Source organism: Pseudonaja textilis, chromosome Z (genome assembly GCF_049901715.1).
Source record: "Pseudonaja textilis isolate UNSWEBS1 chromosome Z, rPseTex1.2, whole genome shotgun sequence".
In the NCBI taxonomy this organism is placed as follows: Eukaryota; Metazoa; Chordata; class Lepidosauria; order Squamata; family Elapidae; genus Pseudonaja; species Pseudonaja textilis.
In genome coordinates this window covers 95821022-96366017 of record NC_142008.1, presented here as the reverse complement: position 1 = coordinate 96366017, position 544996 = coordinate 95821022, and the positions used below count along the sequence as shown (strand labels likewise).

Sequence of the window (544996 nt, the reverse complement as noted above, 5' to 3'; positions counted from 1 at the left end):
AGCAGCTTGCATATATTGCAATGTTGTGGCATAACATGATTGTGCTTAATTGTGGCTTTTAAAATACTTTTTACTGAGTAAATTACAATTATCTAGCTTTGACAATAAACCAAACTTATTATTGTTTACTGAATAATCTAATCCCAGAAAGCAAATTAATTTGTGAAAAGTGTCTTAACCCTCATTTTACCATTAATCCTTTTGAGAGCTGTTACTGTAAGCAGGTGAAGGAGCAAATGTAAACACAAGCCAACTCTGGAAGCTGCATCTCTGCTATGAAATATCTACTGGAGAGATAATGCGAAAGATGCCCAGGTACTAACTAACAGAGGGATGAACTGTCTACATTCATTTGGCTATGACTGGTTTAGCTTTTAGGACTCCATTCATTGATTGAATACTGTACCTTAGTCAACAAGCTGACTTATTATGCTGTGTGAACAGGCTGTTATTTCCTGTAGGGTATGAACCAAGCCAATTTCCTGTAGCGTGTGATGCAAACCAGTGCATTAATGTGCCTTTATCACACCTAAGTGTGCAGAATATGGTAGCTTTAATCTGTTTACCAAACATATTCTTGAGCTTTTCAAAAACCCAAATCCAACATTAATTTGAGCCAGAAATATCTGCCATTTTTGTTTTAGCATATTTTCCATGAGACTCAACTGAAGTATGTCTTCTTAGCAATGTTCCTTATGATTCTCCTTTTAACTGGACATAAATTTGCAGAGACAATGTTAGTATTGGATAAATGCACAGAATACAAGATGATATAACAGTTTAAAATTGGACCCTCAATCCTTCTATAAGAGATTTATTATATATTTTAGATAAATAAATGATAGCTAGATAACTAGATGATAACTAGATGATAGATAGATGATAGATAGAAAGATAGGTAGATAGAATAAATATACATATAATAAATAGATTTATAAGAGAGTCAATTTGATCTAATGGTTAAAGCACCAAGTGGGAAACCATGAATCCTAGTTGCACCTTACCCATAAAAGCCAGCTGGGTGACATTGAGCCAGTTACTCTCTTTCAACCCAACTCACCTCACAGGATTGTTGTTATGGGGGAACATAGAAAGGAAAAGGTGTGTTGGATATATCTGCCACATTGGGCTATTTGTAAAAATAATAAAGGTAGAATAAATAAATAAATAAATAAAATTCTTTGAGATGTACATACAGAACCATAAGGCTGGTTCTAGTCTGCTATGCTGGGAGATTATAATAACTATAAGAGAAATTAAAAAAATAAAAAAATAAAATGCAGGTGTTGTAAAAGTCACTTCCCAATATAGGGGGTGGGCAAAGAAGTGAAAAGATTTCATTCATCACCATTAATTTGAAGAGTTTAGTTTTGGGGTTCTTAAATCCAAACATTGTGGCATAAGACAATGTTTGAAACTAGGTCCTTTGGGAAAAAACTGTTATATATCTATATCTAAAGTTTATGACATATGATATGATGTACTATTTTTGTTATACATAGGGAATGCTTTTTAAAAAAACAAAAATATAAATACTGTGGGTGTTAACCAGGATTGTATTGATATTTTTCAAAATTACTTGTAGTCATGTAAAAATTGATACATGAAACAATACTAATTTATCAGCAATTTTTTTTAAAAAATGATAAGTATTTATGATGGACTGATGCACAAAGTAAAACGTTTTGCTGTGGTCCTGTTTTTTTTGCAAGGGTCTGATGAATCAGAGGACATGGCTTTGAGAGTTCATAGCATTGCTTAATAAAGCATCATTTGGGAAGATCAGTATGCCTGGCTTAGGGAATATCCCAATATTGATGTACCATGACATCTGCTCCCAACTGGCTAATTTGAAAGGAGACAGGATATACATCTGAAAGGCTAGTTTGGGGTTTCCATCAAGAGTGTGTCCCATCCTATAGGTTTTTTTCTCCTTTTAGCTAACTCATAAGGATATTGGAAGACAACTAATATGGCTTTAAACTCATTCAGCAAATGAGCACCGGTCCGGTCTGTTATGTTACTTTTGCTTACTTTAATCATAGTTTGGGAGGTCATTAAATATTTGAATAACTATGAAGAAATAAACATAGTTTATTTCTTCATAGTTGTTCAGGAATTTTGGAAGCTTAGTGTTTGTCCAATTGCTGAATTGCTAAATAATGACAGGTAACTCTTCAGTATTATCTTCATCTAAAGTTTTACTGCTTAGACAAAAGGAGTTGAGAAAATGTACCTTGGATTAAATGAAATGCCTGAGATCTGCTACCATCATAGAATCATGGTGAAAATAAAGTTCCAGTAGGTTCAACATATTGGCAAGAAAATATTTTATATTGTCTAGATATAGCCACAAGAGAAAAACTCTGGAATAAGAGAATGGAATCTGACAAATATTAAGATATGGAGTGCCAGGAAAAGGGAGAATTGCTTATACTTGGAATTGGCAGATTTCTGCATTTAAAAAAGTAGAATAAAATATATACATCTTGCAAAAACAAAACTCTGCATGGACAATAAATCACTAGAAGTCCACCTGAATCAAGGCAGGCTTTACATTTCATATGACTATTATATACAAATATATACTTCTACATGGTATGGGTTATGTAATTAATTTTTTATTATTATTTAACAATAGACAAGATTGAGAATGAAAATAACCAGTTTGATGTAACCAATCAAAGAGGAATATTATGGACAGGTCAGCATGGCCTAGGAGTGCCATTAGAGAGCAGACTTAAATTTATTGTTCATTTTTAATAGCAGCTCCAGCTTTTGAAATTGATTACTTCAAAAATGCAATTGATTGCCCTCAAAAGAAAGCTTTGCTATCTTCAGTGGTGCAGGCTTAAAGGTCTTTTGCAGGTTATTAATTGTAGTTAATTTACAATGTAAGTTGTTGACAGCCTTTGATCTACATGGGCCTTGAAACTGCTCCCAGAGGGTAGGTCAACATTATCTGTTTTACAGGTGATCCTTTCATGTTCTGTGAATATATAGATGCTTATATGAGAAGCTGGAGAAGTATCAGGGACTGAAGGAGGAACCAGAGAGCATGTGGAAAGAAGAGACAAAGGTGGTTTCAGTGGGGGAGCATTCCTAAGTGTGATTCCTAAGTTCATAGAGTGGCTCTAACAGATTACAGAAACATCAGAACCAATGGTGGGATTCAAACATTTTTACTACTGGTTATGAGGGCGTGGCTTGGTGGGCATTGCAGGGGAAGGATACTGCAAAATCTCCATTCCTTCCCCACCCCACTGACCTGCTTTCCAGCTCCCTTCTCCTGTGCAGGGCAACAAAAGAAGACCCAGCCGATCAGCTGGGGCTCAGGGGGTAGTGAATAGATGGGGCGGGGCCAGTCAGAGGTGGTATTTGGAACTACTCAAAATTTACACTACTAGTTCTCCAGAACTGGTCAGAACCTGCTGAGTACAACTTCTGATCAGAACTCTCTGTCTACACGAAAGCAATGTTAGGACAAGTAAGATACTGCACAAAATCCTCAAACACCCAAGCCTGAGATTTACACATTGACATACATGCACACACACACTTAGGAGAGAGGGGGTGGGATTGTATTTATTCTGCATTCTGAACATGATACCAAGCATAGATGAAGGTGGCCATCCTTATCTAATTCTTTCTAGTTCTATAATTTTCAACATAACTAACCAGCACAGACAGTGAATGGGCTAAGGACACTGGAAATTGTCTCTAAATTAACAAAAACTGAACCACATCTGGAAAACATTCTAGAAATTCTAGTCCCACTCACTTTGGTGACATAACAATGCCTTTCTGTGCCCTTGGGCCTCCTGAAAAGTTGATTGCTTCTGGATTAAGGAAATGTTGTTTCTGGGCAAAGATTATTTCTTCTAGGTGATACCTCTCATCTCTCCCTTCTTTTCTCTCACACACGCAGATGCCAAACCAGGTGTTACCTTATCATTTACACCAGCTAGAAAAATAACTTCCAGTAAATAATTGTTAGATTCACATATAGATACAGCTAGTTTGTAATGTGGTACCTATAGTTTCGACTTAGCTTGAGGTATGTATCCATCTAATCTGATTTAAGTATTACGTGCAGACTTGATTCCACAAACCACAGCTGAAACACCTACATGAATGCAACTAATAGAATTTGCACAGGTGAATGAGTGTCCTATTTGAGCAATGATTCGATTAGACTGCTTTAAGAGCTGACTTCTCTGTTGAAGCCATGGAACATTTAGTTGGCAATTTATCAGCATGACTGCACTGCTGGAAAATAAATTGGGAAGATTTGCAAATTCAAAGGGGCATATAGTTTCGCACTTTAGAAGGACAGGACATTTCAGATCTGAGAAAGACAACTTTTTCCAATGCTGGATAGATGTAAAGCCACCTGCATTTAGCTTCAGCTATATGACACGCAGACTGGAGGGGATGATTTTATTCAAATTACCAAGGGCATAAATTCCTACCCAGACAGATCATTCTCTCTTCCTGGGCCCTCTTTCCAATAATCTGAGATCACAAGCATTTCCCCCTTCTATTTTCTTCTTTATTAAGCATGGACCCAATTTTTAACACTAGATAAATTTATTTTGAAAGATTCCATGGATATGGTGGGAGGTGATGTTTACTTCATGCGGGCAATGGCTATAGACATCCAATAGCAATGACAAGGAGGTCATTGCTATTTGAGAAATATTTGCAGAACTGCAAGGTCCCTGGCTGGGGAATTTTGGGAGTTGAAGTCCACATGTCTTAAAATTGATGAGATTGATAAAAGCTGCTTTATGAGATCTATTTATTATAATTCCGGATCACTACATGAAACACTTGCTTTAAAATTCTGAAATTCTCTTCATAGTACTAATTTCCCACATTCTTTGTTCAGACTTCGGAAAAACATGAAGACAGGCAGGTTGTGCTTTCAGTAGATTTTTCTTCCAAATTGTCTTCCTTTCCCTCCCCAAAACAGATACTTCAAGATCATATTGATGGTTGAATGTCTTCTCAGTGTTGATTTGTATGAATTTGGTTATATGGAAATGCTTATCCCTTGGGAATTGGGTTTTTTTTTTTTTTGGTCTTTCTGCCGTCATCCAAATATCAAAGGTTTTATGTTCCATCCAGATTTGCAGAAAAGAAATTGAATGGTACTTTAAAAAAATGGAAATGGGGAATAAAATGTATGGGCTTTGTGGCAATTCTATTGGACTTCAAAGGATATAACTGCCAATTATTGGTGGTGGGCAGATACTGGAGTTGTAAACCATTTTAAGGAGGGAGCAGGAGACAGGGAAGGATCATAATAAGATCTTTCTGGGAGAGAAAAAATAAGGGGACATATCATTCCTCCCAGGTCTGCACAAATACTGGAATGTTTTCTCTAAATTTCTGTGTGATGTATTCCAAATTAAAGCATGTTTATAAAAGGGTGGGGGTTGTCTCTAAACAAAGGCTATACTGGAGCAAGGATGCTAACTATGCCTTTCGGGAGGAAAGCAAACTAGCAATAGGTAAGCCCTTCTCATCTTAAGCTTTCCTAACATTTTACGGAATGGGGCATAACTGCGTTAAAGGTTGCTAAGGGAGTGGCCGGGAGCCATCACAGAAAACCATTTCTCTATATTTTCAAAGATGTGTGCGCACGCAGAGAATTGAAATACACATGGGTTAGCGAAGTGATGGCTAGAAAAGGAGCTGTTGCGTCAGGCTATAGCAAGAATCTATAATTCCTTGTGTAATTCCTCGCACCCCCTCCCCCCGCCCCATACTCCAGTTTTTTAATGAAGGGTGGGACAAGCTGGTAACAGCTTCACGGGTTGCTAAGGGAGGGGCTTTGACTATCCAATTTTCTCTATAGATTGGCAGAGAAGGAGAACGTTGCATCACGCAAGTGGTGGCGAAGGCACTCCCGTTCTTTCTTTCTTTCCCTCCTTCCCAGCCTCTCCGCGCCCCCCCCCCCTTTCTCCAACGTGCAAAAGAGACAGGAGTCTCACATGATCCACTACAGGCTGTGCCTTTGGATGACTACGGGGAAGGAGCGAGCAGGGAGGGGCCGCTGGGTGGAGGCAGGCAAGCAAAGGGCTAGGTCGTGCGCTCTGCAGCTGTGCCCGCTGCTACCGTCAGCTCTAACGGAGATACTCCCTATGGATCACCCCTGCGCCGCCCTTTGGAGACCGCGAGGGGTTTAGCATGGAAGAGGTAAGGGGGCAGCGTAGCTTCTGGGGAAAGCAGCTGGCATCAGGGCGTGGCGCTTCTGCTGTCCTTATTTGAGAGGAGAGGGCTGTGTTTGCCATAGGGAGGGCGCGTACGGGAAGAAGTGGAGGGGTGATGACTTTAGTGGGTACGGTGCGTCTGGTCTGGATGGACGTCGAGGTGAGACTTTAATGGCAATAGCGGAGCTTTTGGGGTGGGGGGGGAGAGAACGTGTGCTGAGGCGCTGGTTGGTAGCAAAAGTGCCCGAGGCAGGGCTGCAGCCTCAGTCACCAGGGGTGTGGGAAGTGGGATGCGACCGTGTGGAGCGAAAGCGGGCAAAGGCGGCTTCGGTGGAGATGCCTGGGGATGGATGAGAACAAAGCTTTCCGGGAAGAGGGTAGGGGATGGCATTTGGTGACTTGGGATTGTGAAACATCTGTGGGTCACCAGCCTGCACTGGATGTGCAGGATGGAGACCTCCTCGGATAAATACTGGGCAAAGGCGGTGGTTCTTTTGGGCGCCAGAGGTGTGCTACTTGGTGCTTTCAGCTACGGAACCTGATGGAGGTGCTGAAGATCTAAGGTGGAGCTATTCTGAGGAATAAAGTATTTCTGGGTATACAGAAAAGACAACAAAGAGTACTGGGTGCCTTTAAAAATAAGCTTCATTTTAATTTTTGATATTTTAAACTTTAATTTTACTCTCTAAAGACTAGCCTTTTTTGGTAGAAGCTGTGATGGGCTAGAACCAATCCCATAGAACAGGTAGAGAAAATGTGTAGATTATAAAGTTAAAATTCAGGGTGGGTGTTGCTGGACCTTTGTGTCACCTGCTGGGCAGCTGTATGTGAGGACAGAACAAGAATCGAGTGACAAATTGAGTTTCAAAAGGCAATGGGAATTGATGGCATAATATAAACAGGGTTTTATGTGGTTGGGTAGTGCGTATCATTTAAAAAAATTATATGGTTTAATAGTTTTGGGCTTAATGTGGATCCAGCCATGATGTTATAAACCATAGTCTAAGACTGTCTTCTTCATACTGAGTCATTGTATTTTCAAAAAACCATCTTTGCAACAAACCAATGTGCAAAACCAGCTCTGTAGTACACAAAATTTTATCAAATGGAGTGCAATGGATATTTGTATTGGGGGTAATTAGGCACATGATTAGTCAGAAAAGCCTACATAGAGTTAAAGTGTAGGACAATAGGAGCATACAATAGATGAAGATTTGCAGGATTTGGGCGGTTCTGCTGTGGAAAAGAGTTGAATTGTTCAAGATGTGGGGTTGAGATAATTTGGATTTGGAGTGATGGAGGTTGCCCAGTGCTTTGATGAGTTGGATCAGCATTTGAGTTTATGGAGCTTATGAATATTTACAGTATATATGTTGCCTTGTGATTTTTGGAAGTCTGAACCCTTGAAAAACTATCACCAAAACATATGTCCCTAAAAATGACATTTAAATCCTAGAGTTTAAGAATGAATAGGGAGGGTTATTACTTTATTATTACATTATCCAATTAGAACAAGATAAATGGAGATCAATTTGATTTTATGGATTAATTCAATGGATTTGAGCAGTAGGAATAAAACATTATAGAATCCTTATTTATTGTGCTTCATACACAGAGCACAATATACACATACACGGAGGCAATGGGATAAAATGGTTGGTATGTCAGACTATTTTATTTTTATTTATTTTTCACATTTTTGTACCACCCATCTCCCTCAAAGAGGGACTAAGTTTTTTAACTCAAATTCGAATCTCCATTTATCCAAGAAATTTACTATGATGTCTACTGGCTAGCCTGGAGGGCTGTTGTAAAACCAAGATGGGAATGAAGAGAATTGGGAACAAATTTATACCATACACACAAACTTGAGATCTTTGGAAAAAGATGTACATTTTGAAATTGCAATGAATTATGTTTTGCTTTATTTTAATGTGTACAATTTTTGGTTTTTGTTTTGGTTGTCTAATAAACTTAACACATATCTAATATATGTATCTTTTTAAAAGTCTGGTCACTTACTTGTAAAATATTTATTTTAAAAGTTTGTTTTATTTTCAGAAAGTTTCAAGTTAAAATAAGAAAACAAGAAAAATTGTTTTTAAGCAATTTTAACAATTTTAGTGGAATTATTGGAATATCGCCAAGCGTACTTCCAGTGAGATGTTTGGTTAACAGTAAATAAGTTTCCTTGAAAAATAATTTATTAATTTCCTGCTGATTTTTCTCAACGAAGTACAGCTTTGAGAAATGCTTGGTGTTTTCTGTGCTACAATCTTGATTCACACAGGGTGTCTGTGAGATTAGTAGGCCATCTAAACTGACTCTGAATCCTAGAATAAATCTAGATGTCTAGAATTTTCTGTACTTTCAACGATTCCCAATGAAAATGAGTTCAGAAAGTTCCCAACTTACAACAGTTCATGTAGTGACTAGTTACAACAGCACTGACAAAAATGACTTATGACCATTTTCACAGTTATGACCTTTGCAGCATCCCCATCATGTGATCAAAATTCAAATGCTTGACAACTGACTTGCATTTATGACGGTTGCAATCTCCTGGGATCATGTGATCCCCTTTTGCGACATTCTGACAAGCAAAGTCAATGAGGAAGCCTGATTCACTTAACAGCTGGGTGACTAGTCAACTTCAGTGGTTCACTTAACAGTGGCAAGAAAGATTGTAAAATGGGGCAAAACTCACTTAACAAATGTGTCACTTAAAAACAGAAATTTTGGACTCAATTGTGGTCATTAGTTGAGGACTACCTGCAATGCAATCTAAAAGTGAAGAGTTAAGTGATGCTTCAGTATAAGGGAAGCCAATTTTCTCAAATAATACTGTGGGGAGGTGATCACAATTTCTTTCTGTGTTTCCACAATACACATCGCATCGACAGTGGAAGCCTTAGTAAAAGTATTCAGTTGAATTCTAAGCTATCAGACTGAATTTTCCTTCTGCAGTAAGAGATGAGTGATTGGTTTGGTCCTGACTAAAAGGGGCTTATGAGCTCAGCCAATTGTGATTTATTCAATAAAACTACATTTAAGCAGGCCAAGGCTTATTGTAATATGTGAATGCAGCCATTGAGTTTATGTCTAAGATTAGATTTGGGCATCTCCCAATCTATGCGTCATTCTTTCGGTTGCAACATGTCACCAGTTCTGATCAGAAATCATGTATAATTTCTGTCTCAACTGATGCAGAGGCCTGGGAGCCCTGTTTCTGTACTTTTCCATCTATCAACCTTAGTTTTGTTTGCTTATTCCCTATACATTCTTCCTTTCCCAGTAATTTAATTTTTAGAGATAGCAGTTTGTAGCAAGATGTCCAGTGCAGAATGGAAAGCATTTCTGTGCCTATGTGAAACATCCGTTAAACTGAAAACAAATTAGAATAACCCTAAAAATTATACCCATTCATCTTTAAAAGTTTGCCTGAATATAAACAACTTGCAGCAACAGGCTGATATTTATGACTAACTGGTAATTAAACAATTGCACTTTGCGCATGCTCACTAGGTACTGGTTCTTGCTTCCAGTTTGGCAGAGATCAGTCTGTTCTATCTCCCAGCTGTTAATGCATTATATGAGCCATAATGTATAATTATGTATCTCCCAAATGCATTTCTATCTGTGATTTTATTCTGGCTTTTGAACCAATGACAAAGTCCAGTGGCACTTATTTCCTTTTCAAATGAAGCATCTGATATCTAAATATGCACATTTTTACATGGAAACATTTGCAGTTTTGCATTTGTCAGAAAAAAAATGCTGGGCTCTTGCTGTTGATTTATCCATAAAGCAATAAGAATTTTGTTCCTCCTGTCCTTGAGAAAAGAGAAAAATATTAAAATATTTTTTTTAAAAAATGCTACTCCCACAATCTACAGGAATGAAGCTGGTATCATATATTGAATGTATTTTGAGTTACTTTTAAGCCTGTCTTTGATGGATTTCAAGCTGCTTGATGCCCCATGGGCTAACAATAGCCAAGATGGAAAAACCAGTAACAAGTCAATATTCTTATGATATTCCTATAGCTATACCTTAAAAGAATCAATGCTTTTAAACAGAATTGTCCAGTCACACAAATTATCTGAACTGTAGGAAACAAAATCTGTACTACAGTTACTTGGTTCCTTCCCTCATTTTATCTGCTAACGTGGGAAAAAGCTTTCTGGGTAAAGTTCTGCTTTTGGTTCTTTAGTGGGATCTTAGGGTAGAATTGAAATTTGGCCTTCTATGAGGCTGATATCCCCAATTTCATCCTCCCACTCACCATTTTCCAGAGAACTTGGCTATGCATATAACACGCCTGATCTGCCAGCTACAACTGAAATAGTTTTGTGGCATAGAGCCTAATGATCCATAGAGCCCAATGGCTGGAGAGAAATGGTAGTTCATCATAGATTACTGTCTTGAGCCTGGTTGATTAACTACCCTCCAAATGCTGCTCTTACCTGCACTCTATAATACCTACATTGTGCTAAAAAGGATCTGGGTAGTTTGTGGTACAGCATGTAAACCAAGTCTCCTCAATGATGATTTCATACACTGATTTCATACTTTGTATGTTTTGCTTAACTCTGGGTTATTAAACTTAATCATGGTTGGTTGATTTTACACTACAAGCTAGGCCAAAACCAAGCTTCCTATCTGATGACTTATCAAGTAATTTTTTTAAAAAAAAGCAAAGAATTGCGTGTGAAACTCTCATTACAGTTGTAGTCCGTATTGAAATAAAAGGCAATTCTCAAATAACTTAATAGAAAATACTTTCCACCTTTTTTTCAAGACACTTGGACTAACATGTCTTGCAATTATTGGGGACTAGGTATGATTTGAAGGAGAGTTTTCTTCAGAAATCTTTCTTCAATGCTTTTTCTAAAACAGGCCAGCCAGAAAGAAGCACTGATTCCACTCACTCAAATGTTTAGAGTTAGCCTAATGATTGAACTAGTTTGTCCCAGTCTGGTGACAGCCAAATGTTAAATAATAGCTTATGTTTTTGGCATTGGCTGCAGGAAATGGTGACTGCAGTTCAACAATTGGATGCAGCCCAGCTAGATTGGGAGAACCTAGAAAAAAAGGATAGAAGTGCCCATCAGAAGTTGGCAGGGGCAAAAAAAAAAAAAAAAGGAAACAGTGAGCTAATGAAGATTGGACAATAGAAATTTTTTCTAGGAAGGAAGGAGTGACTTAAACTGGCATTCCATGAAATAAGTAATGCTGATGCAGGGCTCAGAGAGCCACAGGCCACTGTGTATAAGTTTTGTAGTAATGAAGAGATAAGTTATTCAAAGGTTATTGAGAGGCTCTGTGCATACACGATCCCCTATTTGCCCTTGCCTCTAAAGCAGATTATTATATTGCACTTTAAATTGGTGCTCAAATGAGACTATTTATTTGGCATGATACACCACAGAATATAGCATAATTTATTTCTAATGAAAAGTGATCACATTTTTAATGGGTGAGATCTAGTTCAGGGGCGTCAAACTTGCGGTGTCGTATTGTCACGTGACGTATCATGACTATTTTCAACTTCGCTAAACCAGGGGTGGGTGGGGCCAGCACATGATGCATCTGACCCACTGGCTGTAGTTTGACATCCCTGATCTAGTTGTACTGTGCATATATGTGTGTATGTCTTTATTTGCAGCTATTATTGGATGCACATGCCTGCTGAACTCTCATTTTCACAAGCATGCTTGTTTCCAAATTGTCAGGGACAAGATAAGAGCGCACTCCTTTTATTTAGCAAAATCTTTAATTTATTACACTAACTTAACACATTTTTATTTTAAATCTCTTTGAAAGCAATGGTGAATTCAACCAAAGACTACAAGAATTTGGTAGTATCATGATAAAGAGGGTGAGAGTGGGGTTGGCCCACGAGTTCTTATACCATATCTTCCCAACAATTTTTTGTTGCCTCCTGAATGTATCTCTCTCTCTGTGTGTATTTAGAACAAGTGGGCAGCATGTACTCAACCATATTCTGGTAATGTAATGCCTGAAACATTTTAAAAGTAAAATAGTTGTAACAAATAATTAAACCATTCAGGTATATAAAAAGCAAAGTTGCAATAGTTTGCTTATTTCATGTAATTTATTCTGCATATGCCAATCAAGTGTAACAAGGGAAGGAGCTATTCAAGGTGCTGAAATACCCCGTCAATGCTGGAAATCCTGTTCAGAACCCCCCACCTCAAAGTTATTTCTCTTTGAAGATATTTTTTCAACCAATTTCAGTCTCTTTCAGCTATGAGAATTAGAAACATCTACGTTTTAAGCAAACACATTCTGTTGAGATTTAGCGGATATTCCAATCTTCCCTCATATTAAATTCTCTAAGGATTCCAGCCCTTGACCATGCACAAACTGTTAAAAATATGCATACTCAATGTCCTAGTTCAATAGCCAAGAAAGTACATTTTTGCAAATAATCTGTTCCTATTCCTCAAATAACTTGCTATTGTTCCTGGAGTTTTTCTGAAAAATCTGTCCTAATGATTAATTTGACTTGATTTGAGTAATTTCCCTCCCATGTGTATATATGTGTTGAGCTACTATAATTTTGGGATGCAAGAAATTTGCTTTGCAGAAAAGATATACTGTTTTGAGTTACATTCCTACTGACTTCCTGGAGAGCATCTGCTTAACTATAGTTAATAAACAAGAAGTCTGCAGCTTGATAATATCTCTTGGTAAAATGAGCAGCTGTAATTGAGCAAAGTTTTAATCACTGAAACATCTGAGATACATACTGCTCCCACTGCTCTACACTGGCCTGAAATCCCAGATGCACAAAGAGTACACAGTCTTAGGAGGAAAATATTTTTCTATTTACTCCTACAGAGAGTGGATTCAAACTTATCATTCTTCTAAGCATCCCTTCCAAGTGTCTTATCCAGCCTGGTGTAGATTGAGAACCTGTGGAGGGTCTCAGGCTGGGGAAAGGATGGAGCAGGATTGTTGAAAATTGCTGTATTTTAGTATATCTACTCTAAGCAACATAAAATCTGGCTCTGAATGTTGGATATGCCATCAGACTCTGAATGATGGCTTGGAAGCTAAGGTGAGTTGGTGTCAATGGTGGTTTCTGTTTCCAACCCAACAATCCTGTCACCCCATACAAATGTCCTTAATTACTTATTTACTATTGATATTCCAATTAATTTGCTGTCCCTGAAGATACAAATGGTTGTGGTTTGAAGAATCTTTCTGATTTCTGGTTTCTCTTGGCTTGAGATCACTTATTTTCAGTTTAAATTTCCAGGATTGGCTATATCCTTTGTCTAATATTACAATGGCTAAACACCATCAGTACCTTTCTCATGTATTGTAACCCCTATCCTCATGCTTCTTTCTTCTGTCTTTCAATTCAGCCTCACTGGGTTATTGTGATAAGCCTATACTGTAAGAATACTGTAGCAGTGGCCTTAATGTTTCTAACCATTGCCAGGCCTGTTTCTTTTGTGCCCACAATCTATAGACAAAGGCAATTCAAAAATAGCTGTATTTGGGAAGTAGAAAACTGTTGGCTAGCGGAATCAATGCAAAGATATTGCAATGTAATACCACAAATTAGCAATGACACAGGTATTAAAATGTTCAAAATACAGATCAATACATCAATGAAATTGGCTGATTAAAACAATACCTCTTTTTTTTTGGCCATACCAACTTCTTGGCTAAAGACTTAGCAAAGTCAAAAAGCTGATGAAAATTCAATTAAAGCCGGGATGAGCTTTAGCTTGGAAAGATGTTGCAGAAGTTGGAGGATCCAATTAGAAAGGTCTCTCTTGAGCAATTGCCAAAAGTTATTTAGAGTTGGCAGAAGAGAAAGAAATTTATGATAGAGATTTATAAGGGCACTTGTCAAATGTAATCAGAATAGTAACTGCCCAAATTTAGGTCTCATGCATTGAGCCTTAGGTGTGATTTCCTGAGTGTCCTACTTTCAGATGAGAAAATAATAAACAAATTTGGGCAATTCTGGTTCTTTTTTCCCTATGTGCTTTCTATATAAATGGGAGGAGAGTTGTCTATTGGTAATGTTACCTCTTTTCACCTATGTAATTAACTCTCATGCTAATACAATGTTTACAAAAAATCTTACCCTAATAATAAAGATAAATCTGAGTAAATGCAGATAGACAATTTCTCACCACTCTGATCAACATTGTCTAAGGCACACACTTAGAATTACCAGAAAGTAGTAGAGTTCCCTAATTAATATTAACAATTGTATGCAGAATGGACCAAATCATTCAGAGAAAGCATGGAATAATCTGTAAGATAAGATGTCTGTCATGATAAATCTGAAAGAAAAAGTAAGGGAAATATCAGATTTAGATATTTCTTTTTCCTTTGTGATTTGAATAAAGCCAATAGCTTTGCTAAGATTTAAACCTGCTGTGTCTCTACCTATGACATTCTGGCTTATAAATTCAAACAATTCTTATGCTATAACTTTTCACAAACTGATTTTTGGACACAGTAGGTCTTTTAGATAAAGACTCTGTGACAAAATTAAACAACTTCTTTTATGCCAATGGACACATTTAGAAGTCTGATGTCACAGATGCTCTCACAAAATGGCTACCATGGTAGCCATAGTCAGTCACAAAACACCCAGTTACCAGAAGGCAAGCTTTCATCTTCCCTATCCCCTCTTCTAGTCCCCTAGATAGTTCTCTTCTACTTTTTGTGTTGCTGTTTTACTTCTGAGCAGGCGGGACTGTTTCCAAACAAAACAGCAGGCTAAAATTACCCACCATTTTCTTTACTAAAAATGCCTGTGCAGGTGGACAAAGCATGAAAATGGCTTTAGAGCAAATATTCAGAAATTTTTGTTATGTGAATAAAAAGAACAGAAGCATTCCTGAAGTCCAGGGAAGAGAAGAGTTAAGAAGAGACTCAGGCTGGCTTCTCTCTGGCTCTGGGAGATAAAAGAGAAGGGAGGAAAAATACGGTCAGATTGCAAGATTCTGTTATTATAGTCTTTCTATGGAGTCAGCTTCCTGATCTGGCCTATATTTTGAGGCTGACAGCAGGATTATGTGAGGCCCAGAAGTATTTTTGTTGCTAAAAGCTGACATTGATTTACAATAGCCAATTTCCCAATTATTCATGTATTTTAATTAAAATACTATTTTAAAACCATAAAGTCAATAAACTAAAACAGATTGTGGTCAAAGATATATTGGTTTCATTGACATCTAATTCCCTGGTTCTGCTCGATGACTGTTGCAGCCTGTAGCTTGTTCATCCTTGAGGCAAAGTATTCCTTTTCATGCAAGGTAGTCATCCTCTTCATAATGATATAGATAAATCTATACATTATCTTTCCATTGTTTTTTTTAAAAAGGGCTGTGGACCTAGAATTTGATTTGATTCGATAATCTTTTATTGTTAAGCTAATTTACATTGTCTCGTATCCTGTTTGTTCCCACTCTGAAGTTGCAGATTATCCTGGTTTTGATGATATATCCTTTATTAATTTAATATTGGATAGTCTTCTTTCTGACCTTAGTGTTCCATTAAACTTAATAATGAATCTTTTAACTAAGATCCATTGCTAATTGTCTATCCAAATCTTCTGTATTAAATCTACTACAAACTCTTGCTTGGTGATGTGGCGATGTTGATGCCTTTACATTTCCTTTATACAACATTCAATTCTTCTATGTGTTCTTGTGCTAAAACTCCTGAGAGGTCATTACTTTTAACAATCTTTGTTACAATTAGCATCATTTAGTCTCCCTTCTCTCATTCTTTGCACAGGTTGCAAATAAATGGTAAATAGAGAGCATTAACCAATGGCAATTTTAGTTTGGACAAAAAGGCTCTCCAAAATATAGGTCACTCTGTGAGCTTTAATCAGTGCCTGCCTTCTGTCTGCAGTTAAAAAAGACCACACTGCATGCCCCACCCCAAGCTGCTGTCAAACTAAGTCCTGCTTTCTCTTGTTTAGCCAAGATTGCTACTGATCTGACCCTCAGCTCTTAGTAATCCTTTCAAAATTATTCTTATCAAGGTTGAATTTAGCTGTGAAGACCAGGTTGCCTCAGATTCTCCCAGCATAGGTGCATTTCCTATAAATGCGTAGGTGCATTTCTAAAATATTAGCCATGTGCTGATTCTTATATTATTTTATTTCTTAGTTTTCTCTTCTTTGTTCTTCACTCAGATGCATGTAAAACACGGGGATAGTGTAGCCTTGGGCTTTTCATTATGTTTTTGGACATTTGGCAGACTCTGAGCACTTTAATGGGTCTATTAAAGACCCAGGAATGTTAGATTATCTTCCTCCTGTTATCCGTTATAGTTTGAAAAACATATGATTACAGTATGGCTGGCAAACAAGCATACAATTCTTTAGGCAGATATTGACTTTTTAGCAGTTATTATTGTTGAGTTGTGCTATCAATGGTCGGGTGACATCTGCCTGGGGAGTATGTTTTAAATTGTCTTTTTAAACAACTGGATATGTTTTCACTATTTATAACTAGAAGCTTTTCTTAAGAGCCACTGATTTTAACTGAAAAGCAGGGTATAAATTCAACAAATAATCAGGGTTCATGATTGATCAACTTTGCGTCCCTTGTTGAAACTGGTGGGGGAGCTACCCTGTTAGGTGAATGAAGCTGCTGATCCACTCTCATTTTCTGATAATGTATTTAGGGCTCAGTCAAGAAGGATCAGAGATGATTTGTAGTAAGATTTAAATATCAGTCGTTGCGGTGATGTTTCCCAGCCTGATTACCATTTTCCCCCTCATCTGAGAAGAGGGAGATAGTTTGTCTACCAAAACCATCTGTCCCAATGTTTCTGACCTGCTAAAAAGAGCTTTGCTTACACTCATCTGTTTGACACCGTTTTTGCCAGTATTGTTGGTCTCTACTACCTGCAAAGGAGTGTTTGCAAGATACTTGTGATATCTTTGTATTTCTAGCAGGCAGGACAGGAAGGACAAAATTGTGGATAGGCCCAAGCCCATCGAGGAAAATGATAGAGTAATTGCTCTATCCTGAAATTTTGCCCTAATATTTTCTCTCCTTTTCCAATTACTATTTATTCAATTATTTGCAAAATGAGTGTATGTTCATTCAGAACTAGTAATAATTTAAAAGACATTCTACAGTTTACCAGATTAGATTTCATTGTGGACCTTACCTGGCCTTGACAATGGCATGTTGTATTAAAATTAGAGGAAGACAGGATCTACAGTAACTCTTCATCTTTCAATTGCCTTGTAAGTTTTGTTTTGTTTTGCTTAAAGAAAGTAAATAAAAATGCTAAGTACAATATGAATGTTTGCATCTGTGTGTTTTGTAAATCACACACATTTGTGAGTTATGGCTCTTAAACAGTTAGGTATCCATGAAGATGAAAAGAATAAATAATGACAACCATTATATCATATAAATGCTGCAAATTATGTCCTTACATCAGATATTATAAAATCATTATATCATAATTATGTCATTTATGCTATGCTACCATATGAAACTATATGTTATTTTGACATCATACCTCCTTATAGATGCTACTGTTCAGGATAATTTTTTCCCAGGCCTTAGTTTTTCCAGCCCTCACAATAATTTTAGAAAAAGATATGAAGACAAGAATTTAAGATTGAGTGTATCCTTTGACTTAATTCTAAGATTCAATGTATTTGTCAGTTTCTTTGCTCATAATGAACATATCTGGGACCCAGACTAGATCTGGAGAAATTGTTACCTGTCTGAAAAAAAATATTCTATGAAAATTATATGATTTTTATTTAAAAAGAAAGGTACCAAAAAACTATTTGGATTTTTCTGGCATTGTTACTTGGAATCTACATGGATTTTTAAAATGAAAATGTCTTCAACTATTTCTCCCTTATTCCAAAATGATGGAATTCACTGGCCATAATGAAAGCCATCAACTTAGACATTTAAAAGAGGGGGAGGAAGGATATAGCTTCCATTTTTAAATGTTTAATAAAAGCTAAATTGAAAACAAAATCTTATTACTAGTTAAAGCCTTATTTAAAATAAAATCTAAACTGAATACAAAAACTTGTTAGCTGAAAGCAAATAATGTAACTAAAATGTAAAAAAAACCAAGCAGCTAATTGGAAATAAAATACCTGTTTTCATTAAAAAAATTCCTTAATAGGAATAAATAAACCATATAGTTTATTAATAAATAAACCATATAGTTCATTGTTGCAGCTGCAGTGATGACTTTCAGAAAATATTTGAGAAACACAGTTGAAACTTTTTCTGTGTAATCCAGTAGACCCTTTACTGGATCCTATAAATAACAAATAAGCTAGCTGTTTTTGCCATATTCTGTGTATGGAGGTAATTTTGCCTGATTTGTAGAGACTGAGAATATTATAAGACAATAAGACAGACTTTTGAACTAACTTCAAGAACTCTTGAATTTATTTAGGAATTTTGAACAGTATATATTATTCATGTCCAGTGTCAGCACTGTTCTGCACTGTTCTCCATGTATATATTACTGAAATCTCCAGACACTCTCTGAAAGGTAAGATGATAATCTTATATAATATTTCTAGTTTCCTGAACCTGCTCCTATGAAAGAGTAATACTGAAGAATTTAAATGTTAGTTTAGCAGTCCTTTGTTTTTCAGTGATGTAACAGGAAACTTATTCTTCAAAGGGGATTTAAGCATTATAGCAACTAAAGTTGAATTGTATTTTGTAATACTTAAGTAATTTTTAAAATTGCTTTGTTTGGATGTCATCTAAAGTATCTACTGACATTCATTTTTATCAAAATAATATTTAAAAAAAGCCTCCCTGCATTTCTTGGACCAAGACATTTTTTAAAGATTATTATCCACCTTATTTTTCATATATAATTTATGGTGGTAACATGGCAATATTCCTTTTTCCTACTTTCCCCACACAATGAACTTGTGTGATAAATTGGGCTGCAAAGAGTCAACCAGCCAGTTTTGTATGCCTAAGGCAGAATTAGAACTCACAGTCTGGTTTCTAAGCCAGCAACTGAACCAGTATATTACACTGGCTCTCAGTTTTGGGAATATAGAATACTTTGTGAATGTTCTTCAAAGAGAGGGAAGTGTGGGGTGGTAACTCATGATATGCTCTTTAGGTGATTAAACTGTAGAGCATTTTCTTTTAGAAAATTCTTCAGTTCCATATTTCACATGACCACTTTTCAACAGTTTTTAAATTGGGAATGTATGAAATTGGTCTTTTTAAAATAATATGATTTATTTCCCTTTTTTTGCCTGATGGAAAATTGTTTTTCTGTCTTGAGCATTTTTTCTCTTGGGGATAATAGCAATGAATTAATTCCATATGCGAATGCAGCAGTTGACTGTTATTGCTTTGCAAAAGATATATATGTTCACACATGGAGGTTGGCCATTATTTTTTTATTTTAATAGTTTTATTAGTTTATAATATAGAATACAAAGAAAAGACAAAAGTAAATAGTAGGGAAGTTAGGAAAGGGAAAAGTGCTTTCTGACTCCCTTTGGTACAGTAGAATAAGGTATTAACATCAGACCTCAGCTATTTACTTTTACATAATAGTATAAACTAGCCATTTCTATAACAACAAATCTATTTAATCAGTAAAACCCAAAACTAATGTTTCATTTTTTTCTACCTCAAGCACAAAGTTCAGAAGCTGTTTCCAAGTAGAAATAAGCTGGCTATTAATTTTTAAATGTGACACAACTATCTTTATTTTTATTTTTAAAATTTGCTTTATCAGATATAAAAAGGGGATATCAAAAAGGATTCGATTGCTAAGCCCCCCCCCCCATTCTTAAACCTCCGGGTTAGCTTTAAAACTTAACATCCTTGTGCTTTATGACCCAGGTTGTTGACAGTTTGATTTCCACACTGCCCTGCCAGAATTGTTTTGGGGAATTATGGGAAAGTAAAATGACATTCTCTAATGTAACACTGCAAGTGAAGTTTATGCAATCTAAGCACCCAGAAAGACAGGCCTTATTTCCCACGTTTATGTAACTTAGGTATGGCTCCATCAAATTTGAGCTTTGCTTTCCTAAGCTCAATTGGATAAGGGTCAGACATCTGTTCCCCCTGCAGAAGTATAATAAATGCTTTGGAAATTAAACCTCTCATGTTGCTATCAAAAACACTACTTGCTAATCCTTTACTGTAAAGGGACCATGCTATCTTAGAATTTTTGGAACACATGGAGTATCATTTGAAAAAAAAAGTGGCAGTTATGTTTTTAAAATTGCATTAGCTTGATCAACCAAAGATGTAAGAAAGTGCTGCCTGAAATCACCCCCTCTCTTTCTTCTCTGCAACAGGATACAGATAGTTCCCAACAGCCATTTCTTTAGTGACTGACAATGGGAAAAAAAATACTTAGAACCAGTTTCCACACTTACAGCCATCGCAGCATCCCTAGGGTCATGTGATCAAAATTTAGGTGCTTGGCAATCAACAAGTATTTACAATAGTTGCAATCATGTGATTGCCATTTATAATCTTCCCAGTCAGCTTCTGGCAAACAAAGTCAATGGAGAAAGTCAGATTTGCTTGAAGATTGCAGATTCACCTAACAACTGCTGTGATTCACTAAACAACCCTAACAAAATTGGGCACAACTAATTTAACAACCATCTTGTTTGGCAGTAGAAATTCTGGTTCCAGTCATGGTCGTTAGTAGAGGACAACCTGTGTTTGCTTTCCGTTGGATATGCGCTGTACCAGAAAGCCACTAGAGGGCGTACGTTCTCCTTTTATTACTTAGTATCCTTCCAAATGAAAGTTCCTACAATCAAGTAATTTGAAATTAGACACCAACTTGCCATTGTGGAATCTAAATTAAGTGACAGGTATGTATTGATGAAGCAAACTAATCTAGAAATACATGTGATAGTGAAATGATCAGTTATGAAGTTGTGTTCCATAATACTTATCTTAAGACTTAATGTTCAGTCCATGGACTTCTTGTGAAACTTCTCAAGCACATGGAGACTGCATAGCAATTTAGCACAGCAAAATGTTTCTGCACGTCCTCAGAATATCTTTTTCTCATAGTTGAACAGCAGTAACCTGACTCCAAATGCTAAAACAGAGAAAGGAAATCTAGTAAAAGGAAGGGCTTTTTGGAAGGTTTGATTCTAAACACATTTACTTAAAAAATTGTGTTCTGGTAATAGCTATTTTTTCTTGAGAAGGGGAGAAAATACTGCTTGTGCCACTTTACATTTTCATAGCTGTTTAGAGTGGCTAAAAACTCTTCATACACCGGTTGTCTGCAAAGTGCAATTTTAAGACTTTGGGGACATAGCATATCTGTTTGAGATATAGCAAATCATTGGCTCATAGGTCTCTATTGTTACAAGCCCTAGTATGATAGAGCTGTATTATTATTCTGATCCTGCTGGCAAGATGCACTGAGATTAAGACATGTGGGCTCCTTTTTTGAAGGTTGTCTAGTAAGTTTATGGAAAAAAATGCAATGAGAACGATGTTTGCATAAACATTCTTGGCTGCTGCAAGGAAATGAATGGGCAGCTGTCTTCAATTCATCCCCCCCACCCAAAAAAATTTCCCAGGTTACTACCTCAGACCTCATATTTAAGATTAAGGAAAGCCCCGGAGGCTCAAAATTTGCCTTTCTCATTTAGAAACATAAATAAAAGGTTACTCCCAGTTGTGAATGTGTTCCTTAATCCATTACTTTGTGAATGTTTTTTCTCCACTGATTTCTAACACTGAAACAGAAACATAGAGAACTCATATGCTTGAATATAAATAAATGAGGTATTTAACAATATATTTATATGAGTCTTTGATCAGGATTCTAGCTACTTTGTTTCATCCTCTGTATTTTGTTTTATCTCAAACAGCCAATTTTGAGTTTTACAGGCAACTTAAAATACCAAGATTGCTAGTGTTGTGATGCTGAGGGATCCATAAGACCCATGAAGGAATGCACACACTTCCTGTCAAATTTCCAATTCCATCAAGACAATTAAACTGTCTACACCCCACAGCCAATCTTGAAATGAGATTAAGATGGTATATTAATTTATTTACAAAATTTATTGGCCACCATCTTACCACAGGGTAACTCTGTGTGACTTACAAATATAAAATATATATCTATACTGTGTGTCTTTGTGTACTTACACACACACACACACTCATCAATAGAAGCCAAATGCTATGATCCTGTTAAAGGTGGGGATAGAATGGGAGTTTAGAAGATAATTTATATTATTCTGAAGAATCAGGAGTTGAGATACTGAGACTGGTCAGAATGATCAGACAGGTCAACATGATGGGATTCAAAAAGGATTTTAAAAAGTGTTTACTGTTTTCTCTTCTAGGCTTTATAGGCCAGGTCTCTGTTCAATCCTTTTGCTCTCTACAACTTGAGGTTTTGGGTCACATGCCATGTTCTCATAATAATTGGGCAAGATGATACCAAAACTGAAAATGGGACAACTATGGGATGAAACTCGGAAAGGAATTAATCACTTCTATCTGCATGTCTTTTAAATTGCTTACATCAGATTTAATACAAAGTATTTTTCATATCAAACCAATCTTCCCTAACGCTGTTATCCAGATGCTTTGGGTTATCCAACATCCCCACACCTGGAGGGCAGCTGGGCAATGTGGGCTAACTGGCCAAAAGTATGTTTCTGTGGAAGCTTGATATATTCCTGAAAATTGTTTGAAGTAGAATATAAAGTATTCTCTACATCTTCCTTCATTTGAAGATTGGTATTTTCATTGGGAAAAACACCAAAACCAAATATCTTCCCTGCCTCTCTGTTCTTGTGTTTGCTGTCACACGTCATTCCTTCTATTTATACAATACCCCCCCCCCCGCTCTTTCCTGGGGCTGACCAGCTCTGGCTGCAACTCTACACTCTGTCCTGTGATCTCATCCTTTGGATGGATCTCATTCAGTCTATAGAGTACATGCTGGCTCATCCCTCTGCTTGTACCAGGCTGCATCTGTCTTGCCTAGTGTCATTATCCCTGTGCCTGGCTGTGACAGCTTGCTATCATTCTCCCTACGCCCCCCCACAAACATACCACCCCCAATGCTAACCCCATTCCCTCAGCTGCTCCTGTTCTGTTCCTCTGCAGTCTGCCTTGGAGTGGGGTTGCATTCACAAGCTTGCTTTCAAACTCAGTTTGAGAAGCTCTTTTAAGACATGTGATGTTCAGCTTTTGTATTGCGAACATTCTCAGGTATTTATGATACAGCAGTATCAATATCTCAAGTTTCACATGCAGGTGCGGCTTAAAACAACAACAAAGACTTAAAAGGCATGTACATCATGTAACTGTGTTTATTTTCCATTTATTTTCCTTTATCAGATATCTTTACAATTAGTACTGCCCACCAGAGACTATCATTGAATAGAATTCTTTATTGGCCAAGTGTGATTGGACACACACATAATTTGTCTTTGGTGCATATGCTCTCAGTGTGCATTAAAAAACAAAAACAAAATTGCATACATTGGATAGCATTCCTCGACAATCCTGTCTCAAAATCCTCCTAAATGTCGAGGCTTATAATTCCACCTAGTTTATTCAATAGCTGGAGGAGCTTTTTCCAGCCAGGACCGTGAAAGGCCCAATTTCCGTAGGGGAGAAAGTGGATGAACGTAATAGTATATAACACATTGGAAGGCCCCGGACGGTTAACTTGGACGAGGAAGAGTGTGTCACTGCCTAGGCCCCTGCTAACTTGCTTCTCTCCCCAATCATTTCCCAGCTCAAAATCGTCCCTTTTCCACAGGATCGCCCTTCCCCTCTTCATCTGCTCTGCCTTTCTCCCTGCCCTCATCCGGTTTTCTTCGCAAGCCTCCCAGCTTGTCCAGTGCTGGAGCTCGGGCCACTTTCTGCTGCCGGATCTGGGGCAGCCCGCTTGCTGATGTGCGCTCCAACAGCTCCTCCTCTCGCTCTCTGTGAGCGGCTTAGTGGGCGGCCGGGCCTTCTCTTCCCTCCTCTCTTCGCCTTCCCCTCGACACCGCCGCCCGCCTTGGAAGAGGCGGAGCTGTCCGTATAGCCTGGCCCAACCGAGCGGAGCCCTGCCGAGCCTGGCTGTGGCTTCTCCTGCCCCCACGGCCGTGCCGCGTTCCGTCCCGCCAGCTCTCGCTTCCTTCTCGGCCAACTTGGCCGCTTGTCCGCCCCGTCGGGGCCAGTGCCGCGCCCGATGAATGGAGTCGCCTTTTGTCTGGTTGGGATCCCGCCGCCAAAGAGCCCCGAGGACAGCCGGAGCCGGGATGGGGAAAGCGGCCCGCCGGTGCGTTGGTTTCGGAGTGAACGGGGGGAGTGGTCGGGCTTGGGGGAACCGAATAGTTCATTAAACTGTTGGACGTGGAAAAGAAGGCTACCTAGGCCAAAAGGGAAACCGGGCGAACCGGCCGGTGGGGAGGCGGGCGAAGAAAGGGAGGCGGAATGAACTGGGACTTTCCTTTAGAGTAGAGGGGATACTGGCCGAATGGCGGGAGATCAAATTCATTGGTTGCAGGGAATTCCTCTGCGCAGGCTGTGCCAGGAAAGCTACGCACTCCGAGTGCTGAGAGAGACGGTGCTCAGGACCTAAGAATAAGAAGCGGGTGGGCTGGCTGTTAGATTTAAGAATGGGAGATGGAAAGTTGAGTGAAGATGCTGCTGGGCAACCTGGAAGGTCAAATGGGATGGGAGAGTTGAGGAAACTTGAATCAATTGTTCAAGGCAGATATGTGTTTTGGGGATAGTACAAACTGGTGATGTAACTGGGAAGGTAGAGAGCTTGCTAGTAATGGTGGCATTATAGAAAGATCCTAGGATCCTTTGGCTCTAGAATGGATACTGTGAGGAGATTATGGGGACAAATTGTGGAGGAGGACTTTTAGAAGTGAAGGGAATATTGCAGCAGAATACAATAAATGCAGTGGTATGCTATTTTTATAATACCTTTACAATCTGTTACTTTTACAGTTTTAGGATCGAATTTCACTTTGAGAAAAGTGAACAAACTTGACCAAGTGAGCAAACTTCACTAGGGTCATTTCCTCACTAGCATTTAAGAGCACCTTCATAGCCTTCTTTACTCACCCATCACTGAAGTGAAGTAATGTTTATCCACATCTCTTCTTTCTGGGCATAAGAGTAGTTGAACTCTTGAAGGTGCTGTAAATTGCTAGTACAGAAGTGACTTGAGCTTGAATTATATTATGAATATTTATCCTACTGATGGACTGAAGTTGATTCAGCAGACATATCGAGATGCTCCAAATGTATAATTTTATCTGCCTTATTTGGAGTGAAAAGTACTGTAAATCTGTATAATGTAAACATGTTGGTCTTGAGAATGAACGGTAAGCTGAAGTACTTGGCTTTATATGCTTCTTGGCATCCATATTGTTTTTGGTGGTACTAGTTATGGAAAACTTCTGACCTTGATGCCATGTTCTTGTTTGGGAGATTAATTCTGGTATCATCATAACTTGAAATTCTGTTTCTGGCATTAAACAGGAGCTGTTTGAAGATATAATAATCACCTCATGTTGTCCACAGATCCTAAGGAGAAAATACAGCATAGCAGTTGATTTAGAGCAATCTTGCAGTTCAACAGTTTCCATAATTCCCGGCCATGTTTCATTGCTATATGAAATGGAAGAATGCTTGTTTCAATCTTGTTCTCACCTTTCCCCATTCATTTAGTCTTTATAGATGCTGGAGATCTTGCTGCCATCTTGATATAGGCAGGGTATAGGATGGCTGATCCAAGGAAATATTCTTCTATTCTAGTCTTCATTTCCTAAGCAAGAATTGCTTCAGGATCCTGACTGTGGAAAAGAATTCTGAGGTTAAGACTTGATGCAGATATGGTAGGCTCACATTCAAATCCACAAATTACTTTCCAGTACCATATGCATGTCCTTGCTTGGTGGTCTGATTCATACTCAGAATTAAGCATATTTTCTGTATGAGAGGGGGAAGAAAAATGTAGCAGGACAAAATAGATTCAGTGGAATATATGCATGGTACCAGTAAACTGTGTTGCATGCAACAAGAACAAAACAAACCTTAAAGCTAAGAAATGTGATTTAATGAGATTTCAGCCAAATTTAATTTTTTAGATTTTGAACATTAGTAAAGATCTTTAATGAGTGCTGTGTGAACAACTGTCACATCAATTCATGTTTTTACCAACTATGACTAGTTTGAACTTTTCAGAAGTGAGACACTGAAGTTCTTTCCTGACCCATTGAAATGTAAAACTTAAGTGTAACTTGAACGTTAATTTTCTCCAAACCAGTTGATCCTAATGAACAAGTTATTTTGGAATCTTTTTAGTCTGTATAGCAGAATAAACACAAAGCTTAATCATCACCTTTGCTGCTGGAAAAATCACTGCCCTCACATTTGAAAAGGCAGTGTCCTTTGCCCTAAGATTGTCTGGTTGCTTGTTTGCTGAAATGGGATTGAATGCTTGCTTCTCTCTTGCCTGTATATTGCTGTCCAATCCCTGTACCCTCCCCCTCTTTCTTGTTACAGTCAAAAGCTCTTCAACTGAACTTTCTTGAAAATATACCCTAATGGCATATGTATTTATAGCTTAATTTAGACTATAAGTTAATAATGACACTTACTTTTGTCAAGCTCTTTGGTCATATAAGGGAACATGGGTTCTTTTTCATATATTGTATATGGAATTGATTTCTGTGTTGGCCCTAAAGATCTATGCCCTGACTTCTCTGGGGTTTAGAAGTTCAGGGCCTTAGGTTTAAGATACGGGGCTCCCAGATAGGCCTTTTTTTTTTTAAAAAAAAGGTTTATTCCAGGATTTACCTGTCTCCGCATTAGTATTTACACTGAATATGCTTTCTTTCATACTCAACTTCCCAATTAGAAAATCGCCCATGCCTTTTTTCTTTGTCTTTTCTTCTGTTTGAAATTCTTTGTCAGCTTGGCTTCTCTCACAGGCTCCAGGCTTCCCTGCTTATCAGCTTTGCAGCGCACAGAAGTTCCTGCCTGCTTGTCCCAAGCTATCCGGTTCAGCTTGCATTAAAAAAAAAAGCTGGATAGCTGTTGCTTAAAATAATGTGATGGAACCTTTCATTTGGGTTGTTCTTTTCAGTCAAATTTAATTCCAGTTCATACACACTATTTCTGAATTTTAAATGTTTGCCACTCAAGCATGATTCAAACACCTGAGTGTGCTGGCTGGATAGATGCAAAAATAACTAAATGAAGCATTTACTTATACTGTCCTGTACATCAGTTCTTAAATATTCATATATTGCTCTAAAAGAGTTTGCTTAAGGGAAGCAAGCCTTATAGGTCTTTAACCTTGATAGCCTTCTATAGATAAAACACGAATGTAATTTGGACTAACTTTTTCTGCATCAGTCTGCTTATCTGCTAAGGTTGTTATCTGATGTCTTTCTCCTGATATGCCCATCAGTTGAATTGTGATAGGTGGTGGCTTGCAAGAAAGTTTTCTGCTAGTAGTAGTTTGCATTGAACATGCCTTTACCAGTGAGGCTGATAATTTAGATCCCAGCCCAAAATATGAGTTTCCTGAGCACTTGAAGACACAAGAATAATGGAAGCAAGGAAGTGCAGAAGAATAGGCTGGAATCCATTTGATATCCATGTAGGATGGAACGTTAGCTTACCCTCAGATGCGGTCTTTGCCACAATTATTAGGGCTCAGTCCACATTTGATAGCCCTGTGCTGTTTGCCTGTTATATGTATTTCAGTTCAAGTCTCAGCTCTCAGTTGATATATATTCCCAGATAACTTATATATTCCCAGATATTGTAATTTGAATGTGTGAGGTATCTTTGGAGAAAAGGTGTGTCCTAATCACTTACTTTATATTTTAGGATCATTAGATTTAGATCTGATCGCAAGATGGTGAAAGTTGGCAGAAAAGTCTTTATTGTCATATAATGGTCATCCATATATGTATAGCCCAGGCCCAGTAGGTTCTATTGTTGCCACCATTTTCAAATATAGTGATGATGAGCGTATGGTCCAAACAATTATGGTTTTTATTATCAGTGTTTCTGAAATAAACCAAAGTTGGATTGAATAAGCTACAATTGTCTGGATACGCAATAGCCATAAATTATAGTTCATAAACTATAATTTGGCTACTCCAAGCCAAGTTGAACATATTATGGCTTTATGAATTTTTAAAAGCCAGTTAATGACTCCCATGTGAATTATAAAACTGGATGATGTTTAATTGCATCTCTGTTTTTAGCAGATTTGAAGTTGCTGCTATTCCTTCTAGGTTATTTTAAAAAGAATAAACAGGATTGGACCTGGCTAGGATTTGCTTGGGAGAGCATAGAAAAGTTATCAAAAGCAAAACAAAGCACAGCACAGCAAAGCAAAGCAAAGGCACACACACACACACACAGAGAGAGAAAGGCAGAAACAAACCACTTCTATATTGTTATTAGAAAAAACGGATGTGTCCCCAAAGACACAAGATATTGAACATGGCTCATAGGGAGTTTATGGTTAGGAAGAAATGGGCTCCCCATACTTCCTGGCATTGCAGGAAATTGAGAGGTTGGAGAAACACTGCCTTTGGAGAAAGACTGTGCCTCAATTGCTTCTGACTCTGAAGGCTTTACTCAGAGCCATCTGCACTGTCTCATTTGCTGCTCTCTTGCCCTAAAGGGTTGAAACCACTACTAATCTCCTAGCAGTAATTTAGCACTACATTATGGCTGACCATGTGGGAATCCTACCAAGACAAAGGCACACCCAATGTTGTTCTGGCAGTTGTTCCAGATAAATTAAGTGTGAACATCCCAGAAAGTTATCCTTCAAGTCTAGGAATTCATATCTCATTTAAGAATGAGCTTCCTCAATCTTCCAGGAAGATCAGTGTTCTTGAGAGAAGTTAAATAGCATAGTCTTTTGGGAATTGAATCCCTAATTTTAGCAGTCATGGGTATAGTGATAAGAAGTTAGAAGTGGTAGAGTCTGTCATTTCTGGTTGAAGTTACATTTTTGTCTGACTGTGCAGGTGGCCTGTAGGAGAGGCATATCTACGCATATACAGTGTCACTTTCTATTTATTGACTGTTACACCCAGTTCCTGCACAGCTGGAGCTGGAGGCAATGATTTCCCAAATGGCAAAAGTTCTTCCACATCTTTTCCACTCCTCATCTAATTTAACCTTGCCTAGCTGGGCCTTCCATCTTTTGGTAATGACGATTAAGCGTTTCCATTGTGCTACGAAAGTATATTTTCCTGCTACTGCAGTGCTTAAATTGCTAGCACTGAATGGAGTGAAGGTGTGGACCATAAATGCAGTGGTTTTAGGAGAGGGAAAACACAAAACAGAGGAAAAGGCCAGTGAACCAAAGGAGGAGAAAATAAAGGAAAAAGTACTGGTAATTTTTGCACTTACCTGGAAATAAGCACCTTGCCACAGAACAAGGTGCTTATTTCCCTAGGAACACATGGCATTTTCAACATTGCATATATGAACTAGATTTGGCTGTTCTGAAACACTATTTCTGAGGAGTGAAAAGAAAGGTTCTAGAAAGGATGCAGTGTGTTTGATTAATTTTTGCATCTCCTTTTCCTTGTTTTAAGGTTCATATTGTTCTGGATTGCATTAAGTACTTCATGTTCTAGGAGAATTTTTGTGACTTCAGATAAATAAAAACAAAAGTGTTCTCTGGATATTTGCCATTCGCAAGGGACTTGTTAAGACAGTGCAAAGACTTGATGATGGAAAAATAGCATGCTAAATAGCACATGCCCTTTGTTGCATTAGTTTCCATCTTTGCAACCTCCATTTTAATGGGTGGATAGAGAAGATGGGTGTGTGTGCTTCTAAACCCACATGGTTTCTTAAGAAACTCTAGCCAATATACCATGTTATGTGCAACACAGTTCTTTAATTATTTTTCTTTTTGTCTAGAGATGTTTATGGTTTAAAAGGGCATTTTATCCTTATATAGTCAGGCAGCCTGCTGCATAAAGTGAAACTAAGAGGAAAATGAAGATATTTAGTTTTCTTTCTGGTGGCCAACCACTAATGTTCTAGCCTCCTGAGACAGAGCAAATGTAGTGGTTAACTATCCTGATTAAAGTGTTGAATATCAGCTGGGGCTTAAGTTCAATTTCCCACTTGAATTTCAATTCAATTAAAAATTTTTTAAGTCAATTACTTTCTCTCAATCCAACAATCTCATAGGATTATTATTATGGGGATAAATGAAAATACTCCCTCCACTCAAACACATGCTAATACGAGATCCCAGGTAAGAGTGGACTGTAAATATAATAAATCAATTTGTACATTTATGCAATCAGTTTTGCATTCTGACAGAATTTCTACCGTGTATTTTAAAATACTTAGTAAATGTCACAGTGGTTTAACATTCCATCATGGTAGTACGTTGAAAGACCAGCCCCATCATGTCCTGTCAGCCTTCCCAGATAGACCAGACAGGAAACATGACCAGATGAGCTAATTTCACTCTATTGTAAGGCTACATTAACAGAATATTGCAAGTCTGAAAGTACAAATCTCCTACCATCTCCTTTACAATCTAAGAAGCGGGGGAGGGTCCCTTCTGAGTCCCTTTCTCATGCAGCTGCACCCACTTGCAGCTGCAGCCTATGACCTCCTTTATCTAATTGTTCCCTAAGTAGCATTTCTTTGCTCATCACTCAAAGCCTTTCTCGCATATGATTATATCTTCTTATATTTACTTGTTACAAGTATCCAATAATATGTGGAGTCAAATAAGTGAAATGATGGCTGCAAGTAATAATTAAAGCTTCACATATTTTTATGAGCAACATCATCTTACAAGTATCCCTACTTACCAGATTCCAAGTGGGTAAATAGATCTACAGCAAAAATTAAACATAGTTAAAATCCATACCAAATGTACTACCTGTGTCCTGAACAAATCCAGATTATTATTTTCTGTTCTAAAAGAGCTCATGGAGCCATCAGTTGCCAAGTTTTCTTATTTGGATGCCATTCTTGCAAACCCTGGTAATAAATGTGTGTCTGTTCCAAGTCTATGCTAATGTGATATTATGAACTATTAATTTTTCTTTTGGAATATGAATGGTCTGTGGGATAAAGCTATCCATTTATCTGTAAAACCTGAAATTTTCATATGAGTACAAACAGATGCATAAACGGCTTGCTGCTAAGTATAATTTTGCATGCTATTTAATGAATCATATTTGCACTACCAAAGATACTATTATGTGCACACCAATCTAAAACAACAGAATCAATCTATATTTTTCTTAATTAAAAAGATCCCATTCCTAGAACTTACTTGAATTGGTTAAAAAAAAAAATCATATGAAGGATTTTTAATGGACTTTTAAAGTTTGCACATCTTATTTTTTGGTCCATGTTCTCTACTAGTGATTTTCCCTTTAAACTTATAGTTGATGCCGTAGTTATGGATGTTATTTGGCAGATGCTGGAATTTCCTAACTGGGCTGTTACTTTACCTTCTCTTCCCTCCCTCCCCCTTTCTCTCCCCCCCACTGTTGAACTTGAAATACCAGAAAAGTGTGTAGTCATACACCTTTTGAATATAAACTGTCTGTTTAGGAACTAGTGAAGTTGCTGAATGCAGATACGGCATTCCCAAATTTGAATTTACAGAATCAGCACTGAATTGTATGCTCTGAATATGAATGTGCTCTTTCAAACTGCCTTAGACCTAAAAATGTGAAATTGTGGCTACCCATATGTTGTTGAATTCTAACCTCATAGTAACCTTTGCCATGCTAGCTGAAAGTAGTTAAAACTAGTGATTAATAGTAACTAGGAGGCCTCTGGTTCTCCACCTGTATTATGTATTAGTGAATCAATTTGTTCTAGAATTTCATCCCAGAACAAGTTTTTGGTGCAGGTTCAATGCTGGAACCCAGCTTATAATTTGTTTAATGATCTATCATTCTTGAAGACCAGTAAGTTCCTAAAGATTCTCAGACTCTCTGAATTTGTCTAGTTGTTGTTTATAAACTCAATTTATAGAGCTTAGAGTTGAAATTGCAGTGAATACAAGCAATTTCAAAATACAAATCTATTCTTCTGTAATTTTATATTAATACATTCTTAGATATGAAGCTACAGTCAAATTTGCAGATAAATGAAAAATATTGTATCATGATTTTCAACTAATTTCAAGATATTTGCTGTAAGAAGCTTTTCAAAGCTACATATTCTGGCATTCTGTGTGGCAAAATATGGCAAAGGGTAGTATTCAACTGAGTTTTAAAGTTAATGATGGCAATATTTCTTATTGCATGAATAACTGAGAACAGCAGGAAGACTGAAAGCTACCGAAAAGAAGATAAGAGCTTTAACACTAAGCAAAATAGAACTTCTCTATAAGCTTGTCTGCCCTAGGTGCAGAAAGAAGGTGATGATCTAAAAAAAGCCACTGCCATCTGGAACAAACCAAGTCTGCCTGAACAATTATCAAGGGCTCCTAGTTTTCTGCCATTCCAGACATCTCTGGTTCATTTTCTTATTAGATTTATATTCCATTTTTCTTTCAGAAGTTTAGTGAATTCATAGTGCTCCTTCCTCCCACTTTTCCCCTTAACAACAATCCTCTGAGATCGCTTAGGATGACTGTCAGAAACTGACTCAAAATCATCCAGAAATCTTTCATGGGTGGGAATGAGGTAGAAGACAAGTCTTTAAGTATAGCAGCTGAACCACTGCACTATTGATTCACAAATATATACATCAATAAACAAATTATGAACCAGGTTCCGGTATTGAACATGTACGAAAACCTGGTTCTGGGATTGAATTCTAGAACAAATTGATTCATTAATAATGTGACTTCTTTCTCTCTTAAAACAGTTTGGGATGAAAGGCATGTTTTGATAATATTAATGAAGCACATTTTGAATTAATCTTGTAAATACGGTGAGTACATGATGTGGAATATCCATAGAATATATTTTTATCTCTGATATGCTCAAGATTTAATAGCTGCCCATGGTATTCAAATAAATACTCAAACTTAATGGCATCCCCAAGTCCTGGTTTAGAATGTAGGCTAAATTCTATGTGGGATATTTTGGTCTTTTAATTGTTGATTTTCTCCAAATGGTCTTTTAATTATATAATTCTATAGTTTTGTTGTGTTTTTATTTTGGTACTTTGTAGGCGATCAGATTGGTTTGACTTATAAAGAAATAAATATATCTCATGTTACCATTTAGCATTCCCATTGCCGCTTTGGTTGAGTCCTGGGATCTGGACTTTAGCCCAAGACTCAGTCCTGGATTAATAATAATAATAATAATAATAATAATAATAATAATAATAATAATAATAATAATTTAAAACATACATTTTAAGAAGATACTTGGTTGATACCTAGGGTGCTGGCAACAACCCGTATCAACCATCAGAGCCAATCAATGATAGTTATGATACATTTTTAAATATTCAGTTGACAGTTTTATGTTAAATGAATAATAATGTAACATAATAATATATAATATAATATAATAATGATATGATATGATATGATATGATAAGATATAATATAATATAATATAATATAATATAATATAATATAATACAATATAATATAATATAATATAATATATAGTTTCCTTCACTGAGGGAAGAATGGAGTTTGGTTCACACAGCACAATAAGTTCCATCTGTTTCGGGTTGTCTATTTTGGAAAATCCCACTCTGGCTTGTAATATTTCTCCCCACTCAGATGTCTTTTAAATGTATTGGGAATACAATTCCTAAAGTTCCCAGATAGTATAGTCTCAGAAGCTATGCTGAGAGTTGGAGTCATAAAATTTTCAAAGAGGTACAATTGGGAAAGCTAGTTTATATTCAGTGTATTGGAATGGCCCAGTCAATTCTGGTTTATTCAAATGCTGAAGTATAGACTGTACAAACCTCATCTGGATATCCTTAAAGAGAATTTATCTCTCTCCCCAGTCAAAATCTGTCATGAGATATGTGCTTTCTATTCAAGCTTGAATTCAGCCACTTTCCATTTCAAACATTTCTGCTTATTGTCTAACACAGTAGGTCTTCCTAATCTCCTAGCCTTCTGTTTAACATGATCGAGCATGTTCTGTTTTAAAATGGTTGAAAGAACCTTTAACAGTGGCATCCTTCATGGAGCTGCTTGTGTGGGAAAGAGTAAAGATTTGTGGAGGAGGAGAGGGGATGGGTATTGGCAATGGCAGCTTTTCAAGCACAGTAGCTCCATTGTGGCCCTTGATATATATCTTCCTCACATTCTAGGCTCTTTATAATGATTCACCACAGATCACGCTTCTGAGTCTCTAAATGGTGTCTTAGCTGAAACAAGTGGATTGTCTTTAGTGGGTCATTCTTTTATTACATTACTATTGTTAGTGCCTAAGCCAAACATATATATGAATAATGAATTATACTGTACCTGCTCTATAGAGCATAATTAATTTTATGAAGGCTATACAGTGGATTTTAAAAACATCTGCAGAAATCGGGTTTAATGGTTCAGATTTCTTTATACTTGGTAGAGGAGTTAGGCTCCAGTTCGAGAGGCTTTGCCAGCTGTGCTTTCCAGATAGGCTACTTACCCTATATCATGATTCCCAGACTCATAAAGAATTGAGGAAGTAATGATCATAGTTGTCTGGACTGTACTAGGTTGGGGAATGAGAATGTAATAGAACAAAGTTGAGATGTTACAACATTTTAAATACAAACTCTGGACTTTTCAGTTGTGGTCAGCAATGGTTAGCAAATGTCTGAGATTAGAAAGATAGCTTCCTAATGTTTTGAAAAAAGAAAGGAAAAAACCTCACAGGGATTGACAGCCTATGGACATTCTCCTCAGCAGAGTTAAAGAGCCATTCATCCATTTCCAAGATGCAAAAAGTTAACCCTGGCATGAAATTTAGTATCGCTCATTGCTGAATCTTATCCTGCCTCTGCATCCTGTTTCAGATCACTGCAATCATCTACCTCCAAGGTGCCAAAATCTAGTGTTAGTAGAATTGCTGTTTCCTCTACTGCCTGCTAAATTTTAAAAAAATGAGTATGCAGCAAGTGATTTTTTTTCTAATGTGTGACGGAGAAAGCACTGATTGCTGAAATTATCTGTCATTCAGTTCCTTTACACAAAAAGGTGAAAAAATAATAACTCTGCAGGGCAGGTGAGGATGATACACTGATTAAATTAAAACAATTTAAATCAACCAACCACATTGCTGGCAATGGATTTTGCCCACCAGCTAAAGAAGTTTCTCCATCCATCTTTAAGAGGGTCCTAATCTATAGAGGAATGAAGTTTGTTGCTGATCCATTGCTGAAACCTCTTCCTGCCTCACTCACAGCTATTCTGTATTACCTCTGATTAGCAGTGTCCTGATGAAATACATGCAACACATGTTAGGCAGAGCAAGATATTGATCCTTTTGCCTTTATAGCCCTCCTTCTTCTGTACATCACAGGTGGCAAGAAAACCATCCACGTACCCTGGGCAAAACCTACTTGCAAAACTTTGTCATCTCTAAACTCCTTCCTGTGCCCATAGTCTATATCTCAATCCCATTCTGCCATGGCCTTAATTAGATAAAGTTAAAAAAAAGTTTAGAGTCAGGAAAGAACTGAGTCACCAGCAATACTTTTATTTAAGGTTTCTCTATCTTACGTTCTTTACATGGGTCTCAAATGCTGATTACCAGATTTCTGTGTTCTGTTTAGAGACAATAAAGGGGTTGAACCTATCATACTCTTCCACATTAGACTAAACTCTTAAGATTGTTAAATGTTAAGCCTTTCAACTATAAAACTGTTGGCAATTCTGATAGATTATTGTTGAAATTTTCTAACCATCATCCCATGAGAATGTAAAATGGCAACCTCTATATGCTGTATAAGTAGATATGTGGCAGGGAACAGTCTGTATAGCTAGAACAGGGTTGCCGGAGTAATACAAAGGGAACTCTTGTGCTACCCCCCCCTCCCCCAGCATTTATGAACTTGTGCATATTTGAATGAATGTCTATTAGTATAGCATGGTTGTGTCTCTCTCTGAGAAAAATAATTGAATAGAGGCAGGTTCCTAGGGATTGAAGATGTTTCCATATCATCCTGAAAGGGTTATTAAGCCTGTGAATAATCCCATCCAACTTTGTCTGCAATGGAAGAATGGCAAAGCATAACAACTTTTGTATACCCCGTAGCTGTCATTAGTTGCTCTTAACTTAAATGGGGAAGCATTATTTTAATGTGGGTAAAGACCATTTAGCTCTCACTCATGTGCTGGGAGGAAATTGAAGGCAACTTCATGGGGACATAGCAGAAAGGTGTTGCCAGGGCATATTTCTGGCATGAAATTAAAAGCAAGCGAGGGAAGAAAGTGTGCCTGCTTAAGGAGAATTGTAAAGAAATGAAAAAAATTGGTGGAAATCTGTGTACTACAATGTAGAGTAAGCTAATAGGGATATTTGCTTTTGACTATGTAAAATAAAACAGCAAACAACCAATGTCATTAACACATTAGACATTATTCCATTGATATTAGTACTTTAGTTTTAGACTGGATTAATTAAGCATATTTTAAAGATAACAAATGCTGATTATCCCAATTATCTGAATGTCAAATAAGGTATATGCCTTACGTGCAATAAAGTTCTATATTCTTTTCATGGCACATTCAAGTAAAACTTGGTAGACTTTCTAAAATTTTAAAGACCAATTGTTTGGAACAATACTAAGCAAGACTGACTGACTGAGCAAGACGGAAGATCTGCTGCCTGACTCTGTGGTCATGTTTGCCCAGTATGCTTAACCATAATTAGCTATCTACATTTATTCTAGCATAGTGTGGAAACCTAGGGACAAAATGGTTAGGTTGGGAAATTCTTAATGTACTGTGTGAACCCAGCCATTGTTCTTATTCAGTTAATGTAATGATGTATAGCTATTTGGATTCAGGGTGGAAAAGGTGCTTCAGAAGCACGGTGGATATGCTAAGTATACTTGTTCGTGCCTTCTTAAAGAGGTCATATTATTTCCTAGGGCAATGGTGGCTAACCTTTTTGGGCTCGTGTGCCAGTACCCAGAAGGCAATGTGTGCACCCCCATACCACTGTACATGCGCGCACAATCTCCCCCAGTCCCCGCCTCCCCCTTATCTGTACTGCACCTCACAGCTGATTTTTTTGGCTGGTTTGAAGCCTTTTTCGCCCTCCTAGAGGCTTAAAAAAACCTTCTGCAGGCTTTTCAGGATGAATAATAGGCCTGTTTTGTTACTTCTGGTATTACAGGAAGTGATGAAACGGGCCTATTATTAGTTCTGAAAAGCCTGCAGAAGGTTTTTTTAAGCCTCTGGGTGGCTGAAAAGGCCTCAAACCAGCCAAAAAAAATCAGCTGTGAGGTGTGCACATGCGCAGCGAGGTAAGTTTGCCTGAGGCTCATGTGCCAGCACAAATGGCTCTGCGTGCCACAGGTTCTCCATCATGGTCCTAGGGTAACATGATGGCTATACAAACCCAAGAAAATATATGTTTCAGTTAAGCAGTCTTAAACCTGTGAAATCAAAAATATTTTTCTGCGCCTGGTTAACTGCTGCCAGCCTGGGAAGTTGTGACTTCTTTAAAGAGATGCCAACAGATACAACATGTATGCTCACACACTCTCTAAAGGACCTTTTCTGCATCAGATCAGTTGAACACCTGTAGTACAGCATTATTGTTTCAGGGATTTCCAAGAACAGTATCCTTACCACATATATATTAATACTGCTGCCTGCCTGCTGTCCAATATACTTGGAACCCTGACGGGAAAGGATAGTACCAACTCTGGGTATCCTTAATAACACTCAATGTTAATGCTACCAAAGACCTTGCAGGCTGGGAGATTGGCGTTGCCTTTTTTGATACCATGCTGAGTTTTGGAGTCCATCAGGAATGACGTCCTTTTTTTTTTTTCTTTTCGGCCTTGAGCTGTAGCAGGGTAATGTTCCTGTGCTGGTGGATTTTTTCTTAGCAAACAATTAGACATACCATGGCTTCTTAATGCCTTTTGGATACTAAGGGCTATTAAGGTGAGCCTTATTTGATCTTTGATGTCTGGAGAAAGGTAGGGTCTTGCCCTAATCGCTTTGGAGATACTTAGAACATTTGAGAGATGCCATATTGCTTATCAGCTTCTGCCCGAAGTCAAGGAAAGAGGCCTTCCAAATTTGAAAGACACATATCTAATTAAAAGTGAGGATGACTTTGGGAAATAGGAAGAGGAGCTGCAGACTGGCAACTAAAATATTTTTCAATCCATAGAAGGAGGAGAACATTTAGAAGAATGGGGATCATTTTAGAAGAGATCCTCCAGTAAAATGAGAGGAAGGGAAAATTGCTTTCAGACTTGCAAATTCTGATACCGTAACTTTTCAATAAAGATATATTTAGTATTCATCGTTATGCTTTTTGCCTGGACTTAGCTTGAAAACTAATAAGTTGTGATCACAAACAGGGTCACTTAAAATACATTTCACCAGCAGTGATATAGGGGGAGCAATCTGAATATAAGTGAATTTAGATAATGGTCACTATTTAGACAACAGCAACTATAGATTGTTTGGTATATATACACATACCTCCTTTTATAAACATTGACAGTTATCTTTTGGACGTATTCATTCAGAAGCAGCAGAAGCAAATTATCTGACTTCAGGAAAACAGTATTTTCATGTCTTGTTATTTTTAAGGACCAATATATATTATAATAAGGACTCCCTATTGAAGTAAATTCAGAAATATTTTTTTCGTTGTTGATCGATTAAATTTAATTCCTTATATGAAGAACTTCTGCAATACTGGATTCATGGAAGCCGGGGAGCCTGTCCTTAATATTGAAGAGAGAGGGTAGTTATAGAATGCAGCTTTTGTCAGAACAAAGAGATTTTTCATTTCTCCAGTGCAGCCTCAGAATTGACTCAACCCCCTAGAGAAAATATATTATGGGCGGGAATATATGTGATCAAAAGAAGGTTCACTGAAAAACTCCCATGTTTTTGATTATGGTATGGGTGGTCTCAAGTGGAGTGTGAGAAAAAGAGAAAAGAAAAACATACCACTAATAATCTTGTGGAGAACATCTGGTGAATTCTGAGGATAGCAGAAGAATAATGAAGTGAAAATAATTTGCTCCCCTCTTATGAAAGATCAGCAGTGGGAAACGCCACAGATAGTGTTATCCTGTCCATATTGGATAAAAATAAACCTTGGGTTGTATCTCAAACAGGATTAGAATTAATTTTCTTCTCCAGTCATCATCACTAAGAGAAGGCTGCATCAGGAAGAGGAAAGGCTATCATAATGTAGTCATCACTATTGTCTCTCAGCTTTTACCCAATTTTGGTGAGTGATACAAACAAAGAGCAGGCAGGCAGCATAATGTTAGTAATCCTATGCTTGAGCCTCTTCTCTGATTTGAGTTCAAATATTGAGGTGTATGTAAAAATAGTAGTTTGAAAAATATGAATATGGGCCCTGATGGACTTTGCTTGGATTTCCCATAGAAACCATCTCTTCATCCTTCTTCAAAATAGATTCTTGTGATTTTTAATCTTTAACCTTTAAGCAGGTTTGTTTTAAGGATTTTTGTGTGTGTGTGTGTGAAAGCTAGTGTGTCGGAAAGTAGGAGGGACATTGTTTCTCCACTGACCTTGTCATTTAGGATATCTCGCCTGAAACACTAAGACAAACCGGAATGTGAGTTATGAGGTCTCCCTTCCAGACTGAGGCAGGAAATAGCACATTGTTTTGCTTTTGTATTTTATTTTTTGGGGAGTTTTGTTTAAAAAAGGAAAATAACCATGAAGCCAAGATCTATTTGCAGGGTCCCTTGTTTTAAAAACAGGAAGTCAAAAAACTCCTTTTCTGGGGGAAATGCCTCTGGTTTCAATGCTGTTTGTTTGGGCTTTTTTTCTGAAGAAGGCTGAGGAAAGAGAAAAGGATGTAAGTAAATGGTGGGGCTGTTTCCTCTGTTTCTAGAAGGATCTATTACATTTCCTCTGGCATTCTTACTACCATTCCGGGATGAGTTAATCCGAGATTCAACTCAGCCTCAGACCCTATTTTAAGGACCAGGTTTCTGTCTTGAAATATGAGAAACCGTGATGACATATAGAGCATCTACAATGTATATGGCAATGTTTCTCAACTTTGATAACTTTAAGATGTGGACATTGGTAGTTTGTTGGCTAGGGAATTCTGGGAGTTAAAGTCCACACATCTTAAAGCTGGTATTTAGGGACCATGCATGGCATATGACTAGGTCGCAGTTAGATAGGGGCTGCTTTCAGGTGACGTTTTCTCTTGATCGTTCATCTTTAGTTGTTCTGTTGTAGCTGTTGTCTTCTTACACTTTTACATTTTTTGTGCTTTTCTACTGTTTCTTCAGTCTGTTTTTCTTTTCACAAAGAGGTCCACTAAGAAGGAAAAGATAGAATGAGATGCAATGAATATTTTGTTGTGTAGGAGAAATGGCAATACATCTGGTGAAAAGCACCACGTGAGGAAGCTTGATTTAGTTCTCGCATAAACAGAGTCAGAACCAGAACTAGCTTTTTATGACTTCAGCTAAAGGTTGCCATTTTGAATGTGTTCATTCCCCGTCTTCAAATGAAAAACTAACTCAGTAAGGAGTGAGCTGGGCTAGAATGCATCTCTATTATATAATACTTTCATAGCAGCATGAGAAAATGCAATGAACAGAAAGGAACAAGCCTAATGTCTAAGGGCCCATCTACTCTAAAGTTTTATGTTCTGAGTTTGCTAACTATATTTTATTTATTATCCAAATTTATAAGGCTGCCACCTAAATATAATAACTTGGGGTAGCTACCAAGCACAAAAGCATACATATAAAATTGATAGAAAAAGCAGAGAGAGATTATTCTCAATCATTCAAAACAAAAAATTCAATCTGAGTTCCATTAACACCCTAAAAGGCCTGAGGGAACCAGCCAGATTTTTAAAGAAATCCTGACAGGCCAGCAAGACTGGGATAATCTAAATTTTAGTGTGGAGGTTGTTTTACAGAGGGCCACCTGAACTTCACTAGAGAGGCTCTTCCACAGGACTAGTATTCCAGAAACTTCCTACATGGATAGGGGAGCAATAGCCACTTCTAGTCTTGTTTCTCACCAGCTAGAATTTAAGATACCCTGCCTGTGAAGGAACCTCCTCTAGCCTGCAAAGAAAGATGGCATATTTCTGCTTGTTACATGTCAGAATATTTCAGAATTATCTTCTTCTCCACCTAATATGAAGGATGTTAATCTTCGTACCATTTGCATCTTCATATTGATGTATTGCTGAGGAACACTGAGTGATGTTTTCTATAGGCAGTACTTGATCTGCCTGAAAGGAGAATGCTGATATACAGGTAGTCCTTGATTTACAACCAAAATTGAGCCCAGAAATTCTGTTGCTAAGTGAGACAGTTGTTAAGTGAGTTTTGCCCTATTTTCTTAACAGTTTTTAAGTGAATCACTGCAATTGTCAAGTTAGTTGTTAAGTGAATCTGGCTTCCCCATTGACTTTGCTTGTCAGAAGGTCACAAAAGGGGATCACATGACTCCAGGATACTGCAGCGGTCATAAATACATACCAGTTGCCAAGTGTCTGAATTTTGATTACGTAATGATAGGGAGGCTGCAAGGATTGTAAGTTTGAAAAATGGTCATAAGTCACCTTTTTCAGTGCCATTGTAATTTCATAGAGTCAGTAAATGAACAGTTGTAAGTTAAGGACTATCTATAATTGGGTCTTGCCTATCCTTTAGTAATCAGTAATTACCATATCAAAACTTGTACTGAAAGACACCATCTGTACTTTTGTGTAAAATTCAGGCAAAACTCTATTCTCTTATTGCTTTGTCTTCTAACAGCTGTATATGTATGATAGTTTTTCTTACAGGTGATGAGGAAGTGAGAGATTGCGAAGTGTATGTATAAAGCCTTTGAATTCTGAGGATGGTAGTTAATATAATGATGTCACTGAAATAATTTAGGCTATATTTCTTTTTTACTCTTTGATTCTAATGGGCATTAAAGTGAAATGGGTTTGTGGAGCTTGGTAATATCAAATGTGAGTTGCACGTTCACGAGATGGGGGTGAAAAGCCATAGGAAATAAAGATGGGTGCAGACTGCCCACCCCTTTTAAAAATAAAGGATAGTGCCCCAGTAGAGTTTTCAGACGTAACGTTTCTGGGAATGTTCCAAATTAGTTTGCAGAATTTCTTGGGAGAAAGTACAATTGAGTACACTTTCTAGCAATGTATAAATATAAATCCTGTTGTGTAGCTTACTAAACAGAAGGATAAATTCATCCTTCAGTTCTGAGGAATGCAGGACCCTTGTGTGAGCCCACCATTTCTGAGGCATGGTCCAGATGTTAAAGCTGTCCTTACTTTTGGGGTCCTTATAGTCTTATCCCTTCCATGAATTCTGTTGTGTGTGTTTTTTTTCACTTGCAGGAGAGCTGGTAAAAAGCAAGCAAAGATTGCTATATATTATAAATTGCATTGAAGAGTCGAGATTACCAGGCATTAAGAAACTGATGAATGATATGTGCATGTCCATTATTGGTCAACCAATATCCCTTTGGTCAACCAATATCCCTTTACAGGAAAAACAGAGATTTCAGTCCTATCCCAGAGGTATCCCAGAGATTTCAGTATCCCCCCCCGCCCGCCATTGCTGTTGATCTAAGATTCTGAAAAATGTGGCTTGCCTCTGATTTGAGGGTGTTAGATTATTGAATAAGAATTGGAGAAATACCGTATAGGCAGGTAGGTCTTTCCAGTCCTTCATCATTACACCCTTACAGCAGGTAACCTTGAGCCAGCTTTGTTTCATAACCTATCTTAGCTCTCAGGATTGTTATAAATACAATCGTTTGTATAAATGTCTGGAAGGGGCAATTGATCCAGATACTTTAGAGGCAAGCCAGGGTGTAGGTATAGCTAATTAATTATACCTAATTAATTAATTAGAAGTGCTATTTGGGGAGAGAATTGAGGAAAAGAAATAGCAAGCTAAACAGATGCCTGATACACCATGAGAAAAACCATGCCTTTTTCATTTTTGTTGAGACTAACTGAATGATGCAATACTTGCTTTATACAAAAATAGTCCTAGAATGAATTCTTGACTTTTGTAAGTTAATCTGGAAAAAATTCTATCTGGAATCCTGAAATCTTGCCAACCGGTGTTAACAATATTAAAATAGATGAATCAATGACTGACTCAGTGGAAGGCAGCTTCCTGTCTATGCTTAGAATTGGAGATCTAACCTGAACTAGGAAATATGATTTCCAGATGGGTTGAGGTTCCTCTGTGTTTTTGAGATTGTTAATTTGAGATATGCATGGCCAATTCCTTATGTTTTTTTGTTTAGAGAAGGTTGCTTTCTCGTCTGTGAACTGGAGATCTTAGGATGGTCTGTTATAGATTTTGAATGCAGGGTGGTAAAGGTCATTTTTAAATGGTAAAATACAGCCACATTTGGAAGATCAGGAAACAATCTGGATCCCCAGGATGTTCTGCTACTAACCCCCTGTAGAAAGATTGGGCCAAGAGCCCAGCAAAAGAACTCCCTTTCAGACTTGAAAGGGACGAAAACAAAACTTAGCCTAGATTGGCAATCAGAGTGTTGAAGCCTGCCAAAGAAGACAGAAGTTTAGTCATGATGCAAAGGACCCTGGATGAAAGCCAGATGTGAATCTGGCATTGACCAGCAGAGGAAGGCAGAATGGAGCACGGCTGTAATTATAATTAAGAAATGGTTAAAATATCTGAAGCTGCTTTCCTTCCTATGTTCACACCCTGCAAGACATGTCAGCTATCCAGATAGCACAGGATGAGGGAAGCTGTTGTGCTTCAGCCCAGTCCACTTTGGCTTAATTTTTTTGGTCAAATTCTCAAAAGCTTTCTCCATGATCCCAAGGGATCAATTGTCTGCAACTGGATTTGGCCAGTATAAAGATCTGGCAAAGGTTTGTGGCCTTGATTTCTGCAGAGGAAAGAGGTATATGCTCCTTTGGCTTCCTAGGAAAACAACAAATTTAAGAAAAAATGCTCCTGGTATGTGAACAAAAAAAATCTATAGCATTTTGTTTAATTCAATCTATTGTCCCAAATATGAAACAATAGCACAGTCTCTAATTGAGAAACAGCCCAGCACTGAGCACAACAAGCTGATTTTTATTTAGTAGGGAAAGTGTTAAGCAGCTGCCTGGCACCATGCATAATTAGCAATGCAATTAGCACTTTCAATTTTCAAACTTAAGCATGTATTTATAAAGCTTAACACTTTCTTGATAAAAATAGCCCCTATTCCCAAACTAATATTCTCCTCAATAGTAGTGTCCATTCTAAATAATAACTTTGTAGACAAATAGTGGCTAGTGTGTTAAATACAGTAGTCCAGGGTGAAACTGTAGTTCATTATTCAGATACTACAGACTCTCAGACCTACTGGACCTGGCTCATATTGCTGAAAAAAGTGGCCAAAGCTAAGTTTTGTTCTTTAAAAAGTATGATGCTCATACTGGGATATGTGAACATAGTAAACATCTAGGAAAGATTGCAGTTGCACTTTCAAGGATAATAATTAATCAGTGAACATAATGTTCCAATAAGTCTAGGCACTGAAAGAATTAAAGCAAGACCTCAGTACAGATATTGTAAATAGGCAGAGGCACCTGAAGCTTTACTCCCACTTCCCAAGTTCTTTATTTCAACTTCCTGCTATGTATAATATACATAGTAAACAGGGATTCTTAATTAAATGGTGACACCCATTCTAAGAAAAGAAATTAGCTTTTAGCACGTATCTCGCTATCCTGCCAATTCTTTCCTACTGAAGGAAAGATTGGTCTTTGCTTTTGAATGAACAGATTTGGGAAAATTTCTCTGGAGTAAATTCATTTTCATTATTGTATATGATTTTATACAACTGACACAATTTATGTTCAGCTTCTAGTGTCTACCATTCCTAGATGAAATGTATTTCTGCAGTATTACAGTGACTGATATATTACAAACAGGGCAGTTATTTGGAATGCCTCATACAGGTTCCAATTTCTTTTGTCAGAATTACACATTTTAATTCCTAAAATCTGTATATAGCCCTTTGACTGGAAGAATTTACTATGACTCTGCAAAGCAACAGAAAGACATTTTACAAAGTACGTAAGTGCAGAAACATCAGTCTTCAAACTACTGAGGCAGCCTCAGTTCATGAGAGGCTTGACATGGTGGCTTTAAAGGCTTTTCCAGAATGCTTGTGCATGCACATATGCAGACAACATATCCAATAAAGTGAAGCAGCTGTTGTATGCCTAAGGATACTGGGATGACCTGGGAAAGCCTTATAACAGCTGCATCAAGTCTTCTGGAAAAATCAGCTGCTTAAGTGCTTCAGGGTGGGACACTTGGCTTGCACCAATATGCATTGCAAAGCACTCCTTTAAATGCTTTGCACAGCTCTCAAACTTCTTATAGCAAATAAAAAAATCACTGATGTGATTAATTTAATTGCTGAATGCCTTCTCTGGCAGGCATACTCTTCTCTACATTTACCATCTAGCTACGATTGAAGTGAATGAGTAGATACATCAGATCAAGACCCGTTGAAAATGAGAAGCATAAGGAAGTTATTATTTCATCCATAAGGTTGTGGCATATAGGTGTGATGTGTGGGTAAAAGGCACAAGGTACACCTGTTGTGGAAAACACTTAACTATAGATTGCTGAAGGACACTGTTTCTCAACTTGGGTAAATTTAAGATGTGTGGATTTCAACAGAAATCTTAAAGTTGCCAAGGTTGAGAAACATTGGATTAGGAATTTATGCAAACCATTCCAACAGGGATTTTACTGCCCCCCTCTTCTTTTTTAGAAGGAATTTGTATATTTTAGTGTGAAGGGAAGTAATATTATATGGGGTTGCTCTTGAGTTTATTTTACTTCACACTTCAATAGTAATCTCATTTGGTATCTGAGCTTTGATAACCAGGATGGAAAAATCTAATTCTTCACCTTAACCCCTTGGTTTTTAAAGTAATCTTCCATATTAGAAATATCACCTTATTTTTCTGATGGCCTTAGATAGATAGATAGATAGATAGATAGATAGATAGATAGATAGATAGATAGATAGATAGATAGATAGATAGATATTGATTTTTACCTGCGTTACCACCTCATGAATTCAAGGTGACTTTTTAAATTTTAATCTCACATTTGAAGTGTCATAAGAGTCTTAAAACACTACAGTATCTTTTTATTAAAACCATAACAGCATTTAAAACCATCTTTGCTAAGTTCAGTAAATGCCAGGGTAAAGAGGTAGATCTTCAGCTATCTTCTAAGAATCTAAAAGGAAGGACCTTCCTTCAGGACCACTGGAAGTTTATTCTAAAGACTGAATGCTTCTCTAGAGAAATCCTATCAATAACCCTTTCACATTCTCTGAAAAACTCTTCCACAGATTTGACCATTAGCAATCTCTCCCCAGATCTCAAATTGATCAATTGACTCGATTTATATAGCTGTCCATCTCATATTCACAACTCTGGGTGACTTATAATTAAAATGTATACAGTATCCAAAACAGAATAAAACAATCATACAAACAATACAAAACATTAAAATAATTTTTAAAAGCCATGCAATAAAGTCATCGAGCTAGTACAATAATTCATGGTACAGCCATTTTATGGGCTTTGTCCCATTCTCTGATTCTCAAGCCAGGTGGAAAAGCCACGTCCTTGGGCCCTTCCAGAATGCTGTCAAGATTGGGACCAGGCTGACATGGGGGAATGATGTTCCATAGGGCAAGTGCAGCTGCAGAAAAAACCCTATTCCTGAGTCCAATCACATGACACTTTCTAGTAGATGGAACACATTATGTTCTGGACATGAGGAGATAGGGAGATGTCACTGGGGAGAAGAAGTCTCTCAAATAACCCTGCCCCATGCCATGTAGGGCTTTACAGGTTATCATCAGAACGAGGAGCGTGTGCCTCACAGAACAAAAATGGTATGCAGAGATCTTGAGATGCACATAAGTGAATACTCTGCTGCATTTTGCACCAATTGAAGCCTCCAAGTACTCTTCAAGGGAAGCTCTGTATTGATTGGAGTATGGTCAGTACTTGGGGAGATGAACTTTTAACTATCCAGGCCTAGAACTCTTTAGTACTTAGGATCCTACCAACAGGCAACGAAGCACTTGTAGAGTGGAGTACCCATCTTCCAATGCTACTTAACTATTCTGGTTGCAACATTCTTCAGCACCAAACTGTATTCAAGAGTAGTTCCACATGGAATGCATCCATTATTGAAGTCAGTTTATATCCTTCTGGCAATTGGCACAGTAGACTTATCACTGAAGCTACCACAATAAAAGCTACTTTCCAATAGGATGTCCTGTAAAGAAACACAGAACATCCTAAATCTTTATCTCATCCTATAGAAAGAAAACTGTCACACCAGTTAAGGCTATTTAACCAGTTAAGGCTAGTAAGAACTGCCTATAAAGTTTATGTCTTCCTGGGAGATACAACCCCATCCACTCCATCAGAGCCTATATGCCCTGGTTTAATACCTCCCTTGGTTTAGATGAAAGGGAAAGCTGAAGTTGAGAATCATCTCAATAACATGGCCATAATTCAATTAAACTGAATCCCACAGTGTAACTCCTATGGAGTTGAACAGAATATCCCAGCGTGATATTCGAGATTATCCTTGCAAGTAGGAATAGCATTACTGCCACACAGTCCCTGTAATTACTAACTCATGGAGTTGGCCCAGTAAGATGCTCTAATCCATGGTATCAATAGCAGCTGAGAGACTGAGAAATATTGATAGAGGGGCATTCCCTCTACCTGTTTCATAAAAACAACTGGGCTACCAAGCCCTAAAATTATATTGTGTCAAACCCAGAACATTAATTTTCTCTAAAAGTTACCATAATTGTCCAGCTACTACTATCTTCTTAATGACCTTGTTCCAAAAGGAGATGATAGTATCAGGACAATAGTTTGAAATTAGAAGTTGGATCAGTTACACTAGCCCTGATCACAGTGATGGGCTTGCTTTTAAGAGCTATGAAAAGTAATGTTCAAGGGGCAGGTGACCAGAAAAAAAGGTCAGTGAGAATCTTATCTATTCTTTTTAAAGGTCTCAGTGTCTGAAATTAATCTTGCAACAATGATCAGATGGTAGTCTGATAATCTATCTTAATTCAGCTTCAATTTTGGTGCCTAGATCACTGAGAAATATATTCCCCCCCTATAAAATGCATCAAAACTCATTGCATTGTTTCCCTGAATTGGGACTTAATTAATATGTCATGCTGACACTCGTCAAATATTTAACTACTTGGAAAATTTCTGTTGGGGGAGTGTAGAGGAGGTCTTGGAGGGGGCCATAGGCAAAATAATCCATAGGTTTGTGTTCTTGCTAAATTTTAAGTCTTTACTTCTGTCTGCCTAGTATACATCCAGCTATGTTACAAGGCCATGACCAGGATGCTGCTTTGTTAGCTTTGTAAGCCAGGAGATCAATATTTGTCTGCAGTTTTAATGGGGTTTTTGTGTCAAGCCTGGTAAAGCCTTATGTGTATTTTTATTACAGACATAGCAAACAAGCCAGTGCAGACAGGTAGCATTGAAATCCTGTTGTTTCTTCTATCAATTGGAGCTGACAAGAGTGGTTAAAAATTGTTGAAAATGATAGTAATAATAAAAATAATAATAAATTGTATGTGTGAGTGTGTTTGCATTTTGACTTCATATTGAAAAAGAACAATAAGAGAAATAAAAAGATCCACAGTGTAAACATAATAAATGAAAGCACATAAAATAACAAAAAAATGGAAGACAATCCATTATTCCTTTTTTTCAGTTAAAAAGTATTGATGAATTCATGAATGTTCTCTGGGGAAAAATCCTAATGGCTTTTTATCTGTCAAAAAAATAAGAGCAGAAGAAAGCATTTGTTTAGTGTTAGAGAACTTTCTTCAGCTGTCTTCTCTAATCTGGCACCATCCATGTGTACTAGAAATGCCACAAACCCTGAGTATTTTAAAAATTGTAGTTCCATCGTATTTGCAGATTGTCTGCTCTGGAAGACAGGTCTTCTATCAAAGGATATGAATTGCCCATAATACGATAATTGACGGAGATTGAGTTCTATTTTTTATGGCTTCATGTGCTCTGCCAAGCAAGCCAGTTGTGGTTTATTCAGTAAACTATGGTTGAGCAACACTTCCTTTGAATCATGAATAACTTCAGGAACAAATCTCTGAATCTTTCTTTGAACGTTAATACTACATTAAAAATACTTTTCTTGAAGAATTTGAGGTTTCCTAGTTTGTGTGATCTGCCTACTATATAAAAAAGGGTGGAGAAATTATATGAATGACACCCACTCTTGAAGATATTTGTACTTATTAGCTCCAATTTAGAATGAAAGATCTGTGGATGAAGGCATATGACCTCACAGCTTGCTAATATGTGCTTGCCATATGTAAAATCTACACACTAGGCCCTTGTGTGGAAGAGACCTTAATGGTGACGTGTTTTTTTTTGACAGGGTAAGGGTGCAAACAAAGTTACTATTCATCTTCAGAGATGTCTGCCATCACAGCATTAATGAGACTGGCAGTACTGTGACTCTTTTAGGACTGTGAGTTCAGGTAATGAATCATCATGAGATGGAAATTACCAGTTGATGTAATTCTATTGTCCCGGGTTGTGCTCATCGTACATATTTTTAAACAGATCAGACTGTTTGGTTTGATAGAATCTAAAAGTTGTGCATTAATTGTAGAAATTACTGGCAATGCCTTGGCAAACCACAGATGCTATTGAGACGCACAGAGGTTGTTTTGTACAACTTCATATGAATTTTAAAAAAAGTATCTCTTCCCCTCTGCTCCTTTCTAAAACTTTCCAAGTGTAACCAACTGGTTTAAATCTTAGCAGTAACTATTGGCTGAATTGCCATATCTATGAAATATTCATAAAGATTCTATTCAGTCAGGTAGAAGAGCTGCTGTGAATAATGTTCCAATATCAACAAGGAAACCATTTGGCTTTGAGAGAGAAAAAAATTACAAGGCTTAGATTTAAGGTAGGTAAATTGCTGGGCAAGAAGGTAGGTAAGTGGACTGAGAAGGATTGGAGTATGACCAAGGCCAATGTTTTCCAAACTTTAAGGTGTGGGCGCACATCTAAAAATGTCCAAGTTTGAACAACACTGATCTAGGCAACAGAGAAATATGGGGAACTAAGTAGGTATAGAATGAGAAACAGAATCCCAAAGAGATCATACCAGTTTGGGCTTTCGCAGACTTGCTGACAGCCAAGTTACCAGCTCTCGTGCTTTTACAAGCCAATTATCATCAAATCATAATATTTTTTAACATTCGAGTTTGAAACCACTCTGCAGTTTCAATCCCTGGCAAAATATACACTGCTGTTCTCCACATTGGAACTGCTTTAATCATGGGTATTGCCATGTCTGGATTGCACCTCTCCATCCACCCCCACACTGCCCCCAGTATTTGGTTCACATAAAGATCTTGTGCCATCTCAACATAGTCCAGGTGTATTTGCATGCTGAGTGTGCACGTACAAGAACGGCTGGTCTCATTCCTTTCCTGCCAGCATTCCTAGTTCTCATTTTTCAGACAGCTGATGATGTTTGGAATGGGGGCTGTCACTGATACATTTTTCCAGCTCTTTTGCTTGCTTGTGCTACTTTTTCTGTTTATTATATTTTCCTTCTTTCAAAACAGTGGCTTCGATGTAATTTGCTTTGTAAGATGCAGAAGACCAAATGGAATCAGTGGCAGCTATACTTAGTAGAAATCAACAGATCCCACCATTTGAAAACTAAACATCTTTCTTGGTTGGATTGGGGTCATGGCATTTGGTGTGCCATCAGGCGTAGAACACTAGCAGGTCATAGCTTATATCTTGCCTTCTTGTACAGTAGTGCTTCTAATAGCTGGTCCTTAACATTGCCAGCTAAAACTCATTGGTTTTGTTTGCAAGTCATACTGATCCACAAAGTAGCCAATCATATTGCCCTAACATGTTGTATAAATCCAACCTACTTGGTTAGGTTACCAGTCAGGGCTTTATGCAAGCCTAGAATAGGGTCACTGAATAAATCATTATAGGTTGATCATGTATAAGTATATAATTACTCAGAGGCACACATTGTGCAACTATCTCATATTTCTTCTAACCCAATTGTAAACTTTTCTTTGAAAAAAAGAGCAAGTATGTTAATGCAGATTGCTTCCATTTGCTCTCTCCCAAACAAGAGATTTGCTATCTCCCAAACAAGAGATTTCAGAAAGAAAAAAACACAAATATTTCTCAAGGACTGCAGTATGAATAGACTTTAATGAATGGAACTTAGTTGTGTTGATAATTCTCTACTAAACAATTTGCCCCCAAATGTGCATATACAGGAGGAAATATATTTAGGAAAGGTATATCTAATGATAATGGATTTGGATAATTAGCTTTAAACCTTCAAATATTTAGCATACTTGGACAGAATGTTGTATACATTTGGTTTAGTTATAACAATAACCACACAATCACATAATGGCTAAGTACAAATGAATAAATTGTGAACTCAGCCAAAAACTGAAGTCATAGTTTAGTTTTGGCTTAAGTTATGGCTTGTTTTAGAGAGAAAAGCAGATGTTCTAACTTAGACATGACACTAAGGAAAAAAACCATCAGGGAAGAAGGTTAGTTTGTTTAGCCAGCTCCAATAATAGGAAGTTATGTTGGAGTGCTCACGAGCATGCGTGTTTGAGTGGGTGGGTGGGTGGGGAATGCCCCATGCATTATGGTGTTACTACATGGTGAGTAATACACTCTGTAGCATTTATATTGTGACGTGACTGAAGCAAATTATTTTATTTGTGTTACTTGCACAATCACGATGGATATGACCTCTTTATGGCTTATAAAATATAACTATGGCTATGCATTTTGTCCCAGTATATATAATCCTTCTTAGTAAGCCATCATTTCCTATAAACAGCGCTAGATTCACATATCAAAATTGGAGAATATCCTAAACTATAGTTTATGTGCTATAATATGTTATATAACCTAACTTGTGATTTGTAAACCAAATTTACAATTTTGTTTGAAACTATTGTATTATTAAGTAAAACATTGCATTATTTAGTAAAATTATTTACTAATATGGTTTAACAGGCTCTGGCACAGCCAGCTGCGTGAATCATTATAATATAGTTTTCACTTGACTAAGTATGTTATCTGGTCGCTTTGATTTGTACATATATGAACCAAATCAGTGAGTTTTTCATTGCTACATATTATCCTAACTTTTTTTCCGTCTAAGCTCAATTAAAATGATAAACTTTTGTCATATTTAATTGTGAGTCATTGCCTCAATTTTCTTCCTTTTCAGAATGCACGTTCATCTTAGAGGCTATTCTGTAATACGGGTAGTCTTTGACTTACTACAGTTCATTTAGTGACTATTCAAAGTTACAACGACACTGAAAAAGGTGACTGATGATCATTATTCATATTTATGACCATTGAAGTATCCTCATGGTCACATGATTTGCATTCAGATTTATGACAGTTGCAGTGTCCCATCTTTTGCAACCTTCTGAGGAGCAAAGTCAAGAGAGAAATTAGGTTCACTTAACAATCGTGTTACTGATTTAACAACTGCCGTGATTCACTTAACAAATGTGGCAAGAAAAGTCATAAAAAAGGCAAAGCTCCCTGAACAAATTTCTCATTTAGTGACATAAATTCTGGGCTCAGTTGTGGTCATACCTAGACCACCGATACTAAATTGTCATTAAACTGTATTAAAATAGACTGTATTCTCAATTTTTTATTGATCTTCAAAGATCGGGGGTTTTTTTGGCCCCAAAGATTGAAAATTTCCCCAAATAACATGACCAAAATTATAGAATCCGTTGAAAATAGGTGGCCTTTCTTGTAGGGAAAGAACATCAGAGGAATATCAGTGGTAATTTTAAATTGCTCTCTGGGTGAGATGCTGGAAATTCAGATTTAAAAGCCTTAGATAAGGCTTGCTGACTACTGGAACATTCTCTGCTGTTTGCTCTTTGATTTCTAGTTTAGGATTGTCTTGTTTACTTAGACTTCTGCTGGACATCTGACATCTTGAACTGCTGACTTCTCTTTGAGTTCATACCAGATTTTTTTCTCTCATCTGAATTTGGGCTTTGTTTAGGATCCCAATCCTTGTTGTACAATACTGATTCTATTCAGGTCTCTGTTTTGCTTGACTCTGATTCTCATCATGCATATAATTTATCTGAAGCAGCGTATCTCAAATTTGTCAACTTTAAGATACCAACTTTCATATTTGGAGAGCTGCTTTTTAGTAATATACACCCAAAGAAAACAAGCTTTTAGTGGCCCTAATGTTATACTAACACAGCGTACCAAATGTTATCCTGCTTACAAAATCAGTCCTTCAGAACAAAATAATACCTAGGGTACCAGTACAATAGACAACAGGGAGACTGTAATGCTAGCAGTATTTAAACCCCTTGAAATAAATCATAATTTTATGTTTTATTATTTAATTTTATGTTTATTATTTAAACATAATTAATAATGAACAAATGGCTAGAAATGTACCTTTTACTTTATTTCTAGAAATGTTGTAATATAAAAATATTTGTTTTGGTGAACCTAAAAAGAACAGAATATATGAGCAAATGTTATATTTCTCCAAAATATTTGTACAGGTTTGATATTAAAATTAAAAGGAGGTGTGTACCGGTGGTGGTGGTGGTAGTGGGCAAAGCAAGAAAAAAAATGCCAAAATGTCTTTAAATGGAATGCGGTAGTTTGTCAGACTTAGAGACTCTATCTATAAGGGGCTAAGCAGATTTCAATTTTCATCATGAGATACCAAAATAAATTAATAGTAATCATTTAAAAATAAACAAAACCTCAAAGGTTGTTTGTATGACATACTTTACTGGGTCAAAGTGGTGACGTCATGTATCATGCAAACTCTATAAGTCATTCAGCTAAATTCATCCCAGGGATGTTTGAGGCTAAAATGAGACACACCTACACCCACACATTCATACTTCTCTTGGGACCTAGTGATTAATAGAGTATTAATCCTTTCATGTAAAGTAGATACTATATTTTCTTTTACTTGGATTGGCCCATCTCAATTTCCAAGAACATAACAAAAATCTTTCCAGTTATAAATGCCATCTGGAAGTGTAAGGCTTGAAGTTGGCCTTATAGTTTTTTCTTTTCGTTTATATAAATTGCTTAATAATTCTGTTATTTTTCTGCTTTTAATTCTGTATTATTTTATTATTATAGTTGATTTAACTTAGTCGTTGACCATGAAGTCATAACAAAGAACTACAACCTTCTTTCCTTCTAAAACAGGAAATCCTAATGCTGCGCCGTAAAAACAGATTTTCTAAGTTTCATTTGATTATCTTTAGTTTTTCTTTACTGTCGTGCCCATGCAGAAAGTGGTTGAGTGGGTAGTCTCTGGCTTTGTATGTATTGGTGCCAACTCCATTTAGTTTACTATATAGTTGGGTTTTAAATGTTTATTTTTATTTTTAACTTTTCATTTTCCAGAAAAGAAACCTACCAAAAGAATAAATGGTTTAATTAGGGTGCCCCTTCTAGGAAAAGAAATTGTTTTATTTATTCATTAAATAAATTTATATATAGTAGTTGCCTATCTCAGTATATGATTCTGGGCAGCTCACATTAAACAAATAAAAATATAGTATACAGAAACAGAAATCCAAAATAAATAAGGAATTAAAAACAGACCAAAAAATTATAAAATGCCCCCAACACATCTAGGAAATGAGAGTTGAGGGACTGCCATCTTATCCAAGCTGTAGTTTGGATACCTTCAAATGAACACTGGATTTTCATACTTCCTTTCTTAATTAATTCAGAAATTCCTTGTTAACAGCTTTTTAGATAGCAAATTTCATTTTACTGGGTGAGTTTGTTCAATCTTTGGCAAAATAGGTTTAAGACTTTAAAATTTTTTTATTTTGGAGTTAAAAATGATTGGGATATTAATTTTGGAAAGTTATACTAAGGGACCAAATGGATTTAAAATAAGATTTTGAAATTAATTGCAACAGTTATTTAAAACTCCATTCACACACATACACACAATTTTGAAATTAAGTGTAAGAAACCTTCCAATGGGAAATGGTTGTTGAACCAGAAAGTAATAAAGATTAGAATTATGGTAGAAGAGATCCACTAATAAGAATGGAACAAAATATTTTTTGGAATTCAAGGCTATTTGGGAAAAGTGCATTCAGAAGCTATGTTTAAGATTGTCTGCTATCATAAAAATGGATTTAAAATTAAATAAATTTAATGGGATTGGCTGATGTATTAACAATGATGTACAAATAAGTTCTGGGACGCTAAAAGGATTAAAGATCATGATTGTTAAAAGTAGAGGGAAGGAATATTAAATTAGTTATATGTATACGTGTGTGTGTTATTTATAGTCTTTCTATTAAGACTTACCAAAAATGATTTAATGCTGAAGTTTTAAAATCTGTTTATATTTAAGAGACGAGATACGGGGAAAAATATTTTTGTTGTAATATCAGAGTAGGTGATAATTTACTGAAATTGTACTTGCAGTTAAGGAGGAATTAGTTCTTTATATATTTCTATTTTCTTTATTATTTTTCTGTTTGTTTTTTCTTTTTTCTCTACAATTTCTTTCTTTTTCTTTTTATATCCATTTTTCGTAGTTTGTATTAGTTCTTCATCTTTGTATTTGTATACTTTAATTAGCATTATATATAAAAAAGTAAAAATGTAATGAGGGGCATGTACATCTGTTTTGCAAGCTGAGATTTGCAGGTTTCCACAAGGGGGCAGTATAATTATATGAGTATAGAGAACTATATAGAGTTTGTTTGCCTAATAGGTAGCTTTCTAGTGGGTTTATTCCTATTATATGTGGAGCATAATCAAGGTTAGTGAAAAGCACTTGCACAAGAAGAGTAGGAACAAACCAGAATGGATCTAGCCAAAATGATAGGCATATTTGTGGCTCTGGGATAAAAAGAAGAGAAAGAAAAAGAAGACAGATGATTATCAAACATAATCCTTTTCACAACATACATGAGATGAAAATCATAAACATGAGGTTTTAATATGATTTTTTGGAAGGTTAAAGCTTGCTAGTAACATTAACTGAATCACTGGCCTTATATGGGGAAAATGCATTCTTCCACCTCTGAAGGCTTCTTTATTGTGGGACAGTCCTGAAGGAAGAGGGTGAAAAATAATACATCTATGAGAATAGCATTGTCCATTCATACAAGAATCCCAGTCTTCTGGTTTCTAAACTGGTACTTTAACCATTACACCAAACCAATCCCGAAATATTTGCTTTAAAATGTTAGCGCTTAAAATGTTTACATTTCATGTCAATGTTTTAAATAAGCAATTCATACAAGAGACAATATGGTACAGGCAGAAATAATTTGTAAATTGGCTTGATTACAAAACATGCAATTAATAGAGGTAGAGACTTGCAGGCAAACTTTTAGAGAAGGGCAAAATTGTATCTTATGCCTTGAAACATTAGAATAAGAAGAAATCATTCAAGATGTTCAAGCAAGACTGCTACTTCCTTGATCGTTTTTCATCCCTTGTTCCTCATTTGATCTTCAGCTCTGACTTGCTCATCTGTCTAACCTTCTGGTTCTTCCTTTGGTTCATGACGGGTTTGCCTGCAATGGTTCTTTGCAACTGTTTACAGCTTAACACTGCAAGTGCTCTGAAGTGATGTTATTTTTTCTGTTCTAGGATGCACCATTGTTGTTGGATTAAAATGGGGAAGATATGGAAGGATAGGGAGTGCCATCTGGATATGGTTATTTTTCTCCTCATCTAATGAAAAATCTAAGGATAGCCCCTGCTATATATTAAATTTGAATTAAGATCTCATCTGCTTTTTGTATTCAGCTTATAGACTCTGACATTGTGATTTTTACATAACCGAACAATACCACCTTGTAAATTTTTCTGTAAAAGGAATGTTTGGTAGGTTAAAGGAAGTTGCAGAAAACTCCAGTATGTAAAGTCAAATAGACATGCATTCAGACAGAAAGACTGATGTAACCAGGTATGCATCTATAAGTCCAAGCAAAAGTTATTTATCTTTCCCCTCTATAGCACTTTTTCTTTGCTAATTTCAGTGTCTATCAAAATGTTTGCTATCAGTGTTATACTGGGCATAATAAAGGATCAGTCACACATCTTGGCCAATTAAAAGTTGAAGTTTTATATAATGGTGAAAATAAACCAATTTCAGGGTTTGTTGTTGTAGCGGTTGAGGGTTTCAACAGACCCTAGTTTGCTGATGATGGGAGTTATCTTCTGATTTCTGTCATGGATCACAGGTCTCTTATCACATTTTTAAAATTAATTTTCTTTCATCCTGTCCCAGCCTCCCTTCTGTCTTCAGTGTGATGTAATCCTTATTCCATTGCTTTTTCTGCCAGGAGGTTTCTGTGTTGTGTAAATAGCCAGCTGCAGATGTGAGAACAGGATGTGTGCATGGAAGTTCTTGCTGTGAGGATCGCAGAGGTCTGAAAAGCATTGGGGCAGGCAACAGTGCAATGTCATAGCAGCTGATCCCTTGGGATGAGATTTATCTTTTGTCAGCTAGATGTAGAAGGAGAAAGCCCAGAATTTTTGGCTCCCTCCACTAAAGATATAACCTCTGCTCTGTTCATTAAAGACAATTTTTAAATATATTTGGAGCTAACTGAACTGAACTGAATATGCAACATTTTTGGAAAGATTCAAAAATTTTCTTTCAGATTGGAGATGAAGCAATTGCTATGTTACTTTCATTCATACACTTATTTACAATTGTTGTATACTATCCTTCAGTTAAGATTTGGGGAGCATTTTATCATAATATGAAATCAGTGTCTCCTGGTGGACTTGAAGCAAAGAAGCTAATATCATGTGGGCCTAAGCAATAAATAAGAGTAGAAACAGAGGTATGTAAGTTAATTTAATGCTTGTGAAAGCAAAGAAGACTGGGCTTATACCAGTTCTAGATCAGGAATACAAAATTTTATCCCAAATTTCTGCATTCCAGAACTGCAGAAATTTATTTTGTAAATAAATTTATTTTTTAAATAAATAAATTGTGTAATAAAAACAATGGAGACAGATGGAGTTTGGATTCTTCATCATAGCTTCTCTAGTTTATTCAGAACTTGAATTTAAGAATTTCTGTAGGTAACGTACATCTGTATTTATTATTCTCATTTCTGGGTCTGGCTTCTTCTCATTCTAAATTGCTCTTGACTATTGCAATAGTGGTATATGAAAATATTTTGTCCAAAGCAAGTTTTAGACATTGGGCCTTGTCAATTTTATTCTTTTTCTCATTTATGTCTTTCTTGAGGTGTTTAATTGTAGGTATGTTGGTTACATTCTGCAAGTACCAAAGCATAACTGTTGTTTACTGTATCTTGGTGGGTGGAGGTGGCATCTTGTATCACCTAAACAGGCATGAAGGATCTTCAAGAATGCAGTAATATCTTTGGGAGCTAATCTGCAAGCCTCACCAAATATGCTGAAAAGGTAAATTGTTCTGCCACCTGTGAGTTTCTCTAACGTTTCTACATTTCTTGAATATTTCTGTGATTTCTCATCATTGCCTTGCCTTGGCACTTCACTTTTTCCCTCTCCCCCCTCCCCTCCAAAATATGCACACTCGGTGTTGATTTGATCCCTCTTTCCAGCATGTGCTTCATAAGGAGACAGTTGCAAGATCCAAGATATTCATTTTCAAAAGGCAAGGAAGATAAAGAGAAGGAGAGGCCATGTCCATAATGTTTCCATGTTCTTGTCAAGAATCCCACAAGTAAAATAAAAAGAAATGAAGTGGTCCATTAAAGTACATTTCAGACTGGACAAGAAATTAGCAATTTCTTTCCTCGCTCTACTCCATTCCAGTCAGCTGCTTTTTGAAAGAGGGAATGCCAGAAATGGATTGTTTTGCCAAATGACTGAGAAAACAAAAGACCTTTCTCTTCCCTCCCTCATGCCAATAATGGCTGAGCTATCCAGCATCAGGGAGTGTTGAACACCCAACCCTCCAATGCATCACTTCTCCAACCCCTGACAGGACTGAATGATTTAAAATAGGTAGAATCTTTTAAATAGGAAGAAATCAAAGGCTACATTCAGGGTTTTTGGGAGGCCCAGAAAGTGAAGGGATTTTTTTTTTAAGTTATCCCTCCCATCCTCATCACACCTTCCTATTGTGTGCTGTTTCAATGTTACCATTGGTCAATTAAATGGTTTGTATAGAAATCAAAATACTGAAAGAATTCCTAGGACTAAATATTCATGAATTTGTTTTATTGTGTTAACGAAATATCAATCCATCAGATCATTTTAAGTGAACCTTTCTTTGGATGGAGCCCCACTCTGGCTGCAGAAAACAAGGCAATTGCCTCCATCCATAAAGAGTTTATTCTTTAAAAACTTATTTTTTATTATTATGTTAGGCTTGACTAATTATGGAGCAGCTCGATTCACTGAAATCACTCATTAAATTTTCTGGAGTTATATGCTTCCCAAAGGATTTTAGAACTATTTACCACATATATATTTACTAGTGTCAAAGAACACGGCTGCAAAAGTTCAGATAACTGTTGGATGGCAGGAAGACAATATGGAAAACTCAGATTCTTTGCAACAATCCACTTGCCATCCAATTGTAGTAATCCAACTGTGTTTGCCTTTTCCAACAACGTTCATATTAGATGTGAAATCACAGTTTGCTTTGTCATGGCTCCTAGAATAAGGTAGAATTGGCGGGGTTCATACTGTACTGAGTTTTAAATATGATAATGACTACAAAAACCACATACTATGAGTGGAAAGTTAGAAAGTTAGTTATTGATCTCAACAGCAATGAATGAATGCACCCAGGTACTTCAGTAGGTTGCTACTATTCTTCTCTGGATTATCCATGACAGCATCCAGACAATGTAGATTGATCTAAACTAACTAAATGAAGCTGATCCTGATAGGACTTGGATGGAAGATTTTGCAGCCCATGTATGGTTACCCTAATTAAAGAGTGACAATCCTTTGTCAGCCCCTAAATTTTTGAGTCTGTATCTAGGATGTTTTTGAATCTGTATCTATAATCTGTATCTAGGATGTATCTAAAAATGTTTTTTTCAATTTATGCTACTTGCTTTAGATTATTAATTGAATTATTAATTTAGAAGGTTGCCCATTTAAAGCTGGTGATTCTGTTCAAATACACAAATTAGTGCAAAATACACAAATTAATTATAAAAACAACATAGTGCAGCACTAGTCCACTGAGATGCCTAGCAAATTTCTCCTATAATGTATTGTAATATGTACATCTTGGTCTTAGTTAACTTCTTATTCCAAGGTCTCAAGAAATAAGACCTTCTGGAAGAGTCTGTGCTATCTGACTCTCAGGTGGGAGAATGTTCTATAGTACATGTTTCATTACAGAGAAGGCTTTGGACTTAGATGACATTGTTTTGCAGGATTGGAACATGTGGTGAGATGAGTAGAAACCATTGGAAATAGATAGACCCTAAGGTAACCTGGCTCTGTGTTATGCAGTGCCTTATAGATGGAAACCAACATCCTGAATTGCATGCAGAAACTGGAAACTGTAAGGGCTGTCAAACTTTCAGGCTGTCAAACTTGCAGGGGAAAAAAGTCCCGATATGTTACATGGTGCCGCCATGACAATGCAAGTTTGATACCCCTGCCGTAGAGAAATAGAGAGAGCCTTGAAAAACGTATACAGTAGTCATTAGGAGAAGATGAATTTAGCCTAGAAAGCCAGGAGGGGATGATAAAGAAACTCAAGACTGCCCCAGCTTGATTGGTCACGAATAAGAGGAAGAGAGCAACTCTGCCAAACTTTCAAATTGTTTTATCCTATAACAAGTTGAGTTCCAACAGTTCATGCAATGCCTGTTTCCTGACTTGTCCTACTTTAAAGGGGTGACAGAAGCCAGTCAGCCTATAAAGAAATGCTATTAAAAGGTTGTACTGTGATGTTCCCATAATTTCAGGCATTTATGAATTCTGGGCCAGCTGCAGGTTCCCCCAAAGCAGCTTGATCTGCATGAACATTACTGATCACTGTCTGACCAGGAGGTCACTGAAATATGAATGACTATAAGCAGAACCTCCCGATCCAGGAATGGGTGGATTTGGTGCACAAGACAAATCCTGGAAACAGCTGCTATCTATCCTTCATGCAGGAGTCTTCCCTTGCCCAGATTCCATATCAGTTTTGTTGGGGTGAGGAATGTTTTCTGTCCAGAAATGAATGGAAAATTTCCAGATTATGGTGAGAGACAGCTGAACCTAAAATCAACCACTTGATCTTACCAACATTGAGCCAAAGCCTCCTGCCTGCTCAAATTGCCTGCAGCTTCAAGGCAGTGAAAAAGAACCTTGATCGTATTTATGTAGTCATCCAGGAACAGAGATTGCAATTGAGTATTTCAGCATACTCATGATACTTGACCTCATGATGATAAATGACCCCATCCTGTGGCCTCATATATATGATAAATAGGACTAGGGAACACCCTGAATGAAGGGTTCTAAGGCTGGATCTATCCCTCTTTAACAAATGGAATTGACTTCAGAGAAAATCCTTGTAAAACTATGTCTCCCACTGCCAACCTCTTAAGCCAATCTAGAAGGATATTATGATCGATGACAGGGATCTCCAAACTTAGCAACTTTAAGATTTGTGGATTTCAACTTCCAGAATTCCCCAGTCAGCATGGCTGGTAAGGAATTCTGGAAGTTGAAATCTAAAAGTCTTTTAAGTCACCACATTTGGAGACCCCTGATCAATGGTATTGAAAGGCACTGAATGATCAAAAAGGTCCAGGATAGATGCATCATCCTCATTTCCTGTCTACTAGAAGCCATAGCCACCAGAGTTTCTTGAATAGCTGCAAGCTTCTGTTTTGAATTAATGGCTGGTGCCAAATATGAAATCCAGATGGGCCCATTTCTGAGAAGGTGACAGCCAAGTCAGTCCTCCCATTCATAATGAGTGACTGAGTTTGTATTAAGTAGCAATAGCAACTGCCAGAATCTGGAGTCAGTGAATCTCCAAAGATGAAGCCCTAAGGCAGAGAACAAATAGCTGGCATGCAATAGCCCTGAAGAGTGTATCTTTCTTGAGACTAACCTCTTTGTCCCTCCATTTCCTGCCATATGTCCCTGTGCTCATTGTCTCTGTTTTATTACCTACCCTTTCCCCCAACAAGACTCCATCCTCTCCCAAGCCTTACCTACCCTCTTCCAGATCAAAGGGCCCCATCACGTTGTAGAAACATGAACAGGAAATACTATTAGCTAACTCAGAGGCTTTATACTGCTAGTATAACACAAAAATAAATTTGCAGAATAGTTCTAATAATTTATTGGGCTGTAACACGTTTTAGTGCCTGATCTGTAAAACAGCTCTTTCTGGCTAATTTGGTCACTGGTATTGGCTTATAAGATTGGAATTCTATGAAGAGCAGGCATTCAATTGCTCATCCTCAGGTAAAATTCAGTCTCCAAATTAGAGATGTTTTCTGGAAACAGGGTAAACAATCAAAGCAAAACTGTCATTTTGTGAAGAATAAACAGAATACAAAAGAGAAACACTTTTAGGTTTGTGGAGGTTGAGTGACAGATAAAGAACCAACACATTTACCAGCATCATCTGAATTGGTTTACATGGTTCCTGAAGTTTCCTTTTCTTCACCCTTTCTAGTATTTGCTCTGTTAAGTCAGCAGAGGTCCCTGTAATCCATGGGGTAGCTCCTGAAAGAACTATATGTGTTTGTGAAAATGATAAAGAATGGCGTGAAGTTGCAGTTGCATTCTGGGACATCTCTGCTTTCTCTCAGCATGACTATCTATTTAGGGCACTCCTGTGCAAAACTCCCAAATATGTTGGAAGGAGTCCAGCTGCTCTGGTGTTCCTGCATGTAGAATTTGCCCTGATGAACACTGCCTGACCTTTTTCTTCTTTCAGTTGTTGGGGACTAATATAGTTGGGAGAGATTCCCAGTTTTTCAGTGTTTATTTTTTGCTACTTTTAATTAACAGAATAAGATGTGGGCATTCTAAATTGGGAGGTGAGGTGTTTTAAATGAAATATTAATTATTTTGGTTAATTTCTCTAATAATATGTCCTGGTAAAATCAGTGCAAGAAAATCAATTTCCAACTTTCTGTTCCCATATTTAGTGGTCTATTCCGCCCGGATTTTGCAAGGCATAGCTAATAAAGATTATTATTTTAACTTTATCTTTTGGAAAAATTAAATTTCAAAATAAAATACTGTAGGAGAAAAAGGAAATTGACTAGAAAATGAATGTGTCAATTGATTTTAAAATGCAAGACATTGGACTTTAGGCTCTTATTTATGAACCGTCCTTTTTCTTTTGTGTAAGATGAGAAGCAGGTTAATCAGTAATGAGGGAAGGCATTCTGCATGTGCTTTGAAAGCAGTTTTTCTTTTCAATCTAGGTCTGAGCTCTCTTGCATTGAAAGCAAGTTTCCTGACTTAGCCTGAAGTAAGTCCTGAATCAAAATGAAGTCTGCTAATTCACCACACCTTAAATCTCACCTCACACCCTTCTGTCTCCTGCAGTTTGTCTGATTCAACGCAACACCAGATATGCATACATTGACTAATATGCAGCATGGCATAGGAGCTTGTCTAGCTGGAAAGCAGCTGTGTGATGAACATTGGCACTGAGTTTGCAGAATTATATTTGGCATGCATGTGGAGGTGGGGAGGTTGATCAGGGTCTTCTGATTGCAATCTCCCTTTGTCTCCCCCCATTTCTTCCAATGGATGGAGATCTCTGCTGTGGGCAAGAGCTGGATTTTTCTTCATAATTTCTCATCATTTTAGAACAAGAGGATGGATTCATTATAAATGCCAGTGCTCTTAGGTTCAGAAAGGAATGGAGATTAAACAAATGAAAATGCTAACAATGGCACAGAATTAAAAATTGCATAACTAACCAGCAAAGAAGTTATGCCAGATATGCTTTGATTACATCGGTGTACTATATTGGGCTTTGCTCTGCTGCAAAATGGAGGTGATGTCTAGCAGTTTTGTTTCCTTTCCTGATTACTGAGACTCTCCATTGTTACTTGATCAGCTGTAGTGGCCTTAAGAAATGGCCGCAGCAGATTACAGTAAATAGGCTGCTCGTAGCCATCTTACTATGTTATATACATCGTGTAATGACATGATGGGTGCCTATGTTTGAATATTTATTGTGTCTACCATCCAGGACTAAATATAGCAAGTTAGGGACAGAATACAAGCAGTTGGAGTTTTCCCATGTTTTGATCTTTATTATGTTTATGATATAATGCATCATAAAGTAAAGATCACAGTTATGTTTTGACATAATCTTTACTATATGAAATAATATATTGTGATATATTTCTGGCTTACCTTTTCTTCTAGGCATACAAAATATCAATCAAGGCATCAAACATACATTTTCTTCCATCAATTTTATCTTCACAAGAAACTTAGTTCTCTTCAATGTAGTATAGTGAATGGGAGCTTTCTGAGAATGTTCTCTCAGTTTGTACATATGGACAGAAAAATTAAATATCACTCTTAAATATCACCCATTCATAAAAACTCATACAATATTGACATGAATGGAAAAATTCCAAAAAGGCTTTCTGAGGTGCCTGTTGTTGGAGCTCATTCATAAATGCATTTATTTAATTTGAATGTTTGCATTTATGTCTGCTTAGTTACAGCTTTTATTGCACTTGCTCCATATATATTATTAGGAGTGGGGTGGGTTTTTTTTGGTATGGAAGGATAATGGTGCAAATATTCATATAATCATAATACTATAAATATGGATACATTTCACATATTTTTGCTTCTTGCTCATAGGGGAACTTGGGTCCCCTATTCTTACTCTAAATAAATAAATCAAGGTAAATGTTTATCTAGTAAATTTTCAATTAGATCTTCAGAGTGAGTGCTAGTGTACAGGTTTTGAAGTGGAAAAAGACTTGAAGGCTGGGTGAGGTGGCTGCCTTTCTCTAAATAGTCTTGTTGGGCAGTTGGGAAACAAAGCCTGTTTTCCCTCCCTCTCTGGCCTGTTATGTCAGCACCCGCAGCTGTGCTGAGGCAGAAAGCCTGGTCTTGTTCCTCGGGCTCTGTAACTTGGGCTTGTTGAAACATGTGAGAAAATGTGAATGGGGGCGAATCTAAACTGGGCACAAAGCTGTGATTTTGCTTGTGCCATCAGGAAAGGGAATCTTGAAAATGGGGCCATGGGAGGAGTTTGTGGTTGAAAAATAGCTGTGAAGTGGAAGGTCAGGAAAGAGGTGGCAGGAAATGTTTACAAGGTTTGTTTGTGACAGCAGGTTGGGCTTTGTGTGGGAAACCACTGTGGTAGTCCTACCTGGTTCTATGAGAACATCAGAAGTGATTATTTTGTGAGAGAATATATGTGCATGTTTAAGAGTTCACTGAAACAAGAGCTCATCTTATTTATCAACATGTAAATAACTTGCATGTCAGAAATGAGTGCAAATGTTGCCATTTGCCTATTTGACATCTGTTCTATATGGAGAAATTTCAAAAGGGAATGAAAGTCCAGTTATATGACTCAAAAACAAGCAAACTGAAGTGGAATAATCGAGCAATAGTTTATCACTCCAGTAAAAAGCCAATCTAAAAGCATTGGAGTAGGAAAAATAAGGAACAAGTAAAAGGATTATTTAATTTTGCTTTATCTGTTTTTCACATTTCTCCAGAAGCAGTAGGTATATATGTGTGCATAAAATAGCAGGAAGACAAATTTTAGGAAGTAGCTGGAGGGAAAAAAGTGAATACCACCTAAAAGGCAGAAAAAGCTGGAGGATATCACAGAGCTGCTGTCCTGTTTTCTCTTTTATATGTATTATTATCTGATCTCTTCTTAGCAGCTAATTATTTTTTTCCTCCCTCTCCAAGCCCTTAGGGAAAATTAACTCAAACAGGTACTTTTCTCTAAAGTGATGTAAGGTAATAAACAATGGAAAGAGACAAATAACTGGCACTCTAGGTCTACCTATTTGGCAGAATGAGTTGATAAATTGAATTGGACAACCTCAGGGAAGTCATGTCAGTTTACAATATAATTCTATGTGAATAATCCCTTCTGTGTTAATTATGGGAAAAGCATACATCCTGCCCCTCTCTTCCTAGTTTTCCCTGTAACAACTGTAAGGTAGGTACCAAACGGCGTTCCTTGGCTGTTGGTATAGTAGAACCATTGGCCTTCTGAGGGCCTATCCTGTCTTGTAACTGCTGTGCCTACCTCTAGTCAGCTAATGAGCTTCTGATGAGGAGATACCTGTAAAGAAATCTCCAGCTCATAACTTCGTGTCTAACCTTCTTAGCAATTTTATTCTCATGTGCTCTTCAAAAATGTTAAAGGACATCTGGGAAGCACCAGTGTTACTCTGTGTTGTCAGTTGGGACTGAAAGAAGACTGGCTAGGACTAGTATCACAAATGCTTATGCCAATGTTGCTATGCAATGTTACCCATACATACCCCACCCCGGTAAAAGGTTCACTGAAATCTTGCTCATCTTCCTAGAGGAAACTTTACTAGAGATTTTGAGTAAAAGATTGGGTAGGAATGGTATGAATTTTCCTACCCAAGGCAGGCAATTGGATTAGATAACTTTTAAAATCCTTTCCAATTCTGTGATTTCTTGTGAAGTCTCTGACTGTGTAAGCTGTATTTTTTTAATGGGTAATCCCTTATATATTTTTTCAGAAAATTCAGTTTGTGTGATTTATGGATTATTTATGGATCATTGCAGTCTAAATATCTAAACTCCTCATAAAGCAAGAGAAAAGAGGCTCATTCTCTTTCCTTTTTGGAAGTGATGCAGATTGGACCCAAAAGAAAAGGATAATGAAATGTACAGTGGTGTGTGGGTGAACAAAATGGATCCTTCCTATAGAGGGTGATGACGGAGGTGGGGGGCTATCCTAGGACATCTGAGCATAATGCCATCTGGAGCTGGCACTGAGTTATTTCTCTTCTTTGCCTTAACGCCTCTCAGATTCTGGTCTTACACATTATGCTTTTACATACAGTACATAGATACCACCAACTGTTAAGTTTCTAGGTATAAATGCAGATTCATATAGGAATGCAACTTTTAATACTAATTTAATTGGCAAGATGATGCATTGGCATTTAGCATGACTTACCAAACAACCCTAGGCCTGCCCACACAGCAGAAAGTCCCTTTGCATTTAATATAATTTATTCTTAGTATTACAGCTCTACATACAGATTGATTTTTATGAGTAGAATGGGAATTAAGCATTAAAGCTCTTACTTCGGTCATTTATGTATATATACCCTCTTCAACAGATTAACAGAATTGAAGGGATCTTGTAGGTCATCTAGTCCAACCCCCCTCCCAAGCAGGAGACCCTACATCATTTCTGATAGATGGGCATATGAATATATGGGAACTTGAGAAGTGGGTTTTATCAAAAAGGCTGTTTTGTTTTTTTCGGAAAGAAGGGCAAGTGGAGAAAAATAAAAAACACACACACAAAAAGAAATGCATGGTATAAGAGTTGCTATCTCAATAATGTTTGGCATGCTTCCAGACACATTCATATATCTTTCCTTCCTTCCTTCCTTTCCCCCCTCTTTCCTTCAACATACTTCTGCAAATGCTTAGAATAGCTGGAATGCTTCTCTGTCTCCCCTCTGTCCCCTTGATCCCACCCAAAGTATATGTGGTTGAAGGAACAGCCTGTGGTCTTTAGTGACATGGCTTCCTGCACATATACTGATTTAGCTGGCTGAACTGATTCTGCTTTTCCTACTTCCTTACTGAACAAACAGTGTTTTATACATTTTCGCCAAGTGTATTTTCAGGTTAATTCACAGTGGTTCTTTGGCTAAAGGTTCTTACTTCTTTTGATTTCTTTTTCTGTTTTTTTTTCTGAAATGAAGCTTCATTGTCTCTTGAATATTTTTAGTGTTTTTTTAAAAATCCTTTGAGTCAGTATTGATTCCTGATGACTGCCTGGACAAGTTCCTGTTGGTTTCATTCCAAGATTTTTATAGTAGTTTGCCATTGCCTCTGTCCTAGGATTGAGAGAGCAAGACTGGCTCAAGGAGACCCAGTTGGCTTTGTGCCTCAGGTGAGACTAGAACTCATGGTCACCTGATGGCTAGCCTGGTGTCTTACTCATTACACCAGATCGGCTATTGCTCATCCTTTTACTTCTGGAAAAAAATTCATGGCAGTAAAAAGTTTAGAATTCTCAGCAAGACAAATTTCTATTCCTGATTCTAATTCTCCAACACATGCTTGCAGACCCTGGATATGTAACAACCTTGATATTAATGAAAAAAAGCATTCGTTTTATTTTATTTGCTGTGAAGTTGTCCTTCCAATCTCTATTCCAGTCAATTTTTTCTTTCAGGATTAAAATGTGGCAGCATTGATTCATTATGTTGTAAGAGCTGGAAATGTTGAAGTCTTAGTATGTAGACTAAGTATGTACTAAGCATATATTCAATTCTGCCACAACTCCCATATTTAATCTCAGACTCCTAGCTGCAGTATAAGACTATATGACTGGTCTATTTTTATGAATTATTGTATATATTTTTGAATCAATACACATGCAGTAATTTAATTACAACAACAACAAGAAAATTATAGGCCTTTCTTACACTTTGGTCCTGGGAGTCAGTACAATGAGACATATGAAACTGGCTCCAATTATTCATAGCAAAGACAGATATAATATTAGAGAAAAGGATCACGGTGGTCCCTTAGCTGTGGAAATCCAGCTTCACATCTGAAATGGCAGACATGCATTCCAGCAATAGCAACAAATCAAATGCTAGTTCAGCTGTTAGTCTTGCTTTTCCTTAGGTTTCAAAAGATGAAGATGTTCATTAATGAAAAATATGGAACATCAGACAATCAAGACTATGCTTTTGTTTCCAGCTTGCTTTTGTTTCCAGCATACATTTTATCTTTTAAATAGAATTTGGTTTGGAAGAAAATATATACGCTTTGACTGCATGTAGGAAAGAAGAATATCCCTAAATCGCTCCACTCCACTCCAATTCCCTCCCCCATGTTAAGTCTGTTTAGTAAGAGGCCTATGCATGTGTTCAGAGGGCAGCTCTCTTCTTTTATTGTCTGTTTCCATGTTTCAAAAAAGAATTGTTAAAAAAAGATTCTGTGACTAAAATCACAGAATCAAATTAAGACTTAAATGAAAAGAGCTTTCTTAATGCTATCTCCTTCCAGCTTCCAGGTTTCTCATCTCCAGAACTGAGGGGATCAACAAAGCTGAATTGGTATTAGACGTATGCCATCCTTTCCCCCACTCCCATCCCAAACACACAGGCAACTAATTCCGGCTCATTAAACAAGATTGCTTCCATAGAATTGTGGCTGCCAGCAGCACCACAGTTTCTTTGTTCTCTTCAGAATAGCACCCCCAGGGGTGCTGATATTGCAGAAGGACTGAAATGGGTGCACTGAATGAACTAACCCCCCCCCCAGTAATGAGACTGTTTTCAGTAGCACTTGCATGTGACCCTCTAGAATCAACCTTTTTGAAGGAGAGAAGGTTACTGTATGCTTTTCTATATCCAGAATATTCACCCCAAGAGCAAACTATTTCCTTCATTTGAAGAATCTTTTTAATCTGTTTAACTTTTTGGTTGCTAGATGTGTTCTGGAAAGAGGATACCGATCTGCAAATCCTTGGAACATAGAATGAAATACTCTTGCCCATTCATCTTACTTTCCCCCATCATATCACATATAGTTTAAATTATAAATGTAATATATGGGGAAGACAATAGTGTGGATAATAATAATAATTCTCAAAAACATTGAGCCCTTTTAATATTGTGAACATTATAACAGTTTATTTAGAGCTTTCAGCCTGCTCCATTTTTGGAGTCTTGAGGATGGATAACAGTGATTTAGAAAAGCACAATGATGTGAAGATTTCAAGTAACTGAAAATCATTAGTTACTTAAAATAAGCCATGAAAAGTCTGAAGCAAACAGATCCAAGAGTTAGAATTCCTAGCTTTCTCTCACCTTATAGCAGCCCAAATAGAGAGAACTTAGGACAATCCTTTTGAAGATGATTGAACTTGAGATACTGCAAGTTATTGTTGGGGGGGGGTGGATTCCATACTTGCAATATAAGTGCTGATGTGGATGTTATAGCAATGTGGTTGCTGAAGAAAACAGCTAAATAGCCAGTCAACCCACAGTAATATTTAAATGCCTCCTTTGCATACTTAGGAATAACTTCTGGTTTGTGTGATTCATCTACTGCTTTCTAAACTGGTTATGCCAATAATATATGAATACTATATACTAGGTATGACACCATAGCTCATTGGTTGGTATAGTAACTCCCAGAATTCTTGTGGTGAAGTACTCACTAATCTCCTACTATTCTCCCATGCTTTCCACCAGTGCAAACAAGTTTGTCTTTCTATCTGTCTCTGCATGGACTTGACCGTATAGACCACACTAAGTGCTTTTTTTTTGGTGGGTTTGCTGAAATATGAGAAGTGAGGGAGGACATCACATATGGGGACAAGTAAAATTATCCCCACCATTTTGTTTCCAGAATTCTCCATACTTTCTGTAACATTCATTATCATCTTCTCTTAAAATATAGAAGCAACTTCATTATCGTTGGAATGGGTAGTATGTTTTATGCATACTTCAGAATATCCTTTGCTTCACTCTTGCCATAGCTAAAATTAAATTCTATTCTATTCTGTTTTCCTGGTATGTATGTGGAAAGTGGGATAGAATCAGAATTGAATGAATGGAATGTTAGTTGAGAAAGAGAGGATGAAAAGTAGATATGATAGTAAGATAAGTGAAAAAGATCTAGAAAGAAAAAAGATTGTGGACAAGGCAATAGGTTACAGCACATGACAGCTTGTGAAAAGAGTTATCTGGAAAGAGGGATCATATAATTAAGCAGGAACATTCATCCAGGTACTTCATTGAATAATTACATGCTCCGGTTTTTAACATTAATAGTTGGTTCTAATTCTGGATATTTTCTGGTCTTGATGGGATCCGAGATCTATGTCACATCCTCTTTGAAGTAAGGCATGTTTTAGAAGACTCTCACTGTTCTTTATATTAAATAGGTGTTGAAAGCGGCTTATGTTAAGTAAATTTATAGTCAGTCTGGACCAAATATACAAGCTGAATTACTAGATAATAGATCAGTTTCTCAATATTGGCGATCTTTGAGATGCATGAACTTTAACTCCCCAAATTCTCTAGCCAGGCTTTCCTCAGCCTGATCTAAATTGTTTGATATATCAGATAATCATAAGGAAGAAGTCAAAACTTTGCTGATGACATCATGTGAATAAACATAAAATCCATCATATATTGTAGAATCTAAAATATTCTAGTTCAACACTTCCTTCTTTCTTTGGCGTTCTTTTTAGGAATTATATATATAAAACATCTTTATGTTTAGCATAGGTCACATATGATGCAAGATTACTTATGAAATAAGGATACTATCTTGAGTCTCCCTAATGTTCGCACAGCATAATTTTTTAACTGAAACAAAATTAGATCCTTTTTAAGTCTTCCAGCTCTTTTCAAATAAGTTTAAGAAGAAAGGAAATCGTGTGTGTACATTCTCTTATTTGGGAGAAATGCAAGAGAGTGTAACTGTAAAGAGAGTGTAACTGTAGCAAAATGCATTTAACTCTTTCCCTTCTCCCCTCCCCCCCCTCCCTCCTCCAGTAGGCCAGCTCACCCTCTGCGCTGAGAGGGTGTCAGCTGGAGTGGGCTGGGTCACTGAGAGGTGGGGTGGGGCAGAGATGGTCTGATAGTTCAGAGCAGCTGCAGGACTGTCTGTGTGAAGGAGTAAAGCTCTATTCTCTTTCTGCCTTTCTAGTTGTCAAGTCCCAACCCAGCCTCTCTGATTTGCATCCATCTCATTCTCATCGGGTAGATTTTGCTATGCTATTGCCGCTGACGCCTCTTCCTCCTCCTCTTCCACTTCTCCCCTTGCAATTAGCTTTGTGTGTGCAGCCCTAGGGGCTTTTCCCTCTCTGTTTCCACCTTCTCTAGGAAGGGGAACGTGTTATTCCAAGGCCAGTTGACATATTCATTTGAGTGTATATGCGTACAGATACCTTGCGTGCCTGGACTTGGAAATCAACGTTTGATATGCAAGACAAAAGACTTGAGACAGCGAGAACAACTTTTTGAATAGGAGAGAAGAGAAACATACGAGCAAACAGGCTTTATGCTGAAGCTTAGAACAGTAAGGGGAGAAAGCTGTGTTTTATTGACCAGAGAATTTCAATGAAACCAGAACAACCTGGCTTTTGGGAAAAAAAGCTATTGAAGCCTCCAAGTTTGCTCTGATCATCTGGTTCTGTTCCTTTTGATATTGTTGCTTCTGGATCAGAATTTTTCTTTGCTTCAGACTGGAATGGTAGAAGAAGGTAGAAGCCGGGGAGATCCAACTCCCTGTAGTGGCAGGCAACAGAGATCCCCACACTTTCCTGCCTCATCACAACGGGGCATTTCAGTGGTAAGCAAAGCAGTGTGGAGTGTGGCACAAACAGGGAATGGATGGCATTTTGAGCAAGCTGTCGGAGTAGATTGTAGTTTGCCGGAACCCCGCTGCATCTGGCTGACAAGTTTGCGGAACAATGATGCTGAATGTTGGGAGAGACGATGGCGGCGTGCTGGAGCAATGATGGCCTGGCAGAAATGCCAGGGACGACCCAGGAGGGCAAGGAAGCTCACGGTGAGAGGGGAACATTGCTCTGTCTTTTAGGGTGTCTGTATACTTTGAACAAGTCATTTCCTGCTGTGCCTTGCTTTTCCTATCTGCAAAATAGGAATAATTGTAATGTAATTTTATGTTCTATTAGTTGGCAAAATGACCAAAAATAACCATGTAAAATGATTATATATCTTATAGAAGTTAGTGACCCTGGTAGAATGCATTATTGATCTGACATCCCCTCTCCCGCCCTGCCAACTTCTACCTTCTTCTCAATACTATGATTAATATTTAAGTCTTGGAAAATAATTAAAGAGATGACTTTTATATGTGTGGCTCATATTTTCCTCACTAATATATAATCACTGTAAGATCTATACTTCTGAAAATTGAGCTAGGAGCTTGGTAGTCACCAACTCAACTTTCAGCCGAGCTTGAGATCTGGCTCCCTCATTTTAGAACTGAGAACTGAGATGTGCCCTTCTCAGAAACACTATTTCCCCGGAGCATATATATAAACACATGACCCTGGTTTGTTTATGTGTAAACCATTGACTAATGCTGAGGGTGGCCAGCCTCATCTTAGCATCTTTAAAACAAATATTCAATTGCTTGTATTTATTTACTCTAGTGATGGTTGGTTTTATGTTTGCATGTTAAATGATTGTATTTTGATTTTTATAAGCTACTTAGTAGGAAGGGAGGGCAAGACACGACAAAACCACTCGTTAGGAACAAAAATGAGTTCCTGAATGGGAAGGGGGTGGTGGAATCAAGACAACTTTGTGTGTACTAGATGGGCAGACTGCTGATTTGCATGGATTTCAAGAAGTCAGCAGGCAAGGAATAAATGATAGCTCATAGCCTTGGTTTCCATGATCTATAACACAGGAATACTTAACATAGCAATGACGTAAAGGGGACTTAACTTACTGGTTCCTTGAACTGATAAATGTTGTGCTCTGCTTTAAGAATGTCAAATTGTTCTGTAAGGTTATAGAGTGGACTTGAATTTGGGAAAAGTGATTACAGGTCTTTCACAAACATGAAGTTTTATCTTATTTTAAATATTACGTGTATTTTTCCTGAGTATTTCATGTTATTCTTTCTATTAAGGACATCATGGGACAATTATTAGATATGGGATGGGAATATATCTCATTTATTGTTTCCTAGGTCCCTAGGACATAGCTTTGAACAATTACTCTCTCAGAATGTGTTAAGGTGCTTTACAGCTGAGTAAAGATTTGGATGCATATTGTGAATTTTTCTATATTTGTTAGACTTGTTCCTGGGCAACTTAACTTATTACCTAGGCAAAACTTGAGTTTTTCAACGTGTGGCCATTATGTAAATTTAGAAAACCTATATATCTTTTAGTTTGCATAATGTATTCAATAGGGTAATATTTTCTGTGTTTTAATTTTGCTTTTACTAAGCTTGGAAGATGGTGAGAAGCTGCAAACTTTTCAAGAAACTGGATTGCTTTTCTTCATGTAATTGTTGCATGTGTGCACATGTCATCGAGTCTCCAGGTGTTGGACTCTATCCACTCTACATTAAACATAAACGATTCTTTTCTTGCTTCTAGTCAAGAGCTGGGATTGACCACAAGTTGTTACATCTATTATCTTACTTTTACCTTTTAGTTTTACCATTTGTTTATTGATTAATACATTCAATCCATTTATACTTTCATTTCACTAATTTACATGAATATACTGCAGCTAATTGATAAACCTACACCAGACAGGGTAGGTATTGAGAATTAGCATCTCTGATCATCTGTCAAGATTAACTCTAGAAGGAGGCATATTGTTCATCTATGGAAATTCTCAGTCCTTTTCTTGGTTACTTTTTTTTCTGTTCATCTGGCCTCCGAAAGCAGGCAAGTAAGCTAGTATAGCAAAAGTTTGTTCTCCATCTGTATAATAGTATGGATTAGACCCAGAGTATAAGGCAGATTAATGAGTCCAAAGAGCACTGGGCTATTGACAGTATGTTGTCAGGGGCCAAGCTTGCAAGCAATAATGATCATAAAATACTGTAGGATGGATATCACATACAGGTAGCCCTTTACTTTCAACTCATGAGTGGTCATGTTGAGTCATCCACATGACTGAACCAATTTTAAGACTTTACTTTATGACTGTTTTCAAGCAAACACAGAAGTTGTAAAGTGAGTCATTCCTATGAGTATTCTTTTCTGGATACTGGCCCCAAAGGCTGGAAATTCACAAAAATCATAAATCGCAGTTACATAACTGTGGAATACTGCAATCGGCCTTGAAAGTGAGCTAGTTTCCAAGTGCCCAAAATACAGTCATGTGACCACAGGGCAGGAGCATTTGGAACTCTGGAACTGGGTTTTAAGTACATTTTGGAAGGTCTGGTTATAACTTTGATCATTAAGTGACCAGTTGTTAAGCAAAGACTACCAGTGTAAACTTCTAATTGTAAGAGTTTTAATGCATCTGACTAAAACATAATTCCCATTTGGGCCAGGGAGCATTTTTTCATTCATTAGTAAAAAGCTTTGCAGTAGTAAAAATAACTAAGAACTCATATTTATGTACTCTTAAAACAATCAAGAATGAGCTTTTGAAGACTTAAGAAAGCTTACTTTTAACATGGAAGGAAAATAAATCTGCTTGTGTAAAATATTCTAACCGAAGTTTTACATTATCCAATGATTTAGGCTATATGAGTTTTATATAGTAATGACTTATATCTTTTATATATGCATGTTTTCCCTGACATTTGTAGTATATTTGCATCCTAAATCTATTCAATATTTAAAGTATATTGAATAGAGAGAAGATGTTTAAAAGTACATCCAATCTGGTCATCCAGTCTGAGGTTTTAAAGTAAATTAAGTGAGAAAAGATCATTGTTTGGAATAATGGACTCAATTTACTTCTAAAATGTGAGAATTGTCTCTTACAAAATATGCAAGTTTGATTTGACATGGCTGTTAATTGATAGAGAAATAGCCTCAGACGCCAAGTGGTAATGTGTTCCTAAATTATTCAGAAACATTGAAAAGTTCAGTACACTTCTCCTAGTTATTCCAATTATGAGATAGTTCAGAATCAGCATATTAACTCATGATTAAGGAAAATGTGACTCCAAATACTGTTGTTGGAGTATTATATGTAAACCTTGGGGTATACAGGTTGAATATAGTTGAAAATGGGGTCAGGTTACTTATGGACAAGATATAGAACCAAAGGTGAACTAGGTCGTCTCTTTCTCTCTCAAACTTGTCATCACTTTTTTTTTTCCTGCCCACATCCTTCCAGGTAGAAGAACAGGACATTTTTTTCAGAATCTGAGCTGACTACATGCTGAAGACAAGTGAGCGAGGTGGTAAGACAGATAGATAGATATTGAATTGGCAATGGAGAGACCAGGTTCTAATCTACTCTCAGCCCAATCCTCATTGCAACAATTGTTTCCTATTTTTCTACTTGCATTTTTACATGCTTTTGAACTGCTAGGTTGGCAGAAGCTGGGACAAGTAACAGGAGCTCACTCCGTTACGCGGCACTAGGGATTCGAACCACCGAACTGCCGACCTTTCTGATTGACAAGCTTAGCCACTGAGCCACCACGTCCCTTTGTTCCTGACTAAGAGTGTTCAAATTTGAGATGTTCAAATAATTCTGCATTTGAGATGTGACATGAAAGTCTGGTCTGAGTAACTTTGGGCCAACAATTCTTTCTCAGCCCACAACATCAGGCTTGGGCAAAAAGTTGGTTGGTCAACCAATGTTGCAACCAGTGAATCGATACTCAATTGATCAGAAAAAAGCAGACCCTGCATTTCTAGGAAAACACTGGAAAGGAAAAAAAAAATGCTTGTGTTAACTTGAGGAGGGCAATGTATGTTCATGTACTTGTATAAATAAGAAATACTAATTATTATTGCTGTTAGCATAGCTGACACAGTTATATAATAAACGCAACAGTGGAACCTGGTTTTAGTCATAACGTGGAAGGAAAAGCATGCATGTGGGTGCAGAAACCTTCTGCACTTTGCATCTCTACTTCCTCTGCTGATCTTTTGTTTCCTGTTATCAGGAACTTTGGTCATTCAGTATGAATGAATGAACAAGAGGCCACTCGTGCAAAGTTTTAATCTGTGCGCTCGGTTTGCAGTGCATCCACATCCGCTGTCTCTTCCTGAGGGCTGCTGAGTCCATTGACAATAGGAGGCAAACTGCAGAGCAGACAAAATGCACATGGAGAATGACCTGGGGGCCAGCCAGGCACAGAAAAGAGACATTGACAGGCAGGCTCAGAGAGGGTTAGACTTTTGTCCTAGGCTGCATTCTCTGAGCCCAGGGATCTGCCATCCAGGAAGAACAGAGTGAACCCACACAGGCTGATTTCCTAGGGAGCCAAGTCAGTCACCTCGGTTCCAAATCAGATATCATTTGGGAAAGGTAAGAGTGCATATACAGGTCAGACCAGTTGGGCTTCCTTCTCTTTAGGTTTTCAGTCAAATAAACTAGTCTAGAACAGTGTCTGTATTTTTAGATGGCTGGGTTCTTCAGTTAGTCATAAAAATAATCAAAAACTTTATTTTGTCCATAATCATTTCCTGTCTTGTTTTTACTGTTCTGTTTTCATTCTGTATGAGAACATACTAGGGACTAATATCCATGTCTTAACAAATTTCCATGGATGGGCATGGAGAATAAACATAGAAAGAGGAGCTCCAATTTCAAAGGTTCAGTACTTGAGATTTAGTTCCTGATTCGTTATCTTGTGTCATTCTTGGGTTTATGTTGATCGAGCCTAAAACATCCTCCTGATCTCCCTTTATCTCTTCCTTTCCTCCAAATTGAATTTTCTCTACCAACACTTTCCTCAAACTCTTCAATTCCTTCTTGAGCAGCATTTTTACAATTGTACAGTTGTTATCTCTATCTCCATAATTTGTAGTCAGGCACTTGTCCAGCCCCCCCTGTTACTTTCCAGGGATGGAAGTTATGGTCTGGGGTTGTGGTCAATCTGGCTGATCCAAATTAAAGCAGTTCTGCGTGCTCCTCTCCTCTCTCCAACCATGACTTCTTTTTAAGATTGATTCTAAGACCAAGGAGTAACAGTGTCAGCTTAAAGCTGTAATCAGATGCAGAAATGCTGCTCTCAGTAGAATTTAGCGTGGAGTTAGATGGTGCCGTATGGGACACTTATCTCCAGGCAGGTCATTCTAAGGGCAGAGGTCAAGTGGAAGCCAAATTCGGAGCCAGGGAGAGATGACATCAAGAAGTGGGGGGAGAGAGAGAAGGGCAGACAGGCAGTTAAAGAGGACACTGGCAAACTCCAAGAGTATCAAATAAGCATTGAGACAGTGAAGAATGAGAACCCAGGAAGAAGGCTCAGACCGTCATAAGAAAGGTCAAATACTAGAACTATATAATCTTAGAAAGATATTTCCTGTGTTGGAGGAAAATTTAGCCAATAATCTATGACTTCTGCATATATTATGGGTGTCCTTTAAAATTTTTGTTTAATTTGGGAGTAGGAAAAACAACCTATGATAAATTCCTTCCTTATGCTAACCTTACAGATAGTCCTCAGTTCGCGACCTCAATGTAATGCCATTAAGTAAAGTGCCCACTTGATTGCCTCACTTATGACCCCCATCATCACTGCTCTTCCTAATACAGTCATGAAATGACCCACAGGTTGTTAAGCAAAGCCCAGAGTGGGTCAGTGACCCTGTGGGAAGCCCTGAGAAGCCTAGCTCAGGCCCTGCCCCAGGTTTCCTAAGCCCTGTTCAATTGCTCTGCTTCCGACTCTTTGGGTCCCTGCAGGCCTTGAACTGTGAGCACTTTGAAAATGGCCGCTGCTCCAGGATTGTGCCACACAGTCCAAGAATGGAGCAGCCTGCTTTCTTTCCCTAATTCAAGCTCTGGAGATCTTCAAAAGATAAACGAGGAGAAGGGTCTGGAGCCCAGCGGCGTGAGAAGCAGCTCCAAGACCTTTGAAGACTTGGTGGGGGAGATAGGTGTCCCTGCAGTTGTTATAAAGTAAATAACCATGGGGGTGCTTCAGCGGCTGTAACTTTGGACCACCTGTATTCCATAATATGCCAAATTTTGTTTCTTTTGATCTTGACACAAAGGTTGCAGCCATTTAATAATATCAAGGCATAAAGGAAATGTATGCATAGGGTAGAAAATCAATAATTATTGGAATGTTACTTAATATGCAAATTATCCAAAGCAAATGCTAAGTTAAAATAGGTAGTGAGGTGTTTGGCTTCCTGTATCTCTGTGTTTTGGGAGCAGCTTTGTTCATACTGTATCAGATGCAAAAAGGCATTAATATATTCAGTAAATGTATTTGAAGTTAGAAAAAATGCAAAGAAACACCTCAAAGGAGAGCTTGATGAATAAGAACAAAGTAAAAGAATTGTGTTGGAACTAGGAGTCACAGCAGGTATCAGGACTTGGATGATATTTTGTGGGCTAAACAGGGTTGGGACTAGTTAGTGTTTGGTATAGCTGTTCCATGAAATAGCAGAGCAATAGACTAAAACCTGGGGTGGGGGTGGGAACTTGAAGGATACTTTAACTTCTCCTGAACCAGGAGAAAATAAAAATGGAGAGAAAATTTAACAGCATTTTCAGTTATATAAAACTGTCTCCATAAGAGACAAAAAACAATTTATTTTTTAAAAAACTTTGAGCCTAATGGAAACAAAGAATGGGACCCCTAGTACATGTGAGTCTCTTTCAGCTAAAAAGAGTATAAATGCACTTCATCTCCAATATCAGAAATTGGCAGTAGTTCCTTTTCCTTTTATAACCTATTGAAAATACTGATTTTGTTCAAAATATTCAGTCTGGTGAATGGCCAAGCTCTTCTCCTAGTTGCCTTAACAGGTTGGAAGGCTATGATGCACTGAAATACTCCACGTAAGTCTAGTTTTGGCTAGTTAGTAAGGAATAAACTTTCTTCTGAATATGTAGAAAGGTAAGTTTTTTTTAATGGGATAAAAGTCCTTATTGATAGAAATAAATACAATGATTCCCCCCCACCTTACAAGATGATACTTTGGTGATATGCTTGCTATGAGTCTTAAGGTTTTTGGTATAGAATTTGGAAAGTTTGGAATTTGATGCTTTGTTTTGAGGGCAAGTTTTTGAGAATGCGGCTTTAAATGCAATGAGGGTGGATGAGGACCACAGAATGGAGAAAAAGAGAAACACTGATTGGGCAGAGGAGGGAGACCAATAATCCTGGCAATGAATGCACTGCACTCCTAGGGGAAACAGTGTAAAAAGGGATGATGTGGGTGCAAGTCCCCAGATCTTCTATACTGATGGTTCCAGAAGATTCCAAGAAGACTGTGCAATTGTAAACAGAATGCTCAGCATTAGGGGTTGAGCTTTCAAGCTGGGATGATCTGGGCTTTGCATTTTACTGAAGATTGTTCATGACTTCCATGGATCTTGCCAAGAAGTCTTACACTTGGAAGGGTCTTTGCTTAACCATGCTGCATTGAGTGCCTAAATTATGATTTTACTGCCACTATGTTACTGATAGGTTTTCAGGTACAATTCAAAGTGTTGGTTTAAATCATAAAATGCCATATTGTTTGGCTCGCAGGTATCTCTAGGATGACCATATGGAACTGGGCTACTGTAAACATTTGGCCTGAATGGACATGTTCAGAGTCCCTATATGCATAAAATGCGATTGGATCCCCTGTTTTCTCTGTAGATTGCTTTTTTCCCAGTTTTCCTTGTTTATTCTTTGAGATCTGGACAAGAGGCCTCTTTGAGTCCCAACTATGACAGAATGTTATTTGCAGTGAATTAGGGTTGGGCCTCCTCAGCTGCTGACTGCCTTGTTTGGAACAGTCTCAATCAATCCTGAATTTGTTAGTCTTTCATAGAGCCCTTAAAACCAGTATCTTTTAGGAAAATTTTAGCAAAACTTGGGATCTAAGGAGAGGGAAAGTCATCTTAGTCTATCCTGGATAGTGATGGTGTTCCTTGGTGCTTGAGCATATTTATTGCATTGTGAATTTATTTATTTGGCAATTATAGAGCTACCCAACTCACAAACATGACTCTAGGCAGTATACTACAAAAGACAGTTAAAACAGTACAAACAGATATTAAAACAATTAAACCTAAGTAGAATTAAGATTGTAGCAGAACAGGCAACATCCTAAACCCAATATAACTATATTGCAGTCTCCCTGTTCCCATGGGTTCACCAAGGCTACTGGGGAAATTTAAAGGCTTTCCAGAAAGTTGGTAGGGATGTTGCCTCACCATGGAAGGAATGTTTTACAGGGCAGGAGCCATGTCAGAAAAGATTCATCTCCTGGGTTCTATCAGGTGGAACTCTCTGACATTCAGGGCCTATAATATATTCCCCCTACCAGACCTGACGGCTTATACTGTTATCTTTTGTTTTAATCTTATTGTTTCAGAGATCTGTAGGTTGTTCAGAGTTGGACATAATTGAGCAGCTTAGAAACCTGATCAATGTTTAGAGAAGTCTCCCTCAATGAATCACAAAAAGAATGTACATTTATTTTATTTATGCATTTTATGGAAGTCATAAATGTTAGAGGCTCAAATCACTGCACTTTGGATACATTATGTGAAGACCTAGCTTTTGGAAAAGACTCTAATGCTAAGAAAGGTAGAAGAAAAGAGAAGAAGAGGACATTTGTCAGTAGGGTGGATAGATCCATTTACAGTGGTGATGGGTATCCATTAAGTGACCTGAAAGATTAGTTACAGTATGTATCTCAGTAGCAAATATAACTTTATCTGCAAATGGGTATGCCTAGGGCACTGACATGTTTTTAAAATCCAGGCTAAGGACTCTTTTCCTAGGCAGTAGACTAAATCAGATGATATCCAATCCCACTTTCAGTCCTGACTATGAATCCTTTGTTTTTAGCTGTTAATGATGTCATTCCTGCATTTGAATATCACATTGGGCTTAGTTAATTAAGCCATGAGGAGTTTTTAGTAGCTATATCTTCTTTTGGCAAAGAGAGGACTATTAGCCAAGAGCCCATTTGTCAGAATCTTATCTTAAAGCTTAGCCTTATCGAAGTTTACTACTGATTTTGTTAACTAGATCCATAAAAACTAGGAACATTAAAACATTAGAATATCAGTACCTTATTTTAAAATTATTTATTAGATTTGTATCCTGCCTTTATTAACTTAAAAATAACTCAAGGCAGCTAACATACATAACACCCTTTTCTTCTCCTATTCCCTCTATAACAGGGGTGTCAAACTCTATTTCATTAACGGCCGCATCAGGGCAGGGGTGGGATTCAACCAGCGTTACTACTGGTTCAGTGATTATGTTTTGCGTGCATGGCCAGCTCAATGTCAGCTCATGGAAGCTCTGTTTTTGGCCGCAACAACCTCCTTGAAGCCCCCCTGCCAGCAAAAAAAGATCCCGGGGGGGGCTACACGTGCCCTTCCCTGGCTCTGTTTTTGCTGGCTCCAGGAGGCTGTCGCAATTGAAAATGGAGCCTGAATGGGCCACGCACGGCTCCATTTTCTTCCCTGAACTTCATTTTCACTGGCAGAGGGTTGTAGGAGGCCATTGTGACAGAAAATGGAGCCTGGGAGGGCCACATGTGGCCCTCCTGAGCTCCATTTTTGCTGGCAGAGGCACTGTAGGCTAGTCTTTGCTGTTTCAAGAGTGGGCCCATGGATCAGATCTATGCACCGTATTGGCCGGATCCGGCCCACAGGCCTTGATTTAACAACCCTGCTCTATAACAATCCTGTGAGTTGAGTTGGGTTACTACTTCAAAATCATACAAGGGACTTTAAAGTGTAAGGCAGGATTTGTATCAGAATGCTTATAGTTTTCTAAATGATTTCACAAAAATATCAACCCTTCACTAGTAACTTTACAACCAACCAGGCCTTGTATTTACAAACTTTACAGTTCTATAAAGCAAAGAAAACCATAAGCAGAATTGCAGTGTCACTTAATGACTGCTTGACTTAACAACCGAGTTGCCAGCCCCAATTGTAGTTATTAAATGAGGACTGCCTATGATGAAACAATGCTAGAACTTTCTTTGGTATATGGAAGCTTTGACACACATCATCTTCTTGTCCATCTTTTTTTCTGAACTGGTCTTGTGTAGAATATTATCATTGATTTGGAATAAAAGAGAATATTTCGTAGTTTGGAGTTCAGTGATGCCTTGGAAGGGCAGTTGAAAATTGCATGAAAATGAGGTTTTTTTTAAATGTATTATTTTGTAAGAATAATATGCTTGGAGGTAATGGTGGTTGGGAGAAGTTTATTCCAGTAAATTTCTTAAGAAAATGGTTTGTTTTACTGCTTTAGATTTTGAAAACCTTTTGTCTTCCTTTAACTTGATCCTGACATAAACTGGTAATAAACTAGGTTTAGAGAAAATAGCTGTGAGTAAAGAATGGCAGGCTGGCTGGGGAAAGAGCCAACCGCTCATTGCCTTTTTCTCCTAAAATCTAGGAATACCTAGGAACCTAAGTAATAGGAATTACTACTCAGTTGGGCCTGGAGGCAGATGGATTTTTTGTTTCCAAAGATTTCATGATGGTATGGTTACTGGGGCCCTACTAGTCTAGATGCTATGTGAAAAAATGATACAAAGTTTTCATATACTTTAAAATTTCAAAAAAAGACCCTTGCTTTCTGTCTGTATTTACTTTTGAATTCCCAATTTAATTTCAGCATTATAAATGTCTCTCCATTCATCTCTAACCTGTCTTTCTCCATTAATTAGTCATATTTATTTTTATATATATGATTAAAATACAGAATTTGCAAACCTCTATGCCATTGGTTAAGCTGCTCAGATGTCACAGAATGATCTTGACACTTGTGACATATCTAATTTCATCTAAAAAGTTTTGTTGTGGTTTTTAAAATAAATTTCAATAGGGTAGGTTTACATAGCACACTGAACTAAACTCAAACAAACTGCATAAATGCAGAGTGTGCCAAGCCTTATAACTGATCAGGAAAACGGTCAGGAATAAGGTACTTGGCAAGACAAGACATATTATAGATGGAACTGGAAGGTGGAGAACTCCTTTCCCTTTGGCCTTTATGTTACATAGCAGCAAGAAAATAGTTCCTAAATGCTAGCTATTGTATACACAGACACTATCCTGGATTTCAGTGTCATGCTTTTTTTTTAAATTCAAATATCAACCGTATTATTCTACTTGGAGTGATGAGCATGCCAGCAAAGCTATCACTGGGTGTGAGAAGGAAGTCACTTTTAACCCACCCACTTGGTTACACCCTTTCCCCCAAATCTCAGTCTACAGTTAATGGAGTTGCTTTTGGCGTCCCTTAGGCTGAAGCAAACCAGCTGATGTGGCATAACGAGCAACTGCCTTAGGGGCAGCATGCTTGCAGACAGAGTTGTCTGTTGTGATAAAATATAGCTTATTGTAATTACCCTGAATCCCCAAACCTGCTATTTTCTCCATTTTTAATTGGGCTTGAGGAATGATAAACAGCAGGCTTTTACGATTTCCTCCATTGCAACTACTCTGTTGACTGGGTAAACGTTCCAGGTGGCTGGCTCACATTTCACATTTTCTGTTGGTTTTCATCAGTGATAGTTAAATATGTATAATATTTATCTGTGCTTTTTGCAGACTTATAATTTGTATAAGTCTGACAACTTGTTAAAATTGCCAGGTGACCACGGGTTTCTTCTCATTTATATCCCACAGTATGAATAACCATAAATAATGTGTCCTAAATTAAAAGTGAATTTTGGCCTCATTGTTTGATTCCAGAGTGGATTCCGTTGGTTAATTTCACTTGCTATTATATAAATGTAGGGATATTTATCATAGTGGCATGAAACCTGTGGTTGAAATATTGCTGAATTATAGCTTCTAGCAACCCCAACAAAGTAAGGACGAGGGGAGCCCAACAGTATCAGGAAAGCCACAGGTCCCTCCTTGACCTATATCAGTTTTTGACCTCCTGAAGCAGTTATTGTTTTGTTCTTGCAAAATCTCATTGGAAGCAGAAAAAAATTGCAACCTGTTAACAACATATTCCGAGGGGACATCTACATTATTTTGTCATAAATGCCTCTGAAAATGATGAGAATTTTTTTTATTTAATGTAATAAAAATACAAAACAAGAAGGAAAGATTGAAAGTAAGAGATAGAGAAACAAGAAACTGTGTGTGTGTGTGTGGGAATCACACATACTAACAATTGTGCCTTCTGTCCTTTCTATTAAGCAATTGTCATCTTAAACTTTTTCTCAATTTCATCTCATTTTTAATCCCCAAATCATATAATCATCAATGCATTTTCTCCCTTCTCTCAGCAAAAAGTACATATAAGAATTCTAATCTTTTTAAAAAGTGTTTTTGTTTTTCTCTGACCAAACTAGTCAACTAGTCATTTCTGCAAGTCCAATTAATTTTATGACCCAATGTTCCAGTATAGGCATTTCGTTGCTTTTCCAATATATTTGTATATGATAATCTTGCCCCAGTTGCTATATACAATATTGTTTTCCCATATTTTGTTTGCCCTTAAAATCTATTAAAATAATATTGGTGACAGCATTTTACTAGTTTTTAATATCTTTTGCATCTTTACATGAATTGGAGCCCAAGTATTGAACTTTCTTCATGTGCAGCTCAGTGCTATAAATTATTGCTATGTCACTATGTTTCTATTATTTTGGGGGGGGGAAATTCAAGGGATCAATGTGCTGCATCCTGTTAGCAGAGAAAATGGATGGCAAAAATGGGGAGGTTGAGCAATTGGGAAGAAAAAAGAGTTACAGCTGTGAGGAAACAGGGAAACTAAGATGCTGAAATTGAAGGGAATATTCAGCTTTTTGGTGGGAGAGACCCACAAAAATGCAGAGAACTGATCAAAAGGAGAATAGGCACACACAAAAATGTTGCTGGGGGTGGGGGAGTTTTAATGGAAGAGAGAGTCAGCAAGGAAGCATGAGAAAGAGGGTGGTGCAAAGAAAACAAAGCAAGGAACTGATAGCAATGAGGTGGCCTTTTAGTCAGGGATTTGAAAGGACTAGCTTAATCTTTTTGAGCGCCTTGGTATGATTATGTAAATAGACACAGAATAAATTATTAAAGAATGGTGGTATATATGTGTACCCTTGCCCTGTCCTTGGGGAAGTGTGAGTACCCATGAGTACGAAGGCACCATCTGCAGCTTTGTTGCCAGGGCAGCTCATGGTTTTGTTCTGGTTATTACCAGCAAAACAGCTGTTTATGTTTGGGTGAGAAGCTTCCCCTGGGGTGGAGAGTATTATAGAAAAGCTCTCTGTCTGTCTCTGTGTGCATTGGAGGGAGAGGGTCCTGCCTGACATGGTGCGCCTTTGTCTGAACAAGGTATATATGACAGTGTATCGTCTGGCAGTTTTGTCCAAATTTTCATTTCTCATAATGAGCATTTCCACTTTCCCTTTAGGTAGAATATGATAGGGGAAACCACTCACAGACAGTGTCTGGTAACAACCCCCCACCTCTATATTTATTTTGTTCATTGGAGGTAGGCAAAATTGCCGAAAATATATGCGCATGTAATTATAATAATGTGTTAATTAAAATGATGCGTTTCCTTTGGCTTGAAAGGTTTGTTCAATTTCTGCCCCATAATCTTCAATATGCACAATTTCCAGCCTCTTTTCGTTCCCAATTCTTGCTTCCTTTCTCCATTCTCCCTTTCTTTCTTCTTTTCACTGATCAATTATTTTTGCAACACTGTTTTAGCCTCAGGCAAAACTCTAAAATAACTCTTTTCTCTTTCAAAGAGATTACATTTCCGTGATATTTTTGCTCTCTGAATTTGTACACCTCTTTATTTAACCTTTCCTTGGTTTTCTTCTAATGCTTCTATTTTCTGTTTTTGCTATTTGCATGCTGGTCTCTGAACTCTTGCTCCCTTCCTCAGTGATGTTGTACTTGACATGTTGTAGTTGACACAGCTGTAACTATCAGGGCTAAATAAAGTAAACTATAAAGCAATCACAACTTCTGTTTCTCTCCATGCTTGAAGAAAATGACTTAGTTTTATTGAGATAATACAGGTAGAATGTAGGATAAATCATACTGGATCCAGTAATGTCAGTGCCCAATATTGACTGGTATTATTATTGTTTGGTCAGAACAATTATTCTTGTAGTAAATTAGAGCTATTATATTATGCAGTGTACACATTATACTTCAAACATAGGAGGTATATGTGTGAATGTGTCCATACTAAATATAAACCTCTAAACTAATAAGCCATGAAGAAAGTTAGATGGCAACCCGTCTGCCAATATTCTAACTTTCTACGTTGTGCTTCTGTTTGTAATGGAGGAACATTCCATCATATGAACTTCTTTCAGCAATATGAAATGGTACAGTCCAGGTATTCTGCTACCTCAGTGAAGACTAGCTAATGTTACATTGGAAATTGTTGTGGCATTATCCCAATGCACTTTTAAAAATTAAAATATAACTGCCATGGATAATATATAAAAGTGCTGCTTAAATGAGAACAAGAGAGCCACTTTGGTATAATGGTTAAAGGTACCAGGCAAGAAAACAAGAACCAGAATTTTATTCTCACTTTAGACATCTAGGGAACTTTGGGCCAATCACGCTTATTCAGCCCTATGAAAAGGCAATGAGAAAGCAAAACATTGTCAAGGGAACTTCATTGACATATCTAGAAAATCCCCAGGAGTCAAAAATGACTTTAAAGAGCAAGTGTGCAGATGTGCAAGCACATGTGCATGAACGTGTGTACATTCATACAGACAGACAAAAGTGCGGATAGTGGAAGAAAAGTTTTAATTATCCCCTACCACAATTCTTCCTTGAAATTGATATCAATCCTACAGTGACAGAAAGATAGTCACCTACTGTAATTGCTATTTTATACTAGATATTGATAACTTGTTGATGTTACTTGTTCTTTTGAAAGTATGTGATGAAATTACGTTATGTTATGATGTTCTGTTTTTATCAGACCTTGTAAGTAGGCTTTTTAGTGACGATATGTCATTTCTGCTACTGCTTTTAAAAAAAAATCTATTTTGATTTTTCCTTCTTCATGGTGTTCAGAATTGCCCCACCTTTTATCCATTCTTTAGAGGACTATCTTGTTTTCAACCTATTATATTTTGAATAATTTTTCTATAAATCCACATATCTTTTGATTGTCACTTGTGATCATTGTCCATTGTTTATTCTTCTACTCGATACAAATAAGGCAGAATATGGTCCTTAGAGAAACATTTTTTTCAGTCTCAGTGCCACTTATGACGGTCTTGGGCATGCATTTTGTCAATGAGATTCCAATATTAAATCCCAATAGCAAACAAATTTACTTTTCAAAAAGCTGTTTTAGATAGGTCTCCTTATATCTATTTTCTGTTCCTATTGATCACTCAAAATACAATTCAGGCTAATATGGATACCTGTTTGTTCTCTTGTGGATTTACTTACAGGTGGAAACAGAATGGCTAGATCGACCTCTGGATGCCATGATTTCTAAGTCCTATCCTCTTTACCCAGTACAATTCCTGTTCCCCAACTAATAATGAAGTCATCTGGTTGATAGAAGATTTTTCTTGTATTCTCTCTTTACAAGCAATGTGGCCTTGATTCAATATTGGAGCCTCCTGCCTATTAAAAAAATCCAGATCCAATTTGGCCTTCATATTCAAGTCTTGAAAATTTATTAGAAAATATTGGTAATATCCTATTCTGGTTGGGTGGATAATGGTTTCATAACACTTAAAACCTACAAGTTCAGCCATGAACTTATTCAAGTTCAGGTTGCTATATCAGCAACAAAACCAATACGACATCAAGAAAGAACGATTTTTAGAGGAAACTGTTTTAAAATGACTTATGTTTAGCATTGTTGGTAGGATGGGTTTGACAAAGCAACAACTGAAAGAGCCGAGTTTAAGATAAATAGCCATAGCACATAGTAAATAGATACTTGGGTAGGTATTCCCTGCATGAAATTATAATCAGATAATGGGAGAAAAAGGGCCGTATCTGGCATCCATTCCTGCCATCATTCCCTCAACAATGTGTAACTTTTCTTTCTGTGGTCCCATATTAAAAGAGCTTCCATAAAGTGAAAATTACTTTATGTTTATTGTTTTCATTCATTCAATTAGTGAGTCTGACATTGGTTGTCATGGTGATAGAAAGCCTGTTGATTTAGCCATTTGTTCTCTACTAATTTTATTCCATCCCCCATAAGGAGCACCTAGTTGCCTTTGGCCTATCTCAAAATTACAATGTTGTTAGCTGGACTGAAAAGGACTGAAAAAAAAACTGGAAGAAAAAAATTGCAGATATAATATAATAATATAACATTGCCAAGGAAGTTACATAGATGGCACTTTACCTAATTTTATGGGCTTAAGGGCACTTTTATCTTTTATCTTCATTTATATCATTAGTAGGACATGGATGGACTTATGGAGGGAAGTAGGATTGAAAAAATAGAGGGATGGGATTGGAAAAAGGAAAGACAAGGATCATGAAGTAAAAAATGGTGAGGAGGCAGAAATACAAAAGGAGTAAATATGTATGATATTGCTTGGGAAAATGAAGATGAATGGAAGCCAGTATATAACAAGTCATCTGGGTCTGCATTCATACCTAATTTTTAAAAATTGATAATGAGTTAAATTGTAATCTTCTTTGCACATAGAAATAAGACATACATGCCCTTTTTTGCACATCATGCAAACAAAACCTAAACCAACCTCATTATGGTTTACTGACATGGGAATCCACTTTGTATGTGTGTTGTGAGACCAATTGAGGAGCTAAATTTGATATGCTGATTTGACTGTCATTTGCTTTGTATAAAAATTAATATTCTTTGTGATGAACTGAATGTTGCAAAAGAGAAATAGAAATCCTTATTCTGATCTGAAGGACGTTAGGTTGGAAAAGCTGACCTAGCCTATGTGCGTATATTTTATTCTAGTTATAAATGCTGTTGCATTTATTTGATATGGGGTAAAAATTTCCATGTTGGCCTTAACGATATCATGTTTTGGTATATGGCTAAAGTCATAGTAGTTGCTCACATTACTATTTAATTGCAAATATATACACTATACATGCACATCAATATCCAAAGAAAAGAGGAGGAGGAGACAGATATTTTTATAAGTAGAGATAATGTTTACAAAAAAGGTCTAGGGTGGTTGCTTTTGAATGATACTGAGAGATTAATTTCATGAATATGAGGCAACCTTATTAGCCTTCTCTTCTAAATGGTGGGAGGGCTTTGTTACAGAAAGATAAGGATTGTGGCCATTAGAGTGTGATAGTTGGGAACCATTGGGAGTATCAAGGCATTGTGTGCTAGGATAAAGTAGCTCATGTTTTCTCTTCATTAACTCTGGTTCATCTCCTACAGAGACTGCTGGGAGGGAGGGTGGCTGGAAGGGCTGAGTGATGAATCTGCATTTTCCACCTGATCTTTTTGCTCTTTTGCTGTTCTGCTCAGAATATTCATGCTTGATTCAAGCTAGCTTGACTGCCTCAGGGAGGTTGAAAGGGGGTTGTGTTGGAAGTGGTTTGGGAGTGGGGTTGACTGTCAATTGCTCATTTGGTGCGTTGCACCTGCTCACTGAAAGGGGCTATGCTAAAATTGCCTGCTTTTCCTCTTGAAGTGTGTTATTTCTTTATCATACTAACTCTTTATTCTGACTCTTCCCCCATCATAATCTGGCAACCTGCTAGTTCTCATAAAACACTTTTCCAAATCTCTGCAGAGGGTATCTGCTTTGTCTTTCTCTTTGCTTCTTCTTTTTTCTTCTTTAGCCTTGAAAGTAGAAATGTATTCCTATACAGTATAGTATCTGTATCTGGTTGGTATCAGTATCACATATATTCTCTTAGTTCTGTCAGTGTATAATTTTTTTAAAACAACTAAAATAAACTAATCTACTTTTGTTTTTGTGTGCCATTTCTTTTTATGTCAAAAAATATTTGATACTCAAGGATTATCCCAGGACAAATAAAGGTTTTTTTTTCAGTCATGGTGTGAGGTGTATCCATATTTGTATAGATCTATGATCACGTACACATACACAGACAGACACACAAAACTTGCCTCTTGTATACTTATGCCCACAATTTCATGCATAGGCGCACAAACACTTTTCCCAGCCTATGTTTACATAGCCTCCATACGAAAGTAAAATTATTTGCTACAGAAATACATTGTTTTTATTCTTTTTAGTGAGGAAGAGTGGCATTCAATATTATTATTTTTTGAGGGAAAGTGAATTCCTCTTGCTTGCCCATCCTTCTAGCAAATTTGCCTCTTGTAGCCTGATGATCATTTGTAGGCACATGGAGGGAGGCTGTGGATCTCCAGGAGGTCTGCACAGCTGGGTGACTCTTATGAGCTGTTTATCCCTGGTCTATTGAATGCGTCCAACCGTGACTATGATGTAAAGTCTTTGAACTAAGTAATATTTCAAGGCTCAGGCCATTGGACAATTTCTGCTCTGTTTTGTAATGATTGCCTTAGGTACTGTGTCAGGCAAAGGAAGGACATAATGTGGCCACTTTTTTCTCAGGAGCTTAGGTGTCTCCATGATATGCCTTGCTGAAGAAGATATAATCTCCAATACTGTCTGGCTTTTCCTTGCTTTAAACTGATTGTCCTATTAGATTCATCATGTTCAATGTTGGATTACTGGGGGGGAAAAACTTAAGTAAAAGACCATTCTTTTTTAGATACAGTAATAAGCATTATTTTTAAAAAATTACCTACAGAGGAAGAAGAATCTGTCAAATTCTGTTTTGTTTAATTTCTGAGCTTTGTGAATTGAAAATAATGCATAAGGATAGACATTATAATTATTTATTCATATATGTATATGTACACGAGAACTTTATAAAAAAAAATCTATACATGGTAACCCTGCCCCAAGTCTGGGAGTTTAGCCAAGTTTTCCAAGATTTTCTGAAATTTTCAAGGTGGAAGTCATAAACATATTTCTCTGAGTTGTGAATATACTTTTGTGTGTGCTTTTCCTAATATGCACATTTTCCAAACAATTATCCCAATTATTTTGTATTTGTTTTCGCTGTATTTAAACATTTTTATATGGATGTTTTCTTAAATTGGGGTTTCATCACCAGTGTGGACAATGTAGATAGACTTTTTTCATTTCAATTTTTCTATAAATTCAGGAACTGCAAATATAAATTAATTTAAAGCATTAAATGGAACACATTTCTTAGCCATCTGAAACTATCTTCTGGAAAGGATATTTGTCTCAATTAAAAAGGTTAGGTTAAAATTACAGACGTCATCTTAATGTGCCGATACTGAAGACAGCGTATCTAGAGAAAAGCAAAATTGCTAAAATAGTAACTGTGTGGTGTTGAAAAAAATTAACAGAATTTTAGATTAATATATAGAATTACGAGATAAGTGATTGCTAGTAAAGGGGAGGATGCCATTTATAGCGATATTGTATCATAAAAGACAGGCAATAAACCATTGTTTAATATCTAGATGCAAACTAATAGGCCTAACATATTAATATATAACTTAAAAACTATTTTGTTTGGTAGCTAAAATATATGTTTTTGTGATTAATCTTCTCTTGTTTTTTTCTGTCTTTTGTGCAAATATATAAAAGAAAGAAAGAAGTGAAATATATTTTAGGGAAGTATAAGATGAAGAATGATATTCTACATAGGTGAGAACATACTGATGTCTGCTCCTTTGGTGAATTGTGTCTACAAATCACAAGATGCATTTGGCAACATGCGATGCTGATGGCATTCATTTTTCTATATCTTCTTTTTCAGTTAGCTGGCTGAAGAAAAGGTTCAAATTGCCGTTTAAAAACTTGGCAGCAGATTTGGAAAATATTTGTTTAGAAATGTGCTACTCCTCAAAGTCAGGCAGTGCTCTCCTTAAATTAACCTGGTGATATTGCCTGATATATCAGTGATTTGAAGGGATTGAGTAAAGAGTATAATACAGAGAGGATCATTTTTTTGTCTTCTGTAGGAGAAGGCAAGAATCTTGAGAAGCAGTGGTTTCTGGGACTGTTTTCCTTTCAAGAAGCCCCTGTGGCTATGTAATTGCTAAGTGGAATTACATAATGTTTGCTTGTCTGCTGCTTTGCTTCTTGGCAGCACTCTGAAACATTCCATTAACACAGAGAGGATCTTCTGTCTTTGCTTATACTACCTTTTGCATTCAAAATGTGTGACGCTTGTTTCCCTCCATAAGCACAATGAGGAAGAAATTTATAAGCTGGGGTCATTGACAGGTAGGCCGATGGGTAACTTGCTTAGGGTTAGGCACTGAAGAAACTTGAGTTGAAATCATTTGTGTTGTTTGCATGCTGTCAAATTGGTTTATTTTATTTTTTTCATCAGATTAACCCTAATTTTTGGTAGCTACTGGGGTCTTCCTCTTGGCTAATGTGGAACTTTTGCTTCCTCCAATTGCTTCTAGTCATTAACTATCACAGACTTAGACTTAGAAGACTTAGAACAACTTTATTTTCATTTTAAAAGTACACAAACCAGCATAAATTAAAATAAAATTTTGTTGCATACAGCTGTCAAAGGGTCACCATCTCCAATATACACTACATAAACATGACAAATTGCTTTATTAACATTTAGAACCAGGTTACTTTTATTGCACCAGTTCACCAGAGTCTTCACCTTTTCCCTATATGCATCTTTAATGTCTTCCTGGACAAGACCCACCACTGCTGTGTCATTCACATACTTCACAATATGATTCGACGCAAACTTGGCACAGCAGTCATGGGTCATCAAGGTGAACAATAGTGAATTCAAGACACAGCCCTGTGGGGAACCTGTACTCAAGGAGATGGCATTGACTTTTCTTTCAACTTGCACAAACTGGGGCCTGTCAATAAGGAAATCAAGTATTCAGTTACATCAAGGAGTATTAAAAGATCCAATAGGTCCAGTTTGTTCACTAAATGCTGAGGAATGATTGTCTTGAACATCTAACTGTTGGAAGAAATATCCTTCTGGGTTCAGTTCCAAGTGGGGGAAAAAGACACTGGAAACATGGAGGCTGTTTGGAAAGATGGTTTAATGGTGGGAGAGGATCACATGCCTTTGAGCTTCTGAGTGAAAAGGGCAATCACATGTTTCAAGATGTTGGATGAAGGAAAAAAGGGATGAGAGTGCTTGAATGTTATACCCTCTGTTCAGCCTCACCTTAGTGTTTCCTGTTCCTGGATAAGCAATGTATCCCATTGGCTGTCAGATTCCCAGGGGAAGGAGGTCTTAGTTAATTTTGTAGGCTTTGTCTGAGTCCCAGGCTTGTTTGAGTGCTGGCTGATGTAATCTTCCCAGATGCCATGTGGTGAGATGGGTAGAGGGCTAATCCTACCTTTATTATGTAGAATAGACTGGCTCAGGCCTTAATGGCCCATAGACAAAGGGGAGAGGGAGCTGAGTTTCTGCCTTTTTAATATTTCCTAGAATATTTTCATTTTCCAACAGAACAGAGCTGGGTTGATTGGTTCATATGAAAATCTTGTTGATCTAGAGCAGTGGTTCCCAACCTTTTTTTCGCCCTGCACCCCTAAAGAAATTTCACTCGAACCTCACACCCCCTGAAATTTAGACTTTAGGAACTACTGAACGCATTAAATATATGGTAGGATTGAATCTTTTCAGCTATGTATGTGACGGCCACTAAATAACTATACTTAACTCTAAAATGAAAACAAAGTTAATCCATTGCATAAAAAATAAAAATGCCAACATATAGCCAATATCCTATTATTTACCTGGACTTTTCTCGCACCCCCTGGAATATCATCTCGCACCCCCAGAGGGTGTAACCTCCCTTCGTTCCCCCACTGCCTGTGCATGCGTGCATGGTTCCGCCCCCCCACTCCCACGCAGGCACGGCAGATATCTGATAATTGGCTGGCAGGGGGCACGCACGCAGGCACAGTGGAACTGAGCTGGGGCGATAGCTCACATGCTGGCAGAGATGGCTCCGCATGCCACTTCCGGCACATGTGCCACAGGTTCGCCATCGTGGATCTAGAGCAAATATGAAGGTCTGTGTCATGGGGTGCCAGAGTGATGAAGGTAGGCAGGTGCAACTTCTTCATTTTCACATCCATAGATCGCTCACTTAAAGCCCTACCTGATATGTGGGCCAGTTTTGTCCAAAACTAGAAGGAAATGCTGCTTTGGGGGAAAAACATCATAAAACACGGTCATCTGACCCCAAGATGCAGAAAATGGCCATAAATGTAGGCTGGTTGAAGGTACCTGACATGCAATAATATTGACTGTGGGGAGAGGGCATAATTGGAACCAGATTATAAGTACTCCTGAAGAGGTCCTTGGAACTTTGACCAATTGCTAAGTATCTGGTCTTAAGTTTATGACTACCTTTAACAAAGATGCGGAGCAATATACAGAAATCTGTAACATTGACTTCATGTTCAAGGCAACCTATTCTACGTCATTGACCTAATGTGGAACCTTTAAACATTGCAACCATCCTGGCTGAAGCTTTTCTTGAAACATATTTACAAGCAGCTTTATCTTACATGAGCTGTTCTGAGAACATTTTGTTTCAAAACAGTATGTAAAACATCTGACTAAATAAATATTGATCACAAATGCAATTCTCCTGTATACATTTTGATTATGTTTACCTACATTGTCTGTTAATGAAGAATATTTAATATTTTGAGGACTCCTTTGCTGTCTTGTAGTTCCAAAACTCAAAGCTGATAGCTAGCCATGTGGTTTGAACTGATGAGACAAAGAGGTGTATAATTCCCAGAGCATAATTCCATCCTAAAGTATACAGTGTCATATTGCAAGCGACAGGCACCCCACAGCTTTAGGGAGAAGAAAGGAGACAGAGAGCCTTTAGATTACATGTCAGACTTGAGTGATGCATTCCTCTGGTTTACTGATGGAATGTGGTTTTGGGGGGAGCTCTCTTGCTCTCTTAAAATCTTACACTGAGTAGTAGTGGTAGGGACTTGGCCAATAAAAGTGTGCTTTATTCAGAGAACTATAGTTTGCAAGCGGCATGGCAATTTTTTCCTTGTTTGCGTTAAAATCTGCCTGCATTTAAAACTGGCAGATTTTTCCTTTCCTTTCCTTTCCTTTCTTTGTTTTAGGACTCAGGTTGCAGTGATGTGGAAAAAGAATTTCCACTTGGATCACTTCCCTGCCTCCATGCTGAGACCAGTTCTTTTCTTTAGCCCCAAGGTGTCATATCTTTCAGCTCATTCCTTCCATTTCACTCTTTAATTCATCACCCTGGATCTTGTCTTTGGAAAACAGAGAAAGAAGCTTTTAAAGGCTGCCAAGCAATTTTCAAGCACTATTGTATTGTTTCCATACTGTTTCCTTCCGTCTTTTAGAAGTTTGAACTGAGAACTCAGTGCAAGATAAAAGTGAAATTACAGAAGCAAATGCTTCTCTGTTGAATTTACGAAAGAAACCAATGTATAAATATGTAAAAAACAATTCCCCTTTATTACATGGTCTCTCAAAAATTAAAAGTTTACTATTTGGGTTTTTTTGGGGGGTGGGTGGGTGGATAGTTGAAATCCAACTTCTTTGGAATTTATTGTTTGGGATTTGAGGGTATTGTCATGCATATTTTTTCTCCAAGCATGAACTAGTATCAACTTCTGTTTAACAAGTTCAATTTCTGTTCAAGTTCAACTTGTGTTCAACAAGTTCAACTTGTGTTCAACAAATGTTCAACAGCCTTTGTCTCTAGGTCCTTATTTTTTTTAAAGTCCAGTTGTTTTGGGGGAGGGACTTGTTATCTTAAATCTTAGAAACCAATAAAAGTCATATAAAAATTGAATCTTCCTCAATTTGATAAAGGGTAGATTAGGCCATGATTCTGTCTTGCTACTGCTTATTGTTTTAGGGACCAAAAAAAATAAACCGGTTACAAGGATAGGTTATATCTGACTTGAACAAATTGTGAAGGGGTCTTGTTATACTTAGGACTGGAGTGGGAATTGACACTGGGAAAAATTTATTAGGTGTATTAGGGTACTTGTCCATACCTTCATTTTGTAACTCTAACAATCATTTTTACCTCACTACCTCACTACTGACCCCATGACGGTTATCCTGGGAATACTTAGATTGCCAGATTTAACAGTGCAGGGGACAAATACAGGAATAAAAAAAAATCAGAATCCAAGCAGCAACTCCCCCCCACCCTTATCCTTAATTCATACTGATTTTTCCTCTTGGCGATGTAAAATAAAACTGACTAGTTGTTGTTCAGTATCAAAAGGCTAGTCTGTGGCAGTGCAGTTAGAAACTGAGGGAGAAGAGATTAAAACAGAGGACAAGGAAGTCATTCTTACACATGTCTGGCCATGTTTCAACACCTAATTGACAAAATATATCCACAGTGGTTCTGGAGTGTAAGAATGAAGCTGGAAATTATTTGACTTTACTGCTGTTTCTCTCCCATCCCATCTTCTAGCCAAGTGTAGTCTGTTTTATTCACCAAAAAACTTGGTGCGAGTATTTATGGGTGAGGGGGTGATTTTATCTTTCTCCCGATATCTCTTGGAACTTTGATTGTGCTCATTCTTCTCTTTTTGTTTTTAATAACAGCCAAAACTGGTCCAGAGAGATGGTACAGCCACAAATGCCAATGCGCCCCCCGCGGAGTCTTTTCCCTGGGTGGGGCCAAAGACAGTGGTGCTGCACAAGAACCTTCAGGGCGGTTATGGCTTCACTCTCCGACATTTCATTGTCTATCCCCCAGAATCAGCTGTACACACCAACGTGAAGGTAATGTGCTTTTGAATTTGTAAAATACATGCAGTTATTTGGGAGCTGTGTATTTCTCATACACTATATCAGAAGATATTCCTGGGGGCACATGGTATACCATCTTGCTTACCCGAAGCAGGTCTTTTATGTTCAGTGCTTGGAGAATTGGAAGCTGCTTGTGAGGTGCATCATAGAAGAAAGGTAGGTTATATGTAAATTCTATGGGGAAAAAACACCAACTCAAGATGTGTCACTAATGTGATATCGGAGACACTGCTACTGTTGCCCACCTTTTGTCTACATAAATAAAACTATATTTTATACTAGAAATAATTAATTTATTACAGAGTTGATCTCTCTCCCCCCTCCCTTTATGTACGAAGGAAAGAAGAATTAGATCATCAGCTTATCTAGCTCAGAACTGACCCACAGTCTTTTCTGCATGTTATGTTAAGTTATCATTTACGTTTAGTTCTGGCTGAAGTTGTCCTGAATTAGCTACATTTGCAACTACATGACATGCTCACTAACCAACTACATGATTCACCTTCAAATAAGGGACTTTTTATCATTCATTCATGAATTACATGTGGTGATTTTATTCCTTGATTTTGACTTACTCACAGTCTTTTTTGTTTTGTTTTATTCTCTTTGATCCTCTCAGATTTCATTAGCACTTGGATGAATACCTTGTGTCCATGGTTGCCAATTCCACAGATTAACACTGAAGTTCCCAAAGCAAACCCAACTTTAACTACTTTTTTCCTATTTCTTGTGCATCAGCCAAGAATTTTTTTCCTCCTCTTCTTTTCAGGAAAGTTTATTGGCTTCTATATTTCTCTCCAAAGCTATTTTAGGTGATGAATATATCTAATTGCTTGTTGATATCCCAGGAATCAAATATATCTGCTCCTTTTTTCTGTTCTTCTCAAGCATAAATAAGTTTCTTTAAAAAAAAATTAGAATTATATTCTGTTAATATACAACAGTAGCCTCATCCATTCATTACAGTCCAGATATATTGATTATAATTTCACTGAATATAGTGTGCCTATTAGTCAAAATAACTTGGATTTCTGGAAGGTGTACTTCAACATAATTGAGGGCACCAAGCCAGGGAAGGTAGATATAGATTTGTGAATTCTTTGTACCTGACTTTCCATATCCCCCTGCAACAAAATCATCAAACTATTGTTTTTATGTTGAGTTATCATTTATGATCAGTTCTGACTGAAATTGTCCTGAATTAGCTACATTTTCAGCTAACCAAATATTAACATTTGGATGAGGTCATGTGCACTGATCGAATTCTGCTTTGTTGGCCATTCAGGTCTATTCTATTGATCATTCTGGATCTCTGCATTTCTTCACATGCCTAGACAAATGTCATGCACCAGAATGAGCAAAGATAGCATAGTAGCCTTTAGTTATATTCTGAATTGACTTGAGAAATTATTGAATAAATCGTATCTTTATAGCATTGGCTTTTTGGAATATCCTATCACCCGGCCCCAAGCAGTGATGATACACATAGTTGAAGCTTAGCATACATGTTATTCCCTCTTCCAAATTGCATTTATCTCCCCTAAAGTGGGTTTAGGAAGTTGGACGTACATGCATGTATATACATTTTTAAAAATGAAATAATAATGCATTTATCCTAAACATAACTAATTGGCTTATTGATTTTTTTTTATTACTTATAGGGTGTGGCAATGGTATAAAAACCAAACATTTGGATTGGGTACCTTTGGGCCAAAGCCAGCTGGGTGTTCTTGGACCGGTCACTGTCTCTCAGCCTTAGGAAACAGGCAATAGCAAACCATTTCCAAAAACAATCTTGCCAGAAAAACTATAGGAACTTCAGGCAGTTTCTAGAAGTTAGAACTGACTCAAAGACACCGAAATAAAATAAATACACAATAATAACTTGCAAAAATAATTAAAATAACTGGAGTAACTAATTCATTCAACTAGTAATATAGCCCCATGACTAATCTAATTTCTAAGTGTACCACCTTCTGCCTCCACCTCCAAATCTCATGGAAGTAAGGGATCAGCAGCAATTTTTCTGGAAATATATCAATTAGTTGGATCAATCAGCCAAAACTAACTCATTGTTGGTACAGGCTGGACAATGACAAAGCCAAGAAATTGGCTTCATTTTGGCAGTCTAAAGTTTGATCTAGACACAGAAGAAGAGGTTGAATCAGTTCTGATTCGTGAATTTTTCCCTGGAAATAACTTGGCACTAAACCATATAGATATACACATTAAAAAAAGGACTTTCAAATGCATCTGGAAACTTACAGGCAGCCAGTAAATAGCTCTTAGCATATAGTTAGCCCTCTTTGAATTAGAGAAGGCCATTATTAAAGAAGGCCTCTGAGTTAGCCTTCTCTCTTTCACAAACATCTCCCGAGAAAGGAGAAGAATTGCTATAAAACTGTGCCCAGTTCAGGATAATGTGTCAGCCACCACCAAATAGTAAAAAGGTAAACGAGTCTCTGGATTTTACTCCACTAGCCATATCCGACTTTAGAAGGAAGTGCTCATCTCTGTTTCAAAGCCGAGTCAGCACTGTTCGAACGCATTTCTGTAGTCCTGTGGCCAGCATGATGTCCTGAAACACTGTTACTTTCCCACAGAAGTGATACTATTTATTTATTTATTTTTTGTAAATTTTATTTGAGTTTTCACAAAAAGAAAAGAAACACAGTTTTTTGAAAGCAGCATAATCCCGGGTTACATTTCTTCATGCAGACACAATTTCAGGTTCATGCTCATTTTTATATGGTATTCCATATCTTATTACAGTTTTACATTTTCTACATAGCTTCTCCCCTCTTTTAATTTCCTCAATTTTATTATATTTATTTCATCTCAATTCACATCATTATATTTATATTTTTTCTCTGTCCTGTTTCAATTGCCTATTATCTTTTCTCATTAAACAAAATTTCTCCTGTAGTTACTGATTGGAGTATGACGCCTTTATATCTTTCCCCTAAAGTTATAACACTCAATATAATACATAGCTTCCATTCGGATTCTGTTTGGTACATTCTTAAACTACACACAATATTCTTATAAAAAAGAAAAAATTATAAATGTATATAATTAAAACAGCATTCCATTCCAATTCAATTCTATCATTAATATTAAAATTCATTAAAATCTTAAAATTTTTCATGTTACTTTTCAATTAAATATCATACCTCTATGGGAACAATTATTAGCTTTCCATAATCAATTCCCCCCCTCTTCACTTATATTTTATAAAACAGTGACTAATTAAAGTGTTCCCATTTCTTCCTAATTCAATTTTCTCATTTATTTTATTTCATTTCCTTTATTCACAAACATTTCACTAAGTTACACTAACCATTCTATCCCTCATTCTAATCATATGTTGTTTCCAATTTTCTAAAATTATTTCTATTTCAAATATAACAACACAATCTCATGTACCTTTACAGAATCCCCCTTTCAGTTAAATTTTTACCCATTATCTCTAAATCTTTATATCTTGCTCCGGACCTTTGTGACTTCTTTTCCTTTCCTTCTTCCCTCTCTTCTTCTCCCTCCCCTTTTTACCCCTTTGTTTCTCTGCCTCTACTTCTCTCTTCTGTATTCCCCTTTTCTGTTGTTTTCCATTATTATACTTATTTTTCTAATTATTTTTTTTCTTTGGTTGTTTTTTTAAATCTTAAATTCTCCATCCTCTTTCCCCCCTTTCCTTTTTCTTCCCCACATAGAGTTACTTGTTCATTAAAGATGGCTTCTTCTTTGTCCCAGTCTTCTTGTTTTGCAGTCTTTTCTTGTTGTTTCTCATAGTTCCAAATCTCCATTTCTAAGAATTGAAAAACGAAGCCAAAGGAACCCTTTCCTTCTTGTGCCTCTTCTTTGTACTTTTTAAGTTCCATTTTCAATTCATCGAAAAGTGATGCCATTGTAAAAAATTTTAAACAACCACCTGATTAATTTTAGTCATTCAAATATAATAGCCAAAAATCCAAAAGTCACCAAGTAATCCAAATACACACAAACTGGGTTTTTTTTTGCTCTTTCTTTTTTTCCCACTTTCTCTTCCTAGGGTTACTATTTAGTTGCAAAGTTTCAGTTAAAATGTATCTTTTAGGAGTCTTATTGAAATTTTACTTTATATTCTTTTAAAGTCCAGGCAGTCTCCTCCCTCTTCCAGATCCTGCCCTTATTCTTTTTCTCTCCCTTCCTGCTTATAGAAGAAAAAGTTTTTAATGTCCAGAAATCTTTATTGTCCCTTTGGCATTTAGTTATATTTTCAGCTTAATTGCCTGTTGATGCCAAAGTGGATTTTTCCAATTTCTTATTCTTAATTGTCAATATAAGGAAGGAGAGAGAAGGAAAAAAAAGCCAAACCTTTCCCTTTTCACTTTCTTTCGCTGCTTCCGACTCTTCTTTGGGAGCGATGTTATTTCTTGTAAAATTTAAATTCCAGGATACCTTAGTTATTGCTTTTTCAACTTAGCCCAGTCAGCCAAAACTTTCACTTCTTATCTTCCTCCACGTTCTTTTCCGGTTGAGTACTTCTTTGAGGTGGCCATTTCTGACCACCGCTCCTACCGCCTTCGGGAAAGGGAGTTTGACCAGCTGAGGAGGAGAGATGTGGCTCTCCTCGACCCTGCTGGCAGTCTCCCCCTTCTTCACCACCTCTACGGGGTGACTTAGCCCCAAAACCAGCCAGCTCGGGGCGCTCCAGTGGTGAGCCCAGGCAGGAACCGCGCATGATCGCAGATTCCTGTCTGTCGCTGAAGCCCTTCAAACTGGAAGTCCTCAGAAGTGATACTATTTATTGAGCAGCATGATGGCTCAGTGGTTAAGATGCTGTCAACTGGATGTCCTAGGTTTGAGACCTAAGTATCGGGACTGGGTGAGATCTTGTTCTTGGCCCAGCTTCTGCCAACTAGCAGTTCGAAAGGACTGCGGTAGAAAGGTAACAACGTTCTACAGTTATGGGCTGTCAAACTCCTGGCCTGTGGGCCGGATGCATCACGCGTGCTGGCCATGCCCACGCCCAGTTTAGCAAAGGGGAAAAAAGTTCCGATATGTCACATGACACCACCATGACAACGTGAGTTTGACACCCCTGAGTTAGACCAAACCACAAACCACCCCAGAAGGCTAAGACTTTTATTGTGATTGGCTATAATAACAAGCTTGCAAGTGTGATTGTGCTGTGTCTCCTCCCCTTTTTTAAAGCAACAAGAATTTGATGTCTGTCTGACACACTAACATACAGTTTCTGCTTGTTTTGGACTTAAGCCATGTCTTTTTTCTTCATCACTTGGTAAAGGATCTGTGAAGGTCATTTTCAGATACCAGAATCAATGGTATTGAAGGACATTAAAGATTAATTATGGTATTTAATTGTTCACTCATTTGTTATGTCATCAGAAAACAGCACATTTTGTCAAATCTTTATTACTTCATAGACCAGTATCAGTAAACAGCAATACATCCGCATAAAACAACACAGTAAACCAATAATAAAAACAAGGCCCAATCATCAGAACAGAAGGAGCACACTTCATCTGTTCAGTGCCTAACAATGGTTATCTACTAGCAAAACCAATACCATTTTCATCCCTGACTTGTATTCAGAGTGAAACAAGTCTAGATAATTCTCTTATTTTAGATATTTCTAGATTATTTTCTTTAATTGGAGCATGTTTCTTAGTGTGATCCAATGATCCCAAGACACTCTGAGGAGACTGTGAAATTAAAATGATTTGCCATTCTATGTTAAAAAATAATGCAATATTAGAATCCCATCAAACAATAATGAGAAACAATAGCATGCCTCAATGCATGTGAATGCAATGATTTTAATTTTTAATATGTAAATATTGATAAATATAACCGATAAGGAAAACCTCTTTTAGAGTCCTTAATTTTTTAAAGTGGGAAAGGATCCAGAGAGAGAGAAAAGAAGAAGAAACATTGATTTAGAGCACTGTTTAACTTACTATCCTCTTAGCAACTCCAAAAGCAAAGGCGCTAGTTAAATATGGCCAATAGTTAGAGGGCCTCTTAAAGAAACAGTGCAACACAGCTCTTTCAAGGCTGTTCACAATAATCTTTTCCAAAGTGAGGCATTGATCATTTTTGGTTCTGGTCGGCATAGGGACTTGCTGATAGTATGCTGTCACTTTGTCATAGATCAAAAAAAGCTCTGATTAAGATGACAGTATGATGCCATCTATGAAAATTTAAGACCTATGGAATTTTGAACGACTTTGTTAACAAAATGTGGTGCAAGATGAGGGTAAGCTTTAGCTTTCCCGTGCAGGATTCTACTTATCCTTCATCCAACAGTGTTTTTCCTCTTCACAATGAATTCTAGTTGGTATGAAGTAGTGCAGTTCCTTGTGAATTTTTTCTCAGATCCAAGTAAGGAGAATGATGCAGCCTTCTCCGTTCCCCTACCCAATGTAGTCCAGGAAGACATGTTAAGTATCTATCACTGTTTTTTCATCAAAACGAGGGGAAAAAATGTTCATTTTTCATGTGGTTGGTTGCAGCAAATTCAGGATGCGTTGCCAAATAGAAACTAAGACAATAGATAATTAGCCCTCAATGTAAGTTTTCTAGCCACTGTATGGTTTTTGTCTGGGTAGAGTTCTCCCTAACTCATCTCTACTGAAGATGAGAAGATGGGAAGAATCATCTCCACCTCCTTGTTCAGTGGTTGCAACCGAGAGATTTTCCATTTCGGTTTGCTAAGTCATTATGCATGTAAATGAAAGAGTTATTTTCCATGTCAGTAATCAGTGGAGGATTCTTAGCTCTCCCAGTTAAATCAGACAGGAAATATAATAAGATAAACTAATTCTACTTAGTTTAAGGTTACATTGATAGAATTTTGCAAATCTAAAAATACGAACTTCATGCTCTCTCTTTCAGTTATTTGAGCCATTAGCTTGCTTTTTTCCTAAGTTTCTTTCTCTAACCATTTAGCGACTGCAGGCTTCTACCAGTCTTGTCTAAATGTTTCCTGGGCAGTATCTTCTTGTCTCTTTCCCTATGGTCATTCTTACATTCTCTTACAGAGTCTATGACTCAACCAAATATATGCCTATTACCTGAATTGCGCAGTATTATTTTATTGCTTTTTGTCTCCTTATTGCTCTACTGTATACAGTAAGAAGGGCGATGCAGTGGATAAGCAGTTAAAAATGCTGAGCTTGTCAGCAGGAGATGCTGAGCTTGCCAAGCCAGAGAGCCTGGGGTTCAAGACCTGAACTCTGCACAATGGAGTTAGCTCCCATTTATTTGTCCTAGCTCCTATTCATCTAGCAGATTGAAAGCATGCAAATGCAAGTGGATAAATAAATATCACCTCATGGGGAAGGTCATGTCCTTTGGCATATAGTCATGTTGGCCACATGACTACTGAAATTTCTTCAGACAATACTGGATCCCTTGGTTAAGAAACAGAGAAGAGCATTGTGCTTTAGAGTCAGAAATGACTGGAGAGGGAAAACCAGAGTTCTCCAAACTTGGCAACTTTAAGACTTGTGGACTTCAACTCCCAGAATTCCTCAGCCTCAGCTATACTGGCTGAGGAATTCTAGGAGTTGAAGTCCACAAGTCTTAAAGTTGCCAAGTTTGGAGACCTCTGCTTTACACAGTGGAAATTAATTTTTAACTTTTGATACAAATAATGTGCAATTTAGAGAACCTTTTTTGGCAATGAGATAACAAAGATGACTTTTTATTAGCAGTCAATTTTTCTGGAATTTCTCACAGGCACTTCCCAATTTACAACTGCAATTGAGCCTGCAATTTTGATCATAGGTTGTAAACATCATAAAGCAGGTCACCACATGACCACACTTGATTTTATGATCTTTTTTGCAGCAGTTTTAAAGAGAAAGCTGTTATAGTTAAGAGAAAGCCACAGCTGTTAAGCAAATCTATTGTTTGCTTTTCAAATGGCTCTAACTCTGGTCCATTGCCAAGCTTCCAATATACATTCATGTGACCATGGGAGAGGCCCCACAGACCAGAACTTCAAATCCAAATGGGGTCTGTTGTACAACTTCAAAAGGTCTCCAAGGGACAGGTGTAAGTTGAGAACTACCTGTACGTAATATAAATCTCTAGACACCCTCAAGCATTTAATTTTTTTTTGATGAATGCATAATATTTATTTTTATTATTATAAATACAAATATTATAAAGTATAAGAAAACAAGTCAGGCCTGAATCTCTCATGCACATTACTTATAAAAACACATTGTAATTTCAGATATATGTGTCAGTTGTTACTTAATTTTCAAAAAGACCTCTAGCTTTTGGTCAGAACTACAAGATCTTTATTATTGTTATTTGGTGCCCTTTGAATTACCAGATTGGGTGCAGAAGTAGTTCCATTTTTGAAAGTTATAAGCCTCTTCTCTGTTCGTGTTGCCATGCAATTCCACACTCTCTGAATCTGTTTCTAAATGGCTGAAAACAACTACTTCTGGATGTTCTGTTCAGATATAATATCTGGTGTGTAGAGCCAGCTTTCCACTTTCCAACCGATACAGACTAAAAAATTTACCCTCTCTTTTTCTTCTTTTTTTACTTTTGTCATTTCAGAAAAAGAAAATGGGTCCTTTGCCAGATAAGTTCAAAGGCATTGGAGAGTGGCAGAAAAAGAGATGGGTTTGGGATGTGTTAAACCACTTCCTGTCTGTCTCATTTCTGCAGTGTCAGCTCCATCTGTACAAAAGGGTGACTGTTGTGTTCCATGGTTTGGACAAAAGACTGCCCATCTCTCACCCCCTCCTCTCTTTAGATAGAGCCAACCAAAAATTGGCTCTGTTCTCTGTTGGACCTTTTCTCCACCCAAGAATAAAATCCCTATCCAAAGTTCTTTCTCTGTGATAGGAGTTCTGAAACTTGAGTGATCTAAAAGTTATTTTTTGTTGTACTGGGAAAGTTTGGCCAGTGCTGGAAACAGCTGAGAACCTCAAAGAAAAAACAGCAGCACTTGTGAAAGAGAAAAGAAAGACGGCCAACTAGACAGCCAACTAGATAGCTGAAACCCTGGGGTGAGGAAAAAAGTTTGAAGAAGAGTCCTTGTGGGTGAAGTTACAAAGCAGAGTAAGGATATTCTGATTGTATCTTATTTGGAGATGAGGACAAACAAGGCTAGGTAGATATGAGAATAAAGATAAAGAATAAAGATAATGCTGTGGTAAATAAGAACATATGATGAGTGAGACCACTGGCATGTACTGTATGTATTTATATGTCGGCAATTCCATTCAGAGTTATGGTGGCTTTAAATTTTAAAAGGATTTAAAACAGGGGTGTCCAACCTTTCACCTTCCCTGGGCCACATTAGAAGATGAAAATTTGGTTTGGGCTGCACATAAAATAAAATAACAGTAACGATACCTGATCATCCCCCAAAACCATAGAAAACATAGTTAACATATTAAATTTATTTGGAAATGAAGTTAGTGAGATGTTTTTATTATTTATTATTTATTAAAAATTATTTATTTTTTATCACAGTTTTTTTATCAGTTTTTTTATCACAGTTTATTTTCCGGCCAAATTTTGGGGGAGGGGGGGAGAAAGCTTGCCCGCCTCACGCCTACCTCTCCCTCCTGCAAATGGCCTGGCTGGATGAGGCAGGACTGGAAGGCAGAAGCAGCAGCAGCAGCGGCGGGGGCAGAAGCCTTCCCCTGCCACCGCTGCTGCTTCTGCCCCTGCCGCCCCTGCCGCCGCTGCCCCTGCTGCCGCTTCTTCCCCGCCACCATTGCTGCTTCTGCCCCGCGGCCGCTGCCCCCGCGGCCGCTTCTTCCCCCGCCACCGCTGCTGCTTCTTCCCCGCCGCCGCCGCTTCTGCCCCCACCGCCGCTTCTTCCCCTGCCCCAGCTGCTGCTTCTGCCCCCGCCGCCCCCGCCGCCGCTGCCCCTGCCGCCGCTTCTTCCCCACCACCATTGCTGCTTCTGCCCCGCGCCGCTGCCCCTTGTCCGCTTCTTCCCCGCCACCGCTGCTGCTTCTTCCCACCGCCGCCACTTCTGCCCCCACTGCCGCTTCTTCCCCGCCCCGCTGCTGCTTCTTCCCCGCCTGCTTCTTCCCCCTGCCACCGCTGCTGCTTCTGCCCCTGCCGCCGCTTCTGCCCCCACCGCTTCTTCCCGCCACTGCTGCTGCTTCTTCCCGCCACCGCTGCTGCTTCTGCCCTGCCGCCACCCCGCCACGCGTTCTTCCCTGCCACCACCACCGCTTCTGCCCCCGCCGCGGGGCAGCGGCGGCGGGCAGAAGCAGCAGCAGTGGCGAGGGCAGAAGCGGCGTGGCAGGGTGGCGGCGGCAGCGGGGTGGCGGCGGCGGCAGAAGCGGCGGCAGTGGAGGCGGGGGCAGAAGCGGCAGCGCGGGGGCAGAAGCGGCGGCGGCGGGGTGGCGGCGGCAGCAGAAGCGATGGCGGCGGCGGCAGGGGCAGAAGCGGCGGCAGCGGCGGGGGCAGAAGCGGCGGCGGGCGGGGTGGCGGTGGGGGCAGAAGCAGCGGCGGTGGGGGCAGCAGCGGCAGCGACAGCGGGGGCAGAAGCGGCAGCGGTGCTGGCGGTGGCATCAGCAGGAGGTGGCGCTCTGGTGGCGCCCGCCTTTTCTCTTGCTGCTTGGCCTGGCGCTCGCCTCGCCCCGCCTCGCGCCTGCCTCTCCTCCTCCTCCTTGCTGGCTCTGGCACGAAGGTTGGGGTGGGCACTGGGCCGCATTACGAGGCGACCTGGGCCGCATGCGGCCCGTGGGCCGCGGGTTGGACAAGCCTGATTTAAAATATTCATTGTACAACACAAAAATGTAAATGATAAAACATCCATAATAAATATATAAGCATAAACATCTGTAGGAATTATTAAATGTCTATTATAAACATCTCAAACCAAACAATAATGTTCTATCATCCCAATAGGATGATTTAAAAAAAAAAACAAAATTATAATAATATTACAATAAGAATAACCAACAAGGCAACTCCGAAGGCCCTCAAGAATAGTTTTGCCTTCAGCTTTCCCCAGTTCCTTGTAACAGCTTTAACCTTTCTTGTATTATCCTAGGAAAATTGGAGATTAGGATGCAAGCATTCTATTTCTTTTTGCAGGTCTTTGTATTTTGTGATTTTCTCCAGTTCTTTCCTTTTCTGTTCTGATATCGTTAGGTAGTGCCACATCCATTATCCAGACTTTTTTTGTTTTTCTTATCAATAGTTGTTAAATCTGGGGCATTATGTGTCAGGTTCTTCTCTGTTTGAATTCTTTAAATCCTAGAGAATTTTAACTTCTTCATTTTCTATTATGCTTTTTATTTGATGCTCCACTAGTTTTTGTTTGCAGGCAAATGATACTCCTTGCAGCTATTCCAATGCACCATTGTTGCTATTTTATCATTGTGTTATTTGTAGTCAGTTTGTGTGATCTTGCAGCAGCTCTGTAGCTTTCCTCTATTTACAGATGCCTGCAAAGCTTATATGCTTGTCAAACTGACAGTTTGGTAAGTATGTATTTCTGGTATTCAGATATCTTTCATTTTCTCAAGGCTGATGAACCACACAGTCTACTCATTTTTTTTGTATTATTACAAGATTTTTTGTGTGTGTGTATGTGTGTGTGTGTACACACGCGCACACACACTCATATGTCATGTCATATATATTATGTTCCTTTCATATTATGTAATGTCATATGTCATTTTTCTTTCATATAAGTCGCTTGAAACGTAGGATATCTTCTTCTTAATAAATAAATTTCTCATATGTTTTAGTGGACACAGGCATTTCTGTATTTGTTTCAGGGCCAACATTGTTCAACTTGAAAAACACTTCATTAGATATTTATGTTTTCCTATTAGATATTTATCTTTTTAAATATTTGGTCATTATTAACTTGCCATCTGCACTGATGGCATAACTTTTTTTAAAATTCTTTTCCTTTTTTGATCGTTGCTGTTTCTTTCCTAGGTTTGTCATAATAAGAACTTTGAGACATTTCAATCAATCATGGGATTTTGCAGTGAAAAGTGACAATAAAATACTACATAGTCAATCAGATTTGATTATAGGATCATGGCCTTGTGGACAAGTGAAATCAAATAAAAATTATGGAGAAGTAATATCAATGAATTAGTGAACACTTTTTGCGAGGAGTGGCAAATAATATAGTGAAAGATAAATTTGATTATTAATACGTAGAAAATATCTGCCAAAAGCTGTAAACAATTTGCAAACCAGCATCTTTTTTCTGATATTTTGCATTTATTTCTAAATAATGAAGCACTGCCAATTTACTTAGCTAGCTCTCTTCCTGCAATGCTTGCCCCATGGAGTTTATAATAAAAAAATAGAAACAATGAAGAAGATGACAGAAGAGAAGGATGAGAATAATATAGGAATGAATGGAACGTTATTTCCTATAAGTTTTTTTTTTTAGTCTTCCCTTATACCATTGAGCATGTTTCTTCTTCTCTAAGCATGATGGTTTTTGACTCTGGAGCCGGGTTATATAAAAGGTTAAGTGAAGAAACCAAACCAGGAGGACCGCCTTCAGTAGTCTTTTTGAAAGATTCCCATCTCTAGGGCAAGGTGGAGATTCACTAGTAGGGTGAGGCTCCAGATCTAGGGGCTGGGTTTCGATGGAAGTGATTCATTAGGGTGGGAGCAAGAAATCATGCATCTCATACCAGTGATTTTTACCAACTGCCAGAAGATGACTTCATTGCTTCTTTGTGCCTCATGGGAAGATAGGTTACCTTATGCTTGCAGTGAAAAGCACGAAAGACACCAGCTGCCTGAAGCGAGTGGGAAAAGACTGAGAGATAGGTGTATGAACGAAAGAGAATTAAACCTAGGGATTTTCTCTCTGCTGTTTGTGCTCCACCCTTTCTGACTCTTGATTGCATCTTAACTAGCACATAAAATTCCATGAAACAAATAGATCTAGTAAAATAAAAAAGAGAAAACTTGAGATTAACAATACTAGTAACAACATCACAGTGGTGACATTAATTGTCCGGTTGCCATTCTGAATGGAAATATTATCATAAATACATTATGCATTTCACATAAACAGAATGCTGAAGATTTCAAGCTGAATCAGGTATGAAAACTATTGTGATTTCTTTATTATACTGTAGAATCCAAACTTAGATAAGAAGCAAATAGGAAACCATTAATTTTAATTGCAGTTTGTTAAACAAAACTAGTTGGTTCTCCTTATTTGGGTATCTTAATAAAGTGCAGAAGAGATATCTCTCATTAGATAGCCAGGTGTGAGGATCTAAACAACTTGTATAAGAATGTATTGCTTATTTGTAATTAAACAAAATTTTTAGATTTTTGATGGAAATTGACACACAGATATTTCAATAACAACCTATATATAGAAGTAATGGTTGTCAAAAGGCCACTATACGGCCAAAAGAAAGCCTCTAGTGAACATTTTAAAATTGTTGATCTTTTAAATATAGGAACAGCAAATTTTTCAGTCATTTGGCTTGACAGATCTAGACACTATTGTGAAGTGCCATTTTCTTCCACTAAGTTTTTGAATATAGAAGAGAGCAGGAGATTCATTGGTCAGTTTTTAGAAAATTACCTATTCACATTTGGAAATCTGCCATAAAATGAACTTTAGCCTAACCGAAGCCTTGCGCTATCACACTATTATTATTCCTTAAGTATATTACAGTATCTGAGTCTTCAGTTCATAAATTAAAGATCCTTTGTTGAAGATTTTATTATCTGAATCAGATAATAAATCAGCTTGCCTATTCATCCATCCCGCCATCATGCCACACCATCCTAAAACTAGTACCATAGATTTGGATCAGCTGCAACGATGGGGAAAATATATTACGAATGGAACTGCATTGCTCCATCACTTCCCTTCCCTTTACAGAGGCCTATTCTCACTTTCATTTCTTCCGGTATAGCCAGATATTATTGGTAAAATAGCATGGGATTTCTGTTTCTGGGTTTCCCTTTCTGTGATTCAAACAGGGGTGAATGCTGTTAGAGACAAATTGCAGAATTAGATGGATCTCCTTCTGTTTAATCAAATAAGTAGTGATGGTGACAGAAATCACAAGTAGGAGGCTTGTAGACCTGAAGGCAAGAGACTGCTTAACCTTCAGCTAACTTCCAGATTTCTATCAGTTTCCTCTGGTTTGAAATAGTTTTATCAGTTTCCTCTGGTTTGATAGCTTTTTTTGTAGAACCACTTGCTTTGCTTCCCTTCCTTTCTGAAAACGTGCTTTGATGAAAAAGGTCTGAATGTAAAAGAAGTTTTAGCAATAATAGAGACTTCCTTTGTAAAGTCAACATAAGCATCCAGTGTGGTCAGAATAACTTTTGAGATAGACCTTGGAGCTAAAAGGCATATTTTTTTTTGTTTATCATATTTGTCAGTGAATGCTGCGTACAAGTCTTCTCCTACATCTTTATAGTTGGAAGTGCTATGAGCTTTTCCTGCCTCTCTTCTTTTCAAGCATTTTGTGTTTTGAAAAAGGGATTTATGATAGAATTGATAGAGGAGTTTCCCTTGGAGTACTGTCATATTTTGCATTTTGGGGAAAATGTTAGACTATTCCTTAAATGGTCTTAAAACTCAAGTAATTATGAGAACAGACAGGTTGTCTATGTCCATTACTTCTAAGAATGCCAGTACAGTGTCTGCATATGCTAATTAATATAGTGCTATTGGTGTATATTTAGAAAGAACAGGTATGACTGGTCTCTATCTCTACAAGTTTAAAATCTTTAGTTGTAAGGAAATTCCAGATAAATTAGAGACATGGGTGGGAAGCAAGAGGAGATTATGCAACGATTTCAATTACACATACTTTGATTTAGTTATGGAAAAACTTACATATTTACAGACACTTAGTACACTCCATTGATAATAATTTTTGGTAATGGACTAAAAAGAAAAGTTAATGAACTAAGTTTTATAGTGGTAAGGATTTCCACAAGAATCAGGAAAGAAGAGAAGATGATAAATAGGAATAAGGTTTGGAATGGGAGTATGAGTGGCTCTTTGTCCTCACACCTCCTCAGTCATTCTGTGCCAATCTTGTACCGATGCCTGAAGAAATTGCATTTCAGAAAAGAGTATGCTTCCAGAGGTGATATAAGCAAACATGATAAATTGCATAGTATGGGTAGAAGGGAAAATTACCTTTTGCAAAACCTCTTTTCCAATCAAATTTGCTGTTAAACAAGTGCATACAATTGAAGTGGAAATAGTTCTGTGCATCCTCTGGCAAAGCAGAGAATGGTTGCTTAGCCTATCCCATCATCCCAAAACTCAAATTCTGCCTCGCTGGAACCAGCCAGATACTATAAACATGGCTATATTTAGCATCTTCATTTCTGCATTGCTATATATTTATGGCTTCATATTTAAATATATGTTGCTGAAGGGTTTGTTTTTAAGAATCTTATTTTGTGATGTGAGTTGACAAGATCTAATTTTCAGAGGAGAAAAGACATTGAGTTAGGAATAAAGGAAGGTGCTACAGCCTTTTGAGATAATCAAGGAAATAGGATGGCATAAAAGTTTGAAATCAAAGTCTGTTTCACTTCAAATTAGTTCTCTGGCAGAAACTTCAGAGATTTAATTTATACTTAACTACAAGAAAAACATTATTCAGAATAATACAATATATATATTTATATTTATATATTTATATTACAAATATTACTTATAGTTTCCAATTGTAACTGTGTTCATATGGATGAGGTTTGGAACAAATGAGCAGGAGGCAGAAAACATAATTGTGTCTGGAAACTGCCATCCTATTTCCCTTTGTGGAAAAAATGTAATTTAGGAAAGGGAATGCTTCTTCCTCTTGGGATTGGTTTATTTAAATATAACTGATTACTTTTCTTATGTACCAGCTTGAGAAATTCAGCTCTGTATTATAAGTAAATTGAACCAACCATCCCTTAACCTAATTAATTAAACAGTTAAGAGGGTGTTTAAATGCTTATTCAGTCAGGAACTGGCTTTTTCGATCAAAAATACACTAGGTGATTTGGACAGTATTGTTGCCACAAGAACAGAATTGGCAATTAATCCCAGGGAGTTTTAGCCCACCTGGCCATTGCCCTTTTGGCTTAAATGTTAAGGAACAGGAGGTAGATCATAGTTTCCTTTTATAATTACAGTGATACCTAATTCAACTCTTCATAGAAACATTTTTGCAACAGCTGGAACACAGTCATTTTCTAACTGATCACAGTACAGAAAAGAGATTTGTTTCCTTGTCATTCTTATGCAGCATTGTACTAAGAAAACCATTGTACTCTGAACTCTTCTCTCAAAAAGCACTAACTGTGATGGGTGGGTAGTTTTTATATTTTCCTTCCTTTCTTCCTCTTCCTTGGCTTTAATTGTGCACGATGTACATGCACATTGTTTTTCTGCTAATATGAGTGGTGGGAGTGGAACTGAAATAAGTTTGGGGGAACAGTTTTTTTTCCTTTACAGGATGATGTTGAGTTTTCTGGATATGACATCTGTTTGGCGTGGTTAGCTATTCTATTTTAAGGCTGGCTTGAATTATATGTAATTTTATGCTTAGCTTAACGGAAAACATTAAAGCAAAATTGGCCAAAGTTTGCATATGAGATAGAAGTTTGCAACATAGAAGCTGAAAATGGGATGTTATTTACAAGAAATAACGAATATAATAAATCAAATAACTATTAATTAAGGAATCATTTTAAGTTAGTTGTGGCTCAAACGTGGGAAAAAGAATGAAGGTACAAGACAATGAGAACTATTCAGTTTAAATGAGAAAATGTAAGCCAACATATGCCTTAAAAGTGCTAATCTTTGGCTGGATTCTAGCCATTATTGCTTGAAGATCTTGGGCTGTCTGACAAATCAAATTAGCTTTTGAAAATAACACGATAGCAGAGAGGCCATAATTCTATAATAGATTGAAAATATTTTATTTACAGAAGCTTTGAGATAAAGTAAGATGTGGAATCAGTACGTGGATAATTGACTTACATTATAGCTTTAAATGCTGATATGGATCTTACCTAGTAATGATTCTAAATACCTAGTAATGATTCTAAAACTTGTTTTTAACTATAATTGCATACCTGTTCTGGTCAACAATACAAATCAGGGAAGCCACTAAATACTTTAGTAACTATCTAATGGATGGTCACATTTCAAATGATCTTGCCATAAAATCTGCAAATAAATGTTCCAATGATTTAAAATTAGCTGCTATATTTTTAGATAGCCAAATTAATGATAAATAAATTATGCAGTTCCAGAAAACATGTAGTGTTGACACAGAAGCATGAATAGGATCGTTTATCCTCAGTTTTAAAAAAGAGAAAAATAACAATTTCACAGCAATACATCAAGAATTTTGTAGGTGGTCCTTGACTTACAATCATTCTTTTAGTGACAGTTTGAAATTACAACAACAATGTAAAAAGTGACTTATAATAGATTTTCACACTTATAACCCTCACAGCATTCCACCAGTCACTTGTCCAAAATTTGGGCACTTGGCAACCAGTATATATTTATGATGTTTGCAGCATCCCTGGGCCATATGATCACCATTTATGACCTTCCCATCTACCTTCTGACAACCAAGTCAATGGAGAAAGTTGGCTTATTATCATGTGATTCACTTAAAAACTGCAGTGATTTACTTAACAAATGTTGCCAAAAGATAAAACTGGGCATTCTTCACTTAACATTTATCTTGCTTAGCAATGGAAATTCTAGTCCCAATTGTGTTCATAAGTTGAGAACAAAAATCATGTGGATTTTTCATTTTACAGTAGCCAAATGTAAGTAATACTAAAGGTTATTAAAGGAGAATGTATTATTACTCAATTGATTTCAGAGATTAAAGCAAAATGAAGAGTGTGCAGTATGACTGAAAAAAAGTTTTATTAATATAGCATGTCAGTTTCATCAGACTGCAATCAGACTAATTCTATATTGGCTTCTATTGGCTTTCAGTTAAGATAAATTTGCTTCATTCATTTCAGCATGACTAGACTGGATCAAACCCAGTAGAAGTTAGACATTTTGTTAATAGCACAAGATATTTTTTCAATGCTTTCTGAACACAGGGTTTTAGTTTTGCAACGTAACAGGCTGGCCAATATGAGTTGAATTCATGGCTGCTCAATTCTAATAAAAGGACCCCATCACCTGGTGAACTTACTGGCGTACAACAGGTGCAGGAGTGAGACAATGTAAGGCAGCATTTGAAAGTTCTTCTGTTGCCTATGAGCAATCCTGGTGACATTCTTGGTATTAATTTTTGCTTCCACAGCATCTCAGATTCCTTGTTTCTACAATAATATTAATGACATTTATATTACAGCAGTTCAGAACTAAATAGGTATCTTTACTACAGATTACATTCTGTAAATTTTGCACTGTTCTTAAGTCAAGAATGTGTATTGATTTAGAAAATCAGAATGCATATTACATATATTAACAAAAATATATAAGTGAAAATGACATATACAGTAAACAATTATTTGGTGTCAGTAATGCATACATTAGAATTGTATACCAGCATAAGTATTAGAATGGCCCCAGCCTTGTTAGTTTTTCTAAGGCCCTAAAGCGTGGTTGAGCCTGAATGTATTAAGGGCCCTATTCCTGGATATATTGCTAAACTGGCCAAGTATCTTGTTCTTATATATATATTTAATTTGGATGTTTTAGTGTTTTATTGGTTTTACTGTTTTTATTGTTTTAAAATGTTTATAAACCTTTTTTTGAATTGTAAGCCACCCAGAGTCATCAACTGAGATGGGCAGAACAATCAATCAAACAAATAAAATAGAACTATAATCCTTTCTAGACATATTATTTATGAGGTGCCATTCTGTTTAGAAAGCAGGAGTTGAGTTTTGCACCATTTCTTTAGTCTTACATGTTGGCTTCACTTAAGGGGAAAACAACACCTTTTAGCATCTTTATTAGTTTGCAACACACACATACACACACCACACCCAGAGTCTGCAAACCATCCTGTAACAGCTCCATCATCTGAACACATTAGCAATAAAAACTTAAAATTCTTAGGTTTGTTCCCAGACTTTTGTGTTGGGCTAGGACTGTGGTGTCCATCTTATGACCAAAATGGCAGGACACAATTTCCCTGTTCTTCGCTACTTTGGATTAAAAAAAGAATTACAGGTTTTCTAAAAACATTGTTTTTATATAGAATTTTGTAAATTACAGTATATTAATATTGAATGTAAGTAGTAAAAAGTATTTCTATTGCAATATCAGTAATTATGGATAATAATTTTTAATCTGGTGTGTCATTTCTGACTTTTTGATCTATGGGAAATGCCTAAGTTAAATACGCATATATTGAATTGTATTATAAATCTTATCACACATTTGCTAAAAATCAGAGGCAAACTTATGCCTTTTTATCAGCATTTCAAAGGCTCAAGCAACATAATTTAGCAGTGCATGGAATTTTATGGTTTTTCTAAAAAAGAAAAGCCCATAGTTAGTAGGCTTAACTTTCCTTTCCTAGTTACTTATATTTTAGTTACTCCAACTATTCTACCTACTGTTTTGTCCAGTGTAAGGTTAAATATTTTGGAGAGGGAAAAAAACTTCAGTAGCATTTAAAGTAGCATTAGCATTTAAAAAACAACAACGTAAAATGATAACTTCCCTTTAACATCTTATGTGATATGTGTATTTTAACATCCTTTTTTCCCTGTCTTCCAGGAAGAAGAAAATGGAAACAGAACAGGTATGTTGCTGTATTTCTTTGATCATTCCTTAGAGCAAGGTGCATGTGCTAAACCAAATGTCTGTCAAGGTGTTGAGAGAGAAAGTGTACACCTAGGACAATTCTGCCTGTCAGTTTGTCCTGCTCACCTCTTATGCTGCTTCTGTTCCTGAAGTCAATTTTAAAATTTTGAGTCTTGATTGTGGTGTTTTGGCAACAGAGATGGATTAGTGCTCAGTTCATACTATAGCCATTGCAGATTCTTATTGGTTGTTTCCTGTGTATTACCTTTCCCATCAGCACAGAAAAGCAAGCCTCACTGGCAAGATTCTGAATGGGTAGCTCTATGGGTACTTGCCTTCTTTTAAGGATTATTTCTTTCTTATTAGTTCCCTTTCTTTCCTTATGCTACCCTATTTCTACATTATTCTATAATGCAATAAATTGGATGTTTTAATTCACCCATGCATTCTAAATAATTTTTGTTATGTTTTCCCTCCCTTTCTCCCTCCTGCTGAAGACAGGTTAGAATTGATTTATATCATACTCTGTGCTTGAATGAATAAAAACATAAAATCTCTTATGAGTCAGGCTTGACCTCTGCTGATCTCATAGGTGCATATGCATAATTTTATTGGCAACGCTATAGAAGTACTTTTGGCAGCTCTGCACATGCGCAGGCTGGGAACTGGCTCCAGCTGCTCCTCTGCCTCACTGCTGTCCAACTCCAGAAGGCAGCTGACAACTGCCAGACTGTCCTGGCCCCATCTCTGCCTCTGACTCAGAGCCCTTGTCCAAGCCTTCTTCAGCCTCCAGTACTGGCCCATGTTCCTCCCCAATCACCTCACTATCTGATTCTGCTGCCAGCTCCACTAGCGGGCCACAACACCAGTGGTGGAAGCTATTAGAAGCTTAACACTCAGCCAAAGGCATTTCACTGTGCTTGATTAGCTCTGTTTACTGCAGGATGAGCCTACTACAACTGTGGGGGCACAGGGCACTACAGGTATATTTGCACAAAACCACCCAAACCCCAAACTTGGCCCAGTCAGGAAATCACAGAGGGCCCCAGTGAAGGAGCCAACTGGGTGCCTGGTAACATTAGCTAGCTCCAGCCAAAGAGGTGGCCAAGTACAGTCTCAGGTGTCTTCCCTCACAAATGGAGTTTCACTAAAAACCCCTCAGTGACATGAGGGATGAGAGCACCTCCTTTAGTAAGGGGCTCACATACAAAAGGGCCTGCCAAGAATAAAGCAAACAAAGGTCTGGCAGCAGCCTTCGTCGACTCATAGAAGTTCCCAAGCACGGATGACAGACCAGATGCTATGTCCCTCACTGCTGAGATTCCCGAACAACTGCTGCACTCTTCCCCAATGGTGTCAGTACAAATGGAGGGCATTTACATGAGGGCCCTCTTGGACTCTATGTGCAATGATATTACTGTACCAGGATTTTTATGATAGGCACCTGAAGCCCCTGCCCATACAAAAATTGGGCGATTTGAAGATTTGGGGCATTGGAATGGAGAGATTCCCATACAAGGGTATCTACCTATCCAGGCAACCTTTGCTCCCCTCCCCAATTGTTGGATACTCTGAAACCATTGACATCAATGGTTAGCTGTTTTGTCCAGAGTCTGTTTCAGCCTAAAGTATCGGCCTGGAATAGGGAACTGAGATGCAGATGCCTTCTCAAGAAGACCTCATTGAACTAAGGCCCCTGGCGAAGAATGAACTACGCTATCCCCAAATGCTATACAAGCCTTATATCAAGGGATTGAACACTGGGTTAGAGGAACAGTGGGAGCAGAGGTCATGACTGCAAGTGTCCTCAACTTACACTGCAATCCCAGCCAGATGAAAGGAGGGGGGCTGCTGCATATTAAACAAAAAGGATTTGAGAAGGGATCATGTGAAAGATCCACTTTGTGGGTTGACCTTGAGAGCTCTGTAGAGTGGTCATTGGGAAATCTTGCTGACCAACTCCCTGAAGATAGCCTGGCTGCTGCTTAAAGAATGGGACCGGCTCCAGTTTTGGAGTGGGGTGGTTTATTGGAAGGGCCTCTCTGATGGACTTAAGGAAATGTGGCAGCAGTTCCACCCAGAGAAACATAAAGAAGTAGTACTAACCACATTAAACAACAACCATGGATATTTGGGGCCAGAAAGGACCTTCAAACTATTAAGGGATCAGTTCTATTGTCCATGTATGAGAGCAGAAGTTGAACTGGAGGTCCTGTAGATGCTACATTCAGCAAAAGGCCCTACACACTCAAGGTCCAATGGAGCTAGTCTGCATTGACTTTCTGTATCTAGAACCTGATACAAGTGGGCAGGGGAATGTATTAGTGGTGACACGCCACTTGTTACGCACAAGCATTCCCAACAAAAAACAATGGGCAGTCATGATAGCCAAAGTTCTGGTGGAGAATTTCTTTGTTGATTGTGGGCTTCCTCAGCAAATACACTCTGATCAAGCTAGAGACTTTGAAAGGTTGGCTCATCAAACAATTGCTCAACTTGCTGGGCATATAAAAGTCACGCACAACTCCCTACCATCCCCAAGGGGATTTGCAACCTGAGAAGTGTAATGGTGCTCTCCTTGATATGTTAGGAACACTGTCTGCAGAGCAAAAGCAGCACTGAACTTGACATATTTCTGCTATGGTGATGCATACAGCACTATGGAATAGTATGGGAAATGATGGTACTGGATACTCTTTCTGATGTTTGGAAGGGAAGCCCAACTGCCAATAGACTTAGCATTTGGAATTTCATTAGACCATACTTCATTAGCCTTGTACTGAAATTGCGAGTAGATTGCGATTATGATACAGATTGAAGAGGAATCTATACGAGAGGGCCCAGTCTATCTCAGAGACCTGAGACTGCAGGAACAAAAGGATCAGTGACCTGTGGGTGAGAATCCAGCACTTGCAGCTAGGTGATCAAGTGCTATTGAGGAATCTAGGCATCCCAGGGAAACATAAACTAGCTGATTGGTGGATCTCCCAACCTTATATTGTCTGAGAGAAATTGGCTGGGCTATCAGTATACCGGATCCACCCAGAGGGGGCCATGGGACCACTGAAGATGTACTGAAACCATCTCCTACCTCTGAATGAGGCAGTATGTGTCTCCCAGCAGCATACATTACCACCCATGGAACCTCTCACAGAGGGGAGGAGTCCAGTGACCTCTACATAGCCACTTTCTTCTGTGCTGGAGAAAGAGGAAGACAGTGATTAGGAGGAGAGCTATACGAACTGGTTATTTTCACTCAAGCTCTTTTAGGTGGACCCACCCATGTCAGACACGAGTACTGGACCAGGAACACTTAGGCCAGAAGCATTTGAATTTGTGCCTCATGTGCAAGAACAGAAGGACATCTTTGGGGAACTAGTAAGGCAGGCCAGTGAGCATTCCACTCAATAGCCAGAAACACAGAACAAGACTCCACTCTCAGTGATACCTAAGCCCTGCCATACCTCCAGAGAGAGTCCTGTCCACGTGGCTGAACCTAGAAAATCAAGACCAATTCATACTCCGCAGAGACTGACATATCACTCTTTGGGCCACAGCATGGCAGAGGTGGCATTCACTGCCAGACGGACCTCAGAAGCACAATTGCATCCCAATGGGCCCATGGGGAAGGACGTGTTGGACCCATCCTCCAACACACACACAGACTGTTGATAGGAAATTCTATAGGATTAGTATCATCTCACCAGCGAGAGCCATATAATGTACATACGGGCTGTTAGTAAACTGGCTCTCTCTCTTTGGAGGACCTAAGAAATTTGGGTGGAAGGGGAGTGTGTAGCAGGGGTAGCAGGGAGAGCAGCACTGATGGACACGATCAGCTGGGCAGCCCTGTTGGAAATAGTGCTACATATATATTGAACGCCACAGACAATACTACTACCCTCCAAAAAGACCTTGACTATGTATCAGAATGGTCAATCAAATGGCAATTTCATATCTCAACAAATAAATGCTCTGTCTTACATATTGGTAAAAAAAATCAGAAAATAAAATACAAGCTAAATAGTCAAGACCTTGTTGAGGATCCAAACTCTGTCAAGTACCTTGGAGTACTCATCTCTAATAATCTAAGTGCTAGAGCCCACTGTAACTACATAGCCAAAAAGGCATTAAGAGTTGTTAACCTAATCCTATGTAGCTTGTTCTTTGGTAATATCAAACTAATACCCAGAGCATACAAAACATTTGCTAGACCTATACTTGAATACAGCTCATCAGTCTGGAACCCACATTACGTATCTGATATTAACACAGTTGAGAAAGTCCAGACATACTTCACAAGAAGAGTTCTCCACTCCTCTACTCATTGCAGAATACCTTATGCCACCAGACTTGAAATTCTAGAAAACCTAAACTATGCCACCTTAGGTCTGATCTAAATATAGTATATAAAATCATACATCGGAATGTCCTACCTGCAAATGTCCTACCTGCAAAGCTTCAATCATAACGATACAAGAGCACACAATAGATACAAACTCAAGGTTAACCACACCAAACTTGATTGCAGAAAATACGACTTCAGCAACAGAGTGGTCAATGTTTGGACTACTCTACCTGACTCTGTGGTTTCTTCCCCAAACCCCTAAAACTTTAACCTTAGACTGTCTACTGTTGACCTCACCCCCTTCCTAAGAGGCCTGTAGGGGCGTGCATAAGCGCACTAATCGTGCCTACCGTCCCTGTCCTATTGTTTCTTTTTATTTTTCTTATAAGTATCTATCTCATGTATTCAAAACTATGTTTATTCTTATACCTGTACCTTGTAAGCGATTAACAAACAAACAAACAAATAAATAAATAAATATTCCTTTTGTGGGCTGCAGTCATTTACTTTGCCAAAAAGTTATCCACTCAAAACAGGCAGTGTTTGGCAATATCATTTTTTGCATAGGTCAAAACTCTGGACCTCCCAACCCATCATAAGATAAAGGTCAAACCATTATAAATACCTTTCTCCATATCAGAATTATGGTTCAATTTCTATTGCATATGTTTATGTAAAAAGAAGAAATGTATGGTTTGTTTGGAATACTATTTGGTTTGTAGTCTTCCAAACAAATCACACATTTTATATCTAGTATTGTATATCTAGATTTATAAGCCCTTTTTAAAAAATGAATCAAACCTTCCCTAATTTAAGTGCCTTCTAGATATGAGTACTACAGTTCCAGATTTTCAGCAATGATCATACTGGTTGGAAAAATCTGAGAAAGGATTCATGTGATGGAGAGTTTGTAGTCATATCAACAGTCTTTTTAAAGAATGATAGGGCATTAAGGATTATAAAGTTGAGAGGCAATTTCAGTATTTTTAAGGGTGCTGTAAGAGGATCACTGTGAAGTCAGTTAAGTTTTAATTAATCATGGTAGATTTTTTTCGCTTTCCCATTTGTAATTCCAGTGCCTTGAAGCAGAATACTAAATTGAGCAGACTTGATGCCATCATAAATGCAATTTTTGCTCTTTGTCTTTCAAAAAATATTTTGACTTTTCTGGATGTACCCTTTAAGAAGAAGACACTGAGCACTGTTGGAATAGTTAAATCAGGGCAGTATTGTGGTAGTTATGGAAGTATAGCTATACACTTTTTGGAATTGTATTATGATATCACATTAATATCAGCTCTTAGTGACCATATAAATAGACTTTTTCAAGGATGATCTACCTTCAGTATGGTTGTTCAGATTTTCCAATGATGTGCCAATTGCTACTGTAATTAAATCCATTTATTTTGTTGTTGCTTGTCTTTTTCTTTCTGTCCATGGATTTTGTAATACCATATGATTATTTTTTTAGGATATATTGGAATAATTTGTATGAAGTTCCCATTTCATTTAATCTCATAGACAGCCTGCTAAACAATTTGTTACCATAATTCAGATTTCAGAATTCTACATGGCTTTATCATAGAACATGCAAATAAATAAGATAGGTATCAAAACTCCTGGTACTATATATATATATTTAACATACACAGCACCTCCACGGAACCGGCTGGAACCCATGGACACCATCTTTGTCAAAAATGTAAAAGAAGATGGGCCAGCACACCAGGCTGGCCTCCAGACAGGTAAGACATGAATGCCTTTATTACAGATATATGTCACTATTCTAATGACATGGTCAATCCATTTCCCCTATTCCCTGCCAGTAACTACTGTATACTAACAGCACATGGGGATGCTTGGATTTATGTTGAAACAACCAGTCTAAATTCCACATGCTGTTGAAAAGTTTCAAGGTTTGTCCGTCCTGCCCCCCCCCCCCATGCACTTTTCTGTTTCTCTTCATGAAGAATAAAAACCAAACCAGATATAGAGATGGAATGTCTGGAATGGTTTTTCACTGGATATCTCAATTTTGTAAGAGATAAGGATTAATTCACCTCACACCAGCAGTTCCCAAGGCACTTGGGACAGAGTAATAAGTTCAGTCTTACGCATGGCTACATTTACTTCTTGGGAGGTTAACTAATGCACTAAGATCCTCGTTACTGGCCCACTTATGAATTTTGTATAACATGACATTATGTAGAAATTTGAAGAAACAATTCTCATTTGATTTTTTTTTTCATCCTGTTTTCCCATGCTAAATTGTTTGGGGATCTTAGTATTAGTAAGCTAAAATGAGCACTGTGCAAATATGGAAAATGCTCCATGTTGCGGCCATATACACATTCATCTCTCCAAATTTCTTTGGTTTTACTCTATACTGGAGTAGCCTCAGAAACCTGGACATAACTTTGATGCTATTGTGAATATAATTACCTTGCCAGGCAGTAGAATTCAGAGAGAATATGCACCCACTTTATGCAGGTTACAGATATTCCCAGTTCACATTTCATTGAACGATGTATGGCTCTTGGTCACCTACATAGTCGGATATCCTAGCTTCTCTTTTTGCTTGAGGGAGAAAAGTGTTGGTCACTTTAAAACTCAAGGAGAAGCTGTGAAGCAAATCTGAGAAAGAATGGGGTATGCTATTTCTCCACTGCCTCTGACTAATATTTCAAATGCCACAAAATAATTAAGGAAGCAATGGTGATTTGATTATATCTCTGTCAAAATAAATAAAAACATTCTGGCTGGAAAATATGCTAGGTTTTGTTAATTTTTGTTTTTAATTTTTTGATGGAGCATAAAAACATTTTTCCCTATGATTCTTTATTTCTCTATACAAATCATGAAATAGTGTAGAATCTCAGTTTTCTACCAATCTATCAGGTTCTATCTGAAGATATCAGCTTTTTCCAGAATATAGTAATATACTTCAATATTAATTAAACCAGTTTCCATTTTAAATGAGACTTTAGGCAAAAAGGAACCATTTATAGCTGATCTCCACCACAGATTTATTATCACTATATGAGGAATTGCAGATTTACTATCATGAGGCACAGCGATCTCTCTTATATTCTCTTGGAAAGAGGATGATTCCAGATTTACAAATTTGAATGGAAAGTAACCTGCTTTCTATTTATAAATTGCCTCCATTAATGTAATGGAAAAGCTGATCAATATTCCATCTGTTCAAGTTTTAATAATGTATATAAAAATTGGCTGGAATGATTTCCTATATTAATTATATAATATGTTTTTGTTTTTTCCTTTTTTCTATTTTCTGTTTGGTTTGTGTCTCTATCTTTTAATTTTTGTTCTTTTTAAAAAAATATTTTTAAAAAGCAGTTATTTTATTCCAAAAATCATCTGTTGTATTTTCAAGTTATGCTGTTTTTAAACTGCTACTTTTCCTACTGCAGAACATCTAAATTCGAAGTTTTGAAAAAATGTAGCTTGTACCTTGCTCTCTTCCTTGATATCTTTGTGAATTTTAATATTAATATTTTAATGCTTTATCTTGTTTTTACTTGGTTATATGCTGACTAGAGTTGCTGCTAGACAAGATGGGTGGCGTATAAGTTAAATGAATGAATAAATAATAAAAACGGTTTGGCAAATTTTGTCGGTAAAGTATCTTTCTCTTCTCTCTTCGTTGCCTTCAGTGCAAGATGCAATGGATGTAACAAGGTTACGCTTTCTCAGTTTCCTATCTTCTTTTTTTTGCAGGAGATCGATTGGTTAAAGTAAACGGTGAAAGCATCATTGGGAAAACCTATTCACAGGTTATCAGCCTCATACAGAACTGGTGAGTTGTTTCCACATCCTTCCTCTTACAGATCTGTTATAGATACCATCCTGTGAACTTCATAGCACTGGAAGCAAGGAACAGAAGTAACCGATTCCACCAATTAAAAAGGTTGAAACAAAAACTCGTTAGGCCTTAGATCCTTGATGCTGCCATTTTCTTTCTTTCTTTTCCTCCTCCATGGCAGGCAGTCTACTTTCTTTACAAGGACTCTAAAATTAGTTATGGAATCAAATTAAAATTTCCTGATAGAGACTAGTCTTACTCAACAAGTTTGTAAATCATCCCTTAATCTGGTTCTGGTAATAAGGGTAGCACTAGTCATTTGTCACTTATTTTATTTATTCATTATTTCTTAATTTTTTATCCCATTGTATGTTCACCATCTTCAGTTATTTATAAAACAATATCTAATACTTCCTCCTCCTCCTATTTTAATCACAACAGCAACCCAGTGAGGTAGGTTGGGCTGAGAGAGAGGGACACCAAAGTCATCCAGGTGGCTTTCAAGCCTCAAGTGGAACTAGAACTCAGAGTTTCCTGGTTTGTAGACTTGTGCCTTAAATCAGTACACCAAACTGGTTTTTTCTCCCAAATCCAACAGATTCTCAATCACAAAAAATAATGCCCAACATGAAAATAGTAGGATTTTTCCAAAATTCTCAGGGAATTTCTCAAGAGCAGGTCTCCCCCTAGTGGTTATATAATCACACTTCTGAAAAAGTTTTCCTTGGAGGAATTTTGCTCAAGATACCATTGATGTTTGGAGCAAATCATGAAATGAACACAAATGAATTTTGTAGTGTCATACTCTTCCCAGCTATTATACCCTGATGTAGTAAGCAAATATGTAATTTAATATAGTTCTGTTGTCCTGTGTCTCCCATTATTCCATTTCCCACAGATGTCCTTGCACCTATTGGAATTTAATGCAATTAAATTGAATAAAAACGCAGAAACTCAAGAACGCTGCATATTGCCAGACATATTTTTACACTGAAAGTCAGAATGATCATATACACTTCGTAAAGCAATGGCAATTTTTATGGGAATTTTTGTCCTTTATGTGACTTTCTAAAATAGATTGTTTCATCAGATTGTTTGAAAACTATAGAGAAAATATGTTAGAACTCATCTTCTCACCATTACTTTTAGAAGAAAAATGTACAGTTTAAGCACACAACTCTGTAAATGAAGAAGCTGTTAGTGATTTTTTTAAAAAAAAAATTAAACCAGACAAATAAAAACGGGTTTATTTGAGCAAGAAAAAAAATGAATACAGAATTCTAAACTAACATTGCTGAAGTCAGTTTGGTTATCTGTTTATTGAATAAAGTATTGACTTCAGAGTTTATGCACAGATCCTTACAGTAAAATGTTAGAACTTGATTTAATATTTCACTGAAGATCTAGAGTAAGAATGGGATCCATACAAATTTACAGATATATCAGATCCTATAAATCCTTTGTTGACCATTCACTCATTGCTTTACCAAAGCCAGATTGTTGTTTGTTTGCATTCAGATTAGTTGTAGGTTAATCCTTAAAACAATTGCAAGTTATTTGTAGATAGGTAGTCTGGAACAATAACAATAACAATGTGGAACTTTCGAACCCAAACTGACATCTGGCCCACAACATGCCTGACATCACTACTGTAGAAAAGAAAAAAGTCTGGTTCATTGATAGTGCCATACTAGGTGATAAAATTGAAGAGAAACAAAAACCCCCACATAATATTGTGATCTGCAAATTGAAGTTGAGCATTTGTGGAGGAAGAAATCAATGGTTGTACCAATAGTAATAGGAGCACGTGTAGTAATACCCCAAAAGTTGACTAGATACAAGGAAATTTTGAACTTATTAGACCTGAATATTCAAACTTTAGAAAAAAACAACCTTTCTCAGAACTGCCTATATATTCAGAAATTACCTTAATGAGCTTTTAGGTCCTTGGTCAGGACTTGAACTGTTAAGTTTTTGCCAGTCCCAGTCTGTGAATTGAATTGAAGAAATTAATAACAACAACAATAATAAACAATAATAATGGAAGAAGAAAAAGGGAAGATCAAGGAAGCACTGGAAATAATAAAGCAGCAAATAATAGCAATAGCCAAGAAGATGAGCAGGTACGAAGCTCGAATTACAAATTTTAATTCAATCAGAAATGTTTCTATCAATCCATCAATGGAGAAAGTGCAGTGAATCAGTAATTACCTGACAAGGAAGAAACTGGGTGCAGATATGGATAACCCAAAGAAATACAACAAGGATGCAGCTTGGTTAAAAGAAGTGAATTAGAATAAAAAATAAGTTAAAATGAAAGAACTAGTAATATCAGCAGAAATGGTAGAGAAAAAAAGCATAGAAGATCAAGAATTGGTCAGCACCAAGTGAAGATGAACTGCATGGGTTTTGGTTGAAAATCTAACTAGCTTATACCCACTCTTTGCCAAGCAGTTTAACAACATACTATAAGGAGGTGAAATTGAAGTGTGGCTAACATCTGGCAAAATATACCTCATAATGAAAGACCCAGCAAAAGGAGCAGCACCAGGCAATTAGAGACCAATTACCTGCTTACGAACAACTTTCAAATTATTAACTGGTGTGGTAGCTGATGCAGTCCAAAGCATCTAATTGAAAACAATCTCTTTCCACCTAAGTAGAAAGGAAACTGCCCCAACAGCAGAAGAACAAAAGATCAACTCCTAATTGACAAAAGTTTTTTGGAAAACTGTAAGAGAAGGAAGACCAACCTGAATGTTTCATGGATTAACTACAAAAAATGCATTTAACACTCTGCCATATGACTGGATAATCAAGTGCCTAGAAATAACAGGAGTCAGTAGAAACATCAGAAGCTTTGTGCAAAGATCAATAGCACAGTGGAAGACACAGTTGCAGGTCAATGATGAGACTAGGAGAAGTTAATATCAAGGAATATTTCAAGGAAATTCACTATCACCACTACTATTTGTCATTGCACTGTTTCCTGTTAACAATAATGAATAACTCAGGTCATGGCTATCAAACATCAAAAACATCTGCCAGACAATCCCACCTCCTTTACATGGATGTTCTAAAGGTGTATGGAAAAACACCATCTGAAATAGAATCGCTGCTCAACACTGTTTGTATATATAGCCAAGATTTTGCAATGGAGTTTGGAGTGGACAAATGGTTTGGAGTGGACAACTCACTATCAAACAAGGAAATATAGTAAAAACTGAAAGAACCAAGATGCCCCATGAAAATAGCATTAAGAGTCTGGATGAAGATATTTACTACAAATACCTGGGTATCCTTAAGGCTGCCAACATCAAGCACACTGAAGTTAAGACAAAGATTAGAGGTGAATACATCAAGAGAGTGAAAAAGATCTTGAAGTCCAAACTCAATGGAGGAAATTCCATATAAAACAATCAATACCTGGGCAATTCTAGTCATTAGATACACAGCAGGAATAGTGGACTGGACTCAAGCAGAATTAAAAGCAATGGATAAGACCAGAAAAATAATGACAATGCCCTTCATCCTCACAGTGACATTGACAGACTCTACCTACCAAGGCAAATAGGTGAGTGTGGAATGTTGCAAAAATATGAGATTGTTGAGAAGAAAAAGGGCTTTGGAAAAATATCTCAAAGACAATGAAGAAGATGCACTGAAATTAGTATGCAGGAAAGCTTGCTGAGTACTGGAGAGATTAACCTGGCCTACAAGAAAAACCAAATGAAGAACAGAATGGAGGCATGGGAAGACAAAGCACTATATGGCCACTACATGAAAAAAAAATAGCAGGGAAAGCAGATAATAAATAGACCTGGCAATGGCTAAGAGCAGGAAAGTTTAAAAAATAGACCAAGGGATTAATTCTGTCTGCACAAGACCAAGCCTTAAGGACAAATGCATACAAAGCCAGAATTGAGAAAACAGCAATAGACAGTAAATGCCGCCTATGCAAAAAAGCTGAAGAAACAGTGGACCACCTAGTAAGTTGCTGCAAGAAGATTGCACAGACTGACTTCAAGCAGTGGAATGACAAAGTAGCAACAATGATCCATTAGAAGATCTGCAAGAAATATCATTGTTTGTAAAGAAGAACTGGTGGGACCATAAAATAGAAAAGGTCATAGAAAACGAAGAAGTTAAATTGCTCTGGAACTTCAGAATTCAGACAGACAGGCACCTGCCACATAACACTCTGGGCTGAACAGCTGTCGATAAGAAAGACAAAAAAAGTCTGGATAGTGGATGTGGCAGTGCCTGGAGACAGCAGAATAGAAGAAAAAGAACTTGTGAAGATAACAAAATACAAAGACCTACAAATAGAATAGAACAACTATAGCAAAGGCAAGTAAAGTACCAATAGTAACCAGCAGTACCAATGGTACCAGCGGTACCAATAGTAAAAGTGCTTTGGGTGCAACCCCAAAACAACTGGAGCACCACTTGTACACCATTGGCATTGACAAATTTGCCATCAATTAATTGCAGAAGGCAGCTTTACTTGGAACAGCTTCCGTCCTGCGGTGATATCTGTAACACCGTGAAACATCCAGATTTGCCTATCCCAGGTCCTTGGTAAGGACTCAATAGGTGGACAAAAATGTCAAATCCAATCTGAACATCTGGCTGACTGTGTGATGATCAATAATAATAATAATGATAATGTAAGCATTAGAATAAGCAATTGCTTACAATTGGAATTTTAAAACAAGTATTGGGCCTATTTCCTTGGATCCATTGACTTCCATCATGCCTTAACTCCTGGACTCAGTGTGTCTTCCTCATGCTTTCAATCTATGAACTTATATTGACTTTGTTGTAAAGGATATGGCCAAGGACACTGATGCAAATGGCTGTTGCCAGTCCTAATGGACTTCTGTGGGTGCTCAAGTATTAATTCTGTAGCGCCTCAGAAAATATAACTGATCCCAACCTGCAGCTGTCCTCAGTTTGCTGGGACTATGATCTTGGCAACTATGATGGTCTCCCAACTTGCTCAAGCTGGGCCATGCACTGGTCTGGGTATACTGAAGGAGAAGGGAGTTGGACCTGGAGACCCTCACATGTCATCTGTTCTTGTCTGCCAAACGATCTGCTCCCACAGTAAAGAGCTGAGGACCCTCCTAAGGGCCCCATGTCTGTTGCCAGCTCCATGTCTTCCTCATGCTTTCAAGCTATGGACTTACATTGATTTTATTGCATGATGATCCAATTGACTCTGTGCTAATTTCCTCATATCTTGGACTAGATATTGAGTTTATTGGGCTTTGACTTTGTTAACTATGCTGGGAGAAGCTTCCTGGAGAACCGCAGAAATGGGGGGATGTGAGGAATGGCAAAGGGGCTTATTTGCCTTTCTGAAAGCATCTGAACAGAAATGTGCATCTGAACAAATTTGAACTCTTAAAAACAGTAGCAGTAGGATGAGGTACTTTGGGATGGCAAGTTGGGAAATACTTTGGATTTCTGTAACTTAATTATATATTGTTACAGTGGTTATGTCCCAGGTGTAGTTATAGGATTGGGAGTATCCCAGTTAGTATAGGGAAGAGGTATTAGCTATGTGAAATCCTAAATATGGTATATATGTGAATTTACTCTGTGAAGTTACTCATTGTGAGGCATTACGAAGTGACATATGTATCACATATACAAAGTGATATCCTGGCTTATAATTCCCCAGTTTTAAATGTGTTTAAAAAGAAGAAAGTGTGGATAATTGTGGCAATATCAGGGGATAGTGGAATAGAAAACAGAGAATTGGGGAAGATCACAAAGTATCAAGAACTGACAATTGAAGTTAAAATATTATGACATAAACTATCCATGGTACTTCTAGTGGTTTTCAACACACCAAATACTACTGTAACGGTTTCCCCAGATGCTGGCTTGGATGACAAGGAGGAGATTCAGGTACTTCTGAACGGGGCCAGATGAATGTCGCAAAGACACAAGGGACTCTGAACCAGGAGGCAGTGGGCAAGAGAAAGAGGAGTGGCCAGGGCTGTTGGAAGAACAACCAGACAAGAGCCTGTCTGAGTAGAAGAGAGAAGGGATGGATGACCAGGCAGAAACAGTGGGCGGAGAAGAGGTGCATCTGCAGATGATCAATGGGGATGAGGAAGAATTACTACTTCCCCCTATACCAGGGCATGCAGGGCTGAAAGGAGGGAGTCACAATAGCTACCCCCTCCTGATGAGCTGTACAAGCTGGTGGCTATTTGACCCAGTGTGTGGAGCAAAGTAATGTTTGAGGCAAACTGGTCTGTTTGCTTCCCTGTTGTACGTGTGCTCTGATTTGTTTTCCTGATTCTGGACCATGCCTTGATTTCTGACCTTGCGACTGGACCTTATAGTTTGGTGCTTGGATTCTGGACTTGGACCTTGGTTTTGGTTATTTTATGTGGAGTTTGGACTTATGTGGATTTGTGAACTTGTGGCTTGTGCTTGGACTTTGTACTTGCTTTTGACTTCGTGCCTTGGCTGTTGTGATTTGGATTCATTGGGATTTAGTGTTTTCTTGTCAGTAGGATCTGGGAAATAATATTAGGGGTTAGCAGTGCTTAAAAGCTGTAAAACTCTTTGGTGTGTGCATACATGGACACATCAAGTCAGCCACAGCTCCAAATCTTCCCATTGATAAAATTTCCATCTGTCAATTACAAAAGATACACCGCTTGGTCCACAGATATACTACGCCAATATATTATGACATCCTAGGTTCTTGGGAAGAACTCAATGGATAATGAGTTTGATGGCTGCCAAAGGGAGTGTAATGGGTTCCTCAGATGCCAGCTTAGACAATGTAGAAGGGACATCAGAGAGGAATGATAGATAATGTCGGGGGGGTGTAGAAGGCTCTGGGCCAGGAACAGATTGTCAAGGTGAGATGGTGTGGAGGATAGTGGTGAAATTTACAAGTGAGCAACTGGTTGAAAGCTAACTGCTCAGGCAGGGGAGGCGCAGCTACAGCCAGTGACTCAGCCCAGTTGGTCACATGGGCCAGAGAAGATATGGAGTTGTAGCTGGTCATTGGCGAAGAGGAGGAATTGCTTCCTCTGCCAGATCCTAGGTCACACAGAGGTAAGCAGAGGGAGGCACAAAAGAGATTGGGGAGTCTTCTCACAAGGATGCAGCCTTGCCCTTCCCAATGAGGCATACCAGTCGGCACCAGTTTAGTTTGGCCTTTGGAGCTGGAACAGGTTGTCGGAGACAACTGTTCAGAATCTGTGCGTGCTCTCTTCCTTGGTCTATTGGTTTCATCGGGCCTTTATTCCTAGACTCCTGCTGTCTTCCTTATACTTTTGAACTGTGGCCTTTATTTACTTCATTATACCATGATTCCACTGACTCTGTAATTTCTCATGTCTTGGATTAGTTATTGAGTTTGTTGAGTTTTGACTTCACTGACTTTGCTGGGAGCAACTTTCTGAAGCATTGTAATCAGGACAAAGGGGCTTGGTGATGTGGCATATAATGTGTATTAAATCCCATTGCATATGTATGTATGGATTAGGATTGGGTAGTTGGTCTCTGACCTAAGCATTTTCCAGGAGATAGTCCCACAAGTCAGTTCCATGAAGCAGCTACCTGTTGATAATGCCTATCTGGGCCAAGAAGTTGCCTTCTGTTGTCATATCTGGGCCAGTTGCAAGCCTTTGGGACAGCCCAATCATGGCATAAATGCCCAGTCTCTGTGCCAGATAAATTTGATGGCAGGCTGACAGAGTTTCTAGTATTTTTGGCCAGTGCCAGTTGTTTATGAGTTTGTGAGCAGAGATTTTTTAAGACTGGGATAAGGTAGAATTCATGATTAGCCTAGCCTATGCCCAGGTCAGCCATCCTATTTCTCACTCAGCCTAGCCTGCCATTTGGTAACTTTGCAGGGTTTTTGTGCTCAGTTTGCATTCAAAGTGCATTGGTCATGGCCCATCGGAGGCTGGGGCTGAGAAGGAGGAGGAGATGGAGCTGGGGCCAACAGAGGAAGATGGTGCAGCCTCTCTGGCCCCAGAGGAGCAACTGGAGGAGCAGGATGAGGCAACCTGGGTCCCTTGGGCCTGGGAAGGGTAATCAGAGAGGGCCCAGGATGACTGAGTGAGGGGGGAGGATATCCGGAGAAGAGCAACTGCCTTTCCTCCTGATTCTTGAGCACAAAGAATGGAGAGCAATCAGGATCAATGCAGGATGGCCCGGTGACTCGGGAGGAGGGTGCTCTGCCCCTCGTCACCAGGCTCATTTGGGAATAGGATTTAAGAAGGTGCTGTGGGAAGGGGCGTTTGTCGGGAACAAACAGTGCATTCTTCCAGCCACACTTGTGATTACCAACATCTTGTTACCTTATTTTGCCTTGCTTTGCTTTGCTTCAACTTGCCTTACTTTGCTTAACCGAACTGTGTGTGAGTTCGCAGCAACACCACTCTGCTGTGTGTTTTGCTGCAGCCCTGGCAAATTTTTTGAGCGACGAGGACTCCCCGTGATCAGATTTCCGTACCGCTTCTGCTCCTAGGACTGTGCTGCCCCTCTGGATGTATAGCAGCCAAGAACTATTGAAAGTGTGTGTGCATGTTTAGAGCTCAGTTCATTTGCAGTGAACTGTGGGCATTTTGAGAAAAGGTTGGAGCAATAAAAGGGAAGTAAGCCATCACTTCAGCTGTGTCACTTCCATGGCCAGCCGGGGTTATCACAGCATTTTTGAGGATCCTATGGAAGCTCAAACTATGAACAGGCATCTGCAGGAGGTGAAACAGTCAGCAGATGGCTACATTAGCTGGCTACATTAGTGACTTTCACCTTGTAAACCTTGTGAACTGAAATGAAATGAGGAAGTCCTAATAGACCAATTTCAGGATGGCAAAGCAGTTGGATTAGTAGGCAAGGCAAGAATTTCTCCAACCCTTCAGAAGTTGATACACCTGTGTCTTTGTATTCATAGCTATCTCGAGCAAAGAAGACTGAGGAGGAGTGTAGCAGGGTCATCAGGTCCTGCAATGGTGCAAGAGGCAACACCAACTCATTAGAAACCCATGCAAGTCAGACATGCAGGACTACGCCTGACGCAGCTGCAAGAGGACCATTGGCATTGGGAGGGATTCTGCCTGCATTGTGTGGGCAGCTCACTTGACAAACAAGAACAGAGGCCATAAGAGGTCCCCAGGGCCAAAATTCCTCTCCTCCAGCATTCTTAGGCCAGTAATGGGCTTGCCTTGAGCAAGTTGTTAGGATCACTGCAACTGCCAAGAACACACCCAGTGGAAACAGAGGAGAATTGCAGATTGGGATCAATTATCTCTCCTGGGGCGCTGCATTCACAGAAATCAGTTGGGACCGGTGACAGGCTTTTATAGCATTTAGCAATAGCACTTATATAGTTCTTCATAGTAGTTTACAGCCATTGTTACCACTACCTTTTCAGGCCCAATCAATCCATTTTGGAATAGAGTGAGCAGAGGACACGGAAGAACCAGAGGGATCCCTTCCAATAAAGTGGCTGTGCTGAGTCCATGAATGGAAATCAGAAGTACAGTGCATTTTAAAATAATTTGATGGCCTGAAAAGTTTCAGAGAAATGCCTTACTTGCTCGTTGGCTCATTCATAAAACATCTGACCAGGCATGTGCATCTGAGCAAATGTGTATTCTTAAAAACAGCAGTAGCATGACACAAGGTACTTTGGGATGGTAAGTTGGGAAATATTTTAGATTTCTGTAACTTAACTGTATTGCTACAGTGGTTGTGTATCCAGGTATATTTACTTATTGGCCTGGGTCAGTGGTGGTATCTCAACTAGCACAGGCAAAAGGTATTAGCTATGGGAGATCCTAATTATTGTGGTATATAAGGGTCATAGGAATTCTGTGAACTTACTCATTATGGATACATCAAAATGTGACATATATATCACATTTATAAAGTGGTGACACTTCCTGTTTATACCACTCCATATTTAATTGTGCTTGAAAAGAAGAAAGCATGGATGATTGAGGTGGCTGTACCAGGGGATAATGGAACAGAATACAAAGAATTGGTGAAGATTGCAAAACATCAAGATCTGAAAATGGAAGTTGAAAGATTATGGCATAAACTGTCCACGATAGTGCCATTGGCTGTCAGCACACTGGAAGCCACTGTAATGGTTTCTCTAGATACCGCCTTGGAAACAAGGAGGAGACGGCTTTACAGACTTTGGAACGGGGCAGAAAGGAGTGTCATGAAGGTGCGGATGACTCTGAACTAGGAGGCAATAAGAAAGAGGAAGAGGAGAAGCCAGAAACCTTGAAAGCGCTTTTGGAGGAGTGACCAATGAGCATACAGCTAAAGAGGAGAGAGGGGAGCGTCAGCTGCAGCCAGGAGACTTCAGCAATTGGTTAGTAGGGATGAGGAAGAATTGCTATCTCCCCCTATCCCAGGGTGCATAGGGCTGAACGAAGGGAGGCACAATGGAGATCAGTGTGACTGCTCGCAAGCAGGCAGCCTGGCCCCTCCTCCTGAGCTGTACCAATTGGCCACTACTTCATCTAGTGTGTGGAAAAAATAAAGTTGGAGGCAACTGGTCTATTTGCTTTCCTGCTGTGTCTGTGCTCTGACTTCATGTTTTTCTGATTCTGGACAGTGCCTTGGTTTTTGACCTCATAGCTGGACCTTGTAGTTTAGTACTTAGATTCTGGACTTGGACCTTGGCTTTGGTTACAGTACGTGGAATTTGAACTTGTGCTTCGACTTTGGGGTGTGGATTTGCGAACTTGTTACTTGTTTTCAGACTTTGAACTTGCTTTTGACTTCATGTCTTGGCTATGCTGACTTGGATTCATTGGGACTTTGCTTTCTTGTGAGTAGGATCTGGGAAGTAATATTAGGGATTAGCAGTGCTTGAACGAAGCTGTGAAACTCCCTGGTCTTCGCATGCATGGACACACCAAGTCAGCCACATTGAACAATTTTGGATGACAGTGCTTAGCTGATCCAAGAAGATGCCTGTCTATCATCGCAACTGGCCCATTTGCAAGTATCTGGACCATTAGCCTGTTGATAAATCCTTCAGCAGGTTGGCTAACCCATTTCTCACTGCTCTTGGGTGACTTTGCAGGTTGTGCTCAGTTGAAGTGGAAGTTTCAGGATCCTGAGAAAGTCCAGACCACTAACAGGCATCTGCAGGAGTTGAAATGTGTGGCAGCAGTTGGCCAACTACATTGGAGACTTTCGCCTGATGAGGTGGCCTTTGCAGACCAGTTTCAGAAGGGGCGAAGCTGTTGGATTAGTAGGCAAGGCAGGAATGACTCCAATGCTTTAAGAGTTGATGCACTTTTTTCTTCATATTAATAGCTGCCTCAAGCAAAGAATAGTGAGGAAGTGCAAAGCTGGGTTGTCATAGTGGTGTGAGAAGCGACACCAACTCATGAGGAACCCTATGCAACTCAGTTATGCTCAACTGTGCGTGAAACAGGCACAAAAGGACTCTCCCCTAACATTCTCAGGTCAGCCCTTAGTTTAGCTTAAGCAAGCTGGGAGACCACCAGAGCTGCCAAGAACACAGCCCCAGCAAACTGAGGACAGCCGCAGATTGGGATTAATTATTTTTCCTGGGTCATTACACAATTAATACTTAAGTACTCACAGAAGTCACTTGGGACTGGTGACAGCTGTTGCTTTGGCAATAGCATTTATATATTTTTTCATAATGTTTTATATCCCTCTCAAGTGGTTTACAGAATGAACATATTGTCCCCAATAATCTGGGTCCTCTTTTTACCAACCTCGGAAGGATGGAAGGATGAGTCAATCTTAAACCAGACAGGATCAAACTCCGGCAACTGGAATGCAAAATTAGCCTGCAATACTGAAATCCAACTATTGCACCATTATGGCTCTTTTATTCACCTTTTTTATTCTCTCCCTTTTCATCCTTGGCATTATCCTTTACTTAAATGGATCCGTAATTGGGATAAGGAGGATCAGCTGTTGTTATGGCCAGCCAATCTGTTCTGGAATAGAGTGAGCAGAGGACAAGGAAGAACTAGAGGGGACCTCTTCCAATAAAATAACTGTGCCGAGTCCATGAATGGAAATCAGGAGTGCGGTGCATTTTAAAGTAATTTGATGGCCTTAAAAGTTTCAGAGAAATGCCATACTTGCCAGTTGCTCATTTAGAAAGGATCTGACCTGATGTGTGCATCTGAACAAATGTGGATTCTTAAAAACAGCCAGCATTCATGGTTAGTCTGGTGACAAGTCCTCTGGTCAGGTCAGCCACCCTGTTTCTCACTTTGCTGCTCTTAGGTGACTTCGCAGGATTTGTGCTCAGTTGAAGTGCATGTATGAGGATCCTGTGAAAGTCCAGACTACCAACAGGCATCTACTGAAGTTGAAATGAGTAGCAAGAGGTGGCCGAGTAAATTGGTGAGTTTTGCCTGGGTAAGCCAGGGCCTCAAATGTAATGAGGAGGCCCTTACAGACCAGTTTCAGGACAGGTGAGATAGGCAGGGCAGGAATGCCTCCCACCCATCACGAGTTGATGCACCAGTGTCTTAATATTAATAGCTATCTCAAACAAAGAACAGTGAAGAGGTGCAAAGCAAAGGTGCCAGGTCCCATGGTGGTGTGAGAAGCAACACCAATTCATGAGGACCCCTGTGCCAGTCAGACCTGCCTGAAACAGGCACAAAATGACCATCGGCATTGGGAGGCCTCTACCTACATTGTGGGGGCAGGTCATTTGACAGAGAAGAGCAGAGGCCATGTGAGAGTTCCCAGAGCCAAATCTACGCTTCCTCAACATTCTCAGGCCAGCCCTTGTCCAGCTGAGCAAACTGGGAGACCACCAGCACTGCCACGAACAGCCCCAGAAAAATGAAGACAGCTGCAGGTTTGGAATCCATGAGTCCATGAATGAAAATTGGCAGTGCAGGATATTTTAAAGTAATTTAATTTGGTTGCCTGAAAAGTTTCAGACAAAAGTATGACTCGCCTGGTAGGTTCTCAGAACATCCGACCAGAAATGTGCATCTGAGGAAAAGTGTAGTCTTAAAAACAGCAGTATTTTGAAAACAGCAGTACTTCATCCTTAGTAAATGCTTATGTGATTTCAGTTTTATTTTTAGAATGTCTGGTTTAGTTTAGTGCAACTTGTTTTGCCAGTGTACTGTTTTTAAGTACTGTCCTTGGGTACTGTCCTATTGGGTACTATCGTATTTGTATGCAGATCACTAGTTTAGATGGACAGATTGTTTATCTAGAATCTTTAGTTTGTGCTCTTCAGGTGAAATTAGGTAGCCAACTCAGCCAGTATCTTCTGCTGAGCTGCCTGCCCAGTTATCAGCCTCCTGTTCCACAAAGACAGGAAAAGGTAGTATGGTTGGATCTCGCAAAGTGAGAGTTGTGGACCATAAGCATGATGCTTTTGATGTGTCACTGCTTAATAGTGATAGTGTCACTGGTGAACTTAGTAAGAATAATAAGGATGGCAAGTACAGCTGTTTGTGATGATAATGACTCAACTGGACAAGAAATTGTGGTCCACGAGGAACAAATTGTCTTGGATAAGGGAAAGCTATTTAAAAATAAAACTATCTTCTGGTTGGTGATTCAACTGTAAGAGGTGTCTAGTTAGGAAAGGATGTAGTAGTTTTGAAAGAAATGAGATACCACCTGGTGCTATACCCAGCAGAGAAAAGAAGCACATTGTTAAGATTGTCAAGAATACTAGTAGGGATTTTGATATTGATATTGTTGTACATATTTGCACCAATGATCTGTGCAAAAAAAACCAAAACCACATGTGTTTTCTGTGCAAAAAGATTTCCAGAGTTTGGGCCAGGAACTTAGCAGGTTAGGGTTCAGTCTTATTATTTTAGATGCTTTTTTTCCAAAAGGGAAAAAAAAACCAGCATGTATGTTCAATATGTGGCTAAAAGAGTAGTATAAAGTTGAAGGCTTTTGTTATGTTGGTCATGTTATTTACAGTTGGTCTGATAAAAAGATGAATAGAAGAGATGGTTTGCATTCATCACAGAAAGGAACTGAGTTATTTAGTATTAAATTTGGGGTTTTCTGGAGAAGTATTTAAACTGAATAATGGAGACAAAGAATTAATTGATACAGAATATTTTTGTCCCCTTCTAAATCTAAAACTAAATCTAATGGGGTTATCATTATTTCTAAGATAGATGTTTGTGCGGTTAATAGTAGTAAGGTTGCTCTTAAGAAAAAAAATCAAGATTTTGATAGTGTGTGCCATACCATGTGCACTAATGCTCACAGTTTAGGCAGTAGACTTTCTGAACTAATACCAATAGCACTTAAACTTATATACCACTTTACAGTGTTTTTACAGCCTTCTCTAAGCAGTTGAGAGAGTCAGCATATTGCCCACAACAATTTGGGTTCTCATTTTACCCGTCTCGGAAGTATGGAAGGCTGAGTCAACCTTGAGCCTGGTAAGATTTGAACTGCCAAGTTGCAGACAGTGGGCAGTCAGCAGAAGTAACCTGTAGTACTGCACTCTAACCACGTGCCACCATTACTCATAATAGCTGTTATGTTCAGGGAGAGCTTCGTTCTTGTTGCAATTACAGAGAGATGGTTCAGGGATTCAAATGATTGGGATATAAGTATCCCAGGCTACATAGTATACAGAAGAGACAGTAGAAAATGGGTTGGGGTGGAGTTGCCATTTATGTCAGAAAACTATTGCTACTATTTCAGAAAACATGTGATCTACTTGAAACTCTCTGGTTTTGATGACAAACTGAAGAAGGATCAGTCAACAGGACATTCAGAGGATTCGGGTTGAGAAGATAACCCAGATGGTAATCAAGGGAAGGACTGTAATCTGGGTGATTTCAACATGCTCAACATTAACTGGAAACTTTCAACTGCACTTACAAGCAGGAGCAGGGACATGTTAGAGGAATTAAAAACTGCTTTTCTAAAAAAGGCATGTGAACAGGAAAAGGTGCCCCTTCTGATTCCCAAAGAGCACCGGAATGAGCGGGATTCAGACATATTACCCACGCCCAAGACTATTCCATAGAAATATTTCCAACAGCAAAATTATCCAAGCCAAAATTATATTCTATGACTAGCTGAATATCTGTGCGACATTTTGTGTTAGGGCTATGCAGGAGAAATCCGTTTCACAATCCATTGGCTTGGTGGTCGATGATTGAAACATATAAGGGAAGATCGCTCCCGCTGCCTTGAGCCCGGAAGCAGTTCCATAGGTGGAAGGCTTAGACATTTTGGTGAGGTTCTGACATTTAGTACTGTAAGAAGTCCAGACTGCTTCTGAGCTCTCCAGTACTTTCTGATGTTCCACTATGGATAAGATGGCTATTACATCAATATACCTCAAAGATGGGTCTCAAGAAGACCGTTTCTGCTGCTGACTTTTACAGCTAGAGGATAATGGAGTGTGATGGTGAAGAATGCTACCTACTGGTGTTCCGCAACCTTGTGAGGCAACTGGCAGTTGGAACGAGTTTCTTTTCAGATGGGGAGGGGGAATAGAATGTCTAACTCAGGCTTGTCCAACCCGCGGCCCACGGGCCGCATGCGGCCCAGGTCGCCTCATAATGCGGCCCAGTGCCCACCCCAACCTTCGTGCCAGAGCCGGCGAGGAGGAGGAGGAGGAGAGGCAGGCGCGAGGCGGGGCGAGGCGAGCGCCAGGCCAAGCAGCAAGAGAAAAGGCGGGCGCCGTCAGAGCGCCACCTCTTGCTGTTGCCGGCACCGCCGCCGCGTCTGCCCCCGCCGCTGCTGCTTCTGCCCCCACCGCTGCTTCTGCCCCCGCCGCCACCCCCGCCGCTTCTTCCCCCGCCACCGCTGCTGCTGCTTCTGCCTTCCAGTCCTGCCTCATCCAGCTGGGCCATTTGCAGGAGGAGAGGTAGGCGTGAGGCGGGCGAGCTTTCTCCCCCGGCAAAATTTGGCCGAAAATAAACTGTGATAAAAAAACGGTGATAAAAAAAACATGATAAAAAATAAATAATTTTTAATAAATAATAAAAACATCTCACTAACTTCATTTCCAGATAAATTTAATATGTTAACTATGTTTTCCATGGTTTTTGGGGATGATCGGGTATCGTTACTGTTATTTTGTTTTATGTGCGGCCCAAACCAAATTTTCATCTTCTAATGTGGCCCAGGGAAGCTGAAAGGTTGGACACCCCTGGTCTAGCTCCTTAGCATCAGAGTGTGTTAATAGAAGGGAACTGGCAGTTGGAACAGAATTCTTTTCAGGTGGGGAGGCGGAGTAGAACTCCTTAGCATCAGAGCATGTTAATTAATGTATTAAGAAATAATAATGATCTAATGGTCATTTCAAAAAACCCTTTCTTAGCAAGCACCTAGAAGCCGAAGAGGAATATACATGCCAAATTTCAAGTTTGTAGACTTTATGGTTCTAGATAATTCATGATGAGTTAGTGGTATTTGGCTTTGAGAGAGAGAGAGAGAGAGAGATTCCAAGGGAATTAGATGCTCCAATCCTTTATAGAATCTAGCACATTCAAGTAGCAAAATAATGTACTATTTTGAGAGAAAAAAGATGGGTTCCTTCGCCTATGCAGCTAAATGCCATTTGTGTTGAAAATGTCTCCCCCTTGCCACTGGGATGTCTCTCCCTAGCCAACGGAAAGATTTTTACAAAATTAGACCTCAGAGAAGCACATTACCGAGTATGAATTAAAGAAGGAGATGAGTAGACAACAGCCTTCAATTGCCTCTTGGGGTGTTTCCAATTCTGAGTGTTGCCTTTTGGGCTACAAGGGGATCTTGTATAAATGGGTCGTAGTTTACTTAACTGATATTCTGATTTACACTGAAACTATGGAGAATATGTAAAGCTGGTCAGAGCAGTATTGAAAAAGCTCCGCGTCACTCAATTACACCCAAAACTCTCCAAGTATGAATTCCACAAGGATAAAATTGTCTATTTGAGTACCACATTTCCCACAAGGAGGTGGAGAGGTGTGAGCAATACTATAATGGGGGACCCCGCATATCCCAAAAAAGCTCCAAAGCTTCCTGGGATTTGCTAACTTCTATTGGCAATTCATCCCCTCATACACCCAAACAGTACATCTTATTACTAACCTCCTAAAGACTAAGGGAGAGCGAAAACCTAAGCTGAACCAGCCCTCAAATGAACAATGGAAGGCCAAACAGTTCCAAGTAACACACCCAACACAATTCCAAGGCAGGCATGTTCCTCAAAGTATCAATTTATTAGGCATGACATATTGGCATATCTGGGGAACCCGACTCTAAACCCTCCTCGGGTTTCTCACTTAGTTAAAAGTAGAATTCTTTCTCCCCTGCCCATGTAATCCATCAAATGGTCCAATCAGGACACAGTCCAAGGGTCGATAGGTTGCAGATCCCACCTCCTTGCACCTGGTGGGAAAGTTCTTGGTTCTCAGAAGAAAGAATTTTATTATGGCTACATTCCTCTAGCTATCTCTTCCACCCCCCTTTCCTCTACTTGCTTCGCTGTGGCATCCCTGAAAATGCCGGGGGAGGGGGGTCGGGGGGGGAGAAAATGGTAACAGGACTGACAAGGAGCTTTGGAAAAAATTAAATGCCTATTCACAGTTGAGTCCATACTAAAACACCCAGACCTAAAAGCAAGTTTGTTATTTAAGCCAATGTTCGTGATGTGGCAGTCAGGGCTGTCTTTTCCTGAAAAGCAACCAAGGGACCTTGCAGCTTACACCTATAGAAAACTTTCCAATTCTGAGTGAGGATGGGCATCCTAGAAAGAGGAAGCTTACGTGCAGTCAACTCTCCTCATCTGGAGACACTTTCTAGAACAGCAGTCGCGGTGGGCCGTGAGAAAATTTTGGTGGGCTGCAGAGAAATCTCATCCCCCAGAGCACCCCCATAGAGCAATTAATCCAGGCTGCGCAGAAACACAAGGCTGCGCCACCCATATGGCCCACGGGAACCCTCCCTGCCCACTCACTCCTTACCTGGCAAACTTGCCTGCTAAATTGCTATTTTTCCTTTTTCTGACCATCATCTATTCTGCTGCGCTGGGAGATTTAGATTAGCTAGGAAGCAGAAAATGGTTGGATTTCTTGCTTTCTAGCTAGTTTTTAGATCTTCAGCTCAGCACCGCCGAACCTCCCTTAAGACTGAAGGTTTGCTTGCAAGCAAATTCAGGGCAGACTCACAGAAAGCAAATTTGAGAGACTGAGCTAGCCAATGGCAGATAGCTAGATCACTGAATGATTCTGTGAGCAACTTAATCTGCCTGCTTTGCCTGATTTTGGGTAAAAGTTGCTCTTTTTTATAAAAAAATCAATATTTATATAAATATTTATAATATTTACATGACAAGCCATGTCCAGCCAGTCACATGACCACCAAGCCACACCCACAAATTAGGCCACACCCACAGAACCGGTTATTGGTCCCTGGGATCTAAAATTATGAGTTTGATGGTCCCTGAGGTCCAAAAGGTTGGCGACCCCTGGTCTAGAAGGCAGTAAATCCCCCTTTGATGTGTGGATAGACCACAACAATCTGGAGGTTTTGAAAACACCTAAAGCAGACTGAGAGCCACATTTGACCTTTGAGAAACATACAGAGGCAGGACAAAAGCTAAGTTAAATTTATTTAAATATTGTAATAGATATTGGAAAATCCTTGCTCTCCATGCACTTAATCAGTTTTTTTAGTCAATACTGATTTCTATATTATGAAACATCTTGAGACCATTACAAAAGTCCTTGAAATTTCACATACCTATAATGTGAAATTGGCTAAATAATCTTGCATTGTGCCTCTGAGTAAGCATACTGAAATAAATACTTCTCTATTAAAGTTATTATTACGGTTCAGCACTCAGCCAGATTTATAGGCTGGATTTATATACACAACAATATCAAATCATAGCTGCCAATTTATTTTATCTGGTGCTCCTATATTAACATGGAATGTAGAAGAATGGAAAAATAAACTATGTAATCTCTCTGAATTTCTGTACAATGTTGGTTTGATTGCAGTATAAAAGATCTAGTTAACAGCTGGGGATGAATAAATCTTGATACCTGGCTTTAACTTCTGGGTCGGCCCAGCACAGAAAGTCAAAGAGAAAGGAAGAACTGGGATGGAAGGGCACAGTAAAGAGAAGACCTTTTTTTGCTTATACTGTTAAATTCCAGTATAAGGCCTCTGTGATTGTCATATTTTCCTTATGCCCACAGAAATTTTCTACAGGGAAAATTAGCATCATCAAAGAAGTCAGGCAAGGAATGGCTCCCATTCTTTTTAACCCTTTAATAACATCCCAAAGTCCCTTCGTTCTACTGATATGTATATGCCTAAAGTTAAAAATAAACATATAAACATTCTGCTTTATGCAGATGACATGTTATTGATATCACACACCCAGGTGGGGATAGAAGACTGCTGTGCAGTTTAATATGTACTGCGGACTCAACTATCTGAACATCAATAAATCAAAAACTAAGGTCATTTTTGGAAATAGGAACGGCACATATAATTGGAGCTGGACGGGGAATGCATAGAACATCTAAACTTAGGACTTCTTTTCAGAGAAACAGGTTCTTGTCTCCCATATTTTAATATAAGTTCTTTAAGGGCTACAGCCTGTCCCAGGGCCGTAAGGCAGCTTACCAACAAAAGCTACCCAGGTTTTCTAATTCCAGTTACAAAAGAACAATATATAGCAGTGATAGCTAACCTTTTGGCACCAAATGCCCAAAGCGTGCACGTGCATCCCCAAAATGCAACGCGGGCACACGTCCTGCACATATACCCTGCCCCATGCATGTGCGCACAACCCCTGTGACCCCTGTGCATGCACCTCACCTGTGCATGCATACATCCACGTGTGAGCCCCATGCATATGTATATGACTGTTGTATGTGCACCCTGCCTCCTGCACATGCGATTCCTGTGCAACCTTATACATGTGTGGCAGAGACCCAAAGATCAGCTGGCTGGTGAGAGGCGCAACGTGCATGCACGGCAGAGCTGAACTGGGGTGACGGTGCGTGTGCCCAGAGAGAGGGCTCTGCGTGCCACCTCTGGCATGCGTGCCGTAGGTTCGCCATCACGGGTATATAGTATTAAAATAGTCTTAATGATCCCATTTGGTACAGAATTGTGGGGATATATATAAATGTGTCCTTACTAGAACAGATACAATCTACTTTTCTGAAAAGTATTTTGGTGTATAAGTCTACCTCAACCCAAGCAGTAAGGCAGAATTGGGCATACCTCCGTACAAAGCCATTTAATAATTACTGTATAATTACTGGCTGAAGATCTTATTCATAGGCCTAGTCAAGTTGTGTTTCAAAGAACAATTACACAAGAACAATTACTCGCACTTGGGCCACTCAACTTTCAGATGTCATCTCTCAATATGGATTCTCTACCTCGTTCCCAGCCCAGTCAGATCTAAAGGCAGGGAAGCATACAAAAGTTATTGATGTGGCTGCCCAAGATAATATTGCAGTACTTAAATGTGCCAAGTTTTCGAAGTGGCTAGCTCAACACAAATCAGGCTTAGAAAAAAATGTTTAAAAAGTTACATGCCTCAACATCTCTGAAGTGCTTTTTCTAGAGCTCGACTCGACTGGACTTTATGGTAAGGCATGGGAGTTCCAATTGAAGAAAGATTGTGCATTTGTGAAGTATCACCCATTGAAGATACTGGACACATTTTTGTTGACAGCAAATTTCACTCTCGAGAAAGGGCTGTTTATTTGGACCTTTAATTTAAAAACTAAAAAATATTGGGAGACACCTGGGAAAAAAGTCTTGCTTATTTTAGGGAACTGACCTGCACATCATAAATAAGATTGTAATCTTCATTACAATTAAAGAGATTTAATAATTTAAAAAATTTAATACACATTAAAGAGAATAGAATACCTTAATTTGATTTAATTGTAGAGATGATTATGTATTATAAAGTTTTCTTTTTACTTATTTGAATTTTCATATCAATTTTACATAATGAATTGGCTTAATAAAGTTCTCTGCTGTTTTGCCTTATACTATTTTTATCTTATATTTTATCTTCACTTTTATCTTGCCTTAGATTTTATTCTATTTTATCTCACTGGCTATTTTAACCTAGTTCACTGTAATTTTTTCTGACTTTATTGTAATACACTCTTATTTGATATGATCAATTGACTAATCAATAAAATATATAATATCACATTGTGATTCTCCTGGTACATTTAACCTCTGATGTTTTAATTAGTCTTTTATGCCATTTGTATTAAAAAATTAATATTGGGTTCAGATAGACCACAAAAATATTGCAATGCAGTTAGTTTGCTGAAAGAATGGAGGAGAGTGAGATCTTATGAGAAAGTCATCTTTACGGAGAATCCTATGTTCTCATGAGATTCTTGATATATTAAAAATAATTTACATTAAAAGGTACTTAATCAAAATTGACTGATGGTAATACTGAAGGTATTTATTTCTGGAAAGATTGCTGACCCCTGTAATTAAAAGTATCTGAAACTCAAATAGAAGAGCCATGTTAGTATCATATATATTGGTTTTATGGAAAAATATTATGCACAGGAAAAAAATAGGCATTTCTTTCTCTCCATCCTTTCTCCATTCAAAGTCTGTTTTCATTAAATGGAATTCATTTTAAAACAGAAGTGAGGAGTCTACATTTCTCCAGATATAGCTCAACTGCAGCTCCAAGCAGAGCCGTACCCAGCTTGGCCTATGGCGTAGGAATGGTAGTTTAGCAACTGCTGATCACCATAGCTTCTCCCATTCTTGTAGATTTTTTTCTTTAATATCTTCTGATAATATATAGTATGGATCTCATGTTTAGCCAAGAAAGCCAATCACCTTTATTGAGAATCATAAAGGTAAGACAAATGCTTTGCAGCAATAATTCCATGAAATTACTACATAGTTTTTATTATTATTATTATTATTATAGTCCCGAGAGCTCATTGTGGATAACACTATATCATGTTTCATACCCATGACATACTGGTATTGGTTTGGATAAAAGAAATGTGACTGTCGGTGTATGTAGAGAACAATAGTGCCCTTAGATAATTCTAGACTATTAATTTAGCAATTTTGTGTGTGTGTGCATGGGATTTTTAAAGATAATCCAATCTTTCTAAACTGAGCTCTGCTGGATTTATCAGATTACACTCCCTATTTTTTCTACCAGGATGGCCAGAATGCTAAAGATAATGGGGAGAACATAATCCCACACATTTGGAGAACACCAAATTAGGAATGCTAGTGGGAGTCCATCAAACAGAACACAAATGTGTTGTAACAACCAATTGCCAATTTGGAATCTGGGTATCTAATGTCTGCCTTTGAACACAACCCTGCTTGAGCTTTGTTGCGGTGCAATGTGGTTGAAAATTCCTATTCATCATTCATCTTTTAAAAAATGCCTTCTCTCTTCTGCAGTGAAGATGCTTTGGAACTCTCCATTATGCCAAAAGATGAGGATATTCTGCAATTGGTAAGTTGTTTGCCAGGGCCAATAGATATTCTCCCAGCTGTTGACTGGACAACAAGTTGGGCTTGATATTTTCACCAAGTATCTTTTGAGGATTTAAGTGCACCTACACATACTCATGTATGTACATACCCAAACATACACTAAAACACTCTGGTGTCTGTTGATTTGAATGGAAGAAAACCTTCAGGATGAGGCACTTATGGACAAAGAATGGCAGATGAAAGCCTAGAGTAAAGAAGCAGGGCTTAAAGAGCCTTGTTTATCATTCTCCACTAATTCTGTGTTCTGAATTTGACATATAGTTGGGTCAAAAATTAGATTGCCGCAGCCAGAACAATATATAGTACAAATAATATAGGCAGGCTCAACCCCAATATTATCATTAATGTTCTGTTTTAGGGAGGGGTTCTGAACAAGAGTACATCATTTAGCATCGAAATAACAGTGTCCTTAGTGTTTGTGAAGAATCCCCCTTGTTGTCATGATTGCTTCCCAATGTTCAAGGTTTTCCACGTGAGTTTTAAAATGAAGCTGGTCTACCATTCTCACCAGATGGTGTTTGTGTTTTAAAATATATGCATTTTGTAAAATTGCCTATAATTTTTAATTTCAGCTAAGGTTTATTGTAGATAATATTTTGTATTACAAGTAGTAAAAAAATAGAATAGTTTCTCTATGAAGTTTATCTTCATAGATAAAGGACTAGAAATTTGCTTTATTTTTTCCAAAATAAGAATTGAGATTTCTAGGTATTTCATTCTAGAAATTACATACTGTGTGGCCAAGATTCCATATTCATAATATCTCCTTCTGGATTGATTTTGTGCTTACAACATGGTTTTGCAGAGGAAACTAGTGTTATTCATGTTATACACTAAGACTCAATGACAAATAACTTGCTCATGGCTCCTTGGGAGCCCAAAGAAAGAACTCTTGTATTTCCTCTTCAACAAACTGAGAATGCCAAAAGACGCGTTCTTTCAGGGTTATAAATAACATTAAGACAACCAAGGTGATTTACAAATTGGAATGAATATCCCAGGTTGATTAGATACCAGAGTATAAGAGCAAACAAAGAAAACACTGTATTTATTAGTCCATGATGGGTTTAAAAAAAATTGAGCAAACAACAAAACCTATTTTTATTGGGGCCTTAAAAGCAGGGGTGGGATTCATTTTTTAAACAACCGGTTCTGTGGGCGTGGCTTAGTTGGTGGGTGTGGCTTGGTGGTAATGTGACTGGCTGGGTGTGGCCAACTCAACGTCACTCAAATCGAGGCACGCATCTCCTTGCCTGGCCTCTCATGACTGTGGGGATGCTGCAATAGTCGTAAGTGTGAAAAATGGTTATAAGTCACTTTTTTCAGTGCCATTGTAACTTTGAATGGTCACTCCACACAAGCAAAGTACCAGCAAAAGAGGGAAAGAAAACTCCAGAGAGGTTCCTGAGACAGGAAGTCTAGTCCTGCCAAGAATGTAATAAGGGTTAACGGAGAGGCAGTTTCTGTAATCAATACCAGAATGTTTCCTTCCTGCCTTCCTTACAGGATTAGGCCAGTAATTTCTTCTAACAGTTGGTTCTCCGAACTGCTTAGAATGTTAACAACCGGTTCTAGTGAATAGTGAACTGGTAGAATCCCACCCTTGCTTAAAAGGATGTACAAGCTTTGGATTCTTCATAGCTAGAATTCTAAATGAGGTGGTATTAAAATCAGGGGATGAAAGTATAGCCCTCTGCTTGCTTATATCACTTAGTTTAGTAAAGCTGACTTGCTTCAGATGTTGCTGCCATAGAAGTATCAACATCTCTTACAATTGGACCAATTGTCCATGGCTTCTGGGAGTTGGAGCTGAGAAGTATTGTGTGAAAGATCACCCATTCCTGGTTCAGAGCCAGGTTTATGTTGTATTAATTGCAAAAAACAGCAGGGAAAGACTATATTCTTCTTATTTTTTTGCTATTTTTTGGCTTTTTCACCTCTTTGTTTCTTTGTTCTTTTTGTCTTCAATTCTATCTATCTATCTATCTATCTATCTATCTATCTATCTATCTATCTATCTATCTATCTATCTATCTATCTATCTATCTATCAATCGTCTATCTGTCTGTCTGTCTATCACAATTGCAGGAACTTCTGTTATAATAGTCTCCCAACAAATTCAGACAAAGGCATTTTGGAATTGTATCAAGCACTACTCTGCCTACAATTAAGCATTGGCAGCCAGAGATGCAGTAACTCTAGGTCTGTGCAAGGCACTGTTACCCCAAGTTGCTTTTGTTTTTACACATCTCAAAGCAAAGGAACCTTTGTGTGGGTTTCCCCCTGTCCTGGTGCCTCACAGGGGTGTGTCGGCATTCCTGTGGTGCGGAAGCCGGCTGAGCCAGCCAATGACAGAGCCTGGGGTTACAGAGTTACTCTTGACAGGATGCGTAAAGAGACATTCTTGGCTTCCTTCACCCCTCCCACATTGAGGCGTCCTAGTTTATGTCATTTTTCTCCTGAAAGCAACACTTAAAAGGAAGATTGAGAAAGAGAAGAAATATTAGCTTGGGTATTAGAGATTTCCAGGGGAAGGGAACATTTCTCTTTTTGAAGAAGGGAGATTGAGAATGCGCAACAAAAATACAAGACTAGAAATATAACAGAGAAGACAAAGGTAATGATTTTAAATTCTAAGCATTTCATCCTCATAAGAATAAACATTGTGCTATATATATTGGACCAGATCCTGACCAGAACTAGGGTGATTTTTTCCTGGCAGACAGAAAGGCAGAATTTAGATTTAAGGAGAAGCCTAGCTACTTCTGAGCAGTATGTAAAATAGAGTGCGTATGTATTTTAATGGTCTTGTTATCCTGCGTCAGGATTAAGCAAGAGAAGTTGAGTATTTAATTAACTTCACAGGAGCTGCTGCTAGACAGAAATAAACAAATACCATATAGCATAGTAACCAGCCTTTCCTTTTTTCCTTTTCGTCTCTTTTCTCTTTTCATTCTTATGGCTCCTTTAAGCCAAGGTCTGGTTTAAACATAACTCCTTTTTTGGAACTTGACAAATCCCTGGCCTGAAATGTGGTTTCATCTATCAAGGGCAAGTTTCCAGCGTGTGATAGAATGGCTAGGCCAGGAGCAGTTGAGAATTTCTAGATTCCCAGAATGGTATTCAGACTTTGTTATTATCTAACAAAGATCTTTTCATGATTAGGTGGTAGTTTAGGAAAATGAGGCATGTGTGAGGTGGGTTAGAAGCCACACCGGTTTTCTTCCAGGCCATCTCTCAGCAAGCCCTACCAGATATTTTTCACTATGATGCAACTTACTTTTCTTTGTACACGTAGGATTTCCTAGTTTGCCAACTTGCAGAATGTTAGATGTGAGATGAATCAGCCTGTTTTTCATTCTGAACTTCAGAGATTTATACATTTCTTAGTTTTCTTCCTTTCTCTTTAATGAAAGACATAACCTTTTCCTGATACTTAATTGTCATAATTCAAAGTATATACATAGCATCCATTTCTGTAAGGATTTTAAATACTAGCAGCTCTCTGGCAAATCTCCAATGTTATTTTCAACTTTCCTAAACTCCAACTATAGGAAATCTGATGGTTGAGGAAGGAGAGAGGGAGTTGACTTTAAGACTTTAAAACAGGTTTGTAGAATGGTATGTTTAAATAAGATGAAAAATAAATATAAGGCGGCTGTGCTATGTTTACTTTGGTGGAGCATGCAACACTAAATTTAATGGGAATTATTTCTGAGGAAAAGATACCAACCATCAACATTCTCTCCTGATAGATCTCTGATGCTAATAGAAGATTCACTATTCAGAGTATTGGGGCCTTGTTTTGGAGAACTTTGGAGAAGTCTCCCTAGGTGGCCAGCCCCTTTAATATTTCCAATTCCTTGGATTTATTATCACCTTGTTTGCCAGACAACTGGCAGGCAAGCAACATATCTTGATTGCCTCACACTGTGAGGTGGGTGGCAAATCAATGTAATAATATAATTTTAAAATGTCATGGTTCTTCCTTAGTTCTATAATCACAATAAAGTTTTTGCCATCTCAGAAAGCCAGTAAAGAAAAGTATAAGTAATAGAACACCCGCTACTCTTTTTCAAAAATCTTACTGGATGCTTTTGCACCCACAATTGTACCTTTGGTCTGTTTTGTTGATCAATTTGACATACATGCAAACATGCCAAAAACCAGAAGTTGACAAAGTGTTCTAAAATAATATGAACTAAAAGTTCAACGACTCTTTTACTATCTAAATTGATTCAACTGCTGTGTAAACATCTGGTGAATTTATAAGTATGTAGTAAGGAAAACGTTTGTGATTATGACAATGTGCAGGAGCATCTTATTCTCTAGAAACTGGAGTGTCTTATGGAAGATCCAACTCTAAATAATAGGGTCAATTGGAAAGAGGATCAAGAAGCTGAATAATAGTGATGCTAACAAATGGAAGAGAAAGAAAGATCCTCAGATATTAAGTTCAGAAGAAGGCACAGACAGGGAATAATAAAATTTTAAAGTGCTTCCATTTTTAACTTCCAAAAATAAGTCTATGGTTTGCCTTAGATCCCTAGTATTAGCAGCTAGTTTTGCTAAAGGGACAACTCTTGAATAAAATATGATCACTTAAGGCATCTGTCCTCTAAACACTATATAGTTGTAGTTTTCCTTCATACTGCAATTCCTGGCTCCTTTACTGTTGCTGACTTGGCGTCTGGATTGCTAAGGAAAACATTTCTGACTGCTAGAATTGGCCTTAAAGTATTCCATTGCTGAACTGCAGTGTGTAATGCTAGAATACAGAGCTACATCTGAAACATGACATTCTGATTAGCAAGCTGGTTAATTGTGGGTTGGATGGAATGGCAAGTAGATGTGTAGACAGCTTGAAAATCTGACTTAAAGAAAGCACAATAATATTTTTTAATCAAATGGAGTATTATAAGACTCAGTCCTAGGTCTTCTGTTCTTCCATATTTTCATTAAATATTTGAGTGAAGGGGGGCGGAATAGTTATCCAACTGAAAAAATATTCAGAATTGGGTAGGAAAGCTAATACATTAGAAGTCAGAATTGCAATTCTGATCTTGTAAGTTGGAAAACAAGCTGAAAATGATTATGAAATTTCAAAGTATAAAATTGCTCATATAGGAAACAAAAAATTGAAATCAAATTGAAAAATACAGCATGGGGCATAATTAGCCTGTTAATGGTACTTGTGGAAAAAAATTGAATAGTGGTCAATCGTAAACTTTAAATTAATCAGCACTATAATATAGTTGCAAAGGAGGCACATGCAAATATTAGATTTCATTAACTGAAGAATAAGTGTCAAATTATGGGGAGTAAAGTATTCCAATTGTTTTTGTTTTTGTCAGATCTTTGCGCCATGCATTATATCCAGTTCTGGGTTTATAAGGGATTCTGAGAAACTGAATATTTTTCAAGAACTAGAAACTAAGCCGATGAAGAAACTTAATATGTTTAGTTTTGAGAAAATATTTATTTAGAGGTTGGAATGTGATAGCACTCTTCAGATACTTGAAATGTTACATGGATAAACATCTGATTTCAATGTTGGATGTCAGACTGTTTTCCTGATTGGATCTAAAGGTCTCTCAAGTCCAGAATGGGCAACTTACAGTGTAAAATAGAGAAAAAAGGAACTTAACAAATCACTGATGGTGCTCCACAATAATCCTACCTGAACTTTTGGGAGAATAACCATATTTTTAAATATCTCTTGAATATCACCAGAATTGAAACTATACAATTTTTTTTTTTTGGGGGGGGGGGTATCATTTAGCTTACAATTTAATCTAAGGAAGACAGATTCCATTGAATATTACAAAGAATGTATTTATAGTAAGAACAGTTCAAGTGTGAAATCAATTTCCAGAGAGGTAGTTTTCCTTTCATTATATATATGTGCAGCTGGGGCTAGACAGTTGCCTATCTGGAAGCTGTAACTTGGCTTCCTGCTCTGAACAAGAATCTAAACTTGATGGCCTAATTCAAGGGTCTTCAAACTTGGCAAGTTTAAGACTTGTGGACTTCAACTCTCAGGATTCCCGAGCTAATATGACTGGAGGAGGAATTCTGGGAGTTGAAGTCCACAAGTCTTAAAGCTGTCAAATTAGAAGACCCCTGGCCTAAATGATCCATTCAAAGCCCGATTTTTATAATTGATAATTCACAGAAATATTATCAATAAAAAGTCATAGAATTTAAGTAATTTAAAATATAGTCTCCATATAATTTGCCTGTATACATAAATATTTGACTTACAGTAACTTACTCTTTTAGACCAGTCCTCACTCATTTTTTCATTGTTCCTTTCTCCAGGCATATTCTCAAGATGCATACTTAAAGGGAAATGAACCATACTCTGGAGGGGCACAGAGCATTCCTGAACCACCACCTATATGCTATCCTCGTAAAAATTACCCATTTCAGTCAAGACGGGATGTTTCAACAGCTGAAATTTACCAGGGACAACAGGTGGATAATAGGCAGTCCTACCATTCAGGGTCCTCAGATCCATCTTCTCCTTTGAATAGCACTGCAGTTCACAAAACTCATCTAAGTGCCTGGACTGAATCCAAACAAAATTTCGCTAGCAACCATTCCAGTCCTACCCACTGTACAGAGGAAGTCCAGTATGGAATGACTCAACGGGCACCTATTCCAAGGCATATCCCAGCTTCTGGTTCTTTCTCCCAGTACCCCAATAGCAGTTGTCCAGGTTCTGTAGCCTCTCCCTCACCTTACATTCCTTCTACTTACTCTATGCCCAACCACGGCTGCTATGGACCCCCCAAACATCTTCCTGATCATCACCCACATGGTGGGTTGAAGGATGCTCATCATGAGGGCAGGCCCTCACGGGAATGCATTCGAGCTGGACCCAAATCTATTAGCCGTCTAGAATGCCAACAGGCCTTGTCCAACTGGATCTCAAGTCAAGTACCACGGCGAAGCTCTTCAGAGGAGCGATGCAGTGCTATGTCACCTCGTTACCGAAGTGTATCGCAAGACCATCTGGGAGACATTTCATCCTCCCGGGGATGGTCTCATAGTGCTTCCCAAGAAACTTTAATCCAATCTTCAGCTCATGATAACTGGAGTTACCGTGCAAGATCAGATAACTATCTGGTGAAATATGGGCAATCCATGGAAGCTCTTGAACAGGCTGACTTGGTTTCTCCTAGTTATGGGAGGTGCGTATTGCCATCAGACAGGTTTTACCAGCATGGGCAAATTAACCGAGCCCAGCCTAATCATCCAAGTACTTGTATTCCTTCTGCCTCTTCCAGAGATCCTCCCTCTGTACATGTGCAAAAACACCCTTCTCAGCCCAACCTCCAGAGCATTGATGACTCTGGTTATATTACTACCGAAGCTACAGCCCTTCATTCCAGCGTCGGACTGGCTTGCTCCATGCTCTTTCTTTCCGTGATGCTACTTTTGGTGACCTTCCAACATTTAATATTTCTCAAAGGCAGTTGAGTCACTCAACACCATCTTACGTTGAGAAGTCTTTGCCTACTGCTGTGCTTTCAAATGCTCCTTCTACTTGTCCAGACCCTTTCCTGGCCAGCAGCCCAGAGATCCTAATGGACCAAAGATCAGGCAAACAGGAGAATGATGTGAAATCTTTTGAGCAGATTTCTTCATCTCAAGCTTTAGAACCATTTCAGTCTGATGCTGAGGAGAGAAAAGAAGAGGTGGTTCTTCGACAAAAGCCCCCAACTGGACGTAAAATGCCTCCTCCTGCAAGACAGATGAATTTTGTCTTCCCCAGTGATCTAAAGGAAACAGACATTTGTGATCCACCTGCACCGGCGCCGGCAGCCAATAAAGAAAACAAGAGGGGTGTGGCCCCTTTGGCTACACCAGAGGATTCACTTGCATTCATCCCATTTATTGGTAGGTTTACAAAACAATATGTTGTGGAGGGAGGGGGTTGACTAGTGTAAAATTGATTATGTCTTTATGCCTGGTGCACTATTTCAAGATCACTTGGAAAGAAACAGAAGTAGAAGCTATTTATGTAGCTATCTTTGGACCCAAATAAATTGTCCCCGCCCTTTATTTATGCTATTTCCTTATGTCAAATGTGTTTTTTCCCTTCTACTTGAGATTATTTTTCATCATCAATGTATATGTACAATTTAAACATCATATGAATGTTTAAATGGGGTTTTAGAAATGGATTCTCATATGTGGTTTTTCCAGAATAGAATTTTGTTAGAAAATTCCTCTGTCAACTTCATAATTTTTTTACAGTGAGGTCCAAATATTACTAAAACTACAATAAAAAAATTCTTGAGTGGAGGGGATGCTATAACTGTGCAGTATTTATGTCCTTCTGAGATATCGGGGTGATTTACATTTGTGAGAGCTGGCCAGATGCACAAAGGTAATATTAATTTTGCTAGTAATTTTCAGGAAATTATCAAGGGATATTTTATCATATATGGTGGATGTGTGAAAAATTTTGGATGCAAATACATGTACTAATTTAGATTTAGGAACAGAACTGACTGTTGATCCAGGGATTGTCTGCAATGTGCAATTGAAACCAGAGGCTTTTCTGCTGAGATTTTTGGCTAACTAATAGATAAATAGATGGAAAAAAAGTTATGGAACTTCACTTTTTTAGCAAAGCGCTGAGATTATGATGATAATGGAGCTTGCAGGGATGGCTAAACTGATTTTTTTGATTAGAGAAAAGGTAACATTTACATTTGTAGCTGACTGGAAACTCTTTAGAAACTTTTTGCACAGAATAGAAAAAAATCTTGTTTTTAATTTGTAGTTTTGATGAATAGAAAACATTAAAAAAAACTTTTTTGTATCCATAGAGTAAGAGGCAATTTTGCAATCCCAATCATATTCCATATAGGCTTCCATAGGAGCCTTTTATTTCTATTTTTTAAAATCTTTTGTACTTTATCTTTTTCTTTCTCCCAATTTTTCTTTTCTTTATTTTGTATTAGTTTTTATTAGTTTTTATCTTCTTTTTAAAACTTCTATTATATACATATACATATACATATACATATACATATACATATACATATACATATATGTGTGTGTGTGTGTGTGTGTGTGTGTGTGTGTGTGTGTAATTTTTAGGAAATTATCAAGAAGGGCATTTTTCTCTTCTAATCTGCCAGTTTCAAACTTTAATTGCAGCCCTGATTTTAAGTTGCATAGATTGAGATGCTAGTAGTTTATCAGTTTGCAAAACAGAACTTTATTGCAAATAGCAGATTCAGTAACTGATGGATATAAAAGAGCAGAGCTGAAAGAGATACTGGAAAGGCAGTATTCTTTGCCTTGCATCCATAAACATCACATCCAGGTCATGAGCCATGGAGTCATGAGGATAAATGAAAATTGGCCTCACTAATTGTTGACATTCCTTCCCTGCTAGATCAGGCTTTATTGTAAAGTTTTAACTAAGATAGTTGCTATTGAGCTGGGTTAAACAAGGAGAGTAACAAGATTATCTGAATGATCATCTAATGAAGTGGGATACTTCCCTGTGGATTGGAATAGGTTTTAATCTTTGATATATTTATGAACAATATATGGTTCTTAACGCAGCCTGTACTTTTATACTTGCAAAGAGGAATTAAACATTGGTGGTGCAATAAGGGTTTCTTTGCTACTGTTATATTTTCCAAAGTAATGAATTGTTGGAAAGAAATTGTGTAGAGGGGCTCAGGGCTGTCCATCATTACAATAACTCACTGAAGACAGAAAGAAAATTTGGGATGGACAGAAAAATTGGCAGAAGAAAAAAAATGGGTTAAAAATGGCCTAGATTCAGCAGTTTGGAATGTGTCCATTTTAAATCTTGCTCCTGATCATGTGACTGAGAGTTGTGCAGCCTGCCCTGTGCTTTCCAGCTCTCTCTCTCTCTCTCTCTCTCTCTCTCTCTCTCTCTCTCTCTCTCACTCACACACACACACACACACACACAAATGCAACACAAGAGAAAAGGAGAAATATACAAAGGCACAACACATAACATGGAAAAAAAATATTGACAGCTCCTATTGTTGGGAAAAAGGAATTCAAAAAGGCATTCTTTCATTTTTCCCAATCTTGTTTACATTTTAGGCACATGTCTATAAGTGATTCATGGAGGCAGTTTTGAAGTGGTGAAGTGAAATTGGAGAATTTGCATTCACTTTTTCAAACAATCAGCACAATAGCTTTCCCCCTAAATAAATACTGTATATATACAGTTTATATCCTATGAAAGATGATGTATTCTCCCTCTATACAGAGAATAAGAGAAGGGAATCTTATTTTTATAAGAAGAGTGATAGTGAAACTGATATAAGGGTCACTTTGCTTGATATAATGAGCAGGCTAGAATTTGGATAAGCTGTATATTATTTTCTTCTCTACCTTGACCTCTGATTTATCATGCCACAACCATCTCTTTTTCAAGGTTGCACATATCCTTGCTTCATCTGTTAGTCATCTTTTTCTATACATCTGCAGCTATGGGCCATTTAGAAATGATTCCATGTTTTTGTGGAAATTTGGGGAAGTCTTTCTCTGATGAGGGCATTCTGAATTCTTCCTTGCTGTACTTTGAGTGCCTTGGGAACTGGGTGCCAACTTTCTTGTGTGAGTGCTGAAGGAGCTAGTCTTTCCTCCCCATCTCTTACTCTATAAGGTGTAACCCATTATGAATGACATGATTAGAAGACTTCAACCAGAGATTTGGAATGAAGTATCATGACTATATTGATGTTTCTCAATTATATATTAACACCTCAGGTACGGAGTAGCTGTGGAAATCTTGCCTCATTCTCTGGAGATTGTTAGAATTTTAGATAGGAGAAAACCATCTAAAGCAGGCATGTCTAACCTGTTGGCTTGCCTGGGCCACATTGGGTGAAGAGAAATTGTCTTAGAACACATATAAAATATGCAATATAGTAAATATATAAAATGCATTTGTATATAATTCATCATTTTATGGTTGTTTTGTTTCAGATGAACCGACAAGCCCCAGCATTGATCTGAAGGCAAAGCACATCCCTGCTTCGTCTGTTGTTTCCAGTGCCATGAATTCTGCACCGGTGCTCTCTGCTAGCCCTTCTTCACCTACCTTCACCTTTGCCATGAATCGCCATTATTCCCAGGATTGCAGTAAGTACTAAGCCTCTCTTGAACTTGAGCTATTCAAATTTGGATTGCAAAGTGGCTTGCAAACATCCAGAAAACGACAAGATGATAGCAAATAGATTTTTGTTTGGCATTGCTGCCATCTATTACATATCCAGATTTCTTCAGCTCAGTCTGATAGTGCTACCTTTAGCTCAGAGTATCAATAGTGAAAAAAACAAAAAGAATGGCAAAACTCTCAAAATTACGTAACAAAATTATGCTAGTTCCTAGAGAGATCCAGTCCCTTCTCATCATCTTTCTCTCATTCACCTATATGCATTATTTCACTGCTTGTAGTTACCAGGTTGTTGCTTAAATTAAAAGCAACATTTGACAAGCTGGGAATTCAGTCTCAGAGTATACACATTTTTTAAAAAAACCTTTTGTTAATGAATGCTATGGCAAGGATTCAATAAGTAAACTTAGTACCTCTATTTTTTCTGTGGGACATTCTGGACCATTATGATAAATTTTACTTATAATTGTTAGAGTTGCAATTTTAGTCAAATTAGGAAAATGCAGATTTATTATATCGTGTTCTAGAAGTATTCTAGAAGCATTCTAGAAGATTTTGCATAAGATTTTCTCCTTGAAACGATTTGCTATGTAAAAAGGAGAATAAAGATGGCAGCATGTTTACAACAAATTCCACTGAAACTGAATCATAAGGAGAGGCAGTTGGATGGGGAAGGAAATTCAGAAAATCATCAGCCTGAAGCTTTAGACTTATGAACTAGTTATTTTTAAATTGTGCCTTATATATCTAAGCTAGTCATTCTTAAATTGTGTGCTATGAGAGCATTACCAGGGGTTGTAAAATGAAATTAAGAGCCACATCAACTCTGAATTATTCAACAAATGAATGTGGGTGGGTACATGTGTGAGCATTCATGCACATGTGTACATACACACTTATGGAGAATAAAAAGGTAGATCACTCTGATTGTACGTCATTTTTTTTTATATTTCCAAAGTGTATTCTTAGGGCTATAAATATACAGAGGCTCTCAAGTTAAATTTGGTTCTTTAATCCCAAGAAGTATGCCTCACAGTTATCAGAAATTTAAGGAAGAATCATATTCTCTCTCTTCCTAGATCCTTGCCTGCTAAATTTTAACATCATTATGCTGGCATGAATACTTAATATATATAAATGTAGAATGCATTTATACATACATTTTTGAATACATTTGATTTAGAATCCATATAGGTCAGTTTCTTCACATCCTCTTGTTTATGAGAGCAGGAAGAAGATGCGAGTTGTGTACTAAGAACTGACATAAAATTATATATTGTGGCCTACATTCAGTAATAGATGTACATTAAAGGTACAAAAGGAAGGATTACCAGTGAAAAACTTGGAAGTGTAGGGAAGAAGGACAAGATATTTGCATTTCTTATGAAAACCATCCATTTAACTTCCCTCTGTAACATATCAGACTACTATAGAACAAAAAGCTACTTTGAAGTATTTCAAGTTCTGATAAAGAACTTAGATCAAGAGGTGCTGAAGGATTGGATTTCATAGAGTTCTTGCTGATAAATGGAATAATCATAACCACACTGAAAAGAGGCAAAATCTGACTCTTCATCTTCGATAGACTTCCTGAGTGATTTATTTATTATAATAGTTTGTGGGCAGTCTATTTTCAGATTTCAGATCCTTGATCTTAATGTTGTCTGTAAGGGCACACCTACTGCTTTCTCCATAAGCATGATTACTTATGGAAAACATGAGGATAATATTGATTTACACCAATTTCTGGCAACCACTTTAGACACTCTGCTGTGAGATATACAAATGGGAGAGGATTCAGTTCACTCTTGCCAAAAAATGATAGGCATTTCCTTGGGGTTCTAAATTAGTGTTTGGTGCTTTAAAATATGCATCTCTTATTTACTTCCAAGCAGGTTAGGCTGAGCCTTCCAGTTTTTACAGTGTGATGTTTATGAGTAATTCTTTCATGGTTATCCCTTTTTGTAACAACTGAACAGATATAGCCAAATAGTAAATTGTGTTTTTGACTGAAAAATTCTTTTCGGACAGTGTGATTTATTATATTGCCTGTTGATTGCCTTGTAGAAGCAAGGGAAATCGACTTAGGCAGGATATACATGTTAGAGGGGGTTATTGGATAACTGGAGGGAGGGCGGATGAGAGTTCTTCATACTCAGAATTATCTGAGGTGGCTGTGTTTGAACACAGAAAGGGATTGTTCTCTCTGTAAAATGTTCCCACCCATTTTAGTACATTTTCTCTGTGGATCCAGGTTCTTGAATAAGATGGCCCTTTTTGGCCCTTCTGTGCTGTTTTGTCTTTGCTTTCTTGTCAACATTTGTCTTCGTACATGTCACAGGCAATATCAAAGCCAGCCGTCGATCTTCCTACCTCTTAGCCATAACCACAGAACGCTCCAAGTCATGTGATGATGGTCTGAACACATTTCGGGATGAGGGAAAACTTTTAAGGTGGGTCTAGAACTTTGTACATTCTTTCTGGCATTGATAAAGAGCAGCTATATAAAATGGAAGGCACACTAATTCTGCAGAAGGATTTAGAACAGTTTTGCTTCCTTTAAAGTTTACATATGCTTTGTCTCCCGGCAAATGAGTTTTTAGAGCACCTTTTTAAAAATTGCAAAACCTCTTAAGCAGAGCTGAAGCTATGAATATAAGTAATGCATTTTTCTGTTAGACGCTTCAAACTGTGAGGTAGCTATTGTCTGCTTCCAGCCGTTGATTTTTATAACAAAAATAATCTTAGAGTTGTGTGGGTCTCTAAATAATGTGAAAAATGAACACGTGACAATATTAAGGTATTTTGATATTGAGTTAAATCCGTTATTTTAACAAAAAATGCTAATTAAACAGTCCTCATAATCCTTCACACATCTATGTATATATGATATAGAGGAAATTGTTAACACTGAAAATTTCCTCCAAGACAAATGATAGTCTATGGTTTCCACGTGCAGATTTGGAATTCATTTGGATAGTGTTAATACTACTATCTTATAGTATTAGTTATAAGAACGAGTGTCCGTTTCATCAGGCATGTCTTGCTGAATTGACTAAAACTTCATACACTAAAAAATGAAGGATTCCCAGGGAAAGGATCCTATTCAATGAGCACAGCTAGCTAGTTCTCTTTTTTTACTTTGTATTGTTTACGCTAACCATACATGTGCTATGTCTGCAGGAGGTTGCCAAGTCGTGTGCCTAGCCTACGTATGTTAAGAAGTTTCTTTACTGATGGGGTGAGTATTTGTGGTTCTCTCTTTAAATAAGTGTGAATGGGTAGATCTAGTTTCCTTCTATTCCTCTAATTTGGAGAAATCTAAATAAAGATTTAGAAATTTGCTAACATCACCCTCAGAAGCAATCTTTCCAATTACAAAAAATAGAGGTTTTTTTCAGCTAAGGGGCACATTTTATTATTCTTGAGCCCACCATGGGCTGCAGATGTTATAACTGGAAAATGCAGAGGCATATTATTGTGTTGGAGAGAGAATTTACCCTTTAATATTTCTGTGAAACATTAATTGCTACTTATTTTTTTCCATGTTTTTACCACCGAATAGAAAAATAGGTTCCACTGATATTGTATATAAAAGGAATTTGGGTGAAAAAAAGCCATCAAAATTTGATATTGATTTCATTTATTTTATAAACAATGTTATACAACATAAAATGTGCCAGTATGAAAAGGTCATCGGCCCAATCAATTCAATTAAATGGAAAACTAGGACCCACTGAGTACTGTATTAAACTATCAAGGCTAATTTAGATCATCCACGAGTTATCTAAATCCCATCATCATAGTGAATTTCTTGCGATACAGATTCTAGAAGCATACCATGGCCTACTTAAAATAAATTACCAAAGACCTCTTTTTTTAAAAAAAGTCAATGTTTGGAAAAATTTCCAAGATCATTTTTACAGCTTCAGCAATCCACAATCAGAAACAGATTTGAAATACCAAAGATTTGATGCAGTAGTGGCTTTTCCCAAGAATGGCTTTTCTATAAAAATAGCTTGAGTGCAGCATAACATTATGCATGAAATCACAAGGTACTTCTGGTAATATCTAAGGATTTGCAAGCCTTTTTCAGTTTCGATGAAGTCAATATTCGGTATACCACCCCCAAGAAAAGCATGAAGATGTGAGAAATACGAATGTAGCGTGGATAAAAATGGACAAAATAGGATTCATGATAATAGTGGTTTCATTTAAAAGAAAATTGATACTTGTTCCAGAGTTTTGTTGTTGCATCTGAGAGAGAAACTAAATACTGAATTCCACAGTAAGAGTCATAAAGCTGTGATCAAAAAAATGACAGTGCTATGGCTGTGGGGGTTTCCTTGTCCCAGAGTGGATGATTTGTCATCACTCAAGGAAACATGGATTTTGCTTTGTGTCAGAAAAATGTACAGAAACATTTCAGCTTATTTGTCAGCTGAAACTGATATGCAGGTAGCTTATGCAACAAGGTAATAATCCCAACATACAAGGAAGTCCATATGAAAATGGATGGAAAAAAACATATTCACTATTTTGGAATGATCATATCAAAATCTGGATGTAAAATTCATGCAAATATTATGGCTGGACCTGAAAAAGAAGTTCGTTTGAAAATACCTTCAAGCAATTCTCTATTAAAGAATGGGCCAGAAATACAAGAGACTGATTTACCAATTATGTGAAATGTTTTTATTGTAGCTAAACATGGTCCATCCAGTAGCAATGGAGGGAATTACTTTTCCATACTGGCATGTTGCATGTTGAAAGATACATGGATTCACCATTGAAAAGGTGTTAATAATGAGGTGGTATTGGGTTTTATTGAGTAACACTGGCTTGTGGTATTGTTGGGGAACAATTCTATGAGATTGAATTAGCTTTAGGAAGATTGCAGCATTTTGGTTGATTTAGATTTGAATCAGCAGGTGGCCTGCTGTCCATATCCATATATTTCTTCTTCCCTCCTACTTGGAATAAAAGCAAGTGTCATGTGGTAGTAAGACTATTAAAGTACAATATGTCAGAGAGACTCGCTTTCAGTTACTGTATATATCTAACTGCAATTGTTTGATCTAGTCACTATCTTCAACCCTGACTTACTAGCAGACAGTGTATCCTTCCTTCTTTCCCCCTTCTCCAAACTAAGCATATAGTTTTTACAATCAGACAACAAACTACTTGGTTAGGACAGCTGTCCCATTCTTCTATTTAATCACAACAACATCCTTCTCTATATTCAACCTTTCCTTTCTTAAAGTTCAATATTTCTTTTAACCCACTGATGATATTTATTGAACTGTGTTTTCCTCTCTTCTAACAGTCTTTGGATAGCTTGGGTACCTCTGAAGACACACGTTCAAAGAGGCATTCCACCTCTGATCTTTCGGATGTCACTTTCAGTGATGTGAGGAAAGAGGGCTGGCTCCACTATAAACAGATTCTCACCAAAAAAGGCAAAGTATGTCTGAAATTTTCTGTAAAGCTATCCTTAAGAGAAAAGAATGACGTTAAGTTTTGGTAATACAGGGCATCTCTGTTCATGTGCATGATAGGGTTCAAGGAGGTAAGAACTAATTTGACAAAACCATAAAATCTGAACTTGAAATGACTTGAAGAATGAAATGCTTAGGTAATAGCAGAGGTGACAATTCAGTAGAAATACTTAGAGGATTGATTGGAACAGATTAAGTCGGTCAAAATAAAATTAAGTCGTCCAAAGTAAAATCTTGATTTTAATGAGAATTAAATATTGGTAGAAAAGGCAAATTGCAAAAGGGCTTTGGAGCTTCTTGGCTGAGATTAAAATATTGGGGGCTTTTGTACCAGGGTGGGTTGTTTGGGTCTTCTAAAGGCTGTTTGATTGCAGATTTTGTTACTATTCTGTGACTACTGACTATGATGACTGGGGGTTAATGGAGGCTGGAGTTTATTAACGCCTGTAGGTACACATATGTTTCTCTCCTTCTTTAAAGAAAAGATGGTTGAACTGAGACATAATAGAGCAGGGGTATCAAAATCAAGGCCTGCGGGCCGGATCCAGCCGGATCGGCCCACACGCCATCCTGGAAACTGTAAGGGGCTTGCCTGCATCGCTTCAGCCCAGCCCAGGCGATGTGCACGTGCACACAGAAGGAGGTGGGCCAATGTTGCCTCGGCCCAGCCCACCCCCATCCACTCACTTGTGATCATCTTTTGCCTGCTGGGCCTGGGCCATGCAAAAGAGGGATTTTGGTTATTACCCTGGAGGGGGAGGGGAGATAGAAGAGCGTTTCTGTATTTGGCCTCCTCGACTTGTAATGGGAAGCGCAGAGGGCCAGTGCAGACATGATAGAAGAGGGTCAACTATTCTGCCCATGTCTGATGGAGAAGATAAAACTGGAGAAGGGAAAAAAAATCATCCCTACAGAAGTCCAGGAAGAGGGAATCATTGTCTCCCCACCCCTTCCACTACAAGCCTGCATTAAAAGAAGAAGCAAGTGCCTCGTTTGGCCACCTGGAGCCTCCGTGGCATTCTCCACTGCTTTTCGCTCATTCACATGCATCCATGCCCCAGAGCCTGCTTGGCTATCAGGACGAGGGTGTGGGTGGGGACTGAAGGTGCACCTTTTTCCTCTTTCCCCTCCTCCCACCCGCCTACCTCAAGGTGCAGGTCTCCTTATGAGGAAGGTCACGGGAGGTGGCACATTTGTTGTACAGCCCCTCCAGATTGGAGATGTTGATGTCAACCATGTTCTGAACCAGTTTGCACTGCTGCAGCGCTTTTTGCAGGTTGAGAAGTGGCAGCGACACAGCGGCCTCATCCATCTTTTACCCCTCGGCTGCCACCTCCTCCTCCTCTTCCAGATCAGGGGGATGCAACCATTGCTGCCGCCACTAGTGGCCTACTACCCCCAGGAGGTAACAGGCACCTGGGTGGCCCGCCCGCCTGCCCGCCTAGTCACTGCCCTGAGATCCTCATGCTCCCCTGCCTGCTCTGCGCACAGCAGCAGCAGTCTCCTTCTTGGGGGGGAGGGCGAGTTGGGGTGCGTTATGGCCACCAGAGAGCCCCGAGGTTGCGGCTAGAGCGGGCTGCTTCCATCATCTTAGCTTCCTTTTTCTAAATACAACTTTCTGTAAGTGGGAAAAAAGTTCCAATCATTAGGTTAAGTTATAAATTATTCTCCCACCTTTACCTATTCCTTTCCCTCTCTCTGCATTTTGGTTTTAATTGATGGGACCATCTCACAAACACACTTGTAAGCAGCTCTTTTCCTATAGATGCTGCCGTTAAATGAGAATGTATCAATGTCTGTCTATTCCAGGTATCTTCTAAGTCTCTAGCAGTGATCCTGTTAACATTTTCCCTCCAGAGATGTTTGTAGTACTGGCTTTTTTTAAACAAATGCCTATTTTTCCCATTGTTTAACAACAACAGCAGGTCTCTTTGACTTCCCAATGTTTTCCTTTTGTTTGAGCACGAGCTAAAGGCTTCTTCAATCCCGTTAACTTTAACTTTCCAGCTCCTTATAGTTCCTACTTTCTGGAGTAGGATTTCTTATTCTCCTTTCTTCCTGTGATCCTTTTACTGCCAAGCAGTCCTCAGTCAATTCTATTGCCCTTTGGCCTGTTTCTGGGTTGTGTTCTTACATCCAAACCTCAGTTTAATAGCGAGTATCTGTAGAAACTGTTTTAAAAGTACTTCCTCTACCGCTTTTCCTTTGCTCCTTTCATCTGGCCTCAACCATTTCCTACCTAAGTCTTCTAACCTCAACCATTGTTCGTGAATCCCTTCATGGTTGTCATAGCTTCTAAATTTCTGCCCATAGAACTAGGAAAATTATACCTATACAGGATTACCTCCTTAATATGGCAGTAATCCATTACTTCCCTTGCTTGAAAGCTATTTCCTGTTAAATTCCCAGGCAATTTTTGCAACTATTTCAAACTAGCAACTTAGCAACTATTTCAAACCTGTTAAATTAGACTTCTATGTTTTCTTCCTCTGACAATTCAGAGATGTTTATGTCTTTGGGACCACCTCCCCTCACTGCAAATTCTGAAAACCATAGAGGTGAATGTGCCCTATCTGGTGACTGTGACTTTTAAGGAAGTCTATCAGCCTTCCCTCCACTTCTCTTCTTACCTCTCTTTCACTCCTTTCTCGTTCTCTCCAAAGCAATTTTTATCTTTAATGAATCAAAGCCTTTCCTCTTTCTGTTGCTTTAACATTCCTGTGATGATATTGGTCCAGGTATCTGAGCCTAGCTTCTTTTCTGGCTATTCTGCCTTCTTTGGCTTAATTACAAGCCAAAGCATAGGGTGGACACTTGGCTCTGTTAAGGTAGGTAGTCTTTTCTAAGGAAGAATATTCCTTGCTACCTTTTCCATATCTGTTTGTGTGGTATACTGTAGGTTCTGGTAAAGGTCTGGTTTCTGCAGTCAGAATAATGGTTGTTTTCCTGCAATGCCTGAGCTCTACAACAGTCAACCTGCTTTTTTGTTTGCACCTAATGTTTGCTTTTTCATGGCATGATATGGTTGTATGGTAGTTACACTCTGTTGAACATCCCACCTCTACCACTTAGTCATGAGTTCTTTTAAGTGTAACTAGTTCCATGGGCTCAAAACACAAAAGAGTCAACACAACACAGGTCCCTAGACAACAGACACATGCAAGCGTTCAAAGCTATGACTCACTCCTACTTCATTCTTACCCACTGCTATTACTAGTCCAACAACTGCTATTCTAATTACTACTCCTTATAAATTCTACTATTCCTACTCTGTGAATATTGCTAGAGAATATTAGCTTTTTAGCTGCTTTACTTTCACACCCCCTTCCCTCACAACCACCAGCTATTTCTCAGCATAGCTTTTATAGGCAATGTTTCCCTGTGGGGTAAGCAGGGGGCTTAAAGAGACAGCATGAAAACAGCACAGGGGCTAGTAATTTTCTGGGCAACCTGTTTAATACAGGGATTCTGTCAATCCACAATGAATATACCCAATAACATTGAAGAGTTACTTAACAAGGAAGAGGAATCTAAAATTGGTAAAAGAGCAGTAAGAAAGAAGGACCTCTTCCTTGTCCATTTAATATGTGAAAATTCTGATTTGATGCAACTTTATTGTTACAGGATCCAGTTGCTTTAAAAATAATACAGTAAAGGTTTATATTTTAAAACAGATTTCCCTTCTAGTAAGAAAGGACAGTTATGTCCTTAATATGCTTTGAATACCAATTCTTGGAAATGAATCTGTATTAAAATTTTACCAGTATTTTAATAGGGAAATTATTAGATTAGTAACAGTTTTATAAATAATCAGACATGTCGATGTGCTTTGAATTCCAGATTTAAACCAAGAAGTATAAATCTATAAGATAAATCTGTTCAATACTGCAAGAGAGCTTTAACTTTTGAAGACGATTCAGTTTATATTACATTGCTGTATTTTTTAGAAGACAATTTTAATTTTGGCACCAAGGTGGAATGCCAATTTTGCACAGGCTCTAGGTTTGGCTCAGCACATTTCTAGCTAGGTCTAGTGTAAAATTCTGGAGAGCTGCAGGAAGGATGCTATGAATTGTTTGATATAAATCCAGATGGAAGATTGAAAGCAAGAAATGATCATAGGATTAACCTTACACGGCATCTGGTTTTGAATTAAGCAAGCTGAGTCAAGCTAGTTGCAATATTTCTTAATATGGGCATCCTATGTAGAATTGCTGGTCATTTTTGGAAATTGAAATCCACAGATCTGTCCAGATTGGGGAACACTAGAATACATACATCTCCTGAGCTAACATGTTGAAAGACAATAAGATGGAATTTCCAGTTACAGTCAAGGAGGGGAGTAAAGAGCCTAGCTTGGAGTCTCTCCATGGGAGCAAGTGAAAGATGCCAGATTCTTGAAGCTTGTAATTGGCTTTTCTCGAGAAAATGCAATTAGTCTGGCAAGATTCTTGTAAATAGAGGAATAATAATAAGAAAATTACTTTGGCAGTTACTTTTTCATGGAGTTGTTCTGGTTCCTTGTGCCCAACAAATTTGCATCGTTCTCTTTGTTTTTTCTTCATCTCTCCTATAGATCTTTTTCTCCTCCTCACCCCTCGCAGGTCTCATTCCTTCTTTCCTCTCTCCTCTGCAGAAAGTTGGCGGAGGCATCCGGCAGTGGAAACGGGCCTTTGCTGTCCTGCGTGCGCACTCACTGTACTTATGCAAGGACCGAAGGGAGGCTGTGGCCCTTGCCCCGCCCCCAGGTGAGGAGGAGCAGCCACCAATCAGCATCCGAGCGTGCCTGGTAGACATCTCCTACAGTGACACCAAGAGGAAGCACGTCTTCCGGCTGACGACCGCTGACTTCTGTGAATGTCTCTTTCAGGCCGAGGACCGGGATGACATGCTGGCCTGGATTAAAGCAATCAGGGAGAGTAGCAAAGCCGAGGGCGAGGTGAGAAGTCATTATCCTGGTGGCTTTCTCTTTTGCACTTGCTCTCAAATGTACTTCTTTTAGCAAGCCCACCATTACTTTTTCTTAATTTATCTTCCACCTTTGGGAAGATACCCAACTGCGAATCCCTCGTGTAGTTATTAAGATGTATGGCTAAGGACAGCTGAGGCTTTCCTGCAATATACAAGGATCTCTGGATACTTTCCAGTACTGCAACTGCTGAATGGAAACATAGCAAGTATTATGAACATAAAGCCTTCAGAGGCTACGGAACTACACTCACCAAAACTTCAAACAGAATTGCCAATGGCTGCTGTAATGTATCCTAAAGCAATCTTTGGAAGCTCATGATATGTGTGCATATATGACTTCTTTGAATTGTGAAGTCTGAGAAAGAATAACCATTTTCTACAATTCCTGAGTTCCAATTGGTTTATCTAGGGTGACCTCTGCTGGTCAGTTGATTAAATTAAGGTTCACTTTCAGTTGTTAATAAGTGAGCAGAATTTAAAGATCAGACTGTTAGAACCATCAGTTTTTTCATTAGTAATTCTAAGAACTGTTTGGATTTATTTTAACTTTTCCAAGAAAGTCAGCAAAAAGATTGTTTCAGTCAAAAAGAAAAACATCAAAATGAGTTCTCATATTCCTTGTCTGTTTTTCTCCCTTCCCTTTTGTATTCCTTTTTTTAATTACCAGGACCCTGGGTTTGCAAGCCAAGCACTGATCAATAAGAAACTAAATGATTACCGAAAAGTGAGGTAAATTACTTACCATCTTACTACCTTCCTATTTGAGAATTAGCCCTCTTTCTGCCAATAATTAAGTTTCATATTTCTTAGATGATAAATCTGAGTGGGGTCTATTTCAATTGAAATTTCAGGTTGCTGAACACACCTCCATGAAAAATATTTCTATATATATATTTATGTTTATTTTATTTTATATCATGCCTTTATTAGTTTTTATACACTTGAGGCAGCAGATGTATCTATTACTCCTTTCTCCTCCCATGTTCTCCATAACAACAAATAACTGACTGGCCCAAGGTCACACAGCTGGTTTATATAGCTGTGGTGGGACTAGAACCCACAGTCTCCTGGTTTTTAATCTGATGCCTTAACCACTATACCAAATTGGTTTAGGATGAAGCTGAAACCCTTTCAACCTGTTCTACAGAAGTCTTTATGATTCAGGGATTGTTTTCTAAGAATGTAACACTATAGATTATATTAATCCTTGTTTGTAAAGTGAAGTTCACAAAGAATTTACACCTTATCACTGAAGGACGATATCTGGAAATTTATTTGATGAAACTGAAAAATCTGAATTATATACATATACATACCATTACACATATACATATATCATACATACATGCATACATACATACATGGAAATGGAATACATATATTCCATTTTTAAATTATGACAGTTTACAATTTACTAAATATCTGAATGAAGGTCAGTTTGTGAAAGAACTCTGGATACAGTGATCTCAGTACATACATGAGGCTTCCTCCCCCCAGCTGGTAGGGTGGAATTCTCTTATGAAAATAGGTGGCATTTTTGGAAGGGATGTCTTAACCTATAGCTTCCATTTGCTCCTGCTTTGTATCTCTTGTTAACTTTGGCCTGAACTTACATGTGAAAAGCAGTCAGGGACAAATTAAAAAAGCACATGAAACACTGTACCTATGGATAAAAAAAAATTGAAACCACTTCTGTAATCTCTGCTCCCAGTCTTGACAGAGTAGTTTGGACTTTTATATTAGCATTCCCATGATGTCCTTTATTTCTTCAGGTTTTGCATTCAAATCAAAGGGGGCCTTGAAAAACAAAGTCTTCTCTGTATATATTCATGCAGAACATGCAGGATGAGTTATTCCTGAATTTTTAAGCAATTTCTTGCACGGTCCTTTTTCCTTTCAGTTCCTCAGGGACCAAACCAGATTCTTCCCCCAAAGGTCTTCGAGTGTCAGGGATGAAGTCAGAAGGCCAGAAGCAAACAGGAACAGCTCCACCCTACTCCCCACGGCAGGATGGAATAACAGTAAAAGGTATGGAAGACTTGTGCAGTTGCTCCAGAATGGGGGTGCTATGAGAAGTTGTCTATCTTGCACATTACTATGTAGACCCACTTTTCCACCATGACACTATCTAAATATGCTAAACTACAGTTTCCATTATCTCTAGCCAATATCAATTTCTGACATTTTGTACTCTGATCCTGCTTCCTAATTTCCTAATCCTAATCTTATTATGTGTCCCACCTTTGCTTATTTTATTTATTTGTTAAATTTCTACACTGACCATCGAAGTGATTCTGGGTGGTTTACAACAACATACATAATAAAACAATATAAACACATGACTAAAAACAAAATTAAGAACAAAGTTAAAATTTATAAGTTAAAAGTGAAAACCAAAGCTAAAAAACTCAGAATGCTGAAATGTTAACAAAGCAGAGAGAGTGCACTAAATCCACCAGCCATCTTCAAGGTTGCATAGATTCTTAGACTTCCATGGTAAATTGTGGAGCCAGTTCTTAACACTCTTTTAAACAAGCAGAAGAGTGGATTTCTTGCCTCACCCTGAAGGTAAGATTTTGCAAAGTGTGGGGGTAACTGCAGAGAAGGTCCTCCTCCTAAAACACACCAGTATGAATCCCATCAATTCTTTGATTTATGGGATTCATTGCATGCCCTCCCTGCTTGATTGGATGGGGTGAGTCGATGTAACTGAGGCAAGGTACCCTGTCTCATGTCTTGAAGAGCTTTAAATGTGATAACCCATACCCTGAATTGGACCGATTGAATTGTTCTTAAAGTAATACCAAATTTTGTTAATGAAACAAGAAACAACTATGGAAAAGATTAGATTATGATTTATGACCTATGACTTATCATTTTGTTTGTATGCATACTGACGGCTTATGCACCAGAGGCAAATTCCTTGTGTGTCCAATCACACTTGATCAATAAAGAATTCTGTTCTGTTCCGTTCTTGTTTCTATTCTGTTTCTGTTCTGTTCTATTCTATTCTATTCTATTCTATTCTATTCTATTCTATTCTATTCTATTCTACTCTACTCTACTCTACTCTACTCTACTCTACTCTACTCTACTCTACACTACACTACACTACACTAGATTAGACTAGACTAGACTAGACTAGACTAGACTAGAACAGAACAGAATTCTTTACTGGTTAAGTGTGATTGACATACAAGGAATTTGTCTCTGGTACATAAGCTGTCAGTGTGTATACAAAGTGATAAGTCTTAGGTCATCAATCATAAGATACAATCATAAAGTTTAAGATACAACAATTGATAAATCATAATATGCCAGTAAGAGAAGTAGTAAAGATGAAAGGTGAGAAAGATTAAAAGGTGAGAAGGATGTTGAAGTTGACAAGAATGATAACAATATAGCCACTACATGGGTAAATATCTTTAAGCATAAGATAGTGCTATAGGAGTTAGGTGTTTACCAGAGTGATGGCATGGGGATCAAAACTGTTAGAGAGCATTTTACCGAGGTCGCCATTGGCAGCAACATCTTGAAGCAGAATCCAAACTCCAACATTGATCCAAAACCATAGTTATGTCATAATGGATTCTGCTGGAAACTTGGATTCAAGTCTCTTCAACTAGGGACTCAGAGAATCATTTGCAGTTTTATATTTGCATTTTAGTGGATTTACTTTTTTTAACAGTTTGTCTTATGACTGACATAAAATGTGCTACATAAATTCCTTATGATAGTTTTAATAATGTTCCAATAAGCACCCTGTACTATACACTCTTCATCCCATCTGAATCTATTGCATAAAGATGAGTTCAAATGCATAGATATTCATGTGATGACTTGTAGCAGCCATTGGAGACCAAGCAGGACACAATTTAGCTGATTTGACCGAAGTGCGTGCACATTAGAATCTGATGTCAATAGAGAAAATGTTTATATGGGATAAAGACCTTTTTGAGTGCCTTTCAAGTACAGAATTACTTTAAAAGTACTTTTATTCTCCAGTTTTTAGAAGTGGTTTGTGGTCTTGACATATTTTTTTAAATTGTTTTTGAGATTATTTTTCATTTTAATATCTGAATTGAGTATATTTTGATATATGTGTTAATTTTTTGTTTGTCATAAAACTGAAAATTCATGAGACTTCTGGTGGCAAGGCAAGGATGAACAGAGGTGCAGAAGCCCGTCTGTGGTTTCAGTTAATCTCTTTTTGTGGTTGGCGCGATCCTTTGAGGGTGCTCAAGTCCCGGAGAGACTGCAGTGTGGGGAAGGCAACCCCCCCTGCAGTGAAGAGGAGCCCTCCAGAGCCCAACGAGCAAGAAACAGCCTCCCACTAATGGCGGTTCCAAAGTCCGGATTGCCACGGATGTAAAGAAGCGAGTGAGTGACAGTTTGTGAGACCGTTGGGGAAGAGTGTGGTAGAGAAAATCAGCAGCGGAGAGGAGGATTGGAAAGTCATAGACTTGTATAAGGCTGTTATAAGTGTCTGTCTGGAGCCCTAAAAGAAAGCGGCCAAAAAGTGGATGCGAGACAAGTGAAAGTGAAAGGGCTTGGCAAACAGAAGAGAGAGTGAGGACAATAACGAGTAAAAAAGGGAAGTTTACGAGGTTGGGAGACTAGCGTCTGGAAAGAGTCCGGAAGTTGTGGAGGATTCGGACTATTCCATTTGATCTTTATTCTGATAGACTTTATTAAAGCGGAGACGGGAAGAAGATCGAAGCTGACGGAAAAGAGACAGTGTGGCACCATAGGCGATACTTAGAAACCCTGAAGTTATCGTAACAATATAACCAATATAAACCACTTAACAGACCTTTGGGAGAATACTGATCTATTTGAGGAGGTGGTTCCATCTGAAGAAAATCAGGAAAATTGAACTTAGGAACGTTAAGACAAAAAGCAAAATTGGAAGCTTCTGAATGAGTGGAGATACCACGTAATTGCAGTCATTATTCAGCATTTTTTACCTCCCCACTTCTGGTGTGTTTGGAGTGAAAGCTCTTAAATTTAGAGACGGAAAACTAAAAACTTACTTCAAAATTCCTTTCGCCCCCTTTTTTTTAATTCCCCTTTCTCTGTATACATTTGTTCAATTTTTTTCTTCTTTTTTCCTTACTATTTGGCGTTATGATGAACTATCTCTCCTTCCTTATTCTCTCTTGATAATGATTATAAATATGCATACTGAGTAAAGGAATATTGATTGTTGTATTAGATTGTTAAATAATTGAATTAATTGATTTAATTGATTTATTAATAATAGTGATAGTTATGCTCTGACTAGATATATAGGGAAAATAGTAAGAACATTAAGTACTATTTAATTAATAAGTACAGAGTTTTATATATTAATATTACAATTTATTGTGTGACCACAATTAATCTACTTGGGACCAATGTAATATTGTTTGTGTTTAAGAATATTTAATATTTAAGATAAGGTTAGATAAATACACATATATATTTATAATATTTAAATATAGTTGGATTTGATATAATATTTATTATATATATATTTATTACATGAAGTGAAGTATAGAGGTTGAGCACAGACCCTACAAAACTATATATGTGATTTAGAATTTGGATCTAAAATAATATATATACTCCAGTAACCAGCTAAGAACACAGCTATCCAGCAGATAGATAAAGTAATTAGATACCGGTCAATCCCAATACAGAGATTATATCACTGAATGTTAATTTAGGATAATATAATTAATATAGTTCATCAACAGAAACAAATCTTAAAAGAAATGACTTCCACAACTACTACAGCTCTGAAAACTGGAAGAAAGGTCACCCCGACATTAACAACTACGTTGGCAACAGCTTTGCCCATGGCACAAAAAACCATAGAAGAAACATTACCAGTGGAGAAACAAGCCAATATCTTGAATGCCAACATCCAATCAATTTTGCTGATTTTACGATGACGAAGCTGCAAGAAACAATGATGAAAAACCATAACGAGACGAGAGCAGATATCAATGAACTAAAAGAGGAGATGGGGAAATTAAAAGCAGAAATGAAAGCGGACATTTCTAAAGTAGAGGACAAAGTTGGAATATTACAGCAGGCCTTGGAGAAAAATTAAGCAACAATAAAAGAGGTAGAGAAAAGGACTGAACAAACTGAAAGGAAATTAGAAAGGGTAGATGAAGAATTAAAGCAGGCTTGTCCAGCCCACGGGCCGCATGCAGCCCAAGTCGCCTCGTAATGCGGCCCAGTGCCCACCCCAACCTTCGTGCCAGAGCCAGCGAGGAGGAGGAGGAAAGGCAGGAGTGAGGCAGGGTGAGGTGAGCGCCAGGCCAAGCAGCAACAGAAAAGGCGGGTGCCATCAGAGTGCAACCTCCTGCTGTTGCTGCCGCCACCACCGCCGCCGCTTCTGCCCCTGCTGCCACTTCTGCCCCCGCCGTCGCTGCCACTTCTGCCCCTGCCGCCGCTTCTGCCCCTGCTGCCGCCACTTCAGCCTCCACCGCCGCCGCTTCTGCCCCCGCCGCCGCTTCTGCCCCCACTACCGCTGCTGCTTCTGCCCCCTCCGCCGCTGCCCCGCCGCCGCTTCTGCCCCCGCCGCTGCTACTGCTGCTGCTTCTGCCTTCCAGTCCTGCCTCATCCAGTCGGGCCATTTGCAGGAGGAGAGGTAGGCGCGAGGCGGGTGAGCTTTCTCCCCACCCCCACAAAATTTGGCCGGAAAATAAACCGTGATAAAAAAGCCGCGATGAAAAAACCGTGATAAAAAATAAATAATTCTTAATAAATATTTAATCATAAATAATAAAAACATCTCACTAACTTCATTTCCAAATAAATTTAATATGTTAACTATGTTTTCTATGGTTTTTTTGGATGATCAGGTGTTATTTTATTTTATGTGCGGCCCAAACCAAATTTTCATCTTCTAATGTGGCCCAGGGAAGGTGAAAGGTTGGACACCCCTGAATTAAAGAGTGCGAGTAAAGAAATGGAAGACTCACTGGTCTACCTAGAGATGGACAAGGCGGCTACATATTTGAGATTCCAAAATGTAGTGGAATCCAAAGAAGACCTGGAACAACTAATGGCGGAAATACTGGCTGGATTATTGGACAAGGATAAAGATGACATCTTAAGGGAGTTTGATGAAGTTTATAGGGTTAGCACTAATTATGCGAGACGCCACAAATGCCGAAGAGAAGTCCATATACGATTTACGAGAAGGAGTGTCCGGGATATCATATATAGGATGTCCAGAGATGAAACAATCATGTACAAAGGTAAAGAAGTCTTGATTCTCAAACAAATACCAAGAAGAGTAAGAGAACAAAGGCGAGACTACAAGTTCTTAGCAGCTTACTTAAATCAGAAAAGAATCGCATTTAAATGACTAATCCCAGAGGGGATGTTAAGTGTCTTGGAACAAAAGAAAAAATTAAAATAGATTCCATGGAAAAGGCCCAGGAATTCTATGAGCGGCTGGTAGGTCCGGAAGACCAGAGCAGTAAGGAGGAACTGGAAATAAACTCCCAGGAAGATCAAGGTTATCACAAAAATAAAGATGGAATTTTAGGAAAACTGAAAATTCATAATATATGGACTGCATAATTTCTTCTGTTATCAATACTTTGCTATATTTTCCCTCTTTCTATTTTGAAATCTTTGGCCCCATTAGATTCTTTGTTTCAAAATATTTATTCTTAACTTGTTTATATCATAGGAACATGATAAAGAAACCTTATCACCAAGTATCCTTTTTCCATTTAACACTTTTTTTTTCATAAACTTGACCTTAGATACATCTTCGACTGATCTGCTGTTTTTATTTTTCTCTACCATTTTTTACTTCTCAGTTAATGGTCTTCTCTTTTCCTCCCTCTTTTCTCCAGATGACAGTGTTCCTCAGAAAGCTCCTTGGGGCATCAACTTAATGAAGAAGAGCAAAAAACCTGTTCCAAGAGCATTTGGTATAAGGTTAGAAGACTGCCAGCCAGCTCCTGACAACAAGGTAATAATCTCTTTTCAGTTGCACTAGGTCTTTTATTCTGGATAAGAAAAGAACAATGTCTTGGGAACTTTGTTAACCAAAAATGTTATCACTTCAACATGTCAATAATCTGCCACAAGATCTAATTTGTGAGCTTCCGCTTGGAACCTAATTACAGCCTAGCCTGTTTTCTTGGTTTAGTAAAAATGTAGCTAAGTGTATGCAGGGAAAGAGATCTATGTTGTATTGGGGAATGGGAAATGACAGTAAAGGAAATTGAGTTTTGATCTAATGGGAAGAACTTGATTGCTCAGATATAAGGTTACTTCTTGAGGAATATCCACATAACATATTCCTAAATAAGAAAGGTGGAACTTAGTGTTAGCAAAATTAACATGGCTTGAGATCTGATTGGAGCATAATATTGTTTGTGGTTTCTTTGGAAATGTGAAACTCATTCCTGAATTTCATTTCCACTTAAAAGACAAGAATCCAAGCTTTGAACATGGATTCATTAGTAGTAAGATCTGGAAGGTGCTTCAGAGTAGAAGGATTTGAGTTCTGGTAAAAGAAATATGTTTGGAATCCAAGGGATAACATATATATTTGAGGGGAGCAATCAACTGGTTTAGGCTTCAAATTACTTCTACCTCACAAAAAAGGATCTTTAAATTTCCCAACCCTGGTGCCAGTATCTTTATCATCTTGTCTTACACAGAAAATCCCCCTAATTGTGGAAGCCTGCTGCAAAGTAGTGGAAGACAAAGGTTTGGAATACATGGGTATCTATCGAGTTCCAGGGAACAATGCTGTGGTATCTAGCCTACAAGAACAACTAAACAAAGGGGCAGCAGAAATCAATTTGCAAGATGAGGTGAGAATAAGATTGCTTGGCTCACACTCTGCTCTTTTCACTTCTATTGAAAAAATGCCCCAATATTATTAGCTAGTACTGACACCTAGCTGTCATTTGTTTATAGTACATGTGTTTACATATGAGGCATGTGTATGTATTGTTTTGGGTTACTTGCGGAGAAGATCCAAAGCCAGTCCACAATGGCCTTTCTATTAGAAGACACAGCGAGATAGGCAGCAAATAAGTTTGAGAAATAAATAAAAATGAATAAATAATAAGAAATACTAACAACATTTGTTATCGTGTCTTTGTTTCTTATCAGTCTTAATCCTATTAATAATGTGAAGGAAATATCACTTTCCTATTGTTAAAGAGTTCATAGAAGGATTATAAAAGTCAATTAATCTGAATTATTTTGAGCACTTTAAATAGTTTGTACTCCGGATCTCCCGGATTGCAACTTTCATTTCCTGGGTCAGCTTGGCAGCAGGAGTTCTTGCTCAAAAGAATGAAAGCTTCGAATCTTAATGCATCAAAATGATACAAGGTTATGTAAGCTTATTCTAAAGTCCTTTATGAGAGTGAAAATATCTCCTTCTGTTAGTCTTGTGTGCAGGCCCAGAGAAAGTAGGGAATAAGCTTCTTCTAGTAGAAGACTACCAATATACATGCATAAATGCAGCTTCCTACACTGTGTGCACAATTATTAGGCAAATTGTATTTTTGAGGATTAATTTCATTTTTGAACAACTGTAGCGCTCTCAGTCAATCCTAAATGTTAGTAAACCTCAAACCTGAATATTTAAGAAAGTAAAAAATGAGGTTTGGGTTTTCGTAGGAGAATATCTATGTATGTACAATTATTGGACAACTATTAGTGTGCAGAATTATTATGCTACTAAATGAAAAATGAAAATTTTCTCATTTAATTCATTTATTTTCATCTGTTAAAGTTAGCATAATAAACAAACAACTCAAAACATGCAAATAAACATTTATGACATTTAAAAAAAACCCAGTGCCTTTTCAATAATAGTTGTAATCCTTCCATTCATGGAGTCTGTCAGTGTTGCAATCTGTTGACAATCAACTTTTTGTGCAGCAGGAACTACAGCCTCCCAGACACTGTTCAGAGAGTAAATATCCCGTTTAAGAAGGGCCCACCAATTCTCAATAGGGTTTAGATCAGATGAGGAAGCGGGCCTGTCATTATTCTTTCATCTTTAAGGCCTTTCCTGGCTAGCCATGCAGTAGAATACTTTGATGCATGTAATAGAGTATTGTCCTGCATAAACATCATGGTCTTCTTGAAAGATGCAGACTTTTTCCTGTACCACTACTTGAAGAAAGTATCTTCTAAAAAACTGGAAGTAGGTTTGGAAGTTGATTTTCAATCCAAAATGTTCCAACTAGCTCATCTTTACTAATACCAGCCGATACTGGAGACCACCTCCACCTTGCTGGCATCTGAGCCGAAGTGGAGTTCTATGCCCTTTACTGATCCAGCCCATCCATCTGGTCCGTCTAGAGTCACTCTCATCTCATCAGTCCATAAAACCTTTGAAAAAAATCTGTCTTCAGATATTTTTTGACTCAGTCTTGCCATTTCAATTTATATGTCTTGTTCAGTGGTGCTTTGGTATCAGCCTTACCTTGGCCAGGTCTCTGAGCACTGAACATCTTATACTTCTGGGCACTCCAGTTCTGGAATATGACAGCACTGGAGAATAATGGGTTCCTGGTAGCTTCAATATGATTCTTCTCAAATTTTGAGGAGTTAATTTGGATCTTTTTTTTCCCCCCTCAACACGTTTCTTGCGACTCTGTTCGTTATTTACAACAAAATAATGGTTTGATGGTTCCATGATTACGCCCGATAACAGCAATTTCAAGAGTGTTGCATCTCTCTGACTTTTCAGAGTCAGTTAAATCTCTTCTTAGGCCCATTTTGCCTGAGAAAAAGAAGCTGCCTAATATGCACACCTTGATGTTGATCTCCTTAGGCCACACCCTCCCTCATTACACAAGTACACATCATCTGATATGTTTATACTCACTAAGCATTCAAGTTTATACAGTTTGAAGGTGAAAAATATGCATATCACTTGCCTGATAATTGTGCACACAGTGTATTATAACTTGCCAATCTGTTTAGAAAAAAATAGATGAAGCCAGTGGAGAACGTTGGTTGCCCTGGCTATGGCCATTTGCCTTCTTTAAAAATCTTGGAAAAAATCATAGGGCAGTTTTTTTAAAAAAATGTTTGATCTCAACATGCTTTACGGTGTTTGTAAAATGTTTTATGTAATAATAAGTGAAAATCAAGATTGAAATAAATATCAAAAAACTCCTTCCATTTTCCAACCCCAGAGATGGCAAGACTTGAATGTTATTTGCAGCCTCTTGAAGTCCTTCTTCCGGAAACTCCCAGAGCCTCTGTTTACCGACGGTGAGTGATGGCGATCTACTATCCTTTGGCTGCTTTACCAGTCAGGATAACAAGATGATTTTTCCCAGAAATTCAGACAGGAAATATTAACCTTTGGTTTCTAAGGGACTCTGTATGATCTTTTTATGGTTGATTATATTGGTTTCAGGGCATAGTTTCTCTCTTGCTCAAGCCATAGCTAGTAAATCACATTTGTCTAAGAGGTGTAGAGATTGGTGTTACAAAATGACTCAAGGTTCAACGTCACTTTAATTTTTCAAAAGCTGATAGAAAAGGAACTGATTTAGGTTTTTTTAGGGTCTGGAATGTGATTGTGGGAAGTGGGAAAAACTTTTTATTTCTCTGGTAACTTGTTATTGTAATGCAGTTCTCACTGCTGCACATTGCATGTTTCAACTGTGGTAATAACATCACAGTGCATGTTTACTGCATGGTAATACATGTTGTGTGCTTAGGTAAGGACTGTCTCACCTAATTATTTTAGAAGAAAATTGTGGCTAGAAAAGAATGTCCTGGTAGTTACGGCACAATGGTGGGGTTGATTAAACCATAGTCTGTGGCAAGACACCAAGAAGGGAAGGTGATTTCTTTCCCCATGTCTAAAATTCTTTATATAATACTTTTGCTGCCTACAAAAACATAGGAAAAAAAATCTATTTTCGTTCACAGGAAATAAAGAGTTTCCAAATGCAGATTTCCACGCTGCCTTAGGTTTAACAGGGAGAGGGAAAACATAGTTAATTTCAGGAGGGAAGAAATCAAATGTTTTAGCCAGGCAAGTTGTAAAGTTCTCAAGAAGCCTGCTAGAATTATATTTTCCCAAACCAGTAAGGCTGAAATTTTCATATCTGAAAATTTGAATTGAAATCTGGTTTTTCAGAAATTTGTTTATATTTTCCCCCCTAAATACTATGCTGTACTTGTTCGTGGCTATGATAAGACTGAATGTTATATTCCTCACCTCCACCCCCAAATTTACAATCAAGTGTTTTCCTAATTGTCCTTACCACTTAAATCTAACATATAAATTAGATAAACTAAATGAATTCAGGATTTCAGATTTCAGAAATCAAGTTAGTAAGTGAACTCAGAAATTAGTAGCTCTAGCTATCTTAACTCCTAAAGCTGAAATTAGATTGTAGAAATGATGGTCTTTCAAGACGTATTTTGAATCTCATTCTCAGTTGTTCTGAATTACTCGATTTATTTTGTCCTAAAATGATACCACAAATCAGAAATGCTTTTTTTCCAAGATAAGTACAATGACTTTATTGAAGCCAACCGGATAGAAGATGCCAGTGAAAGGATGAAGACCTTACGCAAACTGGTAAGCCCCTGGAAGTTCCTGCTGGCTTTTTCCTTGGAGGACTATATGGGGAAACGTCTCTGCTGGTCTCTGCTATGCAAGAAAGGCTGCAGTTCAGTTCAGTGGTAGAATACTATTTGGGGTGTGGTGGGGGGAATGGAGAGTAGCCAGGATAGGATTATTGAACCTACCCTGTGTGCTTTCTGCACTCCAACAAGGAACAATCTTCATAATGAAAAGTAACAATTCCTTTTATGCTGAAGATTCAGTCTCTAGCATTTTAAACTAGCCAGAGATAGATTCCCATCAGAAGTTTTTCTGAGCCACTGAATATTATATTGAGCTTAATATATCTAGGCAGCAAGTGCAACTTCTGACCACCAATACATCAGCTTCAATGGACACAGCTAGACCATAGAATACTTGCTTTGAATCCTGATATTTCACACTGTGCAACTTTAAAGGAAGATACTGTAGAGAATGACCCAGATTGTTCAATTATGTTATTTTGTATAAGATTAATCTTGAACTTATAAGAGAGAAAAGACAGGTGAACATACAAATCAGTCTCCTGTAGTAGGAGATAGAATGGGCTTGTAATATGTTTGCTTGCTGCAGATCTGTAAACTGGTTGTTTTATTGTATATATCACTGCCAAGCACTTCTTTCTTCTTTTCCCATGTATTAACACTCACTGGTGGCCTGTCAGTTCCTTTATATGTCTTTTGAAGTTGTTATGTTTTATTTTCTTAAGAATTGAGAATATGAAGCATTCCTTATTCAGTTGAAAGCCATCTGGGTAATTAATTTAAAACAAGCTTAAGGTGGAAATGTCACACAGCATTAATACAAGAAATAGTGGACGCTACTAAGGCAAGAAAAACATACTTTTCCTACAGAGCAAAGAACATGCACTAACCATTAGGAAATCTTGTCTACCCTTGTCATAGTGCAGGACATATCAGTATACATATTATTCGAATGCTTTAAAAGTTCTTGTAAGAGTAAATGTACACTATGGAAGAACAGTGGAATTCTACAGTTGGCATGTTCCTATAGTACCACTTCTTTTATGCCAATTTTATAAAAGCAAAATAATGGCTTGAAACTAGAAAAGGCGAGAGAATCTGGAATAGGATCTTGCATCTGCATCTGTCATAAAATGAGACAAATAAATACTCTGGATTGGTTTTATTTAAAAAATGTATATATTTCTTCCATCTCTGATTCAGATCCGGGATTTGCCAGGCCATTATTATGAGACCCTCAAGTTCTTGGTGGAACATCTCAAGACAATTGCAGATCATTCTGAAAAGAATAAGGTAACGTTAGCTCTTCCCCTCCCTATCTAGTGACCTATGTACAATAGAATATTCAACTATTTCATGGAAAGGAGGATTAAGAGGTATATGATCCAGGAAATGGAATTTTTAGTTTGATTGTGGGATGCAACTCTTCAAATATCACTAAGATTTTACCTGGGAACTTATCAGCTTTACATTCCAAATTTTTATTCACCAATCTGATTCTCTTCCAATTTGTTAAAGCTCTTAGGATTTCCAATCTTTGGAATAAATACTGGGGATGATAGACATAACAGCCCAATATGTCTGAAGTTCACGAATGAAGATACCTGTGCTAGTTCTATATCTTGTGGGGTTTGTGGATTATGGTTAAGAAAATCTTTCCATAATGGAATGTCAAGGATCACCTCTTGAATATTCATTAGAGCGAGAATCTTTGCCCAAGAATTTAACATTGCAAGGTTTTCGCTGTTTAGTTCAGATTCTTTAAGTTTAACAGATAACAGATAATCAGAGTTGGAAGAGATCTTGTAGGTCATCTAGTCCAATCCCCTGCCCAAGCAGGAGATCCTACACCATTTCTGACAGATGGGAGTCCAATCTGTTCTTGAAAGTCTCAAGTGATGGCGCTCCTCTAAGTTCTTAAACTTATAGTTATTTGTGTGTGTGTGTGTGTGTGTTCAGAGTTAAAGATAAAAACTCATCCAATGAAGACTTTTCAATCTAGTCATTTGGAAGATCTCTATAGCATTAAATGGCTAATAGGCAATTTCTGAAAGTGATTAGATTTATTGTCCTTTAAAAGGAACAGCTACCATTGCAAGCCAGATTGCTAATCCCTTGGTTTCCTGTCATTCAAACTCATGGAAAAACTTTAGTCTCCTCACAAGGAGCAGCCATTAAGAGCATATATGAGCAATTGCCCATCCTTTCCTTATCTGCAGAGGTTCCATTTCTCCAACTGGTTCCTTGGTCATTGTCATGGTCATCAACTCTGCAAAAGCTATCTTCAGTTTGTCAAATCTCCCTTGGAAGTCCCCAGACGTCCCCTTGTTGTTACCCAGCACATATTTATGAATGGCCTAAGATTGAACCTTGATGGGTTTAAACAAAATTTTCCCCTGTTGTACTTTGATGAATTCCCATATGGTGTTTTAGGCCTGGTTTCTTGAATGATTCTGTTTGTAGTCCTTATATAAAAGTACATTTCTAAACTCCCAATTTGCTCCCTTCCTTACTGAATTCTACAAAGAGATATCTGTAGTGAAAGGGCTGTATAAATAACAGACTTTCTAATTTCCCCATTGTATTAGGAGAATGTGAGATGAGTGTGCTAATTGCAACATCCCTTCCTGCTGCATGAACCCTGCTATGCTTGTTTGTGTCCTGCAGAATTTAGAAATCTGACTTCCCTGAGTTAAAATTGCTCTTGAATTTGATTCTTTGCCATATGTAAAGCAATTCTTTGTGGATGAAGTGCATGAAAAAAATCATAGGGCTTTCTTAGAGCTCAAAGCAAAGAGGCTAATGTGACATGAATGCAGAGATAAGATATATAACTTCATTCCAGCCTTGTTGACAACGGTTCATCTTATAGAAACAAAAATACAATGGATTGTATTGCAGATGGAGCCGCGGAATCTTGCCTTGGTATTTGGTCCCACTCTAGTTCGAACGTCGGAGGATAACATGACTGATATGGTGACACATATGCCTGATCGCTATAAAATTGTGGAGACCCTCATTCAACACGTAAGGAGCAAGGGGTTTGAATCTAGGATCTATATAGTAGGCAATTTAGAAGGGTCTGATTCTATATATATATCAGTGATTATGTATATGAGTTATTTTTAAAATTGTCTTCAGAAATCCTTGCTTGGTGTCATCATCAAATGAATTATCAAATGAAACCCAAGTATTTGTTGGAAAGGTTCTCAATTTGGGGAAGATTGTTCTATAGAAGGAATGGCAATGTGTGATCTGCTAGATGTTACTGAATGACAGGTACTAGCAGAAGTATTTGTAATTCAGGAGGATAAGGGCAGTCACACTTTCCCAATGCTATTTTAAATAAATGAAGTGCAGTAATAATACTACCGAGTCAAAGGAAAACAAAATAGTAAGAAACTTTATTAAAATATTAATTCTTCTGATTCCAGTTCTTTATTTAATAGTGTGCAAATCCTTCAACTTGAATTGTAGTGTTCAGTTACAGAAATAATTGCAAATAGTTCAAAGGATTTCTATTTTTAGATAATAATTTTAAAAATCCTTTCTATTGTTTTAGAGTTGTAAAGATATACTTCAGTAATCCCCAGCGATCTTTAGGGCAGAAGAGGGGAATTTATTTACTATGCCTATATGATCATGCTCCACATAAATAGTGTATGGAAGTTATATGCAACCTGTTTCTTCAGAAGGATATGTTGGTGTACACCATTCTTTTCTCTCACTTCTTCTTTTTATCCTTACACCAATCCTGTTTAATATATTAGACTGGGGAAAAAAGGTTAAGTCCCAAATCACTCAGTTAACTTCATGGCTAAATAGAGATTTCAACTTGGATCTTCTTGGTCCTAGCCCAGCTTCCATTATAGCTGGAAAGAGCCAATCATGCTGTAGTTTTATAAGTCTTTATTCTTTGAGCATGCCCATTTTTTTTCAAAGAGTTGGTAACTTCCTCATTCAGAAGTTCAAGAAATGGTTTTGTAAATGGCTTATCTGTTTTAAAATGTTCAACTAAATTTCAGTAAGCAGTGAACTTGGGCCGACATGGCAGGTGCATTTTGTATTATCTAGTGCACCATATTAGCATGTAAAATATGATCAACTCTAAATGATCGCAAGCAGAAGACCAGAGAAAGTGTCAAGTGCTTGCTTCAAAAACATTACAAGATGTATCAGTTGATTCATAGACTCATAATTTAGGACAGTAATCATGTATGACTTCACACAACGATTCAGAGCATATAAATTATATTGAATTAGCTCTTGAATATTAAGTCAGTGGTGGAATGAAACACTGCACAAGTCTTGCAACAGATTTAAAAATTTATTTGAATCTGAAACTAAACCTAACTTTCTTTTTGCGGGGGAGCGGGAAATATGTTGAACGTAAGAGAGGGGGAGAGAGTACCTACTGGCAAATATTTATGTAATCACAAATATATTCACCCCAAACCTTGAAAGCCATTTTACAGAGAAACTTATTTCTAGCTTCTGAGGATTTTATCTTAAAATATTATAGTAGACAGGCAACCCTCCCAAAGCAATAGCATTTCGATAGGTAATTCTGGGTTCATTTAATAAGCTATATGTGCCTCATGAAAAGTTAAAAGCTAGGAAAAATGTTCTGGTTCACAGCCCAACTTTTTGTAATCACCCTGCTCTGATTTCCTTTAGCACTGTGTTCTATATATAGAGTATATGCTTGATTTTATTTGGTTCTCTGATTTCTCCTTTGTTTTTTTCCCACAGTCAGATTGGTTTTTCAGTGACAAAGAAGAAAAAGGTGAAAAGGTAAGTGACTAAGAAGGAGGCAATACTCAGTTTATGGCTGACTGCTGATTTCTCAAGATATAGAGAAATATCTCTAATTTTTAATCAGAATACTATGAAAAATGTGACACTTGAGGATAAGCCAATTATTCTGCCCAGCAACAGGGATGAAATCAATCAACCTTAACTGAGGCTGTTTTTACAGCTTTAATGTGAGCAGCAACTGTTAGTTTCCTCTTCCTCTTGTTGTCACTTACTGGTAGAAAAAAAATACTAGATGGCTGACCTTAATTGGCTTGATTTAGGTAACTTCAGGCAGATACTTTAGCCATCTTTCATGTTGCCTTATTTGTGTTGCTAAATTGTCCCTTGGGCTACTTCTGAACACAGATTTAGCATTCTTCTGAAGGATTTTAAACATATGTCCAAAAACAAAACCTGAGTTACAGACTAATAGAGTGTTGGTCTTATCCTTTCTCTGCTCCATCAACCTGCCAACTGGGCTATTTTGGTTTATGGGTTTAGCATTATCAGATCTTTATCTCATCTTTTTTTTTAAAAAAAAATGGTCAGCTCAAGACAAAGAATATACCTCCTGTCCGGTGGTGGGATTCAAATTTTTTTACTACCGGTTCTGTGGGTGTGGCTTGGTGGGCATGGCAGGGGAAGGATATTGTAAAATTCTCAGTCAGAGGTGGTATTTGTCTGTTCTCCAAACTACTCAAAATTTCCGCTACCGGTTCTCCAGAACTGGTCAGAACCTGCTGAATACTACATCTGCTTCTGCCTCCTATTTTCCCCACAATAACAGCCCAGGAAGGTGCTGAGAGCGAGCAACTGGCCTAGTGGTGGGATGCTGCCGATGTAACAACTGGTTCGCTAATTGTGCGCATATAAAAAGGCATGTAAGTGCTATCATGGCCCTCATGCCAAACTAAGTGAAACAATAAAGACATTGTCCACACAAACCCCCTTCATAATGGAAGTAGTTTAAACCTATAATTCGCTCAATAGTCACAGGATGAAGAATACAGAATTTGAACCCTCTTTTCCATTTTAAATCAACATATAGTTTAAACCTTTTTGGGGGGGTCTAAGTTCATATGTATTCATTTTACAGACCCCTATAGATGAACAAGAGGCCCAATCAATGCCAAATATTGAATACCTTCTACCCAACATTGGAAGAACAGCAGCATCGGGGGATGCTTCAGGTAAGCAGACTGAAAGTTTTGACTAAATGAGATCATGAGATCTAAATGGACATGAAAATCCCCCAGCACAAGATTCCCCATAGTTGTTCCAATCTTTTCCTACTTTTGAATCAAAAAATCAGGTCCAACAATTCCCCATGAATATATGAATGTGGCTACCTTTTTACTGCATAAGGTTCTATTAATCCAATGTTTCTTAAGCTTGGCAACTTTAAGATGTATGGGTTGCAATTCTCAGAATTTCCCAGCCAGTTATGGATTAATCTGAGCCAAATGTGTAAAAAAGAGATAATCTGGCAGCTTCTGAAACATTGAACTGGAGAGAGTTTCATGGAGGCAGCAACTAGGAAGGCCTCCTTTCCATGTTTTCTCTGATGCTTTGCCAGTTGCTTTGTTAGCAGCAAAAGTAATGATGTAATCCTCAGAATTTAGGCATATATGGCCATTTCAATCTAGTTTATACCTGTGCTAGTGGTGAAGTAGCCTTTGCATCACTAGAGGAGAAACCAACATTTAGGGTTAGCTCTCCTATATTCCATCTATGGTTGCTAATGCTGATGAGCATATTTCTGATTAATAGTGATGTTTTTGTCCTCTACTAGTTATAGCTGCCTTTAACTTTTCTGCTGTCTTTCTTCTCTTTTCTCTCTTTATCTTGTGTCTCCTCCTCCTTCCAACTCCAGCGGATCTGCCGGAGCTCTAGAGCTGGTACAGTGTGGTTGTGCTCTGATGTTCATGCACTAATTCCATTGGGTGATTATGAGAGAAGGGGAAAGGCAGAACTTTAGATTTTGGCTCCTTATTGGATTTTTCATGTTGAATTTAAAAGAACACTGGTGGCATTTGCTATAATGTAAAGACTAAGGTGTGGTTTTGCCTTCCAGCTATTTTTCCTTCCTGATTAAAATCAGGGAGCTTCAACCAGTAGAAATTCCTATTTCAAGTAACTGGGTATGAAAGTGTGACAAATGAGATCTCAATTTAAAACAAATACTTCTGGGTATTTCTAAGTAGTTTTTTTGATGGGGGAGCAACTTATGCAACAGTTTGATTAACTGAATTTGCCACTATACAGTTTTTTTTTTAACCATTTGTAACCCTTCTGTATATTCCTAGTATTTTTAAAATCTTTTTTTAATCACCATTTATAGGCTTGAGAAGAATAAAAGGGTTAATTCTTATCTTTGACAGCATTAGTAACATAAATCATATGCTCAGTATCTTAACATGACTTATTGTGTCACAGAGTACGTTTACATTTTTATTAGATTATTTTCCTATTTTCCCATTATATTTTCTCTTTTTCCTTTTATTATATTATAACTAACTTGAGTGGTGAAGCATTAAAACATATATAGGCCATTTTTAAAAACAAGAATTAAAAGTGATTATATTAAGTATATTTACAGTTACACTTTAAGGTTGAAGTATAATACTTACAAGGGATAAGCTGTCACTGAGGTTTATTATTTAATGAATAGATATCAAATTATAAGAAAAACTGAACAGTGTAAAATAAAATAATCACAGTCATAAATTTTAAAAGTTCTCAGTAAAGTTGTCTGGATAAATTCTTATTATCGGATGTCCAGCAAAATGTACTGAGGGACATTCTTCACCCAGCCTTCCTATCTGTCTAATCTAATTTTGAACTGAGATTTGAGTCTGATGTACAATTTGATGAAGTGTCCTCTAGAGCCTATAGTATATTTTTTCACCCACAAATATCAAAATTCAAGTAAAGGTTTTATCTCAAAGTGTGATGCCATTTCCTTCAGAAACAGTACTTCTTTAAGCTCTGGGTGTTGAGTCAGTGTGATTGTTTTGCCTTTTCTCTCTCTTGTGATTGCCAGCCACTAATTCCACATGAATGTTGCGGTCAAACCTGCAATGGAGTAGGCCTTGTGGGGACATCCATTAATTTGTCCATTGGTTTCATTGTTGCTGACATTGCTGTGGCAAATATATGTGTGTACTTGTGTGGGGAAGCTTGTTCAGAAATGGTTTGTCAAACCACCTGTTTGATGATGTGCTTATTTTATGAAAAGATCAAGGTTAATTCTGACAAATTTCCTTTGGTTCCTTCAGTTGGGACAGGAACCATTTTTGTCGACTAAAAGCCCTTTTTCAAATTGATTTTGAGAGAACCATAAGGACTAATTTAATGACTAATGTCACTGAAAGGGTCAGAACAGAATTTTAAAATTCTTTGTCCGTTTGTAGGGAGGGTGGTTTGAATTTTTTTTTTTATTTAAAAAAAGCTCATTGGAGCTTAACATAGCTGTCTTACTTCTTGATTGGTGAAAACCATGAGAAATTGTGCCATTGATACTCAGCAGTGCACTGTCATGATGTGGTGGTTTGAAGGCTGCAAAGAATAGGGTGATGGCTGCTTACAGCCTACTGATTGCAAAGCTGTTTACCTCTGACTTTCATTTGAGAGCTTCTTCTCCCATCCCCCCCCACACTTTGCATTTGTCCCTTGGTTGCTTTCTTTGGTTTTCTGGCTTGGCTGTGGACAGTGCTTCAAATGAACAGCATAGGAGGACACTGTCTTAGACGACTACATTAGCATTGGGCAGTTGCTACTCTCTTCCTAGTTCCCAGTGCCTATTAGTAGTTATCTTTAGGAGGGCTCCCTGAAGCAACTTAATTTGCCAGAGGAAGCAATTTCCTCAAATTATCTCTTTTATCTGCATACAGTTGTTTGAAATGCAAGGTATAGAATTTGGCCAATGACTGCTATTCCCAAAGATTTATGAGAGCCTCCCAAGATATGAATACATAAAATGATCTTAAGCCTTCTTAAAAGGCTATTATAATGCTTAGAATTCTTTTGATTTGTCTGATCATTGTGGGTTATTGTTTTGTAAATATATGCACATATGTATTAATGCTCTGAAATTATTTAAGGCAATATTAAAATTGTGTATGGTTGTGTAAAATTGTGTACTCACTCAACCCCTCCATGCCCCTCTGTGAGGGAGATGGGTGGGTGATAAGTTTAATAGATAAATAAATAAATGAAACCTAAAATGCCATAATGATGATGATGATGATGATGATGATTGTGATTGAAAGGGATTCTCTACTTACTTGCTTCCTAACACACCTTTCTTGGCAAGGCATTTAAAGAGGAGCCTTGCAGGGTGATCTGAAAGTACAGATAAAAATCTTGGAAATGAGCATTGGTAACACTGAAATAGTATATCTCTAAAGACATTCCTCGTTTATCCTAGGGAACTCTGAAACCTTTCAAAATGTCACATAAGTACCTTACATCAGATTACCAAAATCTCATGATATTTCAGTTTGTGGGAGTTAGGACAAACTCTGTACTCAGCCCCTGATGTTGACTACAAAGAGACAACGAAGTATTGCTATAATGTGAAGAACTTCTAGTTTCAGTTAACAGCCCCATAATGTCATTGTGAATAACTGAAATTTCTGGACCCTTCACACGTACAGATTGCAATAATCCAGAAAGAAAGGATGTTAGTATCTTTAGTGGTTCAAGCATTATCCCTTGGAACAGTTTCTGAGTTATAACCTAATCCCATTAAGTTTTACTTCAATTGTGCTAAGGAATTAGTATATCTCTTTAGAACTGATTGCATAATTTCATTTGGGATCTATATTAGTTTCTCCTCCTCCTCCTCCTCCTCTTTGGGGAAAGTGGTAGAGATGAGAGATTAAACCCTAAAATAATTCAGCTCTTCTCCATACCTCCATGGAAAATATGCTACAGTCTCTCTAAATGTTTCAGGCTATATTTATAGTTATCCAGCCAAACTGAGTCAGGAATTATGCATGAGTGTTGCTTTTTTTAAATGAAATGTTGATACTTTTATAGAATTAGTTCTGTGCCTATGCCTGTGTGAATGCATGTGTGTATGCAAATGTGTGCATGTATAACATCATGTATATAGTTCTTATTCCTTTATAGCTAATTAGGGGCTTCTATTGTTTAGGTCCCTACAGGAGATTGGTAATGATGACTGGTGATAGGTCTCCCACTGATACTCATTTTGTGTGCTTTGTACACTAAATTTCATTGTCCCTGTTCACAAATGTATTGGTCATTTCCATTGCAGAAACTGTTATCATGGGCTGCATCTCTTTCATTTGGTCATCACAACTGCATCATTTTGTTGATGCATCTTTTTGTTTCAAAAATGAAATGACATGAAATACATTTCTTGATCAATTACAAAATACTCTCTGGTATATTTCTGGTCATTTTGGAGATCTTCCTTTCCAGTAACTATTTAATAAAAAGTAATAAAATGGCTGGGAAGAAAGATTTGCTTTCATGAAAAAAATATTGAAAGAGTAACTGTCTTTGGAATACCTAATTGTGTGTTTTGTTTACTTCTCAAATTGGGGTTTACTTCTCAAAATTCCCCTACAGGTATGTCAAAAGGGAGTACTGTAGTCTTGAATATGTAATTAGTGATTGAATTATTAAAACAACAAAGGGAGCTGTGTCAATCTAAAACTTGCAGTTATAAGTCCCTCCCTACATCATATAGATTCCAGTTTAGTGCATGTGAGGCTCCTCTCATACCTGCAGTTATTTTCTGCGGCCAGCACACTGAGAGGCAGAATGTAGCATAGGAATTTTACAACTCTTCCCTCAATTTTCCATGTTGATGTTTTAGCTGGAGAATCACTGGATAGTTTGCTTATTTGCCCTTATTGATCCTCTGATTGCATGCCATCAAGTCAGTATCAAATCAGTGATCACATAGATTTTCTCCTGGGTAACTTCTCTTTGGAATCATTAAACCCCTCAATTTGCTAATCTTGGACAGGTCTGTTTTTAACTCTCCTTTTTCGTGTATTAATCCCTGCAGATTCAACTAATAGTGGATCAGCTAAATCAAAGGTAAGATCTCCTCTGGATTATTTTTGCCTTTGAGAGATGTTGGGGATGAAAAAAAGATGGTTAAGCACAAGGCCGTTAAATTCCCCAAGTTAGAAGTAAAGAGTTTGTATTAATCTGGCACTTGGTGTGCCTTTTTTTTTAAAAAAAAATAACAACAACCTTATAGACACTCAAGCATGGTAAGTTTTTTGACTAAATAGCCATGGCCTAGTTTTCTGTTGTGATATTTTGCCAGCAGCTATCACTGCCCTTTTCAGGGTGTGCTGCTTTAATGCATTTTCAGAGTGTGCTGCATAATGTACTTCTCAGCAGCTTGCAGATGACTGAGTTGTACTCTAGTGTACAGACTTAACTTATCCTTTTCTTTCTTGCCCTAAACTAAATATAAGATTATTCCACATTTCCTCCCATGATTCCTTTCTCCCCACTCCACCTTTTTCTGATTGGTATATGTAGCAACCAATATACTATTCTAAAACATTATTGGCCAAAAAAAGAGAAAGAACTGGAAGCCGGAAATTAGTTTCATAGTGTGCATGATACATTCAATTAAAAAGAAGGGGAATAAAGTTGGAGAGAAAAGAGAATCTCTGAGAATCTTTAGGGGGAATATCTGAAGGTGTTTTAGTGCATTTAGGGGATCCTAAAATTAGAATTTCTAATTGCTCTATCTGCAAATATGTTTTCCAAAACAGGGAAAATAATTCACTTTTTTAAAAGCATAATATGTTTATGCTATACTAATATATATTGCTAATCTATATTAAGGATTATGTGGGGTAAGACATTACTATCCAGGGCAATCCATCAAATAAACAATGCTAATGTCACTGGATATTTTTCTGGTATCTGTTCTTTAGCCCTCTAAAATGCTCTGGGTTTTTTTGCTTCTATTCCAGGCTTCATGTGGCTCACGGAAAGAGCACTACCATAAAGAGATGCTTGGCATCTCCTTCATCTCAGCCGTCAACCGCAAGAGGAAGAAGCGGAGAGAGGCCAAGCGTTTTGGGAGCAGCACAGATGATGATTCTGAGCATGAGTCAGCTGTCAAGAGAGACGAGGAGGAGGAGGAGGAAGTGGCTCAGGAGGAAGAAAGAGAGGCTGAAAGATTCGAGAATAGCAGCAGAGCTCCAGTTCCTGATGTGCAGGATGTCTTCCAAAGCCGGGAAAAACTAGAAGCAGAACAAGTAGAAAGAAAAGTGGCACCCGAGGAAGCCCAGAATTGGCCCTGGATGCCCGCTCAATTGTATCAGGTTACTCCACCCTGTCTACCATTGATCGCAGCCTATGCTCTGAGGTGCAGTCAGTAGCAGAGAGCCGTGGGGAGGAGGCAGATGATGAGCGGAGTGAATTTAGCCATGTGGAGACAGATACTGAGAATAGCTTTGTGCCAAAACAGTCTGGGATGCTTCCCAAAGGAGCTGGTGTGGCAGTAGTGGAGGAAGGGGGGGCTGCTGCTTCTGAAAAGATATCACACAGCCGAACCTCCTTTAGTTCCCATCACCTCATGCAGTGTGACACTCTGGCACGGCGCAAGCTTTTGCGGCCCCGACACAATAGTGAGTCTTCTTCCAAGGGTAGTACTGATGTCCCAAGTTCCAGCTCCCCAGGCAGTCAAGAATCATTGCAGCCTGTGGGTGCCCCTGAGGTCCATACCCGGCTTTCCCTCACAGAACAACTTCGACTCCGCCTCCGCGGCTCTGCAGATGACATGCTGGCAGTGCGCCTGCGAAAGCCACACTCACCTGAGACACGGCGCAAGAAGAACAGTTGGCGGCGCCATACTGTAGTGGTCCCTGGTGGTCTCAAAGACCTCAATTACGAGTGGAAAGAACAACATGTATTGGGGACTACTGAGGCTGGTCCACTAGACTCCTCAAATAGAGGTGCACTAAGGGACAACAAAGACTCTGGGCTTAGCAGCCTAGAGTCAACCAAAGCTCGGTCTTCCTCAATCACACCAGGGAACATGACAGTTCCTAACCAGCAGAGTGAGCCACAGCATCGTAAAGGCAGCTCTGAGGGGCGTTCAGCTCCCCGACGTACAGCCTCTTTACGTTTCCACCAATATCTTTAGGTAGCCGTTGAAGCTTTGTAGAATGGATGAAAGGAAAACTTGGCTTGCCCATGGTAACAGCCTTGTCTTGAGAATGGAGGAGGGTGCTCATAGGTGCAGCCACACTTGAAAGTTCCCAGTACTGGCCTTACTTTGTCTTTTTCGATACCTCGATCTGCAGTGGAGCAAGAAACTCTCCTTCTACCTACCCCTCACCTATCCTTGCTTTCTAATTCCTCCAGGTATTAATTTAATCACACCATGGTTTTGTGATTTGTGAATTTATTTATTCTCCTCTTTCCTTATCCCCAGGATGGCAGTCAAAAACGAAACAAAACAAAAATGCTGAGGTAGGTCTGATACAAGGAGGGCCATTCATTCAGCCCATTGAAATATCTTGATTTGGGATTGACTACAGTTATCCAACTGATGGGATAAGCTGCTTCATCCCTGCTTCAAAATGCCGGATCTGCAAATAAAGGAACTTTTTGGAGGAGGAGAGAATCAGAAATAGAATTCCTCCAATTAATTATTTCTTAATTATCTCCTAATTTTCATTAGTCCATGGTACCTCTTTTCTGTATTTATCTGAAAGAGGCCTTGGAACTGGGCAAACAAGATCAGAGATATTCATGAATTGAGCCCACTTCCATTTAATCACTGCTGTAGGTTCACATTTACATGGTAGATTCCTATCTACCTACAACTCCTCTCATTGTTATCTGAATGGCAGTTGATGATATTGGGAGGTTTTGAATGTTCCCATAAAAATATCTGTTGCTCCTTTTCTACCTTTCCTCTAGAAAAGCAAATTCCAAAATCTTCCATCTATCATAGCTTGGTCTTTGTCAGGTTCCTACAGGGAGGGTTGTATCTTCTTGACTTCTAGCACATGCATCAAAATCTTGTAGACATAAGCAAATTCAGGATTATGCATGGTATAGTCTCAGCTGCACTTGAAGATTATTACTGCAGAGCTATAATGGTCCCTGAAAGGTGCATAATCTCTACCACATGTAAAGGGCACTGCTGTTTTCCTCCTCCTCCTAAAGCATGGGTGTCAAACTTGATTATGTCACGTGATATATCGTGATGTATCTCAACTTTTGCCTTTGTGAAGCCAGGGTGGGCATGGCCTCTGCGTGACACATCTGGCCTATGGGCCTCCAGTTTGACACCCCTGCCCTACAATGATGTCGTCTCTAATTTTCAAAAGTCACAAAGAGAGCTATGGCATCAGACTATTTGATATATTGCAACTTTGGCTTTGAAAGCTTTGGCTGCAGTAAATCTGTTGGCATTAACAGCATCTCAAAATGCTTTTGGTTTTGTTGCAAGACTAACATGATATATACAACTGATGATATGAATTCTAAATGATACAGTACTAAATGGTACAACTCACTGTGCCTTTAAAAATATAGTCACATTTTTTGCTTAGCTCATATAAGATTTTCTTACAAGTCTGAGCTAAGGATGCAAACTTTCCAGTTTGATTTTTCCTTTCAGGCTGTGACAGTATCCCCATTTGAATAGCACTCTGCTCCTATCCCCTCATGACAGATAGTACAGTCTAGAGGGGAACACAGGATGTGGTTAATACCAATAACACAATACTGTATGTAGAATTCATGAGGGCATATTTTAAGGAGAAAATTAGCTTATGCAAATGATAATTGTGTGGAGTGTGAGTGAATCACCTGTTAAGGTGGCATATGTGTACCATGTTTTAGTTAACAATGCTTTTCTATGTAACTTCCTGTGTTCAGTCGGGGAAAGGATGAATACAGGCAGTATGTGATTTTTAGGTTTGGAGAAGAACAAGAAGAGGTAGAGGAAAGCACACCAGGACCCTGTGCAGATGTGCCAAAAAGGAGCCTCAATGATTTTTTTTAAAAATATTTTAGAATTTCCAGAGCGTAAGTTGACATGATTCCATTCAAGCCTTTGTTATGATGAAGGGCTGAAATGTCAAGTCCGTGCCATTTTCTGCTTTACTGGTAACTTCCACAACTCACTCTCTGTTACAAAGAGCAATATTGGATTTTTCATGGTGCTACATTTATTTTCAACAGTGTCTTTCTCTTAGTTTTCTCATTATACCACATGGAAGTAACCAAGGAGCCATTTTATTACATGTTGCAGATCAAGTAGGGTTTTCCATTTTGCTATTCCTCGAAATTCCTTCAAAATGAGAGACTTAACATTTGTTTTTATCTTGTGGTTATAAAAGATTTCCACACCTTATGTTTCTGTAGAATTTCATTTGGTCATAAAAGCAGGAAGTACTCTTGTGATGAATAAATATGAGAGTTGATCTTTTAAGATACATGTTTTGGTGTGTAATAGTTACTACTTCACCCCTTATGCCTCAATATAAGATAGTTACCCCTTGGAAGGAGTTGAATAACCCTTAAGAAAAAAATGTTGCTGTGAAATAACTTTCTCCACTTTCCTGTTAAGGTATGTTTTAATTGAAAAAGAAAATGAAAAAAAATCATTTTGGGGGGAAAGCAAATCAAAATCCTGACATTCTTGAAATTCAGTGGATGTCTCAGAGCAACCTGCTGTGTAGAGCATAGCCTACATCAAAAGTACTCTTTCTCCTCCTTGCAAAATAATAATAATAATAGAAAAAGTGGTAAATTTCTCTTGAATGTCAGTATTTGCAGATACATTCCAAAATCGTTATCACTGAATGAAAGGGAAACATCATTTTCATTGAAATAACTGTCTTACCACATGTTGTGTTGTTTTGTTTATGTATCGTATTCCAGGTATTACACACGGATGACATTCCAGTTGTAACACCAAATATAAGACTCAGGCTTTAAAAAATTAATGAATATATTAGGTTATAACGCAAAATCAATACATAACAAAAACAAGGATAAGGCAAGGATAAAATATCCTTGGTTAAGGATAGATTTCAATGCTGGTGTTGCTAATATTAAATGCAGCATTTAAATGGGTATGCCACACTGGTTATAGACATGGTGTAGTACATTTTTCACTATAGTCTGCCTAGCTCATTCTACGATGTCTGTGGTTTAATGACAAATGGCTATTTTTTTGTAGGAATGGTTAGCTGTAGGTTAATTCTTTGTAAACATGTTATTTTGAAGAAATGCTTTTTGTATCTGGACTTTTTAAGAACAAAGTGCATTAAAGTTGATGGTTCCTCTCCACCAATATCAATTGACAGCAACACTAGGCACTAAATGTCACACTTTGACCCAATGCCATCTTACTGTCCCTGCAGGATTGTTTGCAAAGTTATATTTTCAGAAAGTATGTATCACCAAAAATGCAGCAGTAGGGCCAAAACAGAATAACAATGAATGGGAGCTTGCCAGCTTGATAATTATTCCAAGTATTTTATTTTTAAAGAGGGGTGGGGAAGCCGTTTATGTTTTGGTGCAAAACTAAGGTCCTGTTTACACAGCAAGGTCAAGAACCTATTGGTTATTGATTCTCCAATTGCACAGTTGCAAAGACAAAGTTAATACTCATTCTGTAACTTCCTAACCAAGAACAAAACAGGCCTCTCAAACCTGCCTAAATTTTCATTGTGGAATGAAAGGGTCAGAAGAACTGTCTGTCTTGATTAAGCTAGTCTTGGTGACTTGGTAATTGAACAGGTAAAACAATTTTAAAATAACACTGTATGTAGCATCTATACTGAACTTTCAAACATTCAAAGCATTCTTGTTGAACTGTCATAACCCTCTTTATAAATTATCTGATAGAATTTGCAGTGATTATAAAGAGATGTAAAACAATTCCACATGAAATTAGACCAACCTCTTGCTTCTGGATCCATGCAGTCTTCTGTGTTTCTTCCCTTACTTCAATATTATAGTATGTCATTCCTATATATATAGGAAAGCAGGCTATTATTGTCAGCCTAACGCTAACAATAATAGCCTGCAAGAGAAGAGATTCACTCTTGGGAAATGTGGGCAAGTGACTGGTATGTTGCATGGCCACAGCTCCCTTCTCTTAAAAATTTGCAGCATATTGTAAGCCAGAAGTGTCATAGGGGGTGTCAAAAAGTCAAGATGATTTGTGTGATTGCACAATTGAAGCTGTGTGATGCATGATGAAAAAGAGGCAGAGTTTCCATTGTGCAAGTGCGATGTTTCTCTCATACAATTCTGACTTTTTGAACAATCCCTGCTGGTGGATATCCCTGATTATCTTTTGGGTTTGTTATTTAACAATAATGGCTCAGTGTCTCTGTGTGTGATTTTTTTTTTTTTTACAAAAACATTTTGCAATCATTCTTAAGGGTTCATTGTCTCACTGCCAGTGTATGTGTGAAAAAGCATCTCTTTTGCTCACAACTGGATTCTCCCTTCCAGACAAAATCCATCAGATTGAGACTACCCAGTTCCATGTGAAGTAGAGTTGGACTGCAAGCTAAAGTGGTGGTTTATACTTCAAAAATTTCAATTGAAGTCAAAGTATTACAGAAGTGCCTCCTTGGTGCTGTCAAATGACAGCTGTTTTTTATATGCATCTGGTGTGCAACATGAAAAAAGGACAGAGAGCTATGATCATCCATTTTCAGCTACCATGTTGACTTCTCTTCAAGCCCTTCTTACAAGTATACCTGTTTCATTTTTTTTTTTTTTGTTCTGAGGGAGGCGTCCCAAGTTGTCTATATGTGCCTTTCATGAGAAGACTTATTTCCCTATTTGTTACAGGCTCTTCAGTATCTTGTGGTTGAAGTGTTAGCCTAAGAGGTGGTCAGTAAGTGTATAAAATGTATTAAAATATTTCATTGAGTTAAACAATCTTAAAAACTTCCAAAGTTTAATTGTTCGCGTGACTCCATTATTACTTCTGCTTGAAGAACATTCAATAAAACTTGAACGTTTACCTAGGATTTAGGTAATTGTATGTCTCCTCTGCAAAAACCCCATCTATCTTCTATTGTTGGCCTGTTTGTGACTTTGAAAGTCAATCTAACAGGATTTAAAGGACTTAAACTCTGTGCTATTGGAAACATAAAAGGAAGGTAAACCAGAAGGCACCAAAACTACAACTTCCCTAACAGGTGTACAGTTTGTGCTGTATTTGAAGAAACAGAAAATTTGTCTCTGCTTTGCTCTGTCTTCCATGTGTTCTAAGTATGTGTCTTACTACAATTCCATTGAGACTTTGGAAAGGAGCATGTAGATGTGTGCAGGTGTGGAATTTAAAACTGAACAAAATTAAACAGTTGGCTGTATTGTAATACGTTGTCCTTACTCTTTTATGCAACTATGTGCTGTAAAGTTTTATTCACCTTTTTCACATTTATTTTGTAAATAGCTTTTACATGTGTAACATATGATGAAGAGTTTATAAGGATTTTAAGGGGAGTGTGGGAAGCCCAAAACTTTTATTTTTTTTTCCTTTTTAAAATGGAAGTTATACAACCGTAGATACTTTGGTGGTGTTTTTTTTAATAGAAAAAACAAAACTTCCTTGCATGGTTTGTCCCTCTTTTCATCTTTATGTTGTATAATATATATGGTCAAACAAAACAATTCTGCTTTAAATATAGCCCCAAAATTACAATTATATATATATTGGAAATAAACTGCCTTATTCAAAAAAACAAGTTTGCTTACTTATTTAAAGCATAAGCTCTAGCTAGTAAAACACACTATGGATAAATAGTGTTGAAATTATGCTATTAGATGTGATTTATTTGCATCAATTACCAATAATCCATAAACAGAAGTTTAACAAAAAGAAAGTTCTCTTCACACTCCACTGTAATACATTAAAATACACTATGAGATCCCTACTATTTTAAATTATGCAGCTTCCACATATTACACAGTTGATATTTTTCCTGCACGCATATGAAGCATTAGTGAATTATATCAGGCACTGAAACTGTACATAATCATATGGGAACTCTCTTCTTGTAGCTTCAGCGGGTTTATCAAACATCAATTAAGTTTTAAGATTATTTTGCAACAATAAACTATAGAAAATTGTTAATAGTAACAGCAAGTCAATTTTACTATTAATCTAAATAGACACAATTTAGATGTGAATTTAAAAAAAAGATCCAATCTGGAATAAGCTTGGAGGAGTAAATTAGCGTGCAATGATGCATTTCTCCTTTTTCCACTTTTGGTCCTCTTTTTTTTACTTGCTCTTCATCTTCTGCTTATATTGCAGTCTATCTTTTCTTGAGCTCTCAAAGAGCATGGATATTACAAAAATGAGGGCATGACATAATGTGCTCGTATCTCTCCATCTAAGAGCTTAGAAAACAGAAAGTGGGCTGTACATCATAAAAGATAAACCCTCATCTGGTAAGCTCCAAATCTGGAAATCAGTCAATAAGAAGTGACAATGTAAAGGAGATGGTGTTTATACAGTTTATACACTCCGCAAAAGGTGCACATAAGAACAGCTTAGTATTTAACATGCTAATTTATAAACTAAACCAAACCCAAGGATTGTAAATTAAATAGAAATACAGTGTAGAATTCCTTCCTACAGGAGGGGAGATGGTCTGTATTCAGTCCTGATTGCTGCCAAGATGTCAGCTCTTGGGCCAACTCTCCCTTCTTTACCTTTAAGCCAGCCTGGAAAGATTCCTCAAGACCAAAGGCTTCTTCAAAACAGAGGACACAGCTACTCTTGTTCCTCCTGTTCCATCTGCTCAACTTCTTTGGTTGTATGGAATCCGAAATACCTGCCTCTAAGCAAAACTGTAAATCACATTTTTTTTTAAAGAATAACCCTTAAAATTTCATAACTGTTTTTTTTTTTCCCAAGGAATAACCCCTTAAGAAATAAAGCTTAAGAAAAGTGTTATGGGGAGGAAAGAGTATTTTATTAAATTCAGACACTCTGCTAGGAAACATCAGAAATAGAAAAGAAAAAAAAAGGAAAAATTAAAGGAAAAAAAGCAACCTTCCTTCATTTGGAATTTCTGACAAACAAAGATCACAGTTGTCACAGAAGAAAACATGGCATAAAAGTTATACATAGGACTCTACCTACAGATAGCATAAAAGATTTACAAAACTTACAGTGTATTTCAGACTGCTTGTTTCAGTAACCAGTATTGGTATGGTGTCTTTGTTTTTTTTAATAGAGTGGTCTTCTATTGTTTTTGTTTCCCTTTTAAAAAAAACTACATAATAAAATCCATGCGAAAGATATGTCATCAGTCCTTCATACACAGTGCTCAAAGATTTCCATTTTATTTTTTTAACCTTTTTTTTTAAAGTGCTTAAAACAACAACCAGACAAGTAAAGCAAGGCTCATGGCATGCAGTGGTGATCGCTTCCCCCACAACACGCACATATACCTATTACATCAAAAGTACATGCATAGCTTGGTGCTTTGTAACTTATATTTTTAAATTTGATTCACACACACACACACACACACACACACACACACACAATCACACAAAAGTTTATTTTAAATAAAAGGAAAACAGACTTATTTGTGAAAATTAATTTACTGTGTTGCTCATTTGCAGTTTGATGATGTGACACATTCATAAATACAGACATTGTGCCACATATTTAAAAGGCAAGTGTATTTTTAGACAAGTGAAAGGATCTAAAACAAAATGGTTCTGGAGATCACTGTCTTCCCACTTACTGATTTTTAAAGCTGCCTTAAAAAAGATTATTGGAAAGATTGTGTGCTTCAATTTTGCCTGAAGGAATCCTTTGTCCTTAATGACCTTTATGCAGCACCTCATGGCAGGAAATGGTCACAGCTATGGTAGTCACTTCCTATGTAGGTTGCTTGGGGCAGTTGGAGTTAATAACTAGTTTGTAAAGATTGGGAGACTGGGCATTACTGGAATCCACTTACGTGCAGGGTTATTTCTTGGTTATGGCTTTTGCTTTAACCCCGAGAAGAAAACTTATTTGAGTGCTGCCTAAGCTTTTTGTGATTCTTTCATTCTACTCTTACAGAGACTTCCTAGTGACTTTGATTCCAAGCTTGTGATGACACAGAATATCAATTGAACTTTAAAAATGCTGCAGTTGCAAAAGTTTCAGAACTCAGTTTGCCTAGCATGGGGTGAAAAATGCTTATTCTTTTAAATGAAATCCAATAAAAATGAACTGAGACAAATGAAGAAAACTATTGAAAGAGCAGTTGAAATGCTGTATAAAATGCTGAAACCTTTAAAATCATATACTGTACAAAATTTGTTATTTTCTTTCCACATCACAAAGATGAGAATTAAATAGCTGCAATGAGTCATTATGATTCTAAAAATGATGTTTTTTTTCTATGCATTGCTGACAAATTATTGCAAAACAATAGAGAATGGTCTGTTCATTTTTTTCTACTCTGATTTTTTTTTTCACACCTGCCTTTTAGGACATCCTTTCTTGCCAATGACTCCTGCTACATGTTGCAAAGATACAGATAATCAGAGTTGGAAGGGACCTTGTAGGTCATCTAGTCCAACCCCCCGCCCAAGCGGGAGACCCTACACCATTCCTGACAAATGGCAGTCCAATCTCTTCTTGAAAGTCTCAACTGATGGCGCTCCCACAACTTCTGAGGGCAAGCTGTTCCATTGATTGATTGTTCTCACTGTCGGAAAGTTTCTCCTTGTTTCCAGGTTAAATCTCTCCTTGTTCAGTTTCCATCCATTATTCCTTGCCTGGCCTACAGGAGCTTTAGAAAGTAGCTTGGCCCCTTCCTCTCTGTGGCAGCCCCTCAAATATTGGAAAACTGCTATCATGTCTCCCCTGGTCCCTCTCTTCACTAGACTAGCCAAGCCCCATTCCTGCAACTGTTCGTTGTATATTTTAGCCTCCAGTCCCCTAATCATCCTGGTTGCTCTTCTCTGAACTTTTTCTAGAGTCTCAGCATCTTTTTTATAATGTGGTGACCAAAACTGGATGCAGTACTCTAGGTGTGGTCTTACTAAGGCTTTATAGACTGGTATTAGTACTTCCCTTGATCTTGACTGTATCCCTCTGTTAATACAAGTTAGGAGTTCATTAGCTTTTTTGGCTGCTGCTGCACACTGCTGGCTCATATTTAGCTGGTTGTCCACTAAGACTCCCAAGATCCCTCTCACAGTTCCTGCTATTGAGCCTGGTTTCACCCAGTCTATATGTGTACTTTTGGTTTTTCTTGCCTAAGTGTAGGACTTTACTTTTCTCTAAAATTAATTTCATTTTGTTAGATATGACCCAGTGTTCTAGTCTGTCAAGATCCATCTGGATCTTGATCCTATCTTCTTGGGTGTTAGCTATTCCTGCCAGCTTAGTATCATCTGCAAATTTGGTAAGTTCCCCTTCTATTCCCTCATCTAAGTTGTTAATGAAGATATTGAAGCGTACTGGGCCTATGACGGAACCTTGTGGCACCCCACTGCTTACTTCCCTCCATGTAGACTTAGACCCATTAAGGACTACTCGTTGAGTACAGTTTGCCAGCCAGTTGCGAATCCATCTAGTGGTGGTGCTATCTATTCCACTTTTTTCTAGCTTACTAAGAAGTAGGTTGTGGTCTACTTTGTGGAATGCCTTGCTGAAATTTAAATATATTATGTCCACAGTATTTTGCTGGTCTACTAATTTAGTCACTGTGTTGAAGAATGAAATAAGATTGGTTTGGCATGATCTGTTTTTAACAAACCCGTGCTGACTGCTTGTTATTACTTTACTTGTTTCTAGATGTTGGCAGATCTGTTTTTTTATTATCTTTTCCAGTATCTTCCCGGGTATTGATGTTAGGCTGATTGGTCTATAGTTTCCTGGGTCTGTTTTTTTTCTTCCTTTTTTGAAGATGGGAACCACATCAGCTCTTTTCCAGTCCTCTGGTAGTTCCCTGGTGCTCCAGGATTTTTGAAAGATATGGTGCAGTGGTTCTGAGATGACTGCTGCCATCTCAGAACCACTGCATTGTTCTAGATTCCCCAGAACATTTTAAATGAATACTATAGACAGTTTGAAGGAGACTACAGCATGGACAAGTTAGTTTATTGACATCAGGATGAACTGAGTTTGCTAGCATTCCCCACCTGGCTCAGTTCATGTCAATCACAATCACATCTCCATCACGATGACTGGAAATTATGTGATTTGTGCTCCACTAGGAGAATTTTGATGAAAGTCACTGCTTTTTCTTCAGAATACAGTTTGAAAACCACAATTACAAAAATGCTGGATTGGACAAGGCTTGAATCAAATGATACTAAGTTTCATTATAGCACAATTAATTATTGGGTCATTTAAAATAGCAAACACAGATTTTATTGTTTTGGACTATAAACAACTAGGTTATCTTAAATCAGCCCACTAGCCTTTCCAGTAGAATATTCAAATCTCTTTTAGGCAAGGACTTTCCCAGTGTTTCTACCCAGAATCCTTTGAGCAACAATGCCCGAATTTGAGCCTGGCAAAGCAATGCACACAATTTATGTCAAGAGTTAAAAGTTCTTCACGAATCTAAACTAAGAAATAGCTCTACCTGTTCTCAGCAATAAAGGGCTATTTTAGTTTTCAAAAATTATTTTGAAATTATTTTGGCATGTCCATCACTGAGAATGTGTATTCACTAATAGTTCATAGAGTAAAGTAGGCATTCTGTAACATAATTTGCAACTTTAATATTCTCTTTTGGATAGGTATCTTCTGCTGGTGCTGCAGAGGAAATTTAATGCATGATAATGGTTATATATGTATGAAAGATGTAATAAAATGGGTCTATGATATGGTGTAAGATAATAAAATTATACAATTTCAGTTTTTTCATGCTGAATAGCATGATTCTAATTTTCAAATATTTAGCCAGACTAATGATGTAACATAGTGCAGCATAAACCATATTGGCAGTATTTATCTGTTGGGCATTTCCTAACCAAAAAAAAAAATATAAAAATGGTTTTCCAATTTTTTTTAAAAAGATGCTTAGATATAATCCAGCTTGTTTTGTCCAGATAATATTAATATAAAAAAGGCTAATATAAAAATAAAGTCAATATTTCAATGCTGAAAATTAGTTTTTTCCCCCACTCATGATAGAATGCTGAGCATTAGACAGCAAAAGCTCAGCAGGGATCTCTTTCTCCCAAGCACTTCCACCTTTGGCTGGTTAAATTAGTCCTAATCCTAAAACATTAGGCATGCTTTTGGCATGTAATCAGGTTTGGAGGTTGAGAGAAGGTGACCCTTTTGTAGTTTTAAACTGAAATTTTAATTACATTTTTGTTTTTATTTGTGTTGACGGTCCTGAATAATAGTAATTGGTAGAAATATTATTTATGTATCATTTAAATTCAGAAAAAACAACATGGCCTAAAATCTAATTATTGTAGGTTTATCATTTCCAAGATAAGGTTTCTTTATCTTCTTTTCTAAGAAAGAATTGTTTTATTTGATTACAAGGTAACATTTTACTTTGGGATACGTATAAGCAATCTACAGCCTGCATGTAATTCTTCCAAAATCTACACTCCAGTCCGATACATGGCACAACTTTCCTTTTTCTGATGCAGATGGAAGAAATGCAGTGATCTAAGACTTCAAATATATCTTTTCAACAATCTCACCATCAGAACTCTTAAAAGGAAAAGCTTTAAATCCTCACCTCCACGAACACGCTCAGAAGATTCAAGATATTGTTAATCTATCTCTCCATAGCCCTAATTATCTTAAAATAATTACTGGATCAAAAATTTGGCTCCTGGTGCATAAAATTTGCCTCTCCTGCTTTAGGAAGATAGTTTGTATGTGATGTTGACTTTGTCTTGATACTTTGCTTAATTCTTATATCTTCATATTGTAAATTTGCCACAAGGATATTATGTGTATAACATTCTTTTTGAAGAGAAATCCATATTAAGTATATGAGCATATGTGATGGGGGGGGCATATGACAAATGCATGTTGAAATCATATAAATGCCATTACTTTATGTGATTGCATTAAACAGTGTGATATAAGAATGCAATGTTGTGATGTTATCACATGTGCTTTGTCATTTTGCTATCACTGTGATTTGATACAGATGCCACTACTGTATAGGGCAGTGGTCCCCAACCTTTCTGGCTCCATGGCCTGACAGTGGCGACACCAGGGGAGGGAGAAGTGATGGTTTCATGTGTGCGCATATCATTATGCAAATGGACCTTTGTGCACTTTCATGCCTGCCCACTGTTTGTGCAGCCCAGTTCCCAACAGGTTGCAGACCCAGACCAGTCTGGGGGTTGGGGATCCTGGTATAGGGCGTCTCTGAACTCCTTTTCATAATTCATTATTATATGCTCTTTATTTTTCAAAGACATTATAGCAATGTTCTGTTTGTTATGACTTCACTATTACCTATTCTTTCTTTTTCTGTTTTAGACTAACTACCAATTTTTAGTTGCAAAATTCGATGTATTTCAACAGTTTGAAATTAAAGTGCTTTTCACTATAAATAACAAATCAGTTACATGATTTCAAATTTTAAAATGTTTCATTGGAGCTTCATGATAAAATAATATTGTAAGATGCTATTGTCTGCAAAAAAACTGCGATGGGGAGGAACTATGATTTTCTAATCTACATTAGTGGGAAAGACATTTAATCCAGATTAATCATTTTAGCAGGATTAAGATGAGTAATTCTGTGCAAAAATGATATGGACCCCGAAATCATCTTACATATTTATGGGTTCTGTAAAGCCAAGTGTTTTGACTTTTTCTATTCTGTTGCTATTTGCTACAGAACAGATATTTATTTACACTGTGAGTTCAATTCCTCTTTTATTGTAATAGTACCTTTTCCCAAATTCTGAAAGCAATCACTGGCAGAGTTATTAAATAATTTGTGTGAGACAGTAGTCTTTTAAGCTGCTGGATACATAAGACTTCATTTCCCTAGTTCTTAATCAGCATAGATTGTATAAAAGACCCTTAATTTACATTATTAAACTACAAGTCCCAAAATACCTTGGGGAATATTTAAATTAATTTAAGACATATTATGGGATGAGTTTATAATGCTGTTTTAAAGTATAGAAAATTCTCACCAGATTTTAGGAATCCTGTTGCTTTATTTTTCTGAAGCCACTTCGTTCTGTTAAGTAAGTTCTTTAGTCTTTATCCAAGAACATCTGAGAGATATCCAAGGATTTCTCACTATAATTTTTTTTTTCCAAATGAAAATATATTGCCTCAGATCTTTAAAAGAGTTCCATATGTCTTATCTTAAAAGTAGGCCAGGGATTTATTTCTCACAAATATTTTTCTTAGGGCTTTAAATTAGAAGGAGTAACAATCAGAACAAATATTTGTAAAAGATATAAAAATATACAGTCAATTAAACATTTATGTCTTTTATAGTAATAACATTTGTTAGTCTGGAAAAGGACTGCCAGACTCCTGATACTTAGCTACTACAACACAGTTGTCCTCCTAGAATGCCTACAAAGTTTTGGAGTTGCTTGTGAACCCCCTACTTTATTTACTAGTAAAAATATCTAGTAATGCCATTTGCTGCTGAATTTGAACTTGGGTAGTTAACCCCTGGAAAACATCTTTGTTATAATGAGGGTTCATTTATCTTAAAGAGCATAAAGGTAAAATCTCCTGAAAATTTAGATCAAATTATTTGCAGTTATGTGGACATGTTTATATATATATATATATATTTCAATAAACAGGAGTTAACTAATGAAATTTATGTAGAGAATATATTAAACCCTTATGAATAAACTCAATAAATATTTTAGAACAGATCTGCTTATTGATGACAAAATGAATTTAAATGCTTTTAAAAAAATATGTATTTTGCTAGATTTGGAAATCTATCTAAAATTTTAAGAAAACAAATCAATGGATGATTTCTTAATATGAACAAGGGCATATGAGAAAATGCTTTGCCTATAATTTTTGTTAACTTCTTAGGGGAACAATCAACTGCTGCTGAATGTTATTTCATTTGTTAAATATTAATTTATTTCTTTTTTATTCTGAATATGTCTATTTAATATTTTAGGCCTGTCCATGATCTTTTGATCTTACATACTTTGTAAGTATACCCCTCAGAACTGAATATGTTTCTTGATTCAAAATGTGCTGTAGGCTACTGAATGAGATTTATTTATGGTGATGACAATAATGTGAAATTAAATATATATATAAATTAAATTAAAATTAAGAAACAAATATCCTACTGTATTTCATTCTTCATTATGCCCAGAGCTTAAAGTGGGAAAGAGGAAATAATAGGACAATTTCAAGGCAGATTAGAATTAATTAATCCCATTACATTGTAAAGTATTTGCTAAGAAGTTTAAATCAATATATTTAAAACAATATAGTTACATTTTGAAATCAGTGGAATTACTAATAAATCATTAAAACCAGAAAACAATAGAATTACTAATTTTGTCTTTAAAGCGTATGTAGATTATAGCTATTGATGAAGATGGAAAAGTAAGGAAACAGACATTGGACAAATAGCTTTTTGCCCCCAGTGCCCATTCCTGGTATGGGCTAAGGCAACCTTCCTTAATTTGAAACTTTTCATGCATAATCTGAGGATTGATGGAAGCTTGGAGAAACAAGAAGCTCTTTAACCAAATGACTGATTTTTGGAGCTCCACAAAAGAAGTTGTGGTCTGAATCATATGATTTTGGTGGCATTAATTAAAACATTTATATGTAATCCTCAATTATTGTTTCAACTGAAAGGTAAAAACCAATATGGAACTCTCTACTTCCACTCTAGGAAATCCTAGAATTTAAGTTTTTACAAAAATGTAAGGTCCAATCACAATTCTACTTACTCCAAAAATGCTTTTTCAAAAGGCACCCGTACTTAATTTGTTTTTCCATGGAGACTGAAGAAGCTTCTTGAAAAGAAGAGGTGAAACATCTTCAAGGAAAAAGCAAGAAAGTTCAGTTGCTTTTTGAAAAAGCATCTTTGAGACAACTATGACCTGGATGACTGACAATCCCCACAGATAATCCAATTAACCCCATCTCGAACTATCCTCAAGTTCTTTGAGAGATAAGAAGCATAGCTTAAAGGCAATGATTAAAGGGATATGCCTTCAAAACTAATTATAAGTATATGATGCAAATGTAGTTCTTTTTTTGCTAGTCTTTTGACTATCCTTATCTGCCCAAGAAGAGGGAAAGGGGGAAGAATTGAGTGGGCAGCTCGAGCTGCATTCCTGCCAGAGACACACAAATAAAGAGGAAAACATGAACAATGGAAAACTGACACACAAGGGCACAAGTTGAGAATGTTAAAACTTAGTGAAATAATTTCCACAATGTCAAAAGCCAAAACCAATAGGAAACATCTCCTGCACAAGCACCACCACCTCTAAAAAAGAATGGGGCTATTCAAGAGCAAGTAATCGCCCTGTGGAATAGTACTTTCAGCTCTGTTTGTACCACCATCACTTAATGTAGATTCTAAAGCACGAAGAGTAACATACAGAATTGAAGCAGGGAGAAAACAAAATAATTTCTCTCTCTCTCTCTTTCTCTCTCTCTCTCTCTCTCTTTCTCTCTCTCTCTCTCTCTCTTTCTCTCGTTCTTTCTCTCTCCCTCCCCCTCCCCTATATACTAGACACAACAAGAAATTCATTTTCTTTTTTGTCAATATTTATATATTTATATTACGTATATTATATATATATATAATATGTAAATATATTTCTTAAAACAAATATATAAAATGTTAAGACACTTCACTGAAATGTAAAGAGGTTGCTTTTTTGTTTTTGTTTGTTTGTTCTGCAATCCCAAGAAATTGCATTATGGATTGTTGTTACATAGTTAATTTTTAAAACGTTTTTAAAACTTTGTTATTCAAAAAAAGATTCTCTTAAAATTTTTATACAAAATGATTTGATTTACAAAAGAAAAGACAGAAGAGAAACCATAAAAAACAAATACCCACTTTCCTCCCGCCATAAAGTCCCAATAATAAAATGAAAAAGAACAAGGTAGTCAACAAAACCAGGAGTGATTACATCTTGTAATATGTTGCATACAAACTCTTCATTTTTCTTTTTTACAATAGCACACCATTTTGCTATACACATGAAAAGGCATGCCCTCACAGATGCATGTATTCCACGTCAAATATTTCTTCATATACTGTATGTGCTTAACATTTCAGGACATAAATCTGGAGGTGGGGGCAATTATCACACCAAAACACCACTGAAAAGAATGGGATTTGTGCCAGGACGTTTTGCACAAGTACCATTGATTTCATGATCATTGTGCATGATGACACATACACACACCCCGATGGGTTATGCCCTTTTTTTCTTTAAGGAACTTTCTCCCTCCCCCAGCCCGCTTCTTCTTGGCATGCCTTTCTGGACACATGCATGCATATGGTGTTTTATTTTCATAAATTCTCCATGATTATAAACACTCACCCACCTTTCTTGCCAGATCCACAAGGGTTTCAGAGTTTGGCATTTGTGATTCAGCCAAAACATTCTTCCCTTTACCATACATACTCACAATTCCCATGACTGATATATCTTCTTTTCTGTGCTGTATTTTTTTTTAAAAAAAACATCATACTGTGCAGATCATCATGCAGAATCTAATAGAAAATCACTAACACTTCTGCATCTTATCAATTAAAAAAAAACAAGAGAATTTTTTTAATAACTTACTAAACATATAGTTTTTTCTATCCAAACCCAAAATGAAAATGCCTTTCCAGAGATAAAGTAGTACATTTAAGCTTCTGCCAATCGCTCCATAAATAGTCAAGAGCCACCCAATTTGGTTGATCTTACTACAATCCACTTCTCTAAAACTCAGCTCTTTTTGAGACCATAATCCTGTGGGAAATTCTTCAATGAAAGCCCCACTGAATTTAAGGACTTTCCCAACTATTCTTACTTTCATTCCACACTATCCTCCTGCCCCCACCCCCACCCCACCCCCACTGCCCTTATCTTCTCCTACTTTGAGCTTTCGTAAATAAGGAACGGAATCTCTGCAAGTTTTAGATTCTGTCAGCATCATTTCTCCAGCCTCATTTTGAAAAAAAATCTGACAGTCACATGGACAAAATCACCTTTGCCCCCACCCACCTCTGTACCCCTTCAATTGCAGCAAATATTATTTAGACTCTTTTGATATGCTGCAAAGTTCGCATAAAACTCTTCTCTGTCTTTCCGACTCAGCTTCTCTGATACCCTGACGCCCTCATCTCCCTGACTATTGCCTCCTATTTGGTATCCCATACATTTGGAGGGCTCTGTCCCCTCACATACATGGTCACTGAAGAGACATTTAAAGTGCTACATTCGATGGATTAATTTTCTAGGAAGCGTAACTTTCCATTTTAGACCCTGTTCTCAACACTGTTCAGCTAAATCTTTTGCTACCTATTCTGGATGTATCCTGCCTCCTTCTCGCCCCCCACTTTTTTTTAAAAAAATTGTACACTTAAGAAGATTTGAAGGGGCTAATATTATTACTAGCTTGATGTTCAGTGCTTTTCCCCCAAACCTTTATTCTTTTACCAAATCAAATCCAATGTTTTGGAAGGAATATTCCCCGCTCCCTTCCAAAGCTATCAAATTGTAAGAGACATGCATGTGTGCACACATATGCACACATGCACATACACACACACCCATATCCCACCCCAGTCTTTGATATAGCAAACAGAACAACAGAAATCCACAATAGTGGAAGCACACACATGCCCCAAAGTCAAAACACCATTGATTCATGAATGATTTAGCACATACCTACAAAGATTCATATTAATCTATTAATTACAACTACCTTTGTTTTTCGTATAAGGAAAGATGAATAGCAGCAATGTCCAAGGGGTTCTGAGGCATCTTCAGAAATGGGTCTCTCCCCTTCCCACCTATAGGCTTGTGATATGATGTGGTTTCCCTCCCCCACCCATGTGCCCAATAATGTCCTTGTTGCTTCCAAACATGCTGAAAAATGTTTGAACATTCTTTGAGCAAGAACCTAAATTGCCAGAGTAGAAAAGTGAAGTTGGGATAGGAATGGGTGAGGAAGGGAAGGGAGGATTCATGGGACAAATAGAACGACCTCGTCAGTCGCATTATAACATGTAAAAGGATAAACAAGTTGGTCAACTTAGGAACTGAAGAGGAGGAATAGTCAACTAGCCATTCTAGAGCACACTAAGGTGCTCACAGCGACCCTTTTGGCTAAGATCAAGCGTAGTATAAGCACTGACCATTTTGGAAGTGACCAAGATCGGCCATTTTGATGTCATGCTGAAAAGTACAAGGAAGGGGGAGACCTTTCCGAGGTGCCTCAGGAAGAGCTGGGAGGGGGAAACAGAGAGACACAAGCCCTCCCCAGGCCACCCCCACCCCCACCCCCACCCCTATTACAGTATGTAGGAAAAACTACCAACGGAGAATTTGGCAAAGGAGCTTCTAGAATGAAATGGAGGAGTTCCGTGACCCAAAGGAAGTCAGAACCGGAATGGAGGTCCTGCTCGAAGTAGGTTTCTCTGAGACTGGGCTGGAAGTCTCATTCCCCATGCCAGAGTCCTTGGTTGATCTAGCGGCCTGGAAAGAAAAGCGAGATTCAGGGGAAAAAAGAAGGTGAGGAGGAGAAAAGGGAAATGACCAAGGGAAAAACAAATATTTTCTTCTCAAAGGGTAGAACAAAATAGAAGGAAACTGAGAGAGAAAGACATAGAGTAGGGGCTAACTGGGAATATTTCTGTTAGAAGCTGGAGCATGAAAAACCTAAGGCAAAAGGTGTACTTGACAAAAACATGAGGACAAGGTGAGCAGTTTGTTAAGATTACTGAACAAGGAAAGGAATGAATGTTAGAGAATATAAAGAAGACAGAAATCAGGTAGGAAAATACAAACATACAGGCAGGTTGGAAAAAAGGGATTTAGGGAAATGAGGAAGAAAAAGAATTAAAATATTTAGTTTGTAGCCATGGACACTAAGTTAGAACAACATTATAATATAGCGGAAGCAGGCAAAGCAAAAAATGAGAATAGCACAAAGGAGGAAGGGAATGCTGGTATTTGCAAAGGTGCTGTTTATTAAATTTAGGCCCAAATAAACTATTTTTGGTTGGGATTAAGAGATATCATTTGTTTTGAAGAATGATATAATATACAGACTACATTTTGGATTTGGCATAGAGGGAAGAAAGCTATGTTTATTTTTATTGCTAAATATTTAAAGTTTGTCCAGTAGTTCTCAGTTTGATGGCTAAAGATGTGGTAAGGAGGGAAAGAAAAAACAATGAAAAGTGAGTGAGAATAAAATATAAACCAACTGTGAATAAACAGGCTCCTTTTACAATCATTTCTTAAGTGAATTCTATCCATTAAACCTGACCATTTTGTAATCCCATAAAAGACTATTTCTTCTGCTGTTAAACACGCACAAAATAAAATCACTTGTCATGGGGATGTGTTGTGGATTTTACACTAAATATATTAGCAAAGCACACAGAAATGTACTTGCTTGGATCAGAACTGGAAGTGTGAACGATAAAATCCAATTCAGGTAATAAGAAGCTACACTGATCCATTCACTGACACTTCTGTGATAGCCCATCTATCTGTCATGCTACTCTACAAGATAAAAGACCTTATGAAAAGTGTAAAAAAGGAATAAAATATATCAAGCCAACAAAATTAAGGTGTGAGATACAGGTAGTCTGCAAGTTACTACCACAATTAGAACCAGAATCTTGATTACTGAGTGAAGAGGTTGTTACATGAGATGCCAGTGTGACCACTTTTCTAACATCCACAATTTTGGCAATCCCCGTTGCAATTTTTAAAGGACTTTGTGGGTGATTAAGCAGACAGATAAAAACAACTTCCTGCCAAAGGAGGACAAGCGGCTCTTCTCCATGTGCAGAAGGGAACTTGTGTACTGGACTGGAGAAACAATTCTTCTTCATGAAGAATCCCCACTTTGCTTTCCCCAGTTCCTCTCTCCTCTGAACAAGGAAAGAAATTTGTGTGATGTGGCTGGAGAAACAAAATTCAGATTTTTGCAATCCCTGCTTCATTTCTCCAGCCTAGCCCATAAGTTGCCTTCATGCAATAAAACTACATGTATGCATAAAGTTCTTACTGAAATGAATACAAGCCTAAATATATGACTAGAAGTGCTGCAAATAAGTCATATCAAGATATGGTGATATTCCAGAAATGAAATCCCGTAATCCTCTTCCAAAGATATTACATAGCAGGGTGAAAACACTATTACTTTTAATCATATTGTTCTAAGCCTCATCTCCCTCTGTTGCCATTTGCACCAAAAGGAATAAAAAAGGAGGTTTCGGATGTAATTTATTCTTTGTAGGCAAGAAACTTTTTGCCAGAAGAGGCTTCTAAATATTTGTCTTCATCACCTACAAATCTCAGACCACTTATTTCAAATTTTGTGTCACAGATAGCTTGGGAATAAAGACAAATGTCTAGTGATGCCAAGCACCTGCACATCATTCACATAAATTGTTTTGGAGAAATCTGACCTTTAGAAATGTTTCTGACAGGCAAACAGCATCTGTGATAGGTTTGTACTGCAATTAGTATAAATAAATAAAAATAAAAATCATGGGATGCAAAGATATAGAGTGAAGGGGGCTATGCAGAAAACTGGCAAGGGAGGGTATACATAGACTCATTTTGCTCATAACGTATATCTCATAATAGATCATGTTTCCCCAATCTGTTATCCTCCAGTTACATTGGGACTACAACTTTTAGATCTAGAATGTTGCGTAGGCATTTTGAGAGCATTACTTTTAATACATCTAGAAACAAAATGCAAAACAGTTCAAAAGATCAAAGGAAGACAGCCAAATTCACCATCAGCCATTTATTCTTCTGTGTTTGGAATAGGAGGGGAGAGCTTGTTTATATATTTTCAAATGAGCAAAACGGAGAATCCTTTAGGGAGGCATTGAGAACATGGGAAAGCAAGTGTCCATGGTTGTTGATCTATTCACATATGACAGAAAAAGAAGACAGAAGCAGGAGTGAATTCTGGGGAAAGCACCAGCAAATCAAATGTGCTTTGGGACCAAGAAGGGAGAAAGGATAGGATTTATGGAAAGGAAGGTCAAGTCTCTGGGAACGAAGTGGGTGGGGAAACAGGTAGATATGTTGTGCTTAAGGAATGGAAAAATGGTGGTTGTTACCTTGCTTTGTGGCTTCAGAAAGTTGGCAAGCCACTGGGTACACTGTCAGCATCAGCAAGAACACAGAAGCATGTCAACCCAACTGAACTGAACTGACTACACCATTAAGACCCTAACCATTATTAATGCACTTAGACAGTAGAGCGGCAAGAAGTTTGGATAAATAGTGAATAGTGATACCAATAAAGGAGAAAATTTGTATTGTTTTTGTAATTCCTTCATTTTCCAGAAATAGTGCATTGCATGACTATAACTGTTAAATATTCCAGTCAATTAGTTAATGTTCAGATAGGAGAGGCTCAAGTTAGTGCTGAACAGAACTGTCTGCATAAATGTTATATTCATTATGTGCATTGGATTTTCATTTGGAAATTTATAAAATTTAGCCCCCCTTCCATCAGAATCGTAAAACTGGCAAGAGTTTAAATCTTAGACTGGGAAGAATAAAAAAAATCTTGAAAAAAGACAGTGATAAATCACTTCTGTACTATATTGTTGCCAATAAAATTATATGGATGTATCCATGCTCTTGCCAGGAATCAAGGTCAAATAAAAGAGGACTTCTACTTCCCAAATGCAATCCCAATAAAAATCCCTTGTATGCTGCATTTAGAGGTGAAAAAAAAAATCAAATTGTTAATGCTGTAAATGGGAGACTCTGTTTTCTTATATATAATTGTGTTGCTGGAGAAGAATTTTCATCGTAACTGCCTCTACTGTGAGAAAAATGAAACATCCTATGTTGCCTATGTAATTGTGAAAGGCATTAATATAGAATAATTAAAATTGTTATATGCAGCTGCAGATTGGATAATTCACATAACATCTGTTGTTTTCATTGTAAACAATTTATACAGGTGTTATAAAGGCATGTAATATACTGTCAATGTTTGTAGCTATGGGAAAGACAGAATCATGATAATAACAGTACCAACACTAAAATATTCTCATAAAAATACAATTCGTCATACTTTAAAATTCTGAAATTTAGATTGTTTGCCTACCTCTTTCCCCATCCAGGCATATTCACAAACAAAAAACTGTATGACTAGAGAAAGAAAGGGAATGCTGGGGTAGGACTTTATGACAGGCAACTGGGTTTCAAATGGAGGGACACAGCTTTAAAGAGCAAAGAGAATGCTGATATAATTTGACCTCCAGAAAATATACTGTGAGCCAATTCTGCTCAGGCAGAAAGTATCTTTATCCCTGTTTAAATGCTGATCACACTTCCATGTAACTTGCCTTTCAGGTGCTGAAATCTAGAGAAGGCTGTTTTGACTAATTAAAGTTATTGGCATGCTATGCAACAGGCATGTTTATATTGCTTTTGAGTCTATCCTGCTTGGAGGAGAGCTTGCAATTTGTTAGTCCTGTCTTTCAGACCTTTCTACTCAGACAAGACAAAGTACTATAAAACATATAAAATTGTTCACAGAATTTTGAGTTTGGTCCTGGTCTGCAATCTAAAAGAACACCTAGTGCAGAGGTCTCCAAACTTGGCAACTTTAAGACTTGTGGACTTCAACTCCAGCTCTAAGCTGGCTGGAGAATTCTGGGAGTTAAAGTCCACAAGTTTTAAAGTTGCCAAGTTTGGGTATCCCTGACCTAGTAGGTCATTGAGGTATGGTTGGTGTATTCATCATGGCATACTCTGCATGTTAATTGCTTGGGTCCTCAACTGGACCCAAGAGATTAGCTATTCCTTTTTTTTTTTTGCACAAGAGTAGTTCTATCTCATTGGAGGAGGGATAGTGAAGAACAGTTGTGGAATATAGAAGGACTAAATCATTATAGTCTGGGGCCAATATCAATTTCTTGGGCAAAGTGCTCAACCAGACAACATCTTATCAGATTCAGACATTCTTCCATCATTTCTCAATCCATGTTAATCATTAGGTATAGCATAGACTGGGAATCTATGGGTGATGAGCAAGGCCAGAAGAGTTTCCAGAGAAAGAGAAGATAAAGGGATTGATGATTGTATTCTGAAAGACAGGACCTCACTGGGAACTGAGGAAGAAAGATACAGCCTCAACAGACTCTTTATGGACATTGGATACAATGCTACTCTACCCATTTGAACACATTTGAAATACAGTTATTTAAATGCTAAAGAGATCTTCAGAGCTGCAAAACAACCAACCATCCAGTGAATGCTCTTATGACCTGGGACATGTTTAAAGGAAAAGACCAGGAAATAAATCAAGTTTTAAAAATTAATGTGAGGGGAAAAAACCTTCTTACTAACAGGCTGGACTATAAAAATTTAAACTGATAAAGGGACCAGTGGATTTTGAATTTTATTTTAAGTTCCTTCACATTAATTAAATAAATGGCACATATCTCCACGGGAAAAAGTCCTGTTTGAGTTCTCCATGGGAAATAATGAATGGATCATTATATATTTTTACAAATTTTAAATTGTAATGTTATCATGTTATCCTGAGAAAGCTGTTTTGATGGATGGGATCATTAAAATAAAATAAATATCAATTCATGCTCAAGGGAACCAGTCTAGATGAAAATAAATAACCAAGCTAAGTAAGTTTTATTTCCAAGTCAATGAAGGAAAATAGCACCTGCATAGAAACTGCAGCATCTGTGAAATATTAATGCCTGGATCTCTTTAAAAAAAAAAAGATCCTCACAACTTGCAACTTTCAGGGACCAACTCATCCATTTTTATATTGCCTCTCAAATGTCTTATTAATTCAGTAAAATGAATTATAAAATAATTGTACTTAAAAGTATAGGTATACTTACATTAAAAAAGAGACATAAACTTCTATCTGATGATTCTTTTTAATTATTTGAAAGAATTATTTTAAATTTATTCTTATTCAATATTTTAGTTGGTTTTGATTGTTTTTCCCCAAGCCATTGTAATATCTCTATTGTAATTGTTCTAACTTTTTTCTGTTTTTCACCTTCCAGTAAAAAAATATTGCAGTTACTGTGAATTGACTTTTTTTAAATAACTCTTACAGAGTTTTCTTTTTCAATAGCACATCTTATGACATCTCTACATTTGGGTTATTATAATATACCAGGCATTTCAAAAGGGTTACCAGGCAATTCAAGCTAATGTCTGACTCTTTGATTCTTCTGGAAGATTCATGAGGGTGGCCCTTAACAACTGAGGGAGCCAAAGCCTGGGTGAGGTGGGAGACCTATTTTGAGATCGCAGTAGATCTGGAAAAATGAATGTGCTCTAGTGTTTGGTATATATATAAAACTGCAGAGAATGGAATCATCTCAATTTCCACTGACATGTTAAACAAACAAACAAATAAGTATCCCTTCATTTTGAAATTCCAGTATGTGTACTTGTGTACTTTACCTCAGGTAGGAGAAAGATCAACTCTGAATACAATTTAAAAACTACATTCCAAATCTAAAGGACTATTAAGAATCTATATGCAAAACAGATGCAAATGTGCCTCTTTTCATATCCATCCAAAGTGTCAGAGACAGGACTATTTTCCTGGGAATAACTCTCCCTCCCAACTGCCAAAATGAAGAATTGCTAACCTGTCTCATGCTCCCCCATAATAATGGCAAAGTGGCCTACAAATAAACTACCTGCTGTTGTCCCTGGATGCGCATGTATTCCATGCGTTGCTTTATGTGTTTGCTTTTGTCTGGGCTCCCTTGCTGGGTTTGCTTTAGCCGTGATACTGGATTGACCATCTTCATGGCTGGAATCGAGACACCGCCACCACTCTGGGAAAATAACAGATTAAGTGATATTGTTGGGGATAGGTTAAGAAACAAGTATGTTGAAAACTGACACAAATAATAGCTTAAGGTGTTGCCTTTGGTTCTGCAGCTCTGATGTCATAGTGTGAATTGGCAGCTGTGTTTCCTGCCAAAAACAAATGCCTCCAACCAATAAATTGTGGTGCTAGGATGTCATGAACTATCCCCGAGCATTCTAACTGTTCAATTAGTATTTGTCTGATAATTTTGACACAAAATGCACAAAAAGACTATTTCTTTCCTTTAGATTCTCATCAGGACAAGTACTTCTTGCAATCTTATCTGTTTCATTTTATTGTATTGTGGCACGAGAAAATTAAATCTTTTAAAATGTAAAACAACTTTCCATCAGTATTCAAATGTATCATATTATACTACCAAACACATCACATTCTTTGATCAGCCTATCAAAAAGCAGACAGATGCTGGTGCCATAGGCTCAGGAAATTACAGAATGCGAGTTTTGTACAAATTTTTAAAGTGAGTCCTTACTCTGTTCACCCCAACTTCCTTTGCCAGTCTGAAAATGCATGAGAGGTTTGGGGAACAAGAAGAGGTGAACAAAGAAACAGAGAAGTTAATTGAATAGCAGAAAAATAACAGAGGGATAACATAGGAATGAGATAAATGGTTTTATTTTTAGCAAATGAGCTTCTTCATACAACTTAATGTAGCAGATCTAGCATATGTAGAAGTAAAGCAATTACTGTAGGTAGATAACATGCTCAAAAATGTAATAATAAATATGTCTTATCCCTTACCTCAAGCAACTTAAAATTACTAGTTTTAAAAGTGTCAAAAACCTTTTAACATTGTGGTACAACTTTAGAAAAAATAGTCTAAAGCAGTGCCAAAATAATTACTCTTTAGCTAAAGTATTGATAAAGGGTCACATCACTTCATAATTTATCTGTTCAAATACAAAGAAAAAAATAGGAGTGTTCTACCAATACCAATTCCAATGAGGAAGAAAAAACCAGTGTGCCTACAAAAAAAGCTTAGTGAAGATCTGAAAGCAATGAAAACCACATTTAGTAAGGATACTGACAGAGCTATAGAGTTAGTGCCTAAAATGTAAGCTTGGAATGACCTGAGATACTAACAGTATAAAAACAGTTTCTTTAGATATGTTCAAAACAAAACAGCCAGGATATTAACAGAACAATGAAGATGGAAAAATGCTAACAGATTGTACACACAATCACAGAGACACGGGCAGATTCGATCCTCTCCAATAATAAGATCAGTAATATAATATAAAATGGATAACAGAGAGGGGCTGAAGCATGAAGAAGATGAAAACATTTTCAGGATACATCTGTCTATGACTAAATTTAAATCTGCAATCAAATCAGCACCATCCCACGGCAGCGTCACATGATGTATCTTTTTCCTCTTCACTAAACTGGGCATGGGCGTGGCCAGTGCGTAATGCATCCGGCATCCCATGTTTGACAGCCCTAATTTACATAGTATGAGAGGAGAAAGGAAGTTCCATGAATTTTTATGGATCCAGGAGCTATTGAGCAGTCAGGATTAACATTAACACTTAGGAAAATTTAAAGTATTTGCATGTGCTTTGAAAAGATGAGGCAATCATCATCAGAAGTCAGCATGAGTTTTCCTAGTTGTTTTGCATGATTAATCTTAATAGATGGAAATACAACCTTAATAGATGGAGATGTTGAGAATATAATACATTTTTATTTCAACAAGGCATTTTTCAAAATACCATCTGCCATTCTGATCAACAAAATTGATATGTATGGATCTGACAATTAAATGGCTACATAGCTTGCTTGAAAGTGCTATCTAATGAACACTCAAAAGTTCTTTATCAGGTTGAAGACAGACATGTACTTTGGTGAAACAAAGTTCTGTTCTGGATCTAATTTTTAATATCTTTATTGATCAGTAAGATTTAAAAAAAAGTGGAAGGAAAATCCCCATATTTAGGGGTGATGCAAATTGGGTGTGAGAGCCCACAGTCTAAAAGAATCCATATTAATAAAAGTAATATTGATAGTAGGTAGAATAATTTACCAAGAGAGATGGTGCATTCCCTGTCAATAGGTTTGTTCACAGGATAAACAACCAACAATCACAAATACTATGAGCAGGGAACTAATTCAGTGACATAAATGTCCCCTTCTGACTCTATGATTTCTCCATGTGGATTATAAAAAATACACCAACGATTTACAGATCTATGAAATTATTTTTATAGTGAACTTGGATTCTGGAGAAAACTTCTAATCTGATTTTATTGATACTAATAAAAGTAGATGAGTAAATTTAGCAATCCCATTTCCAGTAACAACTTTTAAATAAATGTATATTTCACTCTGTCATATGCTTTATAAATATTTAAGGACGGGAAGACTAAGAGAGTTTGATACACTTACCTTCTGAATTAGTATAGTGGCTATATGAGAGATGAGACATATGAAAAGCCTACACAGAGCCTTGCTATGTTTTATTTTCATCACACATTAGACATATTTGGACAACTTGGTTCATTGTACAATTCACAAGTTTGAATTTCACGTACATAATCTTTATTTTAATATGTTGATATTCATGTCAGTGTTTGTGTGTGTTTGTGTGTGTGTGTGTATATATACACATACACACACAAATACCAGAAGCCTAAATATATCAAGTTTCATTATTGTTTTTTATTTTCAAAATAACTTTCTAGTTCTTACAACTATTTTTATTTTCAAAACAACTTTCTTTCTAGTTCATGAAATTTGATTCAGATTCCAAGATGGGTCAGAATTTCAAGAGGATCAAATCCAAATGCATAGGTCTTTGTATGCCTAAAGGCTGTCAACCAAATTATAAAAATATTCATGATTTGCATGTTTTATGGAGGTTACCATTTTTGAACAATTTCTTCAAAATAAATTCCTTTGGTAAAATGCTGTATGCAAATGTGAGCACATGCATATCTAATATATACTACTTGAAAATAAAACAACTATAAATATCTATACCCCAAACAAATAAAATCAAGCTGTTTAAAGGCTCATAAATATCAAAGAAAATCAGACAGAAAAAAAAGAATCTCTCACATAACAGGATTGAAAATGTTTAACTTTCGCTGAGTTGCGATCGCAATTTGTGATTAATTTAGGGTTCCTGGGTACTGCAACTTTAAAAATGCTAATAGTTCTAACTCAAATTTTGGCATCAAACAGGATGATCGTAATCGTTGTCTTCACATATTTAATTTCTAGCATGTGGGGAGGGGGAATAATACAGAGGAAAATGCAGGAAGCAGAGTTAAAAACAGAAGATGACTATATGTCTGAGAAGCACAAACCTTCATCTTGAAGCACCCAGATATCTGAAATAAACTTTAGTTGCCAAACATTATCCTGAAAACCTTTGGGGATGCTTATCAAATTAAGGACTTTGTTCTCAGATACTTATTTTGACAGTCTGGAAAAAAAATCTAATAAAGGGGAGATTATGTCTAAGATTTTCTTTTAAGAAATTAATTAGAACCTGTCATAATTAAAATTAAATAAACAAAAAGACATAATTAAAATTAAGTAACAAAACTGGATAGAAGCCCAGCACCTTTGCTGCTCCCAGCTGCCTCCTTTCCTCCAATTTCATAGTTTTACTGATAAATGTAGCATGCACAAGATTGGATTTTGATTTGAAAATTCATGAAAAACCTAACTTTCTGCGCAATAAACCTACTACCTATTTTCTCAGCGTGCAGATAAATTGGAAGAAAAATTGGTGGGGAAGATTTCTTTTTAAAGGGAAATCTTTTTAAAGATTTCTTTTAAAAAGCAGGCCTTTTAAGCGTTGTGGTCAAATTGCCAATGTCTGGATCTAAAGTACTATGAAAAAATGAGAGACTTTCAGCTTATGCAAAAGAGAAACAAATTCTCTTCCCACAAAACAGAGAAAAGGGAAGGAAGGGAAGAACATAGAAGGAGGGCAACATTTCTGTCTAGTCTGACGTTGTCAAGCTTTCATTTTATTACGAAGCCTAAATTCTTTAGTAGTCCTAGAATTCCAAATCAGCAGTCAACATACCTTCCTAGCTCTTTTCGAAACAATTGGAAGAGAACTTAACACTGTAGCTATAGCCAATACATGTACAGTTTTATACTGGTTGACTATATAAGAACAGGTGTTCATAACTGAATTTCAGAAATAGAAAAAATGAAGAGGCCTTTTCTCATTGACCAAGATTGAATATTTTTTGGTGCAGCATCTTATGTAGATTTATTTCTTGCCAGTTCAAACTGTAAACTATTCTCATTTTATAGACATTTAAGAAGTTCATAAAACCTCCCAATCTTGGAAAACAAATAAATAATTCATTTCTATACATCTGCAATGGCATACTTAGAGAGTTGTCATCTCTGCTACATTAGTAATGGAGAGTGAATTCAGAAAGTTTTCATGTTTCACTCCTAAAGCAAATTCTCATACTTTTCTTTAATTAAGAAAGCCAGGTCCATTTTTATCAAATTATGTTCCATGGTTTCCTGGTAATTAGAAGAAAAAGATTCTGAGTTGGTCCACAAACCTAACTCTTTTCTGGGATTTGGTAAGAGAAATACAGTAAATACAAATCTAATCCTCTAGTTCTATAAAGCACAACATCTTCCTTCTACCTATCTATTAACGAAATATAGATTAAAATATACAGTATGGTTATCAGCTGGAAGAATTGGAGAGAGAGAGATGGACAAACTGCGGTATTTCTTAAAGAGACAATGACACTCTCCATTTAAACTCACCCAAAATTATTTTCACTGCCTATCCACATCATATCATCCCAAGCTATTAAGCATTTTTCTGATGGTCATGGGTTACTAAGAATTCAGTATTAACGATACAAGGATTTTTATTTTATTTTATTTTTGCAAAACTCTATTTTTCCATGATTGAGAGTGAACTACAGTTACTGAACAACCAGGCTGTGCCAACTAGTTTAAATTTGTAGTTCATTTCTGTCCAAAGTGAAACTTAAGAAAAAACCCTTTCATTTCTATGAAGAGGCAGTCCTTAATTCATTTCAGAGATAGATTTGATGGTGGTGAGAAAATGTTAGTACAAACAGGAAGCAGAATGTGGTAGTTACAACAGTCTTAAAGAAACAGCAATAAACTTAAAGAACACCAAAACTATTTTATAAAAGGAAAGAACAGATAATGAAATTAAAAACACTTCCTTTAACTTTTCAGTGTGACTGAAGTCCCATTTTACAGAGTCCCAGCGACTGGTGGTTTCACACCTTTTCTCTTGAAAACAAATGAAATCTTGAGAGGACAAACAGTAAATGACACTTTCAAGAAGAATCAAGAGGAAGAGCAGATCAAGAGGAACATCAAACAAGTAAATCTGTTCAACAGAAACTGAGACTTGGATAGTAAAAGAGGCTTCGAGATGATTGGAGAAGAATTAGGTGGGCTGTCATTTGCATTTGTGCTGTTTTGAACCTTGCATTCTAACTTCACATCCCTGTCAACCATAATGCCACTTCTGGGCACATTCATGCCTACCTTTCCTTCTCTATTTTTTAATCTTTGGATTTTAGCTGTCCAGAAATATTAGATCAATAGATGCCTGGCAGCTAAATTATACCGATCGTTCTTTCTAAGCCATTGATGGTCTCTTCTAGGATGTCCAGTTTTTAGCAAGTGTCTTTTTCAAATGTCTTGGATTCTTATAGACATGATATCAACAGTAGCACACACCTTTTATTTTTCATCCAGATTCTTTTACTGTTCTTCTCTTAAAATATCATCCTCTTCTGTAGAATCCTGGTATTGCTGCCTAAACAATTTCTCATATTTCATTCCCAAGGGATTGTAGATTTTCTAAGGATAAATACTATTCGAAACATCAGCCTGGTTACCTCTAAGCATCTGTTTTCAATCTTCATTAAAGGTTTCTCAAAACTGAAAGAATCTCTTCTGAGTTCTGTCTTCTTTGCTTTTTAGTTCTGTAGTGCCATGTTTGTTATCCAACCCCATGAGTACTTCACCTTCTTCTGTGGATGAAGAAAAAGTCTTATCACCAAGTATGACATTTGATAGGATGACACAGCTGTTTGTCTCACCCCAGCCCCTTTAGCAAATGTCGGTAGAATCTTTGCTTGGTTGACCCCAGCATTCACAACCATATGATATTGCCTTCCAGTTGAATAAGATTATCCTCCAGAGGTGTTTTGAAGCTTTGTGTATACTTCCCATTCCCCTAACCAATACACAAAAATACCCAAATATGTAGACTCTTTTAGAGCCACCCCATCCCAACTTTCTGTTCTGCTGACAGAGAATGAATACATGATGGCCTTACTACACATCAAATGATGAGTGAACCAAATATTTCAGTTTCTTTTCACTGTTGGTCAGCTTTTCCAACAAAAAGGCCTTTTCTTTGTTTTTCATTTTGTCTGTAATCCATCCAGAGTCCCAACTGCCCCTCAGTGCTTCAGTAATAGGACTGCATAACTCCAAGCCTTCTTGTGCCTTAGATTTGGAAATTTGGATACTCATACAAAAAGAAAAGTAAGAGGAAAATGGAAATTATTACCAAAAGAGGCCCAGAGTCTCTTAACTCTTAGGGGAAAAAATTATATAACAATTTTTGAGACAGGAGTATTTAAGCAGCGAGCAAATCAGGAAATTTATCTGTTCAATAATCTAATTATTTTAATAGTGTGGTGTTAATGGTTTGCCCACAAAACCATTCCTTTATCTTTAGATAGTTGGAATCCTGCCCCCCAGGCAACGGTGATGTCAGTGGTTAATCATTTCAACCTGGAAGTGCCTCAGGGTAGCATCTTTTTCCATAGCATTCTTGTAGCCTGCTATTTTAAAATCTACTTTAAGATCAGTCTCAGTATTATCTCATAAAATCTGTTTCTCTTCCATAAGAGCTCTTAAACAGAATCTATCTGTAGAGACATCACTCTTCTGGGTCCATTGTTCACTAATACCTCTTAGTATGTTCTATGTTAAAGTAATTTGCTCCGTTTTCTACTATTAAGTTAAATTCAAATATTCTTCTCCTTTAATTGTAATCTTAAGTTTCTTCTGATTTCTTTTAGTGGCCAATCTTCAATGTCTCATCGTACAATTTTTAAAAAAAAATTCAAAAGAACATCATTTTCCCATGGGAATGATTGTTATAATTAATTTCAATATTTTATTTCAAATTCATCTTAGTCCATTTGTAACTTTCTAAAATCAATGTCCTAATTGTTTTTGTGTTGCTTATTCCAAAGAATAAACAACACAAAAGCATAGTCTTACATAAATGGGGACTTGCCCATTTAGTTCTTTGGATTGTTCGACAGTCTTTTTTATCCGACCCCAAACTCTATTCATTTATAACTAAAATCCAGAGGCAGAAAATAAACACTCTTCCTTGTGTATACATTTATACTTTCAGTTTCAATACTGCATTTTTATTTGGTATTGTCGTTAGACAATTTTCTCACTTGGAATTTCTCCCCATTTAAATGTATATTTTACTATCTGCTAGTAAATCTGTAACTGTAAATTGAAATGATTAATGTAATCAACAGGTGAGTTGTTACCCTGGACTTTCCCTTGTGTGTAAAATACAGACATATTTTTTTTTCCTAACAAAAATTAGACAAAGGAGAGATACAGAGTTAGGGTCACCTGCAAGAAGACTTTTCATTCTCAAAACCAAGATATCTTAAGAATCCTCAGAAGATGAAGACATATAAGAAATGAATTCTATTTCATGAAAACTTCAGTGTGATTATGCTAAATTATAAAATAAATTATTTGTTTAGTTATTAAATTTATATGGCACTCATATAAATTTATGGCTTCAATATATATATATATATGTAGGTCTAGGTGTGTTCAGGTTTTTTCCCGTGTAAGATTAAGAGTATCTTGGTGACATTTCGGTGAGATCCCACTCACCATCCTCAGGCTGGTGCTTTCGGCTTCGTGCCAGTGCAAACAGTGTGTGGTTGCACTGCTGCCTCTTGATTGGTTGATGGAGTTGATGTTGGAATAATGGGCTGTGTGATGGCCTTGTGAGTTTTGTTGTGGAGATATCCTGGATCTTGTGTTGTAATCTCCTGGGTCGTTTGTTTTGTAGTGATCTTTTTTCCATTAGCCTCTCGTGTTTTAACGGCTTGGGTAATGGGTTGTGTGATGGGCTTGGTGAGTTCTTTTGTTGTGGTATCCTGGGTCCTGCGTTGTAATCTCCTGGGTCATTTGTGTTTTGATCTCTTTTCCATTAGCCTCCTGTGTAGTAACGGCTTGGGTAATGGGTTGTGTGGTAACCTTGTGAGACTTATTACTGTGGTATCCTTGGTCTTGTGCTGTGATATCCTGGGTCATTTGCTGTGTTGCAACTTCTTGAGTTCTTGTGATGTGATATCCTGAGCGGGTGGCTGTGGTGTAGCATTCTGGGTTTTAGTCTGGCTTCGAGTTTGGGGTCTGGGTCTGTGTTCTTGGCATGTGTCAGCTTGTTTGGTTTTTGGGTTGGGTTGTGTGACAGCTGGTGAGGCAGCCGTGGTCTGTTTTCTGGATGGTGGTTGTCCTTCGTTTATAGGATGGGCTTGGGCCTGGGTCTGATGAGGGGGATTGGCAGTGGTGTCCCATGTTGTTTCGGGTCTGGTGTTGGTTTTTGTGGCTGGGACTCGTTTGTTGGTGAGGGCTAGCTTCCAGATGTCTGGTAGGCGGGAGGTATCATCCCATCTATTCATGTTATGGGGGATGTGCTCGTGCTTGCACAAGCATGAAGCCGAAATCACCAGGCTGAAGATGGCGAGTGGGACCTCGTTGAAACGTTGCCAAGATACTCTCAATCTTACATGGGAAAAGATCTGAACACGCCAAGACCTGCATACACACACACACACACATACACATATGTATGTAGGTATAAATTTCATTTATTCTATTTTATGCCCTTATAATTTAGATTAATTGTTCTTTTGCCCATAATATTTTAAAATTGGTCCAGATCACAAGTCATCACTCATGTGATTATCAAACTACACACACTTTTGCAATGTTATATAATCCCCTCAAATAAGTAGAGAAAACCCATCCTCCTACCAAAGTGGGGGAGGTGCTGAAAAGTCAACCCGAAGTCTCTAGGAATTTAAGACACCAAGCACATTCTAGGTATTATCTGAAAAATATTTTCCCTATAAGACATAGTGAAATTGGCCCTGTAAAGCAGCGTATTGGCATCTTAAAATTTGTGTTATAGCTATGCCCCCCACAAATAATTATCTACAATGTTTGTGTGTGAAGGATAGCCTCATAGACTACTAATTAATAAAAAAACATGTAGTTATCTCGTAATGAACATAAGGTGATTAGAAAAGTAACCTTATGTTTTTAATGGAAATCAAATTATGAAAATATGAAGTAGACCAGTCTTTCCCAGCTGTAGTCCAATATATCTGGAAGGTTCCTAGATAGGGAAAGGACCAGAGGTGGGAGTTGGAGGGGAGTAGATAATACATTTTAGATGCAGCTAAACTTCAAAGCCTAATTCCCCCAAAACAAAACTTAATAACAATAATAAATATTAATAAGTGGACAGATGGACATCTTAAAGTGGACTTTAAGATGTTCTGAGTATTTCAAAGTCATTACTTGTATGCCCACCAGATTATGAAAATTAGCTTCACTAACTTTCAGGACTTCCTTTTGGGAAACAGTTGAGATACCAAAAGCCCTAAGAAAGCACTGCTTTAAAGTGGTATCAAGATCTATGATATAAGTGATAGTTCTTCAGTGCTTAAGGGAAAGAATTATTCTTGAGTCCTGAAAACCAAATGGAGGAGACTAACATTCCAGATTCAGCATATGGACTGGAGGTTCACCATCTTTGATATTTGCTATGGAACTATAGGAAAATGACAAAGTACCATGCAGTTTTTAGAATGAGTATTCAAAATGGTGGGTATTTTTTAAACTACACTAAGGAAGAAAATTAGCAAGTTGAGCAAGGGCTATCAGAATTAAAATAATGTTAAAGTTCAGCCTGGTCAGAAACAAGTAGATTTGGCAAGACACTTGTTAATTACAATTCTACTGAAAGGGCGGAATTCAGAAACTAAGTATGATTTACAACAGTTATGTATTATTGGAAACAATTTGGCACTAAAGGAAATGTTATTATATTGGCTCATTAATCAAATCTTATATTTAAATATATGCTGCAAGAAAAGAGTTATCATAAATAAAGGATTTTCATTTTGGGATTACATCTCCATATTATGATAATATTCAACTGCCCACATAAGAGTTTAATTTATCATATTTAATTTATTCATATAATGTTTCTCAGTGATAGAAATAAGATACTGATACCAGGAAATAAGGACAAATGACCCATCCTGATTTTCTATATATTCATTTCAGGTTTTCTAGGATAATCATCAGAGAGAAGTCACGGGATAATTTTCCAGGTTTGCCTCTCATTGTAAGACCTACAATGCATCATGGAATTCAGTTCTTCTGTAAAGGCTTTCTGTTCCCTATTTTAAAGTCCTTCCTTAATCAAATCTGCCTCCTTTCATGACAACTTATTCCAAAATGCAACACAATGAGGCAATCATTTTGTCAGGCATTGCTCCTTTGTCTTTCTCTGTTTTAATACCATTAATACACAACCAAGTGTTAAACTTGGGACCAAATGAGATGGATCATTAATGTTAAGGTTGAAAAACTTCACATGTTTATTGCAAATTTTAAAAATGTGTGGGAGAGGGTTGAGGATCAGAACTGAAATTACATAACAGAAGAATGTTTAGCTTTTTCTGTTCCCTCCAGCCTCCCTTGAGACTCTAATCATCTTTCACACTGCTATAGTTGGAAGTCTCCATTAACATCAATGGAAGATAACAAGTTCAAGATTTATTCATCCAAGATAAGCAAACAAATAAAGCAAGACCCTGAGCAGACCCTCACTCTGTTACTGAGATAATAACAAATTACATACTTTATGATGTATATATGTAAGTTTTATATCATAACTTCCTCCTTGGTAATATTTCAGAGAGGTTTTAGACACTGTGAGTGATCTTTATTCTTTTCTGCAATCTTTAGTTCCCACTGAATTCATTGAACTGTTAATTATCTACCTTGTACTGATTGTCCATACAATCCTATCTCAGCTTGACATAAACAAACACTATTGCATAGGTAACTCATACATACAACAGATGAGAGATATAATCATCATGGCCACAGATGGTAGGATCTGGTAAGATCTGGGGAAAATATATTGCACAAACCCCCAAAACATACACTGAATACGAATGAAGGCCATTGTCCAATTTACCTCCATATCAGTAATTACTCAGATGTGTTTGGAACTTAGGCAAGAGGCAGGAATAACAGTTCTTAAACCCAACAGTTTCAAGACTGATGCATATGAATAGAAGTCACTTTTTTTAAAAAAAAATTGTATTCAATGAAGTGGCTGATTATTTTTAAACTATAATATTTCCACAGATGATACGATAAGTTGTTAACTCATAAATGACATGACAATAGTTGAGTTGAAGCAATTCCAAGTTCAGAATAAATATACCATCAAGTGTGGGAATTAGTACCCAGGCTTACCCTAAATGGTGCGACTTTGATCAGAGTATCTTTCTTATTTACAAGAGCAAAGAAAATGTAATTCAGTACAAAATAGTGAGATATAGTTCATCAATAAGAAGCAAATTTGGCAAATTGTATTCATGTCCAGTTCCTCAAATAATTTCTTTACACCTGTAAACAGTCCAATATTTTAATGCCCTGTGGGCTTTCAATTTTGTATCAATATAATTCACACCACTTTGTGTCAGTAGAGTGATGAGATAGCATGAAGGCCATTAGTTGATTAATGTACAGAAATGAAGAAGAAGCTGAATTAATAAAGGCTGTAGACAAGAATTGGACCCCTGTTAGAGAGTGGGTAACCAGTCAGAAGGAAAGAAGAAAGGAGTTGTAATCCATCTGAACAACAGCTGTTACCTTCCATCCTTTGCTGGTTATGGTGGCCCCATTGGGCCACATGTCTGTGGCTGGCACAGGTTGGTCGCAACGAAACTTAGGAATAAATGAAGAGCTTCTCTGAAATACCTGAGGAAGTCAGAACATGGAAGGTGGTTGTTGTTTACATACAGAAAGCAAAATAATGTGGATTGCTAATTCTGGTTCAAGGAAGAACACTTATTAAATTAAACCTACAATGGAGTTCTGAAGAAGAGAGCACCAATAATCCAGCCATAAGGCTTAGTTACATTTCCTATTTCATCTATTTCAATGTAGCTGTTTAAAGTATATCTATAATCAAGATATATAATGAAGTTATGAGAACTTCTGCCTGAATTTAAAGAACATTTATGCATGACCTTAAGAAGGTAAATACAACAATAAACAAAAGCATGCATCCTTTTTATGTTATGGAAATTGGTGAAAAACAACTTATTTCTCAAACTGTAGCTGAAATCCTCTCAGGTTAAGGCTCAAATTCTTACAAAAGTTTTAGCCCATCTTTTAAATATTGATTTTAAAATAATGTTTGAGTAGACATGGAAAAAAGTTTATTTCAGGCTCCTTTTAGCCCCTAACAAATCTATAATTTTGGCAACTCTATATTTCCTATTTATAGTCGATAAAAATGTTCATTAATTCTAAAACTCTTTCAAAAGCCATTAATATTAATGGATCTGCAATATAATAAGATTGTATTATTATCTGCTCTCCCTGATATTTTTTTTAATGTATTGGCCATCTAGTGCTTGGTCTTTCGAGTAGTTGGTAAGCCTTCCCTGATGATGATATTATTATTATTATTGTTGTTGTTGTTGTTTTGTTGTTGTTTTGTTGTTGTTATTGTTAAGTATTGCTATAAACAACCTATCTAAAATTTAGTCAGATGCTTCTAGAAAACTCTCAGGCAAGAAACAGAGATAAATGTATTCCTTTGTCTGATTCCATTTTTATTTTTGTACATAGAAAAAAATTCTACTCATTCATCTTTACCATGGCCTAATGAAGATCCACCTACAATGAGTATTTCTAACACTTTTTAAAAATAAACATCTTCTAAGGTTTGTCACAATCTCTTATTTTTGGTTTTACTTAATTTTCACTTATTCAAAGAACTGAACTGAAAGTAAATTTTCCTGATTTATCGTTGCTTTTGTCTTTCTCCTTATTTTTTATTGCCCAATTTTATGCCATGGAAGTCTAAATTGTGTCATTATTCTGCAACAGCACTATGTAAATAATGCAGCATAGGTGATATATACTGCCAAAGGTATGCTAGTGCTAATGGTCATGTGTAGCTAATTAGACACAGAAGGTTTGCATGTGTTCTCACCCACAAAACACAAAATGACAGAATGGCCTTGTTTCCAGATCTGCACCTCTTACTGATGTGCAAATTAGCTAATATTTTAAAAACTAATGTTCAGAATCATCTAAGCAGAATACTTTCTATTACTCAGTTGCCCATAAAATTTCTATTTCTTTTCTTTCTGTTTTTAGACCCAGATTTAATTCAAGCTGATCTGTATTAAATTACTGTACACTATCTCCATTTCAAGTCAATCAATTATATAATAACTGGAGTACCTGAAAAAAATATTGGACCTTATAAATCTTGGATTTTATAACTATTATAATTAAACTCTTTTGTAAAATGTACTATCCTCTATCCAAATTTCACTATTAGATTTAACCTGCAGGACCACTTTTGTCCACACAAACTACGACATTTAATTTTTCAAAAAAAATTCCCAACATAATTACATTATTCTTCTCTCTTGGTATAGAAAGGGTTTTTGCAGGGTAGGGATAGAGGTGAAGGTGGGAGGTAGATTATGTTCTGATACCTCATTCATAAATTAAAACCTATTACATAAATTTGCATATATTGTTTTATAAAAAAAATGGTTCGTTAAATCACAGAAAAGGAAGTCAAACAACCACAAACCCATCATACACATCCCCTGAATATTAAGTCAATGATTTGGTAAATATGATCTTAGTAAGCTTTGTGCTTCTGAAATTGAGCTATTAATATTGTACCAAAAATCTCTTCTGCAAATTCAGTAAACTATTGAATTTTATCTTTAAAAAACTATTATATATAGTCTGCAGTGGTGGATTTCTGATATGTACTGCTTATTAACATCTGGATTAAATTATTTTAGTCAGTAAAGGAAGGTAAAGTACTTTCAATAATCTATGTTTTTTAGTTTTTTGTATATGGTGCATGTTCCAGACATTCTCATCACCTTTTAAAATGTATCTTAAAATAACTATAATCTTAAAATAACCTTTTATTATTATTTTTTATATGAAAATATACAAAAAACAACACAATGCTTGTTGGGAGACATTCTCGATCTAGTTCAAAAGGACTTATATAAAACTGAGCTTTCAACAGCAGAGATATTATTGAAAATATCAGTAATTGTCCTCAGTTATATATTCTAGTAAACTATATTAGTGTACAAACTGGCTTTAGGTAGACAATGAAAACATCATGGACTCTTAATAAAGCCTTTCCTAATCTGATGTCCTTCATATGTGTAGGAAATCCAATCTTATCCCAAAGATGCTTTTTGAGGAGGCATCTGGACTTTCAGGTCTTTCTTTGAAGATGTTTTATAAACAATAACATTTTACAATTTACAATAACAATAACAATAAATGAAGCAACATTGTCATTCTATACGTTGCAAGCATATGGGAAAAGCTCAGGAGGATCTTCAGCCCACATAACATATCTGCACACTTCAAACCCAAGAATACTCTAAGGCAGAAGCTTGTCCACCCCAAAACTAAAACACCCAGACAAAAAATGAGCAGTGTGGTATATGCAGTGCAATGCAGTGAGCCATGTGCAGATCTGTACATTGGAAAACAAAACAACCACTTCATAAGTGCATGGCACAACATAGGAGAACAAACACATCAGGACTAGATTCAGTAACCCATCTGCATTTAAAAGACACAGGTGACTCATTTGAAGACAGCAAAGTCCACATTTTGGACAGAAAGGTTGGTTTGAAAAAGGGGTCAAAGAGGCCATTTATGTTAATATTGAGCAGCCCTCTCTCAACAAAAGTGGAGAGATCCATCATCTATCTCCAATCTACAACACAATCCTTTCAACGGTTCCAAGAGGGCTCCATACCCATTTGCACCACTCAGGTGACCCTGATGACCAGGATAAATCTCCAGGTGACCTAAACGACTTGCTAAAAGTATGCAAATGTCCAGCTATTTGCAAAGAGTATAAATCCTTCCATTCCTCATCAGAGCTGAAGAAGCTTCTTGGATGAGAAGCAAAACATCTTCAAAGAAAAAAAACAGAAAGTCCAGTTGCCTCTTGAAAAAGCACTTTTGCGATAATCGTGACCTGAATGACTGAGAATCTCCATAGAAATCCAGTCTTATTTTCACCAATTCTATACAGTCACTGGCCAAGGGGCAGTTGAAGAGCAACATACCTTAATGCAGGGATTCCCCAATGCAGTTCCATTTGTACAAGTGGAGGGCGCAACTGGGCATGTGCTCACCGCTCACACAAATGGAGCTGTGTGTGCATGAGTGTGCCTGCCACTCACACGCTCCCACCTGTGTCAGATCGGGCTGCTAAGTTGGAAACATTAAGGACCGCTGCCTTAAGGCACCAGACTGGGAAGGTTTGTCTTATTGTATAATGATATCATTACAGATTTATATGTTTTACAACCCTTGCCAATGGTGAAATGTATCAGTCAATCAGTTTATTATTACACTCTTAGACCAGAACAAGCAATATATTCATGAGTGTCTGTGAGTACTCATAAATCTGTATGTATTAATAAATGTATTAATAAAGCTTAGCTGAGATATCTGATAATAACCTGAAAAATGTAGTTGTAAGAGTGAACAAATATGTGAAACTGCAGGAGAGAAGTACTGAAGGGGGCAATTTGGAACATTAAAATAAAACCCATATGGAAAAACATAAATTCTCCTTCCTCTTCTGCATCTCCATTCCAAATCAATAAACTGTGGTTACAGAGAATTTGCATTAATATAATGTGCGAACCAGACCACACACTAGCAACCACATATAGTGACTTGGTTCTTATTGTCCAGTTCTTGTTGCCTGGTGACACAAATATAGGCAAATTCAAAAAACACTTGGGAAAGATTGCTACGGTAGCAATTTAAATAAATAATAAAATAATAACCAATAGAGAATTCTTTAAGCTTGTTCCAAAGTATGAAGATTTGGGAGTCTTGTACCTGATCAAAGATTCCACAGTAGAGTACAATCTCTAGCAATCAAGACTATATTTAGTTGAAGTATATTTATCTGCTGAGATTAAGTCATAAAGTTATCAGCATAATGAATCTCTCCTTTGCAAATTTCCAGTCTGGTGAGATTTTTTCTCTGAAGTTGTTGAATATTAAACTATTTCTTTGCAAAACTCTAGAATCTCTGACCGTACTTTTAGTCTAATGCCCTTCCCATCCTACCTCAAGTTCAGCAATGATCCTATCCTCTTCATCATCATCTTTGATGGCAGAAGCAATGATGGGGGGTGTTGAAGCAGGCCTGGCAACCTCTGATACAGTTCTTCTCAGTTTCACTTGAGGCTTTTGGGTTTCCAGCTCTTCTGATTCAGCTTTCTGATATCACAAAAGCAAAAAAAGAAAAAGTGTAAATGGAAAGACAAGAGCAAAGCTAAACCACTGGATCCTCTTTGGTTTTACTCAGGGGTGGGATTCTACCAGTTCACACCTATTCACTAGAACCGGTTGTTAACATTCTAAGCTGTTCAGAGAACCGGTTGTTAGAAGAAATTACTGGCCTAATCCTGTAAGGAAGGCAGGAAGGAAACATTCTGGTGTTGCTTACAGAAACCTGCCTCTCCATTAACCCTTACTACATTCTTGGCAGGACTAGACTTCCTTTCTCTGGAACTTCTCTGGAGTTTTTTTCCCCTCCTTTGCTGGTACTTTGCTTGTGTGGAGTGACCATTCAAAGTTACAACGGCACTGAAAAAAGTGACTTATGACTGTTTTTCATACTTACGACGGTTGCAGCATCCCCAGTCACGAGAGGCCAGGCGAGGAGATGCATGCCTCAATGTGAGTGATATTGAGTTGGCCACGCCCAGCCAATAACATGACCACCAAGCCATGTCCACCTCGTCACATGACCACCAAGGCATGCCCACCAACTAAGCCATGCCCACAGAACCGGTTGTTAAAAAATTTGAATCCCACCCCTCGTTTTACTGGTTTGTATTTCTTCATTGGGAAAAGGGGTTTTGTACCTTCATGAAACTGGATTCTTTTTTGCTGGTGATGATCACCTCTCCTGTGCGAGTAGTTGTAAGCCCATGAGAAGATGGGAAGCTTCGCCGGGGTGGGGGAGGAGGGGGAGATTTGGAGGGTTTCTCTGTACGATATCTGGGCACCGTCAGTTCATCTACAATGATAATATTGTTAGTACGAATTATGCAGAATACATACCATGGCTAATAGTTAGACCATTTTTTAAAGGAACAGCTTAAAACTAAGGAGAGAAATGTTGAAGGTGGCAATTTGGAACTTTATTTAAAAAAAGTCTCCCCCTAACTTCCTCTTAGGTTTTAAGGGGAAGAAGGATATGCAACCTCTCCCCACAAAAAAATAAAATAAATCCTTTCCCCAAATAACTAAATCAACTATATGGATTCCTTTTCTGACAAATTACACAAGGGTGCCAGTATTATAACTATGATACTAGAACATGAGACAAATCAGCTGAGGTTAGTTACACTTTTACCATAATATCTGCAACATGTTTTTCTGTTGCTGTTAAATAAAGTACTGGTTAAAGATAAACTATTTCTCAAAGGACTTTCAAATTTTTTCCACATGTATTATAAGATAGGCCTTGAAACATGCTGACTATGTTTGTAAATGTGCTGTGACTGCCTAAACTTTAATTCAATTTTCTACAGTTGCCCCTACATCAAATCCCCCATATTGTCCCTAAAATTCTGTCAAGAATTAGCCAAAAGGCATGTGCATTTCTTGTAATTTTCCTCCAACTGTGGGTCTGTCTGTCTGTTTCAGTTGTGATTCGCTTTTCATTTTAAATAACACATTATTTTTCAGTGTTAGGTATATGGATAAAGCAAGATTGGAGCATGAGCTCAGGGAGCTATTTCTTTCCTCTAGAAAATATGTTTCCACTGGAGTGATTTTTGTATGATGGCAGTCCAAGAAGCAATAGGTCAAACTGTCTGCTCATGGGTTGCAATCCTGCTTGGGCCTCTCCTTACAAACTGTACCCAATTTTATGTCTGTCTTACCTGATCCCCGGCGGCCATTGGGGTCTATTTTGGTTGTGGTCTTTTGTGCATGCTGGGGTTTGGTAGGCTTGTGCTCTGGGGTGGAAGCAATGCTTCCACTGCCACCACTGCTGGAAGACTGCTTGTGCTTGGCCGCAAACTCCAAATCAGGGATGGCTTTCATCAGCTCAGCCTGGGTCTCTTCCAGAAGCCGGTTAATATCTTTAGCACTGTATTGGGTCAAGGCTGCACGTTTTTCCTCCCAGTCTCGTTCAGCAGCCTGTAAAATAGATTTGTATTGACCACAATGTGGCTTCTCTACAATGCTGTTCAGTTGGGATCTATATTATGCGGCCTATTCTATAGACAAATTCTGGATTTCCAAGAAGTGCTGAGGCCCTTTGTGGATTTTGAGAAAATAGAACAATGAATAAAGAATCCTGTTTTTTTTTTTTTAAAGAAGTGACTGAGAAAAAGAAAAAATCTACTTTCCATCCTTACTATTCAGCAGTTATCAATCTATCTACTAATAAGATTGCATTGTCTCTCAGCCCAACTTACATCATACTGTGTTTGTGATAGTAAAATTTTTAACAATGCTTGCCTGGATTGGATTTTTTCAATACTTCCTTTCTTGCCAGGAAACAATATAAGAAAGTGTTTGCAATCCTGAATTTGTGAGAGGAAAAATTGTCAGTTTGACTGGAATGAAAAATTATCTTGGGTACTAAGAACAGAAGTAGCTTATTTATGAACCAAACTGAAGTCTGGGAAGCGCTTTCATAAAGTAGGGAATTAAAGTCATTGTTACATTGGAAAATTTCAAGAAAGTTGCTAACATACATATCAATTGAGCTGGGAAAAGGATAGTTGAAGAAATCGTTAAGACTCTCTCCTCTCTGTCCTTATACATTCCAAACCATCCTGCTCAAAAGGAGAGGGAAAAAAATCATTGAGTCGGTACCAAAAAACATGTATTTTACGATATATTTATATAGGAAGTCCTGTCATTGTTTTCTATATGGGCCAATAATGACCAGGCACATTTCAACCCAAAATGAGATCAGATTGAAATAGAGCTGAGTACTGTGAAGTGTACAGACTAATGTATTCCTGCCTTATTGTTTATTGTATATGATATTAATTCTAGAAAAATACTTTTACAATTCCTGTGAAGCTGGTAGGAAGAGTGATTTGCCAGCAGAAAGTGCTGTTTGATTCAACCTCTAGGAATTATGGGAAAAATAGTTCCTTTATGAAGATTTTTTAAAGTGAGTCATTGAAGTCCATCAGGCTTCAGGCACACAATTCTATGTGTAAACACACACATAATATAGTACATACATACATACATATATACAAATGTATAACCTTATATATTGTGTGTCCCAATTTTGTGAATTAAATGCATAATTTTTCTGTTTCTTAATAATGTAGTTTTAGATGGAAGGAGGAATGAAAATAAATGGAAGCTATATTTGTCTGACTGTGGTAAAAATCTACATGGAAGAAAGAAAAGGTGAAAGGTGGAATTTTTGCCAGTGCTTGTAAATCATTTGCTGCTGGAATAGTTTTTCTCAACTTGTGCTTTTCATGGTTTCAATTACAGTTTTTATTATTCCTTCCTTTACACTTCCAAATATTTTGGGCTGGTTTTGGAAATCTAGATCAGGCCCAGAATCAGTCCAAGTACTATCAATTTTCAAAGTACAATGCAAATTCAACAACAATGCAAATTCAGGAACATTCTTCTTTTTTTGTACTCAAGGTATATAAATTGCACTCACCTCCACAGACACTGATCTGTCCATACTTTTTTTGCTGGGAGTCTCGGAACCTGTATGGGGCTTGGCAGCAATCATCTCTGAGCCCCGGGATGGATTGCTACTTTTGGATGTGTGGCTCTGCCCTTGGCTTTGTCCAAAGCTGATTGTGCCTAGGCTATCAGTGGAAGAAGTTAGGTCATGGAGGTTCGTCGGAGGGCTGGTGGGAAGCTCAAAATCTAGGCTTCTGCTGAAGTCACTTTCCAGCTCTACCTTCTTTGGAGATTGGCTGAGAAGATTATTGGAGGAATCCCAGACACCTTCATCTACTTGCCTACCAGGAAAAGGGCAAGAAGAGTTAAAATCAGGTTAGGAGTTTCAGAAAGAAAGTTTCAGGTACAGCAATCTATGAAAGTGGCACTTCTCATGTATTGTAGTTTGTCTGCCTGGAAAGGCTATTTTTGAATCTCTGTGCATGTATGCATGAATAGCACCATTAACAGAATGATGACTCGTTTCTGAACTCAGTGAGAACAGTGTGACCATCAGGAAGAAGCAATCATGGATGGATTGTAATAGAGATGATGATGGTAGTATAACCCCAGCTAGTAATAAGAGGGCCTAGGGTCTAAATGCGAGTGTTAAAATAAGTCTTCCAATTAATTATACAGCCCAGAGAATGGGCCACAGACACCCAATATATTTCCATTTGCAATAACTGGCCCCAATCAAGTTATAAGGGACAGAAATACAACACTTAAATAGTACGCTAGTACATTTGCAAGATAGATTAGAGCATCTATTAGGAATGCTGATACCCCAGCCTATCAGATCCCAAGGGCTTTTTTCTCATTTAGGAAGGGCTCACTCACTTGCGGACTTCTGTCAGGGTGTCAGTCACTGCCTTGCACCGCTTGAATAAGCCATCCAGGCGATGTGGCTCTTCTTTGAGGAACTTCACAGCTTCTACCTCTACACGGAGAACTACACGCATTTTGCTCTGCAGGCTGGGAAAATTAGCTGCAATGCCAGGAATGAACAGAGAAGGAAACGAGAGGCATGGGAGTCAGAGCAGGCTGAAAGAAGCTTTTTATCTGAAGGCAATGGGCGGGGGTGGGGGGCATGGAGCCAAGGAGGGAAGCAGGAGGGCAGACTGGTAAGGCTTCAGATGAGTGAGAAATGGGCCTTTTCCTAGCTGTCGCTTGGCAAAAGCGAAACAGCATTGACCCCCTGACTAAACAACCATCCCAGCATCTTTCATCTCCTGAGAGTAGTCAATTTTAGCCCAATAAACACTAGTGTGTTTTGAGGAATGAGGGGCATGAAGAAGGACTGCAAAGTCACAATTGTTCTGCTGATGGAACACACATCATACTAAATACACACACACACACACACACACACACACACACACCGTACCAAATACACCTATCCAGTACAGCATAAAGAAAAAAAATGGTCCTGAATTACTAAGGCTATACTTAGGCATATATCTTACCAAGGGGAAATCTTTGGTGAATCGTGAAATATATCTGAGCCACTTTCCTTTTATTTTGTTTTAAATGTCAAAAACTTGGCAAAATGGACAATAAAAGGCCCAGTGAGAAATGTTAGAAAACAAAATGCTGTCAAGCTGCTTTTTGACATTTACAAGTCAAAATATGAAAGGAGAGAGGGAAATATTTGGAAATGGTGGAAATGAGACTGACATTTGGATAATTTACCAAAGGCATAGTTGCTGTTTACATTTCTTGAAAAACCTTAGGATTTTCTGTAATCTTTCTTGATCCTATTATGATGATGTTTGGGACATTTACCAGAAAAGAATAAAGTATATTACCCTCTGGATTATTGGATTGGCTCTATTTTTTTAAAGCAGTTCTACAAACTGATATCCAATTGCTTGAAGTACAAACTCATTGTCTCCAGGTAGCAGATACATAGAGATAAGCTTGTAAACACATACCACATATCCATACAGTAATAAAACCAGTACAATGCATTAAAAAAGGAAAATGGGTCTTACTCTCCGTGATGTATGTACATGATTGCAAGCACAGTATTTCTCTGATAGTAATTGGAGAGCATAAAATAAAGTTGATGAGAGTTTTATCTGGGAGACCATCATGCTGAGAGATGGGTTTTGAAAGAAAGACTGTATATTTATGCAATATTATTATGTAGGCCCTGGAAGGACATAAGGGAAAGGCCCAGCCCTTTGACTAGGTGCTGTTGTCTACTTCTCTGTCTATCTTGAGTCTTGTAAAAATAACAGATTCAAACTACAGGGTTGGGTGGGACTTACTGAAGTAATTTAGGGTATGTATAACATATTCCAGGAGGCAACTTATTATATTTCTCTTATTATTGACCATGCAAAGCTAAAGAGTAAGATGAATGATCCTTATCCTTTTTCCTCTTTGATATCCAACCAAATATGAAAGTATAATTAAATTGTCACTCCATGTTCTTTTTTTCTCCTTATTTTTCTCTTTATACATCCAAAATGACATTTTGAAACAAGATAATTGTAAACATTTACAATTGAATAATTATAAACATTTACAATTGAATATTGATGACTACTGCAAATATACTGACAGTTATTGGCAAAGCTGAAAGCAGGACTTTGGAACAGAATCCAGGATCTAATCCCACTTAAGAGAATAAGCAGAAAAGTCCTCAAAAGCAATGAAGCAAGACTGATTCACTATCTGAAAAAGCGAATCTCTTATGAGGCATTAACTTCAGGAAACTTCCATCTAATACAATGCTCACGTAGTAACTTAAAATGTTGCCTCATTTTTAATGTCAGGACATCTCTAATTGCTTGAGACCAACCACAAAATATAGATTGTACATAAAATTTCCTAGTGAATTCTTTGGGTATTTGCTTGATCACAATTGGATAATTGAACTTAGCAGGTCTTTAGTTTAAACCATCTTCAGAATACAACTGTCGTGACTAATGTCATGGAAAATCCATAGCTTCCAGATTGTCCATAATCTATGTAACAAATATTGCAAATATCAGAATAATTATTATATAAAAAAATCCCTCATAAATTTGCATTCAAGAAAAATCTAGGCTATTTACAGAATATATAGTTTCGTTGTTTCTAAAAAAACCCTTGAAATATGTCAGCTGGTGTGTTTGTTACTTTTTAAAGAACTTAGACATTATTTTAACATGAAGGTGTCATTAATAAATATTAAGGGTAAAGAGCTGTGAAAGCATGCCTGATATGGAAAATAAACCTCAAGTCAGCAATTGTTGAATATGGAACATTATATCAACTAATAGAAACACACCGAAATGAATCTAAAAGTAAACAAGTAGACAAAAGCAGCCGTGTCTTTTCCTGGGATCTCAGGGCCATCATTTGCAATTGTCATGCAAACCTAGGAAAATATGCACTTGATTTATGAAACTGCAAAAAAGTGCTAGATACGCTCCAAAATATATATATTACCTTTAATTCCAAATCACAGCACAGATCTTAATATATCCTAGGTATAAATTTTTCAGTTAAATTTCTAAAATGAATATGAGACTAGACCGTTCCTGATTTGTTTGTATGACTATTTTATGAGTCAGTTGAATTTGGTAAATATGGTACCAAATGCTACCACACATGATCTCATCCATGGAATAGACCTCTTCCAATTTTGTTATATTTATCTGATCCCAAATCCAGCCCCATCTTACCCTTCAGTTCTGTCAAGGTATCTCCCAACTGTTTGAGTACCAGGGATTTCTCCTCCAGCTCTTGTATGGGAATGAATCTGTGATTATGCATCAAATCCTTTTGAATCTTCTCTACTGATTTTTCCAAGTCACTGTGGATACACAAAAACAATACACTGAGGTCAGGGAGAAAGAGAAAGGAAAAGACGCCTGTTGCCATTCTTTCCAAATAATATAGAAGACAATACAGCTCTAAGAAGGTTAATTTCTCATTCTTTCCTGATTACTGGCCTTCATCTTCTACCTTTCCTCTTTCTATGAGGTAAACTAGTGGTGTAACTTGCATACAGGCTCTTAAATACCCACTGGCCTGAGGAAAGTTAAAAGTAGGACCAATCTAAGTGGTTTCTATATTCAGTAGAACCTCTAGTCATGGTCATAATTATTCCATAACTTTGCCAATTTCTTCATTTTTTAATGTTTTAGGAATTTCTGGCTCAGGGGTCATGTTTGATCACTACACAAGAATGTGTTTGTGACCAGATTCAAAACTTTTGTGAATTTTTTGTTGGAACCTAATTTGGTCGTGGTCAGAAGCATTCGTAACCAGAGGTTCTGAATGTGCTTGTTAGTATAATGAAAAATTTAAGTCCATTAGAATGAATTAGCTTAAGTATATCTGTATTTATTTTGGGCCATATCTATGAACAAGCTAGTGCTTTGTATGTACTAAAATAAACAACAAACAACATGGAATCAAGCTAGTAAATAATAAACCAGTTTTAAAAATCCCCAGAGGCTATACATCTTAATCATTTGACAGAGTTATTTGGCGATATAGAAAGCAATCAGGATGGTACCAAAATAGAACTGTAATAACGTAGAAATTCACCTGCTTTTAAATTGGCTAAATCAGTCTCAGTTTGATAAAGAAGGATAAATCATTTTTACATGCAATGAATTAAGTACAGACAAACTATTGACCAAATCTTCAGTTACACCTAGAAAGTATTTTAATTTTAAAAACTGGGGACCCCCACCCCCGAATAAGGTTCAGTTTCATTAAAGAAACAAAATAGGTACAACTTGAAAGGTTAAAATCTCAGATTTGGAAGAAATGTAGAATCATTATAACCTGGTCTCCAAGTTACATGTATGAGATAAATTTAAAAAAAGATACCACACTGAGAAATTCCCAAAAGTCATCGGCATGATTAGATTCAGGAAGCTACGCAACTTCCACAGCAGTATAATAACTGTTTGTCTAAGATAAAAAAGGGGAATGAGAAAGATAGGGATGGTATCATTGTCATAATATCTCAAATCCAGAGAAATTCAGTAATTTCATATGGATGATAAAATAGACGAGGACAAAGAGGAACTTAAGCCAGGAAGCAGAATGAATCCTCCAGAATTATTTTCACTAGGCTTGAATTACTCAAGGCCTTTGACCTAATTTGAGACAGCTCTCAGTCTAATTTCAAAAGCTTTTTGAAATAAGTAGTTCAGATATCTGACAAAAGTAATTTGATTCTTTTCCAGAAAGGAAAGTATATAATACTCTCTCTCTCTCTCTGTGTGTGTGTGTGTGTGTGTGTGTGTGAGTGAGAGGGGGGGAGGGAGAGAGAGAGAGAGAGGTGAGGAGACAGAAAAATTAGAGAAAATGTCTGGGTTTTTTTCACTTTTTGTGATGTCTCAATGGAAATGGAACACTCAAGAGGATGAAGATGATGCCAAAATTACATAGTCAAAGTCTTGACCTTTTCATGTGCGTTGCAACTTTTGTAAAAAAGTAGGCAGCGCTTCATTTGCACAAGCTTCATTCACTTGTGGTTATGAATGTTGCCGTAATGCACACCTTTATACCTTTATACTTACAGCTGTTTAGGTTAAACATGAAGAAATATTTTTAATTCCTAAATTCTTTTTCAGTCTCTTCATCCAAACTAAATGACTGATTACCATTCTAACTGGTGCATACTTGAAGGGCAAGATATATATATTTTCAAACCAACCATGTTTTACTTGTCCCAACAGTGCAAATCTTAAATCTAACTGTGCATTATGGTATTAAGTTATATCACTCATAGAATACTTAACTTTGAAATGCCATTCCTAACAGAAGCATACAGAGGCAATCCCCTCCCCCAGCCCCCATAGGCTATGATAAACAAGTTATTTCTGTTTATCCAGCCTTGCCCTAAATCAGGGATGTCACACTCACATCCTCACAGAGGCATCACGTGACATATTGGGACATTTTTTCCCCCTTTCGCTATACTGGCCATGGGCATGTCCAGCATGTGACTCATCCGGCCCACAGACCAGAAGTTTGACAGTCCTCCCCTAGATAAACATGAACATTTTAACAGGATCCTCACTTAAGCTGCTGAGTTATAAGTTCTTCCTCATTGAGGTAGCGAAGGCGTTCCTCTTCAACCAGAGAGCGCTGCCGTTGTAAGGGATCTTCCTGTTTGCGCATGGTGTCAGTCACCCGCACACTGATTTCAGTCTCTGTCCGTCGCAACATGGTCTTCACTGTCTCTTGATTTTGAAGCTGAAATGGATGGAAGGGAGAAAAAACAACAGGAAAATAATCAGAAGTAACTAAGTTACTGCAGTCATCATTATGTATACTGAGAGCATTTGCACCAAGACAAATTCCTTGTGTGTACAATCAAACTTGGCCAATAGAGAATTCTATCTATCTATCTATCTATCTATCTATCTATCTATCTATCTATCTATCTATCTATCTATCTATCTATCTATCTATCTATCTATCTATCTATCTATCATCTATCCATCTATCTATCTATCTATCTATCTATCTATCTATCTATCTATCTATCTATCTATCTATCTATCTATCTATCTATCTACTATCAGAGCCACACTATATTGCATTGTACAAAAACATGTATTAAGGAGAGTCTGCATCTAAAGACTTTTCTGCGGCATATCTGAGACTTTCCTGAATCATCAAGTGTCTTCTCCAATGTGCATCACTTTCCTCTTATTGATTTTGGTTTTGTTTCAATGGTACTTGCTTTGCTCTAGCAAACCAAACTGCTTTTGCACACAGATTTGCCAGATTAAAATTTGTGTGTGTGTAGTGGCACTATTTAGCATGTAGGAGTCCTTGTATGCTCCAATCTAACATGTGAGGCATTTTCTTGTGGAACCACCAGAGTGTGCTTGATTCAGAGGTGGTATTCAGCAGGTTCTGACCAGTTCTGGAGAACCGGTAGTGGAAAATTTGAGTAGTTCAGAGAAGCAGCAAATACCACCTCTGACTGGAGATTTTACAGTATTCTTGCCCTGCCACGCCTACCGAGTTACACCCACAGAACTGGTAGTAAAAAAAATTGAATCCCACTAGTGGTTTGATTGTGTGCATTTGTGCACTCCCTGTTATTTCTATAGTTTGCTATTTGCTATGATTTAGGATAAGGCTCACTAGGGTCAGGTCGAATGACAGGTTTCCATGGTCATAGTGAAGACATTAAAGGAAAATTGCAAAAGTAGAAAGCAGATAAAATAATTCCCCCTGTTTCTTCCATAGACAGGAGCAATCAATCATTGGTGTAGGATTACATTTATAAACTATGGAGTTTAAAGAAAGACGCATATCTAATTTCCTTCAGGAAATCTATGTAGACATTGTCACAGTCCAGCATTAAATTTTCGCTCCTAAACCGATGCTGAATAAAATAATTCATTTGCAAGACAAACATATCCACTTACTTCTTTCCAATAGTATTTACACAAAAGGGATATTGAATTAGTTACATAATTAAGAAGGGTTTATGTGCCTGCATTTAAAAAGACCTCTGGTTACTCTGATTCTCCTAAACAATGTAAAACTAGTGGTAAAGGAGGCAGTAAATGAGGAATTGGAACTAAATGTACATCTAAACTCATAACACAAATTAATATTTACAGAGTAGCTTTACTGATGAGATGGTGATATATAAATGGAATCACTAAATATTTATTTTATATTTAAAAGTATACAAGGTGTATACATACATTTTTATTTTCGGTCCAAAGTCAGTGAATGTATGATTTTTCAAAGGCTTAGAATTTTCACTTTGTAATTTAGACTTCTGTGTTGCCATTGGAGAGAAATCCAATCTTATTATTGTTACATATAAAATACTACAACTGAAATAAATAAAACCAGACAGCCTTTATTGTTTAACCCTTTTATATTCATGCTGAAATTGGATTGGAACACTGCATACATAATTAGAATTGTTTCAATTTCTACGAGACTAATTTGGATTCCAAAATTTAAAATGTTTAAAAACAAATATTTTTAAAAATATAATATGTTCTAGTGCTATTTTCTAAGATTAATAATACTTCTGAATTGGCTATCCAGAATTATTTTTTTGTTTCTCTCTTCCATAGAACTTGATGTCTTTTAGTTATATTTGCAAAGTAATGGAAGAACATACCAGATAGCCAAAGTTGTTTACATATAGAATTTTACACGCCCTGACCGATGTGTTAGGAATCCCTTACCATTGGTTATTCTAGTGGGGTCTGATGGGATTGGATGCCAATTATCTTTGGAGCACCCTTTGTTGAATGAATTTGTCATAGTCCAAACTCTCCAGAGGTGGTATTCAGCAAGTTCTGATCAGTTCTGGAGAACTGGTAGTGGAAATTTTGAGTAGTTTGGAGAACTGGCAAATACCACCTCTGACTGGCCCCGCCCCCATCTATTGTCTGCCTCCTGAGTCCCAGCTGATCGGATGGGTCTTCTTTGGTTGCCATGCACAGGAGAACTGAGCTGGAAAGCAGATTAGTGAGGTGAGGAAGGAATGGGATTTTGCATTATCCTTCCTCTGGAGTGGGGTGGGAATGGAGATTTTATGGTATCCTTCCCCTGTCATGCCCACCAAGCCAGGCTCACCAAACCACACCACGCACACCAAGCCACGCCCACAGAACCGGCAGTAAAAATGTTTGAATCCCACCAATGAAATCCTCCCATTGGAATGATGTTACTACATGTGATTGACACCACAGAAGACATCCACACAAATCTGGACACCAAATCTGTTGCACAGTTTCAAAGCATCTGGGAGAAATGTGGGAGTGTGAGCCATTTGCCTTTCCACCTCAGTACTGTTTGTTGCTTTCCAGTTTCCAACAAGCTGTCACTATTAATTATCTCTGGAGTTAAGCAACTCAGAAAAAAAAACACACAAGCACCTCCCACAGTTTGGGAGGGAAGATCAGATTGCTGGCTCTGAATGCATAGCTACCATCTGCCCTTTTATTTGGTGTCGCAGACTCCAAATTAATCTCACCTGGCACCAAGGCAGTTTGTTTTGGTGAGCACGACTAATGAGAATAAATGTCAACAGAAGAGAGAAACAAAATGGAGGGCAAAAAGATAGCAAGGCAAACTCCTGGGGCAAAGTGTAGAAAGCAGAAATCTTATTTTTCATGGTGTCTGAAAGACAAGGAAAGATTTTAGAATTAAATCCCATCATATCACTAAGCTAAAGAAACCCAAATAGAAATGGAAATATAATAAGCTGGATTCAGATAATGGATCCATGTGACTCATTTACTGTCAGTATTAATGGGCAACAACACTTCAAAGTTTTAGACTAGGGATCGCCAACCTTTTGGACCTCAGGGATGTTTAAATCCTGAGGACCACTAATATGAATTTTTAAAAAAGATAATATATTTAATGTAAAATTTTTATTTTTTATATTAAATATAAATGTACTATTTAAAATTTATATATATATTTTTCCACATCATTGTAGTTGTGCTTTTAAAGTTGTAGCAACGTTTTGGCAGAATCTCATCTGCCATCATCAGGCTTCTGTATTCTGTCTGACGAGCACAATACAGAAGCCTGATGATGGCAGATGAGATTCTGCCAAACATTGCTACAACTTTAAAAGCACAACTATAATGACGTGGGAAAATACCCGAACAAAGCTGAATACTATATATATATATATATATATATATATATATATATATATATATATACACACACACACACACACACACACACACACACACATACACACACATATACACATATATACATACACACATATACATATATACACACATATACATATATACACACACACACATACTTATATATTATATTATATATATATAAAGATGCCTATTTAATTATAACCAAAAATATAACAAGAAAAGCAGCACCCTCCCTCCCCAATCTGGTCTCCTGTCATTTCATATCTCCCTCAAATCAGAGGAACCCTCTCGCTCCTTTGCCAGGTGTGGCTGCCTGGAGTTGGGGGAGGGAAGGAGGGCTGAACTGGAAGCCTCCCCTCACCTGGAAGCCTCCCCTTTAACACCTTGCTTGCTTCTCCATTACTGCCTCCTCCTCCTCCTCCAACACCTCCTTCTCCAACTAGGGCGATTATGAACTAACTGAGCGGCTACACTGATACCCCAGCTGCTCCCTTCCCTGTGGTAAGACTTGGTGTGTGTGTAGAAAGGAGCTGGCAGTTGCTACTTGGCAGTCCCGCAGGAGAGATGAACTCATCCTGGTCCCAGTTAAGATATACCAATCACAAACCCAGAGTCCCTGTCAGGAAGAGCGGCAGGCACAGGTGCGGGTGGGCACAGTTTAGCACAGCAGCCAACCTCTACTCTGCTCTGACGAGCCACGTGCTGAAGATCAGAGGGCTGTCAGGAAGGTGGGGCAACAGAGGTGATACTGGCAGCAGATGGACATACGCATGGGAGATTGCAGCATAGGCCTGGCCAGGATGGGGTGGGGGTGGGAGTGAAAGGAACCTCTGAACTGGTTTTACCTCCTGCCTCTTGCCTCTGTGCATCGAGGAGGTTGAGTGGCTGCCAGCGATGACCCCAGGAAAAGATGCTGCAAGGGGGAGGCTTAACCCGCCCCAGGAGCTTCTCTTCCTCCTCACCAGAAGCGCTCCATGCACAGTACTGACAGCCCCTCTGGCCCCTGACAAGCCTCCTCCTTCCCGCTGAGCATGTGAGCGCCTCTGGTGAGGAGGAAAATAAGCTCCTGAGGGCAGGGGCATGGGAGAGCGCGGCATCGGAGCCCTTCCCAGGTGTTTCCTGGCCTGTGAGGGGAGGGCACAATCTCTTGTGCCCCCCCCCAGGAGCTTCTCTTCCTCCTCGCCAGAAGCGCTCACACGCAAAGCGCTAATCGCCCCTCTGGCCCCTTACAAGCCTCCTCCTTCCCACTGAGTGTATGAGCGCTTCTGGCGAGGAGGAAGTGGGGGTTGAGCCTCTCCCTAGCAACATCTTCACCTGAGGGCAGCTGCTTCCTGCAGCTCAGGAAGTCTGCATTCTTCCCACTGCTGCTCAGCCTCCTTGATGCACTGAGGCAGAAGGCAGCAGCCACGACACAGGTTTGCTAGGGAGACTGCAGGATTGCCCCATCTACCCACCTCAGCATGCTGCGGCCCGCCAAAATTTTCTCATGGCCCACCAGTGGGCCACGGCCCACCAGTTGGCAACTGCTGTTTTAGACTGAGAACCTTTTGTAATCTTTGTTGATGCCAAGGATTAAACTAAGATTTTCTGTGAGCAATATGTATGTGATAATGTTTAACTCCCTATGCCTACATTTAATTTGCATTCCTCCTTGTTCTTTATGCCCCTTCTTTTCTCCCTCTAACAATGGAAAATTACAGAGAAAGATTACTTTATTAAATGGAGTCAAAATGTTGTGTGTAGGAAGAGAGGAATGGGCAGTACATGGACATCTATAATTGAATGAATATTGTTGCTTTTCTTTATAAAAGAAAAGTGAGACACAATTAGTTTTTGCTGACCTTAAAATCAATTCACTCTTTATGGAATTTAGCCAGAAACTATTTTTTTTTCCTTTAAAGAAGAAATAAGTTCTGGTTTAGGTTTTTCAATTTTGCAAGAATAAGATTCTTCAATTGTGAAAAATAAGATTACATCGAATAATATAATTTTATTTCCAAGTGCCTTTCTAAATTCTTCATCAAGTGAAGCTAAATTCACTGTATATATTGAGTAATTTGAACAAATTTGCAATGCTTCTGCTTCACCTAATTTATTTGTTTTCTGGTGTTATGCAGAGCATATACTCTGACAACTGGGCATCAGATTCAGCACTCTCTGGCTTCTGAACTCTGAGTACGAAGCACCGTTTTCTCTCAAAACACATCATTTCTAATGCATGGAGAAAAGATTCAGCCTCATGGAACCAACATAATATTCTAAAATGTTCTCCTCCATTGGAAAAAGAGCAAAACATAACTTTCCTTCCAACTCGGGTTACCTGCAGCTTCTTGAGTTGGTGCAGCTGGTTGCGGAGTTCACTGGCATTCTGCTGCAAGTCATGGAGATGTAGCTGCATGTGCAGACGAGTGATAGCAGTAGGCTGCCCAGCTGGGGTACCAGTGGTGGATGGGGGTGGTGGTCCAGGAACTGGAGTTCCTACATTACTCTTGCTTGGGGCTGAAACAGAGAAAAATACCAGAAACGTGTAATAATCCGTAGAAATTGGTGGGGGGAAGAGGATCATATCATTAAGATACTGTATCAAGCTTGGGAAAAAAACACAAATTCTGTAACTTTCACTTCAAAGCATTATAAAATTGTTATCAAAGAGAAAGCAATATCTTGAGTAACACCCTCTGCATGAATACAGCATACTATTAAGTACTGACTTCAATTTTTACCACAAATTGGTTATTTTTTCAGCAACTCCAAGAATGCAGAGAGTTGTGGACTTCATTATTGGCTTCCCATCATTTATCTAATACTTTTCTTTCACACCAGAATGGAGAAGGGCCTGATAGTTATGTGAAACTATCTTATCTCAGTTTATCTTTGTAACAAAGCCAATTTATTTTAAAGGTAAGAATAACTTCCCTCACTTTAAACTGCGTTTTTAATATCATGGTTCAAATCCATTCAGCTATGGGGCATCATTAAGAAGTTGAACCCAGAGTGAAGTCAAATTCTTGCTTCCATTTTGTTCTAGACAGCCCTCAAAATGGAAAAAATACCAATGAATATGAGAAGAGCCTACAGGTTTCTATAATTTACAACAGAAAAGCAAAAAGAAAAAGAATACAATGGAATGGTGGGAGATTTTCATGAAAACTTCCGAACTCTAAAGTCCGCCTATATTTTAGTATATTTCTTCTTGTTTCAGATAAAACAACTGCAATTGGAATTTACTTCTGGTTTTACTGCTCCATTATTGAACCTAAGATGATTTCTTTTTCTTGGGATAAGTCAGATTTGAGGATAGGATTTCAAATGCTCACTTACGTGCTGATGGAGGTGTTCCTCCATTGGTCCCTTCTGTTTTCTCACTGTAATGACAAACAAGACATAGATATTCCCAAACATTTTTAGGTTTCAGATGTTTAGATGGGAGTAAAAATTATTATACTGTAAATAGTGTTTGATTTGTGTATATGATTAAAAGTGAAGCTTACTTGCATTCATAATATTCTAGGCTGCCCGCAGTAATGCCAGACATAGAAAACACATTTATTCATCTTAGATGTAGAATTTACATCTTTAGGTGTGAGACATGCTTGCTCCAGGTCACAGAGAAAACAAAATTCTATTATTTATTTATTAACTAGATTTATAATGCTGCCTAACTCAATCAATGTGACTCTGGGCAATGTACAAAGCTTTCTCTGAAGAGAGAGAAAAGTTGAAAGCTGAGTAGTGAAGGTAGGAAGAGAAAATAATTAATATTCTACTCCTGAGCTTTTGATTAAAGGTGGAATTACAAGAAGTGGAAAAGTCTAGGGAAACAAGCAGAAAGCTTTTGTTTCAGAAACTGTATCTCAGGAATAAGTAAATAAGTCTATGAGCATAAAACTAAGTTAATTTTTATCTTTATTTTTTCTATATAGCATTATTTGAGCTTCACTCACTTTTGTTCTTTTCTTTTTATTACAGTGTGTGCCCAAAGATCTAAAACGTTCTTTCTAGTTTTCTTGGAAACTATATATTAATTTAGAATTTTCTACCACATAACTTGACAGAAAATTTATGGTAGACAAGCTATAAAATGATTTATTTTATCTCATAAACTTTATCTTATTTATCCTGAATATTTGCACTTTAATAATGTTAAAAAGTAAAGTTTACATTTTATTTTTCAAAAAAATAAAATTTGATTTTTATTAATATCTTGTGAGGTTGATCTGTTTTTCCAAAAAGGGCAGGAAAGCATATGTACATTGCCAAACTAGAAAAAATAGTAGGAGTTTATGCTAAAGCAACCATTTTGTATCTCATCTGTCACCCCATAAGGGAGATCAGATTAAGAAACAGACCATGCAAAACCTAAAGTTTTAATTGGAACTATAGTAACTAAATATTGCAAGCCTGAATGTCCTCCCCTTTCTTTTGAGGCTATCCTCTATACAGTGAGTAAACTCACTATATCATCCCATTCTCATTTTAATTTTTGGCACCAGCAAGGCAGCATGGATTGGCACTGTCCTATTTCTTTAAAAGGATGTGGGTGCTAAAAACTGTAGCAGTAACAACCATTCCATTATCCCAATTAAATTCAATTTAAGCTAAGGTAGCTGATTACTGTACAATGGTATTTCACAAGATATTGATGCAGTAAAGGAAGTGATATCCTCAGTTGTGATTCTCTTTGGAATAGAGGGCTATATATTGTGGGAAGGATGAGTTTGGAGATATGTAGATAATCTTTACAAAATACTGCTCTGCTAGGTGTTTTGTCTCATAGTTATTGAAATAGAAACTCTATGGGCTAATTGGCTGAGTTGGGCAAATTTGGCCAAAAGTTATTCCCTTAAGAGCACCTGCAATTAGGGTAACCAACTGCAAAAGATCCATATTTTTTCACTTAAAATAAGTTCAACTGCATCTTGCCACTCTATATTCATGACTGAACAGAAATTTGGCCAAAATCCCATACTCTACCCTTTATATCATAGTGACTTTCATTCTCTTTTTAATCCACTATAAAAGCAACCTGGCCAGTTTGGGTTGGACTGTTGAAAATATCTCTAGTCTGGTAATAAATTTCTACTTTGCATTTATCAGGATAAGGAGGTAAGTGAGAAGTTCACTATTTCTATCAATGCCAAAGGGGAAAAGCAGCAAGTTATGTAGTTTCACCCATCAAGCCTCTTACCTAGGGGTCTCTCCATCTGAGCTTCTCATTAATGCACTCTGTACCAATCCTGTGAGGCTAGCAATCTGTTTTTCCATCGCTTCCATGCGCTCCCTTAATAAAAAGAGGAAGAGGGAGAGAGATTCTCTATATATTAAAAAATCCAGACAAGGCAGTAGGACAAGTATATGGGTTTTTCATTGTTATTATGACAATATGAGTCAACATAAGAATAAAGTATATTTATTTGTATTCAATTTGGAAACAGTATTCCTGCACGCCCCAGTTTGATAATATAGACTTATTTGTAATGTAGTAATATAAAGAAGCTAAAAGTATAAAACCAAGATAAAATATTAGCAAAGAAACAATATCATATTCCAGATAAAACAGCTGGAAAATTACAGTTTAAAAGCACCTAAGGGAAATTCATGTAATGTTCTGAAGCTCTGTAGAGGGTAACAGCCTCATACCATGGTGAAAACTAAGAAACAATGGACCAAAATAGGCTTCCTAAAGACAGGTAATTAAGAGTCTAACAGCTCTGTGGAATCAACACCAATCCATATGTGTTGATTCCACAAATCTACACAAATCAACCTTATAGATACTTCTGGGAACCTGGAAGGAAGACAGCCACATGAGGTATTTTCTTAATACTTGATGTCCTTTAAGATGCAAATCCTGTAATTCCAGGCTAGTATAGACAGCATGTTTTCAGAAGTATACAAGGTTGGAAATTTTGGTCTGAAGAAGAGAGGAGCTAGTACTTTAGCAAATCGGATTTTGCATTGGAAAATGTGTTATGTGACATACCAATACACTGTGCTTCATTCTGTTTTTCCCATCCCACCCCTGCATATCAGGTAATATGCTATTGGGAAAAAGTGTCACGTCTTTGTCAGTGATTTTGTAGCCTTTATTTCACTCTACTTACAATTGCATTAACAGACTGATGAGCATGTCCGCTTTCTCAGTTAGTCACTGAGTAGTCACCCAACTAGTGTGGGCATCCTGTACCTTTAGTTGGTCAAAGTGCGGTAACACACCTTTTTCTTTTGGGATCATGCTCCCTGATTTGATTTTGGAAAGGAAAGGGCAGAAATAAAATGAGACAGCATGAAACAAAGAGTGGTCTTGTGTTTTGGCTTCTCTCACTCTCTCTATCAAGTGTCCACCCCAAAGGGCCTCTTCAGGCAATCTTTCTTCAAGGTTTTGAACTGAGGAGCAATTTCTCACACATACTTTCCACTTCATTAACTTTTGATGGGACTATGACTTGGATTCTTTTGATCTCTCCTGTTTACCTTTTACTACCCCTCCCTCTTGATGTTTCTAACCATTTTGTTTTCTGTCTTCCTCTTATCCTAATGATCTAGGTTCTTACATTCCCCCCAACTCAAGTCATCTGAGAAACCATCCTCATTCCTGGAGATATAGGCAAAGGAAGATTAAACATGAGATATTTTTAAAAACGCATACTGGATTGCAGCCATCCCCACTTTATTTTCTAAAATAGAGACTCATGTGGAATCTCAAGCTATGCTTGGGAATGATGCTTTGCTCTGCAGGATGCAAAGCTTTCCATTACTATAAAATTAAAGAATCCTTAAAAGAATAGGGCAGGAAGCTTGACATAAGCAGGCACATTGTTGTCTTGATAAATTAATTGGAGAGTCAGACAGTATATTATCAAGCAATGACTTTGGGCTTTCGATAACATTTAATTGAACAATAAGATCCATTCAGTAAAAACCCTTCTCTTCTTTGTTGAAAGTTTCCTGCTTGCAGATTTTCACTCATTTTATTGCTTACTGCTGGGAAATAGGTGATAATTGTCCCATGAGTAACATCTTTTAATTGAAGTTTGATTTCAGCTTCCCACAAGAGATGGCTATAATAACTGTTTTCCTGCCATTTTTAATTCATTTCTTTTTAAATGAACAAAATAACCCTCTTTCACATATAATGAAACAAAAGAAGCAAAAGAAGAACCCAAGATATCATGCCTGCAACAGATCTGACATTTGTTCAGCCATTCTGTTGGCTATTATTCAGCAGTCAGCCTCCTTACACAGTAGAACTTAGTTCTGAAGAATACATAGGATTATGCTGTAAGAGGTAATTATTAGGCGTATCCATTCAGACTACCCACTTAGTTATCAAGCAGTGTAAGGGCAGAATTTGCAATAATGGAAATCTAAATAAAGGTACACAGAAGATGGAATGCTGCAACAGTGTTTTGCTTTGTTACACTGGATTACTCTACTGCTGATGTAAGCACATGGCAAATTAAATAGGAAAAATAAATGAATTAGATCTGGGGAAAAATAAAACAACACTGGAAATGCCATTATTAGAATGCTTTGGAATAAGGCTTCCTTTGCCTGACTTCCTCTGAGTGACTGCCTTGCATCACTTAATTTTATTTTTATAGAGGATCAAGATAGCTTCCATTTGTTATTTTGCTCATTCTTCCCACTTTTTATTCCAACTAGTTCTCTTATCTGAGAAAAGCTGAAGAGAAGGGGGTACAAAAACCAAGAGATTTTTGTGTTGTCATCAGCAGGAATGGTCAGCAGGAAACCTTTTTAACATGTCTTTCTCCAGTCCGTAAGAAGACACAAATGTATGCCAACATTACTTGCGTTGTCTTACAGCTGATCTCTGCTCTGCTTTGGTAATGAGACAGCAGTGGGATGTCCTGTTCTTCCAATTGCCCTCCATAATAAGGGGTGAGACTGGAGAAAGAGACAGATAGCTGGACCGATCTCTCTGACTTTATTTGAAAACAAACTGCTGATGATTTATTTCTCTTGCATATTTGCTCAATTCCTTTCTTTGTAGTGTAATCTTTCTTTTTCACTCACTTCTCTGTCTCTTTTGTGCTTCCTTATTCTTTTGCTTACTCATGTTCTCTTACTGCCTCTTTTGCTTTTTTGAAAAAGAGCTGATAAGGAGCTATGGGCAAGTGGATTCTCCACTTCAGCCAGCAGAGTAGTCTATTGTGCAAGCTGCCTTGTCAATCAGGCTCTAGTAGTCTCGCATATGAGTGCTAGACCCATGTAGGCAATTATTCTTCATGGTGCCTGATCATTTATTATAAAAGCACCAGTCAAGCATCGTGCTCAAATGCAGAGTGTGTCTGATCACTCCTGCTGCTCCAGCCAAAATGACCATAGGAGTCATTTTGGCTGGAAGAACAACCCATGTGCATTTATTTTAACATATTGGCACAAAATAATCACTTGGGTTCTTTTGAGGCACCAGCATCATAGGGTAGAAATCTCATTTGCTGAGAGCAGAATGTCATTTTTTACTCTGTCAAATTTAGTTCAGAATAAGAAAACCTGTATTTTACGGTCCAATTTTCCAATATGCAAATTATTTAAGCTGCTGATCAATGTGTTATTAATAATGGCACATTTATCGTTAGCAAGAAATGATACACTTCCATCTTTTTTACCTTGTTTCAGTATCCTTGGCAGGCACAGGTGAACTGAATCCAGAGTGAGGTCGTTCCCCAGGTCCAGGGAATAGTTCTGGAGCACCCGAAGAACTGAGATTCCGTGGTTTATTGACAGGGCTTTCCATGAACACCGAGGAACAAGAGTCCTTGCGGAAAGTTTGTCGTACTGGTGAGGATCGGCTTGGAGGCCCCGAATAAGGGCTGTGAGGACTTTGGCTCTGCTGAACATCCACCAGTCGGCCATCAGCTATTTTCTGGGGAGATGATGGTGGCAAACGAAAGCCCATCCCTGGACCGTAAGTATCACTGTAGATCTGTGCATTGGGCTTATATAAACTATCTTCCAGTTCTGATTGTAGGGCAGCAGCTGAATAGGTGCTAAGAGAACGCACCGAGCCGCGCTTGTAAAGCCCTCCAGGGTAAGCAAATGGATCCCCCATCCCAGCCAGTGACTGAGTAGATGTAATGCTCAAGCGTCCCTCATGCACCATACTGTATGGATCAGCATACAGGCCTTCATTCTTCACCAGAACCATATTTTTTCCCACCAGGTCTTCATCTGGCTTGACATCCCGGCGCTCCAAGATAGCACTTGGACTTGGTGAGACTCCCTGAGCTGGAGGGAGGTTGGAGAGGCGCTCTGCATGATGCACAGGACTGCCAGCATAGGAGGGTGGGCGTCCACCACTGTAAGACATACGGGAACGGGAAGGCGAGGATGACTGGAGCACTGGAGGAGGAGACCCAGAAGTAAGGTGGGAAGCAGGAGACATGCTGTTTAGGCGCCGGGTGGGGGAGGATTCTCTGGAAGTGTAGACCACCTCTCTCTAGAACAATAAGAAGCCAGAGAAAATCTTTTCTGCATTATCACAGTACACAGGTGAAAATATGTGAGATTATTCAACCATATGAAACCATTTATAAGTTCATAATATATACTGAAGTGCATGAACTTAGAGAAGAAAATACCTTATTCTTATGGCCATCACACCAGATCACACTAGAGCATTCCCTCCCTCCCTCACAACGTTTCTTTCTTATAGTTTTTTTTTTTTTTTTAAACCTGTTGATTCATTTCAGCCCCTTTTTTGGAAACATATTTTACTCTGATGAATGCCTTGATGGGCATATTTATTATTTCCCTGCCAAAGTTCTGCTTATGCTAGTGAAATATTCACTGGCAACTTGCTAACATTTTTCATCCTTCTGGTTCTTCCAAAGCAATTGTTTTCCTTACTGAACTAGATTGTTCCCTACAATAGATGGATAGCTTGTACTTACTTTTCTAAAACTAATCACATGTGGGATGACATGATTTTGCACTCAGATCTACAGAAATGCAAGTCCCATTCTAAAATTTTCAAACCTCATGGATACCATCCATTAATAGAGGATTCTCCATAGTCTTTTCTTTTTTAAAAAGCAGAACTACAGAACTAAATTATAATCCTCAGAAGAAAAAATTTATAGGATATATAAATTGTTCCCACAGTGGAGATACTTTAAAAAATTATGAATATATAAAGCTCAAGAGAAATACAGATCTTCTAGTCAACCTCTCTACTGAAGAGATTTGGTCCAAGTGTTTTTAGTTTTACTGAAAAGAAAGAAGAAGAAAAGGGGTGGGGAAGGTGCTTAGATTAGAATCGTTAGGATTTTTCAGTTACTTTCTGAGGAAATAATCACCTCAGTGCACATCTATAGCTCTCAAACTAAGGAGGAAGTTGCTGTCTTCTGCTAGAGCACATAATTGAATATTAAAGAGGAAGATTATGACTGCAAATCTGCAGAACCACAATTTTTATTTTTATTTATTTATTTTTATTTGTCAATTGCTTACAAAATAATAGGTATAGATAAAAAACATAGTTATGAAAACATGGATACATATAAGAAAAATAAAAAAAATATAAAAGAAACAATAGGACAGGGATGGTAGGCATGTTGGTGCGCTTATGCACGCCCCCTACAGGCCTCTTAGGAAAGGGGTAAGGTCAATAGTAGATAGTCTAAGGTTAAAGTTTTTGGGGTTTGGGGAAAAAACCGCAGAGTCAGGTAGAATATTCCAGACATTGACCACTCTGTTGCTGAAGTTGTATTTCCTGCAATCAAGTTTGGTGTGATTAACCTTGAGTTTGTATCTGTTGTTTGCTCTTGTGTTGTTATGGTTGAAGCTAAAGTATTCATTGACTGGTAGGACACTGCAATGTATGATTTTATATACTATACTTAGATTGGACCGAAGGCAGCATAGTTCTAGATTTTCTAGGTCTAGAATTTTAAGTCTGGTGGCATAAGGTATTCTGCAATGAGTAGAGGAGTGGGGAACTCTTCTTGTGAAATATTTCTGGACTTTCTCAACTGTACTGATATCAGATACGTTCCAGACTGATGAGCTGTATTCGAGTATTGGTCTAGCAAATGTTTTGTATGCTCTAGTTATTAGTGTAATATTACCAGAGAAAAAGCTACGTAAGGTTAGGTTAACAACTCTTAACGCCTTTTTGGCTATGTAGTTACAGTGGGCTCTACCACTTAGATCATTAGAGATGTGTACTCCAAGATCCTTGACAGAGTTTGGATCATCAACAAGGTCTTGACTATTCAACCTGTATTTTATTTTCTATTTTATTTTTTTTGCCAATATGTAAGACAGAGCATTTATTCGTTGAGGTTTGAAGTTGCCATTTGTTTGATACATTGTCAAGGTCTTTTTGAAGGGTAGCAGTATTGTCTGTGGTGTTGAATAGCTTTACATCATCAGCGAAGAGAACGCTCTTGATATGATCACAGAGGTCATTTATGTAGAGTATGAAAAGAATTGGTCCTGGAACACTGCCTTGGGGGACACCACTATTGACAGGTACAGAATTTGATAGGACACTCCCAATTTTGACCATTTGACAGGAATGTTTCTATCCAGTTTTGTCGGTGTCCAGAGATACCGTAAGATTTTAGTTTTAGGAGTAGTTTGTCGTGTACCACTGAATCAAAGGCTTTACAGAAGTCTATGTAGATTGCGTCTATTGCTTTGCCCTGATCGAATTGTGTAGTCCATATGTTTTTGCACTGTAAGAGGTATAAGTCAATGTATGTCTGAATGTACCAAAGTACAGGTATTAATGAAATGTTTCTTAGTACATTACCCATTTTATCTCTTGTGGCACTGACAATAAAAAACAGAACGGCCGCTGTGCAATCCTTTGTTCTTACCCGAAGGTCACCATTGGTGATATGGGATCCAGGGAATGAGGCATAAAGGGGCTCTTTCCGGTAGATTTTGATAATACTTCTGTCCTGAATATCCCTGGAAGAACAAAGCCCAAAGAATCACATGAGATAAATACATATTAGTTTTGGTTATTATTTAAGATCCTAAAGTATGCTTGAGCACAGTGATAGCAGCAAGGGTGACAGATGCATAAAGACATTTTCCTGTATCATTGTTTCCTGTTCATTCCAAAAAGCCTTCAAGCAGATTACATCAGGATTTAGAATTAATAATCTTTTTGCAATAATCTGTTGCTTTGATGTACAGCAGCGTGTGGGGGTCAAATTTGTACCTAGGGTCAACATTGTACGGGTCCTTTACCTGTGTGGGCTTCCTTTCTTACTTGTAAGTTTTGGGCTGAATCTCCAAAGCTCACATAAAAGGAGCCATGAAGATCTACAAAGCGTGTGTGTGTTTCTAATAAAATGGATCCTCGTGCTATTAATCAAAGGTACTGTTTAACCAAATATCTTTTCTTCCTGAATGAGTTGTTGAGGAAAGATAAAAAGAGAAAAGAAGCTATAGGAAAGCACTACAGGAGGGCTACAAAGAGATAAAAAAGGTGCTAGTCTTCAATAAAAACACTTTGCAAGAAAATATGCTAAGTACCTCAAGGGGGTGATAAAAACAAGGATGACTAATTTGATAGAAGTATCTAACAATGATGCATAATATAGAAAGAGAATGTCTAGGGACAATTTTTTCTCAGTTTCCTAACACTAGGATCATAACACTAGAACTTGACATTAAATAATTAAATTGATTGGCAATAGATTTTGGATGACAAGGAGAAATGTTTCTTTCTGTAAGAAATACTCTACTAACAGAATCAGTTGATGCAGGATTTATTTATCTATAATAATGGCTTCTATGCTGCTACAATCTTATAGACTGTAAATCAGTTTCAGAACAAAACACCACAACAAAGGTAAAAAGTAAAGCTTCAAAAATCAGGACCCATCATTTCATAAGGGTGAGTTAAACCTCCATAGCCCACATTCTTTCCTGGAATGTCAAATCTTTATGGCCTCTCAAAAGATGCAGGAGGACTGCCAAATATCCAAGAGTATGCTGTTCCAATCCAGGGAGGCCATTTCCAAGAAGGCTTGCCTTCTCTTCCTGATCTCACCTGCATCTTCAATGCAGAGAAGGCAGTCTCATAGGTAAAAAACCCCGAGCCATAAAAATGTGGCAAGAGCCCACATTCAGACAGATTTAACAAAGAATGATTTCCTGATAGCATATTACTATAGTAAACAAATGAAACCTCCAAGTTTATGGTCAAGGCATCTCCCCCTGCCAGATAAGTATGCTGGAGTTGGTGTTCTTAATGATTAAAAGGCAGGGGAAATAACATTAGAGGTAACTGCAATGAACCAGATATGTTGCCACAGGCTGTATTTGATTAACATTTTCCTAAAATATATTTTGATATTTTCTTGACAGACATAACATTTCTGTTTTTATCCCTCTACCCAGCCTTCTACAATTCTTCTGGGGCAAAAAGGAACATTAGGAGAAACTTCTTGATGGAAAGACCTATTTGGCAGCAGAATCATAGAGCAAAGGGTCTATTTTCCATTGCTGGAAATTTTCTAGAAAAGCTGAAAGCCATCTTTTGAGATTCCTTTACCAAGGGATTGGACTGATGGACAGGAGACCTTTCCACAGAGATCATTCTTATACAGAAGAGAACATTCTGTTTGTCCTGTTATTTCCTACCAGAGGTTAATATCTGCAGCAAGACATACCTGACATCCTCCAATTCATAGAAAACATTGCGGGATTCGTCTTTAATCAGAATGGCAGTGTTTGGGGACTTGAGCATCCCCATTGTCAACTTCTGGGGAAACATGTGGACAATCAGGGCATGTAGAGTATCCATGCTGCTGATTTCATGGGTGATATGAACCCTCCTTGTCTCATCCCCAAACTGCAGGAAAAGGATGCCTGAGGAAATTGAGAATAATAGGAAAAAATAATAGAGCAGGAAGGAAACAGATCAAAAGATGGAATTGTTGATACCTATAAATTTTAAATTTCATAGGACATATATTCATAGGACATGGCTGTGAATCCTTCTCCCAAGCAATTCACTCACTTTGGTGTGATGGTAGCACATGATCCAGAAAGGAAAGATGGTAACTTTATTTTTAATATTTCCAGCAATTGAAAAGAAGTCTGTATCTTCTCAATGTTTGGCTCTTCCCCCTCCCCTCATTTCTCTGTTGGGGGGGACAAAAAAAATGACCCATAGTGATGCATTTTTCCATGTGGCTTGGGGGACAAAAAATGAAACAAGCCACAGTCACAGAGCCTGAAATTCTAGAGAGGCCCTATTTTTGCAGACCTCCTGCAGGATTTCTTACATAGATGTTGGAAGTCTGTTTACCTCAAGCAAAAACCTGCATCAGTTTGTGGTAAAACTTTAATGGTTATCTCATGGTTAAGTTAGTTAATTTGGTTTTGGAAGTTGCATAGAAATATATCTCCACCTCCTCCATCCCCTAGGGCCCTTGTTAATAGGTGCATAAAACATTAAACATAGAATAATTTCTCCAATTTTTAGATGTTTCAGGTATAGAGAACATTGCCAGAAAGACTCTCAACATTGCCAAAAGATCTTCTAGATTGTTAAGCAATTGTACTCTAATATATTTTAAGAGCAACATTTGAAGGGAAAAAAACAGAATCACAAATACAAATCAAACTATGTGCTATCAGATATATGGCTAAATATTCAATTTCTATTTTAGGGTCTATTAGTAGCACATGCAATTAATGCCAAGATTTTGAGATGTGTAAGTATGAAATTCCACAATCTCACCATTTTCAAAGAAAAGCTAAAGTTATTAATAGTTGATGAGGGATAGAGCAATAATCAGGAGACTGGAGAATAAGTAATATTTTGATTCCTCTACTCTATTAATTCAAAGATTTTAACGGATGCTTCGATTGTCCTGAATTTCTAGATTTAATATTTTTAAAAAATATTAAATATATATAAAAATATATAATGTTTTGTGAATTTTGGAAGCTAAGTTGTTGCTAATAAAAATAATTGTGAGCAAGTAAATTAACACAGCTAAACTTTTGAATTCACTTAAAATACTGGTGTCCTTGGAATAGCATGGTTGTTCTGTCTGGCAGTCATTCTCTAAGACAGCCAGCCAAATCTGGAACAGACTGATTATGATTGAATATTTATTTATCATTATCTCTTACAGAACGTCTAATGACTCTGTTGGTTAAAAGTCAGAACAGAGTACAATCTATAGTAAAGTTTTATGCTAGGGTCTTTCCTACACTTATAATCCAAAATGTGTTTAACTAGGGATGTCAATATTTTAACCCTATCCCTATCCCTTCTCCCCTAAAAATGTGTCAAAAATCAGAATCAAATTATTTTGTTGTGAGATGAGTGCCCATACAAATAATTTAAATAAATAAAATGAACATGCTACTTCTTCATCTAAGATATGCACTGTAGGTGAAAAAAAAATGCTTATACAGAAACAGATTTAATCGCATCCCCTCTGAGTGCTCCACAAGAAACACTCCAAAAAGGTAACACAAAAGCAACTTTCATTTAAAAGAAACATGACATCTCCTGCCCAAGATCACGTACTTTGTAGTTCACAAAGAGTTTACCTGGTGACCGAAGTTTTGTTTGGCTGGTGGAACGAGACAATGGCAAGCTTTGCCTAAAGCGATTCATTCTGTTGAACCCAATGGGCAGTTCAGCTTCAGACATGGTTTCCAAAGATTCTGCTGAAGCAAAGGAAAGCTTGGCTTGATCAGCCAGGCCAGGCTGAGAACCCTGTGAATGCCGAGAGCTTCGGGTCTAAAAGCACAGAGAGAGAAAGAGGGGGGAGGGGGGGTGACGTTAGGACAGATATTTTCTATCACATTTCCAAAACATAGATTTAAACATGTTACTGTCATCATTTTGATATAGCCCAAGTGTTCATCTGTTGTTCTGTTATAGAAGGAATACTTCCTTTTGTAAGAGAAGGAGAAGCTGCTCAGGATTAAATATGAGTTGGCAGCGGAAGGTTGTATCTCTAATTTGCATGTGTCATCTTCTTTGGAAATTAAGCATGACAGCGAGCCCTTCAACACAACAACCTGTTGGAAATAGAAACTTCTCTCAGTCAAAAGATAACCAGACCTAGTAGTGATGCTTTTACAGCACTCAGTTTGCCTTCCATATTTGGAAGGCAGAAGGTGTGGCAGAGCAAGCCTTATAAGAAAAAGAAGGTTGGAAGACAAATGGAGAAATGTGATTTTTCTAAAACTGAATGAAAAAAATCTTACAGTGAAAATGTTTTTGACTTCTTGCAAACATAGCATGAGAGCATGGGTGAGGGACAAAATGTGGGCAGGTTTGTACCAAAAGCAACATAATCCTGATGACAATAGACCTTAAGATTTGGCAACAAAAGAAAATATTTCTTTTTTTAACCTAAAAAGCAATTCATTAAGCTAGTGCATTTATAGAAGAACCCAAACAACAAGTTTGAAAAACCCATGGTATTAGCTAAGCAACTTTGGCTGCTGAGGAACAACAGGAACAACATTGTTATCACTTATATGGGCCCACTAGGAAACCCCAAGACCAACGCAATTTATGTCCCATGCCTAGATTTGAACCTAGACTCCAAGGGTATGGACAGTCTACATCAGGAGTGTCAAACTTACTGTAATTGAAGACTGCATCAGGGCTGTGGTTGACCTGGGTGTGTGTGTGTGTGTGTGTGTGTGTGTGTGGCTAACTGAATGTGCATGGCCAGCTTGATGGTCACGCACACTCAGGGTGTCATTCACTGGGCCCAACCACATCTGGCTTGTGGGCCTTGAGTTTGACACCCCTTGTCTACATTGTTCAGAATCCTCTGCTATTGCAGGCTCCACAATTTCTCAAAGTCACCCCCAAAAACGGAGTGTTGGACAAAGAATAGTACTTTTCCACTTTTGTTGTATCCGGGCCTGGCTTCTTAAGAAACAGACAAACCAATGCCTCTTTAAGGACTTCTGGTAGATTCCTTTCTCAAAGAGACATTACTACAGTGCGGATCCAACTTCAAGTTCCTTGCTTCACTGCTTAGAGAGCTCCAGACCATAAGTAACAACTAACATAAGAAGACTGTGTCAATTTTCTTGGGATCCACAGGCTCAAAGTTTTCACAGATAACACAACAGAATGTCATCCCTATCATCTCAATAGATTTTTTTCCATTTAGATCTAACTTTGAGCAGATGCAAGATATTTTATTAATGAAAAGCTTAACAAGATTATTGTACATTACAAAGACCGGACCTTCTGGCCCATCCTTCCTAAAACTGAATAATTAACTGGCATTCCATAGATGTAATAAAGGAGATGGAATAATTATGTCCTTATTGCTATAAAAAGCTCAATTGTAGGCTTAATTTATATCTAGTCATGTTTCCTTCTTTCATGTTTCCATCAGTGCCATTCCAAGTATCTCTCCATCTCCATCATTTCACAGACTGAGTAAACCAAGGAGTTGCACAGGACTGATGGATGGGCAGAGGCCAGCCATAAGGGATTCTGCCCCAGTTGCCTCTATATTCCAGTGGTCAAAAAAGCACCTAACAGAAACACTAGCCAACAGATGACTGAGAACTGCCCAAGCGGTAACAGGAATCTTCATGGGTCCATCAGACGTTAGTTGTGGACCATTTGAATAAGTTCTTCCTTCTTTCAGAAGGTGGCAGCCATAGTCAAGACTATTATCACAAGGAAGTGATCTGTCCATGACAATGAACTGATGGAAAAGTTCCCCCCAAATAGGTAACAATATATTTGCTCTAAGGTGATTGCAAGATCTAAAAGCTAGCCAAGTGCACAGGGGCCACTTCTCATATAGCATATGACAAAAAAATGATTGCCATGGTGACAATGAAGTTCCAAATGAGCTCTAATTCTAAGGAGGGGAGATTAAAATCACTTTGTACTCTTTGGTGTTATTATGAATCCACAATCTTACAATGATACAGGGAACAATCCTACTACCTACAGTAAATCTATTTAAATTGTTTTAAATTGAATACAATCAAATTTGCTCCTCCTCTTTAACTATTTCTTTGTCTAGTTGCATTTATTATTTGGAACATGATCCATAGCATGCTTGCTGAAAGGCAGAATGTAGCCTCAACATGAAAAAACATCCCTTATTTACAAGAAATTTTATAGTTCATAAATAGAAACCTTCCCAAAATATTTCTCTGAAAACCACAGAATCAGTGTTTTATTCCAATATCTAACATGGAAGTAGAATTTGGAAGAATAGTTATAAATTTTAACCAAATTCATTGATATACAAGCACTTTATTTAATTAATAGTGGTTGATTAATTTTAATCAGCAGAGCTCTACATTAACAATGCTTGTTTAATTTTACGTCTATTTTCATTCTGCTATATTGCCACATATGGAATGAAATACAAGATATTAAATATGCTATTCGCACAATACCTTTTTTATAATTTTATGGTACATGCTTCCTTTAATATCTAAAAAAAGTACAGTTTATTGAGCTTTGGCTTGTATGCAAATGTACATAAATTCAGTCAATTAGATGACTGCTCTAAAGACAAGTGATTAATCAGGAAAGATGTTTTAATTGGTCAATAGCTTCCACTGGAATGAGCTTCTGCCAGACTTGACAGACCAGCTCAATTAATCTAGTAGCCAAGCATTCATCCAATTTGTTCCTCAAGATTCCCAGTGATGAAAATTGTGTTTATGCAGGCATGTGCACACAGTCCTTGGCAATCAATATCAGTATTAAGTGAGATTTATGTTCAATGTTCTGATTTCTTTCCTTCATTACCATTTTATTCCTATAGTTTCTTCCCTTTTACCTATGCTGTCTTCCTAATTTGTACAAGGAAGTGTTCAGAGCTTGACAAAGAGGATATTGTGAATTATTTTATAATAATAGTAGCAACTTGACAATCAAAAGAACTGTTAAGATGCAAATGCCATCCCTTTTGTACCTCACACATAAATACATGAGCAGAAGAACTTGTGATATCACAGCATACATTTCATCATTTTGACAAAAACCACTGGATGCAGGGGACCCTTATGATTGGTGAAATTAAGGAAGGGGAGAGTAGCAAAGAGAGAGGATTTAACATATTTTGTATCTATCTCAATTGGTTACAAGCACAATTGGGACTGGAACTTGCATTGCTAAGTGATGTGGTCGTTAATTGAGTTTTGCCTGATTTTATGAGCTATTTTTGCTGCAATCTTTAAGTAAATTACATGGGCTTCCCCAACTTGTTGGAAGCCCCTGGGAAGGTCACTACTGACAAACATATGACCTTGGGATGCTGCAACCATTATAAACATATGCTAGTTGCCAAACGCCCAAATTTTGATCACATGACCACAGGAATACTGTGAAGGTCCTAATTGCCAGGACTGGCTGTAAATTGTAATTTCAAACTTTTGTTAAATAAATGATCATAAGGTGGGGGCTACTTGTAATAGTAGAAAACAGGTTAGATGTAGCACAGCAATCAGCAGTGGGAAAAGCAATGTTTATGCTGGCATAGTTTTTTTTTCTGGCTCAAGGACAGGCGGGTAGCATTTTAATTGAGCTTTGGGAAAAATCCCACAGAGCTACCAAATAGATATTCTCTCTTTTGTCCCTCAATAAAAAAATTTTTTGTGGTAAAAGAGAGAAATAAATTGGGAGAATATGACAAAATTGCAAAAAGACATGTTTCCTGAACATCCCCTTAATAAAATCTATATTTGAGATATGCTTTATTCTGACTATACAATAGAAGCCTTTTTTGGAAGCACATTTCCTCTCCTAACAGCAGGAGGCAGAGATGTAAAGCAGGATGAGGGTGGGTGGGAATGGAATACATTAACTATCCGTAATCAAAGCTGGAAGAGAGTTCACAGGGAGGCAACTTGCTTTTCTTCCCTTTCAGGGTCTACCTTGCCCCCTCCATAAAGAACATACCCTGTCATCCGAGAGCTGCTTCCTTTTAAGGCACAGGAGGAGAACTTCCATATCCAAGATCAGAGCAAGTTCTTATATAAATCTTGATGGCTTTGCTGCTGATTGCTGACAAATAAAGAGACAAAGAACTCCAGACATTGGGATCTGAAATTGCCATAGACTACCTATCTCTTGTGTGAAAAAAGCAAGCTCCTAGGAGGCATAAATGGCTCATCTTGATTCTGGGATAGATGGGACGCAAGATTTATAGCAGCAGGAAGTAGGAAAAAAGAGCATACATTCCCAGCATAGAAAAATCAGTAACACATTAAAAAAAATGTTTCCTTCACTTTTAGATCAGCGATAGTAACAAGCAAAAGCAATGCACACAAACTCAGCAATTGGTATTACTTTTTAATTTTTTTCTGTATCAGGTTTTGTTACCCAAAAGTGATCCGCTTCCTATAATGAAACTATAAATTAGAGTTGTGTGCCGTGGTTGAATTAGAAGAGATATTTTACTTAAATCACCAATCCCATTCCTTAAGTTCAGATTTCAATTGTAAAAAACAAATTTCAATCAGAAAATAAAGGATAAACCATCTATGAGATGCTCTGTTTTGGTTCAGGCCACAACCTTTATCCCATTATCCTGTTTCTAGCACATGGGTGTAAAATTCCATCTACCAGGATATGATCAATCTGGTAGTTGTAAGCCAAGCTAAAATAGAAACAGGGCTATAAAGAGACAGAATCTTCCTTTTGGGGCATTTAGTAGGTAGTCTTGACATTTAGGACTCTCGTGTAAACTTCTTCTACAGTATTTTACAATGACTTGTTGCAAATAGGTTGTTTTCCTCTCTCTGATTTAGGAAGAAAATAGTTTGAAGTACGTTATCTTTCCATTATCTATTTTCAATGTCCCTGCTATGCCCTTTGCTTTGCCAAACAGACTGGAAAGTTGAAGGTGTGAATGACTCCAGGGGATCAATAGACTGGTTTTACTTTGAGTTGACAATGGCTGATCATCCCCAGTGGGTTAGTGTATAGCAGGCTAAAGCTCTATAATAAACTATTACTACTACTACTACTAATAATAATAATAATAATAATAATGATGATGATGATGATGATGATGATGATGATGATACATTTTTAAATGTTCAGTTGACTAAGTTTCATGTTTAGTGAATAAAAGAGATGATGATGATGATGACGACGATGATAATAACAACAACAGCTTGAGCTTTGAAGTCAAACATGGAAGAAATAATAATTTATTCCAGTTAGCTTTTATGTGCAGAAATAGGCATGTTAGAAAGCAACATAAAGTCATTTTTTTAAAAGCTTGCTGTTGTTCTCTGCACAAACCAACTTTTCATACTGGTAGATACTGACATAATATGAAGACATCCATAATAGAATTATTATAGCAGAAAATAACCTTAGGTTTAAGTCTGTGGACAAACCCTTGACATTCTAAATTTCTTCCTATATTATTCCTATGTAAATCCATGTAGATTTTTTCTTTCTTTCTGAGGAAACACAGAATAAAATGCTGAAACTAGAAGATTGGATTGGTTTAATTTAAAGACACTCTACCTATTTTCTGGGCAATGCTTTCAGTATGGATTTACTATGTTCAGAGATATTGCATTTCATATAATTCATCATTACTTTAACCAAGAGAGAATCAATATTGTGAATGTAAAAATTCTCAGGATCCTAAATTCTTTGCTTTTCAGAAAGATGGGCCACCTTTTCCATCAATACATATATAGAAGTGTATTTTAAAGAATCTTGTTCTGAACCTAGAAAAGAAAAGAAATGTACACAGTAGGATCCTGCATCATTTCTGAATAGTTGAAGAAAGTAAATCTGGCAATCATAACCATTTTTTGCATAATTTTTACAGTGTAAAGAATTTGTATGAAAGTGTGTGAAAGTTTGAATTTTTATCCGAAAGAAAAAATAGCTGTGCTCTTGGACCCTTGCCACATTAGTGGAAAAAAGTGTTGAAAGGCAGCTTTGAAATCACTTCAAAGTGAAAGACCATAAAAGCCAATGCAGCAGCTAAAAAGATGATGTGTATGTGTGTAGGAGAGTTGTGAAATGGCTTTAACTTACCCCTTGCCAGCTGTTCATTCATATATCCTTTGGCCCAATCCACACCACAGCAGCTCAAGCTACACATACTTCTAGAAATGTTTCCAATGTGCATTCATGCAGCCTATTTCTGTCATGTTAGCAGGGAGTCTAGATCCCCCTATCTTTCACGTTTAATTCTCCTAGATTGTCTACACGTTTGCTCTGTTATTTTCCTTAACCCCTCCTCACCCCTATTCAATCAAAAACAAAACAAAAATAGTACACTATGTCCTTGCACAAGTAGTGTGAGTAACCATCTATCCAGATGTATTCCATTATTTTAGAACTGGTTCAGAATGGATTGTTTTCAAATCACTGTATCATATCATTATAACAATTTGGCTAATGAAACCGAGATTGAGGAAATTGGATTTTCTGAAACCATGACCATCTGGGTGTATTGCTTCAATACAGCGTTGGTATTTGTTTTATTTATTAGAGCTTGCCTGAAGGTCAGAAGAACTTATATAGAGCTCCCATGTATTCAGACTCTCAACAAGCAGAAATCTGCTTAATTTTGAACAATAAAATAGCAACTCAAACTATCACATAAATTTTCTGCCTATCTTTTCCAGATACTTTTTAAAAAATTACATTGTTTAAATTTTGGGTGAACATGGCACAGCATTTTAGAACAAAGAATCACTAAGAATAATAAGTATATATCTGGCTATATACTAATATAATAATAATGTACATTTTTATTATATTAGTATATAAAAAGAGACATAGAATCTTAAGAAAAAAGGGGAACAAAATCACAACTATTTTCTGAAAGCTTGCATTATTGCAATAAATACATGAAATAACACCAGTCTGATTTCTGAAATATGTTTACTGAAAAATTTGCAAATATATCTATTGCAAGTTTATTTGCCTTCAGATTACAGCACAAAATGAAACATAGTCTTCTATATCAGGAGTCTTCAACTTCTGGTCTCTGGACCAGCAACGGACAAATGGCATACCAAAATCCAGGCCACACAAACCAGCGAAGCCCCATCCATAGGGTGCAGGCAGCACATGAAACCAAGTCCCCTTTGGTGCATGGAAAAGTTCCATGGAACTGGTGCCCAAAAGGTTTTTTTGGGGGGGTTGCTGCTCTTCATTATAATGGACACAGTTTTTATTTTACAGCGTCTGGAGTCTGAACATTCTCCATCCTGACTTTTACTCCATGCATAATTTCTCAGGCTGCTCCCAATTTTATTCATGGGTTCATCTTCATAGTTATTTGTAAGCCATATTGCTCATTTAATTTCCCAAACATTCAATGCCCATATTACCTGACTCTATTTTTAAACAGAGATAAAAATGCAAATAATACTAAGTATCTTCTTGTTGACAAACTGATTAAGAACAAATAACATATTGAAGAAACAGTTTGAGAAAGATGAAGGGAAGAACTAGGATTCTGAAACTATATTTTAAAAGAAGGGAAAGAAGAAGGAAGGAAGGATATCAATATTGAAATCAATGACATCAATGGAAATTTGAGGTCAATTGTGGTTGTGAGCTGAGGATTACCTGTATTCATTTTCTAGTATAAGAAAATGAACAAAAATTGAAGTGCCCCCCCCTCTTTTTAATGATTGTTGATATAGCAAGATTGGAATCTAAATATTGATGTGTCTAAAGCTAAGAAATCCAATCTTCCACTCAAAAGAATTAACTTAAAGCATACACGTAGTCCTTAACTTAAAACCATTCATGTGGCAGCCATTCAAAGTTACAACAGCACTGAAAAAATGCTTTAACGCTTTCACTTATAACCATTAGTGAATCCCCACAGTCATAGGGTCTAGGGTCCAGCATGTATTCACAATGATTGCAGCATCTTGGGGTCACCTGGTCACTATTTATTACCTTCGCAGCCAACTTCTAACAAGCAAAGTTAATAGGGCGAAACCCTATTTGTTTTTAAGACTGTGTGATTTGCTTAGCAATCGCAGTGGTTTTCTTAACAACTGTGGCAAAAAGGTGAAAAAAATAGAATATGACTCACTTAACAACTGCCTTGTTTAACAACCAAAATTCTGATTCCAATTGTGATCGTAAGTTGAGGACTATCTGTAATTCATGGTTTTATACATGTTTTTTTCACTTCAAGTGACTATTTGTCACAAAGCAGTTTTGATCTAATTATCTTTTGCTCTATACCACCTTTAAATGAAAACAAATCACTTGAAACGGCTGCATATCAAAACTTGCAGCAGGGTCTCCTCTATTACATGGGGTAAAGGAGGTTTCAGGCCCTGTCTTGACTTACTTTCCTGTAATCCAATTATGTAATATTTCAGTCCTTTCTCTATGTTATCTCTTCTCTTCACTTTGAAAGAGGGGCTAAAATGTTGCACAATTGATTTCCCAACACTAGCCAAAGTGATTTATTTTAACCTATAAATCCCATCACGTTGTGACGGTGTGATCATGTTACCATCAAGACTTCTTCTCCAAACAGAACCTATGCCTTAAACTGGAGAGATATTTAGAATACTCCAAAGCAGCTGGAGAAAGAAAGTTTGCAGGCAGATCTTGGCAACAGCTTTCATCTCTATGACACAGCTTACTATTTCATGTCCCAGAGTTGGATAATTCCTCTTTGTTCATATTTTGGGTGGGATGAAAAGTATTCTTTTCTGCTAGATTGTTTTAAATTTAAGTTTAATTGATTGACATTTTCATTTGCTTCGTACATCAATTTGTAAACTGCCTTTTCGGGGTAGTTTTTTGTTTGAAAATTGTTACTCACCCAGAATCCTTAGACAGACTACGTGTATTATAATAGACAAATCCATAGTCTTATTTCTAAAACTACACACATCTATACCTTTAAATGTATGCATTTACCATACATATTTTGTCTTTCATCACTGAATGATCTTCAAAACTATCTATAACTGGGTGTTTCTGAATTTCAGGCAAAACATTTTACATCAAACAGTTTGTTTTTTACTGCCTATCCCAATAATTTATTTTGCTGAAAGATGATCGGATCAAGGTTAGGAAGGAAAAAGCTTACAGCTATATTTTGACAATGGAATGGATTTTTCAGCCAAATAGCTGCCGTTGCTATGCTTTTAAGTTGGTTGCTATGAGGTTTGGGCACACATGCATGTCAGAATGTCTGGGTAGTTAATTTGACATTTTTTTTTCAAATCAGTTGAGCTTGAACTTTAAGAGATGTGACATTGTTCAGTTTTATCAGATGGAACTTCAGAGGAAAGTAAAGTATAATTTATGCCATAAGCTAATAATAATAAGCTAAGGCTTATATTTCTTCAGTACCAGTTATAGAAGACATACTTTCTGTCTAGATCCCATTTATATGATGATACCTGAGTAGTGTGACCATTGCTTGTATACAGCCTTACAGTGCTTCAGTAAAGTCCTAAGTTGGAACAATCATACACTGTATGGCCTCATCTGGATCTTTACTCTATTTGCACTTAAGTTCAGCAAAAACACGCCATAGCAATATCTTGCTTTCTTCCATATCTCTGTGACTTGTCCTTCCTTTCGTCTCCCGCCGATGAGTGAGAGACGTTTAAATTGTCCTGAACTGTACCAGCATTAGTACTTTTCTCCCTTTAAGCCATCTAATAGTAGTTGCAAGGTATGTAAAAGCTGATGTGCTTTGCAACACATATCTCTATTGGAAATATCAGATGACTTTATAGGGAATAGGGTGAAATCTTTCCATGGATGCAGATTAGAGAGGGATATTGCTTGAACTCTATTGGAGACCAAAGGGAGGCGAAAGGATCTCTGAGAAATTGTGCTTACTTTCCTTAAGGCAAGGGTCTTCAAACTTGGCAAGTTTAAGACTTGTGGACTTCAACTCCCAGAATCTCTGAGCTAACATTACTGGAGGAGGAATTCTGGGACTTGAAGTCCACAATTCTTAAAGCTGTCAAGTTTGAAGACCTCTGCCTTAAGGTATATTTGGCAGAAGTAACAGCACAAAAGTGCAGTAGTAATAGATTTAATTCAGTAACTGGTATATGGTACAGCCCAGGCATTTCCACCAACCTTGAAGGAGGGTAGTGTGGATATAGAGAACCCAGCTTGAAACAAACCAATGCAAATAGTGGCTCAGGCTATCTAATAAGTAGTCTGACAGTGATACTAGTAGTCACAGGATCTCTTTCTCAGGTGGGTCAAGCGAGCTCTTGCATTTGCCATCCACAAGATTTTCTATTGTACTGAATGGCTTCAAAACCTTATGAAGAGGATGGTCACAGTGTAGGAAGGCTGGATTGGGTAAATACTGATTGTTCTGCTTAAGTTATGCTCCAGACTCATGCAAGCCTTGCAAGCACTGGCTAAAACAGATTAATGTAGAACTGTGCAAGAGTACTAGAATTCTATGGGGCTTCTCATCCAAGTCATGGTTGTCCCAAAGATGCTTTTTCAAGAGGCAACTGGACTTTCTTTATTTACAACACAGTCCTTTCAGCAGTTCCAAAAAGGTTCCACACCCATTTGCAGTATTCAGGTGATCCTGAGGGAACAGATGAAATGGCCTCAACGATTCTCAGGAAGAGTGCTAATGACTAGATGACTGCAAGGAATATAAAATCCTTCCATTCTCCACCAACTAAAGAAGATTCTTGTATGAGAAGCAAAATGGCTTCAAGGAAAAGCAAAGAAAGTCCTGTTGCCTTTTGAAAAAGCACCTTTAGACAAGACTACCAGACCACACTCTTCCACTTCGTGCATTTTTAATGCATGTAATGTATGTTCTTTTTTACTTACCAATGTTTAATTTCAAAAGACACCAAGACTAAGTCATCAGGCCCCATTCTATTCACACAGCACTATCACGAGTAGTGAAAATATTTTCTTGCTGACAGTAATATTTAGGAAGCACTTCTAGAGAAATGAACAACTAAATACTCTGTTTAACATGCCCTTTAGCCATCACCACAATTCACCAATGAATGAGAAAAATGCAATAGAGGAATAAGAAACAACAAGGGCACCAAGGTTCATGTAAGCCTAGTTAAAAGACGAATAGCAACACTGAAAATTCTGTTTTGGTCAGGATGTGAATTGGCTCAGGAAATTATGCCTGCATGTACCCCGATCAACCAATTCAGGTATGTATATGTCAGCTATAACTGAGCTATTTAGAAGCTTAATTTTTCTATGGCAGAACAAGATGACATAGATTATGACTACCATCTCACACATTTTAACTATTTTTAAAAAAGAGGTAGAAGTATTCTTATCCCCTTATGCTTGATATGGACCACTGTTCACACTTAGAAATGTTTATTATATACTGTACATACTTTCCATAGAAGTTGCATGCCAATGTCCCTTGAAAGAAATATATTCTATTCCACTGAACTAATTTGTGAACTTGCTAAAAGGCTTTATTTACGACACAGATTTCACAAATGAATTAGCCAAGAACAAGACAATGTTTCCTAGCAGATCACATTTTTGGAAACCTCAGAGCCTAACTACAAACTTAATCAATTTAACAGTAGAACAGCTGCAGTTATAAAGTATGAAAGGAGGAGCAAACAAATTTACCCGAACCACTACTGAATCCCTGGGATTCATTGTCACAGTTTTCTTTCTAAACATGTGTGTCTGAATGGAAGAAAATGGTGTAAATTAGTGGAACTACGGAAGTATCTTTGATGTTGTGGCCATGGGACCCAGGCCAGATTAATTTTGTAGTAGCACTATGAAAAAAGCAGAGCTTAGGGACTAGTTAGAAAAAGGTAAAAGAACCACAATGGACAGGGATCTGCTTCATAAATAAACCTCCATCTCTAGATTGAGAGTTGGCTATATGGCACTAGCAAGTATGGAATTCACAGTACCACTAGGTGGCACCCACTGACCACAACATTTTTGAGAAAATTGTTTTTTTTTAAAAAAAATGGTTGAATTTTTTTCAAGTATCCTGGGATCATAATTTTCAGAATACCCAACCAGCTTTCCCATCCTTTGCACAAAGTTTGGCAGGAATAGTTCCAATATATTTGGAGGACCAAACTTTGGAAAAGCTTCAATAGACAGCACCAAATTTATTACTTGACAATCAGTTATAATACGCATTCTTAATACAAGTAAATAAATAGAGGTAGAGGTGACACATATATAAGGAAAATCCTACTACTAGAGGGAAGCAAATGTGGCTCGGAAAATCCTTAAACTCTTCATCTATTCAGCTGTGATGTTTATGTAGGTTTGGAATTAAATAGGACTAATTTGGTAAATACCAAAGAATCTTCAAACGCTAAACTAGAGGGAAAAGTTGAAAAAAGATTCCAGAATGGCAACTATGACAAATCACTTTTCTATGGTTGTTAAAAAGCTATATGGATAAATTCATGAAATCACTGATAGCCAAGTTCACCTAGGAAACTTTCTTTTATTTGTCTAATTTTAAAAACTTTATGTTTTGCTTCTGAAATTCTTACTTTTTAATTCTCAGCATGAAGCCTGTTGGGAAAGGGGTGGGGGTGGGGAATGAAGATACCATCCAATAGCTATTGAACTGTTTGTTTCATTCAGATTATTATGAGAAAAGCATTTCTGCCATCTTAAAGGAAAAGGCATGAATGTGCTTCTTATGCTAAAGTGCTTTTTACAATATTTGCTGAACTTTTGATCAGCCAATTTTGCATGATTAATTTAGAAAATGGCTGCGGTTGCTTTTTAAAGAGTTCTACTTTGATCTATTAACTTGGCTTGGCAAGTCTTGTTAAAGACAGAGTTTGGTGGATCAAAGCAAAGCATTTTACAACAAACTGGAACTGGATTTAAAACTCTTTACATGGCATTTTAGTATTGGAGTTTTCAGCACAGCTTGGGTTCTTTACAGGCTAATTAGCTTCACAAACTTCTGGGATACATAGTTGTAAAGGACTGGTGAAATAGTTTGCTTTCATCTCTTAAACCTAATCTCCTGGAAAAGCCATTGTGTAAATAATACTGTACAGGAAATAGCAATAAACCTCTTCTAAATAAGAAGAAAGTTTCCAAAAACAATAGAAAAATCAGTGAAAGCTGTGAAAGCTGTTCATGGAGATATAAAACTTTAAACCTGGAAGTGCTCTAGATGGCAAGCAGTCCTTATAAATCAGAGAAAGTTGTGATTAGATAATCATAGAGTGCAAAATCAAATCAGTGTTGATGCAGCCACAAACTAGCACAAAGCAAATATAATAACAGGTCTAAGGATGAGAGTAAAACAATTAAAATAAGGGACAATATAAAAGAATTAATTTTAACTAAAGAAAGTTTTAAAGCTAAATATTCCCACTTAACAAGATAAAATTAAAAGGATTGGAATAAATGAAATGTTAGGTTTTAAAAATAGCAATCAATTATCATAAATGATTCATTTAAAAAGCTTGGCCAATGAAAACGTCAGTCAGTTTTAAACTTAATACTAGTATCTGCCAGATCATAATCAAGTAGATACAACTGTTCTCAGTTACAGGTAGTCCTTGTTTAGTGACTGCTTTGTGTAGCAACTGCTCACAGTTAACACAATTATGTTAAAATAATTTTACAATCAATCCTTGCACTTATCTCCTTTGCAGGGTCTATAAAGCAAAGGAAAACTGAAGTAAGATGATAAGCACCACCACCATTTCAATTAGCAACTACTGTACTTCTTTTAACCTCTGAGTTGCTGGTACCAAATGGGAACACTAAATCAGGGCTACATGTACCCTGTATCTTATTTTACTTGCAATACCTGGCAGTGTTGCTTCAGGGTTAGTGTCAGACAGCAAAAGCTGTGCATATTGCTAGGTGGTAAATCATACAATGATATTCAGAAGGAAATTAATTAGAACTCTGCTGGGCTCCTGCAAAATTAATAACAGAGAAAGACATGCCCAATAGATTCTACTTATTCTGACTAGAAGCAAGTGCATAATGCTTGGGCATCTTCTCATAGGCACCTTCCTGATGCAACAAGCAAAAGGCATTGGATTGGATTAAGGTAGAAGCCCTCCTCTATTTGGGATATCGAACTGCACAGATGCAACAGCTGATGTCATAAAATATCTGAAACTGATACTCCATGAGGAGCTGGAGGATACTGCTGTATCAGTTTGGTGTTCTATATCAAACAGGCACTACTCGAACACCACTGTGCCTTGCTTGAGTAAACAAGATGAAAAGCCAAGAAATGAAAAATTGAAATGTCTACTCTCATATTTGCGGCATAACCTGTAGCAAGGAATGTCAGTCTCAGCTGGTAATTTAATGTGGCATGTTGTATTTTGGTTTCTATTCTTGCTGCTTTTATGTATACGCTGGAATTGGTGGGGGAGAGGGGAGATTGTTGGAAGGCTGCTTTTCAGGTGAAAATCCAGATGATCACTCAATGCAGAAAACTGCTGTGGATTTTAGCAGCCCAGATTGGGTAGCCCTGGGTGTAGCTATCGTATAATTGTACACTTAGGTACCACTCTTACCTTAAGTGATACATTCTAAAGGTATGACCTAAAAGATATATTTGAGCCAAGAATCCTACCTTTCCTCTATTGATCAGATTAGGATTATGACTGAGCCTTTCCTCTATTCAAGATTAGGCATTATATAAGAAAGAGGACTTTACAAATAGCCTTCTTTTATTTTTTCAGTTAAGAAAAGAATAAGTTGTTTCCTGTTATACAAACATTTTAATCCATTTCAAAAAAATACCCCACCCCAAAAAAAAATCCTTTAGGTGCCAGGGCAAATATCTATCCCAGTATGTGTTCTGTGTTCCAGGTCTCATTCGTTAAAGAGTTCCATCTGATGGGAACCAGGAAGAGAAAATGTTTCTGCTATGGCACCTACCCTCTGGAATATCTTTCCAGTCCACTGATGATTCTTTTGAAACTCAAAAACTTGCATAATGGCTTGAGACATTCTATTCAATGTTCCTTGCCTCTTCTTATATTGCAAGATGAACTTTATAACAAAGAATAGGGGGCTACAAGATTTCAAGAGCTATCAATACTTGCCTAATACCCATTGGATTAATAAAATCTCTTTCACCCAGGAAATACTTTATTTATAAACTTTAGTTCTGCAAAGATGCCTAAGATTTAAAAGCACCCATTTAAGCAGACAGGTAGCAAATGTCCCATACAAATATACACTACAGTAATATAAAAAACTACATGGGAAAATTTTAAAAGCACAGTGTGGGTGATGAACAAAGGAATTGGAGGGCAGGCGTGGCTAGGAAACAGCCTTCTCAATCAGCTAGGGAGAGACAAATTTTGGTTGACATCTTCAACTAAGGATCCTTAAATTGTTTTTCAAGAAAAATTACAGTAAATGATTTATTATGCAAATGAATGCTATGTTATGCTAATCAATTGCTTTCTTTTTCTAACTGTGACATTCAGAATGTTACTCAGCTCTTCCAAAAAAGACCTGAGGGTTTTGGGTGTGTGGTCATGATGATAGTGGAGTTTTGTGTTTTTTTTAAATGTAGGAGTAAAGATATACGGCACAAGCTGTGCGATGTTAGTATTTTTCAAATACACTGATTCTAGTGGGAAATTTAAAGAAATTCTTAATCGTTTTTAGCAGAAACCAATAAAATATAAAATAGAACTGGATGGCTGAATTTTGTCCAAAATGCTCATGATTAATGACATAAGTTAGGGTTAGGGTTAGTTAGAGTTAACCCTAACCATAACCCTAAGAGCCAGCCAAAAGCTTCGGAGTAATTTTAATCACAACATGAAAATATTTCCAGGAAATGTGAGCCAGGATGCAACCAAGAAAACATCCTCTTGCATTAAAGTGATATGCATCATTCTCATTCCATTCAAACACAGTTTGAAAACTAGAAGAGTGAAATGCAGAGACTTCCTAGTATGCAGTTTCTACTCAAAAGTGGCCATTTTCAAATAATTCCGTGCAAAACTTCAAATGGAATTCTTTCAGTGGCATTTTGTTCATGTCTAAACTTGGCAGGAGCAGTTAAAAACATTTAAACTTCATTTATTCCTGGATCTTGCACTGATCCTATACTGTATGTTTCATCGGCTCTACTGGCTCTTTTGTTCTATCCTAAATTGAAAATGTGTGAATAGACAGGTGTTAGCTTGCAGCCTGCCATTCTTTTCCAAATAGCAAATAAACCGGTGTCTACAAAGCTAAAGAATTTTCCCCTCCTACACCAAAAAAATGAATGAAAACCACACACATCTAAGGGAAAAAGGGAGCAATTCCCTCTTTTCACAAATCCAGCTTCTTTATCACCAAGATTAATTCAGTGTTGCCAACCTGAAACAATCTAAAATGTCACAGTCTTAATATTTGCTACAGACTTGAGGCTCTGAATGTCCAATAGCAAGGATTTATATCCTATTGGGCTTGGAAATGCAATCCCATGTTTAAATACCGAGGCCACAAAATATTTAGAATGCAGCACAGATATATATTTTAACATGAAAATGGGAGTCAAAGCTAATGATCAGAGATAATAATTGAAATCAGGAGGAAGAGAGAGAATAGGAAGTTTGGGCATATAACAGCCTATTTCCACGGAATCCAAATATATTCTCCAAGCATATCTGTGTACCAACATTCTGCTATATGGCAGAGGATGCATTTAGTTTTATTTTCTCATTCCTGTTTCACCAATACTGCTGTCTAGTCAGCCATTTCTTTAGTTAGCTATACATATGCACTTGTTCTCTGGCAGCCTTTATAGCTGCTATAGTATCATCTTTGCCTCAGCTTAGTCTTACAGCGATCTTCTTCACTCATGCCTGCAAATTTGTGAAGTTTTTTTTTTTTTTAATAGTCCTTGGAATGCATCTCAGATAATCTCACATTCATCCTCTGATGCACACAGGATGCACTGAAGAGCCAACTGGAGGCTACAAATTAGAGAGCACTGAGACCCAGCGACATGAGAGAAAATGCTCTAAGAGTTAGTCTGTGGATACTCTTATCAAGTCTGAACAATCTACCCATTCAATATGAATACATAGCTGAAAACATTAATGCAAGAATTGCTTTTCTTCCTTTTATACACTAAATGGATTTCATATTGCTTTAATTTACTAGAATTTAAAGATTTTTTTTACTTATAACATTGGGCAACACAAAAGTGAGGCACTGCTCTCTCCCCCTCCCAATCTTTACCCCTGAAGCCTGCTTCACATGCTGTACAGAATGTTATAGGTTCCAATTCATGCTCCATTTGTTGTATGGGAACCGTGCACTAAGAGCACATATACTTCCGATCTATGTAAAAGTAATCTAGGGAAAACTAAGCAATGTGGGAAAAAATATCCCCTTAATTAATGGAGCATTACAGTCTAAGAGAGCTCCTCACATTACCTTTGTAGTGTGAGAGAAAGCCACACTGCTACGCCACAGAAAATGAAAAGGTAACCTGAGAGGACAAAGTTACAGCGGAAATTGCTTTATAGAAATAAAGTAAGACCAGGTTGGTATAATGAGCATTCTGCTTTTTAAACTTTTTTTTTTTTTTACAAATGTGCTCAATGTGGTATGAAACAAAACTTAAAACAGAAAAAAGATATGGAATGTAAAATATAAAAATATTCAAATATTTAAAATTGCACCATGAATAAGTCATTTCCGTTCCCAAGTACCACAGAGGGAACGCTCATATAGGGAACCTCTGAAGTGCAGGAATGATCAAAGCAATAATGCCTGACAAAATAGCTGCACTGTGAAGTAACATAGGCCAAAATCCAGCTACCTATGTAAAACAATACACCAATTTAGTGCCTTTCAGATACGCAGGACTTCAGCTTCAATAATTTCAAACCAAAACAATGGGATTGGTAGACTAATATCTGAGTTAGCTACCAGGCTGCGGAAGGTTTGCAGAGAATGTGTCTTAAATATCTAAAACCATTTTACTTTTATCATACCTGACATTAGGAAGCACAGCTTCAGTGGGCAAGATTTTGAGGTGTTCAAGACTTGAATTTTTATTCTTCTAGGAGATTATGCATCTTTAGCACCCTTGAAATGGGATATATTATTGCAACCGGAAATGAAAAGAAGGGAGGTGAAAAAAACTACTGCTTCTCAGGACACAGACAAGGAGAGGAAAGTATGTTGATACAATTAAGCAATTCTCACTTCACATCCAACAATTCCCTCATTGTCCCTGCTGAGAAACAGCTTCATTATATCTGCCTGGTTAGATAAGACAGCTTTTCTGATCCTTCTTCTCTGTGTGCCTGTCTCTCTCTTCTCTGCCCTCATATCTTTGTACCACTGAGTCAGTTGATATTATACTTGCCAACCCACTCTATTTCATATTTTGTAACTGGAGACCTTGGGAAGAGGAATTGAAGGGAGAAGCGGAATATAATCAAACTTTTTGTACAACATGGAAGCTCTTTCCAGACAATCTCTTTTTATCAGATGTGCATGTAAAACTATTCCAAACTTCACTATCTTATTTTAATTAACGGTACAGACGCAAAGCTTTTATGTAGCCAAAGCATTGTACCTTGAAGCCTACCATGTGAAGATATCAGAGATAGGAGAGGGGAGTAGATACTGGAGCGAGTCTTAATGTTATTTCTTCATTAACAAAAACCCTTTGATTTTGCAGCTATGAGTTTGATTTTGGAATAGAAACACAAGGATGGGGGAAGCTTCAATAACTGATGATTGCCTATCAAGGCTGTGGCATTCGGAAAAGACTGAGCTGAAGTCTTCACTCTGGTCCGTGTTTCCAGCGGGAACACGGACCGTTCCTATTGGCTGATGCCATTTGACAGCCAGGTATAAAAGGGAGCTGTCAAACGGCATCAGCTGTTGTCTGCCGGCTGGCTACCTTGTTAGCGCAGCAGCCATGGCAACCCTTTATTGCTACAATAAAGTAAAAGCTGAAGTTCGCTCCATGTTTGTGATCACGGATCACAAGCCTCTGCTGGGCCTTCTGTCTGGCGAAAGACAAACTCCTCAGATTTTGTCTCCAAGAATGACCAGGTGGACCTTACTTCTGGCTGCCTATTCCTGGTTCATCGACCTGGTTCATCGACCTGGCAAGAGTCTATGCCACACTGACGCTCTTAGTTGCTGCCCCCTGTCTGTTCCTGTGGAGGATCCTGCACCAACTAATGCTGTTTTCCAGATCAACGATCTCAAACTGCCTATCACTGCCCTTGATATCGCTGCCTACTCTTCCAGAGACAAGGTAATCGCCCAAGTTCTTGACAGGGTAGGAAGGGGGTGGCCAGCAATTCCTTATGCCCCTGAATTCATGCCTTTCAAAATTCGCCAGCAAGAACTATCTTCTTTGCAAGGCTGTTTACTTTGGGGAACAAGGGTAGTTATCCCTTCCAAGTTGCAAGACTCAGTTTTAAAGGTCCTGCATGAGGGCCATCCCGGTGTTGTCAGGATGAAGGCCCTGGCTCGCAGTTATGTATGGTGGCCAGGCATGGATGCTCAGATTACAAGTTTGGTGAATGCTTGTCAGCCATGCCAAGCTACCAGACCTGCTCCAACCACATCCACTCCAGGCAAGTGGGAAGATTCTGTGGCCCCTTGGTCCCGGGTACATATTGATCTGGCTGGCCCCATTCATGGGCGTACATTCCTGGTGATGGTTGATTCTTTTTCTAAATGGGTAGAACTGACTTTGATGACCACCACAACTTCAGAAGCTGTCACTAAGGCTCTATCAAGGATATTCACTACCCATGGCTTCCCTGACACCATTGTGTCTGATAACGGCCCCCAGTTTACTTCCTGTGAGTTTGATGTCTTCCTAGCCAACCTAGGAATAAGGCACGCACTTACAGCTCCTTTTCATCCTGCCAGTAATGGCCTGGCTGAAAGGGCAGTCAGATCAGTTAAGAGGCCCTGGCAAGGTTTGGGCCTATAGATTGGCACTCTAGGCTCGCTAAGTATCTCCTGACCCAGCACACAACTCCCTGTGCCACCACTAATAGGTCTCTGGCTGAACTTCTCATGGGTAGAGGTCTGAGGACCACCCTAGACAGACTCCATCTGCATTATGCCCCAGTCACACCTCTAGGGTCAAAAAGCCAGGCAAGGGAGTTCACTGAGAATGACCAGGTCTATGCCCGGAACTATGTGGGACACCCTTTGTGGATGCCTGGGCAAATTGTGGTGGTAGCTGGTCCTAAGTCTTACAGGGTCCAACTGCAAGATGGGCACATCTGGCGCCGTCATATCAATCAGCTTAGAAGGCGTTGGAGTGCGTCTGCAGATGGCCCTCAAGACATTCCTGCAACAGAGAAACCACCGGCGCCCAAAGAAACTTCCCTCAGATCTGACAGGAACGCAAGCCTACCTGAACAGACATCTGTCCCTCTCCCAGAAACCCCTGAAGCCGAGAGCCAGCTTCATCGGCACTAGAAGTTGCCCAGCAAGCAGAAAAGTTCCTTCCAGCAGCAGCTTCATCAGGACTTAGAAGATCTGGCCGCCTGTGCAAGCGCCCAAGTTATCTGAAGGACTACGTATGCTCCGTTCTGAGGGGAAAGGAGTGTGGCGTTCGGAAAAGACTGAGCTGAAGTCTTCACTCCGGTCCGTGTTTCCAGCAGGAACACGGACCGTTCCTATTGGCTGATGCCGTTTGACAGCCGGCTATAAAAGGGAGCTATCAAACGGCATCAGCTGTTGTCTGCCAGCTGGTTACCTTGTTAGCGCGGCAGCAACGGCAACCCTTTATTGCTACAATAAAGTAAAAGCTGAAGTTCGCTCTGTGTTTGCCTCAAGTTATTCTGCCGCTCCACAACAAAGGCCTAGGAGACTGGATTCTTCAGCTCAATATTTACTTAAAGTTTTCTCAATTTTCCATTGCCAATCCTTTGTGCAAATTGTTGCTTAAAATCAAAGAACCATCACAGTTGATGAAACAAAGCACTTGTTAAATAAATAGATGCTTTCAGTTTTACTGAGTCAAAGTTACTGTGTGATTCCCATGCACAGAGCTAAAAATCAGATACAAATGTGTCTGCATCCCAAAAGGTATTTTGAAGCATTTGCCAACTAAATGGGACAAATTTTAGAAGCAAAAGGGGGACAAAAATCTCTCTGAAATAACATACTTTTAATTTACATGTAACCCAAATTAAATTTGCTGATGTAAATTAATGTTTTATCAAATAGGACTGGTAATTTTTTTCACCGAAATATTTTTCAATACTCCTATCACACTATCTGACCCAGCCTCTGTAAAACATTATAGAACACAGTATATTAAAATTTACTATAAGTATTAGTGTATTCACACCGCTTTAAAGTATTCCGGAAGCAGGATCAGTTACCAGTAGACGCTTGCAAAATTGAATATGATATAAAGAATTTCATACATAGAAAATAGTCAAACTCTAGTCCAACATAAAAATCCCAATATGATAATAAATGTGGTATTTTAGCCCAGAAACTTCTACCTATCTCACCCCATGTGGGTAAGAGGCTTTTAATGCAGCATCTGACAGATATATCTTTTTTCCCCCCGAAAGCCTGATGGTCACAAGGTTGGTCTTTTTGGTTTCTTTCTAATGATGTGGTTCTTCATAAAGCCAACCTCATGCACAAATTGACATTGACAAATGTTCAGCAGCTACTATAAGAGATTTTATCCTCTCTTAAATAACCAGTTCTGTCAACTTTTGCTAAGAGAATTGCATTCAGCATTGATAGAAAACATGCATTCAGTACTGATAAAAAAACAACCTGTTGTAAAATAAGCTAAGAAAGCAGTTTATGCTGTTCCGCCAGATACTTATTATTCAATCTTCCAAGTCCATAGGTTACACAGATAGGAGTGACAGACTTCCAGTACACCCAATAGCAGAGGTGGTGAAGTGGTCAGTTGATGAAGAAATAAAACTGAACTTGGGGCATTGATTAGATTAATCTTCCTATAAAAACAGCAAAGGGGGCCTATAGTCAGAAAGCATAGATTTTTTCCCCAAGATTCTATGAACCCTAGATATATGTAGCAAACTATCTGGGTTATTGCTGACTATAAGGCAGCTTCCCTTACGTGTAATTAAAAACTAAGCAAAGGAAAATATTGTAAACCTACACTATGCTTCTAGATATTTAGCAGAGTAATTTCAAACAATATACTTATTCAAGCATAGTGCCCTAAGCACCCATCCCTCAAAAAAATAACAACAGCACAACAACACAGCGCAATATTGTAAAAATATAAAATCTTCCCCAGCATTAGTGGTAGGTCAATCAATCAATAAATTTGAAAGTGGGCGAAGATAGGAAACTGAATATCCAAACATATGGACCCCAGTTCATCCAACTTTACCGCACCCCATCTCACACTTGTTATCTGCTATTGATTTCTATCTTTTTAAAAGCTCTGCTCTATGATTACGTTGGCAAATAAATGTTTGTAATCCTCCAAATCTTGTTACCTCTTTTTGTCTGAAACATGTACTTCTTCCAGTAAAGATGATGGAATCTCCCTCTCTGAGTGAATTTTCCTCACTAAAAGAAAATATTAACGCTAGCAACTATTACATTTTTTGGCAGCTTCTAGCACTATTTTTCACTCAGAAGATGACCCCAGAAATATATTTCAGATTTCACCACGAGAAAGATCTCTAAGTAGAAAGTAGTATTTGCACAGTATGAAAACCAGAAAAGTAAAATCATTTCCGCAGATTAATTCTTGGACAATTTACAACCTCGTACATCAGAAAGAGAGTAGCAGCCATGAACATGCAAAGGGAATCATTACTTGCAGTGAGAATGGATTACTTTGGAAGCTATTAATAATATAATAATCTAATACATGGAGCCAATATTATTGAATTTCCACTATGTATGAGATATACATAACTGTCAAGGATAAAAGTCTGCAGAAGAGAAATATCTTTGTTTTCTGTGGGATGGGAGGCTATTAAAGACTTGTGATACCTTCTCTAATAACTGACTGTTTAGAAGGTGATCATAGGAGAGCAAGCAGGTCAGCATCCACAATATTGCAGCAATATTGTAATATTGTTTTTGATCTTGCTCTTTACTGGGCTTTCTCCTACTATTGCAAATGCCAGAAGTCGGCTTTATACACACGAAGGACATGAAGGCTTATGCACATACTTATGCCATTATCATATCCACAGAGAGAAATTGTGTCTACATATTTGCCATGATCTCTTAGAAATTCTGCCCTCACAATAGCTATCTTCTGGATTAGAAAGATGAAATTCTGATATGCCTGGAAAAGAATCGTTCCGACTTTTTCTTGCAGTTACTGCCCTACTAGAGGAGAAGGAAGAGGAGAAGGAAGAGGAGGAAGAGAGGATTTTGGAGGAGGTGACTCTAGCAGCATTAAAGCCAATGAGCCAAAGACTGGCTAAGGCAGATCCAGCACACGACCAGGATTCCCTGTCTGCCCACAGTGATAATCTGTTAGACTCTGAAGTCCAAAAATCCCGATACAAGCACATCTGTGCTTTAAAGACCCAGTATTAGAAGGCTCAGCTTTGTAGGTCAGAGAGGTTGGCCAAAAAACAAGCCAGCAGAAGAATAGCTCAGTAATGTGAGTGGTGTTTTATTTATTGACTTGACTCCTTGACAGCAAATGGTGGGAATAAATTTCCAAGTCTCAGCTCAGTCGTGTTTGCTGTGCTTTGAACTCTGGATTCACCATGTATTTTGTCTTTTCTCTTGAATTCATTGTTCATTGGATCCTTGGTGTTCATTGGATCCTTGGTCTCAATCTGTGCCAGTCTTAGACTATGTTAGAGTTGTTGCTGTTAGATATGGGTAAAAAGGACCCTTCTAAAAGTTCTGCCTGAGTTTGTATATCACTCAATTGTGGCAGGCATCCAGCTTGCCATCTCTTTTGGCTGGCAGCCAGCAGTGCTGACACAGAAAAGTTGGTCTCTGAAACGCCCATCTGCCATGTACTATAATGGCAAATCAGCCATCCTTATGGTGCCTGATCCCATATTTATAAACTGATATATGCTTTTCTCCTGCCCTAGTTTTTTTGGAGGGGGGTTTATACAACTCAGACTTCATGCCCTAATTTTGGAAAAATATTCTAAAAACAAAAGTTGTCATTTTCAATCTTTTGCCATCTCATTAAAAAAAAACCAAGGCGCCCCAGATTATAATCTGTGTATGCTAGAAAGCCATACGCTCACATTTATTCATTTCAGTCCCAGTAATCCTTAGAGTAGGTGTTTTAGAAGTACAGCACAATTTTAGTGTTGTATCAAATTTCAGGTCCATACCCAATGTCTCATAAACCACGGTCAAGTATCATCACTTGGAATCAATTATATTAATTAAGCTTCGGGTTTGATTCAGGGTAAACTAGCTGCTATCTTTCTGTGTCCCAGCAGGCAACCTGATCTAGGAAGTGAACTGTGAATGTTGGGCACTCAAGGCCTCAAAATGCATTTTGAGGAATTGCTACAAGTGAGGACTGCCACAGAACCAAGAAAGGAAAGTCTACTAAGAAATGCAAGGAAGCAGTGGTAGTTTGTTTCAAATTTTGGAACATCAGATGGTTTATTTACAGACTCTTATTTTCTCTGCAGCCTAACATTCTCTATAATGATCACATGAATGGGCCTATCCGGAGGAAAAATGAAGCATCTGCCTTGGGCGGCAGAGTGAACATAACAATGTAGAAATGAAAACAAATCTGACTGATAATCCACTGAAAATAGTCATTTGCAGCTCCCTCTCACTTCAATCTTTATAAAAATTGTTCCCAATGGACTAAATATCATGCTGATGTGTGGGAAGATGTTTTGATTTTCCTTTTCTGCACATTCTCTTGGACTCAACGTGCATAGGACACCTTCGTCATAATCAAATTGGCTCAATCCATACTGCAGGACTCTATGAAGAGACCTTCAGATAGTTGAATAAATAGGCTAAACTTTCTCTTGCAGAAAGAGACAAGCATCTATATTGCAAGGATAACCACAGGCTTAAAGGAATGTGTGGATACTAACAAACATTCAGGAATTTCTTCTGAGTCCTTGGATAAAGATAACCTCTAGATCTATACATTGCTTATCCAACAAGAATCCTCTTAAACACCAAAACAGCATCCATTGCCTCTGGTCAAACATTTTCCCTTCCCACTCTTGACCTCAAAATCCCAACCTTATTCCTGATTTTATTTTCACTCACTTATATCCTTCCTGATCAAAGAATTTCAATATTCTTTTAAACCCAAATGTCACTTAGGCTAAAAAATTAATCTGCTGGAAGTTTAAAATGCTAACAATTTTGTCAGGATTATCCCAATTAATCCAGAATTAATCCTAATCTTCACATTAACAGGATTAATGTTAAAATCAGATTAGCAGGTAGACTGCACACCCCCAGCTCTCAAGGCGAGGTGATATTAAGTGTGGAAAAAATGAATGTTTGTTGAATATAATAATGAGTTACCAAGAAAATATGGAAATGTATTAAAGGGGGTAAAAAATACAGTGATTATCATTCAACATTTCATACAATGCAATAATAATAAATATTTTTGGAATGTTGCTTCAGAAACAAACTCGTTTAAGTTCAATGGAACATATTTTTGGGTAAGAGAAAGCAGGACTGTAGTCTTTTGTATTTTACAATTACAATTGTAGTCAATTGTAGATTGGACAATCTTTTGTGTGAAATGGGTTTCCTGCCTGATCAGGTTGTTGGACTACAAGTACTTCAAGATCTCTTCCAACTCTGTTATTCTATTAATTCTGCTATTCTGTCCTAACGAGCAATGATAAGCAAGATTCCTTATGCAGCAACTCTTGGCCAGATTAAACACTCAGTTTCATAGAGGTAACATTGCCCCATTTCAGTTTTTTTTTTTCCATTTTGTTTCACAGACTACAGTTAAGGGCTGACTAAGGACCTCTTTACTTTTAAAGAGAGCAAAGCAAGAAGATTCTGTGCATTTCATCCCACCTCACATTCTTTTTAAAAAAATACCAGACAACAGGGTCACCCAATGAAATGAGTGACAGAAAGAAATATTTCTTCTCAGAATGTACATATTACATTTATTAAATTTAAATATTAAATGTACAAAAGCCAACCTCTTTAACACATTATTTGGGTCAGTATTTGTAAACAGCAATGGATCATGCCCAGTATTTCCTAGTCGAACCACAGACAACCACAGTGATCTAATACATATCGATTTTACAGAAGACAATGTTGAAAAAGCACTATGCAATCTAAAGCCATCTCTATCTATTGGACTGGATGGAATATGTGCCTACTTCTTAAAAAAAAAGCTATCCACTGCCATAGCCAAACCTCTAAGCATAATCTTTGAAAAATCTTTCAGGACCAGCTCCTTGACAAAACTATGGTCACAAGCCACGGTCATCCCCATTTTCAAAAAGGGAGACCCCAGCCTAGTTGAAAATTACAGACCAATCTCTTTATGCTGTGTCACCTGTAAAGTCATGGAATCAATTATTAACCAATCCATTATCCTCCACTTCGAGACAAACATCCTACTCTCTAAAAACAATTTGGTTTCAGAAAAAAACTATCCTGTAATTTGCAACCCTTACACTGCAAAAACGTATGGACTACAGAATTTGATCAGGGCAAAGCAATAGACACAATCTGCATAGACGTCTGTAAAGCCTTTAATTCAATGGTACACAACAAACTACTCCTAAAACTCCTATGGTATCTCTGGAGACCTACATAACTGGATAGAAGCATACCTGTCAAACAGACAACAAATGGTCAAAATTGGGAGCGTCCTATCAAATTCTGTACCTGTCAACAGTGGTGTTCCCCAAGGCAGTGTTTAGGACCATCTCTCTTCATATTCTACATAAATGACCTCTGTGATCATATTAAGAGCAACTGCGTTCTCTTCGCTGATAATGTAAAGCTGTTCAATACCAAAGACAATACTGCTACCCCTCAAAAAGATCTTGACTATGTTTCAGAATGGTCAAACAAATGGCAACATCAAATCTCAACAAATAAATGCTGTCTTACAAATTGGCAAAAAAAAAATCAGAAAATAAAATACAGGCTGAATAGTCAAGACCTTGTTGATGATCCAAACTCTGTCAAGGAGTACTCATCTCTAATGATCTAAGTGCTAGAGCCCACTGTAATTACATAGCCAAAAAGGCATTAAGAGTTGTTAACCTAATCTTACGTAGCTTTTTCTCTGGTAATATTACACTACTAACTAGAGCATACAAAACATTTGCTAGACCAATACTCAAATATAGCTCATCAATCTGGAACCCACATTACGTATCTGATATTAACACAGTTGAGAAAGTCCAGAAATATTTCACAAGAAGAGTTTCCCACTCCTCTACTTGTTGCAGAATACCTTATGCCACCAGACTTAAAATTCTAGACCTAGAAAATCTAGAACTATGCCACCTTCGGTCCAATCTAAGTATAGTATATAAAATCATACATTGCAATGTCCTACCTGTCAATGAATATTTCAGCTTCAACCATAACAATACAAGAGCACTCAATAGATACAAACTCAAGGTTAACTGCACCAAACTTGATTACAGGAAATACGACTTCAGCAACAGAGTGGTCAATGTCTGGAATACTCTACCTGACTGTGGTTTCTTCCCCAAACCCCAAAAACTTTAACCTTAGACTGTCTACTATTGACCTCACCCCTTTCCTAAGAGGTCTGTAGTGGCCGTGCATAAGCGCACCAACGTGCCTACCGTCCCTGTCCTATTGTTTCTTTTATTTTTCTTATATGTATCCATTCCATGAATTCATAACTATGTTTATACTTATACCTATTATCTTGTAAGCAATTGATAAATCAAATAAATAAATAAAAATATTGCACCTACCACAAGAGCTGGGATAGGCATTATTAGCTGGCTTTTCTTTTTTTTTTAAAGTGAGGTTATTTTTTCCCCAGCTGAAGTGTTGGGTTAATGTACATCATAAATAAGGTACCCACATAGAAGTTATTTATTACCGGCTTTTAACCAAGACAACTAAAACAAAGCCTCAGCATTTAGCAGTGGAAATAGAATAATTTTTAAGGCTTTGACAATTTCTTGAACTTGGTAAATAAATAAGCCATAGGTATTTCTAGGCTATAATTGCATAAAAGAATCTAAGGACTACAAGTTATTACACAATTTCATCTTCAAGGTTTAACAGAAAGAAAGGAACCAATCATACACCAGCAATGTCTTTACAGGTAGTCCTCAAGTTATGACTACTCATTCAACAACCATTCAAAGATATAACAGCACTGAATGATTGGGAATCCTTGGAATTCTGGCTGGTAAAGCGATCATGATCTGAGCATTCAGGGTCTGCTTCACAATTAAGACTGCATTGAGCTGGGGTTATGTGAGTAAGATTTGCTGACTTCCCATAAGCAAAGTCAATGGGGACACTTTATGAATGCAGGGTTAAGCAATGGAAACTATAGCCCAAGGGTTAACTTAGTCAGTACTTCCTGCATCAAAATTCTAATTTTAATATCAGAAAAGATGAAAAGATGACAAAAAATATCGTGGACCCATTGGAATCAATCCTTCCACAGAAAAAATTATGTCACCCAGAGGAAGGTTTTATAGCAAGAAGATGTGTTTTTCCCAACAGGGAATTCCCCAGCCAACATGGTCTCTACAGTTTAAACACATATGGAAGATAAAAAGCAGTCTCATAGGCTCTGATTTCAAAACTGTCAAAGTCCAGAGGGAATAGTTCTATTACCTTTCAATCTATTTGTAATTTTCCTCTTTTTGGGGGGGCAGAAACAGCACCTTTTAGAAGCTGATGAATATCCCAAAAACATTGCATTCAAAGAAAATAGCCCAAACATTAAATAAAAGAACCCAGTCTACTGGAGGAAAACACTGCAAATAAGAAAAATATATAGACACTGCATCCTCTGACATGAACTCTCTTTCCCAAGATTTAAGGTACACAATAGATACTAAGAATGTTTTTTTTTCACATTCTATACTACCTTTCCCCCATAACTTGAAAACTGAACTATAGTACTATAGTTTTCTAGGGATGAATTCTTCTTTTTCTCTTTTCCCAATATACCAATGACTGCATCTCAAACGATCCATCTGTTAAAATACTGAAGTTTGCTGATGACACAACAGTGATTGGTTTCATTCGAGCCAACAATGAATCTGCATACAGACAGGAGTTTATACAATTTGCCTCGTGGTGTAACCGGAACAATCTGGAACTGAACACACTCAAAACCGTAGAAATGGTGGTAGACTTTAGAAGAAACCCTCCTATACTACCACCCCTTACAATACTAGACAACACAGTATCAACAGTAGAGACATTCAAATTTCTAGGTTCTACTATATCACATGACCTAAAGTGGACACCTAACATCAAAAACGTCATCAAAAAAAGCACAACAAAGAATGTTCTTTCTGTGCCAACTCAGAAACCTCAAACTGCCCAAGGAGCTGCTGATCCAGTTCTACAGAGGAATTATTGAGTCTATCATCTGCACCTCTATAACTGTCTGGGTTGGTTCTGCAACCCAACAGGACAGACACAGGCTTCAGAGGATAACTAGGACTGCAGAAAAAACAATTACTACCCACCTGCCTTCAATTGAGGACCTGTATACTGCAAGAGTCAAAAAGAGGGCTGTGAAAATATTTACAGACCCCTCACATCCTGGACATAAACTATTTCAACTCCTTCCCTCAGAATGACGCTATAGAGCACTGCACACCAGAACAACTAGACACAAGAACAGTTTTTCCCCGTAAGCCATCACTCTGCTAAACAAATAATTCCCTCAACACTGTTCAACTATTTACAAAGTGTGCACTACTATTATTGTTAATCTTCTCACCACTCCTTATCATCCATCCCCTCCCATTTGACTGTTTCCTAGTATGATTTGATTGTTGATTGTACCCTATGACTATCATTAAGTGTTGTACGTTATGATTCTTGATTCTTAACAAATGTACCTTTTCTTTATGTATACTGAGAGTACTTACACCAAGACAAATGTCTTGTGTGTCCAGTCACACTTGGCCAATAAAGTATTCTATTCCATTCCATTCCATTCCATTCCATTCTATTCTATGAAAACTGACTCATATCAAACTTCGGTTGCCAAATATGCAAAGTGTGACTTGCAAAATTTAATTATTACCAGGGCAAATTCCTTAGCAATAACTGCAACAATAGCCCAGATGTCATTTAGAAAGCCAGCTGGTCTGGCTTTCAGGGTTCGGTTGAATTTGGACAGAAGATTATAGGCATTAATCCTCCTTGATATTTGTCTGATTCATTGGAACAGACATCTCTGATGCAAGCAGTGCCAGTCCCCAAAATTCCTAAGTTTTCAAATAAATAACCAGTATCTGTAAGTTAAAACAAAGGTCCTCCTGGACAGCAATCGCTCTTGACCTAGTTGCTGCTCTGAATTAAGTTGGGGGGGAGGGGAAATCACCTTTCTAGTATTGAACACAGGACAACGTATCCATTGGGAAGCTGTCTGATATGGGACTTGCTGAAATGAACAAAACCCGCAGATGATAAAGCAATGTTCCTCTAAACATGGGCAGAATGTGTTTATCTCATCACTTTAACATTCAATTTTCCACTACGACATTGTCCTACAATTGTATCGTAAGAACTCAGTTTCAGAAAAATAAAAATAAAGAAGTGTAGAGAATTATTATCAGTCATCAGTAAGATAACCATAGACTGCAAGTGAATTTTAGAGATTATGAAAAGAGGTCTACAGTGTGTGATTTGGAAGTGAGACATGAATCTCGTTTAATTAAAATTAATCATTGCAAGTTAAAGATTATCTATAAGCTACATAGGCTGAAAAAAAATGCTTGGAAAATGGTGTGTACAAATGGGGAAGAAATCTTGAAAAAAAAGTTTTAGCAAGCAAAGTGGAAACCAGCTTCCTTCCTCTAGTTGCTGGAGCTGCAGTTGCTAGGTTACGAAAGGACCATTTAAGTACCAAAATGCATTTGGATGATAGATGATACAACTTGCAACGGGAAAGAGAGAACAGAAGTTCCTCTGATAAGTATGGATGAAGGTTGAGGGTGAGAGAGAGCAAGTTGAAAGAAAGACAAATTTTCTTTGGGTGATAAATGGGATAAAATGAGAACAAGAAAGGAAAAGGGAATTCAGCATTGAAACACTGATGGACAGATCCAGCTCATGCTATACCAAATCACTACAATTTTTTGCAGACTAAGGTTTTTTTAGAAGGACTTTCTGCTTGTGAAGATTAGTGTGGACCATGGAATCCTTCCCATAGAAGAAAAATAATTTTAAAATGCGATTTTGGAGACTGTAGGAACAGAAAAGAGAACATGCAACGTTCATATAACAGATTAGATTCAGAAGGCGCATTTAACTTGGATACTAAATTAAACCATTTTCTGTATTCACACAATATGTAGAACCATAAAATAGTAAATTGGTTTTTTTATCACATGCAAAAAATAGCCAAATTAAAATTAATAAAGCTTCATATGTTGTTCAATTTCAGTCACTGTTTACAAGCTCAGTTCACTACATTGCGCACAGTGTAACCATACTATATAAAGCTCCATCTCTTCTCTTTGCACTTTGTGAAGGTATTTGGTGAAGAACCAATCTTGACATACACATTTGTAATTACCATTTTTACTTTTGCTGTCTATACCGGGAAGCATTTGTCCATGACTTTTTGTAATCTTTGAAAATGGCAAGCTTCAGATGTATAGCTTTAAGAATGGATATAGGTAAACATTGTCTATAACCTGCTACTTTCTACATATGTTGGACCGCAATTCCTTTTTCACCACCATGGCAGTAATAAGAGTGGCCAGGCATGATAAATATATATATTCAAATGCACTTGAGTGGCATCAGCTTGATGTATGTTAATCCAGAATATACTAATTTGGATTAGGATCTCCACTCTATTCTTGATCATTTCTTAAATGTGCAATAAGGGCAGACAAACCATCCTAAACCATCCATAGCAATAAAACTTAGCAATATTTTGTCATGAATATTTGTCTACTCAAAATATTACTTGTATTTCCCTTCTGAAATCAATTTAAAAAGTACAGACAGAGCTACAAATATTTATGTTAGACTTGAAGAACACCTTCTCCTTCACCCTGTCCAAGGGCCCTCTGACTCAAAGTACTCCAATGAAACTCATTGGAAGTAGACTTAAGACAAGAGAAAAAATTGCAATCTTTCATACAGCATACTATTAGTTATGGAGCTTATTGTTATAGGATGTGGTGGAGCGTATGTATTTAAAAGGATATGTGTCATGGTGATGGAGACTGAAGAGGTTCATTTAAGGCTACTTGTCACATTATGTGGAACCCATAGCAACAAGAGTGGTCTAAGTCCAAAGTATTTATTAGAGCAGTATCAGAAGCTTTGAATTTCATAGAATTCATCATACATAATTTCTTGAATTCCAATGTCTTGTATTGTTTGAATGTAAATATAAAGTATACAATTTCTTCTACAAAAAGCAAAGTGAAAACAAAGCTTTGACTTGTCTATCCTTATATGTGTAAGTCAATGACCAACTTTGGCTTTTGACAGTACTCTAAATCTGAGAGTAACCAAACCTGCCCCAAAGTATTTGCTTTACAAAGTAGATCAGCTCGCTGCCATGTGTTGAGCCCAGAAAACAAAGAAAGCATTAGGAAGAGGATCAGACTAGCTCGCCTCTGATTGCCTGGACTCTACAAGGGAAGGAAGGGAAAATATAAGGTTTGCAAGTTTCTGTTACTATTACGAATCTCAGTAAAGTGTAGTTTTAATCATATTGAGGAGTCTGCTTCTTGGTCAGATCTATCAGATCTATCTCACCAAAAACCATAATTTTTTCTTTCATCACCTAGAAAAAAATGCAGAGTCATCCTGGAAATGAGTCTTGCTCCAGATTGCATATGCAATTAACATAACAAAATATTTTCCATATTAAAAATGTATATTTTTAAAACTGAAATGAAATCTTTGAACATATCAGGGAAAAGACCAGGCTGCAACCCTTCTCTTAGAACAGACTGTTATTCACATGCAGGCAGTCTTTTGAATGAATTATTGTATAAAATTATAAAAAGTGAGATCTCACTTGCAATTTGACAGGTTGTTATATAGTCACAGTTTTGCCCCTCTGAATTCTCAGTGAGAATGTAGCCTTTCATGCAGTGTTGTAGCTTTGATACCACACAAAAAAGAGACTGGTATTTATTTTCTCCCAGCTGATATTTATTTCTAGTTGGAAGCATATACCTTTTCCTAGAATAGTCATTACAAATCAGGTCTGAAAAGCAAGCTGCCAATACTGAGAAGAGTGTTAATTATGTGATTCAGCATTTATATCAGAATTCAGCATAAACTGAGAATCTTAGCTTTGAGCCAAGTAGCAAAACTCATGCTTTTCAAGTAAAAGAGACAGGACCCAGTCTTTAGTATACCTAGTTAAAAGTTTTATAAGGTAGCAAGTGATGGGAAAGGATATATTAAGTAGCCTGAGTGGATTTTAATCTACTTCTTGTGTTTTAAAAAAGTTAAAGATTCAGATTAGAATAGAACAGAGTAATTTGATTTGTTTCAGGCCTAAAACTATCTAACACCACTGCAGGGAATGCTGACATCATTCTCTTTCTTTCTTCATACTGGAGCAAAGCTGGCTTGGAGGCAAACCGGGTTTTTCATCTTAACATAACTTTATTTATTTAAAATATTTATATCTTATGCTGAATTCTACACAGCTTCCAATCAACAATTAAAACAACTGTAAAACTGACACAATATATAAATCAATTAAAACTATAAACATTAAAAATGTAACTTCAGAGTTAACCTTCCACCATTCTTATTTTATCCTTTTATCCACCTCACCCTCCCAGTGCTTGGGAGGGGAAAAAATCAGGTCTTAAGTGCTTTTTGGAGGGCTAGAAAGATAGTGGTCTGCCAAACTTCAAGTGGAAAGGTATTCCACAGGGCAGGAGTCACCACAGAGAAAAGGCATCTTTCCTAGATTCCATAAAGTGGCCACAATTAAGGGAAAAAGTAGGATGTGTGTATAGATATTCTTAGGGAGAGGCAGCCCTGTGCCATATTGGGCTTTAAGGTAGGAACTGTGATGGACTGTAGTGAGGAGGTGAATACCCAGGTGGAAGGGGGGCATTCCATAGGAATAAGAGGCAACTCAGCCCAGGTGTTAGATGTGAGAGGAACAGGATAAAGACAGTCCCTCCCTAACAGTTCACAGATCTTATTGTAGATGCAGGTAGTCTTCAGTCGGGCAATACTTATATTAGACCACAAACCAAGAATAACATAATATTCTTTCCAAGTTGGGTTTTAAAAAAATATTTTATACCTATAGCAGTAGTGGGATTCAGCCAGTCCTAGCCAGTTCGGGTGAACCGATAGGAAAATTTCTGGCAGCTCCTGCCACTTCCAAGAGTCCCTACTGCCCCGTTTGGCTCCCAGGTAAGTGCAGGGAGGCCCAAAACGAGGTATGGGGGAGCATGCCCCATTCTTGCTCCCAGGAGGCTGCAGGGAGGCTACTAGGCTGCATGACTGGGAGCCATGATAATCAGCTGGGAGGTGGCAATGGACCATCAGCCCCATCAGCTGGGAAACTAATCAGTCAGTTCAGTCAGACCTTACAATTTCACCTATGCCCACCAAGCCATGCCCACAGAACCGGTAGTAAAAAAAATTGAATCCTACCACTGACCTATAGACAAAATCATTTCCTCCTGCAAACAAACATTAATCACTGCTTGAACCTAACCAATTATGCTCTCCTGGGGTGGGGGTGGGTTCTTAATCAACCAGGAGGCACAGGAGTCCAAAACACAGGAAGCCAAATTAATTGCCCCAAGGAACTGTCCTCAAGAATAACTGGTTTGAACTCCTCTCAGATAACAAGACTCAGGCTTGTCCCCATCACCTCTAAAGAATATGGCTAGCCAGAGCCCAACTCTGGATTAACTTGAGCAAGAGTATTTCTCATAGTGACCCTGCAAGGGCTGCTTAGACTCCTCCTTACCCAGACAAACTTGTTCACCCAAAACAGAGCTGCCAGTTGGATACTTGCAGATGCATTGAGAAGTAATTTAACTGCCCTTATCATCACAAGGTAAGTCCTAATATAGTCTCTTCCCTTTGCTTGATCAGCCTTGCTCTTTTCCTCAAATGTGTTCTAAGCGTTTCTTATGTCGCTTCATTTTTCTGAGTCTCTTGGAAAACAATGGGGCTCACTAAAGGTTCCACATTACAAAGAAGTGTCCACCTAGTAGTGATTCCTCCCATGATCTACATCATCTGCAACAAAAGCCTCTGCTGAACCATGTATCAGAGTTTCAGGAAAAATATCAAGCTCCTTCTGAAACCACACTGGTCCATCAGTGCTTGGGACAGGCCAATCATTAGGCTCCAACACCCAGTGGTGTGTTGCGACTGTGGAGAACTTCAAGGCCAAGAGAGAGTGGTCTGTTCATGAGAAGGGACTAACGTTAATGACCCCCAAATCCAGATCTCTATAATACTGCCTGGAGATTAACAGCAGATCTAATGTTTGACCCACCCATTTTGAGAGTAGGGCCATGAATAAGTTCAGCCAAATCCATGACTGCCATGATAGCCATAAACTATCACATACCTCAGCCAGAACAAGCCTGGAAAATTCCACTGTCAGTATAGACAAGAGTCCAATAGCATGAAAAAGGATGCTGCTGTCCTACAAGGAGGAAACAATCTCCATCGGCCCAACCTCACAAATAGGGTCTTATACTTGGTGATGTCCATGTCAGGGCCTCTAGTGACTACTGGAGACTCACAAAAGACAATAGCCACCTTGCCCAGGAGTCATAGTCAATCCCACACCTGAAACCTGATGTATATTTCAGACTTCGCCCCTTAGTACACAATCAAATTTCAGTGATACAAGCCAGGTCAGCATTTTCATCAGGGTGGGATTCAAATTTTTTAACAACCGGTTCTGTGGCCTTGGCTTAGTTGATGGTCATGTGACTGGGTGGACGTGGCTTGGTGGTTATGTTATTGGCTGGGTGTGGCCAACTCAATAGCACTCATATCGAGGCACACATCTCCCAGCCTGGCCTCTCATGACTGTGGGGATGCTGCAACAATCGTAAGTGAAAAAATGGTCATAAGTCACTTTTTTCAGTGCCATTGTAACTTTGAATGGTAACTCCACACAAGCAAAGTACCAGCAAAGGAGGGAAAAAAACTCCAGAGAAGTTCCTGAGACAGGAAGTCTAGTCCTGCCAAGAATGTAATAAGGGTTAGTGGAGAGGCAGTTTCTGTAAGCAATACCAGAATGTTTCCTTCCTGCCTTCCTTACAGGATTTGTCCAGTAATTTCTTCTAACAAACCAGTTCTCCGAGCTACTTAGAATGTTAACAACCGGTTCTAGCGAATAGGTGCGAACTGGTAGAATCCTACCCCTGATTTGAATCCATGATCAAATTGTGGATGACAAAAAAAAAATATTACATACTGATCTGGCATTCAACAGCAGAATCAGAATTCAGAGAGACTAAAACTCTGAAAACTTGGTAATGGAACTGAACAGAGGAGGCCAGGCAGATAGTGGTCTTAAACACTGATGCTGCCTTGCCTGAGAGTAGCCTGTCCCTTGTCTCCTGCCATAGCCGTCCCCACTGCAATACCTTCTCCTGTCCTCTCTTCTCTTTTATCCATTTCTTGTTACTTTATTTTTATTATTTTACTTTTTTATTCATTTACTTTTATTTGTTTTAATTGCTATGTTTTGCTTGGATTACAATTTTGTTATCTTTATTTTTATTATTGACAATTGTCTTGAGTGCTATTCCTGGGGAGAAAGAAAGACAGATTTAATATGTGATTTTCTTCAAATTGTTTACAGTCATTGTGCATTCTTAAGCTGCAGGTAATATGCAAAAGACTTGGGTATCTTCCATAGGGGGCTGCCACAGTATGGGGAAAAAAGGGAAGTGGGGAAAAAAGACTAATTTCCATATGTCATGATCTTCACTAATGAGAGAGGGTCAGATCTCATGCAGAAAGCAAGATAAAGAAAAATTCATAATTTTACTTAATGTAGAATTTTTGGTGTATACAAAGACTAGACCCATCTCCATTCCTCAACCAGTTGCATGATCATTACAATCTAAAGCTAAAGGTAAAGGTTCCCTTGCACATACATGCTAGTTGTTTCTGGCTCTAGGGGGCGGTGCTCATCTCCATTACAAAGCCAAAGAGGCAGTGCTGCCTGAAGATGCCTTGTGGTCATGTGGCCAGCATGACTAAATGCCAAAGGCGCATGGAATGCTGTTACCTTCCCACCAAAGTAGTCCCTATTTTTCTGCTTGCATTTTTAGTTTAGTTTACTTTATTGTCATTTCACCTCGTACAATGAAATCCAACACCATCTTCAGTGCACATCATGACCATGACCATGAAAATAAACACAAACACACATCCTTCATCCTTCATACATTGAACTGGAAACCCCCGATACCACACCAACACTGCACTATACAGCAGAATTCAAAAGAGCTACTGCCCTGGGACAAAAGCTGTTTTTCAGCCTATTTGTCCTTGTTTTTATTATTCTGTACCATCTGCCAGATGGTAATAGTTCAAAATAAGGGTTCCCAGGATGAGATGGATCTTTGAGAATGTTTTGAACTTTCTTAAGGCAGTGGGAGTTATAAAGCTCTTCCAAAGAAGGGAGAGGGCAACCAATGATCTTCTGGATAATGACATTAACCCTCTGGAGTGCTTTCCTATCTGCCACTGTGCAATTGGCAAACCATACAGAGGTGCAGTATGTTAAAATGCTCTCTATGGTGCAGCAGTAGAAGGTCACCAGCAGTTTCTCATTCAGTTGTTGTTTTCTGAGAAGCTTCAGGTAGTATAATCTCTGCTGGGCCCTTCTGCTGCAATGTGGGCACCCCAGGTCAGGTCCTCTTTTAGGGTAACACCCAGAAACTTAAACTGGCCACTTGCTCCACACGGTCTCCATTGATAAGTAAGGGCTGGATATCTGATCTGTTCCTTCTATAATCCACTATAAGCTCCTTGGTCTTATTGGTGTTGAGGACCAAGTTGTTGTCTCCATACCACAAAAGCAACCGGTCCACCTCATCTTGGTAGGCAGTCTCATCCCCCCCGGAGATAAGTCCCACCCCTGTTGTATCATCTGCAAATTTAGCAATAGTATTACTAACATGAGTGGGAATGCAGTCATGCACATAAAGAGTAATCAGGCAATCCTGTGGTATACCAGTATTAAGAATAAGAGCTGAAGAGGTATGATTACCTAATCTGACTGTGAGCGGCCAGACAGGAAATCCATAATCCAAAGGCAGATTGAATTAGAAAGCCCAAGGTCCAGAAATTTAGACACTAGTCTATGTGGAAGAATTGTGTTAAACGCAGAACTAAAATCCACAAAAAGTATTCTCACATAGCCCTCCTGCTGTTCTAGATGAGTCAGAGAAGTGTGAAAAGTGATGGCTATAACGTCCTCTGTAGATCTATTTTTTCTGTGTGCAAACTGGCATTTATCAAATGTATGAGGAAGACCAGAAATGATGTGCTGGCAGACCAATTTCTCAAAGCACTTCATGATGATAGGAGTGGGTGCTACTGGTCTGTAATCATTGAGGTTATTGATAGGAAACTTCTTTGACAGCGGAACAATGGTGGAAGCCTTCACACAAGATGGAATAGTGGACTGGGATAAAGACCGATTGAAGATCCTGGTAAAGACTCCAGCCAACTGATCAGCACAGTCTTTAAGCACTCGGCCAGAGATACCGTCAGGACCAGCAGCTTTTCTAGGGTCCACAGCCCTCAGAATGCTCCTCACCTCCTGTTCCTCCACAATGAGGTGGGGGCTACAATTGGCTGGTAGTTGTGTTTTATCTGTCTCTGATGTCTCCACTTCAAAGCGAGCAAAGAAATGATTCAGTTCCTCTGCCAATGAAGCATCCCCCTCAGCAGGGATGACATTGGCCAGTTGATTGTTTGTAATTTGTTGAATCCCTCGCCACACCTGCCTCATGTTATTGCTATAAAAAATTATCCTCAATCTTCCTCTTATAATCAGTCTTGGCCTTCCGAATAACTTTCTTCAGATTAGCTCTGGCAACACTGTATCTTGCCCCATCACCAGATCTAAAGGCCTTGCTCCTGTCATGCAAGAGGCACTGGACTTCCTTGGTCATCCAGGGTTTCTGATTGGGATAGATCCTAATATGTTTATCCACAGTGATAGTATTTGTGCAGTGTTTGATATAGCACAGAACAGTTGCAGTGTGCACCTCTAGATCAGGGTGGTAAAAGATGTCCCAATTTGTGTTCTCAAAACAATCCTGAAGTTGTTGGGAAACATCTCCTGGCCAAGATTTCACTGTCTTTATTATAGACAGAGCTTGTCTCCTAAGAAGGATGTAAGCTGGTGCTAAAAGCAGTGATATATAGTCTGATTGTCCCAAATGTGATAATTGTATAACCTTATAGCCATGTTTGATGTTGGTATATACAGTACTTTGTCCAATATGTTTGTTCCTCTAGTAGCACACTTAACATGCTGATAGAATTTAGGGAGCACTTCTTTTAAATCAGCTTGATTAAAGTCCCCTGCTATGATACTCACAGCATCAGGATACTTAGTCTGCTAATTACTAATGATGTTATACAAGAATCCCAAAGCTATGGTAGCATTGGCATCAGGTGGGATATAGGCAGGCAGTAATCAAAACCACGCTGAATTCCTGTGGAAGATATATGGGTCTACATTTAAGTGTCATATACTCCAGATCCATGGAGCAGTGGCTGTCTACAGTCTTTGTATTGATATACCAGCTTTTGTTCACATAAAGGCTTAAAACTCCCCTTGATCTTGCCAGAATCTCTACTCCTGTCCTGCCAATGAGCTATGTAGCCTTCCAGTTCAACAGCTGCATCTGGAATGAGTGAATGAAGTCAAGTTCCTGTGATTAGCAAAAAACAGCAGTTCTTGATAAATTTAGTCTTTGCAATCTGTAGTCTTAATTCATCCATTTTGTTAGTCAGAAATCTTGCATTGGTAAGAAATATACTTGGAATTGAAGGCTTGTGTGGAAACTTACTCAGCCTAAAGAAAACCCCAGCATGGCATCCTCTCTTCCTCTTCCTGTTCTTCTTTCTTTCCTCTTCCTCCTTCCTATAGGGATAATGATCCATGGCTCCCCCAGGGGCCTAGCTGCCTCCTTTGGTATGTTATGACAATATATACAATCATCTGTAATAGCCTTTTCACATTTCAGTCCAATTTGTAACAAGGTTTGCCGACTATAGATGCTCCTTGCCCCACAGGATTCAATCAAGGAAAGGATCCAAAACACAGAATCATACACACCATACACTGAAAAAAGAAGCGGTTAGCTGCAGCATCCATGTGCGCAGCCATCTTGAAATTAGAATTTTTACATGCTTTTGAAATTTTACATGCTTTTGAACTGCTAGTTGGCAGAAGCTGGGACAAGTAACAGGAGCTCACTCCGTTATGCGGTGCTAGGGATTTGAACCTTTCTGATTGACAAGCTCAGCATCTTAGCCATTGAGCCACCTTGTTCCTTCTCCATTACAATCTACATTAAATCTCCCCATAATCTTGGTATTTCTGCAAAAGAAAATTCCAACATATAGACCCACTACTCTATTAACCCCAAAATGGGAATAACCACATCATGCAGAATTGATATGAATTGTAGGTTTGGTTCAGATAAAACTCAATCTGTCAAATCTGAATTAACAAAGCACTGCATCTATGATGCCATATCATGTTATGTCCAACCATATGAATACTGCTAAGGCTTAATATGATGACATAATTCATACACACTATGACAGTATCTTGGTTTTTACAATACAATGGATCAGAACCACTACAACTCAATTTTAATCTAGTCTAGCGTTTTGTGTGACCTGAGCCACAGTTTCTCCAGTTCTTGCTTATTTTTTTTACAACTTGCAATGGCAAATAATACAGTATATATGCATCTAGGCAGGATATTTTTCTAATGTTAAAAAAAAATCCTCTATTTTAAATAGAGGCAAGGCATAAGTTTAAAATATGACAAATTCCTAGCTCTGCTCCTGCCTTTAGTTCTTGGATATATGTGGTATACCCAATAATACTATTAGTAAAAGCCTAGATTTCTGCTTTTTAAAAAAAAGTAAAGTAACAATTTTTTCTAACTAGGAAGAGAGGAATTTCCTTTTCCAAACCGTGTGTGCAGTATGTGAGTCATTGCTAAGAATGTTCATTCATCCACTGAAAATCAAGAAAAGGTCTTAAAATAGTTTGTGACAATAAGATATTTATACCTCAGATTCTAGAAGTGTTACAAGCTTGATCTTTTTTCAGAAAACCAAAAGCTGGGAGTGTGGGCATTGTGGTTTACTTGAGGAATAATTGTTATTCTTCTAGAAGTCCACATTTTTTTCTTCTGTCTCACAGGCTTAGAGTGATATTCTGCATTTAGCAAAAGTAAAAAAGTAGTGGGGGGTGGTATTTTTTGGTTCTGGTTTAAAATGTTGCATGCATTCTGACACTGTAGTTCGCTTGCAAGATGTCCCACTGTAAGGGAAAAGAGTGGTTTCCAAATTTGATTTAAAAAAATAAACACGGTTTTGAATATGCGATTATGCAAAGCCCAATCGTTACCCATGTTTAAAGCAGCTGGGGCAAGAATCCTACATTATAACTGGTGTATAAAAGGAAAAAAATCATGTAGAACTGTTTCGAAATGAAATTCACTTTCCCTTCAGTAAAGAATTTTGGGGTTGTTTTGCATCTAGAATAATAAGCATTTCCATCCTTTGGAAAACCTGTGTGTGGTTATCAAATCTTTTGTAGGCCGCCATCAAATGTTATGGGTGAGCAATATGGTGTCCTTGAAGTCCATCTGATATGAATACATACAACATATATCTGCAAGAATCTAAAATTTAATGACAATTAATTTTACATTTTCTTCTTTAAAATGATAGAAATCTCATACTACCAAAACTTGTGATATGTTGGTGTCCTCAGTTGAACTTTCACTTGTGTAAAGTATTGAGTGGATCAGCTGCAACACTCTTGCAGACTTAACATTTAATATTTAGACCAAAACTGTCAAACCCATTGTTCACTATTTTGAAACCGGAAGATATCCATAAGCATTTATCAATACATTAGTTATTATAGTTCCACTATGTATTTTACGTGAGTGCAGCCATTGAGCCCAGTCATTTGGATCATGCACCATTCTGTGTTTCACAGTAAATCCATAAAATCGGTAAAGCAATAAATCCATTCCCATTTATTCTCTCCCTCCATGGTTTCATTACTCTGCTGACTCTTCTAGCAATGAGCCATAACATCATTGATAAAATTGTGTGCTTTTAAAAGAATTGGGAGCAAATGAAGTCACAGTCCTTTGCGTGCAATATTTACAGAGTCCTTGCTGGATAAAATAAACAAATATAAATCAGGGATCAGCCATGTGTAGCTGTACTAATATTACTAGACTGAAACTTTTGTTATCCCTCATCATTGGTCATGGTGGATGGGACAGAAGGAGTTGGAGCTTAATGACATCTGGAAAGCTACATCTTTCCCATGCCCGCTTGAATAAACTGAATAAAACAACTTCTTGTGTTCTTCTGTCTATCCTGCTATCCCATTACTCCACATGGCCATCTTCCAGGGCTGTAATCATTTGTAAACAGTTGGGGAAGTTGTACATCTATTTGTAATATCCAATTCTCTTAGCTCCCACAGCTGCAGTTCTGCACTTGCAGATGGTGAAACAGGTTCCAAGACACTTAATGCTTACAAAATTGGGAGCAAATATAAGTAATACAACAAATGTCAAGGTGTACATTAACAGCCAAGGTAGATCAAGTTTATTGATTTGGAGCAGAATATTTTACTCAGACCATTTCCTGGCAGAGCAGGTGTGTATGTTTGCATATGAATGTGTGTCTTTGTATGTATCTATATATGCATGCATCTTTGTGTGTTTGTACATGTATGCATATAAACATGCATATACACACACCTAGTTTGCTGTCTTTCACCTAAAAATTATTGCCTAAAGCAGCCAGCTAGCTCTGCCCAATAACAGGACTAGACAAACATGTTTGGGGAATTAGGAGCTGCCTATTAAAAATAAGAAACGTGGTGCAAGAAAAAAGGCTAAGGAAGCTGAGTATTCAATTGCCCAGTCCCTCACGGACATACCTGCCTACACACACATAAAATACAGAGAAAAGGTGGGTAAGCGCATGCATTTGTTTAAAATAAAAGCATGGAGGGGAAAAATTGGAAGTACTGACCTTAAAGCTCCAGTAGTTGGGTTGCTAACAAAAAAAGAACAAAAAACAGAACAACAAAAAATACCATTAAGATTCTGTTTTGAGAAAACAGTTGACTTTAAACAGTGTGATAAGTAATCATGTTTAATTGGTTTGTTTAAAGTCCCCTCCCAATGGTTTTTTTTAAAACAAAAGTCATGAATTCCCTAAAATGAATTGAAATGGTCAGTGGGTATCACATAGGAAAGCTTCAGTCAGGTAGATACAGTGATATAGATGTGAAATTTTACTGCAAGAATAAATAAAAGAGCAAAGAGTTCAAGATTCTACATCACCCTAAAAGAATTTTCCCCCATCTAGAAACTATGGTTAAACTAGAAACACTGGTATATGTATGATATATACATATATATGATATATACATACATATACAATAAAGAATATTTTAAGTTATGACTAAACCGAATAAAACATAGAGGAAAAATACCTCTTTGTTAAATAATTTATTCAAACTGGTCCCCTGCCAGATATTGCTTTACTTTATTTTAAATAATTCCAATTATTATGATTTAATTGCAAACTATAAGAATATATGATAGATTAATAGCAATGTAAAGAAAGAGAGAGAAAGACAATATGGAGCACAGTCCAGCTATCATTAAATATTTGCCTTCCCACTGATCATTAAAGAATAATTCATCATATATTCAGTCTTCAAATAAAGCTATAAATGTTGCTTAATTTTGGCTAGGTTTTGCTCATGGCATATTTTCTGCTCATGACCTTATTTTTTTAAGGTAGAATTATACTACTGATTAGCACACCTACTATATATAGCACTAGATACCTACAAAAAGTATGCAATTTCATTTTATATGGCAATCAAAACAGCAGTGAAGATGCTCAAATGAATATGTCATAACAGAAGGTAAGCCATATTGAAAAGTGAAAGACACTGAAACTGGGCTTAAACAATGTACATTCTTTTTAAAATAGAGGCCACCTTTTCTTTACACTGAGAAAAATGAAATTTAACTACCTTTGGTTAATAATGCAGTAGTGTAGTATCTTCAGAAGTATTCTTAATTTGGTATGTGAATTGAATAAAATATCTTATTTCTTTCTTCTCCAATGGATATGCACTTAAGGAATTTCATAAACAAAATTATAGGTCTATATCCCCAAATCTAAACATTGGTAGAAGTAGAAACAAGAGACTGACTAAAGAGTCACAAATGATGAACACACTGAAATGCAGCATTGCCATGTGGGATAATTGATTGCAACTCAGAATGTCGTGAATTGTAGGAAAAATCCATTTTCTCATTTTCTAGACTTGGAAAAAAATAGAATTTAAATGATGAACTGGCAGCAGGCCAAATCAGTACATCTTGTGAAACTAAATTTTTTCTGGTTTGTGGTGTTGGTTCCTAATTAAATATTTCTTTATGAACCCACAGATCTGGAACACAGACCCACTGAAATGAAGGGAGGGAAATGCCACAAGTTTTGATGGCTTAACTATACCAATTCAATCAAACTCAAATCCTTCTTGGTGTTGAATGACACCAAGTTCAATCAAAGGATGTATGCTTTCTTAGCATCAGAACATAACAGATATAGATTGAATTCCTACATTAATTTACCACAAGTTTGTTTAGATCAGTAAAATGTATTTCTGAGTAATAAACATGTATTGGAATACATGCTATTCATTAAAAAGAAGAATTCTGTAGCAGAAAGATAGAAAAGGCTCCTGTACATGATGTCATTAAAGCCCTCCTAAAATTCAGAATTAATTAATTCAGCACAACTTTGTTAAACAATGATTCATGTTCCTGCATTTGGAGAGCAGCGTGTCAGGGGATATGCTTAGCTAGAATTTCTCTTAGCACATTAGCTTTCCATGTGTAGTAAAGAGAGTTAATGACTTGGGACAGCTTTCTTGCAATCCTTCATGATTCTGTAAAAGATGGGCTGAACTTTCCACTTCTACTTACACATTACAACCATGTTTTGCCCTGCAAGACAAAAATCTGCTTCACTGGTACTGATGGAATTTTAATAAGAAAAGGAGTGTGCAGCTCTGCTGTCCCTATTCAATTTCTTTTTCCTCTTAGCTATTAGCTTTTGAAAACAAAACATTTAGGAGATCCTGATCAAAATTTTCCTTTACCCTTCCTAATTCTGAAACCCAGGAAGTGAGGTAGTCCTACACTGAGCCTAATTAAAAAAGCTGATCTTTAGTACCAAGTGGTAAATATAAACAGATTACTGAACTTTAAAAAACTTAAATGACAACTTATTTTGCCCTATAAGCTTTTTTTTCCTCCTCATTCTTTTAGTTTTTGCTTTGCGCCATATGGAACTTTCAGTGGAGGATAATTCTTTGCATACAGATGAGTCATTTGAGAAGATAATGATTTCTTTGCAACCTATTGAATGGAGAAGATTGTGTTCTGTGTGTACCATATTATTCTACTGAAGATCCTAGCTGTCTTGCAAATCCAGGAAGAATTCATAGATTCTTCTCCACATTTCAATTATTCAAATTAACGGACGGCATGTTTATTTCCAGCTTAAAACAAAGTATTATTTAAAGCCAGATTTTTAATAAAAAAGTGGGGAAGCAGAATAATTAATTGTGGTTCAATGATTATTTCTTAGGCTAGGCTTAACATTTTTACTATTTGATCCTTGGCAACATTTTCAATCCTTGCATTATGCTTATTTCTCAAAGCTATCTACCATACTGCATACCCTTCAGTGCAGCTATTGGCACAGGAAATCAATTGTATTGCAGCAGACTGAGATGGTGTTGATATCAGCAGATTTTCCTCTTGTTTTAGAGAAAAGCAGGAAGAAGAACCACAATTAATTACATTCTATTTGTATTGGAGGATCAGAGGAAGATAAGAATAAATGATAGACTTATTAATGCCAATAAAAACAGGAGAAATGATGCAGAAAGGACAGTATGAAGAATAGCAAGGCTAAGGAATAGATTATATCAAGGAATAAAACATACCAGCATGACTATGAAACTGCAGGTCAGGTGTAGGTTGATTTCTGAGCAGTGAAACAAGATTAAGATCCCAAAACTTTTTAATAAAGTTTTTAATAAAAACAAAATATTTTTTCATAAGCAAACAAATGGAATGTTTACAGAAAAATGTTATGCACTTTGCCTAGATCAGGGGTCCCCAACCACCGGGCCCCGGACCGGTGCCGGTCTGGGGATCATTTTCTACTGGGCCACCGGTTTGCTGGGCGCCGCCATCTTGTTTTGACAGAAAGTGCTTCCAGGTGAGCTTTTCCGGTTGGAAAGTGGCATTTGGGTCCTGAAGGAATCCTCGCGCCTTAGTTTCATTCAAGGGGGGGCAGCTTTGAACGAAGAGCCGTCCTGATGGCGGAGGAGATCAAAAAAGCACAAAGGAGAAGTTACAAAGGAGAAGTTGAAAGAGGCGGGGAGAAGCAGGGGACGGCTGGCCGGTCGCTTGGCTCGGCTTGCCTTGTCATGCGTGCTGATGCCGGTACCGGGCCGTGGCACAAAAAAGGTTGGGGGCCACTGGCCTAGATAGTTCATTTTATTCTTTCTTCCCCAACCATCTCTTTCCCTCCTGCAACCATTATTCTGTAACTAAGATCTTTATTGATACGTTTTTTTTTTGGTTTTTCCAGGCTGCAGTATCCTGAGTGTACATCAATGCACTGTATATATAGGTTACAGTATGTTTGTTTGTGATATCAGAGATCCTAGCTTGCATATGTGGACTGAATGGAAAATTAGGTCTTGAGAATTCTTCCTACTTCTTAATATGATGAAACAGTTGCCAGTGAAGATCTTCTTCAATTGTGGGAAAAGATGAAAGTTGCATAGTATCAAATCTGACCTATATGGAAGATGAGGTAAAACAGTATATCCAACTTCACAATTGTTTCTTGTTATATTGCAGCAAAATTTCTTTTTAATCCTTCATAGCTTTGAGTATTGCAATGTAGGTCTATGAGGTGCTGGTAAATTCTAGATTCAAAGAAATCCTGTGGTGTAGTATGAATAACACAATCTCTACCCCAAAATGTAACTGTAGGTTTTCCTTTTGAAAAAAAAAGAGGAAATTGTGATTATATTTCATGGATGAATGCTTCATTTCTGGGTGATAAAGATAAACCAATATTTCATCTACTATCACAATACTGTGAAGAAATTCTTCACTTACATTCTTATAGTGTGACAACAATACTAGCAAATTTTAATTCTTGAAGTTTTCATCTCTGCTATCAGCATGCAAACCCATCTTGTACAGATCTTTCCATACTGCAGAACAGAAATGTGACCCACATATTTCAATTAAATGGCAAACTTGTGAATAATTTTCTTTTGAGTGATCTGCTGACTGTCCTTAATCAGTTCATCAACTTTACTTGCTCTATATGAAACTTGTCATTTGTTGTCACAAGTTGTCCACTTCATTCTTGATCACAAAAATAATTTTTTTTTCCTGTTTCACGCAGTCACCACCATTAATAGCTTTCCTTTGATGCTGAATTTCAATTGGAAAGACTCTTGGTGTTAGATCTGGGAGTATGGGTCCAAGAATGGAGACAAGACTCAGATAGCAACAACAGCTCTTTATTAGTGACTTCAGATCTGAGCGAGCTATCCCAGCCGCAGCAGCCCCTTATATAGGGCTGGCTGCGGCTAGGCAGCCAATGATGGCGATTTGAGTTTGCCGTGCTTGGCTGGGCCAATCGCGGCAGCCCGTTTACTAGCCAATCGGATCAGTCTGAGGTGACCAATCACGATCTGCTATTAGCGGGCCAATCAGAGTTGCAGGCTTTCGAGACTGCTAATCTGGAACACTTGGTGTTCCAAAATTCAATGATAGCACATTGCTGAAAGTCACAAATATTCACAATGGACTTCCATTTCAAAATGCCAACATTTTTCTTCCAGAAATTTCTCATCAACAGAAGTGAAAGGGCAGATGCAAAGAACATGTCAGAGTTTCGAGTGTATTTGTACTGCTATCTGTTGGTGTTTTTTACACTACTCTGTTTAGGGAAGAGGTTGTTTCTAATACATGGTTTAAACATATTGTTAAGTCCATACATATTGATGGGACAATTAGTAAAAGAATCAAAGATGATAACAGGTTCTGAATGTGAGTTATGGCCCTTTTGATAGAATCAAGAATTTGTCTTGTGAAAAAATGATGATGGAAGAAAAAGGGTAAAAGAAAGTATAATAGTATTGTATAATCACTATAGAAAAAAATATAGTAAGATAAATTTCCCAATAGAATGAACCGAATATGGACATAAGGAAAGAGCATATGAAAACTGCTTGACAGAGATTAAAACAAACAATTACATTGTGCCAGAGAAGTGTTATACAAATGGGAGGTATGAAAAGGGATTCTTTTTGGAATAAGGGAATGAAAGAAATTCATACAAGGGAATGACTGTTGTCTATTTGTTTTTGTTGTATAGAATAAGTCAAGAAGAACAAGTTCAAAAGATATGAAAAGAAAACCTCCTTTGATTGATATTAAAATTGTTTTGAAAATGGGTTCCAAAAGTTCAACAAGAAGCCTCCATCAGAGTTAATAGCATTTAAAGAAATGAAATGACTTGATTGAACTGAAGTGAGAAAATCCTGGAAGGAGCATTTTAGAATTCTTGAAAGGGTAGCAATATGTCAAAGAGCACTAATATTTATATTAATATAAAAATAATTAAAGGTTAAGTTATAAATGTGATAAATGGAATGCTTAGTGAATGATTCAGCAAGGAGTATCAATGGTGATACAATTTAGACTTATATATCACTCCATAGTGCTTTGCAGACTCTCTGAGCAGTTTATAATGTCAGAAAATTGCCTCCAACAATCTGGATCCTCATTCTACCAACCTCAGAAAGATGGAACACTGAGTCAACCTTGAGCTGGTCAGAATCAAACATCTGGCAGTGGGCAGAGTTAACCTGAAATATTGCATTTCAACCATAGTTCCAGTATTTCATGTATATATGATTATTCCTTTTTTGTTTAAGGTACTTATGTCTAAGAAATACAATAGTAATATTTGAGGTACAGAAACATTCTCACAACATTAAAAAAACAATACCAAAAAAGCCTGAAACCAAAGTCCATTATAAAAGCACAAGACAGCTATAAAAGGAAAATAGGAAAAGGAAAGGAAAAAGAAAATAAGAAAAGAAAAAAAAAGATGGAAGGAAGGGAAGGACTTAACATTGTGCAGGCAGTAGAAAGAGGCAGAAGAATTTAAACCTTGATTTACTATAAGTGGGGCTTGAAATTCTTTCAAGATTTTTACTGGCTGTTTTTTTTTTTTTCACAATAAGTCTGTATCAGAAAAACCTTTTGTGCCTTTTTTAATCCAGCTTTTTTGAAATAGATCTGATATGAAGTAGATGTTGTGAATGATATGTATTTTTGCATGCAGACAATGCTGTGTTCTTGGCTGACAATCTGAATGATGTATAATATAGTATATTTCAATAAATAGTGTACATTTTGAAATTATATTGAACACCTAGTTGTGTTGACATAGTAACTCTTGCAAATAATTACAGCCATGCACAAACATTGGAAAACTGAAGTAAAGACGTGGCTGCAGAAGTTTGCCTGTGTAGAACGTTTATTAACTATGAAGCAATTCTAATAAAAGTAGTGTGTAGGGTTTTGTGAGAATGATTATGTGTGAAAGGAAGGGGATATAGATATATATGTGAATCTGGATGGGCTGGACCCTGGTAAGACTGAGTGGCTTTGGGTATGTGGAGCTCCAGGTTCCAGGACTTTAACATGATTATAAATAGGGTTGCACTACTCCAGACAGACTCTGTACACACTTGGGGGCTCTCCTGAATTCATGACTCCTGTTTGATGATCAGGTAGCAATCATGGCTAGGAGAGCCTTTGTGCAACTATGTGTTGCATACTAGTTCCACCTTTTCCTGGATGAGGAATTCCTGTGATCAGTCACTCAAACCCTGGTCATCTCTCAGTTGGATTATTGCAACATGTGCCGTATAGTCCAGCTCTTGACACTGTTGTTCCATGAGCTGCATTGGTTTCTGGTTTGCTTCTGAATCTGGTTTGCTTCTTAATTTAATCAAAAGTTTTTGATTATCACCTTTAAAGCCCTTTGTGGCATGGATCCAGGATATGTAAGCCTGCCCCACCTTTGCTGGCAGAGGTGTTCTGCAGACGCTATCAGTAAATAAATTTCAGCTGATGGGGTCCAGGCAGCCCCTGTCATGGGCAGCCAGTGAAATGGCTTAAAGACTTGGCTGTGCCAGCTGGCTTAGGGCCCCAATGGAAAATGGCATCTTGGATATAGTTAATGGACTTCCTGCTCTCCATGTGTTCTTTTCTCCCCTCCTTTTCATCATGGATAAATTAAATTTTACCTGAATTTTTAAATGTGTGGTTCTTATTTATTGTTTTAATATTTTAATGTTAAATGCATGACAGTAAGCTGTTTTAATGTTTTAATGCATGACTATAAGCTGCATAGAGTCACTTTGGCAAAGTGGGCGGTATAGAAGTCTAATAATAAAATAAATAAATAAATGTCTTATCCTATTTTGTTACTTAAAGTTCAGAATATCAGAAAAACAAAAAATAAAAAAAAATCTTTGAAAATAGTGAAAATTGTTTACTTAAGTTTCTTGTCCAACAAAAAAAGTAATGAAAAATGAATGGGCTCTGAATGAACAGAAAAACGAGTGACTGGTACAAAAGAGGTTCACTGAGATGGTTTGTTATAAAACAAATATATGAAGGAAGAATAACTGGATTAAAATTGTGATTGGATGGAGCTGATGAAAAATATAAAGGTAAAAAGGTTAAGGAACAAAAGGCTACATAGGAGGATGTGTGTTAACGTGGAGGAATGAAATATACTTTATAAACATAGAGAGTTATTGTATGAAGACTAGATTTAGTTCTGGTTCCTTCTTTCTGATTTTGTTTATCTTACTGGGTTGCATTCTGCTTTGCATAATAATGCTTATCCTGAAAGGAAGAAAGGTGTAATTGATATATATGTTTGTGTGTATGTTAGTGTCTCTTTCTACCCACTAGCAATGCATTTTCTATTGTGGAATGGTTGATATAGTGGCAAGTTTTTCATTTCCTTTTTCTCATTGTTATGTATTCTTCTGGTATTCAAATATTTTCTTCATATGTTTACAATAAGTTTCAGTTAAGAAATTATGAAAAAGAGTAGCCATTTTATAAAAAGAAAAGACTGGCTCCTACTACCAGTATAAATAAAAAACATATCACATAGCAAAATCCATGTAAAGAAAGACATATGTTTTATGCATAGAAAATCTATGTATAGGAAAAATAAAATGGCCATTTAGAAAGACATCTGTTTTAACTCAAGATAAGGGGACTATAAATAAGGAGGCATCTGTTCTAATTCCAGATAATGAAACATTTATTTCTAATAAGCTAACACATTTCATTCAATTGGTAATAATTGGCTAAATCTTTAAACTAAAAAAAAAAACACCTATAAAAAGAGAGCTGGAGGAGCAGTCCATTACAGCTGCCACCCAACTGTATTTGGCAAAATGATGTTCAATAAATATATTTCCTTCGACTTTCACTGTTCTTTGGGGTATTTTATTAAATCTCCAGATTACACGAACGACAGGAAAAGATAGTCTGATCCTTTCAGCAGTAGCTATTTAAAGATTCATACTTGGAAATGAATTTAGTAGAAATTTATAAAAGAAAAGTTACTGTGCCTTGTCAGACAAAGCAATATCCATCTAGCCAAATACTGGAATCTCCAAAACCACTGGGGATTCTAGATTGCCACTGAAAATATTGGAATGTCAAAGAATTTTAATTTAAGACTGACAACCAACTCAACTTATTCTAGCAGCTATATTTGGGGATAGAAGTGGCTTATATTATGAGAAAATTATGGTCTTAATAGCTATTGCCTATGTATGTATGTATGTTATGGTATATATGTATGTATGTATGCATGCATGTATGCATATCATCACCTATTATCATTTTAGCCATTGTCTATCCACTTCAGGATAAAGGCCTCTTCCACATGTTTCCAATCAATACAGTACTTTCGTTTGTTCTCTAATCTATGTGCAGGTTTCTCTATCTTGTCTTCTAATGCCGAGCATGTATATTTCCATATTTGGGATAGTAGTACCACTGAATTTTGAGAAACTCTGCTCCAGATTTTGCATATGCTACTTTTCAACTATAGAATTAGAGTATACAAAATCTGGAGCAGAGTGTCTCAAAATTCAGTCCTACTACTATCTTAAATTATTCTCTTACTGCAAAAAGAAAGTTATTTTCTCCGTTTCCCTTGGTCCTGCAGATGGTGATGGCTAGTTTTCTGAATGCCTGATTTGTTCAACAGTGCACTACAAGCGTCTCAAGTATCCATGATTAGTTCTTAAATTTGGGAGAAGAGGAATGTGTATCTCAGCAAGCCATATTCCAATTCAATAGCACTCTAAAGTGAAAGCAGCTGCTAGGCCTTGATAAGACTGAATTGTCATGCAGCGGCACTACCTACCACCCAAGCAGTCTCCCTAGTTTCTATTCAGTGACAGAGCCATGGGAACACATCCAGGAAGTAGCAAAGCTGATCAAATTTGAAGCTCAGCCATGACAACAAAGGCCAAACAGAAGAGAGCGGATGGAAAAAAAGGACAAAAAGAAAAAGGTAAATTCAAATAATATTCCCAACTTTCCTCTAAAGGCGGAGGAATATTAAAACCAATTAATTATTCATTAAAGCATCCTTCCTTTTCTGTAGCATTATTATAACAGTATTATTATTAATAATAATAATAATATTACTTAAGCATTTCATATACTGGTAGTCATTGACTTATGACTGCAATTGAGCCCAAAATTTATGTTGTTAAGTGAGACAGGTGTTAAGTGAGTTTTGCCCAATTATATGATCTTTCTTGCCACAATTGCGAAGGTAATTACTGCAATTGTTAAGTTAGTAATCCAGTTAAATGAATCTGGCTTCCCAGATTTTGCTTGTCAGAAGGTCACAAAAGGGGATTACATGACCCTGGGATCCTGCAACCATCATAAATACAGGCGACTTGCCAAGGGTCTGAATTTTGATCACGGGGATGCTGCAACAGTCAGAACACTTTCTTCAGCATCGTGAGAACTTGGAACAGTCACTAAACAAACGGTTGCAAATCAAGGACTACCTCTACATTATTTTAATTCTCCTTAAAATAATGTAATATTAGTGTTGATTATTATCACCATCATCCCCCATATCACAAAAGTTGAGTTGCACCTGGCTATCTAACGATTTTACAAATGAGATGAGAATAGAACAACAGACAAAGGGATAATAGGGATTGTATCATCTCTTCTGCCAAATGAGGCTCACATGACATTGAGCCCTGCTGGCGTGGTGGTTAGAATGCAGTTTTGCAGGCTAACTCTGCTCACAGCCAGAAGTTTGATCCTGACCAGATCAAGGTTGACTCAGCCTTCCATTCTTCCAAAGTTGATAAAATAAGGACCCAAAATGTTGGGGGCAATATGCTGACATTGTAAACCATTCAGAGGGTGCTGTAAAACACTACGGAGTGGTATATAAGTCTAAATGCTAATGCTAGCGCTAGCCTTCAGCTTCTTCATGGATCCAGACATGCCATCAACACAACACAACGCAACACAACCATATTTTGGTTTAGGTTAGCCCTTCTATATTAAATGAAGGACCTATATAGTCCACCTTTCTAAGAGGGAAACTCAGAATTAGAATAACTGGCATTGCACCCTCATGTTCCAAGTAAGTAGTAACAAGTGTCATACTGCCCTAGCCAGTTTTTTCTTCTATTCAATTGTGTCCAGTTCTCAGAGACTTCCTGGACAAATCCCTTTCATACTATATGATATACATATATCCTGATCAAAAGTCTTCTTCTCCATGAAATTTATCTAGTGCCCCTTTAAAAATATCCAGGATGGTGGGCATCATTACATATTAAGATATCAAATGGTGTGCTTTAACTACAGCAGATACCCTGCATATTATACTTTTTAATTTATTTTTATTGAATATTAATTAATAACAAAAAAGAAAACCCCAAAACTTTAATTACAGTAAAAGTATACATTGTCAAAGAGAAAAAAAATACTATAACAAAAACGTGAAAAATATGACCAAAAATGTCATTATAACAAATTACAATTCCACATATCTCCAATGCAAGCATTATATAAAAACTTTGTAACTATAGGTCATAGAAAGCTCTATACTTGTAGAAAGTACAGTAGAAACATGTGTTTTATAGAAACATTATCCTTAACACATCTCTAACAAAATACTATTCTCTATATGAACATATTGACACTTTTCTCCATGCCAAATTGATTATGAGGAAATCCAATTTTAAAAATCAGGTAAATGGTGGTAATATGTAAACATTGAATAGAAGTATGGATACTGCCTTTGCTGCAAATGATAGATGATCAAGATGAATTTTTAGCATATTCTGTGTTAAAGGATGAATATCATCTATCAGATATAACCCAAGGACAATATTTACAATTGTAACATTTGTCAACAACATTGTTTGGATAGTAGTATTTTCATTTTTAGAAATGCCTAAAATATTAGAACAATGTGTTAAATTTTTTGAAGCAAAAAAACTATTATTATCTTTTATAGATATTTATTATAGATTTATAGATGTATTTGTTATCAATAAATTAATTATAATCCAGATATTAAGAAATTAATAGAATTAAAAATTAGAGGTTGTCTAGTCAATGAGAGAAAGTCTTAACTTCTATAAACAAGAGTGTCAATTAACCTCAAATATTATTTAGAATATTATTTCTTGTTTGATTGGATTCTCCCTACCATTATGTAAATATGTTGGTGGGCAAAAGCTAAAATTTGGGACATAAAGGTAGGAACTCTGTATCAAATGTTATATCAAATCCTCTTTTCTTTCTTCATACTTTAGGGATGCATCCAATATTTTATCCCATCTTACAAGACATCTATTTCTTACCAAAATCATGAAAAATGCCTTTATTGTGATCTCACAACACATGCGCTACCTTTTTGTACATGCATCAAAATGTGGCACACAAGGTTGTAGAAATTTGGAGATCAAATTTTTATACAAGTGCACATTAAGGAATTGGGAGGGAATTTTTGTCACAATGCATACCTTTCTTCTAAATGACAGATTTCAAACTTTATAACTTTTCCTCATAAGGAAGTTACTTACCTGCTAATCGTTTTCCTGTTTTAACGCCCTTGCCCGATCTACATTGTTTCTTTTGAGATATCCTGAATAAAATAGCATAGTATTCTCCAAGGTGGTCATTTTGTACACATGCAATTCATTAATGAAACTATAAACACAGTGGTAGCATCCTTTGCCTAGTGTCAAATATTGTCCATAAACCCTGCTACCACATTTCTGAACAAACATGCTTTGCTAAGTTCTCTCTCTTTGTTTTACTCTATAGTGCTTATCCTTTACTGCTTTTCAAACTGAGGCACTTTTTTTTTGTTAATAGAAAATTTTTGATGCTTTATAGCTTATCGGGCTGCTGTGTATGTCAACATCTAGTGGCAAATAGACTTGACTGGAATGGAAGCAGCTACAAGAACTATCCCAGCCCCAACAAATATCACAGATTCCTCGCATGATGTTATGCTGCAAGCCAGTCACAGAAACATCTTTTAAATGTTGGTGCTTTCAGATGATACTGAAAAAAACCATGACCGTGCTGGTTTTGGCTTAACACTATTATGCAGATTTAATTAAGACTGTTGAACAAATGTATGCACAGAATTTTAATGGGAAAAGCACAATGTAAAGAAGATTATTGCTATCTGGTCTATTTTATCAAATAAAATGATTCAATGCAACCCCTCTCCTCCCAAAAATGTAAATTAAAAGGACAAAGCATTCTTAATAAACAATTTCACTTCCGAAACTGCGACCATGCAAGTTCAGGAAAGAAAAGAGAGAGAAAGGTCTGGCATGAGGAAACATTGATGGTAATTGAATGTTGTGAAACTGGTACCATGCCAATGCATAACCAGCTGGTGTTTACAGGGTGCCACAAGAGGATGTGATGGATGCCAACCTGCAGCCAACAATGCAGATGCCCTTTTTTCAGTCAAGCAGAATTGTTTTCTGGTGGGGCAGAAGTGCTAAAGGTTTTGTTGAAAGCTAAGTCATCCATATACTTTTTTTTCATGTGTAACTGTGCACAAGAGATAATAAGAATCTTCCAAGCTGTTTCTCTCTTCTTTTCAAGTGAACTCATCCTACATTCAGTTTTCAACTAATGCTTTCCTGCCACATTTAGTTTGCTTCTCTCCACTCCACCCCGCTCACCTGACCACTTATCTCCACTAATCCTTTATAAGTGAATATTTTCTCATTTCTTTCCCATATGCTTCACTGTTTCTCTACCAAAAATGCCTACTAAGAAGGAATGTGGAAATAGTACTCAGCATCCTAATATGAGGGCATTGCTCTCAAAATGAATGTGGTGAGTGGAACAATGCTCTAAAGGAAGTTAGACAATTAGAGGACTTCAGAAGGAGAAACAATACCTACTCTCTGCAGTATAGTCGTTTCCCCCAACTTGATATTTGAACAGCTCTTACCCTATTGGTGTTTCAAAGGGTCCCTCAGCCAGTTCTTTTGAGAAGATGACTCATGCCCTTCCCTCCCTCCCTCCCTCCCTTCCTTCCTTTTTTTTTCCCACTAAAGTTCTAGCTAGCTTACAACAAGCAAAGACAATGGTGCCAGATGATTTAACCACCATGTTTTTCACCTAATGAACATGTTGATTGATGTGTTTAACTAGAAGCAGCAAAAAAGACCCTTAATTGTTAACCCTCTTAACAAGTGCATCACTTAGCAATGGAAGTTCCATTCCCAATTGTGATGGTAAACTGAGGATTGCCTGTGTCATCTCTTATCTGCAATGTTAAAGGCAAAACACCAGCCCATTATTTGCTGGGGGAAAATGATTGTAGAGATATTATTGCAGTTATCTCCTGATATGGGTTTCCCAAAGGTATTAGATTGGCTATTCTCGGATTTAAATGTTTGACTGAGAATTCTTGGATCTTATCCAGAATAGCAATTTTTATATGTTTTAAACTTTAAGACAAATTTCTCACTTAGGAATGCTTAATTAAATATGCCTTTGAAAGTGTTTTAAGTCTGCAGGAAGAACTAGTCATGATTGAATGACTTTCTGTAAAAAAAAAAAAAGTACTCTTCCTGATAGAAAAATACTGTGTTAAAAAGAATGGCTTTACTTTATTTATCACCGTAAATTTATTAGTTTTCTAAACACAGTGATTTGGTTTGGGAAGGGGAAATAAATTCAGTGCAATCAATCAATTTATCTGCATAGAAAACAGAACATAACAGTACATTGATTGTGAAAATAATGGGGTTGCAGGCTGGAACTTATATTTTTGAATGCTCCTTTCCAGTGTCAACTAAAACTCCATGCAAGAAGAAACCTAATGTATCAATTAGAATGTACTTAAAGTTTACTTCTGGCTGTGCTATGTTCTATTCTGTACTAAGGAAGATTGTCAAGGTGTTTTTTTTTTTAAATGCAATAGGGCATTTGAAAAATATCACATATTAATCCTGCTATGCATCAAATCACTAGTTATCATCCATTCTGATCTCTATATTATTTCTAAACCATTTCCCTGTACAAATGTTATGGTGTAACCCAGTAACAGATTTACTATCTCTGTGAGAATAAGTCTCCTGTAAAACACTACTGATTTTCGTTCACTGATTACACCACTGGTCCAGGCAATGCCCAGTTATTGCATAAATTAATAGTAGCAGTTCTTGAGAGCACACCCAATTGACATTGGATAACTAAACTACAAAACAATGTAATACATAAATGCAAAACTGAAAATTGCAATCTTAATGAACAGTGGATAAGGCAAAGCTTACATCATTGCCAAAGAAAGGGTATGGGAGAAAAACAAAAATGGATTTTCTGGATTCTGGAATGTCCAGGCAAAAATATTGAAATACACAGCCTCCTGAAAATTTTACATTGAGGAGTGTAGCCAGAATGAACAGGTGGGCATGAATGTCCAATTTCTTTCTCAAGAAGCAGTCTTAAAGTAGATAAAGTCTTAACTTTTAAAAAAGCTTATCAGATTGCTGCTCCAGCCTCAGTGCTAGAACCAAGTTTATAATGCATGAAATAAAATTAAGACTATATTTTAACATGTGCAGATCATTTATCTCACAAATGATGCAGTACTGAAAAACAGGGGAGTAGAAATTTCTGGATTAAATGATAAATCATATATTCCTTTTCAGAATGCACTTATGACTGCATTTACTTTTCTAACAAAAATGGAAAATAATAAAATGGAAGAAGTAAGTCTTGTATCAGTTATGAAAAGATTAAGAAAAAGGAATTACGTTTTTAAAAAATACAATTTAAAAACAAAAAACAAAGCACCGTTGTAGTAGTAAAAAGCAGGCACTGACTAAAATGAATGAGACGGGAATTTCTCAGCTCTCTGAGCCATGAATATTATTGAAGGTCTTTGGATCATTCTGATTGTCAGTCAATCCTGACCTACCTCACATGGTTGTTGTAAAATTTAAAGGACATCATGCCTTTTTATATCAGGATTCCTTTGCAAATAGGTGGGATGCAAAAATACCCACCCACCCCCGCAAACACTATTGCTTCAGTTTCTCATTCCAAAGGTCCCTGTTGTTCACCCTAAAATATACCTTCCTTCTCTCAGCTTAATTCCTTAGCACCCTGACAATTCACTCTGACCTCTGGAGTTTTATGGATGCTGTGGCTTAGCAACAACCCAAAGGTACATATAAACATTTCTCCTCTTTTTTCCCCTCCCTTCTCAGAGAGTGGGATTCTGCTCTATCTCCGTAGTGCCATACTTATTTCACTATGCACCGGTTACATCGAAGGAGCAATATGGGATCATCTTCTGTATGGGTGCCCCTACCGGGGTAGCCAGACGTCCCTTGTTGCCTTCCTTGCCTCAGAAAACATTTTCCGCCCCAGGACACATTGTGGTGTCCTTTGATTTTAGGCAGAGCTTGTTCAATCTGGGCTGGGGTGAAGGGGATACTACTAGCCAGTTGCACTGTTTGGTGCAATGAATTATATAGGAGGCACAGAAAGAACAATTTTCCTTTCAAAAAGATTGACTTCCCACCATCACCATAAAAGGAAACACAGGGGGGAAGATTCTGTCTGTATTTTTCTTCCTTCCACAATGCAAACAGTAAAGAGAAGCAAGAGCTCAGCTGTGGGTCTCGCTCCCCTCTCCCCTCCCGGCTCCGCTGACATTTCCCTGCATCACCTCCCCATCTTCATCCGGCAGCCTCCTTACCTGCCACAGGTTAGAACAAGCCAGGCCACCTTAAAGAACCTTCTGCCTCTGCCATCCTCAAGCCAACCCACTTCACACAATGGGAAGCTGCAGTGTCTATAAATTCATCCGTCAGCAGCAGCTCGGCTGCTTTCTTTCTGCACTCCCTTAGCTGCTGCTGGATACGGTTGTTCTTGGGTATACAGAGGTGATGTAGAGAGGGGAAGATGCAAGCTTTCTTTGGGGAGGGGAGCGAAATCACCCATTGGAGAGGAAGTAATGCAGGTGCAGCTCCCCCCACCAACTCCATTACACACTTGCCATCATACTCCTTCACTCCTCCTCCCCCCCTGACCTTAGCAATGCAAGCGAGCTTCCTCTCGCTTTCCTTATTAGGACACAGTCACCGTGGCAACCAGGACTCCACCTGTCTTTTGGAGGCGGGGATTACGCTGGGCAGGCGGGCCGGAGAGATGGCAGTAGCCTCTCGCCTTGGCTGCCACTAGGCATTTCTCACCCTCGGACTCAAAGCTGCTTTGATAGTGAGCCGGGCTGCTTATCCATCCCTAACTCAGGGTTATCCAGATGAGTAGAATTACAACTTCTATCATTCTCAGTCAGAAGAGCCCTATGAGAACTCTGAGTCCTTGCATGGAAAGATTTTTCTTAGTTTTCCTGGTACTGGATTTCTCTGCGGGCTATTAGAGCCTTCTGCACATGCTTTTCTATGGATTCACTGATGCTTAATTTTGATCAAATTGGGCATCTCCTCTCAACCTCTAGTTGGGAAATATAGTTCCCAGAATTCCCAAGCAACATGCAACAAGCTGAACAATATTGCACCAACAGCAATATCTGGAACTATAAATCCATAAAGTGATCACAAGGATTCCCCTAGCCCCAAAAGGTGACAAGCAAGGATTCCCCTAGCCCCCAAATGTCCATTTAGTGATCATCCAGATTTTTGCAGCCTACCTTATTTTGACATCTCACAAATAAATTTGTATTTAATCAACAAAAGCTATGGTTTATAATATGATTGCATGAAAGCTACTAAAGTGGAAAGTGTTACGATGCATCTATGTTACCCAGATTTTGGGGTTTAGTGTGTAGTGCAACTAAGAAGCCAAAAGACAAGGATTTCAGGATAGGGGAAGAACATACCAAGGTCAGAAGATGATACTAAGGCAACTTTTGTATTTGTGCTACACCCTAAAGTTGAATTCACGCATCAAACACTTAATCATGGTTTGTTGGATAAAGTATGGTTGAGTCCATATCATGCCAAAGCACAATTTATTATTCTGTAAACCCACATTAAGCCACATTTGTGTTTATCATATTTTGGGTATTATCTTGCTATGTTACAAATAAATCTGACTCACAATAATTTTCCCCTTCCATTCAATCATCATCATTCTGAGACATCTTGGAGAAATATCTATGGTTTCCTTGGTTTCTTGGTTTGCCATTGCCACCTTCCTTTCCTCTCCTGAGAAAAAATGATTGACTCAAGGTCACCCAGCTGGCTTTGTGCCTAAGGGGAGACTAGAACTCACAGTATTCCAGTTTTTAACCTGATGCCTTAACCACTATACCAAACTGGCTGTTCACAATAATTTATTAGCAACCAAAATATAATAAAATTACAAATGCAGAGCAGTTAAATAAAACTACAATAACAACACAAAAACCACAGGTGCCAGGTCTAAAATACAAAGCTTAATAATTATATCTCAAAGGCCAGTGGAGATATTCTGTGGCCTTTATAAAATGAAAAGTTTTGCTTTGATGATCTTTTAGCATGATATCTGGATGGAAATTTTTCTCCAAACCCCTCCCCCCAAAATCTGGTATCCAAAAACTGCTTTGGCTTTCACTTCCCTGTTTTACAGGATATACAACATGGAGGAGTTGGTCATGAATATGGCTGAAAACTAAATCATATAAGGACTTTTAAAGTTGAAAACAGCATGTTGAATTATACTTAAAAATCTTTTGAAAGCCAAAGCAATTCCTACAACACTAATGTTATGTTCCTTTGTGGTTCTGATCTGCTAGCATGCTAGCTGCTGCATTTTGTATCAATTACAGTTTCCAGATAATCTACAAAGGTAGTTCCATTTAAGCATTTTGCAAAAACCTAATCTACTGGTGATAACAACATGAATCATTGTTGCTAAGGCTTCCCACTCCAAGTACAGCCACAACTAGTGCCATAATCCAATCAAAACTTGGTCAAGCTTCCCCTGGCTATAGCTTCCATTCAGGAATATACAGTAATAGAATTATGAATCCTGGAGGAGTCCCAAACTAGAGTGGGACAAAATGCTGTCCTGTTCAGAATTATGAGCAAACCAAACAGATGGTTAGACAGTTTCTGAATAAACAGCAACTCTGTCTTGGTTGGAGATCAGCCTGTTTAGTCCTATCTAGCTTCCTAAAACTCCACTGGGTAAAAAGTTCCATAGCATTTCCAAGAAACACCTATTCGGTAGAATCGATTATTAACATTCTAAGCCAGGGGTCGCCAACCTTTTGGACCTCAGGGACCACCAAAGTCATAATTTTAGATCCCAGGGACCACTAACCGGTTCTGTGGGTGTGGCCTAATTTGTGGGTGTGGCTTGGTGGTCATGTGACTGGCTAGGCATGGCTTGTATGTAAATATTATAAATATGTATATAAATATTGATTTTTTTAATAAAAAAGAGCAACTCTTACCCAAAATCAGGCAAAGCAGGCAGATTGAGTTGCTCACAGAATCACAGATTCATTCAGAGATCTATCTACCTGCCATTGGCTAGCTCAGTCTGTCACATAAAATTTGCTTGCAAGCAAACTCATAAAATTTGCTATCAAGCAAACTCACAAAATTAACACACAACACACCATGCATGTAAATATTGATTTTTTTTTTTTTATAAAAAAGAGCAACCTTTACCCAAAATCAGGTAAAGCAGGCAGATTGAGTTGCTCACGGAATCATTCAGTGAGCTATCTATCTGCCATAGGCTAGCTCAGTCTCTCAAATTTGCTTGCCAAGTCTGCACTGAATCTGCTTGCAAGCAAACCTTCAGTCCTAAGGGAGGTTTGGCTGTACTGAGCCAAAATTCTAAAGACTAGCTAGAAAGCAAGAAATCTAATCTTTCCTGCTTCCTAGCTAATCTAAATCTCCTGGCATAGCAGAACAGATGATGGTCAGAAAAAGGAAAAATAGCAATTTAGCAGGCAAGTTTACTGGGTAAGGAGTGGGCGGGGAGGGTTCCCGTGAGCCATGTGGGTGGTGCAACCTTGCGTTTCTGCACAGCCTGGATTAATTGCTTTGTGGGGATGCTCTGGGGGGTGAGATTTCTCTGAGGCTGCAGCCCACCGGTTAGCAACCGCTGTTCTAAGCAGTTCGGAGAACCAGTTGTTAGAAGAAATTACTGGCCTAATCCTGTAAGGAAGGCAGGAAGGAAACATTCAGGTGTTGCTTACAGAAACTGCCTCTCCGTTAACCCTTATTACATTCTTGGTAGGACTAGACTTCCTGTCTCAGGAACTTCTCTGGAGTTTTTTCCCCCTCCTTTGCTGGTACTTTGCTTGTGTGGAGTGACCATTCAAAGTTACAATGGCACTGAAAAAAGTGACTTATGACCATTTTTCACACTTATGACTGTTGCAGCATCCCCACAGTCATGAGAGGCCAGGCGAGGAGATGTGTGCCTCAATGTGAGTGATATTGAGTTGGCCACGCCCACCAACTAAGCTACGCCCACAGAACCGGTTGTTAAAAAATTTGAATCCCACCCCTGGAAACACCTAGTGATCACCTCAAATTGGGCAGCTGGTAGTTCTACATAGAATGCTAAGGCAAAACAAAACCACATTATACCTGGCCCAATACCACATGCACATCAGCCATGATTTGTGCTGGCAATGATTGACCACAATGTTGATTTTTTTACAAACCATTGTAATATGTTTGAAATAAAAGTGAATGTGTGAACCTTAGAAGAGGAAAATGGAAGCAGATGTGCAGTCTTGCAGTCTTTAGTCACAATTTTCTTGTTGTATTTTTGGAAGCTGGAACCATAATTTGGATTCTATAGTATAGTCATTGCAAACCACAAGCAGGATGTCTGGAGAATTTGCTATAATGCTACACACAATTTAGAACCCAAGGTTTGCAGAGTCATTTTAATGGTGGTAGATGTGGGTGGGGGAAATCCATTGATTTTCAGCCAACATTCTCAACCTTTACAATTGGCATCTGGCATACACAACTGCAATGCTTTGTCACAAGCCAGTTGTAGAATTTATTACTAACTGGAAGCAAAATCCCAAGCATCCTTTCATCAAAATGTCTGTCCTGCATGAGGAAGGACTGGCGTTTATCTGCTACTTTGAAAGCAGAAAGTCCTTACTTACATTTACATAGACAACTTGGGAAACACCTCAGATGCAGAGCATTTAGTATTACATTTTATATTGCCTAAACTAATGTGGGTTAGGGTGAAGATGTTGATCTCAGACAAGAGATAATTCTCAAGCCCATCATCAGTCATGGAAACTCTCTAGGTGATTTTGGGCCACTTTTCTCCCTTAGTTCTATCTCTATTATTTGTCTTTGTTGTGGGACTAAATTAAAAGGATGTTCTTGTGTAAGCTACCTGCAGCTCTTGAAGAAAAACAGGATATAAAATTAATAAAACCCAACTACTTTATATCATAACAATATTACTAAGCAAACTGGGAATGTTACTCCAATTCACACATGTGTATCTTTCAATGTCTGGCAGCAGAAGTCTGTTTTGTGCCAGGGGAGCAAGCCGCTTTGCTGCCTTAAGAAAGAAACAGCTATCAAAGCAGTGGTTGGGGTTTGTTTGTGGAGCCTCTTGAATGTCACAGAATGCCAAGATCTATTTTATATACAAGTATGCACTGGTATTTGTCCCCCACTTTTCATACAGAATCCTCAAATAGTGATGAATTTAATGCATTCGTGGGTTACCAGATTTTGCTGAACTCTAATTTTTACAGTCCCTGCCAGTATTGCCATAGAGTAGTTAAGGATCTGGAGGACTCTAGACTGCCCATGACTGCTTCAATATGTCAGATGCAAAACAGTAAAAGGATTTGCACCTTTTATTAATAGCAACAGGAATTTCACCCATTATAAAATGCCATGTAGGGCTGAGGAAAGCTGAATCTGCTGAAAATGGTCTTTCTGCATTTGGAACCATCTACTTCTATATTTGATTTTCATAATACAAATTTATGAAGCTGCCTTATACTGAATTAGACTGCTAGCCATCTACCTTCCAAAATTTTAAGCAAAAATCTTTCTTAGTTAATATCAGGCTTCTTTTAAGCAAGGTATTGTAATATATACAGAGTTTTCTAGTTGACCATCTGTTGACATGTTCATATTCCTGCACAAGTAATGATTTATTGGATGGTCTACAACAAGTTATTGTTTACAACAAGTTATTGTTTTTCAGTGTGTTCACTTGTCTGTCAAATGAAGTTAGAAGTGCTAAGCCTCCCAAGTGGGAGATTGGGGAGAAGGGAAGAATTGAATAGAAAAAGGGATTATGCAAACATTGCTACTTCTTCAACCTCCCCTTTCTCAATCTGAGATAGAGACACTCACTATCAATGAAAGGCTCTTTTCAATAATGTTTTGCACAACCTTTCTCTTTGCCTTGCTGTTCTAATCATTCAGCAGACTTTTATAAAATCCACTTTTAGTGCACACATCTGACCTTTGAAAATTAAATATTACACTCTCTTCATTTCGTTATGATTTTTGCATAGCAGTTTTCTGTTCTGCAAATATTATTTTATAGTTCTCTGTATTATACGATAGTTAATGAAAGCCTGTTAAACCTTGAACTAGATTGCCTTGATATGGTTGTACCTTTTATGAGGATTTTGTGTCATTATCAACTGATGTTTACTGCAAAAGTGATTTTAATTTGTATTATTCTGTAGCTTGCCTAGAAAACTTTTATTTCTGGGGAACTGAAAAAATGTACAAATGGATAAATAAATAAGTAAATTATTTCTCCTATTTAGCAAGTGGCCAGCAACCTCTGGCTTCTGTTACAGTGATCATTTTAGCAGGAAACAGGAAGGTGGGTGGGTTTATAGGTTCTAACACTGTGAATGTTTAATGCTGTAAGTTACCAAGAGCCACTTTGTTGCCCATATAAATTTGTTTAATAAATCTGTTTTGGATTCACCTTTACCCTCAAATAGATCACAGCACTGGCAGCACATTGTAGACCCTGCTCTGTGACAGACCCACAGTTATCTTTAGGCTTGTGCCTAAGTCAGGACCAGAACTCAGGGTCATCCTAGCTCTGTTAAATTATACTAGTGAAGAAGTTCTATCCTGTAGTGAATTCACTTTAATAATCCTATTTCACTTTAGATGCCTGGTTGTTTAAGCAACAAGAAATCTTATCCATAAAGCCACTGGCATTCAGACCTACCACATCATTTTTTATTCTGACTTGTTACTCTTTAAGAAGCATTCATTATGGTCTAGGTAGTTATCCTGCAGTTCCAATTTCTCTCCACACATCCCTAGTGAGCTCTATGTAAATACTAGATTCCATTGTTATTTTTCTTATTTTTGGTATAAGATTAGTGTTGTAAGATTTAAAGTAGCACTCCAAACCAGCAAGGAATATGTTCAAGGACAAGGTTCCCTCATGACTCCAAGCCTCAATTTGGTTATATTGTTTTATTGAATATCTAAAATAATACCTGACTGATAAGAACCATAATTTTTATTTCTGCAATAACATCATAGCACACATATTATTTACCCCACCCTCATCCAAATTGCCAGGGTTATAATATTCTGGACTTCTACATTAAAGTATATCTTGAACTATATTTACAAACATTGGAAGCTGACTTCATACAGTTTGCACAGCAGGCAGAGCACATGATGGCTTAGCATAATGTGAGAATCGGGTCAAGAAATAAGAGTTTTCAATGCTGCCCAGCATTTCCTTTGCATTTCTGAGATCTAATCTCAAGGGAAGCTTCACACAAAATCTTTTTCTCTATATGAATCGTCCTTGATGGATGAGGTGATGATAGATTCTAAAATGCCTGCATATGTTAAAACCCTTTATAAAAGAAATAAAATAATGATGCAGCTGTTTGGAATAATTGGTATATAAAAATATTATTTCTATTAGTTCTTCTTGGAAGGCAAAAATTTCTGCAATCTAAAGTTGCATTTGGAAACCCCAAATTTTCTCTCCCTTTCTTTAAGGGGAACTTTGACATGATCTCTATAAGTTTGATTGGAGAACACTTTAAATTGTTTGTTCTTGTGTATGCTTTGACAGCTGTACAGATACAGTAGTTAAAATGCTCATTAATCTTCTACATTTTGTCTTTTCAAGAATCTCCACCCACCCCCACCCCCAGCAGCTGCAAATTCTCCTAACTTTTATGTGCTTTCATGTGGCTTGTACTCAAAAGAGTAGGAAGAATGAGGTGGGGAAGAGTTGGATATAAAATAAGAAAACAACCAATTTTAATTCCTTCTCCCTCTTCCATACCATCCACTCAGCATAGAAAGCAATTGGGCTTGCCATGGTGTCAGATCTTTCTTTCAAAGGCCAAGGTCAAACTGACCCTTGTAATCTCCTATTTTCTTATGTTTATAATTTTATGTATATGGGGTTTTGTAACATATCCCTGTCTGGCACATGTCACCCAGGTCTCAGCTGACATGGACATTTTCAAAGCAATTTAACTGCTCGAAAACAACAAAGAAAGCAGTGGGGCAGAAGAGGCCAACCATTTTAAAATTACTGCATTTTTGCTCGTTTTTCAATTTCTATTTCAAACTGATTATGGAATAGTATAGATTACACCAAGGACATCTGAAGGAGGGCTAATCCTTTTGTATTGATAGAGAAATCCTTTGCAGATTTTTTTTTTAAAAACTGGGAATATGAGTGGCTTTTTCTATATTGCAAGATTACATAAATTTGAGACTGAACACTCTTCTGAAAATCAACACTGATTTCTTTCCATTCATAGTGTAATCTTTGGGTAGGGTACATATTCCTTAGCACACTTGTTCAACAAATCCTCATCCTCATCATATAATAGGGAAGAAGGGAAAGAAGGAAAGGAACTATTATATCCCAAATCAGCACTTGGATTAGCAGGTTGTGTATGCAATGGGCCCAGGCAATGACTTACTGACTTAATCATTCAGGGACATAATGGTTGTGGTCCAATACACATCTATCTGCAGGTTCCTACTGAGCTCAGTGGGTTTTAATTAAAAAAAACATGTACATCTAATCCAAATGAAGTCTCCTTTGTATTTTGATTCTTCTAATTATGTATTTCAGAACACTCTCAGGTAGAGCTATTCATCCTCACCCCTTTTGGTAACTTATTGTTGTTTTCCTGGGAGGATCAAAGGGGGAGGGAAGGGAGGGGGAGATTTGAACCACAACCCCTTTTATCAATGGGGAAATGGAAAACTACTGTGCTCCAAGTTGCTGTCTTTTTGCTTTCTTTTATATTTTTTCCATAAGAAAGGATCAAACGAGCAAGCTAGTGATTATGAAGAAGAAGCAAAAGTACCTCTCTAAACATTCCTAAAACAGAAAGGAGATGGTGGCAGGGCTCTATAGTAGCAGGAGAGGAAAATTTGGAGGGTGAGATAAGACAAGAGCCTGTATAAATTAGGAGGGACCCTGCAGCTCCAAAGGAAAAATGCACAAATGACCTCTCAATGATTATTCTTAAAAGTTACGATGGTAGTTAGCCTATTCAATTTTCCAACATTCACTGAAGCCCTGCGATATTATGAAGACTTAGAGAGCCACTACAAATTTCAGATTTTCCCAACATATGGAAATGTCTTAGTACTCATTCTGTCTTTTATCTTAGTCTACATAGAGTTTATCAAAAGGGAAGCCACTTGTAGGGTCTTGATGATACCTCACAAGTACCAGACAGGTGCATATATCCCAGAAATTTTTGGTGAATCTAGACTTGGTTCAAGTGCATGGAATAAGGTATATAGGAAAGACACTTTAAAAAAAAGAAAGCTAACAGAGGAATTGGATACTGAAAACAGGCATGGGGTGGTGGTTATGTCAACCCCATAAAGTTAGATTGAACCAATTTAGAAATGGGCTGTGGGTACTGCTATAGATGAGTTGGTTAAAGAGAATGGAGGGGGTGGAAGGAAGGCTCCTTAATTGTCAAAAAGCAGCAAACAACAAGGAAAGGTGATGAATGTCCAAATGTTACTCAGAAGAGAATAGCCCAAAGTGCCACATTAAGATTCCATATTTTTAATCTAGATTAGAAATTGTAAGATTGCCTGGGACCTGTAGCACTTGGCTTTGAACCACTATTAAGAAAAAGCAAAGAAAACCTGAGGTATTCTAGAAGCTTCTCAAGTACAATGGGTGAGAATATGAATAGCTTTTTCAGTGTTGCAGTGTTATATTGCATCAGCAGTGCTGGATGAACCTCATAAGAAATCTAAGCATCTTTAAGGAGTTCATAATGACCCTATTTCTGAATTAGATTAGGTAGTTAGCTAAGATAACCAATAGATAACCAATATTTGGCACTTGAAAAATCCTACTTCTCTACATGCTGGTTGTGGTGGGGGAAAATGGAAACCATTAGCTTAGCTTATAAAGAACTCTTGATCTTTCTGCTTGATGAATTCAATGACATTCAGAAGAGTGTATTCTACTACATCTTAGTAAATCTGCTCAATGAAATATTCCATTTTATGTGCACTGATAATATCAGTTGTCTCTGGAATATTTGACCTGAGCAGCTAAAGAAGAAAGACCAATTTTGAAACTAATCAGATTTCTTTGACAATATTTGGCATCTAGTTCCTATTCAGCCACTGTACTATGAATGTTAAAAAGGTCAGATATATATGAATAAGCTCCCTTACCGTGTTTAATTCTCTCTTTTTTGTAAATTTTATTTGAGTTTTCACAAAGAGAAAAAAAAATACAAATAAAACATCTTTTTTGAAAGTAGTGTAATCCCGGGTTACATTTCTTCGTACAGACACAAATTCAGGTTCATGCTCATTTTTATATTCTATTCTATATCTTATTACTATTTTACATTTTCTGCATAGCTTCTCCCCTCTTTTAATTTTCTCAATTTTATTTTACTTATCTCAGTTCAAATCATTGTATTTATATTTTTTGTCTGTCCTGTTTCAATTATCTATTATCTTTTTTCATTAAACAAAATTTCTCCTGTAGCTACTGATTGGAGTATGACACCTTTATATCTTTTCCCTAAAGTTGTAACATTCAATATAATACAAAACTTCTATTCGGATTTTGCTTGTTACATTCTTAAAATACACACTGTATTCTTAAAAAAAGAAAAAAAATATAAATGTATAATATAATTAAAACAACATTCCATTCCAATTCAATTCTATCATTAATATTAATATTCATTAAAGTCTTAACATCTTTAACATTACTTTTCAATTAAATATCATACTTCTTTGGGAACAATTATAAGCTTTCCATAGTTAATTCCCCCCCTTCACTTATATTTTATAAAACATTAACTAATTAAAATGTTCCCGTCCCTTCCTAATTCAATTATCTCATTTATTTTATTTCACTTATTTTATTCACAAACATTTCACTAAATTACACTATTTTATCCCTCATTTTAATCATACGTTGTTTCCAATTTTCTAAAGTTATTTCTATTACTAATATAACAATACAATCTTATGTACCTTTACAGAATCCCTTTTCAGTTAGATTTTCACCCATTATCTCTAACTAGGTCCTGTTTCTCTATATCTTGCTCCAGTCCTTTGTAACTTCTTTTCCTTTCCTTCTTCCCTCTCTTTTCTTCTCTCTCCCTTTTACCCCCTTGTCTCTCTACCTCTATTTCTCTCTTCTGTATTCCCTTTCTGTTGCTTTCCAGTATTATACTTATTTTTTGAATTATTTTCTTTTCTTTGGTTGTTTTTTTAAGTCTTAAATTCTCCATTCTCTTTCCCTTTTCCTTTTTCTTCCCACATAAAATTACTTGTTCATTAAAGATGGCTTCTTCTTTGTTCCAGTCTTCTTGTTTTGCAGTCTTTTCTTGTTGTTTCTCATAGTTCCAAATCTCCGTTTCTAAGAATTGAAAAACGAAGCCAAAAGAGCCCTTCCCTTCTTGTGCATCTTCTTTGTACTTTTTAAGTTCCATTTTCAATTCATCCAGAAGTGGTGCCATTGTATACATTTTTAAACAACCACCCAATTGATTTTAGTCATTCAAATATAATAACCCAAAATCCAAAGATCACCAAATAATCCAAATACACGCAAGCTGTTTCTTTTTTGTTCTTTTTTTTTCACTTTCTCTTGCTGGGGTTACTGTTTAGTTGCAAAGTTTCAGTTAAAATGTATCTTTTAGAAGTCTTGTTGAAGTTTTACTTTAGATTCCTTTTAATTCCAGGCAGTCTTCTCCCTCTTCCAGATCCTGCCCTTATTCTTTTTCTCTCCCTTCCTGCTTATGAAAAAGAAAGTTTTTAATGTCCAGAAATCTTTATTATCCCTTTGGCATTTTGTTTTATTTTCAGCTTAATTGCCTATTGATGTCAAAGCAGATTTTTCCGATTTCTTATTTAAGTCTCTTAGTTGTCAGTATAGGGAAGGAGAGAGAAGAAAAAAGAAACCAAACCTTTCCCTTTTCACTTTCCTTCACTGCTTCCGACTCTTCTTTCAGAGCGATGTTATTTTTTGTAAGTTTAAATTCCAGGGTACCTTGGTTGTTGCTTTTACAATTTAACCCTGTCAGCCAAAACTTTCACTTCTTATCTTCCTCCTGCACATTCTTTTCCAGTCGAATTCTCCTTTGTGGTGGCCATTTCTAACCACTGCTGCAACCGCCTTCAGGAAAGGGAGTAATGGCCAGTTGAGGAAGAGAGATGCGGCTCTCCTCAACCCTGCTGGCAGTCTTCCTTCTCTTCACTACCTCTACGGGGTGGCTTAGCCCCGAAACCAGCCGGGTCGGGGTGCTCCAGCGGCGAGCCCAGACAGAAACCGTGCACAATTGCGGATTTCTGTCTGTTGCCGAAGCCCTTCAAACCGGAAGTTGGTCCCTTACCATGTTTAATTCTTGTTCAGCTTTACTTGTGCATGGATAACATTTGGCAGACGCAATTTGAGACAGAATGGAAGATTTTGCCAGGGACACAGCTACTAATGCCTCCCCATCACTCTTCCTCCTCTCTCCAAATAGTGAAAGACAGTAGGTTTCTACCAGTTAAACATTCGCATCCAAAATGATTTCTTTCCCACCTGGATCTTAAATTAGCTGAGTTTTTCTTTTCCTTTCTTGTTGTTGTTGATGGATGTATTTGCTACTATACATATGCTTCTTGCTTACATTCATTACTGTGCTTCCATCATTTATATAAGCAATTAAAATTAACTTCGCACTCAGTTTTCTGATTACATTGCATATAATAGCAGCAGCACTGAACAAAGAGGTGACATATTTTTTATTTATAGCAAGGGCTCTTTTTTGATATCACTACCACCATCACCACCTATTTTTCAACAATCTATAGTTTACAGTCAGAATATCTGGTTGTTTAAGCAAGAACAAAAAAAAAATGGAGATTTATACAACTTTAAATGGGTTACCACTATGGGTTACCACAATGACACTGACCACATTTGGTTTTAATGGATCATTACTGTGTCATGGTGGCACGGTGGTTAAAATGCAGTATTGTAGGCTAATTGTGGCGATTACCCGCAGTTCCATCCTCATCAGTTTAAGATTGACTCAGCCTTCCTTTCCTCTTTCTGAGGTCAGTAAAATGACCCAGATTGTTGGGGGACAATATGCTGACTCTATAAACCACTTAGAGAGGGCTGTAAAGCATTGTGATGCGTGTGTATATATATGTGGCACTTAGGTGCTATTGCTATTGCTTACTTGTTCTAGAGCAAATTTCAGGGCAAATGTTAATTAGAACTGAATATTTGTTCCCTTCCTTGGTTCACCCAATTAAAGATTTCATCTGACACTTTACATTGGATTAATCAGTGACCAAGGCATTGAGATATTTAAAGGTTATACTTTATTATAACCGCTTTCTTTCTTAATAATTATCTCTTCCATCCCTTTATTGCAAACCAATACTTCCTTACAATTATAGCCATCTCAGTCTTTCATCTGAAGGCCAGTATTATAAATATCCATCAGCTATTACTTATTGCCTTAAAACCACAGAGAAAAAAGAAAGCACTTCTATATGAGGACTCTTGAGCCACTTCAGCAGCAATCGACATCCTCTGTGCCAATGTTGGAGAGCTAAGCAAACTTATTTCTGGCTCAGCCTTGGAGTATTTGCAACCACATAAAACTAGCCTTTTCTTTGAAACACTGCAGTACTGAGATTGTGGAAGATCCATTTCCCTATCTGCAAGAACTCTTGCTCCACTTATCTCTGGACTTCTCAAGTTCAGCAGCTTTAGCAAATCTTCCAAGGGGAAAAGCAGTTTCACAACTCTGCATCTTCCTCCTTTAGGAGCTGCTCAGATTTTTCTACATAAACTCAGACAAACCAACATAATGTAAAATAGGAGAGAGCGCAAGCAACTTATTTTATTTTTGCATGAACTGGGATAAGGAATGTTTGTTTCTTCAGAATGTTTGTTTCTTCAGAAATGACTTCCAGCGAAACAACGAAGCAGTGCGGACGAGTGGCAACTCCGTGAAGTCCTGCCGATTTCTTCAAGCCCCAAGGCTCTTATGAGCCGAAAGTCACCCTGGACTGGTAAGCCTGGACCCTGGTAAAGGCAGAGGGATGCTTCGGTAGTCTCAAGGAGAGTAGAGTCTCCTTGACTGATCCAAAGAAAACCCCTCCATCCGAACTAAAAAGAGAACCGCCAGCATGGCTGAATCGAAGCCGGGAAGGCAGCTGAGACGGAAGTGAAAAAGAGAGGAACAGCGTGCTTTGTCTTGGTAAGAATCACTCCAATTTCTGCAGTGGAATTTTCCTTGGAAAGTGGGACTCGGAGGAAATTAGCTGTGATTAATGATCGGGAATGACTGTCAGATTTAGTAAAGAAAAAAGATATTGCAGCTAGAAGTAACTTTAAAAGTAAAGGACAGATTGGTTTGGTTAATCCAAATTTCTGGACTGTATTTTTACTACTACTCAACTTGAAGAACTTTGGGAAACTATTGGAAAACAATCTTATTCAGAGACATATTGATTGTAGTTAAAGTGTTTTTAATTCAGCAAATTTTGCTCTCTTTCAATAATCCAGCATGCTTTTGAACATCCTGGTACAGCCTATTGTTTACAGTGTAATAGCAACAGCCATTAGAGCAATAAATTCCTCCCACCCAGTAAATAAAAGCTGCTAGTAAATCAATTAACCCTTTCCTTGCAGACTCTCAATACTACCTCATTACTTTAATCAAACACTTATCAATTCATTACCTCAAAACTTACAACTTTTCTACATCATTACCTATATCAATGATTGGATAATCAATTTCTATAAAACAATTTATTAATGGTTTAATTGATTTATTGTTTTAATTGATTAGCGTGATTAGTGTTTAGTGCAAATGCTGTGATTACTGATTAGTTTAAAAGATCAAAATTCATATAATTTAATTGATTAGTAAAATTAGTGAGTTAGTGAATTTAATTGAACAGTGTGATTAATTATTAGTGTAATTAATCGATTAGCAATTAGTGTAATTAATTGATTAGGCTGATTGTTGCTTAGCAAAATTATTTGACTAGAGAGGTTATTGCAATTGATTGATTGGTGTGATATTGGCTATATTGATTACCCAAAATTGTTTAAGTAATTTAATCAACGTACCATCTTAACAAACCTACCATGCCAAGAAAAAAAAATCCAATGCCAAACCACAACCTAAAGTGAAAATAATCCCCACCAATGAACCACAAGATTCTTGCACATGCCTTAAATGCTATGAAACTCGAAAGGGTAATGAAAATTCCATCAAATGTTCTCTATGTAACAAATACGCTCCTCATGACTGCTTGGGATTATCTGAGTAAATGATTCAATACCTAGAATCATCCAATGAGTTTCCATATCTCTGCAAATTATGCAGGCCCAAACTGGATCTGTCTGAAAGAGTTGATATCATAGAAACATGAATAACATCCCTTAACACCGTAGTTGCATCCCTGGATACTTTAAAAGAAAGATTATCCAACCTGGAAAAAAAAGACACAACACAAAAACCTGAACACCCAATAGCTACAAACCACATCTCTACCCAACAACCACAACCCAATCCACAAAAAACATAAATCAGACAAATAATGATATCTCAATCCTCATCAGAGAAGCTGTTGAGTGCGAACAGAAACGTCCAAACTCCATCTTATTTGGTCTAGAAGACATCAATGACAATGATGACATCACAACTGTCTGAAACATCATCAGTGAATATCAAGCATCAACCATCTCCCCTGATGAAATACTTGACATTTCCTGCATTGGCCGAGAGCTCAAAAACAGAGACGGCTCTATGGCCCCACACTTCTGTAGGGTCATTTGCAAAAATGAATCAAGCAAACGTAAATTCATTTATACTATAAATTCACTTGCCAAAAGCAAAACCAAGCATAAGAACCTCCATTCTCACCCTGACATAACCATACAGCAATGTGCCCGCTCCCGTGTACTCCGCACAGAACTCTAAAAACGTCTAGACAATGGAGAGAAGGACCTGTACACTGACTACCATGCTGACTATATCAAAAGTAAGTCATACAACCCACAACTCAGCTTTAATCTTCAACCACAATCCCACTTCAACCAATCCACCATCACCCAGACGAGGCACACATGCCCCTAACTACCTCAGTTCCAACTACAGCTGGCCTTAAATGCAAGCTACTCAATGCAAGAAGCCTTGTGAATAAAATACCTGAATTTCTCCTCCTACTAAATATGGCTAAATTCGACATCATATTTGTCTGTGAAACATGGCTCAACGCATCTCTCCCTGACTTCATTACCACAGTAAGAGACTATCATGTTTACTGATCAGATTGTGAAATTCGTAGAGGAGGAGGTGTTGCTATCTTCTATAAAAAATCCTTACATCTAAAAAACATCCAAGTTACCCAGAAGCTTGTTCTTCCTGAGACCATCATCTATGAACTATCCTTAAATATCACATTTTGATTCTTACTATGTTACAGAGCACCTGATTATGACATCAAACATGTAAACAAACTAAATTCACTACTAACATGGGCAACACGCCCACACGCTTTTATATTTCTTGGTGACTTCAATCTACCTCATATTAACTGGACCCTAAACGAATGTACAACTGAGCCCATACATGCAACCTTCTATAATGCTGTTAAAAGCTGGCACTGGAACAACTAGTAACCAACAATACTAGACTTAACAACTGCCTCTATCTCATCTGCAATAGTTTGAATTTAATTTACGGAATACAAACTAAAGAACCCTTTATCAACAGTGACCACAATATGATTGACTTTTGTCTCAACATACGCCCACACAAAATCATCACAATGACGTAATCCCCAATTATAACCTCAAAAAAGGCAGCTATGATCTTATAGACAACGATCTCTCATCCCTTGATTGGCAATCTCTATTCACTGGATGCAATACTGTTGAAGACCATTACAACATATTTTTACTTGAAGTCAAAAGAGTCATCAAACTATATGTACCAATAACAACTCCCAAAACAAACAAACAAACAAAAACAGATTACCCATAACAATAAGGAAATTTCAATCCAAAAAGAGATCACTCTGACAGAAAAACAAATCTGGTCACGTTGCCAACTTCAAAAGCCAATACAAAAATGTATGCCACCAGATAAAGACTGAACGCACCAATTATCACATTAAACAAGTGGAAAACCTTCTATGCACCAATTCCACCCGCACTTTTTACAATTTTGTAAACAACAAACTAAAAGACTCAAGGTCCATCCTACCCCTGATAGGGCCTAATGGTAAAGACTGCAACGACGACACTATTAAAGCCAACATCTTTAACATATTCTTTGGCTCAGTATTTGTAAACAGCAATGGATCATGCCCAGTATTTCCTAGCCGAACCACAGAAAACTACAATGATCTAATACATATCGATTTTACAGAAGACAATGTTGAAAAAGCACTTCGCAATCCAAAACCATCTCTATCTATTGGACTGGATGAAATATGTGCCTACTTCTTTAAAAAACTATCCACTGCCACAGCCGAACCTCTAAGCATAATCTTTGAAAAATCTTTCAGGACCAGCTTCTTGTCTAACCTATGGTCACAATCCACGGTCATCCCCATCTTCAAAAAGGGAGACCCCAGCCTAGTTAAAAATTACAGACCAATCTCCTTATGCTTTGTCACCTGTAAAGTCATGGAATCAATTATTAATCAATCCATCATCCTCCACTTAGAGATAAACAACCTACTCTCTAAAAAACAATTTGGTTATTATCCTGAAATCTGCAACCCTTACACTACAAAACCATATAGACTATACAACTTGATCAGGGCAAAACAATAGACGCAATCTACATAGACTTCTGTAAAACCTATGATTCAGTGGTACACGACAAACTACTCCTAAAACTAAAATCTTATGGTATCTCTGGACAACTGCATAACTGGATAGAAGCATTCCTGTCAAACAGACAATAAATGGTCAAAATTGGGAGTGTACTATCAAATTCTATACTTGTCAATAGTGGTGTCCCCCAAGGCAGTGTTCTAGGACCAACTCTCTTCATACTCTACATAAATGACCTCTGTGATCATATTAAGAGAAACTGCGTTCTCTTCGCTGATGATGTAAAGCTGTTCAATACCACAGACAATACTGCTACCTCTCAAAAAGATCTTGACTATGTATCAGAATGGTCAAACAAATGGCAACTTCAAGTCTCAACAAATAAATGCTCTGTCTTACATATTGGCAAAAAAAAAAATCAGAAAATAAAATACAAGCTGAATAAGGCAAGACCTTGTTGATGATCCAAGCTCTTTAAAGGACTTTGGAGTACTCATCTCTAATGACCTAAGTGCTAGAGCCCACTGTAACTACATAGCCAAAAAGGCATTAAGAGTTGTTAACCTAATCCTACATAGCTTTTTCTCTGGTAATATCACACTACTAATTAGAGCATACAAAACATTTGCTAAATCAATACTCGAATACAGCTCATCTGTCTGGAACCCACATTACGTATCTGATATTAGCACATTTGAGAAAATCCAGAAATATTTCACAAGAAGAGTTCTCCACTCCTCTACTCACTGTAGAATACCTTATGCCACCAGACTTTATTTATTTATTTATTTTTATTTGTCAATTGCTTACAAGATAATAGGTATAAGTAAAAACATAGTTATAAATACATGGATACATATAAGAAAAATAAAAAAAATATTAAAGAAACAATAGGACAGGGACGGTAGGCATGTTGGTTCAGTCTGATCTCAGGATGGTATATAAAATCATACATTGCAACGACTTACCTGTCAATGAATACTTCAGCTTCAACCATAACAACACAAGAGCACACAATAGATACAAACTCAAGGTTAACTGCACCAAACTTGATTGCAGAAAATGGAACAGAGTGGTCAATGTCTGGAATACTCTACCTGACTCTGTGGTTTCTTCCCCAAACCCCCAAAAATTTAACCTTAGACTGTCTACTATTGACCTCACCCCTTTCCTAAGAGGTCTATAGGGGGTGTGCATAAGCACACCAATGTGCCTCTCATTCCTGTCCTATTGTTTCTTTTATTTTTCTCATATGTACCCATTTCATGTATTCATAACTATGTATATACTTATACCTATTATCTTGTAAGCAATTGACAAATCAAAATAAATAAAAATTAAAATAAATAAAATTTGCAGCCACTAAGGGCCAGACAGTGATTCTTTGCTACTAATTCTTAGGGCTTGAAGGTCAGCAAAAGAGAAAACAACAATTGTTGCTGTTGTTGTTTTCATTTTGCTTTTAACAGATTTGAAAATTCAGTGGAGGTATGTAAGTGCTTTCCTTTTGACTACAGTTGAAAATCTGACCCTGGGAGACTTTCATGCCCTTTATAAAAGTCTGCTTATTTCATTCAATCTGTGAACTTGGAACAAGTTCCTTTCAGCAGTTAGTTCTCTGGTCTTGTTGCATGGTTGAGGAAAATAGTCATTTTCTTTTTAATGCAGGCATACCCTCCATGTAAACACATTAGGAAATTCAGCTATTGTTATACTACTTTTTAATTTACATGTTTGTTTTAAAATCTGTCTAAAATTTACTCAGATATCAGATTGACTCATAGAACTTTGGACCTTCTTTTTTCATTTTTAAGATGTATTTATTTATCTAATATTTCATCTATCCTTCAGATTTCTCTTAGATAAAGGAAAGAGGTTTGGCTAGACGATCAATAGATGTTTCATTTAATTTGAATCTAACAACTACACCTACTTACCACCAAAATTGGAACCAATATTTCCATGAAAGTTCTAACTGGCTGGTCATAAGTCACTTTTTTCAATACCATTACGACTTCTAACAGTTGCTAAATGAATGGCTGTAAGTCAAGGACTATCTACACATAAATTCAAATAAGTTTTCCATCACAATTATATTTCCATAATATAGTTATTGCATGTCAAAAATGATATTGGAAGAGAAAGAGGCAGAGTACAATATGAATGCACTGTAAAATTATAAGTTTACATAATTACAGAAGCACAATTTTTCAGGTGCTACATGGTTTAGGGACGTCAAAAAGCAAGTTACAAAAGCAAAAGCTATCTCTATTTTTCTCTCAGGAATGGTGGGGGGGGGATGCTTTTTTAAAGCATATCCTCTATTATTGTGATCATAAATATGTTTAATCCTTTTCTGAAGAGCCATCAAAAGTCATTATGATATCTAGAAAAATAGAAGTGCGAGGAGATAACACTTTATGACAAAGTAGTAATGGTTGACAATGAAAAAGTGAAGGTGGTAAATAATCTTGATTTCTTAAGCTCAGTTAGCTTAAAGCAAATAAAATGGCAGTGTGTTGGAGATATAAAGGGATTAATCCTAGCAACAAACACAGTGAAAAACCTAGAAATAAAGTAATAAAGAATAAGGTATTTCTATGACAACAAAGATCAAAATAATTAAAGCTAGGATGTTTTCCACCCAGTGTTAATATTTGGCTATGTAAACTTAATATTGAGAAAGAGTGAAAGGAAAAAAAAGAGACACCTTCTTTCGATTCAGAGATACTTTTCAAGAACACCATGGTTATTTTTTTTTAAAAAAAGAATCACTCAGTTTGTGCCAAAGAACTACGGAGTAACTAACATTAAACCAATAATTAACAAGCAAAAACTTATTTAATTTGGACATGTGACACAAGTAAATAATATATTAGAAAAAAATTTACTTGTCAAATAAAACATGTGAAAAGCAAGGAACAAAACTGACGATAAGATTAGAAACATCACTGGAATGTCCCTGTAAGACCTGAAGATTCTTGTTGGGAACAGGTTGAGATGAAGGACATCTGTCCATGCAATCACCAAGATTTAATTGCTTTTAGTTATTATTTAAGCAGTTTCACTAGCCTTCAGATACTCTGATCACTCTCACTTTTACAGACATCTGGAGCAAAAGAATGGACAAGCAATTTGTTTTAATGTATGTGTCAGAGGTGGTATTCAGCAGGTTCTGACCAGTTCTGGTGAACTGGTAGCGGAAATTTTGAGTAGTTTGGAGAACCGGCAAATATTACCTCTGACTGGAGATTTTACAGTATCCTTCCCTTGCCACATCCACAGAACCAGTAGTAAAAAATAATTGAATCCCACCACTGGTATGTATGAATTTAACTGTATTTTCAACTAAATTATAACAGAGCCAGGAATACATTTTTGTGCTGAAATGCAATGCAAAAAACAAATCTATCTATCTTATCCTTACAAATAGACATATATCGAATTGATTATAAATTTTATATGTGTCTATGATATTTGGATATTTGGATAATATCTGGATATTTCTTTGGAAAATGTGTATTAGTATTCAAAAAAAGCTCTAAATACATACTGTACATTGGTACAAATTAACTTGGAGAAATGTGCATATTTTAAAACATGCACAAAACTATGAAACTTAGCAAAAACAGTTTGACAAATGTATAGCCTTTAAAAATAAATTTGGGACAAAGGAATCTTTATATATGGAATCTTGTGTTCTAATTGGGAAAGTAAAATATTTTTTAAAAACATTATCAGCATTTCAATTTCTTTATGAAATGCATTTAGAAATGCAAAGGCACTGGTGGAGGCCAGTTAATATATTTGGATGAGAAAAATAAATATCAGATTTCAAGTATATCTAGAATGTAAGTAACACCTCTTCCTTGGAAACCTATAGCTTTACGCTAGTTATAGATTTATGTGGGAGTTGGTTATAGTTATTTAGTAGCTAGTGAAAAATATTCTGAATAATTAGGGTTCCTACCCATCCAGTGATTAAAATATGTCACAGACCAGATCTCAACTCTGGTGCTTCCTATTAATGGGGAAAGCTCAAATGTTTATTATTTATTTGGGTTGTCTCATTCCCAAAATGGACATAAAATATGATTTATTATCTGGAAACTAGCCTCGAGATCGGGCTTGGTAATGAGCATTTTATATTGCCCAGTCCACTGAGAATAGAATTCAGACCTGCCCAAGTGAATTTTTGCTCAAGTGGTCAAAAGAAGTTGCAAGACAAGCAGCAATAAAAAAAAAGATACATGAATTAATGAAATCCCATCCCTTTCTCAATGACGAAATAGTCAATTTGCACAAAATAGACAGCTGTTTTAGGATATCAGCAATGGGAAACCATCTGCATTGTTTCTGAAACTAAATAGCAAAAGCTGGATTTTTCTGGCCACAAAACTTTAGCACTACTTTGGAAATAAAATTGCCTAAATGTAGTATATTCTTGCATCAATAAGTTTAATTTGAAGGCTTATATTGTTTGCACAATTCTGCATTTTAAAAAAATGTCCTCAATAAGCATATCTTGGTAAATAATATAATATATATAATACTTATAATAATGCGAAGGAGAAACTATTCTTAACATAAAGCCAGGATAAAATGGAATTTGAATAGAGTTTAAGTCTTCTAGCAACAGTCTTCACATGCGTTGTTTTTAATTACTTTCAGCAAATTTAAAGTTACTTGTTCTGAAAGATTTCTTTGATTTTCTTCCAATATATGAACCTGAACCAGACCAAATCAGTTTATTGCCCTAGTATAATATTTTTTATTTGCTCACTATTATTTTAGTCACAAGCACCCACATTCCTTTCTTTCTGATCCCAGAATGTTTATTGTAACTTAGTAAAAAAAAAGGAGTCGCTTCTGTTTTCTAACTGCACGAACAAAGAGATAAAGATGATCTGACTTCTTGTATAGGTCCACTGAAATTAATAGGAGTTGAGCAGGAGCATTATTTTCTGTCAGTCATATTCCACTGTAAAGAGAACTTGGTTTCATTGTATTCATCTTGTTTTTAAAAAACTGTACACCTTAGGAGAGAACTCTCATTAACAAGGCCTAATGCAACCAATGCCATAGTTAGTTGTTGAATTAATTAAAAATGAAAGAAGTCTGCACAACCAGAATAAGAGCAAGGCTGAGCTGAAAAACATGGTGTAAGATTCAGGGCTGGCCAGGTTATAATGGAGCACTTGGTTAGAGCAAAAGCTCTGGTGGTTCTAATACATGATAGACTGGTAGGTCAGTCTTGAATCCAAATCAAATATAGCTAACAGTTATGGAGAATTTCACAAGCAGAATTAATGTCCTGAAGAGATAAAATATGAGGTCTCAAATATGTTTGATCAGAAACAGACAGCTAGGAAAAGTTATTCAAAAATACTTCATCCATAATTTTTTAAAATAAAATGTAACGCTTAAAAAACGATCTATTTCAAATGCATGCTATATTCTACCCTTGTAGCCCTTCAAGAGATGGATAGATTTTGCTACTATTTATCACATCTACAGCAAGGCTCTGCAGACACTCATAATAAATAAACATTCCTAATTTAATTCAATGGCAATGAGAATTGATAATGGCATCCACTGCAAAGAGTGTAAATAAAGTCAGGTTCGAAAGAAAAGAGAATCCAAATTAATAAGAGTTGTAAGAAGGGCAGCTTTCCTTACAGTCACACAGTAGAAAAAGAGTGGCTGTGAATATAAAGTAGTAGTTGCACGGAGAACTTTGTAGCTGAAGATGATAGTGTGTCAGCTTTATGAATGAAGAAAAAAGAGACCTGCAAAAAAAAAAAGGGGGGTGTTTCTCTGCAAGACGGGCTCTCTCTTCCCATCAAGCCATGTTTATAGATCTAAGCCATCTTTATGCCCTTAGGGGGGAAAAACCTCCTTAGTCTTCTTACAGGATTTCTCTGATGTAAGCTTGGGGAATTGGGTCTGAAATCTATTAGTAAATGCTTAGAAATTACATCCAGAAAAGCTTGCAGATAGAAATAGAAAGGATATGTGGCTTTTCCCCTCCCAAATCCTCTCTCAGTTTATTCCTGATGTTAAGCATTCTGTACCCAGGAAACTAGTCATATGAAAGAAAGCTGGAAAATCCTTTGTGAATTATAAAATCTGATAAACAAATATAGACTTCACTGTAGCTGAATACAAATGTAGATGCATGCTATTTGATATTTGATAATATTTGATTAAAATATTAATCAAATGTTGCTTTAACTCTGGCTTAGGTTCCACATACTAGAATCTAACCAAGTTAACAACTAAATATTGCATGTTTACATCTTATTGAATCAATATGTGATTAAATGAATTTTGGGACTAGAACTAACTTTTCTAACTTCTTTCTTGGAAATATTCAAATATTACTTCTTAAATTGGAAAATTGTTGTTACTAAGTTTGGGTTAAGTTAGGATCTTAAACTAATTTCAAGTCATGGGATAGAATAAAGAGCTATTCAAAATCTGATGTATTTTTATGTATATTGATGTTTTATCTGTGAAAAATACTATGTATTCTGACAATAATTAAACAGTTTGCAAATGCAATTTGCAGCACAGCAAAATAGAACAATGCAACACCTACTAAAATATGCTAATATTAGTGGACTAATTAAAACAGCAAGTAAAATATAATATTGAATGGTTTCCTTAAAAAAGGAAAGTCTTCTGAAGGCAATAATGGAAAATGGGCCTCATTTGGAAGAAAGGTTAGAGCCATCAAAAAAACCCTTCTCCTTTAACAATCAGTGACATATTTCAAAGTTATTGGGACAGGGAAGAGGATGTCTAAAGAATATTTTGTTAAACAGGCCGGCTGACTTGTAAAGGAGCAAGTGATTCTTCAAATAGCCAGACCCTTGATCATTCAGAGTTTTAGAAGCAGCCAATGGAACAAAGCAAATAAATTCTCTTCCCAACCCACAATCATTCAGTTTGTGCTTTCAAATGTTCTTCCAAAGGAGGAGAAAACATTAGCAAAATTCCAAAGGATGAAGTGCTATTTCCTTTACATATTTAGTTATGAGATGGCCAAGTGCAACATATATGTTTGAAATGGCTTCAATTGTATCAGCATCTCACTGACAATCTACAACCAGTTGTGACATGTCATGTGATGATTAAAGTTGTGACATGACATGTGATGACATCGTGTTATCATGACACTGTCACATGACATGTCACAACTTTTCCCCCTTCACTAAACCGAGTATGGGTGTGGTCAGTGTGTGATGCATCCAGCTCACGGGTTGCGACCTTGGCACCCGTGATGTACAACCTTTAAACTTCTCATACCTCAGTTTAAACACAAAGATGACATCATAAATGAGGTCTTCTCATGGGGCTTTTTCAATAGCAAAACCACTAAAAACTGATTTTAAAAAGTCCTTTCCATTAGGAATTGTTGATGAAGTTCTTCTCTGCCTGGAGATGGTCCAAGAAATTGTCCATCCAATTGCTATGTCAACACACCTGACAGAGAACTGATGAAAGCTATTTGTTCTTGGCTGTACTTTGAATTATACCAAAAACAAATTGGAAGCTCACCAAGCACTCCAACAAGACTTATTGTATACAGTTTCTGTCAACAACAAGTAGCCTGTAATATTCCTGATAAAATGAATTTTCTGAATACAGTTTAGAGATTACATAGAGTACTTTGCAAAAAACATCGTTCATCCAGGTGAAATCTGGATTTTATAGGTATGAAAATAGCTGATATCCTAACTTTACTTGAACAAGGATACATCTGATTGCCACAGAGATTTGTTCATTCAAAGGATTGTATATTCCACTGAGACCTGATTGTCAAAACTGAATCCATAAAACTCAATTATAGAAAAAGTAAACTATTCCAGAAGCTCAAAGAATACATTATCAAAACATTTTTAAAGAGATAGCCACAAATTTAACACAACTGAAAACAATCACTGTGGTTAACTACAACACCTTGAACTTAGTTTGCAGTAATATGCATCTCATACATACTGTTTACATGCATGCAAATGTGATGTGCTAAATTGGGACCATTCATTTGCATTAATTATAGCAGGTGTATCTCTCTCTATCTCCCCCTCCTTCCCTGCACCCCTCTCACTTGTACCAATCTTTCTCCTTTATATTCCATATCTATGAAAAAAATCTGGTTTAGGGTTACAATAAGGAAGGGTCATATTTCTATAAGAACTGACACTAATAACTGGACTAATAACATTGCAATGAGTATTGTTATCTTCAGGTTTTGAAAATTTGTTAGAAAACATGCTTTGTTGTCCTTGTTTCCTCCCTTCCCCATTTTGAGAGCGCCCAAAACCTCTTCAGCTGCCTATTTGCTAGGTCTAATCATTTATACTGCTCAGATGAGAAGTATGACAAGCAGAGAATTTTTTCTCCCAGCCTCTTATTCTTTATTACTTGCTTAGTAGAGAAACACAACTAAGATGTTTCAGAGTTTGGTCCTGAGCTCTTTGGTCCTCTTAGCATATCATCTTGGCAAATCTCTAGAAATAAAGCCACATTGTTAGCATAATATATATGCTAACAAAGATCTCTGTTATTCAACATCATTGTTCCCATTATCAACTGTTCTTGTTATTGCTAGCTAACCTTAGTATTATGAGGAATAACCTATTGTATACTTCCAGTTGTCATCTCCATGAAAGATTATCTACACCAGGGGTGTCAAACTTAAGGCCCAGGGGCCAGAGCCTGCCTGCAGGGTGCTTAGATTTGGCCCATGAGGCTGCCCTGGAAATAGTGAAGAATTGGTCCATGGTGCCTTTGCTAGCAAAAACGGAGCTCAGGAGGGCCATTGTGTCCCACTCAAGCTCCATTTTTGCTGGCAGAGGGTTGCAGGAGGCCATTGCAGCTAAAAATGGCACTTGGGAGCCCATTTTCACTGGCAGAGTGCTCGGGCCAGCACAGGAGTCCCCCAACACAAGTGATGATGACCATGTCTACCCTGGCCTCCCAAGGTAAAACAACCCTGATGCGGCCTTCAATGAAATCGAGTTTGACACCCCTGATCTACACCCATAGAGAGTGAAGCTGACCACACACTTGCCACAAAACCAAGAGAAAATAGTAGCTTCTCTGCTACTAATAGTGTGTATTCAGCCATGTTGCTGGGGTTAGAATGCAGTACTGCAGGGCTAACTCACTGCTCACTCCAGAAGTTTGATTCTGAGAGGCTCAAGGTTGCTCAGCTTTCCATCCTTTTGAGGTTGGTAAAATGAGAACCCAGATTGTTGGGGGCAATATGCTGACTCTCTAAACCACTTAGAGAGGGCCTGTGAAGTGGTATGTAAGTGGTATATAAGTGGTATATAAAGCCCTGTGAAGTGGTATATAAGTCTAAGTGCTTTTGCTATTGCTATCCTTATCAAAGTTGCTAGGTTTAAGAAACACTGCATTCACCCAATAATAACGTTCCTATAAAAACAAGTTTCTATCCCTTAGGGCTTCTTTAAAAAGGCTTAGGCATGCATAGAAAATTGTGGATGGTTCTCAGATGTGGTTCAGAAAAAGCAGAATGGGCAGCGAAATAGCAGTGTGTTGCATAATGCTCAGTGCAAACTAGATTTCCTTTGTCTAAGATTTTTCTATCAGTACCACCATCACCATCTAGGAGTAAAATTAGCAACAATAATGTACTAAATAAATAAAAAGGTAAAGGTTTCACTGTCCATTTGGTCTGACTCTAGAGTCTAGGGTACAGTCAAAGGTGGTATTTAGCAGGTTCTGACCAGTTCTGGAGAACCGGTAGTGAAAATTTTGAATAGTTTGGAGAACCGCAAATACCACGTCTGACTGTCCCCTGTCCCCATCTATTCTCTGCCTCCTGAGTCCCAGCTGATTGACTGGGTCTTCTTTGGTTGCCCTTCTTTGGTTGGCGCTGGAAAGCAGGTTAGTGGGGTGGGGAGGGAATAGAGATTTTACAGTATCCTTCCCTTGCCACGCCCACCAAGCCACACCTCCAGAACCAGCAGTAAAAAAAATTGAATCCCACCACTGGGTGCAGTGCTCATCTACATTTCTTGGCTGAGGGAGACAGAGTTGTCAGAAGACATTTTTGGTGATCATTTTGGCCAGCATGATTATATGCCAAAGGTGCATGGAGGTGCTGTTTGCATGTTTTCAAACTGCTACAGTAGACGAGCAAGAGCCAGGACAGGAACACAAGCCCCCCTCTCCTTAAGCTCTGTTCTATTCTAATTCTAATTCTTGCAAGTCACTATTAGCTCCAGCTGACAAGCTGAGCATCCTTAAAGGCTGATCCATTGTGCCCTCCTGCTACATAAGTAGCATTTTGCTATCTTTGTTAAAGCATTACGATACAGTTAAAGGAATACCATCTAGTTAGAGTTTTTTTTAAAAAAAGAACAGAGTCTAAAACCTTGCTTAAAGGGAGGCATCCTAGAAGAATAAAAATGTAACTGTATAAGCATACTGAGGTTTATAAAGCCAGCTTTGCTGTATTTTCTTATTAACCTTGGATAGAAGTACTAAACTGATAAAGGAGAATATTTAGAGATATTAAACCTTTTCAGTTCGGTGCAGATAGCACAGATAATAATAAATATTCCTCACCATGCTTTCAACTTTTACGAATGTGGTCCAGAATGCCCCATTACCTTGCCAAAGCAAGTTTGGACTTTTCTTTTACTGTTTTCATTTTTGAATCAAGAAAGCAGCTTTTCTTGATCTGTAGCTCCATCTGCTGTTTCAGCCCGATCTTTCTCACCACTATGAATTTTTCTTCAGAAGAAAAGTTGTCATTGGAGCATGAAAGTCAAACATAACTGCCTCTGATCTGGGGAATCCAGGTGTATAGGAATAGGTTCCAGACTTCAAAGCCAATGAAGCCAGTTGCCATCCTGTAGGATGGTAGATATAATCCACAAATCTAGGAACTATACATTGTTATGGTAAAGCTCACTGAAAAGGGATATAACAAGCAATTCTGCTATAATAAGAGGCAACTAACCAACTGTATGCATGCTAAAATGTATTTTGCTTGGTTTGCATTTTGCTCCGTATGTTGCATGAATCCATCCAGTGTTTGCTTTAGGATGAAAACCAATAATGAAGACAGATAATGATGATAGTCTATCATCATAGCTTTGCATATTTGTTCATTATCTTTTTTCAAAGTATAACTTTTTACTGAACATTTTTGTTATCATGACAACATACAAAAAGAAAGAACATTTTGTCCTCAAAAATGAATATTTTGCTTTAAGAAAATGTGCAATTTATATAATAGCAGGATTATATGCATTACATCAGTTCAGAAAAAAAGCCAACTAGATCTAAAAAAAAGAACAGAAAAGAGAATCAGAAGTATCATTGGTCTCTCTGAAAAAACTTTTAAACTTATTTCACAGTGTCACATGGGCAAGTTTAGCTTTAAATTTCAGCTAATGATTACGCACAGGACACTAATTTTAAATCCCACCAGTTCATTTATGTTAGGTTTACCATGTTTTCTGAGATACTAGTGAGATTATCATGTCTTTAACCCATACATTCTATGAATTCACTTAATTATCCAGCACTCGGATTAAAGATATTGGCAAATATAGGGAAATAAAAACACTACCTTGCAAACATTCTGAGGTTTATAATCAAGCAATGTCATTTGAACACTGGGTCTATCCCCCAAGCATGCAATTCAGTAATGAGACAAGTAAGGTCCTACACATCAGCAAGAAAAATCAAATGCACAGGTATAGAATGGGTGGTTCCTGGCTCACCATAGTAGCTGTGAGAGGGATCTAGGTGTCCTACTAGACCACTTAAGTATGAGCCAGCAGTGTGCTGCATCTGCCAACAAAGTAAATGCAGTCCTGGGTTGTATCAACAGAGGGATAGTTTCACAATCATGTGAAGTAACAGTACCACTTTAAATTGCAGGGGTAAGACCAGACTTGGAATACTGCATCAAGTTCTGGTCACCACAATACAAAAATGTCTAAAGACCAGTGGTAGGATTCAATTTTTTTCTGTGGGTATGGTTTAGTGGATGTGGCAGGGGAAGGATACTATAAACTCTCCGGTCTGAGGTGGTATTTGCCAGTTTTCCAAACTATTCAAAATTTCAGCTACCGGTTCTCCAGAATTGGTCAGAACTTTTTGAATACCAACTCTAGAAACAGTGCAGAGAAGAGCAACAAAGATGACAAGGGATCTGGAAGATAGGCCATATGATGAACAATTGAGGGAATTTAAGTATGCAAAGTTTAACTAGGGGCGATATGATAGCCGTCTTCCAGTACTTGAGGGTTGTCACAGAGAAGATGCAGTTGACCTACTCTCCAAAGCACTTGAGGACAGAAAAAGAAGTATCAGATTATTAAACAGAGATCCAACCAAGAACTATGGAGAAATTTCCTGACAAAGAGAACAACTAATTAGTGGAATGGGTTGCCTCCAGAACTGGGTGCTCAATCACTGTAGATTTTCAAAAAGGCAGATGAGATATCCATTTGTCTGGAATGATAAAGGATCTCCTGCTTGAGCAGGCGGTTGGACTAGAATATTTCCAAACTCCCTTCTAACCCTATTATTCTATGCTTTATGTATTTCTTTGCTTTTCTTCCAACTGTGGGGGGGCTTCTAAGGTTAGCAATATTGGGTTCCTGCTTTTTTAAACCAACTCTTCCTTTCAAACAATCAATAAAAGATGAAGAAATTCTGACTGCATTACAACAGCTGCTAATCACAACTACACATTATTGGTTATTACAGCATCAATGCACCAATAAAAATGGGTTCTTTTGCTTCTTTTGTCCAGTTTCTCCTTCACTTGTGCCTTTATTGACAGTTAACTCACAGAAGAATACAACCATACAAATATATTTAAGAACATGGATTCTTTGTAATAAAAGTTCCACCAGGATCATATTTAAGCATAAATTATATTGGATTGTTCATTTTTATGCTTGTTTCTCCATTTCTTCAACCTAAGATTATTTTACAGTAACACAACACAAATTCTGATTCTACTCTTCATCATAGATATATATAGATCCCTTTTGTTAGTTATTTCACAGATCAGAAGAGTTATACAAAACACTAAAATCTACCCAGAATCTATGGGAAATCATATGACTATATATTCTTTCATTCAAGTCATAAGACTTATATTGTACGTTTCCTCTAAAAGCTTAAGGCTCTCTCTCTGTGTGTGTAGGTAGATTGATAGATTAGATAGATAGATAGGAAATAGATAAAAATTTGTATGTATTTTCAGACCTACCTTTGCTGCCTGAAAAACATGAACAAATGAAAAGTTCATTTCCCAGGATCATCCATCTAGACAAAATTCCACGGAATTGAAGTCATTTTAGACAATTTGAAATTTCATGAATAGACTCAAGAAAAGGCCTGAAGCTACATGACAATCCTAACAAACACATCATGTGAGATTAAATTCAGACACATTCTCTAGAGTTATGGGCTGGATTTTAAATGGAAAGCCCAAGTGAGATATCTTTGATTTTAGCTTAGTGTAAATATACAGTATTAACCCAGATATTATAGATTCTAAAGCCATGGATTGTAGCATAATTTGTGAATCCAATCAATTGTAGTTTATTCAATATTGTTAAACAAATTATAGTTTAGTTTAATTTTCTTAAATTGAATCTACTTCTTTTAAAGATATATCATATTTTGACAGACTTCCACTCAGATTCAGATTACTTGAAAATTCAAAATAAGCCTTTCAAGGTGAATCAGTCCCACTTGTATCACTCCCAACAATTATAAGCCCAAGCAGCAACTAAAAGGATTTCATTATAATAATCCCAAGTGGTCTCTCTCAACCAAATTCACAGTTTCAGTTTGTTACTCCATTCCTTACTGTAAGCTCTTCCTCAAAATTGATGAGTCCCAGCAGGATTAGGATTGGAGTCAAACAGAATTGTGGGATAGTTCTTCAAGGGAGACATCTTAAACTAAATACTTTATCCAAAGTGAAGCAGGAAGAAATGTCAGAGGGATATTGCAAATTGCAAGATAACTAGACAGGCAGAAAAATATGTATTAACCCAAATAAGAACAAACTAATGTTCGTCAAAGCCAAGAAACTCAGTGATATGGGAGATCATTCACATATTTTGAAAGCTTAAAAGCACAGTCATAGACAGGGTAGAAGTAAATGAAGTTGGGGTTCTGAAAGACGGAATTTAATCATTTCTTCCAACCCCACTTTCTAATAAATTGTCCCCAACTCGATATTTTCCAATCAGAAGAATTTTCATAAAATCTCCCACGTGGTGTTTGCATGTTTGTCCAATTATAAATAATTAAAACATTGTATGGTTGGCAGGGAATATTCTTGAAAATAACAAGGGAAGGCTTGTGGAACTTGTGGAAACAAACAAAACAAATGAGCAATGTGATTCTGATCTAATTTAATCTATTCCCTTCATGCTCCACTGTCTTTTTTTTTTCTTTTCCCTTAAATATAAGGAAGGCAGAAATGGGGCAAATGAGGCAAAATAGTTTAAAAATCACAGCATATCTCTTCTTTCACCCTGAAGTACAACATAGAGATGTGTTAATGTCAATCCATGTCAACCTTTTGCAGTAGCCCAGAGAAGAAACCAACAACATGAATATTAATATCACCTTTATTGTATGGTTACAGTGAAAGAATATTGCAAATCTGAAAGCATTGCTCCCTCCCTTGTCTTTCCAAGCTAGAGAACTACTGGGGATCTCTTTTGAGACACTTCTTCAACCCTTGTTTCTTCTTCTTTTTCTAATATCTCTTGTCTGACTGTTACTTAGGGTGCAGCAGCTCTTCCTCTTCTCTTACAAGGTTTTTCTGAAAGTCCATTACCACGCATACATTAGGAGATTCATACTTTGAATAATGAAAGATCTTGAGAGTCCCAACTTATGTAATATTGAGAAGAACTCTTGAGATCTTAACAAACCACTCAAATGTATGATATTCATCCACTTGCTATCTGAAAATCAAACAGCAGTTTGAGTCTTGTAACTCACAAAGATTAGAATTGTCCTTTAACAAAAGATACTTATCGAGATGTTTTAAAATTCTACCATATTTTCTGGGATTGATATTTGGATTTGAAAACATGTTCTCACATTGATCTTAACATCGGATGATGCTCAGTCCTAATATGTGCACACCCATAACAACTTGCTCTGATGGCTATATATTATTTTCAATATTATAGACACTTTGTCACTCAAACCAGTCGTTAGGCAACATGAGCAGAAAAGTGCTATTGCACTATTATTTTTGAAAGCTTTCCAACTATATCACCACTGTGGAAATAGAATTAGATATCCCTGAGATCAAATCCAGAACATTTTTCTTATATTCTGAGGTATTCAATTGGTTTCCAGGAGGTTAAGGTCACTTTGAATGCCTTATATCTTAAAAAAAATGTCTTCTTTACCAATTTTTTAAAAAACAAATAAAGTGCCATGTGCTCCAATTAAGCCTAACAAATAATAATGTAAATAGAACACTAAAGAGTAGCAAACCATCCATTTTAAAAACATTAGTATTCTGTTATCCATATATGTTTATTCATTTGCCAAACTCACTCATTATTATTTATAATTATTAGCTAGGACACCACAATGCTATTGCAGAGAAGTAGTTAGGCTGCTAATTTGCCAGCTCTGTTGTAGAACATGCTTGTGTGCTTCCCAAGGTGTGCCAGAGGAGGGCGAACTGACTTTGCACCAGAAAAAAAGATAGGCAGCTTTTTCTGCAGCAGCATCCTAGATCCCCTCCCTTCCTGGAGCTGTCCTGTAAATGGGCCCTGCAACTGGGAAGGTTCAGAGCCAGCAGGAATCTAACTGACTGCACAGAGCACAAATTCCCCTTCCCACCAAAGTACTATTTATTTATCTATTTGCATAGAACTTGCTTTCGAACTATTAGGTAGAAAGCAGCTGAGGCAAGGGATGAGAGCTCACCCTGACACACAATGCTAGAATTCAAACCTTCAGGCCATCTTCAGTTTCAGGTTATTCAGCCATCGTGCATCTACATGCACTCATAAGCCTTATGAAGGCAGTATAAGCAGCCCTTTGGATGGCGTGTGCTGTAACTTTACACAGCAATTGTCCCACTCTTTCTTCCATCATTTTAATGGTTTTCTCCATCTTCAAAAAAGCAAAACAAAACTCCTTCTACACTGAATTTCTGCAATGGTCTCAGAATACACATTGATTAAAGCTATGTGTACATGAAGGTCATTATAGAAATAATGTGTACAATTTTGTTACAGATAAATTTTGTTCCTAATCTCTTAAATAGAATGTTTATACTTGAATCCAAATGTCAGTGATTTTATTTATATTTATTTGTTACATTTCTATCTTCAAGAGCTCTAGCCAGCTTACCTGGGGATCTCCCTTTATTTTGTTCCCATAAAGGTAACTCTGTGAGGTAGATTGACCTACGAGAGAGCAAGTAGCCCAAAGTGACCCTATGCATTTTTAAGTCTGAAGGCAAAAGAGAAAATAATTCTCTCACATCTTACTTTAAATTACAATACCACACTGATTCTGTTTTAGATCTTTTATGACTGTTTCAAAAAGATAGCAGGTTCATTTAATCATCCTTTTATGTATTTTGGGTTTTTTAAGTGACTAATTTTTGGTAGGGCATATATTAAACATTGCTCTAGATTGTTTTCTGATTGTCAAAAACAATCAGAATCATGTCCTACAGATCAAGAGTTCAATAAGTCCTTTAATAGAACAGATAGAGTAAAACACAGATCATCCACTTTTGAATAACCCATTCAGTTAGAGTCACCATCTGATTTATAGACTACGTCAACTTTCCTTAACCTATTGTTGCAATTCCCAAGATTTTTAGAAATTGAAATCATTTTATCTGAATAATGTCCAGATTGCAAAAAGCTGGTTTAAAGGATAACTCTTTTATGGCTTCATCTGGATCTCACCCAAATAAGAATTTGAGCTTCAGAAATGACCGTATTTTTTTTAAGTGTACAAACAGAAATGGAACCACAAGGTAGTCAGGTCCAAATACCTTTTAAAATAATCAATGGGCCACAGTTAATTCGATGGAACAATAGGAAAGGTAAATTCAATTGACAAACTGCATTGCTCTCTCCATGGTCCTATCGATCTTTTCCTTGACTATACCAACCTTTCTGACTCAACAGACTAGTTGTGGTAGAGGCAGCAGCAGTGGGGAAAGAGGGTTTCATGCATGCACCCGCTTTTTGCGTATCCTGCTTCTCAACAGGTCATGGACCTGTACTGGTCTGTGGATCTATTATACCAAAGCTCATTGTATTTGAGCCTATTTCCTTATGGCTCCCTGCTGAGCCAGGGCAGTTGGCACTGGACTTGGATAGATAGGAAGGCAGACTTAGGTGGGTTTCCTAGCTTTCCATAGCCTGTTAATCTTCAACCAGAATTTTTTTTTCTCTAAAATACAATCAAACTATAAGCCATAGAACATAAGCAACTAGGGAAGTAACTCTGAGATTGTTAGAAGAGCAAAGCAAGCTGTAGAGCTATCTTGAAAAACAAATTATTCCCAAACATAAATCTTGTAAATCAGTTGTAAATCTTGTCCAAAAGTGTGTGTGAATCCGGAACAGAATCATCTTGAAATTTTACATTTCAGTATTTGGAATTTAGTTTCAAATTTATGATAATCTATTGAGCTAAAGGATTACCTCTGCAGTTCTGACTAAAAATCCAATTTTTCTTTAAGCCAATTTGTTCTTGGCCAATGGTGAGAAAAAATAATTTGCAACTATTAGCAAAGGTATAACAATAATGTGATTAAAAACCAAACAGATAATAATTATGGAACATAAAATGTTCCAAATAAAGACTAAAATGAGGAAATGAAAACTGGTAAAAATTCTAAAATATAGCTAATACTTACAGTTTGAAAATTTTTGAAATAATTAGTTTCAGTAATTTCTTCAAAGAAAAAATCTGGGAAATCATAACTTCATGAAAGTACTTCAAAATTATTATATATTGACAATGCCTTCATTAAATTATAATATATATTCTCAAGAATACCCTAATCTGAAATATACTTAAATCTGTAATAGTTAGTCCTCAACTTACAATCACAATTGAGATGAAAATTTATGTTAACAAGTAAAAAATTAGTTAAGTGAATGTTATCCTATTTTATGACTTTTCTTGCCATAAGTGAATCACTGCAGTTGTTAAATTAATGCCACAATTGTTAAGTGAATCTGATTTCCCCATTGACTTTGCTTGTCAGAAAAATGCAAAATCACATGACATTGCAACTGTCATGACCCTGGGACATTGCAACCATCATAAAAGTGAGCCAGTTGTCAAGCATCCAAATGTATCAGATGACCATGAGGATGCTTCAACAGTCATAAGTGTGAAAAATGGTCTTAAGTCATTCTTTTTCATTTTTTGCTGTTTTAATTTCAAAAGGTCACTAAATGAACTGTTGTAAGTTGAGGACTACCTGTATATAGATAACTTGTGGAAATGAAGCAACTGGAACCTTAATCATTGGGTAAAAAAATTAATTTCACATCATTGTCAGAAACACATCTTGCATGCTGCTTACATGCTGCTTAGGGAGTTCAGGGAACTGAGGTCCACACAATTTAAAATTGTTGAGATTGAGATTGACTAGTCTGGGAAAACATTTGCAAATCTGTCAGGACTGGATTAAGTCCTATCGTTGTCAAGAGAAAAGTAATGTTGTGATAGAGAAAAGCTGCTCTTACCTGATCCCGGATCCTGTCCTGTTGTCCTCGAATTGCTAAGGCATGCTGTGGGTATTTGTTCTTTAAGTGGTCCATGAATGCATCCCTCTTGCGTTCCATCTCAGACTTCTGGAGCCCTGTAAGGGCTTCTAGACTCTGGGCAGCAATGACAGTATGACGACGTTCTGAGGTGTGCACCAACCCTACGTTGGAGAAGCGTCGTGTGCCGTTGCCCAGGGTGCGATATTCCCGTGGATATTCTGCATCATCTGCTGAGATCATGTGGGCGCTAGTCCTCTCAGGATCTACGCAAATTTTGGAGGAGGGAAGGAAAGCGGAGAGGGAGTCAGGGCATATTTCCCCTTATCTCAAGAGTAAAGAAAAGGAATCAGGAATGCTTGATGGGAGAAATTTAGTAAGGGTAAGAAGAAGAAAAATCAATCATGGGCTTAAATCGGGTTTCCATTATATTAAATCCTCCCTCCCTATCCTAGATAGGGCAAGTCAGAAAGAGTGCCAACCAGCTGCTCACATGAATTTCATTTTGGTAAGTAACCAACTATCTCACCCATGGAATGAAACATTTGATTTTGCATTCTCATTCCAGGAGGTAGGCAGCTTCTGCACAAAGTCACATGCATTTCTGACTTTTAAAGCCATAGGTAGATTTTTAGGTTTTATTCAGAGTTTAGTTTTGAGCCGAAATAGGTTAGAAATTGAGGAACAAGGAGTTTATTCCTGTCACTTTTGACTCAGGAAATTTTCAGGAAATTTCTAGGGTGAAAGGGAGAAAATGTTTGTGGGAATTGGGCAGAAAAGGCCGTCATCCTTGAAAAAGACGAGACAATAACGACAAGACAAGTACTGGGGGGGTCACAAAGACATCAGAACTGCTCCAAAGGAGCTAAAATTAAAACATAAATGGTCAAAAGACCTTAATAGAGGATGACGGCCCAAGTACCCCTTCTGTGCAGAAGAGGTAGCAAGAGGGCAAAGACAGACAAATATTCTGAAACAGCAAATACAGAAAGAAAAAAACTGAAATAAAACAAAATGCAGATTACTTATAGGAGAGGAGGTTGTAAGGAGTAATTACACTGAAGTAAAGAAATACATAATTTCTTAAAACAGGAACATCTGCTTCCTCAAAGGGAATAGTTATTCAGCTCTTACGAGAGCAGAGCTAGGCAAACAATCATACTTCTATCCCAAATATATTTACTCATACCAATGGGATGGGGGGGGGGGAACCATAAGTCTCATAAGCTACCCAGATATAAAGAATTATGTCACCCATCACCTCAAATCCCCCACTGAAATAAACAGTATCTGTAATGATAGTAGCAATATAAAAAGATATTGGAGATTTGTAGATAGATTCTTGCTTTAGCGACAATGCTATAATGTGGGGAAAGGCAAAAGTAAACCATGATTGTATTTTACAAAGAAAACCATCCAGATTAAAAAGAGAGAGCTTGCGAGAGAAAGTGATTGATGACATTGTGCTGACTAATGGGCCCTCAATGTGAATGGCATTCAATATGATAGTGAGGAAGAGCTGAGGCCTTTCAGAATATTAATAGTATTTATGATGCATCTAGATTAAAGCCTTTGGGAGGTCTAGTTGATACTGGTTCTATGAAATTAAAAAATGTGAAGCAATAGAAATAGATTGTGAACATAAAACATAAGAAAAATGAACATAAGAATAGTTAAGACGGTGAAATATAAAGTGAATTAATTACACTCTTACATCTTAAGCACCAGCAAATTGAACTGAAATCAGACATTTTAGTCAATTCATACTGTTTATTAAGGGCACAAAAAAGCCATTTGCTTACACAGTCAGGAAGGATGTCAAAGACAGGACATGGGCACAATGCAATCAGTCACTAGTAATAACAGTTAAACTTCATTGATAACCTTTTAATATGATGGTTATCTAAGTTGATGATCCAATCAGAGAAGTTGAAGAAGAGATTGACAAGAATATGCAATCAAGATGTATTATTTGAGGGTAAACACTGGAATGACAAGTTGGAAATAGTAAGGAGAAAAACATAGCATGGCCTCAGAAACAGAAATAAAGTAGGGAACGACTTAAGAGTTTCTGCCAAGCCAATTATTTCTTCATTGAGTTTATAACTGATTCAAAGAATATCAAACAAGGAGAAAATTTGCTCAACTTCTGTACACTAGAAGGTAGTCCAGTCATGAAGAACATCCAGATGAACTAATTCTTTTCTTTACCGTTTGAATGAGAAGAATCTAAGAAAGTTGAGTACATTTCTTGCCACCTGACCTTTAAGAAACTAAGGAGGATCATTCTGAGACATTTACCATGCCCATGTTCCTGCTTCAGGCTAAGATGCCTGTTACTGAATTATTATCTTGGAATGTGGCCTTTCCCTGTCTCCCAAGGTCATTTCCACATACCATTACAATCCTTAGATGTTGCCTATTTTCAAAAAACTCTAGTGATAAATAATGATCTTAGATCAGCATTCTAGTCATTGTCAAATCAGAAATAGGGCAAACTATAGAAGAAGGATCAGTAAAGGTTGTAACCAAGCCATACCAGCCAATCTTGAAAACAATCCCGTGGCCGAGATACCATGATAAATTAATCAAAATACCAATAACAAAGAAAATTAGTTTAACAGAGTATGCAGTTTATCACATAATATCCTTAATTTTCTTGCTAGCAAAATAGTGTTTGGGCTTAGAGTTTGGGATTACAGGGAAAGGGAAATACCAGATGATCAGGTTGGTTTTAGAAAAGGCTAAGGAACAAGTGATATTATCGTTGGTGCATGTTAGATACAGTAATTGAGAAAGCCAAGGGATACCAACAAAGAAGTAAATATGGTATATGTTTTACTGATTGTAAAAAGGCCTTTTATTTTGTTAACTGGATCAAGCTGTGTAATATCCATAGGAAAATGAGAATTTCAAAATATCTCACTGGCCTTGGGCAAAACTTGTGAACAGGATAGGAAACTACTGTTTAGGCAGAATGTGGCAAAACAGACTGGCTCTAGTTTGATAACAACTAACTTTACACACACACACATGTAAAGGTTTATTTGAAAAAGATGAGGATACCTCTGTTGTGCTTATGACACTACTCTGATAACTGAAAATGTAAATGGGTCTGGGATTAAATATAAAGAAGACCAGACATATGACAATAGGTATAGCTACCAACCTTAGAACTGACAATGAAAATGGAGTAGGTAACTTCTGCCTTTCTCAGCACAGATAAAGAAATATATCAGGATAGGAAGGAAGGAAGGAAGGAAGGAAGGAAGGAAGGAAGGAAATTTGTGTCATGCAGACTAGGTTCATACAACATGATAATAAACTAAGTTAAAATGGAATTTGATAGCTTGAAGTTCAGAGTTTTGTGGAAATCTTCTATTTTCTTAGAATGTCATGATAACCATCTTTTTGAGACATTGAGGCCAATGTTTTCTTGAGACATTGATCATCAGAATCTGTAAATTTTATCTGGATAGTTGTGAGGCCTTTTCTTCTCTCATCATTTCACCATGTGTATCTAAAAATAATATGCTTATAGAAGAAGACAGAAGTGCATTGCTATTTGTTCAAAGATCTCATCATTTACTGTGTATGCTTAGATATAACATGGCTATGTAAACAAACAAACTATGAAATCACTCTAGTTTAAGATTTATCATGTTATCTGAATCCATGTTATCTGATACACTGTCCCATATATTTGGAACTTCCCTTATGAACATTACATGCCAGGATGGTGACAGAACAAAACAGAGAAGCATATGACATCGAAATCTGTTGATAATGAGTAACTGAAGGGAAAGATCAGTAACCCACAATTTGTATAGCCGTCCCTTAGTGCAAGGATGGGGAACTATGGCCGTTTTATGACTTGTGGACTTCAACTTCCATAATTCCTGAGTGAGCCATGCTGGCTTACAGATTCTGAGAGTTGAAGTCCACAAGTCATAAAGGGGTCATAGTTTCCCACATCTGCCTTAGTGCACAAAACCACTCTTTTTATTAAATAAGGCAGAAAGATTCAATTTCTATGCCCATCACACTTTCACAGAGATGTTAAGTCTAAAGAAATAAGTACATGTGTTAGATTGTGAATAATTAACACCTATTTTTGCAACCTTGGAAAAATGGCTACTAATTATGCCATTCAACTTAACAGAAACCTGAGGAATGTTTCAAAGCAGGTGTCAGTCCACAGGCTAGATCATTTCCCCTAAAAAAATATGACACCCTAGCAGCAGCACTAAATGTTATTCAAAATACAATGAAAAAATATAATCATACTTTAATTGGATAAGAAAGAAACAACTATTCTGGTTGCCAAGAACAACATTTTTCTTCTAGATTTGCTATTATATTTAACAGTGTACTTTTTTTTCTTGAAATCCCTTCCTATTTTAAAAATTAGAACTTTTGTTTATGTGGGTTATATTGATCAATACTTACCATATTAAAAATTAAAAGTGGTGCATTTGCTTCCACTACCACTTCTGATTATTGCTTGATGGGATTTTACCAATGCACTTTTTGAACATAGACTGGCAAATAGTTTTGATTTTGCAGACCCCCCTCAGAGGGTCTTGGGGAGACACTGGGGGTCCTAAGACCACACTTCAGCATTATTTCCCAAGCAGGATTTCCTGACAGCAATAATATTATGACCTCCTTGTAAAGTATATTTCTGCTATGAGGACAGTAATATAGAAAGACAGTGGTCCTCAGGAATATAGAAATTAGTCATACATGTATGGTCTATTTATGTCTTTGGGAATCATGCAGAACAGAAGTTGTGTTCAAGCATCTCCAGCTAGTCTAAGAAACAATAATCTGTTCACACATGTTGCTAGGCTACATATTATTAAATTATTGGCAGATTCAGATATAATACTAAATTTCTGCTTACCAATCTCGATATGCAAAGAGAAGTACTAAAATTTTGGATGCATTTTTTTAAAAAAAAATGGGTGGGAGAATAAGGATAACTATGAGAGAAAATAGCTTCTTAGAACAAAGCTATGTGCAAGAAAAAATGTTGGTTTTAAAGATGGAGAATAAAATTTTGTGGTGTCAATAGCTCTTATTCATTCCCTTAAAATCATTTTTAAAAATCTGAAAGTTGGTCAACATTGCATCACCAATAAAATAATAAATAATCAATCAATCAATAAAATAATAAAATAATTAGTAAAAATAATAATATTGCTGTTGAATTTCAAAGATGTTGGGAAATGATATTGGTCCATGAACCATTCTCCTTGTGCTAATCTTGCCAAGTCCTGATATACATCATACTTTTAACTAATATAGCACTTATATATTTTTGTTCATCATCATTATAGATAATGATTCTTAAGAAATAGTTTCAAACTAGCCGAGGCAATTTTTTTCACTGATTTAATCATAACTTTATTGAGTCGATTTCAGACATTTTCTTACCCAGTTATATAAAAATACACAGAAAAGCAATAGCCAGAATCATTGGTTTCTGATCTGTGTGTTAATCTAGAAAATAATAGTTATATTGATTTATTTAAAAATGCATACTAAACAGAATCCTCCATAACCTCCATTGGCTCAGCCTATGCAAAATGGGATTGCAACTTCAAGAAAGGTAACTGTTAAATTTTTAATTGCTTTAATAACCTGAATAAAAATTTATGAGTTAGTAGCTTTCAAACAAAGCAGTTTCAGCAGTATATGATCTGGTTCCCAGAGAGCACTAAGTGAACAGTTCCCAATGTTTTCTTTAATGTGAACCTCCATATCATCCATGAAAGGTTTGGAAGACATTCATATAGGCCAGGGGTTGGCAGTATTGTGTCTGCAAACACTGTGACCCTTGACTTCAGGTGATGCTTGTAGCCTCCAAATTTTTTTAAAATGCAATGGTTGGAATCATACAAGATTCCTCAAATTGCCAAGATTTTAGGGTTTCTGCCTAAACTTCTAAGAATTTGAATGAAAAGGTTAAAACCTTATCTGATCACTCAAATTTGAAAATATTTAATAGCTGCCTCTTTCTCTCCCTTCCTCTGTCCTCTGTGTGTTTGTACCGAGAACCATTCTAGTATTTTTAATTGTGAGATCACAGGTAGAAATAGTTTTATGGTTATTTGTGTCCTGTGCATCTTGCTATTGTAATTTGCAAAAAAAAAAAGTTATAAATGAGCCATGCCAATTATGGTGTATTCAATTAATCACAGTTAATAAAACCATGATTTAATGTAATATTTGTGCAATAAATGTGTCTATGTACATGTAGTGCAACTAACTATAAATTATAACCATAGATTTGACTAAGCAGATTATTGTAACAATTATTACATCTTCAAATCTATTCAATATATTATTTGTCAGTGGTTTTATATTCTTTGCAAATGTTTGAATGTCACAAAATCCACAAGATCCTATTTCTATCTTGTTGATTTCATCTTCTAAGAATAGCACTAGCTCGGTGTCAAAATAGCCATTTGCAATAATATACACTTTCAAAATATCCACTTGCTCTAATAGAGAACTTCAGCTAGAGCTGCAATAAAGAACCAGTAAGACAAAGGTTCACAAATTGGCAAAAAAAAAAAAAAACACCAATCCTTTTACCTCCACTGTATGGAAATGTGGGGACAGAAGGAAGGGTCAAGCACCTTCCCCAATTTAACAAGGCAGTAAAAATATTGGAGATCTGCTAGACTGCACTGAAGAATAAGAAAGATTGCCTTTATAATAAAATCATCTTCATGCTAAGTGTTCTTTTTTTGAAATGTTATGTGTAAAAAATTGCAGAGGACACTCTGAGGCATATCATTCTACTTCATAACACAATTAAACACAGTTAAGCAATTTTGCCTAGGATTTAACCATTATTGTAAATCTATCTTCACATTGCAAATAGCAGATTCCAGTATGGCACATTGTTTGTTTGTTTGCTTGTTTGTTTGAAGTGGCAGGCTGAATGTTACTAGGCTTGCAAATATTCCCATCTTTCTGCTGTTCCAAAAATTTCTGTTTTTGGTCTCTTTGAAAGCTATATTTTCAACATAGCTATCTTCATCTCCTTTCACAGCTCTATTTCTTTATATTATGGCTTGGCTTGTCAGTGTTAATGGAAGTGGTCTTGATTAGGCTCTGTTATTTACTGTTAGCTTGATTGTCTGAATTGGTGGTTTCTTGATTTGGGGTCTTTCTTGTTTCTTGCTTGTTGGCTTAGTGCTAACCTCAGTATTAATCTCTATTCATCTGGATGTTCACTGCTGGCGAGATATTTTGGCCAGAGAGCACCAAGGATTGCACAGTTCAACTCTGAGCTACAAACATTTGCTTCTTTCAATATTAAAGTATGTGGCCAGTTTGATGTCACTTATGTCTGGGGCACCTTTGGTGACCCAAATGCTCTGCCAGCAGAAACTGACTCCTGGTTTCCCTTTTTGGCTGCGAGCTCCATTTTCGCTGGCAGAGGCACCACGGACCGGTCCTTTGGTGTTTCCAGGGCAGCCCCACAGGCCAGATCTAAGCACTCTGCAGGCCAAATCCAGCCTGCACGGTCTTGAGTTTGACACCCCTGCTGTAAAGCACCATCTGGACAAAAATCAATGTGAGGTCTATCAACAAGTTTAGGGACTTACAATCTGAAGAGGCTCTCAAAATTTTAGATTGTTTTCATTTGTTATACTGTTATAATTGCATTTCTGAAAGTAAATTAAGTTTTTCTTCTATGAATCTCAATATTAAGATACGCTTCTGCAGGCATCAATACCTTCTGTTCAAAGAGGACTCTTCCTCCTTTTGTGATGGATTTTTTTATGCATCTTATTTGCCGTTCCTGCCAAATTTAGTTGTCACATAGCCTTATTCTCTGTTGTACTTGCCAAATAGGGCCTCTACAGGATCCCTTAGCTTAGGGCCTCACTAAATCTAAATCCAGCTCTGGCTCCAAGATATCACCTCTCTTCCTCCATACCCCTATTAATCACTCTACTGCAAATACAAAAGAATGTCACATACAATATACTGCCACATACATTTTATTGCCTACATGTCTGTCCAACTATCGTCCTGCTGACAAGCTTAACCAATTCATTGAAAATGATCTTCTCATACAGAGAATCAGATGCAAAACTGGTTAAATTCTTGTCAATTTTACTTCATGGTTCTAGTTATGAATTAATGATTTTACTTTATAACAATCTGCCTTGCCCAAAGTCATCTAGAAATTGACAGCTTAAAAAGAATTTAAAAATTCTCCAATCCTTGCCAGCACTGATTTACAACCTACTTTTATTTTGTCTTTCACAAAATAATCTCTTAGTATGTGAAATTAATAATAATAAAGAAAGTAAAGAAATGTTGTTGTGGACAAAAATAACTGACAAAAATGAAACTCTTTGCTGCATCATTGCATAATATCATGTTTCACTTCTTTCCTAATTAATAAACTTCCACCATGTCTTTTCATTAAGTGGATGAGAAAACACAAATGAAAAATTAAAAACAAATCCAGAAGGATTAAGAGAAGTGGAAGAGTTTTTCATTCTGCCTTGCAAATAACTAAATATTTAGCATGGAAGAAGGTACCCACTGACATAAATGGAAATTGCCCTCCTACAGTTAAATCATAGTGGGGGAGTATGATTTTTTAATAGAGATGTGACATGGGGGAAGGAGAAGATTGCCCATTAGCCTTGAACATTATGCTCTCACGTCTCAGGAGTTGCTATTGTTGGAGAGGAAAAAAAAACCTGATATCATTTAATGCATTCATCCATATAACATCAGGTCTATTTTGTGCCCAAGTTTTACACTCCAAACATAAACGTTTTCAGGTGTAACGGTGAAATGTCCTTCCAGTTTTAATTCAGACATTTAGGAATTCCTAATTTAGAAATGTTCATTAAAAACATAAAAAGAAAAATGCTGAGAGGTGTAAAGTAACAAAGATACAACTACTTACAAAATACAAACAACATAAAGAAGCAGCAGAAACATGCATTTACTGATCTATCTATTTTGTTTAATCTCATTTATATCCCATTTTCTTCAGGAGCTCAACTCAATAGGCCTGGAGGTTTTCTCTGATTTTATTCCAGCAAGCAAGCAAGTAAGCAGGACTGAGAGATAGGAATTGCCCTGCAGTCAATTCCATAGTCTAATGGGATTCCATAATCCTTTAGGACAGTGGCCCTCAACCTTTTTTGAACCAGGGACCGGTTTCACGATTACTTATTCTTCCACGGACCAGTACCTGAGTAACACGAGACTCCACCGCCATCGGGACAGCTCTTCATTCGAAGCCGCCCCCACTTCTTCAACGAAATTAAGGCGCGAGCACCCAAATGCCGCTTTCCAACTGAAAACCCGGAAGCACTTTCCAACCAAAAACCTGGAAGCAACCGAAAACCCAGAAGCGCCGTCGAAACAAGTCGATCCACGGACCGGTACTGGTCCAGGGACCGGTGATTGGGGACCTGTGCTTTAGGACATTTTAACTTCTATATCACACTCGTCCCTAAAATGAGATCAAATGTGACGTGAAAATAGGGTAAGCCAGGAATACTTTCCACATGGTCAAGTATAGTCTTCCTTAACTTGGTGTTGATACACTGGATATCAGGTCTAAGGATTTCCTAAATACTTAGCCTTTCTTTGTGGAATCCAAAATACCTGGAAGGCATTAAAGTAGAGAAAAGATAGTCTATAATGTTCATAACAATAAGTGCAGATATAGTAGGATTGTTCTCACTTCTTCCACTTCTTACCTCTATGTGGAGTAAATCTACAAAGCGCCCTAATGCACTCCACAGAAGTGGGGAAAGACCCAAGGCAAATAAACGTGTTCTTAGGCAGTTAAGTTCATATCAAGAGGAGAGAGATTCTGGATTTTTGGATATTGGATTTCCATTAGCCGTACTTGAATTTTTTCCCCTCCATAGCCTTCTTAAGGGCAATATAAGGTTAGACTAAAAAAAAGCGAGCATCGTAGTTGGAGAATTTGTTATGAAAATCTTTTTCCATCAAAGCTCATCCGTGGCCTCCCTGAATGTGTTCCATTTTCCTACCATGCAATTTTATGCTTTCGGAAGGGTAGCTAAGTCAGTTTGTTTCACCAGAAACAAAAGAGGGTCTTTTGGGCCCTAAAATTCTCAACAGATTTATTATGGCATGTTTGTCTAACTGCCATAAAGGGCTTAATCAACAAAAGCTAATGTTACTAAATGTTTAAGATGCGGCAACATGTTTTTGTTGTTTTTTTAGTCCGCACTTGCTACTGAATTTTAAATGGATGTATTTATTATTGAGAGCTACCCCGTTCACACTGAACATCTATTTCACAATAGAATAATAAACATTTTTCTTTGTCAAATATGTAGATTTTTCCATCAGCTCAATTTTAATAGTTTTGATTTTTGTTTAATTGATTCTATTTTGTTTAGCAATTTTATTGATGATTGCTTTATTGCATTTTTTGTTGTTTTACTTGCATTTTTTGTTGTTTTACTTATTTTGTGGATTAGACAAGTTATTGAAAAGTAGTATGAACTAAAAGGTAATTACATACCCAACAGTGCTCCTCTGCATGTCTCAAACACCTATTTTTAAAAGTCCTTTGCACAAAATTGCTGTACCAAAACAAGCTATACATTATACTTTCACTGATAGGCCTCTATAACTGTATCACTTAAAAACCATAGAATTATAAATTTTCCTCCTTAATGGATTTTTGTGGGGTAAAGGAGGAAAAAAGGAAAAATAGTAGGAAAACACAAGAAGACTGCTAGTGGGGTGACAATTAAAAATGGCATTACAATTATATGAAAAAAGTCAAGTAGTTTCCCAAGGAAACTGTCATCTCAATATTTCAGTAGGCTTCTGAATTTTCTCTGTGGGAGATACCTACAGATTTTCAGTCATCCAGGTCATGGTTGTCCCAAAGGTGCGTTTTCAAGAGGCAACCAGAAAGTCTAAGCACCTTTGGGATATCTCTGTGAAAGAGTAATAAAATAATCTCAAGTCCTCTCTGAATTCTAAACTATGAATCTTAAAGAAAGCTTATTGGAAGAAAGCTTTCTGCCTTTGATTCTAATCCACCCCCACCCTAAACCAACCGCAATTCTTCTATTTTCATTGGGGCCATATTTTGTGAATGGCTTTGAATCCCCATCATGTTTATTGAGAGCCAACTAATGATTAAGGTACCCGGCTAGAAAACTGGAGACCATGAATTCTAGTCCCACCTTAGCTATTAAAAACAGCTGGGTGACCTTGGTCCAGTCACTCTCTCTCTTATATTATTGTTGTGGAGAAAATAGCAGGAGGATGGTGTATTAGTCATGTTTGCTGCCTTGAGTTATTTGAAAAAATAATGAAGGCAGGATGCAAACAAACAGACAAACAAACAAATAATATTGTTCTTGTTCCTATATCACTATTATGTCCCAAAGGTGCATGCCTTAAAACCTCTGCCACACTCTGAAATGGTTCTTGTGCACTAACGCTCAAGTTGCATGATAGTTTTTAAAAGAGTAGGATAACCACCCTTCAACCTGATAAATTATGGCAGTTCTGCTATTTACCATAGGAGCAAAACAAATTGGAAGTTAGAGGAGATTTATTGATATGCAGGATGTCTGTGGACTCAGTTGAAAATCCTTGTGGTAATTATTAAGTGGATCATTTGAGCAGTGAAAAAAAATCCCTTTAAATTATGGGGTTTAAGAACTGAAAAGATAAACAAAGCAACATACTTATATCACATTTCCACAAATTATCTGATATTTCTTGGTCTAAAAGTATACTTACTGTTTGTCTTCCTACAAACCAGGCATCTATCTTTAATATTACTAAAGCAGGAAAATGGGACGGGCAAATAATAACGTGCTGGAATGGATAGGTGGAAGAGAGGAACTCAAACTTTTTCTGGGTGGGTTCTAAAATAGTTATAATTTCATTTTTATTCCAGTAGGGATGATTTATTTGTCTAAACCACATGGAATACATCATGCAGCTAAAATTTAGTGGTAATAAAGAGCAAACGAGAAGTATTATTCTATTTTTACACTTTCAGTCAAACTCAGCTCCTAAATTATATAGATTCATCAGATTAAACATGCACCTCTATGCCTGTTGTTATAGAAGATAAACAGCCTAAGTCTGAGGTGGGGATACACATGTGATCAGTCTAGAATCAGTAAATAAGTCAATTCCCACCCACCCCCAGTTAATTTCATTTAGCAGCAATTTGGCTTTACCATTAGTAGACCATTTTTTTGTGTATAGGAAACATGTAATAAACTCTTTGTGCTTTGAACTTAATTTATCTTCCCGGTTACTTGTGCCTGACAGTTGTCCTTCAAGTTAGTTGGCTTTTAGCTATTTTCACACTATGTATTTTTGTCAAACATGTTGTTTTCATTAAATTTGAACTCTATTATAGGTTGCGTTTTAATGTATTTCTAAAAAAATACTACGGAGCTGTAGAATCCTGAGCACTATTTTACAAACAATAATGAATTTGCCAGATCTATTTATCAGAGACAAAAATAAATTATTATTTGAGAATAAAGGTAAAGGTTTCCCTGTCCAATGATGTCCAACTTCTTTGTCTATTCATCTCCATTCTTAGCTGAGGGAGTCCAAATTATCCAAAGACATTTCCGCTATCATGTGGCAGGAGGACTGTACACCGAGGCATATGGAAGTCTGTTATCTTCCCACCGAAATGGGACTTATTTATATACTCACATTTGCATGCTTTCAAACTGCTAGGTGGGCAGGATCCAGGGCATCTCAGCACATGGTGTTCAAGTCATAAGAACCTGGGCTGTCAGTTTTCCAACTGATCAGCTTAGTTTTTTAACTGTTGAGCCATTGCACCCCATTTATTTGAGAATAATAATTTTCAATTGTTCAATTTCCTTTTTGCTTACCTTTTCTGTAAACATAAAAATGACAGGAGTTTCTTTTTTCCATTTTCCATTTACTTTTTCTGCATTATGGATGCTTTTTCCATTCAAATTTCAGAAATGGAGTTAAGACAAATGAAAGCATTCATAAAAAGGTAGATAAAAAGATAAGATCACAATCTGGATAGAGAGGAAGAATTGCTCTTGACTTTGTTCATTCCCTGTGGCTGAAGTGATTGTGCTGTTGCCATTTGTTAAAAAATATTCTCACAAGATAAGCAGTTTTGTCAAGAATTAACTCTAGAAATGCCAGTTGGCCCAGATGACTACTGGCATCCAGATGCTCACAACAAATTAAAAACAGGGGCAAAGTTGGTATCCTACATTGGACTGTTGGATGGGTAAGAAAACAGCTTCAGAAAGCAAAGTATATCCTGGATGGTGGTCGACTAACATACACATTGCCAATAGCCCCTAAGTCAGAGAAGATGCAAGTGTCAAGTTCCAGAGCTGAAATAGGTTAAAAGAAAGGTCTATTTTTCAAGGTTGGCAAATTCCATTGGCTGTAGGAAAAGATTGAGGGCTTTAGAGCAGAGGTCTCCAAACTTGGCAGCTTTAAGACTTGTGGACTTCAACTCCCAGAATTCCTCCTTCAGTCATGTTAGCTCAGGAATTCTGGAAGTTGAAGTCCACAAGTCTTAAACTTGCCCAGTTTGAATACCTTTGCTTTAGACCAGATCTGGGTATTTTATAGCTGCCAGGCCTCTTCTGCCTCTTTGGCTGTTCCTGTGAGGTCAATTGGAAATTAGAAATAAAATGTAAAATGTATGCCATGCGTGCAGTACAACACTGCATCGCTTTTATTTTGAAGGCAACTGCGTCTTCTTTTTCAATTTGTGCATGTGTGCCTACACACCTTCACAGCTCTATTGGATTAACCCTCCACAGCAGTCTCAGTTTCTCATGTGGCCGCTTGGGAAAATTAATTACCTACTTCTGGTTTATAGGCTCACTATTCTAATGATTGCCAGGAAGCAACTGACAGTGTGCATGTGGACACAGGGGAAAGAGGAGAAGGTGGAATTGCAAATGTATGTTCAGTATGTCTTTTAACATTGGCTTAGAATAATCTGTTCGATTATTCTAAGCCAATCCACTAAGCCACATGGGGGGGGGGAGTTTAACCCTTCCTACCCTGGTATAAAATCATACATATATTGCTATATACTCAATTAGAAACCTTTTTATCTCTTGTCCTTAATTTACAACATGAGCAAAATTACAACATTAGTTGTAAGGGGAAAGAATTAATTTTCTATCTCACTCCCCACTTCTCTGAGATTACTCAGCTGATCAGCAGGCAATTCCTAGCAGTAGGAAAAGCAAGGCTTTAACCACACCCCTTTATCAGCAGGGAGACACTGCAGGTTTCCTAGAATTAGACTGCTGCTTGAATACAACCTGCCTGCATTGGGATGCACTTTCCTGAATTAAAGATAAAAGGAAGAACATATTTATTGGAAACTGAAAAATGATACGAATTGTGTATAAAAGCACACATATAAAAGGTACAATTGAGAGATACATAGTCCCCAAAGCCTATCAGAGAACACATACATGATAACTAGGAAATAAATATAAATTATTCTATAGTAAAAGATTTTTGTGCCTTTTTTTCCATGGTATCCAAGATATATATATAACATATGATTGTCCTGTACAACAGCTGCTTAAATTCATATTTCTTTAATATCTAGGCAAATTAGAAGTAGGTTTCGACTTACAACCACAATTGAAACTGGAATTTCCATTGTAAGTTGATGCAGTTGTAAAACAAGTCATCACATAACTGGACTCAATTTTATGATTGTTTTTACAGCATTTATTAAGTGAATCACCATGGATGCTTAGTGAATCATACAATCATTAAGCAAATCCAGCATTTTGAATTGATTTTGGTTAGCAGCAGCCAGCTGGAAAGTTGCAAATTGTGATTATCTGAATATAAGACTCTGCACCCATCATAAACGTGAGCTAGTTGCCTGTTGTCCAGATTGAATCACATGACTACAGAAATGATGCAAGAGTGATAATTTTGAGGATGGGTTGTAAACTCCTTTTTCCAAGGCCATTGTAATTTCAAAGAATTGTAAGCTGAGGACTATTGCACTTGCCATGTTTCATGTCTAGCTGCATCCATCAAGGATTGTACATCAAGAACTACACGCAATTCATGAGCTCTATCTGCCCCTCTCTTTTTAATAGATTCAATTATTTAGTCAGATGAAATTTGAAAACATTTTTCCTAAATAAACCTTATATAGTTGGAGGCAACAGTGTGCCTAATTTTCCCTGGCATAAAAATAGGACCGTTTTGGGCTAGAGCTAATATATAATAATATAGTGATACAACAGATACCAAAAATACAAATGACGGAGTAAATGTATGTTATAATCAGAGCTAACTGTCTAAAGGAAATATGCCAAATTAATGAACAACTCTTCATGCAAATACAAGTGGGTCTCATATGCAAAACTCACTTGACCTTTTATGGATTGACAAACAACAAATCCAAGTGTGTCATTGAATAATGTGTGATAGCAACTTCTCTATCAAGATAATTCAGGAAAGACTTCATTGGAGAAGTGATTGAGGAAAACTGAAGACTAAACAAGTCACAAAAATGGAACTGTTTTCTGCATAAGAAATGAATTGAGATAAAGATTAGATGGCAAATAAAATCTGGTAACAGATAAGCTTGAATTGTATGGAACAATAAAAATGTTCCATATACCCAAGACTTATTGTTGGCCTTCTGGAGTTGGAATTCCTTCCTCTTTTTAATTTGGTAAAAATTGCTTTAGAATCCTCTACTCACTACAAGAAGTTCAGTAGCAATGCTCTGCTTTGTTTTCATACGCTTTAATAGATTCTTTGTCTTGGGAAGAAATTGTGCTCACAAAGAGAAACAACATGCAAAAACAGAAAGGGAATTCAGGGGACTTGAATGGTGGGGGGGAGGGGGAATGAAACACCTCTGGTGAAGAAACAGTCAGATTTCCCTAAATTTATAAATCATTAAGAATGATAGCTATAGAATGGATGTAAGAATTTCCAGACAGTTGTTTATGAATAGAGCACATTGCTTTGGAAAATGATGGACTCTTCCTTGATAAGATTTTTAAACTAAGATAAGAATGCTTTGCTAAGAGGTCAAGCCATACAAGTTTTGAAGAAGGATTAGCTTTGCTTTGCTATGCATTCAGGTTTAACAGATGGCATTTGGGGGCTGAACTGTTATACTGTTAGTATAAACTAGCAGCAAGGAGAAAGTAGATCCAGGCCTGATGGTAAACGTCTAGAATGATTTGCAATAGATTCGTATTTTTGACTTTAGCCAATTAATAAGAAGATTCTTCTTTTTTAAAAATTAAGTTACTGAGACCATCTTGTTTATATGCAAGAACTTTTTACTCTGCTCTGCTCTTGAAAATATGTTCCCTTGTTAAATATTTGCACAGGTATCTTGTTCCTTAAGTTAAGGAACTCTATCCATTCTACTCCCCCCTCTTTAAAAAACGAACAACCCTATAGCCTGAATTCTGTCCAAACAATTGTATACACAAATATGGCCCAAAGATTGACTTTATAGAAGGCAGCTTCTGGAGTTCTATAAAGTAATTTCTAATTACTGTATGTTGGTGTTAAATCCCTAATGACCGCTTTTATTTGTTTGTTGGCTTGTTTAAGGTGTTCTCCAATTAGTGTTGATTCTTGGTGGAGAAGTCCCTGGGACTGAGAGAGAATAACTAGCCAAAATCACACGACTGCCTCCTAGTTTCTAGTCTGATGCCTTAACCGCTACATTAGATAGGCTCTGTCCAAATGAGTTTATTACTGAACTAATGTAATATGTTTTGCATTTAAAGTGGAAACCAGGAGTAATCAAATTCCCTGCAGTCAAACAATATATGATTCTAACAATTACACTGCTTATAATGTCTTTGAAGGACACCTAGCTGATTATTTTCAGTGACAAAATGCTGAATTTAATGGATGCTTAGCCTGATCCTACAATATTGTCTATGGATAAGTTTGGGGAAGAGATGGACGAAATTTGAAATTAAAGAAAAAAGGTAGAATTAGAAAGGAAAGAATAATGGTTAGATTAATAGCATTAATATTGAATAATAATATAGGAAAATGCCCATCATTATGATAGACAGGATAATGTGAGGAAAAGCAATAATGTTCCTTAATAAAGATCTTTACTTTTATCCTTTATGCGAATGACCATTTAGCAATAACCCGCTAATGCATGAGCAAGCAGATGAGTGCCTTCTCAAATTGAAAAGCCAGATCAATCTGTTTTTCATTTATGTAAATTTTTGTGCTTCATAATTAGGGCCCACATCCCCTTTTTTCATTAGAAATGACAAAATCCAGAATTTATATTATACAAACCCCTTCCTACAAGATATGCTTTGTATGCAATTTGTAGCATTTTTTTTTTCCTTGGAGCTATGCCTTATGAAGAATAACAGCACACATTAGCCCCAAAGAATCCTCCCAAGTAATTCAGGAATACTATGGTATAAGGTTGCTCTCTGCCTTGAGCTGGGAATGAAGTCAAAGCCTTATCTGTACGGCCCAGTCCTGAATTCTATTTCTCAGTCACATGAAGATGCTGCAGTTTGAAGGACTTACTTTTTTATAGGTACCTACTGCCTACCTACAGTACTAGAGCTAAATGCAGTGGTGGCATTCAATTTTTTTTTCACTACTGGTTCTGTAGGCGTGGCTTGGTGGGTGTGGCTTGGTAGCCATGGCTTGGTGGGCATGGCAGGGGAAGGATACTGCAAAATCTCCATTCCTTCCCTACCCCACTAACCTGCTTTCCAGCTCTGTTCTCCTGTGCAGGGCAACAAAAGAAGACCCAGCCAATCAGCTGGGACTCGGGAGGCAGAGAAAAAATGGGAGTGGGTCCAGTCAGAGTGGTATTTGCCAGTTCTCGGACTGCTCAAAATTTCTGCTACCGGTTCTCCAGAACTGGTCAAAAGCTGCTGAATACCACCTCTGGTTAAATGTCACAAAAAAAGACATGGTTCTTTGCCCCAGTGAGGTTACCAATGAAATATGGATGTTGAGGGAGATGCACAGCTAGCAGTATAGAAAGTGGGTGAGGGTGAGGGGGCGTGTTTGATGCAGGTACACAATAATGGACAAGAGATGCTGATGATACAGATGTATTTGGGCAGTAGAGCAGAAAGGCATATTTTGAGAGAAAAGACAGTTGATGAAGGGGCAGAGAGACTGGAGGCTTTAGAGCTGCCAGAACTAGCAAAGGCTTTGGTATCTCTGATAAATGATTGCCACTTCTGCTGATGCTTTAAAGCAATTTTGTCCACAATCAGGCCTCATTTGCATAATGAAAAACATCTGCACTATTTTTTTTTCCTGTTCCGTTGCCAAAAATAGTTTTTGACACTGCAGAATTTGCATATGGTTTACCACCCTTTTCCTTGCTCCCCCAAAATATAAATTAACCCTTCCTTGAAGATGCCTTCCATGACTGCTGTTTATAATTCTTTGCATATAACTAGTTAAGAACAATAATTAGTGGCTTTAAAGAAAATGGCAGGCTGCTCTCTTCCCCCACCCTCCTCCAGCCACCCACTACCGATACATTTGTAGCGAGCTTAAAGAGGAATGTATAAGCATTACAATGTGCGATGCTATGGGATACTTGTGGTTCCTGTCCAGTAGAACCAATGATATTGCAGAGGTCCCGATATTCACAAGGACAAAGACTTTTGTTTAGCTCTAGTTTCAAAAAGATGCTTTTTTAAAAAGTGAAACTGATTATTTTAGTATTACCTATTTCAGGGAACACACCTTTGCATCCTTAATTGTACGTCACTCTAATTATTATAAAACCAGTTTTACTGCATCGGCACAAGGCAGAAGATGAAATATCCGTTAGATTTGAACAATGGTGCTTTCCCAAATTGCAGAATTTGATGGTGAGAGCGCTACACTTAGATGGAGAAAACAGTTATACAAATATAGGTTAGGTGACTGAGTTTGCAATACTACTTAGGAAAGGTGTCTTGGGTAGACCACAAATTAAACATCAACCACCACTACACTATAGCTGCAAAAGAGCTAATGCAATCTTGCTGAATCAACAGAGGTATAGTGTCAAAAACATAGGAAGTGATATTTCTGTTTTATGTCTTATTGGCCAGACACCTGGAATACTGCATCGAGTTCTAGTTGCCGCAATACAAATACACTGAAAAATTGGAAGGGGCACAAAGTGATGAAAGAGCAGAAGGTCTTAGAGGCTAAAACTTACAAAGGAAGTTTAAATAAGCTACTTAGCCTAAAGAAAAGAAGACTAAGGGGACACATGAAGCAGTCTTCAAATACAGGATAGGCTATCAAAATTCAAGAGATGAAAGTTCCACAGGAGGAGCTCCAAGAAGACTAAAGATGACTTTCCTCCTTGTGAAAGCTATTAAACAATATCAACATAATTAGAAGTATTCAAGAAAAAGATAAACAACTATTTTTATCTGGGACAGCATGAAAATTTATGTCCTGGGCAGGAAACTGGTCTAGTTGCTTCCAAACCTAGAATTCTATAAGACTTTCTCAATCATGCTGAAACAAGATCCCATCAGTTGGTTCTCAGCTTTTTCAGTAGGATTGTAGCAGGCAGGAACAGTCCCAATAAGAATTATTTGCCTCTACTACTGATACTGAAATATCACCCATTACTCTTCTCTTCAGTATAGTTGATCTAATGGGTTTCACTGGCAAAATCATAGGAGAGAAAAATGTTACCCCTTTCACTATATACTGTAAACCAATTGAAATTGGCTTTTTTATGATTTCTTTAAATTTAATATATAAAAATGTGTTGCCCATTGATATTAATTAAACGTGTGAGAACCGAGTCTTTTGCATTGTTTAATTCTAACCCTTACAGCTATCACAATATGTGGAAAGTTTGTAAGAAATGCCTCCTGAAATCTTGCAAGAAATCAAGTAAAACATTTTCTATTAGTTTGGGCAGAATTTTGTTGTCTATGCCTTTTCCATACAGCTAAGAAAGCAAAATAAAATTAAAAGTACCACAGAATGAAAAGCATTAAATAAGGGCATAGGCACATTTGTTCTGTTTGAGTAATTCATACGGATAATAGAATTCAGATTCCTGTTTGTGATTTATACTGATACATCATTCTAATTATTTTCTGTTATTTTCTAACTATTTTCTAATTATTTTCTGCTTTTCTGTTTGCAAGAGAGAAATGAAATTAATAGCCTGCAAACAGTTTTATATTTTGAAACATTGAATGTTACAAATACACTGTTCAGAATGGTTTTGAAATATTTAGGAAATATTTATTGCATGTGTAGGAATGATAAAAAGTGCAGCTCTGTTCCACACGTCCCACTTCCATGATATATAATTTAGTGTCATTATTCTATACACCCAACCATTTCTGATTGCTGAGCATTAAATTGGCATATATGAATGTCAGGCAGCACAAGACAGCTGGAGCTATAGCACCATAGTGCACTGGAGGGTATCACTAGAGCCAAGGTCAGCAATGGTTTAAGTGCAGCATTCCAAGACCCAGTACTGATTCATCTCACAATGCAACTGATTAAAAGCGCAAGGCTAAATATCTCTACTTTGAAAATCCACCTAGTTCACTACAACTTACTCAAGCGGCTTAAAGGACTGTAGGTTTTACTGTATTAGAAATTAAGAATGGAATGAGGAAAAAAAATGATGTAGTTACAACATTTTGCCTTTAGGAATCTCTTTAAGCACACATGTTGCATTACTCCTATGTTCAGTGCTTTTTCTCTTTCCCTTTTACTCCAATCATATGCAGTTCCCTTTTCTCCAATTACACGCTTCAGTAGTGGAACATGCCAGAGCTTCTGACTGCTAAAGAGAATTAGTATTAAAAGGCCATTTGTGCAAACCACACAACAGGATGCTACTTCTTGTAGCCTTTTTTTTCCTAAAAGGAAAAAAAACCTTCATTCCAACAAGCCTCTTTTATTTTCTTTTTTAATAGTAATTGTATTAAAGATTACAGTTTACAACAATCCACTAATGCAAAATAAAAAATAAAAAATGAAGACGCAGAAAAGTTAATAAGAGAAAAAAGATTAAAAAAGAAAAATAAGAGTATAGTAGAGGAAAATAAAATATATATAAAGCCTCTTTTATTTTCTGCCTCAGTTCTAAAAAAAACCCTGACTCATCATCAGGTACTGCTCTCCCTGACATATTTGGGGAGAGGCAAATTGAATAGGGAGGCAATCTTGCAGGAAAAAGGCACCTTCAGCTGAGCCCAGATCCAGTGAGAAGTAGCCATGCAAAGAAGCTTTCTCCATGAAACTCAGCAACAACGAGTTCATCAGAAGATGGGTGGAGATGAATGGAGAAACTCCAAGGTTGGAGAGAGTGTACAGCAGTTTAGTAATCCTGCATGACTGCAATCATGACTGCATAGAAATATTAAAGTCCAAGAGTCCTTGATGATTAGTGTTTGGGAATCAGTCCTTCAGTTTAACTATTCAAATGTTACAGGTTTAATTCAATGGCAAATTATGCATTTCACTTTTAAATGTTGGTGAACTAAATGCTAAGGGTCAAATTTTGGGTCAGTTTCAATCCTCAAAGCAGGTGTGACTGCATGTTGGGTTGCTATTGAGGAGTCCTTGGTGGTCTATGAGCTTGGTTGTTTCCTTGCAGATGTTTCATTACCTAAACTAAAAAGCATTATCAGTACCAATCCTAGAACTAGAACTGATGATATTACCTAGTTTGAATACTGATGATGTTATCTAGTTTGAAGTACACATTTCTCCTTTATTGGACTGCTGCTAAAAGTGATGTGGGAAGCACTGTTTTTATTAACTATCTGGACAAGTCTATGAAGTTTTCTTAGCAAAGCTTTTGGAAGTAGTTTGCCATTTCCTCCTTCCTATGGCTGAAAGAGAAAGTGACTGGCCAAAGGTCACCCAGCTGGCTTTGCATCTAAGGTGGGACTAAAACTTATGAACCTGGTTTCTAGCTTGATTCCTTCCAATTTTTGGCCTGATTCCTAATTCCTTCATTGTCCAACTTAACTTCTAAACTATGACACCAATACCCAGTTATTTGTTCTTCAAGATAAATGTACAGATATGGTATCTGGTTAAACTATATAGTTACTGAAAATACATGAAAACATGAATTTAAAAAAGATGGGTGTGTATTTGAATACATAAATGGGGACTATCGGAAACATTTACACATCATCAGAAAAGAGCAGTTCCTCATTAGATACGTATAGATGTCTCTGACACAATTAAAAGTGATTGATGGAGCACTATCTGCCAGGGTTTTCAGGGGATTATTTCCTTGTTCATTATTGGGGAGAAAGATAACACTGATACTTGGGTTTTCTACCTCAAGCATGAAAATATTACTGGATCAAAGAAAAAGCTTGTATTACATGCTAATTCGATAAACTGATGATGGTAGAAATATGCTCAACATATGGACAAAATCTAAAATTTGGGTGCATTTGCTGCTTTAGCCAAATTTCAAAGCCACAGTAAAACTCTATAATTTGCTTGAATTTAGTTCCTGCACTCTACCTTTTCACTTAGAATCTACCACTGCCAACCACTCCTCCCCCATCCTTTCCACCTGCCAAAAGCTGTCCGGTTTCCATCCTGCTCTCTGAACAATAGCAAATTGCCTGAAGCTCTGCCCAGTCTATAGAACATACTCAATACCCCCACACCCCCATGCTCACCATTTCTCTCTCAGTAGCTAATGGCTGAGATTCTGTTTGCAATGCCAAAAGCAATTTGAGCACAAAAAAATGGAATCTCTCTCTCTCTCTCTCTCCCCCACCCTCCCTCTCTTTCCCCACTCCCCCTCCCTCCCAGCCTTCACAGAACCATAGAAAAGAAAAAGAGGGGAAAGGAAATTGCTCCAACCTTCAAACCAGTTTCTCTACCATTATGGTGGGCTTAACCTCTTTAACACCAAGCATTTATCTCAGAAAAAAAATCCCAAGCTTTGCATTTTTAAAAGCTTAAATAAACAGGAGCACCACATCCATTGTTTCATTTGCATGATGGACCTATACCTTACATACCCCAGATATAATATAAATTATTCTAAAACATTTGCCCGACAGCAACTCCTGCTCAGCTAAGGGTCATTGTGGGGTATATGTGTAAAGGAAGACAGGGATCCTCCTCTTATGATGGGTGATAGTAGCACTGCTATAAGGATGAAATAAAAGATCAGTGTTGTCTGCTAAGATTTTGGTTGGTGGGAATGTCCTTCAGCCATGTGACTGGCTGAACTAGGACTTTAAAAAAAGGTAAGCTCTTTAGAGTTCAATGAAGCCATGCCGTGACTTCCTTATTTTTTATTATTTAAGACTACACTATTTTTATTATTAAATATTGTACGGGGTTTTTTTTCAACCTCTAGACTGATGTGGTTGACCATTTAGCACTCTGTTTGTGTTATTTTATTACTTTATTTTCTTTATTTCTAGTTAAATCACAATTCTTTAATAGATTTCTATTTGAATCCTATAAGCTCTATTATAAACTATACATTACAATGGTCATGACCATAATAAAGAAGTTCTGTTCCTGTCTGTCCCACCAGGTCTTGCCCAAGCAGCCATTTTGAACCAGGATAAGGGTGGAGAAAGCAACTGCCTAGCAATTAATTGTCCCTCACAGAAAGGTCAAGAGGTCCAGAGCAAAACAGATTTGTCTAGTGCAACTAGGGACAAAAGTAACAATGAAGAATGAATGAGTTAATCAGATGGATGTAGTGATGGGGAGAGAAGAACGAAAATGAATATAGAAGCAGAAAGGCCTCTCCCCATTCCCAAACAAGCTGACTAATGAAAAGATTTCCTTTCTCTTACCCTCTGGATAATTCAGGAGGAGCTCCAAGCAAGCTGGAACAGTGTCACTCCAAGAGTTTCCAAGATCTTTTCTTGGAGGTGCAGGAACTCCTTAGGTCACAACCAGGAGCAGAGACAAACCAATACCAAGACAAAATTCTTCCAGAAACAAAGACGCATCAAAGGACTTTCACTGAAGCAAGTGTTGCATTCAGGTCAATGTATTCTGATTTATCCATTCATTTTCCTTCTACCTGCAATGGAGGTTTTGTTCCTTAGGTGGAAGACACACCTGAGGATGTCACTGGGTTAGAGATCCCTTTCTCACACATAGAAATATAGCTGCCTTAGAAAATGTGATCCTGCAGCAAAGGCAGTTCAGATTGGTAAAGCTTCTCTCTCCTTTCAAAATGAGAGCAGGAAACCTTGCTGGGTCCGTACTGCTCCCAGTACCTCACTAGCTGCTGACACCACAATGGGGAGGGGTCCCAAGCTGGACATGATGGCAGGCTTGCTCAAATCACACCCACCTTGTTGGGCGCTCACCCAAAGATTATCGGAAAAGAGGATCGCTCAAATACAGTTTATTACTGCAGTTCCATAAATCTTCATGAGGCAAGGCAGAGCGAGACAGGCAGCTGGGCCATGAAAAGGAGGGAACAGCACTCAGCAGAGCATGAAAAATAGGCAGAGTGATCATCTAGAAATGGACCAGGAAAAAAAAAGCAAGAGGCAGAGAGAGAGAGAGAGAGAGAGAGAGAGACCTGCTGCAGGACATGAAATTGCATTGGGTGGATGGGGGAGTTGCGGGAGGGAATGAAAAAAAAATAAATGAAAAATCCGTCAGAATGATGAGAATCTTCAGGGTCCAGCCATTAAGGGGGAGAAGGGAAAGAGAGCCACGCTCCTGCTCCCAAGTCCTGCTGCAGCTGCCAAGACGTGAGTCTCTGTACTCTGCATACGCAGCGCCTGAGGAAGATGCAAGCCATTCGCTGGCTCACTAGAGTTTCCCCATACAGAGATAACCCTTTCTATTCCTCACTACTTGTAAATTCATGGCCTCCATTCCCTGACCTTCCATCTCTGGCTCCCTATGCTCAGTCTCTAAAGTCAGCCAGACACATGGCTATAACTTTAAACCAGGATTTAGTCCACAGATTTGTACAAGGTCTCAGAGACCACAAAGCAAGGATACTTCTTTTTTTTTTCTTGGAACAATTAAGAGCTTTAAATATATTTCTTGTGAAGAAAAGTCCAAATAATCCATGGCAATGGGATATATGGGTGATGGGAGTTTATATAATTTACAAGACACATGCACGAAGATACCCTTTCATCTGAAGATAAATGTCTACCCAGGTCAGTGGGACTCAGTAGGCAGGACCTAGAATATCTGACAAAAGGTTGTGGGATAGACTAACAGATGAGCCAAGGAGGCGGCAGAAAGAATTCCCATCCAAGGCTGGGTTTCAAATATGTGGACTCAAATATATCATTAAAGCATAGTTTAATGCTGGCTTTTTGAAAAAATAAAATTTTCTAACCCTCCTTAAATGGTTGGATTTTATGCAATACATCTAAGCACAATTCAGTTTGTTTCTTTTTTAGTTTAATGTACAGTGTAGCTAGGGGGACACAGTGGTTCAGTGGCTAAGACCCTGAGCTTATCAATCAGAAAGCTCGGCAGTTCGGCAGTTCAAATCTCTAGCACTGCGTAATGGAGTGAGCTGCCATTACTTGTCCCAGCTTCTGCCAAGCTAGCAGTTTGAAAGCATGTAAAAATGCAAGTAGAAAAATAGGGACCACTTTGGTGGGAAGGTATTGTAACAGTGTTCCATATGTCTGTGGTGTTTAGTCATGCTGGCCACATGACCACGGAGACATCTTTGGGCAGCGTTGGCAGTTTGGCTTTGTAACGGAGATGAGCAGTGCCCCCTAGAGCCAGAAACAACGAGCACCTATGTGCAAGGGGAACCTTTACATTTACCTTACAGTGTAGCAACTGAAGAATATTGAGATAAACATGTTCAGGAATATGCTAGGTTATAGCTACATAAAAAGTGTAAGCTAGTCTGTTGTATTTACCCTCCTGTTGTAGCAAAATTTGAATTCTCCAAATTCTCTAGCTTGGCTGACAGTTGGACATGATGTGAGAAATAACATCTCACATATTAATTTACACATTGAGATATTCCAGGTTGGAATATAGTAATCAAACCAAAGCAACTGGATCTAATATCCCAAAAAGTTAGTGCCAAATTTAATGGGCAACTCAACTATCAATTTTCAATTTTTCTTTTCTTTCTTTTTTCTTTTTGTAGTTTTGATTGGTTTACCACATCAGCGCACAAATTAAAATCTCCATCATTCAAATTGGAGAGGCATTGCATTTATAGGCAAATAGGTTTTAATGACAAACATCAGAAAGAATTGCATACTATAGTAGTAATTTCAATATCGTTGGGACTTGTGTGTCCAATCACACTTGGCCAATAAATAACTATTCTGTTCTGTTCTGTTCTGTCCTATCCTATCCTATCTCATTAATTAAACAAATGTTTTTGAAACTTTCTGGACGGAATGTTAACTTTTCTGAAAGCTGATTAGAGCCTGTTCAAGGCAAGGAAAGTCAGTCAAAGAGCCTGAAAGATAGCTCTGAGACTATTAGTAAGGATTTCCCTGTGATGCAGATACAGAGACAATGGGCAGAATTCCATTTCTTCACTAAAGTTGCTGCTGTTATTTTTCACTTTCCAACAGCAGTAATCAAACTGATGGCCCACGGGCCAGATGTGTCATGCGCAGGCCACACCTACCCCAGCTCCATGAAGAGAAAAACATCAGGATATATCACGTGATGGCAATGTGACACCACAAGTTTGACACCCGTGTTCTAGAGCTATCTTCCCCAATCTGGTTTATTCTACATATTCTGGACTACAGTTCTGATTTACAGTTCTGATAATGGAAAATATTTGTAGCTCAGGGTTGAAATGAAGAGTCTTTCATGCTCTCATGGGTGGGTTTCACGTGGGTGCTTGCTTGCAGACATTTCATTACCAAACTAGGTAACATCATCAGTGGACTGATGTAATGACATATCTGCAAGAAAATAACCAACCTCAGAAAGCACAGAGGTCTATAATTCTTATAATGTAACTGGTAATATGGCTATGCTGACTAGAAAATATGAGAGTTGTGAAGCACCCTTCTGGAAGGTGCCATACTAAAGAAGAAACTTGTCTAAGCAATAATGGCAACCAAAGAGCAGGTACTTTTTATACAAAGTCCATATTTTCCACCTCATTTACACTTTCCCAGAATTCTCTTCAATATTCTATCTGTGATTTCAGCACACTGTTTATTAGAAAATTTGATGGAGAAAAATTTAACTTCAGGACTCTTTTAAAAAACTATATTGATCTGCAAGGAAGACTGTAATAATATAACCCACTTCATTTTACTCTGTATGCACCCAATAATTAATGAAATTATTTTGAAAAAAAATGTGCAGAATTTTTGCAATTATTCTGAGAGGCCAAACTTTTTTGTCAAAGATTTTTGCCTAATCCAGACTGTTTTCCAGCTAACAGAATTATGATATTGTAATGTGTTTGACCAATTTAATTAACACTGAATTAGCTTCATCTACTGAGTTCAGGTTAATAAACAGCAAATATATCAAATATATTGTTTGGTTGGACTTTGTGAAATTAATTGCCAGTTCATTGTTGTTTTAACTGTGTAGTTGCTGAAGGTCTGTTTTTGGTTTGTAGTCTGATTTTTTTACTTGATTTTTTAGAGAATGGGAAGTATGTTTTTTAATGTGTTCATTGTTATGTTTTGGTATATGCTTTTATGATTGCAAACTGCTTGGAGCCATTTGGAGTTTGAAGGTATATAAAGGCTGTAATAAATCAATAAACAAATCCTCAACATAAGCAGATTAATGATACAATAAAGCACCAGTAAAGCACACTGTAGGCTAAAGGTTTTCTCAAATTAAAACGTCAGCAAAACAGTAAAGTCTTTAACTTGGCATCAAAAAACATACAATGTAAGTGCCATATTTCTTTTTGAGAAGCATTTCATATGGATATCACCACAAAAGAACACCCTATTTTTTGTTGTTTTTCAGATGGGACAATAAACACTATGGACAGAAGGAGGATTTAGATATTCTGAGGTTGTATGGACCCAAATTTCTTATTTTCCAATGCTGGTCAAGCCATCAATGTTAGCAGAAATGCAGTTCCAGTGTTACAAACTATATTCTCTATTAGGGAGAATAATAAAAATTAATTCAGAAAGTTAACAAGATGCATTTGAGAAATCTCTTCCAATGGGTGCTTAATTATTTCTTCACCTACCAACCAAACCATCAAGAGCCAATTTTGTTCCAGTATATCTAGAGGTCTGCATAATAGGGTTTGGGGTTCTTCCTGGGGTTCTTTGGTCCTTTTATGCAGACCACAGACCTACTTGGTTGTATGCAGATCTGTGCCAGACATTCCTTCCTTCCTCCCGCCCTCCTTCCTTTCCACCTTACCTTTCCTTCCCAGACTAGTGATTAATCCTATAGTACTACTATAAGATTATTGTCCCTTTGTATTATATAGTTCTGTTTTTCATTATAGAAACAATAGATCTCTCAAGGACTGTTCCCTGGGATTCAAATAATGCAATGGTTATGAAAAATATTGGGTAATATGAAATGGTGAGTATACAGTATGTCGTAGCCCTGTAGGTTTTTATCATTTTTTCATTTTATAAGTGGAATATAAATTTGAGAGCAAAAAAATCCAACAACATTCATATGCATGCCAAGTGGCAGGGAAGAATGGCGATGACCCAGTGAAAGGGAGGGGTGCAGAAGCAGCAGAATTGTCCAGTGGTTGCCTTGGTGGCCATAATCTGGACTAAGAAACTAGCCAACACCACTTCCCAAAATTCAGACTGAATTCTGGTTTAGCTATAGCCAGGAACAACACTAGATAGGAGCAGCTTAATACTGCAATGCAGAATTTCTCCCAGTACTTCTCAAGTCTTCCCAAATCTAAATTCATAACCAAGCTAGAAGCAGAAACACCACATTCTTATAGGACCTAAGTATTAATTCAACTACTTATCTTCTAATCAGATATATGTTGCCATTGTCCTTAAATGCTCTCATGCATTCAATATCAGACAAACAAAGCTATCCCTACAACAAATACAAACATGACATCAGATATGGCAACATCTAGAATTAGATAGGAGACCATTTCAATCTACCAGGACATTCCATTACAGATCTTAAGTTTTTCCATTCGTGAATAAGAGAATTGCCAAAAAAAGCTCTGAGGTGATTATCTCTGAATTATAGTTCATCAAGTAGTCACCTGGGTTTGAACAGAAGACAATTATTCCTATCCACTGTACGTATTAATTAATGCTGCATTGGTAACCTGACTGCTTTGGTATGTATCGTTTCTATTGAGTGGGTCACTGTACTTAGTTTATACATCTTCACCCTTCAGTTGAATTACTGTGATTGATACTTTCTGTGTGCATTTCCCTGCAAATTCTGTATTTAGACTCCTTACCAAGTTTTCCAAGTGGCACTTCAGTCCTAAATATGTTAGGTTTTTCAGAGATCATTAGGCTTTTTACCTTGAATATGCTCCAAATAACACGAAACACCACAAATTACAGATTAAACCTGTCCCTGGTTTATTGGCTTTTAAATTTTAAATGAAATTGTCAATTTTGTGTCTTCCTCTACCCAATAGAGACCACTAGAAAGAGAAAGAAGAGGATACAGGATGAAAACAAACTCAGCCACCCAAAGACCGTAACACAAGTGACCTGTCCTGAAGGCTTTGCTGCAAGTCACTGTCTCTTATAAGGAACCGTGGTACAAAAGCTACTTAGCAGCTAATATACAGGTCTGGGGAAGAAACCAAAGTTCATCCCTGTTCATACTATCACTTCTTTTTATGATCTAATGGACAACATTTTCCCAGGATTGTCTATCAGTCACTGCTTCTTTGAGCTTGGATCAACTGGTTCTTGTATCTTCAGTGATAGTATCTAGCCACAGTGCCATCTGTCAGATTAGTTTTTGATTGCCCTCTATTTTTCTAAGCATCGGAACTTTCCCCCCCATGACTCTTATATCTGCATTAGCATGTTTAAGCTTTATCTTCATTATCAGTGTGTCCAGTGAGTAGTTTTATTTTGCTTCATCTAGCATTGAATGACTTCTTGTATTCTTCTTTCTTCTCCTTTTCTTCTACCAATTTCAACAAATTTCTCCAGTATTCAAATTCAGTTCAAAAGCATTCAGTTTTCTTTGTTCAGCCTTTCTAATGCTCCAGCTTTCACCATCATATTAAAGCTGGAAAAAAACATGGTTTTGACAGTACGTACTTTTGTTGTCAGTGTGATGTCTTTGCCCTTTAATATTTCTTCTAGATCTGTCATAGTCATTTCATTCAGTAGCAAGCAACTCTTTATTTCCTAGCTTTAGTCACTATCCCTGTGATTTTTTGAGTCTAGGAAGATACAAATCTGTAATAGCTTTAACTTCTTATCTGCCTATTTGCTTTGAGTTGGCATTGCTAGTTGATCGCATCTTACATTTTTGTTTTGTTTTTGTTTTTATATTTGAGCAGGATTTTTTTTTATTCGTTACTTTCATTTTCAACAAGAAAATGTCTCTAAGCCTACGTGGAATTAGACTCTGGGGCTACAGTCCCTGTTTCCCTTAGCTCAACTGGGTAAATTGATAATTAAATAGATGCTTATTTGTGTATGTGCAGGCATACATAATTATAAATGATGATAACCCTTTTCTTTCCTTCCTTCCTTCCTTTTTTCTTTTTAAAAAGTGCCATCCTTACTCTTTCAGAATGAATAAATTCATCCTTGATAAATGCAAAAATGGTGAATGGAAACTAAGAATAAGTTTGTAGAAATATCAACAATGTACAATATTTTTCTGTTTGTCCCTTTGTTTTTCTTTAAAAGCATCCATCCTTTCACTCAAAAAGAGATTGTGAATGGATAAGATATAAAAATGTATGAATGAATAGAAGATATGTTCACACTATTCCTAGCATACACAAATTATGCAAAATGCTAAGCCATAATATGATTTGATATGGGGACAGGCTCATTGAGAGGGCTGTTATATAATATATAATAACGTTATAACAGCTTCTACAACCTTTACTGTATCTCAACAATATATTGAGGGAGTGTTTCTACCTTCACAAAATTTAATGCAGATACTCCTTGCTGAATCATCACAATTGGGACCAGCAACTCCATCACTAAGCAGTGTGATCATTAAGTGAGACATCGTGTGATTGCAACTTGTGGGGTTTTTTTTCCTGCCAGCTTCTTCATTAACTTTCCTTGTCAAAAGCCAACTGTGAAGATGCAATTTGTGATTTTGTGACTGTGGGACATTGTGATGGTTGTAAATGCCTGCAATTATGAAGAACATAACTCTCAATCACATGACTACAGAGTTGCTGTGTTGGTCATAAGTTTGAGAACCAGTCATAAAATTACTTTTTCAGCATTGTTGTAACTTCATTCATTAAACAGGACAGTCGTTAAACAAGAACTACCTGTTGTTTCCGGGCAACAATTGGTAATCCCTCTACCACCCAGCATCATCTATCAAGAAAATCAATCACAAACTGCTTCCCTGATTTTTTTATCATGATGGGGTTGGCCTATGACTGGCCAGTTCTATATGTCTTGACTTCTTTCCCACTGGTCATAACAAGAGACTCTGCTTTTGGAACATTCATTGGCAGGATAAGCCCTTTTATACCCTGAGGAGCACAGAAGTTGCATTGCCTGGAACTTTCCCTGTGGACCAGGGTTGTTGTTGTTGTTTTTCGAAGAACTGACACTTGCTCTGCAATTCTAGTTATGAAAACTAAAATTTAACAAGATTAAAGACATAGGAATAATGTACTAATATCTCAATTTCTCAGAAGACAAGGAAATTTGAGAGATAGCAATTTCCATAGCAAAAATAGCAATTTTTTTTCAAAGCTGCTGCTAAGAACATTTGCATAGGGCTACCATGGAAGCTGTCCTTTTTAAAGGAATGAATAGCTTTCTTTATTAAAAAAAATCTGTTTGCCAGGTGAAGTGCACACTGTTCTGCTCCCTGATAAAATGATGTTCTTATCTCATCTTTGGTTTCCTACACATTTGGCCTTTTGTGGACTTAGTATCAGGTCCAAGCAAATAGAAGGGGAAAAAAAAAAGGTTGCACAAGTGAGATATCCAATGACTGTGGCTGCGAATATCAGAATGACCAGAAAGGCACAGTGCCCAGTAATTAGGCAAGGACAGAATCCTTGCCAAGCCATTTGAAGCAGGGGAAATGGCTATTTCTGACCATTATTCTCCCAGGCTATTTTCTCAAAGAGTCTACATAGAAAATTCTATGTTGGGAAAAGAAGGAAAGTGCCATTTTCAAACCAGAACAACAAAAGGTGGCTCTAGACTGTGTCAGCAGATGATTTGGTATGAAATAGAGATAGCACTATGAGGACACTTCCCTGGAAGGCTTAGTATTTATATGTTGTGGCATACAAAAAATGGGAATGAACCTTTAATACGTTGTATTAACCCAGGCAGTTGTGATTTGTTTAATATCATTATCATTCTTTAACTTCATTAAAGAAACTAGCCTAGTGTGAACCCATTCTATTATTCTCTGCTACGGCTGGAACACTTTAACTTTGTTCTGTCTCAGAAAATATGTATCATTTTAGTAAACAGTGTTCAGGGTCACTTAGCTGAAAATGGTTATATTGCTCAACCAACCTCTATAAAACATGAACCCAGTTCACTCCAAGGTATTCCACTATAACACTCCATAGAAAAAGCTTTTTTCAAAATTCAGAGCTTCTGATTGAGTTTTGACTCAATCAACTGAACCAATACTAAAGATACAGGGACACCATCCATCTTCTACTGTCGTTATTTTTCAGTACTGGAGATAGGCAAAGGAAATTCCTGAGTCCAATTATGTCTCACATCCTAATGATTGGGAATCCATTAATTGATTCTTCTTAAAAGAGGTGAAGGAGCAAAAGAATTACAGACATGTCTCCAGATGAAATGTGTTTTGGCAAAGTTTTAGGAATGCTGTTCTAAACCTCTTTACCAGAATGGTTCAATGAATTCTACAAAATGTACAATGCAATTTTAAAAAATAATGTTTTTGCTATAACACAAGATGATCTGATTCTGTGATTATTATTTTGCTCCATTCATTTACTTCCTAAAAACAGCAAGTCATGGACAGTTGCATCCAGACTCCTTGTACCTCATTTTAGCCAAGATTCAGAAAACTCACATTCCTGATATAATTCTTATCCTAAAAATCAGTAAGCCATTCATTCCTGTTTTGCAGTATTCTTCATAATTTTGGACAGATTGTTACTGACAGTTTATTTGCAAAGATGTTGTAATATGCATTACCATAAAAATAATTTTAAAATTCAATAATACTCAATGCAATAGCTAAACAATCCTCTGCCAAACTTTAGTGCCAATTGCAAACAACTTTGCAACATTCCTATACATAAAAAAGCTGTTAAATAAACCAGAAAGATACCATGTGGGAGGTGTAACTTATCTCTTTCTGCCAGTCTAAGTCAAAGACTTGTGGTTTCACCCTATTTCTGCAACTTCTTATTTCACATAAAGATTCTGAACAAAATTCATTCCAAACTAGACATGATATATATCACTATCATCACTGAAATCAACATTAATAACTTTAACATTGGTGGGAAGAATCTATTTAGAATGAAAGCAGTATCCTTTCCAATCCTCTTTTCTCTTGAATCAGGTCCATTGATGATTGATGAGAAAGAAGGGAAAAACTATCTAGAGCAGGGGTGTCAAACTGATGGCCCATAGACTGGATACCTCCCATCCAGACCATGCCCACTCCAGCTCCGCGAAGGGAAAAAATGTCATGAAACATCATGTGATGGCAATGCGATGCTGCGAGTTTGACACCCAAGAGCTAGGGCAAAGTTGACTCTTAGAAGTATCAACAGAGTTTCCGTTCGGATGATAAACTGAATGCTAACTGAACTCAAGAAGGACTAGCTCCATATATTTTGCTGCTCAGAATATTCCCCTATGTTGCAACTCATTATATCATAAAAGATCAATTAAGTTTTTGCCATACAGTGCTCTCAATTACACATGGACAATTGTTGAAAAAATACAACCTCATCACTCTTCTAAAAATCTGAAGGATGCCACGATGCTCAATTCTTCAAGGAGATAATAGCAGAATGAATCTGACCTGTAGTTTAGGAGGAGAGGGGCATTCCCACATCAGCCTGGACTGGCGGATAGACATCGTTGTACTGAAATCTGTATGTACTGTATGAATAACACACAAGCAAAGTTGTGGGATTTGCATCACAATAGTGATGGTAGTCCTTGACTTACAGCCACAATTGAGCCCAAAATTTCTGTGGCTAAGCAACAAAGTAAATTTTGCCCATTTTTCCCCCCACCTTGTCTTTGTTTGTCAAATGTTCACAAAAGGCCACCACACAACCCCCAGACACTGCAACCATCATAAATATGGATCAGTTGCCAAACATCTAAATTTTGATCATGGAGATGCTGCAACAGTTGTGTGAAAAATGATCATAAGTCACTTTTTTCAATGTTGCTGCAACTTTGAGCAGTCACTAAATGAAGTATTGTAAGTTTGGGACTACCTGTAATGCTGCTTTTGGGATTCTCCCTCCCTTTGCTTCTTTGGTAAATGCCACTGAATAAGCCCCTTTCTGATCCTACAACTAACTGTCACCTGATTTTGTCTTTGACATAGTAGGTATCAAATTTTACACACCTGGAGGCAGTAGGAGGCAGTTGGGTTAAGGGTCAAAACATTACTTAAACAACAGTTACAGTTAAGAATGACAAGCAGCCTTTGTCCCCCATGGAAACAGAGAAAGTTAAAGTATCATACATAGACCAAAAAAAAGATGTTGCCTGAACATATTTCTGTCATAGTTAAGTGCTGGTGGGGTCACTCCAAAGGACATAATTTAGAAATATTGCACAATAATAAAAAAAACACTAATATCTCTCTTATCAGAGTTTGATCTCTTGACCTTAACCGCCTCTCTCTATTGTAGCTCCAGTTGCTTTCTGCTCCGCTATTGCCCTCCAGTGCCCTTACTTTTGTCTCCTTTTCTCAAATTATAGGGTTTAATATTCAATTCAATAATCTACCAATCACTTTGGCAGTTCAAGACTAAATATCTCTCTTCCTCCATAATAGAAAATAATATAATATATTATTATATTAAATAATGAGCCTATTCGTGTTATTTTAAGACACCCAAATTATCTACTGGGACCAGCTACTTCACTCAGTTTAACTGCTGGCCCAGATCTATACTCAGGGGTGGGATTCAAATTTCTTAACAACTGGTTCTGTGGGCATGGCCTAATTTGTGGGTGTGGCTTGGTGGTCATGTGACTGGGTGGGTGTGGCTTGCCGATGGGGGTGACAGTGGTTACGTGACTGGCTGAGCGTGGCTTGTATGAAAATATTGTAAATATTGTATATATTTATGTAAATATTGAATAATATATATATATTATATTATATTATGTTATATATATTATTACATTCAGCTTTGTTCGGGTATTTTCCCACATCATTATAGTTGTGCTTTTAAAGTTGTAGCAACGTTTCGGCAGAATCTCATCTGCCATCATCAGGCTTCTGTATTGTGTTCGTCTGTGAGTCAGACTTTTACAGTTGTTTCAGTTTAAAATTTGGGGCTAGCCTACTGCTGTGCCAGAATGGTTTTTTTCTTCATCCTGATTGTTTGGGAGTCTTGGTCTGTGTTTATTGGTCTTGGAGTTTGCTGTGTTCTGCTTGATTGGTGTTTCTAATATCTTCTGTCTGTTTTGTGGCTTTTTTTTGTCTTGATTGGCTGGCAACATTGTGTTCCTGTATCGGAGGCTTTTAGTGCAGCTTGGCTCTGAGTTGACTCGGAGTTGCCTTGGCTTTTAGTGCAGCTTGGCTCCGAATTGACTCAGAGCCAAGTTGCACTAAAAGTCTCCAATACAGGAACACAATGTTGCCAGCCAATCAAGACACAAAAAAAGCCACAAAACAGACAGAAGATATTAGAAACACCAATCAAGCAGAACACAGCAAACTCCAAGACCAATAAACACAGACCAAGACTCCCAAACAATCAGGATGAATAAAAAACCATTCTGGCACAGTAGTAGTCTAGCCCCAAATTTAAAACTGAAATGATAGATAGATAGATAGATAGATAGATAGATAGATAGATAGATAGATAGATAGATAGATAGAGCAACTTTTATCCAAAGTCAGGCAAAGCAGATTGAGTTATTTGCAGAATCACAGATTCACTCACAGATCCACTTTTCTGCAATCTGCTGCCTGAGTCTGCACTGAAAAATAGAAGCTTCAGTCCTAGGGAAGGTGCAGCTCTGCTCTCAGGCCACTTCTCCCCCATCCCCCAACTCCTTGAATACCACCCCTGAGTGGACCTCAAGGAAGCTTCCTGGGTGAAGGCAAAGCAGTACAACAGTGATTTAGATTAGCTAGAAAGCAGAAATCCAACAGGAGGGGAGGGGACAGCCAGTGGCACAACTTGCCAGTTCTCCGAACTGCACAGAATCATAACAACCGGTTCTATAGAACTTGTCCGAACTGGCAGAATCCCACCCATATATAATCCTTACAGTAATACTCTGTTTCCAAGATCGACAGAAGTAAGGTGCTGCACTCAGTTGCTGAGCCCCCCAAAATCAATTGCATCTCTAGCTCCTTTGGAACTATTAGTCCATCCAGTTACCTGCTCTTTCCTTGGGAGATCTTATCCATATCAAGTTTTTCTTAGATATCCCTCTTTCAGGATCTCCTTGGGACTCACATTACTGTTCGACTATAAAGCCTCCTGGGAAGCCTGAATATCTCTTCCTTCCTATTACCCAGATTATTTTTTAAAGGGATTTGCATAGGGAAAGGTGATGTGGTAAAGACAAGAGCTTTAATAAGAAGAGAGATTTGTACTGTAGGCAAAAGACACGAATGTATATAACCAGAAAAAAAAAATCAAAACTCAGAATCTAAGCAGGAAGACAATTTAGGGGCTGGGGAGCAAAGGGTAGTGTTATTTAAGGTATGAATCACAATGAAGAATGCAAATACTGAGGAAAAATACAAAGTTTGGAGACATTAATCTTTCAGTTCTATATGTTTGAGCATCCCTTGAAGTAGACACAAATAAGGATTTGAAACCTACACTGAAAACAGACTGCAGCTGTAGAATAAAATTATACCATTTTATTTTTTAAAAAATCCTTGATTCTTTTCCACATCATTTAGCTATTCAAGGTCAAAGTGCCAAAATCATCATGTAACAATCAGGAGGTATTCGGCTCCAAGTAAATTGTCTTCCTCTTTAAAACTTGTAACTAAACTTGAAATTAGAGCAAGACATCATGGCTTATATATTATATCTAACCATTGCTGGAATAAATGTTCACTTGATAGAAGCTAGTTCCAGGTTTTTATGGGGTAGCTATTTCAGGATTTGTAACTTTCCTCATCCTCCCTCTCCCTTCTATAGGTGCTAATTTTGGATCTTATTGACCCTGTTTGTTATCAGTTACGCTGAAGATTCTCTAATGGGACCCTCTCTTGTTGCTGTTCTGCCCAGAGCCCTTTCAGACTTTTGATCCCCCCACATTCAGTCTGAGCTATGGTGGCGAAGGGGTTAGAAAGCAGTGTTGTAGAGTGACTCTGCCCACAGCCAGGAGTTCAATCCTGACCAGCTAAAGCCTTCCATCCTTTCAAAGTCTATAAAATGAAAACCCAGATTGTTGGGAGCAATATGCTGACATTTATAAACCACTCAGAGAGTACTTGTAAAGCACTGTGGAGCGGTATATAAGTCTAAGTACTATTGCTATTGTCATGTTTGAATACTGAATTTGAATACTGTTCTTTGAATTGTAAATTACCACACACCCCAAAATCATCTAAGTGAAATTTAATTTTTCAGCAAGAATTCCTACCTGATCAAAAGCTGATATTTTATCCCCCACATTCCACTGGCTTTTGTTGAGTTTTAACAGAAACAGACCATACATTAAAACAAGTCAAGGCACATATTTAAAGGAATGAGTTCTCACCAGGATGCTACAATAAATGGTCTCTCTGTCTCTCTCCCTCCATCACCAGTCTGTCTGTCTGTCCGTCCACCCATCTGCCCACCCACCTGACTGTCCATCTACCCGCCTGCCTTCTTGCCAGTCTTTCTTTCTTTCTTTCTTTCTTTCTTTCTTTCTTTCTTTCTTTCTTTCTCTCTCTCTCTCTCTCTCTCTCTCTCTCTCTCTCTCTCTCTCTCTCTCTCTCTCTCTCTTTCTTTGCAATGAGCTACAGCTGTGGAATCTTTACACAATGCCAGCTCATCCAGTATGAGGGGCTGATGAATGTGGATTGAGTTTTCTTTATTACTTTCTTCATCTTTTTTGAACTCAACTTCTCATGTGATGTGAGAAACTTATTTCTCAGCAGGGAGATGCATGCAACATTGCCAAGAAGGGGTAGGAATACTTTTCTAATATATGCAGACACAGCTTCTGGTTTTGAAGGATGTCTTCTTTTTTCCATTGCAGAATCATTTTATTGCACAGCAATGCAAGACTTTTTAAATGCACACCTTCCCCCACCTCACCCAAATTTTACCAATTTATTTCCATATTTTCCATAATAACTATCTCTTCTGACCACATACATTTTCTTTCTTGCTGGCTTAACTCTAAAACAGTGTTTCTCAACTTCAGCACTTTTAAGACATATGCTCCCAACTCCCAGAATTCTGGCTGAATTCTGGGAGTTGGGAATGCAAGTTCAAAAATAAGAAACATGATACAGTACTTCAAACACCTGTAGATTGTTTCTTCTTTGCCTCAGAAAGATTTTAAACACTGGGATTGAAATCCAGGCCTAAAACTAAAAAGGTTTTTTTAAAGCATTGAAAATAATATTTAAAAGTCTTCATTTTCGATCACAATTGCACACTTTTGTCACAGACTGAATAAATTGTAGAGCAATTCCAAAATTAGCTAAACTGTTGAGGAAAGCTGAAATTATTGTCCAAAAACAAGACAACATCTCTTCTCCACCAATATATGAGGTTCAGTAGGGAGGAGGTTGCTCAATGGGGCAAGTTTGGTTTCTTCCCCAGTTTGGAAGACAGTGTCATTGGTTAATGCCTCTCTTGACGTGATGCTCATGTTTATATGAGATGTCCATCCTTTCTTTTGATAAGTTAGAAAATTTGGCAAAAAAGATCTAGAGTGATGGTATTCATGTGACAATATTGATCAATATTGATTCAGAGTTATGCATGTTTTGCTTTTACACAGTAGACACACAATCTGGTTTCCTGTGGTTTTAAACTTTGGATGCCGTTGTGCCGCATCCTTTTCTTTAGCTGTATGCCTTATTTAGGTACACAGTTCTGTTGCAAAAATTAATAGTTATTTAGAAGTAAAACTCACAAAATAAATGATTCTATGTGATCTCAAGACTGTATCATCTTTTTAAAACCAAGAATGGCAGATATTGAATCTGAGTCTGTTTGTTCCTGTTCCATCATTTTCAACTGTTTGGGGGAATCATTTGAGGTCCCTCCTAAGTCGTGAGTTCCAATTTTACCTGCACCACTTTTGGTTTCTCTTTGACTTGATCTGGAAAGAATTTGAATATGTGCTCTTCCTTTGCAGCTGCAAAGGTGGATTTTTTAATCTGGTTTTCCTGCCTAAGAAATTTAATTCTGTTTTTGGACTCCCCAGAAGCATCTCTAATAATAGGTATATTATGTTTCAAAATTAAAGTATTCTGGTCAGGAAATGCCCCATTCTGGCTGTACCAGAAGTACTTCAATATGATTCTATCCTTAATGGAATTTCCATTGTAGGAAAAATAGACTATTCCAACTGTGAACAGCTTATATACTTTTATTTGTGAACCATTGGGAAGTGACTTCAATTTAATTGTGAGAATGCAACATGTAGCCTGTTTCCTTTTGCTTCCTGAGATACTTTTTCACATACTATTAGTAACTTTTGCCTTGAAAGTTTTTAATCCATATCTCCCAAAACTAAAAAACCAAAGAAGCTAACTAGAAATCTAAAGGGAACAAGGTATAAAATAAATTAAAGGTTTGAAATATCTAAGAAAAGGAAATATACATTGATACAATTTATGATACTTCTCCATATATTTCTATCTTTGCAAATTATTCTTGCTTTCATGCCCATTACTGCACCCTACTGCCTTCTCTTATACATTTCTACTTCTCTTTTTGAGGATTTAATCAATTCAATTTCAATCACAAGTTCCTTCCCTTCCTCTTGAACCATGTGTTCTTCATTCATATGACTGTTTTGCAATTTGATTCATCCCTTTCTGCAACCAAATCACCTCAAGATACTTCCTTTGTACTAATCATTCACATAGTGACCCTTGTATGGACATACTTTTTCAACATTCATTAATCCTTTTGTTCTGTTTTGTTTTATTACATCTGTTCTTAATTATTTTTAGATCCTATTGTATTTTTTTCCTGATGTACTGAATCTATGTATCCAGGTGTGGGATTCAAATTTTTAACATTCTGTGGGCATGGCTTGGTGGTCATGTTATTGGCTGGGCGTGGCCAACTCTACATCACTCATATCAAGGCATGCATCTCCTCGCCTGGCCTCTCATGACTGTGGGGATGCTGCAACAGTCGTAAGTATGAAAAATGGACATAAGTCACTTTTTTCAGTGCCACTGTATCTTTGAATGGTCACTCCACACAAGCAAAGTACCAGCAAAGGAGGGGAAAAAAAATCCAGAGAAGTTCCTGAGACAGGTAGTCTAGTCCTGCCAAGAATGTAATAAGGGTTAACGGAGAGGCAGTTTCTGTAAGCAACACCAGAATGTTTCCTTCCTGCCTTCCTTACAGGATTAGGCCAGTAATTTCTTCTAACAACCAGTTCTCTGAACTGCTTAGAATGTTAAAAACCAGTTCTAGCGAATAGGTACGAACTGGTAGAATCCCACCCCTGTATGTTTCTATGTATGTATGTTGTCCTACTATTAGATATTTTATTATATCTGGTCTGAGGGCTATAATAAACTGATTAACTAATCCTAGAATCTATCTATTTCTGTGTAAATGCACATACTTCTAAATAAATCATTCCTACTTCATGAACTAACTTTAGTGTTTCTCCTCACAAACCAGACCCTCACTTTCGTAAAACAGGGTGGGCAGAAATGATTGGGCACATGTAGATAGAACTTTTGACTTCGTTCAAAAATATTCACTTCTTGTAACAGGCCACCCACTAACATTCTACCAACATTTGCTTATCTTAAAATTCAACAACTTTCTGACTACTTCTGATAAATCTTTTATCAAGGTTTTTCCATCTACAGTAAACCTACCATAATATTACCCTATTTTTACCCTATAAATCTTACCCTATTTTTATTCTACTTACTCCAGGCTTTTTCAACCATAAAATATAAAATTTCACTCAATTTTTCCCCTGTCAAAATCAACTATCTTGTTCTAATATATTGATGATCAGATCTCTGTATTGTGCAGATTATTTATTCAATACAAATCTGTTGGATTTTCCACCAACAATATGGCATCATCTATGTATAAGTATACAGACATGCATGACTCCAACAGACATTGTCTGTAACCAGTTCCATATATACATAGCCACATACATAGAAATATCACATATCCTGATCTTACACCCTACTCAGTGCTGAATCATCTTTCCCTAAACATTTCATTTATTTTCATGCTTTCATCATTTATCATTCTTATCACATTCACTAACCTCTCTGCAACTTTATATTCACACAAAACATTCCATAATTCACACCTATTCATTGGATACTTTCAAAATCATCAGACATAAACACCCTTTCTTTTCTTTTTTTTAAATAAAGTTTTATTTGGGTTTTCACACATACAAAATACAAATAAAACATCTTTTTTGAAAATAGCATGGTTCCAGGTTGAACTTCTTTATACAGACACAAAACTCAGTTTCGTGCTCCTTTTTGTGTTCTATTCTATATCTTATACTATTCTACATTTTTTATATAGTTTTTCCCCTCTTTTAATTTTCTCAATTTTATTTTGATTATCTCATCTCAATTCAAATCATTATATTTATACTTTTATCTGTTCTGTTTCAATTTCATATTATCTTTTCTCATTAAACAAATTTTCTCCTGTAGTTACTAATTGGAGTATGACACCTTTATATCTTTTAATTACATCCATTCAACTCTTATTTAAACTTCAATATATACCTTAAGGTTATGACCTTCAATATAGTACATAATACATAACTTCCAATCAAATTCTGCTTGGTACATTCTTATAATACACACTATATTCTTTTAAAAAAAGAAAAGATTATAAATATATGTAATTATAAACCCTCATTCCATTTCAATTCAGTTCTATCATTAATAATCCTTAAAATCTTAACATCTTTAACACTTCTTTTCAATTAAATATCGTACTTCCTTAAAGAATTATTTCCCTTATTTCTCTTCAATATTCATTTTGTTACATATATTTTGTAAATCATTAAATATTCATTTTGTTACATTTATTTATTGACAAGCATTCCACTGAATTACGATAGCTATTTTATTAAACATTTTAATCATACATTGTTTCATATTTTCTAAAATTATTTCTGTTTCTAACATAACAATACTATCTTATGTACCTTTGCAGAATCCCCTTTTCCATTAAATTTTCACCCTAAATAGGCCCTGTTTCTCTATATTTTGTTTCTGTCCTCTATAACTTCTTTTCCTTTCTTTCTTCCCTCTCATCTTCTCCCTCCCCCTTTTACCACCTTGTCTCTCTACTTCTAATTCTCTCTTCTGCATTTCCCTCTTCTGTTGCTTTCTGATTTTATACTTATTTTTCACTCTATTTTTTTGGGGGGGGGTTGTTTTTCCCAATCTTAAACTTTCCATTCTCTTTCCCCCCTTTCCTTTTTTCCCCCCAGCTAAGATTACTTGTTCATTAAAGATGGCTTCTTCTTTGTCGCAATCTTCTTGTTCTGCAGGCATTTCTTGTTGTTTCTCATAATTCCAAATCTCCATTTCCAAAAACTGAAATACGAAGCCAAAAAAACCTCTCCCTTCTTGTGCATCTTCTTTATAGTTTTTAAGTTCCATTTTCAGTTCTTCTAAAAGTGGAGCCATTTTAAACAGTTTTAAACAGCCACCCAATTGATTTTAGTCATTTAAATACAATAACCAAAAATCCAGAAATCATCAAGTAATCCAAATAATCCCAAGTTATTTCTTCTTATTTCTTTTTCCACTTTCTCTTCCTGGGGTTTTTGTTGTGATATTTCAGTTAAAATGTATCTTTTGGAAGTCTTGTTGAGATTTTGCTGTAAGTTCTTTTTAATTCCAGGCAGTCTCCTCCCTTCCAGATCCTGCCCTTTTATTCTTTTTCTCTCCTTTCCTGTTTTCAAAAGCTTTTGATTATCCAGAAATCTTTATTATCCCTTTGACTTTTTATTTTCAGCATTAAATGCTTATTAATATCAAAGTGGATTTTTTTCCAATTTCTTGCTTAAGTCTCTTAGCTGTCGGTATAGGAAAAGGAGAAAAACAAAACCAAATCTTTTCCCTTTTCTCTCTCCTTCACAGCTTAAAAATCTTCTTAGGGAACAATGCTATTGTTTTTTAAAAGTTTTAATTCCAGGGTACCTTATTTGTTGCTTTTGCTGTTTGACCCGGTCAACCAAAACTTTCACTTCTTATCTTCCTCCTGCACATTCTTTTCCGGCCGAGTTCTTCTTTGTGGTGGCCATTTCTGACCACCGCTACAACCGCCTTTGGGAAAGGGAGTAATGGCCAGCTGGGGAGGAGAGATGTGGCTCTCCTCAACCCTGCAGGCAGTCTCCCCCTTCTTCATCATCTCTACGGGGTGGCTTACCCCCGAAACCAGCTGGCTCGGGGCGCTCCAGTGGCGAGCATGGATCGAAGCCTCACAGAGATGAGGTTTCAGTCTGTCACTGAAGAAGCTCAAACCGGAAGTCAGACATAAACACCCTTTCTTACACCCATACATTTCTCAACAACTTCCTGAAGAGCAAAAATCTTGTCTGTCCAAATTTCTTTGTGGATGCATTTCCCAAGTTTTACCCTTTCAAACAGAATTTTACCAAATCTTCCCAGACATAATGAACAAACTGATCTTCATATAGCTTCTGCATTCTCTTCCATTATCTTTCCCTTTATATCTGGGAAATATAAAATATACATCCATATTTTAACATTTCTTCAATTACACCCATCTATATCTGACTTCCCTCATTTTTTCAACATTGTTACACAATTCATGACTTTTTCCCTTGAATGTTAATATTCTAGCATTTGTATCCATTCTAGTTTCAGACACATCAATATCATTCCCATTAAATATCTGAAATATTTTTCCAGCATTTTTTTCAAGTTTAGGTTTATCATTTTCTCTCCCCCCCCTCCCAAGAAAACCTTCATTACATTAAAAATACAAAGAAAAGCAAAAAAAAAAAAAGGAGTTAGGAAAGAAAGGGAAAAGGGGTAACAAAAAAACAATATTAGGGAGTAAAAGCAATAACAACAAAAAGCTTCTGGGGTGTTGCCTTGCCAGTTTGTATTATTGGCAAATTTGATGAGTTCCCTTCTATCCGTTCATCATGCATGCCCTTTACTATTCATTCTCTTTACTCTTTACTCTTCTTGTATTCTAAGTCACAATCCTCCATATGCCACTACCATTGCCAGATGGACCCACAGATGTTGACTTCCAGCCTCTATCATGGCTTTCATCAATCAAACTTTCACATAACACCTTTAGTAAGATAAGAAAAGGTTACCAGCATTCCAGACTAAGGACAGTACTAGTCATTTGAGGCACATTTTGGCCAGTATGCCACAAGTGCAACCAAAACCTGATTTTATTCCAAACATGCTCATATTACCAACGTAAACTAAATCTCTAATCTACAGATTACTCTGCAAGCCTATATACTGCTATCTGCCCACTACCAACAAGAAGTACCATACTAAAACACACTCTAGTTGTTGAATAAAATACTAAATTTGTCAAAGAGTGAACTATGAAATTGAAGTAGGAATCCAATGTGAATCTCTTACTTTTGATACCTTTCCAAAGTAAGTCTTTTCTTAGCAAGCTGCTGCTCTGGAGCATAACAATTTCTTTCTTTCATTCTTTATATCTTTAACAATAATTAGCTTTTGTGCTGCATTCTATATATTCAAAGTTCTTATAACCTGAGATTGTAAGTGTGGTATGATAATTAAGGGACTGGACTAGTCTGGCGGAGACACAGGTTCCAGGCCACCTTTAATTGTGGGGGGTCACCGGATGATTTGGGACTCCCTTCCAGCTCAATCTGGTTCACAGAGTTATTATAAAGCAAAAAGGAGGAGCAGTCCTTGAACACAATCTTGAGCTCCTGAAGGAAAGGAGGAACATAAGCCTAACCAAGAGTAAATTCTCTGTCATGTTTCATGTTAAATCTCTATCACCCTCATTTTGAGTAATTATGCCATTACCATCAATCCAGCTGACTGTATTTCTTCCTTTCTCGTGTTTATCCATAAGACACCTCCATATTTTTTACAACTAATTTGACATTGCTACCAGATGTTTGAACTCATTCTGCTTCCAGATGCTTGAATTATGATTGTTATAATCTCTGACCATTGATTGTGATAGCTCAGGTTTATGAGGAATTGGGGTAAAAAACATCTGGAGAGCACCAAATTGCCTACGGTTTCCTGCTTACATTTCTATTAACCAGCATGAAGATGGCTGGATTCACAATTCTGCATTGCACCACTCCAAGCCTGCAAGTAGAAGGTTGGAATTTTGAATAATCACCCTTAAAAAGTACCTAGTATAATAGTCATCTAACGCATATGGCTACATTTTCCAAGTCTCACTTTACATAACAATTTAATAGAAGCAGGGAAGGAGTCAGAATTATGATTCTGCACTGAAATGGGAAGTAATGCTCTTCAGAATTACATTATTTCATTCTGTGTAATGTAAACTGGCTTTTGCATACCTGGGAGTAGAGCATGATGGGTTGGATAAATAGTCAAGCACAGGATAAGCCGACTTTATGTTTTCAATTATTTCTGTCTGCACTTTAAAATTTTTATTTAAAATCCCGTCTATCAGTTATTGGCTGAACAATAATAGATTTGAACATATTTCTCTAACTCATTCTTTCTACGCAGCAAACACAAATTCATAGCATAAGGGTGGGTCTTTATTGTCAGTCTGTCACAAAATTATAAAGTAGGTCATTGCTAATTCCATTTAATGGAAGAGGCACTGAGAGCATAGAATGACCCACTGCATCGGTATTGCAGTATTTTATCCTCTGTATCAGGGATTGGGGATCTGTAGTTTTATAGATGTTGATAAAATAGAACAACAAATTAATCAACTCCTATGGTGCCTGGCTTCTGATGGTTCTTGATGGCTTACAAATTGTTTAAAGCATTAAAGCAACAAAAACTAAAAATGAGAATAAAGTAAACGTATCAAAAATGACAAACCAGGAAGGGAACAAAGACCAACCCACACAATTTAAAAGGGGCTCCACTCTCTCTTGCCAAAGGCTGAGTGAAGAGTCAGGGCCCTTCAAAAATATGTAGGGTGGAAGCTATTCAAATCTTGGCAGGAACCTCAACTCAGCAAGGAGGTTCTGCTACCGAGAAGTCATATTTCCAATACTGCAATAAATGACATGGTTTTAAGTGAAAAAAATGCAGAGTGTGACAACACTACATCAAATCAGTCAGGCATATGCTATGAAAGATAGGCAGTCCCTCAAATAACCAGACCCTATGCCATAGTAGAGTCACACCCTGGAAGCAAAGTGGTAACCAATGCAGGATACAAAGCAGAGGTGTTTTATGGGCATACTGAGGCAAATACAGATCCTAACATTTTACTGCATGGGTTGTGCTAGCTGGTGATGCTGGGAGCTGTAGCTCAGCAACATCTGGAGGTCACATTCAATTCCATGTCACCTGCTATAATAATTCCTATTAGGTGCATGCCTCTAGAACAGGAGTATCAAACTCAAGGCTGGATCCAGCCCAGGGGATGCTTAGATCACTAGATCTAAGGGCCAACCTGGAAATAGCAAATGACCAGTCTGTGATCCTTGCAAGCTCCAAACATCTCCAATTTGCTGGCAGATGTTTGACAAGGCCATCACAGCCAAAACGAAGCTCGGGGGTGGGGGGATGGGCGTTTTCACTGGCAAAGGGTTGTAGGAAGCCATCGCAGCTGAAAATGGAACTCGGAAGCCTGTTTTTGCTGGCAGAGTGCTCAGGCCATCACAGGCACCCCCAGCATGATGGTGTCGAGCTGACCACACCATTGCCCCCCTGAGGTCAAACACAACCCTGATGCAGTCCTCAATGAAATCAAAGAAAGGAAGCAAGCTACTGGGAAAACAAATCTTTCCATACAAAAAGTTGAATTACCATTATTTACCTTCCTCAATTAAAAGGAATTTAGATAAAGACTCCCTTGGACTCAGCACTGATCTGAGACATGTTTCACATTTTGTAACCTAATATATATTTTCAGATGCCAGACTCAAAATTCTCATCACTGGCTCTTTAGAAAGGGAACCAGGATGTTCCTGGGATCATGTGCACTGATATTTCCATGGACATTTATTAGCTCACCTTGACTGCTTCAGTTTGCCATCATGGCTGATATCTATAGAAATTAGAACCCTGCTTTCTTCCACTATGCAAAGGAATACTCTTCATGGGTTTTCTCAGATCAATTCAAATGCTATACTTGGATGCTAGCAACCAGGACAGTTAAAGAAAACAATATCTCACCACATTCAAAGTGAAAGGCAATATGACAACTATGCAGAAGTACATACTCATCTCTTTTCATGTACTTATTTATCTATTTAGGGTAGGGCACATCTTCCCATATACTAAAAGCAAATGAAACACAGTTAACTAATCATTTGACATTTGTAGCAACACACAATCTCTTTTTAAGTTAAATCAAAAGAGACAAATCGCCTTTGCTTTTAGCTGTTTATGTTAATTAAACAAGAGCCCACTTCATTATGAAAACATATACTTCCACTGCCTTGCAGTTAACTCCATCCTCTTCTACTTTGTGAGTAGAACAAACTTGATAGATATTACAGAGCTCTACAATCTGCCAGTTTAAAGATTGAATCTATCAGCATTTAAATAACATTGTTGCGTTAGATGGGGGAGCATCATTTGTGTATTATGATGACATCAATGTACAAGGATATGGGGCAAGGCATTAAGAAGGAATGAGATTGGATAGTATTCAGCCTAACAATGCCTGAATTAAGGGATTACAGGATTGTAAAAAGGGAGTGATTTCCTTCACTGCTGAAATCCTCCTGCCGGACCAAACAAGTTACCAGGAACCTTAAGTTTTGAGCTTCATTATTCTGGAAGAAGACTTTATCTTTTCAGGCATTAGGTTCTTCTATCTTTCTTAAATCATTTTTTCATCTTTTCCTAATTCCTCCGTTCATGGTTTTTCAGGTGAAAAAGTCCCTCAACGCTATCTGAAAAGACTGGAGATTGAATCTAGAACATTTTCAACACAAAGCATATGGCGTATTACTCATCATTACTTGTTCTCCCAATGGGGTTCCTTTCGTAGACTAAACTGAATGACATTAAAAACTTTTCAAGCACTTTGTCCCCTCCAGGGGCTATATCTATCTATCTATCTATCTATCTATCTATCTATCTATCTATCTATCTATCTATCTATCTATCTATCTATCTTTGAGAAACCCTCAACATAGCATTAATCCTACCCACCTATAATCACTGCTAAGGGATGCTGAAAAGCCAACTGTGTCTGCCATCCAAAGGCAAATCATTACAATTGTAATTACTGTTTCTCTTTACACAGCACATACAAGCTTTTTAAAATGTGTATGTACCACCCACTCATCTCTTACTTTTCACAATCCTAAAATTTCACCAGAATTTTAGTTTAGCCAGGCTGGATGCATTGCCTTCTGCTATCCTAACGGTACATTGCATGAATACTCCCTCATTTCAGTGTATACTGTATAGGCCTTTGCAAAAATGGCTCATTAGAGCTCTTGCTACTCCTTCACTGGTATCTCTACAGGGAATTGGGAATGATTTTCATCTAACCTAGTATTTCTCAACCTTGCCAATTTGAAGATGGATGCACTTCAATTTCCAAATTTCCCCATGCTGGCTGGAAAATATTGAAAGTTAAAGCCCACCCATCATAAAATTGCCAAGGCTGAGATATTGATCTAACCTATCCTAAAAAAAATCCCATGGCAGAGCTTGATTTTGCTTCTTCTGTCTGACAATTATTCAGGTATTTCTTTCTGGGCTGCCCAATTCCATGCCTCTCCTTAGGCCTTTTACCTTGCTTTATATTTTCATGTTTACCTGTTATATCTATATCTACTATTTATACTGACATTATGCCTGCAATAACTGTTTGATTTGATTATCTACTTTGTCTACATCATTGAAACTCTACACATCTCTCTCATGCTTCATAGATGCACCTGTTTTTGAAAATAAAAACACCCTAACTTTGCATCATATAAAGGCATTATTTTTCCACATCTTTTTCATATCTACCACATTCTTTTTAAGATACAGTGATCAGAATCACATACACAATATAACAAATAAGATTATGTTCAATAAATGCATAAGATGATATTAGCAGATCTATTTTTATACCATTCCCAGTGGTCCTCAATATGGAATTTATTTTTCTTCACAGATTATACTGTGCTGGCATTTCCACTAAACTCTACCATTGATAGAAGGTCACTTAATATGTCATATCCCTTCCTAATATCATCCCATTGTTTAAAAAAAAATGAGTTGTGGGTTCCTAGTTTTATTGAAGTTTTTCTCAGATACAAAAATCAAGAGACTTTCTGTGACAAATCATTGCAATTACCACCTTTAATTTCTCTGTGCAACCCCTCAAATTATTTCAAAAATCAATTGAAATCTGGTCATTTTGCTGTTAAAGTTCACTTCTTTAACCAGGTGTGCAAATAATAATGTTGCTCTACATTTTTATATTGCTAACATTATTATTTGCTGTGAAAAGCAATTCATTGAGCCACATTGAGAAGGTACCATGCTAAGAAAAATTGCTGTAGGTGTCTGAACAGTATGTTTCTCCTTCCCCTATTCTTAAAATGCTCAAACCTTCAACTTTAAGCAACTGTGTCATATTTGTCTCATCAAATGGTTACCTCTATAGTAGAAGTAGTTGTCTATAAGGTTTTGGTATTTATTGCAGAGTCCTCCTTTCTTTTACCTCTTCTAGCTCTTACAAATAAAGGGAAACTTGGATGTATAGAGGATAAGTGGACAATATAATCCTATGTGGAGGAACAGGAAAAGCCCCCTCCCATTAATATTAATTTTAATAAGCACTATTTTTCACAATTTATTCCAAAATAAATATAGATATCGGGAGGCTATATGCTAAAAAATTTGTGTAAATATCTGTTGTAATATCATTGCTAAAGAATTTGTGTAAATATCTGTTGTAATCAGGAATAAGCTAACTGGTTCATCCATTCCCATTATATGTAGGATTCATACATCTTCATCATTTCAGGCCTTCTTCAACTAATAATGTTAGCATCATAAAAATGTTCAGTGTATAAGAGTTCATGAATTAGAATAGACATGGTAACAGGTCAGCCAATGGGGACAGTTTGGTAACCCAGACAGCTTGGAACCTGGGTGTGGCTTAGCTTGACTGATTTAGATCTAAGATTTTGCTTTGTCCTTGCAATATAGCCTCTATAATATATTGCTTCTGTGCTTATATAGCTTCTGTGAAAACTGAGTTCTGGGGATTCTGATTGCTTCTTGTTCTTGTCCTTGCTACCATGTTTCAAGAACTGCATGGGTATTGTATACATGCATCATGTTTCATACTATTATATATAATAGTTCTATTATTCATTTATTATTTATTATTCTATAAATAAATCCTGCTGAATTATTTACTTGTGTGCTGCTTGGATTGCTACAACTCTGATAAAAATGTAGAATAAAACTATTATTTGCACACCTGGTTAAAAAAGAACTGTAATCCACATTGCAACCTGCATACAAACTCATTTAAAAATTGGGACCAGTTCTGTAATTGACAGAAGAGGAAAATTATTCATGGTAGGACTGGAGAGTAGTTATATTAGCTACATTTGACATAGTTCATCAGATTCCATTTGCAACAGTTTCTGCTTGTGGAGTGTGGCTGCTGAAGAGCCATGGACTATCTTGATGGGATAGGCATATGTAATTAGATTATTCCAATAGAAGATAATATCAGTAGCTCAGTGTTGAACTATGGAATGTTTGATGTTCCCTGAGCTGGGTTATTTGTTTGCAGACATTTCATTATCCAACCAGATAACATTATCAAAGAGTATCAGTAACATCAATAACATCAGTAATCATCAAAACTAGTTTGATTAAAAGGATTAGGGGGTGACATGATATTGGTGTTCCAATATCTCAGGGGTTGCCACAAAGAAGAGGGAGTCAAGCTATTCTCTAAACCACCTGAGGTCACGACAAGAAGCAATGGGTAGAAACTAATCAAGGAGAGAAGCAACCTAAAACTAAGAAGAAATTTCCTGACAGTTAGAACAATTAATCAGTAAAACAACTTGCCTCCAGAAGTTGTAAATGCTCCAACACTGGAAGTTTTTAAGAAGCAATTGGATGGCCATTTATCTGAAGTGGTGTAGGGTTTCCTGCCTAAGCAGGGGGTTGGACTAGAAGACCTCCAAGGTCCTTTCCAACTCTGTTATTCTAATTCTATTCTATAACATTAGCAAGTAACTAAATTTAGGGAGGAGCAAGGGTCCAACATAAATTCTTCTTTTCTTTTTTACCCTCAAATGTAGAATGATTGAAGATAATAATAATAAAAAAGGATAAGAACAATTGCCACTAGTGATGGTCTCTTTCACCACGACAAAAGTTATTCTAAGTTTCAGGTGATGTTGCAATGTGTCCTTGTACAAAAATGCATCAGACGTATTCTCCCAAGTATTCATGCATTATGCAATTATTTACACATATAATAAAGGAGGGAAAAGATTTTCTGAATCCTTCAGAAATTGATCAGAGAAGTGTGAGTACCCCACTTGTCCAAAGCACTTTATAAACTGGACACTCTGAGATACTATTTCAGCTCTTCTCAAAGTAGAAGACATGGGCTAACCAAACAACAGATGTTTAACGAATGCCAAACCTTACTGTAGGCTAGAGGAAGATATCCTATCAAGGCTGATGCCGGTAATGAATCCTAAACAAATGGGCCCTGTTGGAGTCTGTACCCCATGACTCCAGGGTTAATGGCTACATCAATGTTCAAAGGAACATGTTCTCAGCATGGCTAATCTAGTTTCACAAAGGGAAAGGAGCTGATAACATTTGGAATTCACTGCTAATGGAAAGTTTTAATTTAAAACTTCAAATCATTTATTTGCCCTAAAAGCAAATGCCAAAGAAATCAAGTCCAATAGTCTGAGTACAACTAGTCCCCATTTAATAACTGCCTCATAGAATGACTGTACAATGACTTTGCAATTATAGCAGCAATGATTTGAGTAACCAATCCTGGAAACAAATCTTTTCATTTAAAACCTTACATCTGTACGGCAAATGAAAACTGAAATAGATCATAAACACAGTTTCATTTAGCAACCATTTTGCTTAATGACTAGATTGTCGGTCCCAACCGTGGTCACTAAATGAGTATTACCTTTGTTAGACTGCATGAAACCATTATATGCTACAATGTATACTAATGTTTATTTTCTAAATTTATATGCCACCCATCTTGCAGTTCAAGGCAATTCTGAGCAATTTAACAACCTAATAAAACATATAGCTATAAAAACAATTATAAATATAAATACAAAATAGTAATACAATGTAATCAACCAGTAGTTTAGTTAGAGTCTGATATTTTACTGGTGTTAAAAATAAAAATAGCATATAATCTGAGCCAATTTTAGTCAGAATGAGCATTATCTAAATCAATAATTCAAATGGTCTTGTAGCAGAAAAATATAGCTGAACAATTTACTAGCAGCAGAAACACATTTAAAGGACCTAAAATGTTCTAAAGAGTGAAAGTTCCACCATCTACCAACTTTTTTATTTCATGTTATTATCATCACCCTCCAGGAATTTTATTATTGTGTTTGTTTTCCTTTTATTTCTTTTCAGTCAGGTTTCCACACAGGATAGATATACTACTCTTTCCTGTATTTTCAAAGTAGAATAAGGTAATTATGTAAAAGTGAAATTATAGGTATGTGATGTTAGAACTTGAAATGTAGTTTTCTTCCCTGAATATAAACACCACTTTTAATGCTCTGTCTTAATAGCGAAAGGAGTAAACAAGTAAGCAGTGTCAAACGAATAAAATTAAGCAACTTATAACAAATAATTCTGAAAAGGACGGAATTATCTGATGTGATCAGAAAGATGTCAATGGCCTTCAAAGTCTTAAGACAAACTTATCTGATGTCATAACTCCTTTAAAAAAAAGGTTGCCAGATTATCTGAAGCTGGTCTATTTTCTCCTCAAAGGATCTTTCACACCTGCAGGCAGTAAGTTTAGTTTTTCAATATGAGTTCACTATGATAATGTAAATAACAGCCTTTCATTTCTTTTTGACATTTTAAGACTGCATTTAAAAAAAAACTTTTATATGCTTGATTTTGTGCTACTTAAGTAAAATAAGTAGCACAAAATCAAGCATATAATTGTATCGCTACAATTGAGCCCAAAATTGCTAAGCAAGAGAGTTAAGTGAATTTTGTTTTTTTTAAGAATAGAATAGAATACTTTATTGGCCAAGTGTGACTGGACACACAAGGAATTTGTCTTGGTGTAAATACTCTCAGTATACATAAAGAAAAGGTACATTCATTAAGAATCAAGAATTATAACGTACAACACTTAATGATAGTCATAGGGTACAATCAACAATCAAATCATATTAGGAAACAGTCAAGTGGGAGGGTATGAGTGATAAGGAGTGATGAGAAAATTAACAGTAATAGTAGTGTACACTTTGTAAATAGTTGAATAGCGTTGAGGGAATTATTTGTTTAGCAGAGTGATGGCTTTCGGGGGAAAACTGTTCTTTCTGGTGTGCAGTGCTCTATAGAGTAATTTTGAGGGAAGGAGTTGAAACAGTTTATTTCTGGGATGTGAGGGGTTTGTAAATATTTTCACAGCCCTCTTTTGGACTCGTGCAGTATACAGGTCCTCAATTGAAGGCAACTGGGTAGTAATTGTTTTTTCTGCAGTCCTAATTATCCTCTGAAGTCTGTGTTTGTCCTGTTGGGTTGCAGAACCAAACCAGACAGTTATAGAAGTGTAGATGATAGACTCAATAATTTATATTATAATAATATTATATTATTATATTATATAATAATATTATAATATAATAATACAACTTGTTAAGTGAATCATTGTAATTATTAAGTTAGTAACACAGTTGTTAAGTGAATCTGGTTTCCCCATTGATGTTGCTTGTCAGAAGTTCACAAAAGTTGACTACATGACCCCAAGACACTGCAACTGGCATTAATATGAGTCAGTTGCCAAGCATATGTGACCATGGACATCTGCAATTGCCTATGACTGTAAGTGTGAAAACCAGTCACTTTTTTCAATGTGGTTGTAACTTTGAACAGTCATTAAATGAACTATTGCAGGTTGAAAACTACCTATATTGCTCTTAGCCATTTTGAGCATTCTTTGATGAATGCTATGTTTAGCATAATATAATTAGCAAATAAACCATATATTTCTTTAAAAAAAAACTTTTTAAAAACTGCATTAGGCTTCTGTACTTCTTTTTGAAAGGATATTATTTTTTTACCCGTGTTACTGCATTTCCCCCCGTTTCATGGGAGGTGGTGTGGGCTACCTTATTACACGTGTTGTGAAAATAATGGTTCTAGGGGGATTGAGAATGAGAAATTATTTATTACTATAGTTAAAAGGCATAAAACAAAACATCAATTATAGAGTTAATTTTCCTGTAACAAAAGACTGATTAACATTAATCAGGAAACACCATGTCTACTTTAAGATTAATATGAAAAGACTGAGAAATTGAACCATTGAATTTTCCTGTAGTTTAGATTCGATCAGACACAGCAAAACTCTATTGTATGAACCAGATCTGGCTCAATATAGAATAAGGGGGAGAGAAAGAAAGAGTCACAGAAACAGGGATAGAGCAGAGCAGGGGGCGGGAGAATTGGCTATTAGGCATTTTGCTCAGCACAGAATATAGAGAGAGTATATAAGTGAAAGTATTACAGAACCAGAATGAATCTTCAAAAGACTTTGTTAATGATCTGGAATTGTATGGCAGCTTTAAAATCTACTACAAGTAGTTCTTGACTTATAACCATTCATTCAGTGACAGTTCAAAGTTTTGACAGTTGCAAAGAGCCAGTTAGTGAAGACACCAGGCTAGAAACTGAGAGCTCATGAGTTCTAGTCCTGTCTTAGGCACAAAGCCAGCTGGATGACTTTGGGCCAGTCACATAGTCTTAGCCCTAGGAAGGAATCAGCGGCAAGCCACTTCTGAAAAACTTGTCAAGAATAATGCAGGAACTTGTTTAGGCAGTCCACTTATTCAAAGATTACTAAAATGAGCCTATATAGATGAAGTAGTTGTAATTCACCACATCTTCATTTTTTCCACAACTTTTACTAAAGATGTCACGCTTATCTGCTGTTATTTTAAATCAACATTTAAATAAAAAGAATACTTAAAAAATTCAAATACAATTGATGCAAAATGCCACATAAATTAAATACCGAAGCTTTATAATGGCACAGTGAAATATATGTATATCATATACTGCTATTTATCAACTTGCTGAAATGACAGTGACCATTTTAACTTAAAACTGACTAAAATAAAATAGTTGATTCTCATTTTAGCAAGCAGGTTAATAGTATACATTTCCTCTCCTAATCCTTTTTTTAAAAGGATATTCTATTGCTTTAGTTTTCTTTGTCTGGTGTTTGAAGGGCAAGGAAGCTTCATCCCTTCTTGAGTGAGATCAGATATTAGTAGTGGGAGAATTCTGGTGATTAGAATTAGAAACACCAGATTTATTTATATGAAATTGCAAGTAGAAGTCACCTCGGGATCTGGATGGAGATGTCAGAGATATTCAGATGCTACATAGTTATATTCTTTCTCTTTTTTCACTGTCTAATTTTTAAGAGAAAGCTGAAATTGTGAGCAGGTTTGTAGGGACAATATTGAGATAGGAGATTTCTGACAAGCTAAAGTTTAATCCATCTAAGCACGACATACTGTAATCTAAGAAAGTCATTGATCTAATAGAAGTTGGAGTCAGGATTTTGCTGCCCTGTGAAATACCAGATCCGCATTTAGAAAATATACTTAAGATTCACAATGTATTTATGATTTGGCAGCTGTGATCCTATATTCAGATTTAGCTTATCAGCATTCTGTGCAAAGCTTTCTGTGAATACTGTTCAGAAACTTCAAATGATACAGAATGCAGAAGATGTGGAAAGCTTGGAGAAGCTAAACTCGCAGATCATACTATACCCATTCTATAATGATTGTACTGCCAATTTGTTTTTCATTTTGAAATCCTAAATGATTTGTAACTGTGTTATATGTAAGACCATCTGTAACTTTATGAATTAAGCTAACAATAATCAGTGTTGAAGGATCTATTCTCTAGTTCACCAGAAAGAATCATTACATTATCAAGTATTAGGAATTAGGCATTTTTCAAAGATAGCTAAAGGAGTTAAGAAAAGTTTTTAAAACAACAACTAAGAATACTCCTCTGGTCCCATTCTAGTCCAACATTTTCTTTTTTAATAGAAGGAAATACACTCCTTTTCTGCTATTGTTCTCCCTCAATTGTTATTTGGAGGCATGCAAATGGGATAGTATGAATCTTCTAGGCTAGTTCAAAACCGAACACTTCAACAGCAGAATAATCAGAGAAGCCATAGAGATAGAAAAACGCCCACACAGCATGAACAAACAAGATGACATCTCCCGCCTTCCAGCCATTTGGAAACCCGCCCTCATGAACAGACAAGTACCTAACATGAAGAATGACACCAGACCTACACCCATGAGAGCCACACAAGATGCCACCACCACACTTCCATGTAGAAAACAGACTCACACCCACTCAGAAGATGAGACACGACCACGGACCAGAAGCCGCACTGCAGCTGCATCACTACCCACTTCAAACCCCTCCGAGCCATACATGAAGCAAACCGACACCCACTATGAAGATGCAGCACGACCACGAACTCGAAGCCAAACAGCAAGATCACAGCTCACCAACTCAAATCCCCCAGCAACTAAGACTAACCTGAGCACAACCAAGCCCCCACCTGAACAGAACACGCCTCCAGCCAATCAGAACACGGCCAACCCCCAACCAATCAGAACACAGCCAAACCCCTACCAATGAGAACACACCCCCACCCAATCAGAACACAGCCAAGCCCCCACCCAATCAAGTCCCACCCCCACTAGCAGTTAAAAGGAAGAAGCAGCTGCAATCTCACATCACTCTGAGAAGCAGAGCCGAAGACAGAAGCCTGAAGATGATGAATGAGACTTCATCGAAATGTTGCCTAGATACTTTGAATCTTACGCGGAGAAAACCCAAACAACCAAAGATCCACATACAAATACCCGAGAACCTCAGAATATATATATATATATATATATATATATATATATATATATATATATATATATATATATATATATATATATATATATATGTGGATCTTTGGTTGTTCGGGTTTTCTCCAGCGTAAGATTCGAAGTATCTAGGCAACGTTATGAAGTCTCATTCATCATCTTCAGCTTCTGTCTCGGCTCTGTGCTTTTCAGAGTAATGTGATTGCAGCTGCTTCCTCCTTTAACTGCCAGTGGGGTGGGACTTGATTGGGTGGGGCTGCTGTGTTCTGATTGTGGGGTGTGTTCTCATGGTAGGGGTTTGGTTGTGTTCTGATTGGTTGGGGTTCGTGTTCTGATTGGTTGGAGGCGTGTTCTGTTCAGTGAGGCTTGCTGTGCTCCGGTTAGTCTTAGTTGCTGAGGGATTTGAGCTGGTGAGTTGTGATCTTGCTGTTTGGCTTCTAGTTCGTGGTCCTGTTGCATCTTCATAGTGGGTGTCGGTTTGCTTCATGTATGGCTGGAGGGGTTTGAAGTGGGTAGTGATGCAGCTGTAGTGCAGCTTCTGGTCCATGGTCGTGTCTCATCTTCTGAGTGGGTGAGAGTCTGTTTTCTACATGGGAGTGTGGTGGTGGCATCTTGTGTGGCTCTCATGGGTGTGGGTCTGGTGTCCTTCTTCATGTTAGGTACTGCGTCTGTTCATGAGGGCGGGTTTCAAATGGCTGGAGAGGCGGGAGGTGTCATCTCGTTTGTTCATGCTGTGTGGGCGTTTTTCTATCTCTATGGCTTCTCTGATTATTCTGCTGTTGAAGTGTTCGGTTTGCGATAGTTCTGGTATTTTTAAAGTCAATTTCATGTCCTGTGGCTTTGAGGTGTTGGACCAGGGAAGAGGTCGCTTCTTCTGGTCCAACACCTCAAAGCCACAGGACATGAAATTGACTTTAAAATACCAGAACTATCGCCAAAACCGAACACTTCAACAGCAGAATAATCAGAGAAGCCATAGAGATAGAAAAACGCCCACACAGCATGAACAAACGAGATGACACCTCCCGCCTTCCAGCCATTTGGAAACCCGCCCTCATGAACAGACGAGTACCTAACATGAAGAAGGACACCAGACCCACACCCATGAGAGCCACACAAGATGCCACCACCACACTCCCATGTAGAAAACAGACTCTCACCCACTCAGAAGATGAGACACGACCATGGACCAGAAGCTGCACTACAGCTGCATCACTACCCACTTCAAACCCTCCGAGCCATACATGAAGCAAACCGACACCCACTATGAAGATGCAACAGGACCACGAACTAGAAGCCAAACAGCAAGATCACAACTCACCAGCTCAAATCCCCAGCAACTAAGACTAACCGGAGCACAGCCAAGCCCCCACCTGAACAGAACACGCCTCCAACCAATCAGAACACGGCTAACCCCCAACCAATCAGAACACAACCAAACCCCTACCAATGAGAACACACCCCACCCAATCAGAACACAGCCAAGCCCCCACCCAATCAAGTCCCACCCCACTGGCAGTTAAAAGGAGGAAGCAGCTGCAATCTCACATTACTCTGAAAAGCACAGAGCCGGAGACAGAAGCCTGAAGATGATGAATGAGACTTCATCGAAACGTTGCCTAGATACTTCGAATCTTACGCGGAAAAACCCGAACAACCAAAGATCCACATATAAATACCCTGAGAACCTCAGAAAACATATATATATATATATATATATATGGATCCATATATATATGGATCCATATATATATGGATCCATATATATATGGATCCATATATATATGGATCTTTGGTTGTTCGGGTTTTCTCCAGCGTAAGATTCAAGTATCTATACTTCGTATCTATATTATGGCAAACAGAACAGTGAACTTTTTTTAAATATGACATAGATTTATGTTAAGGCAATAAATGTAAATAATTTTCAATGAGCTACTGGCTATACATCAAATAGCTCAGGTCCCATAATTAGATATAAGAAGTTGAAGGTGTGCATATTACCCAATGTACATTATTTAACTCTTTTGAATTGCATTTGCTAATTGATTGACCACCTACGTAGTTGAAAAAGGTCCTTCTGAAGTTCTACAGTTCTATTAATTAACATTTGGTTTTCACCACTTTTGGTTTGGTATCATCAACTAATTTAGCCAGCTCATTGTTTATACCCAAACCAAAATATTTTATGAATAAGTTAAAAAGCACCTATGTAGTAAAAAAGGGAATATGGCAGAAGATTACTGTAATCTTGAAAAAGAGTAAAACATCATTTACAGCAAACCAAAATTGCTTCAAAATAATTAGTGCATTATGACATTAGAATCCATTCTTCCTTGAGCCAGCAAAAATTTTTAACAAAAATGTGTAGTGCCCATTCCCAAACTGCATCTATTGCTGACAAATGGTGGTGTCCTCCAGAGGTGGTATTCAATTGGTTTGGGCGAGCCGGTAGCAGTTATTTGGTGTGGGTCAGCAAACCGGTGGCGACCCCTGGCTGGCCATGCCCCAGACCCGATCGCCCTGTTGCTCACTTGCCCTGGTCACTCTCCTAGCTTTCCCTACCAAGTGGCGGCTGTGGGGCAGCTCGGGCAGATGTCCCAGGCAGGAATGGGATCCGACCAGTATAACTACTGGTTCTTTTGCTCTGTGTCATGTGCGCATGTGCAAGTCGCGCAAGTCGCGTGCATCACGCAAGTGCAATTTATGACCTGTTGAGCTGCCCGGACAGCAGAGCAGCACTGTGTGCGGGTGTGCTGTGGTTGGAAATGCCCCTTTTTCCTGCTTTTTCAACCTCAGCTGTGCCGCGCAAAGCAGCTCCAGTAGAAAAAGCAGGAAATAAAGGACAGGTAAGAGCCCAGAACCAGTTCTGTGTCTGCTGCACTTCAAACTACTGGTTCTGTAGAACTGGATAGAACTGGTAGAATCCCACTCCTGGTCCCAGGGCTGCTGTACATGCACACTGCGTGTGCAGGCACTACACATGCAGTACGCATGTGCAGCAGCCCCAGGACATCTGCCAGTCTGCCTGCCCACCTGGAGCATGTTTTCTTCCTTCTCCCAGTGGACGTGCCTCTTCCAGCCCAGCCAGCAGGTGGGTGAGTGGATATTCTGGGGGTCCTCACCCCCCTTGTCGTGAGATGCCTACAGCTGCTGCGTGCTTTTTTTGGTGTGGCTGGAGTCCAACAGCCACACTGAAAAAAGCACATCCTGTTCTATTTCCTGGGCCCAACAATTCCAAGCAGCCGGTGCATAGAACAGGGCGGCACCAGACCATTGGAGAAGCGGAGCAGAGCCAGAGATCAGTAACCACCTCTTTCGTAGCACAGAAATCCTCCCTGGATCGGCTGGTCTTCTCTTTCTCCACCAGTTTGTTCTATATGGCCGAGGAGGAGGACATTAGCTGGCTAAAGGGGCTACCAAGCATGCCCACCCCAGTCACATGACCACCAAGCCATGCCCACCAAATAAGCCACACCCACAGAACCGGTAGTAAAAAAAAATGAATTCCACCACTGTGTCCTCGTTTCACGTGTGTTGAACATAAGGAAAGTGATAGTTTCCTTTGGCCTTGTTGCTTCCCTGTCCATGAACATCACAAGCTGGGAAGGAAACATTTTACCAGTCTAGATTGCAGCAGAAATGAGATCTGAAGTTTTACATCTTTAATATATATAACCTCCCTGTTGATAATAAAATGTTGACAAGAGAACAATCAAGTTCAGAGAGTACCAAGGACTCCACAATTCAACCCTGAGTAAAACACATATTCTCTTCTATTTGTAAGTCTGATTGTGCTGTAACTTGTCCTTCTTGTAGTTCCATTAATTAAGAAAAAAATTGCCTGAGCCATTTCTGAATGTTATATTGTTCTGGACTTTAAAAATGCTTTAGCCCCTTTTATTTTGGAAACACAGGCTGCATACATCTGTCAAGGCCATCTTCCTTACTCCTACACCAAATGAAATAAAGAACCATAAAATTGTTGTCCTTTAATTTTTAATTCTTTTTTCCCAATAGTTCTCAAGTGACATGCCCAAGGAAAGGAAAGCAATTGGTATTTACTTTCCTGAAGAAGAAAAACAAGTTACCGGGATGTGGAGGTATTAGTAAACTCACTTTAATAAAAATGGAACAACAGGTTTAGATTTAGAATAATATTTTTAAATAGCTTAGTTTCCAGTCAATTATATATGAGAAAAAAGCAGCTGAAATCTGCAGTGAATATCTTGCCCTTAGCTTCAGTAGGAGGAGTGGCATATAAATTTAATAAACATAGCAAATAAATAATGGGACTGGTGATCTCAGGGCTGGTTTATTACACTTAAATCTATGCTGGGCCTCCTTGAAGACAATTCAGACAGAAATTGAAATAGTTTGGAATGTAATGAGTGACACTCCTTGGATCTGATTTTACCCTATTGTGAAGAGTTTCATTAGTTGCCAGTGCCTTTTCATCAATTCAAAAATTCACAAGGACTATAAGCTTAGCGTGAGTTAGACTCAAGCTACTTACAGGATTGCCTTCTCCATTTCAGTCCAATTCATTCTCAAGTTATTGATGAGCACCATTTACTGGTTCTGCTACAAATACTTTTGACATCATCAACCAGTTGTGCCTTCTTCTTGGAGAGTCCCATTATTATAAAATAAAGTTCCCATGGACTTGAAAAATAGACTCTGTCTTAGTACATATTAGGAGAGAACCAGAAGTATTTATTTTTTCAGACTGTTTTATTACCATTGTTTTAACTTGCGTGCTATTATACCTGCTTTTAATGGATACCTTTATTGTATCTCATTAGCCATGTAGAGTCTTTAAGATAGATAATAGGCAGCATATAACATATAAAAACTAATAATTAAGCAATAAATACACATTTTGTGTAAAAAAATATTCCCATTCTGGGTCAGTACTGAAATTCCTTTCAGATTTCAAAAGATACATGCTCAAAGCTCTTACTAAAAATCAGGCTTTTCCTAAGGAGTTCCAGAATTCAACTACTTATTCTGTTCCCCAACTTCTTTTAAAGTAGAATTTGCAATTTACAGGTATAGATACTTGTTCTTTAGAGACCTTGCTGTTCAAAAGAGACATGTTAGAATGTTAGAAACTGCTAAAAAAAATTTTTAAACTAATATCATTTGTGTTTCAGTTTCAGTGTTTTTATATGGAATAAAAACAAGGAAGTGTAAAAAAAAGATTTGACAATATTGTTTTTTGTTCTCACATTAGGAAAAGCTTTTTTAATTATTATTATTCATAAGTTCCTTGAAAATTATTGGGGAAAATTGAGAAGATACTGGCATATAATGCAGCCAATTGTTTAATACTGTATACATGGTAAAATAAGTGGTTCCAAATGTATCAAATATAACAGTTATGGGTAACCTTTTGGGCAGCAAGTACCCAAACATGCCCGCACATCCCCAAAATGCAACATGGGAGTGCGCCCTGTGCATGCATCCCCACCAGTGGTGGTATTCAGCCGGTTCACACTGGATCAGGCGAACTGGTAACAAAGATTTGGCGTGGGTCACTGAACCAGTAGTAAGTTCTGGCTGGCCATGCCCCCGACCTAGTCGCCCTGCCTGCCTGATGTTCACTTAAGGTATTCCTGTCTTTTTTTTTCCCTCCTGAAAATCAGCTGTACATATGACCAGCTGTGCCGGGATTCCCCTTGCTGAGGCCCAGGAAGGCAAAAAATGCCTCAGCCCCTCCTCCTTTTTTTGCCTTCCTGAGCGTCAGAGAACGCCCCCTCCCCGAGGCTCTTCTGAGGTCAGGAAGTTCCCAAAACGGAATGTGGAGGGGTGCTGCATGCCCCTCCCATGTTCTGTTTTTTTTTCTTCCTGAGCTTCAGAGGAGCCTTATGAGGGCAAAAATGCCCCCCTAGAGACTCCTTTGAGGCCCAGAAGACCCCAAAAATGGGTGGGGGGTGGCTGCAAAAAAAGAAGAGTCATGCCCACCCAGTCACATGACCATGCCCACCAAGCCATGCCCACAGAACCGGCAGTAAAATTTTTTGAATCCCACCACTGATCCCACATGCACAGGTGACACCTGTGCATGTGCCCCACCCCTGAGCATGCATGCATGACCCCTGCATGTGCACCCCACACATGCGCGTGTGTGGTGGAGCTGAGTTGGGATGACAGCTTGCGTGCCCAGAGAGAGGGCTCTGAATGCTACCTCTGGCATGCATGCCATAAGTTCACCATCACGGAAATATAAGGATCCCTATACAACGTCATCACTTTTGCTGATCCCTACATGGTTGTATCTGTACTTTTGGTATTTGTTATCCGAAATAAAATATAATGATACAAAAGGCATTGTATACTGGCTACATAGATGAAGAAAACTTGGATTAAGTTATATTCACAAAGACCTCATAAGGAAAGATGAGTTTTACAAAGATTGGGAGGGAAATATTTGGCAGGCACTTTGGCAGTCTCATCAGGAGGGTGTTAAACTATAACAAAAGAGATCTGAAATAATTAAATTGCAAGTTATAAAAAGGAACAAACTCACTGCTCAAACACAGGGGCAGTTTTGACAATGAGGAAGAGGCTGTGTAAACTAGCCCTGAAAATTCTGCAGTCAGCAACAGCTTCCCCAACCAAATCTCTTAATCAGCTTCTCTGATGGTGACTTGACTTGCTTGCTGGAATCATGTTGTCCAAAGCTTTGTGTTTTGTGGTCTTTTTTTTTTTTGTATGTCTCTCTGCTAATTATAAAGACTAATAATAGCTTTCCCTTTTGATTGCAGAACTATGAATGTGGAAGAAGTTGATAATTAACAGGAAAAAAAGACCCACTTATAAACCTAATTTATGAAAAGGGTTTGAAGGGCCAATGTCAGCTTTTCTCACTGCTGTACCAACAAAGAATCCCTCAGCAAAAGAAAAAAGAAAAGAAAAGAAAACTATAAGCTACTTTTTAAAATGATATAGCTATAAACAAGAAGTCCAATTATAACATTGAATCAAAGAAACTCTTGTAAGGTCAGGAAGATGAACATATTTTGGAAGATGAACATATTTTATTGAGGATGGTTTGGTTTCTGCAAATCAGTGAAGGTAATATATGTATATGAAGGAGGGAGGGAGGATACCAAATAAATTGTTGTGCCCAAACAAAGGTGATGCCTGCCTTTGTTTTCTGGGTTGTTCTGGCACAGAGAACCACAGCAATTGAGTTTGACAAGCATAAATCAAAAATTTTCTCTTGCCAACCTGGCAGATTTTCTCACAGATCTGCGCCCTCACCTTATGGAGGATAATTGTAAATCAGCATGGGTTAGGACTATTTCCCAACATCTTGGCCTCAAGTAGGAGTTCCTACTGATGCATCACTGATAGTGCAATGTATTAAAGACCAGGAAGTCCAACAGGGCCTGTCTGCTCTATCTAAGATGTTTTCTTGAACAGTCACTTCCTCCCCCCTTCACAAACCAGGAAGATTCTTATATTAAATTACTGTTTCTAAATTTCAAAGAGCATTAACCCTAGTGGCTTGTAATCATTCCCCAGAGCAGTTCTTGGGGCGGGAAAGTCCCATATTAGCTGAGATTGTGTCCCTATGGACAAGTGGCTTTTGAAACCCCAGCTCATGTTCTGTTATACTGTACTTTCTATAGACTAATTTTATAATTCCTTACCTGATATATCCAGGGAATTCTATTTTCTTTCTTTCTTTTTTTTGGTAAATTTTATTTGAGTTTTCACAAAGAGAAAAAAAATACAAATAAAACATCTTTCTTGAAAGCAGCATAATCCCGGGTTAGATTTCTTCGTACAGACACCTATTCAGGTTCATGCTCATTTTTATATTCTATTCCATATCTTATTACTATTTTACATTTTCTGCATAGCTTCTCCCCTCTTTTAATTTTCTCAATTTTATTTTAATTATCTCAGTTCAAATCATTGTATTTATATTTTTTGTCTGTCCTGTTTCAATTATCTATTATCTTTTCTCATTAAACAAAATTTCTCCTGTAGTTACTGATTGGAGTATGACGCCTTTATATCTTTTCCCTAAAGTTGTAACATTCAATATAATACATAACTTCCATTCGGATTCTGCTTGGTACATTCTTAAAATACACATTATATTCTTAAAAAAAGAAAAAATATATAAATGTATATAATTAAAACAACATTCCATTCCAAGTCATTCCAGTCTTTTCTTGTTGTTTCTCATAGTTCCAAATCTCCATTTCTAAGAATTGAAAAACGAAGCCAAAAGAACCCTTCCCTTCTTGTGCATCTTCTTTGTACTTTTTAAGTTCCATTTTCAATTCATCCAGAAGTGGTGCCATTGTATACATTTTTAAACAACCACCCGATTGATTTTAGTCATTCAAATGTAATAACCAAAAATCCAAAGATCACCAAATAATCCAAATACATGAAAGCTGTTTCTTTTTTGTTCTTTTTTTTTCACTTTCTCTTGCTGGGGTTACTGTTTAGTTGCAAAGTTTCAGTTAAAATGTATCTTTTAGAAGTCTTGTTGAAGTTTTACTGTAGATTCTTTTTAATTCCAGGCAGTCTCCTCCCTCTTCCAGATCCTGCCCTTATTCTTTTTCTCTCCCTTCCTGCTTATGAAAAAGAAAGTTTTTAATGTCCAGAAATCTTTATTATCCCTTTGGCATTTTGCTTTATTTTCAGCTTAATTGCCTATTGATGTCAAAGTGGATTTTTCCGATTTCTTATTTAAGTCTCTTAGTTGTCAGTATAGGGAAGGAGAGAGAAGAAAAAAAAGCCAAACCTTTCCCTTTTCACTTTCCTTCACTGCTTCCGACTCTTCTTTGGGAGCGATGTTATTTTTTGTAAGTTTAAATTCCAGGGTACCTTGGTTGTTGCTTTTACAATTTAACCCGGTCAGCCAAAACTTTCACTTCTTATCTTCCTCCTGCACATTCTTTTCCGGTCGAGTTCTTTGTGGTGGCCATTTCTGACCACCACTGCAACTGCCTTCGGGAAAGGCAGTAATGGCCAGCTGAGGAGGAGAGATGCGGCTCTCCTCGACCCTGCTGGTGGTCTCCCCCCTCTTCACCACCTCTATGGGGTGGCTTAGCCCCAAAACCAGTTCGTGTCGGGTTTCTGACTGTGTCCTGCCACAAGCTACCACTCAGAAGCATTTCACAGGATGCCCACTCTTCCAGGATCTCAACTCAGACAAATCCAGTGAACACAGGGAAAGGTGGATTAGCAAAGCGGAGATCTCCGTTCACACTTCCACTCTCTCTGACAGCTCCCTCTGCCCCCCAATGTTTTAATTTTTAATTCTCATCTATGTGTATGTGTGAAGCTGAGATCAAAGAACTTTATGGAGCCTCTTTGGAAAGGAAAGAAAAGCTAATCATCTCAAGAAGTTTATTCTGCTCTGATTGCAACAAGAAAGGATGTTTGAGGAAACATCTCAGAATATCACCTTAATGCAAGGATATAATGAGCCTCTTTTACTTCTAGGCCACTTATTATTATTTTTTAGATATTTCATTTTAAGTTTTTTAAAAGGGGAATAGAAGAATTATGAGTACAAAGAGATATTTGCAGCACAAAGTATTCAAAGGCTAACAACTTTATTATTTTCCAGTTCAGCTTTTACCTTATAGGATAAAGACCATCACAAAGGAATTCTACTATTTCTTCTTTTACATAATCAGTATAAGGAAATAGTGATTTAAAGTATTGTATAGTCTTTTTCAATCTAATTTTGACAATATTCTAAAAAGCAAGTTAAAATATAAAAATGAAGGCTTGATACAGTAGATTCTGCGCTGTTTTGTGTAGACTCCAGTATGACTTTTCTCATAGTAAAAAAACAGAATAATTGAATACAGAGTTGCAAACTATCTTAGAAGTCTTCAAATCCAACCACCTGCCTAACCATTCCAGACAAATGGCTGTCCACTCTCTTCTTAAAATCCTTCAGTTTTGGAGCATCACAACTTCTGAACCAAGCCATTCCACTGATCAGTTGTTCTCATTGTCAGAAAATTTCTCCTTAATTCTAAATTAGATCTCTCTTTGATAAGTTTACAGCCATTACTTTTTGTCTTGCTTTGAGTTACTTTAGAGAATAGGTTGTGCCTTCTCTGTGACAGCCTTTCAAATATTTGAAGACTGTTATCATGTTATCCCTTGTCCTTCTCTTGATTTTCATTATGATATAATCAGGTGGCAACACTAATAGATGGAGTAATTATAATATATAATTATTTGTATATTATGAACTATGTATTTCAGTGATTCAAGTCATCTGATCTGAAGGCTCATCAAGATAATTGTCCCTGCTCAACTGTTTATATGTGTGAATACTGTGCTCCAACTCAATAATACATTAATAATATTGAAAAAAGAATAATTTCAATTTGTTTGTGGACAATCAGTGAATATCAAATTTCTGTGGAAGGAGAATGAAAGTTTGCTCTTCCATCAAAGATGTACATTCATTTGGGACTTCTGGTTTGAAGGGCTTCAGCAACAGACAGAAATCCGCAATCATGCACGGTTTTTGTCTGGGCTCGCTGCTGGAGCGCCCCGAGCCAGCTGGTTTTGGGGCTAAGCCACCCCGTAGAGGTGGTGAAGAGGGGGGAGACCACCAGCAGGGTCGAGGAGAGCCGCATCTCTCCTCCTCAGCTGGCCATTACTCCCTTTCCTGAAGGCGGTTGCAGCGGTCGTCAGAAATGGCCACCGCAAAGAAGAACTCGACCGGAAAAGAATGTGCAGGAGGAAGATAAGAAGTGAAAGTTTTGGCTGACCAGGTTAAATTGTAAAAGCAACAACCAAGGTACCCTGGAATTTAAACTTACAAAAAATAACATCGCTCCCAAAGAAGAGTCGGAAGCAGTGAAGGAAAGTGAAAAGGGAAAGGTTTGGTTTCTTTTTTCTTCTCTCTCCTTCCCTATACTGACAACCAAGAGACTTAAATAAGAAATCGGAAAAATCTGCTTTGACATCAATAGGCAATTAAGCTGAAAATAAAGCAAAATGCCAAAGGGATAATAAAGATTTCTGGACATTAAAAACTTTCTTTTTCATAAGCAGGAAGGGAGAGAAAAAGAATAAGGGCAGGATCTGGAAGAGGGAGGAGACTGCCTGGAATTAAAAAGAATCTACAGTAAAACTTCAACAAGACTTCTAAAAGATACGTTTTAACTGAAACTTTGCAACTAAACAGTAACCCCAGCAAGAGAAAGTGAAAAAAAAAGAGCACAAAAGGAACAGCTTGCATGTATTTGGATTATTTGGTGATCTTTGGATTTTTGGTTATTATATTTGAATGACTAAAATCAATCGGGTGGTTGTTTAAAAATGTATACAATGGCACCACTTCTGGATGAATTGAAAATGGAACTTAAAAAGTACAAAGAAGATGCACAAGAAGGGAAGGGCTCTTTTGGCTTCGTTTTTCAATTCTTAGAAATGGAGATTTGGAACTATGAGAAACAAGAAAAGACTGCAAAACAAGAAGACTGGGACAAAGAAGAAGCCATCTTTAATGAGCAAGCAATTTTATGTGGGGAAGAAAAAGGAAAGGGGGGAAAGAGAATGGAGAATTTAAGTCTTAAAAAAACAACCAAAGAAAAGAAAAATAATTCAAAAAATAAGTATAATACTGGAAAGCAACAGAAAAGAGGAATACAGAAGAGAGAAATAGAGGTAGAGAGACAAGGGAGTAAAAAGGGGAGAGAGAAGAGAGGGAAGAAGGAAAGGAAAAGAAGTTACAAAGGACCGGAGCAAGATATAGAGAAACAGGACCTAGTTAGAGATAATGGGTGAAAATCTAACTGAAAAAGGGATTCTGTAGAGGTACATAAGATTGTATTGTTATATTAGTAATAGAAATAACTTTAGAAAATTGGAAACAACGTATGATTAAAATGAGGGATAAAATAATTAGTGTAATTTAGTGAAATGTTTGTGAATAAAATAAGTGAAATAAAATAAATGAGAAAATTGAATTAGGAAGGGAATATTAATATTAATGATAGAATTGACTTGGAATGGAATGTTGTTTTAATTATATACATTTATATTTTTTTTCTTTTTTTAAGAATACAGTGTGTATTTTAAGAATGTACCAAGCAGAATCCGAATGGAAGTTATGTATTATATTGAATGTTACAACTTTAGGGAAAAGATATAAAGGCGTCATACTCCAATCAGTAACTACAGGAGAAATTCTGTTTAATGAGAAAAGATAATAGATAATTGAAACAGGACAGACAAAAAATATAAATACAATGATTTGAACTGAGATAATTAAAATAAAATTGAGAAAATTAAAAGAGGGGAGAAGCTATGCAGAAAATGTAAAATAGTAATAAGATATGGAATAGAATATAAAAATGAGCATGAACCTGAATTTGTGTCTTTACGAAGAAATGTAACCCGGGATTATGCTGCTTTCAAAAAAAGATGTTTTATTTGTATTTTTTTCTCTATGTGAAAACTCAAATAAAATTTACATAAAAAAAGGATGTATATTCATTTATAAACCCATTTCCATATGCCACTGATGAAATTTGAATGTCTCCATGCATGTGTCTCACACATATTAAGTGTCCTCACAATCAAAAGTGTCACAAAAATAGATGGAGTTAAGTCTTTTGTTGAAGAAAAGGCTTTTAATCAACCCTTTTATAAGGGTACAGTATAACAGCAACCCACAGCACCATCTGTGTCCATTGCTCGCTATAATGTTTTTTCTTAAAAATCCCTTCTCACTGTGATATTTTTGGTGATTTTTTAAAAAGTATGCATTGCAGTATTTGAGAGACGGATATTTCTCTGTGAAGAATGAAAAGGAGAAAGCATGATAATAGCAGTGCCCAAAGTTTTGGGAGAACAAGACTTCCATTTACATCACATTCTTCCCATTCCATCACCCTGCCTGCTGTCTGCATGCTCTTTTCTGACATCTCCTCATTCCTATCAATGGCAGTTGGGACAGGAAAATATTTTGTCCCCATAGCGCACTCATAAATTTTCACTAGGACACATTTTTCAGTTCTATTTTATTTATTTATTTATTATTTGATTTGTCAATCACTTACAAGGTAATAAATATAATTATAAACATGAGTAAGAATACAGGAAATAGGTATGAATAAATGGGGACAATAGGACAGGGATGGTAGGCACAATGGTGCATTTATGCACGCCCCTTACAGACCTCTGTAGGAATGGGGTGAGGTCAATAGTGGTTAGTTTGAGGTTAAAGGAGTGGGAGTTAGAGGATGTAACAACAGAGTCAGGTAGTGCATTCCAGGCATTGACCACTCTGTTGCTGAAGTCATACTTTCTGCAATCCAGTTTGAAGCGGTTTACATTGAGTTTGTATCTGTTGTGTGCTCTTGTATTGTTGTGGTTGAAGCTGAAGTAGTCATTGACTGGTAGGACATTGTAGCAGATAATTTTGTGTTCTGCGCTTAAGTCTAACAGTAGGTGGCGTAGTTCAAGGTTGTCCAAGTCCAAAATCTCAAGCCTGGTGATATAGGGTATTCTGTTGCAAGCAGAGGAGTGTAGTGTTCTTTTCGTGAAATACTTCTGGACTCACTCAATTGTATTAATGTCTGATATGCAGTGCGGATTCCAGACTGAAGAGCAGTATTTGAGTATTAGTCTAGCAAAAGTTTTGTATGCTCTAGTTAGCAATTCAATATTTCTGGAGGAGAAGCTTCACAAGATTAGATTTACAACTCTTAATGCCTTTTTGGCAATGCTGTTACAGTGAGCTCTGGCATTTAGGTCATTTGATATGAGAACTCCAATGTCCTTGACAGAGTGAGGATCATCAATGAGATCATATCCGCCTAGTTTGTATTTGGTGTACTGATTTTTTTACCAATGTGTAGGACAGAGCATTTGTTGGTCGATATTTGGAGTTGCCAGATGTTTGACCATTCAGACACATAATCAAGATCGCTTTGAAGGATAGTAGCATTGTCAGTAGTGTTGAATAGTTTTACGTCACCCGTAAAGATGATGCAGTTGTTTATAAGGTGATCGCAAAGGTCATTTATATAGAGTATAAAGAGTGTGGGTCCTAGAATGCTGCCTTGGGAGACACCACTTTAACAGGAGCAGGGTTAGATATAGTGCTCCCTATTTTTACTATTTGTTACCTGCTTGACAGGAACACAGTAATCCACTTACTGTGGATTATCCAGAAATGCCACAAGAGTTTAGTTATAACAATAGTTTGTCATGTACCACTGAATCAAAGGCTTTGCAGAAGTCTATGTAAATTGTGTCTATAGCTTTACCCTGGTCAAGTAAAGTAGTCCATGCGTTTTTGCAGTGTAGGAGTTGTAGATTGCAGGACAATTTTTTCCTGAAACCAAATTGTTTTTGGAGAGTAGGTTGTTTGACTCTAAGTGGAGAATGATGAATTGGTTAATGATTGATTCCATGACTTTGCACATGACACAACAGAGTGAGATTGGTCTACAGTTTTCAACCAGGCTGGGGTCACCTTTTTTGAAGATAGGGATGACCATAGCTTTGGTAAGGACCTGGTTTTGAAAGATATCTCATATTTAATGCTTAGGGGTTCCACTATGGCAGAGGAGAGCTTTTTAAAGAAGTATGCACATAATCCATCAGGGCCAATAGATACGGATGGTTCAGGTTTTGTAGTGCCTTTTCTATGTTATCTTCTGTAAAGTCATTACAGTTAGTTGTGGTACAACTAGGAAATGTGGGGCATGAACTATTGCTGTTTACAAAGACTGAACTGAAGAATGTGTTGAAGAGATTGGCCTTAACAACTTAATCATTGCAGTCTTTCCCATTTGGCCATTTTAGAGGTGGGATGGTTCTTGATTCTTTAAGTTGGTGTTATCAAAATTGTAGAAGACACGGGTGGATTTTGTACATAGGTGGTTTTCTTCTTGCTTGCAGTAGTAATTTGTGCATTCTGCCTTTATCTGTCAGCATAGGGTGTTGTATTGGTTATTAAAGTTTGCTATGTAGCTAGTTTTGTTTTTACGCCATAGTGATCCTTTTTTTGACTGAAGTTTCCTTATTGTTATGGGTAATTTTGGGGGGCGTGGGTTACAAATGGTACATATAGTTCAATGACTCTTTCAAGTTCAAACAAGAATGCATTATAATGGTCTTCTGTAGTATTACATCTAGAGAACAGAATGTGGCAATCAAGAGATGATAGGTCAGCATCTATGAGATCACAGTTGGCTTTTTTGAAGTTGTCCAAAATCCATCATTATGATCTTCTTTGTGAGGGTGTAAATTGAGACAAAAGTCGATCATACTGTGGTCACTGTTTGAAAAGGGTTTTTGTATTTGTAGGCCATATATTGAGTTTGACCTGTTACAGAAGATAAGGTGGAGGCAGTTATTGAGTCTAGTGTTGTTAGTTACTAATTGATCCAATCCCAGTGTAGTAACAGCATTGTACAGGATTGCATGTATGGGTTTGGATGTACATTCATTTAGTGTCCAATTTATAAGAGGTAGATTGAAGTCACTAAGGAAAATAAGAGGGTGAGGACAAGAGGCAACCCACGTTAACAGTAAAGTTAGCATGTTTGCATGAACTATGTCATAATCTGGGGCTCTGTAGCATAGTAAAAAGTAGATTGTGGCATCTGAGGACAGTTCACAAATGATGGTCTCTGAAAGAGCAAGTTCTTGTGTAATTTGAATCTTTTTTAGATTTAGGGATTTTTTTGTAGAAGATAGCAACTCCACCTCCTCTACAGATTTTGCAATCTGACCAAGAAACGTGATATTCATTGACTGTGGTAATGAAGTCTGGAAAAGATCCATGTCTCACAAACAAATATAAAGTCAAATGTGGTTGTGCTTAATAAGATGAGGAATTCATGCATTTTGTTTGCAAGGCTTCTTGCATTGAGTAGTTTGCATTTTGGATATGTAGTAGTGGGTCTGGAGGAAGTAAGGGGTGTGCATGCCTAATGTTGGATGTTGGGATGATGATTTTTGGGGTGTAAGTTGAAGGTCTTGCTTTTGATATATTCTGTGTGGTAGTCAATGTATAGGTTAGTATTTCCTTGTTCATGGAGTCTTTTGAGCTCAGAGCATAGCTCACAGGAATTGTACATGTTGCTGTAAAGTAAAGTTAGGGCGAGAACGGTGGTTCTTATGGTTGGTGTTGCTTTTGGTGAATGAATTTATAGTATAAATGAATTTAGGTTTGCTTGATTTATTTTTGCAAATGACCCTACAGAAGCATGGGGCCACTGAGCCATCACTGTTTTTGGACTCTGGGCCGATGCGGGAAATGTCAATTATTTCATCAGGAGAGATGGTTGATGCTTGGTAGTCACTGATGATGTGGACAATTGTATTGTCATTGTTGTCCTCTAGACCAAATAAGATGGCATTTGGACACTTCTGTTCGCGCTTGACAGCTTCTCTGATGAGGATTGGGATATCATTATTTGTTGGATTTGTGTTTTTTTGTGGATTGGGTTGCGGTTGTTGGGTAGAATCTAATCCCAGCTACTGCAACATTCTTCAATCCACATAATGATCTGGCCACAACTTCTACATTAATTTAAGAGAGGACTCTGCTCCTTGTTATAGGCCTGTTTCATCGGGATCTAAACTTTATTTCAAGTTGCAATCTCATACTTCAGTCATCAAGTTCAATGCCTATATATGATGAGCCTTCTCTATAGATAACACTTCTATTGTGGTTTCCCCTGCTCAATGGCTTTTGGAAAGTCACCCGTGCATTCCAATGCTCCTAAATTTTCTTGAAGACTCTTGGGGAGTCCCAAAGCTCCAGCTACTAGCTCTATACCTAGCTGTATTTGAACATTAAATCCAGAATGATAAAAGGTACAGTGGTAACAATGCAATATTTCAGGATAATTCTGCTGACTGCCAGGGGCTTGTCACCGGCTTAAGTTTGACTCAGCCTTCTACCTTTCCAAGGTTGATAAAATGAGGATCCAGATTGTTGGGGGCAATATACTGACTTTGTAAACCTTTTAAAGAGGGCTGTATAAAGCACTTATAAGTCTAAGTGCTATTGCTATTATTGGGGGAAATGCTTAAAGTTGCTTTACTGCTGCTTGCTTATACACACATATACATCCACTGTGTGATTGAATAACTGGTAATGCAGTAGATGATTTTCTGCACAGATATGATTTATTTAACAGTGCTGAGCCCTTGGATGTTTTTCTGTTAGAAAATGTGGGAATGAGTATCTGAAGAGTCATGAATCAAACTGGGCCTGCATGAAGCCTGGTAAGCAAAAAGCTTTGTTTGTTTCTCTCTATTATAACATCATTTTCTGGGCAATAGGAAGCCTTGCTGCTTTCTTCCTTTTAAAGAAAGCTTTTCTCAGTTGTGCAGATTATATGACGAAGTTTTGTATTGCACTATGCCACAATTTGTTCAAATATGGTTTACTGAATAAACCTCAACTAACTGGACCCATAAATGCAAATGTACATCATGATGTTATTGCGTGAACTACTTAACTTGTGTTATTTGCATGACAATACCATAATCCATGTAACTTCATTTGCTCCCATCCCATAGATGTTCATGATCCCACTAAGACACCATGCTAAGTTTTTACACAAAACGTGAAAGTGTGTACATGAAAACAATAAACAAATATGAATTAGAATTTTGCATCCCTCAGATGGGCAAAACAGTTGCCAATCTCTGCCTTATAATATAGTGCTAAATATTGTTTATCCTAAAACAACAATCTTATATCCTATTACATATTGACTTTGCAAAATCATCTGAATCTGGCTTCGCTTAACTACATTGACTCCTTTTTGTAGGATCTGGTTTTGTGACAGAAGGTTCACAGACATTACACACTATATATACCCTTTACTGCAAAAGAGAATTAATCTCTACATAAAAGAAACTCAAGTTGAATCTTTGGATCTAACTTTGGATCTAAATCTAGAATGCTTTTCACTTGTTCCCATGCTTATGATTGATATCATCCTGTGTTCCTTTCATTATCTTTAAAGCCAATACATTGTTATTATTAGTAAGAATATCTGCACTATGTATTTTAATTTGTAGTTTATTACTGACTGCACCCCTCATTTTTAGAAATCTTATGCCACTTCTCTCTGGGTTTAAATATAATTTTAATATTTATTTATTATTTTTCTATCCTTCTTTCTTCCTATGAGCCCAAGGAATGTCAAGCACCAAGGGAGATCAGAAAATCCAGGCAGTTCAAAAAAGCATAAAGATTTATTGTAAACATGAGCTCTCTACAAGAAGCTGAATTACTAACGGCCAAAGGGAATTGGTGGTAGATAAGAGTAGAAGGTATTCAAGAAGGTAGGCTGAACTTAGATCTCTTGTGGGCACAAAGGGACTCATGACTGATGACATGTTTGACTCCTCCCTCAGGTTCAGCCTGGTCATCTCTTACAAGAACCACAGATAGTTCTGCCTCTTCTCCTAATACTGGGATCCATGTAAAGAAACTGAGACATAATGACAGGCTCCTAATCATTCCACAGGTTTAGTATTGTATTTGTCATTTTCCTTCATGACTGTCCTGTGAGGCTGAGACTAATGAAGATCACCATTAAGTTTCCATAATTAGAAATAAATTAGGCCCTAGATCTTCTCACTCCTTGTCCAGGAGCTTAATCACTAGAGAATCATAATGAGGATTTTAACGTGGTTCCCTGGCGCTAACCAACATTTTAACAATAATACAAAGCTGGCTCACCAATATTAATATAATAGATCATTAATTTTAAGTAAATAAAGGTTGAACTGAAGTTTCACCTATGTCCAAATAATATGCAGAAAACTTGGTTTACATATTTACTTTGCTTTTCATTTATCACCATAATAGTTCTTTGGGGATTTGAGCCAACTTGTTATCATAATAGCTATATAGTGACTTAAATCTCAAATGCCTTAAGTATCCCCTCCTTCAAAGGCATGTTCAAAGTACATGTTCCTCTCCTACAACTTTTTGATTAGGTGTGAACAATGGTGTCAAAATTATGATAATGTTTCTAAATTCAGGAAAATAAAGTGTTCTCATGCCCTACTGTATACATTGGTTTTAGTCAGGTAATATATTTGGCTGGGTGCAAAATATTAACAGGTTAAAGGCACATACAGATTTATTTATGGAACATTAATCAGATGCATACCAGATAATCCAGTCATCTCTTTCTTCCAATCACCATTATATTCACTCATTTTTTTATATTACATAAAGAGCTAAAATTTCAAATCTTTTAATTAGCTGCCCAAAGGCATGGCCCAAGATGTATGCTACTAGAGTCAGGACATTTATGTGGCTCTTTGGAGGGGAGGGGAGAATGATCTCTCATTCTAATTGTTCGAATTATTAGAACAATTAAGCAATGAAATGATTTCCCTCCAGAAGTTGTGGGTGCTCCAGCACGAAAGATTTTTACAAAGATGTTGGACAACCATTTGTCTGAGATGGTATAGAGTTTCTTGTTTGAGAAGGGAGTTGGACTAGACCTCCAAGGTCCTTTCCATTATGTTGTTCTGTTTTTCTCTCGCTTTACCATCCTTAATAGCAATCAGTGGCTATCTAAAACATTCTCTGATAGAAATAATAGGGAAAAAAGATTCTATATACTGTTTCCTTAATTCAGTCGTGGCAGTTCATAAATAACAGAACTATAAGAAGAAAGATCAGTACAAAGATCTACTTCTACAACCAATATTAGCAACTTGCAAATTCTTGTTCTGTCACAGGAAAAATGCTAAGGGCTGAACCTTGTGAACAGAGAAAAATGGTTTGGCAATTAAAGACCAAGTGGAAATTCAGATAAGCATTGTAAATGGAATGGTAGATTAGGAACCCATCTATGATAGCATTTTATCTTCATTTTATAATGTCTGATTCATTCTTGCAGAATACAACATAACTCTCCAGGCCATTCTTTTCACACTGTTTCTCTCTCAATTATCTGTTTCGTCTAATTACTTTTCCTGACAGATTTTGGGGTGAGTTTGGTTCTGTGCACTAATGGTTTTAATATTCCACTCAACTACTGTAATAGCTTGAACCAATAGGCTCAAGTTTAAAACAGTATGTCCTGTTTTGCGAAATTTGCAATCTTAAAGCTGGAGAAAGGAATCAACATGAGATCTCTGTGTATATGTATGTGAGGGTCTACATGGAAAATGATAAAAGGCTATTTTTCAAAGCAGACTTAAAGATTCACTTAATTGTGAATCCTCTGCAAGTTTGCCTGCAGGTATCAACCTGGGGGGAAAAAATGAAAGAAAGATGCATGGAAATATAGCATGATTCTTCAAATTCTTCTTATTTCTCTCACACTTAACAACCTTTTGCATTGATTGACTTCTGGTTTGCTCGTTGTCAGAGTCAGAGCAGAATCCACGATCATGAGTGGTTTAGCTTTGAACTAACTTGCTGGAGGGTCCCAATCAGGACCAGAACCACCCTGGAGGGGTGATGAAGAGAAGGGGAATCACCTGGAGGGTTGAGGGGAGTCACAACTCCCCTCCCTGACAGGAAAAACCCCTTCCAAAGGCAAACTGTAGTGGTGGTCCTAAAATGGCCACCACAAAGATGAAGAACAGCGCATTCTGGAGTAGAGAAGTAGTGAACCAGGCAAAATGCATGGATTTTGAGGTACCCCAGTATTAAAAAATAAAGGACTATATTGGAGGAAAGTGTGTTGAAGCTGCAACCAGAGAAAGTGAGAAGGAAATTGAATTTTATAAAATTGGCTTGAATTATTGTATTGGATTAATTTGGAGGAGAAAATTTAAAAGGAAAATATTTGAACAAAGGTTTAGAAATAAAACTGGACAACTATTGGATTATTGACATTTAAAGGGCATAACTAAATGCTGAAAATGAGTGTGTTGAAATGAAAAGAAATAATAGCTAATGATTGAAATTAGTGAATTTAATAAAAAATACTATATTTGGATTGTGGAAAAGGCTCAAGAGCGCCACCTGATAATACAGGAAAAACTTTGGTGACCTCTTTAAAAAAGTGCTTGGTCTTTCTAAAAAATTGGACTTTGGAATTTAAAAGAAAGTAAAAGAAGCTCCATTATAAAAAATAAAAACCCTGGAAAGTGACATTAGAATACTACAAAGGGGAAGATATTTGAAAATATTGACATAGAACTACCCCGTGATTGTGGGAAACAGTTGGGAAAGGGTCTACTTGAAGATCTGGGACAGAATACATCTATTAAGGAAGAGGAAAGAAAAGGAAAATGGAGAAGATATAATGGAGGAATTATTTGTTGAAATAAGATTCGATTTGCAAGATATAAGGAAATGATGAAAATTAAATTTGAAATGTGTAATTACCTATTACAGAGATTAGAAATGGCGACCCAGCTTGTAGAAGAACGAAGTAAACCAGAGGGGTAGGAGTTTAACAAAGAAGAAGCCAGCTTTGAAGAACAAAGGGGGGTCAACAATTATTTAAGTGGGGGGAAAGGAATTAAAACTAAAAATGTCTGATGTGGTCTGATGTGATAATAAAAGGGAAAATGGTTTGGAAAATGGAAAAAGGAGAGGGGTAAAGCTGAAAAGGGAATTTCAAAAGAAAAATCTAAAGAGGGAGGGAGAAAAAGTTAATAATTGGAATGAGAAATGGAGAGAAATAAGAATGGGGAAAAGGGGAATTAAAAGAAAGGACCAGAAAAAAAAGAGAAACAGGAAGCAAACAATGAAAATAAATTATATTGTTAAAAGAGTGAGAGACAATGGGTGAAAAAAAAAAAGAGGATAGGAAGGAGATTCCGCAAGGTAATAAGTTGTGATATATATGAATAAGTACCAAAAATAAATAAGTATGTAACTGATGTGATTTTTTTTCTTTTTAGTTTCTTTTTCTCTATCTCTCTCTTTCCTGTTATTAAAGAATTATTGCTACACTAGACATGGAATTTAACGAAATAAATATGGAATTGGGAATTTATAATAAAAATATCATATATTAATTGATGATTAGTGATGAATAAGAAAAGGGGAGAAGATGATGAAATGAGAACCATTATGGAAAGATTAATATCAGTTGCTATAATTAATTGATTAGACTAATATTTTTGTAATGTATAGATGATTTATAAGGTGATTGAGAAAATGTAATGTGGAATCTGACATATATGTATGTGTATGTGTGTGTGTGTGTGTGTTTGTGTGTTTTATATAGTAAATAGGGAGATGATATTAAGGTAGATTGAAGGTGGCTGGCTCAAATTACTAATCAGAGGGGACAATTTTGAATTAATAAAATAAGGATTGATAAAATTGCAAATATGACAGAAAAAGATAATATGGGAAATGAACATAGAAATGAGATGAGAATTTCAAACATTGTAAAATAAATATGAAAATATCCTAAGAAAAATGAAATGTTATAATATGAATTGGAATTGGATAAAATAAATTTAATATTTAATACTAATAAGGTTAATGTGATATGAAATTGAACAAACAAAAAGAATGGGTAAATATGGTCATGTTTGTATTGAGATGTGAAACCTGGAACCATACTGCTTGCCAAATGAGAATTTTTTTATTTAAAAAAAATTGAGAAGGAAATTGAATAATGAAATTACTAGGTATATCTAACTGATATGGTGGTTGGCATTAGGAGAGAGTATTGAAATGTTGAAAATAAGCAATGGAGGATTTTGATTTAATGTGAATATGTGTATTAAGAGATATGATTGGTATTATTAAGTTTGCCTATACTAAAATGTATGTTATATTGATGCTACACTATTAATATATTCTTGTGTATGTGCAGATTGAAATTAAAAAAAAAACTTGGGGAAAAAAACAATATTTTGCATTGGTATGTGTTTGTATTCATTACACCTGATTGATTAATGAATATATAAGTCATTGCAAATAGTAATTATATCAAAAAAAGCAATGCATTGCAATGCTTCAGAAATAAATAAGTTTTAGCATAGATGCTACACTGATTTTACCCAACAAGAGTAATTTTGTTATTTTTTTTTTCTTCATACATTTATTCTTAATTGCTCCAAGGAACCATATTTCTTTCAGTCTACAATAAAAAACAATAGTTTATTATATGGCACAATAGTAGCTTTTGAAGCATAAAGTACATTGATTGCATGCTGAGAGGTCTAAATAGATGAGATTCAGCCTTTGTTTCCTCACAAAGTCTCTCCCGTATAATCTCATTTCTTTTAATGCACAACTGGTGAAAGCAAGCCATTCCTTTATTCTTCTACCAAGGATGCTTTGGAAGATAAATTTAGGGAAAAAATTCACTAAAAAAATTCTTTGCTGGCTGGATCCAAGATATCAGAGAAGGTACAGCTTCTTTGACTGAACAAAGCAACATTGAGTTTTCCAAAAAGAGCAAGCTTCCAGTTATCTTCTACATTCTGAAAAAAAGTGAGGATGATGCTTTGAAAAGAAAGGAAAAATGAGGAAGCAAAGTAGACCTTTCTCTATTTCGGAAATTTCATAAGACTACCATCCCCATACTTTATCAATTATAAGGCTACAAAACTTGTGTTTTAAGTATGTAAATACAAAACACAGAACCTCCTCAGGAAGCTTAATTCAAACCCAATAATGTATTCTGAGTTTCTATTAAATTACAGCATGTTACAGTTTTAAACACAACCACTCATTACATGCAGACATACAGCCAATATTGTAAGCTGGGCTACAAATTATCCTTGCACAGGCCACACAGATTCTATACCTTTTCTTATACTGGCACCTCCATGCCTGATGATAACAGAAAAGATTAATTATGGGAAGCAGATGTTGGGATTTGCACAGGATTTTTAGCACTAATTTGCTAAGGATATGATTAAACTATGTATATAAATCAACATCTGATTTGGAAATAAATTTAAAAGAGACATCTCTATTTAATTTAGACTTATTTATTTATTTTGATGTTGCCTGACTCCAAATGGCTCTGGCTGGCTCACAATACAGCAGACAGTACTAAAACAATATAATAGAAACCATAGGGAACAACCAGCACCATTTAGAACAAAGGAAAGAGGGAGAGAAAGAGGGGAGGGAGGAGGGAGGGAGGGAGGGAGGAAAAGAAAGAAAGAAAGAACAAGACAGCAAATCTAAGTAGACTGCAAAAGATTCTTCTAACATTCATCATAGAGCACACCAACTACCCCAGCCCAGGTCCTAGAAGATCTTTATAGCACCTTATGAAAAATACTAAAAGGAATAATTTATGGGAAGGAAATTGCTGACTGATGGTTTGTTTAAATACAGATACAGATAATCAGAGTTGGAAGGGACCTTGTAGGTCATCTAGTCCAACCCCCCGCCCAAGTGGGAGACCCTACACCATTTCTAACAGATGGCAGACCAATTTCTTCTTGAAAGTCTTAAGTGATGGCGCTCCCACAACTTCGGAGGGCAGTTGATTGTTCTCACTGTCAGAAAGTTTCTCCTTGTTTCCAGGTTAAATCTCTCCTTGTTCAGTTTCCATCCATTATTCCTTGTTTGGCCTAAAGGAGCTTCAGAAAATAGCTTGACCACCCTCACCCCCTGTGCCCAATGCATCATGAACATCAAAAAATTTGTTTTTAGAAAAGATGGCCATTGGACAAAAGTTTTTATATCCCATCTCCAAAATAATATCCCTGGAAGTATTCAGGAAATGCTGGAAATCTGGAAATCAGACTGGAGACATTTCTCAGGTTCAGTGATAAATGGATAATATATCACTTAGTACTGACTAAATTTATTTTGGCTTAATTTGTAAATTCTTGGAAGTTTTAATCTAAGAAGGAATTTTATTTCATTTCAAGGGAAGAATACTACAGTGATGAGGCCATAAATGAAAATATTATATATTTTTTGCTTCCACAATCTGTCTTGATTTTTAAACTACAATTACACCTGGCTTTTGCTTTTGCTCATGATGATAAGATACCTTAAATCTGAGAGGACCTTAAATCAGGAGGGGAATTGCTCTGCGTTCCACTGTTTATCAGTGATACCCAACCAGGACCATAGCTGGCAGGTGACATAGGTTCCACATGATTGGACTTGAACCAGATTATTAACTCCACAAAAATTTATATTGTCCATGTCAAATTGACTGCGCAGTGCTTGCTTCATTCTGTACTTTATGAGTTGTATTGATCTTTCATGTTGACAGCTCACACTCTATTCTTTTGTTCTCCAAAATTGATCTCTAATACAGTGTAATAACTTTAAACACACTGGACTACTAATGATCCTAGCTTATTTTCTCTCCACCTTGCCTCTGCCAAGGTGGCTTGAAATTTCTACTCAGTCAATATGGAGGAATATCTTAAGAGAAAGTTAATGTCCATGATGATACAATTGCTGGGGAGGGGTTCTCACATTAAAAAAGTTTTAATTTTTTCCTTGGCCTTATTTCCTTTATTAGCCAAATGCTCAGCACATTAATTTCATTAGGAGTCACTGCCTTGGATGTTCTTGGAATAATATTCCTATGTACTCAGAACACTTGTAGAATGCATTTCCACAAAGATATGCATAATCTTGCAGGTTCAATTATAATAAACACCTTTCAAAAAAGTATTTGCCCAGGCGATGGCAGAAACATATTTATGCTTCAAGTAAAATTCAAATATAGAAATCTATGTCATATAACTATCATTTGAAATTAACATGTCTGCAACTTTTCAGAGGCCACCTTAACCAAGTCACTTTGTCCTGCTATAAGGCAAGATTGCCTCTGTTTGAGGCACTATAACTCACACCAAAAAAATATCTTTGTATCACAGCAAGCAGAAAGATGTTAACATAATATGACTAAGAACAAAACCTAAGCCTTCTCCTGCCTTTTTCTTTCACATTATTTAAAGTCTCTTCCTCCACACTGATATATAAAGCTTGTCCTGATTCATTTATGTTTTAAATCTGAACTCTGTTAGCTAAGCACTCTTACCATTACTTCTTCATCCTCCCCCTTCACCAAACAATACTGTTCTCACTACACCCTCATTTATAAGCCCTGGGAAGGAGATGTTTAAAGCATCTGAGAGAGATGTTTAAATTAACGATTTACAAATAACTTAATTGAAGTCTTGCTCTTTCTCTCCTGAACAGAAGCTGCTAAGTGATTCCAAATTTCTTCCCCAGTCTCTTTTTGTTAATTCTACTGTGATGTGAATTGCCAACCCTGGGATTAGGATCCTGGATTCAATACCATTTTACAAGGTTGGAGACAGAAGGTTGGTGTGTTGTTGAGAAGGCTGGAGACAGAAGATTTGCTGAGTTGAAGACAAGAGGGGCTACAATCAAACTTTAAAATAAAAGACAGAAGCTGTCAAAAGAAAGGCATAGACTGCTGGCCTTGAAATAAGACACAGAGTTCTAAAGATACTTAGAAGTACTAAGTAATTGGAAAAGAAAAACTTAGAAAAGAAATAACTGTTTCTTTATCAGGAAATCAGGTCAGTACACAGAGTTTCTCCTCTCCAACTCAGAGTTGTAGTGACACAGCTATTAGAATCAAAGGTGATATTCAGCAGGTTCTGACCAGTTCTGGAGAACTAATAGTGGAAATTTTGAGTAGTTCAGAGAAAAATACCACTTCTGACTGGAGATTTTACAGTATCCCTCCCCTGCCAGACCCACCAAGCCATGCCCACAGAACCGGTTGTAAAAAAATTTGAATCCCAACACTGGTTAGAATGCATTATTGCAGGCTAATTCTGCCGACTGCCAGCAGTTCAATTTTCACCAGCTCAAGGCTAATTCATCCTTCCAAGGTGGGTAAATTGAGGACCCAGATTATTGGAGGTAATACGTTGACTCTGTAAGCCGCTTAGAGAGAGCTATAAAGCATTGTGAAGTGGTAAATAAGTCTAAGTGCTATTAGTAATTTAGATGTAAGGGAGGAAACAAGGTTGTGGAGGATTCCCTAGTGTTTGCCTTCTGTAGAGATGAAAACAAAACAATCTGACATTTCTAGGCTTGCAGCCAAAAAAAAAAAAAAAAAGAAAACTATTCATATCATTATGGAAGGGTGATATATGATATAATCAAGTTGTCTACTTTGCCTCTGGAATATTAGTTATTAATTAATGTCTAATATTAGAATATTAGGTATTCTCCTCAACTAATAGGATCAAAAAGTAGAGAACAATTTGACATATCTAATCAGACATTTTTCTCAAAAAATCTAGTATATGTAGTCTTAGTGAGCAGACTGGAGACATTTCTCAGGTTCAGTGATAAATGGATAATATATCACTTAGTATTGACTAAATTTATTTTGGCTTAATTTGTAAATTCTTGGAAGTTTTAATCTAAGAAGCCTCAAATTAGCTTCCAAATTTTCACTACAATTAAAATCTGATTACCCACTGATTATGACACTTTATAATGTCCTTGATTTTTTTCCTGTTTTTTAAAATGTATAAAAGATTGGCTTCCAGTAGGGAAAGACGAATTGACCTTCCATGGACTGCAGAAAACTTTACTGCCAAAAAGCAGCAGGATTTTGGATCCAGGCTACCAAAAACTCTGTCTAGGTAAAAGAAAGATCTTGAAATTCTGGAAAGCTGCTTTTGGTGAGTACATAGCAGAATAGATTTGGAATATGCAGATTATGTACTGGAGACAAATTCCTTGTGTGTGTCCAATCACACTTGGCCAATAAAGAATTATATTCTAAATAGATGTTTTTGTAATCATTTGCAATTAGCTGGGAATCATGGGATTCCAGCATGCTCTGAGCTATTAATATCTCCTTTTTTGAGAATTAAAAGTTCAGTAAAATCTTGTATTTCTTTTCAGAGACTGGTATAAGATGAACTATTTAAATATTTTATCTTATTTTATTATTGTTTTAATTCTTGATTGGAAGTTCAGAGTTTGGTATAAAATGAGTAGCTATGTAATTGTTTTAAATAAATACAAACTTTTGAATCACTTTGGAATTTATTTATTTATTTATTTTTAAGATTGATAAAAGATTGAAAAGTTTCAAAATCATAAGTTTAGCTGTTGGCTGTATGAGTTTCTCTTCAATAAATTTAGAAATAAATGTATATGCCTACAGTTTTGTAAGCGTTTTCTTTGTTGCAATATGAAGCAAAAGGGTAAGTAAAGTATTGATTTTAGATTTTTTTAAAATGGATTAAGGGTTTAGATGAATTCAAATTAAAGTAAGACTTTGAAGTTAATTAAAAGGATCCTCTCTTGTGGAAAGAATTTCTTTGCTGACATTATGAACTGATAATAAGATCTTGAAGTTTGGATACTAGAGGGCACTAGATGGCTACTTTAAAGGAATTACTTGATGCTTTGGAGCCAAGTAATTCTTGAGCTATTTAGATCTATAATGGAACCAAAATGCTCTTTTAAAGTGCATTTAAAAACTACATTTTTTAAAATGAGATGGAAATATTGAATTTATAATTGGAACTGGATCATAACTTAAAAACTTTAAAAAGTCCAAATAATAAGAGTGGTGTGAATTATTTTATTAAAATGGAGTATAAAGAATTTAGTGGAACTACTTCACTGGAACTATAAAAAGACTCTGATAAAGATACAAGAATTCTGAGAGAATATGAGAAAGCAAATGTTGGAAATTTATTGGTGGGATTTAAAGATTGTTGGCAGAAAGAAGAAGAAAAATACAAAATTGATTTATTTGATTATGGTTAAACGGGAGATTTATTGCTTCTGTTGCTGTCTAAGAAATTTCATTGCCAAATTTCAGGCATTAGATTTCTAAGGAACAACCTTTAATCTTGCTTTTATGTTCTGTTGCATGTTCTTCCTTATACTCAGTTACATTATGGAACAGAAAAATACCTTTGCTTGTCCACTTTTCTTACTTAACCAACTGACTTTCATAGCCAAGACATACTTTGGGGACCAGTGCCATCAGCAAAGACTGTAGTTATAATACCCATGTGGTAAGCTTGTCAAACACCTAATGTAAAAATAACCCCTGATTTTTTTTCCTCCCAAAGGAAATGAAGGGGAAAGGCAAATCTTGACAGTTTTCCATAAAGTAGCCAATCTCATATTTCTGTATGTATTATTACATTTTGGTCTAACTTTTCCCTCCAAAAAGCTCATGCAGGAGAATTAATATTTTACAAATCTATAGGAGTTAAAATGACAGTGACTTAATGATCATCAAGCTATAGAAGCATTTGAGCTCAGAGCTTAGTTAAAGTTTGACTATTTGCAAAAAGCAACTAAACATTTATTTAGAGCAGAAAAGATCCCCCCAAAAAAAAGGTGAGAAAAGTCAAATTCTCAAGTATAATTAACTTCCATGCTGGAATATTAATTCCTTAATCAAATGAAAGGCCCATTTGTCATCACGCTTGCCAATCAGATACCTTAGGAAAGTTCAGAACCAGAAAATGAGGCCACAGCTCCCTCTTATTGTTGCTCCCAACAGCCGGTATTCAACAAGATGCAGCTTCTAAAATCTGGTGATAGTATGTAGTTTCTATAACTAGTCACCATTAATAAACTTCTCTTCTATTGTTTCATCTCCCTTAAAACTATCCAACCTGATAGCCTTCATCCCATTTTTGGAGCAATGAGTTTCATGTTCTCCTAGTTTGTCCTAAATATCTTTCCAATTAGGTTACCGGAAAATGGTGAGTTATGATTACGATAGATGTATTTCCTCTTTATTGCTAAATAAAGTTTATCCAGTTTCATATTTTCAAATGGTGCCTAGAATTATTCAGGAAGAAACCCTAATATAGCCCACATTTTGCTAAAATGTCATCTATTTAATTTTTGTATGATAAAAGGTTTCCAGTGTATTCTATCTGCATCTCTTTTTAGATGATGATGATGATGATGATATCATCATCATCATCATGATTATTATTTCTGAGCCTCTTTTAAGAGGTCATGCTTGGTCATGTTTCAGGCTTTGGTTAATACTCACAATGTTCTAACAAGCTGGAATATCAAGATAACCTTCAAAATGTGCCTGTCACCTCCAGAGGCAGGATGACAGTCCACTTGGCTAAGTGTTGAGAGATTAATTCTGCCCTTTCTCTTAATGGAGGTCAAAGATGTGGAATCCATAGAAGTCCTCACTTCCATTGAAGTCTCTAGTGCTCTTCATTACCCTTTGCAAGCCAGTCAAGGACAACCCTCTCTGCAGCAGTCATTTTGCCCTCATTCTAATTCTAACACATCAGACAGTAATTATAGGTATATCAGTGGTGTTGACAGATTGGAAGCTTATTATCCTTGCACCTGTCAGTGTTCAAAAAGAGACATTTTGAGAGATGAATGGAAAGATGAGGGATGTCTTGCTTTGTTTTCTTATCCCACATCACTTTATTCTGAGCAGATGCATCTTGCCTGCTTATTTTATCTGAAATTTTCTGAAACTGCAAAAGTATAAGAAGAGGCACAGTTTTCTCTCCCACCCTGTACTGTTCATGCTACATATATGTGAGTGTGTGTGTATATACATTTATATGTGTGTGTGTGTGTGTGTGTGTGTGTGTGTGTGTATTCTTAAGTTTTCGTGGGTACTTACATGTATGGCATTCAGCTTTGTTTGGGTATTTTCCCACGTCATTGTAGTTATGCTTTTAAAGTTGTAGCAACGTTATGGCAGAATCTCATCTGCCATCATCAGGCTTCTGTATAGTGTTCATCTGTGAGTCAGACTTTTACAGTGGTTTCAGATTTAAATTTGGGGCAGCCTATTGCTGTGCCAGAATGGTTTTTTCTTCACCCTGATTGGTTGGGAGTCTTGGTCTGTGTTTATTGGTCTTGGAGTTTGCTGTGTTCGGCTTGATTGGTGTTTCTAATATCTTCTGTCTGTTTTTTGGATCTTTTTGTATCTTGATTGGCTGGCAACATTGTGTTACTTTATTGGAGGCCTTTAGTGCAGCTTGGCTCCGGTTAAATGGACGGCTATCATTAGTTAGGGAGCTAGGTTTCATCTGGGTGCCTGGTTGGGGTGTGTTTGAGCTGGAGGTATCAGGGGGGATCTGTCTGTGCCCAGGTGTTTGCCTGGCTTGTGGTGTGGAGAATTTTTTGTTTGTGAGTGCAGGCTTCCAAATGATTGACAGTCTGGTGGAATCATCTCTTCTATTCATGCTTTCTGGTCTTTTTTCAATCTCTATGGCTTCTCTGATGATTCTGTGGCTGGGGTTTTCTATAGTGGCTAGGGTTTGAAGTTGAAGTTGATGCTATGACCTGTGGCTTCCATGTGTTGGATTAGTGAGGAAGTGTGTTCCAGCTTTTTGACTGCATTTTTGTGTTCATCCAGGCGGGTACTTATTCTTCTATTGGTTTGTCCAATGTATGTGGCCGGGCACTTCAAACCCCTCCGAGCCATACATGAAGCAAACCGACACCCACCATGAACATGCGGCACGACCACGAACTCGAAGCCAAACAGCAAGATCACAGCTCACCAACTCAAATCCCCCAGCAACTAAGACTAACCTGAGCACAACCAAGCCCCCACCTGAACAGAACACGCCTCCAGTCAATCAGAACACGGCCAACCCCCCAACCAATCAGAACACAGCCAAACCCCCTACCAATGAGAACACCCCCCACCCAATCAGAACACAGCCAAGCCCCCACCCAATCAAGTCACACCCCACTAGCAGTTAAAAGGAAGAAGCAGCTGCAAGCTCACATCACTCTGAGAAGCACAGAGCCGAAGACACAAGCCTGAAGATGATGAATGAGACTTCTCGAAACGTTGCCTAGATACTTCCAATCTTACATGGGAGAAAGCCCGAATAACCAAAGATCCCCATTCATATATATATATGGATCTTTGGTTGTTCGGGTTTTTGGTTGTTCGGGTTCACCTAAAATGGACAAAAATACAAACAAATAGAAGGAGCACCCATGGGATCACCCCTCTCACCTGTCATCGCAAACCTCTACATGGAACACTTTGAAACACAAGCTCTAGAAAAATACGACCACAAACCCAAACTCTGGCTCAGATAGGTAGATGATACCTTCATAATCTGGCCACATGGGAAAGAAAAACTGAACAACTTCCTCACACACCTCAACAGCCTACACCCCAAAATACAATTCACCATGGAAACAGAAGCCAACAATCAACTTCCCTTCCTAGATGTCTTGGTATACAAAAGATCCAATGGCTCCCTAGGACACACCATCTACCAGAAGAAAACACATACAAACCGCTATCTACATGCACTCTCACACCACCACCCAGCACAGATCAATTCCGTAGCTGAGACACTCATCTCCAGAACAAAATGCTTAGCCGATGAACAACACCAAAAAACCGAACTACACACTCTCACCAATGTACTAACAGCCAATGGATTCCAAAGAAAGAAGATTACCCACCTAATCCAAAAAGAAACCCCAACCAAAATCCAAGACAGAGAACAAGAAAACGGCAAAGCCCTCCTCCCATATATAAAAGGCACTACAGACAAAATCAGCAAGATCCTCCAAAAACACAACATTAAAACAGCATTCTGCACAAACAGAAAAATATCCACCATCCTAAGAAACCCCAAAGACAAAATCGAATTAGAAAACCAAGGAGTATATGAAATCCCCTGCACTGCCTGCCCCACCACATACATTGGACAAACTAACAGAAGAATAAGTGCACGCATTGAAGAACATAAGAACTCAATCAAAAAGAAGAAAACGACCTCTTCCCTGGTCCAACACCTCAAAACCACAGGACATGAGATTGACTTTAAAAATACCAGAACCATCGCCAAAACCGAACACTTCAACAGCAGAATAATCAGAGAAGCCATAGAGATAGAAAACGCCCACACAGCATGAACAAACGAGATGACACCTCCCGCCTTCCAGCCATTTGGAAACCCGCCCTCATGAACAGACAAGTACATGAAGAATGACACCAGACCCACACCCATGAGAGCCACACAAGATGCCACCACCACACTTCCATGTAGAAAACAGACTCACACCCATTCAGAAGATGAGACACGACCACGGACCAGAAGCCGCACTGCAGCTGCATCACTACCCACTTCAAACCCCTCCGAGCCATACATGAAGCAAACCGACACCCACTATGAAGATGCAGCACGACCACGAACTCGAAGCCAAACAGCAAGATCACAGCTCACCAACTCAAATCCCCAGCAACTAAGACTAACCTGAGCACAACCAAGCCCCCACCTGAACAGAACACGCCTCCAGCCAATCAGAACACGACCAACCCCCAACCAATCAGAACACAGCCAAACCCCTACCAATGAGAACACACCCCACCCAATCAGAACACAGCCAAGCCCCCACCCAATCAAGTCACACCCCCACTAGCAGTTAAAAGGAAGAAGCAGCTGCAATCTCACATCACTCTGAGAAGCACAGAGCTGAAGACAGAAGCCTGAAGATGATGAATGAGACTTCATCGAAACGTTGCCTAGATACTTGAATCTTACGCGGGAGAAAACCGAACAACCAAAGATCCACATACAAATACCCGCGAGAACCTCAGAAAACATACATACATACATATATATATATATATATATATATATATATATATATATATATATATATATTCTATTCATTTAGCTACACATTTCAGTTCTTGAGGGAAGAGGTTACATATTTATTTCACGTTTAGCCCTTTTTACCTTTTTTATTTATTATTCACAAATTGTGGGTATATTATTTTTATACTGGTGTTAGGGGAAGGATATCTGATAAAGTGGTTCCTGGAAAGATAGGGATCAGCTGGATTAATTACCAAGCCATTTCAATGGGGCAGAAATTAGAGCTATATTATGTAGATCCAGAGTGTTTTTGGAAGAAACTTGAGATGTCTAACCTTTCATCTTGATTACTTAGCCATACCACAACAATCAGTTATCACGGACATCGAACTTCAAGCCTCAAATTAGCTGTGGAGTATGCGGCCAATTATGGATCAGTTACTATATCTCAATCCATTCTACTTGGTAAGGCTGTTGTAAGAATACAATGCAGAAATTCCACCCTATACGGTCTTTAACTCTCAGAGGAAAGATGGGATATAAATGTAATAACATTAAGATCTCAATAAGCATTGTTGATTGGCAAACAGAATTGCTTAATGTATCATTTTTTAAAAACTTCAAATTCTGAACTCTCAGACTTACAAAGCACAATGACAATTCTCTAGGCTTTTTTATAATTTAGTAAAACATATATCATTAAGAAATATTGAAAGGAAGAAAATACGTTCTTAAATGAACATATGAAAAGTTCTTGATATCTAGTGACTGCTATTACCCATCCCACTTGCTTGCCAAAGATAAAAGGTTAAAATATAGGTAATGAATGAGAAGATTATATGAAATTATACACACACACAAAAGAGGCCTAGGGAAAGGGTCAGAAACCTACCATTTACAGTTAGAAAATATTCCATTGCATTAAAGATTAGCAATATCCATTGGAGAATATGTCAAACCAAATCTATCAAATCATCAAATAATTGCAATATATACCTGTACACAATACATTTCATATAAATACTGGAAATCCTCACAAAAGAAAACATATATAAAATCTGGAAATTTCTACCATTGATAAAAATCAGGAAGAACGAACCACATTATAACTAATGAGAATACAGGCAGTAATTCTGCCAGCGTGACATAACATTGATATGTCAGCCTGCAGAAAAGGACAGAATAGCTTTTAAGGTCGGCAGTGCCTTTGAGTCTCTTATTTTTACAACCCAACACAGATGCATCTGCAGTTTCTAATTTGGAAGGGGGAAAAACCCCAAGAAACAAAAAAGGCAAACTAATATTTAGTTGTCAGAAACATAAAGTGAAAAATCACGATCATATTGCCATGGCAGAACTCATATGAATACCGTTTGAGCTTCAGATAGCATTTCTTTTCCACTTTCTCTGTAACACTCATAGTCTTTATTATGTGTGTGTATGGGGGGAGAATGCTAATAGGGGATGAAGCAGGACAGTTCACTTAGTTCTTTCACAACTCCTCCTACATATATGTTAAGCTAAATATTTCTAAATAAAAGTTTTATACCTAAGTGCTAATTTCATGTTCAAGGACAATTTGTGATAGGTCAATGGCATGAAAAAGAAGTACAGGGAGAAATGGAGGGCAGGATAGTGATTAAAAAATAGTAGATCCATCCTTGATCACTTCTGCAAGGGAAATGTCCTAGTAAAAAACAAGGAATCTAGTTCTAAATCTAGAAGTAGTCAGTGCACAGTCATGGAGACCATGCAATTGTGATTGAAGAATAACAAATTGTGATTGGTGCAGTGGTTAAAATGCATTACTGCAAATTAACTCACTGCTCACACCAGGAGTTCGATCCTGAATGGCTCAAGGTTAACTCAGCCTTCCATCTTTCCAAGGTTGGTAAAACCCAAGTTGTTGGGGACAATATGATAACTCTGGAAATTGCTTAGAGAGGGCTAAATGAAGCTATATCTAAGTCTAAGTGTTGTTGCTATTGGCCTATAAGTAAACACAGCAATTAACACCAATATATCTAGTGCTGCTCAAATTAGAGTGGGAAAATGGTGACATACGCCCCATAAAGGACAACATAAGTAACCATACTATGTTCCACAACCAACCATAAGACCTCCATAGCACCATGGGACCTCAACAACAATGATCCCAGAGCATTGATCAATTAAGATAATAATCCTGGTGCTCTTGTGTAAGTCCTCAGAAAGGCTGTGATGCCTATACACCACTAGGAAAGCCTGGTTCTCTGTCTCAGAACTATAGCTCATTCAAAAGCTCAATAGAATGGCAAACCTTTGTTAATAAGAAGCCTACATAAGACCTGCCAAATTCTATTGAAAGTATGTACTATGAAAAACAGAGACCTCCGGGGAAGCCATGAACATTTCTCCGGCAGTCTAAGCAAAAATAGGGTAGTTTCCAATAATCAGAGAAGAGGGGGCCCCAGTCTAAAGTGATTGCATCATTTGGTGAAGCATGCCGGATTGTATCTGTGGCCTAAATTAAAAGAGAGAAACTGAACAGAAACTAATCTAAAGAGAAACTGAAGAGCTCATAATTACTTTAACTTGCTATGGGATGAGGTAAGATAAAGGCAATGTCACAAGGACATGGCAAAAGAAGAAAAACAGTTACTGGGGTTTGGTTAAACCAGATTCATGGAAAAGAAAGAGTCCCAAATCTCTCCATTTCCCCTCCGATTTGAGTCAGCTTCTCCCAAAGCATAAAAAAATTAATTGGATTATGAGTTGCAATCTTTTCATAGTTTTGATAGCAATACACTTACAGTATAACCTCTAGTCACGACCATAATTCATTCCACAACTTCAGTCACAACCTGATTTGGTCAGGACCGGAAGCAAGACTGACTGAGTATGCGCTTACAAATATATATGGCATGGAAGGGGAAATTGGTTACAGCCATGTTTGATCGCCACTCCAGTGTGTGTTCATGACCAGATTCAAAAATGTGAATTTTTTGGTCGGAACCAGATTTGGACATGGTCAGAAGCATTCATGACCAGAGCTTCTACTGTATTTTGTTTCTAGAAATCTCAACCTTATACTAGGGCAATGATGGTGAACCTTTTCGGCACTGAATATCCAAACCAGAACGTGCGTGCATACCCAGGCATGTGTGAATGCTGGAGCACCGGAAAACTGAAGATCAACTGGCCAGTGTGCCCATGCCTCCTTTTTGGCTGTTTTCCAGGCTGTTTTTGGCCTGAAAAATGATCTGAAAACAGCCCGCAAAATGCCTGAAAAAGGCCCCCAAACAGCCTGAAAAACAGCCTGTTTTTTGGCTGATTTTCGGCCGTTTTCCAGCGCTCCACCATCCACAAAGACCAGCTGGTGCCGGAAACCAGAAGAGCTCTGTGTGTCACCTCTGGCATGTGTGCCATAGGTTTGCCATCACAGTTCTAGGGGTTAGTCTGAATCTTCAGATTTAGAAGCTGAAAAATTTGATTTTCACCCACAGGTATTAGATGGAAAAACTGTACATGAAAAGGCACAAATACAGATTGAATTAGATTATCCAGAGTATGAGCTAGGAAAAGTCTGCAGTCCAGCAACATATCACAGATTAAGAAGAGCAAAAGAAATCAAGAGGAGGAAAAGAAATCTATTTGAAAGAAAGAAGTATGACTCTGGGAATTAGTCTAGCTAGAGACGGGGGCAATATCCCACCTCTCACAAGCCAGAGACCTTATCTAATGCATGTTACTCTGGATTATCTGGCAAAATTTTGATTGAAAATTGATTACTCTTAGACCATTCTTGAACTGGCATCTTGAATGTTTTGGCTATTTGAAAGTTATTGGATGCTTGTTTTCTATGCTGAAAGCTTGCAATCAATCTTTTATTGCAGTCACAAAGTTTACAGTTTGCAACATGTTTCTGTTACTACAGCTAACAATTTATGACTGCAATAAATACCTTTTGTATTGGAAAGGATGTGTAATTGTCAACAGAGATCATTTTGAACATTTTCTGCTACAAATAGTCAATAGTGTCATCAAGGCAAAACTTCGAGACAAAATGTAATGCCTCACTCAGTCAAATGAGCAGAATAGCTTACAAATGCAATAGAACTATCTGATCCCATTTGAAATAAATGAAGTTGTACATCTAAAGTTGGTTATGTATGGGAGAGAATTTATCTGTTACCATTTTTTCCATGGATGATGGGGAAGTGCTTCTCACCATCAAGGACTTGGAGAAGCACTTGTTAAGAAATGACTTTAAAACTTCCTGGATGGAAACAACCAATAACTATTAGTCATGATGTCTCCATTTATAACCATTCGTTTAGCCACCAGTCAGAGTTACAACACTGAAAAAAGTGACTTACAACTTGTCCTTGCACTTATAACCATTGCAGCATGGTAACATGATCAAAATTCAGGTGTAGTGTTCCCACCTCCCAGGTCATGTGATCTCTATTTGCAGCCTTCCCACCTGCCTTCTGATAAGCAAAGTCATTAGGGGAAGCAAATTCACTGAATAACTCTGTCATTCATTTAACTGTGGTGATTCACTTAACAAGCATGGCAAAAAAGTTCATAAAAATTGGGTGCAAATCACTTAACAAACACTTTGCTTAGGAATGGAAGTGGTCTCAATTCTGACCTTAAACTGAGGACTCTCTGTACACATCTGAATGTAAATAGATAGGATCGCAAGCTGAAGAGAGTATTCTTCCTTTCATTGATCAATATACATTCTAATTATGGCTCCTTAGTGGCATCAGATTAGCCAGCATGGGATCAGTATGCTAGTCTAGACGGGCCTTTGATCTCAGCAATCTTCCTAAAGCCAAGGGATTTTGATTGTGCAGGCCCAGCTTCAAATCTACCTTCAGCAGAGAAACACACTCGGTAATTTTGGGTCAGACAAGAACTCACTGTTTTATCCCAATGTATCTTATAGAATTGTTGTGAGGAAAATTTGAGAGTGGAGTAACATGTATGATTCCTTATGGCTATGGAGAAAAAGTGTAGATCTAAATCTAATAAATAAATAAAATAAAGCAATCTAATATAAAATGAGCTAATCAGATGTGACCTGAGGGAATCCTTAAGTAGAATAAAACCAGCAGGGACAATATATGGATTATCTTAACTAGGGAAGGGAATACAAGCAGGGCCCAAAGAGATTTTTAGGAAAACTTGTTGCTATTGCAACTCTGAAAATACAATGAAGAAGGTACTTCAGCATCATAGGTTTTGTTTTGTTTTTTGGCTTTTGGACTGAAACTACGTTGGATGTTCCTGAACTATATCTGACATTTGGTAATAAAGACTGTTTTACTCTAATTATTCACATTTTTCCCAATTACATTTAGTGATACAGTCTAAGAAACAACCATTTGATAAAGAAAACCCTAATGTTGCTTTTCATTATTAACTTTTTTGTTTATTGAAAGAAAAAGAACAAAACAAAGATGATGGAGATATATGCATTGTCAAACAGAAAAGAATACATTACATTTTTTTAACAAAAGGGAACAAAATGCAACAAAGGGAAAAGTAGTATTATATGTCTTCACAATACTAAACAGTTATAGTTTTATATACTTAAACTATTGCATTCTATATCACTAGTACCATATTTAATCATATACTCATAAGTGGCAAATACAATTAAGTATTCAAACCACTGAATAAATTGAGCCATACTTTTACCTTGCTGCATGCAATGTCACTCTTTTAGCCATAGTAAAGGCATAAAGAATCCATCTCTGTTATCCAGCTGTCAAATACCAAACATTAAGTATATAGTTTTAAAAAATTATTATTCTCTGAAAATTTTAGTTTTGGTTGCACAATCACATTTATATAATTTACAAATTTCTCCCCAAATTTGGGGTAAATACAAGACATTGTGGAAATAAATATGTTTTAAAGAAACATCCTTGTTTCATCTCCAACAAATACTGTTTTTGACAAATCTTTTTTATACGAATGTAATGGAAATAAGTTCTATGAAATTTTCCTACATAAGTTGACACTCTTGTTATAGATAGAAGTTAAGACACTCCAATAGTCTAACAATATAAGAACTTTTAATTTAGTATTGCTTTCATGTATTAATTCATTCATTTAATGCATTCTACATTAAATTGATTTATTGATGGCAAATATTTATAAAATATTTTTATAAATATTTTTAAAATAAACTTTTTTCCTTTTAAAGAATTGAACAAATTGTTCTAATACTTCAGTGTCTCAGAAGAAAATACTACTGGTCTAAACAATGTTGTTAACAAATGTAATCATAATATTGGACTGTAATGTTCCTTTCATCAAAATGGATTTCTGGAGAACAATAGATAGCTAGAATCCACTCAACAGGCAGCAAATGAATCAAAAAATGCAGCTCAGATGGTTTCTCTATACTTGAAAATAATGAAAAATTAGGAGTGTTGAGATGGCTGAGCTTATGGACAATGCATGTTATTTAGAGTCATTAAAAAAGCTTTCATGGACATCTCTGTAGATTGGGGAAATAGATATCACAGCATAGTGGAATCAAATGTAAAGTGTTGCATATTGGGGAAGAACACTCCCTCCCCCAACTATAACTTCATGGAATCTAAGTGAATAGCAATTGACTAGAAAAAATATTCAGAGATGGTAAAAACAATGAAAATATTATTCAACATGTGGATATTATATAAAGACAAATTCCATATTGTCAATCAAAATTAAAGGAACTGAAAATAAAACTCCTATTACCACAATGTACTTAATTCAATGTTATGCTGTGACCTTACTTGAATATAGTTCTGATCAATGCATTGCAAAATAAATATTGTTAACACTAGAAAAGTAGACCCTAAACGAGCTAGAATAACCTAATTCTAAAAGATTATAATGTTTGGAATTTTTAAACTTTGAAGTTCAAAGTTTGGAAATTTTAAACTTAAATTATAAAGCGGATAACAATCTGAAAAAGTATTTATTATTGAAACTGAAAGATACACTCTACTTTGGAGAGCTTTCAAAGTTGTTTCCAGCAGTTCCTCTGAGTAAGGATCTGATTGCATTTATATTCTGGGTTTGGGTTATTCTATCCATCTGTCTATCTAAGTATAACATTAACATTAACATTTGTTGACTTTGAAGTGAACCTTGTACCTTGAAGTGAATTTTGTACTAAATCCTGAGTTGAACACCTTAGATTTGTATGGAGTATTTTTAGCATGGATAGTTGTATATGCAAATTAACTGATGCCATAAAAGAATTCCATTATTTGTTTCATGGGGCCAAAGGCATATAGGTCTTGGGGGACTTATTTGGACCAAGAGAAGATTGGGTGTACAAATTTGCTTTCCTATGTTTGAGGATGGGATGAGATTGCAGGAACTGGGTATGTCTCGTCTAATGAAAAGAAGGACAAGTGGAGACATGATATCGGTATTCCAATATCTCAGGAGCTGCCACACAGAAGAGGGAGCCAAGCTATTCTCTAAAGCATCTAAGGATAGGACAAGAAACTAATCAAGGAGAGAAGCAACTTAGAACTAAGGAGATATTTCTTGACAGTTGGAACAATTAATCAGTGGAACAACTTGTCTCCAGAACTTGTGAATACTCTAACACTGGAAGTTTTTTAAAAGATGTTGGATAACCATTTGTCTGAAGTGGTGTAGGGTTTCCTGCTTAGGCAGGGGGTTGGACTAGAAGACCTCCAAGGTCCCTTCCAACTCGGTTATTCTATTCTATTGCAAGATTCTAACTCATCTCCATACACTTGTTAGAAAAAGTGTGGTTTTAATTAAAAGGCAAAATGGAAATTGACTCAAAGCAGAGTTATTTTAAAAACATTGAGCCAGTGACTTATTCCTCCCTATGCTGCCTGCTTTGGGAAAGCAATTTCACTGCAGTTGAGAGTGCAAATGGCTGGTGTCCCTAAGGAGGTGCTAAATGGAAGCAACAGAAACAGTCACCAAGCAGCTGAGAAGAGAAGGTTCTTTTCATCTCCTTGGCCATAGATCTGCTTACCTGCTTATTTTATTAAGAAAGCTTCCCACCTGTCAAATCACTTCTCTTTGGCTTCTGACCTTGACCAGTAAATATTAGCATAGAAAAGGCTCTCTCTAAAAGTGAACTGACATAGCTGGCCCAAATAGATCCCATCTCTCACTTATATCTACTGCCCAGTATTTGCAGGCAATAGCGGTGCAGTTGAACCAACCATCAAATTCACTGGATAACTTTAGGCCTATTGCTACCACTCCACTTAATCTACCCAGCGGTATGAGACATAGCTATAACTTGACTTGAGTTCTCACCAAAATAAGTAAAACATCCATGTAGGAATCAAATACTCAATACTGAAAAAGAGCAACAAAAGTGAAATGAATCTGTGCCAACAGGAATCATTTACAGCATTTATTTATAAAGAACCTGAAAAAGATTATACATTTAGAAGGTTTGCATTAAAAAGGGAAATGCATAGCTTTAAAAATCACCAAAAAGGGGAGTGTATCTTATTTTTAAAAAGCTATTATCTAAATTTAAATGCACTTTAAAATTTGTATCCTGGAAAAAAATTAATTCAAATTTAATTAGGAAAATGTAGGTTTTAGAAGTAGTATCTTTGTGTATTAAAAATTATACACACACACAATTTGTATACAAAAGCTGTGCTTATTAGGGATACTCATAAATAAAATTCTACATTAATGGAACATAATATCTCAAAGCCTGTAATATTAGCATGGACAAACATGGAAGGGGGGGTGGGGGCGGTACTACCATCAATACCTCTTTTGCACTACCTTAGAAATTAAAGTGACAAATCTCGGAAGGGCACTATCAAAGATAAGCTGAGCTAGATGAATCCTCTTTGAGGGAGATGGATGGTTCAGAAATGTGAAAAATGCACAACAAACAAGTAAATAATAAAATGACGAGAGGGAATTTTTTCTCCAATTCCTATAATTCAAGACAAAAGTAACACAGAATCAAATTGTGGAATTTGCTTCCATCAGAAATGATAACTAGGATAAGCCATTGCATTTGGAAGGGGTAACTAACAATTTAAACATTAACCAGGAAGGTGGGAGCGAGGAGTTTAGAAACTTTGCTGAAGGATTAAGCATTCAATAGCACTAACCATGCAGACTATGGACTATCTTTGGTACTAAAAACAGGAAGCTTTTCAAGAGCATTAGTGGGGAGGACAGGAGGGGGAGAATGCAGTTGTTTTATTTGTAGAATTACCAAAGGCATCTGTCTGACCACTGTTGCTACTCAACGGCCTTCAATCTGATCCAGCAAGTATGTCTTTTCTTACCTAAAAACTGCTGTGGATTTCACACAAAGGTTCCAATATGTTAAAGTGTTTTCATTTTCCACCAAACAGCACTCATAGATAGTGCTGTTGTTTAGCAAAAAAATACTGAAAAAGAAATTAAAGAATAACAAACAGTAGGAACCTCTACATCTGCGCTTTCTTTGGCCTCCCATGTATGCCAGTACAGGTTTCCTGCTTGGAATTTCATTGCATTCTTACTCAGGCAATCAGCTTTTGGAGGAGCTCAATCATTTTCAGTCCATTACTCAACCCAAAGAAAGAAAAGATACACTGTAAGCAGCATCTAAAAATAATAATAAAGCTGAGGATAGTAAGGGAGTGAAGAATTTTCATGTTAGAGTAGAAGCATCACAGTTATCTATTCCCTTGGCCATTGTTACCTCTTATAGCGATTAATTCCATGGGTTAATTAGACATTATCTCAAGGAATATTTTCCTTTGTCTCCATTGAACTTGCTATAGATCAGATTTGGGTGATTTATTAAGAATTTTAGGCCTAAACAGATGCTCAATTAAAGATACATTATAACTTCAGATTAATGGCTTGCACTTTCCAAACCTTGTGCTTTCTAGATGTGAAATTTCCAAAAATTTCCAGTCAGCAGCATTCCAGCTTGTAATTTTGAGAACAGCATTCCCAACACACCTGAATACCATCAAATTGGAGATAATCAAAATAAATCCTTCCCATGTTCAATTAAATGGAAAAGGTACTGGAAGAGAGCTGCATTTTTCTCCATCAGTGTTATCACAGGTATCACCCAACAGATGCCCATGGCAGTGATCCATAGTATGACACAATATATTTGGCAGCTGGATAAAAACTGAAATATGTTCTCCCATGAGGGAACTGCCCATGTTCAAGCAACTTATGAAAAAGCACACATTTGGGGGTAGAATGTATAGCATGTCATACTACTTTGAAGAGATATTTACAGATTTTCCTCTATTCACCCTTTTTAAAGTCTTTGAAGTTTCATACAATATTTTCACACATGCAGGAATGCATTTGATAATCACAGTACTAAGTGACTTAGATATTTAGGAACAGCAAACTAGTTCTTTGGCATGAAAAACAGCCAGGCAGCTTTGGGCCACTCACTGTCTATCAATCCAATTCGCTTCACCAGATTGTTGTGGGGAAAATTGGAGGAGGAAGGAGTAGTAGGTATGTAAAAATTTCTCACTGGAGGTAGTTGACATGTTCAGTTTCAAAGACTCACATGAGCCATTGAATGTGGTCTGTGAATCTGTGAAGCAGACCTTACCTAATATAAAATATAGGCAGCTCTGAAATTGTGAGCATTCAAATAAATTTAACCATCTCAAATCTATGTTTAACTAGCTGGATACCCATGCTTCACAATGAAACTATGTGATCGGGCTAGGCAGGAGAAATTTGATTCACAATCCGTTGGCTCAGTGGTAGTTAGTGATTGAAACACATAAGCTTTTCCTTTCTATCTATCTATCTATCTATCTATCTATCTATCTATCTATCTATCTATCTATCTATCTATCTATCTATCTATCTATCAAAAGTGTTGTAAAATACAATCCTCCAATGGTTGGCCCAAAGGTGCTTTTTTTCAGGAGACCAGACTGCAAACAGCTGTGGAGTTACTAAGATAATGTGAATGTGAGGTAACAGAGTGTGAGGCAATTGGCAGAATATAAGCCGAGGCACCTAATTTTGCCTCAAAAAACTGGGAAAACTTATTGACTCGAGTATAAGCCGAGTTTTTCAGCACATTTTTGTGCTGAAAAAAGCCTAAACTTATACTCAAGTAATTCCCTCTGAAAAAAATATGGTGGAGCTCCGGAGCTGGGCAGCTGCTTCCCTGCTTCCGTGTTTCCTTTGCAACTTGTAAACATAGGGGTAATCAGAAGCAGAAAAGTTATTGCATGAGGATATATTGTTTTTTCTTTATTTAACTGTTTTTAGGGGGGTAAAAAGACCCACCGTCATGTGAGAATGCTCAGACACGAAATCTATCCGCCTGAAAATAAGTGTGTGTGTGGGGGGATTTTAACAGAAGGAAGACATAGGGAGAAGACAAAAGCAAAGGAAGATCCTTCAGGGAAACTGAGGGGGAGACTCACCCTTGGCCCAGATGAGCCCCCTTCTCGCCCTAAGGAAGCAGAGGCAGCCAGCAAGGGCAGGCAAGCCCGCTTCTCGGACTCCGTCCGTCCTCGCTCCCACCCACCCACCGCCACGAAGTCCCCAATCGCGCAGCCCAGAATCGCCCTCCCTCAGGGGCAGCAACGACGCCTGGTGTTTCCTGAAACAAGAAGCTCCGCCATGCAATGAAAGCGCCTGGCTCTAGGCTCAGAAAACAACGCGAGCCGAGGTGGCCGTTTCCTCAGCCCTAGCTGCTTTCAGTCCGCTCGGGGAGGAGGGGGGAGGGGGAGGTGGTGGCAGCGGCTCCGTTTCCTCAGCCCTAGCTGCTTTTCAGTCCACTCGGGGGAGGAGGGGGAGGAGGAGGTGGTGGCAGCGGCTCCGTTTCCTCAGCCCTAGCTGCTTTCAGTCCGCTCGGGAGGAGGAGCGGGAGGAGGTGGTGGTGGCAGCGGCTCGCGTTGTTTTCTGGCTCTAGGCTCATGATTGCAGAAAACAACGCGAGCCGCTGCCACCACCTCCTCCTCCCCTTCTCCTCCCAAGCGGACTGAAAGCAGCTAGGCTGGGAAAATGGAGCCGCTGCCACCACCTCTCCTCCCCTTCTCCTCCCGAGCGGACTGAAAGCAAAGCTTAGGGCTGAGGAAACGAAGCCACCTCGGCTCACGTTGTTTTCTGAGCCTAGAGCCAGGCGCTTTCATTGCACAGCAGAGCTTCTTGTTTCAGGAAACACCAGGCGTCGTTGTTGCCCCTGAGGGGGAGGCGATTCTGGGCTGCGCAATTGGGGACTTCGTGGCTTTGGGTGGGTGGGTAGGTGGGAGTGAGGACAGGACGGAGTCCGCTAAACGGGCTTGCCTGCCCTTGCTGGCTGCCTCTGCTCTTAGGGGCGGGGAAGGGGGCTCATCTGGACCAAGGTGAGTCTCCCCTCAGTTTCCCCTGAAGGATCTTCCGTCGCTTTGCCTTCTCCCTATGTCTTTCTCCGTTAAAATCCCCCCCCACATACACACACACTTATTTTCAGGTGGATAGATTTCGTGTCTGAGCATTCTCACATGACAGTGGGTTTCCCCCTAAAAACAGTTAAATAAAGAAAAACAATATATCCTCATGCAAGAACTTTTTTCGATTACCCCTATGCTTATAAGTTGCAAAGGAAACACTTGAAAGGGAAGCGGCTGCCCAGCTCCGGAGCTCCACACCATTTTATTTTCAGAGGGATTTGATCCTGAGTAAGCTGGGGTTTTTTTCAGCACAAACAATGTGCTGAAAACTCAGCTTTATACTCGAGTATACATGGTAATAAATATATATATATATATATATATATATATATATATATATATATATATATATATATATATATAGTGAGTGAGAGAGAGAGAGAGAGAGAGCTTGGACATGTCTGAGCTTGATATGTAACGAATCCAAATTACACAAAGGGAGCTACATAGCCTATATGCAAGAAAAGTAATATATTAAAAAAAAAAAAACAAATTATTAGCCTGTGACTTTGAAGAAGGAGGACTGCAGAAGCTGCAATGGAAAAATGAATGCTTCTTTTTTTCCAGCTTGCAATGCCATGACATTGATGAACATTTCTTAAAAGCATAATTGCTACATATGAGCAATTTAAAGATTGTTAGCAGCAGATTCTAGCCCTCATGATCTGTAAAATATAGTCTTTGTTAATTCTATTAAAATCTAACATGAATGCAAAAAAAAAAAAAGACCTCAATTCAATGGGATTTACTTACTTGTAAGGGTACTTAGGACTTAAGGCATAATTGAGTCAACATTTCTACAAACAACTAAATATAAACCACCACTGAATATAGTGGAACATATACCTGCGTGCATTTTATATAATTTCTTAGCTGTTTTTCAAAATAACCTCAAGAAGCACTACAAAATTAGGCTATTAATAATAAATCTATATATTAAAAACAACATTTTTCTTAGTTAGAATTTTATTATTATTATGAATTATCTAGAATTTAAATATTTCAAACCATATGGACATAAAGGCAATAGCAGCAATGAAAAAGGCAATTAGGAAAAAAAATATAGCACACACAGTATTCAACATTTTGGGCAAAAACACGTAATACTGCAACTTTTATGTTGAAACTCTAACACATATTAGCAGAACAGAGTGGGACTGCTTCCTGATGCAAAAAACATCACTTTTTGAATGCTATTTGATTCTGAAGACAAATGCAATGTATTGCAAAGGCGTTTTATTTTTTTTTCTCGTCTCTATTAGTTTTATAAATAACTCAAGGTGACAAATATACCTATCCTCCTATTTTCCCCATAACAACTTTGTGAGATGATAATAAACAGGGAAAGATATTTGGAGTATTTTATATTATATTTGTAGTCCACCTTTGTTTTTGTGTTCACACTGCTATAGTTAGCTGCTTCTGCCTCCTATTTTCCCCAAAACAACCACCCAGGAAGGCCATTTGAGTTGAGACAGATTGACTGGCCCAACATCATCCAGTGAGCTTTCACTCCTAAGGGAGTGATTATAATCCATTAGTTCTGGCCTAGCCATTTAGACATAAGAAATGACCAACCAGCCATTTTGCTCCTAATACCATATAGGAGAGGGCCCAGCACAGTTGATTCTCCTTCACAATAGTACACATAATTAATATATATATATATATATATATATATATATATATATATATATATATATATATATATATATATATATATAGTATCAATCCAGTTGGGGGAGGGGAATTCTATGACTAAATGGCCTTTGGGTGGTCGCAGCATTTGTGAGACTGGCATGAATGATAAATAATGACAGTGCATGTTTTTACTCCTTGCCTATAGGATTTTTCGTTTAGACTTCATTTTCCCTTAATTTAAATAAGTTAAAGCTCTTTCTTGTCAGCTGTTTCACATCAAAGTATTCTTTATATAGAATGTTCTACACTGGCCCTTGCCACAGAAATAGAATCTGTCATAGTGACAAAAACAACCACAGGACAGCAATGCCTTTAGTTTTTCTATTATATTTTTATTGTTGTTTTGTAAGTCTATCCAATAACTCAGCCACTGTTATTTTGCTAACAAATGAGTCTCTCAGTATAAAGCCAGATGGATTAAAGATATGATAATATGGGTAAAGAAGATAATGTAGTCAAACTCAGAAACTTTCACGCCAAATCTTTAAACATTTTCAATAAGAAATAGTATATGGCACCAAAACACACTTTTTAGCTTTTTAGATTGTATCATATTTACAGACCCAGGGGTGGGATTCAAAAATTTTAACAACCGATTCTGTGGGCGTGGCTTAGGTGGTGGGCATGGCTTGGTGGTCATGCAACTGGGTGGACATGGCTTGGTGATCATGCAACTGGGTGGACATGGCTTGGTGGTCATGTTATTGGCTGGGTGTGGCCAGCTCAATATCACTCACATCGAGGCACTCATCTCCTCACCTGGCCTCTCATGACTGTGGGGATGCTGCAACAATTGTAAATGTGAAAAATGGTCATAAGTCAGTTTTTTCAGTGTCATTGTAACTTTGAATGGTCACTCCACATAAGCAAAGTACCAGCAAAGGAGGGGAAAAGAACTCCAGAGATGTTCCTGAGACCGGAAGTCTAGTCCTGCCAAGAATGTAATAAGGGTTAACGGAGAGGCAGTTTCTGTAAGCAACACCAAAATGTTTCCTTCCTTCCTTCCTTCCTTACAGGATTAGGCCAGTAATTTCTTCTAACAACCAGTTCTCTGAACTGCTTAGAATGTTAACAACTGGTTGTAGCGAATAGGTGCGAACCGGTAGAATCCCACCCCTGAACAGGCCGAACAGTATTTTTGCATTAGTACCAGAAATGACCATATAGTGCTCACATCCCACCTTTTCTTCAACTTATATAAGTTTAAAAGAAAATCACTCAATCAGAAGAAATACATCTTTCTATATACAGTAGGTGGTAAACCTAATACTCTTTCCTTCTTCTATTTCCCCTACAACAGTGCTCTGAAATGACTTGGGCTGAGAGAAAGTGACTGGGCCAAGATCATCCAGCTGGCTTTCATGGCTAAGAGGGGACTAGAACTCATGATCTTTCAGCTTTCAGCTTCTAAGCTGGTGCCTTAACTAAATTAACTGATTTGCCATTTTAGTGTCAGTCCAATTGCTAGACTGCAATGATCTCTTATGTTTGAAATTAAAAGTACCTGCAGGATATTGGGAATAGTCAGAGGACTATGCAAGCGAGCTGGCTTACTTCTTCTTTCTATGCTGACTTCTCAGACTTAAACCATTCCCAGCTGCTATTATTTTCTCTACTAAATATTATTCTTTCTACTTTTCCTGGAATTTCCACAATAGCTAGAATATATAGAATTAGACTGGGGATAATTCAACATACTTTTCAACATACTGTGCCCTTTCAACTCTAAAAGGCTTTCAGCCACATCAGACCTCCCAGCCATAGTTCATTCACACGTTATTTATTATCCCAGGCAAAGTGTAAATACAACAGACCTGTTTCACAAATAAATACTGTGATGGGATCAATAATTAGATGTGGCTACACTCCTTAAAACCCACCCTTGGGTTGGTACATTTTTGTTGGTTCTGAGACACATGGTTATATATCAATAGCATTGAATAACCATGGACATTAATGCCTCAGAAGCCTGCTTAAGACAATCTATTTCACACTATGATTTCCATAAAATGATAAATCCTCTCCTTGGCATATTCAAAACCTCCCATCAAAATCAACAAACCACACAGGTTATTTTTCTACAGAAACAGTTCCAAGAATCTAAACAAGTTTTAGAAAACCATCAGTGTAGAATAGGGAATCTAAGTGCTGCATGAGGTGGTTGCAATGAAGAGAATGATGTCTAGGATAAATGTTTTGGTGAAGGATGGAAGGAAGAGTGGCTGACAAGATCATCCCACCCATTAATACAACCACTCCATTTACTAACCTGGTGACTTTAAACAAAGGGAACAGAGTCCAGGTTTCTTCCCTCCTGCAATTCGCCCGACGCCTGGTTAAGGACAGGAAAGGAGGACATTCAGGAACAAACAAGTTCAGCAGGACATTGGGAGTAGGCAATAGGTTGGGATGAATGGAGATTGTAAGAGATAAATGCATCAGATAAAACATTGATATGGATCTCTTTTTTTAAACAAATATCAGAAAATATTTTTGTTTAAAAACCAAACACGATGAAAAATGGGGAAGGAGAAACAGAAGGGAAGGAGAGAAGTTTTGCATTGCAACAGATAACCCTGGACATTTCTTTTTGTACATGCAGGTGCCTTGCCAGCTACTTCAACAGACAAAGGGTGGGGGGAATACTTCATTCATGAAACTTACCAGCCACTGCAGAGTACAGGAACAGATATCTTGCCTATCTTACGCATAACCTGGTAATATTCTGGCAATCTATATATACAACTGCTTAATTAAAGAACATGAACGGGTGTGTTACAGATGTGGCACCTACAAACTAGAACTTTTGTAAATCTATTCTGGGGCAATGAACACATCTGGTGTACTGGGAACATGCAATAGGTACTCTCACAAGCTGCCGATTTCTTCAAAATGTCAATTGTCCAGAAAGCAAACTAATAAGGTTACTCTGCCCTATAGCTACCAAGATTGGTCTCTACCACTTAAATCTTATTCCATCATTAGGGGCAAAATCAGATTAATCCAATTCCAAAACACTGGGATATAGTTGTTTACCATTACAGTTTCTAAGAGTGCTTCGGGGTTTATGCTTGACTCAGAAAAGTAACTAGATATACCATTTAACTTTAAGGCATATGTTTTATAGCATACTAGCTTCCCATTTATTTTTTTCATGTAAATTACGCCAATGAACGCTTATCTGATCCTATCCTAAAACTTGTGTCTATTCTTTTAAGTGCCGGAAAAGGATTGTAATAGCTATAGCTTTTCTTCGCTCCTTCTTTCACCTATCAGCCTTCCTATCTATTTCTTCAGGATGCTGAACTGTATAACAGCAGATGAAAATATGTATAAGGTACACAGAAGAGCTTCTGATGATTTGAAATGCATAGCAATCAACTCCCTAGTTGGGAATTGGCAACCTAGCAGCCATAATAAAATATTATGAAAATTTCAGACTACCTAGAAAAGGATATGCAAATGAATAGGCCTTATGATTCTAGAATACATTTCATATTTTGTTGGCATTATTAGGCTTGTATATATATATATATATGCTGCGCTTCTAAAACAGAAGACAAAACTTGCAAAATAGAAGGTTTAGTGCAGAATTTGGATTCCCAAGAATTCCAGATGTCATCTACAAATAAAAAAAATTATATAAGTCTGTGAATTATAAAGGTGTGTTTATGCAGTAATTACTGAATAGGTCTCCAGAAATCAGTGAGTTGATTACAGGGATCCCCAAGCAGTCAGCAAGTTTTGGGTTCTTGCATATTTTTTGTACCTTTTTGCTAGTAGGAACTGAATAATTGAACATATCATATACATACATAAATGCATGTATATACACATATACACACATACAATATGTACATATATATACCTAAATACACATAATTAAAAAAGCATTTCTCCTTGACATACCTTTAAAGTTGCACAATTGTCATCTTATCAGAACACTAATTTTCTGCTAAATAAAAATAATTTATTTTCAGTAAATTATAAATAAGAATAAACTATCACAATAAAACTATGATTGCCATTATGGATAGGGTAAAATGTGTTTAGTTCTCATTTGAATAAATACATACCTACTTCCACAGTTCTGAACAATTACATTGCCAGAATACTTTCACAGAGAGACTCTATATTATTCTGAAAGTAGCTGCAGATTTCTTCAATTTTCTCCAATTGGCATGTTTTGCAATTACCATATCCACTTTCCCACAAAGCAAGCACAACCTACATGATGCAAATGAAGTACATCCTCAGAGCCAATATCTATCAACTGTTCTGAATAATGTTGAGAAAACTACCTTGTATGCAGGAACATCCAGACAATTACTTTCTTCCCCAAAGAAATACATCCTCAACTGCACATTCTAACAAGAGTGATGGGATTTTGATACGTAATACTGTCCTGATCTATTTATGGCATTTTTATAGATAAATACACTTTACTGAAGTATTACAAAGTGACATACATTTTATATTTCTAAGATACTGATTATATGTGTTTTTTCCTCTAATGGGAAGTAGCTGAGATCTTGCCTATGGAAGATCTTGTAAATCAGGGCTATCAAATTTGTGGCCCCCATGCAGGATGACTCACACATTGGCCATGCCCATGCCCAGTTTGGCAAAGGGGAACAAAGCCCCAATATGTCACAGGATGATGCCGTGACAACGCGAGTTTGACACCCCTACTGTAAATCATCAGAAGTGACCCTTCTCATCATATTTGAATTTAGATTATCTTCTTCAATCTTCCTTAAGGAAATCTGATTGGACAAGATATTTGGCATTCCAACTCTCAAAATTCATAGGTAGTAAAAGAGAGTGTAACATTCATACAGTATACACACACACATGCACATATACACACACATATTTACACATTCTACCCTAACCAAATATAGAGGAATGCAATGGCTAAGTGGTTAAAGTGCTGAGCTTGTCGATCAGAAGGTCAGCAGTTTGAATCCCTAGCACCACGTAATGGAGTGAGCTCCCGTTTTTTGTCTCAGCTTCTGCCAACCTAGCAGCTCGAAAGTACACAAAAAATGTAAGTAGAAAAATAGAGAGCACTTTGGTGGGAAGGTAACAGCGCTCTGCGTGCCTTCAGCATTTAGTCATGCCAGCCACATGATCACAGAGACATCTTCAGACACTGCTGGCTCTTCAGCTTAGAAATGGAGATGAACACCACCTCTAGAGCCAGAAATGACTAGCACACATGTGCGGGGGAATCTTTACCTTTACCTTTAATATATTATATTGCTGGAAGAAATGATCAAAATAATACAATACAATAGACAGCCTTCCCAAATATGATGCTTTGTAGCATTTGTGAAGAAAGTTATATAGCTTTGGGTCCTCTGTATCAAACAAAAGCCTATGTCTATTATGGATTATATTCTTTTAAATTTAAGCACACACACACACAGAAGTAGAAATTAATAAATGGATAAGATGGAATAATTCAGTATGGATAGATGCCAGATGAAAGATGCTAAAGGGGACTTTATCAAAAAAAAAAAAGTCTCACATCATTTTATGGAATGATAGCATTAAGATCAAAGATATTTTTTTCTGTATTCCAGATATGGAAGTTTGGAACCAGTCTTTTGATGTTGTAATGTGTTACATTTGAGCTTGCGAGTGAAAAATTGGTCTAACTCAGTGTTTCTTAAATTTTCCACTCTCAAAACCCCTTCCCACTTTTAAAAATTATGGAGGACCCCAGAAGAGGTTATATTTATCAAAATTTACAATCTTAACCCATTAGATAGTTAACATGAATAAAATATTTTTCATTTTATACATACATACATACATACATACATACATACATACATATATATCTTTGGTTATCCGGGTTTTCTCCTGCATAAAATTGGAAGTATCTAGGCGACGTTTCAATGAAGTCTCATTCATCATATTCAAGCTTGTGTCTCCGGCTTTGTGCTTCTCGGAGTAATGTGAGCTTGCAGCTGCTTCTTCCTTTTAACTGCTAGTGGGGGTGTGACTTGATTGGGTGGAGGGTTGGCTGTGTTCTGATTGGCTGGGGGTGTGTTCTCATTGGGTGGGGATTTGGCTGTGTTCTCATTGATTGGGGGGTTGGCTGTATTCTCATTGGCTGGGGGTGTGTTCTGTTGGGGCTTGGTTGTGCTCAGGTTAGTCTTAGTTGCCGGGGGATTTGAGCTGGTGAGCTGTGATCCTGTTGTTTGGCTTCACGTTCGTGGTCATGCCACATCTTCATGGTGGGCGTCAGTTCGCTTCACGTATGGCTTGGAGTGGTTTGAAGCGGGTAGTGATGCAGCTGCGGTACATATTTCTGGTAACAGTCAACAAATCAGCAGATGGTCCAGGCTTTGCTTCTCTCCACACTCACACAATATGTTGTTATGTGCCAATACTTATTGGTTTTACACTTAGGCACTCCAACTCTTAACTTATTCAGGGTTCTCCAAGTAATATAAAGGACATCGGATCCTTCAGTCATATCCTCCCTTAATGTCATTCCTTGCTCAATTGTCTCTTTCATCCATCTGTTAATTAGATTTTGTTCTTGCACACCCTCAAGAATGTCTGTTCTTGCCATAAAGCTTTTCTTAGATCTGAGTTGGTATACTTGGCGCATATGTCCATTCGGAGGATGTCAAGGATCATTCTCTTGCTTAATTCTCTTGGCATCTGCTATTATCTCTTTCCTGATTAGGTGGCCAATGCCAGCAAGAGGATATATTTTCAATTGGTGTAGGTTTGAGAAACCTGTCACTAAGTATATTGCTTCATTGATGGCGATATCAAACTTGTTTCTCATGTGCAGATGCATCCCACATGGAGCAGCAGCAGATATAATACATCAATATGCATCACAATCAAAAGCTATATATGGAAAGCAGGCTGCACACCTATGCCGCTTCCCAAGTGAAATCACTACTTTCATTATTGCGGTAAACTCCACTTTAGCATTCCTTGCCTTGTTATATTGTTTATCCTATGTCCTCTGGGGCAATAGATACAGTGAAAGTATCTATTGGGCAGCTATGCAATACCACTTTGACACACCCAGTACTATGTCTCTAATTGGTTAGAATGATTTCCTCAGAGCTACTACTAGTTCCATGTTCTGTTTCTTGTTTTAACAATTCCTCGCTCCATTGATTACAGAAGAGATGCCATTCTTTGATTAATTTAGTTAGAATACAGCTGGATCATGGTTTGTTTGTTTTTAATGTAATTTCCTAATGAAGGTTTTCTTCATAAAAATGCAGCTGTTTCCAGAAATCCTTCTGAGTTATTTTATTACTTTTTTCCCCTTCTCTGCAGGCATATTCTGCTGCTTAATGTTATTCCCACAGCCTTCAGCCTTGTTTGGTTTCAGTAGCTTATGTTGAATTTAGAATGTCTCCTTGATGTGACCCCCCCCCCTCCCACTTCTCATAATGCAAGAAAAAGAAGAAAAAAATGATTCGGTTGAAAAGAACCCCCATGCAGAAAGAAAAATTAGCCATGTTAATTTTTCACAAAGAGTACTTTGTTCATTTGTTTTAACAATAATTTATGCTGAATTATTTACATAGTGTTTATTTACACATCCACTGCTAGTCCCCAGCAAACAGGGAATCTGAAGATTACGCATTGTTTATAACTATACAAAGCCTGAAATATTTTGGGAATACAGCTAATAAATTATTTAGCCATGAACCTGTAATAATAATTCATCATTTACCTCTTGCAAGAGAACAATTCAATGAAAGTGGGATGTGCAAAACAAGGTGGATTAACCCTCAGACTCAGTTTCTGATTAAGAGCTGACATAAGGCTCTTGGTAGCTGACTCAGCTGAAGGCAGGATTCCCACAGAGTCTTCTTTAATAAGATTTATTGAAACATTAAGGAATAAAGCTACAAAACTTCTAGCAACTGGATTATGTTCATTTTAGAACTCCATTTATCTTTCACATCATTAGGGTGGATATTTTCTTTTCTCAATGTCTTTCCTGTGAACCAGTGAGCTTAATTTCACTTTTCCCAGCTAACTGAGGGAAGTATAAGTGTTGTTTTATAGAGTCTAAACAGCTTGAATGGGTGGGACTCTGACACAATGAACTTCTGGATCAAATCTGTTACTGGCCATTATGCTAGTGGAACAAGAAAAGAAATGGCTACTTTACTCTAACATTTGAAGAATGCAACCCCTCTATTTTAATATAAACCGTGTAAAAATACTGAAAGTGGCAAATAAGGACTACACCAGAACTAACCTCCTTTTGAACCCAGGATATATTTTACTCATTTTACCCTATGGAAAAAAAAAATACAGAATGGTCACTGCCCAAGTTGCCATGTTCAGCTGGAAGTAGAAAGCACTTAATCAAAAACGAAAGGAAAGACTTGAATCTTTGAGATGAGTTCACACAACATATGAAGTCACAAGTTATAGTATTAGCTACACACATTGCTGCTTATAACCCATGATTAATAACCGGGCACAGCCATTGCCTAAGATCCCTGCCTTTTCAAACACCTGATTGGCCGATAAGAAAGAATGTAAACAATTGTTGAAGATATACCTAAACAATTGGGGAAATAATTAAATTGTCCATGTTACAATAGCTGCTTAGTAATTTGTAATGGGATTGGAAATCGTACATTCCATGTAGCTCAGATTTCTACCGCTGAATACCAGCATTATTTGAGCAATATTTCACCTATGCTGAGCCACATGCTGCACACATATGCTGAGTCACATATCCTACACATATGTCTTTGGCTTCCTGCTAAACAGCTGCAGCAAATTTTACATTGCAGACCCAGGAAATTTTGAGCCTTGTCGTATTTCATTATGCAGACTGGAACAAACTGTCAAACAATTAAAGGGACATTTACGGTTTAATCTGGGCCAGGGTTAAACCACAAAACTGAAGTCAATTCATGGGCTGAGCCCCAAATACATGAAAGAACAGAGATGTGTTTCTAAACATGCAGAGTGCCTTTCGCTCACCACTGAGTATCTGCAACAAGCCCCTCATACATCTGGGAATAGGGGCCAGTATGATATCTCTTCTGGAAGACTCCTCGTCAGAAGACGAAGAAGAACTGGACATGCCACAGGCTTTGCACGGCTCAGGGACAGATGTGCCACAGGCTCCACACGGCGCAGCTCCAGGCTCAGACCACCAGGAGGCAGGTCGTCCCTCTCCTGGGTCAGAAGGAGAAGCCGAAGCTCCACCAAGCCCTAGGGAACATAGGCATTTGCAGGTTCAGTACCACAGATGCAGCACACATCCAAGAACAGGTCTCCTGTACAAGAGTGGAGCCACAGTCACAAGGAAGAATTACTTCTGTTGGATGTAATGGCCAGCACTGGGACATGGCAAAGACTACAGATGAAAAGAATGCTTTTGAATATTTAGTGACCAAAACAGCCATTCTACTTGCTTACTTGACAACATAGTCATTCCAAAGGCTTTGGTAGAAGGGATAATGTTTTCAGGTCTACCACTGTTAACATTGTGAACAGGGGATGAAAAACTATATTACAAATAATGTATTACTATCATCTTTCTTTCTTTTAAATCACACCTGTTTATCATTGCAAAAATCAGTTTGATGTAAGGTTAAACACCTGAGCCAGAAACCAGGTGATGGTGGCATCCAGTCCTACATCCACAGCGTGAACTCTGCTGGGTGACTTTAAGCCAGACATTTTCTCTCAGTTCTAGGAAGAAGTTTGGCATTGCCAAACTACTGCTGAAAACACTGCCACAAAAACTGTATCCAGGCATTTGCCAGGAGTCAACACTGATTCCAAAATGCACACACACACGTACAAAACCACTTTCTTTAAAAGAAAAACATATGATGTGAATTATAAAGAATGGAATCTCAGCATATCAACAGAGAAACATCAGCCAACTTGTACACCTGTTTTAAAACAGACTTTTGTCTACCTCATTCATATGTTCCTTAGCATTTTAATTTATGCACTTTGGTTAGAAAGTTGGTTTTTATGTGTTACCTCATTTTTGCATTTTTATTGTGTTTTATTTTTAAATATAATCAATTTACTTCTTCTGGATCTATGAACCACTCCAAAAACATATGCTAGTGGTGGCCATATAAATCCAATAATAAATAATTTTTGCCCTCTGTGTTTATCAGTGACTTTTGGTTCTTGCAGGAAGCAGATTCTTTTAGTTCTGAAATCTATAGATTAAATATTTTAAGAAAAGGTAATCTTTTAAATAAGTGTCAAAAGACATTTCTGAAATCTATGAAAATTCTGAAAGGCACAAAATGTAGTAATGCTTGTACATCCTACAGTATTTGTAGGCAGCAGAAAGGATGCCTTTCTACAATTAAGGCTTCATTGCGAAAATTGGTTGGAAAATGGCATGGCAACTCTGAGAGAATTAACTAGAAGAATGTTGATTTTTTTCCCCCTCCTTCGTCAGGAAAGTGGAGGGGAGAGAAGATTCTCAGTAGCATTGTCCTTGAGCGTCCTTTATCAGCTTTTTACATGCAGTGCAGTCAGTAGGAACAGACTGAGAAATCCCCAAATGATTTTTGTTGATTTCATTTCTTCTTTCCTTCCCCACCCTTCATTCCAGTGAGTCCACTAACACAAAAAGGAAAAGAAAAGACATTAAAAGATGGAATTTTTAAGAACAACAGAAGCTAATAACCATTTTATCCATCTGAAAAAAGTGAATATGAAGGAGGAATCTTAAACAGAATTCTGAGTACAAGTACCTGAACATATTTTGCAATCTGCCTGTCACAAATTTTAAGTCTGCTTATTCTGAGTATGATGTTTCCTTAGCCACCTTGTTTATTTATATACTGCCCTTGTCCTGGGGACTTTGGTGTAGCATATACTAGAGGAGAAATGTTTTCTGATGCCATCTTTGGAACAACAACCTTGTGAGTTAAAAAGGTTATGAAATAATGATTCATTCAAGGTCTGCCAGTATATACATATCATATGAATGGGTAGATTTAAAGAGGTAAGTTTCAGGCTGGTTTACATACTACACAAACACACAGCAAACTGTTTAACATGTAGATCCTTAGTTGAGCTATGGCACAATAATAGAGCAACTGGCAAGTTAGCCCCAGGCTGAGAGGTCTGAATAAACTGAATTATTGTTTTCCCTAAAATCCTTTCCAATAAAACCCATCCCATTTAAAACATGGCACCACTAGAGAAAACAAGATTGAGCCCAAGGATTGTCAGGAAGGTGGGTTTACCCACACATTAACTTCTGATTTTAATATTTTTATTTGCTATGCAATTATGTCTATTTTTTCCCATAACAGAGCTGAAAAAAGTGACTGAGCCAGATTCAACCTTCTGTGACTAAGAATACATAAACAGTGTCTTGCTAGATTGGGACCCTGGCATATCTATTCCAGCAGTCTGTTCACACAGTGGCCAACCAACCACATAAGGAGGCCCACTAGTTTCCCAGCAAATAGCTTTCTGAGGCAGTCACGTTGCCACACAGATCTCCACGACTTCCCTGAATTGTTTCCTTCTCTTTTCTGAAGCCAGCCAGGATATAACCAGCACCACATCTCACACTAGCAAATTTCAGTGTTTGTTTAGAACCCATGTCTCCCCAATTCTTTTCCAATAACCTAATTATACCACACATAGGATCTGCTTCCTAAACCCAGGATGTCAGAGATGGATTGTTTTTCTTAACTAGGCATGGCAATGGTTGATCTTCGCAGAGAAACCAGTTTTCACTTGTTTTACAGATTTTATAAAACTAAGGCTAGTACTCTGAGAAAAAGAAGGAAGAATGTGTCACTGTGTCAGACTTGTCTACAAATAATCCAACAGGATATCTTGATTATCTGTTTCCAATCATACCATCTGCAATGAATCCTGAACATGGTGAAACTCAATAGCTTTTTAAAAAAGTAATATGTACCCAATTGAGCCAGGCTGACTCTATTGATTTTATGTAAAAATCTATGTGTGGTTGTTGCCCCCTCCTTTTTGTCTATTTTCCTTTCCTGAATAAATTCCTTTTTGCAACCAGATTTGGTTTCATTCATCTTATAAGTGAATTTCTTGTTCATATTTGTGCCCATACAAGAATGCAGCATACCCTATTTCCCCATGTATAAGCCACCCCTTTTTTCCAAAATTTTCAAGCCCAAAAAGTAGGGGGGTGGCATATACAAAGCAGGTACACTTTTTATACGTGAAAAATGCATAAAATAATAAAGTAGGAATAAACTGGTTTTCCAGCAGTATACTATACTTTTTGTAAAATTGTACGTGATGATACGATTACGATGCGGTCACGCCGATAGAAATGCATACGCTAGGCATCGGCCTGAATGCTTCGTTCCTACTCTCGTTCGATGCGTAGATTGCTAGCGCCGCCCACACCGCTTTCGCGTCATGACTGAAGTTGTAGATCTAGACGTCGAATTTTGTTTCTTTGTAAATTTTCTTTCTTCATAACTTGTTTCTCTAATAAAATATTTTTTTCAAAACTTCACAGTCCAAAAATTGGGGGGGTGGCTTATACAAAGGGGGTGCTTATACATGGGGAAATACGGTAATTACAAAGATAGTCTTGTATTCCTGGATTAGCTGAAGGTTTAAATATAGGATTTCTGATTTCAAATTTTACCTACGTTTGGGCTTAATTTATCATTATCTTTGGTTAAGGAAGTTTTTGAAGGAGTTTGCTAGACATGGTTTAAATATAAGTTATACTACAATATAGTTAATTAATCACAAGTCAAAACCAATCAGAATATGGATGTAGCATATGAACCAACTGGAGAGTTGCCTAAATTGTGAGTTCAAAACAAAATTATTTGAATTCTGAAACCTGGGTCAAGTCCCTGTTACAGAATAAATTCCTAATTATGAATAGGTGTGTTTATCTATGATAATATCAAAGTATATCCATAATATGCCTTAAACCAGAGGGAGTACAATTTTAGGTCTAAGTAGTATTTCACATTGGCAGGCAATTATCACCATAATAGAATGAATATGAGTCCAGGAACATAAACTTTCTCTCACAAGTATTTTTTTTTATTTTCATCACAATTCTTGAGTCAAGGTAATCCTGAATCAATGTTTGGAATTAGCAATGAAATTGGATGCATGTGAGAAAACTAAAATTTTACTGAGGCTCAACAATATTTATTTTGTTCTGAAGGAAGAAGGTAGCAAAAGGGATAGCGTATGCTGCATTTTAGGTGGGTCTGCAATCCCCCTAAGAAGCAAATTTGCAATAGTTATTTATTTTTAAAAAGGAAACCTAATCATTGCTGAACATGCTTTTTTTAAAAAACCAGTATTGAATTAGCACAACTTATTGCAACATTCTGCAATTTAGTGCCATAGGTACATACCGAAATGCATCAACTTCAAGAGCCTAGCCCATGCCAAGTAGAGATGACAGAACCATTGTAATGTTCAGAAAGATTCCTATATGGAGGTTGAATTGATATGGAAAGTCCAGTTCATGAAGAAAATATTGAGAAATTTAAACAAATTGGTACTCCAATGTATTGTTCTCTGTTTAAAACTCTAAATGGTTCATATTCATAATATAAATATGAAAAATGGAGCTTACTTTGTCATATTATCATACATTTCTTCCTTTCAGCATCATCATGATTAGGAATAAATGTCTCTATGGACAACAGCAAATTTCTTCAACAAGTAGGTGTGAGTGTATGCTACCAGAACGCCTAATAAGGAACCCATGCTGGATCAGGGGCTGATCAGGTACAGTGTGTTGCAGAAAGAGGTATATATTCATTCTTTCAGAGATGGGTGGATCCCATCTCAGAAATTCAGTTGGCAATAATATGTCAAATGGCTTACATCAGGGCGCTAGTGGTCTATAATGGGCTAGATCATTCAGTGAAATGACTAGTAACCATAGCAACAGACAGGAAAATTGTTGCATGACACTCGCTGCCACATATACAGCAGGATTTTATGCATCTGAAATCAGAAGTAATTCTTGGAAAGTTCAAAGGGCTAACTCCTGTTAGATTTGCTGATTATTGTGTTTTTAAGACTGATTATCAATAATTGTCTTTAGTATCATATATCAACGGCCTTAAGTACTTCAAATTGTGAAAGGGAGATAAGCTTTAAACGCTCTTGATGATAAATAACTGATTTAGTAATGGTGTCTATCTTTTCAGATAAAAGAAATCAACAGGTGGAAGAAGAATTATCCTAAGACTCAGGATGCAGCCTATTTGTTCAGCAGATGATGGTTTTTAAGACCTTTGCCAGATTAGAATCTGCATTCAATATTTCAGGTAAGTATTTTCATAAGAACATTTTGGGGAGTGGAGGCCAGGAATTGTTCTCTGATCATCGACCAACTTGGACAACACTTTTCTCATGCTGGCTTGATTCTGTAACATCAGCAAGTCTGCAAATTAAATAGGACAGAAATATACCTATAAGGAAAAGGACTGTTTATCTTTTTTAGATTGAAAGAGAAGGTGAAGTGGTGAGGGTTTGGGGCGGGGGTAGGGGGGGCAAGCAGGAAGGACAGGTAACCCTCAACTTACAACCATTTCTTCAGTGACTGTTCGAATTTACAACAGCACTGAAAAAAGTGGTTTTCACTGGTTTGATTGTCATATGATAAAAATTCAGGTTCTTGGCCACTGGTATGCATTTATAATAGTTGCAACTTCATGGATTACCATTTGTAAGTTTCCAAGTTGGCTTCTGGCTACCAAAGTTAATGGGGGGAGATAGATTCACTTCATGACTGCATGATTCATTTAACAACTGCAATGATTTGCTTAACAATTGTGTCAAAGATGGTCATAAAATGGGGCAAAGTTCACTTAACAATTGCCTCACTTTAGCAATGGAAATATTGGGCTCAACTGAGGTTGTAAGTCAAGGACAGATCTTTGACAAACAAAATATGTCTTGCAACTTGATACTCCCGGTGGTAAAATAAGGGTCAATCCCATCACAAATTGCCTTGCCTTTCTCTCCCCACAACCAAAAAATCAAGATAAATACATCAGCATTTTTTTAAGGATGAGCTATGCATTCCATAAAGGAGGTCAAATGACAGGTGACATTAAGCACTTGATTGATCTTAACATTCTTGTTTCTTTACTAAATAGTATCCATCATTAAGGGAAGAAAATCCAGACTGGAACTATATAACTGGGAGAGTTTCCATTTCAGAATCCCCATCTGTCTGTATGCCAAACTCAAGACCAGCAGGCCGAATCCAGCCTGCAGGGTGCTTAGATCTGGCCCATGGGGCCACCCTGGAAACAGTGAGGAACCGGCCTGCGCTACTTCCACCAATGAAAATAGGCTCCTGAGCTTCATTTCTGTCTGCAATGGCCTCTTGGAACCCTCTGCCAGCAAAAAATGGAACCCGGGAGGGCCACAGAGCTCGATTTTTGTCTGCAGAGAGTTGCAGGAGGTTGTTGCAGACAGAAATAGAGCTTGGGAGCCTCTTTTCACTGACAGAGCACTTGGGCTGCCACAGGCGCCCCTAGCATGAATGATATCAAACAGGCCATGCCTGCTCTGGCCGCACCCACCCCATCCCCCTGAAATCAAAGATAACCCTGATGCAGCCCTCAATGAAATAGAGTTTGACACTCTGTATCAATTGTTTCAGCTACTATTCACACTTCCCACCCTTCAACCACATTTAGAAGCCAACAAATTCCAACCCCTGAGTTATCCCTAGTTTATATGATTAGCATTATCAAGTTGTACAGCTTTGCTCGGATCCCCACCATTAAGGCTATAAGTTGAAAACCACATGATTTGAACTCTTTGTTTCCTCATTTTATCTAATAAGCTAGGAAGCTATTTTCTCAGGGTTTGGGTTTCTGTTAGTTTTATTCTGCTGAATATATGAACCTGCTGTCCCTCAGAAGTCTCAAGGAAAGGGAAGAGACCAATTTGTCAAGACACTTGGTGCTATTTACAGCCTCCTCTCCTACTTTCTAATACAAACCTTGGAAAAGGCTATCAAGGATGCCTTTGAGCCAGCAAACACTATTTTGCTTGGTCTGCACAATGTCTTTTTAATGAGCCATATAATGCTGTTCAAATTATGTTGGAATCATTAATTTTTCCAAAATGAGACAGATTTACCCTTCGCATCCTGAGGCAATGCCAAGGCAGCTTGTTATGCTTCTAAGAGCTCTCTCTGTTTTATAACTGTGTCAAGATTCAGTGGTACAGCTCAGCACCGCCGGTATTCTTTGCAATCGCACGCAAATGAGTTGCCTGACCCTTCTCTCTCCCTTTCTCCTGGTATTTCTTAAACAAAGAAAAACAGGACAGTTGGAAAAGCTACCACCCGGCATGCATTTTTATGGTACAAAGAAAGTAAGGTACATGGATATTTTAGGAGACACTACATTAGGGATGGGGGAAAAATAAGAGACTATCATTATGTGAAAATACCAGTCTGGTTATCAACATTAGAAGCTTTTACATATCCACAGCTTTTTAAAAAGGAACACATTATTAGATATGAAAAGGGTGAACTCAAAACAAAGCAAGAATAAGAGTTACAAGGATAAATATAAATTGGTATTTGTATTTGCAAATACATAGAAGGTATGAAAAAGACATTAAGATGGCTGGGTTTTATAAGGAATTGAATGAATTGGAGAAAATCCTAACAGGCACTGAAGAGAAGTTGATCAAAAAATTATATGGTTATTTATTAAGAGTGAAATTAGAGGAAGAACAAGTAAAAGAATCGATGATTGCATGGGGAAAATTTTTTGGATATGATTTGGAATATATGGAATAGATTTGGATAAATGGCAGATATTATGGTCTAGAAACTATAAATTAACTATGTCAATGGCCTATAAAGAGAATTTGCATAAGATGTTTTATAGGTGGCATTTACCCCAACTAGAATTGCTAAGATGTTTAAAGATAAGTCAGCGAAGTGCTGGAAATGTCAGAAGTCACCAGGATCGTACTACCATATGTGGTGGACATGCATAGAAGCTAAAAAGTATTGGACTAGAATACACATGTGGCTGGAGAAAATGATAAAACAGCGTATAGACTTAAAACCAGAGATATTTTTATTGGAAATTTTGCCTAAGGGTTACAACAAAGAGTTAATGAATTTGATTATCAATGTACTAACAGCAGCTAGGATTGTATTTGCACAAAATTGGAAAAATGAGAAAATTCCGATGGATGAGGAAATAATTAAGAAAATAATGGAATGTGTAGAAATGAGTAGATTGACAATGGCAATTAGAGAACAAGAAGAAAAAGATTATTATAAAATTTGGAATTTATTTTATGAATGGCTGGATAGAAGAGTAAGAAATTGAAATATGTAAGTACAGTATAATATATCATTACTGATAAGCGAATGAGTTAGATTAGTGGTTCCCAAAGTGGATAGTACCGCCCCCTGGGAGGGTGGAATGCCTTAGGGGAGTGCTAAGAGGCAAAGGGGCCGGCAGGGGGACACTAAGAAGCAGCAGGGGGGTGTTCGAGACACTGGCCCTGCAGGTTCACCCGTTCACTGTAGCATTGCTCTGGAGCCTGCGCCTCCAATGCAGAAGCGGTGGCACTTTATGTGCCGCCGAAGCCGTGTTCGATGCACCGCCCCCCCTGCTGCCTCTTAGTGTCCCTCTACTGCCCCCCTTGGGGATGCTAAGAGGTGGCAGGGGGGCATTCGAGGCGCCAGCCTTGCAGGTTCACCCATTGACTGTAGTAACGCTCCGGAGCCAGCACCTCCAATGAGGAAGCGGTGGCACATTATGTGCCGCCGCGTTCGATGCATCACCCCCTGCAACCTCTTAGCATCTCCAAGGGGACTGGCAGAGGGGTACTAAGAGGTGGCAGGGGGGCATTCCAGGCACCGGCTGGCCCTGCAGTTTCACCCATTGAAGTGCCGGCTCTGGAGTCGATGTTTCCTGACGTGCCTGCATGGGTGGTGCCTCAAACACAGCGGTGGTGGCATGGCTTTGCTCTTCCAACTCTGCACGGCTGCCTGCCCTGGACTTCCTCAACCTTGCCCTGTACGATCTCCAGGAAGCAGGAAACAGCACTGCCCTCTACGACGTGAGTGTCCTGGGAGGGGGGACACTTGGGAGGCTGATCCCTGGTGGGAGGGGCAGCCTGTGAACTTGCTGTCAGGCATGGCAACTACAAAGAGGGGTGGGCTTGGTTGAGCAGGATCCTGGATATTGGGCATGTGGTCAAAGACTTCCTATCTATCTATCTATCATCTATCTATCTATCTATCTATCTATCTATCTATCTATCTATCTATCTATCTATCTATCTATCTATCTATCCATCCATCCATCCATCCATCTATCCATCCATCCCAAAGGTCTGTCTGTCCGTCTTCCTGCCTGCTTGCCTGCCTGCCTACATACCTACCTATATCAATATATCTATGTACCTACCTACCCATCTGTCAGAGAGAGAGAGAGAGAGAGAGAGAGAGAAATGAGGCGTAGTTTAGACCAGGGCCCTTTTCCACATTGAAACATCTTTGGCTTCTATTAAAGGTTTTGTGGAAAAAAACATGGTCAAGACTATCAGGAAGCTCTCACATTTCGTTGAGGCTTTAAACAGGATCCATTGGACCAGACCTCCACCCTAAAAAATTACTTTTCCCCAATGAATTATATTGCCAATTCTAAAGAAGGCAAAACCAAAATGTACTGGTAAATTACAAGGAGAACACACACATACACACACACACACACTCCCTTCTAACCCTGTTGAGCAGGTGATTGGACTAGAATAGATATCTCATTATCTTTCTCCTCCCTCCCTCCCTCCTTCTTTATTTCTTTTTCTGTCTGTCCTTTTCTTCCTTCCCCCCTCTTTCTTTGTCCCTTTTTCTTTCTTTCCCTTTTCTCTTTTTCTTCCTTCTCTCTCTCTCTCTTTCTTTTCTTTCTCTTTCTTTCCCTCTCTCAGGCTCACCCTATTGACTTGGTGCAACACTCCGCTCAGACTTGCTTGGGCAAGTCCCTCCGGTGCAGCGGGCTCAATGGGTGGACCTGTAGGCCGGCACCTAGAATGCGGCAGTGGCGGCGCGTTTGAAAAGTAGAGCAAAGCCAGAGGTCGGTAATTTTTGCTACAAAGAATAACAAAAGCTTCTGGGCTGTGCACAAGAAGGGACACACATGTCAATGCAATTCAGCAACTTAAAATAAAGATATATAAATAAAACAAATCAACAAGAATCAGCAAAGCATCTCGGATTAGATTCTATTCACTACTAGAATCTAATTGGAGATGCTTTGCCGATTCTAGTCCAATGACCTGCTCCAGCAGGGTTGGAAGGGAGTGTGTGTGTATGTGTGTGCATGGCTGTCAAAACTCCCAAAACAGGTCAAGTAGCTCTGGGGAGGCCAATCATAAATTAGAACACTTGCTAAACAACCGCCCATTAATTGAGGACGACTTGTATTTGGTTTGCCAGTCACCTGGCCACGCCCACCCAGTCACATGCCCACCAAACTACACCTACCTGGTCATGTGACCACCAAGCCATGCCCAGCCAGTCACGTGACCAGCAAGCCACGCCTACCCAGTCATGTGGCCAGCAAGCCACACCCTCAAATTAGGCCATGCCCACAGAAATGTGAATCCCACCCCTGGGTGGGGGGCGCTGAGGATGAGTTTGTAGCACCAAGTGGGCGGTGGACTAAAAAAGTTTGGGAACCACTGAGTTAGATAGAGTAAGAAAATGAATGTGTAATATATCATTGAAAGTTAATAATTATAATGTTAGGTATAATATAATAAGTGATACATGTGATATTAAATACTGATTAGAACAATTATAAACATATATAAGTAAAATATGTATGATAATGTTATTATGCACAAAGATATATGTACCCAACGGATTAGTGATTGAACAGAAAGGTTTTATTTGTTTTTGTTGTTGTTATAAAAATAAAAACTTTATTTTAAAAAAAGGAAAAGCTATCTCCAGAGCATAACAACAAGTAGATCAGCTGCAATGAAAGACTTCAAACATATGAATGCAGGTGGAGGATGGAGTTGCATACAGATATCCAAAGACGCCAGGAGCAAGGAGGGAGAAAGTAAGAGCCAAGGACATGGCTAAGAAACTCATCCTGGCACTAAAATTTGATTTCTTCATAGTGTACCAGAGTTCATTCTCCTAAGGATTCCTGTTTCTTTTTTGCAATTTGTTTTATTTAAAAAATAAAATTAAGGGTTCTTAAGGATTTGACGGTAAGATGCGACATCCAATCCTTAGATTAGAACTGCAATCAGTTTAACCCATGACTATACAAGTCCTTTAAAATATATCTATGAAAAAATGACCTTGTGCATTTCTCTGTGGAGGCAATATCTTTGAATTTGGGAAAACCCAATATATAAAAAGCGAGGAGACATGCAGATTTAAAAAAAAATAAGATAGAAACTGTAACAAAATATTACACCTTATGATTATCGACACATTCACTGTTCTAGTCAGGCAAATTAACAAGGCAAAAGAGAAATTTGCCTGGGAAAAACAGAATGGGAATTTAATAGAAAATACCCCTAAATCAAGAGCTGTCATTGATTAATGTAAAGCTTCAGAAAGAAGAAATAATAGCCCTTCTACAAGAGTCTACATCTGTAATTTGCGATGTTTGTGCCATATCTGTCTTCCTGCTTGAAAATAGCATTGTTTACATTCATAGCAAATGCCAGCTCATAGCAATCCTTTAAAAATATATATATAAAGGATTAGAATAGCAAACAGCCATCCTTCAACTGATTAAAAAGGATGAGGATTTTTAGTTCAAAGAAAAGAGTCAGTGGAAGTAAACCCCCATAAGGAAGACTAACAAAGAGAAGAGCAAACACAATGGTTGAGGATAGAATCAGAAGTTAGAGATGCAGGCTTCACTAAGAGCCTATAAGAAAAATCCTGAGGAAAAGTGGAAATGAAAACTCTGAAGTAAAGAACTAAATCACTGGATTAAAAAGAAAGAAAGGTACGTTGGTTTATAGAGTTAATGGGCTTCACTGTTTATACAAAAATGCTTAATGCCAGGGCAATAAACACAGTGAGCTTGAGCTCTTAGAGAAGAAGGAAAAATATGATTTAATATGCCAGAATTGTAACAGCACTGGAATGGATATCTCCTATGACTAGACTATAGTAACTGAAGAATATTATTTATTCAAAAGGAATAGAACCAGTACAAAGGGAAGAGATTGAACTACATGCTAAAAATACCTTTTACTGCTCAGAAATCCAGATCTACCAATATCAACTACAGAAATCTAGATGACTGCTGGATGAGAGCAAAGTAATCTTGTTTCCCCATTAATTGAGTACTTCTGAGCAACAGAAACTAATTTTATTACAGAAAATATATGTTCACAGTCACTCCTTCAAACGATATACTATACCACAAAAAGCATTTATAGTCCTTGCTCTCTTTTGCCTGGCTCCATCTATGCCAAGATGAGAAAGGGACTGAGACCAATTAAAGCATGGGTGGGAAGTGGCCAGACCATAAGCTACTGCTCTTTGTTTCCCAAAAAGCAAGATGGCATAACTGGAAGAGTTGCAGAGAGTCTGCTAGGCTGACCCTTATCAGTACACTTCAGCACACATATGTGGTTTGCACAACAAAAGCTATCATTGAGAGCCCACACAAAGTTGCAGGATTCACCATGCTCCTTCTCCCCTAGGCAAGTGCAAACTTACATTGCTTCATAATATTCTTTAAAAGATCACAGTTGTGGGAGCTCTATTGTCATGCTATCATGCTGAGTTTGGAAAAAATGAGTACATTTGTCTGGCATGAATTCATAATGCCCGAATATCATTTATAAATATCATGGTAGTCGTGTCATGAATTAAATAGCATATAATGCCATGTTTCTCACAAAATAAGGCCGGGCCTTTTTTTTTTTTTGACCCCCGAAAAAATGGCTAGGCCGTCTTTTCGGGGGTGACTTAATTTCCTCCCCCACCTAGAGTGGCCCATACGCACATACCTCACCGCGAGGCCACTTCTATTGGCCAATGAAAGCTCCCCAAAGGCAGAGTCCCCAGCTGCTTCGGGGCGTGGCATGGCTGCCCGTGTCCCGTCGCCATTAGGCAGTCTCTTTTGGGCGATGGAAGCTCCCAGGTGCAGTCACCAGCCACTTTGATCGGCCGGTAGAAGCGGCCTTGGGGCGAGCACACACACTCCCCTCACCGCGAGGCCACTTCTATTGGCCTATTGAAGTGGCTGGTGACTGCACTTGGGGAGGTTCCATTGCCTGAAAGAGACTGCCTAAAGGCGAGGGGACATGGGCAGCCATGCTTCGCCCCGAAGCAGCTGGGGACTCTGCCTTCAGGGAGCTTTCGTCGGCTATCGGGGTATTCTAGCCTAGGCTACCTGCAGGGCACTCCTAAAGGCAATTTTTCTCCTAAGCCCCCCCTTCCCCCCCATTTCTCTTCACCTCGTGTAGTTCTAACGAACAATGTAAGAAATGGGAAAACGTATGGATTAAACAGGCCTAAATTTGGGGGCCGGGGCTTAATTTCACCTCATGCCTAGAAATCATGCTGGACCTTCCTATTGGTGGAGGCCGTATTGTTGGAGAAACACGGTATATTGATAGTTATATAATCAAATGGTGTGTGACAAATGAACTAGAGTAGAAAAATAACCAAAAATTATATTGTTATCACCTATTATCTGATCTTGGAGATTTATGTGACCCACTAGATGGCACTAGATGGCAGCAGAATGCCTAAGCCTGCTTAGGGATGATCTTACCTGGAGAGAGGTCACACAGAATGACATACAGCATGACCTGGACTTCTTCAGAAGACTTTCTCAAAGCACTTACCCAAATTAGCATGTCCTCATGCTATAATATGGAGCAAGCAGGAAGAAACATACAGATAGAAATATATTTATAATCATTTGTTTAGTGACCATTCAAAGTTACAACTAAAAAGGGGACTTAGGACCAATCCTTACAACCTTCACAATATCCCCACAGTCTTGAGATCAAAATTTGGGTGCATGGCATCCATATATTCAACATCCCAAGATTATGTAATCGCCATTTGTGACTTTCCCAGTCAGCTTCTGACAAGCAAAGTCAATGGGGGAAGCCAGTTGACCATGTGATTCATATAATGGCAGTGATTCACTTAACAACCATGGCAAAATAGGTCTTAAACTTGGGTGTGAGTCACTTAAACACCTTGCTTAGTAATGGAAATTCTGATCTTCATTGAGGTTATAAGTTGAAGACTACCTGTACATGAAGGAAACAAGGAGATCATAGGCCTCCCAATATGGAATACAACTAAAAGAAACCTCTACAAATTGAGAATATAATGACAACAGTCAGCCAATTGATCAATTCAATTTATTGCAGTCAAAGACTATTCTAGACATACATTAAATGAAAGATTGAAGGGGTTGTATAATAGCTAAGAGAGAGAAAGGATTATAAGATTGTAACTACACACTGAAAAACATATTGGAAATTATTACTGGTATTCCCCCACAATTGACTCCCAAAATTTATATTGTTAAGTGAAACATTTGTTAAGTGAGTTTTGCCCCATTTTTACAAGTTTTCTTTCTACTGTTGTGAAGTGACTCACTGCTGGTTGTTAAATTAGTAATATGGTTCATGAGTAAATCTGGCTTCCCCATTGACTTTGCTTGTCAGAAGATCACAAAAGCTGATCACATGATCTTAGGACACTACAACCATCCTAAATATGAATTAGTTGCCAAGCACCTGAGTTTTGATTACATGACCATGAAGAATGTTGCAACAGTTGTCAGTGTGAAAAACGATCATAAGTCACTTTTTGCAGTGCCATTGTAATTTTGCCACTGAATGAACTGTTGTAATCAAGGACTACCTGTACTTTTTTTTAACTTTAGTTTTTTCTCTGTTTTTGTTTCTTGAAACTTTCCTTTTTTAACTCTATGAAAATTTCTTAATAAATATAAATTTTAAAAATATCACAAATGTGAATGCTACTTTAATTGCTGTATATGTTCAAGTAATGCACTGAATTCAATATCAGCAATCAGAAATTAAGAAAAGTCTGGACATTGTTACTTCCAAATGCTAGTTAAACACCTATGGGGTTTTAGAGTACATACCTGGGGAAAAGAAGAACTATATGTATTATCAAGTTCAGCAGTGATAAATTTAGACTAACCTAGAATCATTATTATCATCTATTTGTAACATAGTTCAGCAGAATCAGATAATGATTCTCCTGTATGAAGTATGTAACTTGCAATATTTTCACGTATACCTCTGATAAAATTATCTTTATGCAATACAAGTTAGCCTGACAGAGAGACTGTATATCCTTTCATTTTGATATGCTGTCTTTCTGCTTGCCTGCCTGCTTGCCTCTGGGTTTACAGGTGATTGCAATTGCAATGATTCCAAAAACTAGATTAAAAGCAATGCAGAAAAAAGAAAACAAATCAATAACATTATACAACCCATTGTTTACACCAGCAATATTCACCAATACAACCACAAATCGAAAGATGTGCCACCATGAGAGAGAAGAACACAATTTTGCAGCCCTCAGGGCATGATGAAATAACCATGTTTTAATGGCATTCCTAAACTAGTAAGAAAACAGCATCTGGTTATTCAGAAGAATGCTGTTTCATAAAACAGGAGCAGTGACTGAGAAAGCTTTACCATTTAGCTCTGCTAAATCTGTAAATATTGTGCTTTAAACTATCTGTTTAAATCAAACCCTTACCCTTTGCTTTAGAAAAAAGTCAACTTTGTTCAGTTTTGGTGAACTTCATGTAAGAAAAGAAAACAATATTATAATCAAATATGTTGGAGTTTGCTTTGCATTCTTGTGCTTGGAAAATTCTGAATAGTTGAAAAGTGTGCATTCTTCATTTTGAATCTAGTTTTCCCAAAGCAAGTCTAGTGTTCTTTCTGGGTTCTTCCTGTATGGAAAGCACGCAGCTACCCCAGCACTCTGATACTTCAACTTTGCACGTTCTAGCTTCACACCCCCTTCTCTTCTCTAGAATTCATTTTATTCCAATAATAGAAGACATACTGCTCAGGATTTCTCCATGTACAGTGATCTATAAAAGCAATCACCTCTCCCTAGCCCTCCAACTGAAAGAGACAGAAAGTCTAGTTCATTAACATAAAGCTAATCAGCCAAACAAACACATGTGTCGTGACAGCATTTGCTTGAAATAACGGGAAAAGGATTGTTTTATTCATCCTCAGTTCTGCCCTTGCCGGCAGTAATGGCAACCAGAAACTGGCAGGTGGTTGCTTAAGTCCCAATTATCACATCATTTCGTGCAACAAGGCCTCCCCCCGCCAAGACTGAAGATATTTCTAGCTCTGGGTTCAGCAGGCAGCAAGCAAAGAGATGTTTTAAAAAGTTAGATTGCTTTAAATGCACAGAAGGAAGGAATGCAGCCTGAGTAACCTTGGATTCATCATCCAGCTTTATGTTGATAGTATGAAGGAGGCATCATGTGCAATAAATAATGCAGCCTATAGCCTTACCTCTAACTTTATCTTCAGCTATAAATATGCTATACAAGTAAAACATGAAAAGGGAAAAATACACTGCAGCAACAAATTCAGAGGATTGTGGGAATTTCAAAGAACTGAGCACATACATCGGGCCCAAAGTCCTGTCTTCAGAAATAAAGTATCCCGAGAGTAGAAGATCGAGATCATAAATGAATACTTAGAACTGGGCAGGTCATCAAACAGTTCTGCAATATTCCTGGCCAATTTTCCTCACCATGACTATACTGTATTTCTATTATTATTTAATGTATGATGAGAACATGACAGAAGAGAAGTAAACATAGATAAATAATCCATGTAACTGTATTCAAAACTACAGGTTTATGGCAGTGCTCACATAACTGGATATCCAATTCAGCTATCCAGGTAATTGCCCCTGGCATTGCTTCATGCAGTTAATAGTTTGCATATCAGCCCCACAACTGCAGCAAGGGGAATCTTTCCATCCCCACTGATACAAAGCAGAGGCTTCCCCCCCAGTATTACACCTATTTCTGTTCAATTTCAACCAGACAGAGCGAGGACTGTATGTCTATTAAAACCAGTGATTATTTCTAAATGTACATCTATTTTTATAAATCAGCATGTGCCAGCTAAATGAAAATATGTTCTCTTCTAAGCACTTACTCCAAAATAGTTCCTTTCCAGCATCCCTCCAGCTCTCTTGACAATATATGCTCAGAATATTATTAAAATAATGCTTCATATATACATAATGTGTTTTTGTTCATATATGAATGCACCTTATTCATATATTTGAGGAAAGAAATCTATTGATAACAAAAAGTGACAGTACCTTTCCTTTCCAAATATAAGAGCTTTGGAGACCAAGAGAGAGAGGGAAAAGAAGCTGCCATATCACATATGCAAGCTGCAAAGAATAAATGATAGCACAAATAAAAGGAAAGAGGAAAAACATGGGGAAAGAAGAGTGGCAGTTGAGCAGGGGGCACATATCAATGTGTGCCTCCATCTTCTCTTAATGAGTAGGTATTTGGATAGGTGCACATCACCAAGAACATCAAAAATGAGACACCTCTTTTTAATTCGCATGATATTCATGAGGAAAATGCATGAACAGGAAAAAGGAAATAAATATAATATGACTTGAAGAGTTTGAGCACTAAATACTCCAAGTCATTTGATTGCATCTGATTTTTCCTCTAGCCAGCTAGAAATAGAGAATATGAAGGAAGAAGCAAGTAGCAATAGTTATTATAAGATTATATAAAATACTCTCTAAGGTCAATCCATAAACATTGGAAGCTGAATACAGATGCTACAAAGTTACAAATGCTACAAAGAATTATGATATTGGGAAACAAGGCATTGCATCATCATCATCATCATCATCATCATCATCATCATCATTTTGCAATACTGACAGAATTGTTAAAATGAACAATCCAGGCATTCTTCTAAACCTACAGGATTATAATAGCTTTCAACCAAGTCCCAGCCCAACATTGTATACTAATCACATCCAACACTCCACATATCTATTTTCAGTAGGATAACTAACTTGTTTTATTCATTTCAGTCCTACTGAAATTCAACTAACTCTGTCCAGATTCGTCCCAAAATTTTTATTAACCAGACTTTTACGTCTCTAACAAGAAATATATCTTCATATCTAATTATAAAGATTTTTAATTAGATATGCCTAAACAAAAGCAGTATCAGCACTGCTTGCTACAGTAGCTGCAAATGCAAATGAACCTGCCACACACAGCACCCATTAATGCATATGCAGTGTAATGTGAACACAGATAATAAACCAAAACAATATCAACATATGGAGGCAGCTGGTATGATTTTGCAGAATCTGTTTGTTGACTGGATGTGTGCATGCTGGCCCCACAACTGCCTTTAAGCCAGAAAATGAGTTCAAAAGTTTTCCCCTCAACTGAGCTTACTATCAGCCATATGTCTCTCATACCAAACCACCTTTCAGACCATTACAATGTTCACAATGTAGCTATCACCTTAAATAAGGGTCAGGAATGGTCTATGAAGCACCAAGACGGGATAAAGTATATCACATTCCACGTTACATCTGTCCAGTCCACTGAGAGACAAGTTAACAGTAGAAAGGAAGCCTTGGGATGCTCAGAAGTACTGAATACACAGTATATCATTCACTAAACCAAAGTAAAGACAACACAACACTAATTCTCACTCGTGCGGTTTGTCCTCTGATTCTCTTCAACAGTCCAGAGTAATTCCAATTAATTATAAGAAATCTATTCACATAAAACAATATCTACATTTAGGACTGACTGGAGACCTCTTAGGGACTTTTTGCTTGAAATGAAAAAGAAAATGGACTTATGATTTGTGGTTTTGATGATTAGGGAAAAAACAAGCCTATAATTAAGTATAATAGAAAAACTAAGCCTTTTTCTAATCCTAAAGGAAGAAACAATTTTGAAATTGTATTATGTTAGCTACAGAGGAAATTGGATGCTTTTTTTTCTTTTCTTTTTTTATTATTTCTTTCTACTCTTTTCTTTATTTCTTTCTCTCTCTCTCTCCCTCTCTCTCTCTCCCTCCCTCCCTCCCTCCCTCTTTTAATTTGTGTTAGTTTTCATGTTCTTTATTAAACTTTTAATGGAATTTATTTTAAAAAGGACTCTGGTATTGAATTGATGTGCTCTCATGCTTTGTTACTCCACTTAGCAATGTCTTAGTTAAAAGCTTAGTTAAAACTCTTGCCTAACCTCTGCATTCCTCAACTTTGACTGCTTTATGTCTGTCTAGTGTTTCAGCTGATTGGATTGCCACAAAGTCACGCTCTTTTGACTTCTGACACGACATATTTGAAATCCTGCATATTCTATCCCAATCCAATTAAACTATCAGCCTTCAACAAATTATTCTATTTTACCTGCATTTCTCTACATATTCTATTTTCCTGAGCTGTCCTCATGTGACTGTAATTATTCATACATTAGTTACTACACATGTGCTCTATATAGGTGTATTCTATAGTGTAATTGAACATTATAATTAGGAAAAATTAGTAAGTTTGCTAATTGCTGCTTCAATATTTCTTAAATATTGAAGAAACAGCATTAGTTACTTATTGTTTTTGATCCAATTTAAGAAGCTGCTTTTAACCTTTAAAAAACGATTTTATTTAGACTGTTCATTGCAGAACTGCTAGTCTATTTATTATTATATACAGTTAGTAAGATTTGTAGAAGCTTTTGACAGTTGCTTTCAGAGGCCATCTTAATTGGCATTCATCATACCCAAATTATGGAATTCCCTTCATGATCTTTGCTTTTAGAAAAATCTACATTAAAGTAGTGTTCTCATTTTGTCTTTTAAATATAAGTAATGTCTAATATTTTATCAGTGTCTTCATGGTTTATATTGCTATGATTTTGTTACTTTATTTTAATCTTTGTAGTGTGCCAATGATATTATAGCACAGGAACTCAATATAAAACTATTTGTTTAATAAAATTCTAAATAAATGGCAATTGCTATAACTATCATGAGTGCTCAAATAATTTTTAGAAGGATTCATATCTAAAGCAGAAATGGGCAATTAATTTTCCCAAGGAGGCTATATTAGAAACTGGGACCCTTGTGAAGGCTGCTGTCACCCCGCTCCTGCCACGGCCACTGCCCATTGTTGCCTCTTATAGTCGCTGCTGCAGGCCAGGCAGGGATAGTCAAAGGGCCAAATGTGACTGCCCAGGTCTGATCTAACGAGTCCAGTTTAAATAATGTTGCAACTTATAATCAGCATAGAAAATTGCTGGAAGAGCCCTACCATTAAGGGGGTTGAAATGTATGGCTATGGATTCCTAAAGCCTGAGCATTTGCAAAATTATTCTTATTTTATGTAGGAATGCTGCTGTGAAATTTTCTGCAAAATCCACACAGCCTTGTTCCTAACCTAGATTGATAATATTCAGTGCTAATATTAATATTATTGCTGCTGTTGCTGCTTTTAATTCCACAAAAAACAATCACTAGAATGTTAAAATGGCATCAGACCTCAGAAGTCATTTTGGGACCTTGACATGACAGAAATCAGAAAATTGGAAATGCAAAAGGGTGCTTTCTAATCATCCTAAGCTACAGCCAAGACTTTCTATTTTAGAAGAAGGCACTTCAGGAGGGATCAATTTGGAACAAACCAATGATTGCATGGGGTCACAAAGCCTTTGCTATTAAAATAAAAAATAAAGGTCCACTCAAGGGTTATACTAGGGAGACATATAGATACAAGATGTTGCTGTCAGCCTTCAAGATATAATTTCTACAGTCAGAATGGGATTTCAAGATTTAAGCACTTCTAGATCCAGATGAACAGAAATTTAATATTTCAAACAATCTAAACTATTTCAAATACTAGAGTCACCAAGGACAGCCAAAGTTTGCAGTTGCAGCTGCAGAGACAGTACAAATGATGTCAGGATCAGCCAGGAACTGGGGATCTCTGAATGACATTTGTTATATGCCTTACAAGGCTTCAGATGGAGACTTTTCCCAGCTGTTAGACTACAATTGGGATGATGAATTGGAAGAGTTCTGCTGTTGTCAATGTGCTTTTTTCTCTCGGTGAATGGAATTATTTGTCTTTGAGTGTCTGGGGTTATGGGAGGATTGTGTTTTTAATCCTTGTCATACAGGAAGAATCAGGATCACAGATAAGTTCTACTTCAGAAGAGTCATTGCTCAAGTCTATAGTGTTCAATTAAGAGTCAGCGCTATTTTGGTTCTAGATAAAAGTTAACGGAATTCAAGAGGGGCTTGGGCTTGGAGCATTCGTGGACACATTAGGATTCTAGGCTGAGCTCTTTCTTGACTCCGCCTCTGGGTTCTACCAACTCATCTCTTACATAAACTACCAGGGTCATTTGTGTGGGATCAACAGCTCTAAAAATCATATAAACAAATAGAATCCTGTCATTCCCAAACAAAGGGAAAAAATGATGCTATAAATATTCTCCAGACAAGGTTGGCATAATAGTTGTTTGAATTGTCGTATATAGTCAGTGTACTGTTGATTATTCCAAAACTGCCACTTGACCATACTTTTTAAAAATTAATATTGTTTCATTATATTATCAATAGCATGGGGATTTTACTTACAATAGAGGAAGTAATTTACAATATCATGGGGAAGAGACAGGATTTTTTTCTGCTTAATCTTGGATATTTAAAGACAAACCAAAATCTTTTTTTATCTTTTATCTTTTTTATAGATTCCCATAAGAAAGGCTCCTTCAAGTACAGAAGGATACACAAGCGCATTCCCTGAGAATTAAAAAAAGGCAGCTTCCTCAGTCTGGACTTTCCAGAGATGTTGTAACTATCATATTGTCCTGGCTGTACAATCTCAAGAGCTGATGTGGTTCCCATCTTCAAAAAATGAAAAAAACCAGACCCAGGAAACTATAGACCAATCAGCCTAACATCAATACCTGGGAAGATACTGGAAAAGATAATAAAAAAACAGATCTGCCGACGTCTAGAATCCAGTAAAGTAATAACTAGCAGTTAGCACGGGTTTGTTAAAAACAGATCGTGCCCAACCAATCTTATTTCATTCTTCAACACAATGACTAAATTAGTAGACCAGCAAAATACTGTGGACATAATATATTTAGATTTCAGCAAGGCATTTGATAAAGTAGACCACAACCTACTTCTTAGTAAGCTAGAAAAAAGTGGAATAGATAGCACCACCACTAGATGGATTTGCAACTGGCTGGCAAGCCGTAATCAACGAGTAGTCCTTAATGGGTCTAAGTCTATATCGAGGGAAGTAAGCAGTGGGGTGCCACAAGGTTCCGTCTTAGGCCCAGTACTCTTCAATATCTTCATTAACGACTTAGATGAGAGAATAGAAGGGGAACTTACCAAATTTGCAGGTGATACTAAGCTGGCAGGAATAGCTAACACTCAAAAAGATAGGCTCAAGATCCAGATGGATCTTGACAGACTAGAACACTGGGCCATATCTAATAAAATGAAATTCAATATAGAGAAAAGTAAAGTCCTACACTTAGGCAAGAAAAACCAAAAGTACACATATAGACTGGGTGAAACCAGGCTCAATAGCAGTAACTGTGAGAGGGATCTTGGAGTCTTAGTGGACAACCAGTTAAATATGAGCCAGCAGTGTGTAGCAGCTGCCAAAAAAGCTAATGCAATCCCAAGTTGTATTAACAGAGGGATACAGTCAAGATCAAGGGAAGTACTAATACCATTCTATAAAGCCTTAGTAAGACCACACCTGGAGTACTGCATCCAGTTTTGGTCACCACATTATAAAAAAGATGTTGAGACTCTAGGAGAAGTACAAAGAAGAGCAACCAGGATGATTAGGGGACTGGAGGCTAAAACATACAACGAATGGTTGCAGGCTAGTCTAGTAAAAAGAAGGACCAGGGGAGACATAATAGCGGTCTTCCAATATTTGAGGGGCTGCTATAGGGAGGAAGGGGTCAAGCTATTTTCTAAAGCTCCTGTAGGCCAGACAAGGAATAATGGATGGAAACTGAACAAGGAGAGATTTAACCTGGAAACAAGGAGAAACTTTCTGACAGTGAGAACAATCAACCAATGGAACAGCTTGCCCTCGGAAGTTGTGTTAGGGATACACCCTAGCAGAATCTGCACGGCAGGCAGGCAGGCAGGCAAAATATGTGAGATAAACGTTTTTGTAGCTTACACTCAGTAAAACAGATACACATTAAATAGTTTATTCCAGTAAGAGTTATAGCATAGTCAAACAGTCCATATATCATTCACTAGTTCAGTCCGTCCAAGGATTATTCAGTTGCAAATTCCAGTGTTGAAAAAGAGAGGTCAGTAAACTTACAAATATCAGTCCAGTAATATATCTCCTTGCAGTAGAGATATGAAGAACTCAAAAACTCCTCTCTTCCTTCAGCAACTCAGCAGTAGGGGAAAACACGCAGTTAACAAACCATCAATCCATGCAATCCAGTAATTGTCAGCAATCAATCAGGTTCTCTTGCTCCCTCTTATGGTGGTTTCACACCGCACCCAAAATTACATGCTTTGCAGTTTTAAAGTGACACACACTTAAACTTACAATCATAGTTTATATATATTATTTTACCCAAACTACGTTAGGTAACCTATGTTATTCCTAACATTCTCCCCTTTTGGGTAATATAATAATATATATATATCTATTTACAACCTTAACCCATAGTCATCACAACTCTCTTTGTGTTTTACTGCACCTTGGGCTTCTGTAAACTGATCAGCAATATTTTGCTCAGTCATACAATATTCCAATCTTATTAAACCATTTTTTACAGATTGCCTTACATTCAGATATCTAAGATCTGTATGCTTAGATCTCGTTTTTACAGCAATATTTGTAGCCATCCGTATGGCTGCTTGATTGTCCTCATACACAACAATGGAATCATTAACAGTTAATCCCATATCCAACAACAACTGTTTATACAGAATTAAATCAGTACATAATAAGGATAGACATGAAAATTCTGCTTCCATTGTGGACATACTTATGTGTTGCTGTCTAATTGACCTCCAACCAATCAATGCTTTTCCTAGTAGTATAGCCATTCCTGAAGTTGATTTCCTAGTGTTTATATCTGTTGCAAAACTTGCATCAGCATATGCACTTAAAATCAAATCATCTTTTGGCTCCAAATACAATGCATAGTGCATTGTCCTTTTAAGATATCTTAAGATACGTTTTGCCGCTTGCCAGTGTCATTCAGCGGGTTCAGCGTTGAATCTAGCCAATTGATTAACGCGATAGGCAATATCTGGCCTTGACCAATTACTAATGTACGATAGACTACCAATTAGCGACTGATAGTCTTATCAAATTTTGAACTCTGAGCATCAGTGCGGCAAAATTCCTGACTCATTGGAGTTTTTGCTGGTTTACAAAGTTCCATCTTATATGTTTTTAGTAATTGATAAATCTTATCCTCTTGAGATATCTTATAGCCACCAGTGGTTTTATTTATTGTCAATCCGAGATACTGTTTTATCTCTCCTAATTGCTCTAATTTTATCCTCTTACCTAATAATGATATTATTTCAGTAGCTTCATTATTAGTTTTTGTAATTAAAGCAATATCATCTGTAAACAACAATAATAATGACACTATTCCATTTGTCTCTCTTTTAAATAAACATGGATCAGCTAAACCTGCTTTAAACCCTATATTGTTTAACTCCTTAACAATATATTGGTTCCATTCGTAACCAGATTGTTTTAATCCATAGAGACTCTTTTTAAGTTTCCAACAGTCATTATTAGTTTTATCATCCTTAATACCTACAGGTTTCTTTAGGTATATAGTGTGCTGCAATGGTGCATGCAGATAAGCAGTTTCTACATCTAAATGATTTATGATATAGTTTTTCTTAGCTGCCCACACTAAAGCTGCTCTCAAGGTTGTTGCTTTTAAACTCGGTGCAAACACTTCATCATAATCACATGCAGTTTGATTAAATCCTTGAGCTACCAACCTAGCCTTATGGGTAACAGTCCCATTTTTACCTGTTTTTAATTTAAATATCCATTTACAGCCAATGGACTTTTCACCTGGAGGTAATTTAGCATTCTCATAGACACCCATCTGTTTTAATGAATTCAGTTCCTTTTGCATTGCTGTATGCCAATTCTCTTGATCCTTTGCAGGATACATTTTTAGTTCTTCCGCAGTAGTTGGAATTTTACTAACTTGGCAAACTGCACTTGCTTGATACCTATCAGGTGGTCTGCTTTCTCGTGTTGACCGTCTAGGTAGTACAGGGCTTACAGGTGGACTTTCATGTATTACCTGTTCCTGGTTATCTATTTCTTCCTGTTCACTTATTTCTTCCTGTTTTGGTCCTATTTGCTCTTCCTTTACTTCCTCTTTAATTGGACTTTTCTTATTACTGATATGGTGGTTTGGTCTTTTGTAGGTTTCTATAATTACACCTTTATTCGAATCTTGCTCCAGTTTTTCCCATCCTACATGTTCTAGGAATTGTGCACTAGCACTACAATAAATTCTAATTGTATCTTTTTCCCAGAACCTGTAAGATTTATGGTTAGATTCGTAACCTACAAAAAATAATCTTTTAGCCCTATGCTGTCCCTTATGTCTCAGTTGTGTAGGAATATGCACCCATGCTGGTGCTCCAAATGTGTGCATATAGCTTAGGTCAGGTTTTCTACCATGCCACCGTGTGAATGGTAATTCACCTGTTGTTGAGTTAACAACATTATTCAATATATGATTACCACACATTATTGCTTCTCCCCACAAATTTTCAGGTAATCCTGAATCTGACAACATAGTACGAGCCATTGCCTGTAGTGTTTGGCCTCGTCTTTCTATAAAGGAATTGTGTTGTGGCCTATATGGTGCAGACTTTTTATGTTCTACACCTGCCATCTTCAGTCTATTTTGGAATTTATTATTTATAAATTCCGTACCATTATCAGTTACAAGGGTTACTAGTTTCCTTTTAGTTTTTCTTTCTGCAAACTTCAACCAATTAAAGAAATTCTGATATGTTTCCGTTTTACTCTTCATTAAATAACAGAAACCATATCTAGAATAATGATCCATTATACTTAATATATAATGAGCACCTCCCACACTTGGTTTTTTTAGGACCTATAATATCAGCAAATACGACCTCTAGAGGCTCTTTAGTTTTAAATCCATTAATTCTATTTGCTGGTATTACCTTGCTTTTTTCTTGACTGCAAGCATTGCAGTGCAAATACTTACTGCAAGGCTTCAGTTTTATACCTTTAGACAGTTCAACCGTTTGCTTGAGCATTTTAAAATTTATATGCCCTAAACGTCTGTGTAACAAATGTATGCATTCATCATATGAGGTTTAACGTTATTATACACTGTGTTAGCCACCCTAATTGATTATCATTTAACACATACAATTCACCTTTTAAAGTTGCAGTCACTTTTTTACCTTCTTTTTCTATTATGCAGTTTTCTCCCCTGAAGGTAACTACATAACCTAGTTTAATCAAAACTCTAACCGAAAGCAAATTAAACTTAAGTTGTGGTACATATAACATTTTTACATTTTCTTTTATGCAAGAACAATATGCAGTACCTTCAGCTTTTGCTTTCAGTTTCCAACCATTAGCTAACGATATCTGCTGTGAACTCATGGACATCTTAATAAATCTTTTCTTATCTTTTGTTATGCAGTGCGATGCTCCACTATCTACCACCGAAAAATTATTATTGTTCACAGTTTTGTTGCTATACATGGCTAGCTCTAAGCATTTTTTATCCTTTTGATGCCTTTTAGCATTCTGGCTGGCATTTTGGCGTTTTGCTTTCTTGCAGAATCTAGCCTGTGACTATTTTACATTGGCTCTGTCCTGTATTTTTCCACAGGAAGAAATCTTGCTAAAAAGCACGTATTCAGTTCAGAACATTATAGAAGGAAAGCACTGACAAGAAGGGAGTTAATAAAAAGATTAACCTCAGACAAAGGATGTGTATTCCAAGAAGATATGCCTGTCTATAGCAGTTACAAAATAGCAGCTACAGAGTATGTGGCTCATGTCACGTAGACTGGTCTAAAAAGATTAACATTGTATCTCTTTACCTTCCTGTAAATTTCCTCTCTCACCTCCTCCCTTGAATTAGCACAATAAAAGAGGACAGCAAAAAGCCTGGGGGAGGAGGAAGGAGCAGAAGAAGCAGAGAAGCCCGGACATTTTCCATCTGTTTCAGGGCAGCCAGGGAATCCCATCTCCCCCAGGCTCAAAGTGCTGCCTCATTTTGAAGATCTCTAGTGTTTTGTGTGTTTTATTTCTTGTGCTTGCTTGGCAATCACTCTTGCGAGAGTCTTGCCTAGCCTCACCCTTGCGAGGGTCCCACTCTATCTCGCCCTTGCGAGGGCTATTCTCTCACCCTTGCGAGGGTTACTTTAAACTTCGTCCTTGCGAGGACTAATTCACCCTTGCGAGGGTTATTCTCTGAGAGGAATTCAGCAATCAACCAGAAAGCCGAAACAACAGACCGGTCGCTCAACGCGACACTAGCCAAATGTCCTTTTCTTCCACAATTAAAACATTTTCTAATTGTGTAGGTTGACAAAGATAATTCCTCTTCTTGTGGTTGTTCCCTTCTGAGTTGATCCCTTTCAAGCCTTCTGGCTTCTTCAATTAATCTGCCAGTAATGTCAGTTAATGTGAGGTTATCTTTTGGCAGAACTTCCAGCGAAGTTACATAGTCGTCATAGCTCTCATCTAATGAAGACAAAATTATATAAACCTGATGTAGTTCAGTGAAGATAAGCTCTTTTTCATGCAGCTCCTGAAAAATCCTCTTCATAGTGTTTATATGAGTCAACATGTCTCCATTCTTTTGAAGATGTGTTCTGAACAGCTTCCGTGTAAGATTTATATGTGCTCCTACACTGTCTCGAACATAAATCTTCTTTAAATTCTCCCAGCACTTAGCAGCTGTTTCTTCTCCACGAATATGGACAAGCTGCTGGTCACAGAGTGTCAGTCCTATTATACAGAGAGCTTGCTCATTCTTTAGTTTATATTCTTGTATTTTCTGGGCATCATCTTCATCCTCTGGATCCCAAGCATCTACCTCTGGTGGGTTTTGAATTATACTCCACAAACCTTCTCTGCGTAGAAGTAGGCTGCATTTCATAGACCATGAAACATAGTTTGTTCCATCCAGTTTAGATATTAGAGACAAACTTGGTAAATTGACTTGTGCCATCTTTTCTCTGGATATTAAACTATAATTAATAAAACACAGCTGTCTGTTTACAGTATTGTGTAACTACACTAACTCTCACTTTATATAAGCCTGTTATATCCTGGTTAGTCTGACTGTGCAGCTGGGCCCATAACCAGTGTTAGGGATACACCCTAGCAGAATCTGCAGGGCAGTCAGGCAGGCAGGCAAAATATGTGAGATAAACGTTTTTGTAGCTTACACTCAGTAAAACAGATACACAGTGCTAATTAAATAGTTTATTCCAGTAAGAGTTATAGCATAGTCAAAACAGTCCATATATCATTCACTAGTTCAATCCGTCCAGGGAGTATTCAGTTGCAAATTCCGGTGTCGAAAACGAGAGGTCAGTAAACTTACAAATATCAGTCCAGTGATATATCTCCTTGCAGTAGAGATATGAAGAACTCAAAAAACTCCTCTCATCCTTCAGCAACTCAGCAGTAGGGGAAACACGCAGCTAACAAACCATGCAATCCAGTAATTGTCAGCAATCAATCAGGTTCTCTTGCTCCCTCTTATGGTGGTTTCACACCACACCCAAAATTACATGCTTTGCAGTTTTAAAGTGACACACACTTAAACTTACAATCATAGTTTATATATATTATTTTACCCAAACTACGTTAGGTAACCTATGTTATTCCTAACAAGTTGTGGAAGTGCCATCACTTGAGACTTTCAAGAAGAGATTGGACTGCCATTTGTCAGAAATGGTGTAGGGTCTCCCACTTGGGCGGGGAGTTGGACTAGATGACCTACAAGGTCTCTTCCAACTCTGATTATCTGTGTATCTGTATCTGTATCTCAACATCTCTGAGAGTGGCAGGTTGGGAAAAATTGAGATAGCTGTCATGTTAAGGCCAGTAAAATGTTGATTAAATATCTCATTTAACCATGATCACTTGGTAATCTTGAGCCAACTCCATCCTCTCAAACAAGCAGCCTTTATGCATTAAAGAAAGGAAGGAGAAGCTTCATATCCGCTGTTCTGAGTTTTGAATTAAAAAGATGAAACTAAATTTAATAAAGAGTGCTAGTTTGGTATAGTGATTAAGGCATAAGGCTAGCAGCTAGTTCTAGTGAAGTTCTAGTTCCACCTTAGGCACAAAACCAAACGGCAATGGCAAAACGCTTGTGAAATCTTGCAGAGAGAATTGCAGGGCCTAATCCACAGGATTGACAGGATTCAACTAATTTATAAGCACACAAAGATTTGAACCATGTGTTTAGAGTGTTGATATGCATAATTTATAACAAAAAGCAGTCTGGTTCCCTTCAGATACTTCCTGGGACCATTCATGTCCAGCTAATATAACCAAGATATAAATAAATGCAGTAAAATATTTCCCTACAACTAATACCACTATTTGCGTATTCAGCCAAAATGTCAGATCTATTTACAATGCAGCCATCTTTTAAAAATCAATCTTAGTAGTGCTTTGAAAATATTTGACAATAACTGGGAAAATGCAATATATTCCTTGTATGATGTCATCTCTAACTACTTGGCCTCGTTCCTTCTTATTTGGCCCTCTTCCAATCACTGCCTATTTTTGGTTGAGCCCCACCATCATAATGTTGTCACTACTCATTCAGTATGTCATAGAAACTGCTTCTGGATCAGTTGTGCTATGGGTTTGTCCCCATCTACTCCCAATTAAGTTGAGACATGTCTACAAAACAGCTCTGAAATTCAATAAAGAAAACTAGTGTTCTTTCTTTCCTAAAAGTTGTAAGCAAATTAATCTATTCCCCAGTTTCTACAAGGAGATAGTCTAATTCACAAATAAATACAGAGTCCTTTTTTAAAAGGAATATATTTCCAGGCTTCTAAAATGGCTGTTCATAGTATATTATTTCATTCAATAGAGTACACAATAAGAGGAAGCACAAAACAAAAGATTATTTGTTATTCATGACTGCCTCAAATTGGTAAAAAAGGAAAGGGATGGGATGACAGGGAGCGTTTGGCATGCTAAAAGTTGAATGATTCCAAATTTCAAAAGAGCTGAATTGGGGGGCTGTAAAAAGGATCTGCCGTGTCCGCTTCAAGGAATTACTTGTTAATTGCTCATTACAGCTTGATAAACTCCCTCAATCTACAGTACTGAAACTGCAGGTCTACTCTCAGAGTGAATCAATAATTGGGAACTTTTAAATTCTGCACCTCATCATTCAGCAGCAAGTACTCTTCACTATAAAATAGTTTATTCATTTATCCCTTTAATGCATTTATATACCAACATCCAAGTCATGCTGGATGGGGAATTTTGACAGTTGAAGTCCACACATCTTAAAGTTGCCAAGGCCAAGAAACACTGGTCTAACTCCTTAAACAGAACAAGAAAAATATGAAAAATGTGAGATAAATTTAGTGTTTTGAGAAGGATATGAATATCAATAGCAGGGTTGGATGTCTTCTAATCCAAACCAGGAATTGAAATAACAAGGAAAAATGATCATATTTTCTTTAAAAAAGAAAATACAAAATTATAATCAACATTGTATCAAAGAACTACCTAGCAATGTTTGAAATTATTTTGAAAATTTCAATATAAGAGAAATTAAATTACTATGTCATTCCCTTTAGAAAGTCATCAACTTCTGTTTTTTTTTATTTACAGTACGTGTGTGTGAGAGAGAGAGAGAGAGAGAGAGAGAGAAAGATTCTCTTTAATCTCTAATAATATCACCTGTTCTTTTATTTTTATGTCCATAATCACATTTTTCATTTTTTCATTTTAAATATAGATTCTCTATATATGTAATAGAATGGTATTTGAATGTAAACTGAATATTAATGGAGTTTCTTAATCTATCAGCAATATTAGTAAATAGGTAAAGTATTTAAATGTATAAAAGCTTTACATATTTGTTAAATGGTACTTGTCAAAATTAATTGGGATTGGGAAAGCGGGCAAAATAAAATTTATGAGGTTAGTCTTAATGTAAACAGGTTACAAGAATTTAAAAAACAAAATGTAATTTTACCATATTTATTAAGGGAATATATTACTTAACAACATCAATTAAAGGTAGTGGTGGCGGTGGTAGTGGTGGAGGAGGAGGGGAGGGGGAGGAGGAGGAGAAGGAGGAAGAGGAAGAGGAAGAGGAAGAAGAATTTTATCGACAGGAGACTTACTTAACAGAGCAGGATAAATGAATGGCCATTTTGTTTGAAAAGGATTTCCAACTGATTTACAACAAGGTATTACTGATGCAAATGATTATATTTAAATTTATGTGCTACTGTAAAATAGCAGAGTCTGTAATAGGAAGGTTAATATTTATGATCAAAAATTATATTCTCATATTTTATTAGTATTTTCAGCACTTAAATGAGTATATTTATGATAAACTGATAATAAAAAGAGATGTTGGATCCCGAGCTTGATAGAATTATAATGGTTCAAAAAGGAAAGGAAAGAAAAAAAATCCCAAATGCTAATAAGGAAAACAATGAAGATTTATATGGAAGAATAAAATTTAATAGATCCCTGGCATTTAATGTATGCAACTAAAAGAGAATATACATTTCAGTCAAATGTGCACCAGAATTTTTTTATGCTTTATTATTTCTTAATATCATCATTCTCATATCACCAAATCTGGTGATGTAATATGATGGTGTAATATGAATGTTTGTTATGTATCTTGAAATACTTTGAAATATATATTTCAGAAATGTATTTAGATATCAAGAAATTGGTATTTTAATGTTTCCTTATTGAATGATAATGAATTTGTAAAACAAATGTGGATGGAAACTTCACTATATTTTGATTTAAATTCAGAAATATCGTGCCCAATTTTTTTTTAATGGGAAACATATAAAGCATATATTTGAAATAGAATTATTGATTATGTATCATACAAAAACACTAAAAATTAAAGAAAAAATAATCTGAAGGATGAATTGAAACATTTATTAGCAGAGACAGTTAGATGCCCAATTACTTTTGTACAGAGAAATGCAAAAAAAGAAATTTGAATTAACTAATATAATACCATAGTAAATAGAATTTAAACTAACATGTTTAGACAGAGATACTGGGAAGGTATTTCTAAGATCTTGGCTAACTGCTTAAAATAAAATAAAAATAAGGCAATGATTTCAATTATTAGAGGTAATAGAAATAAAATATAAAAATAACTTCAATGGATATAAATTGTAATTTTTTAAAGAAAATTATTCAGAATTGTATAAATCAGAGAATTATCGAGTGCGACCTTTTTAAATAAAATTAATTTACCACATTTAGATATACATAAAACATAAAAATACCCTCTTTCGGTGCCAAAACTTTTAATTACACTTATATTAAAGTTATACCGAAAGCAGGCAATGCTTACACAGAGTTCTTGTTATCATCTATTCAAGATGATTAATGTTGATTCAAAAATTTTAACAGCATGTTAGTAAATAGTAATATTATTTATTATTAAAATGATCAAGCAGAGTTTATAAAAACTAAGTGAACAGGAACCAACATTAGGTTAAACCTACTGTAGATCTAATGGACTTGAATAAAATAGAAGTATTCTATTCCACTATTGATGCAAAATATAGATGCCTTTAGCAAACTGGCAGGCTACTCTATTAACTGATCCAAATCAGAATTAATGTCAATAGGTGCAAATTGTGTTACCCATCCATTTAAGGAATGTCAATTCCATATTTCCACTGAATCCATTAAATATTTAGGTGTCCATATATAAAGGATTAAATTCAATAACATGTAGTAAAAGCATAGACTGTTTTTTTCAGATATTGATAGATGGGAGCCATTAAACCCTACCCTCTTGGGAAGGAGTGAACTCTCAAATTGAAAATTGCCAGATTAATTTATATTCTGAGAGGAATTCCAGTTTATACACATATTTGCAGAAAATTAATTACTTGTTTAGAAAATTTTTGTAGGATTTTTATTTTGTGTGATTACCAGTTAATGAGGGAAGTTTTGGTTTTCCAAATCTGGAGCTACTGTATATTATCATGCTTATTGATTGTCAAGTATTAAATACTGAAAGCCAATTGATTTCAGTAATTTTGGAACATACAGTAAATATACATAAAACACCCTTGGTTGGATAAATGGTGTTAGGATTTAAATATACAAAACCTGTGATATCTCTGGAATTGGTTATGTCAGTTAGAAAACTATGAAAGGAAATGTCTAATAAAAATGCCTAATAAAAAATAGTTGACCTTTTTCCCATGTTAAACTGATTGTATGGTTGGGGAAGCCCAACCTTTAAAAAATTGTGTAAAAGATGGTGATATGGAAAAATAGAAAGTAGGGATATTGACTTTGGACCAACTGATAGATGATGAAGATTTTTAACATATTCCGTGTTAAGAGACAAAGATCATCTATCAACTCTAACCTAATAGCAATATTTATAATTATAAAATGCATTAACAGCATTATTTGGACCAGCAGGATTTAAAGGTTAAATTCTTAAAATTAAAAAAAAAACACCTCTGCCCTTGTTAAATCAATTTGATATGCAGATGCAAAGAAATAGAGAAATATACAATATTTATAGAAATATAGAAATAGTTCCTATGTTGTCTAGACATTGGGAAAGTGTCTTCTAAAAGTGTCAATGCATTTCAAATTATGACTTATACAAGAAGAAATAATATTAGAATTTATTAGACTCAATTTTGTTTGCAATTTTGTTTGAAAAGGACTAGCAATAACAGCACTTGGTTGGAGATGTAATAAGGATATATCTTTACAATGTCCTATATTTGCCAGGTTTTGTGAGAAAGTAGTGGATTATATAAATATTGTTTCACAATAGCTAACATTTTCAGGAGATATTTTTTTGAGCTACATATCTGATGCAGGGGTGTCAAACTCATGTTGTCACAACATCATCACATGACATATTGTGACTTTTTCCCACTTTGCTAAACTAGGTGTGGGTGTGTGATGCATCCGGCACCTCAGACCATGAGTTTGACAGCCCTGATCTAGTGCATAGAATCTGATAATTGAACAACTTACATTAGGTTTGCCTATAGACATAGATTTGTATCAACACACAATGAAATATAGGACTCATTTATAAAAAATAGGGTACTGTAGATTAAAAAAAGATAGATATGTGTACTTGAATAATATTTGCATTAAATATATATAGAATTATAATTGTTTACTGCTTTGAGACATTGTCATCATACTATGTTTTTTTCTTTGTAGTATTTTTTTTTCACTTTTTTGTCAAAGATTTTTTTTATGTTTTTCGCTCTTCTTTTTGACAGTGTATGCATCCCCATTATTATTATCTTTCTGTTTTAGTACTAGGTTTGGATCCTATATTGTTGAAAATCCTATACTTTTCTCTATTCACTATGAAGTCTGCAAAAGCTGAAATAATGTGCTTTCAGACATATATATATTCATTCACAGAGCCTATATTATTAAAACTGTAACCTTTTCATTCATTTTGTTTTCCAAATGTATGCATACAAAATGCAATAAAATTTATGGAATGCAAGGTGATTAAGAAATGCCTCAACTTATTCATTTTTCTTTTAATAATTTGCATCCTTTTTAAAACAATGCTTTTATGAAAATATTAACAAATTAGGATTTTTTTAAAAAAAAAAATAATAATTGTGGGGTTTTTTTTAATTATTTACTTCAAAGAAAAAGTTTTCTGAGTACAAATCAACAACCCGAAATGTAAATGGAATTATCATGCCTTTACTAAAGTTAAAAGACTGGTGTTGCAGCATTGGAAAAGTAAATGTATGACTCATTTATTCAATGGATTTAAGATCTGATTGCACTTGCAACTATGTGCTTTGTCACCTGTAAAACAATCTTCTGAAAGGAGAGGAAAAATTATATGTAGGATAGACCCCAAAAAATCAATTTTATTGATGCTGGCAGCTGATATTTTATTTATTTATTTATTTTTGTCAATTGCTTACAAGATAGTAGGCATAAGTAAAAACATAGTTATGAGTACATGGATACATATAAGAAAAATAAAAAAATAAAAGAAACAATAGGACAGGGATGGTAGGTACGTTGGTGCGCTTATGCATGCCCCCTACAGACCTCTTAGGAAAGGGATGAGGTCAATAGTAGACAGTCTAAGGTTAAAGTTTTGGGGGTTTAGGGAAGAGTCAGGTAGAGTATTCCAGACATTGACCACTCTGTTGCTGAAGTCGTATTTCCTGCAATCAAGTTTGGTGCGATTAACCTTGAATTTGTATCTATTGTTTGCTCTAGTGTTGTTATGGTTGAAGCTGAAGTATTCATTGACAGGTAGGACATTGCAATGTATAATTTTATATACTATACTTAGATCGGACCGAAGGCGGCGTAGTTCTAGGTTTTCTAGGTCTAGAATTTCAAGTCTGGCGGCATAAGGTATTCTGCAATGAATAGAGGATTGGAGAACTCTTCTTGTGAAATATTTCTGGACTTTCTCAACTGTGTTAATATCAGATACGTAATGTGGGTCCAGACTGATGAGCTGTACTCAAGTATTGGTCTAGCAAATGTATTGTATGCTCCAGTTAGTAGTGTAATATTACCAGAGAAAAAGCTACGTAAGATTAGGTTAACAACTCTTAACGCCTTTTTGGCTATGTAGTTACAGTGGGCTCTAGCACTTAGGTCATTAGAGATGAGTACTCCAAGATCCTTGACAGAGATTGGATCATCAACAAGCACTTGACTATTCACCTGTATTTTATTTTCTGATTTTTTTTGCCAATATGTAGGACAGAGCATTTATTTGTTGAGATTTGAAGTTGCCATTTGTTTGACCATTCTGATACATAGTCAAGATCTTTTTGAAGGGTGTTGAATAGCTTTACATAATCAGCGAAGAGTTGCTCTTAATATGATCACAGAAGTCATTTATATAGAATATGAAAAGAGTTGGTCCTAGAACACTGCCTTGGGGGACACCACTGTTGACAGGTACAAAATTTGATAGGACGCTCCCAATTTTGACCATTTGTTGTCTGTTTGACAGGAATGATTCTAACCAGTTATGCAGGTGTCCAGAGATACCGTAAAGTTTTAGTTTTAGGAGTAGTTTGTCGTGTACCACTGAATCAAAGGCTTTACAGAAGTCTATGTAGATTGCGTCTATTGCTTTGCCCTGATCCAGTTGTGTAGTCCATTTGTTTTTGCAGTGTAAGAATTGCAGATTACATGACAGTTTTTTCCTGAAACCAAACTGTTTATTAGAGAGTAGGCTGTTTGTTTCTAAGTGGAGGATGATGGATTGGTTAATAATTAATTCCATACTTTACAGGTGACACAGCATAAAGAGATTGCTCTGTAATTTTCAACTAGGCCGGGGTCTTCCTTTTTGAAGATGGGGATGACCGTGGCTTGTGACCATAGTTTTGGCAAGGAGTTGGTCCTGAAAATTTTTTCAAAGATTATGCTTAGAGGTTCGGCTATGGCAGTGGATAGCTTTTTAAAGAAGTAGGCACATATTCTGTCCAGTCCAAAAGATAGAGATGGTTTTAGATTACGTAGTGCTTTTTCAACATTGTCTTCTGTAAAATTGATATGTATTAGATCATTAGAGTTGTCTGTGGTTCGACTAGGAAATACTGGGCATGATCCATTGCTGTTTACAAATACTGAGCCAAAGAATGTGTTAAAGAGGTTGGCTTTAATAGTGTCATCATTGCAGTCTTTACCATTAGGTCCTTTCAGGGGTGGGATGGACCTTGAGTCTTTTAGTTTGTTGGTTACAAAATTGTTGAAAGCGCGGGTGGAATTGGTGCATAGGTTTTCTTCTTGTTTAATGTGATAATTGGTGCATTCAGTTTTTATCTGGTGGCATAAATTTTTGTATCGGCTTTTGAAATTGGCAATGTGACCAGATAGGTTTTTCCGCCAAAGTGATTTCTTTTTGGAATGAAGCTTCCTTATTGTTATGGGTAATTTGTTTTTTCTGGTTTTGCGAGTTGTTAATGATACATATAGTTTGATGATTCTTTTGACTTCAAGTAAAAATATCTTGTAATGGTCTTCTACAGTATTGCATTCAGTGAATAGGAATTGCCAATCAAGGGATGAGAACGTTGTTTATAAGATCATAGTTGCCTTTTTTGAAGTTATAATTTGGGATTCCATCGTTGTGATGATTTTTGTGTGGACGTATATTGAGACAAAAGTCTATCATGTTGTGGTCACTGTTGGAAAAGGGTTCTTTAATTTGTATTCCATAAATTGAATTCAAACTATTGCAGAAGATGAGATCAAGGCAGTTGTTAAGTCTAGTGTTGTTGGTTACTAGATGTTCTAGTCCCAGATTTGTTACTGCATTGTATAAGGTTGCATGTGTGGGGTCAGTGTACATTCATTAAGAGTCCAGTTAATATGAGGTAAATTGAAGTCACCAAGAAAGATAAAAGTGTGTGGGCAGGATGCTGCCCATGGGTACAAATAGAATGAAAACCAGTATTTGACGTATTTTTCTTTCATATTTAAAAAATAGAGTAGGCACAACTAAACATACAAACTTAGGAATCCATTTATTTGATTAGCCTAATAGTATCTTCTGTGACTAGCAATTGAATTCTTTATGGTCTCATGTCTCTAACTCTAATATTGATTTCATCTGAATCTGAAATACAACTATTGAGCTTGGAAGCTTCAATAAACAGTACAGTGGTTTAGAATTTTCAAGTCATATTTTTATTTATTTATTTTTACTATAGAAAATGTAACAATTAAATATGGAAATTATTTCTGTCAACTGCTATATCATTTCAATACATTAATTAGGATGTATATTTTAATCTGCTGTTTTATTAAAGTTTTATGACTTAAATCAGACATTTGTAGCAAGAACCATGCACACCAACAACCAGAAAATAAAGCCCCCTGGTTGTCACAAATAGTTGTGCCATTCTTCCCCAACCCTGTGGTCACATGACTACATGGTCAGCTTTACAATTGGTCATGAATGGATTCACTTAATGACGGTGAGATTCATTTAACACCTGCAGCCATTTGTTTAATGACCATTGTGAAAATTTTAATTTTGAAAATTTGCACATTTTCAACAGTATTCACAACTTAAACCGCAGACAATGTATGTTCATTTAAGCAAGACTTCCCTAACCAAATGAGTTCTAGCCAGGGTGGAGGTTAAAAGGCTACTGATGATGGAAGTCATGATCCTAGACACGTGGATGGTCTTAGACTGGGAAAGTCTGATCTAAACCTCAAGCTCCTTGCCATGCCATTTAAACTGGAAAGAAATTTAAACAGGAATTTAAAATAATTAAATTTTATAAGCTATTGTTAAAGGAATAAAGAGGGAGATTTTCAGAATATTAGACCCTATTAATTATATATTACATGATAGAAATAAGCAACTTTGTTCGTAAGAATATGGTAAGCCTGTTGCAATTAGAAAAGGTTATATTAGTTGAACTGAGCATTTAACATGGCTTGCTTGGTTTTACATTTAAGTATTGCACAAACCTATTCACCCTCTGGTTTATAAACAATGGTTTATGGCTTAACAAGTGGTATGCAGTCATTTGCAGGCAGGAGGTATCTGAAGATTTGAGAACCTTATTTCAGGCACACTCACAAAATGGTTCTCTTAAGAGATTTTTCTCAAATGACTCATCTGAAACACTTGTTTACCAGAAGCTGAAGTAGCTCTCTAGGATGGTCTGTGTCATCACACTGGGACTTTCGGAAAGCAAAGGCTTTATATAAATCCATACAATACAAGAAGCTGGTGAAACTAGCTTGTGATTCAATATTTTTATTAAACAAATCTTTTGAAAAGGTCATTTTTATTGTACTCTGTTTCTGTTATTTACACATGAATTGTGAAATAATGTATTTCTGTGATACTGATGCACTCCAGAATATCGGATGGCACAAAGGCTAAAAAAGGCCACATTCATTTTATGTGGAACAATAAATAGGAATTAAAAGTATGTTCCTATTGGCTTTCATGTCGAGTATTGTTTTATAGTGTTTTTATTGGTTGTTTTATCTATTTATTCTACCCTACCTCTGTTTGTTTGTATCTTGCCTTGTTATTTTTACAAATAATTCAAGACAGCAAATGTATCCAGCACACTTTTCTCCTATTTTCCCCACAACAAGAATCCTGTGAGGTGAGTTGGAATGAGAGTGATTGGCCCAAGATCATCCAACTGGCTTTCGTGGCTAAGGCGGAATTAGAACTCATGGCCCGGTGCTTTAATCACTAAATCAAACTAGCTATAATTTATATCCTTTCTGTTGATGGATGGTGCTAATAAATATGACTTCCTAACTGTTTCTAGCAAATATTAGAAGTAAACAAATAAACATTGTCTATAAGGTTTTCTTCTAAGTTCATGTGGAGAGTGAAAATTTAGTTGGAGAGTTAATTTGGAGGCTGAACCCACAACTGGACATCACTTGGAAACAGTGATGTCACTGGTTGATCCTTTGAACTAAGCTTCTGACATGAAAGTATAATTTGGAGGCTAATAAATGGCTTGATATCTTGGCTATTTCTGGAAAAAGAATTATTCTCAGCAAGCTTTCCTGTTTGCTTAATTGATTGATGAACATTTATATGGCTGTCCCTTAACTCTCAGTGATTCTGGGCAGCTTGCAAAAATAAAATTTCAATATATAAACAATAGAAACAATAACCCCTCTCCCTGGTGACAATTAATCAATTAAATAAGCCATTTGATGGTCTCCATCCCACTCTGGGTTCCCCAGGCCCATTGGCAAAACCAGATCTTCAGGTCCTTGCACAAGAGTGTCAAAGTGAAGGCCAATCTAATCTCTAAATAATAAATCTAATCACTAAATAATAAGTTAGAAGTTATACTTATAACCTATTATTCAAATAATACAGGCAGTCCTCAACTTACAATTCATTTAGTGGCCATTCAAAGTTACAACAGCACTGAAAAATTTCCATTTTTCACACTTACAATCTTTGCAGCATCCTCATAGTCACATGATTTACATTCAGATGCTTGACAGCCGGCTCACATTTATGTGGTTGCAGTGTTCCGGGGTCATGGGATCCCCTTTTGAGACTTTCTGACAAGCAAATTCAATGGGGAAGCCAGTTTCACTTATGAATCATGTTACTAATTTAACAACTGCAGTGATTCACTTAACAAATGTGGCAAGAAAAGTCATAAAATGAGGTAAAGCTCATTTAACAAATTTCTCACTTACCAACATAAATTCTGGACTCAATTGTGGTCATAAATCAAAGACTACAGCATTAAACAACCTTATATTAATTTAAGCTAAGAACAGCAAATATATAAATAACTCTGAAAATAATTGCAGTAAAATAGATCAACCACCATTTTAATAAGCAAGGGAAAGGATCTGCCCTTGGTGCTAGAAAAATAACAACATGTGCTTCTCTCAGAGGTGCCTCTAATTTGAACCACGATGTCACCAATTAAAAATCCCTCTCTGGTAAATAGCCACTGCATTTTGAAGTAGCCACTCTATTTGTAACCTCTTTGCCTTGTGTCAGGGCAAAGATTTTCTTCCAACAGAAAGGCAGCCCTTCCATGATGATGTCATAGATGGCCATAGGCCATCCTTCATTATGAATAAAATGTATGTATTTCTCTATTCCTTGGATGCCTACACTGGGAAACAAGCTGTTTGGGAGGGCAGGGCTATCTCCAGCAACATCTGTGCACTACAAATCAATATGCAGCAAGGAGGAGGAGGAGGAGGAGGAGGAAGAGGAGGAGAAGGAGAAAACAATTCAGTTTTATTTAGTTAATTTTGCCCTTTTTTGGTCTTGGAACAATCTTTCCTCTTACAACTGGCTTCTTTTTTTTAACAGTTATTTGATTTGATGCCTGGTACCATAGTTAGCTCCACAGAAGCCTCCGCTTTGCTGCAGCTGACTGGAACTGGTTTTCTTCTCAGCTATGGCTATTGTATCACTAAGTTCCCAAAGGTCCTTTTTCTAAAATAAAAAAAATAAAAAAAGATGTTGCTACTATAAAGAAGCCATTGTGAGAAATAAGTACAAAGATTGGCTTTTCTACATTTGGCTTCATACAGACACAGACATGCAAGACAAGTTGACTTTTCCAAGAGGATTGCAGATGTCTGGCCTCATATTTTATGTGACCATTCAAAAGGAGTTTCAGAAAATGGCTTGAAGTAAGCCAAGATAAATTATGATCTCCTGAATATTTTAGACGCAACAACAAAGAAAAGCGCCATAAAGGTAGAATATGATGAGTATCATTGGATTTTCCCCCACAGGAACAGTCACTGGGTAATCCAACTTCATTATCCAAGTGCAGCTGGTAGTGTCAGCATGACACTGCATGATTCAACTGAAGATATAACCCTGTGAACCACAGAGAAGAAGATGGATGGGGAAAAGCAAGATTGGTAGGTTGCCAATACAAGATATTGTAAAAATGGCACTCCTAATTCCCACAGGGTAGAAATTAAAAAGAAATGAATCAAATGGATGTGCAGATTAAATAGATGTTCTTTTAATGAAATGATTATGTCTGTATGGATTAAAATAAAATTCTAAAACCAAAATTATATTAATTCAGTATCTTTCTTTAAACTAAGAGTGCTGACTTCTTTATCTCAAATTAATAAAACAAGGGGAGAAAGAACCGGTATAAGATTTTATAACTAAAAATTAGCCTTAAAGGGGACAACTTTACTATGTATTTAGAACTTTTAATCAATATATTCTGTGTAACATAATTAAGAAAATAAACAATACACTGGCATAACTTTTCTAAGGAAAATAATCTCATAGTGTATAATTATTGTAGTTTTAATGAGTATCAAGGAGACACAGTGATTGACCAGTGAAGTGCTGAGAACTTGAAATCATTTCTGAAAAGTCCTTAATGGAGCACATTAAGCTGATCAGTAAGAAGGGAAGAATTGAAAGGAACAGTTTGGATGTCAATATGATTCCCTCCATCAAGCAAAATAAAAAAGAGGTAGGATGCAGAATCCAAGAATTCAGCTCTTTTCCTTTGTTGTTTTCCACTCTAGTCTTGAGAATATCCTGGTTAGAATTACTTTACAGGCCAGGTTGGTGCTTAGATCTTTGTCAACACAAATAGTTATTTTCTTATTCATCTTTCCAACTACCTCTCACCTATTTCTAAAGATTGCTAGGTAACTATCCTTATTGACCAACTCCAAGTTAACTCCTGCCAACTCCTGCCAGTGTCCCAATGAGCAAGATAAAAATAATGCCTGTTCAGATAAGCAAATCAGTCCACTGCTACTTTATCTTCCTATTCTTCTGGATTTTATCTATTGCATAGCACATGTTTTCAGGCTACAGCAATTTTTGTAGTATTAACAATCTTTACAGTTCAGCTTAATCTAGTTCAGATCTACTTCACTTTCACTGGGTAGCCTAAAGATCCAAAGCCCCCCAAATGAAAATAGCATGCCTAGTATTATGAAATATTTCACATCCTGGTTTGAATCTCATCTCAAATACAATCTGTGTGATTGGAATCATGCAACCTATTTATTTAGGCCACAACCCCCTTCCCATTTAGGGTTGTGTTAGTTTAAGACTATTGTGATAAAGCATTTTGGAGCAGTAAAGTTTAAAGCGATATTATTTAATGAATGAATTTTATGGAATTGTGTTAGGAAGTCTGCTCCTTCTTTCTTGCATTCTTCTTCATTCTGTATCCTGACTCTATTCTCTATTCATCTCCTCTCTTTCCTTTGGACTTTGAAGAAGCAGGATAGGAAAAGTATTGGATTTGAATTTTGAAGTTGGAGAAAACTCCTGAGGATACCTTGGACAGCCAGGAAAACAAATAAATGAATTATCAAATAAACCAACCAATTATTCTATTTTGACATATAATATAAAGAACTAATGAAAAAAGGAAAGGATCTAATGCTGGGGGGCGGGGAGTGGAAGGAAACAGAAGATGACTAATAACAACATTGATTTATTTTAAAGAAACGGATACACTATTAATAAAGGATACTATTTGTAACTCAGGGTTGAACTGAGGGGGTCCTTGGTGCTTTTTGAGCTTACTTGTTTTCTTGCAGATATTTCATTACCCAAACTAGGTAACATCATAAGTGCTAACACAGATTGTGTTCCCCAGTTTGGGTAATGAAACATCTCCAAGAAAACAAGCAAGCTCAGAGAGCACCAGGGGTATACTATTGGAAGACCTGAAAAGATTATATATGTGATTGCTAACAGTTGACACAAATTTGATGGCACATAATGAGTCTTTCTACCCTTGGCATACACGACTTCTAGTTTTTTATGACTTTTATCCTTTCTTTTTTAAGCCATACTGTCATTATTTTTGTTGATTTACCTTAAGTATCTAGTTAAACTCTACCGCCCTATACCTTGCTATACTGTTGGGCAGCCTACTAAATCATAGGTTTCAGCTGACTGGACTGTATGCTCCACTTAACTGCATTCAAGATATGTTTTTTGAGTTGGAACATATTACCCCTCCTAATCCAAGAACTGACACTGTCTTCGTAACCATTTCCAATATCAGAACCTCACCTCTAACTTTTTTCCACCATATTTTTATGCAACCTTGTCTGATTTTTCTGCTCTTCAATTGTGCTAGACTATAATAAACCTGCAGCTAGGGATTTTAGAATTCATAGTTTAACACACCTAAACAGCATCAGGTTTGGAAAAACTATTTTAAACCATAACAAATGTGCAGAAATGTATCCTAGTCTACAATTTTACATTCATTCGAATTCTGATGGTAGAATACCTTGATTAGTATATACTGAGTGCTTGTTCTCAGTGCTTTGATCTGCTATTTGAAAAATAATTTTACAATGGTGAATAATTCTAAATTTTATGTGCATATGTATTTATATGTACATGTATGCATATTTATGTGTGTGTGTATAAAGTAAAATATGTTATCTTTTTAAGAACAGTAATTATGAACAATTGCTTTAAAAATGAGTATTTTTATTGTTATCTGCTTCACTGTTGCGTTCTCTGTGATCTATACCTTATGAATCTTTTCTTTCTTTTTTTGCAGAAGATAAACTGAGATAAATAAAATTCTGTGTCGTTCTGGACTCCTCAGGCTTCTACATTTAAATAAAGGAAATTTTCTATGCACCTTTATGATTTTATACAAGCTAAACCAATTCTGAGTGATAATTATTTGCATTTCTATCCCAAGCTTGGGTTTTTGGTAGCATAATTGATTCATTTAGGGCTTTAGCACATCCCCCCTTTATTTTCAAATTTCCCTAGTGCCAATAGATTGAACCACACATTTGAAAAGGACAATCACAGCTGGGAATGGCAAAATACAAAACTTCAGAGTGGACAACCCTGGTTACAGGCCAAACCACAGTCATACAAGGAGAAAATAGAAACATCATGGTTTTTTCTGTTGCTTCTTTCAAGGATAACTATAATAAAATCTTGCCACTGAAAGTCTTTGCTAGATTTTTGCCTCCCATTCAAATTTCTTCTATTTTTGGGAACCCTCAAAAGAATATGAATTCAAGCTTTTGTATTTAAATCCCACTCACACCAAAACTTGCTATATGCTGAATAGCACAACACTACAAATGAGGTTATTAAAAAGCTGCCTGCATATTTATTTTTAATGCAGTTCATTCTTTTTTTACAGCTGAATCTATTTTGGGAACAATAAAGATCTGAACACTCTCACGCTGTGCTCCTCATGTGCAAGGGAATTTCATTCAGCAGAGGAGTTATTTCCTCTAAAAAGTGCAAGGTAATATCCATTTCTTCTGCCAGATATTTATGGACCAGAGGAAAGTGCTCCTGAATTTTTGCCATCCAACACAATTCACTAGTTTAGTAGTTTGCCCATGTGGGATATCTCTCACCTTAATATCCCTCCCATTATTTCTCTTATCAGGTACTAGACCTGTTTCTCAAGCTGCCACTCTGAAACAAGCATACACCCAAACACACACGCATACACACACACACACACATACAGGGTGGGAGGGCGGGTGGGAGGGAGAGAAGTCCTTTCTTTGATAGAGAAATAATCATGGCTAAACAAACATTTCAGATATGTTCATATATGCACACAGGTTGCATTGTTGTGTATAAACTATCTTCATCTTAACCATTCATCATTCCACAGTCAATTAATATTCATTAAAGGTGAATACAAAAATCAGGGCATTCTCCTCCTCACTCACATCTGTGTGTTGTACCAATTTGGGGGTTTTGAAGGAACGCTCTGACTGCTGCAACCATTACCCACCCCCCACTAAGTGACACCTGAAATCTGAAGATTTTTCCTCCCTGCAATCATTCATGCTATTGAAACACACATGCACACACACACACCCTCTTTGAGCCATAACCTCTGCTCTTTCTTTCTTTTTCTTTCTTTCTTTCTTTCTTCTCTTGTTCACTTACTTTCTCTTTCCTAAGCTTCTTTGTTTCCATCGTTTAACAAACCAGGCCAGCAACAGTCTTACTCTTCATGAGAAATTAAGTGGGTGTGGAAGGAAAGAGGGAAAATAGCAAGGCAACCATTTACAAACTGAGAGCATCCCGGTAAATCCTTAAGTGCAGATTAAGCCAGTGGTTAAAATCTTAACAATGGGACTCAAACATTTAATGAGACTTGTCCACACATCTTCCTTTTTTCCTCCCCACCCGCTTCATCCCCAGCTCTTTTCCAATCTATATTGCTAGGACAATAGATCCTGTAGCTACTTAATCTCCTTGGAGCTCAGCAGCTTTGACAACAACAGGGTGGGGGAATATACAGACCCAAAGAAAGCAGTGGACACTCAACAACTCTGATGTACCTTAACATCTTTTTCTTCCCAGTTCACACTTAAATCAGAGATGTGGTAGAATTCTACCTTATTTCTCCATCACAAGCTGGGGGAGAGGGGAGGAAAACGAGCTTCTCCTACCCACCACACCCCCTTTTTCTTCTCAAAAAGATAATGCCCAATTCGTATGTTGATATTTGAAGCAAAGGCTAACACTATATGCTAACAGCATCACCATAGCAGCAAGAGCATCCTACAGAATCGGCAGGTTGGGAAAGAGAAAGGAAGGATTAAAAAAAAAACACCAATAAAAAAAATACCTGCTACTTAAGAATGGATGAACATTGACATGCCTTGAGATGGTGTATTTCCCATTGTGGTCTCGGCTTTGTTCGTCTATCTTCGTTAGTCTGTCTGCCGGTTGGTCTGTCTTTCTCTTGCCGACTGATTCAGGCCCAGTCAACCAGCAGAGATCGGTGGCAGAAATGCAAGAAGAGAGTGCGAATGTTTGTCTGTGTGAGTGTGTGTGTGTGTGTGTGTGTGTGTGTGAGTGTGTGAGTGAGTGTGTGTGTCTGCGTGTACCCGTGCGCGCGAGAGCCTTGGAGATAGTACAAAGGAAAGGAATGGGCAAAACACATTAGCTCATGATAGATTAATGTGCTAGGGGAAGACACCCTCTCTCTTTTTTCTTTTCTCCCCCTCTTAAAGGCCCCTACCTTTTAATCAAAGATGGGTGTCTAGCATAAATGCCAGGAGGATACCATAATAATAGTAATGATAATACCAGGTTGGTGCATAATTATTGCTGTATTCTGACAAGTCCAGTAGAGGCAATAGAACCATGTGGTCACACACAAAGAGGCTATCTGCAATATCTCTCATTTATCTTGTGCTTCTATTTCTGTCTTGCAGAAAGAATAACCCTAAAACTGTAATAAGTATAAATATTTTCTTACTTAATTTCATAAATTGAGGTAGAACTTGGAACCCAAGACCATCAGATTAGAATTCTACTACATAGCATGGCTGTGAATCTATTTATCAAATCATTTACAATACTTATTTAGTTGACATATTCTTCAAGACATAGCTATTACTAAACCATTGCAATCTGCCCAAATTATGTTCCATGTTGACAGGAAAAACCTGGACATATCTCTCCAAGTACAGACCAACTTTGTAGTGATGCTAAAAAAAAAAACAAATGTGAAAAAAAAAATTGGGAAAGAAATCTATGGACAAAACATTAACAGAAAATCATTACATACTCAGGAAAGCACTTAAATCTTTCTTCCCAAAGTCATACTGATGTTACTACAAGAGTTAATTTTATCAGAAACAAAAAATTAGAAGAGCTGAGGTTTTTAGGAAAAGGAGATCAAGAAAAACCCAAATTTAATTCCTTTGTTTTAATATTTTTTCCCAAACAACAGTGACAGTTGTCAATAATAAAGTCCCTAGCTATCCATTATTTGACAGTTCAGTACTTCTCACACCTAATAAAGAATATCTAGATCTAGTTTTCTGATTTGAATCTGTTCCTCTTGCAAAGTAGCTGGAACTGAAAGGTGCACATTTTACTGCCATTTAACAGAACCAAGCTTCTAGGTCTTGGGGTAGCTGAAGAAAAAAATGCAAAATGTAAAAGCGAGGCAAACAAAAATATATTTTTTAAAAAAATCAAATAATTACAAAGATTGAATTTTCTCCAAAAGTCTTCAGGACTAGAAAATGGCACATAATTAGAGTTGAAAATATTGTTGCAAATATTTTTTTTAATTCACATTTTATATGGATGTGCTAATTTTCTAAAATGCCATACTTGACGTGTACTGGGTTATAGCATAAATGAGTAGAGTAGAGTACAGTAAACACAACAAAATAGGACAAAATTGAAGGGACCTTGGAGGTCTTCTAGTCCAAGACTCTGCTCAAGCAGGAGAACCTATACTGGGCATCAGCAACCTGGGGCTCCGGAGCTGCATGCTGGTCTTTGACCCCCTCCTGCGGCTCCCTGCCAACCTGGTCACACAATCTGCTCTCCACCCCAAGACACTGGCCAATCCGGCCATGGCGATGCCAACCTCGCTGACACGAGAGCTGGCAGAGTGGGAATGGGATCAGAAAGGGAGACAAGCCTACAGTTGAGGAGTGAGCATGAATCACAGTGGCGGGTTCCCCGAAGATGACCCTACTATTACTACTACTCAGAACCCCCTGGCTGGCTGTTGCAGGGTGGGGAGGGCAGTGGGAAAAGGGAGCTGGCCCCACTCAACCTTGCACACTCATCCCATGAATTAGGCTCGGAGAAAGCCAGAGCGCCCTTGCCAAAGACACTCGCCCATCAGCCAGTCAACCTGCCTGTTCTGTGCACCTTCACTGCACTTTGGCTGAGCCTGGCCACTCACTTGAGGAGAGGGTATCCTCGCTCATGGGCATGTGTGTGCACACGCACGAGAGACAGAGAGGAAAATGAGAGAAATGGGGAGAAAAAGAGAAAGAGACAGAAATGAGAAAATGATGGAGAGAGAGAATGGAGGAAAAAGAGAGAGAAACAAATGAGAGAAAGAGAGAGAGAGAAGGGGGAGAGAGAAATGAAAGAGAGCTGGAGGGAGAGAAAGAGAGGGAAACAAATGAGAGAGAGAAGGGGGAAAAGAAAGAGGAGAGGGGAAAAAAACAGAAATGAGAGGGAGAGAAAAATGAGAGAGAGAAAAGGGAGGGAAAGAGAAAGAGAGAGGCAGAAATGAGAAAATGATGGAGGGAGAGAATGAGAGAGAGAAGGAAAAGAGAGGGAAGCAAATGAGAGAGAGAAGGGGGAAAAGAAAGAGGAGAGAAAAAAGAAAAACAGAAATGAGAGGGAGAGAAAAATGAGAGAGAGAAAAGGGGGAAAAGAGAAAGAGAGAGACAGAAATGAGAAAATGGAGGGAGAGAATGAGAGAGAGAAGGAAAAGAGAGGGAAGCAAATGAGAGAGAGAAGGGGGAAAAGAAAGAGGAGAGAAAAAGAAAAACAGAAATGAGAGGGAGAGAAAAATGAGAGAGAGAAAAGGGGAAAAAGAGAAAGAGAGACAGAAATGAGAAAACGATGGAGGGAGAGAATGAGAGAGAGGGAAAAGAGAGGGAAACAAATGAGAGAGGGGGGAGGAGAGAAAGGAAGGAAAGAGAGAGAGGAAAAAGAGGGAAAAATAGAAATGAGAGGGAGGGAGGGAGGGAGACTCATTTCCTACTGAAAACACCAAAAGCAACAAAACCTTGGAAGGCATGACTGGGAGGTCATGTGACTATGTGAGAATGACACTGAGTTCACCATGCCCAACCAAGTTTTATGGCTCCAGGTGTTTTCTTTTCTGTAGGAAATGGGTCTAAATGGCTCTTTGAGTGTTTAAGTTTGCAGACCCATGATCTATACCATCTCAGACAAATGGCTGTCCAATCTCAGCTTAAAGACTGTGATGCTCCAGTGATGGAGCATCCACAACTTTTGAAGGCAAGTTGTTCCACTGGAATGCAATTAGGTTTGCACTCCAGAAAGAAATATTTTGTTCACATTCTAGTGACTAGAGTAAATGATAAATAGATCAGAAAATATTATAATATGCATTCCTGGTTAGTCTAAGAACGTCATTGCATTTTCTTTTTATGTAGCAAATGTATATGGGGCCCATGTCACTGGACTCTAAGTAGTATACAATAACAAGTAAAGCAATATCACAACTATTAAAACACTTAAAAGAATAAAAATAAAAATAAGTGAAAAGAATGTGAGAAAATAGCAGCCATCTAAACAAGAATACAACCATCTCAAACACACCCTATGGGATCCCTGAGGTTGTGGGAAAGGATTTTTTTGAAAGGCTGACAGGGATAGAGCTAACCTGACCTTTCCTTTAATATATGTGCAATTCAGGGTTATCCCATTTAGAGATTATTCTTACAAGAACGGCAGCACACACAAAAAAAAAACCCTTGACTTTCTCATAGCAATTTCAAAAGGTAAGGCTACTATTCTTAATCATTCTTACTGTAAGTATCATAAGACAAAATTCAATTAAGGATGAGACTTTGTTTTGTGCAACCAGAAAAATCAAGAAATATGCAAAATGACCTGATAAATGTAATTCAATTATTTCTGAACACAGAATTTAAGTTTCTGTATTGGAGAACTCTGCTTTTTGCCTCTATAGCATAATGCCTTTATTCAGCCTTATTTATGTCTCTTTCCACTAAAATCAAATGTGCTCTTAACAGCTTTGCACAATTTCAATATTATAATGAATGACATGCAGAGGCTTTCCTGATGCTTGACCCATACATAATACCAAAATCTCTGCCATTTAAGAAGCTACTGAGTCTATTTTGGAAGAAGAGAACAACCCTATACATTAGACTCCGGATTTGATTTTACTTAAAAAGTCCAAATATAAATTGGCTTTCATATTTGCTATTATTGCCTGAGTAATTTTTTTCAGGAGAGCACACCAAGAAAGAAAAGTTTATTGCTTATGTGTAATGCTAATGCTTTTTCAAAAAGTTTCACAAAAATGTTTTGCTGCATCTCTAAAAAAATTCCTATAAAACATATTACAGGCATCATTTTCTGTATATATTACAGAGCAGGGGAATTAGAGATGAGAGACATACTATGACCACATAAGCAAGACATAAACAGAGAACTGCTTACACTTGTTCAAAACTTCTATACCAGACCTTTCAAATAATATCTCCTCTTTCAAGAAACCATAACAAACACAGGACAATAACTACTCAACTCGGTACTATTCTTTGAAAGTAAAATATGGAAACAGAGTATTAGCAATAGCAATCCTCTTCATACAACTTGAACATTTTCTACCGTTTGCTATTTAGTTATTCTGAACTAGTATGCAAGAGAGATTACTTACAAAAAGAAGAACCAAAGCAATGTAGACAGCTGACATTCAGCTTTAGCATAAAGCTGTAGTGATCTGATAACAGGCCTAGAAACTGGTGGCTGCTTAATTTTCTTTTTCCTAGCATTTGGTGCCTCTAATTTTAGAAGCACATTGAATTCAGGTGCATGCGGCATTTGTTCTTCTTGGGGCTTCCTAGGTGATCAAGTATCCACCTCTGGGAAATGCAAACAGTAAGACTAAATTAAACTTCAGTAAGGTGGGGGTAGAGAGAAGGCTGATTGGTGTGGAAAGGTCTTCCCTGGAGAAGATGTCTCCAAACCTAGAAAGCAGGTGTGCCTAAGAATGAGGATGCTTATTGTTCTTGCTACCTCTGACTGTTCCCTACAAACACGTTTGTAGAACAGACTGAAAGGAAATACAGTAAACTATAGTATAATTGAAAGTATAACCCTTGGTTATATGTGTCCTGGATGACCGAACCAATCAAAACGAGTGATAGCAGGCGGAATGAATGAAGGAAACAAGGGTAATTTTTTAAATAACATTTTTTACAAAACAACAACAACACCTTACTGTTATTTAAAAATTGCAAGAGAAGGAAAACCAACTTGAATATACCATGAATTGATTAGAACAAGGCATTCAACTACCTGCCACGTAACTGGATAATCAAGCGCCTAGAAATAACATGAGTCAGTAGAAACATCTGAAATTTGTACAAAGGGACAAAGGAAGACATGTATGCTGTCAGTGGTAATAGATTGGAAGAGGTTAATATCAAAAGAGGAACCTTCCACTATCGCCACTACAGTTTGTCATTGCACTGATTCCTCTATCAACAATATTTAATAAGTGTCAAGCACTGCGGAAATCAGCAGATTTAGGCAATTCCAATGAATATAAAGATTTATTGCAAGATTAAGATCTCTACAAGAATCTTACCAACTAACAGTCAAAAGAAAGAGTGGGAGATAGGAGAGGCATTCAAGATGGACTGCACTTAGATCTCTTGTCAGCACACAGAGACTCGAGACTTATGAAGCATTAGATCAGGCTCAGTCTGGTCATCTCCTACATCAACTCTAGCCATGGCTATCAAATATCAAAAATATCTGCCAGTTTATCCCACCTCTTTCATATGGACAATTTGAAACTGTATGGAAAAACACTCTCTAAAAAATAATCAATGGTCAACACTGTCCATATTTACAGCAAAGATATTTCAATATAATTTGGTCTGGACAGATATGCTACACTCACCATCAAATGAGGAAAAATAGTGAAAAAGGAAGGAATGAAGATGCTCTATGGGAAAAACATCAAGAGTCTGAATGAATATGTAGGCATCCTTCAAAAATACAACATCACACACAAAAGTCAAGAAAAAAAAGTTAGAAATGAATACATAAGAGAATGAAAAAGATATTAAACTCTAAAGTCAGTGATTGAAATATCTTCAAGGCAATTAACACTTGGGCAATTCCAGTCATAATTGCAATGGTAAACTGGACTCAAGCAAAACTGAAGGCCCCGGATAGGAAAACCAGAAAAATAATAACAATGAATCATGCACTTCATCCATGCAGTGATGTTGACAGAATCTATTTACAAACACAAATAAGTGAGTGTGGAATGTTGCAAGTACATCAGATAGTTGAAGAAGAAAAAGGGCATTGAAAGAATATTTGAAGGATAGTGAAAAAGATGCACTGAAACTAGTATACCAGGAAGGCCTACGTATCAAAGTGGCCTAGAAGAAAGACCAAATGAAGTCCAGAAAAGAGGTATGGGAAGACAAACATTACAAGGCTAATACATTTAAAAATAACAGAGAAAACAGATAATAATACCTGGCAATGGCTAAGAGCAGGAAAATGGAAGAAAGAGACATAAGGGTTAATTCTGGCTGCATGAGATAAAATCCTAAGAATAAATGCATGCAAAACCAGAATTGAGAAGACAGCAACAGATAGCAAGTGCTGCCTCTGCAAAGAAGATGAAAAACAGTGGATCACTGGTTAGCTGCTGCACGATGACACAGACTGGCTATGAACAATGGAATGACAAAGTAGCAACAATGGTACATTGGAAGACCTGCAAGAAATGCTCTTTGCCTACAGGCAAGAACTGGTGAGACCATAAAATAGAAATGGAAAATGAAGTTCTCTGGAACTTTAGAATTCAGACTTTCCACAAGACACCCCAGTTATAAAAATTGTTGATAAGAAACAAATCTGGATAGTGGGCGTAGCAGTACCTGCCAAGAGCAGAAGAGAAGAGAAAGAACAACATATAAAGTCTGTATATAGAAATAGAAGGACTGTGCTAAAAGAAAACATAGATAGTACCAATAGTAATAGGTGCCTTGGATGTAATACCAAGCCAACTGGAGCACCATTGGCATTGACAAAACCATCATCAATCAATTCTAAAAGACAGCTTTACCTGGAACAAGTGTTAATCCTGTGATGAGATCTTTAACATCATCAAATAACAACATCTGCCTATCTCATACCCTTGGGAAGGACTTGATAAGGGGAAAAATGTTGAATCTATTCTAAACATCTGGCTAACTGTACAAGCAACCATAATAATAATTACTTTGGGGAACATAAGGATAGGGCGTAGTTTAACCCTGTCCTCAGCATAAATTCTGAATGTAAGTCAATGATTTCTGGCAACAGCTATGACTCCTTTTCTAAACAATACCTTGCTATAAATTTTATCAAAGTGCCATTGTATCCTCATTTAAATCTTCTAACACCTATTTGTTTGTTTGTTTGTTTCTTAAGCGCCCATCTCTGGGTGCTGTATTAATGATATTAATGATATTTTATTAATGATATATCATTAATAAAATTGAACATTAAAATTAAAATAATTTAAGATTAAAAAATGTAAATTATAAAAACAACATTATTTAAAAAATATCCAGCCCCATAATTGTGGGGGCTTTTGTGTCCGTCACACAAGGCTATACGGCCATTTTGTGGAATGCCAAAAGATTGGGTGCTTTCATCACTTCTAAGGGCAAGATGTTCCACAAGGCAAGGGAAGCAGCAGAGAAGGCCCTCTTCCTAAAAATTCTTTGATTGATGAGGTCTGTACCATATCTTCCCTGCCTGAACAAGTGAGATGGGCTGATGGGCTGATATGATCGGGTGAAGCAATTCTGTAGATAGCCTGGCCTTAGGCCAGGAAGGTGTTTTATACACCTTGAATTGGATCCAGAAGCAAATTTGCATCAAATTTGCCATTCACAGAACAGAGATGTTATATGTGCACTTCTTTGGATTACCCAGTATGGCTTGTGCAGTGGCTTATTCTGCATCAGATAAAGTTTTTGAATACTTTGACCCATGTACAGTGCATTGCAATAGTTCAGTAAGGAGATGATTAGGGCACGAGTAGCTGAGTGGAGGACTTATTATCCAGGAAGAGTATAACTGGGCAAAGACCCTCCTAGCCATGGATTCCACCTGCTCTTTGAGCAGGAGCTGTGGGTCCAAGATGACTGCCAGGTTATATACCAGGTCTGTCTAAGGTAATGCAAACCGATCCAGAACCAAAAATAACAAACTCCTGGATAGAGAGGGACCCTAACCCTAATCGCTATTCCATCTTACTAGGGTTTAGTTGAAGTTGTTCCCCATCCAGACTCCCATAGCTTCCAGGTACCACAGCTAAAAACATTGCAACATCTATAGAAAAGCAGCAATAAATAGCTTAATAATCTGGCCTGAAAGTTGTTCAAAGACAAGTCCATCTTTGTACATGGAAAAATGGAGGTCACTATGTTTATACACATAGAAAACATCAGCTGCCCTATTTGCATATATGGACCAGCATTTAATTTCTTATGCTCAGAAATCAGTTTATGCAAGGATTTCAATCCAAGAAGCTGAGAACTATCTATATTACTAGCTAAGCAGTCAACACTTTTATATTGTAGTATTTTAACAGGCCACCAACATTGTAGGGTCTAGATTTTTAAGAAGACCATAGTGGCAGACAAGGCTTGCCAGGAAGCAAAGGACTGGAGGCTTTCCTGTATCGCACCAAAACCATACAACTCTTATTCCATCCAATATTGGTCACCAGACTTTGCTTCAGATTTAATAGACAGCAAAGTCTAAAGATTTTACCAAACCTTTGCAACTGCTACTGAATACCACTGGCTTAAGTGGAGCAGGAATTAATACTGGCACAAGTAGGAAATATGTAACCTTTACTCATGAACTGAGAAGATGATGAAGGGAACATCATTAAGACATAGCAGAAGAAAAAAGGTGGAGCATGTATGCACTACACCTATAGTGTAATGCGTGTATTAAAAGAATCTATGTCATTTATTAGATTTGAAGAAACTTTGTCCTGTTTATTGCAACTAGGAAATATGTGAGTTGAAACTTCTTAGGTCTTAAAGCCTAGTTTTTTTCTGTATTATTAATAAGATATTAAAATATTTTTATCCTAGGAAAGACTGGGCTCTATACTCAGCTGTGTGCATCTTGTAAACGAAGTACAGCATACTGAAATTCAGCCCTCAGGCAGAGAAAATAGTTTTGAAAATATGCAGGCAATGTTTAGTGACTCTCCCCCAGAAGGAAACTGATGATAGAGTAGTGCATATTATTTTTGCATTCTCCATATAAAACAAAAATTCTGTGCAGTAAACAATTGCATACACAAACCTACAAATATGCTTAATGAGGCATGGCTACTTGGTATGATTTATTTCCATTCATTTATAGAGTTTATTAATGCTCAAGCTCTGTTCAGTCACCCCAATTCTGCCCCAATGAAACGGATTACAGGTAATCCTCAATTTACAACTATAATTGAGCCCAAATTTTTGTTGTTGTGAGACATTTATTCAGTGAGTTTTGCCCCATTTTACAACTTTTCTTGCTACAATTGTTAAGTGACTCACTGAAATTGTTAAGTTAGTAACGTTGTTAAGTGAATCTGGCTTCACTTAACTGACTTTGCTTGTCATAAAGTTGTAACAGTTGATCACATGATCCCAGGACACAGCAATAATCGTAAATATGAACCAGTTGCCGAGCATCTGAATCACATGACCATGGGATGCTACAAAAATTGTAACTGTGAAAAATGGTCATAAATCACATTTTTTAGTGCTGTTGTAACTTTGAATGGTCAAGAACTACCCGTAAAGGATCATTAAAATAATATTTCACATACAAACACACATATAGTTCTTGCTTCAAGGAAGTGTGTATGATATTTTATGAAGTTCCTCTGAACAGAGAAAAAGTCTTAAGACTTAGATCATCTTTTGATGATCTAAGTGAATTGTTTTTAGAGATATAGAGTTTTGAACAGAAGTGATAGAGTGTGCATTTTATATATTTAATATTAGCTTACTTTTCTAAACAAATCACATTTGTGCACAATGACATAGCCATGTCCACATTATACTACTTTGTCAGGACACAATTATAGAGATGATAATATATTACTAACGGACAGATGTGTGTGGGCAGCTTGTGTGGGAAGAGTGGTATACTTGGGACATGGGCTCTTATAAAACCATGAGTCATTCTTAGTTTGCCTCACAACATTCAACTCCCCCCTTATATTTACGGTACATTTTATAAGCAGTATTTTTCTTCTGACTTATAGACATGCGGGGGGGAAATATATGTCTAACAGAGCACTCAGGATAGATCAAATTATCCTACTGTCCAAAGTAGCTGTTCAGAGGTGGTATTCAGCAGATTCTGACCAGTTATGAAGAACCGGTAGCGGAAATTTTGAGTAGTTCTGAGAACCAGCAAATACCACCTCTGAGCAGAGATTTTACAGTATCTTTCCCCGTCACACCCACCAAGCCACACCCACAGAACCGGCAGTAAAAAAAAAATTGAATCCCACCACTGTAGCTGTTCTATACAAACCCAGAATACAAGTCCAGAATATTAATATGCACTAAAAACTACAACAGACTGTGTATAGTTGAACTGAGAAAATTCTTAAGTATTTCAAGGAGGAGTGGGATATATGTTATCAGGTGCATCATAATGCAAAAGGGATTGCAATATTACATAGGTACAATTCATATATAGTGGGAAACCAAGCTATTGTCTGCAGATATTAAGTTGGCCCACTTAATATCAAACACAGTGCTGTCATAGACAAAAATAAAAATGAAGCGTCAATATACTGAATTAAATAGAGTTGCTTACCACTGTTGTTAGAAGTACAGAAGTCCTTGTGTGAATTGTAAGGATGTGCACAACTTAAAAAGAAGAATCCACCAATATCTTAACCATTATCTCTGACAATGGTATATACATCAATCAGTGGGGAATAAAAATAATGAACAACCAAACTGAAAATAAAATGAATAAAATCCAGGCTAATATTTGGTAATCCTGCTTGGTTCAAGCATAGCTTTAAATTTAAACTTCAAATAATAGGTAAAACTGAATGAGCTTTGAAGTCTAAAATGTTCAGCAACGGTGAGGTTATGACTGTGATTCAGAAAACAAAAATAACTCACCTGTCAAGAGGAAGAATTACACGGACATATATGTGAATTATGGAATGTAAACTGTGATGTTTTTTCAGAAATCAAACCTAAACAACTGAAGATTATAGAGGCAGAACCTCAGTGGACCTTACCACTTTGCCTTTGTATTACATGCATTTTATTTATTTATAAATAAGACAAGAAAATGAAATAAAAGAATACAAAGAATTGATCACATATCACAATTTTTCTGCTGACTGAAGAGTTTAGTGTCCCTAAAAAGCTAATATTTTTTCACAGTTCTGCTTTTTTTAAAATACAGTATAACAGGAATATTGTTGTATTGTGGTAAGGGCAGTCAAAATAATTTGCTAAAGATGGTTCTTGAATTGCTTTTGATATCTGGTGGTTCTTACTTGCTCAGCAAGAAATACCTACTTGAGATTAGATGCCAGAGATAAATTTGGAATTGGAATATACACAGGGAAGGAAACATAATTCTGAAGAATTTGTAGCTGACTGGGGACTCTGAAGAGAAATAATGTTATTGCTTCTACAGTACTTGGTTATTCCTTCAAGTATATTTGTAAATAATACAGATCATATCATTGCCAAAAGTTTTCAGTCTTCCCATCTGATAAAGTTGTAGCCATTTGCTGAACTGAGTGGTATAAAAGAATATCAAAACAAATATGTAGTGCAGATCTCTTAATCAAAGTCAAATGTGGCTTGGGCCCTCTATTAACTTATGGTACATCATTAGGGACAGTGGTATTGATATTTATATAGATAGAAATTAGAACAATAATTAAATGACATTAACAGCATACATAGGTGGGTCTAAACTATCTCAATATCTCCACAAATTGTTTTTTATTTTTATTAGAATTTTTCAATGTAATAAACTATATGCACCGGAGGCAAATTCCCTGTGTGTCCAATCACATTTGGCCAATACAGAATTCTGTTCTGGTCTATTCTATTCTGTTCTGTCTTGTCCTATTTTAACACTGTAGTGTACTTATGTATATACTTCTAATACCGCATTCCTATTGGGTAGTTAACATAGCTTAACGATTGGTTAAAAATGACAGTTTCGGATTGGCCACCTAAGCGGCGGGAAGTTTAAATAAATGCCATTGGTTGCGAGCCGCAAGCAGCCGCTATAAAAAGGGCTGCCGTGGCTCGACTGCAGTTGAAGTTACAAAATGCTAATAAAGAGCTGAATTCAACTCCGGTCTTCGAGTCTGTTTTATCTGGCGATAGAACACTGGCGACGAAGGTGGGATCAGTGGAACAAAGACCATAAGCATGTGGCAACGACAGCCAAAAAACGCACGAGATGGCCGGCAACAATTCGCCACCCGCACCTTTCAACCCAGCCGAAGAAGACTAGGAATCATATATTGACAGGTTCCTGATGTTTTTAGAAAGCAACGAACTGCAAGGAATCACTGATCGTAGGAAGAGAGCTGTGTTCCTGACACATTGCGGCCGGACTATTTTCAAAATGGCGAAGGCATTAGCAAGACCCAATGATGTTAAACAGATGGCATGGACAGACCTGAATCAAATGTTGAGGAACCATTACGCGCCTGTCATGTCCAATCTCATTAGAACACTTGAATTCTACAAGCGCGACCAACAAGAGGGCGAAAGTATTGGAGACTTCGTGGCAGCACTAAGGGACATTGGGGGGGCATGCGAGTTCCTCAACATGGATGAAGTCATGAGGGATTGTATAGTCCTTGGATTGAGAGACGCTACCCTACAGAGCAAACTGCTAAACCGTCCCAACATTACCGCAAAGGAAGCCATCGCTGAAGCAACTGCAGCCGAAGCAGCAAAGAAGTCCGCGGCAAAAATGAAGCAGATGAATACAACCAACAGCCCGAGCCAAAATAGAGAAAAGAAAATAGAAGGGGGCCAGAAGCATACTGCCACAACCTCCCACCATGAAGATATTGAATCATCAACAGAGTCCGAAGAAGATGAAGAAGTAAACAGACTCCGCTCAGAAAGAAACAGAAGAGAAAGACGAGGGAGAAAACCTGAGTTTCAATGTGCCGGATGTGGGGGAAATCACCCGCGTTCTGAGTGTCGTTTTTTGGATGCCATCTGCAGGCATTGCGAGAAACGGGGGCACATTGCAAGGGTCTGCCAAAACAAAAAGAGCTATAGTCCCAAAAGAAGAGGCAGTACTGCCCCCGAAATAAGGAAAAGCCAGCTGGAAGTCGCTGGAGCCGGGAACACAGAAACCAACGGCTCAATAAGAAGGAAGAAACACATCAGACAATCACTATTGGGACAGCCAGAACAACAAACACTAAGAAGGTTCGAGTCAACATCCAAATAGAAGGGGGCCATGTGAGATGGAAGTAGACTCTGGCTTGTATTTATCAATGGTATCATGGAACACGATAAAAAACTTGATACCAGACATACAATGAAAAGAACTCGAAGAACAAAGCCTGATCATCAAAGACTACCAGGGAAACAAGATACCCATGGTAGGATTGGGACATTTCAAGGTAAAGTTTAAAAAACACACCAAAATTCTTCCATTAACCATCGTTGACCGAGATCGCCCCAGCCTGCTCGGGTTAGAATGGTTCGAGCCTCTAGGAAATGAAGTGACCGGAATCAATAGCGTCGCCCTGACAGACTGGGAAAAAGACCTGATGGAGGAATTCCATGACGTATTCGACGGGACTTTAGGCATGTACCGTGGGATCCCTATATCATTTAGCTTAAACCCGAACATAGCCCCTATCAGGCTGTACCATTTGCATTAAAGCCTAAAATTGATGAACAACTGAACAAGCTTATCGCACAAGGGGTGTTAGAGCCAATCGACTATGCGAGATGGGAAACCCCGATTGTAACCCCCATAAAACCAGATGGGCCTGTGCGCATCTGTGGTGACTATAAGGCCATCCTGAACCACGCATTGCAACAGAGCGCATACCCCGTCCCAGTACTCCAACATCTACTACGCTCACTGGGGGGAGGAAAGATCTTTGCGAAGCTCGATCTCACGCAGGCATATCAACAGTTACCAGTTGATTCAAAGACGGCAGAGGCACAAACCATCGTAACACATAGAGGAGCCTTTAAATGCAACAGATTACAATTCAGTGTCAGTGTGGCCCCTGGCATTTTCCAAAGCCTAATGGAACGCCTCCTCCAAGGACTAAAAGGGGTGATTCCCTACTTCAATAATGTACTAATATCAACCAAAGATAAAAAACAACTAAAAGACCAGTTAAGGGCAGTCCTGTTGAAATTTAGAGAAGCAGGACTCCAAGTCAAAAAAGAAAAATGCCAACTTGCCACAAATCAGGTCCAGTTCCTAGGATACCTTATTGATGAAGCAGGAATCCATCCCACAAAAAAGAAAATACGAGCAATAAAAGAAGCTCCCAGACCCAAAAACAAAACGGATTTGCGGGCATTTTGGGGACTCATTAATTTTTATCATGTTTTTCTGCCACAGAAGGCAACAATAGCGGAACCACTGCATAGACTCCTTGATAAAAAAGCCATCTGGAAATGGGGCCATCAAGAAGAAGCCGCATTCCAAAAAACCAAGGACTTAATCACATCTAAATCTGTATTAATCCAATACAGTGACACACTACCCCTGACGGTCACCTGCGATGCTTCACCTTTCGGTGTAGGTGCAATACTCAGCCACTCTCTACCAGACAGCAGAGAAGCACCGATCGCCTTTTATTCCAAAACGTTGACCAAAACTGAAAGGAACTACAGCCAACTGGATAGGGAAGCCTTGGCAGGCATCTTGGGGGTAAAACATTTCCACGAATACCTATACAGTAGGATGTTTTCCTTAATCACCAACCACAAACCACTACTGGGAATCCTGGCCAGAGACAAGGCAACCCCAACATCCTATCACCAAGAATGACAAGATGGTTGGAAATTCTCACAGCCTGCAGTTACAAGCTACATCTGGTGGCCAGGAATAGATAAAGACATTGAAACCTGGGTCAAAACATGGAACAAATGTCAGTCATCCAGACCCACTCCCCCCTTGGCACCAGTCCTTGACTGGGAGACACCCAGAGGTCCCTGGTCAAGGATCCACATAGACTTTGCCGGACCCACAAAAGGATATACTTATCTAATTACTGTGGATGCCTACTCCAACTGGTTAGAAGTCAGCATCATGAGTTCAACAACAACGGAAGCCGTCACCAAACAACTAAAGAAACTTTTCACCGCCCACGGTCTACCAGATGTAGTAGTATCGGACAATGGGCCACAGTTTACAGCATTGGCTTTTGAACAATTCCTCGCAGAACATGGAATAAGACATGCTCTGACAGCGCTGGCTCATCCGGCGGCAAACAGAAGGGTGGAACGCATGGTTCATTACACAAAAGAAGCATTAGAAAAACTTGAAGGAAATGACATGCAAGAAAAAATAAATACCATGCTCACCATCCAACATATAATGCCATGCACAGCAACAAACAAGAGCCCAGCTGAACTGTTAATGGGAAGAAAGTTGCGCTCCTATTTGGACAGACTGCACCTCAATTACAACCCCGAAAAACCACCAGACTCTTCCAGTAAGTACTGCTCTTTTTTGCCAGGCAACCTAGTCTATGCAAAAAAATCTTACCGGAGAGCCGTTGTGGTTACCGGCAACAATCACACAAATTACAGGTCCCTGATCATACCAACTAGTAACAACTGATGGCAGATCGTGGAAAAGACACATCGACCAATTACGGTCACGATACATAGAACTCAACAGAAATAAAAACTACTTACAATTAGACGAAGTCGAAAAAAGAGAGCTGAAGGAGACCCAAGGGAGAAACAGTCAAGCTGACTATCTGCCCACACACATTGCAGAGGAACAGCGAGAACCATTCAATCAACCCAACAAGGCATGGCGGGAGCAGCATGGCTGCGGCACCCTTCCAGGCGGTTCCAAGGAGAAGAGAGGAGAGGACAGCGGGACTGTCCAAACCGTCAGAGACCAACGCAGATCAACGCAGATCAACAAGAACTCACAAAAGCCCCGCCTACTTGCGCGACTACATCACGTAATGCTGGAGCGAACCAAGAGGGGAGGGGTGTAGTGTACTTATGCATATACTTCTAATACCGCATTCCTATTGGATAGTTAACATAGCTTAACGATTGGTTTAAAATGACAGTTTCGGATTGGCCGCCTAAGCGGCGGGAAGTTTAAATAAATGCCATTGGTTGCGAGCCGCGAGCAGCCACTATAAAAAGGGCTGCTGCGGCTCGACTGCAGTTGAAGTTACAAAATGCTAATAAAGAGCTGAATTCAACTCCGCTCTTCGAGTCTGTTTTATCTGGCGATAGAACAAACACATTAAAGGAAAAATAAGAAAAAGAAAATATAGAAAAGGAGAAAAGAAAAGAAAGGAAAAGAAAGGAATACAAGAAAGAAAATATTGATAATGCTTAATTTATACCCATTCATTTAACAACAGTCTGGAATTACAACAGTCATAGAATGGGTGTTTTATGACATATAAAACACTTCTGGCTATCCCAAAATGTTATACCACCATCTAACATTCACATGATTGTGATCTCGATGCTTGGCAACCTGTTCACCCTTACAACATAATGTCAAACACCCTGCATTCATGTGATCATTATTTGCAGTATTCTCTGCCGGCTGCCCCAGAAAGTCAATGGGGAAGCTGGCAGGGAAGATTGCAAGCTCCTGCTGCCTGCTGTAGAGCTGAGATTCCCTCCCAGCAGGCAGCTCTTTGAGAACATAGGGACTGCCTTGTTTGCATGGAGGGAATCTTAGTTTCACACACATTTCCACACACACACTTTTGAGGGCAAAAATCCTGCCTGCTGGGGGAATGGGAATCCTCCAACAGGCTGCAGAAATGAAGGTGAAATCCCAAAGATCTGAGTTCCAATTCCTGAAACATCCTCCCCTCCATGCACAGAGGGGAGGGAAACCCTTCCCAAAGGCTGCAGAAATGAAGCTCAGATCCTAAACAACCTCTTTGAAGGAATTTCCCTCCACACAGCTGAGCTCCATTCCTACTAGGGAATTGCTTTCCACAGAATTCCATAGAAGAGTTGCAAAAAAAACAAAGAAGAGAAAGAGAATTCTGGGAGGCCTGGAACTCAAATAAAAAAGCCCTCAACAGATCAATAGAACTTGATCCAACCCTACAGTCAAGCACCCAGTTCAAACTATACACAATAGATTAACAAAGCAGACCAGCCAAAATAGTGTTGGCACCAATCCCAACCACCAATCAAGGGATACTTTGCAAGAAGCCTCCAATTATAGTATGCAGGCTTTGAATACTAAAAACGATCTCCATTTCTGAACTGAAAAAGCCTTGCAAATTCTTGCAAAAAACCCAATATATCTGGTATTGATCTCCCTAAGATCCAAGAACTGCAAAGTAGGTAAAAATCGTACTATTTCCAGTCTTTTAAAGAAGATTTAAAAATAGCTGTCTTTAAAACATAATTATGAGACTTACAATGTATAGGCAGTTCAGTGTTCCCCAAATTCAGAACTATACGTACAGCCCTATCACTATCTAAAACAGTTTGGGTGAAGAGGCTGCAGATCTAAATAATCTGATTATAAAGGAAAGGAGGAAGCTATTAATATGCTGCCATCATTTTCAACATCAGCCAGTATATATAAATGCCCTATTTTAAAAACTATAGGAAATTTGGTAACTATGAAGGAGGGGAGGGAATCTTGCCTGTTTTATAATTCTATCGATTTATTCATAGCCTTTTTTTCCTTATGGCAACCATGCCAAAAATACATTAGATGATGAAACTTACCTGACAAAAATTGTAATTAAGACCATACATTTAATATAAAATAAGAGATTTTTACTTCATTTATATGCCCATTATTTGTATACTAGCATAACTACAGGAATTCTAAATTGTTCATGCAACCAAATCATTAAAAAAACATTAAAAGCTAGGTAATAGCTGTAACAAAAAAAATATTCCTATCATTTAAGTAGCATGCTGCTGATCAAGTGTCACCTAAAGCACAAATATCATTGTCAGCAGATTTTTCAGAATGCATTTGATGAAAAAAATCTGGGGGGAAACTTGTTCTGGAGGTCTTGTCAGACCCAAAGAATTGGGAACAACATGAAGAGTTACTTCAGAGTATTCTTTATTGTTGCTCATCTATTGTTCCTATATATATAGGAATCTTACCAGACTAAAGCACTAAGCATAACTATTGCACATACCCTATGAAAGATCAGGGAGAGTCTGCTTCCACTCTCTTCCTGCATACCCAAGATGTTGAGTTGCATCTTTATTTCTTGGGAAAGACCCCATCCCTCCTGGGATTCTGGGTCACATTTCATTACAGACCAAGACTTAATGTACCCCTTCTACATCTTAGCCCATTAATCTTCTCAACTGGTGGTAACCAAAGCATTTCTTCCTGTATAAAAACAACAAACATTATAAAACCAACTTGAAAGAGACAGACCCAGAGTTAACTGGGAGTATACCATTTAGAACTTTGTTGATTAAATACCAGCATCTTGAATCTCAGAAAGCAATTGAAAGCAAATGGTATGCCCAACATGAATTTATTTATCACATTTGTATGGCTACCCTCTCACAAAAAGCAACTCTGGACAGCATATAGCCATCAAATAAAATAATTATTATAAAAATAGAAAAAGTCATTATTGGAAATAAAAATATTATGAAAAAATTTAAAATGTGCAAACTACACAGAGAAAGCAAAATATATAAATCACAATGGAGCCATATCAGGAGCCATCTCCAGTTCTCAGGTCTATAAAGCAAAGGAAAGCCCAAGTAAGATCGTAAGCACAGTCACAGTTTCATTTAGTGACTACTTTGCTTACCAACCAAGTTGTTCCCAATTGTAGTCATGAAATGACAACTACCTTATATGGCTTCCAGCTCTGTGGGAATGCTACAAACTTTACCAGCTAAGCACTTTTTTCCTTTGGAGTACATGTCGTAGTACTCCAAAGGAAAATCTGCTGACCTGCCCTGTGACCACAAGGTGGGTAGATCATCTTAAACATGGCTTCTGGGTGACATTCTGTTAACTATTTATAAGAGCCATGGTGGTACAGTAGTTATAAAGCAGTATTGCAGACTAATTCTGCCCACAACCAAGAAGTTCTGACTAGCTCAAGGTTGACTCAGCCTTCCATCCATCCTAGGTTGGTAAGAGTGGGATCCAGATTGTTGGGAGCAATATGCTGTCTCTGTAAATCTTTTAGAAAGGGCTGTGAAGCACTGTAGAGTAGTATATAAGTCTATTGTTATTAATACAATAAGAGGGAAAAATACTACTCTTTTCTCCACACTTACCATTATAGCAAAAATATCAATATGGACTTATATCTAGGCTCAGTTATAGTAGCTCCTTGTTTTTTTGTCACAAGTGCTCCAGAGTCCTGCAGTAACCCAAGAAGTCTCTTGGGACCTATGGTAAGAAGAAACCTATCTTGCTGCAGAAGATTTAAGGCTCAATACTTCTGTGGAATAATTGCTGATGCTATCACTGGGAAACTCTGCAAGCACTATTGTAATCTTAGTGGATCCATAAGACACCTGTCACAAACCCTCTTAATTGATTCCTTACCTTCACAAAGATCAGCTTGGACACTAGCCACAGATTGAATCAGAAGTAACCCAGTTTTGATAAAGGACAAGTAACTAAGTCCTTTAGATTATACTTGGTCTCCAAATGAAAACTAGATCTAACACCATCCATTTAGTTGAGTTGGATCTGAGAACAAGTGGGACTAGCTATGATTCTCATGGAGTCTAGGAACTCCTGAGATATCCCTGATCCCAGGTTGTTGGCTATAGTCTTTCTCTCAGGTCTAATACATTGGCAGCAATTGTATGAATAGGCTTTTCTGAAACAACTATTAAAATAATGTAAATTTTACATGCCTCTTTACATAAACATGTAGACAACTAATTAACCACTATAGGCCTACTCTGATCCTGCCTATAAAACAAGCTACTCATTCTGTTGGTCTCAGATATGCAACCACAGGCCTTAGGGATATGATCAATTGACCCAACCGCTTAGTCTCTGTGCTTCAGCAGAAGCCTTAATAACTGTTAAATAATGCATTTCTTGGCAGATGTTGGGAATCAGAGCTATCAGACTGAAAGAGCTGCTTTGTGTATTTGCTACAGTGTGCTGTCACAAGAAAATAGTTCACTGCTTTGTTGCTTATCCCCTTCCTGCTAGAATATGCTGAGAAACCAACAGTCCATCATTGAGCTGGTCCATAGCTAATTTCCACTGGGATCAAGTGTATTGGAAAATTCACACAGATGAAGCTGGCATTGAAAAGATTCTCTCTCTCTTTCTCTCTCTCTCCCTCCCTTCCTCCCTCCCGCCTTCCCCCCTCTCTCACTCTTTACATCTTTTGCCCACTATTCTTCCACTTGACCTGTAGGCAAAAAATAAATAAATTAAAATGTGTGTGGGGGGGGAGGAGAAGTTATCTCTAGACTCAGCCAAATTTGATCCAGCTACAGAAAAGAGAGAAGAATAAATTAAATACAGGAGGAACAGCTCTGTTCTTTATTCTAAACAATAATATAATAAATAAATAGGCTTTGTGTACCTTCCATTAGAGATTCTCTCCTTGTAAGGAAAGACAATAACATATTAAACAATATCTAAAATTTCCATAAGGTTTTACAGAAGCAAGAGAGAGATAATCATGAGGATGTTTCTGTGGAAGCGCTCTTTTTACATCTATAAACATTTGTATGAAGGGAGAAGCTTTGTGGTGATTTCTATAATTTACATTTTACAGATCTGTGAATTTATCATTCAAAATTAGAAACCTAGAAGGATGGATGCACACACATATTTCAAAACTTATCAAGTAATAGATTACAAATATGAGCAGTGCTTAAATGAAACAGCTAACATAAATATAGCTGGGGGAGGGAATTAAAATTTGACCCTCATGACATACAAAAGACCCCAAACGTAAGGGCATAAACGTATGTGGATTACTTTT

At 37.4% G+C, this 544996-nt stretch overlaps 2 protein-coding genes across 16 annotated transcripts; one reads left to right on the top strand and one right to left on the bottom strand.

The window, feature by feature from the left end:
* Window positions 1-72444: 72444 nt before the first annotated feature.
* ARHGAP23 (Rho GTPase activating protein 23) lies at window positions 72445-201481 on the top strand. Its single transcript, XM_026710871.2, is given in 26 exon segments — window positions 72445-73317; window positions 97998-98177; window positions 117940-117964; window positions 123967-124059; window positions 126056-126134; window positions 148584-148638; window positions 155001-156045; window positions 156048-156584; window positions 159681-159836; window positions 162212-162323; window positions 163054-163111; window positions 165197-165334; window positions 170005-170307; window positions 171007-171068; window positions 172240-172367; window positions 178205-178323; window positions 179021-179176; window positions 181529-181607; window positions 182861-182934; window positions 184146-184235; window positions 185844-185969; window positions 187695-187736; window positions 188836-188929; window positions 193786-193817; window positions 194717-195023; window positions 195026-201481. Coding segments are annotated over 26 exon segments (5280 nt in total). The 5' UTR covers window positions 72445-72996; the 3' UTR covers window positions 195895-201481.
* An 8235-nt stretch (window positions 201482-209716) lies between these two features.
* Window positions 209717-477568, bottom strand: SRCIN1 (SRC kinase signaling inhibitor 1). 15 transcript variants are annotated; one of them, XM_087916500.1, is made up of 21 exons: window positions 477359-477568; window positions 362809-363092; window positions 309987-310010; window positions 266135-266327; window positions 264235-264433; window positions 262426-262519; window positions 259210-260039; window positions 255765-255857; window positions 253898-253941; window positions 252897-253075; window positions 246973-247148; window positions 244613-244743; window positions 241776-241923; window positions 240928-241237; window positions 239162-239420; window positions 238136-238290; window positions 237333-237485; window positions 232818-232925; window positions 220624-220764; window positions 217039-217080; window positions 209717-214420 (listed from the first exon to the last, which is right to left on the bottom strand). In XM_087916500.1, the coding sequence occupies exons 1-21, from the start codon at window positions 477459-477461 to the stop codon at window positions 214286-214288; spliced, it is 3801 nt and encodes a 1266-aa protein (XP_087772626.1). In that variant the 5' UTR covers window positions 477462-477568; the 3' UTR covers window positions 209717-214285. The 15 variants fall into 15 exon arrangements, with proteins under 15 accessions (XP_087772626.1, XP_087772631.1, XP_087772628.1 ...); XM_087916505.1 differs by lacking the exon at window positions 477359-477568 and adding an exon at window positions 386706-386837; XM_087916503.1 differs by lacking the exon at window positions 232818-232925 and adding an exon at window positions 221293-221320 and having other exon boundaries at window positions 214310-214664.
* Window positions 477569-544996: the final 67428 nt, after the last annotated feature.

Bases quoted from the DNA above. Each gene is read 5' to 3' on its own strand.
- SRCIN1 (XM_087916500.1), bottom strand. From the start codon at position 477,461: ATGTCCAGTTCTTCTTCGTCTTCTGACGAGGAGTCTTCCAGAAGAGAT. The intron at 266,328-309,986 runs GTCAGTACTTCC...CTGTGCTTTTAG, and splicing joins CCAACTACTGGAGCTTTAAG to ACCCGAAGCTCTCGGCATTC. The intron at 238,291-239,161 runs GTAAGACAGACA...TTATCATTGTAG, and splicing joins CAATGGCCGCCGGGGATCAG to ATGAACTGACGGTGCCCAGA.